This window comes from Tetrao urogallus, assembly GCF_951394365.1.
Source record: "Tetrao urogallus genome assembly, chromosome: 3".
Taxonomy (NCBI): Eukaryota; Metazoa; Chordata; class Aves; order Galliformes; family Phasianidae; genus Tetrao; species Tetrao urogallus.
The window spans coordinates 34,593,092-35,095,053 of record NC_136815.1 but is presented as its reverse complement, the minus strand read 5'-3'; the positions used below and the strand labels follow the sequence as shown (position 1 = coordinate 35,095,053).

Here is a 501,962-nt window from a genome sequence, read left to right as displayed (position 1 = left end):
GCTCGTACAATTGGAGCGATATAATTTTTTAATGTAAACATATTTGGACTTTGGCATGGAACAGGGGTGGATGAGGAAGCCATGAAAGAGTAGGCAAGGAAGGGCAATGAGAGCAGAATTAGGGAATTTTATTTGCTGCAGTTAAGGGGATGAATATGAACCAACTAGTTTAATTTGCTCAAATCCATATCAACTCCAAATATGTTTTGCTAAATGGTTTTAATTGTTTATAGTTACATTTTTATAAAATTTGATATGTGGGTATCACGTGGTAGATACCAGAAGAATACACAGTAGTAAACAGGTCTTAACTCCAATAACTTACTTTGCACAGGAAGGACAGGTAGTAAAAACAAAGAAAAGATGTAAAACACACGTGTACCCAAGGTTAGTGTGATGTCAGCTGAAATGGTGTATCCATTGGCATCTTGTGGTGAGAGTTAGTGGTTGTTTGAAAATGGAAAATATTGGGATATTCAAGGGAGTGTTGGGACCACTGAAAATATTGGTATCCGACATGCTTATGGTCAGTGAAGCTGAGGAGATTGATTAGATTGATGGCCCTGTACTTTATTAATCCAAAACTATTACAATACAGTTAATGTTCTGTTTGACAAGTAGATCCATCAGACTTGTTGATATGGCTGTAGGGTGTTGCTCTGACAAAAAATGACAGGTGTTTTTCTTTCTCTTTCAGAAGTTTTTTTTCATAATTTCATCTCACAAAATAGAGCAGCCTACAGGTGATGGATAGCCTCGCAAACAGCTGAGTTCATGTTTTGAACCCCTATTTATGCAGGTGTTCCACCTGCAGCATCCAAATGTAGACCAGCTGGGGCTTCTTCATAGTAGGCTTCCATTTCCACTTGAATTACCGAGAACAAAAGGATAGACCTTAATGCACTGGCAGAAATGTGCTGAGGGATCACAAGAGGGAAGAAGACCCGTGATCACAACCTCTGTGAAGGCAGATAAGTTTTTGTAATGTTATTTATAAGAGAAGGGAAATTGCTTGCATCCTATCTCCACCTGGAAGATCATTGTCCAGACCCATGGGGAGAAACTGCGCAGTGGCCAAGTGAAACCACAGACTCCTTTGCTTGCCTCAGATGTCTTCTTGCAGACAGATCTGCCCACTTCTAGCTTTGCATCATCTCAGGATCCTGTAGTCAAAGTGGGATCTCTTAAGCCATGGCAAACCTCGAACCCTGCCTTCAGTGATCAGGAACTTATTATGGAAGCAAGTATCTCTCCTGCAACCTCTGTGTTTTCCTTCAGTCCAGCCTACTCCAGACTCCTGCACCAATCTTCCCCTGCCCTCTAGCCTGAGTTTTAACAAGATTTTCTGTTAATACAGAACATGGTTACCTATCTGCTAAATAAGCAGACTAAAGTTGGTTGTTGGGGCTTCAGTGAATCAGCCAACCTCACAGTAAACTTGGCTGGCTGATCCGTATCCAATACAGGTAAATTGTGAAAAAAATCAATCCTGATACACCTAGCAGTATCAGCCACCTTTTATTTTCCTGTTCAGCGAGTGAGAGCTTGCTGTTGCAGAAACATTGTATGGGTACTGGCAAGTAACAGTGAATTTCCAACAACTTCTAGTTGTGGGACAGGAGCAGCAGTGTCTCTGTTGGGAGAACCCAGTGAATGTGCAGTGTTGGTTCTGGCACTCCTTCCTATTTCAGACTGTTGATAAGCTTTTCCTCTTAAATCTTCATAGGTTTTTAAATTAACAGTGAAGTATTTCTTTTGACCTATAGATAAATAAATGTCCCAAGGTTTATCTGAGAATGTTTCCCAAGACTGAAATAAGAAAATAAGGTAGCAAGTGAACTGTTTTCCAAGATCTGTGAACTGTATGAGCAACTTGGCCTGACTGCAAGGCTGGCGTTTCTGCTCACCCCTATGACCATGAGAAATTGGATATTTAGTGGGGTTTGCCAGTGGGAAAATGGAAACTGTGAGGAGTAGGAAAGTATATTTACTTTAAATTCGCACTGAATTGTCTGACTTGGTCTAAGGAAGATTTATTGTTTTGTTTATGTATTGTGGGTGGCTTTTAAGAGTTCACCAGTTCATACAACATTGTAAGGTGGTTTTTAAGTCATGCTATCTAGTAAGTAAAATCCATTTTACTTACCATGCTATCTGGTAAGTAAATTACATAACAAAGAATGCACAGCAAATGATAGTTAAGAAGCTATTTTGTATTTATATACATATATATATCACAAGTTTTATTTATAATGCTAAGTTTATTCACCCAAGTGTAAAGCTATGCATTTTTATTTGTATACTGTGCTCATTTACAGTGTCTGTGGGTGATGAAAATAGAATACGCAATGTACAGAAAATGACCTTGGAATACAGCTGCATATTTAAGTGTGTAATAGGACTGCTTTCTTTCTCAAGCACAGCAGTGAAACTTCTGACAGTGAGATAAGATAATAGGATTTGGTATACCAAACCAGCTCTGTTGTCTACATAATCTAGACGTGCTGATAAACTTCTGCTTAAGAAGAAGCCAAAAGACAAACATCAGAGCGGGTGACACACAGAGGCAGCTGCTAAAGTCTACACGTGGGGAACATTTCTTTCTAATCTTTGTATGTGATCAGGTTATGCCCTGACATGGGACCCTGGAGTGCTCATGTTACCCTCAGCTGGCTCAGCAGTGAGTGCTTTTGAGTTGCCAACTCATCATCCATCTCCTCACAAAACTTTGCAGTCCATGTGTTGCATACTCATGCTGTAGGAAATGCAATCTTGCTATTTTAAATTAAATCCCTCTGTGTTAGATTGAGTTGTTTTAGTTTGAAAGGTGAATCATTACTTCTAATTCCACAAAACAGAAGCTTGATTTCATTAGGAACTTCTTCATTTTCTGGAAGTGTAGCTTTATTTTTTTCTCCAACTAGAGAATTCTAACCTTAATTATTCTGTACTGATGGAAAAACTTGGTATTACACTGGCTTTATTTTTGGCCTTTTCCCCTTCTGAACGTTTACTCACTTTAAGCTGAAAGAGGAGTCTGAATGCCTTCAAGAAGCTTGTAATATTGATAGAGAAACATCACAGTAGGGAGAGACGATTAGATGTTCAAAACCAAAGACAAACTTCCTCCTGTATCTAATATAATTTGCATACATTATTCTGTTACTTATTTTTAGTTCCACACAATACTATTTTTTTCTGGTTTAGATGTGCTGTTAGGTTACTATTTTATACTAATGAGAGACAAATAATAACAATGTTTTGCTTTGTTTTGGGATTAGAGAATGAGCAGGCTGGGAATTCTGAATTAAGAATTGTATTGCAGATTGACAGGATGACTTCTGAAGGACCCAGCTCAAATTTTTCTATTTGAGAAGACAAACAAGATCAAACCAGTGGCAGCAGCCTTGGAGGACAAAGAAGATGAACAGTAGTTGCCCAGTGCTAATACCAAGCTGATTTGCTGGAAGGGTAATTCTAAGTGTAGCTCTTTTACCCAGGGAGGCAATACCTGCACGCTGCACGGCAGGCAGCAGTGGCCGTTCATGTCTCAGATACTGCTTTTGTAGAGCAGAACTGTGTGCTACACATGCAGACGGACTGAAAGATGTGAAAAAGGGCCCACTTCAACAACTTCGTGGACACATGGACACAATTTTTTGTGTGACTAAAAGGTAGCCCAGGAAAATACAGATGTTGTTACATCCATACTTCTGTTAAACAATTTATTTTGCTCCTTTTATTAAGTATATGGCTTATCAATGTGTACATTTAATAGAAAGATGGTTTTGCACCTTTTTTCCTCACTTATCACTTCTTTCCATACTTTCAGCTCTCACTTTCCCAAAGGCTGGCTAAGACAGAAACATGGTAAATGTAAATAATAAACATGCTAACCTAGCAAACTAATGCAAGATGTTAATGGGCAGAGGAGGAAACTTCATTGACCATGGAGTACAGAGATCCTCCAGCTGACCCAAACTGGTATGTTTTAAAGGTGTGGGAGAGTGAATTGTGATCATTCTGCTTTTAGCCCAGAGCCTGGCCTACTCAAGGCACTTCAGATGACTGTGTCCAGCAGGGTGGCTGACCACAACCTAAATCAGGTGACCAGAGGCATTATTAACATTGGGCTGCTAAGCAAATGTGTTGATCTGTGTTCCCACAGATTCTTAGCTTTTGCAGCTAAGCAGGAACAGGCAGGTGGTTTAGTTTCTCAGTTCAGAAGCACAATTCTTGGTGAGGATTTCAGCAGGTTTTCTTTTAGGAGAGAGAACCCGTAGCAGACTGCACCTCATCTTTATCATCCCAACACTTACATGAGCTATGTTTATATGCTGCACCTTTTATTTGCCTACTATCTTGTTTGCATTTTTAATTGCCGTTGTGCTACTGGGTTAGAAGAAGGAATTTCTGGGATAAGTTGTACAATCAGTCTTGCACAGAGGTTGCAGTAATGTGATCACTGATGCAATCATTTGGGCACGGATCTTTTCTGAGCTTCTTGAGTTTTTTTTCCTATTGAAGGTACTGAACAGATTGCTGTGTATGTTGTGACACACTGGTGTTTAGGAGAATGTACAGTCCCCATAGTATTGGATTAGGATAGACTTTCTGAAGTGTTGTGTGGTTGCAACACCCATGCAAAGGAGTAGCATTAGGAAGAGTATTATTGCAGCAAGAGGGTGATTTGGGGCTGCTCAGACCTGTAACAGCAGTCTGTAGGCAGTGCTCAGAGGGCTGCTATAAATCCTAATGGTTCCTAGCTGCCTGCCAGTGTAACCAGGCACCAGAGAGTGAACTGCAAAAATAAAGCAGATACACAAGGGAATGTGGGAAATCTATAGAAGATGCTTGTCATAGAAAATCAGTGCCTAGATACCTACAGTATCTCTGCACACTCAGCTACTGAATTTAAAACATTTTGGGTTTTTTTTGTGAAACTATGCCAATGATGGGCAGTATCGTAGTTTAACGTTTTGAATGAATAGAAAGGTTTTAATCAGATCTGTTGCTTGCATGGGAATAAACGCTTAAGTTCTTTTGAGGTGATGCTTAGCTTTGGGAGTCTTTTTGACCAGAAGGTCTGGGGGGTCTGGCACATGAAGAAATGGCATAAAGATGCAGCCACAAGTAGAGTTCAGCATTTCTCAGGCTTAGCAACTCAGCATTGACGACTGTGTGTGTATAAATGAGCTTAGCACAGTTCCCGAGGTAATGAGCTCTGACTTGCTGCCACACAGTACCAAGGGTGCAGAGCAGCACTAATGCAGTTTTGCTGTTCTGTGCCTGGGAACTGGCTCATCGATCTCAGGTTCCTATGCAGCAGTTTCTCTCCATGTCATGTTTAGCACAGTCAGAGCCAGTTTAGGTCTGTCTCATCCATCAGCACAGCATGGTCAAAGAGCTTGTCTTCAGTATACTTTGAGTGAGCCCAGATGAGCTGTGCTTGTTCTGTTCTTTTGAGCTCCTTTAGTAGCCTTTGGACAATAAGTGGAGTGTTCTTCAGGCTTGTGATTTACTAGTGTGCAACGAAGAATAAAATTGCTTTGTTCTTTATAAAGTTGAAGAGACCTTACTGGATTCTGAAAATGTGACAAAAGCTGGTTTGAACCAGTTGAGTCTCTCTGTTGCTTTTCTTTTTCTTTTGTTTTTGTCTTTCAACTCTATTATCAGAAGTGCAAATGTGCTGTTTTGGCAAGGTATCATTTTCCAGTTCATTGCTTTGGAATGCTGTGTGAGAAATGTGCATTCACACTACAAGCGCTTTAATGGGTAATTAGATAAGTGCAATTTAATGTGAGAAATGAAATTTTTAAAATCAATGTTTATGTAATTTATCTGTCAAGAAATAACCTTTATGCTATAATATCACTTTGAGGGATGCAAAATAAAATAATTGGATGAATAAATTAACATGAACTGAACTTTTGTTTTAGATGTGCTTTCTTCTTTCCAGTAGTGGCTGTCAGTACCGCCTTTTTAAGGGAGGGAACTTGTGATGGGGACAAAGTGTGTTTTAGTAGAGGTAGTTCCAGAAATAAAATTAATGTTTTATCAGGCCAGATTATTGGCTGCTTTGGCAGGAGAGGCCAAGCCATCACCACGCTGTGATTCAAAACTTCAAATGCCCATTTCCTGTTGTGCAAAACTTGACCCACAGCAGACAGTCCTGAGGACTTTCTGGGGCTGCTAAAGATGTTATACTGCCTAATTCCAATTTCTGCTTAAGAATGATTTCCATAGTTCTCTTAAGAAACATGGGAAGTGCTCTTTGGACTTCCTGGAGGTTACAAAAACATTTGGCTTGCAGTCTTGGACTTATTTTCCCATATGGTGGTCATCTGGGCTGCTTGCTTTCAAAGATCAGAAGCAGACACTTGTGAGAAAGTAGAGAGTTTTCTCTGAGATGAGGTTAAGAAGGTGGAGCTGCTTGCCTCCAGAGGCTATCAATGGGAAGGCTTCAATCTTAATGATTAATTTTAATCATATCCAAAGATACGGATATCCAAAGAGTTTTCTTGCACTAATGTTAACTAAAGATCAACTGAAATCCTTTTCTAAAGCAGTGTTTCCAGAACTATTTTGCCTAACGGCTGTCCTTTTGGCCAATGTTTTGGGACTACCAAATGGAAGAATGCGAACCAAACAGACTTTACACTTGAGAAATGGAAACAGACTATTGCAGGCTGAACGTGGACGGTTTCACTGCTGCCTCTCTTAGGTCTGAAATGATACCTCACTGTAAAACTGTCGGTAGGTAGTCTGATTGTTGAGTCATCTGCCCTCAGCATTTCACTGAGAGCTGATTCACTGCCTGGGGAATTAGTTCATCTTTTGATTCTATGGCAACAAATAAGTCTTTTTTTTTATTTTATTTTTTTTTTTCACACTTCTTTCTGAGTATGTGTTTACATCTAAGGACACCTACATAACACTACTTACTTTTTAACAAGAGAAAACTCCAAATGTTATTTATCTTGCAAAAGGAAAAGTATTTTACTGAAGAATATTAATCAAGAGGGTTTTTTTTTTCAATAAAGGCCATTAGGACTAGTTAACATAAATACTCGTTTTTCCTGCTGACAAAATGTGGAGCTTTGGAGAAAGACGTAAAGCCATTATATTGCTATTGAACAGTCTCTAAAAACAAAAGGGGAATTAATAGTTTTGTTTTTCATGTTCTATTTAGAAAAATGTCAAAGCACCTTAGTGGGAGTTGCATCTTTCTCTATACAGAGGTGTTTGTAGTAAAGGCAGAACTGTGCTGTTATTTTCAAACATACAGTAGAACTTATTTTCCCATTTGCATCTTTATTATTAGATATGTTGCAATTATTAAACATTTGCGTTATGTTAGTTTTCCAGACCTGAGATGAAATTGTTTGAAAGTAATTGCAATGATGCTAGCTTTCTGCAACGAATGTATTTTTGCCTCTAAGGTAGAGGCAAAAATCATTTTTTAAAGTTACACATTTACAACTGCAATTTCTATAAATATAATTTCTATAACTATAAAACAAATCTCTGTTGTTTTCTACCCAAACCACTCCAAAGTAGGTGTTGGAAAGCTTCCTGAAGTTCTTCCAAAGAGATTGTTGCCTCACATAATATTATTCAGTTTGAGGAGAAGGGAGTCGTGAGCCTTTTTTTTGCCAGTTTCAACTCCCGTTGAGCACAGGCAGCTCACAGATTTGGTGACTCGCAAAGGTGACTTCAGGGGCACATCCATGACTGTTCCTGCCCAGGTTCAGTGGCTGAGTCAGATGTGTGAGGCTTTGGTGATGCAGTAAGTGTGACGTAACACTGCAGCTTTCATTGGAAAGCAGTGATTTCAGCGATGGATTGAACAAAAATCTCTAAGTCTCCCTGTCTCTTCCCAGCAGCAGCAGCAAGGCAAGTGAGTGCTCCATGTGGCTGAAATGTTTGCAGTGTCTGTCCTCAGAGCTGTGCTGGGCAGAGCTTTTTGTCATGGTGTTCGTCCTTGTCCCAGTGCTGTGAGTTACAGACTGCTTCTCCCATGACCTTTACCCATCCTCAGTCTATGCATAAGTTTAAAACCACCTAAAGAAGACTCCATGCGAACACTTCAGGTTAAATACACATTCTCCGCTCGGTGCTCCGATTCTTCAGGAAAGGGTGCCCAGAGTTGCTCTGCACTAGTTGTGAAATGGCTTTCAGCACAGCATCTGGATTTGGCCAGGCCCTGTGTGCTGCTCACCCACAGAGCCTCTGGCTGTGTTCCTCTAGAAGGGTGCAGCTCCACCCTCATTTCATAATGCTTCCTTTGGAAGCTCATAGCACTCCGTTCTTTGGGAGATGTTAAGTCCTCCGTTGAATTTTTGATAGAAGTTGAAATGGTTAAGACTATCTCTATGCTTTCTTTTTTTTCTTTTTTTTCTTCTTTTTTTTTGTCCTAAGAATGTCATTATTGTCAGAGATGAAGTCAGCAATTTAGGAAGTAGCCTGTGGTAAGTCTCAGCTATGCCATAGTTTTCCTGGGAATTGAATTGCTCGGTTGTGAAAAACAGACATTTTCTGTCAGACTGATTCTACAAGGTCTGGTGAAATTCTCCCAGCTCCTGGCACCTTGGTTAAGAGGATGTGGGAGCCCTGGGAAGATGCTCACAATGGAATAAGATTGTTGGTTGCCAAGTGTTGTTTGAAGGTGGAAACATTTCTGCTTTATTCTTAGACTTATTTATCAATACTGTGAAATATTTGCATATTTAAAAACAGGGTACCCTTGACAGACTGCTTGAAGATGGAAGGGCTGCAATTATTAGAGCTGTTTACCTAAACACTGCTACAAGAATGCTAAATTACACAATAATAACTGTTATGAACAAGGGTAAGGGATAAACAGCTAAGAAATTAATACACATATTTAAAATAATTGAATATTAAAGCATGCATTAATCTTCTGAAATCTACTTAAAAAGTAATACTTTGAAAATGGAATATATTTTAATGTCATGTGCTTGACACAGTATGCAATATTTCAGGAGCAAAATTCCTGACCAGTCAAGCACATAGCAAGTGCTGTATGTCTGAGACTATTTCAATAGTGAGCTATTTTTGTATTGTACTACAAAGCTGCTTCTCCCAGACACCCATGTTCCACTGTACTCATATGAAGTTCACACTCCCATCTTTGAGTGCCGTGTCCTACGTCTGCAAGTTTAACTTTAATCTGCTGGTACTGACATCAGTTCATGGTGATTAAAATATACCAGCTCCCAGCTGTATTCTATGTTCCTTTCAAAAATAGTTTCTTAGGAAAAATGACCTAGGAATCCAGCACAGTGGCTCTTGCAAGCATTCCTGCTTGCTCTGAAATGATATTCCCACATGAGGAAGAAGATTTCTCTATTAATGTTATTCTATCAAGGGGTAAGGAATTCAGGCAATATGCTTACTGCTCATTAGAGGTCAGTAGCGGAGCATGACATGAAGGCAGAGCTGAGCATTCATTTAAGGAACACAGTTCATTTCTGTTCAGAAGATTCCATTGTATTTGAGACCAAAAAGAAAAATCTAGTTTCTAGAAGTGGAACCTCTTAAAAGAAGTTGTAGTTTCTGAACATTGGTTTCAAAATTAAAGTCATTAATTCCTTGGTTATGTTTATTTTATATTGTAATATAATTGTTACAGTATAGTTACTACATTACTACATTGTAATATAGTGTTTTTCATTTGAATGCAAACTAGATGATTTTGCAGGCAATGTAAAACAAAACCAACAGGTTTAAATTAAAAATTAAACTGTAATATACCTACAAACAGATATACTGCATGTCAGGAAGTCGTTTTACTGCCTTAATGACAAGGGGCTTGACTGTCATCTTCAGTAATGACAAACCAGTGCTGCAGAGATATGGTGAATAAAAGACTCTCTTAAAGTTCTAGATTTCATGAACCCTGTTGAATTCTAATGTGGATGCCAACTACTCTCAGTGTAATGCTCGCTTGGTCATCAGTCTCAAACCACACATCTAATCTTTCAATTTCAACGTGCATCACTAAGAGATGTCTCCTTTAAGGCGTGTTATGGCTTCGGTCCAAACCTTGTCGTCACTGAGTCTCCACTGACTCCTACTGGCTTCTTGTCAGGACCCTAAAATTATAGTCTGCAAGGGACAAACAGTTCATACCAGTGGAAATGCCGAAGCAGTTTACCAGTTTAAAAATAGCGCTTTTTAACATTTGTGAATAATTTACATAATCTGAATAAATGAATTCTTCCCTGGACATCCAATTCCAGAATGAAGAATCACCGTGGCTTTCATTTCCCATCTCAGTGCACTAAATCAAATAAATTAGATATCATGCAAAGCTGGCTTATTTTTCAGGATTTAATTATACAAAATCAATAGAAGCATATACAGTATTCAACATGTTGCTCTCTGAATCTGATCTGAGGTGGTTTTGCAAAAACAATCATTCAGCACATGGCCACTGTGACCTGCTGCCAGAGAGCTCTGTGGTCAGGTATCCTCCATTCACCCTCTTTGGGTGCTGCCCAAGTCTTTAACTGAAGATTTCTGCTTTTACACGTGAGAATAAAAGTCATCGTCAGTTAGCATAAACCTGTGCCTCTCTCTGATGAAAGGTCAGGATCTGATCTTATTTATGGAAAGTTTTGATTAGCTTTGAAGTGAAGATTAAAAGGGTCTCTTGAGAATCCAGAACTCCAGTTATCGCCATCCCTGCCAGTCAGTTTGGCCTGGTTGAGATCAAACAAATCCTCTTGATGGCTTTTTCTGTATGTCAGAATAATAATATCTGAAAAAGGGAATATCCTTTAAATCAGAATCAAGGACTAACACTCATGTCTACTGTCCCTTCCAAACTGCCTGACTGCTATTGCATTAGTCTCAAGTGTAAAATTAGTACTATCCCATTGTCTTGTTTTGTTTTGTTTCAAGTAAAGTGTGGCTTCTGTTAAATGTGGTACAAAAAGTACCTAAAGAAGACAGGCACTTGGAACTGAATCTTGTTCAGAAAGACAGATTCTTCATCCTGCAGTATGAGGCATGCTGTTAATATATTGTTTGCTATTCTGAAAGGAAACCGTTTTGTTCACCAGTCCCTGGAATATCAGCATTTTCAAAGTGAGGTGGTAAATATATATGAGGTGAGTCCTTTTTTTTGTGAAGGAATCTTGGAGAGTATCAGGGTGTGTTTTAGGTCCTGGAGGCGGTTCTGTTCAGCAGAAGGCAGTTCAAAATGAAGGTTTGATGGTGGGAGCATCCTCACAATGTTTTGGGCTTGATGCAAAAGATAGGTCAAGAATTAAATAGAATTAGAATTAATTAATAAAATTAAATTCTTTTTTTTTTTTTTTTTTTGAGAAAATATGGAGTAACTCTCTAGAGTTTTCTGCTTACTAGATATGACACTGAGTGGAAATTCAGAACAGTGAAATGCAGTAGATAGTTGTGGTTCAAAATCCTGTAATAGAAGATAATCAGGAGCATAGTAGAAATAAAATATAACTGTGTTGTCATATAATAGCTTTTCAGGTTATATTTTGTAATGTTTACATTGTTAGTAATTGCAAAGGTGTTTTGGGAATAGTTCTTTGTAAGATGACGTGTTCATGACACAACTTTTATGTTATGGCCTTTGTCTGAACGAGGTTTGATGTATCAGGCCTTTTTGCAAATGTTAAGTGTAAATTTTTAGAAGTTTGAGAGTGATTACTTGATTTCTAAATAGACAAGGTGATTGTAATTGTACTTTAATACCGTAGTAATGGCCTCTGCCAGTAGATTCAGAACTTTCATAATTTTCCTTTGTTATTTAATCCAACATAAGTTAATTCTAGGAAAGATATGCTCAGCCGCCTGACTGGTTTCTGCATAGCTAAAGCAGCTGGAGAAGTGTTTCCACCTAATTCATCAAAAGGACTCATTGCCATTAGTCACACTAATGTCCAATCGCACCATTAGCTTAAGCGAATTTTCAATCAACATCCATTTAATTTTGCTTTCATGAGCGATTATTTCTGTAAAGGACAGGTCACTGGCTCCAGCTTTGACACAAGCTTGTGGAGGATTCTCCTTTCCCATCCTGATATAATACTAGGAGATATTATATGTATTCTAATCTGTGATAGATGAAAGTGGGGCAGAAGTAGTGTGTTCAATCAGAGGTTGAAAGTCCCAAGTGACCATCAGTGGGCTAAACTGTAAGCAGTCCTTTCACAAACCCATGAGGTGTGGGGACAATCTCTCTCCCACTATGGCTGTTACATGACCTTCTCTGAAAGCCTCAAGTGACTTGTTCTTCCTTCCTGCAAAGTAAGAAGCTGTAGAAATGGTGGAAGGGAAAATGTGCCGAGGAGCATTCATTGACAAACCACTCAGCAAAGGCTGGAAGATGTTTTGGTGAGCAGAGCAAACACAACTGCCTATAGAGTATTGCAGGAGCACAAGACATGTTGTCTTGGAATTTTTACTGGAGCAGGGCAGTGCTGGACCCAGGCTGAGGGGGAGTTCGGTAGTTTCATAGTTCCAGTAATGCTAATAAAACCAGCATTTGGCTTGTCAAGCATGCATAGACTACAGTGATGTTACTGCCTAACAACAACTGGGTGTCAACCCAGATGTACTGTAATATCCAACAAGGGACCCCTTTATGAAATATGACATCTGGAAGCCCTTTAAGGTTTGTCTCTTGACCTCAATTACATGTGGACAATGGGAAGGCAGTAAACTTCCGTGTGTCTGAGAAAGCAATAAATTAAAGAATGCCCATTTCTACTTTGACTGATCCTTCAAATCTTAGGGCTTTACAAAGTTTCTATGTAGGTCACTCTGAAAGTAAGGCCTCCCTACAACAGGTACAAAGAGCACAATAACACCATCTGATGGAGCAAATTCTCAGCTACAGAACACTATTTTTCAACACCATCACTGCCATTAGCTATGCTTTTTTTGCCAATGGTAGACAAGAGCCTGCATGGTGCACTCATAATAATCTGCACCAGCGGAGGTGACCTGCTGTTGCCACTGCTGAAACACACAACCCACTGCCTCACATCTACTGCATTCAGCCAGTGTTGATGAATGTCAGTGGATGCCATTTTTTCCAAATGGTGGAGTTCGGTGACACACCTTTGCTTCATACACACTTTTATGTCAGATGCCATTTTGTCAGACTGCCCCTTTTCTGCCATCTGTCACACAGCAACAAAATGTAATGGGATACTGTTGAGAAGGTTCCACTTCTAATGCCATACAACCAGTATCCACCTCTGATGTTGTGGGCTTATATAATAAAAAAGGAGGCATTACAGTTGCATTACAGAGCAGCCTTTTGTAGGAAAAGGATTTTTCTGGTGCTGAGAAAGAAATAAGTTGTAGTAGCAGAGAAACATTTCACAAATGGAATTTCACCAGGGTAGTGGGTAGGATCATGCACTGTCCTAGTATCACAAGGAGGAAGTATGAGTGTATCGTAACTATGCTAATATAGTACAATAGTTTCAGATTAACAGTAAGTTTTTATTAAGAAACATACACCAGAGTTTATGTTATTCAGTCTCCCTTACAGCATGTTTTCTGTAATGAATGTGGACAAAGTTTTTGTTCTCAGCTCTATCTTATAAATTTCTGCTCCTGACAGTTATATTTTAAACTTTTTGGAAAACAACCATGACGTTTTGAAACTGATACCAGTTTATAACACAGAACTGAGTAAGTGTTCTTATTTAAAGTAAACTTAATTAACTGAGAAAAATGCAGTTTGGGAAGGGCCGAAACCATTGATGATGAGTGCCAGGTTTGGGGAAGCAAAATTATGAAATGTTAGAAAAAGTTGAAAAGTTCAGAAGTGTTTTTGCAGAAACACTTCATTAAAATTTCCATTTGAAAAAGTCAAATATATATTCCATTCTTCCTGACATAAATAAATATTGTCAGGAATATTCCATTATGTTTATCAATAAAAATTCCTCTACCCACACTTCCCCAAATGACACTTAAGCAACAAGATGCAAATATGCTCTTAAAGCTCAGCATTTGATTTAGGGACCTGATAGGGCATCTTTACACAGTTAGAGCAGTGACATTGATTTTAATGAGCAAGACTGAAAAATTAAGAAACGGTATCAACTTGTGTTAGATTGAGTTCATGAATAAAGGTTATAATGTGTATCACTGGATATACTTGGCAGTATACATAGTTCCTCATTACCAGTGAATGTATAGTTACTAAATAAGTTCTTCCTTCGCATCCCTGACACTCAATATTTCCCTCCTGGTCCCTTCTTTTGAGAGTCTCCTTATTTTCCTCAAGAAATATTTCCCCAAGTTCTCTTAAAATAAATTTTCTGTGTTAAAATCTGATCTATTGTGAAGTGGTCTTTGAAGAAAAAATTGAGCTTGTTTTGTTTGGGGGCTTTAGGTTTGTATCCAAGCACTCCAGAACTTCATCTGCTGTACTTTTTGTTTGAAAGACATCTATTGAAATAAAGAAAATCTTTGAGTCAGAATTAATTTAGCTTTCATAATGTTCATAACAAATGTATAGAGAAAAAATCAAACTCTTTTGCAATTCTTTTTTTCCCCTTCCTCTGTGATTTTATTATTGGCAATAGGAATTTTTCAGATTCATAGAGGTAACAGATGAACGCTTACTCACTGATGCAGCAGAATAAATCTGTCATAACCACAATTAAAGAGTAATGTGTTCCATACTGCCCACGTGGTGGGCATTAAATATCTTGCAAATAGGAAGCAGACACCTTATTGATACCCAGAAGTTCTCTAATAAATTGATGTAATTAATTTCTGCTGAGCATCTCACTTACAAACGTATGTTTAGACCTGGCAAAAATATTTTCAGATCTAAGCACAAATTGCTAATTTATGTTGTTAACATTCACAAACTACTTTTTGGATATTAACTTGTTTTGCCTTTTTTAAAATCGCAGCCATCCAAAATAGCTTTGAAAAGTTCTATTTCCTCATCTGAATATATGTGGTTTTTTTATGGCTACATAAAACTTTTTGGTTAGAATCATTTCCTTCTGAAGTAGTTCCTGTTGGTAGAGAGTAAGGAAGAAATTTCTTCACGCTTCTGCTTTTCAGGCTTCCTGACCTGCTTAATATTGAAGTAATGAGGAATCTCTGAAGGAGATGGAAGTTCATACCCACACCTTGATATAGCATTGGAATGCTAATTCAATACTGGGAGATCAGCATTATTTGTGAAGCTACACAACATGCTCCCAGAACCTGTGTTCTCTTCAGCCCTTGGAAATAATACTCCTGGGAGGTGCTGCCTTCACAACTTAGACTCCAAGAGTTGTGGAGTCGTTTAGATTGGAAAAGACCCATAAGACCATCAAATCCAATCATTGTGTCATTGACCACTGCTGAGTCAAACTTACTGAAAAGTGATAGATTCCTTGGTTGTCGTATCATTTTGGTGAACTCCCCAGAGGCTGGTAGCAGTCAATGTTGTGGACAATTTGGTCTTAATTTTTTTTTTCTTTCTTTTTAGTTATGGGAAGCTACACCCATGGAGGAAGATCTTTGTGTTGAGATATGTCTAGCTCAGTGCAAGGGAGATTAACTTCAAGCACTTCCATGGCAAAATATTTTCTTTTCCTCTTATCATTTTTAATATCATCACTATCAAATACTGGGCAGATAGATTTTATGTCCTTTGCACTTGGATGTTTTAATAATGGTTTTGACTTCTTTGTCTAGAATGGTTTCCTTGAATATATTTCTCCTTCCTTAAATAGTGATCCCTACAGGAAATTAGCCTGTTGATCGGGAAATAATGACTGGACAACAAGCCAGCTAAAAAAAAACAAACACAGAAATATATATATATATAAATATAGGTAGCTTACAAATTCGACAGTATCTTTTGCTTCTTTCTGTTGTATGATGTTTGTAGCAGTGTTATACAAGGTTGCTGTTTTTGTTAAGCTATTCCTTCATAAGTGAAATGTTCATATCGATAAAATCACAGTAGTGAGACTGTATGAAGCTACCTTTGTCAATAAGGATTTTATTAATGGAAGAAGTTCACTGCCTTACGAGCTTTCTATGCAGTTGTTTGAGCTGATGTGTATAGGTAGGCAGGGACTTGCCTTGTCTTTTGCGGGAAACTTTATTCTATACAAATTAAAATTTTATTTGGGAAAGTTTTGAAAGACTGTTTTGGTTCTGTAAGAGAGCTGACATCAGACAGTGCTCTTCAGGTCTCCAGAATGAATAGCTCGGAGGCATTTCCAGGAGGTGGCAGTGGATGTCACTGTGCTTATTCGGAATAAGTTTGCAGAAAAGTTGTCATGCACTTTGTACTTCTCATTGCATTTGGCTTGCACTTACGGAAATTTGGTCATTGCTGGTCATAAAACATGAGTAGTGATGAAGTTCACTTTCGTATGGTGCTGTTCTCTGAGTTTGAACATAAGTAAAGCAGAGGAACTTGAAGATCAAGCAGAGAAGGGAAAGTAAAACTGCAGCCTGTCAGCATAATTATGGAAACAAATCATATTTATAGTATATGGAGAGCTAGAAGTGCCAGACCTTGATTAATAATCAATTGTAATTACTATTTAGAATTAATTACATTCCTGAATTGCTGACTTGAAAAATGATTTGGAAACGTTTTCCCACTCCTTCCTTGAGGTGCTCCTAACCTGATGTTGAAGAGAATTTAATAACTTGAATGTCATATCACTGTCCTTGTATTATCATTACATCCCTTTTGAATGTCTTTCACGGGGGATTAAAAATCTGCAAACACAACAGCCGTAATTCTTGTTAGTTGAGCTCGCATTGTGGTTGACATTGCTGTGTCCTTGCTGTGCTGCCTTCAATAGATCTGTATGTAACATATTTGGTGCCAACACTAGGTGTCACACTAAGAATGTTCCTGCGTCTGGCATGGAACAAAACCCTTTGCCAGTAAATGAGACTGTAAAGCTTTTCCCAGAACATCCTCCCAGTCGGGACTCGAAGTCAGCAGGAGTTTTCCCCTTGATTTATGTGCAGTTGGGTTTGTGCCCTTGATGCTTTCCTTGTTTCACTCTCCATAGAATTGCAGAAATGGACACAAATTGCCAGTTGCCCTGTGGATTTGGTAGCCCCATCAGTATAGAGTGAACTAACTAAGGGAAATATAATTTGCTACCAAATGTTGCCCAAATTTTTCCAAGATTTGGTTTCAGAATTGATTAGGTTTCAAAATTCTAGCTATATGCATAAGAACAAAAATGAGGAGTTCTCAAAGCAGTATATTCAACAGAATGGATTCTGTCCAGATTTGCGTGCTCCAAAAACCGAAGTCAATGAATGGGTTCCTGAGGTTTGGCTGGAAAATATTTGCTAACTGATTCTTCCTGCAGAGCCCACAAAACCCTCTGCAAACCTCTTTCCTTGGCAGTGGGTTTCCTGCATATGAGTCTCTGGAGGTAATCCCCTATCTGTAGTTGCCTTATAAGAGGGGTGGAAGAAGTAGCCTGGCAATAGCAGAAAGGATTATTGTACAATATAGCACAGCTCAAAGTTCAGAGTAACACAGTTCAAAGCTTCCAAATGCTTTGCCTGAATCTTCTTTGTATCTAACTATTTATTTAAGGCCTAATCCAAAGATAGCTGAAGTTAAGATGGCAGTGGACTTTGGATCAGGCACTTAGTGCAGACATTAAAAGAGATAGGTTTGTGACTCTGGTGTTTGTAATTATGGAAGAGGAAATAGATCTAAAGATGGATGCAGCAGAGAACTTTTAAAACTTATCAGTTTTCATTTGAGCTTTTCTTATTTGAGCAAGCAATTTGTTCACAACATACTCATGCTAATAAATGTTCGAGCTTTGTTTTGCGAGTTATGAGAGCTGTTAGAGGTAAAGCCTTTATTTTTCTTTCAGCCTGATACTCTGAGAAAAGGGTTTAAATCCTAAATGCTTGCAATTCTGCAGCAGTACACAATAGATTTAAGTTGAAAGTGCTATAAAACTTGTTTACAAGGACTCAGAGAGCAAAAAATTGTTTTATTTTAAATGCTGGAGAGGAAGTAGGATCTGACAACTGTAGAGCCTGAATTTTTCTTGCCTTCAGCAGGGATGGTGACCAGCATGGAACTTTCAGTCTCTTCAGAAAGCCCCAATAATAGCTGTGCACATGTGGAATAGATAGCATGAGAGGGATACAAGGCCATGAGTGGTACTGTTTCCATGCCACTGACCTGCTTCTTTCTGACTTTTGTGATTTTAAGCATGATAAAAATGTCATTTACAATTTGTTCTCCCACCATGATCTGTCTGGACAGTGAGAAGAACTGTATAGGGCACATTCTGTGTTCCTCCTCCTTGTTAAGACAGGCAGCAGGAGGAAGGAGGAGCTCATAGATCTATACTGATATTCACTATCTATGTGTACTGTGGGGCCCTGATACCCGTTTGCTTTGTTTTGCACCACTCTGATACATGAAAACAGTGATGGAGCTTTTGATTGTGAAAAATGTTCGATGTCAGGTTGAAGAGATCTGAAATTCTTTATGCTTGTCTAGCTCTAATGTCAGCTGACACAAATTTGGCATACGAATTGCATTTATCCTAGCACAGGCAAGATAAACAGACCAATTATATGCACAAAGCCTTCACAGTAGCAGGTAGGAGGGGGTTGCAGTTCTGTGTTCTGAGATCCAGGCTCACCATTATGCCCATTATGTCCAACTTTGATTGTATATTTTATAACAATTAAGATAACTGTGTAGTTATCTTATCGTGGTCCATGTTGGTGTTCTGGAGATTGGCTCTGTCCATGTGTGTAAGTAGCCTGATTTACACAGATCCAGACCCAGACAGAACATTGGTTTGCATTGCTTTGCATATCAGACAATGAAGGATAATGCTTAAAAATGAGAATCAGCATCTGAACAATTTAAAAAATAAACAAATTTCATTGTCTAGTTTTGTTCTTCTCTATGCATGAAATAAAATGGATGTATATAACAAGGTTATTTTCATGCTTGCTGGTAATACAGATATCAAAAACTGTAGCATGGGCACTATATTCTACATCAAATAATATGGAAAGCTGCATAACATTTAACTGTATCCTGAAGTGAGAAATGATAAAAAGGATAAAAATGATAAAAGGAGAGCCTGAGTGTAGTTTTCATACTCATCTTGTTGCTTTGGCTGGTGTCACCACATAGGCTTCTCAGTGTTTTTTTTGGGTGGGGATGGAAGTTGGTTTGGTTTGTTTTTTGTTTTTTTCCCCAGTGCAGCTGCATCAGTAGTGAGATAGATGGGAAACAAAAAATGTGGTTTTTTTTCTCCTTAGTAGATTACATAACCCATGGTAGGTGAGGACAGCAATTCCTGAAGGCCACCTGGATGCTTGAGACCATAGTTCAGATGGAGGAAACTGTGAGTGTTGCCAGTGCAGAATATATGAGTTGGGATTTCTGGTTCCTGGTATCCTCATGCCTTACACTATTTCCTGATTTGAATGAAGAATAGAAAATAAATACACACGATAGTACTATACATCTAAGGCTGCTCTAGTTTAAGTTCTGCAAACTTTAGTGTATGTTAGATGTGTTCCCAGCTTCATCACTCTTTTCATGCCCTACTATGACATTGCTGACTCTCACAATTAATTTCACCATTCACCAGTGATCCTTCCCATCTCACTTTTCTAATCCTTTAAACCCACTGAAGTCCTACTGTGACTATATGCAATATCTCTACTGTCTGATTGTGTGCCATTGGAAAAAGAAGGAACCTCATTAAAGGAAACAATGTTTTGTGTATGTCCAAGATCTTGCTTTCCTTTTCAGTTTGTTTCTTGCACATGTGTGAGCACTGGGTACCTCCTGGGCAGCAGCTGTACAAAATCTATCAGAGACCAGTTTCTTCTTGATGACTTGTTTTCTGCCTAGTAGCCACCTCAGGGCAAATGCTTCTTGAACCACTGAGTCTGAACAAAAACCATGGAGCATTTGGAGTAATTTGAATTCAAAATGTTTGGCTTGGATCCATTTCTGTATTTCTCTCTAGAGCCTTTCTTCTTTATTACTAGTGCATTAGCTGTAACATTGTCCTTGTGCTTTTTATGCACTCTCGCCTATATGGAAGCTCTAAGAAATCACATGATACTCTGAGCATCATTACTGCAAGCAGCTCAGAATGGAAAGCCCAAGCCTCTTCTACCTTCTCTTAGACTGACTGCTTTTCGACATGTTTACATCATGCTTATTTCAGAAAAAAAGGCAGCGAAACTGAATGTTGTCCAAGGAGAAGAGCCTGAAAGCAGCTCTGAGTTCAGTAAACAGTATTTGCTACTTGTTTAAATCAGCAGTGCAGCAGGTAATGGAAACTAAACATGGTATAGACTGATGTGGCTCTCAGCAGAGCTGGCTCTGAGCTTAGTGTCTGTGTGAGTTTCTGGAGCCACCAGGTAGATCCAGTGTCAGTTATAGGAGGGGAGCTGATGCTGCAGGTCCCCGTTGCTTGCTTCATTCTAAATGCTGGAACTCGGCGTTAACATAGCAAGACTGTCATAACTCATAGCTTCAAGCATCCCCAGAGAATTCTTGGGAGCAATGCAGAAGATGGCTGCTGTGCAGCACATCTGCCTGCTACCACACTTCCAGTCTATTTTCATAATGTGAAGAAAACAGAGTAACAAACACAATTCTATCATGTCTGTTTCCTTGGGTCTCTACACAAGTCGGACATACAGATATTGTCTCACAGAGAACAGTTTGGGTTGGAAGGGACTTCTAAAGATCATCCAGTCCAACCCCCTGTAATACATAATTCTTGTTTCACTGTGGACTGATTTGCACTGCCAAGAGCAGGACTGTTTGGCAAAGTCAGCACATCAGCATTGTTCCACATTTCCTGTTCTCTAACGTGTCTGTGAAGTCCTGACGGGTGTGTGATGCCTCTGCTTGGTCACACTCACATGTCAGGAAGGTTAGGACTCCAAAAGGGCATGTGAATATACAGAACATTAGATACTGCACTGGGACCATAACTTACAGCTTTGGGTTGGAAATGAAAAACAGAAAAGGGAAGAGCAGAAGAACATTCTCAGAATGTATTAAATTTCAGTTCACTACTTACTATGAAACCAAGACTATTGTCTTCCTAAGGCAACATTTGGGTGACATTTAACTCAGAAGCAGTATGTAACGTGTAGATCGGGCACGGTATTCTAAATACAGTAAAATTTCACAGTTAGCAAGTTTCCAACCCTGGATCAAATTTAACATTCAAATTAATTTGAGGGTCACTTTTCTGATTAGAAGGCAAGGGCAAAAAGCAGAGCAAATTACCATTGCATCAACATTTTTAGCCACAGATCACTTAATTCCATGGGCAGGTACTTTGCAACGCTTTGAGTTTGAAACAACAAATTCTCTTTCAAATAGCTATTTAGTATTCCCTCTTTCTTCTTCTTCTTTTCCTTTTCTCTTCTCTTCTTTTTTTTTTCCTCTTATTTTCTCTTATTTCCTTTTCCTTTTCCTTTCCTTTTCCTTTTCTTTTTCTCTTTGCTGCATTGCTGTTTCTTACTCTGACTCTTAGAAGAATTAAGTTTCTGCTGTTTATAGTCCCATTAATTTCCCCATCTAATTTTCCTTTTGCTCTATACCCAAAGAACCCCTTTTGCTTTTGATTTAGCTCTGAAGTCAGGCACCATTTTCATTTGATCAGCCAGTTTTGTGGTCTGTAACCTGCTGCCTGTTCTATTGTAAGCAGCCTCTTAGAGATGCATTTCTGCTTTGTTCACCTGAGAAATGCTCAGAACTACGTATGCTCAGTCTTTAGAAACACTTTGATGTGTGGGTACATGAATATTTTCCTTCTGGCTTGAAATGGTTCCAGTCTGCCAATTTTCAAAGTATTCCACGAACCATTTGGAAGAAACAGATGATCTCTTTTGCCATTAACTTTCTTCTGTGATTTGGCGGAAAAGAAAATGTAGAAACAAAAGGACAGATTGCATCCATTTCAGACTCTCAGGATTGTGGCCTAGGAAGACGTCAACAGCAATCTCCTTTTCTTTTTTTTCATTAGTTCTCCTCCTCTACTTAAGCCTGCCTAGAAGAGTGTTCCCATCTTGGTATCTTTTGTAATCTTCTTTAATTGGGCACATAAGAGCCCCTAAAGACTCAGTAGAAAGCCCAAGGCACAGAGCAACACTTCTCTGTAACCCTGCTGCTGGATGGCAAGCTGCTTCTGCCTGCCCCCACGTCAGCACTGCTTCACTTTGACACAAGACTTATTTACTGAAAGGACAGTATTTTGCTTTTTGGAGTTATGTTCTTTCTGATTATAAGTTTTCCAAAGATGCCTCTGTTGACTTTGCTCAGGATGCTTAGGGTGTATGCTTACCATCTTCCTACCTGTTACATTTTGGCTGGTGTAACACTGCCTCTTTGTGGGCACAGTGAGTTACGTGTAGTGGCTGTGTTGCTTTGACCTTGAAGCCTGGCATTTTGGAGGCTTGCAGATGCCATCTCCCCACATATTAAATATAAATCTGTGGATGTCTTGCAACATTTTTATGTCTTGTTCTGCTCTGGCAAGGCTTCTGTGAACCAATCAGATTGCATAGGTAACAGGAACGTGTGCATTTCAAAGACAGGCACAACTTTGTATTAGTGTTGTTGTAATCTTATATTAATGATGTGTCTGAAAGAAAAAGGAAGATGGGTTTTGAAGGTGACATCACTCTGAAATATTTCTTTTGAACACAAGATCATGTGCACCTGCATGGCTCTGTCAGTACGCCTGCTTGGCTGTGTTGAGGCCTCCTTGTGATCATCTATACTGATAGATCTGGAATGCCAGGAGTAACACCAGGGGACAACTCTGCCCTGACACCATGCCATGCCCCTCCTTTGGGAGCACCCAGAACCTCCCTGGGAGGAAGCACAGCACAGCCAGCAACAATGCACCGCTCCTTCCATCATACAACTAATGGACACCAAGCCTATGCCTCTTTGGCTTGCCTCCTTGCTCTACCTGTTCACGTCTACATCTTTTTTTCATCATTTTTTTCATCATTTTATCATTTACAGCTTAACAGTCATTCAGAGATACTCTGCCTCTGAGCTGGAGTGTATGAGCTCAGTTTCTGGCAGAAACAAAGACAGAAATTCTGTGTTTGTATGGGTAATTGGTGCAACATAAACATGTAAACCTAATAGTGGCAAAAATGTTGTACAGCTGGAATGACCATCTCCAGACATGGCAGTTTATTCACAGCATCTTTGCTATTGCCTGTTAAGGAACTGGCACTACACAGGTTTATTTTTTCAGCTACTTAGTTAAGTTTAGTTCTGTGTCTTGTAAAGCATCAGGGGTGTTGTCATGGGTGAAGCAAAACTGAATGCACTTCCTGCTTTTAGGCAGTGATCCAAGTACATATGTTTACATTCAATGGACAAATGTCAGCCTAATTTGTGTTTACTTTCAATAATACTGAATGCTTAAGTTTTCAGTGAAAGCAGTTCTTCTCATGTACATTGTGGACCTGTTTTTTCTAATGCAATTAGAGAATGACTGTAACTCTAATTCCAGCTTTCAGATTGTTAAATAACTGTCTATTCTCCAGTGGCTTTAGCTTCAATTAGTTGTATTGATTCAAGCTTATAATTTTGCCCTAACACAGAGCTCTGTTAGAACCAACTTCAAAACTAGGATTAGCTCACAGAAATGATGTTAGTTACTGGGGATGTCAACAAGTAGACTCCTATACTATCGGTTTATGAGCATGCATAGTTGAATATAGTAAATTTCTATATGGATTGAGCTGAATATTATGTCTGATAAATCCCCTATGAAGACAGGCTGAGAGAGCTGAGCTTGTTCTGCCTGAAGAAGAGAAGGCTGTGAGGAGACCTGACAGTGGCCTGATAGTATCTAAAGGGGAGCTATAAGAAGGAAGGGGACAGACTCTTTAGCAGGGTCTGCTGTGATAGAACAAGGGGAAATGGTCTCAGACTAAAAGGGAGATTTAGATTGGATATAAAGAAGAATTTTTCTTATCACACGATAAGAGTGATGAGGCATACAGGTTATCCAGAGAGGCGGTGGATGCCCATCCTTGGAGACACTCAAGGTTAGGCTGGACGGGGCTCTGAACAACCTGGTGTAGCTGTAGATATTTGTGTTTATGCAGGGGGGTTGGACTAGATGGCCTTAAAGAGATCCTTCCAACTCAAACGATTCTGTGATTCTGTGAGCATTCATTACTTTGGCATTAATAATTGGTTCTGAATTCTTAAATTTAATTAGTAATCAGTAATTTACTCCCAGCCTCCAGTATGGATCATGGGGATTTTCTAATGCAAAGATCTATCTTTGTGTTTCATGCGTCTTTCACATGTTTGTCTTCTACAAACCAATCTAATCTTTCTGAGACCTTTCTGGAAACTCTCAGAATCCATAATGTCCTGTAACAGGAATTTCAGCAATACTTAATGTCCAAAAGAACTTGTGGTAAGGGGCTTTCACCTTTTCTTTATAACTTATCATTTTGTAGATCTCTTTCAAATGCTCCTCAGTTTTGTTCTATTTCCACTTCGAGGAATTCAGGTTGATTGTTCCGTACATGATAGCCATTGTCTATTTTTCATCATTGCTGTTCCGAATGATGTCCTTTTCCAAGTCTGTTTTGCTATCCTTTGGACTGGGATTACCACCTACCATATTAATGTTTTAATACATCTTTTTGTCTTTTTCCTACTTCTTTCCGAACAGCTGGTCAATTTTGCTTGTTTTTCTTTTACCACTGTGAGGCACTGAACTGACATTTTTATAGAACTATTTATTTTAACTCTGAAGTTCCATTCCTGAAAGGTGATAGCTATCTGAGAGCTTCTCCTTTGCTTTACATAGTTAGAATTGTTCCTCTTTTTTTCTTTTTTTTCTTTTTTTTCTTTTTTTTTTTCCCCCCTTTGGCATTACTTCTCATTTGCCTTTATTGAATTTCCTTTGGCAATGTATTGTGCATTATTTTGAAGGTCTTCTGCAACTCCTCTTGGTCAGCCTTCATTTTTACTTCTGTGAATGTCTTAAAATTTTGTTCATTGGATTTCGGAATTATTTATGAATGTAGCAAATGACATAAGCTTGAGCATTAGTCCCTTATGGGGACTCCAGTGGGGACTCCTCTCTTTTGAGACTGTTAACCGTTTGCTGTTTCTTTCAGTAATCCAGTTAGTTTTATGAAGACCTTTCCTCATATCCCAAAGGCAGTTTAGTTTTCGAGGAGGTCTTTAAGGGAATTTTTATAAACATCTTCTGGAGATCTGAGAAATTCACACACCTCCCCTTTATTCCTTTACAGAACTGGAAGAGGTTTTTGAACCATTCCTTCCCTTTTCACATCAGTTGCTCCTGAGTATGTCTCAGTGTTGACTCCTCACTATATGCAGCGAACCAGATCCTAAGTACCACAGCAATCCCCCCAAAATGTCCTGAAAATAACGTTATGGCAGTATCACTATGCTACATAAATAATGTAATGTTTTTCATCTTAACGGGACACAAGGAATCTTAATTTTTAACAAGTTTTTAAATATTAAGAAACCCTAAAGTGGTGAATGCCAAATCCTACCAAAGAATCAAAGGTAAGTTGCAATGAAGTGGGGCTCTCACATCTACAGATTGGAATCTCAGTGTGAATGTAAGTTCAGAACCAGAGGAATGGTGCCTGGGATGTCCAATCACCAGTGTAAGAATACTTTATTAAAAATAAGGCAAGCAGATTTATTGAGCTTTCCACTTTGTGCCTGTTCCCTTTCCACTGTTCTTAGTCTCCTTTTTGCACTTCATACTTACCTGAACCACCCTGGCCATGCCCTGTAGTTAGTTCATTTTCCTGAAGCTGAATGATCCTTTTGCCAGTGTCTCTTCTTCCCTGAGCATTTCTGGTTTGACCTGCATATGTTAAACACTTAACTTGTAAGCCTCAGTGTAAGCATTCAGAAACCTAACTGCTGAAGTCTATTTGTGTTACTCTGTCTCCTCTGGCACTCTGTGTGTAATTTTCCTGCTTGTTGTTTGGGCTGGAAGCAATCTGTTTGCTCTGTGCTTTTACACTACGTGGCATAATGGGGTCTTGGTCTTTGAGCAGAGTTCCTGGGTATTATAGGAAGTTTCTCTGTGTTTATCTGGATGCCCATTTATCCTGTGAAGGGCTACAGCATTTTGCACAGTACAGTATTATTCCCCAATTTTTCCCCAGATACCTCCAGGAAGTGCATCACATTTGCTGACACTGAGGCAATTTTGAGTGAGAGGTTACACCCTGCAATGCTTATTTCAGCTGTTTCATAATTGAGTTCCACTAACACCAGTCTTAGAGATTTGTTGCTATTCATTATGTCACTCTGACCAAAACTTTTTCTACTGACACTTCAATTTGAGACAATGCTGTGATGCTGTTACTACCATGCTCGACTGCAGGCCTGAGCTCCTGCATATTGCCGAGTCCCACATGCCAACGATGGATGCAAAATCATTTTTTTTCTGCCTTCTCCTTCTCTTTCTGTACTCCATTGGTGTGCCTTCAGCACCTCTCAGCCATGCAGACTATCTTGTCAGCTTCCTCTTCCCTGTGTATTTGGACAAGATTTAGTATTAAAGTTTCTGGAGAGTTTTTCTCAGACTTATATTGTCCTGCCTTGCAGGGTTTTTTAACCTTTAATCTGTCAGAGTTTGTTATTTTCTATTTTTCTTGTTTGGGAGTGATGTTAACTCAACACCATCTTACTCTTTGTGGTCTCTTTTACCTAAACTCTAACCCTACTCATCATTTTGGGCCCCTGGGGGGCTCAGGAGAAGAGGAAGGAAGGGAGGGAGGAAGGGAGGGAGGAAGGGAGAAAGGGAGGGAGGAAGGGAAAAAGGGAGGAAGGGAGGAAGGGAGGAAGGGAGGAAGGGAGGAAGGGAGGGAGGAGGGGAAGGAGGGAGGGAGGTTGGTTTTAGCAGATGCTGAATAGGATTTATGACATCTCTGTCAAATGGTGCTGGGACAGTGTGCTATGCTGTGTCAGATACCCAAGCTTCTTTCTCAGTTTCCCAGTTATGACAAAACCTGTGATGCACATGTGCTGTTATTTAGGTGTGCACTTCACACCTCAATGATGCCACACAAATGACGTGAAAGCAGATTCCTATTCCTGGACTGCTCAGAATTTGTACTTGGTTTGCAACCCAGCAACAAGCGTTTGGTATTTTACCTCAAGTGCAAACACTGGGAGAGGGATTTACTTTTATTGTGTGTCTGTACAGCTAGCACAGTAGGGTCCTGATTTATGGCTGATACTGTTAGCTACTGTTGTAGGCTAAATAATGACATAAATAATTTATCATAGCAGGGACTATGGCAGGGGGCATTTGCAACTTCTGGTATCATTTCCTTCACTTGTAACGAAGAAATAACTACAAAGAACAAGCAAGGAGAGTAGGAATGAAGGCCTGCTTATGAGGTAGGACGGTAAGTTAGAGCAACACATACATACTCTTCTATCACAGTAGCTTCGCCACTGGCCGTAACATTTCTCCTCGCTTCTTTTCCCATTTCTCTTCACTCTCATTTTTCAATTCACCTTGAAATGTACAAAGAATTATGTATTGCACATTCTACCAGCTCTCTAAATTGGCAATGGTGAAACCAATAAACTAACATTTTTATGACTCAGTGCTGCTACCAGCAACAAGAAAACCTGTTCTGTCTATTGAATTCTTCTACTTTCCCACTACAGCGCTATGCCCAAAAGTACAGACTGATTTGGTTTCTCTTTTTTGCACTCTTTTCTCTTTTTTTTTTTTATTTTTCTATTTTCTTTTTTTTTAGTCTTTTTATTTCTGTGAAGTAGCAGTGCATCAAAATATGAAATGATTCTCCTTGCTGTTTGAGATCAGATCCCATCAGATTTTTTTTGCTAGTTAAATACTCATATATATACCTAAAAGGGAAGAATCTTCCAGTTAGCTCCAGTTTCTGAGCCAGGATGTGATGAAATTCTACCATCAAACACAGGACAATAACTATCACATGGTTACTGCAGCTCGTCAGGATTTTCATTGCTCTCATAATCTATGGAAGGACTTTGTTACCTGCCCACAAGGAAACGATGAGCCGTTACTCAAGATCCTGGACGTGCAAAGGGGAAAGGGAATGGAATCAGTAAATAACTAGTTTTTAAGGAAGCTGTTGAAAACAGATGAAAAAAAATATAGAATGAGAATAAAAAATAGAGAACACTAGATTAAAACACGTTTTCCCGCTACTGAAACCACTTTGCAATGGAGAGGAGATAAGAACCTAATTAAGCAAAGATTAAAAATGTTAGTCTGTTAAAGATCTATATAAACACAATTTTTCAGGGATCGTGCAAAAGTGTTTTGAATGATTAAATTCATGGATCTTGGATCACTGTGTCAAATTAATGAATACAGACATTTTCCCTACTTCGTGTTGGTATGCTTTATTAGAGAAAGCACTTATTTTTATCGGGAAGTATTGTTTGGTTCTCAGTTACTCCCTTGTGTTAACCCAGTTTCTGTCTGAAAGTGGCTTGGCAAATTTAAGAGCTGTAAGTGAAAGAATTCCCCCTTCTTTGCCCACACATTTGCTGACAACTTTTAATTAAACGTGTTTGTGTATCACCCACTGTGGTCACTGGGGACCTCCAATATGTGACTGGGGCCTCTTGGTACTACTGTAATAAACTAAGGGTTTTGTGATTTCAGGAGATAGGATACAACGACTGCTAATGCCCACCATGGCATGGCTGCTGCCATACCCAGCATTTCTGGGCAAGTCCAGGACATTTGTGTGATATTTCACTCACTCCCAGTGAAACGGGTTAGGATGTTGTAACAGGGAAACACAGAACTGTTTGAGTCGAAAGGCACCCTTAAAGGCCATCTAGTCCAACACACATGCAATGAACAGATACACCTACAGCTACATCATATTGCTCAGAGCCCAGTCCAGCCTGACCTTAAACGTCTCCAGAGATGGGGTATTCACCCCCTTTCAGGCAACCTGTGTGAGTGCCTCATCGCCCTTGTTATAAAAAACTTCTTCTTTTCATATCCAATCTAAATCTCCCTTTTAGTTTGAAACCATTTCCCTTTGTTCTATTACAACAGACTCTGCAAAAGAATCTGTCCCCTTCTTTCTTATAGCCCCCTTTAGATACTGAAAGGCTGCTATCATCTCTACCCAACTCTCTCAGTGCTGTCCTAGTAGGAGAAATGTTCCACCCCTTGGATCGCAGAGCAGTTAAGAGAAGCCTTTAGGAAGCAACGTGCCCGTTGAGTCAGAAGCTGTGCCATCAGTTTGGGGTGCTCCAAAGGTGCTTAGAGAATAGAATAGGACTCAGTGTGGTTATGCTCCTGTTACAAATTCAAAATGGCCATTTTATGGTATTTTGCTGATGAGGCAGCTGAGTACTGATGGCAGACATTGCAGCGAAGATAAAGCTATGTTTTCTAAATTAAAAATGTAAATCCAGGCATAGATTGCTGGTGGAGGTTCAAGTTTGGCAGCAGAGAAACTGTCTGATTCCTTCAACAGGAAAATAACAATTTAATACAACTTTTACACTCATAATTTAATCATGTACAATTTACATGGGAGGCAATGTAAAGCGTAAATTGTAAAGCAGTGCAGTCAACCATCAACATCCTCAGTGCTATGGCCCTGTGGCTCTGGGCTGCTGTGTTTCCAGGTGCAGTGGCCAGAGGCAAACCATTCTGAGCAGCGATACCCCTCGTGACTGTGCCAGAGGGAAGCACTGTAAAAAACAGCAACTGTAGAAGTAAGCGTGTTTATTTTTATTTAAGAGGAGGCAGTGGGATCAAGTTCATTGAAATATATTGAGTGGAGAGAAAACTTGCAGTTATATAGAAAGCTATATGTGATATTAAAAAAAAAAAAAAAAAAAAAAAAAAGCCTTTCTACTATGAATGCTCCATTTCCGTTCCATCATTATTCAACACTCTAAAACAGGACAAGAATCACTCTGAGCTTAAAAGGACCAAAAGTGATGGCTTGGCAGTACATATGCTGGGGGTAAAGATGGAGGTGTGTGAAACAGATAACATGAATTCATTTAATCATTAAGAATGGAAACATGCAGTACAATCTAGGTGCAATTTACAGCCTTTCCTTTCTGCTGCTTGTACATTTTGTGTTACCCTTCACTATACATTATTATGCTACTGCATGGTCTTTCTGCTTATGACTTTTTGTCATAAGAAGGGAATACCTACAGAGCTTATTCTTTTTTCCCTTTGAGATCAGACTGCATGTGCAGGGTTCTCTGGAATATCCCCCATTCTACAGAATATTAAGTAGTATTTTTAAGAGACAAAACATCTATTAGTTTTTTGGTTGTTTTTGTTTCAAAATGCACTCCCAGGCCATGTCCCTACCTGCATCACAGCTGCAATGTAGTAGTTGTCCATTTCTATCTAGGAAACATCCAAGTCTAAAGCCGGCTGTAATTTATCATCCTTGCAGGGCAACAAATTAATAACGCAGTTGAGTCAGTATAACCCCCTCTCCAGACCCTTTGCTTTTTCTCTGTGAGCTTCTTGTTGTATATCTCCTTGTTTTGAAGCCGCTCTTCTATTTCTTGTCGCAGCATTATCCTGTTCCTCTTTCACATATATTTCTTCCTTCTGTCAAACCCACTTCTTCCATGAATTATTCCTGCCTTGCTCTCCTCAGCTGTCAAATCCCTTCATCCATCTGCTCCAGACCCTGTCTGTGCCATGCACAGGGACTTCTACATCTCAGACTGTGCCATTTAGGGATAGAAAGATCTCACTAAGTTTAGAGTTAGTTAGTGTCCCTCAGCTGTGGTCTCTCTCACACAAGCAGGTCTGCATAAATGGATAATACATCATCATTAAGCATATAGTAGACCTGCAAACACAGTGAAGAAGGAAATATGATGACCAATAGATCTTTTTCTATCTGTAACCTTTATTAATGAGACCTAAAAATGCACTGCTCATTAAATCTTATTTCTTAATCATGCTAGGCCGCTAAATAAAAATGTATATGCTCCATCTGGATTATTACAGAATGCAAGAGAAAGGCTGAGCAAATTCTACATTTAATTCACTCTTTTCTTTAACACAATAAAGTAAATTAAAATCAATGATTGATTGTCTTTGGGAACATTGTCATCAGGGCTGAATACATAAACAATGCACCAAATGAAAAGCTATTTAATCTCATTCTTTACTGTGTGTATCTCAGCCAGTGTATTATAGGCCAATAAATTCTGTTTATTTAATTCAAAGAAGAAAAGAAATGTTTATCCAGTTTGACCATTTATCCCACATCAGAAATGCTTTTCTTCATATTCATTTAAGAAAATGTGTGACATGTTAACAAATATTTTAAAATATCTGTCAGTGTGCACAGCTTTCAGCAGTATCTTCACAAGGGTTAGTGCAGTGCAGAGCATCAGTCATCATGCAGTAAGACATACGGAGTTCTGAGGAGTTGGAAATGCTCTTTCTCAGTGCACAGGAGTGTACAGTCCATTAGTTCTTCCACAAGGTGCTTGGGACTGTACGGTGCTGTGCTTTCTTGGAGTAGAAATTTCTTATTTTCAGGTGGCTGGAGCTACATTATTTTTTGATGCTGTGTGTTAGTGTCTTTCCAATAGCTATGTCAAGATCCTCTTGCCAAGTCTTACATTATTCTTCAATTAACTGTCCTCCCCTTGCACAGTTCGACATGCCTGTATGTGACTGCAGGTCGTGCCAAACTGAGATGTGGGGGGAATTATATGAAGTTCTATAGCACTTGTGCATTTTTAGTAAGCTTTATACATTGATTTTTACATGTGCATTTTGAACTGTAGTTCAAGGAAAAATAATATCTATATCACAAAAGTACATAGAAAAGACATTGTGTATTGTCTTGAAACAAACTGATTTGGCAATGGAAAAATAAATTCAATGGGGATAAACTTATTCACATGGATTTTAATTTGTTGATTAAAGAAAAGCTCTTTTAATCAAGCAGGCGTTTATCGGTGTGAAGGCCTGAGGTTTGAGCTTTTCTCCTTAGCCAACTTGTACTGATTCCATTACCAAAAAAAAAAAAAGAAAAAGATAATCAGATGCATTAATTAAGATCTGATTTATTTCTTTTCGCATTTAGAAGTAAAGAGGCAAATCGTACATCAACTCTGGAGAGTATAGGAAAGAAACTCCTGAAGCCTAGAGGATACTGTTTCCTCACTTATCTTCACTGTCCCTCCAAACACAGAAAAGTAGGATTTAGAATCTCTTAAATATGTTCTTTGGCCATTCAAGGACATTTGTACACTTGCATTTTGATGGTTACTAACTGACAAAATACCTTTTTTTTTTCCTTTAATCACTGTTGTTTTGTCTGTGTGAAGAAGAGGCGGGAACCCTCTCTGGCTAATACCTATGAGGTTACTTTGTTATTCTAAGTTACAGCCACCCTAAGAGTTATTTCTTTTACGGAGCCTCCAGAAAACTGCCATCCCTTAACAGGTCAACTTGCTAAGCGATAGATACTTGTGAGACAGCAAAAAAATTGAGGTTAGAAGTGGTTTTGGACATATGTGTGGTCAATACCGAGCACACTGGGTCTTGAAACTGCCCGGGAGTTTTGTAATACACAACTGAAGTGCAAACAAAAAATAACTTTCTTTCCCTGCCATCTCTTAAATGGCACAGAGGCTGTACAGCTGGGCAAGGCTGCATACCCAGCTAAGGGCTTGGTGTACTGTGGCTGCCACTACAGGAAGTCTGATTTGCAGAATGTACCACCTCCATTTTTTTCCTTTGTAAAATGTTACTCTTAACCACTTTGTGCAGTATCCAATCCATTTCCTGTGGATCTTTTCTCCCTGTGCTTCTAAGCTGACTAAATCTCCTATGGAGACAACAAATTCAGCGTACTGCTGCCAGGGAGATCTCGAGGAGTTCATAATTAGTTTGAGCAGCTGTCCCTTGTGCTCTCAGGTCAGCCAGGTGAGAAGTTCTGAGATGAATGGTAGGGAGACTGGGAGCTAGAAGTGGTAATGGCTGGGAGCTACAAGTCTTTTAGTATACAGTAATACTTGAAAAAAAAAAAAAGTACAAAGATTATGAGCAAGTGGGAATGAAAAAATTATGAAATCAGCAGCAGAGTTTACATCAGATGAAATGTTTGGGTCTGTATGCAGGGTTTGTACTTTTTTTAATTTTTATTTTATTTTATATTTTTAGTTGCTAGATAGTGTTTTGTCAGTCAGTCTAAGGGACATATACACACTGATGTTATTCCTCTGGTCTGGGCCTGCAGCCTGTAGTGAAGCTGCAGGGTCTGGTTCTTTTCAATTAGGATGCATTGTGATGAGTGAATATATCATGATATCGTAGAAGAAGTCGTGTAAAAAAAAAGGAGCAGTAAAGAGGATGGAGTCAGCCATTTGGACTGAGATTAACCAACAGCCAATGTTTTAGCGAGGAGCTGACTATCATATCTTTAAGCTGTAGTTTTGTAAAAATTCAACTTCTGTTTCAGAATCTCAAACCACCTTCCACTGGGAAGTTACGTGCAGCAAATAGTTACGCTTAGCAGTCCTACCAGACGGTGTGCTTTGCTTCCTTGCACTTCCTGGAAATGACCACGAAGTTGATTTTTCATCCTCATAGAGGAATTGCACTCGACGAAGGACAAAGACTTGAGAAGCTACCGCCGCTGGGGCCCCCTCATCCCACTGCAATTACCAAAATTTGACACAAATAACAGCAATCTGAAGTGTTCTCATTTGCTCTGCAGGCGAACCTGATGTTAGCTTTCTCAGGCCGCTGGAGGGAAGGCAGCAGAGAAGTGGTTGGGAATTGTTCTTCCTTCTCTCTTCGCTGTTTGTCACACAGCTGACAATACATTTCTGAGCGTGCTGCCTCCTGGTCCTGTGCATATAAAGTTGGGTTCCTGGGATTTCAAACATCCATAATTATGCACTTAAAATGTATTGTTTCCAGATGGTAATGCAACCAGTTATTTCAAACAATGAAAAATCCAGTGATTTAATTGTTTCTGACAGATGAGTAGGAAAGCTGAATGAATAGAAATGTGTAAAAAGAATAGTAGACAAGGACATTGGTAAATCTTAACTACAAAGAATTTCTGGAGAAAGGGGGGTCTGTAGCCTTAAAAATTTATTTCCCGCAAATAGACTTGAGGAAATCCAAAGTTAAAAGTTTGGAATATTTTCAAAGTCTTCTCATGTGCACAGATATGATTAAAAGTTGTATCAGCAAAGGAAACTGCACATATTTCTTCCCGAATGCATAATTTGATTCTGTGGCTGTGAGAGGGGACATGCAAAGGTTTTTCACTTTCACTGTTCCCTCCAGCATGGAAATTACATCAAGAGCACCTCGAGCTTTCTGTGTATTTCATGAACCCAGAATCACCATCAGTATGAGCAAAAATATATGACATGTCTCTTCTGTAAATTTATTTTTTTTTTTTTTTACAGAATGTGAGTTCAGTAACAAATTTTCAAGTGTAAAGACTGCTGCTCAGCTCTGTGGTCAGGGACACACTGTGTCTTTGTGGTTTGCAGGTCAGAGTATTTAGGTGCTTCCAGTTCCAAGAAATATCCTTCTCTTAACATTGGAGACCTAAATGAATGCAAGGGTAATTAAAATATTCAGGTCGTCCTGTGTTATAAATTCTCACTGTTCCCTGGTGCTGCAGAAGGAGATGGAATAGCTCACCAGTCTCATGTCTCCTCCTTTTCCTGAAAACCCACTGGTGTGAGCAGGCTGCACTCAGGACAGCATCTGGGGAGTTTGGTGGTGAATCCCAGAGCTCACACCTCTCACAGCCCCATGACTCTTCTCTCAGGTCACCACAGTGGCGTTGCTCTCATCCACGCACTGGACTTTCTACCAGGCCACTGCCTTGTGTGAACGCAGATCTCATCCCATGAGTGGCCATGCAAGAAATGTCAGTTGTGCAGTTCTCATCTTCTCGGCTGAAAAAGCATGTAAAAAAGTCACACAATGGTGACTTTTGGATCATGTGATTGGTATTATACGTTCATGGAAAAAGACAGCATTATTGTGTTCTTGTTCTTACAGTTCCTCTACGTCAAGGTATGTGTCCTGTCCTACCAAGAGAGCCCTAGGACCTGGGTGTTCTGCACACTGTAACATTATCCATGTAGCTATCAAGCACTTGGCATATTCCAAATCACACACCATTTTTCATTTCCATCAAATATGCATTTTAAAGTATCACTGAGCAAGCACTACAGTATGCACAAACAAAAGGAATTTTTTTTTTTTACTGGAAAGTATTTATTTTTCTTACTTCCCTTTGTTAGGGGACATATTGGAAACAGAAAAAAATCGCGCAGCAAACAGTGCACAGCTTGAGCAGAGAGCCAGAGCAGCCTGGAGGTGCAAGCGCTCACACGCACTCCATACTTATGGCAATTTTAAATGAGATATACCGAGCTGCGGTTGTACCAACAAATAAGAGCCCCTAGGACAGTTGAGACAGTCACAGATCAGGCATGAGCTGACTGTGGGAGACAAATACCAGCTGCCAGGAGAGCAGTGGCATAAGACATGCTGTGCCGATTCTCTGCATTAATTGGCTACCCCGGCTTTAGAGCTGCTTTGTGTCGCAGTGCCGTGCTAGCCAGCTGCAGCACAAATCTGGGTTTGGTCTCCACAGCCCTTCACAAAAGCTGTGCTACTGATTGCACCACCATTGGCTTTTAAATTCTCTATTTACTACTCAAGACCTCACTACTAATGAACACTCCAGCCCCTGGAACTGTGCGGTTTTTGATTGCCTTGTCTCAGCCTTCCACTCAGTGCAGCTTGATCTACTTTGGTTGTGTTAGCATAAGCAGAAATAACCCAACACAGTTGGGATGGGATGTTTTAACACTGCAATTCTGTAAGCAGTTCAGTGCTGCTGCCAGAAAGAACAGCCCTGCCCTCTCCCTGTTCCCAAATGTTTGCTCTTGTCCCTCTGTTGCTCCCTGGCTGCTGCCAGCATCGCCAAGCAATGAACTAAATGGGAGAACAAGTCCACTTTGAAGTTAACTTGAGAGAAAAAAACAGTAATGATTAGTTTTAATTTAGATTAATTCAAAATAGTTTGCTGTTCAGCTATGAAAATGCTTTTGTCAGCCAGAGGAAGAAAACAGTTCTGGAAGAGCAATGGTTTGTGTTTAGAGACAGACAAAGAGCAAGGCTGCTATTCTTGGCTTACACTTCATAAAGATGGGGTATAAATGTGATTGTGTTCTCAAATCTCCTTAAAATGGCACTATTATTCTCTTCTTAGTGCTCCTTATCTCTCAAACTTCTCACTTGAGGTCTTTTTAAAAAGCATTCATTTAAAAGTGTTTTTATCAGCCCTTTGCATGTAAAATTTAAGCCGGAGTACGAAGATCATATCAGCGCTCAACAACTGAAACAGGTTTATTGATAATACCTAACACAAAATACACTTTTCATGGGACTGTCTTTCAAGTGAATAAACATAATGTGAGCCTCTTTATACATTTGGAGAACGTTTTTTTGCATATACAGTGATGCTGATTTCTTGGAAAGTGCATACTCACAAAATGCAAGCATCACTCCTTTGTTTTGGCTCCCAGAGATGGTAAAAAGCATATGGTTTTACTGGAGTGAGGAAGAAGGTGGATGTGCAGACAAGATAAAAAGCTGCACAGTTCTACCAACCAGAACTTCAGGCACTTTGCTTCAAAATCCCACCCAGTCCGAAAAGGCTAACGAGCACAGTCCTTCACCCGGAGGAGCAGAAGTTGTTGAATGAAAAGATGCCATTTTTAACACAGCTGCTTCTCTCATACCTTCCTAACAATTCTTCTTCATCTGCTAGAAAATATCTGATCAAACTAACACCACGTTTACAGAACAGCAATCATTTCATCTCAAATTGTACTTTTTTTTTTCCAGATTTTACTATTTGCTATGCCACTGGGACCACAGTGGTTCATTCCCTCAACCAAAGAGCAGTGGCGCTGCCTGCGATGAGTCACTCTGCATCCCAGGCTGGCTCAAATAACCTTTCTGTTCCTTAAGGCTAAAGAATTCCTTCGGAGGAATGAAGAATGAACCACAGGTAGGTCAAATTCACAGCCAGAAGTTCACTGCAGTTTCATTATGATATTGTTAAGTTCCATGTTCCTGCTGAAAAGATGACATTTTCTATTGAATAGTGACATTTGAAAATATAAGCCAAACATATTACCTTTCCTCTGAAATATTTGATTCGGCAAACAAGTGACAGACACAGATATTTCTGATTCTGCAGGCTATGGCAGAAGCATTATACAAATTGTTATTTGTTGCAGAGATTTAACCCATTTTTTCCCCTTCTGCAGGCAAATGGATAAAAACATAGAATCAAGAGCTAAGACAGAGGTACAAGCCTTATCTTAGAGAAGAAAAGGCTCTGGGGAGAACTCATTGTGGCCTTCCAGTACTTGAAGGGAGTGTATAAACAGGAAGGGGAGCGACTGTTTACAAGGGTGGATAGCGATAGGACAAGGGGGAATGGTTTTAAACTGAGACAGGGGAGGTTTAGGTTAGATATTAGGAGGAAGTTCTTCACACAGAGGGTGGTGATGCACTGGAACAGGTTGCCCAAGGGGGTTATGGATGCCCCATCCCTGGAGGCATTCAAGGCCAGGCTGGATGTGGCTCTGGGCAGCCTGGTCTGGTGGTTGGTGACCCTGCACATAGAGGGGATTGAAACTAGATGATCATTGTGGTCCTTTTCTACCCAGGCCAAATTCTAGGATTCCATGATTTTTTATGAAAGTAAGTTTTTATGTTTACCATGGGAGAACTGAGACGTTAACTGAGAGCCAGAAGGATTAGTTAGAAAATCACAGTCTCTGCCTTGAAGTTTTATATATCAGGACATATCAGAAAACTCTCTTAAAGAAAAACAGTGGAATCTGACACAACAAATGCAAACATGCCCTCAATTGCAAACACCACCCTCATTTCAAATTACCAATTTCAAAACATTATGTGAAAATCCACTGCAAGCAGTGACCTCAAACAAAATTTAACATCTATAGCAACCTGTGTCTGTATACAGCTTTGTTAAACACGACATAAAAAATGAACTGGGATTCTGGTTAACAGTCACAACACTGTAAATTGGTGTGGTACATTAGAGAATCTGGCCCAGTGTGTGTCACAGCTGTTTAATTCATCTAAGGTTGGCAGGGATTCTTTTTTACTTAAATGTATTCACACCCATGCAAGCTGTCAAATTGGAATTACACTTAAGAGCTGAGGCAGAGCTGCAGCTGCAGCAGTGATGGGAGCAGGGGGGCTCACCGTGTCCCTCCCATGCTGCCCAGAACTCAACAGGAGACCCCTCAGCTGATGGCTTGGTCCCGTCCTCTTTGCATGACCTAGCTTTTATTTGGGTTTTACATTCCATGTAATCTAAAATGACTTTAAGATAGCATTTTCATTTTAGTGGTGGGTAAAAATCAGCTATTGAGGAGAATGACCTCACAGCCATAAATGAAGATGAAGACATTATCTATCATCACAGCCCTTATTCTGTCTGCTGCTAGAGCAAACTCTCTTCATTAGAGGTGGGAAGGTTATTTGCAATAAAGTATTTACTCTTTTCTCTGGGAACTTAGCCTTTTCCCTATTTGTTTTGCTTCTTTTTATTATTGAAATTTATCTGTGAACGTTCTGATTTTTATGTGTTGGCCTATTATTCAGTGTTATTCAGTGAGTTCTTTAGGCAACGATATTGGAGTTTATGCACTGCTCCTGAACTGCTCACTCTGGCCATTTTTCTCAAGCGTGAGCTATCCACATTTTGTTATTTGTTCACGGTGACACTCAAATAAATTTCCAGAAGTTGCTTTCATTTCCTTGTGAGCATCTCCCATTCTGAGACATCTAACTTAGAACAGTATACCTACAGGCTTCCATGCTGTCCAGACATTTTATAAAATCACTCCTGGTGACATAATGGATTTCTGTCTGATACCTCTCCTTCCATTCACTCATAATGCTGTCTTAATGTTAGAATTCCTGACAGCTTTCCATAATTCAAGGGATTACCTGGTGTTCTGTTGAGTTCTGGTACTGCAAATGTCTATGCATCATCCAGTTCCTTTCATTAATTTATCAATGTCATTTCAAAACTAATTGACTTGAATTTCTTTTCCTGATAGCTCTTGCGGAAAAGTGCTCTAGAATCTTATTCCTTTGCTGGCTGGAGTCCTTCTAATTCCCAGCATAGAGTCATCATCAATGTACTATCTGATATATTCATCTTTGAATGATGGGACTGAGGTTGGTTTTTTTTTTCTTTAAGAGCCTCCAAGTAAAGAGCTCAACGCGATAATAGAAATTTGAACAACATATTTAAGCATAGCTCTGTAATTTTCAGGAACATCAAACAAATGCAAAAATATATGACTGTTATTAGTATTAAAATAATTAGCTGTTACTCAGCTTCTCAGACAGTATTGGTCATCCAAGTAGAAAATTCATCAGTACAGCCTTCTTGGTCAGTATATAATATGGCTGATTATGTTTAACAGTCAGAATGCGTGCTATCAGCTTCTGGAATGGATTCAGCCTCCTGATCTATGATGCTTATCCTTACACATTTAACAGCTCTACATTCTTGTGGAAAGGATCCTATTTCTTTTTCTTCATGCAAAGATTTCTGTGCAGTCACTAGACTCCCTGAGTTGGACATATACAACAATTATCAGCAAACACAATAAAATCATCATACATGATAATATATGTTGCTAGTAATATAGGTACAGAACAGTGTGTATACCGACTGGCAATTCCAAGACTATGAAAGCATTATTACCTACAACATGCAGGAATTTAATAGAGAAAGCAAAGGAGTGTATTTACCTCATTATATGTGCAATATTTTATCATGTAAATTCATAAATTCTGAACTGTGAAGGATTATTAAAATCTCTACGAATAATGTCATAAGCTAGTCTCAAGTCCAAGAAAGAAGTTCACTTTGGAGATTAGGGGGATATCTGCATTGTAGACTTCATATGACTACAAGCATAACATTTAGTTCAAATTTAAAGAACTTAGGAGCCTACATTCTCTACCCTGGAAGTTGTAGAAATCTTTATGCCCCCTCCCCGGAGGTGTTCAAGGCCAGGTTGGATGGGGCTTTGGCAGCCTGGTCAGGTATTAAATGTGAAGGTTGGTGGCCCTGCATGTGGCAGGGGGGTTAGAGATTCATGATCCTTGAGGTCCCTTCCAACATGGGCCATTCTGTGATTCTGTGATTGACAGGAACATCTTATAGGTTAATTGTTTAGGAGGCTAAAATGGAGAGTTCTTCTCACCTTCCTCCTTTCCCACAGCTCCTACACAAAGATCATTTCAATGTTATCAAGGTTTGCTCTTCCCCACAGGTAATCCAGTAAGTGTAACAAAGCAGATCTTGTCTGTAAACTCCATGTAAGCACATACAGAACTGTAGATTACTGTCATTTTGTTATTTATTCAGATATTCAGAGTCTAAATTGTGTTCCAGTGAAGTCAGTTATGGAAATTGAAAATTGAAAATGTATTTATTTCAGAGCGACACATAATTATATACTTCTAGTTTGCCTGACTATTTTAAATTACTTTATGCAAATCTCATTTTCAGGGATTATGTATAGAGTACAATTAGATGAGCTCTTAAATAGCTAATATAATATAATTGTGGAATTATTGTGTGTGTGTATAGCGTGCACATAAGATCCAGATGTTAATTAGTAAATCAGGTTGACTTAGCAAACAGAAATTTGCTCAGTTTGAAGAGAAATTGAAAGACGAGACAATTGCTTCCTGGAAGTTACTGTTTATACTATGAGCTCACTAAAAGGAAAAAATTAACATAGAAAAAATACTTTTGTAAAAAAAAAAAGAGAACACCAATTAAGTTATATAAGTAGGAATTCACTGCTCTCAGAATCTAGTCTGATTGCTTTGGAGCAAAATACATGAGATGTGAGGCTAGTATTGCATTGCAACTGGCTGCCCAGAGAGGTGGTGGAGTCACCATCCCTGGAGCAATGTGTAGACGTGGCACTGAGGGACATGGTTAATGAGCATGGTGGGGATGAGCTGATGGTTGGATTAGATGACCTTAGCGGTTTTTTCCTACCTTAATTTATGTAATTCTATCTTTACCATCCAAATGGTTTGTGCAGGGGTAAAGCAGCTTTAGGTAGTCACTTGTGTATATCGCTGCATTTCACTAGAAAGTGATGGAGTTAGTTTGCAACAGATGCAGATGGAATTCTGTAAGCCTTCTTCTGAAGGATACAATTGAGTCCAGAGACAAAAAATCAGGGAGTTTACAGTTTGCCAAACCAAAATTCATCCCTTGGATGGATGCTATTAACAGGTTTTATCCAGAAGGTAACCTTTCACATTGTGCGAAAAGAAAACTTGAGTTAAAATATTTCAGCTTTGTAGACATAACAAAAGAATGTGTTTTAAACTACAAATATAATAACTGTAATTTAGGTCAATTTTGTTATTTGGCATCAAGCGGACAAGTCAGTTTTGCCTTTTCTATGAAAAGCTGACATTTAAAGTCTGAAAATAGCCAGAAAATGGGCGTGAATTACTCAGAGAAAAATACTGCCTCTACTGAAGCTTAGAGCAGAAACTTTAAGAACAGGCAGGTGGAACAACCTGTCATCTCAGCCCACAAGTCCTCTTCAGGCCTCAGTCACGTGCTCACTGCTTGCCCTAGTTCCCACTGATTTCAGTAGGAGTTGAGAGCAAATCCAGAACAGGAGATACTGCCCGTATTTTCCACTGTGGCAAAACCTGTGCTGTGACCTGGGAGGGCTTATCACTGATGGCCAGATCCAAAATCTTATTCAACAAGTCACAAAAGCCGAGCAGAGCATGAGAGCAGCAAGCATCACAAGAATATTTCAGACAGCCTTTGGTTGTGAATAACACAGCTGGTATCAGTGCCATCTTTAAAAAACCCATTGCGAGAGCCTCAGTAAGTGATGGAAAGCTACCCATTCTGTACTCCATTTCAGATAATATAAAATCAGCTTAGTCTTTTGAAGGAAAATCCTCTGTACTTTCCCACATAAATAACTACACAGTGAGACAGCTGAAATATTTTTAAACAACGATGTTTTAAAAAAATGATTTTTAAACAACACATCACTGAAAGTGTTTGTTGTCACATATTGGCAGTTGGATACCTGATAAGCTGTCCATGATTTCAGAGGGGAAAAATACTCCCCAGGGCTGTAGGAGTTTCTGTTTATTCTAGTTGTGGAAATATCAGTAGAAACATTCTAAGTGTCTGTACCCCTCTAAGGAAATGCTTCACCAAAACTTATCTTTTACAAAACAAGAAAACACTCTGAGGGTAGAAAAGGCTTCATTTATTGTGTAAATATCCCTTATCCTTTGAGTAAATAATAGTCTTTCAATGGCTGTTTACAGAATGCTTGGTACTGTACCTTCACTCAAGCTTTTCCCTGTTAAAACTGAGGATTGTAGCAATGTTTATTTACACTCCATCAGTCAAACTGAATCACCTAATGACCTGCAAATAGCAATAAAGAAGCCTTATTGCTTGTCAGCTGTTTGTCTCTGTATTTAATAGCAGAGACAGTTGCAAAGATCTTAACCTTTATTCTGGTCCTGAGTCCCTGCTTCCCCTCACTTCCCCCCAGTCATTTAAAACATTATCGTTAACATAAAACAACCCAACATCATTCACAATGAACATACATTTCCATTCCACGAAGTACTTGTGTTTTAACACAAGAAAAATACGGTTTCCCAGCAGCAGGTGCTAACATCAAAATGAAAAATTAAATCATTACATTGTATATCTGTCTTCAGGAGGATAAATTGAAAACAGGTTTTACGAAAAACTCCGATATTATCTTGAAACACTCATTTGTTTTTAAAGGTATATTAAATTTCATGGGGTTTCTAGTTTGCTTGAGCTATTTCAGAACTGGTTGGGGAATATGCAGGGCAATGTTATTCTAAGCAATTACAACATTCTCCTGCCAAAAGTGTGACCTGTTGATAGCTATAAGGAGGTGTAGTTTGATCCCTCTATCCTCTGTCATTCTGGAAAAGCTCAGACAGTAATTAGAAAGCTTCTAATTTCCTGTCTTTTATCATTACATATAAAAATTAAAGGCAAAATCTGAAGCCAAGGGAATCTATTCTTAAGCTCTGATTCTGCAGACCCTGACTGTACTTACCTAACCTTGCTATGTAGGGCAATGCTCAGTGTCTGAAATCAAGTAAATACACAAATCTAAATTTAAGGGAGAAACTGAAACTCTAGTTTATTCTTATCAGTAGTTGCCTTTGAGTAATAGTCATGATCAACGATGGCAAAGTCAGTCTATGAGGAAAGCGTTTTTTCTGTGATGGTTATTGTCATCAAATTGACATAGTTAACAAAGTGCATCTTCTGAAGTGTAGGCCAACGATCACAGCAATGTGATACAGGTTGAGGAAAGCTCCAACACAGGGATGTGATTGAATTGTTTTTTAGATGAGAGGTATACACAGTTACAGAGCTACAAGGGCAGTCAAATGCTATGAATTTTATTTTGTTCTCTTGATGCAAGATCTTTTACTGATGGTTTTACTTCTTGAAAACTTCTGTATGTTTTATTCTGAAGAATATAACCCATCAAATTAGGAGTAGGAATAAACCTATGGGTGATAAAGTCTTTACTACACAGTTGTATCACCTCTTGTAGATGTGTGAGAGGATATTCTATAAAAATGAACAACTTTGGTTTTCTGCTTTGAATGCAGTGAGATTAAAAGCACCAGATCTGCAGGCCTACGGTTACAGCTTTAGAATAAGGAATCACACAATTATATCAGGGTATGGCTGTGCCTACATAAACGTATCATAAACGTTTTGAGTACAAGCTTTCTTTTCAAGCACGCTAAATTTGCATCACACAGTGCATCTTGTTAGGCATTAAGCTACTCCACAAGGCTTTTTAGTGCTTACGCCATTTTTTACCTAGTTGGCATGCACAGTGCTATATTAGGGTTGTCTTCATTATGAAATGAGCTAGAAATGAGTTTCTACGGTTTGATTCTCGCCTTCTCTACCCAATTCATGGATAGACAATTCTATTAAATATGGTCCTTCCTCTTTGCTTCATATGTTACACTACTTTTACATTGCACTCTCTGATATATTCTAAGAATCCTGTATCTTCTAGTTACCATGCTTCAACTTTAAGCTCCCTTTGACCCACCCTATCCTGTCAATGCTGAATTTAATTTCAGGAATTGTGAAGATGGGTCAGTTAAACTGGCTATACAAAAATACTCCTTATTCTCTCTCTCTCTTTTTTTTTATTAAAAAAAAATTCTGCCTTTCATATTCTTGAAGACAGTTTGAATGCTTATTGTTTCTTAAAGTTTGGCAGACCACTAAACCGAGAGCGTGGACAGGTCGAGAATGGCTTGTGCATCCTATCCTGGCCTTCAGACAGCTCTTCCTTAACAAAAGCATGGTTTTCCATTCAGACACTACACTAGTGCCGGAAGGTATCTGCTTTCTTGAAAGAAAGAAAGATAAAGGCTTACCTGCTTCCCAGAAGTGTACTACACACGGAGATAGAGAGGGAAAAGAGTTATGGGCCTCATTCCACTGACGTACTAGAAGTATCTGACTGTGGTCGGTACAAGTAAAACCCTTTGTTGTTTCCTTTCCTTTACCTGGTTCCTCACCCACCTCAAAATTCTTGTTATTTATTTATTTCTTTTAACTAAAAACATCTGCTAGCACATTACCTATTCCAGCAGAGACCAGAGAGATGACACGTATTCTAACCCTTCTGTATAGAAAGCCAGTTATCCACAACTGCTTCCAGCTCAGGTTAGCACAGTGTATTCTTGGCAACTATCACCTTATCAATTTACTCCTTTTCATCCTTCACAAGAGACATTCCTGGATCATGTAACTTTACTAAGTTTAGCCTTGTAAAGAATTTTATCTCAGAAACCACACAGAGAAATACAGAACTCAAGTTATTCAGCTGTCGTGTATCACACAGCGCAGGGTATATTTGCACTCCCCACACAGACAATCAGTCAGATACAAATCCTGGGTGAGCAGAACCTGGTTCTTATTTGTCTGTTTCTCTTTTGTTCCTTTGGTGTGGCATACAGAACCGTAACAATGCTTTCTGACTTAAAGCCCATAAAAAGCAGCTTTCCAAATGTAGCATGACACAGTAGAACTTTGGGGTAATTTTGTAATTATTGGACTGCCACTACCATTTAATGCATAAATTAAAGGTTTTACTTCTTTCAGGGATACAATACTGCGTATTTCACGGAGGCATTAGACACCTCGCTAAAACGCCTCACAAAAGATTCTCTTTTCCTTTGGGCAAGCTTTGCGTTGCTTGGCAGAGGCTGGTGTCTCAGAGCAGCAGCTAGCACCAGACTGCGGGAAAGCACTTTCTCTAAGTGCCTGAATGCCTGTGAGAAGTCATCTGATTTACCCGTACTTTGTCGGAAAGGAAAAAAAAAAAAAAAAAAAAAGAGGTTCTGACACTTTATCCATCTGTAAAAAAAGAACATCTTTAAAGGAGAACGCGCGTATTTTTACCTATTTTCCTTTAGCCAAAATGTCTCAGCGATTGGGACACGGTCTTCCCTACGTCTCCCTCAGCGCCTTCTGAAGGCGGGTAGCTGCCGAACTGACGCGGCCCAGGAAGGGTTCCGAGCAGAGCCCGCTGCCTTTCCCGCCCCGTTCACACACGCGCCTCAGGAAGCAGCACCGCGCCCCCAGCAGCCCCGAGCCTCTCTCCACAGCGCGGTTCTGCGCCTCAGCACCTGCACCGGGACGAGGAACCGGTCAGAGTGCCTCCCCCGCCTCGAGCTCCCTCCCTCAATAGCCCTGAGCTCCCTCGGCTGCCACACGGGCGGGTGGCTGTAGGACAGGCTCCACCCCGCCCGCTTCAGCCGCCCAAGTCCCGTGAACTTTCCCCGCGCGCCCGCAAGAAGCCGCCCCTCGCGGGCTCCGTTCCCGCTCGGAGCCGCGTGTCCGCGGGACGCCCGGAGGGGAGCAGCCCAGTCTCTTCGTAGCCCACTCCCCTCGTATCCCTCTCCCGCCCTCCGCCGCTCCCCGTCCCCGCAGCACGCCCCGCCCGGCCCGCCCCGCTCCGCACACGCCCACCCCCGGCCCCTGCCCCTTCCCCAGAGCCGGGCTGGGTCCCCGCCGCCGGCTGCGCTCCGCGGGGCCGCTGCCCCTCCGACAAAGGAGGTGGAGAAGCAGAGGCGGGAGGACGGCGAGGAGGAGGAGGGGAGGGGGACGCGGCCGCTCCGTCCGGATGCGGTGAGCCCCCGCTTCGCCCGGCAGCGCGGAGGGAAGCCGAGGAGCAGCCGCGGCGCTCCGCCACCATGGGCTGCTGCACGGGGCGCTGCACGCTCATCTTCCTCTGCTCGCTGCAGCTGGTGAGTGCGGGCACGGCTTGGGGGGGGACCAAGTTCTGCGGTGCGGGGCCGGAGTGGCTGCGGTACGGGCAGAGGGCGCGGGGCGGGGGGAACACCGTGGCCATCCTCTCCTGTTCTCTTTTTTTCACCTTCCTGAGAGCCCCCGGCACGACCTCTCCTGCACTTTGCCGGGGTTCCTTTCCTGAGCGGGTGATTGAGATGAGGAGGATGCGTCTCCCTTTGTTTACTGAAGTTGGCGTATTTGTTTCTGAGAACAGAGTTGTTACAGGAGCGAAGCGGCCCCGATTAGCGATAACCCTTCCCCCGGCTCGTTAGCCGGGCGATAACATAATGCTCTGCCTTCGGCGGTTCGTCCTTAGTCCCGAGAGGATTTAAAGACATTTTTCTTGTGACTCGGAGTCATCATTTTACCACATGATCCCTCCTAAGAGGAGCGCTGTGCCGCGAGTGTGGCTGCGAGGAGAGCGGTGGGGCGCGTTGGCCGCTTTCCTCCCCTCTAAATCGTTTGTGGATTTCCCCGGCCATCTCTGGCAGCACTTTGCGGTGCCCTGTGCTTAAATCTAGCACAGACGAGTATTTTGCCTGACCACCCTTCTTCGTGTCAGAGCTTTGTGCCTGTGCCGGCTGCTGTACCTCCATTGTGCTCAGTGCGAGGGACGGGATGGAGCTGAGCGGTGTAGGCACTTGGGTGGTACCCAGAGGCAGGGCAGGCGTGCCATTGTGCTTGTGCTGTGAGGAGAGCTGTGCTTCTACCATTCGGTCTTTGTTTTTTCTTGTTCTGCATCAGTTTTACAGATGCTCCTATTGACTGCAGGAGAATCACTCCTGATTTACTTCAACGCGTGTGGGAGGGGAGAGAAACCCTTTTTCTTCAGATATATCCCTCTACCGGTTATGAAGGTTATAATAACTGTATTTACTATTCTGGAGAATTACTTGGAGGCTATAAAAATTGAAGTAAAGTGTGAATAGCCACCATAATCTGCAGAGAAATGCATATAAAATCTTTCAGGAAAGGATTTGTGTTTTATAAGACACCTATCAGATCATGTAACAACTTCCAAAAATGACTTTAATGTGCAGATTTTTCTACTGTACTTATCTGCTTTATAACGTTCTGCTGTCATATCTGTATCTTTCAGGCACTGATAAATGTCTGTGTGGCAAAATGCTTTCACTTTATTTCATTTTCATTTAAGGATAAGAGCTGTGCTTCAAATGCAAGGTGTAATCTGGTAGATGTGAACTTAGGGCTCAGGTGCTTCCTGTGCTCTCAGTGGTGGCAGTGTTCAATGGATGCTTGTCGAAGTTGTCACCACGGGTGGTTTTAGAGCTTTTCTAACATCTCAGAGATCACTAGTATAAAGTCTGCAAGCACAACCACATCCCCAGACATTGCTGTCATTAAGTGACACCTGTGTTACCTTGCATCCAGTTATGGGAAGGGGAAAGGCATGATGCTGGCTGTGGGCAGCAATGTTACAAAAGCTAAAGCACTTTTACTGCTCATTCCTAAGGTTTTGGGAGTACAGGTGACCTACACAACTTGAGGAAAAACTTTAGAATCATGGAACTATAGGACACCAACAGATCAGGCTGCCCAGAGCCACAGCCAGCCTGCCATTGAATGCCTCCAGGGATGGGGCATCCACAACCTCCTTGGGCAACCTGTTCCAGTGCATCACCACCTTCTGAGTGAAAAACTTCCTCCTAATATTTAACCTAAACCTCCCCTGTCTCAGTTTAAACCCATTCCCCCTTGTCCTATCGTTATCCACCCTTCAGGAAGAGAGATGGGCATGTGTATGTTAAAATTGTTTACCTTAGTCATATTTTTCTAATGTCAGATAAGGGTCTGTGAGCAGTTCTGCCCAAACCTTAGGATTAATCTTCAGATATCATCTGAGAAAGATGGACCTTACAAAATATGGCTGGCAACACCTTCTATAGCGTATGGACAGTCAGCCATATCATGTAGGCATACTGTAGCACACTGTGTAGGTTCTTTTTGATATAAAATGGCATGAAGTAAAAAGCTGAATTCCTGGAAATACATACATACTCAAGGTTTAGTTCTTGTTTGAAAGCAATATGCAGTGTGTTGTGGTCTTTGTAGCTTCTTCATTCATTGAAACTAGCTTCTGCTCTGACTTCTGTCTGGTGTGTATGTTTGTGTGCTGCTGGGATGAGGAATTACAACAGTTACTGTGTGACACTCTAAGATACTGAGACCCTTAACAGTTACATATATAAACTTCAAGAAGATTTTGCTTGTACTTTTCAAGGCCGTTTGTCTGCCAGTGATTTTGACATCAAGTGAAAATAGTTTTCAATTGCTTTTTGGTTCATGAAAACGTGTATTGCTGATTGACAGCTTTTCCATTTCATAATACATACATCTCAATATTGAACCCAGTAATCCCACGATCATTCTGCATGTAGTCTCATACCATTTGACAGTATTCTCATTCTTCACACCCATCTGTGTGCATCCCCATCACTGTGTGTGACGTGGGATTTTGGAGATAATCACAGAGGAGGTTGGCTGGATGGCACCAGTGCTGTCACCATGCTGTCCTGAGCAGTCTCTGTACACCTCTGCAGGTTTATTCTGCTTCTGGAAGCTGGGGGAATTTTGCCTAAGAACAGTGTTGTGCCCCCTGCTTTTAAACCCTGTGATCTCTGTCAGTGTTTAAAGTGAAGCATTGTGATATGCCATTTCCAAAGTTGTCAGGCTAATAACTCAGGAGTGTGTGCGTATCTTAATGACAGATTTATGCATAAAAAGATGATTAGGAGTATGCATACGTCTGGAAAATATATCATGTGGATATATGAGTCCTTTGGATTGCAGCCATAATTCTCACTAGTGCCATCAGAAGTCACAGACGTTGGCCTCCTCTGTAGTAGAAAAATCAAAGCAGCTGCCAGGGTCGGTGTCTGTGCTTGAGTAGCCGCTATGCTGGAGAAAACTGCAGTATGAAAATGCTTAAAAAATAAAGCAAATAATAAAAAAAATTAAATTCTGGAAGGGGTAAATTGGCAAAGAATTGCAGAGACATTTAGCTGTGTGAATCCAATTGATGTTAATATGTGTCACAAAGTGGAAGCCTTCATGCTGCTTTGAAAATGTGTTTCTGAGTAACTACTATTGCAGGATAATTTTGTTTTAACATTTACAGTAAGTGGAAGTTTTTTTGCTACCTAGAAGCATAATGATAAGCATACACAAAGAACTATAAGTAACAGAGATCGTGAATGAGATTTTCAGAATAGTGAATGGGAGACAAACAGAAGGTGCTCCGTCCCCTTTACTGCTTTGCAAATCTCATTTCATGCCTTTTTCTTTGCTGCACTGAGTTCATTGTATAGATGCTGATTTAGCAGTCTATGTTCTGCCTAGCTGTTGGCACAGAGCAGTCTATCCCCTATTTAACCTGTTACTTTCCGAATAGTTTGTGTCAACAGACCCCATGGGGAAATGATTCTCATGGAAACACAGCTTCTCTATGGCAGTGTTTTGACCAAGTCACTGTGGACTGCAGTTGGTTGTTTTAACAAACTGATTCTTTTCTGAATATTCATGATGGTGATTGCAATTAACATTAATTATAGCAATGCAGGCAAATCCTTACTCTTGGAGCTGAGACTGTAAATTACTCTAAATTAGGCTAAATGTAACATTTCACTATTTTTTTACTATAAATAGTGGAATTTTATTTATGTGAGGAAGTGCACAGATTTTAATCTCATTTGAAAATGATTTATAAAGCTACAAACTAACTTCTATTAATATGCCTCTTCACTATCTTACAGTTAGGCTGTCTGTGCTTGTATATTAGAGCCGACAGCAGTTAGTTAACAGCTCCCAGATTCAAGAGATTTGATAAATTGAGAAGGTAAAATCTCTGAACCGATAAATTGTAGCATCTTTTTATGTTGGTAAAAGAATCACTGGCCCATTGATCTGGAGATGAAGCATCTGTCCACTGGTAAAGAGGCAATGTGAGGGAGCAAGCACTGCACAAACAGGGATGAGGGAAATTGGGATTTTAGCCTTGAACAGTATGCTGTTTGTGGGATGGTTTCCTGCTGAGAAAACTGATGAGGGGAATGGTGTTTTGCTCAAATAACTCAAACAACATTTCCAAATCATGTAACAGTTGCTGGTGGCTGTGCCTAAGAGCCTGATACGCTTGTTTTGCAGGTGTGTGAATGCCCTTAATGTTAACATTAGAAGTAATAGGCTGTGTCCAGGCTACTGCTTGAGTTACATCTTAGTAAGCTGAAATCCAATGTATTAGGTTGTATCTTTTTTTCAAGATCTCCATCAACAGGAATAGAAGAGTAACAACTAGCAGTAAATGTTTTTCACTTTGTTTTCTGGTTTTATACAATTGTTGGAAGATGCTTATTATTACGCATTTTTAGTGCATCAGCATTGCATGTTTAACTGCTCCACTCACCAGCAATTCAACCTCAGCAGTGAAATTCCCTTCTTGTAAAGCTGTGTGCCATACTTCTTTCAGTTCAGTCATCCAAAAGTTGGGAATTCAGGACTTCAGGAACTCTGGTCTTGCAGAGCTGCCTGAAAGTTGTGAACTGGTGAGTCTGCTACAGAAGCCATGCCACCGTTTCTTTGGTTTTGGCTTTATTCACCACAGCAGGCTACTTTCCTGCAGTTACTTGCTGCTCCGTGATTGACAGTCTACTGTCATATAGAAATATAGAGGATATCTTCCACAGTGTTGAAGTGAAAGATTTAAGGTTTTATTGATAATAATGGAAGTTAGTCCAGTGAAAGTTGTTCATTACATTAGATCTTCTTGTCTATAAGATCAGTAGGTTTTGGAAATATTTATTTTATGAATATTGGAAGATGGAGTTCATCTGCTACATTCTGCCGCTACAAGATTTTTAAGACTGATTGTGTTTTTGAAAATCATTGAAATTCAGAAGAGTATCACAGTTGGATTCAAACAGGGTTTGAGTAGTTCTTGCAGAACTTCAATGCAGAATAGTTTTATGCTTATAGATCAAATGAGATGGACTGCAACAAAATTGGTTGGGTGGTGTTAAAATCTTGCTGTGTTTGTTGAGAAACAAAATAGAAACTTGTATGACTAGATAATTTTAAGTCATGTTTTTCAGAATGTATGTTCTTTACATGCATCTTGGACATAGAAAGTAAATCCTTTCAGTCTGGGGACCAATCTGTTAAGTTGGTAGTAAGTAATCAAACCACAATTCTTTTATTTTTCAGGAAAAGCTTTTGTATTTTAGTTTCTCTGTGATATCCAATTTATTCTCGCATACAGATAAAAGAATTTAATTGATTAGGTGAGCAAAGAATTCAACCAGTCACACAGGTGGCTGGCCCTGGTATTGCACAAGAAAAGTGAGTGGAGGTTCTATACTTCACTTGAGTAGGACCAGTATCCGTTCATACATTCAGTACAGATACTGGTAAGATAGTCTCTTATTAGATTTGAGCAGTGGAAGGAGAGATATCACATCCAGGAGGAAATTCTGATCAAATATAAGGGGAAAAGAAGTCACAGTGAGAACAGTCACTGGAGCACGTTTTTAAGGAATGCTGATGATTCTCCACCATTGACTAGTTTTGAATATAGCTCTGAAAAAATTGTTCTAACTTTGAAGTGTATCTGATGTGTTGGGCCCTGCCATAAGTAAGGCTTTTATCATGTAACTTTAGATTATCTCATGACTATAAAGTTTTGCCAAAGCATAACAAATAGAGGCATTCAAGCCTCTACTAGGAGGATATTTAAAATACACAGTAATACAGGCTGTTTTGAGATAATTGGCTTCTTCTTAATTCGTCGTGGGCATAATACTGTGGAAATAGGCTTGAAAAGGCAATAGCCATTCTAGTATTCAGTTGAATCTCTGAATACCCCAATTCAGTGTTAAATTAAATGACAAGTACCTATGATAACCTTGTTATTTATAATTTCAGAAAGAATATTTCTGTGGTACAATATAGTATGTCAGATCTTTTGAGCGTAGAAGCAAAATATATTTTATCCATTCAGTCCTGTAATTAATCACTAAGCAAGACTGTTGACATTTTGGGGCAGAGAGCCTGCTATTTTCATCTGTAAGGGGAAATGAACTACATATTTTTGGTTATAGATGAGTAATACAAAGAAGCAGTAATGACTGACTGTGTGGTTCAAGAGACTGATAATATGATACAGAGTTTTTCACCTCTAGGTCATGTTTTGAAATTCTCTGTAAGTCAAATAAGGGCAAAAGTCATTATGGCTTATATGAGATGTTGGCAGTCTTGATATTGTGTCAATATAGAAATATCATTCTCATATGAGTCCTAATTTTCACTTATTGAGGATTTATTAGGAGGATCAAGGAGGTGGCCATGGATTTTGAAGGCCAAAGTGATTTTTTTTTTTTTTTTTTTTTTTTTTTTTTTTTTTTTTTTGCCTGTATTTTCTTCAGGTCATAATTTGAGTGGTGCAAGCAAGACAGAGTAATGAAGTTTGCAGTGCCTTTGCTAGTACTGGAAGTGGTATCCTAGTTTGGGATGCAAGCACAGGGAGGCATTTATAAACTTGGTGTCACACTAAATCAAAATGAAAAATAATGTTTAAAAAAATTGCATTGATTTTTATGTGAATTTCATCTGTTTCATGGATCAGGAAGAGAATATTTCTTTTTATTTAGTATGTTTTGCCTTAAAAATAAAATTCAGCAATAGCAAGTGGAATATTTCTCACTTTGACACTTGAAGGCACTTGTATTAATCTAAAATGAAACAGTTTTCTCCTCATCTATCATATAATGATAGAGTGGCTTGGGTTGGAAGGGACCTTGAGGATCATCAAGTTCCAACTACTCTGCCACATGCAGGGTTGCCAACCTCCAGATCTGGTACTAGACCAGACTGCTCAGGGCCCCATCCAACTTGGCCTTGAATGCCTCCAGGGACATCCACAACCTCTCTGGGCAATCTGTGCCAGCACCTTACCACCCTCTCAGTGAAAAACTTCTCACTGACATCCAATCTAAACCTTCCCTCCTTTAGTTTAAAACCATTTTCCCTTATCACTATCTACCCATGTAAAAAGTTTATTTCCCTCCTGTTTGTAATCTCCATTTAAATATTGGAAGGCCACAGTGAGATCTCACTGCAGTCTTCTCCAGAATGAACAAGCCCAGCTCCTTCAGCCTGTCTTCACAGGAGAGGTGGGCCAACCATCTGATCATCTTCATGGCCTTCCTTTGGGCCCTCTCTTAAAGCTCTCCATCTTTCTATGTTGGGGGCCCAGGCCTGGATGCAGTACTCCAGACTGGGCTTGACAAGGGCAGAATAGAGAGGGACAATCCTTTCCCTTTCTCTGCTGGTAACCCCTCTTCTGATGCAGCCCACGATACTGTTGGCCTTCTGGGGTGTAAGTGTGTACTGCTGACTCATGTTTTTTTCATCAACAAGAGCCTTTACGTCCTTTTCAGCAGTGCTGCTCTCAAGGAGTTCTTCTCCCAGTCTGTATAGATATATCTGACCCAAGTGCAGAACTTTGCACTGCTTTGTTGAGCCTCATCAGGTTCACATGGGCCCACCTTTCAAGTTTATCAAGGTCCCATTGTATGGCATCCCTTCCTTCTGCTGTGTCAACTGCACCACTTAGTTTGGTGTCGTTAGCAAACTTGCTGAGGATGCACTCAATCCCATCATCTATGTCACTGATAAAGATGTTATAGCTTACCTGTCCCAAGACAGACACCACTCCTCACCAGCCTCCACCTGGACAAAGAACCATTGACCACAGCTCTCTGGCTGTGACCTTCCAACCAATTCCTTATCCACTGAATACTCCACCCTTCAATTTAGAGATGAGTGTGATGGGGGACCACGTCAGAGACCTTGCAGAAGTTTGGGTAGATTACATCAGTTTGTTTTCCCTTTGTCCACTGATGCTGTCACTCCTTCACAGAAGGCCACCAGATTGATCAAGCATGACATTCTCTTGGTGAAGCCATGCTGACTGTCTCATCACCTGCTCATCCCTCGTGTGCCCTAAAGTGTCTTCTAGGAGGATCTGCTCCATGATCTTCCCAAGAGCAGAGGTGAGGCTCGCTGGCCTGAAGTTCCCTGGATCTTCCTTCCTGCGTTTCCTGTTAATGGGAATGATGTTTCCCCTTTTCCAGTCAGCAGGGACTTCACTTACAGCCAGGACTTCTCAAATATGATGTTGAGTGGCCCAACAGCCACATCAGCCAGCCTCCTTAGAACCCTGAGATGCATGCTTTCCGGTTTCATAGACCTATATGGATCCGGTCTCATGAGGAAAGATCTTGGACTTGCTCTCACCTTCCAGTGGGGGGAGTTTGCTCCCCTAGTTCACTGAGATGTGAGAATTCTGGCTGACAGTGAAGGCTGAGGCAAAGAACTCAGTGAGTACCTCAGCCTTCTCTGTATTTGTTGTAGTCAGTTCTAAGTAAGAACAGTTAACGTGAATCTTCCTAAAGGGTGTGCCAGTAGGTTTTTGATGGTACGCTGTTATACTCAGCGAGACTTGCCGTTCCCTGACAGAGCAGTGCCAACAGATTTATTTTATTATCATTATTTTTCTAAATGTGTGACCAGTGAAACCTCGGTGATCTCACCAAGGGTCTGTGCCTTTAGCAGGTTTGTAAGCTGGATTTAATCACTGTCCTCTAATCTTAGGAACATACAGAATGCTTAAGATCCTGGTAATAAAAATGTAGTAAAAGGTTTTAGTCTTTTTATTTTTTACTGTGCTTCCTTACCATCTTGTATTTCTTCAAATACTGTCATAACTTGCATGTAATCCCAGCTCAGATGGATTTTTTTAATGCTGTGGTGATCTGGGACTTGTTCTTACAAGTTGCTGAATGCCCTCCAGCTCTCATTAAAATCTCTGAAAGTCATTCTTGTACACATTGGCTCTTCATAATGATAAGTTCAAGCAAAAGCAGCAGCAAACCCCTTCCAACTATCAAGTGCCAGCAATGCAGTAAAATGAGAGTAAAAAGAAAAGTTTTCTGCTTAATAAAATAAATGGTCTCATCCAGAAAATTATCCCTTCTTGAAGTTAACACCAAGAATAGTAAAATGGAAAATTTTGATGAGAAAGTGAAAACGACTATTTGTGTTGAGTGTGACTCTTTTTGAGCACCTGCAGGATTTTTTATTTTATTAGTACCAAATTTTTAGCTGAGAGTGAGTATAAACATATATAAAGAACATACGTTTGAGAATGAGCCAAATAAAACTTCCCTAAGAAGAGTTCTGACACACACCGAAGAAGCTACAGATAAAGGAAAGGAGGAAGAATTACTGGGAGATGAACCAGGAACAGAAAGATCCTAATATGATTTTATGGTGAGGGACATGGTGGTTACAGGGTAAGAATTGTAGGAAAGTTCATCATAAAGAAGGTGAGATGTTAGAGCACTCATCTGTGCACAGATTAAAGTTAACTGTGCGTGTGGGAGGAATTCTTTTCCATGGTTTCACCAAAAACAAGATCTTAAGAAAATAACTTTTATCTAACATGCATCGAGGTGGTTGTGTTTAGATTCTAACTGGAACAGAAACCTTGCTGCTCCTACAGATTGTCTGAATAATTTACATCATAAAAACCTCAAAAGCCTCTCTGTCCTCTAATGCAGATAAAGAGATTCTGCTCAGAGAACTGAAGGACGGTCTACTCACGATCCCTACAGGTGCTGAAGATGATTTAATCAGTCTATAATCAGTCAGCCGTACATTTTTTAAAGTACCTGTTTCAGTGTATCCATTAATGTGCATGTTCAGAATGCACTTAAATATCTCCATGTTTGGAAGCAATTCTTTGTGTTTTTAGTTGATTCTTACGTTGGTGAAAGTTGCTGATTTGTGCTCATCTTTCTTCTGATAAACTTTCTGTTCTCATCAACATAAAATGTTCCAGTGCTCAGCTGTAAAATGATAATACTATTTCCATTCTGCTTCAGAGCCTGCTCTTCCTTTTTATCGAGCAAGACGACTGGTTCTTAGCTCTCCTCCCAGCAACTTCAGAGCAAGTTCCAAGCTTTAATTTTTGCCAGCTTTATTAAAGTAGAATTCAGATGCTGTTCATCTCAGCCTCAGACCAATGGGTTACATTGATCCAGTAAAGATTTGGATTGAGGTTCTCCTCATCTTGAAAATATCCTTCGCTACTGTACTTATGTCCCATAACCGTACCCTTAGCTAAAAATATGGAGTCATTCTAGAGAATTGGAAGCATCTAAGGTGTTAGCAGTTGTAAACAACAGGTGGAATTGCTCACTTAAAAAAAAAAAAAAAATTAATAATGTTGAGTAACATACTGTCGTAGACAAGAATAAATCTCCTGTTCAGAGGATCCAAACGTGTATTTCTCTAACTTCTCTTCCATCACTAGAAAAAGTAAATATGTGCAGAAATGATCTGGTACTGTGATCCATTCCTTCTGACTTGTAGAAAAAACAAGCACGAGGTTGTTATCTGAGTGAATCACATCCATACAACATGAAGAGGATTTCGTTTAATCTAAACCACTGGTAGTTGTGTGATCGACACAAGGTGAAGAACCACAGCATTAGAAAAAGGGGTGGTTAGTTTAGAGAAGGTGGCAGTGTGAACAATGGATCAAGGAGTGTTATGTAGTAACTGAGCTAGCAGTGTAATTTACTGCAATGTTGAATGCAGAGAATTTGCGACAGGAGCACTGGAATGCAAGAAGTCCTTCCCAGTCCCTATTTATGATAGCAGATTAGACATATGATTCGCTATAGCCAAAATCCAAACTTCATTCAAATATCACAAAAGAGTTAAAATGTACTGAGGTATTATAGATGCCTTGAATGGCTTTTGGTGGTATTTCTAATGTATGATATAACCATAGTGGTTTGATGAAAGACAAAGCTGACGAAAAGTAATGACAATGCCACAGTTGATTTAAATTGGATTAATGTGATAATGTCCTTCATTTCTCTAAATGCTGCTTTTTTTTTTTTTTTTTTTTTTTCTTTTTTTGCTATTAGTTAAATAGATGTAGTCAAGACTGTGGAATCATAGAATGGCGTGGGTTGGAAGGGTTACTAAGTTCCAATCACTCTGCCACAGGCAGGATTGCCAACTGCTAGATCAAGTACTAGATCAGATTGCCCAGGGCCCCATCCAATCTGGCCTTAAAGATAAGTGTGTTCAGCTTTTAATTATTGCCTGTTAGGCTGTACACCTGTAATCAGCTGACTGTGTACCAACCTACTTATCATAGCTACGTGCACCTTGTTGGTTGTTTGTTCTGTTGTGGGACAAGGATGGGGCAGGCACAAAAACCTGTGCATACCCTCATCTGCTGAATTTTCTTATATGCCCTGGCTTCTTCTTTTTTTTTTTTTTTTTTTTTTTTTTTTTTTTTTTTTTTTTTAAAGTTAATTGGATGATGGATAGAGAACAATGCTACCTGTAGCCTCTTTTAGTCATATTTAACAAGCTTGTATTACTTAGAAAGAGTGTGGGAAAGAGTGATATGAAATAGTTTCATTGTTTCTTTGTATCTGCAAAAAGTTCCAGCTTTCAGAGGTCAGCCAATATGAGATATTTATTTGCATTGAAAGGTGATGAACAGTTTGGCCAAAAGACTGTTCAGATTAATCCAAGGTCTCACTGAGTAACAGAGATTCTGTTCCATGTGAATCTCAGTTTTCTGTGAGATTTGGGTTTCTAAGCCAACATGCAGTTTGTGCACATGCCAGATGTGCCGCAGTGCTCTGGTTCTGGTAAGGTTTCACCCTGATCATCCATCTGTTGAGAAGTGGAAGTATAATGTTCCAAGTCCAGTAATGGGTTAGCACCTTTAAAAATCATGAGAAGCACAACGAAGCTGAGGTTGCCTCAAGATTAGGATGTGTGTCTATTGCCTCTGGATTAGGATATGTGTCTAAGATACACTTTGCCTAAAATACACACAAACCAAAATAGGTAGTGAGCTAGAGATGGAAACAGGCAAATGTCAAATAATTTGCTTTAGTCCTTACAGAAAGTCTCTCATGTCCTAGTTCCTACTGTTTTTCTACTTGGTGTTTGCTCATATTTCTGCATACAGTTGCTTTCTGTATTGGCCACAAGTGGCTATAAATGTATTAACATTTTAATAGGAAAATTTGGTATATTTTGGCGGGCACATACTTTGGAGAATGCATTTCTTTTTAATCACATGCAGTTTGCAAAGTAGTTTAGAACTGCTAAAATTCACTACAAGGGCAAAAACATCTACAGATTCTCTTTTGGAAAGATTATTTCTAAGAGTTGACAGATTTGAGTCCTTGAATTTGCTCTTGAAGGATGAGACATGCAGATACCTACACCTGTACCAACTGCACGTTTAGCTGGAGAGTCTGCTTGATGGTCTCACTCCTGGACTTGGGCTGTTAAGAAAGTCAAGAGTAAGGATCTTAAAGTATTCTGGAGATCAAGGAAATAAGCAGATCTCCCCAAAATTCTGTAACTGACACCTGCATATGGAGAAAGGGCAATTGTGAGGAAGGGAAAAGTTTTATTTTATTTTTTGCTGCTAGATTTGAGCACTGTTTAGTTTGCACAAGAACTAGGAATTCACAGTTTTCTCAGTCTATTACCTTTGTCAACTAATCTGCTTAATTGAATTTTTGTAACTGGAATTGGCTAAGATATTATAGCACATTAATTGCAAGGGGAAGAAGAAATGTTAATCACCTGTGTGGTAAACCTTGACTTTTGCACATACTGTTTTCTCTGAATGATAAAAGCACGTCTGATGATGGATCACAACTCTGCAGGCAGAAGGGTGATTTTCAAAGCAGCCCATTCAAGATCAATTCCCTTCCTCTAAAAACAAAGCAATATATAACGTTGGTGTTTAAGGGATAATTACTTTGTCTTTGAAGAACATAAACTATCAGGCACCTCCCAGACTGATTGTGCCAAGTAAGGAGCACCTCCTTCATTAGAGTGAGCAACATTATCTCCTGCTGAGAGTAGCAACAACTATGGATGCTGACTGCTTTTCACTCCAGCATTGCTAATGTGGGGGACCCCAGTTGTAACCGAGGCAGCTGTGCCATTGGCTGGGCTCTACGACTACAGGCACTATTAGAGAGTGCCATTAGATGAAGTCATTGAGCCATTAGGAAGCCTGCAAAAATTAGTAGTCTCTTGTAATCTAAACAGCATTGTGGTTAAGTATATGCCCACTGGACATCCTCAAGGGAAGATTTCTTTCACACATACTGACTCTGTCAGTGTTACCAGCCAGCATTTCACTAGCATGAGATTTAAGCTTTGTAACATTTCATGGATCCCTACATCATGCTGAGCTGTGCTGGTCATCTATTATTAACATGATGGCATTTTTTGCTAGACTAGAAGTATCTTCTTATCCACTTTCTTATAACATCTTCCATTACTTTAAAATGCTTTCAAGGTCTCTTTTACTCGCATTTTATTAGTCAGGAACAAAGGCTTTTCAGATTTCAGAAGCTAATATATGCTGATATCTGTATAAGCAAGCAAATACCTCAGATTTTGAGGTCATTGTATTATTTAATGATGTCTTCAAGTCTCATGCACAGTCTTTATAAAATACCTTTCTGTGTCCTGTGTATCTCTCTGTGTACCTATCTGAATGCTTATTAACATGCAGTTATAATTTTGCATTAGAAATTCTGGCTCTGTGTGGCAAAATGAGACCTTCTTTGGTTACCATCACTAATTATTCTTTTGCACATACACAGAATTTAAAGAACTTAGAAGAAGTTGGAGGCAACATTGTGCTTGCTTACACAAATTGATGAAGACAGTTGCATGTTCATTCTGCTTTAAAATGGCCAGAGGCAAGGCAGTTTGCATCTGGGAACCATGGAGTTAGCTTGGTGTGGTGTCATGGTCAATAACCCTGCAGAGAGTAACATAGCTCAGGCACAGGGCTGTGCTAATGCATCCACAGAGCTTCTGTGTGAAGCTGGACTGTGCCTGGACTGATTGGATTACAATCAGAGCAATCAGAACTGCTGTGGTAGAGAGATGCATCTCAGTAAAATTAATGCCGTTAAATATGTGTTCTCTCTCTTATCTAAACAGTTGTTATTACACGAGTTTTTAGCTATTAACATTGAAATGTTTTATGTTAATTCTGACTTAAAAATTGCTATCAGCGAATGAGATGTGCTAGGATGTTCTTGTCAGTTAACAACCTTAAGCAAAGGTTGGAATCCAGTGACTTCAGTCTGCCAGATCTTGAATCAGGCTGAGTAAACCATCCAAATCAGAGAGCAGAAAGTTACTGATTAGCATACAGAAAAGAAAAAAACAATAAAAGAAACTTGAAGTATATTGAAAGTGAATGGCTATACCAAATGTATTTATTTAAATCTATTGTATAGTTCCTGCAAGCAAAGAAACTAGATTTAGTCCTTAAAGACTTGGTTGAAACAAAGGGGCAGGTTCTGTAGTAATGTCTGACTTGTTGCCTTACTGCCATAGCAGTGAGTAGAAGACCTGCTGGAGGCCATAGGGAAGCTGAGTGAAAGCCAGGAAAAAAAACCACATGGCTCCCAGGCTCACAGCTGAAACACAAGATCACCATTTGTCTAAGTTTTTCTTCTCTGGTACTTTCAAACTCTCAGAAAAATTGGACTTGAGGTCAAAGTGTTCGTACTTTTTTGTAGAACAAAGACAGATATTTGCTTTGGGAAACTTCGGTTGTCTCACGCTTATCTGTTTTTAAGCAGCAAGATAAATGGTGATAATACATCTGAACTCATCACCTGCTTTTTCTATTATTAAATTCTTCAAAACTTGTTTACTCTGGCTCTCTACCTTTTATAAGCCCATTAGTGTCAATGGAACAATGGTCATACTTGCTGAACATCAATTTCAAGAGATGACAGCTGAGTGCTTGATGGTAAGTGTCCTTCCTAATTTTATGCTTTCACAGAATTACAGAACTGCAAGGGTTTTGGAAGGGACCTCCAGAAATCATTGAGACCAATCCCCCTGCCAAAGCAGGTTCCCTACAGCAGGTCGCACAGGTAGGCATCCAGGCAAGACTTGAACATCTCCAGAGAAGGAGACTCCACCACCTCCCTGGGCAGCCTGTTCCAGTGCTCCGTCACCTCACTGTAAAGAAGTTCTTGCGCACATTTGTGTGGAACTTCCTATGCTGCAGCTTATGTCCGTTTCCCCTTGTCCTGTCTCCATTCACCACTGAAAAGAGACTGGCCTCACTACTATGACCTCCACACTTCAGATATTTATGAACCTGGATCAGGTCCCCTCTCAGTCGTCTTTTCTCAAGGCTAAATAGATCCAGTTCACTCGGCCTTTCTTCATAGGGGAGATGCTCCAGGCCCTTCACCATCTTTGTGGCCCTCTGCTGCACTCTTTCCAAGAGATCCCTGTCTTTCAAATATTTTCCCTAGATTTTAGTAAAATGCTCAATAGAGTCTGACATGATAATGGTTTCCCTTGTTTAAAATATATATGTTTTAGTAGTTGCTTTATGCCACTTATCTTCATTAGAGGGTTTGTCTCTAACTACTCTGCCTCCTCCATCCTTGTCTCATTTTGGAAAGTGTGAAGATCCTAAATGCAGCAGGACCCTCAGTTGCTAGCAGAAAGTAGTTGTTACGGAGAAGACAGACTAATCCTGTAACTTTTGGCCTTTCCAGAATACATTTTTATGTCTATTTTAAAGGAATATGGAGTGATGATAGTACATTGAAGGCATGGCCAGAGATATTTTCACCATTATTTTCCTTTGTGTGTGAATATGAGAAGTAGCTATTGTTAATGATTCTACTTACAGAGAAGTGAATCTGTTGTTCAGATGAGCATTGTATGCAAGACCCATCTCAGGTGCCTGGTGTTTACACACATGAAGAGGCCTTGGGTAGACAAGAGTTACAAGAGTAACTGTTATCCAGCATTTTTCAACAGATTAGTATTTATACACGATTAAAGATTTGTATGTCATGAGATTGAGGTATGGCTGAGTACAACTGATCAACATTAAGGACAGTCTGCAACTCCGATTTTGTCAAGCGTACATGTCTAATTATGGATGCCCACAGTTTGTTGCTTCTCTCAGAGTTTGTAATAGGCCCCCTAGATTTGTTTCTAGACTACCACATTTACACTCAGGAAGTCAAGATTCTGTTGTTTAAAAAAAAAAAAAAGCTCATCATAGGAAACTAGAGGGGGTGGATGGAGGAAATTGACATTTCTTTATATCTTTGTATTTCAAAGTTTCTCTTTGATTTTTTTCTATTAAGCAAAAGCACAGAATGCAAAAGGTATGAACCAAAACCTCTTGAGAGTCAGTCAAACGGATCTCATTTAGGTTTTTGATTCAGCCTCAAATGCCTTTTTCAGCAATTTTTTTTTTTCTTTTTTTTTTTTTTCTTTTCCCAGACACTTAAATATTTTGCATTTATCTCTCTTACTCTGCTGGGTAGAAACTCCCTTCTATCTGGAATTGTTGTCTCTAGACCTGTACAGAGGTGCTGGAAGGGACACGTTATAGATGCCTTTTAGCAGAGGGAAAGAGCTGTGAGCCGAATCTGCCTTTCAGGGCTGGAACCGAGGCATCCCACAGCAACCATAATAAGTAGGCAATTTTCTAATAACACTTGAAACGTACATAGCTTCAGTTCTTGTCTTAAGGAGTGGTAAGAACTGAGGCAATGGGGCTGGAATGGCAAAACCTGAGCAGTGCTAATGGTGTTTTCAGACACAGGTATACTTTTCCATTTATGTAGATGAATAGACTTTTAGCTTGATTGTCCTCCTTTTGAAAAATAACAGAAACACTTTCACTGAAATTCATGGGAGAAGATTTATTACTCTGGTTTGGACAGTACACGTTTTCATCTGTCCTTTCTCCTTCAGAAATTATTTTTCTTTTCAAATGTGCAGGTTAAAAACTACTCTATTTCTTCATGAAGAAGTAAGGAAATTTTAGGCATTAGTTCATTTACATGGGTGTTTGATCAAGAATGTGTTTGTGCTATTGATTCTGTTTGTAGGCAAGTGGTATTTTGTGGCTGCTCCTGATTTCGGAAATGGCCAAAAGGAATCAGGCTCAAGCTGAGAAAAAAAGTCGTAAGTATGTGCAATATTATGCTGGATGTAAACATACAATAAGGCCTCTGGAATGTACTGATATTGTAGTCACACATGTTCACAGAATCATAGAATCATTAAGGTTGTGAAAGACCTTTAAGATCACCTAGTCCAACTGTCAACTCATCACCTCCATGCCCAGTAAAACATTGCTTAGTCTTAGCACTACTGTTATACCGTTATTACAGGAAACCTCTTCGTACAGATGTGACATATGCCAACAGGATTTTATTTTACGTTTTTTTTTTCTGCAGGATGTTAGGATAAACTAAGACATCTCTTGTCTACTGCTGCAGCTTTGTCCATACCACGGACTTTGCTGTCCGAGAGCAGCTGCCTGGGGTGTTGAAGTTTTCCTGCCCTGAGCTAATAAAAGTACAGAGTAGTTACTGCACAACTGTGTGATGCAAAGTAGATAGTACATGCCTATGAAAAAGTGAGCAACATGATATTCAGCTGCTGTCAGCTCTGGTATATAAATGTGTATGAATGTGAAATCTGTCTGTGCCGATACTATTCCATGCAAATTTATGATGCAGCCCTTTTTCCCTTATAAAATCATGAATTAAAATTATGTTTTGAAGCGTAGGAATCTCATTAATGGCAAGCAGAAAATTGTGTACATCCAAAGGCCTTGTTTATAGATTTGTTATTAATTGTCAAATATGTTTGTTTTATGCATGTATTATGTTATTTTTAAAAAGTAGTTATCAAGGATTTTAATAATAATAGAAGAAAAAAGAACAGCTGAAAGTCTGAGAGACTGATAGGAAAAAGAGAAAATACAGGACATACTTTTGCATGTGATACTCTTTTTCTGTTGCTATATCATTCCAGCCGTTAAAACCTCATCTGACCTCTGACAGTGTGTTGATTGCAGTGGACCTCCTTATAGTTCAGATTCTAAATAAAACAAGTAAGTCTGCCGAGGTCAGGTTCTGTGCTTCTATTTCTTTAGTTTGGAGAGCTCATAGTTCATCACAAATTTGATACAAGGCCCATTTCTCCTTAATGTCTAGCAGTCTTAGAAATCTTCAGTCTTGGATGCCACTGTGGTTTTCCTCCATGTACATATTGTGTTGCTACTTGCTTAATGTACAAGAAGAACCATGCTTTAGAACACACAAAACCATTTACTGAGAGGATATTTTTTTGGTAACAAATCATAAAAAATCGTGCTAGAGGAACAATGAAGTAAGTCATTATTGATGCCACAGGGCAGTGATATGTCTAACCCATTCATAAAAATCATCCAAATATGGAAGTCTTGCTATTCTACTGTCAGTTGTCTTACAACTGGACAGTGTGTCTGAGCACCTTGCCCAGGCACAGATTTACCTGAGAATAATAGGGCATGTATCTCCTTCTCTTGTTAGAGCTATCTGGTCACGCGACGTGGTCATACTGCTATCTCTACCTTCATTCACACTGTAGTTAGATACGACCCTGATCTATGTTAAATTTCTGCAGCAATTCAAGACAGCTGTTTCCATTTATTTTCCCTGCTTACATTCATCTTTCCTCTTTGCAGTAGCTCTATGTTCGCAGTTATCTATGATTATTATCTCTACAGTCCTATCTCTTCCTACAGTTTTCTTCAGACTGTGCTGTTTGAATTTCCCTTTGCAGAAAGGTTATGTTTCCTTGTTTTATGATTGTTCTTGTTGATGTGTGTTCTAATTTTTACCAATTAGCCCAAATTATTGTTGGGATGTGGTTCCCTAACTGAAGTCAGGCCTCCAGATAAGACCTTTCCAGTGAGTGTAGATAGATTTTCTTTCTATTCCTTTTTTTTTTTTTTTTTGGTAGAGTGACACTGATGGTAGAGTTTATCTACTGTAAACCACAGTGCACTATGCACAGCTTCTTCAGAGCTGTAATTTGTCCTACTATTTTCAATGTGGTGTTTCTGTTTCTTACTGATCTACGCTGTATTCATACCTACTTAACATACTGAATTGCATTTTTCCTCTTAGACTATTTCCCCATTTCATCAAAATCATTTTGAATATTCTCTTGTGTTCTAACATGATTAAGCTTGTTTCTGCCTTCATATTGTCTATAAACCTAGTAAGTATGTGTTTTATTATACCAGCTAAGTAATTTATCAATCTGTAAGATAATTTTCCCTATGGACAAGGACAAACCTTCCAGCAAAACCCAGTTAATCTACCTGTCAGTGAAGCATTAGTCAAAATTCTTATAATGCAGTTATTTAGCCAGTTACTTCTCATGACATTACAGTTAGACAGTATTTTTATAGATTACTTTAAGGTAATAAAATGGGAAACACTGGACTCATTACTCTCATAAAACTCATTATTCTGTAATTTAGTCTTTTTTTTTTTCTTTTTTTTCCCCTGTTTAAGTATAGGGATTACCTTTTTCCTTTTTCCCATCTTCTAGTTACTCGTTAATTATCCCTGTGTCATCTTCAAGAAAGCTGAAATATATTCAGCATGTTCTTTATAAATTTTTGAGTGCATTTCATATAGTTCAGATGATTTGAAACCATCTAATCTATTCTTTTTTATTCTACTATCAGCTGAGATTAGCTTTTAAATGAAGACTTAAGCAAAGCACAAATTCAGCCATTAAACCATCTTTTCATTATTCACCAACAGGCTTCATTTTATAGTGGATAATGGACCTTATGGACCTTCTTTTTCCTTAGTGGGAAAAAGTACTCTCAGCTTCAGTTGCACCACTGGTACTCTGATATCCCATGTAATCAATACATTTGTTACATAGTTAATCATTTTATACTTCTGCTTTTCTGATTTTTTGTTGACTTTTTTACTTTCTAGAATAATTCAGTAATAACTTTTTTTCTTTTTTAAATGGAGAAGATATTTGGAGGGATTAGTTAGATGAGCAAGTAGTCTTGCAATACCATACATTATTCTCTATTTACTATTTCTATATTTATATATTTACTATTTCTATACATAATTCTCTATTATTCTCAAATTATTCTTTTTTTCTGCTCAGCCTTTCCCTCCTGTAAGAGCACCATTAGGTCAACCATGGCATTTCAGCAATTCAGTTAAGCATGATAAAGCTTAATGTCACCTCATCATCTGGACTTCCAAGTCCACTGAATCTTAGATGCGTTGAGTGCTATGGCTGATGCAGAGGTTTCTAATTTGTCACAGCAGCACTGGAACTGCCATCAACCAAAAATACACACCAAGACTGCAGTACACTGTCCCATCCTTGCAGATACTTGGAAATGAACGTGACTGAACACCTCAGTTGGGCTCCGAAGTTGGAGCAACTTCACAGATGATCCAGATGTGTGTGTGGTGCAGAGGATGGAGGGGAGGGGAGAAGAGGAACAACCTCCACTATTAGCCTGTCATTTAATGCCCTAGTGCAAATGTTAATTAAAGTTTAAGATTTTAGAAACCAATATTTTTTGTAATCTATGCATGTATGGAAAAAATAGTAGTTTGCACAGTAAAAGCAAAATGTTCTAGTCTTAGCAAGTTTAACATATGTGAATAATATAAGGTGACAAATATCACATAAACTGTACAAGTTTGTTGTTTTTTTTTTAAAGTATCCTTTTGACTAAAGCTATGTGCTTCTTTAAATATTTCTGCCTGATTTTCATAAAGGGAAAACTTGTTTCTTTTTCCATTTTATTCTCTTTTCTTTTTAAGGCTGGTGAAGGAAGGTTTATGCTTACAAATAGGATTTATAGTAAAGATGTTATTTAACAGCTCTCCCTTAGTAGCTCACCAGTAATTTGATATATAAGGCACCTGGAAGAGGTTTTAGAAGAACAATGAAGTGGTTAATGAGGAAACTGATAGTGGAAAAGCCCACTTACTTGGGAAAAAAAGAAAAAGACTGGAGTGGCAATTTAGACTTAAATAATGTTCAGTGTAATGCATTTTTTTTTCTTTGTCCTCATTTCAGTCTTCTAAATACATATTTTGAAAACTTCACAAGTCTTGGTGGCTTTATGAAAGTCTGTGAAGTAAATCCTCAGGGAAGTATATTCTAAAGTAATTTTCAGGAGAGATAGAATTTATCCAGGAACATTACTGTTAAGATGCCATTATAATATGGGTAGGGGGGACAAGATGGATCTGCAGTAGTTCCTAGCAGAAAATCTTGGTACTACCAGACTTAACATTTTCATAGGTGTTTTTTTTTTTCCCTAACTTTCCATCGTACTTGCTGAGAATTTGACTCCCATGGATATCCAGTTTGAAAACCATGGTGTATAGAACCATTGTGATTTTCAGGTGACTCTAGGATTATTTTTTTTCTGCATCTCGAGCTCAGCCTCTCAATATTGCTTCCTGCTATTTGTAGTTCTTTGAAGGCTTAAAGCTTGCTTGAGTTTTCAAGTAATGGCTTATTTTTAATTATCAACATTGCTTCATTTTCAGGTTGTGCTTGGTTCTTTACAGACAAATAATAATAATAAAAAAAAAGATGGGTATCTTGTTAATGACTCTAGGGTCAGCATGTCACCTAGCATCCACTCCCTGTGAACCTGACAAAACAAACAGTGATGCTGTTTCAAGGAATGCTACAAACACCAGGTCAAATACACTTAAAGCTTTAGTTTCTTGAGCATCAGAGGTTCTCAGGGGATCCTGTTGCTTTCCTGGCTGCTGGAAAAACATTCACAAAGACAAACAATCAAAGGACTAAATGAATGCATTTTATTAGTAGTAGTATTATTATCCCGGTGATTTAGATCATTCTGTTCAATCAGTGGACTTCAAAGACCCTGGTTTCAGATCACTGAAAATTTACTACTTGTATACAAGAAGAACCTCTTAGTTTGTACAGTATCTGGCCCCATGAAGCTGGAACACCAAGACATACCCATAATCAAATTCATATTTTAAACCTTCTGTAGATTGCATCCCATGAAATACATAAACACATAAGGTACAGCCTATGAAATATAAAAACATATAAAATACATGGTTTAATAGTATGTTCTGTATGAGTGAAGTGAAGTGTAAGGATCAAATTTTATAGAAATTTCCATTAATGCACTTCTTTAAGAAAAAGGCACCTACATCCAACAGGCAATACAACACGCTCCCTTCTGTCAAGTCTGTCAATATTTTTCTTTTTCATTTTCTTTTTAATGCAAACTATAAAACTCTCAATATCTTTGTCATTCAGGAAATTTTACATATTCTTCTGCTGTATATGATGGTATTATTTTTCTGAAAGAAAAAAAGTGTTTGTTTTTTTTTTTTTTAACATAGGCAAAAATGCCTTCAGTAAGGAAACTGTGGCAGAAAACATTATCTTTACACTTAGAAATTCTGTCATGATGACTTGCTAGAAGTTGATAGGTCTCGAAGTACCTCCAGTCTCCTCTGAGGATGCCTAGCTGACTTCTGCTTTGAGTAAAGTGACACTTTTCCCTCTGTTGTATGATTTGAATCTGTTGCCTTAATGTGTCATGACAGGTACAGTATAGGTGAGGAGCATGTAGAAGAGAGAAGGCGAAGCTATACAAAAATTGCCAAGACGCATTAAAAAGAACTGTGAGGTTCAAAGTTTGGATTTTACACAGCATGTTTCTAACTGAAAACAAAACTTCTCTTCTGGTATGAAAATTGCAATTTATGCAAAATTGTGTCTATGTTTGTCATTACAAAAAAAATTGCAGCCATTGCTGTTTAAAAATAAATAAATAAATAAATCAACACGAACATTGTGGACCAGGAAAACAGAAGTATTTTAGGTGGATGTCTCAAAAGTGAGCAAGTTTCAGCGTGAGAAGTGGGCGTTGTAGGTAAACACAAACGTTTTTCCCTTTGCTTTCTTGTGCTTACCTCACCGTGCTGCTGGCCCGTGTTTCTGAAGGAACTGGTCCTGGAGGAATGACTTATTTAATTCAGAAAACCAACAGAGCTAAGAAATAGCAGGTCTGGGCCTTGTTTTGTTTCTGACAGGACTTGAACAGTTAATGGGTTTTTACAGAATAGTTTTATTTTACAGTTGAATCCATATTTTTGAATAAAACATCTTTCATTGTAAATTTTCCATCAGTTAATTAATGTACAGCATTCAGACGGCACTACTAGTGCTCCCTCCAACAATTCTCTAACAGTCAGTGCACAATTCAGCATGAGCCTCTGAACGATGGCTTTATTATTATGGCAGGGAAGTTTAAAGATAAACTTTAGCTGTCACTGGATAGGCTTCTATTAGTTCTGGTAGGTTCAGTATTTGGCATAAACATATAGAGAAAAGATTAGAAAACAAACTCATATTTATTATTTCATGTAGACCAATGAACAAAATTCAATAGATACATGCAGCTGAAATTAAATGGATGCAGTATAGCTAAGACCAAGCTTTAAGCTATGAATTATTAAGTTTTGCCAATTTTGTTAGGCTTTTTTTTAAGTATAGAACTGCTCTTTTTCTTAAAAAAAAATTGTTAAGCAAATTGTGGACACAACATAAAGCATAAATAGTGAAACCACTTCATACTGAATGTATCAATCTTATCATAAATTGTGTGGAGACTATTGTCTGGAGGACAATTACAGTAGACACCAGAAAAGCTGGTAAGTGCATTTTCAAATTTATAGATGGAAATAAAAAGTAAGTAATTGTTGGAATTCTGTGTTGTGTGATATATTCTTGCATAGTCTTCTTTTCTGTATGTGCAAAGGGATTAATTTATAAGTATATGTAAAAAGACAATTTTTGTGTGTTTGAGCTCATAAACAATTTTTTATATACCTCTTATTTCATAATATTTTCTTTAAGACTTCCAAATATTTATTTTTAAGAGATTTCATAGATTATTCTCTACTATATGTGGCTCTTATTCTTTCTGTCTCTTAGTAAATATAACGTGGAAGGTCAGATTCTTCAGTTAGAGAACTAGCAGTGGGGTGTATTTCAGTCAGGATGGGATATAGTTTCTTTGATTGGAATGTGATTTACAAGGTTATGTATATCTTGTAAAATAACTCATGACAGCTAAAAGATGTATTTTCTTCCTTCTATAAGCCTTTGACGTGGATGTTTTGTCTACTGCCTTTCCCTAAATAGAAAATTTATGCCGACTTTTCCCAAATAGATGTTCAGATAGTATGTTTTTAATGTGGCAGAAACTTGTGAAAATATTTTCAGGCATCAGTTGCTTCCACGAGATGTTCGTGCTGACAGACATGCAAATGATTTGAGGTTTTGTAGTCTCTGAGGGCAGGATCAATTTTTTTTTCCTGAACAGGTGAAATCATAGAATCCTTAGAGTTGGAAGGGCCTTTAAAGGTCTTCGAGTCTTATTCCCTTGCAGCATACATGGACATTCTAGATCAAGTTGCCCAGGGTGCAATTCAATCTCTAAGGATGGGAGTAAATACCAGTATTTATTAGTGTTTGGTATAAGGTGTTTGAGATATGTGATGGCAATGGCTTCTACCTTCTAAACTTAAAATCCACACCAAGAAAACCTCTAGCATTTTTCCCCATCACCTTGATAGGTAGATCAGTGTTTCCCCACTTTTTTGTTGTTTTTTTGTTTTAATCAAAGGATTGTGTGTCCTTTTTGAAGAACCTGGAAAGGAGTGGAGTGCATTTATGAGGCTGAAACTATTCAGAAAATCCCAAATGAATTGGGTTCCTCTTACTATGGTGTGATGGTATCTTTGCCTATATTTTCATTTGTGGAATCTATGGGAGCCCGGGGAGTAGAAGTGCACGATGTACTATTTCTGGTGAGAGAAAATTTGTATGAACTATGGCTTGGTGGCTTGGTCAAACGTGAAGATAAAATGGAGATCAAAGCTCTAGTTTTGTCTTACTGACCTGGCTTTTTTGTAAATCGTTTGGTCTCAGGCATTCTCAAAAACCCATTAGCTTATACTTTTTTTTCTGATTTACTTAGGGACATGCAAACTATTTTTTTCGGAATAGTTCTCAGGGACTGTACTTAAGGGAACATTTATGATAGATGCAAAGCTACAGATCATTCCAGATTTTTTTTTTTTTTTTGGTCAGAGAGCAGGTTTATCCATGACTACACAATTTGAATATTTCTTGTGCCTTCTTGAACATGAAGAAGCAAGTTAGTCCTGAAGTAGAATGGGAGAAGCAAATCTTAGGCATTGACCTTGGATAATCGTGTTCATGGTAGTGAAACCAGAGGGAATCAGAAATAGGAATAGATTCAGTGTAGTTGGTAGAACTGGAAAATATGAAAGCTGAATTAAGCTCTTGTAATGTTTTCCAGTGTGTGAAGTAGGTCTTCACAAGTCTTAATCTGATCGGCAGCTGTGTCATAGGGCCAGTACTGCACGTGTGTTTGTGAAGATCCAACTGTGTAATGTAAATTCTCATCACAGGCAAAAGAATGTGAATGAGTGGTCCTTGTGGTGATGAGTGTTATCTTCTCTTACCATTCTCATTAAAATGGATCTGATGTTTTTCGTATTCATATTACATTTCTATTTCAATATTACAATCAAGTAGTTTAAGGCTTTTTCTTGGTAATTTATAGTTATGAGCACAGTTAAGCTAGCTCTCAGAAGGATTAGGCATTTTTTTTCCACACAAAAGTATTTGATTCTCCTGTAGCTTTCCTTTAAGTATATTTTAAGAATTGAAAATCAAAGGCTGACTTTCCATTTTCTTTTTTTCTTTTTTCCTGTTTCTAATTGTTTGAACCAGAAATGTAAAAAAGTTGGCAACTGGCTATCCTTTTAATACCATACAGGAGTTCTCTTCAAACAGAAGTACTACAAATTTCTTATGATATAATATGAATTATATTTTTTTAAAGCAAGTGGTTTTTTTTGTTTGTTTTAACTTGCATGATAAAAGCCACATTCCATTGCTTTCTGTCCTCAGACATACTCACATTTTTTCATGAAAATGGTGATGGACCTGCAAGATTAAAAATAATTGGAAAGACAATTATTCTGAAATAATAATAATAATTAAAGTCAAATATTTTCTTGTGTGACATGTTTTTCTGACTCAGTATTTTTCAGTGCTCAATGTTGGTGGGATATGCTTTTTTAAAGGGGCTGAATTTTAACCTTACTACGAGTGATGACTAAAGATTCAACTGTGCTGGATACTGGTACTCATATAACCACCATGAAAAAAACTCCCTGTTATGCTGCACAGATTCCTGCATGGAAGTATCTCTTCACCTTTCGTCTCATTCTGTTTGTTCTGCTGCGGGCTGTCCACTTCTTCTGAGCTAATTTCTCCCCTAAAACCTACTAGGATGGATAGTTTTGACTGTATGGATGGAGGTTCACTATAGGGCATATACATCCTTCGCATCAGTAAACAGGAAAACTTTTTGAGAATTCAGTACATGAATAGATGGTAAGTGTACTAGGCCAGATGGGCTCAGGAACAGGTGTTAATATTGCTGAGCTCTCAGACTGCTGAAATTAGAGATGTTCTGGAGTGAACACTCAGTCATTGACTAAAGCAACGGAAGTATGTGTTCTCAGTCAAGAAGACGTCAAAAATATGGAGAAGAAGGTGAGTAAGGGGAATATCTGTCAGGATGAGGACTCATTTTTTAGGCTAGTGTATGTTTGCATATTCCCTGTCTTCTGCGGTTCTCCAGTTGTAGTTTTTTATTGCTTCTTACCAGCTATGACTTAGGCAGAAAATAGTCGATGATGCATTAGAGAGAGTGGTATCTGCTAGTTCTGCTAGTGCTTTAAAGCACTGCGTATGGATATCATCAGTATCCTATTTTATGCATTTTTACTATCAGTTCAGAGAAGTGGAACAGATGTGAGCAAGAATGGATTTCATTTGCTATTCTACTACAATTATCCTGTTAGTACTTTATTATTTACTCAAAACTATCTTGAAGTAACAGTATGGTTCTGCTTAAGAGCAAAGATCTGATTAATGGCAAGGTTTTGATCTTTTTTCTATCGTAATGGGGGAACGCTAACTTCAAACATAAGTTATGCCATTTACCTTACTCACTGGGAGTTAAACATAAGGAGCATGGAAGATGCCTGCTGTTTGCAGGAGAGCTTGTAACATTACTCATTAGACGTACTTTCTTCCAGTGGCTGGAGGCAAATTTTGCACACAGAGATCTCGATTTTTACATAACTATGCATTATTCAGGATTCCTATTTATGTTGATGTGTTTCAGGCACTTGACTATTTGGAAGCTAGTCATAATTATTTTTATAGGTATCAGAGCTATGTGATTCTTTGCCTAAGTCACAGGGAATTATCTCTATTTTCTTATTCTCGGTTATTTTACTGATCATATAGCAGTGCCAAAGCAGTGTGATGGAGAGTATGTTGTCCTTTCCTTTTGCTGTCAAACACTGTCTGACCTTACAAGTTCGCTGAGGCAGCAGATGGCCACAGGCAGCATCTACAGGCTCTTTGGGGAGGTTCTCTTTACACCTGCTCCAGTGGTCATTTTCTACTGTGGCATTCACTGTGATGAACAGATACCAAGAACTGCATGGAAGTACTTTTATCCTTCTCCTTCTGAATGAGGCTGTTAACACTTAGAAGCATTTCTAGAGATGTTTCAGTGCAGCTTATGCATTTCAGCAACTGTTCAGTCAGTGCTTGAACCACAGGTGGTCTGATATGCTCTGAAATACAGACTTGTGTTCTTTCATCTCTGTCTTCAGCAAACTGTGAATGAAACAGATATTCTCACTTTGCTATTCTCTTCTCCATTCATACAAACACATTCAGAGATAGAGTAGATCACAACTTAGTGCTTAGAATCATGGGTTTGAAGCTTCTTATGCTGAAGAAGAAATTAAGCTTGTCTCCCATAACCTGGACAAGTGTGCTATTTTGGAGAGGAAGCAGTAAACACCCCCACATGTCTTTACCAGCCCAGGATTTATGTTACTCTGAAAGACTGACTAAAAGTGTGAAAGCCCCTCTGTGAAAATCCAACTCTGAAGTTCCTGATTAGGATGTTCAGATCCCCTTCAAAGTTTCTGGATTCTAATTTTTTTTTTGCATGTATTTAGATGTAAGCACTTCTTCCCTCTTTAAGCAAATCTGGCCTAACACAGGAAGTTACATTTCAAAGCATTGATGGAGTGGCTTTGGCTGACACTGGGGTTAGGAGTAATTAATGACTATAGAGAGCTGGTCAGGTTCAGAGCTAGGCATCAAAATCCCTGCAACATATTTAGACTGTAATCTTAGAGTTGCTGATCTAGCTGGTTTTGGTTTTTTTTTTAAGACATTTTTCTTTAAAGGCAGTGGATCTTTAGAGGAACATAGGATCACAAGTTCTATATGAAGCTTAATGCTCAGCTCATGGAATCAAGTGAAATCATTAAATAAGTTATGGCTTGAAGTACTTCCACTAGATTCATAGGAAAAATTGCAAAAGCAATGAGTAGGCAGCATCTTTCTGAAAGGAAATGTAGTTCAGAATCTGAGAGAACTGTGGGTTTTTGCTTCTCTGTGTATCCAGACTTAGCTTGTTACACTCTCTAGTACTTTTCACTTCTGCTCTCTGTTATCTCTGTGCTTTCCCCATGATTCCCCTACCCTGGAGTGCTTTTTCATTACACCCAAAATCTTTACAACATCCCATTCAAATCCTACCTTGGCTTAAGAAAATCAAATATAAGCTGCAACTTACCTTCTACCCACTGGAAAATATATATGCCTAGTGTCAGTAGATGACAAATTGTATCCTTCCACATAGCGGCACCTTCCATACAACCATGCTCATACAACACATCCACTTTTGATCCTTGAAGTACCATATAAGCTGTTTCAATGAAGTCAGTGCTATAGTCATCTGTGCAATTATTCATATACTTCATATACATAAGCAAATCCCATGTCAAGTAAATTGCATACCAAAGTGATTTCTGAGAGCAGTGCCAGTGATTCTTTGCTCATATCCAGCTGTGTTTCATGTTATATGCTTGCAACAGTTATGGGCTGGATATAGGAAGTCATAAAAATCAAAGCAGGTTTACACGAAAGCAGGATTAAATAGCTTGGATTTGTACTGTAGCTCTTGAACTATCTGCTTTGTCATTCTTGGCACCTTTGTTGTCCATACTTGCCACCTGCTAAGAATGTACATCTGGTTTAGGAGCAAGTAATTTTCTTCCTTGCTACATGATTTAACATGTTTACATGTGGATATCCATATATTTTAGATAATTGAAGAAAAAAAGAAATTAAGAAGTAATGTTTTGTGCTTTTTAAGTAACTAGTGCATGAACTTGCAGTATTGCAGTGCGTATGGTTGTCTGGCTTAATTCCTCTGGTTTATCTGAAATACACTATTGGTGTTTTTCAAAACAAGAGTTATTGATTGTTACTGTTCTGTTGGGGAATCACTGTCATCTTTCTAGCACAGATGCCTTTAACCTTTTGAGAACTGACATCTATTTAGATGAATTGTCATCTGTTTGATCTGTGAAGAGCCTTGAGAAGTTTAGAGGTGGCGTGGATATCATGCTTTTTATATGCAGCTTGTTACTGAACTGAAGTGTGTACTGCTGTGCTTTTAATTATTCAGGATACACTTAAAAAAAACACAAAAGTGGAGAAGAAAATCTGAAGAAGCTATTAAATGGCTCCAAAGCAAAAACCAAAAACAAAATTGGAGCATATAAAGAAGGAACAAAATCTCCTTCAGTAGTTGTTCAAAGTTCAGTAGTAGTAACAAAGATGGAATAGTTGAGCAAGCCATTATTTTTTCATGGGAAAATATAGGATGTCACCAAGACAGGGATCCAGAAATTGATAGTGCCTGATAAAATCTACCATTACAGCATGTCCAAACAATTTAGAAGACTATTTTTTTTACCCAATGATTTGGATTACAAAAGGGATGCAGCTCAGAGAATTTAGGGTGCATTTTAAATCTTTACAGTAGCTTATAAACATTAATGAATTAATTCTTACAATCTGAGTTGGGTGTAAGTACATGCACACAAGTTCCTTCATGGAATTTATAGTAAAGAGCCATTTATTGAAATTACCTTGAAAACATTTAAGAATATAAACACATCTTCAACTTTGGGGTGCAAAGATTTTTCTTCCCATCACTTTGTCTTTTGATTACAGGATTTGAAATGCATACAGAGTAAATTTAAGTAGCATGGTAAGAACAAGTCCTGCCAAAAATGCAGGTATGTAATATATATAGCTTCCCTTGGGAGACAGCAGTTAGACTAGAGAAAGTCTAGTTGATTTTCATAGTTTGCTAAAAGTTGACTTCTTCATGTTACAAGCAAGAACTGATTATTTGGAACATGTAAGAAAAAAGTCCTACTTTTCCCACTTTTCTTGCAACTATCAAAAAAAGCTTTTTGTGGGTTCCCCCCCCCCCCAAGCTTTTTAGAAAGCTAACAGGCAATCAGGGTTATTAAATTTTATCTCAAGAATGTTTATAGCAAAGGTACACGAGCAGGCGAGAACTGATTTATAAAGCTGAACAAACTTTTTCAGGATATTTTTTCTTCTTATTACTTCTCTTGCTTTGAATTTTCTTCAGTTTAAAGATAGTCTCCTTTAATTTGAAACCAGATTAAGCATAGAACTTGTTAATATTTCAAAATATATTCTAGAATTTCAGCGGGCAATAAATAATCCATCATTTACTTAGAAAAGCATCTCAAAGAATATTATGTACCTCGTATGTTATGCAATACCATTGTAAATGAATTTTAACACATATTTATTTTTTTATAGTATACAAGAAAAAGCAGTCAGTGTCCAATCATAATTAAATACAACTTGTTCAGATTTTGAAGATGAGAGGTCTGATTCCTAAATGATCTAGAAGGATAATTATTTTTTATTGTTGGCAATTGCTGTGGTAAGTTGCTGAAGGGGGAACCTGTGAATGTATAATCACTTTCTCTAGAACATTTAAAAGTATTTTATTTATATCCAGTGGAGAATGGTTAGAAGAAAAAAGTCATTTCCATTGTTAATAGGCCATCTCCCTCAATTGACTCTATTTCTATCAAGTAGATGTTTTTAGTGCAATGGGGTGATGAGGCTGAGAAGCTGTCAAGCAACTTGTTTTACAGTAAATGGGTTCCTGATGGATTAGCTGAGCATCTTGTAATGGAGTGGGACAGGCCCAGATGAAGTCACCTGTCACAGTTCAACCCATTTGGTGTCCTAGGCAGACTGGTTCTGATTTCACTGACATGTAGTACTCTCCAAGGCATAAGTTCAGATCTGAATACACTACGAGGGTGGATAGTGATAGAACAAGGGGGAATGGTTTTAAACTAAGACAGGAGAGATTTATGTTAGATATTAGGAGGAAGTTTTTCACTCAGAGTAGTGACACAATGGAACAGGTTGCCCAAAGAGGTTGTGGATGCCCCATCCCTGGAGGTATTCAGAGCCAGGCTGGATGTGGCTCTGGGCAGCCTGGTCTGCTGGTTGGCAACCCTGCACATAGCAGGGGGGTTGAAACTCGATGATCTTTGTGGTCCTTTTCAGCCCAGGCCATTCTATGATTCTATGATGCTGCATAATTGTCCTTTTCAGTATACCTCAACAGAAATGAACTTTACCTTATAGTCCTTAAAAATAAGGTTGCCTTGGCCTCAATACTTTGTTTCCCCTCTAGACAGATAACAGTATTTCTCTGAACTTGCTTATTACTGGCATATTTTGATATCCCGGTCAGACTGCTATCTGTGTTCTGGTATGTCTGCATCTTTTATTCAGTAGAGCTGTTTGATACTGCTAATCTGTGGTACATTAACTGTGGACTCTTTTATTGTAATGATACTCAGAAGAACAATAACCTCTCAGCTTTTTACAGGAACCCACTATCATGTGCTGAATTGATTTAATTGCAAAGCTCGTGATCACTTTTTTTTTTTTTTTAAGCAGCTTTGTCTTTGTATTTAAATATGTATAAATGATTCAATAGTTAATAGGTGATATATATTACAAACCAACTACAAAACCACATTATCTCATGTATGGGATAGTAAAGTTTAATGCATTTTAACTGGTCTGTGCTTGACATTAGCGTGTGGTGCATATAGAAATTTTCTGTTTCCTGTTCAGTTTTGTTTTCTATGTGGCATCCTCAGTAAAAAAATCTCATAATGAAGTCTTTCAGTCTCTTAACACTGCCTTTTAGGCTTCATTGTTTCCTATCACTTCTTTCCTTAATTTTTTTCCGCTTGGAGGGAAAGCAGCTTTGGTTTATAAACAGAGCTTTTATCAACCTTTTAACTCCTATTAAAAAGTGTTGGTATTGCTATGCTTTTTAGACACAACTCTCTGTAAGTCTCCAATGGTGAAGTAGAGCTGGGGCTCTCTTCAGGGCAGCAGTTACTTTACTCTTTGTGGCTCCCCTAGCACTTGTATGCTAAAGCTAACTGCTCTGTGAGGAGATTTGGGTGGACTGGCAGGAAGAAGTTGCTTGGAAAGAGCAACTTGCATCAACTGTGTGAAGTCCTGCATTGAAGGTCATTGGAAAGAAAAGCCTTCCAGTAGCATTTATAAGATCTTGTCTTCTACTGTACAAAGTACTGAGTTAGATTTCCATCATTGTCCAGATTTTTGTCCCTCAGAGAAATCACGCCTTTTCGGGATGCCAAAAGATTCTGACTGCATCTGTGTCATGGACACTACGTACAGACACGTTAAAAATGACTTATTGTTTTTCTTTTGCCACTTGTTATATTTTTCTATTTTTTTACAGTATATTTAAATTTCTTCTTTTTCTTTTTTTTTTCTTCTTTTTTTTGCCTTCATATTTGGGATTATTGAAACATGTTATGTTTTAGGCATCCTGGCTATTGAGCAGTAGTATTAAAATAGTTCGGGGGGAAATAGTTACTATTAATACTGTCTAATTTATAATATTTAGACTGCAAAGAATTGCGTTTAATACAGACAGATGGTAGCAGTGGGTTCTTTCTTTGGATGAGGTGCTCCCAAAAATTTGCCAGTAAGATGATAGAATGGAGACTTGCAGTCATGAGAACATTTACAGATAGCAAATCACTTAAGCTTATTAATTTGGGCTTAGGGAAGAATAAATGGAACTCTGTGTCATGGAAACCTAAGAGATTCATTATAAATACATGCAAAGTAAGGCAGGCTGGAAGGAGTAATTTGAGATGCCTAGGATCCAAATTCTTTGTGTCCATAAAATTAGACTGAACAAGTTGGATTTTTAGAACTTTTTTTTTATCTCAAGGATGCTCTGTGTCACTTTGCTTTGCTTTGAAGAACTAGCACTCTTATGGTACTATATTAAGAGTTCTAGTACCCTTCTGGTTTCTCACTAATGAGATAGTTTCTCCAATGCCAGATCCTCTCAAAGGAAAGGCTTCGTTGGCAGGATTAGCTGGGAAATCAAATGCAAATGCAGCTGAGCTCCCTACCAGAAGCTTAGGAACTGTCACAAACAGTGCTCACTATCTGAACATCAGTTCCTCAGTTAGACAGCTGAGCTACTGTTTTACTGAAGTGGGCAGGACAGCAGCAATTCAGCTGAATTAGTGGGAGAAATTTAATAGTGAGCTGCCCCACAAAAAAAGAGAGGGTCACATGGAAAAAAAGCATTGGTGGACAAAGGCTGGAAGCAATCTTTACTAGAGGAGATCTAATCAGTACTCAGGTGGCCTGGACCAGGGATGGCCATTTTTAATTAGTCCTCTGAGACATGAGAAACATGTGGCAAGCTACTTATTGTTCATTTTGGATAAACAGACAATTCCAAATGCCCAGCAGTACACTTGAGGCTGTAATTAAGGGCTACCATTTTTCATGCTGCTGTTTGCTTAGTTGCTAATTAGCCCAGCCATGTGTTTTGATCGAAGCGAGGTTTGTTGATCTAGCTGTTACTACAGTCTTCAGTTTACACAGCAATAAATCAAAACTACAGAAAAATAAGTCACTTCACCTTCATCAGTCAGTTTTGTACTACTACAAAGCAGTTTGTGACCAATGACCTGAAGTATTCCCTTAAGATCACTTAAAATGCTTCATGCAAACTAGAATTTAGCAGCTCCACATTAAATTGCTTCGTTCTTAGTCCCCTCTTATCACAGGTATCCCAGGAATTGTTTACAAAATATTAGCTAAGACTGTGATGCCTTTCTTTTACATGCCATCCAGACCAAACAAAATTCCAACTTCATAACCAGCTCCTATCCAAAACAACTTTTTGCTATATACAGATTTTATTTGTAAATACCCAGAGGCAATGTACTCAAAACTGAAATCTCATCCAATATCTGACACAGTAGGTTTTAGTAGTGCCAGGGGGAGGTCAGGTTGGATCTCAGGAAAATTGCAGGTTCGGTCCTATTGCTCAGCAACAGCCTAAACATCAGTGGAAACCAGGAGGGGTATGTGCAGTCATGCTGGATAACTTTTGGGCTAAGGCTCCAAATTAAGATTTTTTTTTTAATGGCTCAGTTTGTGCTAAGCAGATCAGCCAAGATAACGGACATATTTCCTGGTAGAAACTTTGTCTGCTTCTGAAGGTGAGGAAAAAGTCTGTGGAGTACCTGGAACAGTATTTTATTGTATCTTTTTGATCATTTCTATTGTGTTGTTGTTTTGTTTGTTTGTTTGTTTGTTTGTTTTTGCATTAATTGAGCTTTTCATGCATACATGGACAAGGTCACATCTTATGGCAGTATTTGTGGACTCGGTTCAGAAGAGGTGTCTATCACAAAATCTTTCTTGTTTGGAGTCTTGAGAGCCAGTTTGTGGTTACTCAATGTCTCCTACACAGCATGCTTCCCTTTCTAGCCCAGCACAGCTTCTGGTTTTAATTAGTCTCATATCCTCTTTTCATGTAACAGTCTGATGCTTTTTTTCTTCAGTTTATCTGTCTTCCACTTTGTGGTGAGAAGTCATTGGAAAAGCAATAGTCTTGGTCTGGTAATCTTATCTGTGCTCCTAGGACAAAGTTTCCATCTATTGATGGTTCTGTGAATGAAAGAAGAGGTGAAAGACTAAGCCAGAATTTAAGAGAAACTGTTCCAGCGAGGTCACAAGCAGGAAACTGTGATTTTTCTAGTGCACGGATTTCTACACAGTCATAGTTTTGATGTGCTTTAATATTGCCATAGGCCAAAGTTTTATAATAAAAGTGAATGAGCATTTGCTGGAAAAATGTATTCAAATATATTTTCTCCAGTTGTTGATTTAACATTCCCTTTGAAAGCTGCTGTAGGCTTTGGTGACTAATTCTGTGACAATTAAAATGATATGTGTAAAAGTGCTGATTTGTCTCTGTATCAGCACAATAAAATTGGACATACTTGCTAGCATGAGTTGATCTTATCCCTTCTAATTTGCTAAGGTTATCACAAGGGTCTTGAAATATAGCCTATTTGTGCAGATCTAATTTCCAGCCTACTCCACCTCTACTTCATGTTTCTTTAATGTTCTGCACAAAAAATAGATTAGGAAGGAACTCACTGTATTTCAAAATACTTACACAAGCCTTTTGTGCAGGGATCTCGCTATTAATTTCAGGTAATATTGCACCAAAACTGTGGCCATAACTTAATAAAACAGAATGGATGGCTGCAGATAATTAACCTTTCAGTCTCATGTGTTACTAATTCTCTGCAGTTCAGATGGGAATTGAACAAATGCAATGATGTTTTGCTGTTCCTTATGTTCTGTAAACGTGATAGGGAAGACGGGTGATTTAAATCTGTAGTGGTGGCACTGCCTTGTGGCTGTGCTGAATGCCTCATCGTTTCTTTTGAAATCTTCCCTTTCCCACCTGTTACTTCTTTAAATGTGTTGTATTAGCAAACTTGATGGAACAAGAGCTGTGTTGCTGCTAATTGCTTCAATAAGCTTTCAATGAGTCAGCCCCTGTTTTTTTTTTTTTTAGGTTCTTCTTTGATAAAATAAATGCTTTATAACATGACACTTGAGAAAGACTGCTGATACATTGGCTACATTAATTGGCTTCTGGTTTGGATATTTGTTTACTTGAACCTGTGCATCTTTATATGAACTGTGCATTCAGTAGGAGCTAAGGGAGGAAGGGATGACAGCTTTACCTGAGTATGAAAATGCTGACCCAGAGCAAGAATGCTGGCTTTAGATGGTGCTTTAGAGATGGGTTTTGGAATCAGTCTGAGCTTCTGCAAGGATAAGGTTGTGAAAATAGCAGTACTGTGAAGTTTGTTGATAAATGAAGCCAGGAGGTGCTGTCAAAATGAGGGCAATGTGACTGAATGAAGAGAAATCGGTAAAAATTGAACAATACAAAATGCAAGACTTTGCATTTAGGAACTGATATTGGGATTTATTGCTCTTAGTATAGAGCTACTGAGTTGCAAATAGCTGAGGAAGACATTATCGTATAATTTGCTAAAAATGTCTGTAAACAGTTAAGAAAAAGTGCATTAGCAACAGGCTGGATATGGAGAACCATAAAGTCTCTTCCAATGTTCCTGTACCAACTGCTGATTTAGCAAGTGCACAGATGGTTTGAAAACAAAAGTGAATACAGAAACATTTATTGAATACCTGATTTCTTCAATACCAAATGTACACTTTTGCAAGCAGTATTTTGAATAAATTGTCATGTCATGCATAATGGAATATTGGCCCCTTATAATTAATTGCGTATTGCTTCTAATTTAATTTGGTGTTCCTAAATGAAGAATTAACAGGTGATAATAATCAAATGATTATTATTTTTTTTCCCTCTGTACATATTTGCATGCTAAAGAATGCAAATACAACTTTACAGCCACTTTTGTGAAGACTGCAGCTTGTAATTGAGAAACATCAACCTTCAGGGAAAGTAACATTAAAAAAAGAAAAATAGCAAATAACTTTAGAACAGTAGATGAGATGTGATAGGCTATTCTGTTGCCTGGAGGTTATTGTCTGCGTTTCTGTATTGACTGAAGTGACTTTAATTGACTTTAATTTTGCATTCTGTCACTGTTGTGCATTCAGTACTGCTGTTCTGAGGAAGAGAATATTCTAATCAAATGTGTTGGTTTTTTTTTTTGTTGGTTTTTTTTTTCTTTAAATGAAGTGTTTAATATACGTGTTTATATGATTACCAGAAATCTAACTTTTTTTTTTATCTTCAGCAAATCAAACACTAGATAATTTATAACATGTAGTGGCTTTTATACAGATTATCACAATTGATTCAGCAGGCAATGAATTTTAAGCAACGAATAAAATATAAGCTTTTAAGGTGTGATTTAAGCAGAGAAATTGACTTTGTGGCTGAGAAGGGAGGAGAGAATTGAATTACCAACAAATGAGGCAAAGAAAGCAAAAGCATGACCTTCCTAATTGGAGAGAGATGTGACAACTCAAAGTGGGATGAGAGGTATGCAAATTGCAACAAAGTGAGGGGGTGAGTACCAGATCAGAGAGCTAAGACAAGAAAGTCACTATGAGGCTTACAGAAATATGTTCTTGAAAACAACAAACTTTTAGATTCATCTCTGGGTGGACAGGCTAAATATGGAATATACATCTTTGTGCCTCAAAGAATAAGACATATGTTTGGCTAAAGCATTTTTGGTAATTTTAAATCTGAGAATGAAAAGATGGGAAGAATAAGAGAACAGAATGTTTTTAAGCTGAGATGTATTGCACCAGGCAGTACTATAAGCCACTACTTCCAGCCATATTTAGTCCCTAAAGAAAAATGTATCTTGTCTTTGGCTATTGTATGAAGTTATTCAAATTTCAGAGAGCTGAAAACTGAGGAGACTGCAATTTCAGCTGAGGAGAGAGTCTGAAGCTTTCTTGTCTCTAGCAAACAGGAAGATTGAATGAACACCCTCTTATACTTCCCCAGTTCCTGGAGCATTCCAGCTCAAGATTGCGATTATGCTTTATTAGGAAAACAGTATCTTTTTGAATTCTGTGTATCTGGGAACTCTCATATATATGTAGATATCAATGCATTTGCATTTTCAGTGCCAAATGGGAGATTCTTAAATGAACATGATGGCTGGTATAATTTTGTCTTTAACATATACTATGTAGTTTTTTCTTGACCAGCTATAAAACACAATTTCTCAGTGCAGTATAAAGAAAACTGTAGTATTTCTTAAGAATCTACCATCCAGTGTATTATAATATGCTTTGGAAATTAGATATTTTTATTAAAATTGAAGAATTATTTTGGAATGGTGTATTTTGATGGATACAGTTGTACGTCTGTTGACTTAGAATAGTGAACAGCAATCTGTACTATCTGACATTTTCCATGTGATAGTTACATTTGGATTGTCATCCGTATTGAATTTGCAGCTCTCTTGAAACTGTTCATATTTATGAAAGGAGGACCCTGTGCTTCTGTCTTACTTTGTAAAATAGGTTTTCTTCACACATTCTTGTAATGAAAAATCTGACACAAAGACATATGCTTTCATTGTGTAATGGAACTCACAAGTTGCATAGGAAATGTATGTTGTTTTGGTTTAAATAGCAGTCAAGCATATGTAGAAGACAAACTGTGCGTCAAGAAATTTTATTCTTTGATCCAACCCATGAGTGGCAATTCACATTCTCTTTCACTACCCAGTGAAACTTATTCAAATTTTACTGTTTTTAGAAGATCCTTGAATTAGATTGCATGTGTTCTGAGTGCATGCGTTCTTCATCAAAACCTTCAAATTGTCTTTGCATGACCAAATGCTACAAGTAATGGTATAGTATCTACTGAATGGATTCATTTTGAAATCTTGGGTGCTAAAACCCATGAGTAAGAACAGCACCCTAAGGTCTACCAATGTCAATGGGGTGTTGATGAGAAATTTTCTTTGTGACTTGTCCTTAGCTAATTTTTGTCTGAATAGAAAGTTTAACTTTCTATAATGCCACATCTGGAAAGTTCAGAAAAAATATTGAGCTATATCATTGCAGAAAAACAAACGACCTACAATAGTATGTTTCAGTTGGTTTATTCATGATTGTGTAGTAAGAATTTCTTTCTGCTTAGAAATGTAACTGCCCAAGGGTTTATGTCAGCAGTTTCATAAGAATCCTTATTAACAGCTCAAGGGTGAAAAATTAGATCTCATCAGTGAAAATCAGAGATTGGAAATGCTGTATTCAAAAAACGAGATGTCTTCTACCTATGGTACGTGCAATTAAAAAACAACAGCAAACAGATTTGCTACAGGGACATGTGAAATAGTATTTTTGTCTTCTTTGTAAAAAGCTTTGGTCACTGTGAATGTGTTTGACAATGTTATGAGAATATACAAAACCATTTGGTAGCTTTATGTTGATTAAAACATAAGTTTTTATTCTAATGTTCTCGTAGCCCTTTGTATGGGAACTACTGAATCATGGCCTGAACCTCTTATTGATCACCTGAGGCAAACAATGAGTCAGCTGTGGGAGCACAGGTGAAGGCAGTTCAGCTGTGTGACTGGAAGGGGTGGAGCCTGGCTGCACCTCTCCTGGACCCCATTTAAGGGCTGACTGCCATTGAGGACGGGTTTCTCTCTGGGGACTGCTTCCTATGGAGTCTTTTTCTGTGAGTCCAGGGCACAGGTATGCCACAGGTATGCTTTTCTATTCATTTCTGATTATTCCTCTCCAATGTGATAATCTTTCCAGATATACACTGTCTAAAGACTAGCCTAACTTCTATGTATACTCGTTGATTATACATCTGTATATTTGTTGATTATATGTCCTTCAGAATAGCGTAAAGCTGGCATAGAGTTATGTCATGGTGGAATCAGGATTTTGTATAGAGTATGCCAGAATGGAACTGGAATTTTGTATATTGTCTCTGAATGAAAAATGAAGGCAAGTCTGTTTGCTTCATGTAATTTTATTTTAAAAAGCAAACAAACCTGATAAGTTGTTGGTTCACTGTAATGCAAAAGTGTACATACTCTAAAGTAAATAAAAATGTGTGGCAGAACTTCAAAAAGAAAAAGATAAACTTTAGGCATTTGCTGTCCTCTGTGAAGCAGATGTTAGGCTATGAAGCTTTACAATCTTTTTCTTAATGCTGAATTCGGCTCACTCTTACACAGCTCCATCTTATTTTATTGTTATCCACTGTTGTCTTGTAACTCATGCTCCCAGTTACATTTCTGGTCTGACTTCTTGTGAGAGCTCAGTACCATTCTGTGCTGTAGCTGATATTTACAACCGGGAGACTTGCTTTATTGGTTGTTGATTGATTTTTCAGTAGCTCATTTTCATTTCCTTGTTAGAAGAATGGAAAGGTGGAGCAACAAGTTAAAGTACAGGCATGATGCTTAACCAGAGGTCTAGTGGATCACTAAATGAATGGTGTATTCTAGTCAGATAGAAAAAGCTGAGAAGATAGCAGTCACATTATTGAATTAATTTACATGAGTACAGGTAGCTATCACTTTCTGTAAAGTTTCAGAAGGCAGAAGACCATCTGTTTTCTGAAACGTTTGCTGAAGATTTGGGCTAGGATCAGAGTTCAAAGTTGGTGCCCCCAGTTTAAGGAAGAAATGGGGAACGACTGTGGTTCTAGAACTAGGCCACTCGGTGAACCTGATTATGTTTTCAAAAGAATTAGTTATATCTGTACCGAAGGTTATATAGGGCCATAACTTTTATGAAAGGGGCTACAAAGGCAGTATATCTGCCTGCTAGGAGAAGTGAGAAGTTGTAGTTGCTTACTTTCTTATACTGGAGAAGAGGAATTAAGCCATTGATCCGTGTTTGCCATTTCCGTGTACATTCACATTCAACTTTCTTCTCCCACGTTGAAAAATATAATAAGAAATAGTCACAAAGCCTCCTACTGCAGATCGTGATTGTGTGGATATCAAAGTGTGGGCAGTTCTTTTCTCTCTGCTTCAGGGAAAGAAAATAATAGTTATGTCATTCCTTTCTTTTATGCACAAATTTGTGCATAGCCCACTTCTGTTTAAAAAGCTGTGGATGGTAGACTATATTGCTCTATTTTGGTACCCTTGAATGGTTAACTCTGGTCACAAATCCTCAAAGCAGTGAATAAGATCACTGCAACAGACCTCCCACTGAATCCTGCTGGGGCTCCTGAGAAAAATAATTAGTCTCAAGCTTGCTTATTTCAACACTGTTCACTGACTGAACAAATGGGTGGAAAAAGATCTTCCTGAAATAATTACCTAGTTCACAGATTATGCTTCTGGCTGAAAAAAGTGCTTAGCCTTAAAGGAAGCTCAAGGCCACTTTTCTTATTTTGCTAGGTTCATCGTAACATAGAACAAATTTTATGTTGGTGTCACTGAAAATACATTTTATTATTTATATATATATAATGTTTGTAGTGATATTTGTATGCTCTTGTAAATCAGGTTCCCACTTTCCTAAGCATTATGAGTGCATATAGTGCACAGATTGGCTTTTCCTTTACAGGTTTTATATCATAAGTAGTGAGATGAGGAGGCTAGCAAATTAATAAGCAGCGGATTTCTCTTTAAGAAGAAGATAAAATTTGCTGTGGTATTTTTGGCTATATTGCTTTTCCTCATTTTTCAAATCTGATTTTTTTTTTTTCCAGTTATATTTCCAAATGTTTGGAGAACAAAGTTCAGTTCTCTTATCTAAATTCACAGTAGAATATAAAAGTTCCAGCTTGTGAGTGGCTGAAATTATATGGAAAGGATCCTTTGTGGCCCTCGTCATTCCTTCACTTACGATAAAGCCAGCATGGTCAGGAACACAAGCACAGTCCTGCTGCTGGGCAAGCTGTGGACTAGATTGCAGCCAACCCCTTCACTTCTGAGGAGGGAGGAGAGCAGCCTCTGCAGAGCAGTTCCAGTGTGAAAATGTGGGTGACAGGCAAAGCCTTGTCCTTGTCACTGCAGAACATAAAGCCCTTGTGCAGTAGCTGTCAGGGTTCATATCACTTCCCATTGTGAATGATGTAACCTGGTCTTGTATCAGCCATAGAGCACTAAAAGAGGACGCTGCTCCTCTGATGTGTTCGTGTCAAATAAAAGACCAAAGACTTGGTACTTGGGTACTGTTCTTTATTTCTAGCTTCTTGCTATTCCAGCCGCATCACTTGCTGTTCTCAGCATGTCCATATGCCCACTTGATACCCACCTTTACTGGAGTTTGGGCTTTGCTTTTTGACGAAGAACAGTTCGTCAGCCTCTGTAGCAAATGCCCTGATCCAATGGAGCCAGCTGGGTGGTTCATTTGACTTTGGATAAATTCTCTAGGATTTGATTTTGCCTGGGAAGCAAGAAAGGAGATTTGAAACCCAGGGTGGAATGCAGTGCAGTAGAGCGGGTTTAAAACCATTGTTAGGCAGCTGCTCAACCAGCTTTGGCAGCTTTGAGGCTGTCAAAGCTGTGTGATGGGTATCAGTGACTGAGTGACTGCTGCCATATGCTGTGCCACCAGCTCTGCTGGGCCATAAAGGAGCTCTAGTGGATGTGGCTTTGGGCACATACGGCAGTGTTTGAGTGCTGTGTTTGGCTGCAGGCATTGACACTGAAGGGGATTCTTTTAGCAGCCTTAGCTATTCTGAAAGAAATCAGACTACACGATGAAAAGCATTTTGTTTGGAAATATTTATTTGAAGGCAAGAGAGCAGTAAAAATATAAATCTCTTGACAAACTCTCCCTATTGTATCATCACTCCTGATACATCACAATTTCTTGCTGAGTTTTGAACTAGAAAATCCTAAGAAATGCTCAGTTTGTCTCTAAAGTGCAGCACTATAATGCTCTTGTTACAGGTTTACATCTGACACAGGAGCAGCTTCATTTGTGTTTGCAGATATTTTCTTCCTTCTGCTAAGTAAATCCTAGCAGCAACTCATTTGCAATGAAAAAGAAGACTTGTAGCAGCATACAATAAGTCAGCTAATTTGAGGAAGCATTTTTTGAGTGTTAAAATTTCAAAACAATTAGCTTAATACTGACTTTTCATATTGCTTCCATTCTCAAAACATTAAGTGCTTGTTATATCTATCTTCTGTCTGTTGGTCCATCTATTACACAGTCTGTTCTTTTCTTATACTTACCAATTGCACCCATGGGTCTGAATTTATTGGAACAGTTAAATGACATTTAATGCACTGTGGCTGGGAAACAGAACCAGTAGGCAAACCTATTATTATACTAATGGAGTTTTTTAAAATGACATCTTCAGTAAGCTCCGCATTATGTTCTGTAGTGTTCTCAAGCTCCATGACAGGCAATATCTTCTTCTGAGTTGTGTACAGTTATGGCTTATTTGCTTATGAACCCATAATTTCAGATATTATTTTCCTTTATTTCTAAATATGTGTAAGTGTATGAAAATCATTAAAAATAAACAAGCTGAAAAGTTATTCTGAAATTTAGAGGCAATTAACCTTCCAGAAACCTGAGAGTGTAACAGTGCATGGTTCCTATTAGGAATTAGGATAAAATTACTTGAAAAAGACATGGAAACCAAAACCAATACTGGTATGAGATTGACTCACCTAATTTTTATGGAATTATGATATTAAAAATTCCTAAGTAATTTCCCAGACTGAAATACAGTCTGTGAGTCCAAGTTTTTTTTTTTTTTTTCCAAAGCTCAATATCTCAAGATCTCAGTTATTTCTGTGATAGCTCTGAGACCTAATGATTGCTCTAATACTGCCCTTCAGCCTCTCTTGTAGCTCTTGTGGATATAAGCAAGGCAAGGACTGTGAGAAGAGCTTTGCTGTTGCAGCAGTTGATGTATTTTCAAATAATGAAGAGATTTCAGATAACATACATCCTTCTTTGAAAATATTAAAGAAATTCATAGGATCTACATCACTGACAAACAAGAATAGTTGCTTTTAGGGAATTGCACAGTAAATAGAAATATCTGATCTCAGATCTGATTGAATTAAAATTGCTGACAATTTCCTTCTTTGAAGATTTCTTGTAAGTTGGAAGGTTAAACCTCAGTCCCTAATTTTTTTTTTTTTCAATTCGAATCATTCCTTTTTTTTCTTCCAACTAAGTTGAAATGGCATCCAAGAACTCTCTGCTGTGTTGCCTCCCAAGGGGTTCAAGGCAACATTCCTGCATTTGATTCTCCTGTAGATAGACAAGTACAGCGTAATCAACATCTTATTGTTCAATGAACAAACAAGAAAAAACTGCCCATAAGCAGGGGGTGAGGAGAGCATTGTTCCTCTGCAGTTTCACTACTCTTTCCATGTTTGCTGGGCAGGTGACTGATGTGACAGTTATGTGTGGTTCTAAGCTATAGGAATACATAATGGATTTGTTTTCACGCCCACCTTATTCTTGGTACACAGCTCTTCTTTCATTGATAAGCTGATTACCACAACAGCCTCAGTCTATGTAGCATTGCCTGCCTACATCTTTTGACACAAAACTTGGAAATAATATTTAACGGAAGCAACAGTTGTTGCAGGCTGCCAGTTGTCCAACAGTGGCCTGTTTAGACAGCCCTTTCCTTCTGCCCCAACCCCATCTGCTTGGAGCTTTCTGTTGAGGTGCTGGAGAAGCCACAAGCAGCATTGGGAAAACAGGCAAAAGATCTCAGTTTAGTTTCGGCAATGAGTTGATTGAGACTATAGAGCTCGATTGGTGCCTTTCTGAAAGTCAGAGAAATGATTATATGTCATTATGAAAGAGAATATACCTGTCCAAGGCAAGAGTATTTTTCTTTTTTTTTTTTTTAAAAAAAAAAAGACAAACACATCAGATTTAATTCTGCAATTGTTTTCTTTCCTGTGACTTACTTTTTACTGAGGTAGAAAGTCTGCCTTCCCAGTAATAATTCCCATGATGACACTCAATAAACTCTTGATAATTAAGTTTAGCATCAAATATCCTGGATGTCAGAGGTGTGTACACCCACGGCGGTTAGAAATAACCAAAGAATTGTTTATAATCATTCTTTACAAACACAGGGAAAGCTGTTCTATGAGAAATCTGTTTCAAGTTAGAATTATTAACCAGTGTTAATAATGTATTATTTGTCCCATAATTACCTGTGCTACTTGAATATATACGCCTATTTTTTTTTCCTCATGGGGAAGTAAATATAGTCTGTGTGGATCGTTTTGGATCTGAACATCAAATTAATTTACTGTCACTTACTTTAAATATCAACAAACAAGGGTATAAGAGCATATGTTATTTGTGGTCTGTTAAGAGCAGCATCGCTTAGCAGTGGAGGTATTCAGATATGATTCTCTCTAAGTCTTTTCTTATTTGGTAAGCTAGAAAATCCCACTGGAATTTCTGTAGAATTTCATTTTACTTTGGATGGGCATAAGAAAAATATATAAATAGTGAAAACATCAAATAGCTATCTCAAAATAGAAAAATGACAGAATATTAAAAAAAGAGAATCCCTTTTATGGTGTCTTGTTTCCCATTCTGAATTGTTGCAACTCTTGATCTCTGTTATTTTTTTTCTAGCTTTAATTTCTGTAAAGTTGATGCCACCGAGAACTATTGGTGAGTCAAGAAAGTCAGAATGGCTTCAAGTGACAACTTCAAAACAAACAAAAAATATAAAAGTGACAAACTGTCAGTAATCACTAAATTTACATCAGCTCGATTAGAGAATAGTTTTCATTACCAAGAACTTGGCAGGAGTTTGACCCCAAGTATTTCAGTGCAACTGAATATTCAGGAGTTATTCCAGGATAAGGCTTTATATTTGTTATGGATAATTTTATGTAGAGTATTTTTCTTTTTAATGCACAGTTTACAGTTCAATAGCAGCTTATCTATTGTATTCACTCTTTAGACATATTTATGTATACTTTCTTTCTTTTCCCATGCATGGACTTCTGCCTTTGACAGTATATTTCTTCGCACAGCATCTGATGTGATTTCTCTTACCTGCTCAGATGACTTCTGATTTATTAAAAAAAAAAAAAAAAAAAAAAAAAAAATTCCACAGGGAAATGGGGAAGCAACTGAAGAACAGACCTGGAGTGTTGATGTTTTCAACAGGCAGCAGGTCTGATTCTGTACGTTGTCATTATCATCAAAGCTGTTCTGAGGAGACTGTTTTTCTGACATTATCCCATTTATCACTCTTACTGACTCGAATCAGTTAATGTTTAAGATCTTCAGCTTGAGGGGGCAGGTGCTTGATACCTTTAGGACTGAGCTGTACAGGTAAGCCCAGGCTTACAATACCTGTTTCACTGTGAGAGAGAGTGAGCTATAACATCTATTGGTTGCTCAGCAGATGCCCCAGTTAGCATTCTTTTCTCACGTTAGCACAAGTTATTTGGGTTTGTATTTGTATATGTAGTGCCATTTAGGAATAGTAAGTATGGTCATTTCTCTTTGTCTCTATTGTTTGATTAATTGCCTGAGCACAGGGCTTTTTCCAGGACTTTTCAGGTTCACTCTTGTGTATTCCCTGATTGGCATATCTGATAGATTTTTATAATCGAGCTGTATGGTGCTGTCTTGTGTGACAACTTATTTTTATCTGTGCTTATCCCTCAAAGCTCTGAGTCTGGACAAAACTGAATGTTCAGTAAGGTAATAGTTATGTACCTACCTGTGAAGCTTACCAATTTCCAGCCTTCCCCTCTCACCCTTACTCCAATCACAAGGAGGTACACAACATTGTAGAAGCAGAAAATGTAGTTCACATTTCTAAATGAGTATTTTTGCTATAAATGTCTCCCTTTCATTGGTTTGTGACTTTCATTTCTGCCTTCATATTGTAGTGTTTTTTAGATTTGTTAGATTTATTTAGATTTATTTCAGAAAGCTAGTGACTTTTAAATCTTTCTATCTTTTTATCATTTTTCTTCCAAACACAAATGGATCAGTCTGTTTAGGTAGTCATAGATTACTTCAATTATAAATATAAAAAACATCAGATGACCAATTTTTCATCTTCAATTCTCCAGTGCTACCCTCACAAAGCCAAAGTAGAGGATATCCTAGAATTGTAGGTGATGTTGTAGTGTATGCTTCATTAGTTGAGTAGTTGATATTCTCGTCCAGCCCTATGACCAGTAAAAAGTTCACTTACTTGTTTAAAAAAAAAAAAAAAAAAAAAAAAAACCACCAACAAAGTTTTCATTATTTGTCTCTTCCATATCTGAATGTGGAGTATTTTTATAGGGACTTGTCTGAGGAACAACTACTTAAAAGTATGGCAGGTAGAGTTGCCAAGTATCTTCGTAGGGGGGGAAAAAAAAAGTTCTGCACAGCTGAATGTTATTCCTTCATTTACATTTTCTTTTTTAGTTACACTTTTATTCTCCATTTTTGGAAACAAATATACAGATTTGGAAGAAATTGTCCTGTGAGGTAGAAGTAGGTACATCCCTGTTTCAAAACTGCTGTGTTCCTTTTCGTAATATCCTCATTTCTTTTATTAACTGCTATTCTTCAGATCTGAGATTGCTCATCTTCTTCCACATCTGTGTATGATTCAGCTTGTGCTGAATCCATATACATGTCATCAAGCATCAGTTGAAAAATAGCTATAGTTCTTTCTGTCTAATGTTGAGGTCTAGGACCTGCTGTCTTTCTTTCTGCTTGTAGAAAGACAACGGGGTGCTTAAATGCATAAACAACTACGAAATAAGGTTACTTTTTTTCATACTTCTGGCATGGTCCCATGCAAACCCAGCAAAGCTACTGTTGCTTTTTAAGCATATGCTAAACCACAGGGCTATCTCACTGCTCAGTTCTGTTGTTTGCATTGAAGTCCATCAGGAATGTGCTGTTTAGTAGATGGTGACTCTCACTTCTAAAGTAAAGGCATAACAGAAGAGTGGTGATGTGAATCTGATCAAAATTCCAAATGCCAAGGCAAGATACACTAAAAACTATCCAAATGATAATAGAACCCTGTGATTTGCAGTTGTGCTGAGCTTTGCTATCAGTGGTTCTGCTGAAACAGATATTTATTTTGGTAATTAATTCTGTGGAAGTACATGAAGCTTATATAACAAAACTGTGTGAATACACAGTTTGTAGAATAGCCATCCCCAATCAATCTAAATGGTGGATTGTAGTGCAAAATAAATTTCAATCTTAGATGAACCATAACGTATACCCTAGTGTTAATATCATTCTGAACTTTCTAAAGTTCATAGAGAGTATTTTGGAACTAATTAACAGGATGTTTTTTTTTTAATACTCCAAAGACCTGAAGTTAGTACTTTGATAATTAGACTGTTTCATATTTAGACAAAAATTGGTGATTATTACAAATGCCAAGGCACCATGTGGGTCAACTGTGCATCATTATTTGAGCTACTTAATGAGTTTTAATAGTGTCTGATAAGGAGCCAAGTGCTTTGTAAGCCAAAAGTGGAGATTTTTTTTTTTTCCATTATACAGTATATCTATGGGTATAAATAGGCTCACATTTTCCTACTTGATTAACAGAAACCGAAATCATTCATACAATGCTAAAATATGTAAGCACATGAGATGTGACTACTGCTGGTAGTGGCATCTCCTTACATCTGTGTACATTAGGAATTTTGAGAGTCAGTTGTCTTTTTCTACTTTGTGGTAGGATGAAAAAGAGAGGTGATTTTTAACAACACTTTCTTGTGAAATATATGCCTGAGAGTCATGTTCCATGGACTGGCACGTGGCAGTGCGTGTCATGTCCACTTGAACTGTCTGAAAAAATAGAATAGGGAGTTTTTGCCACTGACAAAAGCTATGGTTACAAATCTTGGAGTATTAAATTAAAGTCTTTTAGTGGTGCTGCTATGTTAGTGCTGTCAAATAGCTCAGCTGAAACTTCTTCCTTGGTTTTCATAGCATTTAGTTGAACTGCCCTTATCATTTGCTACTTACTTTCTATTCCATCTTCATCTGCTACCAAAAGACACCTCTGCCTCTGGTAGGCGTCAGGAAATTTGACACAGTCTTCTGTCAGATGTAAGCTACAGGATGGATGTGCTGTACAGCGAAAGTTACAGAAATTTCAAAACTTGCAACAAAAAATGTCAGAAACATTTTTGAGCTGTCTGTACCAAACTTCTGAAGTTTCTGAAGCTTTGTTCACTCATCTTCCACAAATGAAACCTTGCCAATATCTCAAGTAAGGAAAATCCTAGAAATGGAAGCTCTTAAGAATAACCTGGCATTTAGAGTTTTTCTATGAACCACTCTAACAAATCCATTTGCCATCTCTTTTTTTAGAAGATTTTCCTTACTATAAGCACACTTCCACCAATGTTTAAAATTTACACAGTATTTTACAAGGCTGTTCTGTGAGTCATTATGAGAAGGGGAATGGCAGATTTTCTTCTGTTGTGGTGCTTATTTTGCTATTTTTGAGGAGGAATGGAAACTGATGCTTGACCTATTGTGAGAAAAGCAGCTTACTGGCAAGAGAGGGTTTTCCAGCCCTAGGGATATTGTGATGCAGAGGAGAAGAATTACTTCCAGTGTCAAAGTGTTCAGTCTTAAGAAGCAGAGGCCCTCTGGGTGGTTTTTTTTAATTTAAATTAAAACCTCTGTACACTAGGGAAATAGGCCACATGTAGACTGTCTTCGTGCAGAATATAGTCTTCCATGAGCCTCTGGTGCATGCAGCAAGAAGCTCTTGCAGACTAGAGACAAGCTTTGAGCAACTTGGTCCAGTGGGAGGTCCCTGCCTGTAGCAGGGGGGTTGGAACTAGGTGATCTTAAAGGGGCCTTTCAACCCAAACCATTCTGTGATTCTATGAAGTGTGAGATGAAAGAATTCTGATTCCTATTTAAGTATCTCTTACACTTCTAAAGAGTACTTAACAGAAAAGTTAAGAGTTATTTGGGCCTATGGGATAAGAGTTTGTATGTTCACGGTCAAGTTTCTATGCTGTGCTGGTGATCTTTTAACCTCCTACAGGTGTGCTTTAGTTAACATCATACTTCAAGGATTCTGAGAAGATTTGCTGTTGTTTTCCTCAGTAAGGTTTATCTAACTGTACCACTGAGAGTTTCACACACAAAAAAATAGTTGTTTCCCTCTTTCTCTGCAAATTAGAACATCAGTACCAGAATGACCATGAAAATAGAAACAAGGAGTCGAAATACTGTGTTTTGTGCTCCTCTGCATGGTGGAAAACATTATTTGCAGTAGTAGTTAGGGCTGCGTGTACATTGTGGTTGAATAAAAGGATTTGTAGTAAAGAAGAAATAGATACATCTTGGGGGGGACATCAGTGAAATGGAGCTTCTCTCACCAACTCTGACCAATTCTTGTTGTGTGAATGCTAACTTGAGACCAGCGTGTCAATGGAAATGGAGAGATAAGTAACTGTTGGGGTAGTGATGAGAACTGACTGGAAAGGTCCAGAAATGCTGATGATGCAATAGAATGAGGGATACATGTGACTATCCACAACTAGGGGGAAGAGGAAAATGACCTTCAGGAAAAAAGAGAACAGAAAAATCTCATCTTCAGGAGCTGAAAGGTGGTCTGGTTTGACAGGTTGGTGTTTTATGTAAAACCAACATGATGTATGTGTCAATATGAAACAAACTTCAGATTTCAGTTCTGCTGTTTTATACCTTTCACGACGACAACTGCTGAAGAAAATAAAAATGTTGATGTTTTTTTTTTTTTCTATTTTCTGGAAATGGAAGACTTCTGTTCTTGTTGTTGTTTTCCCTGTGGGGGGTTGTTGTTTTTTTTCAAATGAAAACATACTTAAAAGGTTTCCCCTTGATCTCCCTGTTTGTATCTGTGGTAAAGGAGATGACCCTGGAGCTGTTCTGGATATTTTAACTTCTGTCTTTCTCTGCCTCTCCCTTTACATTTTTCTTAGCCTTCTTAAGTTTTATTCAGGTATTTTTATCGAAGCAGTATTTTTATTTGACTTCCCTATTAGCTTAACTATGATACTTAGGTTTTTGTTGAGTAATTTACAGCTCACAGGAGAAAATATCCTTATCTGTTATTTAAAAAAAATGTATTTTTGTTGAGACATTTGTTGTTAAAATTATTTGCAAACAACTTTTAGGAGCAGCTGAAGGTTGCTAGCTAGTGTGAAAACAGCTCATGTAGACATTGCAGAAATCTGGCAGTGCTTATGGATTTAATTCTGTCCATATTCACATAGCTGTGTTTGTGTCTGTCAATAAGTATTTCCATTTTGACTATGAAATTTTAAATCAAAAGCACAGATGAATAAGGAACGATAAAGTATTTGACACTGCTATTTATGTTGATAATAATTCTCTTGCACAGAGAGCCCAACACTTGACATACCCAGTTTAAGATAACTGTGGGAACTTTGTGTTTGGTTTAAAGGGTTTAAGATCACAGTAATGGAATGACTTTTGCATAAAGAATGCCAGGAAAGTCTCCATACATCTGTGTCTTCAAATTGTAGTCCTAATGTTGAATTAATTTTCACATCTAACAAAGAATAGAAATCTTCTAAATTTAGCCCTATTATTTGCAAAGTTTAATTATTGTACTTATGAATGTTTAAATCTGCGCATTTAAAAATGTCTTTTTTTTTTTTCCTATCTTATCTCCATCTCCATCCACCAATAGTATTTTTGTCCTCGCTGCTCTACACAATTCTCTCAATCTTGTATCGCGAAGTTCATAACTGCTTTGAGCAATAAAAGTCTGATCAGATCATGAAAAGATATTAGCTCTTCCTTCTAAGTCAAAGACAAAGTTCATCTGTGTACTTGATTAGACCTTCAGAAGGAGAGTAAGAAGTGACAGAAAAGTAATAGTTTCCAAATGGTTGCTCTGGGAATATTGAGAGCCACCAAGAATGCAAACAGCTGTGAGTTCAATTTATGCTGCTCAATTTCCAGTCATCAATATGCTTCAGAGTGCAAGAGCAGGACATATAAGGACAAATATTCTTGTTATCACGTTGTTTATAGGGGAATATTATGCATAAAAGTCTGAGTTGATGGGTGTGGGTTTTTTTGAAAATACATTTAAAAAAAATTCCAAGTCTGAGATTTCACTGGTAACCTTGAATATTTGTGATGTGTCTGCTTTACTGCTATTCTTTTTTAACTTATGGCTTAATGGATACAAGAATGGGGTGAAATCCCTAGAAACAGAGAAAGTGAGGGAGAGAATACCCTCTGCTTCTGTGCCACATGGATTTTGCAGATATGTTAGTTCCATGTAAAGAGTTATCATACAGCACAGGAAAGCAGCTATGATTCTTAATCTTTACCATTCCCAGTTAGATAGAAAGAAACACATTCATTCAACCTGTCATCCTCGATACAATCAGTGATGTGTTTAATCAGGTTCTAACTTCTATCTTGCTTTTCTTCAGCCTGACTGAAGCACAAAAAAAATTCAGTGATGTACATAACAGAGAATTGATGCCTGCTAGATTGTGTCTTGCTTTCATTCTTCTCAGTTTGACAGTTTACTGCTTTCCTTGTTCGTTCTTATGCATATGTTCTTCCTATCTTTCTATTGTGTACACACATCCTTCTGATCTAAAATCATAAAGCAAGCATATATACTGAATATGTAACTGAGTTAACCATTTCTATATATGTTGCATTTTATTGCAATTAATTGAGGGCATTAAAACCAATTAGAACACTACTTAATGTGTTGTAAAATGATTACTATATGAGCAGCCAACTAACAAGATTAAATTTGCGAGAATGCCTTAAAGGTGACATGTGAAAGCTTTTAATAAAAAAGAAAAGAAAATCCTTTTTGGACCTCAAATCATTATCAGAGTTTATGAACAAAGATCCTTATTACTGTTTTGTCGAGGCTGAATTGTGTGCTCAACCTCAGCAAAGATGATAAAGCTTATGTGGGATAGACAGCACTGGGAGGGCAGGCTCAGAGTGTGCTCTCAGTATGGGCACTGTGCAAAGCCCAACTCTAAACTCACCTTGTGTATTTGGGCACTGGAAATGACCTCCTCAACTTACATCTTGTACTAAGAAGAAAGATGTTTTTGACTCCAGAATGAGACTGAGGGCTCAAAATGCAAATACGCAGAAAGCACAGGTTGTAAGAGGCCCCATTCTTTTAGGAGCAGTGACAGCCTGATGCTTTCAGTGTCTGTGTGGCAATTGAAATACAGGTACTTGCCATCACTGATTGCTGAACATCTGTAAAGTGCTGAATGCCTGGTAATCCACCTAGTGAGCCTGAAGTCATGCCACCGGCGGTGCTTTCTTCATTTATGTGTTTGGTTTTATTTTAAATACAGCTCATATCATCATTCTAGGGGTGGTTTTCCCAGTCTAGTCTGCTGATAAATGCTGCTTAGAAGCTTGAATTTTATCTAATCTGAACAATCTGGCAGTTTATATCTAAACAACATGTACAACACACCAAATGTTCACACGTGATTTCACTGATACGATTTTAACTTATCTTTTAGATGAGTATGAAGCTTGTTTTCTGAAGTAACAAGGAGGCTTAATTCCTCATCAAGTGTGATCTTAAGGTTTATCCTGTATTTGGGTGCTGTTACCTTTTAGAGAGAGAGACGAGAGAGATGAAGCACTGCTTGGGTGCATTTACAGAGGTGGTCGGGGTGATGCAGGCTCAAGCCCCGAGGGCAGTGTATGGTCTTCCTTTACCAAGGTTGAAGCTGTGACTTATCTGATTTACAACAGTAATTAGCATGAATACACTTAGGAAAAAGCGTAGGTAGAGAATTCGTTATTTTCATTTCATTTTGATCCCTGCGGTATTTAATATGATCTCAATAGAAACTGTTTTTGAATCATTTGGTAGCGTTTTGTTTTTTTCCAGTAAATGTAAATATTAGTTTTCCCTGTTTTTAACGCTGCTGTGATATTCTATCCACAACACGTCTTCCACACTGAAGCCACAGGGTTTCCATGTGGGAATGCTGTGTTAAGTCCAGTGGGTGTGACTAAATAACAATATGTTGCTTGAAGTGCATTTCAGTCTGTAAAGATAAGAACTTTGTTCTGTGGTACCCTTATCTGCGTATTTAAGTCCCTTATTTCTCTATATGTTCTTTATACCAATGTGTATGGAGGTTTTTGTTCAAACTGGAGCTTCAAATGCAAACTTCTGTTCAGTGAGGCGTTTCTTATTTTGCAAACAAATTCAAGTCATAAGAACAATGTCTGATTAAGAGTGAACGTAAAAACAAACTTATTTCCCTGGTACAGAATAAGTTTACCAATTAGTTGTGTAATTGATGCATTTCCCAATATGTACGTTGAACATTACTGTGTATTACAAACACAATTCAAAGTATGCTGTAAGTTGTATGGTGTGATAAAGAACCAGTCTCTGCTTGGAGAAACTTAAAACCAGAATAGATAATGTACAAATGATCAGGCATATACCAACAGATTGAAAGTAAATCAGCAGTAAAGTTTAGCTTGTGCTTCATTAAACTCAACAACAAGAGGCACCTTCTGAAACTGTTCTGCCAAAGTTTCATTGAAGGCGTGGAGCCAAGGCATAGAGGGAGCAGATGTGTGGCTGTGTGTAGAGAAATAACTGTGCAAAGAGTCTACTACAAAATGAATAGATTTCTTTTGATACTGATAATAATTTTCTTAGTGTCTGGCATGTTGCCTTTCCTTTGCGAAGGAGGTTGAAGATTAAAAATGTATTGCCTACATCAACAAGCAAAGTGCTTCCTGATTGCAAGACATGTAGCCAATGATGTATGACTGCTGTACCTCTTTGACCTGTACAGGAAACCAGCAGAATCTGCCTGGCTAGGAAGGGGGTTTGGCTGCAAGACTCTAGCTATGCATACTTATTTAATCTGATTTTTTTTCTTCTTTTTTTACTGTCTTTCCCACTGTGGCAGCATCAGGCTGTAAAGGTGTGTGCTCGTAAACCTATTTGCACATTATTGTATGTGTTATGTGTAATGTGCTATTTGATGTAGTATGCTTCTCTTCAGAAATTTTTGAAGGATTTGATTGAGTGAGATGTCATATCATCAGGAAGCTCAGCAAGTCAATTTGTTTTACTGATATTCCTGTAAAATACATGAGGCCTCAGCCAAGGGCTGCTCTGTTCCAAGAGCTGTTTCAACAGTCCTGTTTGATAAATCAGATTGAATTGCAGTCAGTAAGTGCTGTAGCTTGAATTTCCTTCCACCTTGACTTTAGCTCAATTACGAAGACAGAAGTATACAAAATCCGATTGCAAACAGCATGGTTCAGAGGAAGAGGCAGTATGAAAAAGTGAAAAGGAAACATACAAAGGAAGAGGAGGATTTGTTTGATAGTTATCAGCTAGCCACTCTTGGTCCTATATATCAGAAGAAAACTGTTTTAGGAGCAGTAGGAGCGATTAAAATATCACCTGTATGAAATAATGAATGGAAACATCAATATTTATTGAAAAATGCTTAATTATTGCTACACAACTGGCAGCTTTATTTCTTTCCATTGTAAAAATAGAAAAAGTAGAAAAAGCAGGTAGCTCTACTGCGCTTGTTTATAAGAGAGAGATCAATCGATCAATCTGTGTTTCATAAGGATGCACCCAAATGGTCTTTATACATTGTGTTATTAGCCTGTACTGTAAGGGATTGGATGCTGAATGCTGTGTAGATGCTTTATTCTGTCTCCAACTCTGTTGATCAGAGTCTAATGGATAAAGCAGGTCCATTTGCAGAGTCCTGTGTAGTGGGCCATTTTAAAGTTTGCTGACCCAAGAGGAAGCCCCTGGCCTCAAAATAGGTAGAGAAGCAATTTGCAAACCATCTGAGAAGCCTGAAACTGCCCTCTGTATCTGCAGCTGACCCTCCTTGGTCTTTCCTTGCTCTTTGATATTGTCATCTGAAACACAGCTTTTGTAAATTGTTTCAAGTCCTGGGTAACCTTGAAGTAACTTTTTGCTTTCAACTGTGCATAGACTTGCTTTAAAATTAAAGTACAGAATCTGCAATACGGAAGTGCTTTCAGCTTGTTAAATTTCACGATAATTTTGCATCTGCATGTGTATATAATATATATAGACATACATAGGTAATGGTGTGGTTTGAGATCAGCAAGTGCTTTAATTGAAAAACATTTCTTTTTTCTGCTATGAATCACTTTATGGCTTTAGATCTAAAATAATTTTCTATGAGTTGGAAGAATTCTACTCAAGATGCATAAAACCTTTGCCCTCATAGGTCTTGTGTAGGCCAGAGTCACTTTGCTTGGAAGAATCCATAATGACTTGGTCCTCATCCAAGGGGGGAAATAAAGGTTTTCCCAAAATGGCATCTTATAGAGTGAGAAGGATAGTATGTAGCTGAAACTGTGGTTTTGCAGCACAAAGCTGCTGTATTTTCTTGTACAAATTTGACCATCCATTTGAAAACTAATTGGGTGACATGCTCAATTGTGATCTGCTCAAGGCCTGACTAGAACTGCTACTTTTGTCGTCTTTGCCTACGTAACTACTTTCTATTCTTTTGAAGGGAAGAAAAAGGGATAAGTGAAATGATTTCTTCCTTTTTCTTATTTTATGGAAACTTTTGGAAAGTCTTTTTTGTTCTCCCTTAAATGTTCAGAAATTAATGGAGTATAACTTTGTATTTAACTTCATCTTTTCACCAGTGTTCAATGTGGATATTACCAGATGTTATTGCTCTCCAGAACTATTCTTTATGTTCTTCCAGTCTCCTTCCATTGCTTCCTTAATGGTGTTTATAACCACTGCCCATACAATTGGTAGTAATGATGCGGGCAGACTGTAGCCCATCCAACACACCTTCCTTTTTTATTTCTGAATTGCTTTAAGTTAAACACTGTTTTCTTAAGTAGGAAAGAAAAAGTTGAATGTATCTTAAATGGATTGAGGGGAAAAATAAATGTTCTTAGAAGGTGTTGATAAGAGATGGACAGCCAGCTAATGTAAGCTGGCAAAAGCCTTTTCCGTTAAATGTAGCTAAGTCAGGCAGTTGAACGAACAATGTAAACTTTTGTTTGCTATTTGTACAGTTCTCTTAATTGCAAAAGGAATTAGAGTAATCGATTTGTTTTTTTTTTTTGTTTTTTTTTTTTTGAGGCTACACATAAGTATTGTACCTGCAGAGGTTTTCTCAGTGCATATACTTTTGCCCTGCATTCCTTAGCTCCCAGAAAGATCATCTTTACAAGGGAAAATGTAGCTTTGACCTTCGGCATCCCTATCCAATGGGATTTCAAACAGGGCTTTCAAGTGCAGGTTACATTTTCTTTCATTATCCAGAATAAAGCAAACATCGTTACATCAGTATCAGATCATCAAACAGCTACCAGGTGGAAGTTGTGCTGGGCTTTTACAGCCTCCTGTGTTGTAATCTAGTGACCCAAAGCATAATGGTTTGTGTTCTATAGCCACTCAGCTTCTGTTTGCTTTTCAGTTCTGCTGAATGAAATAATGGGCAGCATTTAGAGCTTATCTCTATTAACCAGCTCATTGTCTCCAGGCAGCCAGTATTTGTAAAACTGTAGTGCAGCAGTGCAGCAAACTGTACCTTTTCTTTAAAGCTGCAGCCTGGGGATGCTATGTTAGAGGGACTTCTGCTCGTTGCATGTAGCCTCTGCTGTGACCCCATTTGGGAGGCTGCTGGGAGTTGCTCTGCTCCTTGCCTTGTTGTCCAGGCACCTCGACAGGAGACAAACAGCTGTTTAAGGCTTCTCCCCCCAAAAGGGAAAGGCTTTAAAACATACTTGCTCTACAGAAGAGTTATTGAGGAGTTTGGAATGTAGCAAGGAGCAGGAGGGTCTCAGGATGGGAAAGTCACAGATCTCATCAGGGCAACCCTTAGATCATTCCTATTTCATAGGAGCAGGAAGGTTTTTATGAAGCCTTCCCTGTGGAATTGCTTTTGAGTGACGTTCAAGGCAGGTATCTGAATCCAGCTAATACCTCATTTTCGATTTCTTCTACTGGAGCATCTGTAGGAGATCAGAGACAGGCGTAGCTTCCTACCCCATCAATTTTCATTGGCACCTCTCACCTACAGAGGCACAACATATTGCAGTTCTCCAGCCTCTGACCCTGGTGCAAGCTTTTAATGTTTCTCTTTTCTGCTGTGTATTTCTGATTTCAGCTGAGAGAAATACACAGTATTTCTAAGGACTATCAGATAACCATGGAAATACAGCAAAAGGAAATGTGTTATTGGTGCTTATTCCATTGCTTCCAGTGAGTGTTAGCAAGATATGTGCTGTTTCACTCTAATTTGTTCGTTCTTCACTGTTCGAGCTGAGCCCTATGACTCATTCATCTTTTCTCTACTTTTACTGATTTCTTTATTACTTTATAGAAAATGCTCTTTCTCCCCCTTCACTACCTCCTCTAATGCATAACGGTCTTATGACCAAGAAAAAAAAATCACAAGGAATAAAAGGGGTTATTTGCCCTCTTAACAATTAGTTGTTTTCTTTTCAATTTTTTTTTAATGATTTGGAGGATGAGAATGACTTCTCACTATTACTTTCTTTTTTTTTTCTTTCCTTTTTTTTTTTTTTTTTTCTCCCCACATTAGAGTATTTAATAACAGAATTCAGAAAAAGAAGATATTGGTTATTGGTGATTGCTGGAAGAGTCAAATAACTGCTTGTGTCTTACTCTGCCTCATTATAGATTTGGGCTGGGAAATCCTGAGCTGGAGCAGGAGATGACCTTTCATCAAGAACAGATGATAGCAGGACTGGATGCTTTTGTTGTCCTTGCATCCCCTCCAGTAACTGTTTGCAATGCTACAGAAATAAGAGAAAGTGAAAACTTTGCAACAGAGACCTTTGTTTACTTCTTTTAGGGTTTAGAAAACTGTTACAATCTTGTTTATGTAGGCTTTGTGGTCTGAAGCATTCTCTCTCATCCTTGTTCTGCCTTGCCAGCTTGACCTATTCCAGAAAGCCTTTCTATTATCTACATAGAGAAAATTGTTTCCCTTGCTCTTGCCATTGCCTGTGAAAATTTGTTTCTTTTATAAATGGACTCTTATTTTCTCTCCCTTTAATCTTTTTTTCTGAAATGCTAGGAGGGTCTTGCGTTTGTCCTCTTTGCTCCTAAAAGTTGAGAGGAGACTTTTTTCCTTACTGATCTTCTAAGTAACACTTTTCCTTCAGACCATGCAGTTTAGCTGGTCAATGATGTGGCGCAACAGCTATAATGTGTGTTTGCAAGGAAACCACACACTAGAAATGGTTTGTCTAGCCTATTCACCAGACTGTTATGTAAAACCTCATCTCAGATTATTCACAAAGCACCAGTCTATAGTTTTCATGGGAGAAAATCTAATTGACGCTTTCTTCTGCATCATTAACAGACTAAGCACGCAGAGATATTTGTTTAGATCACGCATCGTATTTTGTAACAAAGCTAAATAGTGATATCCTCTAAATACCAGTGATAACAGTGCTGCAGAATATATAGATTCTTCTGTCATATGCAGGTGAATTCTAATTTGTACTAAAGTCAGGGAGAGCTCAGTCCTCATGCTCAGCATCGTGGAGAGTTTGATTACAGACTATTTTGTCAGTGCAGTGCTAGGGCATGCTTTGATGATACAGCTCTGAAGGCTGAATCCCTTTAAATTTTGAAACTACAGCCTTCATTTAACAGTGTATCAACTTCTGAAGAAGTCATGCCATAGGATAAAGAACCCTTCTTAGGCAAGTATAATTTCTGTAAATCATCCCTAATACACTTTTAAATACAAAGTGAGAGCCTTCCAAAAGACTGAAGCAAATTAATTAGCTCTAGCTATGTCGTTCTGCTTCCATTTCACTAAACTGACAACTGAAGTGAAAGACACGCTCATATTCCACATCGCTCCTGCAATTTTATGTACCTCTGGAGGAGACTCAGGGGTCAAAACCAAAGAATGTCTTTGCTGTCAAAGGAAATTCTAAAATTATTTTGCCCTTTGACCCATGAAGTGAGGGTTATTGGCAAATTGTGAAGGATGTAGGCTTAGATATACTCTGCTGCGGATTTAACATTATTGCTGCCCTGATGCAGCAAACAAGTAAAGCCATGGGAAATAGAACATTGTTTCAGCTATAATCTTGATAAGTGGCTGCTGAAAGATGCCTCTCAGCTTAAGTGTGAATAGCTCCTTCCTACCCACTTGCAATTTAATGGGTACATACAGTATTAGGACAGCCCTAAAGACAGTATGGGAGTAAATTTAACCTACAAGTACCAAATATACAGTTGGTGCACCTGCTAATACCAAGTTGTAAGCTAGCATGCTTTCTCTGCCAGGGCTCTGAATATGGGTTGGAACAGGCAAGAAATGATGGAGGGCCTGGAAAAATGAGGTGACAGGACAGTCTGTCTAATGTGTAGCTGTGATCTTTATTTAAACTTAGGACAGGATGATGTCACTAGAACGGCAGGAAACTCCTTAGACTTCTTAAAATACATACAAAGGAAAATTCCCTTATTGAAGAGAAACATTTCAAGGGTGAAAAGATTCAGAATCTCAGCAGTTGCTGTTTGGTACCGTCAGGGCATGGATTTGAATGAAGTAGATTGTTCTCACACTCTAAATAAATATGTTTAGGCGTAGAGAATTTTTAGAGCTGTATATCTATGTATATAGATAGAGGTTGTTATAGGAGTTATAATTTCAAAATTGTTTCATTTCTGGCATCCTGTAAAATTTTCTTTTTTTCTTTTATATTTTTGTTTTAAGAAAACAACTTCCCAAACCCAACCTGTGTGAGAAAATCCTTTTCAGGACCTTGCATTGTTTTCTTCTTCATATTGGCAGCATCATTGCTAACTCCCAGGAATATCCGAAAAGCACTCCACAATATTCACTGTTTTTGGTTGTTATAGACCATGTAATGGAATTAGGTCTTTCTCAAAGGCTCTTGATTCTTAGCTCGGAAATTAGTGACTTCTGAAAACTATTGTGAAAATACCTCTAGAATACCTATAGTGAACATCTGCAGATGCACACACATTCCATGCTGTGCCGTACCTGTGTATAAGTATGCACAGTTGTATTCCAATACATTCAGAGCTCATAGGATGAGATTAATCGCAGCTGTCACGCAAGTCCTAAGAACAAATAAAGTTTTTCCTTGACAGTCAATTCTGTACTGAAATTTGCATAGAATTCATTTTAAAGGCCTTTTCTGCACTTCTTAAACAGTTACGAACTAGAACACAAAGGCATCAGAAAAGATGAACTAGAAAGTGTCTGGAATCATGTCTCATTCAGGAGGATGCTGTGTGCTTCTGAGGTACCCTATTTCAGGTGTGGTTATGTCGTTGAAGGTTTTTTAGTGATGGAAAATAACCTGAGATTTTCATCACTTCTTTTTTTTTTTTTTTTTTTTTTAAGAGGAATAGTTCTAGATGAATCTAATACCTTAACTATTAAAAATTCCATCATAAAGCAGAGAAGCCAAACAGTAAACAAGGCTACATTGTAAAATGCATTGTGACAGAGATGATGCAGGGCCGTTTCCCTTAGCCTTTAGAACAACTTTGTAGGGCAGAATACTAGACCTTGATTTACTTGAAGGCACTAAAGGAGGAGAGCAGAGAGGCCTACAGAAAAGAACAAGGGCTTAGGGCAGTATATTGATAAACTCGATGTTGATGAATAGTATTGAGCAAAATACTAGACTATGAATCAGAGCCATACGCCAGAAGCTCTTAAAAGGATTTTCTTTGCTCTTACCTGAATAGAATTGTGAAATTATTGCACCATTTAGATAAGAACTGAATACTTAATTATTTCAAGTCAACAGGATGCAAGAATTAATGGAAGACTGAAGTTGATAGCACTTCTCATAGTTTAGAAGGACTTATTTTCAAATAGAACCTAATACGCAATTACAATTTCATTCCCCTTAAGCATCTTGTTGTGACAAAGGCCATGCTAAAAACCTGGTAGGAATGGTGCCCTGTTCACACTGACAGTGCCCTAACAGGATGTTCTGGAGTTCTTCAGCTCAGTGTAGACTGATAACAGCTACACAGCTTTTGAAGTCTGTTAACAAACAGTACATAGACTGACACCTGAAGCCCCATTTGTCAGGAAAACAGCAAAATGACAGCAAAAGAGAAGCCTAAAATTGATGCATGTGGCAGAGACAGTGGTTTTGGAACATACAGGCTTCTCTCTGCCCCTGTGAGTTTCTTTTGGCAGAAGTATTGCTGTGCTCTGCAGCCAGTAATTTGCCTCTCTTTCTCCCTGCTCCCCAGGGCAAACAAGCTTTTCATCTGTCTCCTGCTAGATGTGCTCTGTTCCATAGATGCCAGCCATACTCTTCTCATGATCAGTTATCTAAACAATTAGCATAATTAAGTTAAATTCACTGTAATTGTTCCCAAATTGTGTTTAGCTTGAGGGTTATTTTGACTTGGAAGCAGAACTTTTTCATTTTTTTAATTATTCTTGACTATTTTAAGTTTTTATATATCTGTTCATTTCATATATTTTTTTTCTCTATTGATGAGAACTCTGCACCATAGTAACTCACTTTGTTGACTAAGACCTGTAAAAACTGAAGATAAGAGGGAATGACTTTCCTTAAAAGCCAAAAGTCCTTTTCCTCTGAGCACTGCATGAAGTTATTGATGATTTTGTTAAGAACTTACAGTAACTGATCGGCAGTATAGTGATTCAGAGACAGAAAAGAGTCACTGCTGTGGTCTTCAGGGCTCACAGATTTATTCTGTAAGTGAGGTTTTGTATTTCTTCATAGATAGGACAAAGAACAGTTTCTTAGATGTCTGTAGTTGAATAAAGTTACAGCTTCTCTTGCTGAACTGGCTGGGTTAGAGTAAGAAGAACAAACAACATGAGTTTTAGAAGTTCCATCTGTAATTAACCTTCCTTTCCACCTCTCCTATTGACACAGATTATTAACAGCTTACTTGGTCTTATTTTTTCATAAATATTTGTCTTTCAATTTTGCTTCTGTTCCAGTAGTATTACAGTGCTTCACCAAGTCGTATTCCTGTAGTATTAAAAGATAAACAAGACCATACTGAGATGGCTTCTGACTTGAAGTTCTGATAATTTAAATGGAAACTCAAACCATGGTAATTGTACTGGCACAATGTAAGCTGATACATAAGCAATTTGTGCAAAAGCCTATATAAAAACATTATTTTTTTTAATGTATCCATTTCCATTAGAGACAGATGAAGTGAACTGAAATAGCTTCATTTATGCGTACAGTTATATGACCCTTTGCACTGACAGAACAGTATATCTTAAATTGCAAAATTAATTAGAAGAACAAAGTGCTGGATTTAATCACAACCTGTGATGTTTGTGTAATGTGATGTTGGTGAGAATGAGCAGTCATAAGGGAGGGGGAATATGGAAAAGAGAAAAAGGAGGAACGGGAACAAAGACATAGTGGCTACTTGAACTTCCTTTCTAGCACTTAGTCTTCCAAATCTGTTGTGTTTTTGTTTTTTTCACTTGGGAATGATGCTGCTCACTGTGCTGGCAGCCTAATCAGCTAGACTGGGCATATCTTCCCAAGTATGTCTTTTTGGTGCTACTTGCTTTCCATTATTTGCAGTAATTTGGGGCACAACTCATCTTCTGTGTTATTCTTCGTGCTACAGGGGTTGAAGAGGTTCCTTTTGTTTAGCAAAACAAAACTGGATTGTAATGAGAAAGTTAATGTATTGGAAAATGACTCCAAATGGAATAAAATTGCATTTTACTAATTAAATTTATTTTTCATCCTTTAACTTAAGAAAGCATAAACGTTTTCAGACCCTTGTATTTATTTGCTTTTAAGGCCTTTGGGGGAAGAACTGGCACTCTCTCTTTTTCTTTCTGTATTCAAAGCATTATTTCAAGTACAAACCAATTTTCTATGTCTCAAAGATTCTTATACTTCTCTTTATATTGCTTAGTTTCTTTGTATTAAGAACTCACTGTCCTTTGTGATCTTCAATGCTTGTATGTGTTTCCCTTCATTATGCCATTAGGGGATGTAATCTAGGTTAATTCAGTCAACTGTTAAATACTTTGAGATTTCTCCAATTTTGAGTAGCTGTGGGAATCTCAAAGACTTGAACTTTTTGAAGTGTGTTATATCTTGTTATTATTTTTTTTTTTTTTTCCCCATCTATTTATTTTCAGAAAAAATAACATTACCTTGGTGGTTAGCTTCTTCAATTACAATTGCTTTTAAAGTCTGAGTGGTTTTGTGTCACTTTCTGGTGTACAGGTGAGTGACTTTTGGCACTGCTCTCATAGTGTACCAGAGAGGCAGCCAGAAGAACTCAGAAATGAAGGCTGCTCTGAAAATAATGCCTCCTATTTTATTTTATGGAAAAAAAAAATGCATAGCTGGTGATGGTGACTATGTTGAAAAATAGAGCATATTCTCAGACACAAAGCAGTAACAAGTGTTTTGGTGCTCTTTGTTTCTATTGTAGTTTACATGGAAATAGGTATCATTACTTTTGGAGCAACCCATGTTCCTAATTTTTCATTTCTACATTGTAGAGTAGTTGCAAAAAAATGTCTAAAGTTTTAGCGTTCTAAATCATCTTAGCATGTTGAATTATGAGTATTTGCTAAATTATTGACCTGTAAATTTATATAGGTGTCCTGTAGCCGTAGGCTTTCTGTAAAATGTCCCTTGTTCCAGGAACAGCCAGCATGGCTATAAGTGTCATGATCAATCTTTCCATTACAGTTCATTAGATGATGGTCTTCAAATTTATTCAGAAATTGGAAGATCAGAGATGGATGTTTTCTTTCATACTGAATATATTTAAAAACAAAGAGATATTCCAGTGGTGTTTGGAACACAGTCTACTGATTGAGTACAAAGCATACTGTGTTGTGGAGTGCTCATGTTTTGTCTTGAAGGGATGTCCAAATTGGAGAGATTTGAACTGTGCATTCAGTTTCCCAGTCTTTTCTTGCCTTATGCTCAGGCATTATGAAGCTGGGAATGCAAACTATTGCAAATTGATGAGGTGGTAGATTTGGGCCTCCCACCTGCTCCTACTGGTTTTATGGGTTTCCTGCTCCATAAGAGGAGATGGGATCCTAAGATCTATGATAGAATGCGGCTGAAGTTAGTCAGTTCAGTCATGAACATCATGGAAGGATTTCCGTCCCAGCTGCAATTCTGAAACCTCAGCACTGCACAAACTTCTTGTAGGCATCTTTCAGGAAAAAAAAAAAAAAAAAAATTGGTAAATCACAGATGGTGCCATTCAGCTCTAGAAGTGGAACCTCTCAGCTCTGTGGGGAGCAGTATAGAAGTTGTGAGAACTTCCAGTAACTCCAGGCTGGAGTTACCAGTGAGAGCTTATTCATAACATAACTCCGTGAAACACTTTGAATTCGGGTAAGAAGTCATTCTTAATGAAACACAGTTTTATAGTCTGTGTTATGTTTTCAGTTTACTAAACAATGAACAACTCAAAGTCTTTAATGTACCTTTCAGTGTAAATGGTATACTGTGGAAGGTTGAAATGAAAATGCCAATAGATTTCAGATGTACATCAAGACCCTGGCATTTTCCCTCTTTTTTTGTTTGTGTACACTGACATTTAAAGATTGCTGTTCCATGAGGATGTAGTTTTAATCTGAGCTCTATTCAGGAGTAATTTAGATTTCTCCAAAATTTAGATTTCTCTAGAAGGAGAACAAAGGAATACTTAGTTATAAAGGAGATATAATATCTTTAGCTTTATTCATTTCGAAATGTTTTTAAGAAAAGACGAATGATGTAAAGGAAAGCACCATGTATGTATTCAGACAGAATTCACCATGTAAAGCAGATCTATTTTATGTTGAAAAAAAGCCCACAGCATCTGTACTGAACACTGATTTTTGTATTAAGTTATTCCAGCCAACTGAAGTTTCATAACTGACTTTGTAAAAAAAAAAAATGAATGTGGTCTTTCTTTGGCTCTGGATTTGAGTAGGACAAATCCATGAATATTTCTTGAAAATTGAGCTTTTTTGAGTTGTTATTAAAATTATTGCCACCATTGCTGTTCCCAATAGCATTATCAAAACGTCTAATACTTCATCTTCATCAATGACCTTGATGAGGGGATAATGGCCACCCTCAGCAAGTTTGCTGATGATACGAAGTTGGGAGGATTGGCTGACACGCCTGAAGGCTGTGTTGCCATTCAGCGAGACCTGGATAGGCTGGAGAGCTGGGCAGAAAAAAACCGGATGAGGTTTAACAAAGGCAAGTGTAGAGTCTTGCATCTGGGGAAGAATAATTGCATGCACCAGTACAGGTTGGGGGATGACCTGCTGGAGGGGAGCTCTGCAGAGAGGGACCTGGGTGTCCTGGTGGATGACAGGTTGGCCATGAGCCAGCAGTGTGCCCTTGTAGCCAAAAAGGCCAATGGCTTACTGGGGTGCATTAAAAAGAGCGTGGCCAGCAGGTCGAGGGAGGTGATCCTCCCCCTCTACTCTGCCCTGGTAAGGCCTCATCTGGAGTACTGCGTCCAGTTCTGGGCTCCCCAGTACAAAAAAGACAAGGATCTCTTGGAAAGAGTCCAGCGGAGGGCCACAAAGATGGTGAAGGGCCTGGAGCATCTCTCCTATGAGGAAAGGCTGAGTGAACTGGGTCTGTTCAGCCTTGGGAAGAGAAGACTGAGAGGGGACCTGATCCAGGTCTATAAATATCTCAGGTGTGGGGGGCAGAATGGCAAGGCCAGACTGTTTTCAGCAGTGTGTGGAGACAGGACAAGGGGAAACGGCTGGAAACTGCAGCATAGGAAGTTCCGCACAAACATGCGCAAGAACTTCTTTACAGTGAGGTGACGGAGCACTGGAACAGGCTGCCCAGGGAGGTGGTGGAGTCTCCTTCTCTGGAGATGTTCAAGACCTGCCTGGATGCCTACCTGTGCGACCTGCTGTAGGGAACCTGCTTTGGCAGGGGGTTGGACTCGATGATCTCTGGAGGTCCCTTCCAACCCCTACAATTCTGTGATTCTGTGATTCTGTAATACTTATCTTTGTGCCATTCAATTCTTGGGATATTCAAATTTCAGGAGCCTGGAATGAGGAAAAGAAAAGGCTATGTAGATATTTCACCTCCAAGTCATGAAGACGTCAGTTTAATTAAAATGGAAAGCAATGTATGGCTATATATATTAGAGGTCTGTTATGGTATATATAATGAACCCATTTAAAAAGAGCTCTCATGTACTTGTTACCACATAGATTAGGCTGACTGAAACCAGCTTGAAAGCTGAACTTTATTAATTTCTGAAAAATTACACAGGAGTGCAGTAGTGCTGTTGTTAGTTGATGAACTCTTGTTTTTGTAATGTTCTACTGTCACGTGTTTTGGTTACATTCCTCGATTTTAGTTTTCTACAATAGCTGTGGATTTTATTATATGCAGTTCTCTACATGAAGAAAATCAGGAGAAGAAAGATATTAACAAAGACAAATTGCCTCTGTTCCTTTCCATAGCTGTGTGTGTACCACAGACATCTGTCTGTAACTTCAAGGGAACTCTTTTATCAGGATGAAATACCATCTTTATTGCTGTTTAGAACTTTTTCTAACACCAGTGGGGATTCATTAAAGAGCACAATCTGCACAGTACTGTATCAGAGATGAGTGCCAAGTTATTAACACCAGTCTGACCACATCTTCATTGCTAGCATGTCTGAGTAGCAATTTGTGTTCAGAAAGTAAAAACAGGGAATGTGTCATCAAATAGCAGCATTTAGTTTTGCTCAGTAGAGTTGGATTGTTTCCCTGATGTCTAATAGACAGTACTGCTTCTGAGAATAGGTGACCATTTTAAAACTGAGTTCAACTGTGCTGCCTACTTCCTTACAATGAGTCCCAGTAAAATTTTGGACTGTGTTTTTTAAGTACCCAGATTGTGCTGGGCCTCTGGGTAAGAAATCCCAGCGGGCTTTAAATCCCGGTCACTGATTTGTCATGAAAGTTGCAAATTTTTACATTGGAATTCATTTCTACTTGTGTAATTTGAACAGAATTAAGGGATAAACTTTTCAAAAAAACTTCCTTAACTCCAGTTGAAACCAATTGGGTGATATGTAAGTAAAAAAATCAGTGGGCAAGCTACAGATAGAATTGTTGCCTCTGTTTCCTGTTCAGTCCATAGTTTTCAGATAATTTAAAATAGCCATCAAAGAAAAGTTGAGCAATTGATCAATGCTGTCAGTGATAGTAAAATTCTGTAGAGGCAGAAGAGAGAGAACCATGCCTTGCTCAATATCCAGGGCTGATAATGAGGAATAATATTTATAAGTTCAAAACTATATGTTGTTGTAGTGCCATAAGACAGATACCATTTAGACAACATTTCCATAACTTAAGATTGGACACTATTTTGTTCTCATTTTTTTTCTCTTTAAAATTCTCCATTGATTTAATTAAGCGTGACTTGGACTCATGACCATAATCAATGGGATTTTTCTTTCCCATTTAACAGTTAGCTTTGCTCATCAAGGAACTTTTCCCAGGTGTAACGTGCTCTAGTTATGAAGTTTCTGTGCTATTCAGCTGCTGTTTCTTAGACTGGCTTAAAAATGCTTCAGAATGTAAAGATGGACCATGAATAGGTATTTTTCCAAATTAGTAAGTGCATTTTAACTTAAATGACATATTCTCAGTTTAACAGTGAAGATTTTATCTTTCCACAAAAAGCAAATGCTTTAAAAACTAGGTGCTCTTTGGAAAACATGTAAAAATGCCTTTTTTTTTTTTTTTTTTTTTTTTTTTTTTTTCTTCCTCCTCAGCCATCTAAGAGAAAGGAAAAAAGGGGGCACTTGCTGAACTCTTAATTTGGAATAATCTTTGCAATGTTTGACATAGCAATTTAGCAGCATAAGTAGTTTTAATCTGTCATAGTGCATACAATAGTACTGTCAAGGGAACTGTAAAATATAGTTAGTTAAACCAAACTACATATGCATGGGTACTGAGAAAAAGTGTTGTATTTGTAACGGACTTTTGAGTTCTTTTTTTGTGAAGACAACCTGATACGTATTTCCAATAGTTTTCCTCACCTACTGGCTTGGGGAATTTCAAGCAGTGACCCATAGTATGGGCTTGTGCCCTTTGTGTCTGATTAAATTTAGCTATGAGACAAAGAATATGCTATATGTGTAACAAGTCAATAACGCTGTAATGGAGAGCAGCCTGCTAATAAAGCCTTTACGCAAGTAGTCTGTTCTTTTGAAATACTTGAGCACTTATCTACATCATCGGTGCCTCATAAGTGTTAACCATATTCTTTTTCAAAGACTTAAATTATTTTTCAAGTAACTCATTTTTTTTTCTTTTTTCTTTATTTTTATTTTCAGTAGAAACTTTCTTCTACTATAAATATCTTGTTTCTTAGAGGTACTTCAGGTACTCACCTGAATGCTGTGTGCAGCATAAGAATAAATGAATATTTGAGAGTTAGCTACAGCAAAATCCTTTACTTTGCGTACTTTTAAACTTGTGATATTTGCTCATAATATGAGGGGTGGTCTGGAAGTAATGCCTTCTATTTTATTATGTTGACCCACAGTGTCAGAGGCAGATGTTGGTGTTATGGCAGGAGAGGCTGAATCTTCCCACCAATATGCTGTTACATTTGTTGCTGCGCAACATATGGCAGCAGAGGGGCAGTCTGACAAAATGACATCTGACATGGAAGTGTGTATGAAACAAAAGTGTCATTGAATTCCTCCATGCAGAAAAAAATGGCACCCATTGACATTCATTGACACTTGGTGAACATTTATGAAAACCAGACAGCATATGAAAGCACACTGAGGTTGGTGGGTGGAGCATTTCAGCAGCAGTAACAATGAGTGTCACCTTCACTGGTACAGATTTTTATTAGTGCAAATGCAGGCTCTTGTTCATTGCTAGCAAAAATGCATAGCTAATGGTTGTAACTGTTGAAAAATAGTGCCTTTTAGCTGAGAACTTGCTTAATCCGTGTTACTATGCTGTGTCTGTTGTAGTTTCAGTGGAAATAAATAGGAGGCATTACTTCCAGAGAAACACACATATTTAGTGATTTTAAGTTATGTTTGTGGACTATTTTAATTTTTTTTATTTTTTTTTTAATAGGAGCTCTAATAGCTCTGTAAAATAAGGAAGTACAGTTGCTCCCATTTTAGACTGTGAAGGGTCAGACCCTCAGCTAATGGATTTATATTGCACTGGGACTCGAGTTCCCAGCTCTGCTGGGTACTCCACTGAGCCGTATCTTTCATTCAGTCTAACTTAAGCACCTAGCTGAAGTGCTGCAATGAGAAAAGCCTATTCTTACCTTTCAGTCAATGGGTAATTGGAGACCTCTATATGGTACAATTTAGTACTTTCAAGATGTGAGGAGCCTAAATGTGAATTAAATGTAAATGCATATACTTATTGCCATTGATTGCAGGATACTATGGTCTTCCCTTAGGTTTATTACCTGAAATAAATAAATAAATAAATATAATATATTATATAAATATATATAATATATAATACTACATATAAATATAATATATAAGTATATATTAATTTATATGTATTAATATATATAATATAATATTAATATATATAAATATATTAATATATAAAATATAAAAATAGTTTATATTATATAAAAATATATAATACTATATATATATAAAATAATGCAAAACCTGTAAGGAAACTTGTGAGTAGTGAAAGCCAGTCACTACTGTGGGACCTTTGCCCTTCTTGTCCATACAGTGTACAGTGTATTTGTATAGTGTAAATATAGGCAGTCTCTAAACCAGCACAGGAAAAAAGATCTGTCTGAAAAAATCCTGATCTAGGAAAAAATTAATCCCTGTGACCCTGACGTACTTCGACAGGCTCAAGAGGCTCTTTGATTAAGTAAAACTGTCACCTATCAGTGATACCTCTTTCACTTTCATTTTAGTCATTAATCTTTGGTACTGCTAACAATAAGACATATTTAATGGGTACATTAAGTAACTTGTAGCCCTTTATCAGTAGATTCCTGGCTTCTCTCCAGCTGCTGTAAAAGTGATTAAGGCATGTTACCATCTTAGAGCTGCTCAGCAGCTGAAGCAAAGTCCACTGCTAGTGTATTAGTGTCCACATCAACTAGGCTCAAGTTGTCCAGTTTCTTCTGAATTCAGTCTGACTCTGATGCATAATGAAATAAATCAGTGATGCTGCATGCATCAGTTCTTGCTGCAATTTCTGTCCTGTGTCCACCTTGTTGCTAAGAGTTGCTTGCTCTTCAAAGCTACTAGTCCAGGGATTTCTGTGAACTAAATGATACCTGACAATAACTTTGTCAAATCAGGTGAAAGTTGACTTTTGTCTTCTAACAATTTAAGATGATATCTTAGAAGGTTAAATTTCACTTTGAAGGTTTTGTTTGCTATGTAGTATCTTTAAGGGCTGTGAAATTGGATGCGAAGACATTGTATGGATCTTGGCTCTTACATTCTAGGAAAAATCAAGTTGAATCGAAGTTTCTCAACTAGATGAGCTGAGTCATGAAGAATCACAATCATATAATGATTTGAGTTGGGAAGGACCTTAAAGATCCAACTCCCTTGCTGTAGAAAGGGATACCTTCCAATAAATCAAGTGCCTCTACGTCTCATTTCAGATATGTTGTTCTCTCTGTTCTTGAACTGTCCTTTCTCCTGCAGCCATCTGCTATGTACTTAGCTCTTTTTTTTTTTTTTTTTCCCCGAAGGAGCTAGATTCAGAATCTTCCAACATTAAGTGCGTGACAAATGTCTGGTAATATAGAATGTAAATTCAGTTGTAGAAAAACAAATATCCCATTCCTAGTGGCATTTAAATTACTGTTGCTTCCTGACCACTCCCAGGAAAAGCCATTCTGTAGCAGCAATATAAAGTTTCATGCTAGCACTCTGAGTTCCTGAAGTTAGAGCATCACATACACAGGTTTAACAATGCTAGCTAAAAGCACTGTTACACTGCTTGGAAGTTGTAGGCTTTGTTGTGCCTGCTTCCAAAATTCTGCTGGTTTTAAGTGTGTGAGCCACAGAAAGCTGATTCTTTTGCTAGAAAGCTGTTAAAACATAGCTGAGCAGATCTGAGCTAGAAATACAGGCTAGGAAGTGCAGGAGAAAACATAGGAGTGCATGCTTTAGTGATGCAGTGAAGCACATGAGCCCCAGCAGGTGCAGAAGCATCTTTACTCTAATTGATGGTTTATGCATTTCCAGATTGCCTCTGGTTGATTCAAGTGCATGGAGTCTTCAGAGCCTTGGCTCCCTTAACGAAAAGGAAAAACCTGATCTTACAGACTTGACTTGAAATTCCCCAATCTGTAGTTTTCCTGGTGTGAACCTGAAAACCTGTGAATCTGAAAATCCTTATTCTGGTTAAGGAAGTGCTGAAGGTTTCCCTTTGAGCTTAACAAGAATGAAACATTCTTTGAAATGTCAGAATTTCTTGTAAGGGAATTCTAAATTTGCGCAGATCTACTGTCATTGCCTATTCATCTCTTTTGAACTTGTTATAAAATGGCCAGGGAATGGCCTTTATTATCATTCTGTTGATGTGAAAGTTCAGTTCACTTCTTTTTACTCTATGTAAGTACAGTAATAGTTCAGCTTCTGATTTAAGTTTTTGAACTTCTCACTTCCAGAGAAGTGAGAATGTGCAGAGGAATCAGTAGTTCAGGTAGGAAAAAAAGTATATAAACTGTCTGAACAGAAGAAGGATTAGGATTAATCAGGAATTGCATTATCAATACTCTTTATTCTAGAAGGCCACAAGATTTTTTTTGGATTATTTTCTTTCTTTTTTTTTTTTTTCTTTTCTTTTGGGAGGGAGTTATAAAGCAATGTAAAGTTTAGTGCTGTAGCATTAATTATAGTTCTAAAACCAGCAGACGTACAGGAAACAAAGAACCTGATCCCTGAGGAGAATAAATGGCTCCTGACAAGAGAGAGCACAAGTTGAGTAAGCTGGTAAGAGGTTCAGCATCTCCTAAAACACTCAGCATCTCACAGGGTTAGGATTGTTATTTTTTTATTAAGAATGTGCATCTTGGAGAGTGAATGTGAATTCAGATATGGCAAGGTTGGGAGCAGGTGAAATATCCATAGATCTGTTGAAAGGCATATGTCTTAGATTAAAAATAATTTAGAGAGGGTGTTATTAATGAAAAATTGAAATGTTTAGAACAATTGTAACAGAAATCTTGTGCTGTATGAAGTTAAAAAAGTTAATTTGCTTACTGAAGTTTTTGATTATGCAAAGAAAAACAGCACCTTATTGTATTAATGGAACCATTAAATGGGAGTCCAGCAAGCAATTGAAATTAATAGGTCAGCATGAAACCTGGGTGGATACAGAGGAGAAAGACCAGGGTGATTAGCTGTAAAAATGTTGCATCTGTTAGTCATAGTGAATGGTGTAGCTGAAATGCTTTATCTCTTATTTGGATTCATTGGATGCGTATATATTTGTGATCTTATTAGATTAGAATTAAATAGAAATTGTGTAATCATCCTTTGTAACAAGGTATATTCCATGGTATCTTGCTATTCCAAAATGTTTTTAAAAAAAAAAAAAAAAAAAAAGATCCTATTCACTGGTATCGGTTCTTTTGAACTAACAGGCATAGGATAATGGGTAAGGTACATTTGCATCACAGACCTACACAGATGTTGTAGTTTTGCTAGGCTGAAAGCTATGCACAAGGTTGTAGAGCCAAACATGCAAAAAAAGAAAAAGAACTATCTGAAAAGCGTGTGCTGTGTTTGGTAGAAATGAGCAAAACAAAATAATGAGATTGCAGTTCTTAGTGCTGTTTGAATAAACCGATGCTTTGGTAAATGAGAAAATTCATCAGGCAGGAAGATGTGTTGCTCCTTCATTTTTATTCTTCTCTGAGAACAATGGCGGAGCTCCTGGATATGAAGAGTTTTTAACCCTTCAGCTGCCGAATAAAGGACAAATATGCCTATTAGATGGCTCCACGCTGTGATGCTGAATCGTAATGGCTACAGTTTGTGTTAAGATGCTGATGGAACATCTGCAGCACAGCAGGGAGCATGCTGGACCCGCAGAGCAAAGATTATACTTTGCTGCAGGCCCTAATCCCTATTAATAAGTATTTTGGAGTCTTTGCTCATTTACCTTCCTTGTATATGACAGTACAGTTTTCCTTTCTATTATACATTGTAGTGACTAAGCTTTACATATTGATGTCAGTAAGTAACTATCTCTCTTCTGCATTCCACTGGCTTCAATTAAACTTTTGCTTTGAATAATACATATATTTTGAACTAAAATGGAAGAAAACTGGATAGAGACTGAGTATTTTTATACCATGTTCTGTCAACAGTCTGAAACAGAAACTTAACTGTAGAAAGTCTGCCGTAATTTAATTCTCTAGCAATGAAAAACCGCACACAGCTCCGTGTCTGATTCTTGACTGAATTCAAACTACGAGACTGGATTCTCATCACTGTTAAGCAAGTATGAATCTGAAATAACTTGGCTGATGGTGCAATTGTGAATTTACACTAGCGTTGTGGAGAATTGAATAAGGATTTTAAAATTAAATCCTTCTCACGTGCCACTTAAATTAAAAAGCAGTTTACCCCAATTTTTTCAGATATGCTAGACCAGTTCTTAAGTATTAACAGCTCAGTTAAGTGTGTGATCCTTTTTATGGACAGCAGTAATATAATACCACCTGGAAACTAGGAAGTAGTACCAAGAAACTTAACAGGTGTGGTTAATACCAGCTTAACTTTCATTTAAGCATACCATGAACGTACACCTTGACTCTGCAATATTTTTCCTATGTGCAGTGAAATGCTTTCATTTTAAATTATATATATTGTCTTCCACAACAAACCACAGACTGTTGGTGTTAATGGGATAGATGGGGTGCATTGATTATTGGTTTGACCTAATTAATTCCATGATGTTAAACAGCAGTCAGTGGTAGAAATAGCTCACAGGTCTGTCTTTGTTAATGAATGTCATTGGATTCAGATCCTGTAAAATGGTATGAGGGATGCTCTGAAAGAAATGCCTCCCATATTGTTATGTTGGCCCATGATATCAGAGATTGCCATTGATTGTATGGCAGTAGAGTTTGAACCTTCCCGCCAATATTCTCTATGTGGAAAAAATGGCATTCACTGACATTAATCAATGACTGCTGAACATTTATGGAGATAGACAGTGCTTGTAAGCATAGTGATGCACTGAGTGGTGTATTTCAGCAGTAAGTATGGATCACTTTTACTGGTGCAGATTTTCATGACATGCAGGCTCTTGTTCATCAGTGGCAAAAAAGCATAGTCGTAGTGACTTCACTGAAAAATAGAGCAAATTCTCAGCTACAAAACACTATCAAATAATGTTGTTACGCTCTCTGTATCTGCAGTAGCCTTCAAGGAAATAAAAAGGAGGCATTACTTTTAGAGCAACCTATGTATTTTATTTTTTTATTTTCCACAATAATTCTATGGGAATTAAATTTTTAAGTGGAAAATTGCATCACTGGAAATGACACTGGTGCTTTACCTACAATTATCTGTTACACTGAGAAGCAAACAGGCAGGCTTAAGCATGGGAATGAAAATAAAATGGAGCAGTTGCTTTCTTTTAAATTTCCTTATACATATTGAAACTTGTGTGTGTAAATACTGTGTGAAGTATGGCTGAAGCATTCATATGAATTGCTTGATCCAGAACTCAAGGAAGAAAGATTTGAGTCTTTTTCCATCTTTATAAACGAGAAATCAATGAAGTCCATAGAAATAAATCTCTGTTCTTGACGCTATTTTGTTGTAAGACATTACTTGTTTCAGGATGTTTCATGTTTGTCAGGAATAAGATAAATTTCTATTTCACTTGGTCTTTTCAATTGAAAAATGTTAATATTGGTGGCCACAAAATACACAGCTGCCACAGAAAGGGAATCAATATTTCAGTGGACTCCATAGCAAATAAAGAAACTGTGTATTAAATATTAGTTACTTTGAAAAGCAAATAATATTTCAAGGGAAGTAATGGAATTTGAAGGTTCCATCACCACTGCTATGCAACTCTCTGTCACTTATGAAATCATAAAGCTGTCAAACTGACATAACACTCATGATCTTACTCCCTCATCTTTCTCTGTTCCTTAGTCAAGGTTCCTTGAATTTAGCAAGTCAGAACTCAGTCATCTAAGTCACCATTTTCATTTTTCTCAGACTGCCTTCACTGTCTGAGAAAACAAGAAATTTCATTGATGCAACAGTTTCTTTGATGAATTTCATTGATGCTACACTTTCATAACATTGAATATGATCTCTTGAATATTACAGCTTTTCACGTAAATTCAGCTCTTAACCTAAGATGCCACATTGCACTACTGGTAGGAGGTAAATGGAAGTGTCTTGAGCCCGAAGCCTTAATATCTTCCCCTTACCTATATGGATTTTGTAACTGCAGGAAGAGTGTTCTGGCATACAAGAGGATGGTCTGCATGAGGATTTGAGGTGTACAGTTAGACCCGCTCTTAGCTTTTGCATGCCGTTGAGTGGCACCTTCATGCAGACCATTGGAGAACCTTGCAGCCATGCAGGAAAAAGACAGATCTTTCTTCTTTATGAAATTCTCCTCTTCTATTGATCAGGTTATTTCACTTTTTAAGATTTCAGTGCAACATTGGAACACAAAAGAGTTCTTAGCTCAGAATTCTTGATGGCATGATTCTGTAGGCACAGCAAAGTACTGTTGTTAAAACACATGGCAAAGGACATTGATAATGAAGAATGTGGCTCTTGGTCAATATTTAATCTTCACATAATATTATCCAGGTACTTTATCCATGTGAGTGCAAATATATATTTATATTTATCCATGCATACATGCAAATTAAGGAGCTTGTAAAAGATCAGCTTATTCACAACACTTCTGAATATGAGCAGCAGAATAATTCAAATGTTTTTGCTTGTCTACAACCTCTGCTTTCTTTTCCACTTCTATAAGTTCACAGAATCACAGAATTTGTGCCTTTATAAATCATCTGGGAAGTTACAGTGCTACTGCTTTATCTTAGTTCTATTTAGTTATTTTGTCTCTCACTATTTAGGGAAACAGATGTCTGTCAGAGCTGGGACTTTCAGATATGCATTAGCCCCAAAGTAGACTTAGTGAAGTGACAATTCAATAGGAATAGGTAAAAAGAATTATCTGTAACTTCCAAAGGAATTTTCCTAATTTTATCTTCTTAAAGATTCAGAATTCATGTAGAAAATGCGGTCTCTAAAGTAAAATAATTTTCTGACTGTGAACATTATGTTTCTCTGAAAAATAATAAAAGTTAATTATATTGCTGTACAGTCTGTGCTTTAGTAAGGCTAAAAGAAATGCTGCATAATTGTATAGTGTGATTTTAGCAGACAGCAAGTGATCATTTATGTTTTGCAAAATGGAAAATTAGGGAAAAGAAGTTAAAGACCTCACTTCTAGAAGTGTAGAGCATTTAGAATTCCACCTGAAGTCACCATGCACTCAGCAACTCTGGAAGTCAAATTTGTGCGGTCACTGAAACTTAAGCATCAGCTCCCTTTACTCTCTTATCTCACTTAATATGTTGGACTGTGTGTAAGTTCCAGCATATATTAATAAAATAACAAATCCACATGATAATGTGTTTTAGGATTTACAAAGGAAAGGCAAAAAGAGGACTCTTAAGAAGTATGAAGGCTGTCAGTATCTGTTCAAACACAACGAATACAAACAATGCTTTTTAATGAAGTTAAAATTCCTGTATTGTCTCTGTGTAATTACGATGGACTAAAGCCTACTGGTTAGCAACTGAAAACCAGAAATAAAGTAATAGCAGTGGGTATATTGTTCTGCTATATCCTAATTTTCTTCATGTTTGCTTCTGTCCATTCAGTGACTGCTGTAGGGGGGCTGTGCATCTAGAAAGAAACATAATATTAGAAAATCATTTTTTTGTGTGTGTATCATTTGTGTTTTGATTACTGAGTAAGTGGCCAAGTTCTCAAGTGGACATCTGTGTGTGCTTAGAAGGCTCAGAAGGTTAGTATATTCAGAGATGAGCAGGAACTTCTAGACAAAGTATTAATCTTCAAAGACACCAATTTATTGAAACCCAAGCTTCTATAAACTTTTAGCGAAACATAAACATGAGAAGCGTTTGGGTTTTCCCATTTTCAGAATGCTGTGCTATACACGTTGTCTCAGAGTCAGTGATTTCAAGACTTCTAGCTTGCTTCACACGGGCAGGGAGGTCGAGGCCTGAGAAGCTTCAGAAGGAGCTCCTGTAGACTCATCTCTGGCTTTGGGGCAGGAAGCTCTGAAGTCCCTTTCTTCCTGATGTGATCTCAGGAGTCCCAGGTTATTGAGTATGCAGCTCTGTGTTGAGGAGCCTTTGTAATCTAGCCTGAAGTCATAGTTCCCAGTCACCGATCCAACGTGCTACAAAATCTAGCAATCTTCCCTATTATTTAAATGTTTAATTACAATAAATGGTGCTTTTAGCTAGGGAATTTGAAAAAATCTGGCTTCCATTTTGTGTCAAAGTTGATTGTCAGATTTCTGCATGCAAGCCTCTTATTGTCCTCTAAGTGAGGTTTCTTCTTCCTTCCTATTATCTGTTCGGTTGGAAAGAGAACAGAAAAAATGAGATAGGGAGCTCCCAAATCACAGTGAAATGCACCTCTGAGAGGAAATAATAAAATAAGGAAGTAGGTTAGAAAGTTAGCACTTCCACTGTTTGCTATCTTTGAATTTGGAGATTCCCCATGCTGGAGAAGTACAAGCCCTAGCTATACATTACGGGGAAAAACTGTCGTGCAGAACAGCTGCTGGGCTTTCTGGTTTTTTTTTTTAATTTATTCAATTCTGTGCTAGTTGGTCCACAATGCTTAATTTTTATTCTTCTTAATCTAAAAACTAGGCATAATTATTTTAGTTTTGCTTCTTCTGGTTTAGCTTCTACGTTTTTATTGTGAGCTCTATATTTCTACTAGCCAAGAATTAATTGAGATGCCTTATTATGACATGTAATTTTAAAGTGTGTTATATTTAGAGATATTTGGACCAATGATTATCTGCACATTACTCATAAAAGAAGAAAATTGAGAGAAAAACTGCAGGAGGCATATAAATGGATACTTAAAGGCTTAACAGGGGCCCTTTTTTCTTTCATATTCATGTTTTTTAGCAATGTGTAACTTGCAGCTGGCAAAATCATTGTCAGTGAATGGTTCGCCAATATTTAAATCCATCTAACCTTTTGACCAAGTCTCCAAAGCTGATAAGTGTTAGGTCCTTAGAAAGCAAATTTGAAAAAGCAAAGACTTTCTGTCTTTCGGGTTCATCAAGCATGACACTGCTAGCTGGTTGAAGGAAGGGATTATCCCGCACTGGTGTGGCCTCGCCTTGAGTAAGGTGTGCCATTTTGGATGCCACAGTAGAAAAAGGGCACAAAAACTTTTAGAGGGCATCCAAAGGAGATTTATGAAGATCTAGATGGGAAGGCACATGAGGAATGACAGCAGCGCTGAGCTCTGCCCTCTGTGACAGCAGCTGGGCCTGAGGGAAAAGGCATGGAGCTGTGTCAGGGGAGGGGCAGGTGGGGGTTAGGGACAAGGTCTGCACCAGAGGGCGGTTGGACCCTGGAACAGATTCCACAGGGCAGAGGTCACAACATCAAGCTCTCAGATTTCAAGGCGAGTTTGGGCAATGCTCTTAGTCATATATCTGTGTTTTGGGTGATCCTGTGTGGAACCAGGAGTTGGACTCGCTGATCCTTATGGGTCCTTTCCAACATGGGATATTCTATGATTTTATGATTCTGCTTCTGCACACCAATCTGTTACTTTTTTTTTTCTTTTTTTTTTTTTTTCTTTTTTGGCCGTGTTCCCAAAGTTGAACTGATACATCAACTGATCCTGTTAATGGTACAGAATTTCTCTCAGTAAAACATCAGAATACCTCATACAATTGAATGGTTTAATCCTGGATGTACTGTGTCCTCCTGTGAACCAGCGAGTGTGTTGGTTAGAGAGGTTGCTAATGTTGGTCTCTTATACTTTGTAGAAAAGCTGTTTTGTTGGTCTTAAAAATAGCTGCTGTAGATACTTGGCTTTTCAAAAGAAAACCAGATGAGTTTGCGAAATTATAAAAAGTAGGACAGGAGGAAATTGAGAGGTTTCATCCACTTGGTCTTTTAGGCATGAGGCAAGACCAAACAGATTTACTTTATTCTTGATAGATATTTGCTTAGAGTGTTCAGAAAACATTCAAGGGTGGTAATTCTACAATATTTTCATGCAATCTGCCTCATTAACTGTCCTTGCCATTAGAAAGTTGTATTTTCCTCTCAATTCTTATCTGCCTATCCTAGGTGCTTTTTAATGCCTCTAAACTTATCTTTCCATTTTCAGAGTTGTTATGGAGATTAAAACATTGCTTATGTTTTTATCATTGCCTTTTATATATTTGAAGACTTGCTTTGCCTCCCTTCAGTCTTCTCTGAGCTAAACAGAGATTTTTTTCTCAATCTTCTGGTCAGGTTGTTTTGACCTGATTATTCTTTCTGTTTACTTCTAAAACCGCTCTGTCCACATCTTTCTTGAAGTACAATACCCAAACTGTCCAACACTGCAGGGTAGTTTCTACTCATGCACAGGTGGACAGGAAATTGATTGACTTGATGTATCTCACAGATGCTATTCCGCTTTTATACATCCAGGTAGTATGAAATTTTTAACAGCAGGAGGGAAAAGAAAGAGAAGTTTATAAAGGCCATGTCTTTCACATTTCTTAAAATGAATGGTCCCTCAGACAGCTTTGGACTAATTACATGAGGAGAACACGGAGGATTCTAACTTCAATAAATGCTATCATTTTTTGTCATCTCAACATTTTAAAGTACATTGAGGGAGATTTAATGCATTTTTCTATCTGATTAGTTTCACATCTGTTGAAGTAGAGATAAGAACACAAGTTATTTCGAAGTTTACAGAGTTGCTAGGTCAGTATTTTGCAACCAAGGTTTCATAATAGTCATCATTACACTAGAACTCTTAACAAAGTGGAATATGCCACTGTAATCCATGGAGAATCATATTAGCATTTCTGCATTGCTAATTCTGACAATGGTAACATACTTCAATTTGATAAGAAATTCATTAATGCAGCACAGGCCTGTGTCCTAGTTTCACACTGCTTTAATATTAAAGACAATGTGCCTAAGACTGGATCACGTTTAAATGTCAGTAGAATTGGTGGGTGGACCAAGATGAGAATAAATTATTCACATACAAACAAGTGCATTAATGATTTTCTGTAGGTCTTCTAACTTTTGGGAAAGGCACATGTATACCTGACAAGAAGCACTAAGTATGTTTGGCAGGAGAAAACTGCAATATGGCTGATTTTTTGCCAGTCTACGGGAGTAATGGATGTCTGGTTAGCTTTCTTATGGAAAGAAATAATTTAAATCTAACCTCAGACAGTAAATATCAAAGATATTTTAAACAAAACAGGCTTTTTAAAATCAATTCAGGGAAAGGTCACCTATAAATATTTCATTAGCCAAATTCATTAATTTCAATTGCGCATAGATTGAATCTAATCCAATCCAATTTTAATCTCAATTACAATTAAAATATAATATGGGACGAATCCACTCTGGAATATTCAGAGCCGACAATTAAGTAAAATTTCAAATGAATTTTACTGTGCAGTGTTGCTGTTTATATACATTGAAATTAATAAGGATGAGTCAACTTTATTCCTATTCGACCTTGCTAGTCTTGAAAAATAAAGACTTATTTGGCCTGAATACAAAATTTAGCCAGTTTTTTTCACTAGTTTCTTTGATCTAATAATACACAGTATGCAAAAAAGAAAAGGGTGATACAAAGATTTTCTGCACTAGAGAACATAGCACAGAAGATGAAATGTTGAAGACCTGTGAATGAAGGACATGACAAGCTTTTTCCTCGTACATCTCCCAGCCCCATCTTCCTGTTATTTTTTGTCTGAATGAGTTATTAAGCTGCTCCCTGAATTGTCTTCATGTAAGTGACATACTGCATATAAAATATCAGGAACCTGAAACAAAATGTAGAGTGAGCTGCTTGAAATTATTTATCTGTGTTCATTTTTTTTTTCTAGTTTCATGTTTAGATTTTCCCCTCCTGATTATCACATGTAAGTGTCACTGAGCTGTCACTTATCATTGTCTGGATAAATGTTTTAATTAACTCTCTGTGCCAAAGAAAGTGGAAATTTCAAATATTGGAGTTGTGGGAGAGCCAGCTCTGGAATGTAAATGCTTCCCCAACATGCTTAGCTGAAAGCTGAAGTGAGAAGGTGCTAGACAGCATGGAACTACTTTAAAAGGGAAAGAGATCATTCATTTTTATTAAATGATATTAAATGTAATACATATTTTCTCCATATATTGTTCAAAATTGTATTGCACAGTCAGTAGGATCATGAAAAGCATGATAGAAAATGCATTGAACTCGATGGGAGTCTCTCTGTGGGTTTCAGACCTTTAATAAGGATGCTCTGTTCTGTCAGGGAGGAAATCTCAGCCCCGCACTGAACCACCAGCAACTGTGGGACTGTCACACTCGCGTGAGCAGAGCTGATGCACTGCTGTATCATAAAGCCAGTCTTCATAAAATCTCCTTGCTCTGGCACTGATTTCTGATGGAATAATACCTGTTTTACCATTTAGGTACTCTGTGCATGTAGTATCTGTCTTCCATTGACAAGATGGCATTAGCACTGAATTTCACACAACCTACATTGTTTACACTGGAGGGACAGCCCTTTTCTGTGCTTACATTGCAATGGCTGAAGTACAAAAAGCTACTGTGTAAAGCTGCTGGTCTTTCTGGGACCAGTTGGACACTCCAGACTGTGCTAAGGGCTGACTGGAACTGGGGTGGATGACAGTCAAGGTTTGCTGTGCACTCAGTCATTTGGATTTGCCTGTTTCAGAGTGGAACCAGCTGAAGTTCGTACTTATACAACTTTTACAGAGGTCCCCTATAACTTTGATTTCCACCTTTACTCTGACCTTCTTGTTTGTTTGTTTGTTTGTTTCTTTTCTTTCTTTCTTCCTTTCCCTTTCCCTTTCCCTTTCCCTTTCCGTTTCCCTTCTTTAATGAAGATTTTATTTGTAGCTCAGATGCTTCTTGTCAGTAGAAGCAGGTTAAGTTTGACAGCTAAGTGGTCTGCAAAGGCTTCTTGGGTAGCACTTTTATTTTTGAGCTCTGAAACGTGTTCCTGTACTCAAGAGATTAGTTATTATGCATAAAAATAGCAAGATGCTCATTAAATGTGTGTTGATCGTGACAATAGTTTGTCTTTGGAATGTTGATTTTTTTTTTTTTTCATTCTTTCTGACTAATAACAAGGAGAAAAAAATCGTGGCTTTCTGCTCAGATGTGTCAATAGCTCAACACTGTACTAATCTTGGTTTATCTAGCTAAGTGTAAAAAGTAAACATGTAGTATGCTATGAGAAGTAATTACATAAACAAAATCAGTTGTAGTATTACAAACTGAGATTTGTGAAAGGAGGAAGACAAATATGATTGTAATCTATCTGCTCTGGCTTATTCACTTGATTGAAGCGTTGAGGAGAATGTGATAATCTTCGTTATAATTTGAATGTTGTGTAGAGTGTTCAAATAGTTATGGCACTATTGATTATTCTGAAGCGTGTAGAGGAAAAAGCCTTTATCCAGTATGTAAGTCTAGAATCACGTTTGGCATAGGTTCCAACCTACATTTCTATTTTTGACATATTTGCATAAAAGCAGACAGTTGAAAGATTCTCAGTCACTAGTTTAATGTGCATTGGGTGATTTCCTCATAAGTTATTTTATCATATTGAAAGATTGCAATGTGTTTTCTCATTGGTTTATAACATCTGTTTTTATTTAGATGTGTACTGATGCAGTAAATAGTATGATATGATCTTACACACCTTAGATCTAGGAGACTGCTATCAATACAATGTCTTTGTCTACTAACACCACCTGACATAATGTTTATTCTTAGTCTAGAAAAATCAACTTTTGAAATAATTGTAATTGTCAACTGCTTCAGTTAGAAGCATATAGTTAATTAGGCTAACGTAGGCTAATTACTCGTGGCTCAAATATTACTTCACTGATAACCATAGCAAAAAATTCATATTTCCTTCATTCTGTTGATGACTTTGTTATTTGGAGGAAAAGGAAAGGGAAGATCTTGTCTATATCATATAGTGAAAAATAGGAAAATATTTGCTAATAACCTCACTATGATTCAGAGACCTTATAAATTTCAAGTGCCAGAAATTATGATCAGGCCCAGGCTGATCTGTCTCCAGTTACAAAACAGATACAGTTATACAGTATACAGTTCATCTGCAGTCACACACGCAGATTTTCTTCTCTACTGAACACAACTTTATCTGCATAGTTTATTTATGTACAATGATAATTAATTTTTTGAAATCACTTACAGATTAAAAGAAAAAATACAGTCAAAATGACAGAAATATATTTTGAGATGAGTTCTTTATTATCTGGGAGGCCACATCCAGCTCAGTAGATTTTAGAATCTTAGTCATTATGAAAATCTAACAGCTTTTAATCTAGGAGACACCTTTGATTGACCATGGAAAACTCTGAGAACTTTACTAATGCTTTGCAGAAATATTGACATATTAGATATGCCTTCTTTCCCATCCTTTCAGAACTCAGTCATATTTTAATTATCTGAAATATTTCAGTGAAGTGGCCCAATGAGAAGCATCAAGGGGAGAGTTTTGAACCCAGTAGTAAATACTGATTCTGCCAAGTTGCTGACAATAACCATCTGAGAGAGCCATACATTTTTAAGATGCTTCTTAGTTTCAGAGGAGTTAATCTTACATGTTGGAAGCAAGGAGCAGAATCATTCAGTGATTTTGAAACTGCAGTTTAAATACAGTTGCCAAATTAGTGAGTAAGAAACAGTATCTAGGGTAAAATCAACAATTTTATCTATTCAGGGATGCTCATTTAATTAGGTATTGATTGTTCAGCTCTCAGTAATGAACATCATTTTTACATATAAGGGGCTGTTACTGTTTCACTGTGGCACAGTTTCTAGCCTGCTGATCACAGTACTCTTGGGAAAGGATCTTTCTGAAGTCCTGTAGGCAGAAGGGAAAGTTGACTGTGCTTATTGTAAACTGGATAACTTTCCCTGTTCTAGGTGCTGTTTTGAATCAAATCATGGTAGCTAGTGTCTGAAAGTGGGACCCAATGAAGAGTGTAGAAAGAATGGTAAAGCAGTATCTTTAAAAAACAAAACAAACAAAAAAATGATACACAGTATTTTGAGCAGGACTGTGGTGAGAATATATGTAAGGAAAAAGACTTGTGTACAGCTGTGCCAAGCTGTACAGTGCTGACAGAAAATTTGGTCACATTTGTGTCAAGACAGAGCTTTTGCCTTCCAAGGAGTATTACCAGCAAAAATGTAGATAAGAAGCAGGAGTTTGGGGTATCTCATGCCTGAATTTTAACATCAAACTTTTGTAAAAGTTCAAAAAAGTTCTGTTTATATTATTTATCAGATTTTGGTTCCTGGTTTTGATCAAGCTGTGCTGAGTGAAGTGTCCAAGGCCAAAATAAATGTGAGACCTGGATCCTAGCAGTGTAGGAGTGTCAATTACATTTCAGGTTAGTGACTAAATACAGGTTCTGTAGTGTTGTTTAGGCAGATGGTAGCCCTTCTGGTAATAGTCTTTTGAAGAGAGATGGGAGAAAGACATTCTTCAGTCTTCATCTTATTTAAGCTGCATAACTGCATCAAGTTAGACCAAGAGCTGCATCCTGCACTTTGACCACAACAACCCCAGGCAATGCTATAGGCTTGGGGCCAGCCTCTTCTTCCACAGAACTATTGATAGGACTAAAGGGAACAACTTCAAGTTGCATCAGGGGAACTTCAGATTGGAAATTAGAAAAAAATTATTCTCAGAAGGAGTGGTTAGGCTCTGGAACAGCTTCCCAGGGAGGTGGTGGAGTCACCATCCCTGGAGGTGTTAAGGAAATGTTCAGATGTTGTACTGAGGAACATGGCTTCCTCATGGTGATGAGTGGATGGTTGGACTAGGTGATCTTTGCTGTTTTTTCTAATCTTGATGGTTCTATGATTCTCTACTTGCTTGAGAGGAGGGAGACTTAGAATTTTATGTGTGCATTACATCTGAAAGCTGAAATAGTCTACACAGAGGGATGTTTTCACAGCTTTGATTGATACAATTTCTTTTGGTCTGCACCACAAAATTTTGCTGGCCTAAGAATCTACAGGGTTAAATCATTATTTGCAGCTTCTTTTGGCTGCTGCTGCTTTTTTGAAAAGTTTTTTGTATTCTAGTGATAGTAAAAGGCAGTTCATTATTCAAAGTCCTGGTTCAGCAAGAATGTATTTCATTACCATTGTTCAGAATACAGTTAAAATGTTTTGCTCTGTGTTTTCTCAATGGGAAGACTAGACGTTTTTATCATCTGGGTGATCAGCATTCTGTAAAAGTTCTTGGTTGTTGGTGACATCCAAGATCTCTTCAGAAATCCAGTACTCAATGTCTGTCACCTATTTCTTCATCTGTTTATCAATATTAACCCAATCAAACAAGGGGTTAGTAGTACCTTTCAGTCATTTTACTGTTTCTGGTAACTGAATCTTGCTGAAATTTTTATTTTTAATTATGTTCTTCAAAAGCTACGTGCTGTGTTTTTGCCAGAGAAAGTGATATCAAAGTAGTATCGTTTCTTTTAGGATCAGAAAGCAATGAGTCTTGTGGCTTCCTTAATATTCAGAAAGTTCATACTAAAACCTGGAAAATCTTTCTTGCCACATATTTGCCACCATAGGGGAGGTTAGTTTCAGGCTAGAAACAGAGAATGAATAAATGAAGAGTCAGGATATCTTAATTCGAAAGAGATTATTATGTTTTGTCTTCCCTGTGATTGTAACAGCGTTTTTTAGTGAAGCCAAGCAAGAAAATTTTAGAACTTCGCTTTTTCTATCTAAAGTACTCCACTGAATTTGAATGAAGCCACTCTTGTCTTTCACTGTTGAGAGTGCAATAAGAGCAAAGCAGAAACTCATGGTACTTGTATTGGATGCATTCTTGTTAAATTATCTTTACGTAGGTAATTTCAGAAGTAATTCCACCTATTTATTTACATGGAAACTACAACAGGAACAAAGAGCCCAAAAACATTATTTGATAGAGAACATTCTCAGCTACAAAACATTATTTTTCAACAGTCACCACATTAGCTAGACATTTTTACCACCAATGAACAACAGCCTACATGCCATGCCATACATGTAAAAAAAAAAGTCTGTATGACTCTCTGGAACATGGTTTGTCTTTCACTTTACTTCAAAGCTTCAAAGTAGCCCTCATATATATGAATGATTACTTGAACACATAGATATTGTTATTTTTTAGGTACATCTGTAAATACAGGTGTGATGGAGAACCTCATAAATTTTATTAAGTATATTTTTCCACTTTTATCAGGAAAAAACTGAGTGCATTTTGAGATTTGGTGTTTGGTCAGAGTTTCTCTGGGGAAGGGATTCAGCTGTGTTCTCAGTTGACTGAACTAACCCACTTTTTATATCTTATTCAGTAAGTGGAAGATAGGAATAAAAGTAGGTGGGACCATCTGCAGCGAGAGCACTTGTATCAGCCCAGGAGATTGCTCTGGAATGAAAATAAGGAAAATGAATTCACAGGCATTTATATATTATTCAAAATAAACAGCAACACAAACATCAGGAAAACAAAAAACCAAATGCATTTCTTTTACCTAGGCTGATATTCATTCAGAATAAATGTAGACTCCTCTGCTGTTGTCTGGGGTTGAAACTAGGTGATGTTACAAACATGTGCTGACCAGTTAGAGAAAATCATTGTCATCATCAGCAACAATGATAGTCTCCATGGTGACAGAAGAACAAATGACAGATCAGCTCACCAAAAGAGAATAATCCTTTTTGTTGCTTTTGAAAGGAAGGAATGTGTCTGACTGTATAAACAGTTTTGAATCTCTGCTTACACACATTTGGATAAAGGCAGTGATACACTTAGTCATTTACTTATTTTCTTTCCTACGTCCCCTCCTCCTCCACAGTTTTTCTTGAGACACTGTCTCAAATTCTGCTTGATGCTCTGGCAGACGACAGTTGCCTGTTAGCTTTCAGATTGTCAATTACAAAAATTGAAATGGTTTCTAATTTGGGAAGGAAGTTCTCTAATCCCTTCCACCTCCCCCACAAACAACCCCTCCCAAATATATGTATGTATTATATATATATATATTTAGGCTGAGATCATAGGTATGAGAAAAAAGTGAGAGACCTTTGAAAGTGCTGTGAGATCTGGGAATCTAAAAATAACTATTTGAAGCATTTTAAATATTTTGAGGTGTATGTTTTATAATCAGGCGTACCTTTTGCTGATCCAATGATGTTTTGCTAGAATAAGAGAAATTAAAAACCTGTTTATGATGACTATTGTAGTTTCACGTGCTGCTGTTCTTGCTTTTTCTTCTCACTCCAGTTCTTACAAGAAGAGGGCAGTTTTTAGTGGGTATTTCCTGTCCTGACCTAGAGAACCTACTGGAAACCATTTCCAAAAATCTGAAGGACAAAAAAGGGTGGCTAAAAGTAGTCAGTGTTGATTTACAAAGAGGAAATCATGCTTAACCAACTTGACAAATTTCTGCAATGAGATGACTGGCTTAGTGAACGAGAAGAGCAGCTAATGCTGCTTGTCTAGACTGTAGCCTACCTTGACTTCAGCAAGACTTAACACTGTCTCCCATAACAACCTCATAGATAAGATTGTAAGTGTGGGATAGATGAGTGAACACTGAGGTGGACTGAGAACTAGCTGAGTGTGGAGCTTAGAGGACTGTGATCAGTGGTACAGTCTAGTTGATGAACTATCACTAATGGTGTTCCCCAGGGGTAGGAACTTAGTCTGATCTTGATAAACATCTTCAGTGACCTGGATGAGGGGATAGGGTGTCTTATGTCTTAGATGTCTTAGATCTTATGTTTATAAATGTCTGAAGAGTGGGTGTCTAGCAGATGGGGGTAGGCTTTCCACTGGTGCCCAGCAACAGGACAGGAGTGACAGACACAAACTGGAGCACAGGATGTTAATGTTAGAAAAAACTTCTTTACTGTGAGGGTGACAGAGAACTGAAGCAGGCTGCTCAGAGAGGCTGTGTAGTTTTCTTTTCTGGAGGTTTTCAAAATCCGCCTGAACGCTTTCCTATGCAACCTGTTCTAGGGAACATGTTTTGAGAGAGCGATTGGACTTGATCTCCATAGATCCCTTCCAACCTCTATGATTCTGTGACTTTAGCAAAGCTTTTGACACTGTCTTCTATAACAATACTGCTGACAAAGTATAGGTTGGATAAGTGAATAGTGAGGTGAATTGAAAACTGGGACAGTGGCCAGACCTGGAATGTTGTGATCATAGTCCAATCGGAGGCATGTCACTTGTCCAGGAATCAGTACTGGAGCCAGTACTGATGAATATCTTCATTAAGGACCTGTAAGCTGGGACATAGTATACCCTCAGCAGGTTCACAGACAAAACTGGGAGGAATGATTGATTCCAGAGGATCCTGCCCCATTCAGGGGGACCTGGAGGGGCTGAAGAAGGGGACTGACAGGAATCTCATGGAGCTGAGCAAGAGCAAATGCCAAGTCTTGTGTATGTGAAAGAATAATTCTAGGCACTAGTATATGCTGGCCACTGATAGCCTGGAAAGCAACTCTGCAAGGAAGGATCTTTGGGTTCTAAAAATAAAAATTTAAAAAAAAATAAAAAATCCAAAGTGTTCTGATCTCCATTAGGAATGTCACTGTCAGGAGGTTGAGGGAGGTGATCCTTCCCCTCTACACAGAACTGATGAGTGCTGAGTCCAGTTCTGAGCTCCCTAATGCAAGAGATATGGACTTCTTGGAGCAAGTCCTTATGACTTTTAAGATGATGAAGAGACTGGATTGATTGGATCATCTGCTGTATGAGGAGAGGCTGAGAGATCTGGGCCTGTTCAGCCTGGAGAAGAGGAGGCTGAGAGTGGATCCAGACTTTTCTCTGTGGAGTCCATTGGCAATATGTAATGGGAAAAAAAATGGAATTCCATACGAACTCAAGAAAATACTTGTTTACTGAGTGAGTGGTGAAACACTGGAAAAGGTTCTTGAGAGAAGTTGTGAAGTCTCCATCTGTGGAAATATAAACTTGACAGGCACCTGGGCAATCTTCTGTATGTGATCCTACATGAGTGCAGTGCTAAACTAAATGATCTCGAGAAGTCTCTTCTAATCTCAACCATTCTATGATTCTATGAAAATTTTCTAACCTTCTCTTAGCGGGCATACAAGCAGTGTTTGCCAGCATTCCCTTGGTGACAGGGATGAACGCTGAGATGACCAGGAAAAGCCATCTTATAAATGCATGGCTGAGAGGCTGGTGCAAGCGTAAAAATTTTGGATTCTTTGATCATGGGGTGGTCTACTCGGCATCTGGCCTGAGGTCTACTGATGGGAATTGCTTGTCTCCAAAAGGGAGATGGATACTTGCCCAGGAGCTGGCGGGACTTGTAGAGAGGGCTTTAAACTAGATAGGAAGGGGGAGGGGGATAAAGCCAGGCCTGCTAGAGAGCAGCCTGGGGAAGTGGTAGTGGGATTAGGTGAGAGGCGAGGGGCTCAGCTGAGGTGCGTCTACACTAATGCACGCAGCATGGGCAACAAACAAGAAGAGTTGGAAGCCATTGTGCAGCAGGCAAACTATGACCTAGTAGCCATAACGGAAACGTGGTGGGATTGCTCCCACGATTGGAGTGCTGCAATGGATGGCTATAAACTCTTCAGGAAAGATAGGCAAGGAAGGCGGGGTGGAGGTGTAGCTCTCTATGTTAGGGAATGCTTTTACGCTACTGAGATTATGACTGGGGACGATAACGTTGAATCCCTATGGGTAAAGATCAGAGGAAGGGCTGACAAGACAGGCACCCTGGTGGGCGTCTGTTATAGACCCCCAAATCAAGATGAAGAAACAGACGAGGTATTCTATAAGCAGCTGGCACAAGCTGCACAGTCGCCTGCCCTTGTCCTCATGGGGGACTTTAACTTCCCTGACGTATGCTGGGAGTACAGCACAGCACAGAGGAAGCAGTCTAGGAGGTTTCTGGAATGCGTAGAGGACAACTTCCTGATACAGCTGGTCGGAGAGCCCACGAGAGGAACTGCCCCACTAGACCTGCTGTTCACAAACAGGGAAGGTTTGGTGGGAGATGTGGAGGTTGGAGGCTGTCTTGGACAGAGTGATCATGAAATGATAGACTTCGTGATTCACGGTGGAGCCTGGAGGGGGAATAGTAATACTGCTACCTTGGACTTCAGGAGGGCGGACTTTGAATTGTTCAGGGGACTAATAGGGGGAGTCCCCTGGCATTCAGTCCTAGCAAGCAAAGGGGTCCAAGAGAGCTGGTTGCTCTTCAAAAAGGAAGTCTTAAGGGCACAGGAGCAGGCAGTCCCCCTGAGCTGCAAAATGAGCCGGCGGGGAAGAAGACCGGCGTGGATGAATAGGGAGCTATTCCTGAGGCTCCGGGAGAAAAAGAGAATCTACCGCCTGTGGAAAGAGGGACAGGCCACTCAAAATGAATACAGGGAAGTTGTTAGGATGTGTAGAGGTGAAATCAGAAAGGCAAAAGCCCAGCTTGAATTTAACCTAGCTGCTGGTGTGAAAAGGAATAAGAAACTCTTTTATAAATACATTAACAGTAAGAGGAGGACAAAGGAGAATATCCACTCTTTGCTGGATGAGGCTGGGAATGTGACCACTGAGGATAAGGAAAAGGCGGAGGTTCTGAATGCCTTCTTTACGTCTGTCTTTAAAAGTCAGACCAGTTATCCTCAGGATACCCCTCTCTCTGACCTGGTAATCTCGGCCGGGGAGCACACTAACCCCCCTGCGATTCTGAAAGAAACAGTCAGAGACCTACTGCTCCAGCTGGACTGTCACAAGTCGATGGGGCCAGATGAGATCCACCCGAGAGTGCTGAGGGAACTGGCGGAGGTGATAGCCGAGCCGCTTTCCATCATCTGTCAGCGCTCCTTGTTGACTGGTGAGGTCCCAGATGACTGGAGGCTTGCCAATGTGACTCCCATTTATAAGAAAGGTCGTAAGGAGGATCCGGGGAACTACAGGCCTGTCAGCCTGACCTCGGTGCCAGGGAAGGTTATGGAGCAGATCGTCTTGAGGGAGATCATGCGGCATGTGCAGGGTGACCGGGGGATCAGGCCTAGCCAGCATGGGTTCATGAAGGGCAGGTCCTGTTTGACCAACCTGATCTCCTTCTATGATCTAGTGACCCATCTGGTGGATGAAGGAAAGGCTGTTGATGTGGTCTACCTAGACTTCAGCAAAGCCTTTGACACTGTCTCCCACAGCATTCTCCTGCAGAAGCTGGCAGTCAGAGGCTTGGATGGGTACACTCTTGGCTGGGTAAGGAGCTGGCTGGAGGGCCGGGCGCAGAGAGTGGTGGTGAATGGAGTCAAATCCAGCTGGCGACCGGTCGTGAGTGGTGTTCCGCAGGGGTCGGTGCTGGGGCCTGTCCTCTTCAATATCTTTATAGATGACCTCGATGAGGGCATCGAGTGCACCCTCAGTAAATTCGCAGATGACACCAAATTGGCTGGAAGCGTGGATCTGCCTGGGGGTAGCGACGCCCTACAGAGGGATCTGGACAGGCTGGAGAGCTGGGCTGGAGCCAATGGGATGAGTTTCAACAAGGCCAAATGCCGGGTCCTGCACTTCGGCCACAACAACCCCAGGCGACGCTACAGGCTTGGGGCGGTGTGGCTGGAGGACTGCGTAGAGGAAATGGACCTGGGGGTATTGATTGATGCTCGGCTGAACATGAGCCGACAGTGTGCCCAGGTGGCCAAGAAGGCCAATGGCATCCTGGCTTGCATCAGAAACAGTGTTGCAAGCAGGAGCAGAGAGGTGATTGTTCCCCTATATTCAGCACTCGTCAGGCCGCACCTCGAGTACTGTGTCCAGTTTTGGGCCCCTCACTGCAAGAAAGATATTGAGGCCCTGGAACGTGTTCAAAGAAGGGCAACGAAGCTGGTGAGGGGTCTGGAGCACAGGCCATATGAGGAGAGGCTGAAGGAGCTGGGAATGTTCAGCCTGGAGAAGAGGAGGCTCAGGGGAGACCTTATTGCTCTCTATAACTTCCTGAAGGGAGGTTGTAGTGAGCTGGGGGTCGGCCTCTTCTCTCGTGTCATTAGTGATAGGACCAGGGGGAATGGTTTCAAGCTACGCCAGGGGAAATTCAGGCTGGACATGAGGAAGTATTACTTTTCAGAAAGGGTTGTCAGGCACTGGAATGGACTGCCCAGGGAGGTGGTGGAATCACCGACCCTGGGGGTGTTCAAGGAAAGACTGGATGTTGCGTTGAGGGACATGGTTTAGTAGGAGCTATTGGGAATAGGTGAACGGTTGGACTGGGTGATCTTTTAGGTCTTTTCCAACCTTAGTGATTCTATGATTCTATGATTCTTTTTAGAGGTCACTCTGCTATAAATAAATAAAATAATGATAGAAATTTCCTATTACTTTTCTTTTAATTTTTCTCTTGATATTACCTTGCTTTACCCAACCATGATGGATAAAATGTGTTTTGATGGAGCAGTTAAATCCGTATCAAGTACTTTGAACTCTTGTCAGTAGTGAGTTGCTACTGAGGTAGTATTCAGGTTATTATTTCATTGCAAAGTGTGTGACTGAAAGGAGCTGTTTGGTGCTGGTAGGACTGCTTAGTGACATGGATTCATTCTTTTCCCACATTTATTCACAAATGACATTTGATTAGAGCTTTATTTCTGACTGGTGGTTTCATATTGTCTGCCATGTGACAGCAGTGCAGTTCTGGAAACCAGATGATAAAGGACAGGCCTGGCTCTAAATAGAGGCACAATGATTATAGTGGAAAAAACTTTATTTTTTATCTTTTATCTTTTATTTTTTATATTTTATCTAATCTGGATCCCTGGAAAGTCATATTGTCAGCTACTGCTACCATTACTTTCAAATAATAGATGAGTGAGGATGAGCTTCTGCTGATGTAGTGAGAGAGGTCCTCACAGAGGGCACTTCAGTTAACCTGTATGCTCTTGTAACTGCTTGCTGCTTCTCTCTCTTCTTTCTCTACAACCATTTGCCTAAAAAGAATGACCCAGTCCTTGCTTAGTCCATGACACCTCTTTTCTTTTTGTGGCAAAATTCATGTTATCTGTCTGAAAATCCTTGAACAGGCTCCACATAAAAGGGAATTATCATTCTTTTGTATTTCAGTCTTACTATCTGTGACTGGGTCACTATTTGCCATATTAATAGCAAAGACAAATCAAACCAACTTCAACATCATGAAGAAAGAAGCCTTTTATCAGCACATAATTTATCTTAGGATCATTATTACTCCACACTACAGTTTATTTATGCAGTCTGAACACTGTTGTGCCAATCAGTCAGATAAAGGCTTTGTTTATTAGTTGAGTTAAGCATTGGGAAAGTCATTAGTGTGTTCTGTTTATCATCTGGCCAGGAGATGGCTCTGCCTAACCATGCCCAAGGGATATTTCTATTTCAAGAGTGAGGTATGGGTCAGCTAGTAGTCTTTTGGGAAACGAGTAAGAAAACTTGACATTGTAATTAATTATCACATTTGTGAATCATAGGTAGCCTTCAGGAAAGCATGAATAAGAGAAGAAATCCCTGGGGGAAGGTGAGCATATGCTTATGGAGATGGTCCTCAGTCAGTGGAAGTGATTCATAGCAAAAAGATAATGGCTGAGAACTGTATCAAGCTACTCAAGCATCCCAACTGCTTTTTTAACTACTTAAAAGAGAAAAGAAGATTTTGAGAGATGAACTGAAAAAATAGATGGCTTTAAAAAGAACTTTCTTACATTTGTAATTGGCATCTGATTCTACTAAACTGTTAATGAGTTGTCTGTAAGATCAATTTACTCTTTGTTTTTCATCTGTCTAGTACTTACAAGATTGAGGTGGTGGGTTATGCAGTAGGACTGGAGCAAGAAGGTTAGGTTAGACGTTCTGGGGAAATTTTTCACAGAGAGGGTAGTGATACAGTGGAACAGGCTGCCCAGAGAAGCTGTGGATGTCCCATACCAAGGTGCAAAGGCCAGGTTGGATGGGGCCCTGGGTAGCTGAGCTGGTGGATGGCATCCATACCTGTGGCATGGGGTTAGAACTGGATGATCTCTTCCACCCCAAGCCCTTCTGTGACTGTGTGATCTCAGCATTGCAGGCAGGCTGTAATAACCTGTAGTAGCTTCCTGCAATAACCAGGAGTCTGTTACAATACTGTCCTGTATGACAAGCTCAGAAATACTGTGAACTGGTGATGCTCTTTTTGGAGGTGTGTGGGCTGTTTCAGCATCTGGTAAAACAGATTTCTTTTTTTGGGGAGACAGCAGGTCAAGCATTAGGCAGAGGAGGGCTGTGAAGAACATGAGAAAATGCCTGAATCCTCAGCATCTTATTTTATATCAGTTTAGGTGAGTTACTGATATGCTGTGGATGTCCTGCAATTTATCATCCACCAAATTCAAGAATCCTATCTAGGTGAGTGCTAGATTGTCCTATCTACTTAGCTGCAAAGGTGTCAACTATGGGAATATTGAAATGAGTAGAACAAAAACACAGCAAGTGTCTGTAGCTTAATTATAAAAGTAATTAATATTTGTTAAAGGACAAACAAGAACTTTGTGAAGTACTTAGTAGGAGAGCTTACATAAAATGAAGCGTATGTGCAAATATTCATGGCATCAAGATTCTTAGGAATTAAGCTATCAAAGAGCAGCAGCAGAAGAATGCCAATGTGTCTTTTGCCACATATATCTGAGTTTGAAGGTGCTGGCAACACAGCTTAGACCAACTTGATGCATTTCTGCAGAACAACTACATCTTTAAAATACAGTGTCAACCTTTCTTTCAGAGAACAGGTAATGAAGACAATTTGATTTTCTTATTCTGAGTTTGCAGTTCTAACTTCTGACATGCATATTTCTTTTTCATGAATACCCAAATTTAAACTTCTGTGAGTGCAGCTATAGGTAATAAATGGTCAGTTTTCTCTTCTAAGAACACTTTGTCATACAAGGAACAGGAAAAGAACGTAGATAAATAAAACAGAATGGCAAAACTCACAGTGGCATTGCTATAAACTGGCTCACATTCTCAAAATAGCATCATAGTTAAATACAGATTTTAATAACATGATTTTTTTTCTTGTCAACACTTCATTCTTTTTGATGTGTCAGGCACATTTAGAGCAAATTTCTGTGTAAACTCTGGTTAACTCAAGTTCTTATATGTGACACATACCCATACTGGAGACAGTGATCTTTCTCTTGCTACCATATAAGAGTCAAGAGTTCAACAGCTGCATTCACAGGTACAATTCTCCTTAGTCTTTTATTTGCTAGTGTTGTATTGATCAGTTTTTCTTGACCTTTTATCAGCCATAATATTGTATGTATCCAGGTAAACTGACACTAGAATCTCATTAATCCTGCTAACTCTTGGTGACTATGTGAAAAGTGATATTAGCAGTAGCTTAGAGTTGTAATGTTATTGTTTGTAGAGATTCAAAAAATATCTGAAACAACTTCTCACAGAAGAGTGAACTAACTTTTCTGCAAAATCTAGCCTTTCCAGTTAAGGTGCAGTTAACATGCAGTTTGCTTAGATAGTACATAAAACTCTTAATATCTTAATGTAGCTACCGTAAGAAAGAGGAGCAGATTAATTCAATACTTAAAAAAGCAGATGACAAAAGCCATATGATGATATATTTCAGTTACTTGATTGTGTCTCGACTTGACAGGCTGTTCCTCAAAACTGATAGTTGGAATAGAGCACCGTTGGAAGGGAGAATGTTATCACTCTTGAAAGACAGCGGATATTATTCTCATGATAAATCAGAGGTACAGTGGGTTCAGAAACTCACAGAAAAATAAGCATTTGTTGTCGGTACGTGATATGACAGGAACTTATGCATTCACAAAGGGTGTTATTGAGAACAAAGTCCAGCTGAGAACTTTCATCTAATTTAATTTTCAAGTTTGACTGTCCTTCCCAGACGAGCTTGTCTCTCTATAAGTCTGTATTCAAGCCAGAAGGACTTGAAGAAGAATTTTCAAAGCGTATGTCTGTCCAAGATTACTTCTCTATATCTTTACAAATAATTTTAATGATCTGCTTCTGTGTCAAATGAAAATGATGCTAGGCCTTTTAATTCGATGACCCAGAAAACTCTGTGATGTTGATGTGACCCAAGGGCTTGTGCATTAAAATTAATCTGTGACAGACACTGCATATTAACATGATATTTAATGCTTTGTCATGCTAGTTTTCCACTCTACCTTTTTTTTTTTCTTTTTTTCTTTTTTTCTTTTTTTCTTTTTTTCTTTTTTTCTTTTTTTCTTTTTTTTTTTTTTTCTTTTTTTCTGTCTCTGATCTTTTCTAAAGGGCAGTTTGTGGCCTGTAGCACCCTTACAGGAAATGCAAGTAGACTGCTTGCATGTTGCAAACCTTGACAAAATTGCTTTTATTTCTGTAAAAGTGCATGCTTGCTGTTGCTGTAATTATAGAATGGCTAATTCTAAATATGGATGAGTGTCTGCTTCAGATGATTGATCTGTTTCCAAAGCTGGAAGTGTTTAATGAGACGCATGTAAGCAGAATGCTGGTTGCTTGCAAATTTTCCTCCTCTGAGCAATCTCAAGTGAGATTTGAGATTAAGTATCAATCACTGAGAATGACCATGTGCTCAATTTGCATTGGTGTCCTAAGTTTCTTACCTGTGACTACCTCAACGTTTGCACTTTGGAATTAGGTGTCCTTCTGTGCCCTTAGGTGGTCTAGATCTACAAGATGGTTGAGAAAAAGGTGAACAAAGTCTACTTATTTCTGTTAGGAACAACACAGAATTTTACAATGTAGCAGGCTGTGTTAACTTAATATGCATCATCCATGCTCTTCCTTTCTTGCCTTAAGCTGGTAATTCTGTAGTTCAGCAATAAAGTAGTTCAACTCATTGCTACAATGCAAAACGAACTCCACAGACAAGGAAAGTTCAAGTTTGATACCAGCTCACTGGACTGAATGGGCTCACAATATCAATAGGTTAGCATCATTCAGCATACAAAAAAAGGATGGGATGTGGCTTAGATACCTGAGCACTTAAAGCCCGAAACAAGACTGGCGTGGTAACCCCATATTTGTAGTCAACATGATTATAGAAGTAGTTCTCAGCAGTTGTTTAATTGTTGGCTTGCTATTTCATGTGGAAGGAAGTTACATCATGCTACCTTTACATGAAGAAGGTTAAAGTGGTGGTGCAAAACATCTTTGTAAAAAGATAGTTTGAGAGCATACACTTATCATGCTATTATATAGTGAGCTATTCCCTATGAAATTAGAGTTTAGCCACTGTACATAATAGCATTGTGAAAATAAATCCCAACACTGCTTTGTATTTTGTAAAAAAAAATAGAACTGTTTGAGTTGGAAGGCACCTTTAAAAGTCACCTCGTCCAATTCCCCTGCAATAAACAGGGACACCTACATCTGCATCAGTCTGGGCTCAGAGCCCCATCAAGCCTGACTCTGAGTGTCCCCAGGGATGGGCATCTACCACCTCCCTGGACAACCTGTGCCAGTGCCTCACCACTATTACTGTAGAAAACATCTTCCTTATGTTTAATCTAAATCTCTCCTCTTTTTGTTTGAAACAATTTTCCCTTGTCCTATTGCAACAGACCCTATTAGAGAGTCTGTCCTTTTCCTTCTTACAACTCCTTTTTAGATATTGAAGGGCCATTCTCAGATCTTCCTGGAGACGTCTCCAATCTGAACATCCTCAGTTCTCTCCAGCTGTCCTCTTAGGGAAGGTGTTTCATCCCTTGGATCATTTTTTTGGCCTTCCTCAGGAAATGCTCAAACAGATCCATGTCTCTCTTGTACTGAGGACTCCACATCTGGACAGAAGTCTCACAAGAACAGAGTAGAGGGTCAGGATCTCCTCCCCTTGACTTGCTGGCTACAATTCTTTGGATGCAGCCCAGGACACAATTGCCTTTCTGGGTTGCGAGGGCACATTGCTGGCTCATGTTCAGCTTCCCATCCACCAGTACTTCCAAGTACTCTTTGGCATGGCTGTGCTCTATCCTTTTGATTCCCCAGCTTGTATTAATAAAAGGGGTTGCCACAACCCAGGTGCAAATGCTTGCACTTGGATTTATTGAACCTTCCAGTGCATTAGACAATTTTCTCCACTGTGTGTCCTGGATAAAGACAGAGGATAAAGGTCTGGAACAAAGTGCTTGTCCGAAGAAAAGAGCTAGGGATACTTCCCTCCATGTCAGACTATTGTGCTAAAAGAATATAAGACATTTATGTGGACTATAGCTATTGTTTGGCACTTGCCTGTGGTATTAGCTGTACATAAGGAGAGTACCAGCTTAGGTACCGGATTGGAGGACTAGGGAGTGGTTCCAGCTCCTATTCTGTCCATAGTACAGGATGTTGCTCCCCAGGGAAGTGGTTGAGTCACCATCCTTGGATATGTTTAAAAATTGTTTGGATGTGGTGCTCAGGGACATGATTTAGTGGAGGGTTGTTAGGGTAGTATGGTTAGGTAGTGATTGAACTCGATGATCTTTAAGGTCTTTTCCAACTTGAGTGATTCTATGATTCTATGTATCAGCCCAGTGGGAGAGCCGTAATCTTTCACACTCACATCTTGGAGGAAAATTCAGTGTGCAACTGGAAGGAAGTATACTGGGAGAGTAGTGTGTGGCCAGCATATTCTGTCTCATAAACCATCATTCCTGATTTTGTATTTTAGGATTCTATGACCTTGGTGGTGATTCATGTGCCATATAGAAGCCTTTTGATTATTGTCTTTCTGCAGTAACCATATTTTCATACAGGGTGATATCATTTTATTCATTTTTGTGCAAGTGAAATATATTTTCATAGTTTAACATTTCATGTCATTGTTTCCCTGATCCATTAACATTGTGAACTGTAAATCCACAGTACATAAAGATGACATTGTTTTTTAAATGAGAAAAGCAGCTTACTTGTAGAATAATAATAACTTAGAGAATTAAGCGAACAAATCAGGCTCTGGACACTAGGAACCTAGCATGGCAACATGAAACAATATAATGAACAAAGCAACCATTCCTGGAACAACAGAATAGATAAAAATGAACTTTATTTTTTCCCGTAGGGAAACACTGTGGAACAATATAGAGGATTGCTTGTTTTCATAAATGAATTAAAAACAAACAAAAAACAACAACAAAACATCTTATTAGTTATAAAACAGGAAATTTATTTTGCTTCTTAGATTAAATTTCCCCAGGCCAGAAAAATATATAATACATATAAAATCAGTAGGTTTTCTTTTATGCATAGTCTTTATTTACTATTGTTAAAATTGAGTTTGTGATACTGAACTTCAGTCTGTAGGTTGTCTTTTTGCCATATCACTGGACTGGTATGTCAGAAAAAACCTTGGAGAGGAAAGGTCTAGCACTTGATGATTGTCAGATGGATTTGGATTACATCCAAATGATGGAGAATTTGCGCAATCACATAGCGTCATATTTTTGGTGCAGTAAATAGATGAAGATGTTTTTTTCCAAATTTCCATAGAATCTCAGACAAAAATTTTTGAATGTTCCTGGATCCAAACCTCTACAAAATAAGCCATAGCCATTCACATGTTGGTGCATTCCACTTTTGTTCTTCTGACTGTAAACACAAGCTCAGCTACATAGTGTGGGTAGCAAGCTACATCAGGTATCTCAGTAGTAGGCCATGTCTAATCATAGAATCATAGAATCATAGAATCACCAAGGTTGGAAAAGACCTAAAAGATCATCCAGTCCAACCGCTCACCTCTTACCAACAGCTCCCACTAAACCATGTCCCTCAACACAACATCCAGCCTTTCCTTGAACACCCCCAGGCTCGGTGACTCCACCACCTCCCTGGGCAGTCCATTCCAGTGCCTGACCACCCTTTCTGAAAAGTAATACTTCCTCATGTCCAGCCTGAATCTCCCCTGCCGTAGCTTGAAGCCATTCCCTCTGGTCCTATCACTAATGACACGAGAGAAGAGGCCGACCCCCAGCTCACTACAGCCTCCCTTCAGGAAGTTATAGAGAGCAATGAGGTCTCCCCTGAGCCTCCTCTTCTCCAGGCTGAACATTCCCAGCTCCTTCAGCCTCTCCTCATATGGCCTGTGTTCCAGACCCCTCACCAGCTTTGTCGCCCTTCTTTGAACCCGCTCCAGGCCCTCAGTGTCTTTTTTGCAGTGAGGGGCCCAAAACTGGACACAGTACTCGAGGTGCGGCCTGACGAGTGCTGAACATAGGGGAAAACATCATAATTAAATCAGTATTAAACAGCAGACCCTGAAAGTGCTCCTCTGACTATGTTTCAACAATCGTAATTCAGTGGAGTGGTTTTCTGTAAGTTATATTTGATCTGGTTTGCTTTTATTAATTATTATACAATTGGTACATGAAGAAATGTTAAGTTCTTCCCTCAAGCATTTTCCAGACAAAAATCTGATTAGTTCCTACTCAAAGGAAAGGCTATCGCCAGTTTTGATTAAATTAATTTTGAACCTTTAAGACAATATTTTTGAGATTATTGGAACAATGAGAAGATAAAATGGAGAGTTAAAAAAAAAAAAAAAAAAAAAAAAAAAGATGGCTTTTTATGCTCCTTAAGAGGTAAGAGAATGGGAGTGCTAAGACTGGGTGCCACGAGTGGGTGAAGCTCTTCAGTGCCAAGTTCAGTAATGCCTGTCATTTTTATCAGTACAGTTCTTGACACTGATAGTATTGTTAACTTTGTTTTGTTCCTTGAGTTTTAAAACAGGCTCAGAGAAATATTAGATAAATTCATTTTCAATCTTAGCCTTCTGCCTTTGTACTAGATAACAACAATTTTCATTATATGCCTGCACATAATTAGTTACCAGAAAAGCGTATCTGACTCATTAGAATCTTCCTCATGATTCTCTGCCTTTATGGTTTCCCTTCCTTTTGTCAGTTTTTATTATCTAGGGCTGTAAACTCTTTGGTGCCTGAGATCCTCTCTTGTTTTATACCTGTTAGTGCTACCATTCTAGTAGAATAAATTGGAGATTATCTTTCATCTGTGCTTGCAAATACTGCAATAAGAGTGTGCTTTTTAAAATTCTACATTTATTTAGTGAGAGCTAAAGATGGTAAGCATATCCAGGACATATTTATTTTTATAAATGGAAACAGCACAATCCATTCAATGAGTTTCCAAATTCCATACTTAGTCCATGTTCATTAATTTTTGAATGGATGAATAGTCATTTGAATTTATTAAAATATTAATGAACATTGGCTAAGTTAACATGAAAGTATGGGAACCTTTCATAAATGAAGAGGCATTCATTTATATATGAACACTAATTTGTCTGCCCAGTAATGTGTCCCTGCTGGAACATGTAAGAAGTACAATTAGTCATCTTGTCAAGAAACACAATACTATTACTTTTATGAATAATACAAAAGCACAGATAGTGAATATAAAGAGGAAGAACATTGTCAGAAATAAGATGTGAAGGTACTAATAATACAGAAACACTGTAATATTTTCACATAGTAGACTAAAGTGTTTTATTTCAGATATACCCAACTGGTTTTATGCACACAAAGGAGTACAGAATCACAGAATCACCATGGTTGGAAAAGACCTACAAGATCACCCAGTCCAACCATCCACCTATCACCAATATTTCTCACTAACCCATGTCCGTCAACACAGTGTCCAAATGCTCCTTGAACACCTTGAGGGTTGGTGACTCCACCACCTCCCTGGGCAGCCCATTCGAGTGCCTGACCACTCTTTCAGAGTGCTATTTCCTAATGCCCAGCATAGATCTCCCCTGGTGCAGCTTGAAGTCATTCCCTCTAGTTCTATCACCCATTACACAAGAGAAAAGGCCGACCCCCAGCTCACTACATCCTCCCTTCAGGTAGTTATAGGGAGCAATGAGGTCTCCCCTGAGCCTCCTCTTCTCCAGGCTGAACATTCCCAGCTCCTTCAGCCGCTCCTCATAAGCCCTGTGCTCCAGACCCCTCACCAGCTTTGTCGCCCTTCTTTGAACCCGCTCCAGGCCCTCAGTGTCTTTTTTGCAGTGAGGGGCCCAAAACTGGACACAGTACTGAGGTGTGGCCTCACTAGAGCTGAGTACAGGAGGACAATTACTTACCTGTTCTTGCTGGCAGCACTGTTTCTAATGAAAGCCAGGATGCCATTGGCCTTCTTGGCCACCCAGGCACACTGCTGGCTCATGTTCAGCCGAGCATCAATCAATACCTCGAGGTCCAATTCCTCCGCACAGTCTTCCAACCAATCTGCCCCAAGCCTGTAGCACTGCTTGGGGTTGTTGTGGCCAAAGTGCAGGACCTGGCATTTGGTCTTGTTGAAAATCATCCCATTGGCTTCAGCCCAGTTATCCAACCTGTCCAGATCCCTCTGTAGGGTCTCACTACCCCCAGGCAGATTGACACTTCCAGCTGACTTGGTGTTGCCTGCAAACTTACTGAGGGTGCACTCAATGCCCTCATCGAGGTCATCAATAAAGATATTGAAGAGGAAAGGCCCCAGCACCGACCCCTAGAGAACACCACTTGTAACCGGTCGCCAGCTGGATTTAGCTGCATTCACCACCACTCCCTGGGCCCAGCCCTCCAGCCAGTTCCTTAGTCAGCCAAGAATGTACCTGTCCAAGCCATGGGCAGTCAGCTTCTGGAGAATGCTGTGGGCTTTGCTGAAGTCTAGGTAGACTACATGAAGAGCCTTTCCCTCATCCACTAGACAGGTCACTAGATCATAGAAGGAGATCAGGTTGGAACATGCAAAATTATATATAACCTTTAGAAACAAAAAAAGTAGATGAATTTAGTGATAAAACTGTAATTTTTTCATAATCGTTTTAACTCTCCACGAATTTGAAACAGTTTTATTTATTTATTTATTTGTTTATTTATATATTTATTTTAATGAAATATTTAAATCTAAGCTTTAATTAACTGTTTTCGTACCTAAAAATTAGTCTAATGACACACTGCCATGGAGGGAAAGTATTGTTCGATACATTTGACACATTTCTGGTAGTCCCGATTCTCCATTTTGTTTTTCTGTTACAGTGAAATATTCAAACTATCATTCTTCCTGATTTTATTATTACTTACAAATTCTGTAGACAAAAGTTTTCATTTTCCTTGAGCTTTATATTCTTCTATTCATATGAAATCAAAGATTTTTTATTTGTTTTGTATGTTCATTAGTGGAATGATTTTTTTTCTGTGTCTATTGTATTCTTCTAACTGAATGTTGAGTTCGATCTCTACTGAATAAGAAGCAGGATGGGAAACTGTCCACTTCTATGTAGTATGTAAGATCTTAAGTGTTTCCAACACTGAATTTGCCTTAGGTGGGTAAGAACATTGTTATTCTTTTATAGATTAATTGGAACATTTTTATGTACTTCCTGTACTAGTAAGGAACAGGGCTCAGAAGATTAAATTAATCACTTAAAATTTTTCATTTCTCTGATTTATTTTAGCTGAATAAAATATTTAATATTTTCCAGGTCATTACTTGGGAAAAGAATGAAAAAATAGCAACAACAACAACAAAAGCAGAAACTAAAAGTCAGGCAAAACAAATCTGCGTTTTATACTTTCCAGCATTTGGAATAAAACCTAACGTCTGATGCCCTCATCTTCAAGTTCACTTCTTAGTAGTAAGAGTGGAAGATGACACTGCTAAGTACTTTATAAAATTGGGCCACATACTAGTACCTAAATTAAAGTCGGCTAAAAAGATGCTTTTGACGTGTTCTCTATTCTTGCCCTGATTGCTTTTTCTACCTTGCCTATATCATCACAGTTTTTTAGGGAAAGGAATATGACCTTCTCCCTTTCAACTTCCAGTGTAGATGAGAAGTTACGTAGTGGAAATATGGGACTCAAATAACATCTACTTATGAACTATGAACAAGCTTGAAGCATTTTTTCCAGTTTCTAGCACACCAAGGTCTCCATGTTCTGTATCAGTAATTAAAGACTGAATAGATCAAGATCTCTAACATCATATAAACTGTAGGACCTCACTTTCTCACAGCTTTTATCTGAAATATTTTTGTTTTACTCCTAGGCAATGTGAAATTGGCAGCATGGGCCTGAAAGTATCACATTTAATAGGCTTGTGAGATCATTAGGATCAATTTCTACACTAGTCAAAGGGGTAGTTAATTAGTTACACAAAGTGAAGCAAACTTTTTGATAAACACATGCCTTTGGCCTTGAAAACTGGTTAAAAAATTGATCAAAAAGTTTGTCTATGGAAATTTTCAGGAAAAGTAATTTTAATATTAATTATAAATGATGAATGGAGTCTCTAACCCAAACTACTGCTGTGGACAAGACTGGAAAAGTCACTGAGTTAACGTGTTTGCAGATAGTATAATTTTCATCAGGTTGGCTTCTTCCTGGAAAAATAGTTTCTTTCAGAAAGCGAACAGTGGCTAGCTATTGACACAAATCCTGCAACAATCAAAATAGACCTGTAAAATGGACTGGAATTTATATCAGTCTTCCTGGGCAGTAGAGAGAGAATCCTCTTTTTTTCTTTGTTTGTAGTTGACTTGCTGATAACAGGTGCGTTTTTGTCTGGAAAGCACTCTGCAAAGATGTAGCAGGTGGTGATGTGTGGCACTTACTGCAATGGCTTCAGGTTCATCTTGCGGCCCCCATAGACTTTTCTATGTCTCAGTGTTACCCTCCATAATATATACAGATGTCAACTCCTTGGGGCAAAGATTACCTTTTCACTGTATGCAGTGTTTTATACCGAAGGGCTTTAGCCCTTGATAGTGGCTTTCATTCACACCTGTAATTTAGTCCTAACAGTGAAAAAGTAGAAAATATTTTCTGTCAGGGGACTATTTGCTCATGATAGGAGAAAGCTTATTACAGAAATGTCGTTTTGCCTCTGTCCACACATCTTTCCTTTCCCTGTCCGTTAGGAGCAAGAGTATCATCTCAAATGTGCAGAGCCACTCACTGATTTGCTAATAGTTGCACGATGGTCTAGGGAGAAAATACAGGAAATGAAAAGCAGGTTTCTCTGTTCCCAAGGCAATACACAATACATGTCTCCCCTCATCGCTTCTCTCCTTTTTCCCCTGTTAGGTACTCTCTCCCTCTTGCAGCTTAGCTCATCTGACCTTTTCTCTCTGCTATTTCAAGGGGATATGGCATCTATTAAAAATGAAAAGGAGGTTCAGAAATACCTGAACTTCTGTTTCAACATCATGTATTTTTCTGGTCATGGGATTTTCAGAAGTGACTAGACTGTTCTTGTTCCATATAAAAGGTATTATAATTTCATACTTTCAAGTATGACTCACATTGTGCAGTCAGGATGGCTTAGTATTTAGACTTATTTACAATTTCATTATTTCTTTGCTTCTTCCTTCATATTTTGTTTTAGATTTTTTTTCAAGCCCTAACTTTATTTTGTCAGTTCTCTGGGTTCCAGTGAAATATGAAAATAATTAAAATATTCATCTGTCTGTACCTTATTTGCTGTGGGGGGTTCCAGGTTTTGATGAAAAAATCAGAATCTGTAGTTGTTTAATATATCTGTAACTGAACAAAATGATCATAAAATATAAGTCTACTTTTAACAGATGTCAACTTCAGCAGACATGCTTTGTTAAAAAACAGCTCTACTCTAAAATGTCGTTAATCAGGGCAGAAACCAATTTATTTTCTGATTTGTTACAGTGTCCTCCCTAAACCTTCATCTCAAAGCAGTAAAATGATTTCACACTGCTCCCATGCTAAGAGAGAGAGCTTGTAAAACTGGATGCAACATTGTCATATGGGAAATTTTACCTCAATTTTAACTCCAGAGTTGTAATTAAAAACACTTTTAACTTCTCTTTTAACTTCTCTTATTTGTTCCTTCTTTTCCAATCTAGCAAAACATGATGATGCTGTCTTGCTAACTGTTGGCTTCATGATAGATGATGATTTTGTTCAGACCATGATTAGGAAAAGTCAAATACATTATTGAATATTTGACCTGAAATGTTTTATGTTGTCAGTCTTTGCCATGCATTACTTGTGATGGTTGTGTCATAGGAGATTTTCTTTTAAAAATGAAATATTAACATTGGCTTGAAAAGTAAGCTTGGCATTCCTCTGTGAATACAGAACAGGCATGGCCCAGTGCTCAGTCGGGATGATAGCTAAAGGATAAAAAGTGTTCTGCAAGAGTTTGGTGGCTTATTTTACTAACCCTTTGCAAAATCAGATACTGTGGGACAGTATAGTCAAAATGTACTTTTCTTCTTGGCAACGTTGCCTTGTACCGCTTCCATTACAATGGCAGGAATTTTCAACTAATGGCAAGCAGTGTTAGTGAAGTGTTTAGAGAAAGAAAAGCAAACAATTTTGAGTTTATTATGCAAGAGATGATACTGTGTTTATAATCAAAACTGTGTGGCAATGCTCATTTATAATGTGAGACAGGTTTATTTTTGTTTTATCACTAAGAATGATAGATGTAAATTGGATGCAATCTGATGTCTTGAAAAATTCTTTTTACATGAGTGGAAAAATTAAATTTTTAATATAATTTGCACAATGAGTAATAAAGTGACATGAGAAGCACAGATCCAAAGAGCTGTCATATGAAAGAAAATTATATTTAGCAAGTTATGACCTAATTTTGCATCTAATCAATGCAAAATCTTTGAAATAGGAAAAACCTGGTGTAAAGAAGAAATTTCTTATACAAAAAAACTCTTTTAGCCAGGAGATAGGATAATGTCCAGTCATGTGTTGTATGAAAAAAAAAAAAATAAAATCAATTGTGCATTTGTAAAAGGAGCAATATATGTATTCAAAATCAAAACAGATTTAACATTGTAGAGAAGATATTTGGGCATGAGTAAATAAAACCATTGCTGCTAGAAACTGCATCATGCAAGGAGTGGCTGGCAGTGTCTGGGCAAGTTCTGCCTGCAGATGATGTGAAGCAGGAAGGGTATCCATAGGAGCAATAAACATGCCCAAAGTGAGTGTTAACTCAAGTCTCAGAAAATATTCTTTCTGGCTTCACGATCCATTCAGTATGTCAGGCAGGTGGGGAAGGTGGAAGGCAAAAAGATGAATTTGATGTTTCTATTCCTTTGGACATCCAAGCAAGATCTTGTAGGAAGATTCGCTTCCTCCTTTGGTCCCCAAAGCTTACAGAAAAATACCTAAGAGAGTCAGGATTATTGCAGGAGTTTGACGAAAAGCACAGAAGATGAGGTTTGCCACATCTGAGTGGGTGGGATGAGAAGAATCCCATAGCCTTCTGAGTGCCCTGTGCTAGAGGTGTTCTCCAGATGCTCTGCCACAGTGGAGAGTGATTTCACAGCTGAGAGGCTGACATTACTTTTTTGGTTTTTACTGTACAGACTCTTGGAAACTAGCCTTGTCTTCTTCCAATGAGTTTCTATATAAATTCTCTATAGAAGCTTATGTGATATTATGCAATATACAGTGACCTCAGCACTGGCCTCTGGATGTACCTGAAGGAGCTAATTATCACAGTAATTGACTCTTTCTTAAATGTCATTATATGTATTTGCTCTGCACAAGGTGACAAATTAAAATCTTTAACCTAAGCTATTTAAAATTTGTAAAAAGACGCAGAGGCAAGTTGCAGTGAGAAGACTGAGGAAGGATTTGTCTTGGAATTTAATATGCATCACCTTTTCTTTTTCAAGGCATCATGGGAAAGTGTCTCTCTACAGGAGAGACTTGATGTATGAAGAGGCCTGTAAATCAGAATAGGAAAAACATTTGGCATGTAAAGTAGAATGAAAAAGTGGAAGTGATAAGGAGAGGAAAAACTTGGTGAGGTTTATTTTATTTGCAGAGTTTATTGCTGATTGGGAGGTAGAGGATGAAGGATGATAGGCTGACTTTTTTTGTGTAATTTAGTGTATGTATATGCACTACTGTGTTTTCTTCTTTCCTGCTTAACACATAATTCATACATTCCATTACATGCTAATATGGATTCAGAATTATAAGATCTATATTCTGTGCCCGTTTATTATGCTTACTATGAAAAATCCATTCTCACCAAGCCTGAGTATACACTGCTCACAGCTTTTATGCAGAACATCTACTGATTAAGTTTCCAAGTCTTCACTGAAAACATTCCTGGAACATTCCTATGCAATGCATGAGGGTCCAGCTCTTAGACTGACTGCAGGATACAAACCTGAAAGCTGTAAGCTGCTAAGTATGCACCACAACACCAAGTAGTGGGTGGGAAATTGGGTGAATGATCTGTTTCACCATCTTCTAGAATACCCAGCTCTTTTTATTATTGGGGGAAAAAAAATTAAAACTATATTCTACAATTGGTGTTAATGTTGATATTCATTAATATTCATTGAATCCTCTGTCCTCAGTACTATTTTTTGAAGCTACAGGGTCCCATTTTTCTTATTTTTTTGGGCAGTATTGAGTTTCTACTCTGAATCATAGAATTGTGGAATCACCAGTGTTGGAAACGACTTCCAAGATCATCCATTCCAACATTCTACTTACCACCAATATTTCTCCACTAAACCATGTCCCTCAGTACAACATCTGAACGTTCCTTGAACACCTCCAGGGACACTGACTCCAGTACCTCCCTGGGCAGCCCATTCCAGCACCTGACCACTCTTTCAGAGAAGAAATTTTTCCTAATATCCAACCTAAACCTCCACTGGTGCAACTTAACACCATTCCCTTTAGTTCTGTCGCTACGTATGCAAGAGAAGAGGCTGATCCCCGCCTCACCACAACTTCCCTTCTGGTCCCCCTTGAGGCCTAAGGCCTCTCTTCTCTACACCAAGTAATCCCAGTTCCCTCAGTCACTCCTCATAAGTCTTGTGCTCCAGACCCCTCACCAGCTTTGTTGCCCTTCTTCTGACGCACCTGAGTGCCTTGATATCTATCTTATAGTAAGAGGCCCAAAACACTGAAGAACGTGGGCATCAATCCTGCTACCACTCGCATGCTAAGTGAGTACTTTGCTATTTGAGCTAATTCCCCTTGGTTAATTCCCCTGTTACTTCAGGGGGCCATCTGAATGGCATCTTCATCCATACAAGTAAGAGGGAAACCTGGATGTTTAATGGGAACTAGCATGGTTATTGAAAGACATTTGGATGGATGTGCCTTTTTTAACTACAAGTTATAGCCTCTCTGAAGGACTAGACTCAAATATTGATAGAAAAATAATCATTTTTCATGATCCTATGAAATAATGATTAGAATTTTTTGTGTATCCATTAAAAGGGAGAAGAAAATAGGCTTCTTAACATAAAGGTTGTAAATTAAAAGAAGTATGTGTACAGTTTGAAAACTGAAATAGATCATTACTCTGACAGACTTGAGACTCCTAATGGAATTCAACACAACTATGTGAAATTTAAGGTATTTAAAATATTGAATGTAAAACTACAAAGACATAAAGGAATAATAAAGGAATAATTTGTATAAGCTGTCAGTCAGAATAGAAATACGTGTTTCACAGATTTTTCCAGTTGTCATAAAGGAAGAAGAAAAGAGATGCTAAAGCATTCTTTTAGAAATGTAGTTTATTTTAGGGGCATGATAGATGAATTGTGGTTCACAAAATTGGTAATAAAAAGAGATTTTTCCAACTCAAAGATCTCTATTTAAATCCTGGTCCAGGTTACTGTGCACCCTATTATCTTAAGACCTCTGGAAATCTTTGTGAATTGTCATATGCATACTGGTACATAATGATGAGATGTCCTGGTGATAAAAGCCAGCATGATGTACTTGAAATACTAAGAAAAGCAAGTCAATAGATGTAGAGACTTTCTTGCTTTCTTATGTCCTGCCGTGAACTAAAATTCTTTAGATATCGCACTGCTAGTTCTCTGATACATGCTCTGTTTGTCCAGTCTTTCTTCTACATCATAATTCTTGTCACAGTCATTGTGAAACCAGAGGTTATCCATAAATGTGAACATTTAAAACTAAGAGAGCTTAAATATCCATACTCACTGCAGATCATCTAGAGCCAGCCATGTTGTTATATAGACTAATGTCTTTTCCTTTCCCACGCATGTACTTTCACTCTGAAAGTAATGCATCCTATTTATTTTCATGGAAACTACAAAAAATACAAAGAGCACAACAACGCTATCTGATCGAGCAAATTCTTAGCTACAGAATACTATTTTTCATCATGGTCACCACCATTAGCTGTGCTTCTTCACCAGAAATGAACCTACATGCCATGCTTGCTCAAATTTGCATGGCAATCTGGAAGGCGGCTTGTGTTTCAGGTTGCTGCTACCACTACTGAAACATAATAATCACCACCTCACTGCGCCTACATCCACTGTTTGGTCTCCATAAACACTCAGGAAGCATTGATGAATGTCAGTGGGTGCCATTTTTTCCACACGGAAGAATTCAGTGTCACCACATTGCTTCCTATGCCGTTGTATCAGACTGCCCCTCCACTGCCATATGTCACATGGCAACAATGTATAACAGAATTTTGGTGGGAAGTTTCAGCTTCTGTTGCCATAGTACCAAACATCTGCCTCGGATACCATGGGTCGACATCATAAAATAGGAGACGTTACTTTCAGAGCAGCCCAGCATTACTTTTAGAGCAGCCCTTGTATGATGAGTATTTTCATGAGCAAACACTGTCTTTTTTTTTTTTCCTGCCACCTTAGGTTTGAATTCATGAGATTTAAGCTTCCCAATAGTCCAACTAGATGAAGGCATGCCAAAACTCTGTTCATTTAACTCACAGCTAAAACTTGCACTTTCCTAAGGATGTTTCTCCTCATGAACTACTGTTTTAGTCAACTTGCTGTATTCTTATTTCTGTGTTAGACTGGAAACATTAACAAATGGTGAAGGTATTAAATATTTAAAGCCTATAAGGCACTGCAAACATCAAAATGATGTATTCCACTTGTGGCATTACACTGACTCTTTTAGGACATCATTTGCAGTTTGTTGACTATAGCCAGAACTGCTGTTTTTCTGTATTTCATAGAAGTCGATCACTGAAGTAAAGATAAATTTTGGAATATAATTGGAATATAAATCTCAGACTTCCTTTCTCACTTGTTTTTGGGTATCACATGGATACTGTATTTAAGAAGAGAGAATAAGAGATTTACTTTTTTGCCTTATTAGTGACTGAAAATGGCTGAACTGGAAGTAAACCTCGGAAAAGCTTTAAATCCCTCCACTCCTTTGGATCTTGCTGAGCTGCTTGCATGAGTTGAAATATTTTTACTTAACGTAAGAAGAGAGTAAGTTAACCTAAGGTTTTAAAACTTCTGTTTGGGCCTGAAGGAAACTGATTAATGGCCACAGCATGTGGTCCTCTCATGCTAAGACTGCCACCTGTTACCAGCTTAGCCTGAAAGGTTTGAATAAAAGAAAAATGTGGGAGGGTACATACATGAATTACAGAATAAAAGAGTATCACTATCTCTAGGGAAGAAGTGAAGAATACTGGAACTAAAATGGCTTTTAAGCTTCCCTGTCCAATGTCCAGTTAAAACATATTAAGCATTTCGAGGCTTTGTATTTTCCTTATCTGAATTCTCCTTCTGTGTTGTATCGCTGGGGCTAAGTTACTGGATTTCAGAGAGCAGAAAGAAAGTAGTGGCTTAAATATAACAACTCAATAATGAAAAATGAATTCAACAAGATTGTAATAAACCTCACTAACCTAGGAAGTCCCATTTTAATAAATCAGAAGAACAAGGGATTTAATAAATGAATCAAAATATGTCCTGAGTCATCACTAATAACACTTTTCTTGAAGGAAGGCTTTTTGTAATAGGAACTATTATTAATAAAAAAGCTCTTTGTGGCCATTGGGTGTTTTTTTGTTACTGGCAGTATTGCCAGTTGGCAACAGATTTCCTAGATAATTTGCTACATTTCTAATGAAGTAATATACAGAAACTATTGCAGGGATTTGCACACTCAGGTTTTTTGTTTGTTTTGTTGTTGTTTTTCAATTACCCTCTTCAGTGTGAAAGGTCAGAAGATAAATATTTGACTTGACAGAATCTCCTGTGGGTCTGCAGTGGAAGCTCTTTCTTGTTAGCAAAAATTGGGCAAGATCTCAGCTGCCAGATTTCACACAGGGGAGTGCAAATACACAAACTGTGCTGGGTTTCTGCATTCATGGGGTCTGCATTTGTGAGGTTTCTTCTACCCATTTCATGGAGGGTTCTTCAGCTGCTAGATCATGCTCCCTGCTTGTGTAAATCAGGATTGTTCTGGGAATATTGTGGAAGTAGAATCATGAATGACAAGTGAGATTCTTGCATCCTTACCATGCATACTTTTGTAAGCAGGAATGGGGAAGTGCAGGCCTGATAGACCTACAGGCTCCTGCTGACATTTCTGTTATCGCTGAGAGCTTTATTGTACTACAGCTGTTCGTAGAAAAGTCTTATATCTTCAGCTTTAACATTTCTTCTCTGTACTGCAAAGTGTTTTTCCTCCTTTTAGTTCCACAAGGGCTCTGTCTTTGTTCCAGGTCTAAGATGGTGTGTCCTCAATTTACTTTCACATGGGTCATCAGGAGGTGTTGGAAACTTCCTCTGAAGCTCTGTCATAATGGTTGTATCCTGACCTTAAACCGCAAAGTTGGGCTGTATGTTTTTTCTTCACTGAGTTACACAACTAATTAGAAGACTTTTCCAACAAGAGTAGTAGATTATGATGTGAAATCCAACAGAGATTGATTTTTTTAAAATTAATATTTATATCTGAGAGTAGGTGGACAAGGATAGCAATTCTTGGGAACTCAACCGTTTTTACTGTTAAAGAGCAAAACGCCTTCTAATTTTCTCATGACCTGAGGAGATGTGGACTGATCAGACATACAAATTGTAAGGAACAGTGAAAAAGTTGGTCCTTTTGTTCCTTGAAAAGCCTATTCTTAGAATTTCTAGTTCACTGAATATCCTTTTTGGGGAAAAATAGATAAATAAATAAATAAATTTGGATTGAAATCAAATTCTGAACATAAATATTTTCTGAAAAGGAAGTGTGCATTTTAGCTTTCTTTATTCTCAGCAGATACCATCTTCCATGATATAATCACTGGAATCTTATACTTTTTTATACATTGCAGGTAAAATGTAAAACCTCAACTGAGTTAATTGACTTCAGTGATGTTGCAAAAGGTATAAATCAAAGCATATTATGTCTATTTGAGAACTGTTTAAATCATTCATTCACTCAGCTCATAGTGTAATTCAAGCAGAAAAACAAGAGAATGCTTCTGTTTTTGTCTGCTTTTTTTTTTTTCTTTTTTTTTCTTTTTTTTTTTTCTGTTCTATTTAATTGCATTTCTTGCAAGGTAATTTTCCTTTGAGCTTCTTTCATATAGTGTAGGAGAATGAGCGTGACAGTTTATTAACTTTACAACATTTCTTGGCTTGATTTTCAAATGTGAAGACGGAAAATTTTTGACTGTGTAATGTAACTGTGATTATCTTTAGACTTATCTACGAAGTGAAATATGCCTACTTATATGCCATCATATTTCAATGTGATATTAATCAGTGGTGCCCCTATATGCTAATTATTTAGGGACAGATTCTTCAATGTTAGTCAAATTGAATTGTGTGCTACAGAAAAGAATAAGATATTTAGTATGAAAAAACAAACTTAACTTGACTCAAAATAATTGTGGAGTGAGTCTTATTTTGCTTTTTAAGTAGAAATATTTGCTAGTAGCTCTTGATTTATAGTTATTCATCCTGAAAAATAAATACAGAAAAATTACTACTCGTAAAAGCAATTTGGGAGAATCCAGTTGATATAACTAAACTAAATATTTATTGAAAAGCTTTAATATTCATATTTTATAGACCAATTTTTGGTTACAGATGAAACCTATGTGTAGTATATTCAACTTGGAAATCCAAAGGCGGAGTGCAAGATTTCTTTAATTAGACTGAACACTTAAAATAGGCGCACTCATTTTCAAAACTGCATTATCTTTCTTACTAACAAGTCATTGCTTCTCATTCTAAGTGTAATAAATATAACAATAGCAGGAAGAATGAATGACTGATCTTGATTTTCACCAAGAAGCTGAAGTGTATTTACTTAAGGCAAGGAAGTAATTAAAATGCAGTAGAATACCTTGTGTTTTGAATTGCTTTGTCTCAGTATTGACATAAAAATTTGCCCATTGCTAGCCAGTTTAGCATTTGCAAGGGTCTTGTTAATTCTATAAGTAATTGCAGCATTTTCACTATTGATCATATAGTGACTTTGTCCTATCTGAGTTATAAATCTACAAGAGCTCTGGAAATAAGCAACGTATATTTATATTCATTTATGGATGTAAGAAACACAAATACTGGTAGTGCAGTTACATAATTTTGTCTGTGTACTGGAATTTTTCTTCTGTTAAATTAATTTTTACTTTTCTGCTCAATACATTTTACATGTAGAAATTCATACTTTCATCTTTTCTTTTCACTAGTGAAGACAGGAATGACACTTTCTTTCTTCCAATCCTCAAGAACTGATCAGCATGACCTTTCAAAGATTACTGAGAGTGGTTACCTGCCACAGTGCTCATGAATACTTCCTGTTTCGTCTCATGAAATTGTGTACATTCACTTTGTTTAAATATTCCCTAGCTTAATCCTTTTCCACCTAGACTAAGCCTTCCTTACTGTAAAGTTTCCCAGTGGCCTCAGATGCCTGGAATTCCCGATGGCTAGTCTTAGCAGTAAAGGCTGAAGTGAAGAATGTATTGAATAACTCGATCTTTTCTTGTCTTCTGTCACCTATAGTTTCCCTAGGCTTCCTTTTTTTGCTTAACAACCTATAAAAGCACTTTTTGTTACTTTTTACTGATGTTGGCAGACTCAATTGCAGGTGGACTTTTGCTTTCCTAGATAGGTAGCTGCACATTCAGTGTCTCTGTATTTTTTCTTGGGTCACTTGAATGCTCTTCTACTTCTTGTATACTTCCTTTTTATGTTTTGAGTTTAGTCTGCAGCTCTTTGACCATCTCTGCTGACCTTCTACTGCCTTTGCTTGATTTCCTTCCCATAGGGATGGACCAACCTTTGTCTTGGAAGAAGTAATCCTTGAGAATCAACAAACTGCCTTAGGCCTCTCTCTTGGATCATTTTTCATGGAATTCTTTCAGACTCACTCTGATCAGTCCACAGTCTGAAGCTGACCGTTTTGATCATAGTATTTACCTTGGTATTACCCTTCACTGTTCTGAACTTCACCATTCTATGGTCACAGCAGCAAAGCCTGTCCCCAGCCTTCAGATATCTGGCATGTTTTTTCTTGTGTGCAAGATCTAGCAGAGTATCTCCCTTCTTTTGCTTCCCCATCACCTGTGTGAGGAAGTTGTCACCAGTGCAGGTAAAAACTCTCCTAAATTGGTTGTGCTCTGGTGTGTTGTCTCACCAACAGATATAGAAAAAGTTAGAGTCATTATTTTTCTCTCTTAAATATGGTTACAGCTCAACAGATGTGACTTCTTTGGATACAGGATAAGCACTAGAGCATAGAGGTGATCTGTGTCTAAATGGATATAGATTTGGAGAGAGAATGCAGGATAGCTTTTGAGTTGAATACTTGTTGAAATAATGCTGAAGCTATCAGCAAAGCATTTCTCAGTGTTGAATTCTTAGAAACAGGTATTCATACAGTCTTTGTAGGTAAGCAGGATCACATTAAAAAACTAGATTCCCCATTAAGACAGCCTCAAAATGTAAACATTTTACCTAGCTCTGGAATTTGGCTAACATCCAAAGGTGAAAAGAATATTTGCCACCTTCTTTGTTTCTTTTCTTCAGGAAATTTAATTGATATTTTTATTTTATTAAAAAATATACTGGATAAATAACACATGGGACCAAATTAATCTCTGATGTAATTCCATTAGAATGGCTTGGCAATAGCGAAGTAATATAACGGGTGCATTTGGCTGATAAAATTTACATACTGACTTGATTTTTTTCAAACTGTAATTGGGAACTAGACAATTACTACAGTAGGTTAACAACTGTCTATTCCGTGGAGTGCACATCTGATTGTTAAAAAAATTATCGGTGGTTTTCCATGTGACTGCATCGTGCTTTATTAGATTAAGCAAGGTGACAGAATATGAAAAGCTGGAAAAGCTTGTAAAGCCTTCTTTATCTCTGCAAATACATTTTTGTCATGAATTTTTGAACTGTAATTTTCAGTGTAATGTTTTTCATCCTAGTTCTGTTTTCCAGCTGTTTTAGAGAATCTGCTCTTGCAGTGTTGTATGCCACTGAAGCAAAATATGTGAATCTCCTAGTGAAAGAAGAATTTAACAAGATAATGCTTTTCAATCTCCTAACTGTACATTTTCAGTCCCTCATATATTATCCTACTACATATTGTATGAAAAGACCAAGTAGGAGAAGAGACTTATCCTGGGCCTAGAAAAATTCTCTTTCTTCAAACTATTGACTCAGAAATTGAGTTCAATCACAAGAAAATTCAGTACATATTGGTAGATTTCATCCGGGGTTTAATATATATATATATTCATTCTGAAGGAGTTTCCTCAAGATAAGCAATTATCTTACACTTTTATATGCATGCTATTGAATAGTCAAGAAAGAGGAATGACAGACTGAAATATATAAAAATAAAAAAAAATGGTAAGGGAAAAAGATGATACATTAGAGTGGCTCATAATGTTGATCATATTTCCACAGAAAAATAAACAGGCATCTAACAAACAAAAGGATAGAGAATGCTCTAATGAAGTTGTGGGCCATTATTCAGTTTTCATTACATGCTTCTTCTTCCTGGAGAATGCAAAGCAGAAAATTGAGTTCAAGGTTTGAAAAATCTGTCTGAGTTGCAGTCTGGATTGTGAGAACAGCAGCTGTCTGGGGAAAAAAAACTAAAAAATCAGCTCTTGCCTTAAAAAAAAAAAAAAAAAAAAAATATTTCTTTTTGCTATCTTGACTTCCTACTCTGAAGTCTGAAATTTGTTCTGAAGAACCATAGTATGAGTTTTGATGAACAGGTAGAAGGATAAGCTTTCCATGTGAAGGTCTTAAGTTGAATTGGGGTAGTTATGATGTCTAAAGACTTCAAGTTGTGTACTTTAGTCAAGCAGGATATAAACAGCATTTCTTCTATTTGTAAGGTTATATTTATAACATTAGAAGCTATAGTCTAGAGATCAAATTGTGGCTAAATAAACAGGAAAAAAAAAAGGAACATAATATCAGTGTTAAGTTGGTATCACACATTAAAAAAAAAGAACAAATTTGGATGTTGATCACATTGTAAGGAGTTCTGGTAGATGACAGTCAAGCTAAAATTAATCTGGCTAATAATTTATATGGATTTTATTTCACAATAGAAGTAACAGGTTTTTGGTTTAGCACTGCTGTAAAATGCCATGTTTTAACATCCAAGATAGAACTTAAATAATGTTTAATACATTTCTTAAGAACTTGCGTACAACATATTTACCCCAATAGAGTGTACTATCAGCAAGCCCATTTGTTTTTGGCATGACCTAGTACATAAGAATCCTTCTCATCATTCTGAAACTCTCAGTCCTAGATAATTGCAGTCCTTTTGATCTTCTGGGCCTCTATGCATGTGCCATACATACAAAAGTACAAGAAGAACATCAGGGAGTTGCAGGTTGACATTTTTAGAACCTTATACCAATACGATGTCAGTATTCGCTATAAGGCTTAATCATGATGGAGTCAACTTGTTGTCTTTGGATTTCTGTGATCCCAGCGGAGACTGGAAGCCATCTAGGTGCAAATCTGGAGTGCATTTTCCAGTTGATTTCATTCTACAAGGATCCGGTTCACACACACCCTTCCAAGAGCTGGATGAATAGATGGTAGTGATTAAGGGTTTCACTTAAGTTCACCAATGCTCTGAAGAACTAGTGGTGAACTGCCTTGGAACAATATGACTCCAAAAGTTGTGAGTGATTGCTGAGGGAGAACATTAAGCAAAATCTATTTCACGTAGGACCAGTATTTCTATGAAATGTGGTTTTTGTCTCTCACTGCATTCTCCTTCACAAACTTCCTGGAAAATGTATTCGTTCTTATAGTTGATATTGTTATTAGAAAAGAAATGAACAATATTTTTCCAATATCAGATCTCTTTTATATATATATATTTTAAAGGACATAGTGACAGTTTACTTAAACTAAACAAAAAAGAAATTGTTCATATAAGAAGGATAACACTGATAGTTACCAATTAAAAGTCTACACCACTTACTTCTATCAACTTCTAACAGCAAGAGCAGAAATGATTTAAAAGCTGTGCCAGTACTTGCTCAAATTCTGCTAATTTCATTGTCATCCATGCTGTCTTAAAAACAAGCAGCCACAATATTGAAAAAGGTCATTTACCAGTATTCCACTGTGGAAGACAAATCTTCCATTAAGCGTTCAACACTTTGCATATGAAGACTCTTATGTTTTACTTAATCAGGGAATCGATTCAAAACTTGTTCTTTACACATGGCTGATTGCCTCAATAGATTGTAAGGTATTAAATGTGTGAAATAGTCTATAAAACAGCTTCAGACAATTAATCCTAATTTCACAACTCCAAAGTGGGGTTTTGAAAGTACCTGCAAATACTTCGGTAGCAACCTTTCTGATATATGTACCCTTTCTGTCAATACCATATATCACTACTGCTATTTAATTCCTCTTTTATTCAAATTAAATACCTTCCAGTCATTCAAAAACTGAATTATGTTGCTGCTTCTTGCAATTGTCACACTAGTTAATTAGCTCTTGGCATGCCTGAGTGTCTGAAGAAATTGGGAAAATGATTTGTAATTGTTCACTGAAGTACAAAAAGGCACTTAAAATAAATAAAGCCACATAAATGCAGAAGAATAAATGTGTATTTCAACCTAATTTAGGTGAAAGTTTTTATTTTATCAGCAAAAATTAGAAAGGCTCATTTATTTTATATACAAGCTAGGCATTTACTACCTCCACCTTTACCTGAGCTTAGCAAGGTTATAAAAATATGCTGAAAATGGTGAGAAGAAAGAAAGAGGATTTTATAGAAACAAAATGCTAAATAAATTTTTAAATAGTCACTCCCATCCAACTTCTGGCATTAAATTGATTCGCATTACTAGTTTACATCGTAAGTGTATTCATCTGGAGGTATTTGAATATTATAGCAGCTTATATATCAAGATCTGCAAAACTCTCGACTTCTTGCTCTGGGATATAGAACCTCTTACGGTAACTTTATGAGTCTTCATTAACACAAAACAGCATTAAAGCTAACCCAAGTAACAAGAAGAGAATTTCCTCAAGCATAATGTGTATGCAGAGAGAGAAATGGATTTTAGTAGGTAAGAACTTCAGAAGTTCTTACAGAACCTGCTGTTATCAGGTGTCTTGTTGTTTAGCAAACGTTCTGTCTCCCAGTGATGCACATATCTGCAAATAAGGATGCCGAGTTCCTTGTTAATGCAGAATTTAATATACTGCAACGGTGGTGTCAGTTAATTAGTTTGACAGAGCAGTAGATTTTCCAATAACATTAGTAGTACAAACCATTCTATTTTAACTGTTTAGATCAGTTGTATTATTTTGAAAATATAACAATCAAAAATTCAAGAGTCTGTAGACATGCTTGTAAGTTTGGTCACCTTGCCTAAGAATTCTCTCTGGCCTGCTTCCCTTCAGAGCTTTCCTGCTCACTGTAATTCAGCTTCCTTTGAGAAAAAGTAAGCTATAAGGGGTGCATTAATGCTTGTAATTTGATCAACAACAGTAATGCAGTATGGCAAATGAATTTTCACAAAGAGTAGCCATTTCAAGGAGTCCACACTCAGCAAGTTTGCTGATGATACAAATGTAGTAGGAGTGGTTGACACACTGGAAGGCTTTGCTGTCATTCAGCAAGCCGTGGATAGACTTGAAAGTAGGGCGGCCACTCAGATTTGGGCCATCTCCTGGAGTGCGTTAAAAAGAGCATGGTCAGCAGGTTGAGGGAGGTGGTCCTTCCCCTCTACTCTGCCCTGATGAGGCCACATTTATAATACTGTGCCCAAGGAATTCAACAGTGGGCTAAAAATACAATAAAGTTCCTGGAGAATCTCCCATATGAGGAAAGGCTGAGTATCCTGGGTCTCTTCAGCGTGGGGAAAAGAAGACTGTGAGGGGATCTGATAAATGTTTGTAAACATCTTAAGGGAAGTGGGAGGCAAATGGATGAAGCCAGTTTCTTCTCATTGGTGTATAGCGATAGGACAAGGACAAGGCCTAAAACTTGGGGTAATGGCCTAAAACTTGAACATTGGAAGTTCTGTACTAACATGCAGAATAACGTCTTCACAGTAAGAGTGATGGAGTACTGGAATAGACTGTCCAGAGAGCTTGTGGAGTCTCTTTCTAAGGAGATATTCAAGACCTGTCTGGGCACCTACGTGTGTGACCCATTGTAGGGTACCTGCTTTAGCAAGGGGGTTGGACTTGATGATCTCTTGAGGTCCCTCCCAACTCCTGCAATTCTGTGATTCTATGATCAGGCTCTGCCCCTGCTCCATGTGGGTCCCTCCCATAGGATGTCATCCTTCCCCGGTGATTCTAATTGGGATTCCCACAGGCTGCAAGCACTGCTCTAATGTGTGCCCATATCACAGGGCCCACCCTTCAGGAGTTCACTACTCCAGAATAGGTCCCCATGTGTGGCAGTTCCCTCAGCCCTCCTGTCCCACCATGGGCTCCTCTCTATGAGCTGCAGCTCCAGCCTACGGTCTGCTCCATACCCGGAATACCTTCTGCTCTCTGCACTGACCTTGGTGGTTGCAAAGCTGCTCTGTCCCATTTCTCACTCCTCTCTCCCATCTGCTGTTGCCCAGCAATATTTCCTTTCCTTAAATCTGCTCTCCCAGAGCATGTCCGGTGTTGCTCAAGGCTCAGATTTGGCATTAGCACTTTCCTTTTGGAACAGCTGGATCTGGCTCTGATCTGATAAGGGCTGTGCTTGACTCTGTTCACAGAAGCTGTACTGGCTACCTAAACCTTACCATGTAAACCCAATACAGAACAGTGAGCTGCTTTTCTAGAGACATGTTTGTACTGCATGTGCAGAAGCACTGTTGCTCACCTGTTGGTATAGTGCCTCAAAAAGCAGCTGTATGGCAGTGAGGAAATGAGTGCAGATGAGTTTAGGTTGTTACTTTTGAATTAAATAATTGTGAATTATGTCGAATTTTAATTGGGTATTTGAATCACCATAATATATTCTGTGGAATTTTTCAGCCAAGGAAGTTCAAAATACAAATGCATTGTGACAAGGAATGTAAGAAATGTGGTCAAACAGCCATGTGGCCAGAGAAATGAGAAATGTCTTTGTCACTTTGAAGCTGCTGGGAGAAGCAGAAGGAACGTGATAAACAGTTTCCGTAGTCGATCATGCTTAAAGAAAACCAACGTACAGGAAAGCTTCACCTCTGTTTTTCTTTACAGTATTATTTATGAGTTAAGCAGGTTTTGCAAGCATGTCTGTACCTTGACAGTGATGTGCAGAATGGCGCAGGAGGATGGATGATTTGGGAGTGAGTGCTAGATTCCTTTCATGGTCAGACTTTCTGTGCAGGTAGAAGGGAACTTTGCCTAACTACGAAAAGGAGAAAATCTACAGGATTTCTTTTCTTAAACTTATTTGTCTCCTTGCTTTGTCACCACGTCGTTCTTTTTCCTATCTATGTCTTTCTCCAAGATTGCACATTATGTTTTTTTTTCTCCAGTTGCATTCTGGTGGGGTCGCAGACACTTTAAAATGGATTACCACACCAATATAGAGGAATATGAGAGACAAGGGAGTACATTTTGACTGAAGGATGAAATGACATGTAGCTTGGCTACCAGTGCAGAGACAGCTTTGATTGAAGTGAAATACAGGAAAGGCATAAGAGCAATCATGGGAAACTGTTATAGATCTCCAAGGGCAGAATGAAAAGGCAAGCTTGGCAGTGCTTGTGCAGATTGAAGAAACAGCTTTGTGGTAAGGCTAGGACACTGATCGTGGGGATACACCCAGTTCACCTCTGAATCTAAGTTGTGGTGTTCCCTTGTGATGTAAGTGGGAACAATTCCAGAAAGGGCTTTCATGGACTTCACAAAAGCTTAAGATGCTATCGATACAAATAAATTATTTGATGCATTTTTGTTCTACTAATAGACAAATAAGTTAGTTAGTAAGGGTGACAAGCAAGGTAACAAACAATGCAAATAAGTTTTCTCTTGGATACCGATGGACAAGCATCAGAGTATAACCATGTTAACTGCATTTCCTATATGCAACCACTTAATAAGCCTGCCCCTTATGCAAATCCTTATGTATTCCTAGCACTCACTGCATGCTGGAGAAATCCAGAACTGCCTCCTTCAGATGAGGGAGCTGAACCCCAGCCTACAACTTTCCACTAGCTATATGTTCATGTAGCTCCCACTGTACATTTCACCTCTGAGGACTGTCTGCTCCATTTACTGCAGCATGTTCAGTGAGAAATTTCTGAAGCCATTAATATTGCAAGGGACAGTATTTAGTACGGAAAGGGAAGAAGAGAAATGGTAAAATGTCTGAGGCACCATTGTGTTCAGAAAGAACATTTGTGAAAGAAATAGGATGTCAGGCTTGCTGGAGCTTTTGCATATGTTTTCAATAACCCAGAATGAACTGTTATACTTGGTAAAGTGCCATGGAAATCAGAGGGTATAATCTTATAACTAGAAAATTAGGACCTATAAGATGCTTTAAGTACACAAGAGAGAATAAACATATGTAATATATTACAGTTCAAACGAAGAAAATTAGCAAGACAGCTTCTAGGCAAAGGGTCAGAACTGGCAGGAAGACGGAAACTGACTGAATCTTTGTATTTCCCACTGGATTTTCTGAACTTGGTTATAAAGAAAACTTTGAAAACTTTAGACAGCAGTTGTTTGTTTGTTTGTTTGTTTGTTTGTTTGTTTAGTCAATGGCTTGGAAAGCTTTAAAAAGGGAGAAAAATCTAATTTCTCATTTATTTGCATGATCTCTTCCACCACAATCCCTATTGAACCAATTTAGACAAATAATTTTGTCAGTTTACAGAGACCTATAGAAAGAATGCATAATTTTTATCACACTAATAACTGAAGTGAGATGGAGATGGCAGGTTTATATGGCTATCTTTTATAACAGGGAATGCCATGACCAAAAATCTTTTTATATGCTGTAGAAGATTGAATAGTAAATAAACACTTCTATGAAATGATTTTGAAATGAAAGCTTTAGTCTGATGGATATTAGAAGTTGAAGGAATTTCGAGTGATGCCGGTACTTTTTGGTATCAGATTTCAGGTACTTTTCTTATCAACTGCTTTTTTAAAGGCTTATGGCAGAATGGAAAAGTGAAGTTGAGTTCTGGCAAATCAAACTCAAGTGTGTCATGGGATTAATTCCACTGAAGTTTTTGCTTATTTGCAGAGGAAAAGATAAAAGTAATGTGTAAAAAGGAAAGCTTAAATGTTTTGAGGAAATCTATTAATCCATTCCTTGGATGAAGTAGGCTGGAGTACAGTCTTTATGTCCATGTTCAATCTTTCATCCTGACTGTTCAGTTTACTTTCTATATGTGAGACAGAGGTGAAATACGTCAAAATCTGTCATTTTTTAGGAAGAACTCAGAATAATAGTATTGACCACAGTTTGACTAAGACATTATGAAATTCTCAAAATAGAGAAGCTTTATCATTATTTTAAAATGAAAATTGGCAGAATTACTTAAAACAATTACAATATCATGATTTACTCTATCTTTTTCTGTGGAAGAGATTCACAAATTGTATTAGCTTTTCTATCAAGCCTCAACATAGATTTGAAATGAAATGGTAAAGATATAGGATGCAAATTCCAAGTGCTATTTTCATCTCGATAATTATAGTAAGGAAAAGAATTCTCATTGCTTGAGAGAGAGATTTCTCTCTTTTCATCTATTTCATTTTGTGATTTCTTGCCCAGTGGCCTCTCTCAGTACCCTGGCTCAAGAAATGCTTTGCCTTTCTGTGTTGCTTGCGAGAGTTGAGGCAGTGTTTTAAAATAAAAATTCTTTTAAGTCCTTTGCACTGATTCCAGTGTGTATCTTGGTGAGCAGTATTGCCTAAGAAATACTGCCTGTTTGAACACATATCTAAATAAAAGCAAAGAAGAAGAACACTTGGGTCCATTTAAAATCTTGATATGCTTTCTGTTACACATCTTGTGAAATGCTTGAATAAATCAATGCTAGAGCACCCAAGTGTATTGAACATTCTCTATCTAATATATGTTCTTAGCTTAGATACGATTACTAGACACAATTCCTTTTTTAAGGAAAGAACAAGTTCTGTAAGATCATATGATAACCATCATCACAAATATAAATTCCCATTTCAGTAGTAAAGATGCTCTATTTAAAGACTTTCCTATTCCCAAAGCTTTATAATTATGAAGTTAATTATGCTGTTGTTAAGCCATCTTAATGCTGCATCTTGTGAATCTGTCGTCTGGTTTTGAAGCCAGTCACCGTTCTGCCCAGAATCTTCATCTAAGCAAGTACCTATTAGAAATTATATATGGAGCGGGAGGGGAGGTAATAAATTAGTCAGTTTATTTGTATCCTGCAGAAGAGAACTTAACTGTGAAGGCTCTAACAGGACACATAAAAAGAATAGCTTACTGTGTGGAAAAGCAAAATATTTTTTTTCCCCTCATGAATGGCATATGGTCTGCCTTCCTAACTTCTCACCAGTCTGGTCACAGTTAAGTGACACTGAGAAGTTTGTAAATGGTGATTGTTAACCCAGGCTGCAAACCCACAAACTGCTGCTTATTATGTTGTCATGAGCTAAGACCACAGCGTATCTTTTATACGTTATGTTAGTAATTCAGGCTACAAGCTCAAGAAGTGACTTTATTTAAATTGAACATGAAATTGAAAATTCACTAAATATATTAATTTGGAGCAGAAGATGATTGTAGAACTTTTCTGAGATATTATAATTTAGAAATTTTAAAATGATGATTTTTTTTCTTCTTAAACTGTTTTAGCATGGAATTCTCTCATTGCATTTATCTAGCTGTCTGCATTATTAGAGTTTCAAAAACTGTCTACACACAAGTTGTCCATATTATTTTAACAATATAACCTGCTTTTTAAGCTAGGAAAATATACTTCAACAAAATTTATCCCAATGCCTTATGTTTTTCTGCATTATTTTTATACTGTTGACAGATAAGCAAAATACGAAGAATTACTCAGCTCAGCAGAACAACATATTTTGCATTTGTACACTTGGGGTTATTTTTGCTTTACAAGTTCTATGTCGCTCCTGTCCAAGCTTCAAAATGTGTGCCCTGTGGCCTCTCTGGTCAATTATATCAAAATTCGATCAGTGAATGATAACTAGGAAATGTTACTACACACCTGTTACAATCAATTTGCACATTAAAAACTTTATGCATGCACACGGAATACTATTCACAGTGAAAACATTGGAAATCTTGTGGCATATGGTTGTAGACAAAACACAGGTTAAGCTTCTCTAAAAATGTAATCAGTATGAATTATTTGTTCCATCCTGCTCCTTGTACAGTATTTCTGATGGAATTTTCTGTTGCATAAAACATGCTCCCTCTTTCTTTCTATATTGTGGCAGTTAGCTTAGATCTCTTGGGAGAAATAAAAATTGGTGTTTATTTATATTCCAACTTCTAAAACACGCAGAAAGAAGCTGCCTTAACCAGATATGCTCTCCTTGATGAATTGAAATGTAAGTAGAATTACAGAAAATGCTGGTTTAGCTTAATTCAATTCAGTGACTCACGCTGTTGTACTCCAGTATCAACCTCGGGGGAATGGGTTGTGAGAATCCTGTTTGAAAGGTTTATGTATCAAAAATGATGACTGAAAAAACTTCAGACCTCCCAAAAATGGTAGAGAATGTTCTGCAGACACAACGAAGTGAGATGAGACAGTAACTTGATTAAAAGCTGCAGAAAATGAAGGGTGAAGTAGTGAACTCCAGCTGTAAAAGTGGGGAGGAAAAACATGCATGCTGCGTTATAGTATACTAGAAGAAGATTAGACGTCCCCATATGGTTAGAAATATGGTTGCTACCATATGTCAGAAGAGCATCAGCAGAACATAGTCGAAGAAGTGAGAAAGCATAGTAGAGGTATCACATAACACTAAGAGAGGAAGTGAAAATAGATATTCATAGTCCTGAGGCATGATTGTTGTCTTGAAACTTTTGATCAATCACACTCTGTGTTGTTCATCACAGCTTGGCTTCAGAAGCAGCCAGATAAACATGTCTATTCTGAGTAAATTCATGAATTACATTTGAGTAGAAAAAGAAAGAGCAAAATCAGATTTTATAGGATATTTGGCAGAATAAAGTCTAATATCCTTCATTACAGTTTTAAATCAGTGTAAAGTCCAAGAAATAATTCATAGCTACTGTATGGTGATAAAATTATGCAGTAGTTGAAGCAGAAAATACCAACTTGTCTTGATTGCAGGTGGTAGTCACAGAGGGATGTATTGACCTAATCAGCAAATATAGCCCCTGAAAGCTCTTCTTCTTTTTCTTTTTTTTTTTTTTTTTTTTTTTTTTTTTTTCCCCTGGACATTTATGCAACTTCTTACTTCCAGATAGAAAAAGCTGAGAGATCAGTGTGTTGCAGCAATGGAACTTGATCAGCATCTGTAGAAAGCTAGCACTTTCTCTTCTACTTTTCCACACCACCCTCTCTTCAGCTCCCCTCTTTATTCCCTCGTCCCTGGCAGCCAGCAGAGCTCACTCCTGCTGTGCACATCTGGCAGGATGCAGCAGCCCCTCCCCACCCAGGCTGGCACAGCTGCTGCTCCTAAATGTGAGCTGTCCAGGCAACTGCTACTAATGATTCCCCTGACAGCTCTTTTCCGCTTAATGCTCCAGCTCTCCTATTCACCACCTGCTTGATTTCCCTTCCCCAAACACCCAGGCTTCTCAAAACCACACTCTGCATCCTCTGCTCCTAGTAGCATACAAGCTCAAGCAGTGCTAATGCTATTCTCCACAAGCCACTTCCCTACACTTCCAGCTCAACAGCTACTGCTGTTATCATCCTTAGATTTAAAATAGCAAACCGATGAATGGAAGATTAGTTTTGTTATCTCTGTTTTGCTGTGTTCTAATTTGGATCGTATGCCGTATTGTAATGCTAGGAGTAAGCCAAAACAATGCTGAAGTTCTAAGTTACAAAACAAAACTAGGGCACTGGGATCTTGAGCTGATTATTGACTCATCGTTATTTCAGATCCTGTGGCAAAGGTAATTGCAGTAGTTGCATCTTTGTGTTGTGACAGGCGCTTTCCCATAGGTAGAGTCAGTCCTGTTACAGTTCATTTGTGTAGCAAAACTGTGAAACACTGAATCAATTACATTACCATTTTCTGAGACTGATGCTGACTTTGCTCTGGAAATTTATTTCCATTTACAGTCTTATTGCAGAGCGTGGCTAGTCAGAAATTCTGTAATGCTCCATTTCCATTTTGGTAGGAGCTTCTTGCCCTCCTTTTTTTCCATCTTGAGTGGAAGTATTTTGTATTCAAATATTAGCTTTTTCTCAAAGCCAGAGAAACCCAAGAGTGTAGAAATACCTTGAACCTGGAAAATTCAGCCAGGGTATGGGAACTTCCATGCTGAATGCCAAGTTTGAGTCACATTTGGGAAGTGAGCATCATTAGCTTATGTTATCTGTGAAGTCCTTTATTCCATACTAATAAAGCAACTACCATGTGTATCTCATTGTGTATCTAAGAGATACACATACCATGTGTATCTCTTAGAAGAAAAGTATTTTTTAAAAAATAATAGGCCAAGAATGTCCCTTTTAGGGCAATTCCTTTTAATGCAGGAGAGTAAGGTCTAATGCTTGAGTCTGATCCAGGTCAAATCCAAGTATGTCTTCAGCTTGTCTTTTCTGAACCCCAAGCAAATTCTTTAGTTGTTACATGATGACCACCAGACCACTAGCATGGTATTTGCCTTCCCTGATTTTTTCTTTTGTTTGTTTGTTTGTTTTCAGAATGCGGAGCACAGTAGAAATGAGGAACATTCTTAAAATCTCAAAAAAATATATCAATTTTGGAAAAGTATTTCTTTCCTAATAGTACTGCCTATGTTCTTTCTGCCTGTGCTTTTTGTGGATACATTCAAAGCCTGGAATGTTCAATAGTGTTTCATATGCAGGAGTTGATTGAAATAATTGCAAAGCATTTATATATCCAAAATATATCAACATTTAAATATATAGTCTTTTAAAGATACTTGAAACAGTGAAGCAGGAACTCCAACACTGTTCAAAGTGTCAGTTACTAGTTCAGAACTCACTACAAAGGATAGAATGGAGGTATGGACATTCTGGCAAAAGAACATTTGGTTCTTTTCTGAGTACTTAGGAAATAAATTAATTTCCCACAATACAGTACTTTGAGCTTTCTTTGACCAAGTTGAATTTCACAGAAGATTACAGAGTATAAGACCTGGAGTGGAGATATGTACTACTTTTCTGCTGCTTGCTGTCTGTACTGTGTTCTGTAGAATATAATTCTTTATACATACAGTAGCATTTCATTGTAAATGGAACTAGAAAGAGAGATGTATGTAGAAGTGAGGAGATACATATTTCACTTCCTTAGTGGGACCTTGAAATTGCTTTAGCCAATAATATTAGACCAAGTGCAACAAACAAACAAACAAACAAACTTTGGACAGCTATCAGGTAATAAAAGAACAGGTAGAGTGCTATAATTCCCTCTTCTTCTGAAAGCTGATTTTGAGCGTATTCGTGTTATTGGACAAATTCTTTGAAAGGACCTTGGATCTGGTTCTAGGGGGTGGAGAAGTTTTGAAGAGCAGCCCTTCTGAATGTTGCATTAATATCCCAGCTCCCAAAGCAGTTAGCTTCAGAAAAATGTAACTGAACTAGGAAAGTGTGTTGTGCAAGACTACTTTAGGCAATGACAATGATGGGGAACCTTCTGAGGGCAGAAAACAGCAGAAAGAATAGGAAGTACTCTGTGAAAAAACAGCTACAGACGGCAAGGAGGACCAAGATGATTTTTTTCACAGCAGCTTTTATTGATGCCATTAAATGTGACTCAAATGAGTAGACCTAATTCTAACATTTCTGGCTTTTCAGTTACATTGCCTTCCCGTCATTTTTGTGAAATTAGTTTCTTAGCAGGGAATGTTTCAATTTTCCTTCCTTCATTCCCACTAGTCTAATGATTCTTTGCCGTCTTAATAAGTACAATTAATGTGCTCCATTAATGGACAGGAGCATTAGAGAATAATGTCATATCTGAAAACTTCATACTTTTCACAATTAAGAAGGCGTCGATTCAAGTTCTTTTTCAAATAGGAAAAACCCAAACCGTTCCCCTAGTGACAGTTACTGCCCTATGAGAAGTGGATATTCTAGTAAGGAAGTTTCTTTGATTTTTTAGACGTTGGTTCATTTGCATGAATTGGTTTTGCCTGATCTCAGAATTTACCTAAAACCCTTCTTTACAAATAACAAAGCGCTATTTGTATCAGGTTTTCATTATAAATTGTGAATTCTAACCCAAGAAAAGTGAACAAAAATGTAAATTCAAGTTACTGCAATTTTACTTATGTGATATTTAAATCTATTACTATAGAATATTTGTAGCAATGATTATTCTGTTAGAAATCTGTAGTATACTTATACTCTTTGTTCCATAGTTCCTATTCCACTTTTTCTAATAGATGCTTTGCTTGCAGCTCTGCTCAAGATATGAATCTAATGACTTCTACTCAGCCAAGTACTGTCCCTGTGACAGAGAAAGGCATGTTTTTGTAGTAAAGTGCAGATATTGATGACATAGTGAATGGATGAAATACCAAATACGTGCGGTGTTAAATTTGTGTAGGTATGTCAGCATATTATTTTACATTGTCTCAGAAGTCTTACCAAGACTTTCAGGACTTTCTGCATGGATAACTGGTCGAAGTGTGAGTGAAAGTATCCACATGTGATGGGGTAGACATTTAAAATGCTTTGCTGAAATTACAAGTATTAGTCCCACTGAAACCAATCTGTGTTTGCTTGCGTTCATGGAAATAAGGATCATATTTGCCACATTGGATCCTTAAAGTTTCAGGTTCCTTTTTTAGGATCTAATTCATTCTTCCTGGAACAAAGACCTTCTGTATAAGTATGTATTATGTTTCTTTACTTTCTCCTCTAAAGCAAACTTTGTGGATATGTCTACGTTAGCATTAGCATAAATTTGGTGCAGGAGTGTGCTTTTGAAGGGAATACCCTGACTATGCCTCTTGAATGCACTTTACTTTTTGTCAGGGAGCACTCTTAGAGTGTATGGATTAGGTTTCTTTCAAATGGAAATAAACAGGGAACACTCATTCAAAAAGACCAGACTAGCTGAAAGTCAGCTGCTCCATATGCTACATAATGGATGTTTTGTCCCAAAGATCTGCTTTTCTGACACAACATTATTTATGGTCTTTCTTTTATTGAGCACACAAACCGATGTGTGCTAGTAATGAGTTTAAGTAGATTAGATAATAAGCAATATTTTTAACTCTTTCTCATTCATTACCCACCTTAGCCCATGTTGCATGTGATTTTTAGACCGTTAGATATTAGCAAGTAGCTTTACTTTGTTGTTTTATTTGTGTCCATTACCAGCTGTAGCTGGTGTTGTTTCTAGAAAAATATGGCATGAGCTGGAAACTTACTATATGCCTATAAGGCTGATATAAGTTAATCACAGTTGTCATTATTTGTTCCCCATGGTGGTTCCTTTTATGCATGAGTATAATCATAGCAAGCTACACAATCTTTTATAAAATTATAAAAAATATAATTCCTGCAAATTCTGTATGTTCTATAGTGTGATGAGACTTGGCGTGTTTTCCAAGCTGTGGCATACTGATAGGATTCTCCAAGTGTTATCTTTCCCTCACTCATACTGTGGCTAATCCTACAGAATAGGTGAACTGCTTAGTTAATACTTCATTATTCCTTGTCACGGTTGATGCATCTTCAGAAGACTGATAGATCAGGAAGATAGATAACTGTTGATTTACGTGATGAGAAAGACCAACTTTTATAATGTGGAACATTGCTCACAGCAACAGACCGTTTCAGTCTGTGAACAGTTAAGATAAAAACCAATTACCTGCAATACTTGTGGCCAATTTCCTTTAATTCCATTAGCAAGACAAGAGTTGTGATGGTGGTTCTTCCCACTCTCTCACTCACTGTCCCTATATTTTAAGCTGGTGGTATGCCATGATTTAGAATATACTGTATAGATCTGCCCTTGATTTGGTTATTAGTGATTAAATTTGTTCTTTACTAAGACTTCTATAGAGTTGAATTTATGCCTCCTTACACATTAAAGACTGGAGCTGTCTTGCCAAAAGCTAACAAGAATAACTGCTCCATGTAGGTATGGATGACTCTGAAGATTTTTAGGTTTTTAAGTATGGTCTTGTGAATGAAAAAAATATATATTATCTAAAATACATTGGTTTTACATGGCAAATTAATATAGTAAAAGGAAAGGAGATGGGGAAGGGGAAAGGGAAGGGGAAGGGGAAGGGGTAGGGGACGGGGAAGGGGAGAGGAGAGGAGAGGGGAGGGGAGGGGAGGGGAGGGGAGGGGAGGGGAGGGGAGGGGAGGGGAGGGGAGGGGAGGGGAGGGGAGGGGAAGAGAGGAGGGGAGGGGAAGAGAGGAGGGGAGGGGAGGAGAGGAGGGGAGGGGAGGAGAGGAGGGGAGGGGAGGGGGAGGGGAGGGGAGGGGAGGAGAGGAGAGGAGAGGAGAGGAGAGGAGAGGAGAGGAGAGGAGAGGAGAGGAGAGGAGAGGAGAGGAGAGGAGAGGAGAGGAGAGGAGAGGAGAGGAGAGGAGAGGAGAGGAGAGGAGAGGAGAGGAGAGGAGAGGAGAGGAGAGGAGAGGAGAGGAGAGGAGAGGAGAGGAGGATATTTCTCCATGGGATATATTTGAAAATAATTAAATAGACTTATTAAATAAGTTATTTTTGCATATCAGAATGTATTTTGAAATCCTGGATTCTTCTCAGATCTGTAGTACTTTTCTGTTAGTATCTGATCTCAGCTTGTATTCTGCCTATGGCCGTTTCTTTGGGAGCAGGGTCCTTCTGAGTGTCTAAAAATTTCTGAGCCATATCTAGACCTTAGTGACATTATTCTGACGCATAACGGTTGGGTATTATGGAAAGTTGTGTAAGTACACAATAGTAGAGCTCAGAAAAAAAACAGACTTTTTTGAACTGAAACCTTTCATGTCATCAGTATGACTGATTTTTTTTTCCCTCTTGGACTATATATATACTCTGTTTTCTGGATTCCCTCTTTATCTCCCTTTGTATCATTTCTGGTCTATAATGTCCTTCTTTTATACCCTGATTATTGCCTTTTTCACTGACACTACTTTGTCCTACTGATTTCAGCTGCTGAGAGAAAGAAACAAGTTTCTTGATACTTTCAGCTTGCTATATTCTATCTTAGCCTTCTTTCTTCCTCAAGTTTTGGATCTTTCTGCATAGGTAAATTTTCAGGAAAAAAAAAAAAAAAAGACATATTAAATCCGAGATAATATGAACCTGTGCAACAGATGAGAAAACCACTTCCACCTAAACAGTTTATTCTGCAGTACACCATGTGGCACTGCATACTGTTAAAACAGATGTGCCATCAAAATAGTTTAGTGCTCCAGTGATTTATAATCTGCACCTCTCCTCCTAGGAGGTCTCTTTCTATTACAATGTTATGTAACAGAAGTGTTCAAAATTTCTGATCTAAAAAGCCTGTTATGCTTGATGAGAAAACTATCCAGAGAAGGAGGCAGATACCTTGTCAAGACAACATTGGTCAGTTTAACTGTTACAGATTGTAAGAATGTAAATGAATGGGACATCCCAAGAAGTGCTCCATCACCATTAGAGAATGGTCAGAATAAAGTCCTTTTATGTTTTGATCTCCTGTCATATAGTAGTGATATCTTTCTTATCCCACTGAAATGTGAGTTGAATGAATTTGCATCCTCAGTTATTGAAGAGTCCTGCAAAACATTTCAGACCTTCTAACTAAGGGGTTTTTATCCACTTTATGTCTCATATTCAAACCTCCATCTGCCTATAACTGCATTGTTTGAAAATAAGTTTATTCTCTGGGTGCTGTAAATAAATGTTCTATTCCATAAACTTTGACATTTAATGTATTCTCCTTTCTTTACCTACCTAGACTTTTGCTCTTAGAGCACAGTATGCTAGTACTTTCATTATCTGGTTACCTGCTGATGATATAGAAGAAAAACATTTTGAATTCTTTGACTTTGTCTTTCCAGTCCGCTTCTGTAAAATAGCAGATTCTGTAGCGATATTCCTGGATACACTCTTTTCTGCCAATCACTTTTTCAAAGGTTAATGCATCAAATCCTGTTGTGCATTTGTTGGACTGTAAAAAGGTAAGTAAGCTTCCTGCATCCAGGATCACAGAACTGTTGAGGTTGGAAGGGATCTCTGGAGAACATCTAGCCCAGCCTTCCTGCTCAAACAGGTTCCCCTAGACCGATATATTACACAGAACTGTGTTCAGACAGCTTTTGAGTATCTCTCTGGAAGGAAGCTCCACTGCCTCTCAGATCAATCTGTGCCAGGGCTCAGTCACCCACGCAATACAGAAATCATTGTTCTGTGATGCATTTCTAAGCACCTCTTGCAAGAGATAGACCTTTGATTTGACTGTCCTGGTGCTTATAATAAACATTACTGTCAGAGATGTGATAAATATGCTTAATTTGTCTGCCTTCCAAAGATGATTTATAGTGTAAATATGATTTTATTTGCTGCTGATGTGTGTGGGAATCTGTTTTATACTGTTTGTTTTTTTTTGTGTGTGTGCTTGTTATTAATGAAGTTCATCTTGTTCTCTAATGTACTGAAGATCACTGGAATCACTGGAATCTACATCTAACTCTACCTTCATGATCAACCTTCGTTGATCATAAGGAATATGTTGAGAAATCCAGTAATTCATTCCTCCTTTACTACTTATTGTCCCATTGAATTAGTGTGAGGACAGTTTACCTCTCATTGCATGATTCTGATGGGCAATAAGAAATGTGACTGCCTTTCCAAGGTTTTGTTCTTCTGTTCACTCCTTTCTCAGGTTCATCTAGGCTTTTCTGTGAGAGTCACGTGTAGACCACTATCTTGATCAGTGCTTTTCTCTTTTTCTCTCTTTCTGTATTCACTAAACTGGACCAAAACAAAAACAACAACAACAACAACAAAAGGAGGCAAAAAGATGCGTGCAGTAGTTTTCCCTAACTGACTTATATTTCCATTGAACTATTTATTTATTTTGCTATTTTGCCTATTTTTTCTGAACTCTTGGACAGCTCCAAATGTGTGGAAAAATATATTCAGTATCTTTGTTTTAGTATACCTACTTTACCTGCACAGTAAATATTGTAGGCTGGGTGCATATAAGTGAATTTGGACATACCAACGAATGCTCAGTGCCATAATATCTTGTGAACTATCCTAGTGTTTGATTTTACTTTTTGCAGAAAGTGTAGCATACACAGAGGACACCTTCATCTCCACTTTACTCCAGAAAATTGAGGTGGACTTCCTATGTTGATCAAAGAAAATGAACAAAAGAAACACATTACATTTTATTGCCTTCCCTGAAATCTCCATGATGTTCCAGGGGTAAAGGAGCCAGGTGGTGGGAGATCTCTGGCTAATGCATATCTCCAATTTGGAGAACTACGCATAGGATCTTAAATCTCAAATTAATCTCAAATGTTTGATATAGGTTTCACCAAGGATATATCACATGGTGATACATCACACTGCTATCCCAACAATTAAATCCTGGACCAAATAGAGTCAGTAGGAACTTCCTGGTTGCCAAGATTTCTGCTCATGTTGTATACTTACAACATAAGAAAATCAACATGTGGCCGAGGACATAGGATTTGGCTGTGCTGATAAATATTTATTTGATGTCACCAGCCCTAATTTGTTCCCGGTAGAGTTACTCAAATGTTTTGCCTTCTACTAGCTATGTAACAGTCCACTTCCTTTTCCACTTTTCACATGCTGATGAAAGCTTATGGAGTAGGGTTGTATGGGATTTGGCATTCAATAATGTGCAACTTTGTATGCATAGTAATATATTCATCTTCAACTGAGTTTTCTGTAGAAAGCTTTCTATGCTTTCTTGTTCCATGAAGTTAGATGAAATCTATGACAGCATGAAGTCACCAGTTCCAATGAAGTTACACTATTTCTCCCTCAATGCCTCAATGGTTAATGGCAAAGTCGAAATTGGTTTGGTTTTTTTGACTCTTTTTTTTTTTTTTACTTTTTTATGAGTGAGGACTTGTGGAAACATCAAGGGGACAAGATAGTGATTTCTTTGTCCTTCCTGGTGCTCAAGTGCTGCTGCTTTTCACGCAGATGGTCCAAATGTGTCAGCAGATAGAAAGCCTTTTTTAGGTGAGATCCGTAAGACAGCAGATAACTGAGTTGAAAAAGTGTATTGTAAATGACAGCAAGGGAGCAACAAGCCTGCAGGAAAGAGACACACATAAAGACAGAGACGGGAGGGTGAAAGAGAGCATTAAGTGACATTTGGAGAGATGATAGTGGCTGCTGCTGCTGGTTTTTTTTGTTTGCTTGTTTGCTTGTTTTGTTAAATGATGTAAACATTGCAAGAAAGATTTTTAATATTGAAAACAATTTTTCCTAGATCTAATGTCCAATGGTCAAGATTTTTGAAGACTGATCTCATTAAGAATAAGAGTATGAATTGGCACTACAGAGAAGTAGCTGCTTGTTCCTGTTCTATGGATGATTTTTTAAAGATGGAGATTATGAACTAAGTTGGGCATCGTTGAACTGCTTGTATTAAAACATAAGACAATTCACAGCAGGATCAGAGATACTGTGACCTATAATCTCTCTATAAAGCTATATAGCACTTTTACTTTCTTAAAAGCCTTCTCAAATCTCACCTTTCTGCCCTTGCCATCATTAAGAATGAAGAAAATTCAAAAGAACAAAATTTTCCTTTCTCCAAGTGGAACTGCTATTTCTGATAACAAACTGTGTCTACAGTCTTCCTTTGGTCTTGAAATAAAGACCTGTCCTCTTTTAAAGCTGCCCTTATACTTCTCCATTCTCATCAGTGAGAAAGATTTTGCACTTTTGCTGGATTCATGGAGAATCTATGCATTACCGACTTCCACACAGAGTTTTAACCCAACAGCTATGAATCTCTTGGGCAGGACTCAGCCATCTGTTGCCAAACATTTTCTGGCACTAATTGTCTCAAGAGTAGAGAAGGTGTGGAGGAAAACCTGTTTTTTTTTTTCTCTGCTAACTTTATCTGCACTAATAGGACTGATCCCTTATCATTTGTCTTTAAAATCAGGCTCAATGGGATGTGAGAAAGATAGGATGTTATAAGGCTATTCCTTTATTTGATTAGTATGAACACCCTAAAATGTTGATTACATTACTGATTAGAAGGTGAATGTTCTTAACAAGGTCATATTTTCCTCTTTCATTTCATTTGGAATGATAGAGCCTGAAGAAGATGAATTGCTACATGCATTCCAGAGTAGACTGTTCAACCAGCAGCACATTCTTGAGCTGCTTTACTTGGTATTTGTATTTCAGCAACTGCAGAGCCCCCACAGGGGCTACCTGTGCTGGGTGCTGTCTGGATGTCATTTACTATTCCTAATGGATAGACCAAGATGCAAATGAAAAGAAATAGTACTCCATGTATTTTACATATAGGGGACTGAATGACAGTAATTACTGGACAGTCTAGCAGTAATTGGGACACCTAATAAATGGAATTTAAGGGATTGCCTCAAGGCACATAGGAAGTCTGTGACAAAGTTATGAATAAGTCATAGTTTAATGTAAGTTTTGTAATAGAGTTTTATCCTAGTTTAGGTTACTAAAATGCACACCAAATCCCTTGTTTATTCATTTTCATAGAATCATCAAATTCATAGAGTTGGAAGGGACCTCTGAAGGCCATCTGGTCCAAATCCCCTGCAATGAACAGGGCCATCCACAGCTAGATCAGGTTGCTCAGGGCCTTATCCGTGCCTCACCTTGAAAATTTCCAGAGACAGGGCATCAACCAATCTCTGGGCAACCTGTGTCAGTGCTTCACCACCCTCACTGTAAAAGACTTTCCCATATCTAACCTAAATCTACCTTCTTTAAGCTTGAAATCATTTCCCCCTTTTCTATCACCACAGACCTTGCTACAGTGTCTGTGTCCTGTTGTCACTCCTTTTGATGTCTCATGGATCTGTAGAGTTTAAGAAGGGAAAGGAGAGAATGACTCAGCCAAGGCTGTGGGGAGTGGTCTTTCTGTCAAACCTAACAAATTTCTAGGCATTTGCAGAGACCAGACACAAGCTATGCTTGTATTACCCTCATTCCTTTACTCAGAAAAGTGCTATCTATAGCATTTGGCTTTGACTTCGTAGTTACTCCAGTCATTAATAGCCTTCATGCTACACTGCTTATATACATTATCACAATTTACTGGGGGTGTTCTTAACCTACTTTATGTAGGTTGACTGGGTTAACAGGCTACCACATTTAGTTCCAATCCATGTATATGTGACAGCTGTTTTTCTGGTCTCCCAGACCACTGTTTGTCCTACTGAGGTTTTTGGTAGTACTGTGCTCTGTCAGTCACTTGGTGCCAGGAGGAGGCAAGGAGTGAGAAAGGGAGAAGATGAGTGTGCAACTGAGTGTCAGTCCAGCATGGAGTCAGGTGGTATGTTTCAGCAGTGGTGACAGTGAGTCACCTCCACTGGTGCAGGTTTTTATGAGTGTGGCATGCAGGCTCTTGTTCATTGCTGGCAAAAATACAGAGCTAATGGTTGTTACTACACTGAAAAACAATGTCTTGTAGCTGAGAGTTTGCTCTACCAAACAGTGTTGTACTTTTCGTATTGGCTGTGATTTCCATGGAAATACGTAGGAGGCATTACTTTCAGAGCAACCTGTGTAGCATATTATGATGATTTACATAGAATTGCATAGATTTACATAGAATACACTGTTTTCCTATGCTTTTGCTTGACACTTCATGGAACAACCATATGATGGAATTTAGTCTTTTAGGGATTTTATGGAAAACATCAAATGGAATGAACATTAATATTGAGGTAAAGTCCTGAATGTGGCTTTTAATAACAATCCTCTATCATGTGTAAATAGTGCATCTTCCATTTCCTAATATGCATTTTTTTGCATTATATAAGCAGGAAAGAACAGATACACACACGCAAAGAAAAAAAAATCCTCACAGTATTCAGTATTTAGGATATGCTAAAGTAACTTTAGAAGAAAATCATCAGCGAGTGAGTGAGTGAGTGAGTGAGGGGGTGAGTGAGCCTTTTATTCCTATATGCTACTATTGCAACATTTTGTTCCATTTTATTACATGTATTTCAGAATGCTGGTATTTACACAGCACTTTATCACCTAATCACCTTTCAAAGATTATTATTCAGCACCTACGGTTTGATCATAGCTCACATAGGACATCACTGTTTCAGAGCTGAAAATAATGTGGGCATTTCAGGCTCTTTTCAGATTCCTAGCTTTTCAGTAAAACTTTAAGTACTCTGAAAGTGGATTTTTAGCTCATTCATCCATATACTCTCTGTGCTTTGCTCATGGTAAGAACTACTTTTCGCTGTTACAAATGTCAAATATGGATCTTAAAGAATTTTCATCAGTTCACCATGTTGAACTTTCCCCTTATCATACCTAATCGTTGCTTAATTAATACTAACTAAAAGCTTAATATTTATTTAAATAATCTTTTCGAGACACCTACAGGACATAAGGAGGTTCCACTTCTGGTATTTCTGCCATAGACGTACCATAGTATAGTCTATATGTTTCATCATCTGAGATATTCCCCATTATGTAAAACCTGAAAGAAAAGCTATCTCAGTTCAAAGTGATCAAGAAAGTCCATCTCTCGAAGGGCCTCAGCCTAGTGATGCTTAGCTCACCCAATAGTCTTTAATCCTTGTTGTTCTAATCCTTCTCTCTGCACCTACATTCTGTCCTGCTTGTCTTAACTTCAGAGGCAACAGCATTTTGTTCAAGAAATGAGTTCAACTTAGTAAGCACAACCTCCTACTGAGCTCTGCTTTGCCTTTCTCTGCACAACTGCTGAGACACAAGTCTCTTTCTTCAGACTTTACAAGGACTTTCATAGGCTCTGTACAGGCAACCTGGTTTTCTGCGGGTTTCTCTTTTGATTGATTGACTTCAGTGCAGGCTTTGATGCAGTGTCTGCCTGCTCTTATACCAAACGTAGCTGCTTCTTGTGCCTTTCTTTTTTTTCCTACTAAGAAGTCTCCTTTATGTTATTTTCCTGAAACTGTTTTTCTTATCCTTCAGACTTTGCTCCTGTTTTGTGTTCCAAAGTTGAAATAGGCCAAGTTAAGAAAGGGGGATACAGGGTGAGGAGATACCTGTGCGTGAGCATGTTTCTGTGATTATGCAATCTTCATTTCCATTGTAAACAATGTTAAAAAAGGGTTTTTGAAGGATGAAGGATTTATTTATGCAAGGTGTTACAGGCGTCCTTTTCTTATAAGGTTGTCTGGTTATGCTATCTTCTAGGTGCTTAGATTTTTAAGATTTCGAAGTAATTTCTATTTTCTTTAGAACAACTTCTACTGATGGGAAATCACATACTGTCTGACCATTGTGTATACGTATCTGAAGCTGCTCTGAAAGTAATGCTTCCTATTTTATGATATTGGCCCACGATGTCAGAGATGGATGTTGTTGTATGGCAGTAGAATTTGACTTTCCCAAAAAATATTCCATTAAATTTCTTTGCTGTACATGAGAATTTTCTCTATCAAATAGAGTTCTTGTGCTCTCTTTGTATCTGTTGAAGTTTCCATGCAAATAAATAGGAGGCATTACTTCCAGAGCAACATACATGCATTGTTTATATCCATGTCTTGGAAGTAGATTTGCACATAGCTTAAAGCTTTATTTGTGAGAGAGACGTCAGCAAAACAAAGCAGGTTTTGTGCATAGCAATGGCTTCTGGACTGATTCATCAGATTTTTTTTTAATCTTTTTCTCCATGTGCATGTACATTGGAGGTTTATGCCACTAGAATAGTAATAGCAATTTTTAACTCACAGTACCTTACTCAAGTGTTAAAACTGGTTTCAGAAATATACTTCTTGTCAGACTCATCACTGTAAACCTCCTTATATGTCTGTACTACCAAATATTGATTTATATAAAGTATGTCCTATTCACTGTAAAAATTACCCAAATTGGGAGGCCTTAGCAATAAGCCTCACTTAAGATCCTAAAGCAGAACACAAGTTGCATGTACTCCCACAAATTGTATAGAAATGCATTTAAGCCACAGCTGAGATACAAGGATTTCTGATGTAGAATCTTAGGTGAGGAGGGGGATATATCCCTACTTTGTATCTGGTCCCATCTGATTATACCGACATCTTGACATTTGTCAGCATGCATCTTTGAAAAGCATTATCTTTTTTAAGACTGTGTTATCATGGCTATGAAAAATGCTTGTTTCACAGGACATATACAATATACAATCATGACTCTTTCATCAGGTTATCATTTCTTTTTAATCAAGCCATAAAGGAACTTGTGTCAATGCCAGAAAAAAATGAAAGAAGCAGCAGAAGAAAAGGCATGTGCACTTTTATAGTCAGCTAGAATTATTGATTTTACAATGTTCTTTGATATTTATTCTTGTGGTATTAATGATTCATTCTGTATTTTTCAGTTGTTATTAAAAAGGTGAATAGAAATAAAAATTGAGCCAGATAGAGAATCTTTCTTCTTCAGACTCAAAAAAAGCGGGTCTTTTATTTTGTATTTTGAATAGAAACATTTAATACATGTTTTTTTGTAGTTTGCAAGTAGAATTAGTCAAATTGCAGCGCTGCAACCATACTTTTTTGCACATATAGGATGATGTATTTTGTATAAACTGAAAGTTCATTACAGTTGTAAGAATCTCTCTTTCCTTCTCTTTCCTTCTTTCTTTCTACAACTGAAATGAAATGACCTCTTGCATCAAATTATTATTTAAAAAGACAAAAAAAGTTTAACAGCACTGTCTAGAAACCTGTGCTAAGAATGATGTTTCCGTTCATCAATGAGTTTTACACAGATATGTAGTAAAAGGTAATCATAGTGGAATGAAACTCATTCCTCTGAAGAAGGTTAACACAAAGCTTATGTGCCTCTTTAGTACTTACTCAAGCCTCATTTTGAAGGGTTAAATGGGAAATTAATGATGCAGAAACTGCTTCCTCTGGCTCTTTGCAAAGGAATGGATTTCAACTCCCTCAAGAATATCTCAGAACCACTACAGATGATTATTTCATGTACGGAAGAGGCACAGACCACAAATGAAGCATGATCAAATAGTCCATAAATATGATCTGTAAGTGATATATTGAATGTGACTCCAACAAGTGAATGCACATAAACTGTACAATTTGAAGTTAGCTGAAACTGAACATTATGTTTTAGTTAAGTACAGTTCAGAACACAGAACTTCTGACTTTTTTTTCCAAAATCTAATTCAAGGCAGAATAAAAAATTTAACATGCCAAATACAGGATGAGTTCCTTGATTTTGCTCACTGACATCACTGAACCTTCACAGAGCCATTAGTTAGAGAAACAGCCTCGGGTCTTATCTTACTTTTATAAAAGGGAAATGTGATCTAAACCAAGGAATTCTCTTCACTTTCTGTCTGTATCATATTGTCTAGTGAGCAAGAAATCAAGTTTCAGAGTTGCCCACAGAAATGTATGTTTTTTGTACTGTGACAGTTCAGACCTTTGAAGGTGTGTAAATTCCTGAATATGAAGACAGATATCTGTGGAAAACATGAGATGCTTGAATGTATACCCAGGCATTAAATAATCATGGTCGACATCTGAAAGACCAGCCATGGATTTTTACAGCATGACTTGTTTTGGAAGGGACCTTTAAGACTGTCTAATTCCATCCCTACTTCTGATGGGTTGTATGATCATTTTTGGGCTCTTCTACTGTCTAGCTATAGCAAGCAGGGCCATAGCAAATGTGCTGAATTATATCCGGTGCTTTAATGCAAGTGTATACATGCTTATATCCAACTTCTGCTCCAGAATATGAAAAACAGAGTTTATTATTCTTTTTAACTTTGTTAACTAGCCAAGTTTCAAGATCTAGCATGCAGCAAATATAAAATGGTTTAAGATCATGGAGTAGTGCTGTCCTTTAGGTTCCTTCATGAATACTTACTGCCCAGTGCCTTTGCTGGGAGAGAACTCATCCAGAGTGTACTTGCATACTAGGTGATGCTATAATGAATAATGTAGTTTGCTGAGATTTTGTTAGGTCCTCAAACATTTTGAGGAAACAGACATTTTGAACATCCCCTTGGCTTGAAACAGTTATTCAGTACATACAGTGTAGATGAATTAATCAGATAGAATTTCTTTGACTGGAGGAACAAAACATTCAATACAGCCTACACAGTAGTCACCCTGAGAAATTTAAATGAGATTGACTTTGGTTTGAATCCTAATTAGCTGCAGTGACCTGTCTCTCAGCACAGCCTGTGCTGAGGATCTGCACTATCAAAACAAATTCCACGTAATGCCGTGGAACTTATATCAAAACAGACATGGTAATAAAGAAAACAGTGAGTGAACAAAAATATGTGGCTTTAACTCAGACATGATTCATGCAAAACTTATTGTGAACCTCAGAAGAGGGAAAAGGTGATTTTCTGACAGACTAGAAACCTGTGTAGGCAATCTAATTTCACTTGATAGGTTTAACTTTATGAAACAGCCTTAGTAATGAAGTTTTATGTTTCAAAGAACGAGGCAATTAGGTCTTTTCTCAGATTGTCTCCTGACAGGAAGAAATAATTACAAAAATAGACTAGATCTGTGAACAGATGAGGAATATACTTTGAGCTATGAGGAACAAGAGAAAGAACACTGTAAAGATTTCTTCCCCTTCACATACTTTTCTTTAGAGCTTCTGATTTCTGAAAGCAAATGTAACAAAAAGAGCAGCCTAGCTTAGAAATTTTCGTAATGGTGATTACTTTCAAAAATGAAATATGTGACATAGAAATTATTTATATTTGAGGGAAAAATAAATACAGAGATCCGAACCCTCATTCATAATGTATTATCATAACAGAATTGACTTACAAGAGCTGTGATATTTGTGTCAGGCAAGGATCTGTCTCCTGGGATTTAATTCTTCTCTCATTTACATTGTTTTAAGCATGCTCTACTACTTAGCATTTCAAGGAGTTCTTACTGATTTGCCGCAGTGTTAGACTAAAATCAGAGTGACCTTTTCATTGCTACACTAGAAAGACATTTGTTTCCCAACACCGCTGCTGAATATCCATTGAACATGGAAGACTTACTCCTAAACTTCCCCAAGGTTAGAAATAAAGGCTCTCTGTAAAACAGGGCATGAGGAATATGTGACGTTTTCATGAGAGACAAATGAGCCCAGTACCTCTGGACCCCAGAAGAGAGTTCATTTTGAATGCCTTGTACAGCTTGCCCTGCATGGATCCCAGGCCACCTGTTCTCATTTCTTTTAGCTTGTTTCCAAGATTTCATTTTACTTACAAGCCTTTCTTTCTAGAGTTATGCAGTTTACTGAATTGTTCACTTATCTCACAGTTTGAGATCTTCAATAATTTATAGGAAATGCATTTTTTTCTGTTTTAGATCTAAGTTAATTTGTATGTCCTTGTGTTTATGGAAAATATGGACAATTAATATTTCATGTCATGGGGCTATAGAAACAGGCCTGCTTTTTAGACAGAGGAAATAGTCCAGCTATAGCTATATTTTTGCTGCTCTTTTTTGAAAACTTGAAAATACAAAAGTGAGACGTTAAAGGAAAACATCTGTGGATAGATAAAGGAAATGCTACAGTCTAAATGAGCTCCAAAACAAAATATCCATTAGGTATATAAAACTTGTCTCATTACTTCCTTATGTCACCTTTCCTACAATTTCAACTATTCATCTATTTATATAGAGACAGATATTTTTATTTATACAAACCATTCTATTCTCAACTTTTTACATATCACCTGCATTTCAAAGAGCCATACTAACACATTAGCTTCATTATCTTAGCATTATATTAGCACATAATCAACTACAGATTTTGGATTAGTCACCTATTATTATCCTGATGTCATTAGAATTTGGATTTTTCTTGGAAAATTTCTGATGCTGGTTAAAGAAAAATGAAGAAAATGTTGGAATGTGTCTGTTTGTCTGTTTGGAGAGATTCCCACAGAGCCTCTGAATGTTTCCATTAGAAACATGATATAACTTCTTGCTTATATCTGTACCTGCCTGCTTACCCAGGCCTTTTTCTATCTTTTCCATATGTTAGCAGCTGAGGAATTTGGGACCCTGAACAGCTTCCATTATGGATAGAAAAGGGGAATACTATGGTGTTTCAAGATGAGAACAATATTAGAAATTTTTCTTCGGCAGTTCTGTTTTGCTCTACTTCTATCCTCACATATGAAAAACAGAAGCTGGTTCCATTCCTTCCCTTTACAGTCTCGCATGGATATCTCCTTTTACCTCCCACTGATGATCCAAAAATACCACTCATCTTTCAGCTAAAATTGTAGTTTGAAGGACCATCCATTTCCTCTTTCAAAGGAGCACAATGTCTCTGAAAGGAGCTTATGGGAGAGCTGGGAAAGCTTGTTCATTTTCAGATCTGACCACTCATGCATATCAGTGTTACCTAGGACAAACAATGCTTTTTAAGCATTTACAATGGTATGTAATTGTGTCAACCTACGAATAGCTCTGGGAGGCATTGTGCCTCCTACCACAGTTCAGAATAATTACTTACCAGCTTCCTCTTCTCTTAGGGGATAATACTCAGCTGCTTATGTCTGTCTGTAGTAAATTTCTAAACATCAGCACAGAAACCCTAACATTAATGTGCACTTACTCACCTGCTTTGTTTAGCTGTTAAAGTTTTCATATCATTCACCCCTTATTTGATGCATGACATGCAAGTCCTTACTTGTTTTCTGTGTATTTTGACTCTTTTATCTCGATAACTATGTAAAAAATTATTATCTTCTTGCAAGCATATGAAGTAAAAATTTATCACATAATTGTTTTCTATTTTTCAAAAGAAGTGCAAAACTTATTTGCATTTCTAAAACACTTAAGCATTGATTCTAAAGCATATGTAGTGTGAAAATGGATTTATGCTATGTTTATGTTATAATGCTATAATAGTGTAGAAGATCCTTACGTAATGTTCAGTGATTTTTCCATGTGAAATGGTTAAGACTCCATAGTGGGCTGTGGGAAGATAAGGCACTAAGAACTCAGTGTATTTAATAGTTTGTGTCACGTCATGCCATAAAATTGTATATATTATCCTGTAATCACTACAGACAGAGCTAAAACCTAGTATAATTTCACTTGGAAATAAACTTTACTGGGTTATTAACTTGTTTTGAAAGTTCCAATGTCTCTTAGTTGTCATTTCTTTGTTAGCCTTTTATATCTTGATTTGACTTGATTTTTATTTAATCGATTGACTGAAAGAGTAGTTCAATTTCAACATTGGAAAAATAGAAATTACTAGTTCCTTATAGTGCAGGTTCCAATAGGAGTAATTTAAGAACTAGTTTGAAAGAGAAAACACAATAAGCCATCAACTTGAGTGGTTCTTTTGGTTTTACTCCCAGAGATTCTGATTAGCACCTGCAGCTGCAGGTAATTGCACCAGTGTTAAAAATCCCTGTAGCATATGGCATTTCTGTGACTTGTCAAAAAAGGCCTTTAGCACTTTCCAGTTGCTTTCCTTTTAGAGGCTTTCAGCATAACAACTGTGGTATTTATACCTTCTATTCAAAAGAGCATTTTTTTCCCCATTCAGTAGGAAGTTCATACTGATCCCTGCTTGCTCCCAGGCACATCTTGACATTATGAAAACAAACACAGGTCCTTACAGGACACAAAGTGTACTCACATTAAACATCTGTCCAGGTTAGTAATGTATACAGTCAAATTAAAACCTATTAATTGCACATCGGGATTAACATAGACTTTAAGTTCTCTGAAATCACAGCCCATGCAATATCAGTCCTTTACCCTGTCACTGCCACTTTCAGTGCTGCCATTGCATGAAACAGATCACAAAATCACAGAATCAGATGAAAAGCCTTTATTAATTTCTTCAACCAGCACAAGCTTTGTAGTTCTGGCTGCAAGCTAGAAAAAGAGTTAGCTGTAATGCAGAGGGCTATACTAGCACTATGCAGCCAATCTTTAATATATTAAAGTTGCTGGTAAAATGTTCTTATGCTCTTATGTGTGAATAATTGGCATGCCAAAGTAAGCATGAGCAAATATGGAGGGACAAGAATTTTCAACTACCCACAACACTTACGTAGTGACAACTGCTATAAAAGAGTGTCCTTCTGTCTCCAAAGACATCCTGGGCAATGATGATAAACTGTCTTTCCTTCATTATTGCTCCATAAACCTATTTCTCCACATGAAAAAATACTGCCAAGAGTAGTTTTGGTTTCCTCTTGCTGGATAATGAATTGACTTTGCTCATTTGCTTTATATTGTCATCTCTGAGTGTCAGTCTTTCAGTCTGAGGTCTTATCATGTCTTGGCAATTATTCCAAGCTGAGAAAACCTTATTTGCATCACAGGAAATTATGAAAAAGAAGTTTCATGTGTTTCATTGCAGAATTTCCAGTCTGAAATCTAATGGCTTCAGATCTGAATTTAGTAGGTCTATATTGCTTAACCCTGCTGGAATGTAATTCCTTGTTGCTAATGGAGTTTATATTTTTTAACAAAAGCAAGTATTCCACTAAATAAGCACCCTGTATCTTGACCTCTGAATAATTGGGGTTTTGATTGCTTGATAGAAAATGAGCCGGGTCTGGTTGCAGTTACTTCACTAGGCTTGGTCTCTAGATGAGATGTTTTACCATTATTTCATCACTAGTTTTGATTTACCTTATACCTTAGCGACAGGACCGCCTTAATTGCATATGGTGTTTTTACAGTGACTAGACCAAATGCATAATTCCATAACTTTCTCATTATTCATTTTGGGTGAAAAATAATACCTCTGTAATGCAGTTCTGTGACTGTAATCACGAATCACTCAGGTTGGAAAAGACCTTAAAGATCACTGAGCACAACCACAACCTAACTGTACTACCCTAATGTTTCCTTCAACTAATTTGTTGTACTCTGAACTGTGGAAGTCTGGATTCAGATACTTGCTTAGTAAATACTTTCTGGCATTTTACTGCATTTCCTTGAAAACTGCTGCAAAAAATGGAAAGCCATAAAATTAAAAAATATGGCTCTGAAACTTATAGTTGTGGGCTCCATTTCATAGAGTTAAATATGACTTTTTAACAGCAGCTGTTTATTATTCAGTCTGCCCTTTTCTGCACATACATACTCATACTCAGCAGAGATTTTGTAGTAGTTGTAGTTCCCCTAGGGCTATGTCATGAGAACCATAATAAAATACAGAATCAGAATTATTGCTAGCAAAAAGCACTTTTATCAACCAAAAGCCACACTGACTATTGATTATTGGTTGGTGTACTGATGTGGTAGCTCTATTAATAGAGAAACAAAGGAAAATGCCTGAAAAAGGAGGAATAGCTGTATAGAAGGGCAGTTTTTTCTCTTCTACATATTTTCCTTAATTTACTTAGCTCAAGAGATCCAGCAGGAAGATAATGAGAAAAGATCAAAGCATAGCAGCTTTGCAGTGTTCTGTTAGATTGTTTTTGGAAATATTTGGTAAAATTGCAAAGCAGAATAGTTTTTAAGAATTCTGCAAGTATTTTGCTATAAAAAAAGGTCTAGAAAACTGAACTTATGATATAGTGTGATGAACAGGAACTTATACTTACAAATTACTGAATATTTTCAATTTCCATTTTTTTTTCCATTTTCAATGTCCATTTTTATATTAGTGTACAACAAAGAATATAGCTATGTAGTGGCCACAGTACACAACTTACTGGGCTTTTGGCTGAGCTACAGAATTTACATGTTGGACCTTGGGAAAGAATTTCTATTCCCTTTATTTTCCCAGAAAAGAAGAGAAATGAAGACATTTGACTTTAGAGTAACACAGAAAATATTAAATGCAATTTAACTATCTTAGCTTTTGAATGTATGTACTAGAAATGAGGTGAAAAGCCATTAAGAAAAGCTCAATAAATATTCCAGTATGAAACAATATATATTGAAACTAAAGCTTCAGATGTAGAATTTCAGATAAATGTCAAAAATGGCCAAAATTATTAAAAGAACACAAGAAAACTATGGCAGTGGAAGCAAGAGTACAGAAATAAGCATTAATACTAAGGAGTAAAATAAAGGTTAACACCGATGTGAATCTCTCAGGAAGTGATAGAATAGTATTGATGGTAGTGATAGAATAGATTGCTTAAAAATATGGAAATGACAGAAGTGATCCATCAGTATTTTCTTCTTCATTTTCAGGAAAAAAAAATCCAAAGAAATAAATGATATAGGTGTTTGTACTTACAAAGGTGATAAAACATTTTTTGATCCTGCAATAATTTGATAGAATGTCTAATGTTAAAAACTAAAGAGAGAGACATTATCAAATGAGTCTATGTACGTTGTATTCAGAAATTTTAAAAGACTTAGACAAAGCATTATTTGGTTATGTTATGAAATTTCAATTGTCATGAAAATAATATGACAAATACTTGAAAAATGGAATAACTCTAGTTGTCAAAATGTGACCATTTTCTCAGGGATTTCTTCAATAACATGTTTCAATGCTATATCTTAGTTTTTTATGTAGGTGCTTTAGGTTTCATTCTGCTAGACGTGTTCTTTCTCCAAAAAGAACCCAAAATAATTTGGAACTTCAGCAGCATTATTTCAGGATTGTTCTGTTATATTACGCAGTCTTCATATATACGTATACATATACATATACATATACATATACATATACATATACATAAACAGCTTGAGTCTGAGCTGATACTTTTTCACGTCTACAAAGAAAGAAAAATCTTTATTACAGTAGATTTTGAAAAGGTATTCGATATCTCAGGAAAACTCTTACCTTCTTATGTCTGTGGTGTGCATTTGGCTGAGATGAAATTTATTTTGTAACATCAGCTTAATTTCAATGCTTTGGTCATTCAAAGAAAACTCAGAATTTTATTTGGTGTAAAAGTTCAGTCTTTAAAATGGTCATATCATAGAGGGACAAATATAACCAGCAGGGAATTGTTCAGTGTTGCAAGTACCTGTGGCCAGAATGGGCTTCCTGAAGAGTTAATCTCCATCTCACTCCTACACCTGTTCTTGTCCTGGTTCTGTGCCCACTGTCTAGGATTTAGATTATATGAGACACTTGCTGCCACAGATTAATTTGTCCTACTGCTTGCTGGAGGTGAGAAGCCATGAGTCAGTTCTCCTCCTGGAGTAAGAACTTCACAGTTCAGTTCAGTGCAGGTTTGGGGACAATGTAGATTAGGTAAATGATAAAGATCTGAAAGTATTCCCTGTACACGCATAGAGACACATATAGAGTGGACATTTTGGGATATATCGTAAGGGAAGACTTAGAAATAGAAATCAAGAAAATGTATTCTGTTTCTGGCTCTTCCAAAGACCTTTCCAGTGAATGACTTAATTGATAATTTATTCCTATTTCATTGGCTTCTATTCTCTGTAAGACTTCCTGCTATCTTTGCATGAATAAATAAAAAATAATTTATAGTAACATGGAAAAATGGAAGCGAATTCTGAATGTGGTTAAAAACATAATTCAGCAAGATATTCTAGTTGTATATGCCCTGCAAACAATGAAAATAACTCTCCCAATTTAGTATTCCCAGTAGACAGACTCAGCATTTTTCATTGTATTTTGACTGAAATATTGGCTTTGTGGTATAGTTCTGTGTTTGCATAATGTTCTCACCAAAAACAAAACAGACAATCTTTACTCTTCCTTGAGAAGTGCTTAGGAAAAGGGAGAAACATGAGTTGTGAAGAGAAAATGAAGATAGAAAGATGATGGTTCGATGTGCATTCCTGAAGGCATGTAGCATCTCCAGGCTTCCAGGACAGTGACTGCTTTAATTTACATTTCAACTTGGACGAACCTTTATAGTTCTGAATTTAATTCTTTTATGTAGATAATACAAAGAGCTTATCAGAACAAGCACATTTTTTAATCCACAAGTCACTTTAGGGTAAATACTATAAATTCAGAAGTAGGAATTTGAATTTACAGTTGGTGAAAATACAATATAAGTTGGATCATTAGAGAGCCAGAATAGAGATAAGATAAAAGATACACCTGAGGATATGCCTTGTACATTATTCCTGCCTCAGATTCCTGTCCATTCTTCACTTTGAGAAATGAATTTGCATTACCTGTGGAGAAAAATAGAAGAAAGAATGTGAGTATCTTACCTGGTTAAACAGGTGTTCGTTGCTTGATAAACAGGCAATATACAAACTAGTTTTCTTAATCTACATCTGTATTATGCTAGAAAAAGAATTTAAAAATAGCAAGTGTAAGAAAATGCCCTGCAAGTGCCAAATGAACTATAACAGAGTACTTTTGCACTACAGAGTAGAGAAGGGAAAGAAGCACAGCATGCTCCTCTGGGCTTTCTGCAGTGCAGTGTGGCACTGAGGCAAAACCACTTTTGTTGTGTGTGCCTTTCTTCTCTTGTTACAGTCTGAGATGAGCTTGAAACAAAAAGTAAAAGGCATGTTGCAGCCCATCAGAGTTGTTTTTTACAATGTGAAACAACAACTTTATACCTGTTGGTGGGGAAAGATGGAGATGGAAAATACAGGGTGTGAGAGTGAGTAGAATTTCTAGAAAATGGAGTGACGGGGCCACTCTTATGAATGCTATTTTCAAAAGTAGGTCTGGAAGTCAGGTACTTGCGGATTTTGCCAGGTGCAGGATGAAGGTGCCAAAAGCAGAGCTGCACAATATGGACAGTCAGGGAACCACTGCTTATTCTTGTTTAACAGTTCAGATATAGAGTGCATTTATATCTGAACACAGGGTATTTCAGTTGAAGCAGAAGTTCCTGACTCTTAGAGAAAAATACATAATAACAAAGGAAATGTGAAGAGTTTGCAGTGGAGAATGAAGGTAGCGATGACTCAGTGTAGTACTTTTCAATGTGTTTTGTTAGTACTTACAACGCAGATAAAGGTTGATATTTTATTCATTTCATTGAGTTGTATAGCCTTAGAAGTGATAAATTGCAATAAGTCACTCTCAGGAAGTCAAGAACATTTAAGAATACAAAAATGACAATACTGTATCAGAATAAATACTTCAGTAATCTACTTTCCTATCAAAGACAGTGGTCTAGTTTTTAGGGAGAGAATGTGAGAAACAAACAGGCACTTCTTACAGATTCTGAGAGCCAAAAGATTTTACAAAAAGCTAATGGATTAAGCATATTGCCCGTGTGCAATCAAAAAGCATTATTTTTTAGCTAATTTTAGCATAGAATTACAGTAAGAAAAAATGTATCCCTTTGAAGCACACTAGGCAGACTGCTTTGAGCATGAAGCTGCTTCTTGTTTCTTGATTCTCTCCTGAAAGGAGTAAGGAATGGAGAGGCAGCAGTGTGGAGCTGGCACAGAAATATTAACTGGGTCTATTCTATGTCCTATGATTTGCTTTGCTTCTTCACTGAAAGTACAGGCAAGTCACTAAAACTCATCATTGCTTTTTATCTCCCCCGCAGCCATACAACAGCCCTTAATTGAGACCAAGAATAAAAAGGGTTTGTAAGGTATAAATATAATGACAAAGAGATTCATGTTGTGGCATATTTCCAAATTAAACCTAAAAAAGTGACAGATTATTTTACAGTAAAACATATTTCATATGGTGCATTTGCTGCATATTTTTTTTTTAATCCAAAATTATTGACAGACAAAAAATGTCCAGCAGTTGAAGGAATACATGGTTTACCTCACACTCCAGAAGTCCGTTATAAAACCTAGTACACCAGATGATGGGACATAACCAAGGTGACATAAAAATGCAACAATCATTGTCATTAGAAATTTAGAGAGGGAGACATGCAGTTGATCCTGATACAGATTCAGTGAGTAGCATGTCCCAAAAGAGAAGTGTGAGCATGCAGAGAAGGCATTTTGACAAACCAAGATAAGGCACGTAATAACTCAGGAGGAATAAACACGTCTGCTACCCTTCCAGCCCTAAGGGCTTTGAGACTACACAGATATGGAACCATTCCTCATATGGAGAAATATGGCAGTTCTTCATTGTATCAGCTTTCTCCATATTACTCCTATCTGCTGAATCACTGGATTAAAGAGGCTTCTCCCCTTACAGTGGGTTTTCAGGAGCTTCTGCAAGATAATGAATGTTTATCATTTCTTTCCATGGCATCAGATAAGACAGGCTTGATGACTGTGCCTTGTCTTTATGCCTATTCCAGCAATGATAAAAACAGAGACCACAGCTTGCCTTCCTTGGCATCTGAAAACTCTGTCGCTAACAGATTGTTTAGCCCTGCTGAAAACAGATGTCTCCCACCAGGGAGATTAAGCTGGAATAAGTATTCTTACAGCGACCGAAACCCACTGGATATATGAACATGTGACCAGTTAATGTGGCTGCTGGTATTCATTGATACCAGCACTGGTATTATGGTATATGGCATATACTGGTTTATGGCACTGGTATATAATACTGGTATTATGGTTTCCCTCTGATGTCTTCCCTTTCTGAACTTGCAAAGTGAAATTAAATGAGGCAGAAGATCCACAGTGTGATTCTTTTTCTGGGATGAAAGGCTTCCCTTTATATTTTGTAGTTTTCTAGCTATTTTGGTAGATAAAATGTGAGTAGGAAAGGAAGACAAACAACATACTTACCAACTTGGTCTTCTTAAACAGTTTTTTCACTAATATTTATGAATGTCTTTCACAGCAGTAAGATCTTTAAACAAATATTACACTAAAGATGAAATTTATCTATTTGGTAGAGGTAATTTTGCTTACCAAGTTTTCTCACTGTTGATATTTTACTGGTGCTCAAATAAATGTTTGGAATCTTCTTTTTCTTTCTTTAGTGAATCATGAAATCAAGTCACTGATGTTCAAGTCACAAAACTGAAGTTTTGTACCACAGTGACCCAAATCTGCTATCATATAAATAGTAAAACTTGAAAGTCTCAAAGTACATAGTATTTAGTAAGGTCTGGTTTTGTCTCTCCAGCCTTCTATTTGTTGCTTGCTTGGAATATTTCTAGCACTGCAGATTATATTCAGATGAGCTTTTTCTTTTGCAGGATACTGGGAGAGGTTGATGTTCTAAGACATATTTTATTACCTTTTCATAGAAGACATAAGGCAGCATTTCATTTGTATGTTCTGTCATTAATATGAACAGTTGCGTAATAAATGTTACTAAATGATACCATCCAAAAGCCACACTGTGGCCTATAGTCCCAATAGTAATCTTCCAGTGTAAGCAATGTTGGAGATCTCATTTAGCAGCTGCTGTTCTGAGGCTTAAATTTTTTGTATGTGGAGCCAGAAATACTATTTTCCTCTCCAGATGCTTGCAGCTGATTTTTTTTTTCTTAATCCTTATCTTATGTTTAATTCACTAATCAATTGATTGGTTGGTCTCACACTTTTCTTCACCACAAGTATCTCTAATCAGATTCTGATTCGTCTGATACTCAGTTGATTTAACATCGTGATTTTATAGAGGAAATTTCACAAAGCTGTAATGGTCTAGTTGCATTATAAAGATCTCCTTTTATCTCATGGAGCTGAAGGTGAATTTTGGCAGATCTACCCTTTGGCACATTTAGTATTCATTTATATGATCCTGTAGTTCATACATTCCTGAACAACCCCATAACTCCACTGGAATTGCTGCAGAGAATTAGGTTTTTCAGGGTTTTTGCTCTGAAATTCTCCTAGCTTCATGTTATTGTCTCCCTTCGTGCCCCTTGTAAAATACCAACTTGCTCAAGTTTATGAATTTGATCCTAATTTAGTCCTATAAGAATCTTCTGATGAGAGAAACATGCTTCAGAGCTTCTTGTGTTTCTACAATGTTATCCCTTCTCCATGGATGCTGTCATAGCATACCTACTGAATTCATTAAAAATTATATACTGTGAGGCACTGGAAAAGTAAATGGTTTTTACTGTGTGGGTGACAGAGCATTGGCACACATTGCCCAGAGGCTGTGCAATCTCCTCCTTGGAGACCTTCATTGTTGCTTGGACGCGGCGCTAGGCACCCTGATCTGAGTGTCCCTGCTTCAGCAGGGATTGGCCTAGGTGATCTCCAGAGAACTCTTCCAACCTCCAATCATTCTGTGAAGCATTTTTGCCCTGCTAGCATTCAGGTAGAATCTATGCATTAGCTTGAACATCAATCTTATGTAAAACCATCTGATCTCTTTGTGTTTCCTGTGGGGCCCTTTGTATAATTACAGAATATTTCCAAGAGAGATCTACAGAGCAGCTGTTACAGTAAGAATCACGTCTGAAGCTGTTTGGCAGGTCTCTCTTACGTAGCACGGTAACTGGTATTTCTGTTATCTCTAGATAGCCTGTGAATGTGAATGACCTGCCCAATATGTTATTGTATTCCAGCTCAGAAAAGAGCTGCACAAAGTGTGGAATTTTACAACTAATTAAGGCTGCTGCTTTTTTATGTCAATTGTATATGGATGTAACATATATAGGGTTTACAGAAATACCCATCCTGTTGATGGAGTGACATATAATTGAGGGTTTATGAAAATGTCTGAGATCAGGGATTAGGATGCTGAAATCCAAAGTGGAAACCTTGGACTATGCAGATATGTTATATTACATTGCATGATTTGAGTTGCACTTCCCATTTATCTGTGTATTCTTGATGAGCATCTCTAGGCAATTAGGGATAATTCTTTCTAGCCTTTGAGCAGTGGTGGTGTATTTTATGACGTTATGGTAGTCAGACTGTTTCCCTTACCTTGTTTGTTATCAGTCACCAGTTAGTATCTTTGCAAAGAGTCCTGCACTTAGCAGAAGATACCATCCTCATAGTCGGACACTTTCATATTTAGACCCTATATCTGTATAGTATATAGTGTACCCTGCCTTGTTGACAGATTTCAAGTAAAAAATATATGTATTTATGAACAACATATACACACATTTGTAGGAAACATTATATGGAGTTCAGTAGGCATGATATCAAGTCACAGGAGTCACTGGAAATTTGGGATATTATTTCTACAAAAGAACGAACAGATTCATGTAAAATATGTGTAAAAAAGCAGAACTTAAAACTGGATATTGCTGTGTTGTTTCCCACCTCTAACTCTAGTTACGTTCTTCCACGTTTGAGAATAACCTCAAACCTCCCCTTATGTTTAATGGAAACATTCCTGCATTTATGGCCTATATAGATATGTCTTTCAGTAAACTTATTCGCACAGTATATACAAACCACCCCCCACAGAGGAGAATCGGCGGCTGTTCATACATGATTAAGCTTACTTCCCAGCCCCGTGAATATGCTGAAATAGCACACTGAGCATCACCTGTATGAACAGATTTCATTGAAATCTGCCCTTTACATACAATTTAAGTGCTCTTCACCATTCTTATTTCAAACAGTATTTCTAGTAGTAGAAAAGTGATGGGGTTAACGCGTCACATTGATGCTATTCTGGGCATTAAGACAGAACCTTTCTCTTCCCAGATTTCCAATGAAGCTAAATTCATATTTCCACGAATTTAGTACTCGCTCTCATCTTTCTCATTCTTTTCCTCACAGAAGAATCTGAAGAAAGCGTTGTAAAATATAGCACCCTCATACGATAAACTTTGTTAATAAATTACTTCAGATAACACAAGGTCAAAATAATTTGTCATGCTGCTGTTCACTCCTATCTTTGTCTTTCCATTAGTGGGAGAGATTAGAAAAAGAAAACAGTTGCCCTGATTTTTGTTGGTAGCAGCTGGCAAGAGGATGCTCATGGGATGTTGCATATGTGTTCAGGCTGCAGGATCAGATATTTGATATTACAATACTTGAAAGGAAAAAATGGATTCAGTGCAAAGGACATGCTAAACAGAATCACTGGTGGCTCACTTCCAGCCAGTTGCTTGAGTTCATTGAAATTAGGACATGAAAGCTGCTGCATGCCCCAGCAGATCCTGCTTTATGTTTTGAGTTTGCAAGATTTCAGCAGACAGCAGGGATAACTGCTGGAAGCAGTAGATATTCATGATTACACAGAATTTTGAACAAAGAACAGTTTTGTATGTATTTTAAACAACGCCCTGGACATCTGCTCTAAATGCTGCTGCCTTAGGTTCATTTACTTCAGTTTACTTTCCTAACAGCAGTGTAAATTGACTTGCTCATTTATGGTGTCATGAACAATCTCATTTGATTGCCCTCATGAAGGTGAGCTAGGCTGCCTGTGGGGAATTACAAAGAGCTCTTAAGAGAGAAGAAAAAGACAGCAGTAAAGGCTACTGAAGAGGATCAGGTGAATGTCATACTCCCTAAATGTATTTTCCTCTCATTAAACAAAAACAACAACAAAATAAAATAAATGCAGCAGCTGTTTCAGCATGTGGAAACAGTGGGTACATTCTGTCTGTATCACAATCCTTCTTGGCCAAATGAGGTTGAGGGTATTGTTGCTATGCTGTGGGCAGGAAGATCCTCTATTTTCCTGGCAGTGAGGAACAGTCAAGTATCAGATGATTTTTTTATCAATTTCACAGGCAGTGAAGAAATCAAAGGATCCATAATCCTTTCCTAGTGTGCTGGAGTCTGGCATTTGGTATCAAATGAATGAACTGCAATGTAGAAACCATTTGGATGGTTTTGGACACATCCTTTGAATCCCCGTTATAAAATTCCTAATTTTTCCCATGTGTATCTGAGGATTGCCAGCAGCTTATTTGTTTCTTCTATTTTTGTATAGCTGAGAGTCAAGAGAGGCACTAGAGAGAAAATTTATGGAGAAAGAAAGGAAAAATTTTGGGGGGGCAGGTACATGAACTTCTCCTGACTGTCGGGATATGTTCTACTCAAGTTAGGAGTAATAGACAGCACGTGGCTTTTACTACTTTTCTGCCTGGTTTGATTCATGCTTATCTGCAGAGAGTTGGTGTTTTAGGATATCCCTTATCTTTAGAACCGCAAATCTGAAGCCTAACGGAAAATCCAGCATCCTGTGGGAAACCATGTTTCACAAAACTTGCCAAAAATGCAAAGTAACAATAAATATATTTTATTGTTTTTTTTTTTTTTTTTTTTTTATGAGTAACTATTATAATTAGCAATTTCATAAGCAGCAAGTGAAAAAGCCTGCAAATATACAGATTTATTGGACAGGTTTGAATGTGCAATTAAATGAACAAACAAACAAAACTTCAAACCACTACAATTATGGTAAGTTAGGTTTTAAGGATTTGAAATGATAAATAAATGCATTATTTTGGATTAAAGTTTTTGCTTATGTAGCCTGACATAATTAAAAAGAAAGCATTTTAATTTGGTTTACTCCTTTTTCTGGTATCTTTTGATTTAAGCTTCATCGTTCACAAGATGGTAGAAATCTGAGAGGATCTTTAACCTGTAACTATCTCTTATACTGTCTTTTGCTATATATGTGCTGGAATTTAAATGAAACAACCGAGGCAGTCTTAAATGCCATCATAAGCACATTCATTCCAGCTTTTAGTAAGACTGCATAGGTCATTCAGCCAAGGAGCTTGACTTTGGTGTTTCGGGATCAGTTATGGCTTCATTGGAGGGTTGAAATTCAATCTTAGATCACTGTTCTGTAACAAGCTAGCACTACAGGGTTTTACAACAATAGTTGGCTTTTTCCCTATCTCGACTACTAATTGACTGTAACTGCATTTTTTAAATGTCTGTTTGGTTTAAATGGAGCTGTAAGCCTCAAGTATATCATACTGGCACCCATTGTGCTCTGAGAAGTGGGACTACTTGATAGTAGCTTTTCTATCACTTCAGTCAGGTTACTCTGCAGAAAACATAATGGCAGACTATTTTTTCTTATTTTGGTGAGGCTCTTCAATGATTTATCGTTGTCTTTCTGAGCCAGGTCCTGCTGAGGTATTTTTCTGAGCCAAAAATAGAAGCTTGACTGGAATTTGGCAGTTTTTTTCCTTTAGGAAATACCTTCGGTTATATGCCTGATTGATAATGTTAAGCTGTTATTAAAAACTAATAACATTTGTTAAGATGTGGCAAAAATGAGATAAGGAAAAAAACCCTTTCAGTTAATCATCTTAAATATACTGGTACAGACTTCTAAGACATGCCATTTACTTACTCCTTTTTATGCCACAGACTGAATTCTCAGAGGAGATTAATAGTTTGCTAGTCATTTTGCAGTGGCTGGTTCTGAGACAGTACAGTATGTTGGCTTTCAAAAATAAGTTAACTTATCCTGCTCACCACTTACCTGTCTTTTTCCTTAGGCAGTTTTGAAAGAATCACCAGTGGAGTGCTGATGACTGGCACTCCTTTTTTTCTGCAGAAATATTTTGAATTATTTTACCCGAATATGATTTTTCTGTTTCTTTTTTTTTCTATTATACTATGTGCTATCACTGTCATCCTCCTCTTCACTAAAACACTGACAAGAATGGTGGAAAGACCATTACCTAGTTCTGAAAATTTTCTGTATGAGTATCTGTAAGAGTAGAACAAGTGATGAATAATTTTCACTCTTGAAAGGCAATACAGAATCTCTTCAAAATGAGGACTTACCTCATACTTGCCGTTTGTGTGGTTTTTTTTTTTTCATTGTTTCTTTGCTTTGGCCTTCACTAACCTTAACTACTTCTCTTTTACTAAGCTCCTTCAGCAACAATGCCATATATGTCTTTTGCATTATATTTTATCTACTCTTACAGCTACCCAAGTGACAGCCAATTACCTATCTGACCAACACTGCAAAGCTATTTTTGATATTAGATCATCAGACTTGTTTTTCCTTTGACTACTTGTCAGAAGGCTGGCAGTTTCTCTTTTGCTTCATGAAAATCAACTTACTATAAGCATCAGTGATTTGCTCAGAACCTTCCTTGAAATCCAATAAACTTCATGACATATAATCTTATATATGCATTTACTGAGGGATTACCACCTTAAAATTGCCTCTAAGCTAGAATTTTACCTAGACAAGTGAACTGAAATAATTAAAAATCTAATGGGAAACTCCTCTATGGTCAGATAGTTGCTTTAACTTGTTACTAAAAATATAAAGAAGTGATTTAAGAAAAATTTTAACTTTTCATTGCAACACAGGCTATACTCATCTTTGGTAATGAAGCCTCTGTTCAAAGGTGTTAAGGAGGCCATAACCTTTAGCTGAAGGACAGTAACTTCCTAAATAGTGTACTTCAGACACTACCCTCTACTTCAAATTTAAACCTCCTGCCCTCTGTTACAAACCTGACATTTCTCTCATGTTAAATCTTAAGTTCCTTCTTACTGAAGTCAAGCAAGTCAGTAAAATTCTAAGCAAGAATATAAGGTCTTTATGAAAGCATTTTATGCTTTACCTTCAGTCTTTGACACAATTTTTACTTTTTTACCCTACTTCTTGCATCACCTGTTAGTTCTCTGTTAGAAATTCTGCATTTTATTAGCTGGTAATTCAGTATTCTACTCTCCTGCACTGGGGTTTTATCCAGGCTAGCTTGGTAGCATCTTCCTGGATTTATTCCCCTTAAATTAGGAAGTGTTTATTATCCAGATAATTATAGAAGTACATTGTGGACATTATGTGTTTGCCCCAAGGTTTTACAAAAATGTTTTCCTGGTGGAACATCTTTGAAGAAAAAAAAGAAAAAAAAAAGACTCTCAAGAATGCTTGGTTTGGGACAAATCTAACTGGCGCCAAAAATGGTCTTTGGTATTCCAGATGAGTATCCAGTCTTCAAGGTCTTGTAAGCAGCTGCCAGTGGAGCTTCTCTCCACTCCTGCTTCAACATCGTCCTCTTTGTTGTGCTCATGCTGCAGGTAGAGCTTACTGGAGGAGGTCTGGGAATCAGTTCAGTTTTAACAGTTAATGTCCCTAACTGAACTGCCATACAGGAATGTCCCTCTGAACACCAGGCAGCACTTCTGTGCTGTGCAGGAGAGGGAGCAGTGGCACGGGCTGCCTGGAGGCCTTCAAAAATTGCCTGGACATGGGCTGGGTACCCTGCCCTGGTGCCCCTGTGGGGGTTGAGCCAGATGGACCCAGAGGGCCTTTCCAAATTCAGTCATTCTGTATCTGTTATTCAGTACGCTGCCTTGGCTGTGGAAAATAGTGGTAATTGTTAAAGGAGCAACAGTCCTCAGAGATCACTCAGGGCCTGGAAAGTCTTTCTTTCTAAAGCCACAGATTAAATTTATAGTGATAAGATGAAGCAAAGAGTTTTGGAAAAAAACATCTTTATCCTTAAAACCAGTAGTTAGTATGTATGACAAGCTGTACCCTGGCACTTCTCTTGTGATAATTATTAGCAGCATCAGCCAGCACTGAGTTTTACTTGCATAATTCAAATGTCTTAGATAATTCCAGACTTGAACTTAGAATACAAATGATCTGGACTATATTTTTTGGATTTACCACTTTGTACGCTGTTGATTTTTGAAAAGTGGAAGTCATATGAATCTATGTGGGCATTTGTTCTAATTCTTAGAACTGTTTGTGTTTGTTTTTTTTTTAATTATTTTGGAAAAGTTTTTGAAAACACAGTTATGTCTCTGTAATTTATTTTATGATTACTGTTACATCTCTTGAATACAAGCTTTTTGGCCATGGAATTGATAATTTTCTGATTAGTATTTCTAGCGATTGTTTTACATGACATACTGAAGCAGATTTTTAACTTCAAATGCAGAGTTTATTAAGCTTTCTCAATTTTGTAAACTCAGCAATTTATATGGTATCAGGTTTGCAGATATTTCTTTATATCATTAATCCTTTACTTTTATATGAAGCCATTTGATATTTCTGCATTTATATTAAACCATTTTTAAGACTTTTCTTGTCTAAAATTATCTGTTACATATTGAACATGTTTTTCTCAATCCATTTACTCTTTCCATTAAGTATTTGTATGGATGTATCTCTTTATTCATCTCAAACTAATGTGTCTTGTATACAAAAGCTTTTCTGTTAAAATATAAAACAATGTTATCTATGAGCTTTCTGACAGAAGAGAAAATTGAGCTTTTACACTCATTTTGAAAAGTTGACTTTGTAACTCGTCATTCAGACAGCTGCTGATATACACTTTGAGGTATAATAGGACCTGAAGGACCTGAGGTATAATAGGACCTTAGAAGAGGGTTTTACTCCATAGGTGGCATTTGTTGGAGCGTGATCTCAAAAATTTGAACATGAATACCTTGGTGATTCCTTTCTGTAGATGCTATGCAGTATTGCTGATTGCTGTCTCACGTTTGTTTCTATTTCACCGGAGGAGCACTGAGGCTACAGCTGTCGTATTTTGTCTGTTGAAGGTGTCCTAAATGTGTTTCCCAGGCAGAGAAGTTCTAAAAGATTAGCTCACTTGACCTTTCCCTGGTCTTAACACTAAAGGTCTTGGACATGGCCAGAAAAAGCTCAGCCTAGAAGTCTTTAATGCAGCCCAATCTTGTAGTTTATTACATTCTCCTTTTATTAAAGAAAGAGGGAATGTTTAATAGACATAGCAAAAGAAAGAGGTAAAAGAACAGGAAACATGCATCACATCTTCATTAAGTGATCTGGCAGAGCATTTTACTGCTAGTGCTGGTCTCCTGAGTTGTGCACTTCACATCACAAGATTGTCAGTGCTTATGTTGGCTAAATAACAAAGCACTCCCCTGGCATCAGTAGTATGAAATACTACATTTGCTTTTCCTGTTGTTACGATAAGAAGATGTTATTTCCTATCAACTTTGGATTTTTAAAAGTTCTCATGAACATATTTTTATACAAAAGAACATGTTTCATTTAAAACAGTTTTTAATTTACTAAAAATGATACCCTCTTTTGTTTGTGGGAAAGGTCTGGAGTTTCTTTCCACTTTTATTGTTAATTGTTACAGTTTCTAATGGAAACTCCTGAACTTTGTTGTCTTAGATGTCACTGGTGCCAGTTGAAACAAGTACCTGTTTTAAAAGTGATATGATCTCTTTATCACTTTCTGGTAACCAGAAAACCCCCACATTGAGCGTAGCCATTTTGTCAACCTTCAGCTCCTCTGCCCTGCTAAGTTTTTAGCTATGTTCCATGAGAGAAGTTGAGCCAAATTATTATGGAAACCTCTGTCTTGCCTTCAAGGTTTATCTGTTTCTTTTCTCTTTCAGAAAAACCTGAAAATGGTAATGAAAACAGAATTTCTGTCGAGAAGGTTTCTCTTTCAGAAACAGAGCTCCTTTGTTAGCAGAATGTTTTTGGTAAAACATTTCAAATCTATCACATTGCCCAAAGCAATCACATGCCCAAAGCTCCAACATCTTTGTCACAGTGTCAGCTCCTTTCTGACTGTCACAAGGTTGAGGTTGGTCTGGCAGTCACTTGTTGCTACTGAGATTCTGGACCCATGTGGAGTACTGACTTCTCCTATCTGTGCAAAAATAGTTTGAAATTGTGCACCTGTTCCCCACCTCCTATACTGTTAATTTTTGTGTAGTAAATTACCTAAATCGTAGACCAGGATAAGATCTGCTTTTTGTAATTTTCACAGATCTAAAAAGTCTGTGCTCTTCAACTCTGCTTGGGAATTGTTTTGGGTGAAATAGTACTAATAAAAACAGCAGCACATATAGTATACCTCTATTTTAGTAGTATAAAGAAACCAGAACAAAATGTATTTCCTCTGCCATAATCCTGAATTATTAGTATTATTTTTTTAACTTCTTTCCATACTGAATCTAAGATTTTTGTAACTTAGAATAGAGTGGTAATTTGAGCAGGATGTACATACCTCTATCTCTATCTTTTCTTTACATTTTTTTCCCTGCTAATATATTCTGTGGGTTGTCAGTATGAGAAAAATTACCCCATGTTGACAACAAGAAGGAAGTAATTGTGACCTAGCTGCACAGGCAAGACTTACTGCACAGCCCAATGGCAAAAGCACTTATTAGTGGGGAAGGACTGTTCCTGTATACTTGGCATTCTGCTCCCAGGACTCCTGTTTTACCTGCTGTCATTGTATATAAAAAATAAAGAGCCCTGCAGGCAAGAAATACAAGCAACTCTCCCAATTCCAGATAAGTACTCTAAGTAGTTGGCTGTATTTCTGCTTCTGCTCTCTTTTGGACTTAGAAAATGCTATTTTTTTTTTTTTTTTTTCTTTTTTTGGTGGTAACATAGCTTCAGAAAGAAGCTCTCCCGTTTGGTATCCTAGATGGTAGGAGGGGAGGAATGGATGAATACCTTGGTAGATGTCAGAAAAGTAAACTGAAACTTATTTCTCTGTTTGTGGTGAATGCCTTTATCACAATAGTCAACAAAAAGGCTAATTGTATTTTTTGTATGCGTGTGTATACCTGTGATGCATACACGCATTTGTACATCTCCATTTGGGAGATGCTTCTGGCCACTACCCTGTTTTGAGGGAGCCCAGTTCTGCCAGGTGTAGCTCAGAGCTTGCTTGGCAGATACTGTGGAGGTACACCTGTAGGCAAACTATGTTTCTGATCCAGTTTAGGCATAAGCTGAGTAGCAAGCCTGTTAACACGGGTCTGTTGGCAAAACATGGTGGCTGTGTTTGTTGCCATTGCAGTACTATGTCTTTCAGGCATTTAAGGCACTGATCAATTGTCCTGCCAAGGACTGCATTAAGGGACGCATACTAAATAACTTTATTTCTATCTGTGCTGCAGGCTTTTGGCTTTCACACTGTTTCAGCACCACATAAAATGTCTAAGAGAGCACAGCATCCATCTCTTGCAGTGTGCCATCTGTGGGTAATGACTTTTCTCAGTCCCTATTCTGGCTGAGCCATATGCTCACTCTACCAGCAATTTCACCTGTACCTAAGGAAGAAGCCAGACAGTGGCATGCCATTGTGGATGCTAGCAAACTGAGTTCTCTTTCATGTTTACTAAGCTCATCTTGTCCAGCAGTCTCACCAAACAGTGCACCCATGGCCAACAAACTCTTTTGGGTAGGCAGATATGTATATAGTTTGCACACAGCTGCCCTGTTTCAAAGACAAGGTCTCTGGAGGCAAGGGGACAATCATAAGCTACCTGCTTTCTATCTTGGGAGCATTACAGGGCACGCTCCATTTATTAGTCTGGGTGAAAACGTAGACTTTGCTACATGGCAGTTTCAATCAATATCAAGGTTGGTTGATGAGCAGGTTTGAGTCTGATCTGGCATCCCCAACCACGTGCCAAAGAGGCAGAGTTTTTGAAATACTCTATAATAATGTCACATGAGATTTAAAGCACCCTTCTACTGTATCTTGTGATGTGTCCCGTGGTTTAAAAAGCTACTGACAAAGGTATTGTCAAAATGAGGACATCTGAATTGTGTTAGAAAGAGCAAGTGATTCTGAGGTTTCAGTAGTGAAGTCCCAAACAGGACCTTATTGTGATGCCCCTGAAACTACTACAAGGGGAAGACATGGTGAGAGTAATATCACGGTTACTGTTGTGTTCTGGTTAGGAAGCCCACATACTTCCATGTAAGTGAAAAATGCACCATTAGGATTTTATACACTGAAATTCCATTTGAGAGGTCCATGCAAATATGTCATTTTCTGGATTCATCCATTAACTTCTGGAAAATTTTTCCATGCCTAAGGGATAAAAAAAAATTTTTGTTTGATATGGTACAGGTCAATGAGTTAACAGAAGAGAGGGCAGAGTGGTAGCAAGGTAGATAGCTCATGCCACATGAGCCAACAGCTTCCTCCCATGTAGAAGTGTTCCTTCTGTTCTTCTCTCCTACCTGCAGCACAAGAAAGATGAGTATCACACTCATTCAGGAGGATAACATTTAAATATTGCGTGCTGCATGATAATTTTTCATGTATCTGTATACTGTGCCAGATGGTTAGCTGATAAAAGTCAGAATAAATTCACTGATTGATAAACACCAGGTTTGTGGTTCAACCTTTGTTTGTTTTAATTGTTAACATTTATCATATTTATTAACCTCAGCATACTGACCTTTTTCATGGCTTACACATGGGATGATTTTTGTACTGTGAGGACCAATTCTGCTCTCAAGTACACATAGGCCCATCTCGTAAGTGAGGACTGAATATGGCTATTATGTGAAAATTGTGATGTTTTATGTCAGATGCCCACATATGATAATACTTTGATTGGTATTCTTAGGGCCATGCTTACTCCTTCTGTTTCAGTTATAAATATTACAAGTGGATATTTCAGTAAAATTTTGGGTTTGTAACAATGTAGTAAAATCAGTAAAATCAAATAGATGCGTAATAAATTCTGGCAAGCACAGCAAGTCAGTTGCTGCTCAGTAGAGTTCTGTTTTGCTGCTCAGAAAAAGTATCACTATGATTGGAAAAATATTGAACCAAGTTTAAACTTCAATAATTGTGCTGCCAGGAAAGCAGATTTTTGTATCTTTAGTGCAATAGGCTGGATTGTCAAGAATGAGTAGAGAATGGATTTGCAGAGGAATCATAAAGCTGACATTGCTAGAGAGATGTTCATGAATTGTTGCAGGAGCTGAGCAAGAAGAGAATTCTGTTTTGTTGCTTTTATTTATTATTTTTTACTAGTGCAGAAATACCTGAAAACCATATACTGATGTAGGAGTGAAGGTTGATGCTTCTCCGCTTCCTTCACTTTTATGCCCCTAAAAGTCCTTCCCAAAATACAATAAGAGAGCTGATGGGCTGCCACTGCATCTTTTTGAATTGCAGTTGCCCAAAATGGCTTAGCAGCATTTGGAAGCATTCAGGTAGATCATCTGGCTCCAGAGCTGCTTATTCCAAGGTTTTCTATACCCTTTTTTTCTCAAACTTACATCCTGGTCCTTTTTGGCCCAAATCTCTCTCCTTTAAGAAAGAGACTGAGGAATTTACAGTAAAGTCTAGCTGGGACTAAGTAGAAGAAAGCAAGGGCGTAGAAAGGAGAGAGCATGATGTCAATTCAGGAACAACAGTAAGGTTCACGTAACTTTGCCCAATCTTCGTGAGCCTCTATGTAAAACAAGTTTTGTATTTAAATGAATATTGTTAAGCCTTGTATTTTCCAGCATATGAGGAGAAAATAAAACTTCTCTGTGATTGGTTTGTAAAGCTAGTTTTATATGGAAGTTTTATAACTAGTTTCTTAAAGTTTGATATGTTTATTTTTCTCAAGAGTTTTGTGTTAGGAGATCTGTACGATGACTAGTAGCTATCTTCAGACAGATAGCAGCATATTGACAACACTTGACATGGGCTGCATCCTGGAAATACAGATTCCAGAATTTTGCTATACTTTAGTTTGATTAAGCCTGTACAAATAACAAATGAAAACTGAAAAATATTCTCTCTCACACATAATTAAAAAGCAGATGTTCTCTTTATGTGTTTTTTTTACAGCTGGCAGCATTAGAGAGACAGATCTTCGACTTCCTTGGTTTCCAATGGGCTCCTATCCTTGGCAATTTCTTACAAATAATAGTAGTCATTTTGGGTTTATTTGGAACCATCCAGTTTAGGCCTCGATATATAGTTGTGGTAAGTCTCATTTATTCTCTCTTATTTTTTGCAATTGGTTTTAAATCTTGTCCCATTACAAAACATAATTTTCTTGACATGAAAACACCAAATGTTGTTTCTGTAGAAACTTTCAATGTCTCAATGTTTTTTTGAAAATTGAGGACTAGTGGCATTTCTGAAATTTTGGAAGCTCTAAGAATAACCTAGAGAAAGCACTGCAGACGTATGACAGTGATACAAGCTCTTAGTAAGTCTTTACACAAGTAGATGCCTGGCTAAGTATGGGAACATCTACAATTTAGTTCTAGATAACTTAAATAAAGACAGGAAATAAAAATTGTTTTCAACTTTACAATCAGAATCAACAGCCATTGGAAAAAAATAGGTTATATTTAGATGCATCTTCCTTTTAATAGGCAGAAGCAAATATTAAAGAAATTTCTTTGGTCCTGTGACCCATGGGTTACAAAGAAATCTTCTCTTACTTGCATACAACTTCACGAAGCCCTGTATTTACCACTTTCACCCCAAATAGCTGTGAATTTTCTCTGATGCTTGTAACTTGAAGCCTTATAGTTATCTTCCTGTGTTCACAACATAACCAGGAATAAAAATACTTTTCAAAGCTTTGAAGGAAACAGCCGTCAGAAGTATCCCTCTCACTTCCCTATAAGTTTCTCCTGAATGGATAATTATTACATCTCTGGCTGATGACGTCTGTATCTGGAATATTTCAGTTGTGTTTCCAGTAATGAATTTTAAGAGGCTCAAGTTGTTTGTTTTTGTTTCCTCATAAAAGGGAGAAATAAATGTCTGCTAAAGAAGGCTCATTAAACTAATACTTAAAAAGCTTCATCTCTTCTAGTCAAGCCTGAAATCCTGTAATTCTTGTCATGTCATTTCTTAAAAGACAAAGTGAACGAAAAGTACACCCATGATATGCTGAAGTTTTTTACATTCCCTAAGCTTCATGAGCAAAGTATAAAAAGATGAAAATAGATTGATGCATTTAATAGCACTGTTATCTAATACCTGCCATTGGAGCAGCAGTGTATGTACATACAAGTACTGGTGGCCTTTCTGCTTCACACTCTCCAATTTTGTATGTAAGGCAAAGAAAACAAGTGAGGGTAAGCATCTGTAAAATTACCTAAGAAATTGGTTTGTAAAGTGCAACAACACACATCTCTTGCCCTTCAGGTTCAGCTCTGCTTTTCAGACATGGAAGTTCTGCTTTTGCTGTCAGAATGAAGCACAACAGATGCTCACTGCTTCTCGGTCTTTTCCAATGTAAATGAACGTTTTAGGCTATATAATAATAGACATAATATATATTATATGTTATATACTATAATTATAATATCTATCTATTATATATATAATATATTAACACAATAATATATAGAGATACAATGATCATATATCATTTATTAATATGATATATGATACATAATACATAATATAATTTATATTAATATATATAATATTATATATAGTATAATACAATATATAATATATCATAATAATACATAATCCTATTTTTGCTCAGTTCTACTTTCAGTCCCTGTACTGATCTATACTTTGCACCAGTGCAAGTGTTCAGATACTTGATAAACTATCAAACCAGCACAGATCCGGCTGAAAACCAGTGATCTGTTAATTTAAGCACAGGTCAGCTCTTTGCCTTATTTCACAATAAGGCTAGCTCCAGAAGAAGGGAGGAGATGGAGGCGAGAAAATGGGAGCAGGTAGCCAGTGGCAGAGGACAAGAGCACTGATTTCTTTTGCAACAACGTAGTCTAAGCCAGCTTAAATTGCTCATTGAGCGATAGCCTAAGGATCTTCCAATAACAGATTCTCCAGAAGCTGTGCTTTCTAGGGCTTAGTCAACTACATCAGGTCTTTGCCAGCAGCAACAGCACAATAGAGATCCACAGTATGGACAGCAGAAAGCCCTACAAGTGCCAGCTCAAAAGCAAAAAGAATCTGAAGGCGTCTTTCCCATGGAAGGACTCAATACTGCCTCCCTCCTGTTTTGTGAGTTTTGGGAAAAGAAAAATATTGAAAGTAATATGTTGTGTTGGTTTTTTTTTTAATGTACTCTGCTATTAATGTTTCTGGTTTAGATTAAGCTAAGTCCACTTTAACTGGAAGAATAACCAAATACTTAAGGAAAAGCATTTTTGATATCCGTTGTCTTTTCCTTAAGACTTCCCTGAAAATCGGCTTTGCTAGTGCATATGATGCCAGCAGAACACCAAACACTGAAGTCATGAAAGAATCATGTCAGATACAACAGTTTACTTCTGTAAACTGGCTACGGAAAATTGATTGGATGCATGTGTGGGTAAACTGTCCCTATGATATTCTGTCACACTCTGGTAGAAACCTTGAATTAAGCTGAGGAGCTCTGGGGACAGACTACAGCTCTGCAGTCACAACTGAGCAGGCAATTGTTGGTGCAGGCATTCAGAGCCATTGCTGTCCATGAGGACTGCACTAAACGCTGAATAAACACAGAAGCAGCTGAATGCTTCTAACTCTCCCACTCTCATTAAAGCCAAGCTAGCTAGTTTAACACTGGCATTTAATGACTACATAAGCTGGAGAAATGTATTTTACATCAGTGTAAGTATTTTGAAGTAAAAGTCTGAGTAAAGAAATTGCTTTTGTTTCTTAGCTTGAATGATAAAAAATTTGGGCAGAACTGCAACATAATGGCTGACTCTTGAAGCATTGCTGACAAATGCTGTTGTAATTCCAAGTAGAAAAAGTAGTGTTTGACTTATTCTACAGAACTTCACATTCAGGACAATACGGATGGTGATTCTGAAATAAATATGGAATTTCACTTGGCTGTGTATAAAATTCTGAGTTCTCAGAGAAGCTTGGCAAACACAAAGAGAGGGAAAAAATAGCACTAACCCCAAATGTCCTAATTAGTTTACATATAATTATTACTACTAGGGTTTTTTATTATTATTTTCTAATTTAGATGAATTGTTGTGAACCATTTGTCCTGTCATTAAGCAGATGTGTTATTTTCAATATTTGGATATTTTGTAGCTAAGTTACGTCAGTGAAAAGTTCCCAGGAGATAAAATAGTGCTGAGCTGATTCTTAATATTCCCATATTAGCTCATTCTGAACATACAAAACATTTGCAAAGAAGGAAAAACATCTAAATCAGAGTTCTAACTGCAGTGTAATACACCAGTCACTCAGCTCCAGCGTTTTGCTGTGATCCTTTTCCCTATGAATACTTTTCCTTTCTTGACAGAACTTGCTATCACCAGCAAGATTTTCAGGCTGTTAAAATTGATTAAAAATGATAACAGGATACTTGTTAAAGTTATTTTTCCCCCTGTTTTTACTTCTAATATGGAACTTCAAAAGCCTTCCGAACAATGAGTCATTTAGCTAAAATTGCACATACCTGCCCCAAAGATTAATATATTAATGAACAGTGAGAGATGACAATAATACACTCAAATAGGGGAAATATGAAGTGGAAATCTCTGCTTTATTCACCTTGATTTATTCCACTAAATGATATGATATATAGGCAGTGTGTACACCCAAAAAGCCAGAATGTGTTTTCTTCAAATGAGAAGAATGGCTGAACTATGTACGGGACTTTTTTACCTGCTTCACACGTTATTCAATTATATACTGTGTGGTATCACAATATGTGTGAAATATTTAAGCATCCAAAATTGCTCCTTGAATACCATTCCCGTAAGTCCTGAGTTATTACTTCTCCACCCTGTTGATTTGTGCCCCTTTCCTTGTCGCCTTCCCCGAATATGACTTAGTAGGGCTTTATGAGTTCTGGTGCATCTGAGGCACAGACAGCTATTACAGGAAAAAGATCTGTGACTGAGTAGTTGCTGCCTTTCCTTTTGCACATCCATGGGCCACCAAACATTTCTCCTAGTGAACTATGTCAGAGGAGGTGCTGCGTTTTAGATTAAATGCATACTTGAGATACTTTGTACACCCGAACTAAAATTACCCCAGAACGCTTGCAATTTTCAGACTTAAAAATTTCCCCTTTCTCTTTTTTCAATTTAACAAGCTATCCTTCATATATTTCCCTTTTTCTCAGTGACATTTGTGTCCATCCAACACCAAATGTTTAACTCTCAAAGCAGTTATGTTTCACTGGTGGATGAAAGGAATCTCTGCAACACTGTCAGTATGAAATCATAGAATCACCAAGTTTGGTAAAGACCTACAAGATCATTCAGTCTAACTGTCCACCTATCACCAATAGTTCTCACTAAATGACTAAATGACTTGCAGAGCTAAAAGAGGTATAAAAGTACCACTGTTACAGAGTCTGACATTATGAGAGGGGGATTTGAAAGGAACTTCCTGGAACGGACAGAAATATAACCTTTAATGTTTAGGGAATATTCTCTCCTCGTAACTTATAGGCCCCCAAATGCTTCCTCATCCCATGCAGTATCTAATCTGGAGTGCAAAAGGACAAAAACAAGAAAGCATACATTGTGTCCGAAGAATAAACCAACAGAAATTATCACCAACGTTCTGGGACCTTGTCAGCAGAAAGCATCTGTTAGGCAATAGTATCCAGATGATTTTTAGGTATGCATGATGTGGGCTATAAATAAAAATAAAATAAACACACACACAAAAACAACAACACAGCTCTCCCCATTTCTTCATCCTGTGTGGAAAATTCTTTCTTCATGCCAGATATGAAGAGGGTTTTGAAGCTGAGAAGATCAGATGAGCCAGCGATGAACTGAGTGGGACTAACTAAAGAGTGGAGCAAGAATGCCTGGATGTGAGTGGGATAAGTGTGTGCAGACACAGCAGGACCATCCAGGTAGTGTTCAGAACATGGGGTGGGAGAGGTTGAATGGCAGCTCAGATTATGAAACAGAATAAGGGAGGTGCCTTGGAAGGGAAATGAGTCCAGTGGACCATCGCAGACCTGATGTTTCAGGTCCTTCACCGCTCCTCCACTGACAGCAGCTGTCTAACCACCTCCATGGAACTCCCTGGGCTGTCGGCCCTTCCCACAGAGGATGACAAACCATCACTGCCACCAGTTTCTCTGCTGGCGCAAAGCAGAATCCTTCGTAACAGATCTAGAAGTTTTGAACTGCATTGAATGTGTATAAAGATATCAGTTTCAGCAGAAAGGACAGACACCTTGGTTTTCTGGTGATAGCAGCTATAGAATACAAACTTGATTTGCATACAGAAGACGTGGGAAGAATTTAGCATGTGGCTGGAGAAATAAAAGGACTGTTTTTTGCTGTGCAGGCTGCTCTGGCTATTTGAATTGTATCTCTACTCTCAACCAGCAAAACCTTTTTTTACACAAAGCAAGTCTCTTAAACTTCTCTCATGCTTTGTTTTCCCCTTGCATTCTGGGTTCTTGATTGGAGATCTCATGGTCTGATTTACACAAATGCTGAGTACTAGGCCACTGGCTGCTGAACACTGAGCTTACAAAGTGCTGTATAAACCCTAGTGTTCTGAAAATAAACAGATCTCAAAACATCTTACACTGGATGCCTTTAATGTATGAACACTTGAGTGTAATCTCCCCATGTATCAGAACATCACTGGCATTCTGAGAGCTGTATCATTCTCTCATAACATAAAATAAATTTGTTAACGCTTGTACAGTTCTCACATTACAGTGAAGAGTATCTCAGAAAACCTCATGAGGATATTAATATTCTGTCTTCAGAGCAGGGTCTGAGTGACAAAGAGAGATGGAGTACTGAGTTAGTTGTTCAGTGATTGAGTAAGGTAGGATCCTTTAAAATAAAAATATATTCCTACTAACTAATGTTTGCATTTTATTGCACAGCCACAAAGAAAAACTAAAGTGGCATGTATAACCAGAACTGTGACAGTTCCTAATTTTGTTTTCCCGCTTTTGTTTCTTAAAACTTTTCTGTTAGTACAGTCTCACTTAAGGACCTATGACGCTATATAAGGAAAAATTATGCTACTTGCACAATCAAAAAGCTGTTTTCAAATATGAAGAACAACTTTCTTAACTTTAGAAATGATGCAGAACTAGTTATTGAATATGTAATTATTATGTTCTTAAGCAAAACAGAGCCTACATTTATAATTCCTGCCATTCAGAGTGTGTTGGAGGAGCCTCTCCTTTGCACAATGTCTGTGTTTTGATGTGCACATCTGGTTTGTACTTCTCTTTCACTAACTGCTGCATAACTAGATCAGAGTAGTAAAACAGAATAGCTTATCCTCGGAAAGCACATTCAGGTAGGTTTTATCTGCGTGGTTCAGAGACCCTAAACAGATTTGTCTTAACCTGGCAGATCGAGTGTGTTTCCCATTGTTAATGTGATGATAAATTTCATTCATGTACGAAAAAAAAATATTTCTTAAAAAGATGGAATTCTCCTGAATGCTGAGAAATCTCCTTTTTATGAACAGTTGTGCTTGAAATAAAACTGAAATCCCAACAGCTGGGTTTGTGTTAAGCATTCATTAATTTTGAGCGTTCTGCACCTGATGTTCTTAGGACACCAAATCCAGAGCTTATGATAAATTTCTATAAAGACAGCAAATGGGATAAAATGGAATATCCTCTTCTCAGTGGATCTCATGAACAGTACAGATCTTATACTGCTCACAGCTCATAGAAGATCTGTCTGTTTTATAATAGCCCAACCCTTAGTTGCCACCCTGCCTGTTCCTTTGAGCTAGAGAATAGTGATACCTTTATTTTGTTAATGATCTCCTTCTCATGCCACAGAGATCTCCAAACATCCTAAATGCCTCACAAAAATTGAATTACACAGCTATCCTGCTTCGTGTTCAGAAACCATCGTACCCATGTAAGGATAATCAAGGTGTGGAAAACTTCAGCCCTTTTCAATTGAACTTTTCAGTGTACACCATAAAGAGAAGCACATAATTGACACTTGCCTAACAAAGCCAAGTTGACAGCACCTATAGAATGGAAATAGAATCTGGCACAGTGCACATTAGGGTGTTAAATATTTCTGAATACATTGGAGGAAAACAGTAGTAAATTAGCCTCACCTGGTTACAGCTAATTAGACTTGCAAAGCCACTTAGCAGCAGTTCTCAATTACGAAGGTTATAAGCACATAAATTTTAAGTGACTGTGCCACTGCTCATTATGATTTTATGTGACGGTAGCCCCAGTGTGATTGAGTATGCACTTAGCTAGTCAGATGTGAATGCTTCTGAGCTGCGCTGTTTGGATTGTTAATTGTGCACAGTTTTACTGTCATATATAGGTAAACAGCTTATCCATAAGGAAACAGAGACAGTCAATTATGCTGACAATTCACACGTGAAAGATGATTTAAAGCAGACAAATAAATTTCCCATTTATGCTGTGGGTGGAGTATGTTATTCCTGTACCATGGTAAAAAGCTGGAGAACCTAGAAGAGATTTGGGTATATCCAGGTGGTAACGGTATATTGTAGGATCATGTTCATAGCCATAAGGGCTGGAAAACGAATGGATCAGGCACAGTCAGCTGAAATAATAATCTAATTAAATTATCTTCTACTTAAAGACCATTAAAAAGGCAGACTAATCTTTAACATTTTCATTTTCCATCAGGATCCAAATGTCAGATCAACAGATCTTCTTTTTGGTGTTTTCTTTTTTTCTTATGTATTTCTTCATGATAGTTTGTAGAATTTGGTCCACTGAAATTATTATACTATTCTGAAATATCTGTTAAACTAAAACATGAGTTACTCACCGTCGTTTTGAAAGTCAGCATTTTTTATTTAATTGATACCAGTAGGATAGTGTAAAACCACAAAGAATAAATCTGTTTTATTAGTATGCATTTAGAGCAACAAAGGCTATCTGATTTGTAATTTCCTGTGATTCTTATGAGACTTATGTGGGGAAAACTCCTTTTCAGAACTTCTGCACTTGACTGCTCCCAGAAGAACAATGCTTACTGATATCAGGTTTTTTTAAAAAAAATTATTGATCTGCTCAGTATGAAGTCCTTTCATCTTCATATTTTATTTTTTCTGTCTTTTTGCTTTCTTCCGGCTTTGTATTTAGTACACGGTGTGGACTGCCCTGTGGGTCACCTGGAATGTGTTCATTATCTGCTTCTATTTGGAAGTAGGCGGACTCTCTAAGGTAGGTCACTTACCGTTTTTAGGTTTACGGGAGGGTGTGTTAACAACAGAACTCTTAGATTTTAGAAGGTTGGAACCACAGAGGAAAAATGTTGCTGTTTGAAATACAATCAGATATTTAAAGCTGGACTCCAATAAGAACTGCAGTGTTTTTGTGAATTTGTCTATGATAGTAAACAGCCATGGTTTTGAAGTACATAGTGCAAAGTATTGGAATTACAGCTGCCTTCTGAAGTAACATCTGAAAAAAATACATTGTTCCATAGAAAATTTCAGCTTCTTTTTGATCCTTGGAAGACAGACAATTCTATTTTGGGTGAATTATTAACTGTATATAAAAAAAAATCAGAATTTCTGAAGCTGCTTTGAAAGCCACTGAAGAAAATTACTAAGAAAGTTAATGTAATAACTTGTTGAGGAAATTGCTCTCACAAATGACAAAGAATGACTTTTTTCACATTTGAATAAAACTTTCCTTTACATGGAACATAATGCTCTAGTTCATTGAGTTCTTATTCAAACTTCTGATTAAAGCAGAAGTATTTGCTGGAATTATCAAGATATGTGTTGCACTCATAAAATGTAGCGCTTATGTTAGCATGGGTTATATTTAGCATTGTATCTACAGCAAGTTCCATATAATATTTGTAGATTATTATCAAATTTTTATGCATACATTATATTAATCTTTGTTTACTACTTCCATATTTAAATGGTTTGGGGTACGATATGCCCCAAGCACAAGTAGATACTGGGATTATTAGTAGAATAAATGTCTGTGCTACTAATCATAGGTATAACAGTATTGATTATACTACTGTTGATGAATACAATGATTTTAGAAAATTCTGAACTCTACTCATTTCAGGTGGCAGTATTTGTGAGCTATGATATTTTTTGCATTCATCAATAAAACTCATAGATTTTATCTGACAACAAACAAAAAAAACTGGGGAAACCAGTTACTAAGAAATAAAATGTTATCTGATTGGTAAAAATTCCATTACAATTAAAGGGTTACATGATCGCTTCCTTTGGTGATGAAATTTCATAATGAAAATCTAAAATAGCTTATTTATTTTCTGAATATGATCTACTTCACTAGAAGTTGTATGCTACATAAGAAAGTGAGTACCCTTCATAGATCAAAATAAATAATTGTATTCACATGTTTTTACTTAAAAATCTATTAGAAGTGTAACAGAGAAGTGATGAATGTCTAAAGTAATTGTGCTTTCATTCTGGTTTATAAATAGTTTGCATTTTTTCAGTTAGTTTGGTGATGTCTGTTATCATAATGACTACTGTATTTTTTAAAGATAACTAGCATGTTTAAGTAATTAGGAAGTAAATTGAAACTTGTAATGTGACCCTGAGTTTTTGAAAATCAAAGTTAACTTTCCACTGCAAAGGATTTTTATTGTGTCCTCACTGATAAGAGCATTATAAAACAACAGGTATGAATTGAAAACCTGTATCTTTCAGTTTCACTACCCTGCATTACTTGTGGATCTTTTTACTTAATATTTATGACAATTCATAATGCAGAGACATGGTAGTACAAATACCACTTAAGCAGCAAAGAAAAATGCCCTTTATTATTATTTAAGTTGATTGAGCTCAGAATTTTGGTGGAATTTTTATCATGCAGTTTGTAATTATAATGTTTGAAAAGTAGTTTCTCAACAAGATGATACACGTGACATTATCCTCATGGAAGTTAAGTGCTTCTGTACAAATTGCATCGAAGGCACTGCTATGAGAGCCAAGATAATAATAATAGAATCAAGAAGTTTGTTAAGTAAATTGTGAAATTTTGAGTCCTCTCAGCACTGTTTCAGAAAATTAGACGATGTGGTTATCAGCACATAGAGGTAAAATCCTAGCTATTCACAGATTGATTGATATTTGACACTAACTTAATGGGGGCCATATTTTACTTAACATGCTAGCTTAACATTCATCATTATTCTTCATGAACACTTTCTGGTGTTGTAAGGAATGGTAAAAATGCTATTAGAGAGGTGAGTTAGTACCACCATCAGAGGCTTTTCAGAGGAGGCTATTTCCTTAGTGTTGACATCTCAGCTGGGAGTATTCAACTCTTTCCATGCTGTTGTTCTTTTTTCTTTTTTCTTTTTTCTTTTTTCTCTTTTTTCTTTCTTCTTTTTTTCTTTTTTTTCTTTTTTCTTTTTTCTTTTTCTCTTTTCTTCTTTCAATTTTTTCTTTCATTTCAAAAGGTTTTATTTCTAAAATTAATGCAAATTGTTTGTAATTTCTTGTAACCTTTGTTAATTTGCTATCAGGGAAAATTAAAATGCTATCTAGCAGATGACTGATTATTATTTTTATTTTATTCTTGTCTTTTTAAGAAGTACCATGTCTATTTATTCTTACAAGAATAGTTGTTCATTGGAGTTATGTGAAAGTATTAGATCTTCAATAATGAATGCTGTTATAAAATATTACCTGGTGTAATAATAGATAATAATAGATAATAATGATAGTTGAATGTTCTGTGGAGTATGCATGTGGTAAGCAAGGTAGACTTTCTGAATGTCGTAATAGAAACCCCACCATAGCTGAAGTTTAGCTCAGATCTTATTCTTGCTGCTGAAAGGAAGATCTCTTTTGAATATGTTTTTTGAATTCGATCAAAAAAATCCTCTAAAGATAATAGAAGGCTTGATTGAGAAAGACTTATGTAATTTAGACAACTTGTTTTGCTGTGAGGGTCTGAAGGTAAATTTTTTCTTTCAATTTTAATGCACAACATTCAGATTTTCTAAGTAAACTGATTTTTTGTTTGTGCGGTTGTATGTGTGTGTGTGTGTGTGTGTGTGTGTGTATTTTTCTTGTTTTTCAGTCTTTTGGAGTTTTTTTTTTTTTTTTTTCTTTTTTTGTTTCTTTTGTTTAGTTTTCCTGAGGAACAGCTTGATTTCAGTTTAATTTTTATGAATCTAGTACATTAAGATCTTTAATCTGTTCTTGAGAAGGAATGATGAAAACTTCTGTCACCTACCATCCCAGTGTCAAACACCATATATGTAACTTGGTCGTCTTTTTTTCAAGGATGATGTTTTAGAAAAGGCATCACGGAAGTTCTGTATATATATTTCTTAAAAACTGTTTTTAAATTCTAAAATCCTTTGTCAAAAATGAAATTTCACATATACCCAAATATTATGGCCCAAATCCCCACCAGTGTTTCTGGTTCTAAGAGTCTGGTAAATCATATGGGAGGAAGCTGGTGGGGATGGATAAGCTGAGAACAGGGAGTCTATATCTACTAGAAACATATATGGTCTAGGTCAATAAGCTTATGGTCAAGGAATTCACTTATGTCTTGGTTCTTGCTCCAAATAATATGTTACTTTATATAAAGAGGAACATTTGCATAGAAACGACTGAAAGGAGCCTGCCCCACAGTAACTACAGTACAGTAATTAGAGCAATGTCCTAGGAAATAAATGAAATGGATTCAAGTCTTCTCAGGTTTGAAAAGGAAATAAGCCTGGCTGTCCTCCAGGTGGGCTATTTTAAACACAAGACTAATTAATAAAGGCCTCATTTTTAAGTACCGCGTAGACAGCTTAAGATCAAGCTCCTTTTTCACTTCTGTTACAGAGCTGCAAATGGAATGTCAATTTTTTTTCAAAGGCAAAAGAAATAGTATTTGATGAGAAATAAAATATGTTTATAACTAATTTTTTGTTTGTTACTTTAGGTTTTTAATTGTGTTTTTAATTTCAGCTGTGCAATCCCACCAACACTGCAGCAATTAAAAAATGCCCACATGAAAAATGAAAATTGCCTATATTTTCCATGTACCACTTTCATGAAATCGAAAGCATAATTTTTGGTTTTAACTGCTCTGTGTGAAAGAAACAAATCTGCTGTTGTAACATGACCTTTTAAACTTCCACTGCAGGATGACAGATTTGTACATCCGCACACCTTTTAGCCATTGAGCTCATTAGTTCTGTGGATATTATTCTACATCTCAAAATGAAAATCTTTTAATTATCACATTCAAGAGTGATTAGACATATAAACATCAGCAAAATTCTCAAGGATTAAGAAGCAAAAAAAACATTCCCTACAGTATATCTGAAAATGAGCTTTAATTGAGTCTTACCTGATACAATGCTTAAAGCTGTCATTTTGAAGTTTTATATATTCTTCTTAAATAAGGGCAAGAACTTCTAACATGTACACACCAGCTTTCCATCACTAGCAATACATTCTTTAATGTACTTTTTACTTTACAAAGAAGACTTCATTTGTTTAGTGTGCACAGTAGATATTTCTGTCATTTATCTCCCTCCACTATTTCAGATCAAGTATGAAAACCGTTGTGTTTCTTTGTATTTATCATTCACTTTGCCAACTAATACTTTTTTTGAGGGATCAGTTTTTCACTTCTTGTTTTATCGCCTATTACCATGAAGTTTTCTTGCCCATATTATTGCCTTTTATCCAAATAAATGTATGGCAGCACTCCAGATGTTTCTACAACATTCTTTTCCTGTTGTTTTCTATATGTTACCTAAGCAGCTGGGAAATGTGCAGCATTATTCTGTGATGTTTCTGTCTGTATTTCCATGGTATGCTCCTTGAGCATAAACTTTGTCTCTTTCTAGATAATTTTATGTTCAGATTTCAAGGTTGAACTGTCTGTCAGCTATGTCTGTTGCTGCTTTTGATCAAGGATTTGCATGACACAGACATATATTCAGTAGGAAACTGCTTCTAAAACAGCTTTCATTTATTATCTGTTCCTTCATTTCTGATGTTGAGTTTAGGCGAATGTGACTTCTAATGTCTGTGGCACTAACCTCATTATACTTTCCACTGTATTCAAAGGAAATTTTGCATCTCTTAAATAGTAAAAAGTTCTTCTTCATATATATTTTCTAGTAAAATTTACTTTTATCAATGCGTCTTTATTAAACTAAAGACAGAAGTATCGCCTAATTTTTGTATAGCTCTTCAGTTATTGGATAAAATTGTAACTGTTAAAATTAATTATTTATTCCATCTGAAGGAAAAAATGGACTAATAAATTACTTGCTACAGATGCTGTGGGAATAAAATCTTAGTACTCTTTTCTAAACAAAATATTATGCAACAGAATGAGGGCTATCCATGTGGACTTTATTCTGTGTTCTTCTGGAATCCACTTGACCTCCTTTGGTGCATGTCAGTCAGTCATTAACTATTGTACAATTATATCTAATATCTCAAATTGAGCATGTTAAGCACAAAACTAATGACATTTTACAAATAATAGAGATCCAAAGGTATACTTGGGGCTTGTAGTTGTCTTTTTTTAAGAGCTTTTTCACTTTTTTTTTTTTGTTGTTACTGTGGTTAACTGTGGAATGAAAACAAGCACTGCTTGAATTTAGGCTAACAGTATAAAACATAGTACACTAATATATACTAATGTGTGCAAAGTGAGAAAATTAAAGCAATTATTTTGGCTTAATTAGCATCATAATTAGCTCTACGGTATAGCCTGTTACAAGAAGTGTATGAACAAAGTTGGCAGCATCTATAGATCAGCAAAAGTAAGTTCTAAAATTAAGAAAAAATAAATGAAAGTAAACTCTGTATGGAAAATTAGTGGGGAGGGTGGAAAGTAGAGTAGAATTCCTTAGTCTAAGAAAAGACTGAATGTAAAGCCTGAAAAATCTACTCAACTGTTAACAATTCTTATGTGGAAGATCAGCTGTTTTCATATCTGATGGGAAGAGAGTCAAGAAATAATTTGCTGAACATGTAGAAGACTTGCTTGAAATTTTAAGGGAAGACTTCTGGTAATAAATAAACTGAGTAGGATCTAGTGCTGCTACAAAGCTCCATCACTGGATGTGAAGTAAAGGAATATTGATACAGGATGATCTAGAGCACTCTTCTGCCCAGCTATTTTTAATCTTTAGAAATTAGCCTCTGTTAAGCTAAAATTCCAAGTTAATGTCCATGGTAATTTTTTGAGTGGGAGTGCTAATTTGAAAAAATGAGTGGAAGTTGAAAGTGTAATTCCTCATCTTTAATCAGCTGATTAGACTGTCATTGTAACTGTGGCTGGAATGACATTCCAATTGAGGAACTTGAGGTGGCTCTGGCTTTTCCCTTCAGAGCATGTGTGTGTGGACACAGAAGATGAGGAAGCTCAATGGAGGCTGCAAGGTGGCTGATAGCAGTTCTTGAGCATGTACGATGGGATTTTAGTTTTCAGCTATGTGACACTAAGTGGGAAGCAGAGCTGTTATTGCACTTCAGTCCTGGCAGAGACTAGGCATATGAAACACAGAAGACTCGCTTTCTTTGTGTTCTGTTGATGGATTATTAATTGAACACAAATCACTGCCATTCACAGTAAAATATTCTTCAGTAAAGAAAATGTGATAGTGGTAATAGTACATTTCCTCCTTGTTGGATGTGGTGCCATACTGTCGTGCACAACTCAGCTGAAAATTTCTTCCCACACACCTTTGACTTATATTAACTGCTCTTGATCAGTATCTCTCTTAGGCCTTGAGAGAGACTACATATCCAGTATTCTTATTATTCTCTTAGCCTACATGTTTCTATCTATGTCCATTTTTTCTATATGTTCTGTATGTTACAGGTGATATCATTACTTGCTACTAGCTGTAATATGCACAGTAATGGAATACACTAAAACAGGGGAAGAATGTAGCTGTAGGCAATCTCCAATTTCTAGACATTACACATGACTAGTTTAATGACAGTAGTTAATTATAATCTTTTCTTAGTTCCAATAAAATTCATTTTGCAGAAATTAAACCTGATGAAAGGAAAGTTTTCATTTCCTTAAAATTTGCTCCTTCTTGCTTCTTCCTCATTTCCTCTTAAATCCTCTAGGGTTTGTAGAATTATTGTTTTTAAAATTATGTTCCAGAATCTTCTCAGATATGGGGAAATTAGAAATGCTAATTGAGCACCATTTAAGTCAATAGATGAAAACTAATATAAAGGAAAAGAAAACCAGGCCCAATAAAAGTTACAATGCTTGACTCATGCAATCCACTTGAATTCAGTCTTCACTCTTTCTTTGAACTAGCTCTCAAAAGTAACAGCAAATAAGCATTCTGTAGAAACAGTTGGCTTTTTCCTTTAAATTACTATTATTATTTTGCCCTTTCTTACAATAAAGTTTCCACTAAAATGTGTTTGCTAAAATGTAAAGTTTAATATGACTTCTTTTATGCAAGTTGCTCCTCCCATCCTGCCGCTTTCTCACAATTAAGAGAAATAACATCCAGGTTCAGTTGTATTTAATATTTTTCTGTAATCTGTTTTAACAGCAAACTTTGGAATTTTTAATTACTTTGGCAGTAAACCTGGAATCCAATTTACTGCAATTTTATGCAGTGTAATGTTGAACAGAAACAGCATTTCAGAGCTTCAAAATAATAGCTTTAGTCTTGGCTGATATTAGGTACTGTTAATCATAAATTCAATATGTTGGTGGTGTGCCTTTCAAAAATATTTATAAACAGTATTTTCTGGTGTTCTGTTAGACTGACCTCAGTACCACATGCAATTTCTGCTGGTGCATATGGTTCAGAAGACAGTGAGAGTTTTTATTAAGAGTAGGAATACTGTCAGTCATGAACTGTGAATTCATAATAGCGACACTATGTAAAAGTGCATTACTTTCTATTAACACTGGAAACCCCCAACCAAAAAAGAGTATCTGCACATCTAAGCTGTTAATTTTAATATAAAACTAAAGGAATTGTAAACTGCTTCAGGTAACTTAATGTGTACTTAAAAAAAAAAAAAAAAAAGCCAGATTAACTGAAACATTTTGGTCTGTTGGTATTCTAGTATTGAAAGAAGTACACATTGTTCCAATTCAAAATTTTGAGCAATCAGCTGGCCTCAAAGACTTGTATTTTAGTTGAAGAGACTTTGTAGATGATTTTTCATGTTCCAAATTTCACATACCCTAAGCCTTTTTTTTTTCATTTCTTTTTTTCAGTCTGTTTCAGTTTACTGTGTTAAGTTTTAACGAAATACATGCTCATTCTTAAAGGACAATTATCACACATCTAGCTTGATAGCATTACTGAAGCATAAGGTCAATCTGCAAAAATATATGTGGAGCAAATGGGACACAGATAAATGCCACAGAAACTGCAAAATGTGTCATTCTGATGTTAATTAGTTTGTTTAGGTGATACAATCACATCGCAGAAAAACTTAATCAGGAGTATGTTCCAGATGGTGCAGAAATTGAATTTCATATCCTTTCAAGTGACATTTACAGTGATTCATTAAAATATGTTTTTTAAATGAAATTAATGTTATTTTTTAACATCTTGAAGCTAAACTCTAAGGCTGATATTTGGAAGAGGCCACCATTCTTCATTGATTTAACTGAGGTGGTATCGGTGGTGTTGTTTTGGGTTTTGTTTTTTTTGTGAACAATAAGCCATTTAAATCCATAGTTGATTGGCTTTTGGAATGATAAATGTGATATACATTGCTAGATAACTGCTACAAAAATAAACTTATTAATATAAACATTGCATTCACATTTGTTTCAGTTCACTAGCTTAGACTTTCAGATACTTCTAGGATTTTGAAGTTAAAAAGTTTTCTGATTGTATACAAATGGTTAGGTCATAGCCTGAACCAGTAATTGAGCACCTGGTGAAGGGGTACGGGAGCCTTGGGAGCACAGGTGTAAGCAATTCTACTGCATGACCAGAAGGAGTGGCCCCAGGATCCGCCCCTTTCTAACGTCATTTAAGGGCTGGCAGCCAGAGGGAAAATATTCCTACTGGAGTTTGCCTCCTTTTGGGAGTTTCTTGCGATAACTGATCCATGGGAAGGGGGTAAGCTGTTCCTTTATTATTACTGAATTGAGGCTACTACATTTCTTCTGAAAACTGGTCAGTAGCATTTATAAGAAGTGCTAAAATGTGTGTTATTTCAGAGAGAGAAGGCAACTAGCTTGCGAAAGCACATGTGGATATGACAAAGAAATAAAGATGTTGTCATAGCCTGAAATGGGTCCTTTGGTGCAGAAAGACATGTTGTGATGTCTATTAATGCCAGGAGATTAAATAACTGAATACCTATACTGTAACTGTGCTTTAACAAAATCTGAAAAGGAGTTGAGTATGTAGAACAAGAAGATAAGAATGAGGAGTCAGAATGTATGAGGGCAGGAGGGATCATCTAGTAAGTTCAGTCAAGTATTTAGTCTTATTCTTATCAGGATAATGAAGTATATATGTATGTTTTTTCCTGCTCTTCAGTGCTTATTTGTGAATTTTCTGTGGTGTTGAAATCTTTTCATATTTCACGACTTTGTTTTTTGGTATCCTGTATCTTCAGCAAATGCTGTGACTTTTCTGTTGTCTGTCTACCAATTCATTTTTCACTGTCCCTGTTCTAGTTAACCTAGAAGATGCTAGTGTTGCTGAGTATTTGCCACAGGGGATAGTCAATTCAAATTCTCCATCCTATTGCATTGATTCTCTTCTTTGTGGAAAGAAGAGAACCTTATCTGAGTCATGGCTTGCTTGTGAGGCAGTGTGGTAATTCTGTCTGTGTGTAAGAGTAAACCTAGGTTTGATTGCTCTAGATATTATTTTATGTAATTATTGAGAATATTCTGTGTTAATTATTATGCTCTTAATGTATGGAAAGGCAAAATTTTGGAAACTCATTTAAATCTTTATTTTTCAGATGTGATGCTATTCTAACAAAATCTGTATGAAATATTTTCATTATTTCATTAATCTAATCTTGTATTAGGCATTAGAATGACCATTGTCTGTCCAGCAACTTCTAATGGCTGACGTGACTAACTGATGTGTATAGATTTTGATGATTCTGTATGGCAGTGTGCTTTATTAGTGGTAGCACTGGCTCTATTTATTACCAGCTGAGGTTAAATTTATTTTTTTACTGATATTTTCTATAAGTTATTTTCCATTTGTAAATTAATTTTTAAAGTATTATTTCTTATGTTGGTCAAGTAAGGAGTTCTTTGTAAGGAAGCCTGTCATTATAACCTGTCATCTAGTAAACACTTGCATTCAGATGATAGTTTTAAGATCTCTTTTTTTGTAGGGAATTTTGCACTATTCATAAAGGTCTTTTTCCATTTGAAGACAATACTTGCTAGGAACAGACTGTAATTTTGTTTTCCTTAATTTATGCAGAAGGCAGTCTAAGACCTTGATGGAAGTACAGAGGACAGCAAATCTAAAAATGTTCTTCCTATGCTTAATTGGATTTACCATGCTTAAAACTTTCATGCATCTTACGAAAACTCGTAACTGTGAAAATTCAGGGTATTGGTTAGATACACATGTTAACATGGACCTACGTTTGACCAGGAGGAGAAATGCAAGAAACAGTCAATCTTTCATCAACACCAGATGTTATCTAGAGGACTATATTTGTAGAATTTGTGAACCCTGCTTAACTTAGGAGAAGGCAAGGGGGTAGTTCAAGACTTAACTTTGTGTAGGTATACAATTAACAACAATATGAAGTTGATATTATTGATTACTCTGAATCTGTATATCAGGTCAGAGATTTCGTGGTTCTTTAGGATTTTCTAGGTTCTCAACACTAGATGTGGATATTCTTGAACTTTTTGAATTAACAGCTGCCTAAAATGGCTTTACTCTAGGGGTCAGGTATAGGCATTTTTCCTTTGGGCTTTTTGAATGGAAGGTTAATCCTGATGGGCCCACCAGGACCTGGCTTTCACAAGATTTTTTCAAAAAGTGCAAGAAAGTGTTTTTTCCTTAGCTCCCATTGAGTGGTTCTTAGTAGGGTCCTTATCCCAATATTAATTTCTGTTGAAGGCTTCAGCAATCAGAGAAAACTGGTTAGCTCAAAATTATACCTTGAGTAAGCCTCAAATGTATTTCATAGAAGTCTGTAGCAGTCCTTTCTGTTGTGGATTGCTTGGCATTTATATTGAGTTAACTTGTTAATTAGGTGGTGGCTTTTGATCAGGTAAATCACCAGAAGTAGTCTCTTAATCTATGTGGTTCAATACTTGGTTTATCTCTTACATTTGATATCTGTGTAATAATGCATTTAGCTTCCATAAGAAGTTTCTTGTCTAGATTACGCTCCCTTTCTGTTGTAGAATCACCTTTCTGGCTTTTCTCTTCCTTTTCCAGCTGTCCGTCAGGGAAGTTCTTGAGGCATGTTGATGATGTGACTGAGGTTTATTATTAATGAGTGTGAGCATTCCTTTGAGTTCTTCAGCTTGGATTAATGAGGAAAGAGTGCAATAATCCCAGCATGGATTTGTCGGACCTCCTGCCCTTTGCTTTGCTATGAGATTTATTGTCAGTGGCTTTCTTACACTAGGAATAATGCTGAGTCTGTTTTGACATATTCAATCAAATGGGGAGAGAGGCTTTGAAAAAGTCACAGTGCTGGAAATGGTGATTGCCTGAGGCTTCCTTTCAAGGCCAACCACTACTTATCAATATGATCGTCTTTGTTATAGTAGCATTGTGTATTTGATTCTCTCTGTGTGTTTCTTAAGAGAGCATGTAGAAGACCTTTTCAGAAGTGTTTCACATCTTTTAGAAGAACTCTTGCTTTGCAGGTGGAGAATATAATATGTCTGTCAGGCTTTTGTTCCATGACTTTTCTCTGCATGCTTGGAAACAGCATTTTTTTTTTTTTTTTTAATCTGTATTTCCCCCACACTTTGGAGATCCTGATATTCAGGTTTGATTTGCAAGGTTTTGCTGAAGAGTTTCCTTGTTTCTGTTTTGTTTGAAGGTTTGGTCATCTTTTGTACTGGGACTGAACTTTCTAGGCTGGCTGCTGAACCCCCTCTGTTTATTGCTATGCTGTGAGGAGCATAGGTGTTATTTCTAAGACCCAGATTATTTCTTGCTGCAGATATAATACAATTGATTCATTTTTACCTTTATTTTCTGGGAATTATGGATGATATTTTCACTTCTCATCTATGTTTTTGCTCCATTCAATAATTTTCCTTAGTTTGATCAAAGTGATGAACTGCTGACCAAATTTCTCATGGCCTATATTGGCAGGGCAGATGGCTTTCCTTCTGAGACATCTCATCCTGACTAAATTAATGCTGCTTTTTTACCTCTTCCTGAGGCATTCATAAGCGTATCTTTTTCCACTTGAGAGATGGGCTGTTGAATAAAAGACTGCATTCAGTGGGGAAAAAACAATGCATGTCCAGCTATAGAGAAACTGATTTTCATTAGATTTTTGTCTCAAATATACTTGTACATTGTTTAACTTCAGAGTTACTCATGCTGTTTTGGGACTATTTTCATATACTCCATGCCTACTTTGAATTGCAGCGATATTTTGCTTCAAGGCATCTTGTGTCCTTTTGTCTATTTTTTTTCCCCCATGGAATACTGTTTTTTGTATTGTTATATGCTGTACAGTTGTAGACATGGTGCATTCCCCCGCACATTAGCACAGTCAAAGAAAATTACTTTGTGAAAGCTAGTGATAAGTCTTAGTAATTATTCTTCGCATATTGATATTTTTAGCTATGTTAGGCTTAGTTTGTATATACTTATTTGCTCTTATGAATCAGCTTATTATCTGATGATACTTAGAAAATATCTTCAATTCTGATTTTTAAACAGTGATTTCCTATAAAAAAAAATAAATCATGTACTATCATGTTCTTTGGGAACTTCTTGCATCACTCTGCAATACACTAATATTTGTAAAAATGACTGCACCTTAAAATATGCTTGGGATGCTGATTTACCTAGTTTTAATATATAAAATAACTAAATAGTTTTAAAGTATTCCTTAGGACTCAAGGGAACAGTATGGAGCTGTGTCAGTGATGGCTCAACTTGGGTATTACGAAAGATTCTTCACCAGAGTGTAGTCAGGCAAGTGGAACAGGTTCTCAGTGTCACAGCACTGAGCATTCTGGAAGTGAAGAAATGCTCTTGGGCACAGGATTTGAATGTTGGATGGTGCTGTGTGGAGCTAGGAGTTGGACTTGATGGTCTTTGTAGGCACCTTCAACTTGGGGTGTTCTATGATTCTAGGGAGCTTTGAGAGATTTTTAGCTTTGGCAGCAGTATCTTTCTCTCTTATGAACTGAGAAATCCTGAGGTCATGTTTCACAACTGTAATTAGGCACCTTGCTTAAGCAGTTCAGGATCATATTAACTTCATCCAAATGGTTTATTCTCCAGGATTCAGTTTTCAAGTCTGTTGCACAACTAGCATTCCCTGCTTTCTAGCTATAACACTTTGCTTTTGCCTGTAATTTAACAGATTTTTTTGTTGATCCCAGTTTACCAGGTAGTCCAGATGGCCCAGTACAGCTGCCTGTCTCTTCCCTATCTACTCTCCTTCCTCTATTTGTGTCATCTGCAAGTATATCCACTCCAAGCAGTGATTTTTATATTTACTTCTAGATCACTAATGAAAATATTGAATAAAATCAGACTTCAGTGCCAGGAGAGTCCTGCTAGAAAGACTCTTCAACTGTGATTTTTTTTTTTCTCCATTGACAGCTATGTTAATTAGCCAGACCTCAATCTATTTAATTTTCAATCCATTAAAAATGTGCTTGCTTGTTTTTTTTTTTTTTTTCAGTGAGATTGTTTTTGAGTGCCTTTTAGAGGTCTGAGAAAATAATTTTCTTGCACCTGCTTATATCAACTCAAATTTTAAATTTTTGAGGCAGTGAAACCAAGTTCATTTAACAAGTTCTAGTATCTTCTGAAATCTGGGTGACTGATATTTAGCAGTTTTCAAACACTTGATTTTTGGCATTCTTTACTCAATTTATTTGAGACTGCTAGGTTATCTTTGAACTGTTGCATGTATATATATTTGGAACCTTACAGAAGTCTTGCAGTGTTCTCATGCTTTTCTAAAAATTCTCTACATTCATTTATTTTGACAACCAATTTATGTCTGCAAATCCAGAGATGAGGACATAATGATTTATAAATTTATACAACCAATCTAAACCACTTAATTTAGGAATTACTTTTCTTCTTTCTGTTCTTTATTAAAGTTCATACACAGTTAAAGATGTCTGCCTTTTCTGTCTCTCGAAAAGAAAGATTGTAGTTTTTCTGTAGGGTATATATCATATATATCACCTTTATAATTCTTATATCTTCTGTTTCAAATTAATCTTAATTAGCTGCTTCTGATAGTCTTTAACCGTATCATCGTAGATTTTACCTGATGTATCTTTCTTCCCCATTAAATTTTCTCCATTATATGTCCTCTAATTTATATCAACTTAAATCTTTATTTTTACTCTGGCTGTTGCTGAGGATCAGACTGATACAGTGAGAGAGTTTGTGTTGCTGAAAACTCTTGTATCCATTAATTGAACAAACTTCCACAAAGAACAAATCCTTTGTGGTTAAATTCTTGTGTATTTGGCCCATTGCAGAGGAAATAATAGCTGAAAGATGGAACAGTAGAAAAAAAAAAAAAAAACTGCCTCCATAGAAGGAAAAGTTGCTGCAACTTATTTCTTGCTTGATTTTTCTGTTATCCAGCTACAAAATAGGCAGCTCAATTTCATAAACAGCACTTGCTTAGCTCTCTCTCTGAGAGAATTGCTGTTACAGGTGCTATATAATGTTTTACTGGTAAATACTGTCTTTAGTTTACACTAAACTGGAAGAAAAACCACAGTTCCTTTGTTATTTCTTCTCAGCTTCTCTTCTTCACCCAAGCCACCCAGCTCTGAACCAGGATACCCATAGACTTATCAGTGCCTGAAACTCCAGGCAGTAGTCACCTAGGGCCTCTTCAGCCCTTCTCCCATACTGTTCTGTGCTTTGGACATCCTTTGATTCTCACAGAATAGTGTAACAAAATACTTTTTCCCTTGCTGAGAAGTCTTCCCTGTGTTGTTAATATGCACACCCTCTCTATCTGCTTCATATAGGCAATTAGGTTAGCATACCCAAAAGGTTGTTAAAACCTAAAGCACTTTAGCAGTGGGGAAAAAATTAGTAATTATTGTCCTATAACATGGTGTGGTCCAATTATTTATATGCTTTCTTTTACAGATTCAGTTTAGCAGAACACAACTATCTTTTTAAATGCATGACTAATCTCATTAAACTCAATAAAATTACTTAAATGCTTACAAATGCTTACTATGCATTTAAGTAGTTTGCTAAGTCAGCGTTAAAATAAGAAGCAATCCATAGACTTTTCCATTTGTCATGTAAAGTTTAGGAAAGGGAGAAGGCTTTAATATAACATCTGGAAAAAAACACTGAATATTCCTTAGGTAAGAGGTTCTTTATTCATGCAGTAAAGTTGAAATGCAATGATGCAATATAATATGTAGTGACATACTAGGTAAATGTTGATATGTGGATCTGAATTATTCTATGTTGTAATGTTCATAACATAACAATATCCTTGTGGTAGTATCAGTTAACAGCATTTTCAAGTAATCTAGGTTGCATTTACTTGTATTGATCTTGTATATATTACTGTGGCACCTCTTCTGTTGTGCTTGTGCTTTATTTATTCTTCCAGTATTTATTAGTGAACTGAAAGGAGGGGTGGGGAGAGAACTGGAGTCAGGAAAGGTCAGGGAAGCATGAGTATTAGTACAAAATTTGTGTTAACGGTTTTATCTTTTTATCTCTGTTTTATCTGCCTATTTCTGAAATACTCATTTTTTTTTTAGAAAACAATGTAACTTTATAAAATAAAAGGAAATTTAAGCCATTCTTAAGACCCTAGAAGGACTCAAAGACAGAAAGCATTAGATTTCTTGTAAAAGGCTGCATTATCTATTTTTATGCTCTGCAGTTTGCACTGTAAAGGGTCATACATTACAATTTGTTAAGTCATAACCCTGGAACAGGCTGTCTATACAGGTTGTGGAGTCTTTTTCTGGAGGCATTCAGGACCTCTCTGGACACCTTCCTGTGTGTCTTGCTGTAGGGAACTTGACTTTGTAGGGGATTGGATTTGATCTCTTGAAGTCCCTTCCAACCCCTACAATTTCCAGTATTTAAAAAGAGATGATAAAAAGGAGGGGAATCAACTTTTTTACTCGGGTAGATAGTGATAGGACAAGGGGGAGTAGTTTTAAGCTCAAGGAGGAAAGATTTAGAAAGATGTTGGGGGAAGCTCTTCACAGAGAGAGGTGCTGGAACAGAGCACCTGCAGTCTCTCTGGGCAGCTTGTTCCTGGAGGTGTTCAAGACCAGGTTGGATGGGACCCTGGGCAGCCTGGTCTTGTACCAGAAGTGGAGATTGGTGCCCCTGTCATTGGAGGGCAGTTGGAACTTGATGATCCTTGGGGTCTCTTCCAACACTAGCCATTCCATGGTTCTGTGATAGCTTCAAGACTGTGAATGTTGTAATAAATGATGTTTCTCACGTGGCTTATCATTTAATTTAGTATCTGTATTTTGAGTCTCATGTTCCTTTATTTAGTGTTTTGCCAAATGTAAAATAAATTTGTGCATGAAATAAGTGATATTAAATATCTTGCAAGATCGTGTTCTGCCTTTCTAACAAACTTATCACTCCCTTTTGCTTGTAAATCCACTTGCATTAATAGATTATTTTGTCAGTCCTTGAGTTAGTATTAAAGTTCTTCTGTGGAGGAAAAGAAACACAGAAGTTTGAGTTGTGTTCTGATAAAGAGAAGTTATTTAACTACAAATAGTACTGAAAACAAAAACAGCATACTTTCCTGCTCCTTATGTATAGACTCAAGGTAAATGCTGTTTTTAGGAGGAAGAAAACAATCTTGTTTTGTGAATATTTCATTTCTGAGAAATTCTGTTAAATAGACCATACTTCTTACCCTTGTGAATGGGATGGTGTAGCCCAACCATATCCAACTACCAGGGTAAAATTTTGTTTACCATGAAGCACTGTCCACTAACCCAGCTGTTCACCGTGAGCTATTTAGCTGTCCTCTACATATCTTTCATCTCTTGGTTTCTGAACAGCCATTGCTTGGATATTTGACTCATGAAAGAGAACCATAACATGTATTGTTTATTTGTTCCTCCCTGGGTTTCTCTGCCTCTTCTAAAAAGGAATATGGATGCTGTGGTGTTCTGAATTACCACAATGAAATGCTACTACTCAGAGGTAATTGAAAACACCCAAAAACATTGTTTATAGTTATTTGGTGTCTGAAAAAATTGGTCACTTAGGCTTGATGTATGGGACCCAAAGTGTGTTATGGATCTCTGGTACCTGGGTAGACTTTGTCTTACATTTGAGAAGCAGAAGTCAAGTGTAAGATTTATATTTATCCAGCAAAGAGGCGTACTACAAGTTGCTAAAATCAATGACTCTCGAAATTGCCCTACCATTGAATGATGTGTGAATAATTTAAGACTGTTTTGTTAAATGTGCAGAAGTCAAGTTACCCTTGCAGTGATACTCATGGTAGATCGCCAACGATTTAATGTGTTTCTGAAAACCACAGGCAGCAATTTACGGAAAAGATTAGACCTGTTACTGTACACATGTGACACTTTCTTGATTTAAACTGTCATTCTGAGAAGCTGTTAACTGGCGGACAGAGTTTAGGATGAGGTTATAAAGTTTAGTGGGAGACTCTTAGCAGCTAAGGTTGAGCTCTGTTTCTGCTTGGTAATGTAGACCTTCTACCACAACTGAAATACGCATGCAAGCAAATTAAGGGTTTTCAGGGGAAGTTATACGTGATCTTTTTAGACATTTGTGTACTGCAGTACTGTATAGTTTTGTGTTTATGAGATGTAAAACATCAGCACAGTAATGTATTTCCAAAATACCTTCTTATTTTGAGGTATGTCAGAAATCCTGTTTTTAAGTGCTACAGATGGCAGACAATACAGCAGTTTGCATCTGCTTCATCACTTTGTCTGATCTCTTTAACTGATGTTTATCGGAGTTGTTTATGAAGGTGATCTGTTCATGTTAGGGTATCACACTGAGCTGAAAGGAGGATATCCACTGTTAGTCTAATTACCCACCAAAACTCAAGTCCTCAAAGAGGAATTTCATTTAGTGCTGTTTACCTGGAAAGTAATTTGAACAGTAAGAGTCAAAGACAGGAAACCAATAAAATAAAAAATGATCTTAAACACTGGAGGACATATTAAAAGACCACTGTGAAAAGGTGCACTGTAACTTAGGTGTTTAAGACTTTGGAAAATAGTGAGATATTGTCATATATAAAAAGAAATGGAGCAGAAGACTGGGATCTGAACTATGTGTATGAGGGCATTGGAAGAGAAGCACTAGAGTAAGTTCTATTGAGCTGTGCAAGCCAGGAGTTCCCAAGGGCAGATGAGCACTTGTACGGGCATGTAACAAGCAACAATGGAAAATGCCCTGCAACCTTTGTTGTAAAACTGCCAATGTGTAGTTTAGTTGTTGGTAATCTAGGTGATGCCTGAGAGGTTACTACTCCTATTTCCAGCCAAAGTGGTAAAAAGTTTCAGCTAGTCATCACCTCAGAGAACGTCTTAGTTTCTGGCAAGGGATTGAAGTTTGTTTCTATACAATGAATGGATATTGCTACTATATTATAACAGTGAATTGAATGTTTAGTATACATATTAATGTTAGTACCTATAGGTTAGATATCAGCCTGACGTTCCTGTATCACCTTCAGTCATGCCGGGTATTGTTGCCTATGGAAAAACTTATTTAACCAAATTCTTCATGAAAATAAATAAAATAGAAGAGGCAGGTAAATACAGCAAAGGACAAGGATGAAATCAATACCTTTCCCCTTACACTTGAACAGCTTTTCAGGAAGGCAAATCTAATTCTATAAGATTGTAATGAAATATCCCAGTATCTGCTATTCTGTGCATTACAAGTACATTCGAAGGAATATCCAGCAGAAAATGAGGGGAGAAAATGAGCTGAATTATCCTTCGGTAAACAAAAGTATAGTTTCAGAGGGGACCTGGTTTATTCTTTGTGCTGGACTACGTAGGGTGTTGAAAAATGGCAGTTAGCATCTGGGGACATAATTACTCAGCCAATATTGTGGTCAGTGTTCTCTTAGAAATCTAGGAGGAAATCTCAGAATTATTTACAAGACAAAACTTTGTAGCAAAAATGTCTTACTGGGACATGTTTTTTATTTATAATTCAGTTCCTATGCCTGGAATATTGGAGATACAGTAAAAAATGTTTCAAATACATAAATATATATACATGCATATGAACAGAGACACATTTATCAACTTGCTTTAATAAAACTTGTCTTTTGAGTTTCTGTAAGGTGGGCTCATGGCCTGTGTAGTTCTTTCCTGTGATGGTATGTTGGTTGGTCTTCCCACACAGGATCCTGTCAGTGAGAAGTGGTAGAGAATGCGTAGTGCTGCTGCTGTGAAATCTCCTGCCTCAAACTTAAGTACATGAATTTACCTCACTGAGGGAAGGCTAATATGAGATACACAAGGAGTTCAGCAGAGCTGCATTGTGGATAAGCCCTAAAATAAGCAAGGAAAAAGTAAACTGCCGTCTTAAAATCACTGATTTCCTTGTTTCAAATAGCATGCTCTGAATTAGTATCTGCTTTCATTTTTGATGTTGTTTTTTAATGCTAGCTCACTCATCCTCTCCAAGTGAAGCTTTGACAGTTCTTTGAAAAATGACTAGTTTTCTTTTCAACTTCCACAGACAAAACTAGAAAATGTTAAATGTTCATCACAGAAGTTAACAGTGAAGTGATTAGTGAATACAGATGGACGTTGGCCCATTAGCCTGGTATTACATGAGTTATTTCAAAAGTAAGATCAATATTTCACGAGTAAATTCCAAGTGAACTGTGAAATCTTTCCTCACCTTTAGATTTTTCCAGTGTGAAGAGCAGCTTTAAATTGGGTCAGTAGTAGTAATTATTGCATCAGCCAGACATGATGCATGGAAGAAATGGACTGTGTGTTATAGATGAGGTTCTATGATCTGTCCTGGTTACAGATTAAACATGTAGAAGAAACTTTGAGATGTGTCAAAGAAACGTAGCTCTTTCTCACATTTCTTTTTAGAGAAGAGAATATGAGAAATAGCAAGTGCAGATTTCTATCTCTTCTGAAATTCTGCAAATTGGTTTTATTTCTAACATCGTGTCTAAAGAAGGTAGACTACCAAATTCATTTTTGTAAATACATTTGGAATTTGTATTAAATACTTTGCTCTCATTTGTGAGCTCATTTACTTTGTTTCTCTCTGATACTGCACAAATGCACACCCTCCAAATAAATGTCTGTGGATTGTTTCCTGTTAGTCTCCATCTGATCATATGCTGTGCCTTATCTTTTGCTTGGCTACCTGATGTCTAACAAGTAAGAGTACCAGTTAATGCTTCCAAAGAGCAAGAAGCAATCTAAAATTGCAGTAACTCATATTTCCACGTCTCAAATGTAAGTCTTTAATCGGCTGTTTCAAAATCAAATACTTTCTTTAAAGACTTAATGTAAAAAAACAAAAAAAAAAAAAAAAAAAAACAACAAAAAAAAAACAACAGTGATGTATTGATTATTACACTGATTATTTCAGTGTAACTAAGCATATATTTATGCAGTTGTAGATTCTTTTGTATTGTTTATGCATTCACTGTATCTGGTTTTGATCTGAGGATGTTGCTATCTACTGTTAGTGTATGTGTAATATGCTTTTAAAAAAAAATTGGAACTCCCAACTCCAAACTGTTCTGTATGTAAAAGTAATCCTACAATTAACCTTAGATTTGTTAGTTCCATTATTATTTTAAATGAAAAGTTACAAAAATATCAAAGCGATAATCTTGACGGATGAAGTTTAATGGTGACTTGTTAGAAGATTCTTGGATTACTGCATGTAATTAAGAAACTAATTAATATCTCATACTTTCTACCAACAGTATATCTAAGTCACATTTTTAAAATGTTCTGGAATATGTAATTTGTAATTTATTGTTGTCTGTTTCTGGCTCTGGAATTGTTTTATCTTCATGGGTTTTTGTGAACGGAGATCTTATCTGCTTTCACAAAAAGAACGGTAATGAAACAAGTGACTTCATAGTAAACTTCAGCATTGTAAAAACTACTTTCTGCTATCTGGATTACTATTTGAGTTTTTCAGGCAACATCTTTCCTTAAAATCTGTGTGTGCTCTTAGTGCCATCTTTTTATCATAAATTTTTATATTGGAAAATGTAAGCTGCTTTGACATCTACTTATCAAAATTTTCTGAGTGGCATGAGTCATCTTGGGTTAATTCACTAGGGGAAAATGCTTTGTGATGAACAATGAAGATAAAGATAAAAATTCAGAAAACCATAAAAGCACTTTCTTCATTTCACTTGTTTGGGATTGTAGGAAGATCTACAGGAAAGTAACCAAGGTAGCTTGCAATGGATTTGACATATGTTTCAATGTTAGGTATATTGTGTGAACTCGGGTTCAGCTGTGAAAGTACAGATAAAAGTGGATAGAACTTTTTTTTTTGCAAGTGAAAGACAGGATGTGGTGATTGTGTGTACTCCATGTGAGGGTTGATAAAGGACTCTGCAGTTTGTATTTAGTGTAGTATTGAATTGATCAAAAGTTTCATTGCTGATTCTATCCCATCAATGGTCTTTATATACAATACACTTCAGATTGATATATATACACACACACACACACAGAGGGACAATGCTATAAATTCACTGGACAAATGATTATTTATTGCATTTGTCATATAGTTGTTTTATCTGAACCTAATTAGTAGCAAATCTAGGTAAATAATATTAGCATTTGCTATGTAAATGTCAAGCCTCATTTTACCTAGTGGAGAGGAGAGAAAGCTCAAGAAAAGGCAAGAGATGAATAAGCAGAATTCCTGACTGAAGTTACTGGTCTTTAGAGACTGTCCTAACTTCTAATGCAATTTATGACCATTTGCTATCACAAATCAGATCTTCATATGTTTTCCTTTTATTGTTGTCATTGGGGGTGTTTGGGGAGTGGGAAGAAGGGAAGGTTGTGTTTTATTTTTTGTTTTGTTTTTTTCCCCAGAGCCAGCATTTTTGAGTAATTCACTAATTATGGATTTTACAGTAACGATAAAACAGTTTTGGAAAGGTTAGCACCTATTTTTTGTATGCAGACTTTTAATGTTTACTCTTAATAAAAATAAGAAACAGAAAAGGAAACTTGATAGTTTGTTTCACAGATGTTACTTACTAATAGGAAGCACAGAGGGGAAGTTTACTTGAAATGTGAACTTTATTACATTAATAGTGTATAAATAAGCCTTTGAGGATATGTTTATTTTTGAGTAAACTAACAGCTTCTTACTCTTACTGTTCATTCAGAAAAGTTTATTGGCTCTAGAAATTTTATTGCAAATCTCAAGTAGGGTGTTTATTTTGCTGATATAGAAACTTTCATTCCTGTTTCTGGTAATTAAAAGTTGAAGAAAGTTTAATTCTAGAATTGTTTTGCTCATCCACTGTGCCTTTTGGCTTGACATTATTCAAAGGATCTGTGTATGATTTTCTTGTTTCAGACTGCCCTTATTTTAGTTGTGTTTTTGTTTGTTTTTTTTTTTTTCAATAAACTGTTTTGTGGTAGATCTACATCTCCATAGGAAACTGCTTATGCAGGCAGGCCCAATAGAGATGTCTAATTTAGAGAACAGCTCCTTTTCTGGCACTGGAGAGAGATAAAGGAAATGGCTGTTTGTTGTTCTTACATATTCAGTTGTCTGAATGTATATAGATGCCTTTATCATAATGAAGAGATTCACAGAATTATAGGGAGGGCTAAAAGAGACCTCTAGAAATGAATCCAACCCCCTTATCAAAATAGGTTCCCTGCAGCAGGTTGCACAGGTAAGTGTCCAGATGGATCTTGAACATTTCATTAGACAGAGACTCCCCAACCTCTCTGGGCAGCCTATTCCAGTGCTCCATCACCCTTACCATGAAGAAATTCTGGTATCTGTTATCTCTAACAAAACCTGTAAGAACTCTTACTTTCCTGATTCACAGATCTCATTTTGAATTGTTATTTGAGCTTGCTAGTGGTACATCAGGAAGTGGTATACATGAAATATAAGGGCTTTCCGAGGATAAAACTGAGCAGCATCCCTACTAATGGTACAGCTGGAATATTGTGAAAAATAACTGTAATTTTCTGTATTTGTATCTGAGAACTTATAAAGTTAGTCCACATTTTTTTTTTTTCAACCTTAAAGAATCTTAGGCTGACACTTCCATACTTTTCTGGGGGTCAGTAATTAAAATAAGAGAAGGTGCCAGCTTAGAATGGCGTCAGCCTTTTGAAACTGCAAGATATATCAACAACTTGAAAGGTCGAGTAAATTAAGGGGAAAATGTGGAGCTAGCTCTTAACATTGTGAGGCTGGGCATTAATTCCAGCTACTTTCCCAGTATTGATTACACAGATTGTGAGTGCTCATTTGTAGGCCAGAAGGCAGATAGGTCTCTTTGCAAGCCATTTGTCTCCTTTAGTTTCTTAATTAATATTACAGGTTTGAAAATTTGTGGTAGTGAAATTGGCCTGTTAATTAGAGTAGTCTTTAGCTATAAGGTTTTGATATCTTTTTTCTTTCCCAATGAAGTATCAGCAGTCTCCTTAAAATTACGCTTGTTCTACTTTTTTGCAAGATTGTCTATATTTGAAATATTAGCACAGAAGTGTGGAATAAACACATTTTCACTTTGACATTTTAGCATTAGATTTCAGAGGGGGAAAAAAAAATCCTGGTATTAAAATCTTGATTTCTCTTTGGATGTCTTCAATGTACTGTTTTTTTGCAGTTATGTTAAAATATCTTATATCAGGGCAGAGGGTTTTCTTTATGTAGAACATCTTTTAATATCTGGAAATTTTCTTTGGCTTGGTCAGTCTTCTATGTTGATTGTGCCAACCACTTGCTAACACTCTAGCCCATGGAAATGAAGAGAGAGCCAAAAATCATAGTGTAAAAGCTCATTGGTTGAGACAGTAATAGTTTAATACAAATTAAAATAAGTGGTGCACAGTGCAATTGCTCACCACCTGCCCAGTTAGAACCCAAGTAGCAGCTGCCCATCTTCCCTCAGTTTTATTGTTCAGTGTGACATGACAACATCGGGTATCTCTCTTGCCAATTTGAATAAACTGTCCTGTCTGTATTCCCTCTTAACTCCTTGTGCACTCCCAGGCTCTTCATTAGCAGGGAAGCACAAGAAGCTGAGAAAGTCCTCAACTCAGTGCAAGTGTAGCTTTGCGATAGCTGAAATGTGGATGTGTTATCAGTGTGTTTTAAATCCAAAACACAGTGGCAGTGGGGGAAGAAAAAATCCCCATCAAAGTAAAAATAAAATTAAATAATTAAAACAGCCATAAAATAAGATGGACAGTGATGTGAGTGTTAAATAGACATCTTGATGAGATGCTTTATGATGGAAATTTTTTTGTGTGTGTAAATTAACTTTCTATTCTGAGTTGTGCCTTCAATGGTTTTCTTAAATTTAAAGTAGGTTGCAACCTCATGACTAAAGGTAAATGTTCTATTGCCTAGTGATTTTCCTGGCCAAATAAAATTCTGTATCAAAAAATGGCCTGGATTGATAAAGATCTCAAAGAACATCCAGTTTCAACCCCCCTGCCATGGGCTACCACTAGAACAGGCTGCCCAGAGTGATATCTAGCCTGGCCTTGAATACATCCTGGGACTGGGCATCCACAAGGGCACTCCTTGGGCACCCTGTTCCAGTGAATGTTGCATATGTTGGATGTCTCATTCTGTGTCCTGTACTAAGCACGTGCAGTTTACAGATTGAGTCACATAACTTCTCGTTGTCTCAATATTGACATAATTTAGGTCACTAAAAAGAGTATTGCTGTATTTCAGCACATCTTTGTTGATATGAAGTATATCAAGTAGGTTGCAAAAAAGAGTGGATTTATTAGAGTAAGTGATTTGTCTGTGGAGTTGAGATCAGAAAATGTATTTTTACAGCATGAAATATTATGTTTTGATATGTTTTGGACCTCCCCTAGGAGATTGATGTAGGATGGTGCAGGAGGTGTAATTCTTCATGTACATGCAGAGAACTGCCTCTTCAAAACAAGCACTGGCATTACTCCAGTTTCTCCTTAGTGAGCTGCTGTGATCTTCTGTTAGGGTATGTCCAAGGTGCTATGTTTTTTGTTTTTTAATCCAAGGAACTGCACCATTAACTCTTTAGCTGCCAGTGCACTGCATGATGATATGATGTGGAATAGTCAAGAAAAACCACAACAACAGTCACTGCCATTGTACTAAATACAGCAGCACTGTGTTAAATGGCTCTGTGAAGTGGGTTAAGAGGTTAGATGCGGAAAGATGTGGTAAAGATTTTTAGAAGCAGTCTTTGCTATAGAGTGACATGTTACAGAAACAAAAGGCAGCCCATATGCAGTGGACCCATCACATGAGGACCGAAGTGATTAAAGTGTGTTTTGTACATACTGTTGCACCAGCCAGATACACTTGGTGTAGCACTAAGAGAGTATTTTGCATGCTAGGCGGGTGAACAGATATTGTATTTATTTCCAAACAAACTTTCTCTACAGAAAAGCACAGAAATGACCCAAATTCCCCTCAAAATACCATCTTCGTTTCTCTTCTCTGAATGTGTTCCAGCAGCTCAATGTCTTGTAAACAAAATTGCCCCCTAAGCCCTAGGGAACTCCAGTTGTGGCTGGCTGCAGACTGGGTTTAACTCAATGCACAATGACCTTTTGGGCCTAGCTAGCTAGCCAATTCTTACTCAGCAAACAGTACATTTGTCCAAGTTGATGTACTGTACACATATCTGTTCAATATGACTAGATGTCATCTGTATCTTTATAATGACAACAGTCTTTCATATTTTGTCAGCTTCTGTGTAAAGTATCTTTACTTTCCACTTAATAAATTGTAATAAATATTCACATCATCCTGTCATTTTCATTTTAAAAGAAGATGAACAATGCCAAAACTCAGTGCTATGTGTTTTATTTGTATTGAACAGCTAGGAGTCAAAAGCTATACCTTCCTTAGGTTCTGGGTGTGACGAGCAGGAATGCCTGTATGAGATAAGTCTGTATGAAACCCAGTGCAGGAGTTCCCTGTCCCAGATTTCTCATGTTCTGTGGTCAGGCTTGATGTGTTGGATAAGGCTGGTATATAATTTATACTGATAAAGTGAATGTATAAGCCAAACTCTTTCTGATGTGTGAGGGTGGCTCATGCAGCAGTTTCAAGTGCTGCAGACAGGCACACTGTATGCTCTCCATCCTCAGTGTTCTGAGGCCCTCTGTCTGAGTGCTGACCATTCACACTTGGTGAGGGCCTGTCCTCTTTCCTCAAGGCAGGTGCATCATATCACACAAGACAGAAGAATGTGTTCCAGCAAAAGAAGCCTTTATTTCTGAGTGATTATTTGAGGTTTTTTCAGCATGAAGAATGACATTAGGAAGTCGCATCATTAATTGTTATTATGTTAGATTTTAAATCTCAACTTGTGTTAAGAGCGTACCTGTCCTGGAAAGTCTGCAGAAGACATCAGGATCTTAGCTTATACTAGTGAGTATCTTTTTACCCACTGTAGAAATCCTGGTCACATAAAACCTGTGAATTTCTTCAGTTCACTTAAAACATGCTGATACCCACAGGAAGTGGTTAAACAGAAGTAGACTGTGTGCTACATTCTACATTTATTTAGAGCAACTTCCCAGAAAAGGCTTCCAAGAAGTCCTTCAGCTTCTGCTAAATCGGTTCATTAGCTGTCCAGAAATGTTTGTGTTTAATAACTTTGTCTCGTCACCAAATTATTAAATCTCAAGAAGACTCTGCTTGCCTCTGCTTGCTTTTCTTGAATGTGAGCTTTCCACTGAACCACTTACTGTGAACAACGCAGAAGTAAATGTGTTATTAGGCATTAGTGGATTACTGACAAATTTTTGTTATTGTGATTAGGCATTTTCTACTTAATCTGGGAGCTGCAAAGATGTATTTATGATGATGAATGCAGTCGGTACTCTGTAATACTGAGCTTACCAAGCAGCTCTTGTTATAGACTTCCTGGGGATGGAGCTTAACATTGTGATATGACTTGTAGAAAAATATAAGCATTAAAAATTTCTTTCGTAAAGAAAGATTTATATGAATGTCGTCTTGGTTTTCTGAAGCTTTTCTACTGAAAACCACCAAATCGAATACTGTAGCTGCCTAAATCTTTGTAAAAACACTTTGCCTTTTCCTCTGGAGAAATTGTTTTTCCTATTCTACCTCCCATTACCCATCTCTTTTAGATCTTTTGCTGTCATGGAAGGCAGCTGTCAAACAGAATATTCACTTCTGTGTTGGAGTTTAAGATTTCCTCTCAGATGTTCTCTATTAAGTCTCATAGACTGTTTGAGCTCACAGGCATAGAAGGCTATTAGAATGTTTTAAAGTTCTTCAGATTCTTTCAGGACCCAATAGTATAAAGCCCTGTGCAATTGGGTCTGGTCTTACAGTTGACCTTTCCAGGAGCAAGAGGTTGAATTAGAGATCCTTTAAAGTTCCTTCCAACATGAAGTATCCTTTGATCCTATAGTTAATCAGATAGTATAGTTTGGCTTTCTTGCAATCTAATTAATAAACTCTGTAAGTTGTACCTGTGGGACTTTTGTTGCCTCTTGAGGAGTCTGGAGTAAGGGAACAGTACTAATTGCCAAGTTTATGAGGATGTCTTCTGTAGATGCGTTTTGCAACATCTAAACTTTCAGCAGACTCTACTATGTGAATTCTTCTGTATAGTGGAGAAATGTGTCCATCTGTGATTTTAAGCTTTTCTTTCCTAGGCTTGAAGTGCTCTCAGGAGAAAAAAAGAAACGAAACTATCTGAGGCCTGAAAGACTTCTCTTATAGCAATCTGAAATTATAGGATTGTCTTCTCCCAGTGGTATCGATACATCTATATGAAGCCTTTTCTCATTTCTTTTGATTAAAGCTTAAGATCAATTTCTTGGTTTGCGTGCCGGTTTGTCCCACGGCAGTTGTGTGATGTAAGTTCTTCAGTCTCTCCTCAGGCCAGTTCTCACAAAATTATAAGAGCCTAGTTGCTACAATTTCAACTGTTAATTAGCAGGGAGAAACGATACAGGATACTGTGCAATATGGTCTACTGCCTGAAGCCACCAGCTATTATGTAAATGTTCTTTTTAGCCCAAGTACTTAAGTGTTTCTGTTCAAAAGAGATCAGTATGAATGTGGCATCACACCTTGCTTTTGCAAACAGACAGGACTTAGTAAGGTGACAACTGAATGCCAAGAGCCACTTGTGAGTTAGACTATGACAGATTGCTTGCATCTTTGCCTTAAAATAGCATGAAGCAAATGATCATAACCTTTGACCCTAGCAACTACAATTTGTCAAAAACAAAATGAAACAACAGCAACAAAAAAGCCTCCACCTAAGCAAAGGCATTTCCCAGCACCACTTTTTACTACTAATTTTGGCTACCAAGTGTCCCAGCACCACCCAGCTCCTCTCAGCTGCTGCTTTGCACCTCCTTTACCATTGACCAGTTCTGCAGCTCACATACCTGAGATTGTGTTGTCAGACAGATAATTACCTGTCTTTACAGGTAAATTTTACTGTCTTAAAATTTTACTGTGGCTTCCTGGTGCCTCAGTAAGCTTTGTGGTGGCTCGCCACAGGGCTATGTATATGGTCTAGGTGGTTTGGGGGGATTGTGATGCCACACCTACCCTTCATCTTACTGCTCTTTAACATCTCTGCCTGTCCATAACTGACAGGCTCCTGCCAGATGATGACTGTCTCTTCAGCAACTGTATCTTTCCACCTCACCTGCAGCCCCTTTTGTGTCACTGGGTAACTCCATTAGCTCTATCCACATAGATGAAGTGTCTCTTAACCCTTTAGCTGACACAACAGCATGAGATATTTCCCAATATGAACATCATAATAACCATTAGTTGCACATTCCTTGTATTCAGATTTGCTGTTTAGAAACAGAGTAGAAGAAATGCTGAACACTACAGAGGAGGTTAATTCAAGACTTCTCCTGTACAGATGAAATGTTTATTTCTGCTGATATTTTAAAATGTAGGAAATGTCAGATACCACAAAGAGTGTTGCTCTTAATCATTCAGAGCTGCCTTTGCTCCTTTACAAAGTAAAACCTCTTCTCTTCCATAGAAGTTTTCCATTGCCCAAGGAGGGTGTTGATTCCAAAGCAATATCCAGTACAAGCAAGCAGATTGCAACTAAGATTTAGGATTGTGCACTAAATAACAGATATAAAAAGCAAGTCAGTAGTTAAGGAAATACATATCTGTAAGTACCATAAATTCCCAGGGGAAGTAAAACCACATGTCTGGGGCCTAAAGGTTTTATCAAACTGCATGTGCCCAAAGGGACTGCGTAAGCAATTGTGGCTTTTTGCCCTTAAAACTCATGAGTGCTTGACTTCACCAAAATTCACATGCTTTCTTTGGGCTTCCATGAAGTAGTTTGATGAAATGACTGATAGTGTAAATTTAAAAACAGTTTAAAAAAAAAAAAAAAAGTAAAAATCAGAACTAATGTCTTTAAAAACAGCACCAGCAAATAATAAAACAGATAACTTTCATATTTTGGGGGTTTATGAGTCATTAATGAGATTTGTAGGAGTGATTGTTATTTTAAAAATCACAGCAATTTATTATTGCTAATTACTCTCTTGGCACTGTGTGTATTTAAGATTAATTGGAATGCCTGTACTCAGTAATGAGATCCTATGTAGTTTACATTGACTGACAGCATCTTCTTTTATCTAGAAAATTACTGCACTAGAACAGGGCAGTAAACAGGGCAGTAGCTCTTGGCAATCAAACTTTGAAAGTTGTACTTAACACAGTAACTACCGAGTTACAATGAGAAGATCAGAAGTTCCAGTGCAGTTAATAATAACGATAAAGCTATCCACTGGAACTCTGTCATGTAGGTATAATCTACATGCACAGGAATGGATGCTTGACTCCTGAGTAGACTTAGCATTCAGAGAGAGACCTGATTTCTCAGGATGATACAACACCATGAATTAAAAGCTGCAGCAATTCTTGAAGATTTATTTTTATCACTGTTTTGCTACCTTAAATTTAATCATCTAGGTATAATGTCATAAGAACAATCCTTTCATCTCTGTCACCAATATCTGTGAATAAATAATAGTAGGTGTTGATGATAGAGAAGATTGTCACGGTGTGCTGTAAGAATTTTTTGGAACTGCTTTGTTTGTGTATGCATGTATTTGCATGTTTAGTGATTTAAAGATTTCTTTGGCGGTTGTTCTATTTCTGTAGTTCACTTAAAAATGGGAACTTTGTGTCATTCTTTCTTATGTGCATTTTGTCTGATGGGGCTGGTAAAGAATCTCATTTAGCAGACTTCTTGGTCAAAGAATGGGAAATGACTGCTGGCAATAGAATTCATTATCAAGGGAACCAGAAGTCTGTTTTCTGAGCCACAGACAAAGAAATAAAATAATAAAAAAAACATAACAATCTTTACTCTTGCATCACAGAATTGAAGCCACACTGAATAACTGTCATAAAAATAAGTTTCTGTCTGATGCTGAGCTCCTTACAGAATTCCTCAACTAGATGAGAGGTTTTTTTTTTCAGAAGTTATTGGAGTACAGACTTTCAGATATGATTTGGAAAATTCAAATGACAACTCCTTTTGAGCATTCCCATGTCCGTTTATGCAGTTTGTAAAATTTCAATTGGTATTGTCTGATTGTTCAGAATTGTCTTGAGCATTTCTTAAATGAGCTCTTGAATAAAAATAGCAAAGTTGTAACATTAATGACCATCAGATAAAGTGGTTTGTTTTCTGCATCCCTTTAGTTTGTCAATGTTTAATTTTATAATAGGCTCACCTCTGCTCAGCCAATGATTTGATGAATTATTATTGTGGAAGTTGTATCAAAATTAGCAGATACACTATGAGATGCATCTGCTTCGAGCACTGTGTGTGTGGGTAATATTGTTGATGCTAGAATTGATTTGGAATTGCTTTTGAAATGGGAAAAGCATGGATATTTACACTGGCATTTAATGAGACAATTAGTCTCAGAGCACAATTCTATTCTATTGATTTTTTTTTTTAACAGAATGAGGAAGAAATGAGATCCTGACTGTTCTGATGATTAGTTACACATCTTCAAAGCATTTCATAACTAAACCATGCATAAGGAAATGCGTGTTTGTAGGCATTAATTCTCAGATTCTGCCCATAAGAGATAAGGATGTGCCTGCTCCTTTCAGCTGGCCAACACTCCAGCATGAGTCTGGGCTGAGGATGAAATTGTGGTTTTCATTTCCAGGATGCCCCTGGGGAAATTTTCACTTCAGGGGTTGATAGAAGAAGCAGTTGTATTCCCCAAATCCTGTCTTTGCCCAGAGGGTGCATAATAAAGCAAAACCCTTCATAAGCTTTTTATAGCCCTGTGCATCTGGGCTAGAACCAGGGAAAGTCTGTCTCTTGATTAACAGTGCTGTTTATTATACACCAAATGTTTCTTCCCTCCTCAGTAGCACCGCTCTGACCTTGTTAAATGACTCAGGGTGAAACCTCAGGCACTTTGTGCACAGTGACTTAACATGGCCCCGTGCTTCTCCTTGCTGACAGCCCCCATTGCAGGCAGCCAGAGGATCCAGTGAAAGGGATGGCACCAACCTGGTTGGTTGGTCTCATTGCCATGGTGTAATTTCAAAGGCTGGGAAACTGTTCTCAGGAGTAAGGATGCAGAGCAGAACTAGCAGATCTTTAAGGAAGCGTTCTTTAGTGCACAAGAGCTCTCTATGCCTAAATGTAGCAAGTCAAGAAAGGGAGGCAAGACATGGGCATGGCTGAACTGGGACCTACTGGTCAAACTGGAGAGCAAGAAAAAAATGCACAGGAATTGGAAACAGGGACAGGTATCGTGGGAAGAATATAAGGAAGCTGCTAGGCTGTGTAGAGATAGAGTCAGGAAAGGCAAGACCCAGCTTGAACTAAACTTGGCAAGGAGTACCAAAAAGAACAAGAAAGCCTTCTACAGGTACCTCAATCAGCAAAATCAGGAGAGCATACCCCCCCCCCCTGTGACTGATACAGACAAGCTGGTAACAATTGACAAGGAGAAGGCTAAGGTACTTAACAATTTTTTGCCTTGGTCTTCTCTGATAACTGCTTGCCACACAGCCCTCAAATGTTTAGTTTGGTAGGAGGGAACTGGGGAAGCAATTTCTCTCCTATTACAAGCAAAGATCACGTTTGTGACCACCATTGGAACCTGAACATCCACAAGTCTGTGGGTCCCGATGAGGTGCATCCTAGCCTCCTGAGAGAATTGGCTGATGTAGTCACTAAGCTACCCTCTGTGATATTTGAAAAATCTTGGTAATCAGTGAAGTCCAAGGTGACTGGAAAAAAGGCAACATCACACCCATTTTTAAGAAAGGTAAAAAAGATGACCCTGGGAACTACTGAGCGGTCAGTCTCACCTCTGCACTGGGAAAGATCATGGAGCAGATCCTCCTGGCAGCTGTGCTAAGGCACATGGAAGACGGGGTGATAAGGGAGAACCAGCATGACTTGACCAACCTAGTGGCCTTTTATGATGATGTCACTGCATCAGTAGAGAAGGGAAGAGCCAGTGATGTCATCATTCAGTAAACCAAATGAGGTTTAGCAAAAGCAAGTGTGAAGTCTTGCACCTGGGAAGGAATAACCACAAGCGTCAGTACAGGCTGGGACATGATCTGCTGGAGAAGAGATCTGTGGAGAAGGACGTAGGGATCTTGGTGGATTACAGGTTGGCCATGAGTCAGCAGTGTGCCCCAGTGGCCAAAATGGCCAACTGGATCCTGGGGTGCATTAAAGGGAGTGGGACCAGCAGGCCAGGGGAAGTGACTACTTGTGCAGCCTGCTGTAGGGGGACCACTTTGCAGGGGACTGGACTTGATGATCTCTAGAGGTCCCTTTCAACCCATACAATTCTGTGATTTTGTGATTATGTGATTTGGAATTCAGTAAGGCCTTTGACACAGTACCCCACAACATTCTTCTCTCCAAATCGGAAAGATATGGATTTGATGGATGGACTGTTCAGCAGACAAAGGACTGGCTGCAGGATCAAGTCCAGAGAGAGGTGGTTAATGGCTCAATGTATGGATGGAGATCAGTGATGAGTGGTGTTCCTCAAGTGTCAGTGCTAGGACTGATACTCTTTAACATCTTGATCAATTATGTTGATGGTGGGGTCAAGTGCACTTTCAGCAAGTTTGCAGATAGGATGCAGTCGACCAGAGGGATGCTATCCAGAGGGACCTAGAGAGGCTTGAGCAGTAGACCCAGGTGAACCCCATGAAGTTCAACAAATCCAAGTGCAAGATTTTGCACCTGGGTCAGGGCAACATCCACTGCTAGTACAAGCTGGGGGATGAAAGGATTAAGTACAGCCCTGCCAAAAAAGAGCTGGGGGTACTAGTAGATGGCAAGCTGGACATGAGCCAGCCATGTGTCCTCACAGCCCGGAAAACCAACTGTACCCTGGGCTGCATCAAATGAAGGGCAGCCAGCAGGTCGAATGAAGTGATCCTTCCCCTCTGCTCTTTGTTGGTGAGGCCTTACCTGGAGTACTGCATCCAGATTTGGAGTCCTCAGTCCAGGAGAGACATAGACCTGTTGGAGCTCATCCAGAGGAAGGCCACATAAATGATTCAAGGGATGGAATACCTGTCCTATGAGGACAGGCTGAATGAGCAGAGGCTGTTCAGCCTGCAGAAGAGCTCTAAGGTGACCTCATTGCAGCTGTTCAGTATCTGCAGGGGAGCTATGGGAAAGAAGGGGACAGACTCTTTAGCAGGCTCTGTAATAGAACAAGGGGAAGTGGCTTCAATCTCAAGAGGGTAGATTTAGGTTAGATATAAGGAAAAAGTCTTCTGCAGTGAAGGTGAGGCACTGGCACAGGTTGTCCAGGGATGTGGTTGATGCCCTGTCTGGGGAAATTTTCACGGCAAGGCTAGATCAGGCCCTGGGCAACCTGATCTGGCCATAGATGTCTCTGTTTATTGCAGGGGGGTTGCACTAGATGACTTTAAAAGGTCCCTTCCAACTATAAGAATTCTCTGATTCCAATGAAGAAAGTCAAAATTGATACGGCATCTCATGCTGAGTATATGAAAGTATTGCCTATTTCTGCAGTGGCTCTCGAGTGGAAAGGTGCAGAAGCTGAGAAGTGCTATTGAAAATGAACTATTGGAATTGGAGTTCTCACACAAGAGGAAATGGGGGTATTTTGCTTTTGTTTCAGAACAGAAATGAGAACACAGCAAAAAAATATTCTGAAAATAAAGCATATTTGAAAGGAGTTACCAGGTTTATGTTTTCTATATTTTTTCCAAAAGTACTGTAACCCAGAACTGAGTACATGCATACTGCATATTGCCCGGTAGTCCTGGTTCAAGGAGATGCAATCCCGGGAAGGTAGGCACTTTCTGGGAAACATGAAGAAGTCATAGCAATCTGCTGATAACAGACAACACAAATGTCATGATATTCCTGGCTCCTCACGGGATACCCAGAACCATTCCGGGCTTCTGTGAGTTTCAAAGGCCTGGTTTATCTCACTCTAAAGCTTTTTAAAATTGCTCTAAAATTTGAAATAATTGGGTTCCTTTGTCTAGGGATCATTCCACATTGTGTAGAGGTGCTGCCCAGGAGGCAGAAAGTGTAGTGATTATGATGCAAAAGGTCAGAAAACAGTAACAGTTCTTTATAGAAAACTGTGTCACCCAAACAGGTACATTTCCAGAAGTAATAGCTTTTATCTGAATCATTTTGTCAGATAATTCCTGAGTAGTTCCACCCTGTGGTTGTGCAGTGTGAAATCACTGTAAATATATCCATCCTTGAAGTGGAGTCTGGCAGTTCTGTTGTTATTTCGCACTGTGAAGGGCTCAGGTATTTTTAAAGACCAGTAACTTATTTGGAATATTTTTTGCAAATCTTTCAAAATAATTGAGTTCAGTGCTGTCTCAGTATTATTTTTAAGATCAAATAATATTAATCCAGATGATCAAAAATAATGAATCAGGGTCAGAAATATAATGAGATTTCAAAATAAAAAGTGATTTTTTTTTTTTTTTTTGCCTCTGTATATGCTTTAGATCTCTAGTGTATTTTCAAAACGTCCTCCACGGTAAGAAAGACTAAACTTTTGAGCAAAGCACTGTACTTAAGTAATTGTTATTTTGCTTCAATGATAGCTTAGCATATTATCGAGATCAATGTTACAACAGCTGAGAAAAGCATGAAAAGTGGTTATAGGGGAGTTCATTTTTAACAGATTTCTGAAAAAAAAAATAGGGAAGAGATTCTAGTTGTCTGGAAGTTATGTTATGAGTGCTTGATTCCAAGGCTTCTCGGAGGCGATGGGTGATGTTTGATTTTTGCCTTGGCAGCAGAGGTCTGTCAACGTGAAACAGTGACAGAAAATGATATCAGGGAAAGGACCAGTCATTGTTTACCCTACAGATAGCTCAAAGCTCCAATGATCTGTAACTCTGCACTAAATTTAAAGGTATACAAACATTCCTGTCATCCCTGAAGTCCTTATGAAGCCACCCAGGTACAGATGCCTTTGCTGCAAGTCTATTACTTGAGCTGCTGGCCAAGCTGATCCCAGTACAGGTGTTTCAGATGAACAGATGAGCCATGCCAATGAGTCTATTGAAGCTGCAATAGAGGAAATTTCTGGTTGGTGGTAATGGAATAATAGGGTCATTAACTTAGGTGTGCATGCTTCTAGGGAGAGACATTAGGAGACCACTGGCAAGCTGTGCTGTTTTGTTTAATCCTTGAATTGTAGAATTGTTTGAGTTGCCTTCATTTGAGTATTAACTCATAAAAACAGCCTTTCTTCTTTTTTTTTTTTTTTTTTACGATCAGACAGAAATCAAGGTAAAAGTAGCGAAATCTCTATGTGTAGTTAATAATGCAGCACAGCTTTTGCCCCTCATCTTCTGAATTGTATAAAGATTAACTCATAATATTCTTTTTGGTAATAGAATTTGAGTAGTGTTCATATTTTTTAACATTAGAAGTGCCTGATTTTCAGATCCAAACCTATGTCAATGATACGTGATTTGTTAAATCTTAATTTTTATTGCTTCTTTACCAGTCTCCAATCTCTTGATTAGAATTTTGATTGCTTCTGTATTTGCAGATGGATTGGGATATTGTGGTCTGGTGCATTCAAAATTATCAAAGCTAAAGAACTGAGTTTTGCAAAAAAGTGGAAGTTTTGCAAAGAAGTTTTAATTTTGCAAAGAAATGAAAACTGACAACTTTAAGCTTATGAATGAACTTGATCTCTCCTACCAGCTTCTTTCAGAGTTTTCATCTAAAAATTTTGCCTCTGTAGTTTGACAGCTTTATTAGTAGCCATCACCCCAAAAAAACCAAGCTGAGAAGCTGAGCCACGTCACTCTAGTATAATTGTCTTTTTATTTTTCTGAAGTATTTCTCTTTCCATGTTATTTCATCTTTCCATTAATTAGCACCTCTTTTATTCATTATGATTTTGGAATGTAAACAGGAATGTTGTTTAAAGGAGATGCAGATTTGGAATCTTATGTAAAATGATAATACTTTGCCTCTTGCTGGTTCCTTAGTGTTCTCAGAGTATGGACAATGAGTTGAACCATGCGGGTGGAACTCAATAGCTGAAGGCATGAGAAAATAAAGGAATGTTACCCTTTCAGGCGTTTCTTTTGACAGCTCCTTAAAACTGAAAAAATGAGTGAAAGATGTTTTTTACCAGTATAATCTTAAAGAAAAACAATTACTGTTTTATGGAGCATGAGGTTAGATAAAGCAATGCTTGTATGATATGCAGTAGTTTGTAGCAATACATAGTTCTTCAGATGCTTGCGTTCTTTATGATACTTTACATCTCTTTAGCCTTGCAGGAATATTAAGAGGTAAATTCAAATAGAAATGAGAATAACTCAGTGTTTTCTGTAAATTGGCTTTTCTTACATCTGTATCTCTTTTTGGTCAACACAGAACAGAAGATCCCATAGCAGTTCAGTACAAAGCTACAGTTATGAGAAACAGTGTATGCCTTAATAATGTGAGGCACTTTTCAGTCCAATAAATTGATGTTTTATTTCTGTTCCATGAGCATCTTGTTGAAATCAAGAGGAGTCTTCACACTATGTTTTGATTTAAACCAAGAAAAGAAACAAAACAAACAGTCCCAAGTGCTTATTTGCTTAAAGAAATCTCCCCATAAAAGACTCGTGTCTGCTTTGTTACTTCCAATTTTTTAAATAGGTAGCCTGGCAACAATTCTGTCTTTCCTTATGCTTCTAAAACAAGTTTCACACCATTAACAGATTTCAAATTTACATTAATAACACCTTATTCCTTACAAATTGTCAAACTAGTTTGTTTTTTACTCGGATTAGTATCTGTAAAATGCATCAATTCATCTTATGTAGTTGGATGCTCTCTTGATTAGGCAGACAGTTGCATAATGGAAACTGCAGTTTCCACATATGTCCATGGCTGTGTTCAATCACCCCCTCCTCATAATTCACTTTGAGATGTGGATTCCTCTGACATGCTTTTCTTTTCTCAGTTTGTTGTGGTATTTGCACCTATATTCTCAGGAAGCAAATGTGGTGCCTGTGACATGGGAACTCTCTACTGCTATGGAATTCTCTTGTTTCAGGAAACATTTATCTTTTACCTTTTGTTGTTTTTTTAATATAAGTTGCAAATCAAGGTGGAAAGACATCCTTAGATGTCTTTCTTAAGATCACATATTGTCTTTATAAACTGAAGTAGCCATCCATGTGTGATCACCTATTCATATGTAGTCCCAGGAATTTCAAGCATGTGCTCTGTCAAGCAACGAGGCAGGTGTGTTTGTATATCTTTAATTTTCTAAAATATCAAATGCAGTCCGTTTTGGTACTGCAACTGGCCAGTAAGTAACCAGATCTTGCGAATTTGATGTTTGCTACCTCACAATACTGAAGGTGGCAGTCTCTCAGAGAAGTGATCCATCTGCCAGGATTTAATAATCTGTACATAATAATGCACATCCTCTAAGCTGCAGAAATGTAGTACATAGCTTTTCTTATCTTATCTTACAAATAAGGTCAATTGTGTCAGTTAAAATTATCTTCATTTCTAGTTCCAGTGAAAAATGAAAAAGGAGAAGCAGCTGGGCTACTTATAATAGACAACTCAAATTCTTGAAATAAAGTTGCCAAGATTGTAGCCTTTTTTTTTTTTCCCCTTTAAATTGGTGAATGATGCCAAGATACTAAAGAGTATACCACAAACGTTCAGCAGATACTCCCAGTTGGATTACGACTGTACCCTGATTTATTATTTTTACCTGAAATAAAGTATCAACATTTGCATTACAACATTCTATTTTTGTACATTAAGATGAATTTCTTCAAGAAAATCAGTTCTGCTGTTTCTTTAGTTCAACTGCTGAAGCACTTATTCAGTGAACATTAAATTACTCATTTAAAGAAACAAGAAAAAAAGATTGAATGCAAAACCTAAATTCCTATGCTGTTTTCATCCTCCTTAAGCAGGTTTTATAGTGAGTTTTATGTGAATCAGTAGCATCTGTCTGTGTAAGTTTTTACTGTACACATTCATTTTGAGACTCTGATGAGAAATTAGGAAGAAATCCAAATAGATTTTTTTTTTCTGCACCTTTAGTGCTATCATCTACCTTATGAATTGTTTGTGAATGGAGGACAGAATTTGGGAATGTATATGTAAACGGTTATTTTGTGAACTCTTGTATGGCAAATATTGAGTCTACAGCTGGCACTCGTGTGTCTCTGCAGTGGAACAAATCCAAACGTTTAATGTCTTGGGTCATTTCAATTGCAAACTGGGATGAATCTGACAGCCACATAAAAGGCAATATAAATATTGTTTGATATGCTGTAAATATAAACTAGAAAATATATATAAGGGAAGATACTGTTTCTCACTTTATAGGCCATCTTTCATACAAACACGTTTAGGCAGGCGTCAGTTTTGAGTTAGCCTTGTTAAATCCAGCATATTCTTAATGAATAAAATGATGACATCTGCAGGAAGATGTGCTGAAAATGTGGAAAGTAAGAAAGATGACAAGTATTTTGCCTGAGGAGTATATATACTAAAATAGTGGTCGCTACATTATGCTGGCCAATAACCAGTAAGACCATTAATGTACTGCAGCAAGCATTGTATGTTGCTCTCCCTCTGAGACTTGGTTTCCCTGTTTTAAACTCTTTGCTCTTGAGGTACACCAGAAGGTTTCCAAGGCAACATGCTTGTGCAGTCCTTAGCCTGAGGACCACCACCAGAAGTCATTTGAGGATTGTCCTTACTGCTGATGCAGTGAGTGAATATTTCCACTCTAGACTGAGGCAAACAGTGTACACTTAGAATCATTTGTATGATGGTGCAAACTGCTGCTCTTCCCTGTCTACTTTTGCAAGCACAGTCTGAACTTTGCCAGTTCAGCTGTACCTGTTACTGAGATACGCTGTTGGCAGCAATCATTTTCTTTTTCAAGAAGAGCACTTATTCCTCTTGGCATTTATAGTTTTATATATGACAGTACAAACAGTGTAACCTCAAGGTCATTGAATTGTATCTAGTATATTGCTGTACTCCTCCAGCTCTGGCAGAAGTAGTAATTATCGCACACGGTTGTTCCACCATAGTAAGAGGCTTTAGAGTCATGAAGCATGGCTGAGCACAGTCAGTTTACATTAAAACTAGGTCTGAACAATTAAGAATTACCCAATCATTCCTCCCTACTTGAACACGCGCTGTAAAAGTGCTGCTGGAGTGTACTAAACCAATGTATTAAAGTAAGCCTGACTGTCTTCCCTCTAGAATATCTTTAGTGTTCCCAGACACCAAGTAATTTTAATGTAAACTACCTATTAAAACACAAGCTATTCATCAGCATAGAGATGAGTGCACTATGTACATGCTATTTCTTTTTTTAATTTTAATGCCCAAAAGCGAGATATGAAACCCATGATTTTTGTCTCTTGTTAATGATGTTTTCTAAGAAGCACCTAGGATTCTAAGAATTGTGTATTATCTGTAATAGGTAATTATAACCTTTTAATGTAATGGTCAAAATACAAGTAATGTTAAATGGAAGGGATTCAGGTGCAGATTAGAGTATGCTACAGCACTTCTTGAAGGCCATAAGTAATGTAATAAACAAGATAACAGTAGTAACTGATAAACCCTGAAAAGAAAGAAAGGAGGCAGTGAGTTTAATTCTGTGTTCGCATTCTCAGTCCTACCTTTATCTTTCAGATATACATCATAGGCCTCTGTGCATGTAACAGCCACTGAAGTACTTGCTTTTCAACAAATACTGTTATCTTCAATGCCCCTGCACTTTTCTTAAATCTTCACCGCAGTATTTGAGTTATATGCCTAATAGTGCTGTATTCTGTCTTCTGCAAGCAAACGTGTACGTACTTGTTTGGTTAATTATGTGCTTATATCTATATATAAAAAGTTACGTGTACAATCAGGTATAGAAGTGTAGAAGAATACTCCATAAACTCTATGTAAAGAATGATAACAACAAAGAAGAAAATACTCACTTAAATTCACATACCTCAGCTATTTTGCAAAGCTCTGATGACAGAAGCTGTATGGAAGCTGCAGTGATGACTGCTTTGTAAAAAAGATTTGGCAGGAATGGCCACGCAAGATGGGCACTCAAAAATCAGCATTTGAGACGTGGCACTCATATTTGTGTTCATATTTTTCTAGATCTCATATAGTATGTCTTAACTGATACAATCTCTATGAACTATAGTTTTTGCTATGCTTAGAAGAGGTAAACAGTGGATGTTGTGGAAGAAAGAATAGCAATTTTGCAAGTGCTAATGGCATTGTATGGAAAAATGTTAATTTGTATATGCAAGTAGTGCATGGGGTTTTTTTGGTTTTTTTTTTTTGTTTTTTTTTTTTTTTTCCCTAGGGTTCTATAGTTAATTTTTCTTAAAATCTACTTCAGAACTGAAGATCAGAGAGTCTAAATTGGTAGGAAAATATCACAGTTACTGCTCAGTAGGAAAAAACACTGCATAGTAACAACTTTGCCTGACTGGAGAACAAAGACATTTCTCCTCCATTAACCTACTCTAGTGCCCAAGCAAACAGCACATTAAGCAAATCTCATAACTGCATAAACAGACAAGGACACTAATAGAAAAACAACTTGCTGCAGGAATAAACATCATGAAAACAAATGTTTTAAGAACATTAATATACAGAGCATGTCAGACTAATAAAGGTTGATGAAAACAGAAGTTATAAATATCGCTTTCATAATTCCATTCTTGGAGTAAATCAGTTTAAGCATCTTCTCATATAAAAGCTAATAATATAAATATAATTAAAAGAAATAAATTCAGTCTATTTAGTACGGGAAATAAAGTGTACAGTTTCAGAAGACATGACTTTTGATTACACCAGCCAGACTTATGTTTTTTGGCAGTAATGGAGATATTTGGGAACTGAATGGATATCTTAATGCAGTCTGTTACTTGAGTGAAAATAATGGAAGGGTGATGAGGGCTGCATCTCCTCCAGCACCAAGCAGGACATCAGTGGTGGCTGGCAGAGCATGAAGCTAGCATTTTCTCTGCTGCAGATCATCATGCCATAGGGAATTATCTAATGAAACGAGCATTGAATATGTGCCAGTAGTGTGCTCGGGTGGCTAAGAACACCAAAGTATCCTGGCTGGAATCAGAAATAGTGCGAGTAGGACCAGGTGATTGTCTCTCTGTACTTGGCACTGGTGAGGCCACACCTCAATTACTGTGTTCAGGTTTGGGCCCCTCACTACAGGAAAAAAATTGCAGCCCTGGAGCATGTCTAAAGAAGGGGAACAAAGCTAACGAGGGATCTGCAACACAAGTCTTATGAGAAGCAGCTGAGGGTCTTCTTGTTTGGATGGATAGAAAAACTGTTTCTCAGATAGAGATGGTTGTTGGAATACATAGGAGAAAGGACGGATAGTTGCTGTTGAGCAAGCAGTTGCTCTCATTCTTTACTTTAATAGAGAATCTTGGGGACTTTTGCATTGGAAATGATGTCAATGTGTTGAATGTCACTCTGCCACCATCTATTGTATATTGAGTATGGTAATATTTTGAATAAGCCCTCTGCCTTGTTAATGCATTAACCCAAGCTCTGACAGGATGCCGAGGGTACCAGCCTAAGTGTTGTGCTTGATCACTCACCAGAACAGGTGCTAAAAGACTTTAGATGCTTTGAGAGAAAAGAACCTCAGGTGTGGTCACCACACAGCCCAGGTACACCCAGTTTATGAGAACTGGTCTCACAGGTAAGAATTTGGCAGTGCTCCAGCAAACTCCTGCTGCATCCAGATGCTGTGGAAGAAACTAAAGTACTTGCACACACCTGCCAGTCACAGACTAGGTTCCTGCAAGACAGGAGAGATACAAGCTGTGATCGCAACTAAAGTGTTTGAAAGAGAAAAATGTGCTTTCTCTGAATTGTTTCATGTGCTCTTACTTCCTTCAGGATGATTTAAATTTGAATTGTTGATAGCCTGCATCCCTGTCTCTTACACTGTTTGAGTAGTAGATATTCTTAATGGATAAAGCAAGTAATCTTTTTGTATAGTCACCAGTGCTTGTAATAACTTGGTGCCAGAATTATTGAGTGGCAAGTTTTCAGAATATATAGATTCAAATATTGGACGCTCAGTGTGTGTCCACAGCATGTTGGCAATTATTTGTGTGCGCGTGTGTTTGTTTATTCATCACTTACGAGAAGTTCTTGAAAACAAAGATTTATCTTAGCTCAGTTACTAGGCGGAATTGGCTGTATGAGGCCTTTATCCTAAATTAATAATCTTGGCTCTCTATGGAAAGAAAAGGCTTCTGTCAGAAGAGTTTATTCGTCAGCTCATTGTCTTTATTGAGCCTTTGTATTATAGTCAGCAGAAGCTCATAATAAATATGGTATCCAATCAGACGTATATTTTTAAATTAACCTACATTTGAATACCTTCCCTGATTTCCCACCAGCACCTGGAAAAGAAAAAAAAAAAAAAAAAAAAAAAAAAAAAAAAAAAAAAAGAAAAGAAAAAAAGAAAGGGAATACATTTGCAAGGTTAATTTCCCAGTGGAGAAGCAGGCTTTTCAGAGCAACTTTGATATGTTTCTTTCTTCTTTGTGTAACCTGTAGTTTAATTTTTTCTTCACACTTGCATCCGCATTTGCATGATAAAAGAGACGGCGTGATAAAAGAAGACAGTTGCAAAAAGTAAAAATTACTCATAGGAGTAAAATTATTAAAATGAAATTTTAAAGATCGTCTCCCTTTTTCATTAAATTGTCTATATAATCCACTATGATTTTCATTGCTTTTACTGATGTGAGCAGAATGCTTCTTTTTCAGAAGGTTTTATGAAATATTGTCTTACTATTTTCATGGTGACCCTGTATTTTGAGTCTGTATCTTAACTGAATGAATCATCACAAACGTGGAATTTTCAGTCTTCAATGTTACAGATATTTTCAATAAATGCTATCCAACCCAAGCAGATGTTTAAGCTCTTCTAAATTCTTTTTTTGTGGTATCCATCCCACAGCTGAGGTGATCGTGAAGCTGGGAGTGCAAAGTTTTGAAAGGGTACAGAATATCTGGAGCAGAGTAGGAAATGTCTCCTGCCTGTCTTTGTTAGAGCTGAAGGCTTACGGCAATCTCACAGATCTTTTTCTCAAGGTGCATATTTCAGGACATTACATAATTAACTTCAAAGCATAGCTGCATATTTCAGGTACACAGGTATTCACATACATGTTTTCTGCCTGAATATTTCCTGTGTCTCTTTGCTGTGTTTGAAGTAGCTCTACCTCACAGTGACCTTTTGGAGTGGATAGCATATATGCGACTGTTTGCAAGCCTGGCTTGGTCTGAGCTTCAGATCCTTTGTGTCCTCTGCTTGCCAGAATTAAGTGTCATTCAGCTTTATTCAGCATTACTCAGCCTCATACTGGGCCCTAGCTGTCAGCTTCCATCCCAATTACCAGATTAAATGGTATAATTTTCTAAACCTATATCATGTTATGATTAGCATCCTCATCTACAGTAGTATGAATTTTATACAACACAGTTCTTGTTACTCATCAGGAGAGTGATTCAAACAGTTTGAATCTATTTAGATTCTAACATGGTATAGAAACAAGTAGCATCTAAGCAGCTCATGGTATTACTTGAGTAATGAACAAAAAGACCTTTTTCCTTTTCTGCATCTGGATGGAAGAGAAATAACTTGGATAATAAAGTTATTTTGCTTCCTTATAGTTTTTAGAGATGGATGAACAAGAAAGAGAATATATTTAGGGAAAATTGTCAAAATTAAAGCTTTTCAGTATGCTCTTTTTTTTTTGCTGGTGGAGCTGTCAGCTTTCCTAAATGATCCAACTCCTATTGAAGTTTTGGTATTTTACTTTAGAGAGAGTTGGGGTTTTTTTGTTTTGTTTTGTTTTCTTTTTTCTTTCTTTTTTTTCTGAGCGTAAAGCTTTTAAGCTTATCCTCGGTTTAACATTTTGAAGTGTGCATCACATCTAACTCTGGAGGACTTCAAATGATATCACAGAGGTCACGGTCAAAGAAGTAAAGTGAGGGAGGTTCAAAGTAACCTGAGATATCCAGAAAAAGAACTAATGTATTTGCTGTCTGATAGTACTTCTGTCATTCATGTTATTTTTTGCTCGTACCAATCAAGTATGACAAGACTGATGCATGCCAGATTTTTTTTCTGCTCTCCATCTAATTATGTGTGACATCTTCTTCCCAGGTTGTATTTAGCCATTTGAGAACATTGTCTGCTTGAGATTCAAAGGCAGCTTGCAAGGATCTTGGTGTTTCAAATGAGTAAATGGGGACTGAATGCCTGGTGGGGGTTGCTGTAAAGAAATCACGTTCTTTGAAGAACATATTTTTTTCAGGATACCTGAAAAGGACTGGATTATCACGTCAGGACCTTTATTTGATCATTAGGAAAACTTAGAGATGGATGGACTGTTTTTGTATGGACCGTTTTTGTATGGAAGATCCTTTAAAATGTTTTTAATTTTAGAAATCAACCTATGTTGTCTGTTAGTACATAGATCAATAAATACAAATAGCAGAGGGAGAAGATGAACGTTTTGGCTCTTGGTAAAAAAAAAAAAAGATTCAGTCAAAATATTGTTTATGGAGTTTCAGTTTAAGTCAGATGATAGAATAGTTTGGGTTGGGAGGGTCCTTTAAGATCATCTAGTTCCATGCCCCTGATATAGGCAGGGACACCTCCCACTAGACCAGGCTGCTCAAAGGCCTGGCCTTGAATACCAATTTCATTCAGATGGGAGAGGCTCACGTATCTCACTGGTCCATAACTCTTATCTTGAGGATAAAAGAGATAATTTATACTGTATGAGAGTTATGGCATTGCTTGAAACACAAGGTTTTCACAGCCCAATAATGCAGTCCCTGTGCATTCTTTCTCTGCAGAAAGGTCAGGGTCAGGCCTATGGGTGATGGCCACAGTTGTATCATATGCTTCTATTGTGCTACTTTCAAAGCAGATGCTATATTATTTTTTTTTCTGAGTTTTTGTTTTTAGGTTTTTGGGTTTTTCTTTTGTAGGGTTTTGTTGTTGGTTTTTTTTTTTGTTTGTTTGTTTGTTTTTTCAGGGAGTAATAGTATTTTGTTGGGTTTCTTTCTTCCTGATGACTGTCAGTCAATTAAGGATAATGATTCTGGGTTGTTCTTGTCCCCCTTTTTGTGCTACTGAACAGCAGTTCACCTTGGGACGAGAGCCTTGCTTGTTTGTCAGTAGATCTTGTACTTTCTCAGCACTGATCATAAAATCCTTTTCCCCTGTAAATTTCATGCACATTCTTAACACCGCACTGTGAATCCTTAAAGGGCAATCTGTTGTATTACCTACAAGAGTAATAGAAGTCAGAAATATGTAGGATTTTTAGTACTCTGGTGTTTCCTTGAAAGAAGCAGACTCTTGCATTAATTATTTCTTACATTTAAATTCCTTTTTCTACTTTATTATATCAATGGTTTTATACTCTCTAACAGTCAGACAGAAGGCTTCTTGTATGTCAGGAAGCTGAGCAATAAAATGTTTATTGTTCACAGATTTCTTCTTTTTCTGTTAGCCTTGCTAATTATAGTTTTTTTCCCTTATGTCCTCAGTAGCTATAGACTACAGAGTATCAGGATTTTCTGTGTGCTTCTGTTGATCCACATCTTAAATTCAAAATTTTCTGTATGAGTAACAGTTAGAAAATGCTGACCAAGATGAGGGAAATAATGTGAAATATTAACCTTAGTACATAGTTTATATTACTGTTTTTCTCATTGTATTTTACTAATACTGTTATTGATATGTGTACATGTGCTTGCAGAACCAAAACCAAGGCTTAGTAATAGGATCATAGAATCATAGAACCACCAAGGTTGGAAAATACCTAAAAGTTCATCCAGTCCAACCATTCACCTATTACCAATAGCTCCCACTAAACCATGTCTCTCAACACAACATCCAGAGATTACAAGAAACAGTCATGTAAGAAATGATTTGATATTCTGCTATGATCCTCTATGTTTCTACATTTTTGTTCATCCTAAAGACTTCACCTTATTCTTTATTGTAATAAGCAGGATAAAAACATTTCTTCCACTGCTTTTCCAATTTTCTATGTACAGTTTTCACCTGCCAGATGCAATGGAAGTCAGATCCACTGCACTCATTGCCAATTTCCTTTTACTTTTCCAATTTGTATTTTAAAAAGATTGTCCACTTTGTGGTTGTGAACAAGAAGCCTCACTTATTTATGTAAATCCTCACAGCATTTAATTTAGTTTGGTGATTTAATTTAGTGTAAGTAGTAATAGGAGAACAGGTTATAACTTTTTCTGCATCAGTCAATATGTCATGACTTCTCCCACTTCCTCAGCTCTTAAATGAGACATTGCTTTAAATGTATGTATATATACACTTCTCCATCAAATGAGAAAACTGCATTTTATTGATACAATAAATTACTAAAACAAGAAAGTTAGCAAGCTTATATGAATAATAACACATATTAACAATAAATAAAACAGATAAGCAAAAATGCAGAACTTGTAAGTGGGATGCTTCAAGCAGCACTATGCTTCTACTTTCATATGGGGTAGTTTATTTTTTAGTAATGGTCATGATGCAAGTTCACATACTTTCCTTTGAATTTCAGTTGCTACCCAGTGTCACAAGAAAAAGAATGTCATGTTAGTTCTTTTGTGTTCACGAGGCTGTTTTGTAAAGAATTTGAGCATTAGTCTTCAGTCTATGTTGATGTAAGTTCCAGGTGAATACTGTCACTGGTTGTGAAAAGGAGGTTAAAAAATGTATTAAATAGTAGTTTCAGGTGAAAGCTCAAGCAGGTTGGAGTCCTAACACAAGCACACTAAAAGCAACAAGTATCTCTTCCTCCGTTTTTTTTTTTTTTTTTTTTTTTTTTAGTAAAGAAACACGTCCCACTTCCCATGAAAACAGACACAAACATTCAAAGGAAGTATAATTTTTCCTGTTACAATTAATTTTGACAATAAATTAGCGTTTGACCGTAATGAATCTGCTGAAACATTAGAAACAAAGTACATTACTGGCTGTAAAAGAAATGAGAGTTAACTAATGAGATTAAGGAAGTGTTGATATGATGTAGCCATTCCCTGCTGATTCTATGCGAAGGAACTTGCTGAGAATGAGGTTTTTCTTCGTTCTGTTCACTTAACAGGTGGATGATTGGGTTAATTTGACTTAATGATGCATTGCAGTGCAGATTTATTTCCTTGCAGTCATGAACAGTTTCACCACATGAAAGGGATATTGTGGTATGGTCTGCTGGACAAAATGAGGAGTAGTGCCCTCCCAGAGCCATCACACTCAATTTACTCAATGCTTAGTACTTTCTGATCAAGATTTAACAGTACGTTTGATCTCATAGAAGTAGAATCTTTCTGTTTGAATAAATGAAAAATTTTATGCTTAGATGCACCCAAGCAGAAGTCTGTGTGCTTTTACGGAGTGATTATAATGTGTGAAAAACCTCCTTGTCTCTCCATGAGGTCTGAGTGGGAAATATCCATTCAAGGCAGCAAGAGCTTGATGTGTAAGTTAACATTTGGCTAAGGCTTTTTAAATGACTGAAAATATCAGTTATGTGACAGCATGGAAATCTGTTAATGATAATTGGTTCCGAGATGTTGATCATTCTTGTCCAGCCTGGGAAAGCAACTGATTAGTCCCATTAAAACTGAATTTATTACATTTGAGCCTTTTGTCTGATGTTCATAGACATTGTAAATATAAGTGATAATTTTCTTACACTATCTTACACTGAATGTTCACTGGAACTTTTCAGGTTTCAAAGAGACAGTTCAGACACAAATACTGATTCAAAAAATAAATTGTTTAAACATAGTTTTGAAAACCTTTCTATTTCTTAAATTCCTTGGGGGACAAAAAAATAAATGAATGACAGGGGCTTGTGAAAAATATCAAGAAAATGGCCACCTCTGTGTTAGGCATATTTCTTTCACTATTCTGATGCGTGTTTTTTCCTTCAGAAAGAAGGTAACAGAGAAGAAAGATGTCCCCCCCAAAAAGCTAATCCTTCATTTAGTAGAAGTTTGTGTGAATGAGATAGTTGCTTGTGTGAAAGATTCTGCTGTAGTAGCTGTTCTTACTTCAGAGCTTTTGTAGCTGGCCCTGTCCTTCACTGCTGTATACAAGGACTGAGCTCAAAGAGTTACTATCTTTCCTTCCTTCGTGCACTTGGGCAATGTAAGAGAAGACAAGGGCATTTAGGGACAAAATATTATAATGGGATACAGAGTCTATTCCATGATGATTTAGGTGCTGAAGGATACTAAAAAAAAATTGTCATGGGAAATAGTGAAGTATGCAGTAGAGATTGGATGGAAAGCTTGGGAAATGAAAGCAGAGGGATGGCTGGTGTGTGGAAGAGAGTGGGAATCAAAGAGACATGGCCAACCTCTTCTCAGTGGTCTGTGGGGACAGAAAAGGGGGAAACAGCCATAAACTGGAGCATAGGAAGTTCCGCACCAGCATGCAAAGGAACTTCTTCACAGTAAGGGTGACGGAGCACTGGAACAGGCTGCCCAGGGAGGCTGTGGATTCTCCTTCTCTGGAGATATTCAAGACCCACCTGGACAACTACCTGTGCACCCTGCTATAGGGAGCCTGCTTTGCAGGGGGGTTGGACTTTAGAGGTCCCCTCCAACTCCTACAATTCTGTAATTCTATGGTTCTGTGATCCAGACTATGAGCAAGAGAATGCAAATACTGTTCCAGGATTTAAATCCAAAATTTAAGGCTGGAGAGAATTTACTAATTATATTATAATTAGTATTTTTATATTATTATTATTATTATGATTTTAGATTTATTATTATGATTTTAGATTATTATGATAGATTTATTATTATTATTATTATTAAATTATATTATATTATTTACTAATAACTGAGCCTAGGGATCTAATCTACCTCATGTCCATTGGGTGAGTTGAGCTTCCAATCTCAAACAATATAGTAAGGCTAAGCTGTCTACCTGCACTGCTATTTTTAACCTTACCTTAGTTTTAGTTGCACAGAGTGTTTGCTTTATATATGTCTGGGCAGGAAAGGTAAAGAAAGGGGAGGCAGCTAATTCTTAGCTCATCTTTTAGCCTCCAAAGAACAGCTATTAAGCTCTTGTATTCAGTAATGATGAAACTCAAGTGCCAGTGTGTAAGCAGATTTTTCTGCACCAATGTAATGATTGGATATCTCAGTACCTTTCTAGGCCAACAGTCTTGACAACGTCTGCTTGGTTGATAGTTCCATCCATGTTTCACTGCTATTTGACAGCTACTCATCAGGATCCCACAGCTCCTGTCACTGTTAGAAGTAATTGCCTCTATGACCCTTTTTAGGATACTCCTTCAAGTAATTTATGATTGTCATGGTTTTATGATTTTTGGTTATGGGTATTCCGCATCAGAATATCATGTAGTGCACTGAGAGTTAAAGAGCTCTAGGTCTGGGTACCTGTCCCAGAAGAGAAGAACTACAGATTGCATCTCCCAGAGGGCTGTTCACTGTTCTCTTACCATTTCTGCTCAGAGGGAAAGATAAAAATCATTTGTAGATCACGAAACCCCCGTTTTCCTTTTCGACACTCTGGCTCATCTCTGTTGCAGGTGCCGTATCACTCCGCCTTACTTAGAGTAAGACCTTCAGTTTTTGGACGCTCTCTCTCATTTTATTTAATTTATTAGCCTCAATTGTAATTCTATTGTACTATATTGTATTATAGTGTGTTATCTTCCATTCTAGTATCTTCTTCAGTAAATTAGCTTGTTTCTCCTCAGATCTCCCTCAGATCAAGCAGATTTGTCGCTGTTTTGTTTCTAGGCCCATCTCCCTACCCTTTCCCCTTTTCCCTTTTTTCCCTATCCTGGGTCATGGATCCATGGGTCCCCCTGCCCCGCTAGTCATGGAACCGGGCTGAACCAGCCTGCAAACCACTGACAATAATAAATAAGCATTCCAAGCAAACTGAAATCAATATAAACAAATGATACAAAGGAAACATCAGTAGTGCAGGAAAGCATATTTGTTTGAGCTATTTATATCTCAGGTATGGCCTGAGAGTTGTCCTTCTTGTCATCAGTGGGATTCTGCAGGGCTCCATTTTAAGGCCATTTCTCTTTATTGTTTTCATTGTCAATTCCAATAAAGATCTGGATGTTATATTAAGTAAACTGAAGACCAAGGTCTGGCTGCTGTATTCATTTGCTTTGCTCTCAGTCCTGCCTAACTCTGTTTTCTTTATTGTAATGCTCAGGTGTTAAAGTTTTAGTATGCACTGCAATGCAATATTCAATCTAATGTGTCTACTGTCGAAATAAAAATTGCAAGAATAGAAAAAAGATTATCTGGGAGCGGAGTGAGAAAGTTTTCCAGGAAATGTTGGTGTCCAGAGACTGTGTTATGCTCTTTTTTCTTTTGACTGCTTAGAGCAACCATTGTTTTGTGTCCTTTTGGTTGGTATATCTGTATGGATGTAGCTGTACTGTGATGAATAAATCTCTTTCAAATCCTGATATGTTGGATATTTAACTGTTGGGCCAGTGCATTGCACTTGCTAATAGCTGTACTGTGGGAAGTGATAGCTGCCTTCCCCTCTCTTCTCAAGCTAATAAAGCAGAATATAGGGGGAAACCTTTATAGATTTGACAGTAATTTAGGAGGTACTTTTCACTCCAGGCTAAACATGTCAGATGGATGATTTCACACAAATTCTGCCCTCAGAGATTTTCACTCAAATTGAATGGTGCCCTTCTAACCTAAGCACAGATCTAAGATGAATCCATGGCAGCATCACGTATTTATTGGATGGAACTTAGAGTCCAAGTCTAAAGATTCTGAGTACTTTAATGGAAGGACAAAAGTAGTGTCATGAAAGAACCAAAGAATAATACTTTCTATTTTATGGATTCACTTCTAGTTCCTTCTAAATCATATCATGTGACATTTCAAATTATAATACTAGGTGCTTTATGTTTATACAAGTTGTCTCAGTTTTTCCTTGTTTATGTATTCAGGAGAAGCTGCAATTGCACATTCCATAACTCTTCCAAATGAAATATTTTAACTGTGTTTGGAATGTCGCAAATCTTCTCTAATGAGGAACTTAGATATCTCTGTATATTTCCTTTTGGAGCCCATTGCTTCCAGTAGATTTGTATTGTCCATCTGCCTATATCCAGAATTACAATTTTTTGTTTAGGAAAAAAAAAAAAAAGCATTTGAAATGATTGTTTTAAGTGTAAAATTAAATGGAAATAGGAGTTAATAATCAGCTTCTTTTCACTAATTGATAATCTTTGCAACCTGAGATATGTATTATTCACAAAAATTCAAAGCTGTGTTACATAATAGTAATAGCCTAATTTTATTGATGGTAAAAGATAAGGTTAATTTCTAATAGATGGGCTGTTCAAGGAAGACACCATGGCAATGACATGATTTTCAGAGGCACTGAGCACCCATAGCTTGAACCTATTCCAGGGAACTTCCAGCTCATCTATACTAGATCCTATATTTGGGCTAATCCTAATTACAGTTTTAACTAATATTAATAAAAGGGTAATTCCAAAAGGTGATGTGCTAGCACATCCATTTCAGCTTAATGTCATCAGTTTCCAAATGGTCACTTTATAGCATAAGTATTTTTTCATTACTGAAGTGAAAGACCACTGGGCTATTGAAATTCATTTGTTTCTAAAAATTAATTTGATTCACAAAATTTATTACTGTGATTATTTTTTTTGCTGAGGATACCTTCTACTTTTGATGTGTTCCAGAAAGTACATTTTACCAGGCAGGAGCTTCTTTTTGTGCCAGAATCTACATAAACATAAATTAATACTGTGACCGTAGTTTTTATAAATCTTTGTTGTCCTGCTAATTTTCTATGTAATGGTATTTTATAGCAATAGAGTAGTAGAAAGAATTCCTTCTTACTTCATGAGAAATGGAACAGAAATTAATGTTTGCAACCTCCTGACCCATACTGGGTGAGGTGGAAGATGATGTAATTTCTTGGCATCTATTTTTAATGTGTTCCATAGGACTTCTCGTTCCAGCACTACCATTCACCTTTTCTGATTGTACCCATGAAATGTGTCTTCAGCCATTCAGAGCAATGCACTGATGCCAAGACATTATTTGACCATAATCCCTACACACTAGTAGTGTAACAAATACTGAGTTATTCTCTCCTCACCTTTATTCTTTTGTTTCTATTATGACTTAATCATCAGTGTATAAGTAAATATACTGCTGCCTTGTTCTTAATCAATAGCAATTTTATGCACAACTGATTTTTTTTTTTTTTTTAATGCCCTGTGGTAAAGATGTTTTTTATGAAGTTATTCTTCCCTCTGAAAACAGGCAGTGGAGGCAGGTTTGCTATCTGAAATTTCAAATTTATATGGATATAAGCAATAACAACAACAAAAAGATCTGTTTTCCTTGGATTGCCTGTATGTGATGAACCATTTGCTGAGTTATCCATATGATCATAGACATGTGTTCTGTATTGTAAAATTGTCTAGAAAAGAATGCATGTTCATTTGTAGTTAATGACAGTGTACAAGATGAGCTTGAAACCACCTCTACATTAAACAGTGTGCAGCAAACACAAAGTCTGGAAGAAGCAATATAAGTACTAGTCTTCCAAATATACAATAAAGACATTATTTTGTCTGAAATTGTAGTTTATTACTTTTGAAACTCCTAGTTTAAGAGAGAATCTTATTTCCCTTGGATCCAATTCATCTCTGTTCCCTGAATAAGAAGCAAGAGTTGGGTTTCTGGAACCTACTGAAATCACTGTTGTAGCAGTCACAAATTACTCTATGGTGCTGCTAACTCCTTGTGGAACACAATGCATTTGCAGCCTCTTTTTTTTTAATGACTATTTCTGTTAGCCTGCAGTGAACCCAACAGCATAGCTACAAAATTTTCAATAGGATTTCTAAAAGAATGATGTTATTGTTGTTATTGCTGTTGTTATTATTATTATTACTTCTACTAATATAATTTTAATGGATTTTCTCCCATGACCTCTGAAGGTTCAATATTGCCGAAGAAAATGAAATAAATTTCATTTTTCATCTATTGGTAATGATCTCTTTTATTAATTTATTTATTTTGTGGCATTTAAGCTGCAGCCTTGCCAAGGAATTCCTAGTATTCTCTCTGCCTTTATTCTTAAGTGCCTTGCCTTAAATAAGTGTTTTTCATGTGTCCTTCTATTATCTTTGATTCTCTGGAAGTGATGTGGTTCTTGACCATAAAGTTACAAAAGAAAAATCTGAAATTTCAAGTTTATAGTGAAGAACTCCAAGACATTTAATTTGTAAATGATCGTCTACTTGGCTGCCACAATCAAGACGTCCAGTCTTGATGAACCAGAATTTACAGCATAAAATCACGATCTGCATGTAGATAAGTGCATGCAGATGGAGTAGTTTCCTTCAGTAGCCAATTTCAACATGCAAGTGATATTTCTATGTGAAAATGTTTTCCCACATAGACAGCATAGATAGTGTACCCAAAATTGCAGGATAGGTCATGAAAATTACGCAGGGAGTGAAAAAAATTGTTACCAAAAGCTAGTTAAGTCATTTTAACGTTTAATAAGGAATTGTCTACAGAGCACTTTTTTTTTTTTTTAATAAGCACCAGAAGTTTTCCATCTGTTTTAAGAATGTGAATGGCATTCTACAAGAAACACTTTACTCCTCTTTCTTGCTCAATTAGGGTGTAAACCTTTTCAAAATCTGTAGGTGACTATCATCTCCCTGCCTGCTTGAGCTAGCTAAGCACACAGAGAAGCATTCATACTTTTTGTAGGACTGAGATTTAACACTGAATTTGCACCAAATAATTAACTTTATTGTGTATACATAGTCCTAGCTTTTCACTCTTTGTATCACCTCCTCACTTTCTAGGTTATTTAACACACTCCCTTTAAATAATTATTTTCCACCATTTTCTATCTAGCATGTCTGTTACTCCATGTAACATGCACACATGCTCTGTGACAGTATTTTTAGGTGTTTGTGTTCCTACTACAAGCCAGAGGTTTGGCAATAGCAATTTCTTCTGCTTTTCCTCATTGTGCATAAACACTATATCGTGCTAGCAGTAGCACTGTGGGAGTGCACTCACTCTTTGTAGGAGATGAAATGATTCCTCTTTGGCCTTACATCTAACATCACGACTGAGATGGTGTCCTAATTACGCAACCTCACTACCTGTCAGATTGCATTTTTCTATATAATAATGTAACATCTTCTTAATTAGACTGTAAAAACAGATGACACAGTACCCTAACTAGTACATAATTATCTCTTTCTTTTTTTCTTTTTTTTCCCCCCGTATTCTAAAAGTCACTATTTTCACAAGATCTAAAAACTGCAGGTTGGATGATAATTAGTCACTAAACAACTGGATTACTTCGAAAGTGGCTGACAAATGTTCTGTAGAAACAGTTAATTGCTCAGGATATATAAAGTATCTCCCATGGAATTAATAATGATTTTGTTTCATGTTTATATACTCCTTGAAAAATAGAACAAGTAAGGAAAATGCCTCCAAGCATTTTATATTGAAAACATAATCTCTCTGAAACTTAGTTGTTTAGCTACTGACTTCAATGGCCGTGTAGAAAGTTAAATTATATAAATGTCATCACACCAATGTTGATTATATAAAGATGCTTCTGGTAATTGGTTAGTATACTTGCTTGCTTGAAGATGGTACTCTCCATAATTTTATGTGTACAGATCTAAGATTATAAATCTGTTTGCAATCCTTCACAGGTAGTATGTGCTTGCTGTCCTTTGTCACCTGGAAGGGGGAAGAAATACAGTTACTTACATGGAGATGAAAGACGTCATCTGGGGGTTTGATTCAAAATTGCTTTTCCCTTACTTGAAAATTTCTGTTGACACAGCAAAAGTTGTATGAAGTCATTCATTAAAAGAAGTACTTATTTTATTTTCCAGTTAGTCAACAATTGTCCTTCTGTTTACGTACATACAACCAGAAAGTGTTATTTATGGATTTTGTACAGAGTTAAATGTGATGTCAGGAGACAGAGGGCAAGTTTTCCTGGGTGTAGTGCTGTTTGTTTTTTTAGATATGGCTAGTTGATTAATTTCAGATATATATAACAATGGTATAATAATTACATACATACAAGCAATGCTGATGATAATATTTTTTTGTAATAGTATAATAATTATAAGCCCCAGTCTATCTTTGTCAGGGAAGATTTGCTTCCCCTAGAATCAGTCAAGAAAAATGTACTATGTAAGAGCGTAACATATTATTTTTCTATTTTCTCCATGAACTTGTTGGATTTTCATAGGGATGCTGAGTTGATTAGTGCCTCTTTATCAAGCAAAACATGAAGTGAACACACAGTGCTGACAGGAAAAGACAGCAGATCAGAGAATGCAGTACACATCAGAGCAGAGTGCATGATATGCCTACTATTATGAAAAGCAAATACTGTGTTTATTTATTTTGAATAATTATTTTAGAAACATTGTTAGGATTTTGATCCTTTAAAATAAACTCTAGGAGGGAGCCATCACATTTTATTCTGCATTTTCAGCTCCAATCTGGTAGAGAAATCAAGTACACTACTACTCTGTCCATATGTCATTTAATCTCAGCAGTTTCATAGTTCCTGCATTTCAATTTCATACCCATGAGCTGGATTCAATAGAGTAAACATAACCCTACATCATATCTTTCCCTTCAGATATGCATGAAAACTTTTTTTTTTAATCTGTTCTTGAAACTTGTATCTTTGAAAAAATAATTCAGTTACCTGAACATAATTAATTTCTTTTAACATCTGTCAGAGTGCTGGAGTACCTCTCCTATGAAGACAAGCTGAAGGAGCTGGGCTTGTTTAGTCTGGAGAAGAGAAGGCTGCAAGGGGACCTCATTAAGGCCATCCAGTATTCAAAGAGAGTGTATAAACAGGAGTGAACTCTACATTTTACCTGGGTAGATAGTGATAAGGAAAAGGGAAAGGATTTTAAACTAAAGGAGAGGATTAGATATCTGGGTAAGATTTTCCACTGTAGAGCGGTGAGGTGCTGGAACAGGCTGCCCAGACAGGTTATGGATGTCCTGTTACTGGAGGTGTTCAAGGCCAGGTTGGCTGGGGCCCTGGGCAACCTTATTTAGTACCTGAACTAGTGGTTGGCTACTCTGTGACACAGTGGCCTCTGACAGAGGGGTTGAAACTTGCACTTTGCTTTATTGAAACTCATTAGGTTGAGTCCCACCTTTTGAGTTTTCCAAGGTTTGTCTGGATAGCATCCCTTCCTTCTGCTGTATCAAGAGCACCACTCAGCTCAGTGTCATCAGCAAACTTGCTGGAGGAGCACTCAATCCCATCATCTATGTTATTGATAAAGAAGTCTCATGACAGATCCTGGCAGGACACCATTCATCATTGGCCTCTACCTGGACATAGAGCCATTGGTCACAACCCTCTGGCTGTGACATTCCAACCAATTCCTTATTCAATGAATAGTCCACCCCTCAAATCAGTATCTCTCCAATTTAGAGTTAAGGTGAGGGACATGTCAAAGGCCTTGCAGAAGTCCAGGTAGATGACATCAGTTGCCTTTTCTTTGTCCACCAGTGCCATCATTCCATCATGGAATACTTAGAAATCAGAGTTCTCTTTGAACATGAAGTGTATTGTCATTAGTATTCCTTAGCATTATCCAGTGCACTCTGTTCCCTAAAATAATTGTTGAGTATTATCTGAGCTTGGACTTTCATATTTAACACTATTTTATTACTGGCATTATAAGTGCAGAATTTAGCCAGTGTGCTTGCAAGAGTAACTGTAACTGTAGCTTTTGAAATATACTCACTCACAAATATTGTCTGGTGGAGACATTTTTTCACTCTTAAGGAGATAAATGGAATGATTTCCGTGCCTGCAAGGAGGAAAAAAAAAAAAGAAAGAAAAGAAAGGAAGAAGAAGGAAGTGACTTTCTTAAAGCAGTGGATTTTTTTGGAGAAAATTGTAATACAGTCTTTGCAGGTTTGTTTTAAAACCTGTGTGTATTATAGGTGTGTAAAGGTGTTTCACAGAAGAAAAGTTTATGGCTAAATCAAGTTCATTGCAATGTAAGGAGCAGAAAGGATTATGCACCCTGATCCTTTCAGTTTGATATATGCAGTATTAAGTTACTTGCTACAAAATACCAAGTCATTCTGATATTACACTGATTATTCTTCTTTTTACCTTAGAAGTGCAAACTACTTTTAAGATACCAGTTTTTTTAATTGGAGAGGGAGGAAATAATTATAAAATAGATATTTTGTAGGTACTGATGTATTTTAAATGCACAAAAATAGGTTGCTTTTTTTTTTTTTTTTTCTAAGTGTGCAAATATAAATCTATTCAAGTTTCTATGATTCTATTGGGAGCTATTGGGAATAGGTGAATGGTTGGACTGGATGATCTTTTAGGTCTTTTCCAACCTTGGTGATTCTATGATTGTAAGTAATGAGGGAAGTATTCAGCCCTTCTCAGAAATTCTTTCTGTGGGTATTAGAGATTGTGAGATAAAAAATGTCTGCTGCAATACGAGAAGTAAAGTATATAGGCAAGGTAACAGAGATCAAGTTAGACAAAATAGGAATGGAAGTCTGATGGAGCAGCCAGTGTCAGGAATTTTAGTGTTGGATCAGCTCTAAACTGCAAAATGGATATTTTTTTTTACAGTCCACACAAAAGGAGTCATATAGGTTGTTGGTTTTTTTTTTTTTTTTTTTTGGTTTTTTTTCTTAATAGGTTTAAGACCTTTTTTATATAAGTTTAAGACCTATAAACCTTATTTACCCTTTCATGTGAAGGTGGATTATAAAGCTTCTTTAGAAAAGAGGCTTGAAAAACATGGCATTTCCATGTTTATTTTGTTGTTTGACTTTCCTGGAAACAAACTAACCCAATCTTCAGTTGTTATTGTTTAGAGCAGTGGGGTTGGGTTATCCCAAACATCCATAGGCTTTCTTCTGATTATTCCACTACATTCTTGTAAGTTTTTCAAATCTATTTGATGAACTTGAGCATATTGTCCTGGTTTGGATACTTGGTACCCAAAACTCTGAACTATTCAGACAGACTTTAGGATGGTTCCTGCTTTTCTACTGGACTGCCTACAGTGGCCTTGCCCAAGTAGAGTGCAGTCAGCTCCTTAGAAAGCCCTATTCTTGTGAGCATTTTCTTGCTCCTCTGGAAGGGACCAGTCAGGAGCAGCACTTCAATCACTGAAGTTCAGGTGGATGCTGTTTTACACATTTCAGTATACTTGCAGATGGGTGTGATATCTTCCCTGTATTTAATGTCTACCAAAGTGGAAGACAGTTCATCCTGTTAAATTTTCCACATATCTCAGCCTTTTCTGTTCCTTTGTCATTTTATTTTTCTTCTACTTTATCACATATTTGTCAACATATTTTAAAAAATGAAGGGCTCAGAACAATGTTATTTGTAGCTGGAAATTGCATTAGGTTTCCAACACTGAAATAAAAGGATAGATATGTCAGTCTGGAATTGAGTATTTTATCAAAGGGAAATTCTATAACTAATAATTGTTAATATTAATCTGATCACTGCATGTAAAGAAAACCAATCTGTTTTATGCCTTTAAAATGTCTAATTTAATTTTTCACTTCAGAAATATGAAGTAGTCACTTGAGTATACACTGTCTTCCAGTATTTCAAAGCAACTTCTACATATAAACGAATTATGTTCATCAGTAGCTGTAAATGATGAAAAAAATAAGCATTTATTCAATAGATGACTCTAGCACAGATCTTGTCTGCTAGATTTAAAGTCTTGATTTACATTTCAAAGTGTTTTGGGGGATTAATCATATTCAACTAGTCTAGGTTGATTATGGGGTCTCATTCCATCTTCAGCAGAAGACATCCTCCAGAGGCATCTTACATCTTTTAAATACCTATTGTAGGAACAACTGCCCTTTAGAGCTACATCTCTCTTTGCAAGAGGGATAGAAAACTGAGTAAAATTAGGTACTTGATTTTTAGACTTTTTTTAGACCTACTGAAGATAAGTGAGATTGATCTGTTCTCCTGAGAGTCTAATCCTTGGTTTGCTTTTGATACTCTGAAAAGTGTTCTTAATGTGTGCCATTGAAATGCTTCAGATTAATGCTTAAATGGACTGCACGTCTCTGTAAATTAGATTCATGTAATGAGTAGTAATAATTGGTAAAATTAAACATAAGCTTTAACTAATTAACTGATAAAGAGAGATAAAGCTTTCTTTCTGTCTCTTATCTCTATGATGCCTAAGATTCTTTCACTGCCACTCTCCTCAGTGAGAGTTTCTGACTCAGAAACCGTTACCATCCGTGAAAATCTCCCTCTATTTTCTTTATTTAAAGAAAAAGATGATTATCAAGGGACAATACTGTAAAACTGTATCAGCTTGTCCTTCTATCTAAATATTAATTAGGATCCTTAAAAATGTCTTTTTGATATATAGTAATTGGAGAGTCAAAGTTACAGTCAGAGTGGGACTGTTAAAGAGTAATGCTAGATATCACTTGTCACTTTTTTGGTACTCTGGGGAGACCTTCTAATGGGAGAAGGCTTAGTTATTACACCAGATGACTGTTTTTGTGACAACTCATGGTAAGAACGGTGTACACCTTATTCTCAGGTCACTGACTCGAGAAGCACTTTCTGTTCTATTAAGTTTCATTATCTTTAAAGCCCTCTGAACTATGTGAAACTTTACTACGTGAAACTTTCATAACCAGAAGCTCTTTTCTTATGGACACTATCATAATCTAATCTTCAGTGGTTAAAAAATAACAATCTTTTAGTCCCAGTCTGTATCATCAGCAGTTAGTTTTCCATCAAATAATTGTGTTAAATATGTCTTCTTTTTTTTTTTCCCTTTCTTGGCTTTTGGATTAGTGGTGTCTTTTCTCGTCTTTGGTTTTAAATGTTTTTGCTTTTTTTCTGTTATTTATCAAGAATGGTTTTTATTTTTATTTATGGAGTAAGCTTGGTCAAAAGTTTTCTGTAAGGCTTTAATGAAATTATAGTCAAACCTAAGAAAAATATCATGTAATCATTAAATTATGGGGGCCACAGAACAAGCAAAGCCCTCACTTATAAGATATTAAGTCATGGATATTTTCCAAGTACAAAAGATACATGAATGAAAAGACTGTGATTGTACTTTGGTTCTTTTGAATAACCTTAGCACACCTGAGCTTATGATTGTCCTGAGGTGTACTCTGCTCCCTGGGGAACATACATGGAGGTGCCTTTATGGGACTGCAGAACAAATGAAATTGCATCAAAGATGTATAACTTATTTTCTCCATAATATTAATAGACATGAAATGAAAATGGGTCCTCACAGTTTCATTTTTAGTATTTGTAACATTTTGAATAGGAGTGTCTGAAACCTCCATACAAAGGGTTTTTCGGAGAAAGGGCCAGGGAGCAGAAAGGGCTGGAAGGGCTGTCCCATGGAGACAGTGCCATAGAGAGTGTTCTTAATTAGACTGTAAAAACAGATGATACAGTATGCTAACTAGTACATAATTATCTCTTTCTTTTTTCTTCTAATTTTGTAAATGGTCCTCTACATTACACAAAAATTCCTTGTGAAATAATCATGCTTTTTGTTTCTTAAATTCATTCCAAGTCATAAAAACAAACATAAGTTCCTTACGCAGTTCTGTCATTTGTTTTCATTTATAATAAGGATTTTCTTTCTGTTATTCTCCTCAGAAGGTAAAGACAGAGGATGATTTTGGAGGAAAGAGCGGACTGCAAGTGTGGCTGTATTGCACTATTTTCAAATGTATGCAGTTTAACATAGGAATACAACAGAAATAGAATCATAGAGTGGCCTGGTTGAAAAGGATCACAATGATTATCTAGTTTCAACCCCCTTGCTATGTGCAGGGTCGCCAACTACAAGACCAGGCTGCCCAGAGCCACATCCAGACTAGCCTTGAATGCCTTCAGGGATGGGGCATCCACAACCTCCTTGGGCAACCTGTTCCACTGTGTTCCCACTGTCGGAGTGAAAAACTTCCTCCCCTGTTCCTCCCCTAAACCTTCCCTGTCTCAGTTTAAAACCATTCCCCCTTGTCCTGTCACTATCCACCCTCGTAAACAGCCATAAAATAATTGCTATTCAGTCTGTGTAGTATGTATCATTTTATTATTGGGCATCTTGGAGAAAAACACCAGGTTGCCATCTTCAAGCGTGTGATCATTTGTTCAGAATTTTTTTTTAATTTTATGTGTCCATAAACCCTGTATGAAATTGTCAGTGTTTAACCTGGCAAAAAGCTCAGCAGCACACAGCTGTTCACTCATTCTTCATCCTCCTAATAGGAAAGAAAAAAAAAAAAAGGTAGAAAGTGTAGGTTGAGATAAAAACTTTTTACTAATGCAGAAGAGAAAGAGAGAATGGTAATTATATATATATATATACACATCTATTTACAAAACAAGCAATGCACATAAAATTGCTCACCACCTGCTGATCGATGCCCAGTCAGTCCTTGAGCAGCAGCTCCTCCCCTGGCCAATTCCCTCAGTTTTATAGTTTTTCACATGGTATCATGTGGTATGGAATATTACTTTGGCCAGTTTAGGTCAGCTGTCCTGGTTCTGTCCCCTCCCAGCTTCTTGTGCCTCCCAAACCACTTATGGGCAGAAAAGCTGGAAAAACTGGAATGGCCTTGGCAACATCAGTGTAGTGTCAATATTGTTTTTTTTCTTTAGCCAAAACATAGCATCATACTAGACTTGTGAAACAGTCACCTCTGTACCAGCTGAAACCAAGAAAAATATGAATGGATATATTCTAAAAATTAAATTATATAACTGATAAAATATTACATATGGAAAATTGATTCTGATATTTGTACTACATTAAAAAATAATTAAAAGTATTAGTTAGAAGTATTAATTCCTGGAACTGTAACAGTGGTGTCATGACCTTCAATGGCACTTCCGTATTATAATTGAGGACAGAAACATAGGAAGTAATTAAAAATATCACAATGAGATTAAAAAAAAAAAAACAAAAAAACATCTTCACTGCACTGAAGATCTGTCTGTCACACAATACTTTTTCTCAACCTTTCCTGTTTGTGGTGATGCAACTGAATATTGGGAATTAGAAGGTGATCAACCTGAGGCTTTAGTAACTGGTTGAATTCTGTGAAAGCTGAAGTAACAAACACGAGTATGTCAGAAGAAGGGAGAGAAAGCAGCCTGCCCACTGTGAATAAATGTAGCTGTTCTCAGTGCATCTCCAGTGAGACTTGTTTTGTGATGTACAGGCTATTATGTCAGGGCAGATAAGTAATCTGGGAAATCTTCCAGAGAAATCATTACAAAATAAAGTTCTCAAGATTAGCTGTGCTGTTTAACTATTTTCCTTTCTCAGAGTGTCACTGCTAGTAGCACTGAAGATTGCACTGGATGATGGACTGAGAGCATAAAGTGCTTGCAGAGCAGCACTGACGCAACCATTGTTTTCTAGTACGCTAAAATTATTCCTTAACAATCTGTAGCCATTTTCTGAGAATTAAGAGCTCTGTCATTGCTATTGCACCATGTGACTATGAGCAAACAAGTCATGTTTTGGAACAGAAAAAAAAGTTTCTCCTCTGACATCTGAGAAATGATGCAGCGGGAGTAATACACCTGATTGCTACTTGTACTGATGGTATCTCCTTGCCTGTCTGGTTCTGCTGATCTTTTCTACGTTATCTTGTGCTTCAGGAAAAAAATCATGCCTAAACTGAAGAGGAGGGTATTAATGATGACACTGCTTCCAGCATTTTGTCTGTGACAACATCATACTGATTATCATGTTGTTATAGGTGGTGTCTTTCTGGTCCCGCTTTCAGAGATATCTGGAGAACTGGAGGGCAAACAGCACAAGATGGGCACCACTCTTTGTTGGGAAGATATATTAAAGACAATGCAATAATCTTGTTTTAAAAAAGTTTTTGAGGATTTCCTTCAAAGTTAGAGTCTGTTTTGTCATAAACCTTTATTACCTGTTTGCATCACTAAGCGCATACAAAACAATCCTTGACTAGTGCATTACCGTATGGGAATGGCAAGGTCATGACCTGAAGTAATGGTTGAGCACCAGGTGAGAAGGTGTGGCTAACCCAGGAAGCTTAGGTGCTTTGCTTGCACCTGAGCAACCTAAAGGGCTGGACCCTGGGTCCACCCCTCCTTACCCTCATTTAAGAGTTACCAGCCAAGGGAGCAGTATCTCTCTCTCTTCAAAGACTGCTCTCTTTTTAAGGCATTGCCTGCCTTTAGAAAGGATGAGCTATTTTCTTCTATTTTGCTTTCTAAACTAAATCTTAATAGGCAATCTTAATAGCATGTTTCTGTTTTAGTAGAAGGTATTGTTATTGCCTTCTATTACTCCAGTTACATACAGTGGAGTCCAGTGTGAGGGGCTGATTTTACTGGTGGAATAGGGGACAACAGAAGTCCTGCTTCTGGATTCGGCTGCTGTAAGGTTTTGTGGAAGTAGAGATGGTCTGGAGCTACTTTTTCCCTCTTTGGAGGCTGCTAGCCTGCAGGTAAAACCTGAACCTTAGCAATTCATAATGAGCAGATCTGCAATGACCTTAAACTAACTAATCAACAATCTCAATGGAGAATTAGTGTAGCTTTAATACTTTATGCACTTCACAAAATCAAGAATTGAAATAGGTGAAATATTTGGAACAGAAAAATAAGTTTCTCCTCTGACATCTGAAACATTTTACATTATCTGAAACATTTTAAATTTTGTAATGGCAACTAATCTTTATGTGTAAACATCAGCGAAAATACTTCTCTAAAACCATCCTTGCAAGTAATGTATACATATATAGGAGAATAGACCTTTCTGGATACGGTGGCAATTAAATACTAACAAGTTAATATTAGTATCAGTCTGTGATTTTCCTATCAGACCCCTGGAATTAGTCACAGTAATAGACATGAATAAAATATGATGACATAAGTTATTTGATTGTAAGTTAACAGTAAACCTCAGTCACAGGAGACTTTTAAACTTCTAATAATTACTCTCTTGTTATAAACGCCAGTGGCATTAATACCTAGAATGTTGCTGTTCCAGAAATTCTAATTACCCAAGGGGTGCTGTCATTATTCAGAAGAGTTGATGTTTCTTATTCTATTACTGGCTTTTCAAAGCTAGAATCCAATGCTTAATTTCTCTTCTCCCTCAATGACAGTATCTCCAAAGCCGAATTCTTTAGCAATCTAAATGTTTGTATCTGTGCTGGCTTTAATGAAGGTACACCAATGCATTTCATTGCCCATTTTATCTGGAAGTCAGAGCTTTGGTGGTAAAGAATGAAAATCTCCTAGTGAATATATAGAGTAGAATAGAGCACAACATTATAGTACATATATATAGTATATAATATACTATATATATATACTATATATAGTATATATATATAGTATATACTATATATAGTATATATATATAGTATATACTATATATAGTATATAATATACAATATTATATCTATATATATAGAATAGAGCACAACATTAGTTTTGAATTACGTTTGTCCAGAATTCTAATAATACCTTGTTGTTTATATAATATATAAGGGTTTGTAACTATTCCTAGCTTTAAAAAAGGAGTGTAACAGATGAGCACACACACTGTATATGAGAATGTACAGTTTCATAGTGCCACAGTCTTGTGCTACCTTCTGAAGGAGCAATTCCTGTGACTGTATTTTTTTTCCATATATTTTACAGTAGTGGAAAAGAAATTGATTTATTTATTTTTTTTTTTTCAGAAAAAAGTATTTTTAAATACTGTGAATTGCAGTAGATTATTGTTGTTTTCATTTATTCTTGATCATTTCTTCTTGTATTCAGAAAACCATCTGATCCTTCACAAATTTTGAAGGATTAGAGATAACTGTGATAGTAGTAGCAATTCGGTGTATTGCCTGAGTTGTGTTTGAGCAGGGTCTAGAAGACAAGTTTCCACATAGAATGTGGAACTGGAAACAGAGAGGGAATCAAAAGTAATGCAGATGGAGTGGAACTTTAACTCTGGTGGAATGAATACGGAAACATATGTTGGTTTCAGTAGACGAATGCATCTCCAGATGATATTCACATAACTTTTGCATCTGTTTTCTGTACAGATCAAAGTGAACAAAATGGGCTAGAAAACAAACATAGAGCAGTAATGAATAAGTGCTTGATATCTGCAATCCTGTGTCAGAGTTCTGGTTATTTGTTCAGGATTTCGAGAAATTTGGTTGGTCTCTCTCAGAATTCAGTATATTTACATTCGAGGTGATACTTTGTCCACATGTATCAACGAACTTATTAGGTGTAAGTCAAGCAGGCTTTCTTGTTTTCTTGGAAGAACTTGTAAAAACCACACACAAAACAAATTCCTGGACTTTGAGTTGTACCTGCAGTGAACAATCAAATGTAATTTCCTTAGTGCCCCCTTTCTATGACTTTTGCAGGATAATTTATTCCCTTGACCATTTTACAATTTAAAAGAAGTAAGAGCTTGGGCTGAACAATACTGCTGCAGGAATTAGGGATGAAAACTTAGTTTTAATTAAATTATTGAAATGAAATAGTTACCACCATGGTCATTACTGTGTTGTATTCAATTAAACTTCTTATAACATTTCAGTTTATTTTGCATCCTGTGGCACAATTAAAAAAAAAAAAAAAAAATCTGTTGAAATACCTCTAAAACATTATAATTATTTATATTGTAGTAGAAATCCAGCTAATTTGATTATACCAATGTAGTTGAAATAGTGCCACTCTAGGACTAGTGTTGGGTTGTGGTAATCTGTGATTTATTCCTGTGTGATTTACTCACGCTGTATTAATAGAGATTTTTCTCTGAGTTTTTGCCTGGTTTTATTTCTTGCTTCCCTTTTGTAAGAAAGCACAATCTACATAAATACAACTCTTAAAAAAAATTTAACTTGCCCCAAAAAATCAACAGGAACAGATTTCCTTTGCTTGGGGTTTTCTTTCTTTAGTAAGGGAATTCCAAAGAAGTCATACTGGAGATGTGATCCATGTATGCTGTTCATCAAAGTTTTACGAGTTTTCTTTCAGAGAAAAAGAATCATCAGCTTCCATAGGAAGTGTTTCATAGGAGGCTGTTTGGTTGGGTTTTTTTGTTCCACTTCCTTTGTGATCTTTCTAAGATACATATCTTGGAATTCAAGAAGTTGTGGATGGCATTGTACTTGAATTAAGTTTAAATCATACAGTGAGATACTGTTCACCACTTTTTCCTTTATTTTAACATAAGGATATTGTAATTTTGCTGTTCAGATCTTAAGTCTTTACTATTCAATATTTGTACTTCTTTATAGCAAAAGACAAATTCAGAAATAACTTCAATTTCTTAAAGGATTGTCAAATGCAGATGTTTACCTTGTTTTCTATCTTGCAAACTAAGTATACCCTCTACACAGTGATCTGCATGCTGTGCAAAAATTTACTTTATTATGGCATGTGAATAGCTGAATGCCCCCGTTGTATTTGCATGAATAGTTGTGGTGGTTTGTTTTCTTCTTAATATCAAGTAGGTGAAATCTGTTTTGGTCCTAAACAGGGCAGCAGAATTCAGTCATGGATAGTGAAGGCATTTCTGTTACCCAGATGTGCAAGTCAGTGAACTTCTATAGTTTCCCATCTGTAGCCATGCCATCAACTCGGATCCTTTTATGTCAGATCAGTGTGGGCTTCCCTGTCCTAAAGTTAGGCTGAGAGTGACCAAATTCAAAGCTGTCTGAAGTTCCTGCATGTCTCTGCACTGCCAGTTGCCTGTAGCAATGCTGTGCAGCTATATATCTCTAGAAAGGGACTGCAAACCAAATCCATGTGTAGGTGTTAGCTCATGCAGTGTTATACGTGAGAAGGCATAAGTTATCTAGAAGTATCAAAGCAGCATTTGGTGATGTTTTTCACATTGTATTTCCTGATCTACAGTCCTGCTAAGTAACTTCCAAATGTGCTATACTGAGATTCATTTCCTGGGCAGGGGTACTTTCTGGACAACCTCTCTATAGCTGGTGTCACCTGAGCTTATAGACATTAGAGCATATAGATGTTAGCTGGCTGCAAGTGAGGCCTATGTTAAATGGAAACAGCATAACCCTCTTGGTTTCTCTTCCTCCAGCAGAGGGTGAAAGGGAAATTAATTTACCTTTTAAAGCAATATTCTTGAAACAGCACCAGTTGTATCTGGAAGTAACATTAACATCCACTGCTATTATCTGTGGACTGTTTTCACATTCCTAACTAGAGTTTTAAAGCAAAACATGCTAAAGCATTCCTGTCTAAGGATAACTGAGTTGCAAAAATATGTATAGCAGGTACTATTGCCAAGACATACAATTAGACTAATAGGAATGTAATCATTTCTTCTTCTTTTTTTTTTTTCTTTTTTTTCTTTTTTTCTCCCCCTCCTCCTCTTTCTGAATATTTGATTCGTTCTCCCCTTCCTGGCAGTAATCTAGCAAATATATGTAGATCTTTAGGGTCAATGGGATGCTTGTTAAAATTAAGTAATTTGCATGCATGCTTTTTGAATCAGCTCTGTGACTTTGTAGGCTGCTCAGACTTTCAGCTGCTACTGGAGTCACGTTGACATCTTCATATTAATGGTTTTTAAGTGGCTTTAAAAACAAAACACAAATATACTACTTATTGCAATAATTATTGTTTATTGTGAAGATTAATGATCTCTGAAGTGTATTAGAACTTGTAGATACTCAGCACCTTGCAGATAAAGGCTTCATTGTTAAGACAGTTTTTAGAAAAACTGAAAAATATTTATATTGGGCAGCCCTTTATGTAGTCGTCTTGATTTAGTTATTTCAGTAAATATATAAAGGGGTGTTAATATTAATTTTTTTATTTATTTATTTTAAAGCTATGTCTTGCTGTCATTTACAATGATTTCAGTCTGTCTGGGAGTAGCTTATTGTTCTTCAAATTCAAAATTGGCAGTGAAATGTAACTACCATTTCAAACATTGATATGCTCTTACATCTTTGCACTAGTCTCATTTTGCTTTTATTTATTGGAGCAGGCTACATTAAAAATTGAATGATAGGTTGCAGACAAATCAGTGATGTTAAAGAGTAAATGGGTCACTAGGCTTCTGTTTTCATTCATTCCTTAAAGTGACCTGATTATATATCTGTTTACTGAACCATTAAGTGATTTGCTTAGACTTGAAGTTCATAACAGAGCATTGTATCTTTCTCTCTTGGATTAAAAATACATTTGGGGGCATCATATTAAACCCAATTGATTAGAAGAAATTTTGTGACAAACTTCTTCCCTATGAAAAAATGAGTAGGAGCGGCACTTCCCTGATTTCCTTTGGCATGACACACATGAGATTATCCTGAAGTTACTGCATATCCTTAAATTTTGGTAATTAATCTCATGGAAAAAAAACTTGGAAGATTGATAATGAGTGTAAGCTGGCTACAGAGAAAATACGTTAGAGAAAAAGGGATCCTTGTTCCTGAGATAATATTCAGAAAAAAACTGAAGAGGACAAATGAGAATTCTGTTTCATGCGAATGTTTGAGGGTTACTGAGATTTGGAGGTGGGTTATGTAGCAGATTCGTTTGATTAGGGCTAGAGTACGATGCATTGCTGAAAGAGATTGTTAATGCTGCCTGCTTTGACCACAGCTGACAGGTGTTCTCACTGCTGAGTCATTAATTTGTGCAGGTAATAATAAATATATGTATACTTATTTTATCTGTTTATGTAAATGCACACTTAGTGTGTATATATATATAAAATAGAGAGTATACATATATTTGTATACATAAAAGGGTTATGTATTAAAAAAAAGGTCTTAAGGGACCTAGTATATGGATCAATTCTTACAGGCAATTTGAAGTTCAATATATCATATCACAGAATCACAGAATTGTAGGGGTTGGAAGGGACCTCCAGAGATCATCGAGTCCAACCCCCCTGCCAAAGCAGGTTCCCTACAGCAGGTCGCACAGGTAGGCATCCAGGCAGGTCTTGAACATCTCCAGAGAAGGAGACTCCACCACCTCCCTGGGCAGCCTGTTCCAGTGCTCCGTCACCCTCACTGTAAAGAAGTTCCTGCGCACATTTGTGCAGAACTTCCTATGCTGCAGCTTATGTCCGTTTCCCCTTGTCCTGTCTCCATTCACCACTGAAAACAGTCTGGCCTCGCCATTCTGCCCCCTACACCTTAGATATTTATAGACCTGGATCAGGTCCCCTCTCAGTCTTCTTTTCTCAAGGCTGAACAGACCCAGTTCACTCAGCCTTTTCTCATAGGAGAGATGCTCCAGGCCCTTCACCATCTTTGTGGCCCTCCGCTGGACTCTTTCCAAGAGATCCCTGTCTTTTTTGTACTGGGGAGCCCAGAACTGGACGCAGTACTCCAGATGAGGCCTTACCAAGGCAGAGTAGAGGGGGAGGATCACCTCCCTCGACCTGCTGGCATATTAACTGAGCTCCCCTAGAATAGTATCTTTTTCTACAGTCACTGCTTCACTTCCTCTTCTGAGAAAGGGAGGATTTTAAATTTCGTCATTTAAATTTAAGTTTTCTAAAGGGACCCTTTGATATATTTATTTTTTTAATATGAGTGATACACTCACATAAGAGACATTCATTGATCTGGTACAATATAAGCAAGGCCTGTGGTTAAAGCATTGCTCTTGCTAAAGCCAAGATCATTAGGAAACTGCATCACAAAAAAATAGAAGACTTAAATATGGTGACCTAATATCACAGGCATGAAAAATATATGTATCTTTTTTTTAAAAATGTCATCAGGATGTGTACTTTCAAGAGCAGAAAAAAAAGTGTTACATGTTATGCTTGACTAAAATAAAAATAAGACAAAAGCAGTCCCCTGGTAGTTCAATACACTTCTGCTGCTCACTGCTTCTTCTCTCATTTTGTGTTCTGAACCCTCAGGAGGGCTTCAGCAGCACAGATACTTGCTTCTTGGCAATCTGTTAGTGGCAGACAGTTCTGTTCAGTAAGCTGTATAGGAGCACATTCAAAAGATGAAATGAATCAGTAGGTCCTTCTCTTCTGCATGCACTGAAAAATAACAACTAGGTTTCTCTAAAGTAGAAGCCAGTCCTGTACAGATGGTAGCAATGTTTTCAGCTGCTCAGAATTGTAAGAATAACTAAAGATTTAAAAATTTTATTTTTTATAAATCATAGAATCATAAATGGTCCGAATTGGAAAGGACCAGAATGATCATCTATTTTCAACCCCTCTGCTATGTGCAGGGTCGCCAACCACTAGATCAGGCTGCTTGGAGCCACATCCAGCCTGGCTTTGAATGCCTCCAGGGATGGGGCATCCACAACCCATGTCCTATCTCTTCTTAATATTCAAGATTTAGTAATGTATTCAAATTTCCTAACATAAGTACCAATAAGCCATGTGGTGTGTTGATCAATAAAATTAGAAATCCTAAGAAGTACCCAACTTGGTTTCTGGGGTGCATGTGAATTTTGAACTCTTTAATTGGGCAGTTAAAAAACAGTTGATCCTCTTCTGTGCCCTGGAGGATCCATGAGCATCCAAGATCTCTATGGGGCTATCTTGCACAGTTGGTGACATAGTGCCCTAAATAGTCATGTTCTGAACTGGTGTTCTAGATGCTTCGCAGACAGATTCCAGAAGCTAAGCTTTAAGAAAAGCATCAAATAATACCACTTATACCACTTAGAGCACAGACTGGAAGTGCCTAGCAGTAGGGTTTGTGATTTTTTTTTTTATTTTTTTTTTTTTTTGTGATTTCTATTCTTCAGCTCACTCTCTTATAACAAACCGAAGTCCTTATTGTAATCTCATGTCTCTGAGAATGGAGGCTTTAACAAAAACACTAAATGTAACCAGACTTGCCATAAAACAACAGGAGCTGGCAGTATAATGAGCAATTGCATTGCTTCAAGCAAGCAAAGCAGAGAACAGAACAGCAGTTACCTAAACTGGCCTATTAATCTTTAAAAGCGTTCCTGAATGCAGGTAGGAACATTCTCGTTAGTCTCAAAAAAGGGAGTCGTTTTTCTTGTTGGAAATCTTAACATTCAAGAGAGCTTTCAGAAGTCTTTTTATGGTGCATTTTAATGTCTTTGGACTCTCATACACACCCTTGAATTTAGGACTTGCTATCTCATATGCTTATTTCCTGCAAAGAATTCACCTTGTCTTCTAGCAGGGAAGTTGTATTCCTCAGCTCAGGCTGGAGAGGGAGAATGCAGAGCCAGCCAAAGATAAAGGGACTTATTAAAATTAACGGTACTGCTATTGCAACATTTCATTCTAAATCATGCCTTTATCCCCATGCTTTCTCTTTTTTTCACAACCACTGTGTGCAAAATAAAATTATTTGGATAATAACGAAAATGAATCCTGTTTTGGTTTGAGGCTAGATTCAATATGTGGAACAGAAGCAATTATATGGGATTTTGGCACTAATTGTGCCTGCTATTTGCGTGTATTTCCTAGGAACATTAGAAGTACCACCTCATGCAAGGATTGGTTTTGCACAGTTTCTCACATCAGGACATCCACAGTGTGAATGATGGAGAACTATGTAAAACCAAGCAGTTTTAGCACAGAGAAAGCCAAGCCAGACATTTCTATTTTAAGAGTAGAAATCCAGTCTCCGTTAACATTTCAAGAGTATTCTCAATAGATATGTACTTTCTTGTTGGAGCAGTGCGTTTGTAGAATGCTTAGAGACTGGAATGGTGTTCAGGCTGAATCCTTCTGCTTTAAGTATAAAAAATAATATATTGTAAAATAGCGTGGAAAGAGTTTTCTATAGCAGTTTGTCTTTGAGGGAAGGTATGTTAATGACAAATTTTAATTTCCTTTTATTTAAAACCATGCAGAATTCCCTAGGGATCTGAGCACTTCTGTTTGAAAACAACAGCAAAGATAAAAATAGGTTAAAATGGTGTTCCTGAGACGGAAGATTTATATTATAAACTGCTTTTTTCAAATGTACATAGCTTTATGAATCTTCTAGACAGAAAATTTTTATGATTTTTAATTGGATCCTGTTTATATGTTTTGTGTATGAAGACTTTTTTAAGTCTTCTTTCACATGTTCTTGGTATTGCCCTGAAATGTTTTCCCACGGTATATGTGCTGATGAATATACGTGTCACACCAATGCTGCTTTTGATTCTACACTATTAGAGTTGCATTCCAGTCTCCTCTTGATTCTTTGCTTCAGTCAGAAGTACGTTTGGCTTGACAGAAGAACACAGCAATCTGCTTTGAATTTACAGAAACCCTTATCTTAGTCTCAGTCTTCAAATATGAAAGCAGTGCTCATAGTTTGCCATCACTCCAAACCTTGTTTGTCTCTTACCTATGTCGGGATCATCAGAGGGAACAGGTGAGAGTAATTTTCAGACTAAGAACTTGGCTTAATCAGATCTCATGGACCCCATGGGAGAAAAACAGTCATCCATGGCTTCTTCATGCTGATACTGAACTGCTTATGACGAGTGATGAGTAAGGTGCATATGGATCCAATGATCTTGTCTCATGCTTTTTATTCATTGATCTTAGAGTGTATTTCAGTGATACTGTATTACCTCTCTGGGTTGTTTCTCAAACACAGGGACTGCCATGAAAGTGAGGCAGATCTAGGAAAAGAGATGAGCCATAAAACCAGGACTTTAACATGACTCTGAATATTGCCAGAATATCTGTAGAGGCGGACAAGTTGGAGAAAACAATCCCTTGAAGGGTTCTAATGGCCAAATCTAATGTTGCATAAAGAAGGCAGCAGTTTGTTTTTTGCTGTTGTCTTACCTTAGATTTTTTTAAAAGATACTCTTCTTTGAAAGTAAGTTTTGCAAATCTGATTTTAATATTGTTGGAAGGGAGAAAAAAACTTTCCGAATGTGTGATAAATTGTGTAATACAGAGCAATCATTTTTATTTTTTATCATTTGAGAAGATCACTAAAATAAAATCTGACTAAGCTCAAAGAATAAAGGATAGTAATGACAGTACTGCCTAACTTGAACACTTTTTTTTTTTTTTTTTTTTTTTTGAGGGGGGACCTCTAATCTCAGTTAGAGGAATGATTGGAACTTAATAATGATGACCTACTCTCCACAAAGAGTGACCGTACTTCTTAATGTCTCTTATCCATTCTTTGCCCATGATGCTGGGATTTCCTCATCTGTTTTATCTGAAGATCTTGACACTGGAAACTTTTAAGGGTAATGGGTTTATGTGCATCACACCATACCTCTAATTTGAAGTGTATTGGGTGATATGCACACTTGGTCCAGGATATCAGTTCATTTAGAGAGCTGAGTAATCCCAGTAGGGTCTATGCACTTGAATTGAAGGATATTCTTCTTGTGTCTTTTCACTTCATGATGAGGGTGATATACTGACTGTGTTATGCTTTCACTAGTAACAAACTAGAGAGACTGCCCTGAAGCAGCATGGTTCATCACTCTACCACATCATCAGTGTCAAGATTACTGAGTGGAGCTACCTCTTACCACTAGTTCATTGAGCAAGTAAAAGAACATCTGTGTAACACTGAAGCAAGAGTTTAAATTGAAAACAATTTTTTTGAGTCAATATTGAAAATCCCAAACAAGAAAATGTGAGAGCTAGTAATAGAAATCTTCCTATTTATCAAGGGACTTCTTCAGGGTTATCTGTCCAGATCTTCAAAACCAATCCATTCAGCACAGCAAGGGAAGATGGAGCATAACTGATCATCATAGAGCAAGCCATGACCAGAAACAGTGGTTTCAGGGGAAAAAAAAAAAAAGTAGTTAGAAAATTAATGTTATGTTGCTAGTGGGGCATCTTTAGAGAATAAGCATCAGCTATTAGCCAGAGATCTTCTACAATTTCAGCAGGTCTTGCGAACACTGGAAGGCATCACTTGCATCTCATGGAGATTAATGTCTCCTTGAAATGAATTACTATGGAACGTGTGTGTCCATTGTCCGTGCCAACATCATTGCATCTTAACTACAAACTTAACAGGGAGCAGCGATTTACAAGAAAATGTACTGGTTTTCTCCTTTTCTCCATTGCCTTTTATTAGCTATCGATCAGGTTTTGATGTAAATCTTTTCTCCATGTTCATAAAAGCAGGAACAGAGTCGCAAGTCAGCATTACTTTTTTGTCTTAGAAAATGGAATGGAGTTTTAGTGTATTTTCTTACTTTGGTGACTTTTATTAAATAATCTTAAATTCTCATTTTTAGTTTCTTGTAAGCACTGTACATAAAGTAAACACAAAATAAATATCCCTCTTATTACTTTTAATAATAAACAGCTTAAACTTCAGCAAGTGATGTTATATAAGCATGTTATAAGTGTTTGTTTCATGATGTTGGAAATATCCAAATAATTTTTGTCAGGATGGTATCTCTGATAAAAAGCAGATTTTATTTGCGATTGCAATGGCGGGAGTCCTGCCATCAGCAGGTTTACATTTGTTATTTACTTGTTAATTTATTTGTTATCTGGTGTCAGTCTTGTTGTCCTGTTGTTTCCAAGATGTCTCAGTGCTCTTCTTGTCATATTGATATGGTGATTTTCTCCAAAGTCTTTGTTAAACAAGAGCACCAGGAGGGAGGGGGGAGGCCTTCTGATGTCTCTTCAGGCGCTTCCTCAGGTATGCCATGACTTGTTCTCTGGTTCGATCTCGTGCAGGATATTCTTGCAATGACAAAATATATACACCTATATACAGAGTGTGCATTCCTGGGAAGGTTCATCTAGAGGATATGTAAACTGTCAGAGATCTTCCCCAAGTTAAATAGAAGGTCTATGACAGTGGAGATCGTGAAATAAAAAAATATTATCCAATTCTAACGCAGAAACAACATTTGATTCCTACAGCGATTGCCTCTGACATTGGAAAGCAGCACATTATCCACTGAAAAAAATTCAAGAACTTGCTTGTACTTTCTTAAGAATTCTTAACTTTTATTGAACATATGATTGAGAATAATCCACTTGAGCAGCAGCTCTTCCACCATCCAGAGCTTCCAAATACTGAATTCACAGATACTAAAAGACTCTTAGAAATATGCTGGTATTTAAAACCTTTACAATCAAGTGTTGAGTCTTTCAAATTTATATGCTTCTGTGGAGGAGAATAAAGACATAAGCTACATTTTCAAAGTCTGGCACACTCAACTCACTTTACAGATTAAATATCTCCAAAAAATGAGTTAGGAGAGTGATTTTTATTTTCCTTTTTTAGGCTTTCATTTATTGATTGGCAGGTTAGCATTTATCATCTCAAAAAGCTTACGGCTGCCATTTTGTGAAGTGATTTGTTAGAGGTCAAACTCATGCACTGAATGGTTTTGTTTGCATTTCTGGAACTGGTCTTTGCTGGACCTTCATTATCCTTTCACTTGTTTTGGAAACTTGGGTCATAATGCACAGAGTGAAAACTAATTATGAAATGCTCTTCTTATGGCTTTTTTCCATAATTTCTGAATAGTGATAATAACAGCAGCTGCAAGTGCTGTGATGACATCTCTTTTTAATCACATAAAATAACTTTTGTTTTAGTAGTGCTGTTTCCTTCCCTCACTGAAGCACCAGCAGCTTTGAAATATAAAAGAGTCTGCAGATGTGCCTCATGTTCACTGTTTTCTTAGTAAATGAGCTCATACAATGGTCAGCAAATTCAGGGAGATATTTCTAAATATGATCATAAATTTAAGCAATTAAAAAAAAAAATTCTCAGGAACCAAACATAGCAGCATTTCAGAAGCAAAAGATTTTACTTAAAATTGCCAAAGACAACTGTATGCCAAAGTACTTTTAAAGGTGTTGGCAAGGGGGCAGAGCTGTTTCCCTTTTTAAGTCTGCTGTTTTTCTTCTCCATTGACTGTGAACTAAGCACAAGGCCATAGCTAATAAAGCGTAAAGACCAAAACAAAACACAAAGAAATAATGGAAGGAAACAACAACAACAACAAAAAAAATACAAAACAAACACCAGACACACAGACTTCACAATTTATTCTCAGTTACCATAAAGAAATGTTGACTTGCAGCATTTGATACAGGCTAACCCACACTGACAGTCCACTTCTACACTCAACAAAGAGTTACCAAAATAGATGAGTACGTGCATGCTGCTTGATAAATGGTATTTTCTACACTTGACAATTGCTAAAAGCGCTTGTTAATACTGTGCAATCTCTGGCATTGTTGTACAGAGAAAGCCTCTGCTATTTTCTATGACTGTATTTGTAATTACATTTTCATTACACTGAATTATCTGTCAACTTCAGATTTTGTAAATCATTTTCGTAGTGCAGCTGAAAATGTTCTAAACTGGTATCAAGGAGCAGCACGCAATGTCAAAAGACAAATGCTTCATCAGCTGTCAATGGTTGATCCTACAAATCTTTATTTTAAGGGTAAAGAAGTTGTGGAGAGTGAAAACATCTGCTGACTTGTTACTGCTAACTATCAGCTACAGAGATTGGCAAGATGTAATTCACTGGTTACTTTTCAAATGTGGCCAGAATAAAGTTAGTTAACAGAGGTAGAACTAAGAATTTATACCAAATATACATTTTGTCAATGTGAAACTGTCACAGATAAACTTACAGGACAGATTTTCAGAGTGAGGTACAAGTGAATCGGCATTGGTGCACATGCTGTGTTGACAAATTGGCACATATGAGAATAAGGAGATCTGTGGGCCTATAGCAAACAATGTTGTACGCATTATTACAGCTACCTCAAAATTGAGTGATATGGGGAAATGGGGAAAACCTAAATCTGAATTATCTAAAGTAGTAGTATGACTTATTTCACGTTAATTGCAAATATGAAAGTTGGTTTTGGTATTAAAATGGGTTCCAGTTAACTTCAAGCAGGGACCTGCCATCCTCTATCTTGCCTTCACAGGATACAATGGTATCATCTCCTAATATCCTGTATTGAGATGGTTTCATTTGCTCCCAGGCCAAGTCTTCAGCCAATAAGCACTCCTGAGCCCTCTCTTTTGAAGGCAAACTCCAAAGAGGTGCTTTCAAATGTAAAATTGTCCACAAAGCACTGTTGATTACCTCATGTTGATTTGAGATGCTCCTTGCCAGTCTCAGACACCTTGACTGTGGAAGAGCTTATTATTTGAATCTTTGGTAGCTGGAACAATCTCCTTTGCCCAATTTAAGATAATACCTGATTTTTCTGTAGTTATTAATTTAAGTAAATGTGTGGGAAGTTTATTTTAGATCACTTCTAGAACCATGGAGTAGGACTTCCTCTGCTTCCTGTTCAAAGAATTAATTCTTGATACACGTTTTAATTAAATGGCAATAAAATTGCTTTTTTAGCAGTGAAGTCTATGGAGACATAGAATATGCACTGCATTTTGTACTTGGTATGATGGTTCTTCTACTGGACAGGAGCTCCAATGCACAGTTACCAAATAAATGATAAACATTTGCAATTTCCTTTCTCCCTCCTAATGATCTACTTTCATGTTAAAATTATGTAGGTGAAGGGGAAGTAAGTTACGTTGTTTTCCTTTTAATAATTGAAACCATTTTTTTATTTCAATTTCTTCATCTTAAATAATAGTGAATTAGAGGATTTCATGCTTTTTCCCTCTCTGTCTCCTAGGAAACTGATCTCATGACCTTTAATATCTCAATGCACCGTTCTTGGTGGCGAGAGCACGGGCCTGGCTGCATACGAAGAGTGGTGCGTCCTTCTTCTCCTGGCATCCTAGATGATTACTCCTATGTCTCTGTGACAGGCTGCATAATCGATTTCCAGTACCTAGAGGTCATTCACAGCGCTATCCAAATACTCCTCTCTGTAAGTCCCTATTTCCTTTTGTACTCAGATTCCAGCGAGATCTTTTTGCATTCAGAGTTCAGTTCTCGAGTGCTTCTTTCTTGATAGGGTAATGTAGCAGTTGATGAATAGCAGCACAGATTTGGAACTGTGTTATATTTTGAATTACAGAATGATAGTCACATTATTAAACCACTATTCTTTTTGCTTTTATCTTCCAAGGCTCTGTATAGGTGACAAATTGGGATAGTTCCTTTTTTGATCTTCGCTGGGAGAGGTGAAAACTGTCTGAAGTTCTCAGCTCTCATTCATTCAGGCGTGCAGAAAAGGAGAGCAGACTTGTCCAAAATTAGTTTGCCTAAACCTTTCCGAAGTTCACAATTGCTGATATTATTTATTCTGTCCTGAATGTAAATATATTTTACTTGATAACAGCTTAGCTTCTCCCAAAGTGAGATATAAATGTGACACTTGAAAAAGGCCAGAGAAATGTTAGGAATGAGAGTACTCATATTTAGCCATGTTACCTGTTCTTTCCTGAGTCTCTGGGTTATCACAGTACTCTGCTTTTGTGATCCACTTCTTGTAGTGGCAATGCCAGTCAAATTGCAAGTAATAGAAGTCATTAGAGAAGGTCTGCTGTCTGTCACACAGCTGTTGAGCTCTGCCACAAATTGCTAGGTATCTGAGGACTGTGGGCAATGCCGAGAAGTAATGGGTCTGGATGAGTTACTTTGAGAGCAGAAGACCAGTCTTAGCCACAGCCTTTCCTCAAATTCCTGGTTTTGCTTAAGCTCAAAAGCTTGGCTGGCACAAACTTTGTGTGAACTCCTGGAAGTGGTATCTGTTTCATCCTCTACGTAGTTAGAAGTGGTACAAAGGAAATGGTCCATCAGAAGTGACTGCATGTAGGTCTGATACACCTCAGATATCTGTACCTATTCTGAGAAACAAATGCTTGTGGTTTGTGCTCCTAACCATGACCACCAGTTCTTGCTGAATAGCATGGAAAAGGTTATGGTTTCCCGTCCAGGCCTGCTGGTGAGACATGCTCCATTAAATGATCAGCAAGAAAGGTCAGATATTCCTAGTATTCCTAGTCTATTCAGTACTTCAAGCTGTTGTGCTAGCTGACTGCAAATACTGCCACTAGCAAAGTAAGAGAGATTGGCAGATTTCATTTATTAGTTTGAAATTTGGTTTGAAATTAGTTTGAATTTTTTTTCTCAGCAAGTTTGCTGACGACACCAAGCTGTTGATACGGTAGAAGAAAGGAATGCCATTCAGAGGGACCTCGAGAGACTAGAAAGGTGGGCCTGGGTGAACCTGATGAGGTTCAACACAGCAAAGTACAGAGTTTTGCACTTGGGCCGGAGAAATCCCAGGCATCCATAGACTGGAAGGAGCGGCCCTTGAGAGCAGCCCTGTGGAGAAGGACCTGGGGGTCTTGATAGATGAAAAACTTATCATGAGCCAGCAGTGTGCCCTTGCGGCTCGGAAGGCAAATGGTATCCTGGGCTACATCAGTAGAGGGGTGGCCAGCAGGGACAGGGAGGTGATTGTCCCCCCTACTCTGCTCTTGTGAGGCCACATCTGGAGTACTGTGTCCAGGTCTGGAGCCCCCAGTACAAAAAAGACAGGGAGCTGTTGGAGAGGGTCCAGAGGAGAGGCACAAAGATGATCAGGGGACTGGAGCACCTCCCCTACAAAGACAGGCTGAAGGAATGGGGCTTCTTCAGCCTGGAGAAAAGGCTGCTGCAGGGTGACCTCATTGCAGCCTTTCAATACCTAAAGGGAACCTACAAACAGGAGGGGAGTCAACTCTTTGAAAGGGTTGATAACTGCAGGATAAGGGGAAATGGTTTTAAGTTGAGGGAGGGGAGATTTAGGTTGGATGTCAGGGGGAAATTCTTTACAGAGAGAGTGGTGAGGTGCTGGAACAGGCTGCCCAGAGAGGTTGTGGATGCCCTGTCCCTGGAGGTGTTCAAGGCCAGGTTGGATGGGGCCCTGGGCAGCCTGGTCTAGTATTAAATGGGGAGGTTGTTGGCCCTGCATGTGGCAGGAGGGTTGGAGATTCGTGATCCTTGGGGTCCCTCCCAACCCTGGCCATTCTGTGATTCTGTGATTTTTCTCAGATTTTATTTTTCAATGTAATGACATATTTTGAATGGAATGAATCATTCATTCATTTAAATGAAGTGATGGGACAACTCACATGTCTGAGTGCTGTCATAGATGGTTACAGGTTCTTCAGTAGAGAGAGACAGAGAAGTAGAGGTGTTGAGCTAGCCCTGTCTGGTAAGGGATGCTTTGGCTGCACGGATCTGGGTAATAGTGATAAAAGCTTTGAGTCAGGGGAAAAGCAAGCAGGTGGATATTATTATGGGATTCTGCTGTTGTTCATCCTAATCAGGGTGAACCAGCAAATGAAACGTTCTAAGCAACCAGAAGTCTTATGGTCACTAGCCATTGTCTCATTGGCACCTTCAGCTTTCCTGAAGTCTGCTGGAAATACATTACGGCAAAGAGTAAACTGTGTTGGAGATTCCTGTGGTGTGTGGAAGATAGCTTCCTCAGACAGATGGTGAGACAACCCACTAGGGAAGATGCCCCACTTGTCCTATTTTCTGCAAACAGAGAAGCTCTTATGGGTGATGTGATAGCTGGAGGCTGTCTTGGCAGAGCAATCATTAAATGATAGGTTGTTTTTGTTTTGTTTTGTTTTAATGTTAACTGAAGAAAGGATGGCAGTTAGCAGAACTGCTACCTTGGATTTCCAGGGGGCAGGCTTCAGCCTATTTAGAGAGCAGGATCATAGAATCCTTTGAGAGGTGATTCTGAAAGGCAACAGAGTCCAGGCAGGCTGGACATTCAAGATTGAAATCTTATGGGCACCATGCTCAAAAAATTGAGCCATCATGAAATGCTAATGCAGAAAAATACAAAAAAAGATGTAATAATTTCTGCAGCATTACACAAAGCATAAGATGTCAATTTCTTGTGTGGTGAATTATTGCCTGGAACAATCATAAACAAATTCTGTACATAATACATAGCAATTTCAAAATGAGACAGGGACTTGTAAGACTTGACTGGGAATTAAAGTTGCCAGGTTCAGATATTGCTTTTGACTGATATACGCAATGTTAAAATATGCAAAGTAGGGTTTTCCTCCAGTCTTATTATCTTGCTTATCCCATCTGCGAGACACTGTGATTAGCATAGGAGTCTGTACTTCAATTTCCATTCTGAGTTGTAATTTAGCCTTATTTAATTTATTGTCACACAGGACAGAAGTCACCACCTAGATTATCAGGCTTACTTCATTTTCCTCTCATTTTCTGTGACCCAAGAAGGTTCCCATTCATTTCAGATGCATAACTGTTTTCTAATTAGGATAATAATTTCAGTTGTTAGTTAAAATGTCCTTTTACAGTATTGAAGAGTTGCTAGAAGGCTGCTATGTAGCCCTTCTTATTTTTCTTCTCATTGTGTCTAGTCCCAAAAGTAGAACATTCCTTTTTGAACCTTACAGCCCACTTAATTTTCATAACATTTTTATTTTGCAGAAGTAGCGGAACAAACCATTTTATAATGTAACAAAAAATTTATTGGCATAACAAATCATTTTATCATGCTAACCCCTGTCCAAATGACTGGAAAGGTATGCAATTCCATTTGATAGGGAGTCAGAGCCTCAGTAACAAGAAATCCCTCTAGGAGCAAATATTGGATACCTGTCCAGGTATTTAATTCACTGCAGTTCTCCATTTCTGAAGAGTGACTTTGTATTGAAATCTTTCTTTTCTTTTTAAACTGGTATAAAACATTTTTATATGCACAGAGTTCTCCAGCTGTAACTACATTAGACCCTCCTTTGAAGAATATATTACATAATCATTCATTTAATTCTAACACTCTAAGGCTCCTTCTGTATTTGCTCTATAGTTGTTTCCAAAGAAAATATATTTTACCAGTGAAACAGTAGTTTTGTATCTCATTCTTTATTGTACATGACTATTGAAATGAATTGAGTATTGAAGGTTTAAGTACTTCTTTAGATTGGGGAAAAATCAAGGGAAATATGGGAGAGTGAGATGCAATTAAAAATAAATATATTTAAATTGTGTGTTTAAAATTTACATTTATTTTATGCGTAGTATATCGCTTTGTTATTAATATCTGTGCAGTAGCTTTAAATTTAAAATACAAGTTTCTTTACTGAAACCTGAAGTTTTTGAGAATAAATGTATATTCCAGTCAAAATCAAGGCATTTTAGTGGTTTTGAGAAGGGTCTTTACAGGGAGTTTTGTAGTAGATGCTGAAGCTTATATCACAGTAAGTTTGTTCACAGCTGCACTGCACCAAGCCAAGGTTCATGGGCGTAGTTCTGGAATTAGCAGCAGTATAATTTCATCAGTTCTGAGAATGCAAAACGAATTAATGTTAGCAGAGTGAAAAGCTAACACTAGAGTGCTTCAAGGGACACAAGTTGTAACCTTCTCATGTCACTGCACTGCACAAGGTGAGCCTAACTTTCCACTGAGGTCTAATGACAGTACTCTTCGCTGTGTGGTAGAGCTATACCTAAAATCTAGAACATTGAAGGGAAAAAAAGATATAAGAGGAAAAAAAAGAAAAAAAAAAAAAGGAAAAAAAAACAACACCAAAACACTAAAAACTCAAAGCATTCAATATGTTCGGTATGTTACTGATGACCAAAACCAGGACATTTTGAAGAAAAGCACTGCTTTACTTAGCAGAGGTACATCTGGTGATCTTAGAATCATAGAATCATAGAATCACTAAGGTTGGAAAAGACCTAAAAGATCACCCAGTCCAACCGTTCACCTATTCCCAATAGCTCCTACTAAACCATCTCCCTCAACGCAACATCCAGTCTTTCCTTGAACACCCCCAGGGTCGGTGATTCCACCACCTCCCTGGGCAGTCCATTCCAGTGCCTGACCACCCTTTCTGAAAAGTAATACTTCCTCATGTCCAGCCTGAATTTCCCCTGGCGTAGCTTGAAACCATTCCCCCTGGTCCTATCACTAATGACACGAGAGAAGAGGCCGACCCCCAGCTCACTACAACCTCCCTTCAGGAAGTTATAGAGAGCAATAAGGTCTCCCCTGAGCCTCCTCTTCTCCAGGCTGAACATTCCCAGCTCCTTCAGCCTCTCCTCATATGGCCTGTGCTCCAGACCCCTCACCAGCTTCGTTGCCCTTCTTTGAACACGCTCCAGGGCCTCAATATCTTTCTTGCAGTGAGGGGCCCAAAACTGGACACAGTACTCGAGGTGCGGCCTCACCAGTGCTGAATATAGGGGAACAATCACCTCTCTGCTCCTGCTTGCAACACTGTTTCTGATGCAAGCCAGGATGCCATTGGCCTTCTTGGCCACCTGGGCACACTGTCGGCTCATGTTCAGCCGAGCATCAATCAATACCCCCAGGTCCATTTCCTCTACGCAGTCCTCCAGCCACACCGCCCCAAGCCTGTAGCGTCGCCTGGGGTTGTTGTGGCCGAAGTGCAGGACCCGGCATTTGGCCTTGTTGAAACTCATCCCATTGGCTCCAGCCCAGCTCTCCAGCCTGTCCAGATCCCTCTGTAGGGCGTCGCTACCCCCAGGCAGATCCACGCTTCCAGCCAATTTGGTGTCATCTGCGAATTTACTGAGGGTGCACTCGATGCCCTCATCGAGGTCATCTATAAAGATATTGAAGAGGACAGGCCCCAGCACCGACCCCTGCGGAACACCACTCACGACCGGTCGCCAGCTGGATTTGACTCCATTCACCACCACTCTCTGCGCCCGGCCCTCCAGCCAGCTCCTTACCCAGCCAAGAGTGTACCCATCCAAGCCTCTGACTGCCAGCTTCTGCAGGAGAATGCTGTGGGAGACAGTGTCAAAGGCTTTGCTGAAGTCTAGGTAGACCACATCAACAGCCTTTCCTTCATCCACCAGATGGGTCACTAGATCATAGAAGGAGATCAGGTTGGTCAAACAGGACCTGCCCTTCATGAACCCATGCTGGCTAGGCCTGATCCCCCGGTCACCCTGCACATGCCGCATGATCTCCCTCAAGACGATCTGCTCCATAACCTTCCCTGGCACCGAGGTCAGGCTGACAGGCCTGTAGTTCCCCGGATCCTCCTTAGGACCTTTCTTATAAATGGGAGTCACATTGGCAAGCCTCCAGTCATCTGGGACCTCACCAGTCAACAAGGAGCGCTGACAGATGATGGAAAGCGGCTCGGCTATCACCTCCGCCAGTTCCCTCAGCACTCTCGGGTGGATCTCATCTGGCCCCATCGACTTGTGACAGTCCAGCTGGAGCAGTAGGTCTCTGACTGTTTCTTTCAGAATCGCAGGGGGGTTAGTGTGCTCCCCGGCCGAGATTACCAGGTCAGAGAGAGGGGTATCCTGAGGATAACTGGTCTGACTTTTAAAGACAGACGTAAAGAAGGCATTCAGAACCTCCGCCTTTTCCTTATCCTCAGTGGTCACATTCCCAGCCTCATCCAGCAAAGAGTGGATATTCTCCTTTGTCCTCCTCTTACTGTTAATGTATTTATAAAAGAGTTTCTTATTCCTTTTCACACCAGCAGCTAGGTTAAATTCAAGCTGGGCTTTTGCCTTTCTGATTTCACCTCTACACATCCTAACAACTTCCCTGTATTCATTTTGAGTGGCCTGTCCCTCTTTCCACAGGCGGTAGATTCTCTTTTTCTCCCGGAGCCTCAGGAATAGCTCCCTATTCATCCACGCCGGTCTTCTTCCCCGCCGGCTCATTTTGCAGCTCAGGGGGACTGCCTGCTCCTGCGCCCTTAAGACTTCCTTTTTGAAGAGCAACCAGCTCTCTTGGACCCCTTTGCTTGCTAGGACTGAATGCCAGGGGACTCCCCCTATTAGTCCCCTGAACAATTCAAAGTCCGCCCTCCTGAAGTCCAAGGTAGCAGTATTACTATTCCCCCTCCAGGCTCCACCGTGAATCACGAAGTCTATCATTTCATGATCACTCTGTCCAAGACAGCCTCCAACCTCCACATCTCCCACCAAACCTTCCCTGTTTGTGAACAGCAGGTCTAGTGGGGCAGTTCCTCTCGTGGGCTCTCCGACCAGCTGTATCAGGAAGTTGTCCTCTACGCATTCCAGAAACCTCCTAGACTGCTTCCTTTGTGCTGTGCTGTACTCCCAGCATACGTCAGGGAAGTTAAAGTCCCCCATGAGGACTTTATCAAGTCAACCAGTCAAATATGTGATTTAGTGAGATAAAGATAAATGAAACTTATCCATAGTGGTGCTGAAAGCAGCAAGTATACTGGCCTAAGTTAAAGTCAAGCAGTAATCAACAGGGGATAACTTAATTGCTAGAAGTACAACCACCATACAACCAGAAAAATTACTTCCTTTCTGCAGAATTACTGTATGTAATGAAGTTATAATATCACAACTATTAGAACAGTCAAACCTACTCAAAAGTAGTAAAATTGGGATTTGCATTCTGTGACCACTGGATAAGTGAGCAGTCTGTCCATCTTACCTACACACATCACTGAAGCATGCCTAGGAAAATGGGTGTTGAGGCCAACTGTCTCAGGGCAACTCATGTCTACGCTGTTGGTCTCAGTCTCCAAAATACACTAGTACCTTCAAGCCACTCAGCAGGAATAATACTGGGATTGTTTTTCCAACCAAAACTGTGCTGGGAACAGTTTGGGAGAATACTGTCTGCTGTCTGGAACATGCTGAACTCAAGCCATGTGGCAGCATGGGTGACTGCATGCCAGTGCCAGGAACACTCTCAGGCGTACAGGAATTTCCTTCTATTGATGCAGTCGTGGTGGGCAAATCTCCAGCTGCAATTCATTCCTCAGGGCGGACCTAGGAAGGATCTGGCAAGTAGTTAAAAGGCTCTGTTTAGTTAAAGGAGTATATAAATCTTTGGTTAGCACCAATATTTTACTTTTTTTAATCTCAGGCACAGAAGCTAGTGATCAACCTTTTTGACATGATTGAGTAGGATGACATGACATCCAGCAATTACAGAGATGTTTTATGACAACACACAGTGTCAGACAGTCAATACTGGGCTGATCTCATTAATTGAAATCCTTACTAATATCCGTATTGGTGAATAGCTAAAACCAGTGGTTTTCAATTCAGAAGCATTGTATTCTGTTAAGTGCTTCCACCAGCCTCATATGGCACTGTGTGAGAGACACCTCCAGCCCTGTGTTAAGCTATATGTGTCTGTCTTGTGTCAGTAGTTCTGCTGGCCTCTCTCCAAATGGAGAATTGAGCATGGAGCTGGGGCTTTGTGTGGATAAGGATTGCATTTCTGTGCTGTTTATGGATGTTTTGCCTCTTAGCATGTTTCATCTGATGTATACTTTTTCAGCTAGAAAAAAAAGCTGAAAATACTTTGAGCTTTGGGTGTGAAGTGAAAGATTGAGAGAGATGTTTAATTTATTCTAGGAATTGATTTCATTTATACTTGGCCTCATTATGGCCCCCAAGAAAGGTCTGGTTTTTGCATAAATAGTGGATTGAAGATGGTATCAAAAGCAGTTGTTTTAGTCTAAAATCTTTACTGTAGAGCTCATTGGGGCTAAAACTATTAAAGAGCCTGAAGTAGGTGTTTACTTGGGTTGATGCATACAATCAGTCTGGTACAGGAACACATCTAGTGTGTGTACAGCAATGTGGCAGTGTGGAGGCAGCTTGCACTCCTCTACAGTAGTTGGAGGTGGAGGACTTCATGTCTGGATATACCTAATGGTTATTTTGCTTGCAAGAGATAATAAAACCACATTTAACTGGACACTGTCTCCCAGGATTTAGATTAGGCAATAAGACTATGTCCTGAAAATAGCTCTCCCCAGTGCACTTTTCAATTCTTGAACTTACCCATATTGTGCTTTCTCTAGGCAATGGACTCGTAAAGCAGCTTTCAATACAGTGTCTGAATGTTTGGTAACGTGTTCAGTGCTGGTAGAATTGCAACCTCTGTGTGTTACATCATAACATACACTCTGTATGTTAATGAGATTTATGTACTTGCTATCGTTAAAAATAGTATGAAACATTCATACTTACTGATGAAATTTGATGCCTCGCACTTCTAAAAATCTAATCTTTCTTAGATTTGTCATCCTTACATTTTCAGATTATCTTGTTTTAATTAACCAGATAGGGTCATTTGAAATATACTGAATTTTTATTATTATTATGATTGTTCTTAATAATGCTGTCATCCCTGCCATAAAATCAGTTTGTTCTTCTTATTTTTTGAGGGATTAATTTCTCTTATTTTTGTCATAATTATGTTGTCCTAAATGTATATGACCAGAACATGCAATGTCACTTCTGCAGAGAAATGAAAAGCAATTGTCACCAGCCATTGTTTCATAGCTTCCCCATGGGATTGCCTTGCTTTGGGAATTATTTATACCCTCCCACCTCCAAAGAATCTGCCAAATGCTGATTTTGTAATACTGCTATGAATTATGACATTTGTTAAATTTAAATGCTTTTTTCATCAGAGAAAAATGCAATTTAATTAACAACCTTATTTAGCACAGTAGACATTAAAATGGAGTTTATGATTCTTGTGTAAATAATTAATCAAGTGAAACATTGTGAGTATTGAACTATAGAGAGGGTAAGTGTAGAAGCATTGCCAGAGTTACTTAATGATGTTCAGATCATTGACCAAGCTTTTACTACTGAGCCATGAGTCTCAATCCTTTTTAGATTAATTTGGATGGCTCTTCCTGTATCTCCCGTGTTAAGAACTGCCTTCTCCATGCTGCTGTAAAAGCTCCAGGAGTTGCTCTGAAAGAGGTTGTAAAGGAGTTTTTGCTCCTCCTTTCTGGCAGTCAGAGCTACAGCTTGCTTCTTATTCATTTAGATATAACAAAAGGGCTAATTATATCGATATGTGATGGGGTGCCTCCAAGGTACTGCAGCAGTCTGCTTTTGCCCATTAGTTATGGCCGTGTTATTTTTATAATTGGACAGAAAAGGATGCTAGGGAGCACATCGTGTACGCTGTTCTCCAAAGAAAAGCCCTGGAGGGGCTGAGACCAGTGCTCAGCCAGGTTCCTTACTCTCTTTCCATTTCCCCGAGTGACGTGTGATTGATTAAGAAAGCCAGTCAACATCAGCATGTGATAGAAAAACATGAGGCAATTTACTGTTAAGGGCTACAGGAACAGTGCATGAGTAAAATATAGTAGTCCTAAAGGTATTACATCTCTCCTTGAATGTTTGCTTGTAACTTTCAAATTGCAAATAGTTTGCAAACAAAGAATTGTGCAAGTGGCATAGAAAATTAACTTTGCTCTGTCTGCAGAGCTCAACTTCAATGTTTTTCCAAAAGGGGTGTCATGGTTTCATGGTTTTTCATCACTATTCCAGGGGTGACAGGAGGTATGAAAGAAATGCCTAATAATAATAGCCAGGAAGATCTGTCTTCTCCAAGATTCATTTGTAATTTAGAGTGATAACCGGATTATTAAAAGTCAGAAGAACTTACTCAGCCTGGGCAGTTTTACAGGAGCTTTACAGGAGCTTACAGGAGCTCCTTTGTACAGGAGGAACAGACTGCAGAGAAGATAGCTTATACCAACCTGTGGCTTTGTAGTAGCTGTCTCATACATTTATTGCAATCTCTGCCTTGTGCAAATTCTCCAGTGTTTGTAGGATTAGATCAGGGCTGCATAGAGCCCACTTGTCCTTTGCCAATATCAATCCATCAGTGTTGAAAGATATACCTTCAAGAGAAATGAAGTTAGTGAGTGACTGTATCTGCACCAGTGTTCTAAAAATTACTTGTCCTTTACTGTTAGTTTTAGTTAGACCCATTGTGCTTCGCAGTGAATAGGTTGGAAAATACGCAAGTATGTGTGCCTAATTACCAGTCTGAATAAATAAAGTAACTGCCTGAGACAAAAGCAAGAAAAGTATATGGCTTTTTGCCATCTGAGCTTTCCTTCCATGGGAAAGGAAAGCTCGTTTAAAAGGAACTGGAATCACTGATAATATACCTATTTACATGTCCACTTATTCATTAACTGTTATGATGCAGGTTTGCGAAAGGATTAGACAACACTCGAAGTGCAGCTTGTTAAAGGTGAGGGGATAGCGGGCAGCAGTTTAAGCCCTGGCAATATGGCAATGTCTTCGCCTTGTCAGCTAATCAATATGAGAACTAAATTGTTCTAGACATATTGCAGGACTTGATATAGATCTGTTTTCTGTTGACATGAAAATTACTAGGGCATTTTTCCAGCATCCTATATGAAAAAATCAATGAAATTGTGAAAATATTATGAAATGTTTTCATTTACAAGAAAAAATATTTTAAGTAAAAATGAAAGCCCACTTAATTTTAAGTTTTAGAATTTCATGAATGTTTCTATGTAAGTAGCACAGAAACATGAGAGGTAAATAGAAGATTTGGAAAATAATTTACCTTCAACTTTTGCTTGAAATTACCTTTCTATGATACAAGCACTATAATAAACGATACGTCTGCATCTTAGTCATGATAATTCTGTCAGATATTTTCATTCAGATCTATCTCCAGGGTTTTTCAAGTTAACCTGAACTGACACTGAACTGGGAGTTGCAGTGGCCCTGCACACAGTAAGCCCAGTGGCTGCTGGTTCCAATACAACACGTTATCCCAGCAGACAGACAGAGGTAGCGGAAGTGGTAAAGACATCAATCAGAATACTGAAACCATGGTATTCTGGGGAGGTGAAAATTATAAGAGAAAGAACTGTCTGTGCTGGAAAAAAGATTAGCAATTTTGTTATTTTTTAGGGAATGAGGAAATTCAACATTCCTCAGGTAAAAATCAAGCAATATTTTCTTTGGACTTTAGGAACACTCCATTGACCATATGCTCTGTTAGCTGTTTGGTGTGCTACTGAGATACCAAAGATCCTGGAAATTCCTGCTTAAGCAATAGCACAGCACTCCAAAGATGTTCCCCTTCATGCCTCTCCAGATACCGCCAAACTTTCAGGAACCTCTGTGGCAACCAGTAGATGGTGGCTTCTTTGGAAGATGCAATTATATTAGCACCTTTCTGTTGAGCTTAAATACAAACAGCCCTGCTGTGTCCCCAGCTGCATGCTGTTATCACATCCACTCCATTTGCAAAGCTGATACGCCACTCAAGGAAATGAGCTCCTTTTCTAGGTGAAGTGCTCATGTGGCTGAATAGGTTTTGCTTTTTCTAATTGATTTTTAGATGCAAACACATTTTTAAATAATGAGAAGGTATTTTGCCAAGATGGGCTGATTTCTTAGCCTGAGTGTGCATGTCTACTGTAAAGAAGGCAGGCATACCAGCAGCAAGCCTCACACTGCAGTCTTGCTGATCCTAACAACAATAGATTTGTGCTTGCTAGTAGTCATCAGAATATTTCCTTCTGCTTACAACGTTGCTAACCATGTGAGTGGTCTTTCTTATATTGGGGAAAATATTCACTGATTAAAAATCATATCTGTGTGAGCTGTTCACCGATGGGACATTTTTCTTTTAATCATGTACTGAATTTGCAGCCTAGCTCTGACATTAAAATTTACCACCTGAACGTGACCTGACTATTTCTATTTCTCCCTCTTGACTACAATCCCAGATGATTTGTAACACCCTCTAACTGCTGCAGTAACACTGTCCTAAGGAAATGTGGAAACACAGAGCTAGAATTTCACTAAACAAGCAGTGGAACAACTGAGATTCCTTGAGATTTGAGGGCATGATTTGTCTTTCACTGAGGAAAAAGGTCAATATGCATATGTGCTCCTCTCAGAACTACTCACAGAAAGACAAGGTATTCTTGAAAAATGTCTTTTGATTTAGGAAGATTACATAAAATATCTGTTTGTCTATTCTTTGTTCATACTCTAGTATTGCAGAAAGTGTTGTAAAACAGTCGTGCTGCCAGACTTGTTCTTTTGCTCCATCAGTGCCTTAGTGCCTTTCAGAGAAGATGGTGCTGCAACACTGTGATTCACAAAAGGAAGGAAGTGAAGGAAGGAGGGGTTACAACCCACAAGACTCATTCACATTGATTGCAGATTGTAGTATCTTGATAACAACGGCAATGCAACATGAATACAGTTAAGGCACAGGTTTGTGAGTGCCTAAGAAGTGGTGCCTTCCTATATCACAGTAGTAGTGAAGGTAGAGATGCATGATGAATTTTTCTTTTTTTAACTTCTATTTGTTTTTTCAGTGGTTGTCAGGCTTGCCTAAGAGAAAAGGCAATTTTATTGCGCTTTTATAAAGCAAAAGAAATGAGTTTCAGGTCGTGGAATGAAAATGGACAAACAGAAGTGAGAAGGATGGAATTTTAGGTTATGGCTAGGAATACATTTGTGTAAGGATTGTTGTGTTCTTGAAGGTACATAATAGATAGAGACAGAGTAAAACTGATGCTTGAATAATTTCTTTGCAGTGGTTTGATTATGATTTGAACAGGTAAGATTGCTAGTGGTCTTGAAAGGGAGACTGATATGAATTACTTTCAGCTTGTAAGTTTTCTTCGCATGTCAGTAACAATTCTGAGAGAACAAAATCACCTTAAGGTAGAAGCCTGAAAAGTAAATTCATTTCTTCTTGCCCTTGGAGAATAGGCAGAAAGCTTCAACTGAAACAATTGCCCACATGGAAAAAACAGAAATTATGAATAATGGTGTTTCTCCACAATTCTCATGTTAGTCTGAATCAAAATGATAATTTAATGAATGTGTTGTGAAAGACCATCTTAGTTTCAGCTGGGATGGAATTCTTTTCTTCAGAGAGTCTGGTACGATGTTATGTTTTGGTTCTAGGAGAAAAACAATACTGGTACCACACTGATGTTTATAGTTGCTGGTTTTGTATAGAGCCAAGGCCTTTCACAGCAAATGGCTCAAGGAGGGCCCAGGGAACAGAGTTAGGACAGCTTAGACTGGCCAAGGGATATTCCATATCATATGCCATCAAGCGGAAGGAGTTTTGAAGGGGTTGGGAGTTCATCGCACTCTAAAATACAACGACCAATATAGAAAATTAAAACTACGTTGTGAACACTTATATCAGGGTAGCTGAAGTGTTTTTTCAAGGAAAGAGAACACTGATTTCTAGAGTGAATTTTCAAGAGTGAAGTCACACATCATGGGTATTTGAAATACCCTCTCCATCACCTGTAGGCTTTCTTACAAATTTGATTCCACTACCTTGATACTGATTTTATTTTTACTCAGGCAAACAAGAATGAGCCAGTAATTTCACCATTTCTTCATGGTGAAATACCATGACATACCAAACATATTGCATGAAAATGCCTTCCCTAAACAAGCTCGTAGAGGAGCAATAATTTTGAGTCTAGAACACCACTGGACAAAGCCTCAAGTTTATTTTTCTTTTCAGCATTACTTTTTTATTTTCTTTACCTGGGAGATCTGGATGAACTATGTACAGGAGCATCTGTTACCTCACTGCCAATGTCACTGAAGCTAAATCAATTTTCTCTGTATTTTGTTATGGTGCATATAATTGGGAGTAAGTGATGGGTAGCCATGCTGGGGTTTTCTCAGAAGCAGCCTCACAAGAAATCATTCCTGCTAGAAAAAGAAACTATTTTTATGGTCTTTTGTCTGAAAGGACTCTGACTTAGGCTGCTGCCTGGCAGTGGGTGCTGGAGGGTGCTTTCCTAGCCGTTCCAAGCTTTTCAGGTTTGAATCGGTCCCAAGAACTCTCTCTCTCTTACTAAAATCTGTCACGGAGTTGACCAGATCAATCTATGTCCGTGACAGGGGCGACAGGCCTCTGCCCTCCCCCCCCACCCCAGTCCCACAAAAATGGGAAGGAAGGAAGGGAGGAAAAAAGCAGCGGCAACAATCTATGGAGGAAAACTTATTTTACTATAATATCGGAATACAAAATAACACAGTGTATACAATTTAATTGAAATTGAGATTAATAAATCAGACAAGATGAGAGAGAGAGTTCTCGGGACCGATTCAAACCTGAAAAGCTTGGAACGGCTAGGAAAGCACCCTCCAGCACCCACTGCCAGGCAGCAAGAGAGCGCCCCCCCCCCCCCCCCACCCGGAAGGGTCAGATCCCGTGACTTCTGTACTGTACAGGGATAGGTACCTGGGATTGGGGCAGTGAGACTTTAATGCCCCGTACACTACATGATGTTTTGATGTGGAATACTGAAACCATAAAAACATAGAACCATGACATAGGCTTTGCTAGTAATATCAGCTAGCCCAGACTATTTCATCTAGCTTATTTTAGAAAGAAACACTAAAAGTTTTGAATATGGAAGATTAGTTCATTGAAAATAATTATATATAAAATAAAAAAACCAACAAACTGAAGTAATTTACTTCAACACCTTTGTCCTCTGAAAATCCCTTTCCCATGCAAAATGAAAAACAACATCTAAGACTACGGATGCATCCCCAGATTTGCTGTATAGGTTCTTGAGCATGAACAGAGATTAGTTCAAAGAGAAGGGCCTGAGCTGTTAGATGAAGAGGTACCAAACCTGTTCTGCTCACTGTCTGCTGTCACTTGGGTCCTCATCACAAATAAGTGAAAGAATTTTGCAATTGCACTTGTTCCTCTCATTTGAGCAAGCCACTGCCGGCCCATGCCCATGCAGCTGGACAACAAGGAAACTGGGGACAGGATGCCTGCACTCAAGCCTGTTTTTCAGGCTCAGGGGCCAGAAAAGGCAAGAATGTTCTTTGGTTTGGAATCTGACCTTGCTTTTATTGACATCTGCATTCCAGACTCAGTGACTATGACTGTCATATGTCTCAGAAACAGTTTAATTCATCTTGCTTCTCCTGTTTCATCACCAACACGTGCTCAACAAATTAGGGGCTCCATGATGTACAGAAGAATTTTTGAGCATGGTAGAGACTGATGACTTCCATCCAGAGAGAAATTGAAGCACTCTATCCCATAAAATAAGTAAAACATGAAGTAAAGAAAAATATCCTCAAATGAGTTAAGAACTTTGTAACTTACCCTGCTGCAGACAAACTGGACTTCTGAGGGAGATTGTACAGAAATTTTTCAGAGAATAAATGTCTTTGATTCTGCTTTTACTTGAGGAAAATTAAAAATGCAAACAAAGCAAGAGGGATGTGGGATTATCTATGCAGCTTTGAAGTGGCAGTTGGAGTGAATCCATTCTTACGATCCAACATATTCAAAACAATAAAGATAAAAGTGATGCATTACATGGAACATCATCTGTGCCTATAGCATATGTAAAGACTTTGCCTTGAATATGTTTTGCATATTTCCATGGTGAATTAAAACCTTTTTTGAGACAGAATTCCTTTCATTTGAGGAAACAGAGGCTCTTGAGAATGAAAGTACATCTGCACAGTATAGACAGAAATTCCTACCAGGATCAAAAATATAGGATGAGGCATATAATATGTTCATTTGTTCTTACAAGATATGTCTTTATGAATATATACTACATTAGTATATAATTTTGTTGTTGTGGTGTTTTTTTTTTTAAGAATGTGTGCACTTCTAATCTGTAAGATGCCAGGTCCCTGAACAATTGCAGTTCCGTATTGCCAAGATCAAAGTCTAGGTGCTTCAAGGGGCTGGAGAAGAAATTAAAAAAAAAAAAAAAAAAAAAAAAAAAGAGTTTTCTAATTACACTCTCTCAGATACACTATTTAAACAGAGAAGCTGAGCTGGTTTATATCAGAATTCATTTGGTTATTCACTACACAATGGATTTAAAAATCCCATAAATATTTATGAGTAAACTGCAGAAGGCTTACTCTTTCTTCCCACATGTGGGGATTTTAAAATGGGAACCATGTTAGTTCAAAGTAAAACTTTATGTTTTGGTTGCTACTTAACGCATTTGACCTTACAGCTCTACATCACATACTCATACTCTCTAGTCTGTTACTTACAGACAATATTTTGGGATATAATTCAAGAGGAATTTGCATATAACTACCTAACTCCCAAAGCCACTGCAGGCAGCATACATTGGAGTTGGAGAGGATATAAGGTAGGAGCTGCTTTGCACTTTGGCCTGAGGCAGCATCAGCTGGGCAGTGTGAATTAGTAATATGTAAATGCGTAGTTCAGACTAAGCAATAAACCCAATAGAAAGAAATGGAAACAAAAAGGAAGAAACAGGTTAGACTTTATTGACTGGGTTTTTGCAGATACAGTGTCATTAAGAATGCTACTGCCACCTCAGTGAATCCTACAGTCTGCAAAGCTACCCTTTTCCTAAGGCGAATATCTAATTTGATTTCTGATAGCATCACATGAACAAGTCAAATTTAATATTCATATTCGTTCCAGCTGAATTTATTATTAATATCTTTCAGCTGAGAGTAATTTCTATACTTTCCTCCTCTATATCTTCCATCATTCACCTTTAGTCATAGAATAAACTGCAATTGACTCTCTTTGTAGAGCAAGAGCTTTGCTCAGTTCCCACTTTTCTCTTACTTACTCACTGTAGGACTTTTTTTTTTTCATTTATCAGTTGTTCTAAAATGAGAATTTAATCCTGGGTGTTCTTGTTTTGACATTTCTCTGTTAGTGAGCAGTCATGCTCACATGTATATTCCACACTGAGCAGTGAGCATAGGCAAGCATCATTAACTCATGGCTCTGCTGAACCCTGAATTGAATTCTGTTGAAAGCAGAAACTCTGTTTCTGAGCTTCACAGATGTGAATGAAGCCCTTGTGCAAGCAAATATGAGATTAAGGTGTACAGAGCCCACGGGAGGCAGGCTAACTTTTGTTGATACCCTTGCTATAGTTCTTGCAATGTTATCCTTAGTACAGCTCACATGCATCTATATTTGTGTTACGTTTCTGATGAAAGCCGGATAAAATTTCCAGTGTTGTGGTTCACATCAAGCAAAGATCTCCTTCTGCATGAAACATAACTGGAAGCTGCTGTAGGACGCCTCAGGCATGAGAGCCCTAAACAGGCATTCATTTGATGGGACCAGACCAGGACTAGCTCAAAAGTTCAAACCAAAACAGAAAAATCTGGTATATGCGTAATGTGTTATAAGATTCTCAGGTCCAGCTGTTTTGCTGTTCAGTACCTGGTGGTCTGAAGTGCTTGCTGATGTAGTTACAATCCTTATGGTTGCCTAGCTTGATAAAACACTTCCACTAGTGGATAATTCTGCCACATATAAAACATTCTGCCTAAAATTTTCCGTAGTACGAGAATGACTGAAACTAATTTAGTTCTATTATCCAACCTTTTCTGAGAAAGAGACCAAGAGGAAAAGCTCCACCCTACTAATTTAAAAAGAGAAACCTTATATTGTTACATCCCTGTTGTGAAATGGGGGTTTGAAGTCTGCAGGGAGAAAGAGATAAAGAGGAATGTTCTCATGTTAAATAATTTTGTTCTCTGGCTGCACAGATATTTGGTAGAGCTCTGTTTCAGTAGTGTCTTTTAAATGTGTCAGATCTGTTCTCTGACAATTCTGTGAATGCAGAGCAGTCTCCAGCCTCAGTGCTGTTTTGCACTGTTCCCATAGGTGAGCTGTAAAGGCCAGCAGATATTTCACTTAAAGCACCTCCTCCAGGAGTGGCCAAAATCACAGAATCACAGAATCACAGAATTGTAGGGGTTGGAAGGGACCTCCAGAGATCATCGAGTCCAACCCCCCTGCCAAAGCAGGTTCCCGGCATTCAGATGCATCATCTTTAATCTCATGCTCTTGCTGATGACATGTGAAGAGGCAAGGTAAGCAAGAACCCACAGAGAAGAGTTAAAAATGTATGAAGAAGACAAGTGGCAAAAAAAAAGGAGAAATCCTCCCCTTCTAACGTTAGGCATGCTCTTCAGAGCTAATTCTGAGTAACACATGCACATCCTGTATGAAAGCACAGATGCTCTATTTCTTGTGTACTCTCTGCTCCATCCCTCACTATTACTGTTAAACATCTTTCTATATCAGTACCAATACTATCATTCATGCATAATCTCGCTTGACATTTCTGGGTTATCTACAACCAGTGTGTCTGAATATAAGTGAAAGAACATTACTAATTAAGCACCAATTTTGAAATACCCCAATTCTTTTAACTTTGTTGTTCTATTCATTTATGTAGTCAGTAATTGACACTGAACTACTACATACCTGCACATATTAGGACTAATTGCTATTTACTATTTTTTTGAGAAAAATACGGGATGTAAAGATGCAAAAGAACTGCTAGCTGCTACTCAGTTGATGTGTACTGTAAAATCTAGGGCAAATTATGAAGTCTTCACAATTACTTCTTTTTCCTTTATAGTGCCTTTGGTAACTTCTGTCTCTCTGATCCTGAAAAAAATGCTGAACGTCTTCAAAGGGTGCTGAGCACTTCCTAGATCAAACTCTTTGATATAAATGTGTTGGCTGAGTGATTCTGTTTGTACTTGTCCCTCTAGCATAATGCTGATGCTTTGCAAATGGAAACAGTATCATTTGAAGATGTGTTAAAAAAGGCCGTCCAGGAAAAAGGGTACTCTGTACAGCAAAGGTTAGACTCCTTGTATGCACCACACTACACAATACCATGAAATTGTTATTCCCACTGTTTCCTCTGTTCTTTTATTTGTAAAACAATTGCTTGAAAGTTGTGCTTAGATTTTATCCAGTGATATGTCTGAAAATGTATTCTGTTTAACAGATATAACCAATTTCTTTAACTGACATTAGGCTACTGTCACACAAACACAAGACGTTTTGTCTCAGAGGCATTCAGAAACTTCCCAGAATTTATTCAGGATAATTTAGTGGCCAAAATAAAAAGCTATCATCAATACTAAGAAACAAATTCATTTTAGAAGTAACAATCCTGAACAAGCAGGAACACATTGCATCTGACTATCATTTAGTAATTAGCATTTTGTGTTTCTTAGAACATCCATTCATTCGGGCTTTAGCATCGTGTCTGTGAATTATGATTTAGAACAAGCCAAAGCGAGGCACATGAGACCAAGCAGACTGAACAGCGATGCCTGTCACATGGGCAAGTGCTGCTGCTTTTTAAGTACCAGACAAAGATTTAAATGAGCAGGGAGCCTTCAAAGAAAGCATCAATCTAAGGAAGCAGTAAAAAAATACCCTTCTGTCATTGGTATGATTTCAGCTGAGCAGAGATAGTCAACACAATGCCAAAGATTTTGAGACCAGACAAGTACAAGATATCAAAGGAATGCAGACATGGTAAAAATCCCTCATCGTATTTCGTTAAGAAGCACATCACAAAGAGAGAGGACAGCTGGATAATAAAACTGTGTTTCTTTCTCCTCATTAATATATGTGATTGTGTGATTAGCTTGGTTAAGTCTCATAAAATTGAGAGTATATTAACAGAGACAGATAAATACAAATAACTATTTCCAGAATAAGCATCCCCATAAGATTCATGAATCTTATGGGAATAGACTATGATTTTTGAGACTTTGTTATGGAAGAATATTCTATGTAAGTAAATTTTAGGCAATTAGATGCCTGCACAATTTCTTGATAGTATAAAATAAATAATTATCAGCTGGCAGTGGGTCATTCAGCCGTGTTTTACATCCGGTTCTGTAGTTGTACTAACATGATTGTAACAGAAAAGAGGACTGTTAAAATGAAGTGCTGGAAGCCTTAACTGTCTCAAGGAATAAATAGCCATTCTTGTGAGATGAAGAAAAAAAAAAAACAACACTGCTCTTAGTTTATCCATTTTCTAGCTTTATTAATATGGTTCAGTCTTAATTTGCATACTAAAAAATTAGATTAATGTATGCATTATTTGTATACTAAGACATAAAAGAGCACCCTAAGAGTTCCAAGGTATCTTAAGAAGACAGAAGATATCACTTTATGCACTGAGGGATGATCAAATGATCTTTATCATCTTTTACAGATCTTTGCAGAATCTATTCTGTAATGTTTGACCATGGAAGCAATTTTACTTTTATAGTTAACATTACTCATAACTCGAAAGTTTTCCAACCAAAATTTTCTTTGCTATAAACTAGCATTAGGTTTCACATCTTTCAGGCTGAAAACACAGTAAAGTTGATTATGTTTATCTTCAGATCTTTTTCACATATTCAAAAATTGTTGTAACACATTCTCCTGTTTATTTTAGACTTCCTTAGACTGTATAAATTCTTCCAGTTGTGATGTTAGACCACTTTCCCCAAGTTCACAATCGCTGTCATTGTTCTCTGGGTTCTCTCCAATGTTACCTTAAATACAAAGCCCAGAAGAAAACATGGTGGGCAATATTGGTAGTAGGTGAACAGTTGGACCAGATGATCTTAGAGATCTTTTCCAACTGTAATGATTCTATGATTCTGTAGTGCCTAATATACTTTATCTGCTGATGTCGTCATACCTCATACTTGGACTAAATTCCCAAATATACCATTTTAAAATTTCAGTCACAATATTTTAATAAATTATTAAGCATTGAGCCTCATTTATCAGCGGTTACTTCTGTTCTCAAGGTGTGACCACAGAGCCTTCCTATGTCTGTCTCTCATCTGTCTTACTAGCCTAAATTTTGATCATGTCTCTCTGCCAGCATTGGTGAGGCACCTACAAAGATTGTACAAAACATACAAAACAGAATTCAGACCAACTGATGTAGCTGTTAAGAATAAACAAAGTTACAGGTACATGATTTCTCATTCACATCTGAACCTTGATCTGATAGCAGACATTTTCTTGCCTTGCATATGTTATTTTGCTTCTGAGGGAATTCCTAAAAGTCACATTCTGCATTTAGAGACTTTTTAGTATGAAGAGAGGACTTTTAGTACGAAGGACTAGTATTAGAGCCCTTTTTAGTATGGAGAGTCAGAAAAAAATGGCATTTTCTTATATTCAGCATAGCAGCCAGAGGCAAGATGGTTTTTCAGTTACTTTCTCTGTAAACAAAATATGCAGACAGTATAGATTCTCTCTTAAGAAAATCATGGTGGGAGAAGAAGCAATCACAAACCAGAACAGATATATCAGTACTACGGGGTTAGTCAATCCTTAGTAAATATTTGTGCAAAATGTATTATGTGGCAGCCTAATGTAGCCTGAAATTACACTGAGGGTGAGAAGCAGGAATATTCTTATTGAACAAGTCCTGAACGTGACTGCTCTGTTAAAAGGCCATATTTTGCCACCTGCACAGCTTCAGAGGAGAGCTCATCAAACTCACACGAAAAACTGTGCAACAGGAACATTACCAAATGCAAGGAAAGGTGATTCAGTCTAACAGTGGGTGTTCTCCTGGGGGACTTTGCTCTTCCACAAGACTGCGTTGTCACAGATCCTCAGTGCTGGGCTGTGCAGCCATTCCTTTGTTATTAACTGTTTTGGCCCGATGACCTCTTTCTGCTCAGTGCTGCCACACTCTTGTCACCTTGTATGTCATAGCACTCACCCTGTCAATCATGGATCACTCTTCTCTGGGTCAGGTAGGATGTGAGTTAGAGGCAGTGGGCTCCAGTTATATTTCATACAAGCTATCAGTCTCTGCTTTGGAGTAATTGATGTCCCTTTGAGCACAAGTGCTTGAGGGAAAGATTCAGTGATATAAAAAGCTGAGAGCCCTTTTCAGACTCCCTGGAAGCTTGCAGCTTACTGCAGCCTCATAAAGCAACAGCAAATAGAGTGGTGGGCAAGATAAAGGAGTCAAGATGCCCATTTCTGAGATCAAAACGTGTTGTCAGGGATGGAGCACCATAAAGCAACCAAGGGTGATAACTTTGTGCTAATTTCATTGCCTGCTTTCTCTACTGGGGCTCTTCAAGCCAACAAGTCTTCATCTTCTGTCAGTTAACTGCAGTCCTAAGTAATAGAATCAAAAAATCACAGAATCAAAAAGCCATGGAATCACAGAACAGCTCTCTGTCCTTCTTCTGTTAGGGTCCCCAGAAATGGACTCAGTACTCCAAGTGGGATCTTACAAGAGCAGAATAGGAGGACAGAATCACCTCCTACAACCTGCTGGTCACACTATTGCAACTCAGCATTTGGTTGGCTTTTTGAGCTACAAGCACACATTGCCAACTCATGTTGAGTCTTTCATTGACCGACACTTCCAAATTCTTCTCCTCTGGGCTGCTCTCAAGCCAATTCTCTGCCCAACCTGTATCTGTGCTTGGGATTGCCCCAACTCAGGTGTAGGACCTTGCACTTGGCCTTCATGAGGTTGGCATGGGCCCACCTCTCAAGCCTGTTCCAGTCCCTCTTGTTAGCATCTCTTCCCTCTAGCGTGTCAACTGCACAATTCAACTTGGTGTCATCTGCAAACTTACTGAGGATGCAACTCGATCCCACTGTCCATGTCGCCTACAAAGATGTTAAATAAAACCAGTCCCAGCACCAATTCCTGAGGAATGCCTCTCTTCACTGCTCTCCACTTGGACACTGAGCATTGACTGCAACTCTCTGAGTGTGACCATCCAGCCAGTTCCTCATCCAGCAGGTGTTCCATCCATCAAATCCATTTTTCTCCAATTTGGTGACCGGGACATCATGCAGGATACTGTCAAACACTTTACACAAGTCCAGGTATATGACATCAGTTGCTCTTCCTTGATCCTCTGAGGCTGTAACTTTATCATAAAAGACCACCACATTTGTCAGGCATGACTTATCCTCAGTGGAGCCATGCTGGTTACCCCCAATCACATCATCTTTATTCTCCTTGTGCCTTAGTAGGGCCTTCAGCAGTATCTTCTCCATGATTTTGCCAGGCACAGAGATGAGACTGATTGGCCTGTAATTCCCTAGTTGTTGTTTTTCCTTGCTTGAAAATGGGGGTTATGTTTCCCCTCTAATGTGTCTATTACTGAAAGAAAGACAAAATAGTGGGCACAGATGTCAGAGCCTCTGATGATGTTTGTCAAAACAAGGCACTGTAACAGCACTGGGTGTAAGGTGTCAGGTATTTAAAACCAGTTTCATTCAGAAGACACTGAAGAACTTCTTCGCCTCTGCTTTTTGCAATCAAACTAACTCACCACTTCAGCACCATGCTGATGAATGGCATTGCAGGTTTCAGTAGAGACTGCCTTCTGTGTTTTAATAGGCAACATGAAAAAGTCTCAGTGAGCATCCACATGTTTCAAATGGACCTGTGGGACTAGCATCTGAGGGAGACCTTCAGGTTGAACGGAGACTGGAAAATGATCCCAATTTGAACTAATCTCATTATATTGGAGTTACCTTCAGTGATAACTCCATGATGTGATTCACATGCATGCAGACACTTTTCTTACATTTCTGCCTTTTCTGCCTTATTATGTCAATGTAAAATGGTTTTACAAGCAGAAAAAAAATATAGGAGTTATAATGCACCTTGCAGACCTTTGTCTTAGCTGTGTTGAGTTCAGAATCCCCATAGGACTGTAAAACCTGTGTGATATATACCTTGCAAATTGACATATATATTCAGGTATAAAGAAGCTATCTAAACAAATGAATATTTTACTAGGAAGCTAATTTCAGTGGAACCATGCATTCATAAGCATTGTCCTTAGAAAAGCAAATATTTACAGGCATTATCAACTACCAACATTTCTCAATCTCTCTTTCACCATTTAATGCATTTAGCTCCACAGGCCAACTGATGTAGGCTCACAAAGCATTTTAAAAAAACCTTTACATTAATCCAAGTGATTAACATGAATCCTTGCAGTCATTCTGCTATTCCCTTTTGCCTGTGCTTTATTTTTTTGAGTGGAAATATACAGATGACAGCCTTTTGAAGGACAATATATATGTATCAAAAGTTGTCATTATAAAATACATCCAGAATATATAGATATGTATATTGAAAATACATGTATTTGTAAATACATGTATACATGTATACTTAGGAATTCTATGATAGTGATAAGGTGAGATCATCAGTTTTCTAAAATAATTTCAAGCTGCTTTGCTACAACAATAAGTAATCACACTTCGATTACTTCTTTTGATTGAAGGCATAATCTGGCATTGTTGGCAGATTCTTGCTCTGTTTTTTTGGCTGAACTAAGTTTTAAACTGATTATGACCTTTAATTTGCAAGTCAATTTGGTTATAGAATGGGGAAAAGTCTTTAATGGTATAAATGTTTGTAGAATTTTATTTTCAAATTTTTCTTTTTAAGTGATGAATATCTGTTATTTAGATGAGGAATAGCTTAAAGGTTATTGGAGCTTTTTTATGTTAATTTTAGTGACTTCTTTTTCAAATGCCAATTTGGATAATTGCCCTATATAAAAAATACGTATATACTGAAAAAGCATTAAACTATTTAAAATCAGCAGAAAATTAAAGGAAGGGGACATATAGTGCATTAATCTGTCATGTTTAAATCTGCACTAAAAAGTTTGTTTTTCATAATTAAGTAACTTCAAAGCCACTTCAAAGTAAAGCAGAAATTCTTGTCATAAAAAAAAAGAAGTACAGTGTAAGTAAGTCATACGTGAAGGTGTGAACTGTAAATTCAGGAGTCTATTGTTAGATTTCCTTTTGTAGAGTGTTGAACTGGCTTGTGGTTTTGTTGCTTTTTTTTTTTTTTTAAATTATTTTCATCTTTCCATGCATGAAAATTCTATTTCTTGTGTGCATATATATTTAATTATTTTTCTCAAAAATTCTTATAGTGAGATGGAAACCTCTACAGAATTGGCCTTATAAGTGCTGTGTAGAAGAGGGGTTTGGATATTCTGGCACACACTTTTTCTACATATCCAGCTTAAAATCATACTGACTTCCTTCGTTTCCTGGTAGAGACTCATATCCAGTTTGCTACGCTGTATCTCCCTTTGGTGTGCTCCAGCATTATTGCTTTCATTAGAAAGGTTATATTTTAGGTTATTATTTTCTGAATATGCTGATCTGCTTTATTCACCACTTGAATCTCAAGACTTCTATACCTGAGCATATTGTTACCTTACTCCCTGTTACCCTGTTTTCTCTGTTCCTGACTTTTCTTATTTAACATAATGTGCTTATTTGGGAAATTACATAGTAGTTTTTCTACATCAGCAGTAAAGCTGTGTAGATTATCTGATGGGATAACGTGTGAATCATTTCACCAAATGGACTTGGTGGTTGCTGCTCTGGGGAATTCTCTGCAGGTTGCCCATGTTTGGATCAGCAGAATAAATGTAAAATTATGACCTCAGTGTAGGGCTTGGGGCTTGAATAATTGAACTTCTGAACATGCAAAAATACTCTTTTTTTCTTCTTTTTGTTTTTTTCCCCTACTTAAGTCTACATAGAAGGGTGAAGCAAGGTCAATTTACTTACTATGGTCTTACTAATTTATGGAATTACATCACGCCATATGGATTCATTCTTCTGCTAGTTGGGAAACATAGGTAAAATAATTAGCTAATGCACATATAAATCTATTTTAATAATTAATGTGTTTGTTGCATGCTTCCACCCTGTAGTGTGTATTTTAATTCACAACATCAAGTGTACTTTAAATAGAAGTTTTTCACTTAGGCAATAAGCATTTATGATGTTGTGATGTACAAACAACTATAAATAATCTTCCAGACAGTTTGTAACATACTGTTCAAATATTAATGAAACTATATTAATTTAATTCATAACTCTGCTCAATTAATCTTAAATGGTTTAATGCTAACAGTCTTACAAGGATGAAGTTTGCACGGATACTGCCAGCAGCATAATAAAGAGAAGGGGAGCACATCCCATTTGTTTAACTACATACCTGAGAGCTCCCTCTGAACAGGAGAGAATGAAGGTTTAATTTTCTACCTGTAAAAAACATATTCTTTTCCCAGAGAGATGAAGGACCTACTAGACTCTATTCATCATAAGATGACTGCAAGATTTCATTAATATCTATTTTCTTAAGAAGTCCTAGCTAACAATAACAGGTTTAGCCTGTGTTAGACTGCTGTAGGAAACAGTCCTTAAAGAATTAACATGCATTTTTAATGAGCATAGTCTTGTTTCGTTCTAATGCAAGTCCTGTATTAGGTTGCTCATTTCAGTTTGATCTGAGCATGCTTTGCCCTTCCAGATACTGGTATTCAGCTCTGTTGTTATAAATAGCTGCAAGTTCAGCTTTGAAAGCAAAGAAGTTCAGGAAGCCTAAAAGAGAGGATGATTTGTTGATCAGATAAAACAGAAAGAAAAAAGAGAAGTAGAGCCTTATCGTGGATTTAGATGACAGTAGAGAACAGAGGAATTTAGAACAGTTATAAAAGGAGGAGTAAGAAGATTAGTTTGTGTGCTAGACTACTGATACAAACATAAAAGGAAGGAAAGAGAAACTAATCAAAATCAACTTTAATATTTTATATCAAAGCAACTGAGATAATATAGGAAGAGAAAAGAAAAAAGAAGAAAGGAAAGAGGAAAGAGGAAAAGAACGAGGAAAGGAAAGAGGAAAGGGGAAGGGGAGGGGGAAGGGGAAGGCAACTAAGGCAACTGATTAATATCCCGTGAAATGCTTTGTATCAGCACTTGGCTCTGAAAAATGCCGTCTTCTTGTTAGCAATACACCCCTATGGCAACTGCATTTTGGACATTTAGACAGGAAATGTATCCCAGAACTCCTGTAGGAGTAAAGTAATGCATGAGTGCAGAAATAAAATAAAGAATACAATTTTGGGCATCACTTGGGATATGTGTTAGGCATGAACAAGCTCAGGCTATATTGACATATATGAAAAAAAATTGGAAATATGAGATGACGTTGACAGGCTGAAGAATCCCAGAATTTTGCTCATGCAAATAATCCTTAAAAATGCTCAGAGACCTATCAACATAAATTATCAGGAAAAACAAAAAACAAAATGAACAACAACAAAAGCCACACAAAATGAGGGTTAGAAACACAAAGCATAAATTGTATCTGGGTAAATTTACCAATATGTAAAGAAGGTTTAGACAGTCCTGAAATAGATACATGATGAGTTCTTTTATTTTTTATTTATTTTTATTTTTTACCTTTTTTCTTACATGCTTTTGTTTTTCTGGTACATTTTCAAATGGAAAATCCACAGTGAATGAGTTCATTAGGATTCTCAAAAGGCGTACTGAATGTAGAACTGCTGAATACAGAGTTCTAATACTCTCGTTAGAAATGGCCATTTAGAGTTCAGGTTATTTCGTTTAGCCAGTCTGAAAGATAATGCCAATCCATATTCAATGATGTAAATTACTAACACCTTCTAAAAGCCCTTGATAAAAATTGACAGTCGAGACTCTTGCTAAAACCATGAGTTATGGATTCCAGAGCTATCCATATGACAGCTGCAAAATGAGCTAAAACATCAGAAATGGAGAATGGGGATGCAGAAAGAATGGAAATCATCTTGTCTTTTTCAGTAGGTACTTTTGAATCCCTTTTCTTTCCTTCATTATTGACATAATAGCTGTAAAAAAAAAAAAAAAAAAAAAAAAAAAAAAAACCTGGCTAATTTTTTAATATATATATTCAAATGACTTGATTTTGAAAAATCAGTCTGTATTTCTGTGTTGCTTTGTGTTCCTGTTTAATTTGAGATAATTTTTTTCCCTACATACAAGACAACACATTGAAAATTAAACACATAATTGATTTTCTTTTCAAGTCAGGGTTTGCATATTTAACTCAAATGTGGTCAATCAATATAAATGTATTTTAGCACAACAAAAGCGAAATCCAGAGGCAGGGAGAACTACATGCATTAAGTGTATACATTAAGAGGGCTAGGAGCTGACAGAAAAATCCTGTAAACTTAATTTTGTATGAATCATATCTTTAGCCCTCTCTAGTTAAAATATTTTGTTCATGCTAGGTAGTAACACCAGAAGAAATGTGTTCATAAAGGAAACTTGAAGAAAAATAAATATGAAACAGATGCCAGAAGATCTCAAAATCATTATCATATTGTGGGCTGTGACTATGAGAAATGGCCTGGCAATCACAGAGGAAGAAATAAAGATAGGAGCTGTATGACACTGTGAGGGAGTGAAGGATGATGAAGCCCACTGTTAGCAGATGAAAAAAAGAGTTGCAAGCATTAATTGTATCTGTTCAGCCTTCCTCCCTATATATCTCAAGGTAATTACACTCTAAAGTTGTCTGATTGGAAGAAAAAGAAAAGAAAAAAAGAAACACAAGAAGTAGAAGAGGGTGGATAAAGTTCAGTTTTTGAATAAATACTTGAATCTATTAAATGGCTGCCTAGTAGCTCCTCCCTTCTGCTTACCACTATAGTAACTGTAACATGCTATGCCTCTCACTGACATCAGGAACTTTGTATCAGCTTTCCATTGTATGAGGGTACTCCATTCTCATCCTTAGACAACTGCAAAGTAATTGCAGGAAAGTACAGTGTAAGGTGATGATGCCACTTTGATAGCTCACATAGGAAACTGTGAAAATACAGTTCTTTCAGCTCTCCCATATGCTCAGTCTAAACATGGGTACGTGGAGGCCACAGGGAGGGCAAGCACTGAATCGCAGTGTGTTCCTGCTTGCAGTGTTTGTGGTTTCACTTCAAAGTGAGATACAATTTAACTAAGATTTAAAAATTAGGAGTGCTAAGCTTGTGTGACGTAGTTCACTGGTGGAAACCGAGTGCACGTTGCCAGCACAGGGCAGCAAACATGCTTGAGTTTAAGCAGCAAGATTTAAAAAACTCCTAGACAAATGTTTTCCTTGTTAATCATTGACTGAAAATACTGGGCTGGATTTATCAAAAGAATGAGTATTCTACAAGGCTTTCATTTTTTGAAATAGTGTGGAAGAAAACAGTCATTTTATGGTATTCAGACAGAATGGCTAATGGTCACATTTTGATGTTTCTGGAAATCAGTTACATACAATGTTAGGGAACAGTAGGAATCACTACGCATGTATCAAAACATTTAAAATGGCATTCTTGCAGCAAAAGCTTAATAAGTTCTATTTTTCTTTATATTTCTATTTTTCTCATACATCACCCTCGCTATAGAATATGATCTTCTTGATATAAAATGTCCACCTTCCATTAAATTCTTGTGTCTATCTTCTCTCTCATGGAAAATACGTTGTTTATGCACTCATTTATTTATGTTGTAGGGAACCTCATACTCCCAAGGCCATGACAACACACTTTGACCCTCCAGTGGGCATATTTCTGGAGCACCATATTCAGGTTTTGCTTATGTTGGTTTGTTTTTTAAATAAATTAACCTCAAGGAGCAAGGTTAAAGGGAAGCAAATAGACAATCTGCTTGCCTTTCTGCTTGCCTTTTCTTTTATTTCCACTTCCCATTTTTCTTTGGAAAGCTTTCATTGCTAAATGTCTATCCAGTGACTGCTTCCCTTTTCTTCAAGAACAATGGATACTCCAAAATGCAGTACACTCTACTCTTACCTCTTGCTCTGTCTTTAATTGCAGTCTTTTTAACTGTTAGTTGTAACTGGTCTGCATTTCTTGTAAACCTAACTGATCATGGAAAATTAAACTGAACGAAAACTCAGTGGAACATAAAATATAGTGGTATCTTCGAGTTTAGTTTTTGTTGGTGCTGTTGTTGATTTTGTTTGTTTGTTTTCTTTTTTAAAGAAGGAATTGGAAGTGAGAAGTTAGTTTACTGTGACAGTTTCACAGCTGCAAATATCTTGTCCCACTGACTGCAGTGGAGTATTTCAGTCTAAAAACATCCTCCTGGCTAGTTTTCATTTCTGTTCTATATACTTCAAAGATTTTTGCTTGGTTGTATAAAGAAGTGCTAGCATTCAATTAAAAGATACTGAATGTCTATCAGAAGTGACTGAATATTCCTTCTGGCTATGAGAGTATCAAAGAGACAGCTGTCTGTATTTCTTCAGAATTGGTCCAAACTACTGGCTTTCTAATACATGGCAAGTAACTGTAAGTGAGATAGTTAATGAAAATAGCAATTGTCCTTCACTGTGTCTTTCAGGACAACATAGAAAATCAGTCCCTACTCTAAAGTACCATTCTGCATTGAGTTCTTTTATTGTATGCCAGGTAATATGTTTCATACCTTGGCAAAGATGCTGTCTGCAGTGCTGAGAGAACAGCATGTAAGACTACATCTTGAAAGAAAAAATGTTATGCCAAAAGGAGATCCAAGGCTTATTTCTCATTTCACACTAATTTTATATTGCCATGTTTCCACTACTGTTAGCTGAGCAAACTTTGATTTACACTAGTTCAAGACAGATTAAAAAACCAAGCCCTGTATATCAAATGTTGGCTCTATATGTCCTCTTATTACTTGCACAGAAATGAAAACCCATATAGCTGAATTGCTTAGATAAGAAGTTCATTGTTTTTGCCCTGTTAAGGGTCTATATGTGATTTTAAGGATCTCAATGTAATTTTTCTTTGTAGCCAGATATTAATTTTCTTTCTTAAAACTCTTTGCATTATTTTGAAATATATATTTACTGAAATAAATATTTATGAAAGCATGTATATTTTATTATGTATACAATACACTGATTTTATGTCAGTTGAACAATGAGAGATGCAAATGTCTTATTCCATACTCTAGCTGATTAATATAATCATCTGTTATATGCCAGGGAAATCTGATTTTATAGATAATTCTTATCTCCATCTATAGAGTGTATTTTATTATATTTCTCTTGGGCAAAAGTGCAGTAGATTAGCTTTCTAACTTTAAGGCTGTTCATACAGTTGCAACCCTGTGAAAAATAAATCTGATTTCTCATGGAACTTAGGGATTTTTCAGCTTTTTTACACTTGCTATTAACAGCAGAAAAATATGTAAATGAATGAAGGAATAAAGAAGGGTCGATTTGCAAAAATGAGATATAAAGAAGCACATATGAAAGGTCTTTTATCTAGTGTAATGCAGCGCTTGTGAAACAAATTGAGCCTTTTAGTCACCATATGGCACTTTTAAAGCTCTATTATTGTTCTTATAGCCTAGACCTCTGCACTAACCAACCAGATTTCACCTCGCATCCTGCCTTATTTACTTCGTTATGTGCCATTCACATTTCCATTTGACCACTGATTCTGACTGGAAAGAAGAAAATGATCCATTTCATAAGAACAAATGAGGATATTAGTGGAAACAAGTGCAGTAAAACTGAGCAGCTGTCTTCTGCTTCTTCATTGACAAAAAAAAAATCCAAACCACTTGTATATTTTTACATCTTATACATAAAACTAGAGGCAAAGACAGCTACTTGCAGAGATGTATAATGTTGGTCCTAAGCATATACAATCTGAGTTAGTAAAGCTTAAGTATAAACATAAACCTACTGTATTAAAGCTGGTCATACTAAGTAGCATGACTGAAGTGCATTCTAAAGCATGCAATTAGAGAACTGTAGTGATGGAGGACAAATAATGCTTGATTCGTGGAACTTTGAAGTAAATGTGGCTGTTTCCTTCTACTTGCAAATAGACTGTAAATCAAATCTATAAAGATAAGACTTACGAAAGCATTTTCATTATTGGTATATGTTTTGGAAAAGGAACACAATCATTTATTTCAAGGGAAAATTTCACACACATTCAGAATCATGATGAGAGAACCTTGGAAGTAAATGCAATTCTGATCCGTACTTTAGTAAATAAAGAGAGAGAAAGGGAGAAAAAAATCTCTAGGCTGAAGAGAATTTGAGATATTAGGTAATTTATTTGTAAGGAAAGTGCAGATAAGTTAAAGAGTGTTAAAGGTAATATACTGTTCGCAAAGAAACTTCAGAACTTCTGTGTTCTCTCTTCAAGGTAAAGGTTTCTTAATCCTGTAGGTTAACTTGTCGACACAGTAATAATGAATATGAAAAGAAATTGGAGAGAAAATAGGTCTATATTTTCAATAAACATATTATGGATTTGATGGGAGCATTACTGGTGGGATAGAAAATAATTTTATAAGGTTGCCCAGGGAGATGGTGGAAGCCAGTTGGAAGCCCTGTTCCTGGAGACATCCAAGGACAGGCTGGACCAGGCATGAGCAACACTATCTTGCTCTAGGTGTCCCTGTTTGTTGCAAGACAGTGGGGCTAGATGACCTTTAAGGGGCTCTTCTGACTCAAACAATTCTATGATTTTATGACTCCGTGAAGTTACAACTGTGGATGCAATCCCAGTCCTGTTGTGTTAAATTAAAGAACTCCCACTGATTTAAATAAGAATGTCTTTCTTCCTTTGCATACAGATTTTACCACATACACAAAATATACCCCTAGTATCATTTAAAATGAAAAATGCTGAGTAATAACTGAAGATTAGATTAACTAAGAACAGCAGCTAATGAAAAGAAAATAACACATCAACGAGTCCCTTTTAATTTTCAGATACCATTTTCTTCCATCGTAGGTAATAATGGAAGGGAGAGGAGATCTTTGCTCAGTATGTCTTTCTGCTGTTGGGAGCATGGCAGTCACTAGTAGATTTATATTAGCATTCCCACTAATTCTTCTGTCTCACAGACTTTCCTGGATTAATCCCATACCCAAAAGTCCTTTCTTTCCCTTTTGTACATGCTTCTTGGCTGTCAGTTCTGCTATCATGGCCCTTTTCACTGAGGCCACACAAACTTTGAAAACAAGATTTGGCACCACATCACCCTCAGAAATTTTTCAGCAGAGCAGGCAATGTTTATTACATGGATTTTAGACTCTATAAAATACACATAAATCCTCTTAAATATATAAGTAAATTGCTCAGCCTACCTTCCATTTCTAAGTATGTCAAATTGTCTGCCAAAAGCTCTGGACAAAGATAAATTCCCCATCTAAATCAATTTTGAAATACAGCAATACAAAATAATTTGGAAAAGTGCACAGAGACCTCCTCAAACTGTTTGGTTGCTGTATCCCTATACATGGGTCTGGAACACTTTGTACTGGATTTCCATGGCTATGTTTGTGGAATGTCATAGTGTTTAGTTCTGTTGCTGTGGAACTCTGAGGACTGTAATTGTGAAAAAAAAGGCTTTATTATGGGAAACTAGCTCCAGTCTTCAAAGACAGAAAGTAATACCTCCACACAAACGCATTATTTAGTGGTATTCTGAAAAGCTAATCACTAATTCAGTAAACACTGTAAAAGATAATCCTTAGGAAAACATTCTGAACAGGAAGAGGAGTGCTTAAAATCACAGTGACTAAGCTGAAAAGGGTCATAGGAAGCCTGGGAATTTCCAAGGAGATTTCCGATTTCCTAGATTTTCCTTGTATTGAGTTCTGAAGATTCAGCAATATTCAACCACTTGCGAGTGCTGTGTAAAAACAGTTATTTTTGCATTCTTCTCCATTCTGTTGTGAATCCCTCTCAGATCATTTTCTGTTGAGTAAGGAAGGCAGAAACCAGGGAAATAAGAGAAGGAAATGGGGCTGAAGAGGAAGGAGAGTTCCTGCTGCGTGGCTGGGCAATTACTGGAGAAACATCTCAAGGAGGCTTTTTCATTTACCCTGAACTATAATTTAGGGTTTCTAAATGCAGAGGCAGTAAACAGCGCATTCGTGCAGCAATTTGATCTACAAGTGCAATATTGATTTCTTAGAAGAACATACCATACCCCTTCAGAAATTGTCACCATGTGAAGAGTTCTTCGGCTTTTTGCTTTTCTATTCCCCTTCAAAGGGTTCCATAACTTGAAATGGCCTCCCTGGCTACAGAATTTATTACAATATAGTTCTGTTTTATAATTTTCTGTTCTATAAAGTTAATTAAGAATTGATCATTTTCACCTGTTAATGCAGTAGTGTGGTTGTTCTTTTGCTAGAGCACATTAATAACGTTACTAATTGAGATAATAATTGTCATAACATGGGATCCCTCATTTTGCTCAGAATGAGCTTTACCTATGGGAAAAATAGGCAATGACCTGACCTGGAAGATATAATCTCTAGTAATGAGAGAGCCTGTTATTAATCACCCTGTAAGGCTGGGGAGACCTACAGCAGAGGCAATTAGCTGTGGGCAGAGAGGTTCTGTCAGGCTGTAGCACCCATCTACAGAGTATTATAACCTCTAATTAGGTTATTAGAGACTTCGATACATTCATCCAGTTAATCAGGCCAGTATTACCTGTGTGGCACATCCTTATTCCCTCACCTTTCCTATGGAGAAGTACAGTGTCTCAGCAGCTCAAACCACCACACCCTATAGATTTTCCTCAGTGAAGCCAGTGTTTTTGAAGGAGCCTCAGAGGGGTCTCCAGAAATCCAAAAAAATGCTGTTAAGATGCTCTGGGTATAATTAGTTTTCAGACCAGCTCTTCTGGACAGCATAATATGGGAGCCAGCTTCAGTCATACTGGCTTCTTACTTGCTGTATCTTGATGCCTCAGAAACACCACTTGAAGTGCACTTATTGGATGAGATCTGATTGTTTTCTGCCTTGCTCTGGAAAAAATTCTTTATGAAGCATTATAAGCAGTGTTCTGTAGACAGGAAACAGAGATAAAGATGGGTAAGAAACCCAATTTATGTCTGGGATTTTGCCTGTCTGTTAGCAAGGGATTTTAGGTACCAGCTGCGTGTGACACGGGGTAAGCATTTTGGTTTCTCTTCTTAATTTTGTGCTTATTGTTGTCTCTTTGGGCCTTAATTGCACAAGATCTAAAAAATTTCCATGAATTCTCACTATTTGGCTTGATACATTTTAACACATTGTACTTCTTTACAAAAATGAGACCATGTCTGAGTTGTTTGCTGATGCAAATCTGTATGATAGGCTTTGGTCATTATTGTTCTGTGTGACAGTGGGAGGGGTGGTAGAGTGGGCAGTGGAGGTGAACATAAATTGATCTGTAAATATAAAATGAAAACATCAGTGTTATATGATGGTTGATTAGCAACATTGCATACTTGCTAATCATAGAATCATAAAATGGTTTGGGCAGGGTTGCCACTCACTACATCAGTTTTTGCAATACAGAGTCCAATCTGGTCTTGAATGCTTCCGGGGATGGGGCATCTACAGTCTCTGGGCAACCTGTTCCAGTGCTTCACCATTCCTGTCATGAAGAATTTCTTCGTGTCTAATCTACATCTACCCTCTTTTAGGTTAAAACCATTACCCCTTGTCCTATCACTACATGTCTTTAAAAATCTCTCTCTCTACCTTTCTTTTAAGACCCTTTTGGTATTGAAAGCCTTCAATAAGATTTCCCCAGAGATCTAACCTCATATCTCTCAGCCTGTCTTCATAGGAGAGGTTCTCCAACCCCCTTATCATCTTCATGGTCTCCTCAGGACCCACTCCAACATGTCCTTGTCCTTCCTATGTTGGAGGCCTCAGAGCTGAACACAGCAGTCTAGATGGTACCTCATTAGGGCAGAGCAGAGGGGGAGAATCACCTCCCTGACCTGCTGGTCATGTTTTTGGCCTGCAAGTCTGCACTGATGTGTCATGTCTGATTTTTCGTCCACTAACATCACTAAGTCTTCCTGCACAGAACCTCCAGTTTGTACTGATGTTTGAGATTGCCTCAACGCAGGTGCAATAGCTTGCACTTGGCCTTGCTGAACTTCATTAGGTCCGTGTGGGCCCTCTGGACGGCATCCCATCCTTCTATTTGATCAACTGCACCACTCGGATTGGTATTATTCATAAACATAATGAGGGTTCACTCATCCCTGAGGTATTTGAGGGGCTTTGTATCAATATACATTAGAGATAATGATCAGTGCAGTCTCTGTCTACAGACAAAGCTTTTAGGTAAATTTTTAGTAATAAAATAAGTTTGATTATCCCAGCAAGATTTTAAGTCTCAGCTAAGTTTCTTAAAAAAGTAGGGAAAATCAAAAGCACAGCTTCCTCTGTTGAAAGTACATTATTCTTGGCTGCAGTTACTTTATCTTAACATGCTGTTACCTTCTGCTTGAATTCAGTGCATTCAAGCATTCTTTTGATGTTCATAACTGCTGCTGCCTACTATTCAGATATCTTCATCAATCTCTTCATGATTGTTCCCAAGGATTTTTTTTCAATTTTATTTTATTATTTTTTTTTCATCGAAACTGTTCAAAGCCCTTCAGTGTATTAAAAGTCTGATTAAACCTTCAGTATATCTGACAGGACTAGCTGTGGGGATTTCAGGTTAACCATCTGGAATCATTTGATCTTAAACTGCATTGAAATAATGTTTCAATAAACTCGTGTTTGAATGCTACCATATTTGTAATCCAGTAAATGCTATCTCAGTATCAACTTTTATTCACTGGAGAAATTAATTCTCTCTCAACTGCCTCAACCACAGTACCTAGTCAGGGTTTTTTTAAAGTTTTGCAAATTTACCTTAGCAGGATTGAATATTTACTCTGTAGAACAGTGTGCCATATTTTTACTGAGTGCAGGCTTAAAATATGCTAAAAGAATGACAGTTCAAAGAGGTTATTTTAGGTCCTTGTAAATCCTCTACACACTGCTTTAGGAATAGAAAATTTTCTATTGTACAACACTGAAACAGTTTCTACAACCATATATTCTTCAGTTAATGACTCAATTACTAGGACAATCTGAATGGATTTGGATGAAATTGAGTTGTTCTCCTTTAAACAGCCAAGCAGTCTCAGCAGTGTTTCTCCTAAGGTCTGCCAACATGATCTGCTGGAAGTGCTGGATCGTCTACAGAAATTACTTTCCATAAGTGTTTTTCTTTGAACTTAGCTGAGCTTTGACTGCAGGAAGAGTATAAACATATAAATCCTAAAAGCTGAGTTCTTTCTTTTCTTGATCTTGACTTGCTGCTCTGACATCTTCCATGAAAACCACCATGACAGAACTCTGCAACTGGATGCTCAATATGGTATCCAAAGCATGTAGTCTTTATGCAATAGAAATAAATAACTTTACAGTAGATCCTCCTTTGAAGGGGAAAATAAGCAAAGCAATAATATTAGAAAAAGCAGTCAGTTTGAAATCCTCACTATGCTGCAGATTATATGCAGCTATTTCAATAGCCTTTGTGGAGTCAGCTGCCCTACTGCAAACAAGGAATGAAGAAATACATTCACAAGAAAGGACGTTGTCCTGGTTCATCCAGACCTCTTCAACACAACTTCTAGTCCACCTTTAATCTCTCTTCTCCTTTCCATTTACCTTTCTTTCTGTGAATGCTTTTCGTGCACATAACAAAAACATTAGGAAGCAAGATAAGACATGCTCTTTATCAATGTCTATTGCATTTTATTCATCAGTCACACTAGCTAAACTGAGCAGAAGACAAAACTCCAGTCATTTACCTACAAGATTAAATACTCTTACACATTACAGCAACTGGAATCTTCATTCCTGCTATCCCATTACTTTAAAAAGGTAGGTATTATGAATATGTGAAACTGAATATGTAAAGCACTTTATCTAGACAAAGAATACATTATACTAATAGGATATATAAAATACAGAAATGCATGTAAGAAGAGTTTTTACACCTATATATTGATAGCATTTTTCTTTTTCTGACTTTAAATCAGTACTAAAATGGCATTTCATGCACACTAAGACTTTCTTCATATTATCTTCTTCAATTAGGAATTCTTCTATATTAGAGAGTAATTTTATGTACCTTTGCTTAATATTCATTTTCTTTTGAAAAACTCATCTTAGTAAATTTCAAATGAATTAATACTTTTAGAAAATAATTGAGGTATACATTATGCTGCAACTAACAGTGAAATAAATATACCATTTGCCTGTTTACTGTTGTCTGTTGTACAGACAACTAAACAGAGAAAACTCCTGCAGCCAGGTTATTCACTTTCTGTAGTGCAGATAAAAAATAATATAGGTAGAAACCAGATAGGATAAGCTGAACTGAAGAGAGAAAATAGGAAAATGAAGAAATTGTAGTGAAAACAAAAGTGTTTATTCCTATTTACTTCATAATTACAGGTTCTGGTACATTTTGTCAATATAACCTCTTGATCTATCTTAGAAATCTGAGATAGATACACATTCCAGGAATTTGTGTTGAAGTTTGCAGCTACAAAATATTTTCATTAGGTACACAAATGTATAATAATTAATCATGCATATTCCATGATTTTTGGTCAATTAAATCTTAATAAAGCTGTACAAATCTCACTAATTAATGTTTTCACAGTCTCCGCTACTCCATAGTATTTGGCAGAACTCTGCAGCTGAAAAAGAGATGCTCTAGGAAGAAACTGGCCAGACTACATTCTATTACTTCCCAGCTTACTGTAGATCTCATTGCTATTATTCAGCATCTTTCTCTGTTCCCTAAAAGGCATTTACACTATATATCAGTATATGCTAAGGTAATATTTTACCATTGGAGTTATCCAATTTAGAGAGAAAAGTATGATTGCCTAAGCATTATTTTTTTTTGCAGCATTGAGGCTATACTCTTCAACCAAGACTGGAAAGCTCAGAATTTTAATCATGCTTACAAAAGAGCAACCAGGCACGCATTGATGAAAGTATACAAATCCTGATCATTAACTGGTCCACTGTTGTATAGTTCCTCCTCTCCAGTTCCATAGCCAGTATACACTGAGAATCACTATGCTACTGAAAATTATCAGCTGCACAGGAACTGCTAGGTGGTTCTGCTTTCCTTGCAGTTTCTTTCACCTCCTTCTTTGGAAATGACAGCCCTCTCCCTGCTGTCTTGCTATTTTTTCCAAAAGATATTGAGAAAGATGATAAAAGAAAGGTTGTAAAATTAGTTTTATGTAATGCCTTTGAGGGTCCAGACCAAAGAGAAAAACACTGCTTGAGCTCTGTTTTTCAAAACTTAAGGAAGAAAAAAAAAAAAAAAACCACCAAGTGTCCTATTCCTTATCAATACCTTCTTGTAATCTTAACATGGATTGAGGTTGTCCACCTTCTTAACTAGTTAAACATCTCTGTAGATCCAAGCAGGAGAGGGGAAATTTCCATTTCAGTCTCTGGCTAAAGATGTAATTTTAAGAATTCACAGAGTGATTGACATAGATTGCAGAATGTTTTTAGTACCACTCATATCTTCCATCCATTCTACTTAGTTTCAATCTGAAACTTGTGGGCTTTGGTGTCTTTTTAACAAAATCACAGAATCACATCTTTTGGAAAAAAGATCTTGTTCCCCAGTGGACCAATTCAATTTTGCTGGGCTCCTCTAGTATATCTGGGAAGAAATTGACCCCAATCAGTGTCTCAGTCAACTGTTCTTGATTGATTGTCAGACTCAACTATGTACAAGGGCTACTCTGGTAGCAGTGCCTCCTATTTTGCTACGCTGGCCCATGATATCAGAGGCAGTAGAGGTTGAACTTTGCTATGTGACAGATGGCAGCACTGAGTTACTCCATGAAAAAAAAAAAAAAAAAAAAAAAAAAATGGCACCCACTGACGTTCATCAACACTTGCTGAACATTTAAGGAGACCGAACAGTGGATGTGAGCACAGTTAGGTGGTGGGTATTGCATTTCAGTAGTGGGGATGGTCATCTTTGCTAGCGTAAGCTTTTATGAGCACAGCATGCAGGCTTTTATTCATCATTGGTGAAAATGCATAACTGATGATGGTGACTTTGTTGAAAAATAGAGCTTTGCAGCTGAGAATTTGCTCTATGAAACAGTGTTATTTTGCTCTTCGTATCTGTTGTAGTTTCCATGGAAATAAATAGGAAGCAATACTTTTGAAGTGACCTATATAAACAGGAAGGACATCAAGCAAGTATTTTTTACAGTATACCTGAACAAAACCTAATCATATTTGTGTTGAATATAGTTCAAACAGTGAAGAAAGATATTTTAGAATACCATATTTTATGCTCCACAGTTTCAGAGATACTTTGTGTCTTCTGAATGAAAGTACTTGATATCGCTTTAGGAGCCTTACACTCTCACAGCAAATTTCCAGTTGGCCATTTTAAATTTTCCAGAACAAGTGCATACAGTAAGTAAGCATCAAATGAAATCTATGAATTATCGTTACCTGGAGTGGTACTTGAAAACTGGGTACAGTATGATTTCGAAAATGATATTAGATGCCCATGTTCAGACAAGTCCACATTCTCGATAGGTGTGAACATCTGGACACTTGGTTAGTGATGTCTCAAAGGAGTTTCCTAGAAGTAATTGCGGAGTTACTCTGATGAGCAGCCCAGGGTTCAGCAGTAATTTATTTGTTATTTAACATTGACTAATATTTGTGGTGATGATTCTGTCAGGAAGATACCTGGTCTTTAGTAGTCTCTCTTCAATATCAGTGGATACTCCTTCTGACTTGTTACGGTGTTCAGCTTTTAGTAGATTTCCCATGTGGCACATTTTTTTAATAACAATTGAATCTTGCCAACATGTAGCCAGCACATAACCTCAAGGGATCAGATTCTGCTTTGCATATCAGCTCTTGTTATAGAGTATATTATAACAGTATATTTGTCTGTCAGACAAAGTTATGTCTTGTCTAGCTTCATAACAACTTTAATGATGTTTTTCATTTATTGGTTTGAAAAAATACAGTCTGACTCTTAAGTTCTTCCCCTTAGAATGGAGATTCAATAAGAAATATGAATCATTACTGACACATTCAAAATAATCTGTCATACTGCCTTAAAATACTGATGAGAAAATCCTTGAGTGCTCTGATATTAGTAGTTGTTCCATGCTGTAATTGAATTTGAAAAGCTGTGTTAAGATTTTTATCCTCTGACAGTAAATTATTACTTCTAGAATAAAACAGTTTGATAAGCACTGCTGATTCATTTTGAAATTCAGTTTTGCATCCCATCATGTCATCTGGTGTAGTATTAGATATGGAGGTTGGTGGCCCTGCATGTGGCAGGGGGATTGGAGCTTGATGGTCCTTGAAGTTCCTTCCAACCCAAACCATTCTATGATTCTGTGTTTCTGTGATCTGATTATTTTCACAACAATATGAAATTATCAAGCTATATTTGGATCTGTGATCTGTTATTGTGTAGAACTGCTATGTAGCCTGTTCTGTTTTTGAACACTTCTTTTTAAATACAGTAATTTTCACCTGGCCTCATTGAATTACATCATACTTTTTTCCAGACCTTCGTCATTCTGCCAAGATTATTTTAATACTAATCTTATTTTAATACTAATCATGTCCTGCATGGTTCTTGCAGTCCCTACTACCTGTATCTTCCAAGCCCTACTGTCTTGCTTCTAGCTAGAAGCAAAAAAGTCATAATTTCTATTCAGATAACAAACTGACTATGAAAGTACTGGATAGTACTGGATATATATAAAGTTCTTCAGAGCCCCATTGGTTACCAACTCACTCTTAATTTGATAGAGAACAATAGGTAGATATTTATAAGTGCAATTTTCAACGTATTTCTTCTGCCTCTATAGCAATATTTACATTATTTCCTTGTAAGAATGTCAAGCACTTTCAAAATGCTTTCTAAAATCAAGATATATCTCACCTGTTGTTTCTTCACAAACTAGAAAGCCCTCTTCACTTCTAAAAAAGAACAGACTTGATTTAACATGATTCAGTTCCTGAGAAATCCATGTTTAGTACTTGTCGCCTTCTTAGTAGAATGTTTATTTCTCCATTACTAATTTGATTTCTCATTTCAATAATTTTATGGCAAATGAAGTTAGGAACATAATTTTCAGTCATCCTTCCCTTCTTTTTTCTTGCCTTTGTCTGAAAATAAGTAGGGGCAACCTTTGACTTTCTGATCTTCTTCAGCCTCTCCTGTTTTAATCAAATTCTTACAAGTTGTGTAGTAAAATCTTTGAGATTGCTTTACCCAGACCCTTACATGTTTTCAGGAGAATTCACTAAGGCTATTATGTATGCATTTCTTCAGATTTCTCAGTTATGTAAATAATCTGTAGATTTCTTTCATTACTCTTAGCTGAGTCACTGAGCGTCAGTGGCATTGTTTTGCTGACTGCATGTAATCTTTCTTCTGAAGATGGTAACGAAAGCACATTGGGTTTTCCAGACATCCTTAGTGACCATAGTTATGTATTAATTATTTGATAGCAGCACCATTTAACACAGCCAGACCTTATTCACACCTGCCCAAGTTCATGCTTCTGGTCAGCTGGAAGAGCTGTTTGTGTAGCTGAAATGGGCTGGAGAGCTATCTGATGAGTGAGCTGCCCATGCTAGAAACAATGGCCTCGTGGTCACATCAGAGTTGCAATAGCTCAGTGCTTGAGTTTACCCTTTGTTAGTAATATGCCACTGCATAGCTTTTATTATGCTTTACTTTCTTCTTATTTGTTTCTTGTGTCTTGACCTTTCTGTGTTTATTACTATACATTTATTTTTATTTTATATTTGTCTCTGCTAATCTGTGTGCAGGTCATCCAAGAGATCATTACCAAGCCAACACTTCTTGTGTTTCTGCTGCAAAAACTTTATTTTCGGTGTTTCTTCTTCCAGTCAGTCTGACTGCTTTCCTGAGCAATTTTTTTTCAGAAAGACCTGTTTGTTCCTAACTTGTTTGCCATCTTGGGTAACTGAAATCTGATTCCCAGACATTTACTGACTTTGTTTCACTGTTCTCTTCCTAGAATCATCATCTCTAATACTTTACAGTTTCTCTAATGCAAGTTTTCTTTCTGTTCAATGCTATTTATTATAAATGTTACCAACTTTACTTAACTTCATTCATTATAATGTCAACAGGAAATTCAATCGCTTTCACAGGACTTCCTGCATGACAGTGAGCAAGATCACTGATATTTTAAAGTTTTCTTATTATGAATATTTTTGAATTTGTTAAAACAGTTAGCAAACAAATAAAAATGTAAGCAAGCAAATTATAATTTACTTCCATTCAGCTAATGGAAAGGATGGGATATATGATCAAATCAAGGCAACGATTAAGACCAAGCCGATGAACCTTTGAGTCCAGTTTCTCACATCATCCAGCTAATATACTAACAGATAATCAGACAGAGTTATAGTACTGCCACTGAAAGCAATGCCTTCTATATTATAATGTTGGCCTACTACATCAGAGGCAGGTATTGTGGTATGGCAGTGGACCCTGAACCTTCTTGCCAATATTCCATTTTGTTGCCATGTGACAGATAGCAGTAGAGGGGCAGTCTGACAAATTGGAGTCTGACATGGAAGAGTGTATGAAGCAAAGGTCTGTCACTGAATTCCTACACACAGAAAAAATTTCACCCTCTGACATTCATCAGTGCTTGCTGAATGTTTGTAGAGACCAAACAGTGGATACGAGCACATTGAGGTGGTGTGTGGTACGTTTCAGCAAGTTGGCAAATGATGGTGACTAGGTTGCAAAACAGTGTTTTGTAACTGAGAATTTGTTCTATCAAAATATGTCATTGTGTTACTTGTAACTGTTGCAGTTACCAGAAATAAATAGGTAGCGTTACTTTCAGAGCAATCAGAAGTACTTCTTAAAGAACATACTTTGATTCATCTTTAAGACCATGGCAATGATAAGTAAATTTCAGCATTAAGCTTACAAAAGATGTAGGGAGCCTCAGGTTATAGTATAGGTGAAACTTGTCACTTTGACTATTGCTCTGTAGTTATTGGTTATTTCCCAATACAGAGATTTCCCTTGGTTCTGTCTTAGTGATTCTGTTTTACTGTTTCTCTCTCAAACCTCATGGTTACCTAATATTATTGATTTATTATTCTGTTTCTCTCCTCGTGAAAAGAATAGAATCTTTCCCCTTGAATAAATAACAGTCAAATTCTGCAAAATAGCATATTTTAGTTAATAATTATTTTAACTCTAAATTTAGTAATGTATTTGGATTTGTATTACAATAATTAGGAGATCAGAAGACTTTGGTATTTAATGCTGGGGGACTTTTGGAAGTGTCTTTCCCGAAACGCATATAAAGTAAGAATCAAATACATAAGAAAGTGAAAAACTAAGAAAGATTGAGTTCTGCTGAAGCTTGAATCACACAGTTGCAAATCTCACTGAAGAGAAAAAAGAAGATTACCTTACTGAAACCTTTCTAGTTTTAAGAGACTTACCAAGCTTCTTTATCTAAATTCTCAAGTCACTTTTTTTTCAGGATAGCCTATATGGAGAAAGAGGGACATTGAATTTTGTGTGCTAGTCTATATGAACATAAGATATATATCAGAAGGATGACTTTCTTCTAAGTATTCTTCATTTTGGGGTGTTATTTGGTTTTGGTTTTTTTCAGGATGATTTTCAGGACCAATAAGTAAATATTCTGGATTATGAATGCAGGTCAGTCCTCTCACAGACCAGTTGGGCTTTGGTGACAGGGGAAAGCTGCTTCTGTGTACAGCTTTTAATTTCAGCACATCTGCTAAGTTGACCCTGGGTAGCTTGATGGATTAATTTTCAAAAAAACTGGCAAATATAAGGAGGTCATAGATGTGGTAGTACTTGGAAGATGGATGTTTTAGGGGTAAGCTGAATGGTATAATAGAAATGTGAAGATTAATATGCACGTCCTTTCTTTGATTTAAGAAGTTTGTTGTTTTTTTTTTTCCAGGTAGTTGTTTCAGTTCATAATTATTAATGTTTTTCTACCAACAAAGATTGCCAGGCTTTTGTGTCTTTGTGACATTTTAAAGGATTTAGAACCAAATCCATACAATATTTTGGTATTTTGTTATATGCAATTTATTCAAACAGCAAAAATTTCTTTTGCCTCACTCAAATCATAATCCAGATTCCATTTATTGTAAAAGTCACAGAGAAAGCCTGTAACCCTTGGAATCTAACACAAGAGTTCGACATTATATCTATTCTCATTGATTTATATATTAAAATCTAGGGCTTTTCCTCTAATCTGTAATGAGTAACATACCTAACTGGATCATTTTGTCTGAATTTAAAACCTGAAAGCAACCAAACCTCATTTAATACATTTCCATTCAGCAAATAGTGGGTTGAAGTTACAATACATCAAGCCTAGAGCTAACATTTCAATGTTTTTCCCTTTGTGTAAGTTAGACTTCAATACTTCTTTTCCAGCTTTTCACTGATTAATTTAGCAAGTGTAAGTAATAAGAAATTGACGAGTTTAATGCAGCAAACACAAGTGCGTAAAAACTCCCAGCAATACTGCCTGAGACTTAATGGAATAAGTGTGTTGTATCTGCAATCATGTTTTTCACAACCTTTGATGAATACTTTTTTTTTCTGTAAGTGCCTAATCAGCTTTTAAACAGTGTACACATCTCATCTCTACTATTCTCTGGACTTACTATTTACAGTTCAATTATGGTTTGTGTGGAAAATATCCTTTCTTAGGTTTGCGATGAAAAGCATCCCTCTTTATCTGTGATCTGATAATTTGTTTTCATTTTCCATTTTTCTTATGTAATGACAAGTGAGATTAATTATTTTGTATTCAGCTTTTCCAAGATAATCGTATCTGTTTGTTTGTTTTTAATTCTTTCGTCAGTTGTCTCCATTTCAAGGGGAATTTTGTTTAATCCCTCCTTATTCTAAAGACATATGCATCTTTGATGATCTCGCACACTATTCTGTGTTCTTTTTCTGGTTCAATTACTTCCTTTTTGAGATGAGGAGAAAAAAGAGCTATGTGTAGCATTGAAGGTGTGGGACACAAGGGATTTACACAGTGGTGCAGTAATATATTCTGCTTTTTTTTTTTACTATTGCTGTCCTACAATTTAATTCTCTCTTCTGATTGCCACAGAACACTGATCTGATGTTTGCAATGAACTATCTGCAAGTTTTCTATGAAGTAATAAAAAAATTTAGAGCCTTCATATGTTTATTTATTTATTTATTTTCACTGTGTGTTTACTGATATTGAATCATAGAATCATAAAATGGTTTAGGTTGGAAGGGACCTTTAACTTGTTCCAACCCCCTGCTATAGGTAGGGACACCTCCCTCTGTACCAGGTTCCATCCAGCCTGCCCTTGAATGCTTCTGGGGAGGGGGCATTCACAACCTTACTGGGCAACCTGTTCCAGTGGCTCACCACCCTCACAGTAAAGAATTTCTTCCTAATGGCTAGTTTAAATCTACTCCCTTCCAGTCTGAAGCCATCACCTCTCATCTTGTTGCTACATGCCTTCATAAGAAGTCCCTCCCTAGCTGTCGTGTAGGCCTCTTCAGGTACTGGAAGGCAGCTATGAGGTCTCCTTGGAGCCTTCTCTTCTCTAGGCTGAAGAGCCCCAACTTCTCAGCCTGTTCCCCTAGGAGAGGTCCTCAAGCCTCCAACTGAGGTGTTATTAAATTTTAATTCTAATTTTATCACTCAGTTTCTCAATACCGTAAGATCCATCTCCAACATTTTGCAGTCAACTCAGCTGAGTTTTTTATCCTGTTATTCATGTTATCCAATTATTCACGTATACTTTAAATGCATAGGGCTGAGATAGGGTCCCTTCAGGCTCCCCCTTTTAAGTTAAGGTTTCCTCCAGGGTTGAGGGCATTCTGTTAAAATCCTGGTGTCTCTTATAGAGGGAGAGTTCATAGGAAAAGGTCTTTCCAAGTTCTGAATGGAGGGAGAAGTGGGCTTAGATTTCTCTGCTTGATTTCTTCAGGCTGTAATTCAGCTTTAGTCTAGATGTTTTTGATGGTTTTGTGCGCAGATAAAGACCTTCCTAGAATGTGCCCATTTTTTCTTTTATCTTTGCAAACTGCCTGAATACAAGCTGATCTTGCTCCCTGGAAAACAAATGCTGATTTGGGGTGCATCCTGGGCTTTGAGATCCACAACCAGACCCAGATAAAAGTAAAGAGAGTAGTGGGATACAGTGAGAGCTGGTAAGAGCCACAACTCCCATACAGGGGCCATATACTGCAAACAACTAAATTGCCAGAAGGAGATGGTAAAAGTGATCACACCAGGTCAGGGGAAACTGAGACACCACTTCTGAAATTCATTAGGTACTGATAGAAAGAAAAGCTTCATTGCAATTCTTGATTGCTTTTCTCCCTAGTGGGAATCCAGCACAAAAACATTTTAATACACAGTTTATTGGGAATACCTGAGCAAAATGATAACATTGCTGCTTTTATGGTAGTCTTGTTTCTCACAGATCATAGCAGGTCATTTCGCAAAGCATTGAAGGGGTGTGTTTGTGTACCTCCATCCGTGCATTCTGATAGCACCTTGAGGGAATTAAACAATATCATCAATAGTAAGAATACAGTGGGAAAGGTAGACACAAAAACTACCATAAAAGGGTTTTTCAGAAGAACTCTTATTGCAATTATTGCACAATTTTAGGTGTTACAGCTGAATGAAGATGCTGCTGTTAACTGCCAAACACATAAATCCAGACATGTTTCTGATGATAGTGGTGTTTCTTCCAAAGAGCAGAAACAGGTCAAATTGTGTCTCAAAATAGAGCAATTTATTCTTTGGTTTGAATATAGAAGATTGAAGTACAAGTGAAAGTATACATGTGGTAAATCATTTGCTAAATATGATAGCAGATGGAAACTGGCTAGGAAGAAGAGAATGATGATCGGAATTCCTCAGCTTCACCAGTTTTGTTAAACTACTGTCCATCACTAGCATTTCAGTGAACACACATACAATAAAAAAAGGCTAAACAATATCAAAGTCTCTGGTGGACATAAAAGTGATTCTTTCCATTTTTCATTTTCAAGAATCAACATTAATTATATACTTGTCTGTTTTATCTTTCCTTTTTTTCTTAACAGTGTAGGTGAATTTCCATGCAAAAACATACAAACAAAAAACCCAGCAAACTGACTTATCATCTGTAATCTTCTAAGGAAGATAGGATTTCTAGATTTTCAAGCATATATTTACAGTCTAAAGAAAATAATATCAAAACCAGTAATTGTTTGTGATTTTCCTTGCCTATATTAAACAAAATCTTAACGGAAAAAGAAAATTCAGCTATGTAATAAATTTTAAAAAATAGAATAAAATCAGAATTGAGATCCACAGAGAGAAATAGTATATGTTGCTTCGTTGGCCCCCTCTGCAAACTAGATTATAAGAAAAGTTTTCAGACATCTGTATTCATCCATGATGCCATATATGAATTTCTGCACTGAGAATTTTAACGAGCTCTTCATTAAAGAAATTCAAGCCTATTTTTTTTTCTGTGATTCAATTGGTTTTGGGTCTAAGCAGATGCATGTTTTTCAGGTTCTGGAGATTGCTTCTGAGGTATATTTCTTTGTCTACTACTTCTGAATATTTCCACTGAGTGTTCAGCAGGGGGCTAATGTGGGCAGTCTAGTATGGCTAGAAATTAAATCTTACTTTACAGTTCTTTAGATCATAGAGCATGTCCTAAAATGAGTTAATGTGATGACTTAGGTTTTATCTGTGGGTTGCTTTTATTGTTTTGTTTTTCCTGAAGCATGCCCTGGCAATTGTTAGTGAAAGCCTTAATTTTTTTCTTAGAATTTTTGAGCTATGTTTACAGATTAACATGAGCTAAAATAATATGTTCAACTACTAATATGTTCTACTTCTACCTAGACACTTAAGATGTATCTATAAAGAAGTTAGAGATCTTTGAGGATCAGGCTGCAATAATTCTATTCTTGCACTCATTGTCACTTCACTGAAATCCTGAACTTCTCATTTTTATTTCCATGCCACAGCTTGTTTGTCTTTAAGTGATGAAGTCCATCATAGTGACGAAATAGTTTCATCCATGTGTTGCTGACATGGTGCATGAAGGGAGAGAAATAATTCAGTAGAAAATAAATAATTCTTGCAGATAACAATGCATTAGGATTAAAATGTATTCTTTGTGCCTGTTGCCACAAACTAGTAGAAATAATACTCCCCTTATGTGCCTTTTGATTAACAAAAAAGCAAAGCAAAACACATTTTTTTTAATTTTATCGGCAAAGTATATCTTTGTTAATTTCTGCAGTGTAAGCAGGAGAAGAATTTTTGAAAGAGTATTAACATAAAAGATGGACCACATTTCAATAGTTTACTCTTCTCAAAGCAGTTTACTTTGGTACCTCCTACATGCATAATTTCATTACCAGCTTCCAAAGCTCAGGGGAGATGAAACCTTATGGATACCTCGAAGAATCACTTTGGGTTACACCATCAAACATGAATTAAAGTGTGCCTTGTTGAAAGATATGAAATGCTGTGCATCTGCAAGTAGCTCTGAAATTATTTTTAACACTGGCAAGCAAAAAAAATGTATTTATAAAAATATACAAATACACAAAACCAGGTTTACAGAAGTAAAGAAAAGCCAGCTTTCTGTCTCCTTTTTGTAAAATCATATGTGTTTTCTCGCATCCTGTTATTCAGCTGAAGAGCTGATTAAATATTAACCTAAGTGTCACTGAAATCCAGGAATGAAACTTGCCAACCGAAATGACAGATTAAAAACCCAGCCTTGTTTTATTGCAGTTCTGGGTGCATGGAGGATTTCTTTTATGTGAAAACGTGAATATTCACATAATTTCTGTGAAGTGAACGCCTATTCCAAGAATTACTATACATACTAAAATCTAGTGTTACACGTGCGCTGTGTTAATATGGGATTCTTGCAAAGGGTCTTTGGTGGTCATGGGGTTTCACTAGGAATCGCTATCTGGCCAGAAGGTTACATTGAGTAGGTTTGGTAATTTCTTTGATCAAGAAATTATTTACAGAAATCAGCTGCTGACTAAGTTTATAATTATCAAATCAACCTTTTTTATGATTCGCTACATTATTAACCCTACTGGAGTATAGTGTACCTCCTTGCAGCTTGTGGAATATTGAGGCTCGTTGCGCTGCTTATCTAGGAAAGACAACCTTCCCTAGACAGAAAGTCAGTTAGCTGAAGACTGAATTAATTGCCAGGTATCTTAAGAGCTTTGATTCCATTCTGAGCAGAACATTTATTTCCCTTAAGATCTAGAGGAAAGGTCTTGCTTGTTTATCCAACTCCTTTCTGGTAGTTTTCTAAGAGTCTGTTCAGATGTAGATCTCTGTTCTATCCTTCTTTCTTTCATCCTTCATCTCCTTTCCTTTCTATTATCTTGTTCAAGTTGCCTCTGTTTTAAACTGTTGACCTCCAATTTATTTAGTCAAATCATTAACAAGTGATTAATATCTTGCAAGACAAAATAGTGAGTTTTATCCAGTCATAATTGGGGGTTGGAGATTCATGTTCCTTGAGATCCCTTCCAACTCTGGCCATTCTGTGATTCTGTGATAATTCTTTTTAACTACTGTGTTTAAATGTTGTGTTTATTATTTTTACATTCTGAAACTTTCATTTTCAAAATCTTAATCTTACCTATCAAATAACGTATAACCAGATCAACAGGATTAATGCTAGAGTCTTGTTTCTTTCTTGTGTGAGTCAGGAATAAAGGTTTCCAGATTCCTCTCTGGGTATAAGTCATCTTGTGCAGCTGTTCCCTAGCCTCATCTGCAGTCTGATCCAAATCCTTCAGCTTTCTCTTGTAAGAACACAATACCTTTTTTCTAAAGAAAGGAGGGAGAATAAACTCTAAGTAAACTAAACATTTGAGGGAGAGAGAAGAAAAACTAATGTTCTTACTTGTTTTTCTTAACCCTAGCCAAGCTGAGACCTTGGCAACAGAACTCTACGCCCTCTTAACTATGAATGATGTCTTTTCAGCATCTGAGCAATAAGGGTAGTTTTATGTTGATGGAGAAATAGCAGGTAATAATGCTTCTGATTTTGACTTGGGAGGATAGATTGTCAAATAGAATTTTTAACTTAAAAATGAGGTGACAATGTTGTTAACATGTTTTGAGAACAGCAAATAGTATGCAAGACTTCAGAAAGCACATTAGCTAACATCTTTTCCAGAGTGCTGCTGCTATCTAAGCAGCTCTGCTAGGTAGATAGCGTTTGAGGGGAGTTACTTCCTGTAGTATTAGCCAACAGCAAATTTTACATACATTTTAAGAAGATAGATTTATTTTAGCAAATTTATTCACTTGTTTCTCCCCTATCAATATAAAGCAAAAGAATCATAGAATCATAGAACGTCCTGGGTTGAAAAGGACCACAATGATCATCGAGTTTCAATCCCTGCTATGTGCAGGGTCACCAACCACCAAACCAGGCTGCCCAGAGCCACATCCAGCCTGGCCTTGAATGCCTCCAGGGATGGGGCATCCACAGCCTCCTTGAGCAACCTGTTCCAGTGTGTCACCACCCTCTGAGTGAAGAACTTCCTCCTAATATCTAACCTAAACCTCCCCTGTCTCAGTTTAAAACCATTCTCCCTTGTCCTATCACTATCCACCCTCGTAAACAGCCATTCCCCCTCCTGTTTATACACTCCCTTCAAGTACTGGAAGGCCACAGTGAGGTCTCCTGGGAGTCTTCTCCAAGCTAAACAAGCCCTGTTCCGTCAACCTTTCTTCATAGGAGAGGTGCTCCAGCCCTGTGATCATCTTAGTGGCCTCCAAGAGCTCCACGTCCTTCCTCTACTGGGGGCCCCAAGTCTGAACACAGTACTCCAGATGGGGCCTCACAAGATCTGAGTAGAGGGGGACAATCACCTCTGTCTCCCTGCTGGCCACCCCTTTTCTAATGCAGCCCAGAAAATAATTGGCCTTCTGAGCTGCATCACACACTGCTGGCTCATGCCCTGCTTTTCATCTACCAGGACCCCCACGTCCTTCTCTGCACGGCTGCTGTCCAGGAGATCTTCCTCCAGTTTGTATAAATACCTGGGATTGCCCCTACCCAAGTGCAGCACCCTGCACTTGGCCTTACTGAACCTCATTAGGTTTCCATGGGCCCACTTCTCCAGCCTGTCCATGTCCCTCTGGATGGCTTTCCTTCTTTCCAATGTATTGACTGCACTGCTTAGCTTGGTGTCATCCACAAATTTGCTGAGAGTTCCCTCGATGCCATTGTCTCTGTCATTGATAAAGATGTTGGAGTCACCAGTCCCAAGATCGACCCCTGAGGGACACTGCTTGTGACCGGCCTCCACCTTGATACAGAACCATTGATCAGAACCCCTTGGCTGCATCCAGCCATCCAATTCCTAATCCACTGAACAGTCCCTCCTTCAAATCCACACCTCTCCAGTTTAGAGAGAAAAGTAGAGAAAAATTTACTTTAATTTGGAGAGAAAAGTACCCATCAGCTCATCACCAATTTTTAGAGTCTTTAATTCATTTTAAGGCCTATCTTATATGTAGCCTCTGGGAAAACTCTTACTAGTACTATAAATGGAACAGCTGGACCAGACTGGCTGCAATTGAAATTGATAGATAATCTTCCTAATACCTGAATTTTATTCAAGTCAAATCCAATAGATTTTAAGTTGGAAGGAAAAAACATACTTAGCATAATGTACTTCACAAGGTGGAGCTACCATATACTGCAGTGTATTCTGAACATAAAACTTGAAGTGGAGTTGTCACATCTTTTTGACTGGAAGAATCTTACAAATCTAGCTTACCTGTGTTACACACATTTTCCAACAATCAGGACTACAGAATACTGTCTTAGTTTATTTGGCTGATCCTATGTTATTGTAATGAGAACTCTATGAAACATTGTGTAGTAGCTTAGTAGTGATAAGTGTCCTGTTGTACACCTGATTTTGAAGAACAACCTGATAGCCTAGGGAAATACTTCATGTAATCTTAAATCCCCAGTATACAGTTTTGGTCTAGGTGATCTGCAATAAGTGCAGGAGATAGGAAAGTAATTACATTATGTGAAAGTGGATTTTAAGGCCACAGCTGATGACAACAAAGCCAAGTAGAATGATTTAAATAAAAATTACTTAAATAATCAATTTTAGTCAAAAATATTTCACTCTGAAAACAATAACCTTGATTTAAATAAACACTTTTAATTTTGCATTTGTCCTTGTTTTCCTAAAGAGAAGTTAATCCACATTAACTAGAAACTATTAAAATACATTAATTTGCAAGTAAATACACATTTTACACAATTTGTTTTTTTTCTTTAATAGGATATGTTATAGTAATATTCATTTATAAAGCAATTGTAGCACAGCATGTATTTGCTCAAATGATTAGTTTTTTTAAATGTCTTGCATGTTTTCATAGTTTCTTACAGCTTAATGATGGACAATTATATAATCTAATTTCACTTCTATTAATTTAGGCTTTTGTATTTCATGCAGATGTCCATATCATGAGCTTAGAGATTTTAGTTAGACTGAAATATTTATGTCCTCTAGAGGGAAAAAAATGACAGAGACTAGTATTTCATTTTTATCTGAGGTTCTTAGGAGAATATATATCATATATTAAAAATCCTGATAATAACATTATATAAATGTACCTATGTCCCATCGTGTACAACAAATCAGTCCTTGTCCCTTAAACAAGGTGACAATTGTTTCCCACACCCTGAGTTTGCTCATTCATCATTAAGATTTGGGGAATGTGAATGAAGTTTACCAGCTAGTCATCAAAGAAATATGAGGTTTTGTACCAAAACTTTACATGAGCTAATAATGTACACTTGCACCCCGGAAGGCCAACCGTATCCTGAGCTGCATGAAAAGAGGAGTGGCCAGCAGGGTGAGGGAGGTGACTGTCTCTCTCTACTCTGCCATTGTGAAGAAGACCCCCCTGGATTACTGCATCCAGGCCTGGAGCCCCCCCAACACCAGAAAGATGTAGAGCTGTTGGAGTAAATCCAGAGAAGGGCCACAGAGATGATCAGAGGGCTGGAGCACCTCTCCTTTGAAGAAAGGCTGAGGGATCTTGGCTTGTTCAGACTGGAGAAGAGAAGGCCACTTCAGTGTGGCCTTCTTGTACCTAAAGGGAGCTTATAAACAAGGAGACTGACTTTTTACATGGTCTAATAATGATTGGACAAACGGGAGTGGTTTTTAACTAAAAGAAGAGAGTTAAAGGTAGATATTTAGAAGACATTTTTCTCTCAAAGGGTGCTGAGGCACTGGCACAGGCTGCCTAAAGCAGTTATCGATGCCCATCCCTGGAGGTATTCCTGGACAGCCCTGGGCAGCCTGATGCAGTGGGTGGCAGCCTAGCCCAAAGTAGAGGGGTTGGAACTAGATGATGTATAAATTCCCTTCCAACTCAAGCCATTCTGTGATTTCAACCATGGCCAGTGTCTGACTTCTGAGAGTTATTTGATTTTTCTGAAAGATGGATTAGATGCTGTTGGGGGTCTCAGTATCTGCTGTGATAAATATCTGAGTATTTTATGTATTATTTATTCTCACCAGAGCAGGATTTTTGCTCTAAGAACCATGCAGATGAGTGAAAGCAGAGGATAATAGCCTCTTCCACTTCATTTTCTGCCGAGTGACACGGACTAATGACTTCTGAAACAGTTCAGTAGATCAGGCTCTGCGAGCAAAACAGTCAGTGCAAGGATCCCAAAACATCTTTAAAAAACATTGTCAAGACCACTTGGCATCTAAATTGCTCTCTGTGTCAAGCTCTAGGTTCCCATTTATACCTCTAATTACTAACAACATTTGATATCTTGGACATCCTGCTCTAACTACTTCATCATCCCCTTTGAAAGATGACTGAAATCCAAAATGAGCAAATTAAATATCTTCCAGGTCATTGCATCACGGCTTCTCTAGTTATCAGGGGACACACATTTATGCCTATCACTTGGTGCCAGGCCAATAGCCTTCATTTCCAATACCAACAAACCAGGCAATACGCATCAGTCAGCTCACTGCAAATTGGCAATTAACATGATGGCGGGATGGGTTCACATGAGCATAACATTATTAATTAAACAGCAGCTGGGTTAATCAAGATAGTAAAACTAATTTGTTGGAATAAATATTTTATTCATGTGTCCATCAATAAAGCGCAATTGGAGATTTTAATTAATATACTTATAAAAATATTCCACTGTAGTAACCGTAGCTCTGTTTAAGTATCTCAGTACAGGTCTAATTTGTTCCCACTTCATCACTTCTTGTTAATCATAGTGTAGATATCAGTTACCAATTATAATTACAAGTCTATTGCTTACAAGCCAAGTATTGCTGTCCGCCACAGAGCACATATACTGGACAACTGTTGTCAAAGGGCTATTTTTCCTCTTTGTTGCCATGTTCTTTCAGAAATGAGTGCGTTCTCCTATTTAATTACGGAAAGCTCTTGATATATGGTGGGTTGCAGTATGATATTACAATGATAGTACAGTGTGATTAAAGACCTGATTTTTCGTTTTCTCCAAAATTAACTTAGGGGGTAAATACATTTTTTACTTTTATGTTTTAAACAAGTATGCAGTAGCTTTGATTTCTGTCTAATTAAGGAAAATTTATCTAATAATTAAAAGAAATACAAAGAAACACAGATAAGCAGTGAAAGGCTGCTGATTTTATAGCAGATATGGCAAAGACATTACAACAGTGTTCCAAGCAATAACATCAGTGGGAAAATGTTTACATTAAGGAGAAGATGTAATGAAAGAGGAAGATGTAAGCTGTTATAGCTGTTAAGACAATCAGGTTTACCAAGCCCCACAATTTTTGGAGAGCAGACCTCTTAGAGTATTTTTCCCTCCTTTTGCTTGCTTGCTTTTTGCTTTCCTCTTTTGATGATTTAGTGAGTTAGGGTAGTATGGTGAGGTTGTGGTTGGACTCCATGATCTTTAAGGTCTTTTCCAACCTCAGCAATTCTATGATTCTATGATTCTATGATTTTGGTCAAGTGGATTATTGTATATGAGAATAGAAAGAGATGATGCCAGGAGATGAGAGGTAGGGCTGGCATTATCCCTGACTTTGAGTAGGAAAAAAAATCATGAAGTACAGCAATGGCAAATGTTAAGGAAGTAGTTGAGCTGCCTTCAAAAATATTTAACCTACAGACTGTGGGCTGAACTGTCATGCCTGCTTCCGAACTTCAGTCCCATACTTAGGGAGAAGAAACAAACCCAAGTGACTCACATGGTCAAATCACACACTGTCAGTGATGAATGGAAGTAGTGCAAATAAATGGATGATATTCCCTAATGAAAGGCCACCTATTTTCTTGTATTTGTATTGTACTTAATGCAATAGCAGTTTAATTACGTGCAGTGTTCAGTTAGCATAAGCAATATACCTCAAGTATGATTGTTTTTTCAATCCCTTGGAATCCTTTATGTAACGTTGCTTCAGTTTGCATATATTAAAGACTCATCCACCCAGTGTCCACCTGATAAAGGTGGTAGCTTTTCCCTAGTAAAATTGACCTTGCCCCCCTTCAAAAATCCAAGGATGCTGGAGCCTGCTCAAAACCAGAAGAAAGCTGGATTAAACTCACTAGTTCCTTTCCCAAAACCCCAGCGAGGTGAATGGCCAAGTCAGGAGGTTCTGGCAGGACTAGGCCACAGCACTGTGGCAGCTTTCATTCGCAGGGAACTTAGCCTGGGTGCACTGCAGCTTAATTCTCCACGGGGAGGATCAATCCCTTGGAGGAGGATTAAGCTGCAGTGAGCTGAGGCCACTTCATTTCTGAATGGGGAAGGCCACACGGGGATTTAATGTACTTTATCTTCTGTGCATTGATTTCACAGCTTTAGTTAATTCATCTTAACTTCCCTGAATTCCCTTGTGTGGACAAGCTTTTTGTCTGCAGACACTCTTGGAGCTGCTTGTAAAGCTCTTGGTGTAGCCCAGTGAGAAAGCAGGTTGGAGTGATTTTTGTGCCTGTGAAGGAGCTTATACCTGTCTGGATACCATTAAATTACCTCTTTCTCAAGCGCTTGATCCATGACAACCTTAAAAGAACTTTTTTAATTAGGTTTTTTTTTTGTATTGAACAAATGAAAAAAGGGTTTTTTGAAAACTAATCTCTGGGTTATTTTAGAAATCTCTCATGAACAGCCTCTTTGAGGCTTTCAGATAGCACAAATTGTGTACAGCTGCACAAACAGTATTTTCTCAAGCATGGGCATGTCTGGGCAGTGCAGTTTAATAGGTTTCCTTTCCCAGTGGAATTATCTTCTTTTTGGTGATGGTCATAAGAGGAGATTTTGTACATATGAAAAGCAAACAAGCACAGTTTCTATTCTCTGGTCCCAAAAATTTTAATCCCTTCCTCTGAGTGACACAAGTGACACAGACCTGGGCTAAGGAGAATGTTCTTCTAGAAGCTGCTGTTAAAACAATGGCATGATTTGGCTGTGTTGTCCTTTGGGAAAACCTGCTCTTTTCTTGTCTAGTGAATGTGATGTAAAGACAGGCCCTTCTGATAAAGTGTTTCCTAATGCTGATGAATGATATCCCAATTTTAATGTTTAACAAAATCCGGACATTTCACATATCAAATTAAAGTATTGCCAAGCAGTTCACTGGGTCACTTTCTGCAAAACAAAGTGACATCTCTCATGGATTCTGTAATAACTTTACTATAACTTAATTCCACAGCAGTCAGTAAATATTTTTTTTCTTTTTTATATGTAAATTAGGTAAATTTGTAAACAAATATGTAAAATAGAGGACCATCTACATACAAATGTATTTATCAAATGTATGAATAACAGAATTAAGAATCACAGAGGTTGGAAGACTCTGGAGATCATTGAGTCCAATCCCCCTGCCAAAGCAGACTCCCTGCAGATGGTTGCACAGGTAGGCATCCAGACTGGTCTTGAATATAGCCAGAGAAAAAAACAGTAACACTTAAAATCAAAATCTAAGGGCTTTGTTTTCTAATACAATGTTCAGACCTAGTGTTTTGGAGTAGCATTCATCAGTGCTGACCTCAGTGAGGCAGGAAAACAAGAAATTATTTTAAAATATAACGTATCATGAGGAAAGAGAGGAAGTATCTTTAATTTAGCTGTGTGTGACCATTTGCACTGAGATTTACATATTAATTCAGGAAATAGGAGGAATTTTTTTCTAAATATAGCTGTGATAGATGTACTTACATGGTATTGTAATAAAAAGCTTATTAAGTGTTCAATGTATTCTTATGATTACTTTTCCTCTTCTTTCATGCAGCTGATTGGATTTGTGTATGCCTGTTACGTGATCAGTATTTTCATGGAGGAAGAGGACAGCTGTAAGTACTGATACTCACCTATTCATCTCTGGAGTACTGTGGCTCCAGAGATGTCTTGCATTAACTACCAAGAGGAGCAAAGCTTGAGAAGTGGCAGTCTGACATTCATGTACACAACTAATATTACTCAAACACATATTGACTTAGGTTCTACAAGTGTATGGACTGTACTTTCTGAACTTGTTTGTAGGGATCTGTGAACCCTACATGATATACCCTTTACATGAGCCAGGTATAGTGCTGAAAAGCTTGTCATTCATGTTGCACATACACTTTGGTTTTTTATACATACATTTAAACTTGAATCAAAGCTCATGAGGACATTTAGTCTGTTTTTCCTAAGAACAGTTTTATTGGCAGTAAAGTTAATGCAGAAGACATATCAAGTCATTTATAATGTACTGTATCACTCTCATGAACAATTAGATGAACATATTCAACACTTTTCATGCATCTGAAATGCTGACCTCATGTTCTTAACCTACTTCTATAAAGAAAACACTGATATACATACCCATTTTGTTCAGAAAGTTTAAAAATCATTTGAACATCACTCAAAAAGAATTTATGTAAAGTCATTGAATGGTCATTGGAAAAATATTAATATGTTGAATGCTGTGGTAGTAAGCTATGAGAAAATAGATGGTGAGAACTGCCTCACACTGTTACCCACATGACTATCATAGGCGTTGTTAAAAGCAGTAGTGAGACTGGAATTATATTGGATGAGCAAAAAGAAGCAAACTGAAGAACAAGTTGTTTAAAATAGGGAAGTTGTGTCCATGTCAGACACTTCTCACATATAAGGAGTTAAGCAGTATATCTGTCTCTAGCAAAATATTGAACAATACCAAGAAAAGCATCAAATTATGGCTGTAGAATAAATAATGGACAAGCAAATATTTATTCATACAATTTTATTCATAAATAAATTCATTAAAAAATCTTACCATAGTTTGTTTCTGCACAGAATGGCACCTGCGAGTGATATAAATATAGTAGAAAAAAAAAAAAAAACCTCAGATATCAAGACAGTATTTGCTAATATCTTCAAAGTCTTATTGAAATATAATTTGAGTAATTCATAACTATGATGCAAAGACAGGCTTTTTGATTGAAAACAGTGTGAAGAAACAAGTGTTTTTTCATCATTAAAACAGTACTCTGTTCAGTTCTCCATTGTAATGCAACCAATATTAGTGTCAAGTCTACTAATGCTTCCATTTAGGTTTTTAATGGGAAGAAAATACATCAAGGAAATTCTCAGATAATACTGAGTGGGAAGAACACTTTCATAGTATACATAGTACACTATGAAAAAGGCTAAAGTAAAGACTGGTACAGTAAATGAGAAACAGTAAATGAGAAACTTGGAGAGCTAACATAAAATGTAAACTTAAGGAGGAGGAAGAGCCTAGACAAGTTCCCTTTGAAAGACAGAAATTGCTTATTAGTTGGGAACTGGTAGTTCAGGATAAATATGAAGGATAGTGTGGCAGCAAGTCATATATATAACTTGAGATGTGGATCAAAGACTATAAAGAAATCAAGAGATAATTGTCCTTATCATACAGCTGTGATGAGTCACGTCATTATGCAGGACTTCGTATTGATGTCTGGAGACTTTCTTTGTGAGACAATTGCTAACAAAATTCCTGAAAGTGTGAGATTTCATTAAATGATCGGGAAGGCTGGCAGATTGATAAGCAAGAGAAACTACAGTAACTCTAAAAAATAACTCTGTGTGTACAGTCACACACACATAAAAACAAAGATATATCTGTACCTGAGAAGACAGACTCTTTACATTTTTCATAAGTATTTTAAATTGTTTTGTTTTGCTTTTTTTGCCTGGTCCTTCATCCTGTGCTTCACACATCAGTGTTTTAGGCATGAATTGAAGTAATACAAAACTCACATCAAAGAATATAGCGTACTGTTGGAAAACATAGTCACTTGCTAAAGAGTATAAGCAGTTTACATTCAGGGCCTTGCAAGAGGGTTGTTGTCAAGTTAATGGCCTTATTTTCTTGAAAATATGCTAGAAGTGTCAGGACGTCTGTCTGTCTTTGACATCCATGACCCAGTCCACTCTGACAGCCAGACATTGTCTTTTGAGAGTTTCATGCTATTTGTTACCAAGAGAAATTTAAATCACTGAGAGTAACAGTTGACATCATTAATTAAAAAATAAAACACATCAAGTGCCACGATGATCCAGAACTTAAAATCTACACAGTGCCCATTTGCCCATTCTCCATAAAGAAACCAGGTATCTGCATTTAATTTCTGCTTGTATTCCAGAACTACCAATTGCAACTTGGTGTTTTGTTAGGTACAACTAAAAATCATCCTACTAATCTTGGAACATGTGGTATAATTTTAGCTCTACATCCTTCATTAGCATTGTGCCAATTTACTGTTTTCACTTATACCTTTATAATCTTCCAGATTCTTGTGCAAATACATTTGTTTTATGTGGTGGAGGATAAGAGCAGTGTGTTGGAAGTGGAGCAGAGAAACAGAACTGGTACATCTTGGAGGTTTTACAAGTGGAGTAAAATAATTTTTTTGTTGGTGGTGATGGTGTTTTTTTTTAATTTTTTCTGAGATGCTGAATCCAATCAAAAGCAGCTAAATAGCCTTTTAGTGTCTCAGCTGGGGCTAATTTGTTTCTTAATGCCCATTTGTGTTCTAGAGTCCTCCATTTTTATAGATAAATATATTAAAGACAAATGTTAACTCATTTGTATCAATTCCACAGATATGTTTTAAATGGAGAAACATCTATGTAAGCCACAGTGGGAAAATGATTTGGTTTGGTAATTAGCTGAGAATAGCAGGACTTATTTGGGAAACTTGCAGCATGATGAAGAAAAAAATTATGTAAAAGAGAAGTGCAGTGGTGCCTGAAAATAGTCAAGTTAAAAGTATAAAGCGATTACATTGGGATAACAGTCCAAGAAGCTGCAACGAAAGAGCAATTTTATTAATTTTAATATGATGCAGCAGGTTCTTTTCTTAGGTAAATGCAGTCATTCTTTCATATTTTTGCAGTAATCTACACGGAATAAATCCCCAGCCTCTGAGAGTCAAAGCTTTCCTAATTACATTCTGCAATACTCAGTGCATCAAGTTAACCCCAGTTCTTGATCTGAAACCTGTCAGGCAGACTTAAAAATTAATAATAGCTGCCTGTTTAGCCTCTGTGCAGTCCTTAAATAGATTTTGAGGCTGACATTTTGGCTGATGGACACTTTCAGAACAGTAATAATGCTTGAGGAAACATTTATTTCCAGCTATTGCTCACCTTACCTACATTTCAGACTGTGGTTAACTTTTACTTAGAAGGAAGATGATAGCAGGTCAAAAGGATTGAAAAAAAGACATGTAAAAGTCACACTGCTGTAGTGGAGTTAATACCTTCCATCATTCATCGTAATGAAAAAGTCTATTTATATCTCTTCCTTTCATTTTTTCATTTCTATCTTTGTAGGTCTATCAATCTATATAAGCCTCTTTGAAGGAACAGAATAAGTGAAATCCGTAATCATAAAAGCCTGTCACTATCCTGTTTGTGAATCATTTTCTACTAAAAATGAACTCAGAAGCTTGTTACTGTCCTGTCAGAGTTACAGAATTGGTTTAACAAAGTGAAGTTTGGAGACTCAGCAAAAAACATTGTTAAAAATTATTAAATTTGTAAATATTTTCTGGACTTCATTTGAGAAATAATAGCACTGTTTCATAAACATGCCATCATCACCTCTCTAAAGGAATGGTTCTATACTGTGTTACTTTGTGAAGTGGAAACTGAGTTGTGCATAAAATGCGTAAGAAAAAGATGTGAAAGCAGAGGGGAAGATTTATCAAAAACCTACAACTGTCATTTCAGCATTTATTACAAAATAAGACTGAAACATCAAAAGGTCAGTCCAAGGAAGCTCAATCTTCTGTTATAAGTGAGTGAAAATTTTTAAAAAAAGTGTGGGGGGGGGGGGCTTCCATTTATCATATTGGAAAGTAGTTTTATCCAACAAATGAAATCACAAGAACAAAATTAAATAAACAGTGTTTTGTCTCTCCCCTACACTGGCTGAATTCAGAGTTCAGCTGTATTTTCAGAACATGAAGATGAATCTGGTTTTAAAAAGGAATTTTATTCATACTGTGGTATCTGTAGGAACCTCCATATGGTGTCATTATATAAATATTAAGTAAACCAAAATATATTATTACCAACATTGAAAAACTACTATGCTGCCTTATCTGACATATGGCATTGTATTTATACATACCATTGAGCATCTGTTGTCAGTAATCTAATGAGAGAGAAAATTTTTTTCTTCACATTTAATTTTTGTAGCTACACAGTATGCCCAGCAGTGATGCCTTTCTTATAAATACATTATGTTTTGCAAAATGAATGAAGAATTGTCACAACTATTAGTAGCAACAAGCTCATACATGTCTATATTATTGCCTTTATATATAAGTCCACATTTCACAACTAGCTAGTATTTGGGAACACATGACTAATATCTTTACATCAGTTGCAGTTTCCCACATACTTGGGTCTGTTTACCTCACAGAATAGATTATTTCTATAATAAAACATGTAATATGAAAGACAACCAGGATAGAGGATACTTCTCCAAACTGAAGGGCTTTATTAGAATCAAACACACCCAGATGACGACTGTCCTAAATTTTCTTACTGAAAACAAGGACTTATGAAACTTTCCAAACAGTAGCCAAAAGCAAAGATCATCCCTGAGCTTTAGCACTAACTGCGCTCAGCTTTAGCTCATAGTGATTTCAGATATCAAAACAAAACTTACTGTTATCAGCCAGCAAATGAATACGCTTGATGTAGATTTTTTCAAATGATCATAAGTTTTACTGCCCAGCACTCAAAAAACAGTTTAGCTACTAGACCTGGCTTTGATATTTCTGCAAAATAATAGTGACCATCAGTATTTTTGCAAGGCTTGAAAATAAATTTGCATCTTTCTCTTCATCTGGAAGAGCAACCCAAATCCCCACAATTCTGAGATATCTGTGTTGGTGAAACAGCTGCAGTCATTGCGTTGCAGATGTCCACTGTGAAGCAAAAACAGAGGTTGAAGTACAATTGGAAATAGCACCAGGAGTATCCAGGAGGCTCCCTCAGTCCAACCCAGGCCAATCCCATCAAACATCTAGTGGAGTTAAATGTCAGCTTCCACAGAGTTTGCTGACTAGATGCAAACTCATCTATTTGCTCTTCTACTTACATCAGGCTCGGCTTTCTTCCTTTCTTCTACTGTAAATATAAGGGATAAACATATTATTCTAACAACTCTGCATGATGTTATAGTCCTCCAACCTATCATTACCCTTAATGTGTGAATTAAGTGAAAATGCATTCTCACTCCTACGCTACACTGACAGAATGAATTCTGATGTATATAATGAAGAAACAAATACATATGGGACATTATACTATTTAAATTAACACTACATTTCACATTTACATATTGCATTTTTCATTTTTTAAAAATAATATTTTATTACACAATTGCCTGAACAAGAATTTGTTCTTGTTCCTATGGAAACAGTTGCATATATATACCTCAAGAAAACAAAGGTAGTGTAAAATAAAGCTGTAAAATAATATAAACACTATTCATTATATATACTATTGTATACATATATACTACTGTATAATATTAATAACATTTTATTAATAGAATGCAGAAGACATCTTGATCCTAGATAAGTCAGTCATAAAAAATGCAGCTGAAGAATGATTCCCTCTTCTTTATTCTGCTCAAATCATAGATGAATAATCCATTTCAGAAAGAAAAAAAAAAAAAAGAAAAAAGAAAAAAAGAACAGAATGCACATTCCATTTTCATTCTCCTAGCAAAGTGTACAAAACAGTCTTTGTCTCCACTTGTAATCTCCATGGTCTGTTACAGAGCACCTCATTCTAGCTGAGTGATTGTCTTTAAATAATAGATAATGCACAATATATAAAAGGGAAAGTCTTGATCCTGGAATATTTCTAACAGCAACAGAAGCTATCTACCTGAAAGTGTTGTAAATTTAATGAGGAATGCAACATGTAAGATTATCCAAGTATGGTGTAGATGAAGCATGAGAGAGTAACATCATTGAGAAGACACATAAACTAGCTCAGTTTTTCATTGATAGAACTTATTTTACTATAAGGTGTGATGGAAAGAACCTGAAAAAATTTTCCTTGAGTTTCCATACAACTTGGGCAAAATATCTTCAGTAAAGAATTCATTTTTTTACCGCCTCTAATTTTATCTATCTATGCCATGTTTAATTATGTATTAAATCCAAGCTATTCTTCCTGGCACATGTATGATAGTCAGGATGCTATTTTTATGTTAGCCAACTACTTATTTATTTTTCATTAAAGGAAAAGGGTAAATCATGCATTCTTAGAGTCCTCCATTGCCTTTCCATAGTTCCTCCTATAAGTACAAGATGAAGTTTTTTCCTGAAATTTAGTAAAAAAAGTATTACGTCACACATTTTACCACAATTCATTTTAATTGGATATTCCCTGGAATATCAGTAGATGAGAACAATAGCATGTATATAATGGCTTAAATGGAACTTCATTCAAAACATTTAGAAATGCCTGCATAGAAAGCAAAATATTTTTATTTAGCATTTTTAGAAAGAGATAATATATTTGTCTGAACAGAGAAATATATCAGAACAGTATTATAGCATATATTGACCTATTGTGACCTTTGTAGAAAAATACATGCATATACAAATGTATACATACATACATGGATGTGATATATGCATATATATCTTCATCATATTTGAAAAGTCATGGCTGTCAGGTGAGGTCCCAGATGACTGGAAGGAAGGGTCACGTCACTCCCATTTACAAGAAAGGGAGCAAGGAGGACCCAGGGAGCTACAGGCTGGTGAGTCTCACCTCTGTGCCTGGGAAGATCATGGAACAGATCCTCCTGGATGACATGCTTGATCACATGAGGAATGAGTGTGTGATCCAAGACAGCCAGCATGGCTTCACCAGGGGAAGGGCACGCTTGACCAATCTGGTGGCCTTCTATGATGGAGTGACAGCATTGGTGGACAAGGGGAAGGCGACCGATGTCATTTACCTGGACTTGAGCAAGGCCTTTGACATGGTCCCCCACCACATCCTTATCTCCAAATTGGAGGGATGTGGATTTGATGGGTGGGCCACTCGATGGATAAGAAACTGGTTGAAAAGCCACAGACAGAGGGTGGTCATCAATGGCTCTGTGTCCAGGTAGAGGCCAGTAACGAGCGGCGTCCTGCAGGGGTCTGTGTTGGGACTGGTGCTCTTTAACATCTTTATCAATGACATCAGTGACGGATTCGAGTGCACCCTCAGCAAGTTTGCTGTCGACACCAAGCTGAGTGGTGCGGTTGACATGGTAGAAGGAAGGGAGGCCATTCAGAGGAACCTCAACTTGAACGGTGGGCCCAGGTGAACCTACAGATGTTCAGCACAGCCAAGTGCAAGGTTTTGCACTTGGGCCAGAGGAATCCCAGTCATCTATATAGACTGGAAGGAGCAGTCCTTGAGAGCAGCCCTGCAGAGAAGGACCTGGTGGTCCTGATGAATGAAAAACTTAACATGAGCCAGCAGTGTGCTCTTGCAGCTTGGAAGGCAAATGGTATCCTAGGGTCCATCAAAAGAGGGATGGCCAGCAGGGACAGAGAGGTGATTGTCCCCCTCTACTCTGCTCTTGTGAGGCCACATCTGGAGTACTGTGTCCAGGTCTGGAGCCCCCAGTACGAGAAAGACAGGGAGCTGTTGTAGAAAGTTCAGAGCAGAGCCACAAAGATGATCAGGGGACTGGAGCACCTCCCCTACAAAGACAGGCTGAGGGAGCTGGGCTTGTTCAGCCTGCAGAAAAGAAGGCTGCGGGGTGACCTTATTGCAGCCTTTCAGTACCTGAAGGGAGACTACAAACAGGAGGGGAATCAACTCTTTGAAAGGGTTGATAACTGCAGGACAAGGGGAAATGGTTTTAAGTTGAGGGAGGGGAGATTTAGGTTGGATGTCAGGGGGAAATTCTTTACAGAGAAAGTGGTGAGGTGCTGGAACAGGCTGCACAGAGAGGTTGTGGATGCCCCGTTCGTGGAGGTGTTCAAGGCCAGGTTGGATGGAGCCCTGGGCAGCCTGGTCTAGTATTAAATGGGGAGGTTGTTGGCCTTGCATGTGGCAGGGGGGTTGGAGATTCATGATCCTTGGGGTCCCTTTCAATCCAAAAAAGGAAATTAAGAAATTACATATAGACATACATATTGTGTGTCAAACACAGATGTATATATATATATACTCCCCTTTGCCTTAAGTTGGTTTCCAAACTGATAACTGGAAAGGAGGATTTTTAAAGACTAGTTCATTACTACCTCATAAATTCCAGTTTAGCAGTTCTAATTCTTATCAATCATTTCTGCTATTGATTCTGAGTAGATATGGAAAGGTGATGGAACAGCTTGTGCTGGATGCCATCTCCAGACGACTGGAAGAGAAGGAGGTTATCAGGAGTAGTCAGCATGGGTTCACCAAGGGGAGGTCGTGCTCGACCAACCTGGTGGCCTTCTATGATGTTGTCCCATTCTGGGTGGATGGGGGAAGAGCGGTAGATGTAGTCTACTTTGATTTTAGAAAGGCATTTGATACTGTCTCCCACGAGATCCTTATAACAAAGCTGAGGAAGTGTGGGATAGATGACTGGACAGTGAGGTGGGTTGAGAACTGGCTGACTGGCAGAGCACAGAGGGTCGTCGTTGGTGGTGCAGAGTCTGGCTGGAGACTTGTAACCAGCGGTGTTCCTCAGGGGTCTGTGCTGGGTCCGATCTTGTTCAACATCTTCATCAATGACCTTGATGAGGGGATGGTGGCCACCCTCCACAAGTTTGCTGATGATACGAAGCTGGGAGGATTGGCTGACACGCCTGAAGGCTGTCTGCCATTCAGCGAGACCTGGACAGGCTGGAGAGCTGGGCAGTAAGAAACCGGATGAGGTTCAACAAAAGCAAGTGTAGAGTCTTGCATATAGGGAGGAATAGTTGCATGCACTAATACAGGCTGGGGTATGAGCTGCTGGAGAGGAGCTCTGCAGAGAGGGACCTGGGTGTCCTGGTGGATGACAGGTTGGCCAGCAGTGTGCCCTCGTGGCCAAAAAGGCCAATGGCATTCTGGGGTGCATTAAAAAGAGCGTGGCCAGCAGGTCGAGGGAGGTGATCCTCCCCATCTACTCTGCCCTGGTAAGGCCTCATCTGGAGTACTGCGTCCAGTTCTGGGCTCCCCAGTACAAAAAAGACAGGGACCTCTTGGAAAGAGTCCAGCGGAGGGCCACAAAGATGGTGAAGGGCCTGGAGCATCTCCCCTATGAAGAAAGGCTGAGTGAACTGGGTCTGTTCAGCCTTGAGAAAAGACGACTGAGAGGGGATCTAATCCAGGTTTACAAATATCTGAGGTGTAGGGGCCACAATGGAGAGGCCAGCCTCTTTTCAGTGGTACGTGGAAACAGGACAAGGGGAAATGGACATAAGCTGCAGCATAGGAAGTTCTGCACAAATGTGAGCAAGAACTTCTTTACAGTGAGGGTGACGGAGCACTGGAACAGGCTGCCCAGGGGGGTTGTAGAGTCTCCTTCTCTGGAGATGTTCAAGTCTCACTTGGATGCCTACCTGTGAGACCTGGTGTAGGGAACCTGCTTTGGCAGAGGGGTTGGTCTCGATGATCTCTAGAGGTCCCTTCCAACCCCTACAATTCCATGATTCCATGATTCTGTGATATACCATACCCCATTTATACATATTAATATATACATAAAAGACTATTCACTTAAAATAGAGATATAATTATAATTTTGCAATTTTCCTTAAACTGGAGATCACACCTTTCTTTAAGATTGCTTAGTTATTACTGTAATAAATATTCTTACTAAAATGGAAACATGATTCTAATTTAGTGGGAGTGTATTTCCCATTGGCAGCTCCTTGACATCTCTTAGGTCCATGCATTGCTCATCTGCTCCCAAATACTCACTTCTTGCCCTTCTACTAAACTAGCAGATTTAATTCAAGCTTCTACTTAGCTAATTTAATATTGATTTTGTTTTAGTCTCCGCCTTCCACCTCCTTGGCCTTTCTGTTTAAATTAAATCTGCTTTTAAATTGATGCCATCTCAGTCCCCTGTTGCCAACACCTTAGCCTTTTCACTTAAATTGCATCTGTTGTTAGATCAATCTTACTCCAGCATCCAGTGTCCACCTTCTAAGCTTTCCGCTTGACATCACAAACAGGTCTAAGTGCTGTCTGTTTCTGTCCCTAGCTTTCACCCAGCTTCTCCATTAAAATTAAATATCTTTTCGAATTTATTTTCCACTGCTATTTCCAACCTCCTTACTTTTTCATTTCTAAATGGTAACAGTTTTGTGTCTGCTTTAATTTGTGGAGCTTGAAAGGAAACTTTTCAAACTCCCACTCTTTTGTATAAATACCGTCTCTCCCAAGTCTTGTTAAATGTAACTGGGTTCTTCCAATTTCCAGCCTTAGCTTACATAAGATGTCAGTGTTTTTGTTGTTTGAGTGATAATTTCCCTTAGCCCAGTTAGCACTACACCACTAAGAGCTCTTTATTGAGACAACATTTCAGTGCTGCTTTTGATGTGAGACACGTAAGTCTGGACCAAGGTTGGTTCATGTTGTGGAGAGGGTTTACCAAGCCAAAGTGGGTACAAATTTAACAAGGATCCACACCAGCAGTGAAATGGACAGAAATTATCTGCATAAATGATCATAAATTATCTTGATAATATCACAACTCAATAAAGTACATTGAATCAAGCCATGAATTTCCTGTCATAGGTAATTTTGGAAGATAATTTTATTTGGTAATATAATATTCCAAAGTATGATAAAATCAAATACATAAGAATTAACCATCAATTTTAGCCATTTTGTAAAAATCTCAGTTCTGAATATCATAAACTAAAGGAGACCAACATATATAACAAAACAAAATTTTCAATATCCTGTTTGGAAATGGAAGGGTTGACAATGTTGTTTATTTATAAAATCAAAGCTAAGGAAAAAAAAAACCAAACTATCACAAGGATTTTTTAGAAGAACAATCAAGGAAAAAGAAAGAAGATAATAAAATACTTTAAATGTTTGTTGGGTTTTTTTTGTTTGTTTTTGGTTTTTTTTGCTAATCACTTTCATTTATCCTGTTGATTTTTACTGTAATTTATTCTCTAGTTCTCCATACTGTATATCTAATGTCATCACACTTTCAACCCTTCATAAAATTATCTTTCTAAATTCCTCCTATCTGTAAAACTGAATTTGCTGTCTATATTGTGTACTTCTTAGATCTTGTTGTAGCATTTTATAGCCCAAATGATTTGAAGATATAAGAGAAGCAAGATTTATAGCAAAAGGTGTTGTCTCACTAAATCAGTTGATATAGCCAGTAGAGTTTTCCTGCTCGGCCAGTCGATCAAATTAAATATATCACCTCTTGCTATAAAACTTATTTTCAAAGAATAGAATAGAACAGAACAGTTGGAAAGAACATACAAATGCCGTGGGGTCCAACTACCTGATCCCTTCAGGGCTAACCAAAATTAAAGTAGATTATTGACAGAATTATCCAAATGCTTCTTCAGCGCTGACAGGTGTGGGGCATTGGTCACCTCTCCAGAAAGGTTGTTCTGGTGTTTAACCACTCTTATGGTAAGTAATTTTTTTTCTAATGCCTACTCTGAAGCTCCCCTGGCACAGCTCTTTGCCATTCCTGTCACTGGATCTCAGGGAGAAGAGTTGTGCACCTCCCCCTGCACTCCACTTCCTTCTTAAGGAAGTCGTAGAGAGCACCGAGGCCACCCTTAGCCTTCTCCAGACTGGACAACCCAGTTGTTCTCAGCCTCTCCTCACAGGACATGTCTTCAGTCCTGTTACCAGCTTTGTTGCCTTCTTCTAGATGTATTCAAGTACCTTAATGTCCTTTTTGTATTGTGGAGCCCAGAACTGCACACACTGTTCAAGGTGAAGCTGAACCAACCCTAAGTACAGTGAGAGAATCACCTCTTTTGACCAGCTGGCTATGCTGTGTTTAATGCACCCCAGAAAGCATTTTGCTTTTTTGGCTGCTAGGGCCCCCTGCTGTCTCATTTTGAGCCTTCTGTCAACTGTAATACATTTAGTGTGTATTACATTTAGTTTCTTGTGTGCCTTATTAGCTCTTTCTCACGACTTTCTCAAGACTTTGTCTTGTCATCTGTAATCTAGGACATAGCCAGAATCACTTCAATTTTCATTTTACATAATTTTGTCCTGAAACAGTCAATATTGACTCTTTCAATGCAGTTGGTTTTGTTAGCTGAAATTTCATCTCAATGCATCTGTGTTTTTCTCAGTATTACAATTTAGGTGCAGCAAAGCCAAATAATGCTGTGTTCCTTCCATCATTTATATGATGATACTTATTCCTTGGCATTGATTTCTCTACATTTTCTTTTCCTTCTTAATCTTCACAGTTAATCAGGACAATGTGCTATTTTTATAGGACCATATTTCAAGACTCACAAAGTTTTCATAAAAATGTATTTTTTAATTCATCTTTCTTCAGTGAAAGATTTTTTTTTATTTATGAAGTCAATATAGCATTGTCTTTCTTAATCCTTAACAGATTAATACACCAGTGGCTTCAAAATGAGTGCTAATCCTGTTACATACTTTGTTCCCTTTTGCACATTCATTTTTCTCCTAATGTGAAATAACACCAACTTTCTAACCATGAGAAAACCATTTTCCTAGCTAAATGTTTCCTGACACAGAAAATATTCATTTCTTTCTTCTTCATCATACATAAGACCACTGGCCAGTGTAAGCTCCAGTTTTTTAATGCTCTAAACTCTTTGTTCTTTTTTCATGGCTGAGAACGCAGTCATATGGTGTTTGAGATTTTTTAAGACCTAATTTGAGTATGAAGAGCTTAATTAGTCAGAGCATTGGTTATGATAAAATAAATATTAAGAGATCAGCAAGACAATTTGAAGAGCTGGACGAATGCGTTAGCATGAGGTGCAGAGTTTCCCATTTGCAGAGAAGCACTTACAAACTAGGCGTCATTGCTACACTTGCGTGCAATTAAGTAGCAGTCTTAGCAGGTGCATTTACAACAGCTCTGAGACAGATAAATCTCACATTCTAGGGGAAACAGAGCATCATAAAAGGACTCAGTAACGTGTTCAGAGGGATTGGAGAATGCTGGTTTGACACAAATCAACAGAAGGGTTATTTTGCCAGCTTCTTCGTCTGAAAAAAATAAGGGCAAGAACAAAGAAAGTTCAGAGCTCGCTGGTTTGTGCTCATACTGGGAGATAAAAGATTGAAAAGAGAGATTTGATAATCTGGAGATCACAGAAGGGGTTTATCCAGTTCTATTTCTGATCTGTAAACTTGAATTGAAAGAAGGCACAGTAGGGCCACAAGCTTATATGCTGACTGGTCAAAGGGAGTTTGTGCTGGGTATCATGGTTGAGAAGAGAAAGGTTCCAGCAAGTGCTGGAGGCAGTGCTGTCTGCTTAGAAGAGGGAAAGAAAAATGTAGTTTGAAGTTTACAGATGCTGAAACTGGAAAGTGTGTGGTAGAAAGCATTGGGATCTATCTTCTGAAGGACTGAGGCAGACCATCACTAAGCATCATGTAGCCGTGAGCAGGATTTTCAAAGGAGGCAATGCATACAGTGCTCCTCAGCAACAGGCAAATGTCATGTGGTGAAGCAGGATTTCTATGCAGAGCCTCAGAGAGATGGTCAGTAGAGGCAAAGGAAATGGAAATTGCCTCATTTGAAGTGGAAACTTATGTTACACAGCATCAGTGTGCTTGATACTACAGAGCGTAAGATATCACTGGATCAGTATTCTTCTGCAAAAGCTCATACTTGAACTCTTAGGCTACCAGTAGTAAATGTTTTATCGTGTTTGTCAAGTTAGAAATGTCATGTCTGTCAAGTTAAAGATGATAGTCTATACTTGGACCAAAGTCAGGTTGTAAAGGGAAAGGGTCAGGGAAGGAGACTTTCCTGAGTGATTACAAAAGATCTTAACAGGAATAAATATTAAGCAGATTTTAAAAACTTGAAAATAAGGCAATAAAAATAAAAAAAGACAAGAGAAACTGCAACTTGAGTGAAATGTGACTGAGCTGTAGTCACCCAGAGCTTTAGTTTTGTGGAGACTCATTTATCAAGAACTCCCAAGGAAAACTGTAACACTAAACCTTAGAAAGGCAGAATGTGTTAAATTATAAGCTAACACACTTCTTAAATAGCAAACTCAAAAGTTTGCTCGCAGTAGAAATGAGGGGCTTATAACATTTTCTCTCTTGTTGTCTGTGTCCATATGGTTGGAGGACCATAATTCCCTCCTGAGTCCCAGGACTGAGGATTTAAGAATCCAGATTCTGGATTCTCAAATTGCAGGAAATTCAGCTCCACCCCCCCCCCCACCTACCACCAATATTTTCCCACTAAAGCAAGTCTCTTCGTACAACATCTAAACAATTCATGAACACTTCCACATATGGTGACACCACCGCCATACTGGGCAGCCCATTCCAGCAGCTGACAACTCTTTTGGAGAGTTCTTAATATCCAGCTTGAACCTCCTCTGGTGCAACTTGAGGCCATTCCCTCTAGTCCTGTTGCTATTTATGTGGGAGAAAAAAGCAACATTAAATGCTTATCTAAAAAGTTTATATAAAACTACAAGTGCAAATACTAGAAAGTCCAAAGTTTAAACTTCATGCATCTAAGCCTGACAGTTCCCCATTTTTGCTTCCTCTTTCTTGTTGAATTTGGCTCCTTGTCTTACTATCTATCACATACTTTAACTAACTGATTACTTCTGTTCATTTCCTTAATGACCGTGGTTACATTACTATATATGTTATTCAAAAAGTCTTAGCACAATGGGAAAAATGCAGTGCAAAAGAGTATTTGGAGACCCATTAATTAAGATAATCTTCTGTACATAAAAAGATCCATGCAAGCAGCTTCTAGCCTTCCCCTGTCCTGGACAGGGGATAGCTGGAGGTGCCATCAGTTCTAGCCATCATTTTGAAGGCTTACCCTCATTTATAAAAAGGAGAGGCAAAAATCAAGAGGACCTAAGCTATTCTGGGACAAGAGACTGCAGGATTTGTTAGGCATTATACTGTTTCACTGCACTACTCATACTCTGCACTTCCCCCCAGACACACTTAGAATGTAACAGCTTTGAAAGGAGCCATCAGTAATATACCAATGGGTTTACAAGCTCTGGCAGCTGTTTGCACAGGGTCTGCAAGAAGGTCAGAGGAATATTGCCAGAGAAGCTGAATTCCAGATGAGAGGTTAGGATGGGAGGAAGGAATTTTTCAGATCTTTGATTCATCTCCGTTACCTTCAAAAAGAAAGGAAATTTCAACTGGCATATGGGTGAATGCACAGTAAGGCATTCCTAAATGTCATCTGTCTACAAAAGAATAGCCCTCAAAGTTATTGATGACCGTGGATACACCTTCTTCAGCTAGCAGCGTGTTGCACTTTTCTCACTCAGGGAGATTATGACAACTGCTCTTCTGATATGGCCCACGAGTGAATGAACACCATTTTAATGGACTACCCGCAGTGGACAACCAGCACAGATTTGCACTTCCAAGCCCAGCAGGTAGTGAACTCTAAAAAAACATTTCATACTGGCCATGAAGCATCCAGCACAGCTGCAAAGTTGAGGTGACGCAAGGAGAGAAAAATTCTCTGTGAATACAGATCATGTTATGCAGCCAGCTGCTGATAAAATAACGGGTTTCTGCTGTAGTCTGCTATTATCTGTGGGGTGCTAAAAAATCCTCCCCTCAGGATTTTAAGTTTCTCTCTGCATGACTGTAGTTAATGACTGGACTCTATGGGTGTTCCATGCTTAGTGATTGAATATCCCTGCTGATAACATGTTGGTCTTCTAATAAATAAATAAATAAATAAATAAATAAATAAATAAATAAATAAAGGCATAGAATTGTAGAACTCTATGGGGAAAAAAAAAAAGGAAAAAAAAAAAAGATGTTTTTTCATTGAACTTACTTCCAGGCAGTTTCTGAAGTTAATTGTTGTAATCCTAGGACTATACAGCAGGTATTATCCATGATCCAGTAGTGAGAAAAGAACAAAATCAATTATTCAATATCATCCTCAAATCAATGTTTTGCCCTTGGTAAACATATGCAAACATTGCTGCTAACTTTTGTCCTATTAAACAGGAAGATGTGCACATCCTAAAAATTCAGTCAACATGAAGTTTTATTTAATGTTCTTTTGTGGCTTTAGTTCTAGGAGTCTGTTAGACATAAATGCTGAAAATATCTAGTAAAATCTGTCTGAATCCTTAAAATGAAAAGTATCATACAATTCTAATAACTGTGATGAATCTTCATATTAAAGAGCTATCAGCCATAGAATAGAGTGCATAATGGAAAACGTCACATTCCGTTCCCGTGTGTGATAGAGCAGCTCTTGCCTTGAGAATTATCTTCACATGAATTTCAAGTCAAACTTCAGCTCTTGGATTCCAAAAGAGAAAGTCTCAACTAAGCAGATTTGAACATCTTATCTCCAAACTTTTTTGATGATGCTATAAAGTGTTTCCTTTGTCAAAAACACATCTAAGTTTCCAATCATAAATACATTTTGACTTCATTTCTTTCTCCAGAAGATCTGTTGGTAGAAGAACCGGTTGCTTTAAATTCTCTCCACACTTACAGTTGTGGATTATTCTGGTGATTGCTGAGAGGAGTGATGTGTGATTCTGAAGTACTGAATTATTTCAAAAACATACTTGCCAACTCCTTTTATCACTTTCTTAGAAAAAAAAAAAAATAATCCTCAGTAGAAAGCTGGGAAAACTAAAGAATATTAAAAAAAAAAAAAAATGCACACACACACACACACAAAACCAACCCCCCCCCCCCCCCCCCCCCCCCAAAAAAAAAAAACAAAAACAAAAAACCAGCAGATTCTGTTACTCTGGAGGCGTGGTTTTTTTTTTCCAAAAAAAATGAAGAATTAGCTGTGGTTTGTGTTATACACATAGATATTTTATAAATCAGCTTTTACAAGAATATATCTGCAAACATAGCTCTTGGTCCCATTAGTGCTTAAGTCTTTTTTGATGTTTGGTGTTTTGTTTTGTTATGTCATTCTGAAAGAGGGTTGCAACAAGTAAGAAATGTGGTTGAAGGGGTTGATGCAGAGAGGCTAGGGCTGCCACTCACCTAGGCTGACCCTGACCTGGGCTGACACCTAACTGGGCTGGCTGCTCAGCATTGTATCCCACTCAGGCAGCTTTAAGAAAATAGTCTTGCAGCCCAGTTCATGCTTCAAGATGCACTGAAGTGCATCAAGTTAAGTTTTCAGCTAAGCTTTCCCTACCCTAGTCTCAAGAGGAGAGGAGATTAAAATCAACAGGAGCATTTTTGCAAATTTTAGAGGGTATTCCATCAGTCCTTCTGTCTCCAAGCCTCATTTCTCTGTCCCCTCTGGATGAGTTTTCTTTTTCTGTTTATCTTATACATATAATTCTCGGGAAGAGGCTATTCATTAGATGCTCATACAGTGATTAGCACAAGGAGTTACATAGGACTTTTATATATGTGGCTGTATATAAATAAGTAAAAGCAGTTGCCTTCCATGTGAGCAAAGAATCTTCATGTGCTGTGAATTTGCCAGGTCTACATTGTTTCTGTAAGAAGCCATTCTAAATCAATAAAAATAATCTTCTCCCTGAACTTGATTTTAGATTTCTGGGGTAGCTTGAAAGTGTAGCTTCTGGAAGCTGTCGGAAATCTAAACAAAAATAGCAAGATACAAGACTTAGACTAAAATGTCATTATTTTAAAATCATTATGATCATAAAAGGAACTAAGAACATCTGAAGAGCAGACATCTTCACATTATTTCTAACAGAAATCTTGAGATAAATTGAGAGGATTCCAAAAACAATCCCTGCCCCCAGACGTTCGTCCAGAGAAGATTCTGTTGCTTTTCCACATCCAGCTGCCACCTGCTTATTCTCAACTGGTTTTTATTGTTGCCTTACATTCCTGCTAGTCCTTTGGTTTGTAAAAGTTGAGAAGAAATTAAACGCTTCAAAGGAAGTAGAATCTGAATTATGAAATATGTGCTGAGATTTCCCTAAAACCAAGAAGCTACATTACTCCACAGCAGAGCTATGAATTAGCATGCATGCTGACGGGAGCAAGCATGTCTGGTCGTTTCTTTGTCTGGTCAGGCACTGTGCTATGTGGATCTCAATGACAACAGAGCACAGAGCCTTCTGGAAGCCACAGTGTTTTTTGCCTACTTCTTATATTGCAAACCTGTGCATGTGCTTACTTTTATTTTATTTTTTTTTAATAATTTTTCCATACCTATTTTTCAGTTGACGTATTTTCATTTCCATTTGTTCATTTCTGGCACTATTGTGTTTTCAGTTGATTTTATAGGCGGACTTGACACATACTCCTACCGACAGCCCCCCCAGGAACATGTTGAGTTAAAGCCTGTAAAGCCTGTAGGTAAGGTTCTGGTCCCGTGGACCACATTAATCCTTCTAACTGGACTGAAAGCTAACCTTCTCCTGACGTAATTTTGGCATGAGGTTACTAATAATTTAATTATACTTCAATTAGAACTTAATCAAAAATTAATCCACATAAAACATGCTAGTAAGGTCACTATGTCATTGATGACATGTTTGCTAAGGCGAGGATTAAGAGATAGCACCGTGTCTGCCATGTTGTGTCTTGGCTTAACACAAGGAAAGGCTCACAGTGAAGGATGGCAATGCTTCCCTGCTGACTTTTTAGCAAGAAGAGAGCTGATTTATGGCTGATGCTTCATAAATCTTAATGAGATTAACCCACTTATGGAAAAACAGAAGCTTTTTACATTTGGCTTGAGACTGAGAGAAAAATGTTTGCAGAAAAACTGTGTCAGCTTAAAATCTGTAGTTTCACAGCGACTTCATTATCTCTTTGTTGTCAGTTATTTGCTCCCACCATGGCAATCACAGTTTTCATAGGCATGTCCTACAAAATGTTCTTTGTTATCTGATGATAATTTTGGATACACTTATTTGCATTTTAGTTGGAGTAAATTAAAGGACAGGGACGTACTATCAGTATTTGAAAGAAGATCTGATTGCCTCAAGTAGATGATATTTCATTACATTATTGTTAAAATAGAAGATACTCATTTGGAAATTCTTTGATGTATTTAAGTAGTTACATTGAAGCCTTCTATCTTTCCATTTACCTTTGGTCCTTTCAAGCTTCTTAAACGTAATACCAAATGATTGCAGATAAATGACTGAACTTGATTTAACAACTTTATTGGCATTTTATTTACCAATCAAGATAATTAGAGACTGAAGGTTTTTCCTCCTGTATGCATATGTGCATGTACTGGGAGTCAATCTAAAGAGGCCAATTGCTAACAAAGTGTTTTGAGTGTCCACTTGAACTTTGCTTGAGACTTCACTAATATTTGCATGCTTTTAAAATACATTTTACTCGTGCTGTAGCTTTCAGTTTATAGGAATAAACATGGACAAAATTTCATAAAATCGAGTGGATGAATATTGTAGGATTATGAATGCCCCAAAATGAGAAAAGCCTTATCTCAATGTGACAGTGCATGTTACAACAGTAAGAAATATCACATTAAGACATTAAGACAAAATAAAATAACAAGCTGTTTGAGGTGGCATTAAGTATATCACTATGGTGGAATCTGCATTTACATAATATTTCATTTGATGCTGATTTTAATGCATTTTCTTCGGGAAAAGTGACAGCAGAAGGAAGTTTTGACCATTCTTAAGAAGATGTTTGAGACTGAAAAGAGTAATTGTTATCTATGAAGAAGAAAGCCACAGATACAGTATTTACTCCTCTCCATCAAAAATGTTAGTCTCTTCAATTTTAAAGCTGGTGTGAGGTTAGATATAAAACAGTATGTGAGCAAAATTACTGTAATTAATGGAGATAAAAAACATTTTGAGGAAAGATTTATGTATACATTCCTTCAAAAGCCGTTAGTTTTTGTACAAAAGTCACAGACTATGAGAATTTATTATTTGATAGCAGATTTAGGTTAAATAGCTCAAAGGATCTGGGGGATGCTGGTGAGCCTGCAATACTGGAAAATAAATAGCATCTTCCCATTTCCCACACATGGGACAAACAGAAGCGGAATCTTTTCCCTGAACCATGCAGTTTTCAATTAAAATATGTGGAAGGCAGAAGGGACAAAGGGAGTGGGAAAAATTGTTGTGTCCTTTTTGAGACACATGACACATAGGCTGTAAAGAAGACTGTTGTGCATTCAGTTTTGTTTGCTTCAAACACAATATCAACAACCAGGTAACTTGATACTAATTAAAGTTTTTTCTACGTACTGCTAAATGGAAAATAGAGAAGCATGTGAACAAGAAAAAAAAAAAACACACAGAAAGTTGCATTTTAATTTTGCTTGAGTTTCTTCATTATTACCACAATGTTTTGAAGAAGTTAAAAGTGTTGCATTTTGGCTTTCACTTTTTTTTTCTTCTTTTTTTTAATCTTTATTAATGAGTTTCACTTTACATTAGATTCACTTTACATTACAGTGAGTTACACTTTGCATTAGCATCATTTTTGCTAGGGTGAGTAGGTCTGATCCAGTGCTATTCTAGTTGTAGGCAACCCTGTCTGGACACACACTGAGTTCCCTAATTCCAAAGGAGAAATTGCATTACTAGAACTGTTACTAGCTTGTGAGATTCACAAAGTGTCTGAGAAACTGTCAATTGAGGGGTTACCACTCTGGTAGTTCTGTGTCCTGCCCAAATCACATCCTCTCTTGAGAGTCAGTCCACCAAGGCCATCACAGAATTTCCAAGCTTGCACAAGTGAACATGGCTTACAGGCAGATGTGAGAATACATAGATTCAGCAGGCACATGAATGTGTGAGTCCAGCTCAAAAGTATGTTTGTCATCAGATAAAAATCTATAACCCTAATGAGCACATATCTTACACTGCTAAAATATATTATACTGAAAAGAGTCTATTATTATGTGCACTTCCAGCATTTTTCATCAGCAGCAATATTGTTCCCCGCATTTTTTGCTTTTCGGGTATGCGTAATGCAAAGCTACCACTTTGTATCCAGCTACTCATTCGTGACCTTATATATGAGTCTTACAGCTGAGGCAGCTAGTGATTGGACTTCTTGTTTCATTAGTTATTAACCTGTCAGCTGTTGTGAATGTACATCTAAAAAATTAGAAGAGGCATAGAACAGGTTTTCCTTTGTAAATAATTCATATGTTCTATTTTTTTAGGTCGAACTAAGTAATGAACGTTCACTCAAGACTTCTGCTGTCGTAGCTGAAGAAACAGATGTCAGAAGAAAAGACCAACCTTGTGACTCATCGTTCTGGAAGAAACGCATTGTCCGTTTCTCACGGCGCGTGGATTGTTCTTCCCAAAGGCTCAGTGTCATTATCAGCGTTGTTATTTGGTAGATCCTTGTAGATGACTTGAATTTTTGAATGATTTACTTATATGGACACTTGTAAATTGTAAATTTTTTCTTTTTTAATTTTAATATTTTTACAACATTTAATGTTAAGGCATGAAAACGAAACCTGTGAAAACTATGAGAAGGCTGCATCTTCCTCAAGGAAGTCGGTATTTTTAACTGATAGAATCATACTGTGCCTGGTAAAAATCATGTCAGTGATTTGGATTCCAAAAAATACAGCAGGAGTTAAATCCTAATGGTGCAAAGGAGCTCATTTCAGTGCTGTATTTTGAAATTCACAGTGTTCATTGCTTGTGTTTTTTTTTTTTGAACTGCGGTATGCAGTAGGCGTAGGTCTATGACTCTACTTGACCAGATGTTCCAGTACAAACGTACTCATCTAATTATTGCAATTCATATATGGCTCCTTCTCCTTCTCTTATCTCTTAGTCTGAGCCCATCAACAGTAGCTGTCTCTGATTCAAAGAGAAATAGAATGACCATACAATCTGTGGTGTCAGTCACTAGAAACCCTTAATTCCAGGGTTCTTTAGGTGTCTGTGATTTGCACACTTTTAAACTCTTTTCCTCCCTTCTCCCAGGAAGAAGCCAAGCATGAATGTACAGTATAAGGCACCACCTTCAGCCTTAGAAGCCTCTGGGAAATAATTTTGTTCCTTATTTAGAAGTAAACAAGCAAATCTGAATATGTGTACAAAAATTTGTAAAGTTATTTGTAAATACTTCTAGACAAAGAACATGTATGTAACTGTCGTATTTTGTTTTCTATTCTGTCACCACTAGCATAAAGTGATACACAAAAGCTACTTTCTTTGGGGAACTGGCAATCTTTTTACCAGAACTCTGTGTTTCTTTCTTCTTGATTACTGTTTAAAATACTGTGCACAGTTTTATACACCAGAGTTACATCTCTTCACATAATGTGCCTCAGCATCAGTATAAACTTCATCAGGACTTGGGGGCCATTTCCCTTTTTGTGGTTTCTCATTTTGTGTTTTCTTTGATGGGATTGTCATGAAAAGCATTCTTTCTGATATGCGTGTCTCTGTCTCTCCACTGGAAGCTGAACTAAGGTCCACTAAGTTCTTTCATAAATTTCCTGAATAGTCTTCAGCTAGTAAATTGCATTCTAACAGCTTTCAGATTCTCAGTTTGCAGTCTTTTCTTGAAGCGTGTCTATCCTATCTTTTCCAGTCTGAGCAGATGTGAAATAGATGAAGACTTGCTTTGATTCTTTCCCTTAGATTGTCTATTTGAGTTAATTAGTGATATGAACCTAATGAGACTGTTAATACAATCTATCGTTTTTAGGTAGAAAGGCTTCTGTGGTTCATCCACCTGTTTTCCAGTTAGTTGAACCAAAGGCCTCACCATCTTTGGAGAAAACATCAACTGAATGTGGATTAACCTTCCCTTCCAGTATGAAGTGTTAAGACAAAATCAACAGAAACAACTGAATAGGACTCTTTCTTAGTATTCTTAGGGCTCAATATACCTCAAACAGTAAGTGTTTTTGTGTAAGGTCAGACTGTGCCAACACCAGGAATGCTGTACATGAAAATAATGCCATCTGTGATCATGTATTTGAATGTTTCTCATATGCTATTTTCTCATATTTTCTAGACTATTGCAAATTACCAGGTTTGTCCTATCTTGAAGACTTTATCTATGTGAAAAAAATAAATATTTGTCACAAAGCTAATATAAATGCTAACAATTTAGAGGCTTCATAAAGAAGATTCAATGTGAATTTCTTTGTAGTTGCCATATTCTAATAAGGCAAAAAACATTTTTATCTACTTGTGTAAAGTTTTACTTTCACTTAGAATGTGTCATTTATTTGTATTATATCTTGAACAACGACAATGTCTATTCAGCCAGTGCCTACAGCCTTCTGAGTTTGAGATGGCTCCAGAATTTTGGAGACTGGCAAATCTGAGCGCTGTTCAGAGCCAAATGGCTTTCAGGAGCTGCCTTGTTTCACCTTTCTCCATTTCAGAGAGTTCACAGTGTGGGCATCTAGTACTGATTCCAATGATCAATGCAGTTCGCATGTGGGCTTTGCATTTCAGCATTAACTTAATGGCATTAATTGTTGTGGGTTGGTAGATAAGAGGCTTTCGACTGAATCCAGTTCTACCATGAGGACCAGAGAGGAGAAAAGGGAAGGAGTACTACATCCTCATCATTTGCACACATTCTCCTTCAGAGCAGAATGCGCCCTATTCTGGCAGAGCTTTGGAAGCATCTATTTAATTTTCTACCAAGACAGACATATCTGCTGGATCATGTTTTACAAATTTGTCTGGATATACCTCTTTCTTGCCTTTCTGTTGAACTTCAGATTTTCAGCTTATTAATGAGGAACCATGGGCACACCACAAAAATTCTGCAAAGACAGAACCTGACTGCTTTTCTATCTATCTGATATACTGATCACTTTTTAGCTGGAGAACACTAACTAGCATATTACAAGTAAGCTTAAAATCTTGGAACCCTTACCAGTACAGCAAGTTTCCCATCTGTCTCATTTAGTGAACAGAACAACCCTAATTGAGTGGAATTTGTCTTCATTAGAACAAGTGAAAATGGACACTGCAATGCCAAGGAAAACTGTCTTTCTTTTCTAAATTGAGACACACAAAAAATAGTACCTAGAAATCTGTAAGTGCTGGGAAAAAAAAGATCTTGAGAATAATAAATGGATTTGAGTGTTAATTTCTGTGTCATCCAATGAAGTATACATACTGGCTAATGTTTTGGAAGTCTTGAGAAATAATGCTTTTCTAATACATATGCTTTCAGTAAGGTGATAGGTTACTCCCAGATCAACCAGCAACATAAGAAATAAGTGCTGACTTTCTAAATAAGCTTGGATAGTTTTCTTAAATTTAACTGCAATTTGCAATTCAGAAAATGGCTGCATTTTTACTGCAAAAAAGAGTTTGCTCATAAAATTTCAGAGCAGATCATCAGTTGGTATAAGCTGTCCCTTGGTGGAATTTGTGTACCATACTATAGCAATTTATAACAGCTCTAAGATTTGCCCTTCAGACTTTTAGATCTTTTTCCCTCCTGGAAGTCTCTGGCTAATTCAAGTTTACAGATAATTAGATTTGCAGTGGTACTTTTTCTGATAACAAAACTGGACACATGACTGCAAAAAGATGGTGCTACATGATCAGTAAAGATTGAGCCAGGTACCAACAGACTTTTAAAAAGCAGCTGATGTTTTTAGCACCTGAGAACGGGAAATGTATGAAGAAATGTTTGTGAACAGATTTTATCGTGACTGATAAGCCAAGAAGAAGCAGCCAACTATATGCTAGACTGCATCAAAAGAGGGATGGCCAGAAAGGTGAGGTATGTGATTGATCCCCTCTACTCTGCCCTTGTGATGCCCCATCTAGAGTACTGTGTCTAGGCCTGGGATTGCTGCAACACCATAAAGATAAAGAGCTGTTGGAGTGGGTGTAGAGGACAGCCATAAAGATTATCAGAGGGCTGGAGCACTTCTCCTTTGAAGAAAGGCAGAGGGATCTGGGCTTGTTCAACTTGGAGAAGACTGCAGGGAGACCTCATTGTGGCCTTCCATTATGTGAAAAGAGCTTATAAACAGGAGGGAGACTGAATTTTTACATGATGTGATAGTGACAGGACAAGGGGGAATGGCTTTAATCTAGAAGAGGGGAAATTTAATGTAGAAGTAAGGCTGAAATTCTTTATTCAGAGGAAGGTAAAGTTCTGGAAGAGGTTGCCCATAGTGATTGTGGATGCCCCATCCCCTAAGGTGCTCAAGGCCAGGTTGGATGGACCCTGGGCAGTCTTACCCAGTGTCTGTCAACCTTGACCACTGCAGGGAGATGGAACTGGTTGATTTTTTATACCCCTTCCAATACAAGCCATTCTGTGATAATATGATAGAGCGATGATATATTAAAATTGCTGGTGTTGCAGGAGACAACATGGTTGGGCTGTTGTCCACAGCTTTTTCTATCCGTAGAGATTTTTGACTCAAAAAAACCTGGACTTATTACATCTTTTGAAGATCAATTGTGATCTTAAGTTGCTCTCTAAAATACAATAGTTTATTGCCTGTATTTGATAAAGGGTCCTTATAGTGATAGAATATGATGCTAACTACTCTAGATGATTTCCAGTAGAGCTGTATCAGTTAAAATCACAGGAATTTTACCTGGTTTTATGTAACATCTGCTTTCTTTCAGTAGTGCAGCAAATTTCATTAAGAAGATGGTATTCATTATATATTGTTAAAATATTAGAGTTTGAACCTAGAGGTATGGGACTTTGTTAGCATGTCACAAAAATAACTTTTCATTATTAAAACCCTGGGGCAATGCATTTGGGCCACACAAAAGGATTTAGTCCTTCCCCAAGAGTGTCAGCTTTTCCCAAAACTAATAGGGGCATCTTTTAGACAGCTTTTAGTGCAAGCTTTCGTTGTTCCTTGCAGCTTCTCAGTTATGAGTCTTCGGTTTCCTCTCTCCATCCAGTTGTCAACTCGAGCATAGCAAAACTTCCATCACCTACATGCCCCACATGGCTGGTGTGGCCTTTTTCATACTGGCAACTGCTCTGTGCACCCAGCTGTCTGCCTGCCTTTTGTGTGGGGATTATCTGATTTTAAAAAAGCCAGCCCAGCAATCTATCAAGTTCCTTTAACAGCCTTTGACAGCAGCAAACAAAAATTGACATCCCAAACTAATTGGCCTGCCTCCTTGTAGAATCAGTCTCATCTAGTTTAATTATAACAAATTACAACTTAGGAGCTCTTTTGTACACTGAAGAGGTTTCTTTTCAAATTGGTAAAATGTTCCTTCCATGCAGAACTTCCACATCTGCAAGCTGTTTTTTTGTTTTGTTTTGTTTTTCTGAAATAAATTCAGCTCCTACCCACTGTGCTAAATGTCTTGTTAGAATCTGGTTCTTTAGTGCCCTAAATGGTGATGATACCATGTCATTTCTGGCCAGAACTGTGGTTTTTACATCAGAGTGGCAGCACTGTCTCCTTAGGTACCATTTGAGGAATAGTGAGGTACAGCTACATTGGATGGAGGATGCCCTCATCCATACAGCTGTGAAGAAGTGCTCTTTGTCCTCTCTATTCAGGAAGCCAACTATCTCTAAAGCATAACTGGGGAAAAGCCTGAAAGATTAGTTAATTTACACCAAAAGAAGATCACAAATTTTGTGTATAATCAAGAAATTCAGATCTTTACTATTTCCTATCAAGTTCACTGCTGCAGGATTTGCCCCTTAGAATTGTGCTTGTATTATATTCTGGTGATCTGCTTGCAGTATGCCAGAACATCCCTGATCACCTTTGTGTACCAATAGCCTTCTGCTTCACTGTAATGGGTCACAAGGCTTTCCAGGTCTCTAAATACTTGCTTAGCAGCTGAGGACAGAAATCTAGCTTGTCCTGCTTGTTTTCAGCATCTATGTGTAAGATGTACTTTTTTTCCCCCAGTTTGATAGGTAATAGCAGATAAATGATGGTTTCTTGCCATAATTTCAATTTCTTTTATACAAATCATAATTCAAATGTTTTTCTTTGATTTTAAACAAATTAAGCATCTGGATTTATTCCTGTCTCTCCATAAGAGTCTGCTCGTCAGCCATGCTACACAGCCTCATACGTGATAATATTGTGGCATAGCTGCTATGGCGCGGTCTATTGCCTTTCAAAACCAGCAGCAGACTCTGGTGATAGTCTCCCTAAATGTCATCCATGCATAAACAACACTGGGAAAGCAAAAATCATTCTCCTTGTTCAGCTTATTCCCTTGGAATCTAATATCACAGCTTTAAACTTACTTTTTTTTTTTTTTTTTTCCTATTTATTTCACACGAGCCTTATTGCAAATGTTATCAAAATACTCAGGTGAGTCCATGCCAAGCAGACTCACTGAGGTTGAATTATAAGTTGACTGAACGTGACTCCAAGAATAATCTAAACTCTTTTTTTTCCACAGTATTGTGTATCTGCCCAATTAGTAGAGCATCATATTCAAGGAGGGATTACAGCATTTCCCAACACATCACATAATTGGAATGAGAACAGTACTACATGTGAGCAAACAAATCTGCTACCTGCATTGTCCCATATTGTTCAATAACAGGTCACTAGACTGTATTTGTCCCTCTTTATCTGTGTAGCCATAAACAGAACAACAAGCAGGTGTAAAGACCCAAGTGCTGGGGCAGATGAAAGCCAACAACATTGTTTAAATAACCTTGGTCTGATATTCATAAGCCACACACCAATATGTTGTATCTTCTTTGCAAGTAAAGCTGTCTGGCTTAAAGTTTGCAGAGAGATTCTCAGGTGTGTGACAACCAATCCTTCTATGCCACTCTTATACATACATATTCACACTTGTGTTTTGGTTTATGAAGGCTGTACAATTAAAATAAGTCTGTTTGATCTGAAGCTTTCATGAGCAGTTGTATCTACACTGCTGTAGGGAGTATTCCTCTGGGAGACCAAAATTTCTCCTACAGAAACTGTCGCTTGCCCACACCTATGACTCATCCTGGCTGGCAGCTCTGGAGGGAGCCCACAGGAATCCAAAGCGTAGGGAGGAGAAATCGGTCCTGGCAGCCACAGCCAGATCCCAGCCCAGCAGGCTATATGGCCTGCACCAGCCTACTGAGAAACAGCCCTGGGAACTCCACCAAATTCCTCCCTGTCTTTTCTGGGAGCTACATTTAACTGCATATAAACCCAGGCCTTGAGCTCTGCTGTGCTTTTCCCTGGCCAGGGACCTGGCTGACCCTGACTGCTTCCTGGAGTGCTGAGTCCAGCCCTGGGCTCCCCAGTATGAGAGACCTAGAGCTATTGGAGAGAGTCCAGTGAAGATGATGAAGGAACAGGAACATCTTTCCTGTGAGAAAAGTCTGAGAGAACTGGAACTGCTTAGCCTGTATTAGAGGGGTGTGAAGGGGATTTCATCAATGCCTGTAAGTACCCAAGGGGATGGTGCAAAGAGGACAGAGCCAGTCTTTGATCAATGGTGTCCAGTGCCAGGAGAAGAGGCAATGGGCACAAATTGCAACACAGGAGGTGTTTTCCGAACACCAGGCAGCACTTCTGTGCTGTGCAGTTGATGGAGCACAGGCTGCCCAGAGGCTGTGTAGTTTCCTTCTTTGAGATCTTCAAAAGCTTCCTGTATGTGGGACTGGGCACCCTGTTCTGCTGTCCCTGTTTGGGCAAGGGTTGTGCCAGTCCTCTTCCACCACCAGCCATTCTATGATTCTGTGATCTGAATCACTATCTCCTAGCTCTGCCTCAGACCTGCCTCATCGTAATCATCTTTTCTGTTTCTCTCTGAATGGTACCACTGTTTTCATTGGGCATTAGGGGTCAGGGCCCACCAACTGGTTTTCCTCCCCTCACTAATCATACTTGTCCTACTTCCCCTGACAGAGAATTATGTTACACCTTTGTTCTGACCCCAACTCTTCCACACTTCTCCTCCTCACTCTCTAGGTTGGGAAGGGGACTCTTGTTATTTGACTATGTAAGGTATCCTCCTCTGACACGACAAGATGCACCAGAGAGAGATAGACTGTGTTAGCTGAGGACGAAGGATCTTGGCATGTAGTCCATTTGTTGATTTATGATATGCCAGGATTTTCCCAAATTTGCCAAAAGCCTTTGCATGCTCTCTTTTCACTGGTGACAGGTGACAGGACAAGGGGAAATGGCCTTGAGTTGCACCAGGCTAAGTTTAGGTTGGATATCAGGAAAAATGTATTTACAGAAAGGGTTGTTAAGCACTGGAATAGGCTCCTCAGTTGAGTCACCATCCCTGGATGTGTTTAAAAACCATTTGGATGTGGTGCTCAGGGACATGATTTAGCGGAGGGTTGTTAGTTAGAGTAGTATGGTTAAGTTGTGTTGGATTTGATCTTGAAAATCTTTTCCAACTTGAGCAATTCTATGATTTATGATTCTATGGATTTTATTTAGGATTAGAAAATATTTGGCCTTCTCAGGCAAGCAAATATGTAAAGCTGTGTTCAAGAGATGAGTTTATGTTGCACGTTTGATGACAAACACTGAACCCATGTGCAAGAGCACATAAAGATATTATCTTTATGACAGATAAATATATGTATGTGCTCTTATAAAGATGTTACCATCCTAATTTAGATTTCATCTTGTTAAATATTTGATTCAGATGCATGATTAACAGTTGTGTGAAAAGTATCTGATTTAAAAGACATTCCCATGACTCTGTCCAGTCAGTAAGAAATTAAACCTCTGACTATTTTAACTTACCACATCTATTTCTTATTCCAAGAATCTGAAAAGAAAATCAAAAATAGAGAAGGGAGATCTGAGAAAAGAAATAAATCAGTCTCACAAAAGGGAACTTGATAAAAGCAAACTAGGTAGTTGAAGTAGGAAAAAAAAGAGGAAAATAATTGTTTGTTTGTTTGTTTTTTTAACATCACCAGGACTGTTTGCTAGAATGAAAATCCCCACAGCACATATGCACACAAACAGGTACCTTTACCATTGCTTTTATCATACTACAGGGTTTCAAAAACTCTGACTGGTTTTACAGTCTTTCATCATTAAAATTTAATATGCCAAGGACTATGGATTCAAAGGAATATTAAAAGTTATGATTTAACTGTTGTTCTGCTGTGCACATCATGCCACCTCATGGCTAGTGGTAGAAATACCGTGCTCAAGATTGGTATTTCAAAAATAAGCAGTAGAGAAAAAATACTAGCACATCTACATTATTAGTGAATTACCACAAGCCCCATTGGGACCAATCAATACAAAGTGCTAATATGCAATTGTAGAATTATATATTATATGTAAGGAAAAAACACCATAAAACACGCCTTCTTTTAAGAGTTGAATATGCTGTTTTATTGCAAACATATTGCTAACATAACATTTAGCCCAGATCTGACTTAGTGCCCCAAAGAACTTGTCCTTTCAGACATTCCCCTGTCTGCCTGTTTTTGGTAGGTTAGCTGGAAACACATGGTTATCATCTCCAAAAAGTATCATTTCTTTGTTTCTGTCACTACAGTAATGGGCAATATTATTCATTTACAGTTGGATAACTAACACAAAATTCCAGTCCTGGTTGTGGGCAATATACACTTAAATGTCAGGCATGGATTTCAGAGTGACCTAAAAGCCTTACCTCTAAAAAAGCCGAAAAGATGATTTACAATTTGTTCAGAAATTCATAATATACCAGTAACAACTGGATTATATTTTTTTATTGGAATGAATTACACATTGAAACAGCACTTAAAGCCAGGAGAATCGATGGGGCTGCAGCATACAATCCGTTAGATTGTGCCCAGCCTGTCAGCTACACTGAAATCATTTGTTTGTTAAAAGCCATCGGTTGGACTCAGGAATGTGTAGAAGTAGATTCATTTCACTTAGGTTTATGGATTTTTTTTTGAGGAACTTAGAAATTTGGAAGCCCAGTCACCTGACAGGTAATCAACTTCTATATTTGGGTATTCCAATCCCATCCAGGAACAAGCCTGAGAAACATGAAACAAATGTACTTCTAAATCTTTCCTTTCTTCTTTTGTGATCTTCCAATTCAGCTTCAGGCTGTTCAGAGAATGGTCAACTCCTGAATACCTGAGGAAATCGAAATAGACCAAAAACATATTTAAATGAAAACATTTATTAGTCAGGCACGCATGTTCCTCCCTGATAACTGGAAATGAGGTGTCAAAAATGTAAATCTCTTTTCTATGACCTAGTTAAGTAAAAACCAGACACCCAGTCCAAGACACTTGAGAAATGACTATGCATAGCTGAAAATAATTCTTCCTTTTTCCTTCATGACAAAGGAGAGAGAAACCTTACTTGGTTTTCTCTCTTTTTTTTATAAAGGGACTAGTAGGTTAACATTGCAAAAGTGAATGTCGACGTGAGGAACCTTTTGCACTTTGAAATCCAGCTTTTGTTCTTAGCTGTTAGAAAAAGGGTGTGTGCCTTGCTTTTGATGCAATTTGATCCAGATATTTTCATTCTATCGGTTTTCTTATATCTAGAAAGCCTGCAGATGGGTTCTTTCTCCTTTTTGCTGTGAATGCACTTGGAGCAGTGATCAGCTGTACAAAATTATTGATGCATTTATAGATTGTCTTCATTTTTTTAGCTTGCCAAATTTTATATTCCCAAAAGATTACTTACTGTTCAAATACATTAAAATGTTACTGTCATCAGAAAAAAAAAGAAAAAAGAAAAAAAAAAAAAAAGCTGTTTATAGTTATTGGTAAACAAAATGCAGAAAGGCCAGTTTTTATCTTTGCAATGCAAAAACATCTGATCACCCTTAAAGCTCTTTCTGGGGATTATTTAAACAAAGAGAAAATGTGATGTTGGAGTCACAATTTGGGAGGGAAATGGAAGAGTACACATCTTATAGCTTTTCTTCTGCTTCAAATTTCTGGGATAAATTTATCCATCTACGGGTAACATTGCAGTAATTGCTCCCTACCTTTGAGATGCTTTCTTTCCATCCAGTAGAACTATTACAACTCTGTTCTGTATGATGGATAATTATGCATACAATTACTCAGAATGTTGAATATGAGGGATCCTTAACAAACAGAGTTTCTGCTTCCAAAATTGCATATAGATGACTTCATGGCACTGGCTGAAATATCCACCCAAAAGCTGTCTTCTGTTAGCACTCACCTCTTCCATAATGGTCTTCAGAATGACTGATGAAAACTTGCCTGGAGCAACACGTTAGTAAATAAATAGTGTGTAGATGCGTGTTTGTCCTCTTGCAGAAGAATGAAGACCAAGCTTCCTCAGTGGATGTGGCTACTTACTGTAATTTAATGCAGATGTTAATTCAGGTCCAAGCTTTACCAGAAATGAAGTAGAAAATGCAGCCCTTCTCTCTTTACGCTAGGAAATTGCACAGTAAGGGTGCTGTGTTTGCAACAGAAACTTCAAGAAAACAGAATGCTCTGGGTTTTTCTGTAGAGCGCTGCTTGCTAGTGAGACCTCAGCCTAATGGCTCAATCTGCACTTGTGGCTGTGACATGGAGTCCTACTCTGAGACCTGGACTGTCGTGTTTAAACTCCTGTTACAACATTCCTCTGTTAAATGAGAATGGCAATAGTTATGTAGCACTCATCCACAGAAACAGTATTTTATTCATATTTGACTTATTTTAATGTAGTGGAGCCACTGAGTACAAAATATGATACATGTTAAACAGCTATACCACTAGCTTCCAGGTCACCTTCTGAGATTCAATTTCCATTGACTCCAGGTGGGAATTGCTATATAATTGCAATGAGAAACTTGTCAGCAGAGACCCAAGCCTGAGCCTTGTTTACAAAGCAAACCTGTGCAGGCATCTGTCTCCTCCCTTTGCTTCCAATTCTCTGAAGCCAATCTGATAAGGAAACGACTGAGGTCTACCCAGTGTTAGGTTTACGTATAAAGACACAGCAGCTGCCTTAACCTTGTTACCTCATGTAGGATAAACTTAGGTAGAATTTTGGGCCCCAAGCACCAGTATTGGTCAAACCAACACTATTGTGTAACTGACACTGACCCCTTTGCATGGTTGCGAGCCAGCCACCTGATACTCCAGCCAGCTGGCCTGGTCTGGGAGAAAGCACAGGCCAGAGTTTATTCCCAGTAATCAGTATGGATGGATACACCCAAGTTTTAGGAGCCTGTGGATTAGCTGTGCTGGAACATTCAAACAAAAAAATTAGAGCATTTTATTTTCTGCATGGTGTGACCACAGTGGCAGCTATCCAGAACTCGCTGGATAGGTGGTATGTCAACTAAGTTCTCATAGGGGCAGGCATGGTTGTGGTGTCACCACTATGTTGCAAAGCTTCTGTGCTTGGAGCATGCAAAAGTCTCACCACCAGATCCCATGGCAGGAGCAGAAGGCTCGCAATATCCCCAAGTCTCATATCCCTTCATATCCCTTCAGAATGGACATAACTCAGGGAGAGTCTTCGTATGTGAATACAGGTGTTGAATTTTGGCTACAATTGAGCTCAGTGTGGGTTGAAGGCTCACAGGCCATAAGGTCTCCCTTGCCTTTTCTTGAACACTTTTTCTTCTCTTTACATACATGAATTTTGAAGAGTACATCAGAGAAGAATACGTAAGAATTCTTCCCTCCATATTCGGTGGGTGGAAGCAATTTAGAATAAAGACATCAGTCATCAAAATAATAACTTCAAGGGCTGTGCAAGGAGCAAAAACCAACAGAAGTACTAGCGGGAAACTAACGGAGAGAGAGGGATTTTTAACTTATATTTAGGTTTTGGATGCCTATGTTTCAAGATATGTTATGATGGTCTGCAGTCTGATAGTGATGTTGACCACCTTTATATAAAAGGAGAAGGTATTCATCCTTTATTAAATATGAAGATTATATATAAAAGATTGTGCCACTTTCTTCAAACACAACTTTAATGACTGTTCTTTATAGACAGATTGAAGGACTTCAGTTATGAAGAGCTACACATGAAAGCATATTACTGCGGGGCGTGGGGTTATCTTTTTCATTTTCTTATGGATAAATTAGTCAAGCATACCTAAATTCAGGAACTAAGAATAACGTTGTCATTTACAATACTGGGCTTTATCTTATGTCTCCTTTTCCCACAAGGGAAAAGAGAGAAATGAAAAACAACAGTAATGAAGCCACTTCTGAGGAATGCATTAAGAGACACAAAGAGAAATGTGATATTCTTTGTAAGTGCTACTGAACACTGAAAAAAATGCATAAAAACTTAACTAGGAAATCTGAAAGTCTTCCCACCTTGCCTCCACTTTGGTATTCATTTAAAAAGTAAGTGAGCCACAATAACCCATGTTGCTGTTGACACACCTTGAGGTCCTACTGCTCTCGCCAAAAACTTTTTGTTGCGTTAGTCTCTTGTTTTTGCTGGGGACCCTTTGTGTAGGGTTGCAGCCACTACTCTTGGATGTGGCCTTCCTCCCCATTCAGAAATTACACTTGTTGGGCACAATTTTGATCATCATCTGAGGACTCAGGATCCATATTTCTAACAATCTCGTAATCTTTTGGGGAATATGAGCTATCACTTGTGGTGAGTGATAGCTTTGGTCAGGCTATCAGGTTAAGGCTATTTGGTGTGAATAAACAGGCTGTTAATACAGTAAATCTTAAATCCAGTGTCACTAGGCACATACACCTCAGACTCGGCCTGTTTTATGCTGAGTAGCATGCACTTATTTCAACAACCCTGCAGACAGCTCTTGGTCTTTGTAACTGGCCCCACTGACAGTAATAAAGATGATTACCAGTGATCACAGCCATAGAAATAGCTGAGTTAGTGCTTGCTGAAGTGACAGTAGCCTGTTCCTTCAGTACACTCAGTGCTCTGCATCACAGCCCTCTTCGTTTAGTGTCTGCATTCTGTATATTAAATGATAAGGTGTGACTTCCATTATTTAACATTCTACCTTCTTCTCATTCTGTGCTGCATAGGAAACTAAAGGATCATTAGGAGAGAAGAGACAGAAAATAAAGTGAAATGCATTGAACTTACATTTTCTTGTTGACTCGTCCTCATTGGCAGTGGGCTGTGGTGCTATGTCCATGCAAATACTGGGACCCAAACAGTGAGGCTGCTGTGTGACCAATAACACAGCAATGTTAACATCACTGTGCTCCTCTGCTGTGTCACTGTGAGGAGCAAGGAGGAGGGAAAGGTGTACAAGGCTCATTGATCAAAAGGAAAAAATACAGGGAAATTATGAGTGCATGAAATACACTTGTACCCAGTGAGACACTTGGACAGTTTCCACAGATGTTCTTTTCCATCCAGCAGCTTCTATAGCTGCCCATCTACTCTTTCACCTCTTAAGATGCATCTAGCTCAGTCTACCTCACATCAGCTTTTGGCCATTCCTACAGTGTGGATGGGAAATGCTGGTGAAGGTAAAAAGCAGCCCAAGTCATACCTGGATTGAGCTGAAAATTGACTGCATGCTTCACAGCTGAGAAGCTGCACATTTCAATCTCCTGTTTGGCAGCAGGGCTGTCCCTCCAGTGCAACTGAGAGTGCTGACTGAGGAAGGGCCCCATTGGGTCATACTTGCAGGCCCTGTGCAGAGGGTTGGCTGCCACCTTCCTTCTGATGGAGTTCTGATTTCCACTGTGTGATGAAGCCTGGCACAGTGAAATACTTCCTTGCCTGCCAGAGTGGTACTTCCTTCCTATTCTTTTTTTCTTGCAGGGAGCTTGGGGAGGCCATGGAATTGGCTCCATTCAATTGGTAGTGTAGGGGCTATTCCATTTGGGTTTGGCTTTCTTACAGTGTTTTTCTGGTAGAATTATCAGCACTGATGGTCAAATGGTAGCTACCTACAGAATATAGGGGTTTCATCCTGTCTTAATTTGTCAGGCTGAGAAGAAAGCATCAGCAAATATCTATAACCTTTAGATTTTGCAGTCCAGTGACTGAAGTCTGCAGGTATTGGTTTGAATTAACAATAAAAGTCAACTGGTAAGTCAAATTTCTGAAGTAACTCATAATGTTAACTGACTGCAACTGCCATGTCTTGCTTCTGCTAGCATCCAGGACCTAAGGGCTAGTTTCTCTGATGGCACTGATGTATTCCTTCTCATTTGCATATGTTTGCTGTATTACAGCAGTTGCCTTAGCAAATCCCAGCATACTTGTTACTGCGCAATGACTTCCAGCTGGCGGAAGGCATAGCAGGAAAAAGAAAATGCCATCAGGGGAGAGAGGCAGCTCAGCACCAGCTGAGCAGCTCAGCCATGTGGTAGGTCTGGCCAAAGCCAGCCCAGGCTGGTCATACTCTCATATCTCCTTACCACTATAATTGTGCCTGGGAAGAGGTTTTTGGCTCTGCTCATCATTACAGGAGGGAAATGGGCTGGGACCTGGTACTGGGGAGTGTGATGGCAAGAATAGAGGATGCAGTCAAAGTGTGCAGCCTGGATGCTTGCTGAAGTGAAGCCTTCCCTGAGCTGCCTAGGTTGCAAGTCAGCAGACAGGGTTGTATCTTTCTTCTCAAACTCTCCATATGCCTTCACACTCTTGCACTTACTCTGGCAATGCTGGACAGTGACATTCAGCATCCAGAACTTTGGCTCTGAAGTCCATTGGCTGAGCAAGGGCCCCATCTCCAGGTGGAAATGTCTGCAGTGCACTGAGAAAATAACATCATTGAGAAGGACCCATCCTGGTCGCAGAGCCTCAGTCAGGGTTATTTAGTACCAAAGCAGCCTGCAGCATAACTGTGATGATCAAAATAGACCTGCTGCAGACAAAAGAGAAAAGAAGATTGGGCCATAATCAGAAGTGTCTAGAAAGCATGAGGTTTTTCTACTGGAAAATTTCATGAGCAAATTTCCATAGTTAATGGCATCAAATGAGAATGCTTTGCAGATGCATATTATAGCAAGGTTCAATAAATGTGAGAACAGCAGATGGCTTATATACATCTGAGGAGTTTTTTAATATTTAACAAATAAATGAAGATTGGAGAGGAGTGTCAGTCACACATCTTGTTGCATGTTTAATCAGGCAGCTGAGATGTCCCAAATTTTAATTGTCTCAATTTTTTAGTACTCCGAACTAATTTCAGATTGCATAAATGAAACTCTTTAATTTTTCTTGACTGGTTTGAAGTATTGGTATCTGTATTATAATTTATCGGTAAGTTCTACAGGACACAGAGAACAAGACAACTACCAAAAATCCTGATACTTATTAAAGCATGAGATCGTGTTTCTTTTTAATTACTTCTCATGTAATTAATCATCCATCTGTTTGGATTATATTCTTCAGTACTACAGTCATGAGTTTGAAAACATGCAATGAATTCACAGCAAGCTCATCAGGAAGCTGTGTTAGAAGAATAAAAATTATGTTTGGTGCTGATTTAAAGGCTGCAGCACAGTCCATAAGAAAAACGACCATTTATCCCTTCATTTACCATGTGGGGTCATCCATCTTTTAACTAAGCGCTTATATAACCATATAACCATAAAGTTTTATTCTTTTTTTTTTTTTCTTTTCTTTTTTTTTTCTCATGGTAATGGCACTGTATAAAAACACTCTTCCTCTTCGACCTGCGGGCAACTGGTGCCAGAAGAGTTCTACTTTGTGACATCCATAGCAGAAAGTAGGTTCATTAGGAACACAAAATTTCTGCAAGCTTTGTTAGCAAAGTTACTGCAGGGATGAGTACTCTGGAAAACTGCCCGAGAGGTTTATTGTGACCGCCACCATCATTCTTTAGCCAAACAGCCATAAGGCAGCAGTAGGGAAGCTTGGCTTCTCCTAGGAGGGAAATCCACGCAGAGGAGGATGGGGAAGTTGCCACTGCAAACCTGACTGTTCACCTCTTCATAGATCATGGAAAAGACACAAATTGAAATAGAAAGCAGTAAGGTGCTAAAAGCCTCAGACGAATCACTATTAAGCACTGCTACACTGTGAAAGTCCAAGCAGCAGCAGAGGAAAAAAAATCCCATCCATTTGGACAACAAAATAATATTTCTGAATATAAATCTCTTCATTGTGCTGTATAGGTATTAAATTTCTCTCCCATGGAAAACTAAGGAAGACAGAATGTTATCTGAAAGTTCATGACCTTTCTGAATATCACATTAAACCCCTTACATTGTTCATAATGAATGACATAAATATATGGCATGTTTGCGCATCCATCTGCACTCACTGTCATGGCGCTGTTGAAAATGAGACTGTTGGGCTTCCTCTGCATTTTGGAAGGTGAAACTCTGCTAGGTTGTTTGACTGAGTTGTAACAGATCAGGTGTGGTCTGTGAGATTTGTCAAACTCAATCTGCCACATGACTAGTCATTTGTATTTTTCACCTACATAATCCTGTGGTCAAACTGACAGGGGCAAACAAATGGCAGAATAAAACATTGCTGGATTTGATAATGATTCAGTCCAGATTTTGACTGTACAGCTGAGGTGCACTGAACACCTGACAAGGCAAGGCCCCCTCATGTAACCAACGCCATCTGCACTGAGCCTTTGCAGGGGCAGTTTCTAAAAGGCAAGTTTATGAACCAGCCTGGGCTGCCTTCAGTGAGACATTTTGGGACTCCCAGTAAGCCCCGCTGTTCAAACACGTGTCATTAGGAAAATCAGTGTATATATATTTTCATTTGCACCCTAATTATTCCCCACTTGCTGCCCTAAGGTGTGGCTAAGAGCCACGGTACAACCACAGTGCGAGTTTCACCTCTTTCTCAGCTAGAACAGTTGGAAATCAGTCTAGATTCATTAATTTCACTTGCCTCCCTGGATGTGGAAAATGAAGAAGAAACTGCTGATTCTGAGTGGGTTTCTTAGGGAAGTCTTGCAAACACAACGAAAAGAGGGGAAAAGAAGACTGAAAATGCGTGAGTATGAATGAGTACAAATTCCTTATTTTAAAACAAAGCAGACAATGAGGTTCTTCAGATTACCCTTTTGTAGTTAGATTTGTTTGGAAGGCTGTACGTTGTTCTAAATAAAGGTCTGAATGCAATGAGGCCTCTAAGTATTGAAAGGACTAATTTCATCCAAGGCCAAAATGTGTCTGGCCAAACAAAAAACAAAACAAACAAAAGTTTGGAGTACTTTCTCCACTGTGAAAAGAAAGACCTCTGTATCCTTATGGTCAACAGGTTGGCCATGAGCCAGCAGTGTGTCCTTGTGTCCAAGAAATCAGTGATATCCTGGGGTGTATTAAAAAGTGCACGGCCAGCAGGTAGAGAGAGATAATCTTCCCCCTTTACTCTGCCCCAGTGAGGCCACACGGAGTACCATGTCCAGTTCTGGTCTCTCCAGTTCAAGAAAGACAAGGGAGATTCTAGAGAGAGTCAGAGAGTGCCATAAAGATGATCATAGAATCATGGAATCTCTCAAGTTGGAAAAGATCTCAAAGATCATCGAGTCCAACCTAACCATACTACCCTAACTCTAACAACCTTCCACTAAATCATGTCCCTTAGCACCACATCCAAATGGTTTTTAAACACATTCAGGGATGGTGACTCCATCCCTGGAAGCCTCTATTGTTCTTGGGAGGTACATATTCATATGTTAATAGTACTCTGTCCAATTACTTTGATGATCTAAAGCTACAATTTCTAGAATTTACTCATTTCAGTCTTTTGTTTTGTTAACTTTTCTCATTTACAGAAAGCTCACTTGCAAGGGATGTTAGTTTCACTGTTTTCTGAGCATTACAAAGAAGGGATGTGAGTTCTTAGCTTAAAATTGGAACTAATGCCTTGTTCAAGAGCTCTTTGAAGTAGTGATATTTTTTTCATACGGTTTGGACTTCTTGGGTGAAAGGTTCTTTGAAATTCTTGGTTATATAAGAACTTAAGGGGAAAGCTGGCTCTTAAAACATACTGTCTCCATTATGAAACTGTTGTAAACATTATGAGGAAGTGATGAAACCTAGAATAGTATCCTGATCAACTGATGGCCCTGGGTAGGATATTCTTCACTATTTGTCCTACAAATAAGCACTGTTGTGTGAAAAAGACCTGCCCTGGGGAAAGACATAAGGCTAACAAGGGAAGGTAATCAATCACTACACAGTATCTGTCAATCTGTCTTCATGTAAGCACTCAAACCAAAATAATCTGAACAGACATTTAGAAACCTTAATGGGATTTGAAAGCTAGCCAAGTCACATTGCTTCTCTGATAGCACCACCATTAAATACGTGCAAGTATAATTCACAGAAGGAAAAAAAAAAACACAGATAAATTTAAACAAATTAACTGCCATGATGAAAGCAACTGTGAGAACTTTTTGTGTATATCCTCCCACCTCAAACACAAACATTCTCAAGTATGCAATTGTATGTCATTTCAGCTGTGTGATTACACATTGTTTCTCTTTCCCCAGGACTCACTACATAAAATGGTAATGTTGGAATAACAAACAACTATGAACCCATTCATGTCCATTTTACTTGCTTTTTCAAAATGTCCCCATACTTTTATCACTGTTCAAAGAAAAAAAACATCTCTAGTATGCTATTAATTTTTTTTAATGAAAGACTGCAGAGAAACACGGTACAATCTACCCTTCCATATCTTTGCTGAGTGGTGTCTGTGGCAATGAATAAGGCTACACTAAGGATGCACTGTCCCCATCTCCTTGGCTTTACTCCTCCTCTACTTGGCTCTTGTGAGGCTCCATCTGCAGTGCTGTGTCCAGGCCTGGGGCCCACAGTACAGGAAGGACGTGGAGCTCTTGGAGTGGATCCAGAGGAGGGCCACTAAGATGATCACAGGGCTGGAGCACCTCTCTGTGAGGAAAGGTTGAGGGAACTGGGTTTGTTTAGCTTGGAAAAGAGAAGGCCACACAGAGACCTCATTGTGGCCTTCCAGTACTTGAAGGGATCACATGAACAGGAGGGGGAATGGCTGTTTACGAGAGGGAATGGTTTCAAACTGAGACAGGGGAGGTTTAGGATAGATATTAGGAGGAAGTTTTTCACTCAGAGGGTGGTGATGCACTGGAACAGGTTGCCCAAGGAGGTTGTGGATGCCCCATCCCTGGAGGCATTCAAGGCCAGGCTGGATGTGGCTCTGGGCAGCCTGGGCTGGTGGTTGGCAATCCTGCACATAGCAGGGGGTTTGAAACTCGATGATCATTGTGGTCCTTTTCAACTCAGGCCATTCTATGATTCTATGAATTGAAAAGTTAAAAATTAGCCCCAGAAACAAGCTAGTTAGCACTAAAATGGGAATAGTCACAGACAGTTCCTCTCAGCTTTCAATTCATGGTCTTGCTGGAGAATTTCGCACAGACAGCTAGCTCAGAAATGGTGTTTTGTGGATTTTGTTTATTTTGGTTGCATTTTTATTTGATGTATTTCTTCTCCTAGAAAGCAACTTGTGGGTTAGGATCTTACTCTTTTAAACTGTATTTAGATCATCTATTCTGGATGCTTCTTCCCCATAATATCTTCCTTGCCTAAAGGAATCCATACTGGTCTTTCCTACCTCCAAGGCAAATGTTTTCTGAGTTCAGGTTTTCAGAGATTTCTGTTTAAACTCTTACGGTTTGTAAGAGTTCATTTCTTATTCATAGAAAAGAAAAAACCAAGACAGATTTGGGAGCTACAGTGGAGGAAATATCACCTGAAAATAGGAACCTCATTCCAGTCATCTCCATGTAATGCTCAAAATTTTCAATATTCACTGGAATTACGATTTAATCTCAGCTCAGTTAATACTCTGCTCTTGTACCCTCTTTTCTTCTCCTGCTCTGCCAATCAGTCGTGCCTGTCTTATTCTGTCTACTCCAGTCTTCCCCCATGTGCTCAATATACTGGTGCATATGTAGACACCCCAATAAGTATCCTATTTAATATAACACGACTTTCAATACACCATTATGCCTGATTAAGAAATGGCAAATGAACTACCGGTTGACGTGGGCCATCTCGTGGTAGAAGTGGAATACTACAAAGGAAACCATTTCAAACTTTTCCTCCTGAAAGACACTTCAATATGATTTGCAAAACACACAGAGTTACTTTGCTGATCAATAATTTTCCCCTACATTGCAGTAAGATGATTAGGCTCACAAGCCATTCTCTGAATAAGCTGAGAATTTGGCCACAGATTCTTTTTCTTCTCTCAAGCATTAATCTTGAAAACTACCAGTTAGAGTTTCTGAAAAATGAAAAACCATGTTGTAAATCAGTGAGAGCAGAAAAAAAGGTCTTCTGAAAGGTCTTACGAACAATTTTAAGCCTTCCGTTGGGTGGGCAGCAGAAAATTCTGTGTCCCAACACTTCTATTTTTGACTGGAAAAGGTATTTTAAGGAACGGACAGAAACTCTCACTGAATTCCACAAACAGCAGCTGCTTTATTTATATCAATGGAGTTTCAGGGCTGTGAGCGCACCCTCCAGCTCTGTAACCTGCTCTCACTTTCACAATGGTTGGGCTGTCCATGCAAGGCCAGCTTTGACACTGTGTTTCTGGGATGAACTTGCTGCAGAAGTCTGTGCAAGAAAGATCATTAGCAACCTTGTGGAAAGTTTCTGTGCCTTGGCTCAGCAGCTGCATTTAAGTGTCTCTAAGCTCAGACCTTGGTCCCTGTGTTAGAGCTATGCTGTAGGTATGCCTGTGCTTTGCCATAGAACTCATCTTGACGCTGATTGGTGATGTGTCTTGCTGGCTTGAATTTGAACATGACCAGTCACTCCAGACCTGTCTAGCAGCCTCCAGACTGAGGCTGACCCTGACTGTTGTCACTAAGCTTGTTTCACTTTCCTTATTCATTTTCCTCTAAAGTAAGTCACCATCCTGCCAGCTTTTCTGTCAGCTTCCCTGGTGGGGCAGCCCTTTTCCTTTCCTTATTAAATTAAATTAAACTAAACTAAATTAAATTAAACTATATTAAAGGCAATGATCCACAACAGAAACACTCAGTTTGGATCATATGAATAACTGTCTTATCTGCTTCCAATGAAAACTAACCTTCAACATAATTCCATCATTTGCATTTTCATCTCAAAAACCACAGCTCACCCAACTGTTTCAGCATCCCCTCATTTGCCTCCAGTCTGATTATCATCCAGTCACCAGTAAGCAAAAGAGTAAATTTCTGGACTGAAAGTTAGCCATCACACTTAGCAGCTCTGTAAGTGTATATACAGCATATAAGCAGCAGTTTTGCAGAAATGAAGTGACTTCAGAAATTCAGAATATATGAAGGTAAACATTCTCATTCTGTGTACTCCACTTACTTTTCCAAGAAGGAAACAGAGATTAATGACTGCATACTTTCTAGGACTAACTTACCATAGACAACTTCCTCACATTCAACATTACAACAGAGAAACGGTTCCCAAAACTATGCCAAATGGACACAGGCTAGAGCAGCCTCCTGATTTGTGACTATCACAGTACGTCCAGAAATGGAGAATCATAAAAATTCATTGCTTTGATAATAAACATGGATGGAGGGAAAAAAGTGAATTAACATTAATGCCTTATCCTCAGTATATAACAGAGAACACAAATGCACATCTACTTGAATTAACTTTATTTAGACTATCATAGAAAAAAGAATCACTGATAGCACCAAAAAAGACTTCAATAGATAAAGGATGTAAAGGAAAGCCACATACAAGTTCATCATAAATACACTGCTCTCTTACCATATTACACACAATATTCCTTGAAGTTGCATTCTTAAGAACTAATTACTCCTAAAGCAGTTAGCAGACATTTCACTTGCCAAGTTGGTCCCTGTTTTTAAAGCTAAATCCTGCCCTTCTTACTCAGGCAAATCCTTAGAGTTATTCTAAAGAACTCAGTCTGAATAAGAAACAGACAGCTAGACTCTTTTTGTAAATATCTCATCTCAGTTGCTACATCTATATGCAACTGTAGAGCAAGATTGTCTTTTGCACTGGATCTACCTGGGAACCAATAAATATAGTTAACAGAGTTATTCACATGAAAAAAAGTTCAATTGACTGAATTTGGCAAATGTAGAAATAATCTGCACTATAACAAATCTAAGCTTGTGATTACAAAGCAGTGTTCATATAGTAGTCGCAGTTAATGTTTGTTTATATTATTTTAATTAATGCATTTCACATTCTCTATCTTACACAGCTGTTTCATCAAAAAGCTAGAGAATCCTTTAATTAAAAACCCTGAGAAACGTGGCAGCTGTATTCAGATATGGTTCAAAGCAGATATGCTTTGAACGTAATGTCTCCTATTTTATTACGTGGCCCCACATCAGAGGCAGATGGTGGTGGTGTGGTAGTAGAGGTTAAGCCTTCCCACCAATATTCCCAAATATTTTGCTGCTGTGGGACACATGGCAACAGAGAAGCAGTCTGACTGCTGGCATCTGACATGCAAGTATGAAGCAAAGGATTGGAATTAAATCCCTGAAAAATTGCACCCATAGACATTTATCGATTCTTGCCAAATGTTTATGGAGCCCAGTGATTGCATAGTGAGGCAGCGGGTGCATTTCAGCAGTGGTGACAGCAACATGAAAGAACATGTTCCAGACAGCCATGCACAGCTGTCATATCACAAAGGGAAGAGCATCTCAATTAGCTCATCTGTGTAAATCAAGCACACGACTATGACTGTGTTGAAAAATAGTATTTCATAGTGTTGTTCTGCTGTTTGTATCAATCTATTGTTATTTCCATGTAAATAAATAGGAGGCATTACTTCTGGATTGATGTACTGGAAAGTTTAAGGTATTATAAAACAGAGCTGAGGTATGAATCTATTTTTTTCCATAAACTCCAAGTCCCCACTGATGTTAACATGGAAACTGTGCAAGAAAGTAGAATTACAGTTGATTGTCTGTTGATGTTTCTGAACACAATATAAAATTTTCACTAATAGAACCAAATGCAACATTATGCCAACATCAAGTTTTCTAATTGGCCTTTTTTTTATTTATTCCAGCTATTATTAACTATCCAACAAAACACAAGCAGACTACTGTCTTCACTTAATTAATGGAAAACTACCTTTAACTACAATGAGAATTCTATTCAGCAACTACAGAAAAACTTAAGAGTGTGTATAAAGCAAAAGTTAGGTTTACATTCTTCTACAGACCTCTGTTTCTCTGTGTGTATCTCCCGTCTGCTGATTGCAGTTACTCTCAAACAGGCTCTTTGAATACATATAAAATGGAATTTGAAAAGAGCAGAAAGTGGAAACAGAACGTGACTATGCTCTTCACACTTACTTATTTTACCTGATATTTGCAACACCTAATTCAAAATGCATCTTCACATTTATGTAGAACTCACAAGGTATAAGCTCTCTGAACAACACTGAATGTACAACACAAAGTTTCAGAAATCAGGTGAAACACATCCTTTCCATGTCTCTTTGCTACCACGGTTACTTATGATTTTGAACAATTTTTCAAATAACAAAATAATCCTTCTCAAGAACTTGGTTACACAGACAAACTTACAAGCCCAAGATCCAAGGTCTCATTTGTTAAATCATTTGAAAAGGATAGGATTTTACTATACAATATACCTAAAGATCTAGTGCTATTACAGTACACAACATTTTACAGAGACAATCTCCATATTTTGAAATAAGAATGCAAAACTTTTCCTTGTACTAAACCGGAAAATGTTCAAATTCATATGTAAAATCAAAAAAACTTTTCCCAGAAGAAAAATGTATTTTTCAGTAGCAATGAAGTATAACCCAAGACTATTATGATTTAGAATGTAAAATTTTAGATTAGTGGTCCAGTAGTACAGAAGAAACACAGGATAAGTTATTGTAAAATAAGATAATTTTTCTGTCTTCCTGTCACATACATTGCATTATATCAGCTTAATTATGCAATGCAGGCAAATAATTCTATTTACCAATAGCAATGCCACACCTCTGACAAGATACTCAATCAAAAAAATAGACTTGCTGGAATGAAGAAAACGTTCCTGTATAAATCGGAGTATAATTATAAATCAATTCTTTTGTTTCTTCACCTTCACTGGGGAAACGGTGCAGGTTCTTCCGGGCTGTAAAACATTTCAGAAGTACAGATCACTTTACAGCTATCAGCCTCGACAGTATCTTTGTTAGCGAATTATTCTGTGTTCATAACAGCAAACAAAATTACAGCAATTAATATTAGAAGAATCATCAAGATACAGGTTCAGAAAGTTGTTTACAGCAGTATTTTATTAGTGAGGAGGGACAAATTCAACTGTTAATTTAAAATTCAGGCTATAGAAGAAGGTATATTCATGAGCTATTGGCAGTATCTATCAGAGACAGCAATACTGATAACACTGGAAGAAATGCATCAGAGCATCAGCCTACTGAAAGATGCAGTGCAAATATGGTCTTTGTTGCTAAGGACAATAAAAACTAAATCCTGCTCTAGTTCGTCATGTTGGCAACTCTACACAAGTTAAAATTAGTTACAGATGGATATGAAAGTGATATTAAAAGAGTGGCTTAATTATACACATATCTATGTTCTCTTAATTTTTGTCAGTTGAAAAGAGTTTACATTTTTCACTGTATGTGCATATATGTACACAAATTCATATGCACTGTATCTCAACAGGAAGAAGTTAACAGAAGAGCTTCCAGATTTGCTTGGATAATAGCCATAGTAGCTTTACTTCTGCTTACAAAATATATGGTGTTCTACTACTGCACTACAAAAACAATTAAATGGACGTATTTTATACCTTTTCTTTTTTATCCCATAAGAATCTTATTAAAACCGATAAAATACAGGAAGCTTATGGACACTGTCAAGGGATTTCATGTTATTTTTCTACGTTTATGGAAAGCAGCGTAAGACTACAGTATGCAAGGAAATAGCCTTAAAACTTGTAAGTATAAACATGACTTTTATTTCTACAGACTCATTGACTATGTCAGCACACATTTTGCCTATTTTAAATCACTGTCCCTTTCTCCAATTTGGTTGCTCTTTTCATAAGACTCATAGAATGCTTTGAGTTGGAAGAGACCTTTAAGATCATCTAGTTCCAACCCCTTGCTATAGGCAGGGACACCTCTCTCAAGACCAGGTTGCTCAAAGCCCATTCAGCCTGGCCTTGAATGCTTCCAGGGAGGGGGCATCCACAACCTCACTGGGAAACCTGTTCCATAAATCAAGAAGTCAAACCTAGAGTCCAAACACAGTTTGGTTATTGATTATGTTTTTTTATATTCCCGGTCAAACTATTGAGACATCTTCATGAACAGCCAGAAATCAGTATTTCAGCAGAATGGTGTAGGAAGCATTGATAAGTGTATAATCAAGTTTGATCACTTCAATACTCCTGTATTTGTAGAGTATGTAATGATAGCAAACAGATTACAATGGTAACTTGGTTTAGAACTGAGGACGTGTCTAGAATTATGAATGGATCATTTTTTTTTTTCATGTTAAAGTCTTTGTGCAAGGGAAGATATGACATTACAAGATCATTATGACATCATGAGATCATTCAAAACAGAAGAAAATCACTGCACAGGCAAGACTTTTGGCCCAGACTACTGAAAAGGTTTGGTCTACTTCTGCTACAGCAGTCGGCCTTTTAATGCCACTTTCACAAAGCCATTCTATTTCCCTTACTTTTTATAAGCCTAAATAAAGGTTGCAGAGTAAACTTTTCAGGAAGCAGTAAGAGGTACTTGACTTATATTTACAAACAATACACTTACCTTCATTAACAAAGAAGTCAGCTATGTAATATGCAGCTCTTACAGCTGATGAGGAATGTGGAATGCCTGATGAGTTCTTCCATTCAAAAGGATTTTTTTCTGGATGCCACTGGACACCATAAATTGGGTATTTGTATGCTGCAACAAACACATTTTCCATCAAAGCATAAAAGCGAGATCTACACCTTAAGAGTGATGTGTTTAGTCTTACTGAAAAACAAAGTCAAAGGACAAGCTACAAAAAACCCACACTTATCAACAGCTTAATAAAAGCTTAAAGAGCAAGCTGAAACAGGTCCAAGTATCAGGATCTTCTTGAAGGCCCAGTCAAACCAGAGGAAGCTCCCATTTGGTCCATACCAGGAAGAAGCCAGTCCTTATGTCTTGCATAAAAAACAAAGCCACAGCAGGTGATGACTGCTCTGTGATAAAAACTGCTTGCAGGCACAAGATGTGTTATCATTAGCCTGATTACATCTTCTGATCAAACTGCTATTCTCCTCTTCTTCTAGAGGACTGACAGCATGCCATACAGAAGAATCCCATAGGCTGACAGCTGGGCCTTATTGTAGAGGTGCTAGTCATGCACTAATCAAAACAAACCCCTCTCTAATGAGCTAATATGTTTTCTTTGAGATGAGCAAACCTGGTGGAAAACATATGTAACATGCGGTAGGGAAAGCAAAAGGATTTTGGAGAAGAACAATTACCTGTATTGGTGTCAAAGCAATGAGAGAAATTGCTGTTATTTCAATATCATGAATTGTCCTCCCTCTACTCAAATGGGCAATAAAGCATCATGAGGAGGCATGCATAAGCAGACAGACAACAAGGAAGATGCAACAGAGGTACACTGTTAGGGGTTAGGCTATTACAAGATATACAAGATATACAGTTCGTACCACAGTATTGGTATATTGCAGTGTTGAAGTGTCATAGCACTTCTGGAAGGGGAATAGTGAGTGAAAGAAGTAGTTAAGCTCAAAAATATGTACTCAAAAGAAAAACTTTCTCTGCAAACACTACATCCATCACAGGCAGAGCACAGACAGAGCCAGCACTCACCCTGTCATTCTAACAGTAAGCTTGCACTACAAAACAGCATAAATGCCACCACACCTCCAAAACTGCTGAATAAATACTTTGTTTCAGTCATATTTTAGAAAGGAAATTCATTTTCCTACCTTCCATGGTAGATATAAATTCCACTTCATCATCAGTGTTAGTGGTCAGAATATTATAGAAACTATAAAGCTTTTCATTCTTTGTGAAATTCTGCAGTAAGAAGGAAAGAAAATAAACATGTGTTATCTGTTTCTTTATTTCTAGTTTAGACAGAGAGAATGCATTTGTGTTTGTGAGGTAAAACAATCAAATACCTCCATGGAAATGCTCCATACGTGAAAGTTTGATGTTAACGGCTCAGTAGCAAAGGCATGTAGCAAATCACTGGGAAGATTCTTGAATAATCTACTTTGTTTTGCAGCTGTCACAAAGAAAAAACAGATACTGTCCATTATCCAAGCTGCTAACAGGCTGTCTATTACTGAATAGGAAACACATTTAATAAAACACTACTTTGAAACAAACTGTCAGGTTTCTGTGGTAAAACTTCACAATTTAAGAATGTACTGCAAAGAAATTAAAAAAAAAAAAAAAAAATAGTGAGATAAATCCAGAGTTGTATAGACTTTATAAAAGTTTGGTCAAATTAATAAGAAAGTATTAATCATCAAACATTCAGCCTTGTGTATTTTTCACAAACAAAACCACAATACCTCTCAGCAAAACTCAGACATGAGATGTAGTGGGATTTCTCACCTGATGTAAAGTTCAAAGGGAGTGAAAAACCATTTGTTTTGGTATTAACAAGTAAAATTTCACCACTTGTGAGGTACGTCAGCAACTCGTGTCCAAGACATGTTCCCCATACTGGGAAATAATCTCCTTTATCATTAGCCTTCAAAATAAACAACAACAAAATAAAGTACTGAAGATTTACAGAAAGAAAAACGAGCAGAACTTCCTATTCTTTTCACTTTCACCTCTGTAGATGAGAAATAAAACTACCACAGCAGTACAAACAACTAAACAGTTGTAACAGTTCAGCAATTGAAATAACCACATCAAATGCCTTAGTTCTTCTTTAAAAACTTAAAATAAAAAAAATAAAATAAAAAAGAAGCAAACATCAGTGTGGATGATACGGGTGTATTAAAAACCCCATAACAATACCACAGCCTATTACATACCTGCTGGTGGATTGTTGATTATGGTAGCTCACCTTACATTTGTAAAACTGCTAATGTTTTATAGTGCTAATCAAGTCTGAAAAGATGAAAATTAAAATACACAATCACCAGTACTAGCACAGGAAAAAAAAAAAAAAGAGATGAGTAAGCATTATACATGAAGAAGTGAAAATTATTTTCTGTCTTTTAGTCACCTTCAGGGCACGTACCAACCAGTAAGCCTGACTCTTTGGTCATAAATTTATGACATACACAATTTGTTGTGAAATGTCAATAGAATTTCGTAATAGTCCTGCAAACACTAACAGGAAACCACAAGAAACCACCGCCCCAAGCTGCACTTTACACCATGAGCAGTTTTGTAGAGACAAATGAGATCACTAGTTTTATAAAATTCAGATTGAAGGTGACAGATGAGTAATCACTATGAAAAAAGACAAGAGACAGATGATAGAAGAGCAACATTGATATCATAGGGACTGAGCAGTAGGAAACTGGTGCACTGAGCTGCAGCTGACTAGTTTTAAGGATGCCTGTGCTTTCCTGGTTTGATCTCCATTCCTTTCAACAATACGCTCTTAGAAGACAGAAAAGTTTTACTTCAAAATATGTTTATTACCTAGAAAAAAAAAAAAAAGAATCTCTTATGCTCAGAGAGAATTAAATTTTCCATAAGGATTCAGAGCCTTCATGATGTTCATTGAAAGAAATAGCTTTCCCACAAATTCAATCTTTTCCTAAAAAAAGCTAATGATTAGCAATAAAAAGTACTTCATACCACCTTTCACATGCTTTTTGTCATGTTGTAAGTTAAATTAATGTTAACTTCAGAAAATCTGTTCTATTTACAGCTACCAAGACACTGGTAATTAGTACAATGAGATAACATGCCAAAGTAGACATTTTACATGCATCTTCAAAGATGTATTTAAATCTACTTACATATAAGAATATAGGTGCTTCACTAACTGTAGAATATATGTTAGGAGAAGCTTTAACGTTACACGATTGCAGACTGGATTGTTAGAGAGCCTCTCTGGAATTCCTTCGGAGTCTAAGTCTTATTTATGAGAGGTTTACTAGTAATTACATTTAGGTGGATCTTTGTTCTGTATTTCATGTCCCTGGATACTTTGTGCTTTTGCAAAGCTTTATTGTTACTTTATTGCAGGTTCAGAACAGCAATGAAGCCCCTAGTTACAGTGAATAAACAATAACTGGAATTTAAGAAGACGACACCACATAAAACATGAGAGGGTGTCAGACGTCCAAATCTTAAGCTTTGAAATGATTTTTTAAGTAGAAGCTAGCAATGAGATACTTATTATCAGGCTTATGGTTAACACACTGGATGCCAGTGGGAAACTAGAATATGAGCCTCCTTGTCGTTTTGATTTTTGAACAGTGACAAGAACAGAATGTTCCTTAGTAATTACCTCTAATGCCTTGCGGTAAAATATCTTAGCAACCCTGGAATATTCTGAAGTCCTAAGATTCACACCACCTCCTGGAAAAAGTACCCTGAAAGGCAACATCCAAGAATATGATTAGCAACAGTGAATAACAGCGATTAAATTAAGAACTGGACAGTGAAAAGAGAGAAAAGTCTGACAGTGGCTTTAAGGTTCTGGATTAGGACATCTAGGTTTCTGAAATCTATAAATGGGTATCCAAGGTTCCACCACGAACAGGAGGGATCTAGTCAGAAAAGTCAATGGCAATTCAAATACATTTTCAAGAGAAGACACTCAACTGGCTGGGAGGCTGAATAGCCCAGTAGGCTTATTGTACTGATGTGCTCTCTATTAATTACGTGAGTTTAGACAGCTATCACATATATAGTTACATTAGTCTTTTTCATTTGCATTATCCTTGTCTTTTACTGAATCACATTCTAAAATTTTGTATTCTTATACTAATAAATAATTATTAGCAAAAAGACATGACCAAAAATAGCATAGAGAAAGAGAGAGGTGAAAAAAACAGAGAATACATGAAACAGAGAAGTAAAAGAGTTACTACCATATAAAAGAGTTGTCCGCAATGACTCCATCAAACCCTACCCTCGCTCCAAGCTGCCTTTTCCTAAACTTTAAAATCCTAGCCCTATTCTCAATTCATCCTGTTTCATTTAAGTAGAGACAAATTTATGAACAAAGGTTGAGAAAACTGAGCTTATTTAGCTTGAAGAGAAGGCCCCAACGAGACCTCATTGTGGCCTTTCAGTACTTGAAGGGAGCATATAAACAGGAGGGGGAATGGCTGTTTAAGAGGGTGGATAGTGATAGGACAAGGAGGAATAGCTTTAAACTGAGACAAGGATGGATTAGGATAGATATTAGGAAGAAGTTCTTCACTCAGAGGGTGGTGACGCACTGGAACAGGTTGCCCAAGGAGGTTGTGGATGCCCCATCCCTGGAGACATTCAAGGCCAGGCTGGATGTGGCTCTGGGCAGCCTGGGCTGGTGGTTGGTGACCCTGCACATAGCAGGGGTTGAAACTCGATGATCATTGTGGTCCTTTTCAACCCAGGCCATTCTATGATTCTATGAAATTCTACCCCTTCTTATGGAAGATCAAAAAGTTCCCACTAAAAAGTGAAAAAGTATGCTTGGCTGTAACCTTTGGTCACAGGGGATCTAATTTAGCTAAATAAGACAGAGTAATCTCAGAGACTATTTCAAAAACAAATAGCATGCAATCTTTTTCCTTCATAAAAATAAATTAAAAAAAACAACAAAAAACAAAAAAACAAAAAAACAACTGTAGCTAATCTTTGTGTGGCTTCCCAACTACAAAAACCACAAAAGCCTAAGACTTCATATAGTCTAACAGGTTTCATACATGCAAATGATGACATGCACAATCAAGTACTTCTATCAGTAGGTAAATGAAGTCTCTTCCAGATAAAACTGGAAATAATCAAGTGATCTCTTTAATCCACTGTAGTGGGAACTCAACTGGATTTACTAGTGCTACCCCCATCAGCCACTGAGTTTTCACAAAAACAGCTGAAGGATTCCTCAGCATTTCTGAGCTCTGGAAACAGTAACTGGTAACTTGTTCTAGCTACTTGTTAGTATTTCAGTGATACATTTCATACCATCCTAAGCATCTACAAAGTGAGTGAATATGCACTTCAACTCCTGGGACTGGGTTTACTTCAAGGCAAGCAATTCACAGGATCCTGCAAAAGCCATCAAATACTTTCTAGAAAAGTAAAGGTGTATTCACAAAAGCATAAATTATTCTCTAGCTTGAATTTAGCTAATAGAGTATAGCTAAACAGGACAAATTATAGACTTCCACAGAGATTTGTTTAGACAAATATGATGATCCTCATATGGAAGAGGTGGGAAATTCATTTCACCTGTTCCTTCTGTTCATCATAAACTCGCCAACATTAATTTAAAAACAAAAACAAAAACAAAACAAAACAAGTGACATTTCTGCTAGTACAAGATGGACGATGGAAGTAACTCATTAAGCAACAATGATAATGGCTTGTTATTGTGATAGCCAGGTCAAAATGCAGCTGCCTGCATTCTACAATCTCTCACTGATTAGAGGTGATGATGTTCACCATGGATTTCAAAGGCTGTCTCAGAAAGACAAAGCTACACTCATAAAATTCTACCTCTGCTATAGTAACTTCCATGGTCTTAAGATGACGGCATTTAATCATAAAGAATTTCCAACTGCAAAGAACCTCAAGCTAAGGTCTCACAACATGAAAGATCAATCTACTTCTTTCTTATACTAAGTTCCCACAGTACAGAGTCCTTCCCCACACAGATCCTACTTGTTACTTATGCACGACTGTATTACGGAAGCCATGAGCTGACAGTGGAATGTAATGAGAGGAAATATAGATCATTCTTACCCACCTACATAGCACAGACCCAACTGTCAACCTCAGCAAAGACAGAAGGATAAAAGAACAAGATCTATTTGCCTAATACTCCACTAAGCACTGACAAAGACTGGGGGGTAGAAAGGAGATTCCACTGCTTACAGTTCCTCTAATATGAAAAGATCACTCATGAAAAAGTGATGAAATTACTCATTTTGTCTCCGGTACAAGAAGACACAGGGAAGAAAGCACAATTGCCTTACTCTTCCTTTTTTTAGAACACTCTGAAGATCCACATCTTAATGTGTATGGAATGCTGTGGGGCATAAGATGACACAGCTCTCCCCTGATAGCCACTGCTCTAAACATGCAAGTTTTAGTCATGGTGATTAATACTGTGATGTGCATAAGATCTATGAAAATATTAATGGTCTAAGATGTTCATCTCATGACTACAAGTAGACCAAGCATGCTCTATGGGATCACACACAAAACTACTGAAGTGTAGCACGATTTTCCTTAGATCACAATTAAAAGTGTGTTAAACTAGATCACATGCAGAAAACATGGAAAAGAGACACACGGGACAGTTACCAAAGGTCAGCTGACAACTTGGAATACGTCTGTCTAACAAGAGACTTAAGAGACTTAAGCCTCAGAAACAGGGCAGGCAAGATGGACCATTAAAGGCAGAAAGAGCCCAAAGAGAAAAGTGTAGAAGAGAATGGAAATCAGAAGCCTTGATGCTGGAGGAACTTGGAGAGTACTGAAAGAGAATGGAAGAAGAGAGAAGATAGGGTTGGAGCAGAGAAGACTGAGTGATGACACACACAGCACAACGTATTACATTTCAAAATCAAGGTGATCGCTTAAAGGAGAATGAGAGAAAAAAGGAAATGACCTACTTCACTTGTAAAGAATAAACCAATGGTTAACCTCTGTCACTCCACTTCCGACTATCTGCATTGGGGAATGCTAATATGAGTCCTGACAGTGTTACAGATAATCTGACATGCTCCAAACAGAAGAAGATGGAGCAGATCTACAGGGGATGAAACAGTGCTCTGTCTTAGAACAGATTTATATGTCAGCACAAGCTTGCAAGAGAGCAAAAAGACAACATCCTTGAGAAAAAAGCAGATTGAAAAAAAAAAAAAAAAAAAAAAGAATTACCAGTATTTCAACAGAAAAACAATGCTCAAAACTTACCCATTAATAGAGTGGAATATTTTATCATATTCTTCATCTGAAAGATTTAATCTGAAATACGAGGAAAATAATTACAAAACACATAGTATATATATAAATATATACGTATAAAACCATTAAAATATCATATTATATACTATATATATTACTGAACTGAAAGAAGAAGTATAGATAATATACAAAAAGTATGGTTTAAACATTCAAAATAAAATAGTTCAAGCGCAAATGAAACAGGAACCTGTCAGGTATGGTTCAGGATTAGATACTGAGACCCCTTTGCAACTGATCATTAAATTTAACATTTACATAAATGGTATGGCTATTATTTCCTGCAAACTGGCCACTCCGGTTTCTGATTGATCCCAAGATGTGCAGAACTGCAAACAGTTGGTCACACCCATTCTTCAGAAAAGACTGGCAGGTGGAAAGATCAGTAAGCATCAGGAAAACAGTACGATGGCTCTACACTCACGCAAAATGTGTACACTGCGTATATTCAGTGTCCAGCTTTGCAGTATCTAACTAAGCTTAAAAAATTGGAAGCATCCATTCAGTGTGTGATCAGCAAAACTTCTGGTCAGCAACCATTCTGAAAGCTCCACTAGCTACATGAGGAACACCAGCGTAAAATTCAGGCACTTCACCATTGTCCTTACTGGTCTGTGTGGGTACATCCCATTACGATTTTTTTGATGCTCCGTTAGTGTCATTTGTATGATTCTCACTTTAACATCTGACAACAATGCATTTACTACTCTAGAGCCAACTGCTGGCTATGAAGCACATCAGTTCTTCTACTTACTCTATTAGTTTTTACTCAGGAACCAAACTATTACACAGTAGGATGTCAATGACCCACACTTTGAGCAAAACTGGACTTGGATTTCTTCAAGGACAGTCTTTCTACATTACTTCAATTCTCGGACGACAGGATGACAGAATGTGACAAAAGATAGAATTTCTCCAGATGCGTGTGTTTGTTTGACAATACACATTAGACTGAACATAACAACTTCAAAAAACCACCAAGGTGAACTAGGGAGGGGTAATTATACAAATTGAAAAAAAAAGAGAGAGAAATTGGGAGGAAAAAAAAAAAAAGACTTTTGTAAAAAGAAATATTAACAATTACACATTCCAGCCTACTGCTATCCTGATTTTTAAAACAGCTCACAAATTGTGGCTTTGAATAATAGTCGATGAGCTGTAAACACTCAGAAAATCAGCACGATGCTGCCTGGGCGTCCAATAGCCTTACGTTAACTGTTACCCACTTCAGGAGATACAAAAACCCACCTTATTGGCACGATGCGGGCACCAGCAGACTCCAAGAACTTCACATACGAAGCCGCAATATACGAACTTCCGAATTTGTGGAACTCATCGAAGTGACATTCCTGCGACAGTATCCCTGAGAGGTCCAAGAGAGAAATCAGCACGTCAAGAAATGTTTCATGCAACTGTTGGGCACAGAAAGAAAAATTAAGACTCCAATTTCTCACTCCCCCCCCCCCCCCCCCCCTCCACCTCCCATTACAGCATTACCTGCACTGTCCAATGACAAATGGTGGGACAGCGGGCATCAGTCACACTGCCTGGTCACAAGGCACCTGGCAAATATGTTTCACCTAACTCCCCTCTTTTAACTAAGTAGTAACAACTTCTCTTAAATAAATCCCATTTTGAGACTCTGCTGAAGTATGTACAGCACCGCGGGTCTCAGCAACAAAGAGTTCAGCAGTGAGAGCTCGCGCAGTCTAACCACCATTTCGCGACACCACGGAAGCCCGCAGGCTTTCGGTTTTAGTAGCTACGTGCAGAGAATCAACGCGCAGATGTCACACGGCCGCCCCTTACCGACGATGGGCCTCTCGTTTGGCTCCGGCTCGCGGCCGCGCGGGGCGAGCGAGGCGGCGGTGGCACAGCGGAGCAGGAGCAGGAGGACGGCGGCGGCCGGGAGCGGAGCGAACCCCGCTACGTGCCCCATCGCCACTCGACCGCTGCCGCTCCGAACAGACAGTTCCGCGACCGGCCGCGGGGCACGCTGGGAAATGGAGTCCCGCCGGCCCCGCCGCCGGGCACCGGGCGAAGCGGGGGCTTTTGTCGCCCTTCTCCTCACGCTGAGCGAGAGGAGGCGGCCGTGCGCCCGCGGAGGCCGGGTGAGCAGCATTCTCTAGCCGCCCTCCGGCTTCCCAGCGGCCTAGGCGCTGAGGGCTGAGCTGTCAACCGCTTCTCGCGGCCGCCGTAGCTTAACAAGAGCAAGCAGCGCGCTTGCAGCCCGGAAGGCCAACGCTACCCGTGGCTGCATCGCTAGAGGGGTGACCAGCAGGGAGAGGGAAGGGATTGTCCCTTCTGTTCTGCGCACGTGAAGTTTTGTGTCCAGACCTGGGGCCCCCAGACACAGGAAAAGTGTGGAAATGTTGAAGTGGGCCCGGAGGAGGGCCACAAAGGTGATCCTCTGATCTGTGCCCCTCTCCTACAACGACTGGCTGAGGGAGCTGGGCTTGTTCAGCCTAGAGGAGAGAAGGCTGCGAGAAAGACACCGTTGCAGGCTTCCAGTACTTAAAAGGGAGTGTATGAACAGAAGGGAGACTGACTTTTTACATGATTTGATAGTAATAGGGTGGGGGGAAACAGGACAAGAGGGAATAGGCAGCTTGAGCTGGTGGTGGCAACCCTACCATCCATGATGGGATGTCAGAACCACGTGGTCTGAGATCCCTTCCAACTCAAGTCTTCCTATAATACTGTGGTTTCACCAGCAGGAGTCAAAAACCGGTAACGCTTAATGAAAGTAATTCCTGGGTCACTGAAAAGTAACTAAAGCTCTTCAAAACAGGAGACTGGTTGAACTAGAAAGGTTTATTAATATAATTATGTTAACATGTAAAAAAAATTTTTTTAATGTGCATTAAATCATGCTTATAGGCAGTAGCAGCATTTAACAGCAAGTTTATTTTTTAAAGGCACTCCTGGTCTTGTTAGAGAAGAATAAGGCATGTGCAAATTTTTGTTTATTTACTTTGCAGCTGACCTACCTCCAAACATCACACTTTCCCTTTTATTATGCAAATGTCCTGATTATTTTATGTCATTAGCAGTAGCGACAGTTGTTCCTTGTCCAGAATTTCTAAGTTCTACTTTACATGTAAACATTACAAATAATTAACAGTTCATGAAGAAACAACTGTACTCAGTACTCTATTGCATTACATGCTCATGTTACCATTTAATAATAGGTTCGGGATATTTTTGAACATATTCAGGACTTCATTGATATACTATAGTTCAAATAAAGATAAAAGCCACATTTTTTCTCTACATACACAATCAAATGAACTAAATTTCTTTCTGTTAAAATAAAATAGCAACAGTAGGAGATTGGTTTCACAGGAACCTGATCACAGGAGCATGGTTCATTCCTTTACATGGTATACATTCAAGGATTAAAACAGAGAGCATAACGTTAGTGCAATAGCTTCAGTTCTCTGACTCATAAATGACTTGGAACTTGAGTTATACACCTGAAGAACTGCCAAATGACTACTTATTTTCTTATAAAAATAATCACTTCAACTATTTAAAGAGCTTTTTCATATCACAAAATAGTTCAATCAGATAAAAATAAGGATGTGAAATACATGAATATATGAAAAATATTTATCTGAATTTAGGCTCTGCATCAAAGATATCCTGAAAGAAAAGAATGAGAATGCACTTGAGGAAATAAGATAACTGAAAAAGGAAAATCCTTGTCAGTTTCAAAGGAATTTTCTATCTGACATTGACCTTAGGTAGCATAGGAAACTATGACCAACACATACTGTGCAGGCCTTTCACAGATGCTGTACATGCTAATAAAAAATAGCTTCTGCTGGCTTTTTCAATAATGAAGTATCAGTGATAGAGATGCTTCTGATTTCACACAATATTCTCTTTTCTCTCTCCTAAATATATATTAATACAACATCCCAGCATCCTACAGATTTTAAAATAACACAAGTTAGCATTTCTAGCTACCTGAGAAGTATGTCGTTACGGTGAATGTTTATACGGAATGCTAAATATTTAACACTTATGTGAACACTCTCTGGCTTGTTATAAAACTGATACAAACTGAGTATACAAACTCCAGCAGTTGGTCTATTAACAGAAATTTTAACAACAACAACAAAAAAAAAAAAGCATACAAAAAAAACAAAACCAGTGAAAAATAAATTATCATTTGAGATTATTGAATCTTGGGGAATGTAGGATGATACAGCTTTGTAATACAAGCAGCAGTTAAACATGAATCATGTCCCTTTAAAAATCTATTTTCCATAAGTACAGACTTTTTTCATTATAAATACAGAAGAGGACTCAGCAGAAATTAATAACAAATTTTTCCAGTGTCCAACACTATATAGGCAAGTTGTCAATCACTTTTCTGACAATAAGAATCTCCTAGGCATCTCCTAGGTTAAGGTCCAAAGCATCCTTAAACCACACAGCAGTTATTTCTAAGTTTCTGATCTACGAAGAATCTAGATCTTGCAGGGTGAAGATCTGCTTCACCTTGCAAGACAGATATTGCAGCCAGCGAAGAGCAGTTGACCTCCGTAGCAATCTACAACAGGAATTAAGTGTTCACATTACTTAGTTGCTTATAGCTTATCCACAGACATTATCTCTTTGAAGAAAGAAAATCAAAATTCAATTTTATTATTACTTTTTTTTTAACTCTCTGACCAGTTCCTCCTGACTCACACTCTCCTTTGAAGGATATGTGTATGGCATTTTCCTCATCTTCCCCACGAATCCTCACGATTACTGTGTCAATTAGTGCAAAAAGGGAGGCTGCATAAGCAGCACAAAGATAACAAATGTTTCAGTATTGATGACTAATTCATAATTTGACTGTGTAATCTTAGCAGCACAAACTAACAAAACAGCCATTTCCCTGAGAACTGATTTGAAAAGCAGGCCCCCACTTGTAAATTAGGCCTGTATTCATACTTCTGCATCTAGTCTACCCCATCTATATTCTGTTCTACTTTAATTACTTGGCTTTGTATCTTATCATCTTGACAAGCCAAGATAGAAGAACTAAGCATAAGGTTCTGGACTGCATTAATATAGATGAGTTGTCTTCCAAGACTTAACAGGAGCAGTATCAATATCTGATATACAATGTACAATGTACTGGTGAAGCTGGCATGCAACTTCACCAGTTACAAACATGTAGAAATCATTAGTCTACTCAGACATACATATTGATATACTCCAGTTAGTATGGAGTGCAGTCATTGTAATTCTGCTCTGAAAAGACATTCTGCTTTCGTTTACTATGATTTCAAGTTTACAAGAAAGATTTTATATCGAATTTATTTCCACTTCCAGTCTTCAGGAATTGATAGAATACTCTCAGAAGTTTATTCATGGGCAACCAGAGAAATGCTCTGGAGATACTCTGCAGATGCCATTATGAAGTCGGTCCATTCCTTGGCCAGCTCTTCAAAGGGGACTCCTTCCCCCCCATATTCCTGCGGGAGAATGCTGACTGGAAAGTGTTCAGTCAGACTCTGCATGTAGTTACTTCCATGCATATATACCTAAAACAAAATATGAAAAAGCATTTACTTCAGTATGAATTCTAGACTCACGAGTAAAAACAGACAGCAAATAAATGCAATACAAGCACTTAAGATTGGTTCCACTAAACAAGTGTTCACAATGAGCTCCTTCAGTGAGGAAGTACAGTTTAAGTCCAAAACTCACTACACCCATATAGCTAAAATCTGTACCAGGGGGGACTGGGGTTTGGTCTAGTCCTGAGGTGTGTCCTGTACTTGCTTATCAGTCATTCCAGGGGAAAAAAAGTGCACAGCACCTGGCCATTACTATCTGGTCCTGCTACACACATTAGAAGACAACATTATGTACAAGGTATGTAGGTTCAAACAAGCGACAAGGATATTCAGAAGAAACTATCCTCTGACTTATATTACAGTCCATGTAATTCAGTTCTAATTAAATCAGATCGGACTGCTCTTCTCCAGTTTAACCTCTGAATGGTGTAGTTTTGGTTGCTAATTTCCTGCTTTATTAGAGCTAACTTGAAGCGCTCTTCATTACTTTTGGTCAAAAAAACACCTTTTATAGGTTTCTTATTAACAGTTGACAAGAATGTTCTGATTATTAACACCATTCGTTGACAATTTCTCACTGCCATCCGTAGACAGAGAATCTAGAGATCTGGGACCTATTTCTTGCTAATTCTGCAGAAGATATGCTGAGTGATCTTAAGCAAGTTATTTAAACCCCCTGTTACTGTATTTTTTAGTCGTTAGAGTAGTGACAGAATCACAGAATGGCCAGGGTTGGAAGGGACCCCAAGGATCATGAATCTCCAATCCCCCTGCCACATGCAGGGCCACCAACCTCTCCATTTAATACCAGACCAGGCTGCCCAGGGCCCTATCCAATCTGGCCTTGAACACCTCCAGGGACGGGGCATCCACAACCTCTCTGGGCAGCCTGTTCCAGCACCTCACCACTCGCACAGTAAAGAACTTCCCCCTGACTTCCAACCTAAATCTTCCCTCTCTCAACTTAAAATCATTTCCCCTTGTCCTGCTGTTATCTACCCTTTCAAAGAGTTGATTCCCCTCCTGTCTGTAGGCTCCCTTTAAGTACTGAAATGCTGTAATGAGGTCACCCTGCAGCCTTCTTTTCTCCAGGCTGAACAAGCCCAGCTCTCTCAGCCTGTCTTTGTAGGGGAGGTGCTCCAGTCCCCTGATCATCTTCGTGGCTCTGCTCTGAACTTTCTACAACAGATCCCTGTCTTTCTCGTACTGGGGGCTCCAGACCTGGACACAGTACTCCAGATGTGGCCTCACAAGAGCAGAGTAGAGGGGGACAATCACCTCCCTGTCCCTGCTGGCCACCCCTCTTCTGATGGAGCCCAGGATACCATTTGCTTTCTGAGCTGCAAGAGCAGACTACTGGCTCACGTTAAGCTTTTCATCCATCAGGCCCCCCAGGTCTTTCTCTGCAGGGCTGAGTGACAACAGCAACTGTTACATTATTGATAACTGCAGATGTTTTACAGATAGATTACAGGGGCCACTATAGTACTAAAGCGATTTACTAAAATGATTTTTCCTCTTCAAAGTTCAGATCTTAAGGGAAGTGTCGTAGATTGTTGCATAGGGGTTTTGTGGTAGAAATAAATGTTTGTGTGCACTCACCCGTTGCTTTATTTTTTCAGTGAGAAAAGGCTTAATTAGAGCGAAGACTGGATGGAACAATAAAGGCTCATTAATCAAGTGGATACCTCGAACTTTTAGTGGAAAGGAATCCTGTCAAGAACACATGAAAAAAAGCATGAGAAAAAGAAATTATTTAAAAGATTCTATCGTGAAAGACAAGTCTGAAACTATCTAGTCTTCCTCCAAGTATTCCTCCTAGCCTTGCTAATTCTTGCACTGTGGAGTACTCTTAGTTTACACTGATTAAGAAATTACATTTTGTTCTTCTCACTAGGAGAGAAGAAAAATTAACAAGGAAAGGCAAACTATAAAAGCAACAACAAATTCCACGTAAGTACTGTATACAAAGCTTTGTCTCAGTTTTTCTTCTGAGGTACAGTAGCAAAGATCCTGCTGCTACTTTACCAAAAAGCTATCTAGCCATGTGTTTTCACTGGCAACTCTGGGGAGTTCCCACACCCCAGAGAAGAATATATAGATATAAAAACAGCAAAATCAGTGGTTATAAGTTAAATATAGAGAGGAGTCTCGAAATTAGTGAATTTACCCAAGCCTGAAATTCAACGTTACAGCAAGATTACTGTGATAATCATAGAATGGTTTGGGTTGGAAGGGATCTTTAATATCATCTAGTTCCAATCCGCCAGCTATAGGCAGGGACAAACCCTATAATAAAAGTTGAATCTCCCATACGCCCTCATAATTTGAATACTACTAGTTGGGTTCAAATTTCATATAGAAGTCCCACAACTTCTCGACCTGAAAGGAAATAACAACAATGTACAAGGACAGTATTATGCAACGGGGGAAGAATAACTCCTGTAAAATCCCACATGATACTACTATGCTGCAACTGGTGCTTATAAAAATGGCTATATCATACACTCTTCTATGGATAAGAAAAAAACCCATGCACATTTCTTCAATGCAAATCCTATTAAACTTTAATGTATTATAAAGACCTTAAATCTGTCAGATTTTAGGCTTACTGCACGTTATTATCATTTGTTTACAGCCTACTGTTTTCTTCTTCACAAAAGAATTTGGTTTGGCCTCAAGGTAACTGATATTCATCAAGATGATGTCACCTACTGATGTTGCTATAGTTTCTACTCTGTATTATATTTATTTCCTTTCTATTAACGTGTTTCTCCACACAATACAGCAATTTGCAAGAAAGACACATTTCACAAGAAAAACTTAGGGTAAAAGCCAAGGTTCCTAAATTTTTACTTATAAGCATATTGATCACTAAAAACAACCTTTAGATGAAACATACAAACCCACCTAGAATGATGAAGAGGATCCAAAAAAGAAAGAAAAAAAAAAGAAGAAAAATCAGTTGAGCTTACTCCTGTTCTAAGAAAACAACACTGGAAATGCAATCCTTTTTCTGTCTTTTTTTTTTTGTCAATTGCTATAAGAAACACTTAGAAACTTGAAAAACATACAACAAACAAACCTGTAGTAAGATAGAACCATTCTATTCAAAGAATATTCTCATTTAAGGTAATGGATTGAAACCTTCAGGTTTAATTGCAAATCCTATTCTATTTCCTTTCTGCTCTCAATTTCAAAGTTATAAAATTACTAACAACTTGTTTACTACCTCAGAAATCAGCAGAAACACTCTCTCAACTGTTGTTCTCATGGAATTGGCCCAGGATCATATAAACATCAATATCTTTCTTACTTTAGATGAAAAAAAAAAAATTGTAATACTTGCTGGTTTCCTTCTACAGCAGAGATCAAGAAGGAAGAGCTGATGAAATTCTGATGCTATTAGCTCGCTGACTAAGCTCTGAATTACCCTCAGATACAAACCTTGCCAAACCAAAGCAAGGTTTGATTACTGAGAGATTATCTCCCTAGCCCGTTTCTACATCATAGGTTAACAGTTTTATCATTACTGATTTTCAGCTTAACTTCTGAAGGAAAGTAGGATTACATGACAACAGTGTAGCTTGCCTGCCAATTCTCTGTCTCTTTCCTCTCTTTTTGTTCAAATCCATTGTCAAAATTCAACTGAATTTGACAGAAAGGAAAAAGTCTTAGAGACAGTAAGGTTCCTACAAGTTTTGTGAAAATGAGGTGAGGTAACAATGAGTTGCACAAAATAACTCATCGGGAAACAAAAGCAAAACAAATGCCACATGCTGTTGGGAACAGATGGATGTCTTCTAGTATCATCCATACTTGCCAACAAGTACTACTCACTTGGTCTGAACTGCACTTAAAGCATCCTATTTTTCATCTTCTCTAAGTCTCAAGGAAAAAAAAAAAAAAACTTTGAACAGATCCTTGCAAAAGTAGGCTTTATCTGCTCAAGAAATTCTTGTATTGTAACAGGTCAGTGGAATTTTAATAATATATCAGAGGTTAAAGGGCATTTGCTGCCATACAAGAGCATACTTAAGTCAAAATAAGCAAAGCATATGCCTGAGTTATCTGACTTTTCGCAGATATAAAATTTTGTTCTTTCAAACTGCATGACCTCTAAGAAGGTCTACAGAAGGAAAAACTTCAGATGGAAGAAAAATAGGGAGTTATAGCAGTGAAGCAGCATAAAGCAGTATGCTGTACTTACTGTGAGCACAGCAGCAATTTTCTTGGCCACTGCTGGACTGATCTGAAATGCATGAGCAAATCTCCACCCTTGAAGATCAAAGATAGTCTTGACTCCATTCCTCTGAGTCTCAATCTCCTTTACAATGAGTTCAGATGTGATCAGACTGACACGAAACACATCGTATGCCGTAAATAATGTGGGATCCCATTGTCCTGAGGAATTAGTACATTGCACTGCATAACCACAAGCATACAGCATACACCTGTACTTTCTCTTCCTACTGCTTCTCATATACTTCTCAGGGAAAAGTAAACATTCAGTATCAAAAATTCTGAAATAAACAGATTTGCCAGTGCAGAAATTCTCTTCTATGCTTGCTCTCTCACTCATCTTTCACACTAATTTTATAAATGACACAAGAGTGGAGTATGTTGCTACAATTGTAGCCTCCAGTACAAGGCTTTGCCACAAACAGCTTAAGACAATAACAGTCCCATTAGCAGAAACCAAAGAGAAGCATGGCATAGCTCAAAGGGGCTAATCACTGGTTATGGGCTTCAGGAACTCTAAAAGAAAAACACAGATCATCAATCCACATAATTTTACTTCAATACAGTAATACCACCAATTCACCTCAGTGAATTCCATTTGCTTTTTTGAGACCTGAGCAAAGAATTGCACAGGATAAGCCTTCACACTGGGCTCAATATTTGGAGAGCACAGCTTTGCAAAGAAAAACATTTCATTCTACTAGACCAGACAATATTAAAACAATTATTTGAAAGCTGGTAACAATCATTTCTCTGTCCAACATGTGGCAATATGTGATTTATTGTTATTGTTATTATTATTATTATTAAGACTTTAGGGAAAGCATCAAAGCAAACTGAAGATCTTCAGGGCATAATTTATACAGGGTTCTCCAGCTGTATCTAAATGGTGAAGACTCGGCAAACTCATCTGCATCTAAGCTAAATGTTGGTACGTTAGGCGTACGCCTTTTTTCCATTCTTTCTTTCCCCTCTGTACTGCATCTCCACCACTCAGAACACAGATTTTAGAATTCCCATGGAAAGAAAATTACTGTTTGGAAACTTGAGACCAAATAATTACATCTTCTTGTAAGTTTTAGGCTTTTAACCTTAGTAGTTTTTTGATGCAAACAAGAATTCTACTTAACTGAAAAGCTTCAGAAAAGAATGTATAACTTTAGCCATGCTAGAATCAAATGATATAATTATTACTGCTCAATAAACACATCTTTATGTTAACCTAAAAGTATTTCTAACAAGGGAGAATAATTACTACCTTTCTAGTTAAGAGATTCTCATGTTACCTTCCATTTTATCAACACCTGATGTTACACCCATTACATATTTCTATTTTACTGCTGAAATTGTGATAATTTACAAACAAACAAAAAACAAACACAAAAGAATTAGTACAAGAGCCAGGTATGAAATGGGTCCAAGAAATATTGTCACTCACCAATTCTGTATATTAGAACTTTGCTTCCAGATGGGTCTCTTGATCTCAAAACTCCATGATAGCCAGCATGCAATAGACCAAGGACAGAAGATGGCTGCAAATCTGCACTTATTTCTGGGCATTCAATTCTCCACTTCTGGTAATTCTTCAGTAACTAGAAAAAAATCAACGTGTAAGATATCCATCAGGTACTACATAAAAAAGCACAGATAAAAACCATATTTTCAATATGTGGTCACAGCCAGAGGTTTAATTCATTAAATTAGCTGTCATTTCATTGTGTATTCAAAGCAAATTGCTCAGAGAAGCAGAAGGCTGTTATACTTGAACAAATTAGTGAGTTGTTATGTATTTAGAATTGTCAACTCATTAATGGAATACAGTTATTACTTTGTGTTAGAAAAGAAAATCAGGCTATGTAGAAATCACCAGTAGTTTCAACTTTAAAAGCATTAAAAAACTAACAGTAATAGAAAAGAGTTCTCAGGTTACATTTAGGATTATTCAGTTTGATAATTCATCTGAATCATACAAGTTTTGTTGACCTTGCAAAAGACGTGCTTACTTCATACATACATTTATTAATAATTTCATTTTACCATTTGACATACACATGGTCATCAGCATATATGAAGTACATTTTCAAAATCCTCCTACTCCTTAGATAAGGCAAAATACAAGTGTAGTGGAGCCTTCACTCCCTTTATCTATCAGACAATTTTCCTCCCTCAGAATGGAAATAATGTATACCTGTTTTACTACAATAGAGATCCTGTCCATTGTGAGGAGCACAGCTGCTCTTGTTTCTAGGGCTGGAAGGAGGCAACATACGCTAGCGCTAGTGAAGGACGGGGAGGGCTATATGTTGAAATGGAATGGTCTAACTTTTAAGGAACAGTCAGTTAAAGGAGTTTCTTTCTGAGGAAACATCTAGCTAGCAGAATTATTGTGAGAAGTGATTGTAGGTAGAGATGGATAGTTAAAAATTAAATTGGTGATGTGGTAGTTCCAAAGTCTTATTACAGTTTTCCTTTTAAAATAAAGAAGTTAAGTGGTGGTGAAGAAAAGGAGCAGCAATTGTCTGCAACTGAAGTTATTTATGACATTCTGAATAGGTAGGTAGGAAGCTTTGCAAGATTGTCTTCTGTTCATCAGCGATGATCTGCCTCTGCTCTATCACTGCGCTAAGTTGTCCAGCGCTGAGTTTGAAGAACAGAGCGATAACTCTGGCTATCTAAATGCAAAATTTTGTATTAAAATGTCCCAGACAACTACAGCTTGAACTCCTATCATTTTCAAAGGAGCTAAATGAATCAGAATTTTTCAGTATCTTGTATCACAAGAAAAGAAAATCAAAGTTTAAAATCTTAAAGGTAGAATAGACAGGCTACTCTTTCAAATTGTTACATTCAACAGCAAAAGTAATCTGATCCTCAGTATAGTTTCACAAATCAAATATGCTCACAGAAATGAAAACATCAACCAACTCTCCTTTAATTCTGTTAATTCATATTTACTTATTTCTAAATTATACCATATTCCATAACAGAAGCTAGAACTAGAATTAAAAGAACTGTCAGCTCCTATTAATAAAACATAACCTTTAATAAAACCCCAAACTTCTTATATCTATGCAAGGATCATTTTCTTCATTGTCTTCATAGAAAGAATGGCAGGAAGGAACCTCAATGGATACTGAATTCATTCCTTGGAATATCACAGTATCAGCTAGGTTGGTAATGCAAAACCTGTGAATCACCATTGCGTACCTCATAGCTTGTTTATGTTACACAGTTAACATTAGTAATTTCTAACCCTCTCCTTTGTTTTCAAGTTTCTTATATTGTTTCATACAAACAAGTTTTCCTCAGCTTAAGCCTATTCCTAGACAAAACTGTTTGTTAAAATAATTTACGTACAAATAGATGATGCGCTGATCCGCAATTAACTGTATCATTTCTGGAAATATTGCCTGTAAGTATGTACTTGTAGGTACAAAACTGGGACAGTCCATCTGCCACACCAGAATCCCATCTGACTTGGAAACAAGCCAACTGATAAAAGCCTTACTCTAGACCATACACTGTAAACAGAAACACTTAACTGCTAACATATTGTACTAAAAGTCTTTTGACCTCATATAATTGGGCTAATGTAAACAAACAGGGCAGGAAGTGAAGGAAACCAAGTTAATTTGTGGAAAAGAAATTCACTGATTGCAAAGATAGGCCAGAAGAGGTACTACAATTATTTCACTCTGCTGGAATTTGACTCCTTACAAAGGGCACTGTGGAACAATCCCAAGCAGTGTGCCAACCAGACAGCACTGTTTACATACTGTGTTATTTTCCTTCATCTTTCCAACACAGACACTTAAACAGCAGCAAAAAACACACAAACAACCACAGAAGGACGATCCAAACATCTTCTGCTTCATAGTCTGTCCCTTCTAACATCAGGTGCACCCCATCATAATGAACCTACTTAACAATCACATATTTTAAGCAGTTCTTTGAAGAGCTGCCTGCCAAAAAATCAAGATGAGAATAAATATAGGTTCATCCAATACCCTGAATAATCCCAGCTTTCAGTTAGTTTCTTCTTTTCATGAACATTAACACTTTCCTAGACAGAAACATCAAACCCTCAAATTCTGGACTGAGAAGAAAAGGAATACTGTTCACAAACTGCAACGCGCTAAGGATACTTACAAAAACATAATTTATCTACTGATTGTTCATGACTGAATAAACACAGAGTTAGAACACTTATGACTTCCTCTATGGCATGATACTTTTTACACAGACATAGCTAAGTTCCAAACATTCTTCCCTTTTCCAGAAAGCCACAAAGTGCTCAAATGAATAGTTCTGATCTTAAAAACTATCCTATCTAATTACCTGAAATGATGACTTAGTTCTGAACTAAAGATCAGCATTAGATAACTTTCCATAGCATTCACAACTAATTTGCAGCTATTTTCTGTGAACAACCACTTTCTCAGCTACTGGACATTCGCAAGTCACACAGAGCCACTTACATGACTAATTATTAAACATAATTGAATACAAAAATTAGCAGTGGATTTTACAGTTTTACTTGATTTTGAAAATTCCTAAATTAACACTGCTTAAAGACAGAAATCAATATAGAATATTTAAAAGATAGGAAAATGTTTTTTGCTTTTTTTGGTGTTTTTTTTGTTTTGTTTTGTTTTTTGTAAAGATAGCAAAGAAAAGTGTAAGTTTTATTCATAATAATCAGCCTGAATGCAGAAGATAAATCAACCTAACATAATCAGGAGAAACAAAAGCATTCATTACAATCAATATCACTCATGCATTCACAAGAAAAAACATCTGTATATAATTATTTGTATATATAAACTGAATAACTTACTTAAAAATCTGTCGAGCATCTGAAAACAGATGCAAGATAATTTGATAATGAGCAAAGCTGGATGAAAAACTCCATTGTCTGGAGTTAAGCATCGAGAGATTTTTCCCGAGGTCTTTTGGGGATAGTTCCAGATTTCTTAACATCAGAGATAGCAATGTTACTGATTAATTCACATTTCAGATGACGTAAAACAAAGGAAAGAGAACTTAGTACTTGTAATTAAAAGAACTAGAAAATAATTTATCTTACAAAAATTAATGTATGTAACCAATTATTTTTCCTGATTGATAACTATCCATATTAACAAAGGTGCAAGATTAAGTTTCAACTGTGCCAGTAGCTGTATCAGCACACGCTATGTTCAGGGAAAAACATTTTTTAATTACAATCTTCGATGGAGTAACCAACAGTTTAAACTTAAGGATAGAAACATATAAATGCATATACACACACACACACACACTTTGATGCTGGTGTTTCACTGTTGCACTTTTACTGAATTTAAAAACACTCATTCTTCTCCCTGTAGTATAATTCATGTCAAGTACAAGACAGTATCCCAAGCTCACTGAGAATCAGCTTCATCCCAGAGTTTCAGGATGTAACACAAGGCAATAATAAAATGCACTAAGCAAAAATATGTATGGAGGAAAGAGGCTGCTCGTTCTCCAGATTTCACATATCACTACTGAACCCAAGTGTCAGCGCTTTTGATCACAGAAAGAAAGTCAAACATACTCACGTAGCTGGCACATTAAAAAGGACTAAAATCATTGCTTTATTTCAATTAATGGTGACCCACGGCCCTGCGTTGCAGTTTAATTCTTTTGCAGCATTAAAATCTGATTCCTGCTTTTATCTCTCACAGGGATTACAAAGGCAAAAGTAAAAGAAGCTAAAACAATACAACACCACTCCTCCTCAGTGTTAGTTTTGGGGGGATGTAAGTCCTGCCCACAAGTTTCACTGGACGGGAAAACATCTTACTGGCATATTCAAGGCTTCACGTGTTATGTCACAGTTGTTGTTAGCCCTTGTCAAAGGACCTTCTTCACACTCCTGGAGACAAATCTGTCAGAATTTTATGAAGGATTTAAGGATTACAGGCATTCTCACTGGTAACATTCACGCATTTTAAATCTTATAGCAGAAAATATTTGCTTAATTTCACCTCTTCTTCTGGGAGTATGTACTTAAGTAATTAGGGATCATGCATTCCTCTCCAGCCACTTTCAAAGGTAAGGAATGTAGCCAAATCTTTCCTCTGATTCAAAAATGCAGGAAAATAATTTTCTTCTATTTCAAGAACAGTCTGCTGCTGAGCTTACTTAGATATATAATTGACTTCAAAACATGCACACTTCCAGTTGTTTGAGTTCTTCAGCTCCAACTAGCTATTTCAGCAGTGGATTTTTTTCTAGGATGACATATAGAAATAGTTTAGTACTTTAAAGCAAGTCTAGAACTGCTAGAAGAAAAATGTAAAAGATTTCTGTTCCAGTAAATGATTCTGAAATGGAATCACCCCCTAACTGATTATTTTCTGGAAGATTTCCAAATGTTGATAAACCAACTCCTGAGAGGCCAATAATCAGATATATGAGTTACATATTAACCTGGCATGCATCACAAAACAGTTCAGTAACCGAACTCATAATTCATATTTAAAGCTAAGTATAAGCCCATAGTAAGAAGAATGGTGGAGAAAAGCTTCCATTCTTTTGGTCACAGACACTGGTGAGCCACAGACTCTGATCATGCCTACAAGTCTACAAGTACCATGCAGTAGTGCCATTTTCCTGGTGGGGAAAATTATGTTGTACCAGACTGAACTCAAAGCTGAGAGGGAATATCTCTCTGGGCAGGAGGGGTCACCCACCATCTAGACAGATGACGGGAGGACACTGTCTAGGATGAAGCAAAAACGTAACCTCATCGCATGAGGTCTCATTTGGGTTTGATGAATCTTTTTCTTACAATCACCACTGACTTTTGCATAATAATCCTCTTGGGCTTTTCTAGAATATACCGATTGCAGACAAACACATTTATTTATTTATCTATTTATTTATTTCTGTTTTCTTCCCGTGCTGCTTCCGAAGAGCTAGACATCAATGTCAGCTGGCATGCGGAATACTGAATACACATGGAAAAAGAAATCTGTGGAAAGATTCAACATGTGATTTTCTTAAATGCTGAAAACTCTTAGAACACATATGTATTCAAACAAGAATTTGAGAGCTAGGAATCAAAAGAGACCCAGAGATTCCAAAGAGATTATAAAATGCCTTGACAGTAGGGCCCCAGTCCTAGCGAGCTGATTCTCACAAAGAGTATAAAAAAGAAAAATAAAAACCTACTACTCTGGAGACTCCGTCTCTAAACCTGGCTTAGATACCACACTCTTGAAGACTAGTCATAAAAATCACAGGAGGGACCCACAAAGATCACTGAGTCCAATTCCTTGATCCACAGTGGACCACACAAAATCAAACCCTATGTATGAGACTTTTGTCCAAACGCTCCTTGAACTCCATCAGTTTGGTGCAAATACCACTGTCCTGAGGATACTGCTCCAGGGCCTGACCACACACTGATGAAGAATCTTTTCCTGACATCCAACTTGCCCTTCCTCTCACTCCATGTAGTCCTATCTACAGCACATCTAACAACAACTCCCTCAGAAGAGGGGTGGCCAGCAGGGACAGGGAGGTGATTGTCCCCCTCTACTCTGCTCTTGTGAGGCCACATCTGGAGTACTGTGTCCAGGTCTGGAGCCCCCAGTACAAGAAAGACAGGGATCTGTTGTAGAAAGTTCAGAGCAGAGCCACAAAGATGATCAGGGGACTGGAGCACCTCCCCTACAAAGACAGGCTGAGAGAGCTGGGCTTTTCTCAGCCTGGAGAAAAGGCTGCTGCAGGGTGACCTCATTGCAGCCTTTCAATATCTAAAGGGAACCTACAAGCAGGAGGGGAATCAACTCTTTGAAAGGGTAGATAACAGCAGGACAAGGGGAAATTATTTTAAGTTGAGAGAGGGAAGATTTAGGTTGGATGTCGGGGAAATTCTTTACAGAGTGGTGAGGTGATGGGACAGGCTGCCCAGAGAGGTTGTGGATGCCCCGTCCCTAGAGGTGTTCAAGGCCAGGTTGGATGGGGCCCTGGGCAGCTTGTTCTAGTATTAATGGGGAGATTGGTGTCCCTGCATGTTGCAGGGGGATTGGAGATTCACGATCATTGAGGTCCCTTCCAACCCTGGCCATTCTGTGATTCTGTAACTACACTCAAGAAAGTGCAGAAAACTATGGGCCAAACTCTTGAGTGCCACTGCCATGTCTACTTCCAGCACTTCCAATTTCCAGTACTACAACACAAGCTGGAGAATGTATCACTGTCATGAAACTCTACTTTTTGGAATCCAGCAATACAGGAGGGGAAAAAAAAAAAAAAAAAAAAAAAGAGGGCAGGGCTTTGCTGGGAAAAAAAAGAAAAGAAAGGTAGAGCCCTACAATTTTTTCTAGACATTTGATATAAGCCATGTTATGAACTTAGAGCAACAATAAGATGCATGAACAGCCAAAGGAATCTGTCTTGACTTGCTCATTCTTCTGCTGAGATTTAAAGCTGTCACACAAACCTCATGAAAAGAACATACAATATAATTAAAGCTAATTACTGTTAAGAGCATCATTCAATTTCTAGTGTTCTTTTTTACCACCTTGATCATGCACTATATTTACGTGCAAACAGTCTTCAGTTACACTGACACACAATGCTGAACTTGGAAGGTCGACAGCATACAGAAGCAGAAAATAAAAGGTAAGCTGTGTTGGGCAACATTATGTCAACAGCATCAAGTTCCATTAAAACACAGCTTACAGTTGGCACAAGCTTTTGCCCTGGAAAGATTTGGAAATACTTTCTGTTGAGATGAATTAGTGGTTATCGATCTTTCTGTAAAAAAGAAATGATAACACTCTGTACTTTTGACTGCTGAAAACAGGCATGCAACGTCTTTATGGCAACAAGCCATACAACAGATAGGAATGGAACAAAACTCGCCAAGGCCTGCTAAATTACCAAACTCTAAGAGAAAGAGAAATTTCACAGACAGAAACCTGTAGCAAAACTAGGAGACATACGAGTTACTAATAGCCCGAGCAGGAAAAGCAAGGTAACGATGCTCTTGGAAGGATGCTGTTAGCTGAGCTGTGACCTTACTGCAGGTACCAGAACCTTTGCCAGTGGGATCGCACCAAGCTACCGGCCGCGCTGCACGTCTTCCCGTCTTTGCTCTGTAGGTGTGCAGATGAGCAATGCGCTACAACCCAAATGCCCTGCTTGACCCACCTGGCAGTACGCTTCACCCACTCAAATGCCTGCTGCGGGCTCCCAACACCCTCAGGAGCATCACTGCCCACCCGAGCACACCCAGGGGCTAGGCAGCTGAAACAAGCACCCCGGTGTCCCGAGGGCTCCCGCTTCCCCTTACCCTCCAGGCCAGATCCAGGTTGAAGTCTCGGGCTCGCAGGAACCTCACTAGAAAGGCGTCGCTGAGCGGCTGCGGCCAGCGCTGCCCGGGCTCTGCCTCCGCCCGCTGTCGCAGCTCGGCCACAGCCTCGCGCACCCGCGCCGAGTGGTCGGGAAGCTCGTCCAGCCGCTGCGCCATGCCTGTCCCCGGCCCCATCAGGAGGCACCAAGCAAAAACCCGGCCCAGCCCGGCTGCCTCCGCCCCCGGCCGGGCTTAACCCCTCCGCACCCTCCTGGGCGGGGGCGGGAGGAAAACGGGCGGTCCTGCCTGGTCCGGTTGGCCTCGTCACCAACCAGGTTATTTATTTATTTATTAACTTTTATGAACTTCACCAGCGTTTAGATGTTTAGGCTTTAACTCATCTCATACACTGTTCTGTATTTCTTTTATTTTATTGCTTATAGTCCCATAAGAGGATCTCTGCCCATTCCTGTCCCCTAGGGGTATAGGGGTGACATGTGATAGCACCTTCTGGGGGTGTCTCTGGGCGCTGAGTGCCTGCACCACCCGCCTGATGCTGCTTCTGGGGGAAAAATAAAATCTTGGAGCACCCAATCATAGAATCATCAAGGTTGGAAAAGACCACCAAGATCATCTAGTCAACCTTTGATCCATCACCACCATCTCCACTAACCATGTCCCTCAGTGCCACATTTACACATTTCTTGAGCACCTCTCGGGATGGTGATTCCACCGCCTCTTTGGCACTCTGTTCCAATATTTCACCACTCATTCTGAGAAGAAATTTTTTCCTAATGTCCAACCTGAACATCCTCTGGTACAATCTGAGGTCATTCCCCTCTAATTTTACCTGGGAGACTGACATCTACCTCATCACAACCTCCTTTCAGGCAGTTGTAGAGAGTGATAAGGTCTCCCCTGGTCCTCCTCAAGGCTAACTGCCCCAGCTCCCTCAGCTGCTCCCCATAAGACTTGTGCTCCAGAACCTTCAGAGATTTGTTGCCCTTCTCTATACATGCTCCAGAGCCTCAATGTCTTCCTGTAACGAGGGGCCCAAAACTGAATGCAGTGCTCGAGGTGCAGCCCAGTGATGAAAATATATATTCAGTCTGCATGAGGAAGCTAATTCAACTTTGCTGGCCAGCAGCAAGCTCCAGTTAACGAAGGCAAAGAGTTCACTGCTCCCAATGGTATTTTTATTGTAGCCATTTCCTTTGATTAAGCTTCCTTTGAGATCTCTTGCCCTGCTTAGGTTAAAAGCCTCATCACTTAACATACCATTCATGAGGACTATTAAGAAGCTTACAAAACTTTGTTCTGTATTATCTTCCTCTTCTCTGTGCAGATACACTTCATATTTGATTACTTTTTGATCATACCTGTTTGGACTGTTCCATACTGCTGAAATGTCTGCAGGCATCCCCCTCAGTTTTCTGAATGCATCCAAAGCTACCTAACAAAATTCAGGTGGATAAAAAGGACCATGAATAGTCTTTCCAAAAAGAGGGTACAGCAAGAACTCACAAGGGGACTGAACAGGAAATGAGCTTCAAGGGAACTGAACAGGGAAAAAGTGTTGCAGCAAATGGTACAAGCTCAGAAACGGAACTGAAGGCTGAGTGGAGGTGAGCAGGAGAATGGCAGGCAGGAGAAAGTCTCCAGGAAGTATGGAGCCACCCAAGATCAAGAGGGAAAAGCAAGCTGGGAATATAAGAAGAAACAAAGAATCAGAAGAGGTCATACATTGCTTTTAAGTGTCTTTTCCTAATTTTGAAGTGCTTATTTTTCTTGTCAGTGTTCAGATGTGGCACTGAGGGATGTGTTTTAGTAGGTTTGGTGATGATGGGTTGGCAGTTGGACCAGATGATCTCAGTGGTCTTTTCCTACCTTGATGATTCTTTGATTCTTACAACTTAGAGTTTGGCCCATAAAACATGAAAGGTGAGAAAATAGAGACACCTCTTACTACATCTGTCAGCTGAGCAACTCATAACTTTTACCTAGCTTTTTTACGAAGTTCAGATTGCAGTGTTGGGTCTGTGTTTGACCAATGTTTGTTTTATCACCTGTTTCAGTGATTTCCAGTAAGACTGAATTGCAAAAATATCTGCACATTTAATGTTTCTATTAAATCCCATGAGTGAATGTGAGTCTGTAGCACTAGTTACAGCTCCTGCTTCTGACAGAGATGTATCATCACATGTTGAATACCCGACCTTTCACCTGAGTAATTAAGACCTGTTGCAAGAGGAGGTTTGTAGGTTGTTTTTGTTTTGTTTAATTACATCTGAAAAAGAGCTCAAAGGCTTGAAAGCTCTTAGTAAATTAAATGTACCTGTTTGTAAACATTACCTTGTTTGTGTCCTTGGACTCTGACGATTACAAAGACTTGAAACTGTCAGTATCTCTTGGAGGCTGGAATTTGGTATATCCCAGCAACAAGCAGGCTTTCCAAAGATATCTGGAATTTGTACTCCTTCTGAAGAAAACTCAAATTTGTGTAAAGCCTGAATTCTAACTTTAACGGGTCTTCTGTGGCAAATGCTCAAGCGTTGTGTAGCCAGCTATCTTAGTAAAACACACAGAAATGTATATAAAATATATAAAATATAGATATTTTACATATCTATATAGAAGATGTCAGAAATACCATCTTTCTGGAGCTGAAAGAATTCACCTCTATCTGCTTAAGCTGATTTTTCTTTAGCTGTCCTCCCATGCGAAGACTTGCAGCACATCCCACAATTTCCCATCCAGTTGTACCAAAGATCTCACAAGCTTACTTGGAAAATGGGCAGTGCAGCTTTGGGTCTGCTGCCACCATGAGCACAAGAAATGAAGGCTTGGGGCATACTGTAGTGCTGCAAGCAGACTTTAAGTTGTTCCAGAGATTTTATAGATATGATCTATGACTCAAAAATTGCTTTCCTTGTCTTTACGATGTCTTTTAGAAATCTATTTTTCATTTTATTGTTTTAAGTGGGACAAGCTTCCAATGACATCCACTGTCAGATCAGTGGGACCACCAGTTTGTCATGAGTCTATTCACTGAGAATACTTTGGAATATTACTTTTTCACTAAGGATAGAAGAAAGAAATCTTTCGAGCTAAGCAAAACAGAATTGATGAATCATTACTTTATCTGAAGGCTGACAGTTTTGCACAGATTAAAAACCAAAAAACAAGTAGAATAGCTGTCATCCTTTTCTGAATTGATGCAATAGGAATGCTGCAGCAAGGGGCAATACTGCAGAGGGTGTTAGCCTCTCAGTGCAACTTAAATCCAAGGTTTATCAGCTCTGGGTGCTGCAGTAATTCATCTCTGATTTTTGCCTGAATTTCTCCACCATTCATCTTTGTTGTTGTTTTCATACTCACTGTCAGCATTGCTCAAAACTTTGGCAAAATTCTTCCTATTGTCATAGGCCTTAAATCTGTAATATACTCTATATAGCAGGCTTGATAGGGGTCAGAAGAAAAAAAAGAGGGAAAAATGTATATTATAAGCACAACCCAACCAAGTTTTACAATTCTGTTCTGTAAGACACTGTAATCCTTGGTGTGTGTAAGAGATGATGAAAAACATCGACAGTGAGGAACTGGAAAAGTAACTCAAGGGATGAGCATTGATGGGGTGAGATTTTGATCCTGCTGCCTTGCTCTAGCAAGAGTATGAATCACCTGCACTGAACCAAGGTGCAGAAGTGATGGTTTATATACTGCCAGATCTATTGGAATCCCCTCAGAGTCTACATGTGTTGAGCAAGCAAGAAGGGCTACAGCTTGCTGTGCCACATGGTTGGGAGACCGTGTATCACATTATGTGTACTTAAAGAAATGGAAGAAAAGCTATGTATGTTCCCCTCACTCTGCTGTCTCTTCCCTTCTTCCACATAAATCTGTGCCTGTAATTGTTGGAAAAGATTTGCCCATCAGCTGCATATTCAATTAAAGAATTCAGGCTTTAATTTCATTTTTCACCATTTTCTACCTATCCTTTATTTTTGTTTGAAGTTTGCCTAACTAATTTCAGTGCATTTTCACCACAGAACTTCTGTAAACTGTGGGTGAATAAGTAAAAAAAAAAAAAAAAAAGACAAACTGGTAAACAGCAGCTCTTCAGCAAATTTTTCATTATTCCCTGGTCTGTACATTTCACAACCTCTGTCTGTGTCTGTGTGTTTAGTCTGGCTGGCTGCAGTGTCCCTGCCTGGGACCTATGCTCATGATTTTATGATTTTTTTGCTGCTTTTGCAGCTTGTCAGTATTTCTATTGTATAAACATAGAAGTGATAAAGTTGCAAACTGAGATTTCTGGAACTGACAATCATTGAAAAGCTGAGAGCAAAATCAGCAAGCAGAATCAATACAGTAAGTATATGTGTTTCTATATGCCTCGAAATTCTCCCCGCATCCATTATGGGCATATAGTTATTGCCTTCAGCAGCCCTTTACGGGTTATGATTTGCTGTAGCAAGTTCTAATTTCTTTTGCCTTTACTGGCAAATACTCACTAAAAGCATGTTGTTTCAAGGTGTGGTTCTCTGCTTCCTTGCAACTCTTGCAACTCCTTAGTTCTGTTGACTTTTTGATCCTATTTGTGGTATGCGGCAGTATACACAAGGTAATAAATACAAGTCTTGGCACAGAAGCAGCATCTGCTGCTCTGACAGCAGATTTTTGCCTGAGAAGAGCTGGGTTCTTGAAAAAGGAGGTTTTTAGCAGGGAGTAGGGCTCCTGACACCAAGCTCTGTAGGAATGCCCGTCTCAGACTCTGCTCTAATTTCTGTCATTAAAACATAGTTTCTGGAGGAGGAGGGAATAAGTTGTTTCATATTAAATGCCCACTTGATGGTTAGAACATCGGCCAAGACTATAAAAACTCCAGGATAGATGCCCTAAATCCACTTCCAAACACTTGTGTCCAAAAAAAGTGTCTTAAATGCTGTAAAACAATACTGTGAGAACACACTGTCCCTTAGCTCTAGTACATGTCTTTCATTAAGATTATTTGTGTCTCAGTGTGTAGTAAGATGAACCTGACTGGGTAACAGAGCAACCAGAGGAACTCTGCTCGGAGTTCTAAGAACTGTATACATACAGAAATATTCAGAAGGAGGGACTGCAGAGCAGTTTTCTCATCAGTGAATAAATTTGGCTGTTGCAGTGTAAGCTGCTAGAGTAGATGAGGAAGCTTGGAGGCAGTATGAAAATTTCAAAGGAACAGAAAAATGTTACTTTTGTCATTCAGAAAGGGGACATCTTGGGAAAAAATAAAACATTTTCAGCAATTGCTGACAAAATGGTACTTTCGAAAAAGGAAAATTTTAAAATATAATTTAACACACTGAAAATACTGTAATGTATATAGTAATTGTTTGCATTTGAATTAAAACTCTAAATTCTACATAGAGAGAAAAGTATATCTCTCACAAAGATTTTCATCTCTGAAATAGAAAGAAAGCACAGATAGTAATTTAACACTGGAGAAAATGGCAGATGTGTTGAGGATACAGATTAAACATTTTTCTAGGTTATTATAGGAAAACACTGAGATATGCATTAAGCTACAGTCTGCTACTGATGGCGTTGTTGAAATCTTATAACAAGAATATTCTTGTACAGATTAATTCTTACAATCAACATGTCATTTACAATGCAGAAAATGCAGTACTGCAATTTCTGTCTTTTTTTTTTCCTTTTTGAAGAAAAAATATGTTTTAAGAGTTTTCTCTCATGAAAACTGGATATTTTAAATTATTTTTTAATTGTGGTGTTAATCAGTTCCATTAACAGACATTTTTGGAACAGGCTGCCCAGGGAATCAGTGCAGTTACCATCCCTGGAGGTGATAAAAAAACATGTAGATATGGCACTGAGGGATGTGGTTAGTGGGCATGGTGGGGATTGGCTGGCAGTTGGCTAGATGATCTTACAGGTCTTTTCCTGTAAGATCCCATTAAATCCTTAATGATTTAATGACTCTCTTCTAACAAGCAGTTCTAGGGTACAGCAGGCCAAACAGAAGTTACTAAACCACCATCCTATTTGAAACAATGGGCATCTTCTCTCCTAGACAAGCTCTGTGCTGCCAAAATGTATGTGCTATGACCAGAATCAGGCTACTTTAACAAACTACTGTGTGGAACCTGTGCCTCATTTATGTTACGCCTCAACTAACCCAGTAGCCAATGCCATCACATCTCCTTACAAGCTAAATACTAATGCAACAAGTAGGCTTCACTCCTACTCCTAACAAGGTTTGTGAAGTGAGATGGGTTGCTGCCTCACTAAATGAATAAAAATAATTTTCTTCACATAGAATTTACCTTATCACAACGTGGATACTTTGGTAAGAATCAGCCATCAATAAAAGCTGTGACTTTTCTGGAAAATGGTTGATTCTAGATAGGTAAAACACTGTTTAAAACTCTCTATAAACACACGTCATAACTAAACTTTTGAGTCAGTAAGATATATAGCTACTCCTTGGCCCTATTTTTTCCTCCTAACACTGGATTAACAACTGGTCTATGCTGCCTCCAATTGGTTTTGATTCAACTGTTTAAGGTGAGCAGTTGACAACCTAATTTCGTTTTAACGTCAGCTTCTCAGTTTACAGATGGAGGTCAGTCATTTCTACTGGGTTTCACAGTGTACTTTTGTTGAACATACCCACTGCCCTGTTGTCATAAAGCTTAATGGGTCCAGGCATTAATAATTTATTTTCAAGAGAGCTTGAGAAGTTGTTAGATCTGGGACCTGTCGGTTGGAGTTCACTGCTTCCTCTTGGCACAGTAATGGTCCTGCAGGCTGGGTGTGTGGGATTGAGATCAAGTAAACTTGGAGGATAAGAAATGTTACTCGTGTGAACTAAGACAAGACTACTTTCCATCCCCTGCTTGTGGCGAGTCTCCAGTCTGGATTGGAGAGCCTTGTACAGAGTAGTCACCAAGGTCAACTGGGCAAATTTTCAGTACAGGGGCCACGTCTTTTATTTGTTGACCAATTTATTTGTCTTTGCAGGATAGCAAAATTGTGGAGGAATGATATTTCAAAATTTCTGTTGATGTTATTTTCAGAGGAAATGCATGTTTTCCAAGAGTGTTTTTTCAGAAGATGTATTGAGAACCTACTGTTCAGTAAACGACTCATTTTAGACAGGTGAAAGTTACAAAGCTAAGTTTCCCTGTATCTGTGATTCAAGTTTGAGCCATCCAGAACAATGCAGAACTTCACAGGTTTTGAACTGCATGGAGATGACTGGTCCACCTAAGCAGACAAGAGAGGATGGAGGAGAGCTGAGCTCATGCTTCTCTTCAGGAGAGAGAATGGAATTTATTACTTTCGTAGTTCTTATGATTTGTAAGAGCTTAATATCTTTGGGACTTCTTGTTGAATGTAGTCATTGTTAGCTGTCAGATTCTGATCAGAAGAGATAGATCAGAGACTGACAGACAGGTAGGCAACATGGTCGCATAAAGCGCATTTATTTATATGCAAAACTGTGAATTGTGTGCTGGTGAGTGGGATTTTCAAAAGTTCTTGGGGCCCAGAGTGGAAAATTCATTTGTGTACGTCATCTTAACCAGGATAAAATGACAATTAGATACCTAAGTCACTTTAAAGTCCTATCATAAATGACAAGAATAGGATTTGCTATATCATTGGAGTAGTCTTAATCTCACTTGTTGTATTTAAAGTGGTAGACAATGGGAGTTTTAGAACTGTTTTAGGAATCTATCATTCTATAAAGCTTACATAAAACCAAGAATAGCACCTGAAAACCTTGAAAAAGTGAAGTTAAAATATCAGATGTCTTCATTCATATTCAGTGTTAAAATAATGTCCAGAAAACAAGGCTTCAGATTAGAGCAAAATATTTAACATTGAGGCAAAATTCCTAGAAGTTCTTACTCTGATACAATCAAATAAAAATACATGCTTGGTAAGGGATGTCCCACTTTCTATGACGGGTTATGGCCATGGGGGCTGGTCCAAAAGTAATGTCTCCTATTTTATTATTTTGGCCCACAGCATCAGTGGTAGTTGTTGGTAGTATGGCAGTAGAGGTTGAGCTTTCCCACCAATATTCCATTACATTTTGCTGTCAGGTGACAGATGGCAGCAGAGGGGCAGTCTGTTAAAATGGCATCTGACACGGAAATGCATAAGTAAAGGCATATCATTGAATTCTTTCATGCAGAAAAAATGGGGCCCACTGACATTCATCAACAGTTGGTGAATATCTATGGAGACTAAAAAGTAGATGTGAGCACAGGGAGGAGGTAGATGGTGCATTTCAGCAGTGGCAACAGCAATGTGAAAGACACACCATGTTCCAGACAGCCATGAACAGCTGTCACGCTATGAAATGAAGAGCATCTTGATAAGCTCATCTGCATGAACAAGGCTAGAGAAGAAGACAACGTTTCTCTTTCAACACAACAACAAGCCCAATAGCAGTTTGAAGACCATGGAGCACACTGGCAGTCTTGACTGGACTGCCTTACCATGCCCATTGAACAGTCTGGATTTCATACCTCCTGACTTCTGTCTTTCCAGGCCAATGAAAGATGGACTGTATGGGCAACATTTTCCCAACATTAATGCCATTATAGCAGCTGTGAAATAGTGGATCACCTCCATTGGTGCAGATTTTTATGAGAGTGGCATGCAAGCTTTTGTTCATCATTCGCAAAATATGCACAGCTAACGGTGGTTACTAAGTTAAAAAATGATGTTTTGTAGCTGAGAATTTGCTCTATCAAATAGCGCTAGTGTACTTTTTCTATCTGTTGTAGTTTCCTTGGAAATAAATGGGAGGCATTACTTTCACTGTGACATTAGAGAAGATGACCAGTGAAATGCTGCAAACACAGTAAAGACAAAATTTCATTTACTTCTACACATGAGGTCAGCAGCAAGGAGTCATATGTCTTGTTAGGTAAGCTGTACTGACACTGCCAAGACCTGTGAGCAAACTCTGACTGATAACTGTGTTGCAAAAAGGATTGCAGAGGAAAGTGGGTAGAGTGACTATGACTGTAGATCTGATACCAGATACACAAGACTGATATGCACCACTACACAAATTAATTTCCTGTATTCAAATGGAAAGCAGATATGATCAGTGAGTCCAGAATCTCACCCTCAGTACTTTTTTTCCACTTAAATTGCTTTTTAAAATGAATACTAATTAGCTTTAAATTGTTATTTTTTTAAACTGAGAACAAACGGTTCTTATATGTTTTTTAATTAACTAAATTAGACTGTAGATATAAATAAATCCCTCCAAAAGACAACCATCCAGTTACTCCATTACAAGATTACAAATTTGCTTTAATGTTATGCTGGAAAAAAATGAAGGCAAAATCTATGAGAGCATACTGTGTCAAAATATTTGTGTTTGAATTTAAAATGTCAGATTTATATTTAGATATCACACTTGCAGTGACTAGACAGTCAACATCGTACATTTCAGGAACAAACTAAGTCCAAATTGGTATATCTCTGTGAAAGTAGATTGGCATGTCTCTGAAAACTTTGAGTTCAAATAGGAAGAAATTCTGCAAAAAAAGAAAAAATGTTCTGAACAGTTTTACTGTAAAATGTAAATGAATATTCAAAGTGCTTAAACTGGCACAAAGTACAGAAAGAGAATAAAACACTTCTGAAGCTATTAAGCTTATCATGAAGCCTATTTCTGGGAACTCACAAAGAAGCTGAACAGAGACTAAGCAGTACAGTTTAACGCATTTAATTTCTAAGCATTAGGGCATTATTTACCCATCTTCCAGACAGTAAAACCAAAGCTAATAAATAACCACATTGCATAATCTTTCCTTGCTACCTTCAGGAAAGTCCTGTTTACACAAACTCTTGCCTGACAAGTAAAAAAATATTTGAGTTCTTGAATGACATATAAACTTTAATCCAGGTTGGCATTCACTAGACAGTCACTGACTCGACAAATTTAATAAATAAATTACATATTTTTATTCTTGATATTCTTTACATATTTCTTCAGTCTTAATCATATTCAAAGTCTTTATAGTAGTGCCATTACAGAAACATAATAGACCCACTTCTATCTACTGTCAATATTTTCCATTTGGGCATGAATTAGTGAGAGGATGGAACTATCCCTAGGCACTGAAGCAGCCTTCCCCCGCAAATTCCTTGCTGCTGTCCAGGCAGGGGAACTTGCTGTGATGTCAGTGAAATTAAATGAAAGGCATAAGCACAGAAGAAGAGGAGGTATTTTCATAGGATTGTAGAATAACAGAATCATAGACTGTCTTAAGTTGGAAGGGACTTGAAAGATCAACAAGCTCTGACTCGCCTGGGCAGGACTGTAACCCACCAGCTCAGGTTGCCCAGGACTTCATCCAACCTGGCCTTGAATATCTTCAGAGATAGGATATCCACAGCTTCTCTGGACATCCACAATTTCTTTTTGGCTTAAGCATTTCATGAAGTGGTTAAGCCAAAAAGGAGCTTGTGACTCCTGAAAAACACTGAAGATGAATAACATTAAGCATGCAACGATGCTGATATTACTATTGTTGACGTTCCTGCATTACATTATCTCCTTAGCTTTTGTGTAGACATGGAACATAAAGATGTCCCTGGTCTCTGACAGCCTGCATCTACATATAAAAATGATGTAAAAAGACAGAGTTGGACAGAGGATAAGAAAAAAGGAAGACCATATGAACAAAACACAAGCCTAAATTATTGCATGTCTGCAACCTAGTTCTTGAGAAGCCTGGAAGTGTCCAAGAAAACAACTTCAAGGAGGAAATGGAAGGAGAAAAAGGAGGATATTTTTCGAAATATTGTAGGCAAAAGGAGGCTAGCACTTAGTTTTAGCTCACTGGTATACAGTAAAACTTGTTGCCATAAGTTAGATGATAACAGTGAAAAAAGCTTTGATTCGATGAAAAGTAGCATAGTTTTGATGTGAGAGAGAAATGGGATTATAGGAACACACAGAAAGATGAACAGGAAGCAATCTTTAGAGCATCCTTGTGGAATAGCTGTGATTAGAACAAGACTGCACTTCACAAGACCAATAAGGTGTCTCAGTAAATGAGACAAGCATACTACGAATGAGAACACCAGCTTTGTGAACAGACAAAAAGTTCTATCCTAGACATAGTATGCAGAGAGACATAGTGAAAAAGAGGCATGAACTAGGGATGAAAACAGAGAGAGGAGCCTGACAGATGTTCAGGTATAGCCACAGTGATAAGCAGGGAAGTGATATTGTCACTTAAGAGGAGCCAGAGAAAGACTGGGCAGGAGAGGGAGATTGCTGGCTAGTCATCCACAAGACAAGCCAGGAATTGTATTTCTGTTTTGGTTGCCAGTGAGAAATGTTTTGGAAGGGAGAAGTGGCAATCCTAAAAGAGTGTGAGCAATTGCATGGAAATAAATGGCATTTGATATATATATGAGTAGTCAATACAACCACAAAACAGGCACATACTGTACTCTATCTCAGAATAGTTATTAGTCAGCTCTATCTTGTTGCAAAGGGGTATCTCATCCTTGAATTCTAACAGAGTTATTTCCATCTCATATTAGCCTATTTTTAGAACAAGTGGGTAAAAGGATTTGCTTCCTAAGAAAAATAATATGGTCTTAGTGCAGATCCCTGGGATGGCCTGACATTAACCCCCTGCTGTTTTGAGAAACAGCCATTCATTTCAGCATTTTGCTTTGTTGGCTTTTTTTCCCTCACATACTAATGTTTAATTCATAGCAAAACCCATGATCATTTACCATCTTCAATCATCTTTATTATGTCAGAGAGCCTGTGCAAAATCTTCTCTGCTCTAAGAACATCTTGGCATGCTGTCTCACTAGCCTGAGCAGTTCTCTTCCCCTTCACAAAGTCTGTGTTGCTCTGGCTTTTAATCAAGTTATGCATCCATGGTTCTGTCCTCAGCCTGACTTCTCTGTGAGTTTTCCAATATCTGTCTTACAGATTGCCCCAGAAAATGCTTCGGAAACTGTAACGTTATTCAGTTGTGTGAAGCCACACCGAGAATGGGTTTGGCTATAAATTAATAGCAATTCTGGAACATGGCAGGGAAAATAATCCTTATTTAACCTAACATTCTTCCAGTTAGTGTGTACTAGAAAATTTACAAACTAACTGAAGAAAGCATTATTTTTCTACCTTAACATTAAATAATAACAAAGTTACATTTTCTCTTTTTAATCTTGAAAGACATATGGCTCCTATTTTTTTTTCTTTTTTTTTTTTTTACAAGCAGTCCTGACAAGCTAACTAAGCCACTCGTTTAAACACATGAAAAATTACATAACCCTATGTCAGTGAAATAGAAACTAACCTCTTTCCTGTGTCTTCACTGATGTCCTACCACAGCAAACAAGACCAATTCAGTAGTTCCTCAGTTCTTGAATTTGTATTCTCTCTTCAAATTATATTACATCTGATAACAGTGTGTGCAATGTTAAAGCACAGAGGTCAGAGACCTTTCCTTCTGAGTGTGGATTTCAGGATGCTCTCTGCTAAGCCTGCCACAGACAGCAGTTCCCTCCTTCCCTCCTATTCTCCCTCCTCCTTCTCTCTCTTTTAGGACACACAGGACTGAGGGCTCCTCTTCTGGCTGCCTGCTGAAAGAATCATGCAGTTCTGGCCCTGCCTGTGAGGCACACTCATATCTTCTAGTGGTGATTCTGGTGATTCTGCCACTGATACAACCTGAACATATATTTTCAACCTTTTCTTTAGCCATGACAATGAATCAGAATATGAAGAGAAGAATTAAGCCATTAAAAATTAATTGAGTAAATACATAAACAATAAAATCACACACAATACGAACAATAATAATGACACTTAAGCAGTAAAATCACTTAACTCAATCAATCCAAATGTCACTTCTGGCTTAAAGAAAGATTTTGGCAATATGCATATTGAAAAAGGAAGATACTCAGATATAAAACTAAAAGTGATACTTAGCAGCAACAACAGACTGAAGAAAAAATGTAGTATATATACAAAATTTGTCTCCTTCTCAGAACTACAATAAAAAGAAAAACAAAAGGAAGAAGACTACAAACTATTAACTTCATATTAATTGAGGATTGCACTAACATCTTCTAATCTGTGCATTTCATATTACTGAAATCAACATTATTCAAAATGCATTCCAGACAATAATGAAGCCTCTTTCAGGCTCTATTCTTCAATTTTTGCAAAAAATGCCATCTGAATTTCTTATTAATTTCTTTTCTGTCTTTTCAATGACTCGAATCTTTTCTTTTTTCTTCTGTGAGATCAATATTGTTAGGCTGATTCTTCACAGACTATATTTCAAGCATGAATATATCCAACTTGATGTAGGCATTCTGCAAGTGAAAGATTAGCTTCTCGTGTATTTCTCCCTCATTTGCATATCTCACTATGCTTCCAAACCTGGAGAAAAGAACCTTTGTGCTTTGGCCATGAGCAAACCAGACTTTCCATTATATCTAAATGTCACATTGCATTTGACTGCAGTGAATTATCAATAGTAATGTCTGAGTTCTCTGGATTTGTATGAGCACCCTTTAGGGCATTTTATTATGATTATCTAGAGGCTATTCTGTTGTCAATTCTTATATATTTTTCCTTCATATTCTGTCTCAATGTTAACATTGAACATTTTCATCCTATGCCTCTCAGATTGTTCCACTGTGGTGAACCCCAACTTCCTTCATGCTAATTTTCCACAACTGCTCACGCAACACCTCTGATCCCTCCTTCAATTTTCCCTGGATTTCCCCACTTCAGCTCCCCCATCCCAAACATGCCCTTTGAGAGGCACTTCCCTCAAAATCACATGCAGGGTGAAAACTTGAAGTGCCAGCATCTCACCTCCAGTTTCTTTTGGGCAGAGAGAGAGGAAACTGCAGTGGCCTAAGGGCTGAAGGTGTTGACAGCTTCTCCTGGCAGGAGCTCTGGAGCTCCTGAGGGCTGCTGGGCAGATGTTCGACACAGCTAAAACCCTCTGATAGGTTCTCTGATAGAAAAGCAACATCAGGAACAAATAATTATGCCAGAAGCTTTTACAGACAGATTGAGTGGTAGAGGAATTATTGGACAACTGAACAGTACATATAAGCATATAGAGACCTCTGCAGTGAAGTGAATTTTTTGAGAGCTGTGAAGAAGTTGGCTTGCATTAGGAAGAGCAATTGTGCAGCAAATGGCTAAATAATTATCTGAGAGAAAACAAGATTTGGTCTTCACAAGGAACTTGGCATAGAGTCTTCATATCTGCATAAACCACCATTAAGTGCCCTCCTGCTCCTTCCCCTGGCCATGCACAATAGCACTGCAGGAGCCTTCCTGCATCTCTTATTGGAAGTTAAACTTCTTTCAGGATGGATGAAGCAGTCTGGTAATACCAGCCTCCATTTTTATTTAACGAACAACTTATCCAAACCATTTTGAATGAAACAAACTTACTTAAAAGCCAAAAATATGAATGCAAAATCATTTACAAAAATAGTAATGAATTATAATTCCATGAGTACTGGAGGAGGAAAAACACTGAGTTTATAATTGAGAGCATTACATCTCCACAGTGGTGAAAATCTAGTACTACGTGTGATATAGAAAACTTGGATTTGGAAAAGGAGGAACCCAGGCACTAAGAGAGAAGCACTAATCCTGTTGCCAGTAAAATTCCTGTTAGAGCTTAGACTAATGAATTGAAATTTAATATTTCACAGCCACACTAATTCCCTCTTGCCCCTGAATTTCTGAGATAAACTTTGGCAAGGCTGAATGAGTCGTACTGGGGTAGCTTATTTCAAGCACCACCTAGTGGATCTATTAAAAAAAAAAAAGTAACTCTTAGAAAATTATTTATTTTTTATATGTAGGAATGACAGATCTCAGTTTCCCCTTTAAATGTTGCTGTCTGATGGCTATTGCTGAAAGCAAGTCACAACAACTCTGAAAAAGCAAGTGAGAGAGAATGATTGAGAGGTCATAATTTTAATAATGAAGAATAACTAACAAAGAATGGAAGCACTCCTTATGTTTTTTTACCGATCAGAAAAACGTGGCTAGAACTGAGGGCAGAAACCAAGGTGAGACAAAAAATAATCCTGAGTTTTCCCCCTGGAGACAATTTTGAGTGGACTTGAACTAGTGACATTGATCCAGCAATTGATCAGTTGTGATTATGCAGGTTAATGAAAAGCCTCAGAAATCTGGACAGCTTTTTGTCTAGAGTGTAATACAAGGATGCAGGAAAGATTTTGTGACTCTCTCTGACGAGCCTATTAAAATAAAATGGATTGCACTACAGCCAATGGATTTAGTCAGATTTATTTCATATTCATTTATGCTATTAGTCTAAATTAAAAACAAAAAGTTCTTTTCTTTAGTTTCTGTGTTGTACATTTACTTACTGAATACATTCATACTGGGGATGCTGTGCAGCTATGCTGACAAGTTAGGTGTAATGCTTACTTTTTTAGAAGAAAGTAAAACTTTCCCCTTCTCCTGATTCACTTCGAATGTTTTAAAGCCACACAACTACAAAATATGAAATGTTATGATTCATACGTCTGCTTCTCCCACATATTTTGGTCAGTGAAATAAACAAACAGAGAAATTAACCAAGTTCTATTAGCCCTTGGTGATTCATTCTTTTTATCATCACCCTGATTAAAGGGTGGGTGGCTATATTTTTTTCCCTGCAACAATAAATTGTAGTGACTGTTTAGCAATGCAGAACTAATACAAAATATGAATCACAAAACTGTCTCTACATATATAATATACTCTACATAACTTTGCATAAATTGATTATATACAGTGATACAAATAAAATTAGGATATAACCTTAGCAGAGAACATGATACAGATGCAAATATATACACATACATTATTACAGATACGTTTAATGTAAACATCTTTCAGGAATACAATTCTTCACCTATTGCACTACTGAACCCTTACTTGGTGGGTTTTGTTGAATTTATAGGGGAAAAAAAGTACAGAAATGATATATAAATATACATTTTGGCCTGACAAATGGTGGCTGTGATAGAAAGCATATCATACTGCTTTTAAATTTCAGTATATTTTATTCAACTCAACAGACAGTTCTGAAGACGTACATATGAAGCAATTAATTTTAACAACATGCTTCTATATAAGTGGCTTAAAAGTATTAACAGAAGACTCATCTTGTATAGACATAATTGTATAGATAGCAAGGTCTAGTCATCAGTACTGGGTTTGGTGAAAGGAATTACTCTAAGGATCTGTCAGAGCAAGCTAACTCGGAGCTAGCATTGGAGAAATCCTTCCAGTTCCTTTTGATCTGGTTAGCAGCTAACATCTCATGCAACATCATACTACTTATCTGTCTAACCACTGACAAATCACGTAGCAAAAAATATCTAGGTGTTGTGATTTAATCCATCAGACAGCCAAACACTGCACAGCCACTCACTCACTTCCCTACCTCCAGTGGGATGGGAGAGGGAACTGGAAAAATGGTAAAATTTGTGGGATGATACAAGGACATTTCAATAGAACAAAGAAGGATGATTAATAATAATAACAAATTAGAATAAGAATAGAATATACACAACAACTGATGGACAATGCAATTGCTCACTACCTATGAGCAATTACCTATGAGTTAACCGATGCTGAGCCAGTCTCTGAGCAACACCTACTCCATCAGCCAAGTCCCTCTGTTTAATTGTTCCACAGGACACCAGATGGTATGAGACTTCCCTTTGGCCACTTTGGGTCAGCTGTCCTGGCTGCACCCCTTCCCAGCTCCTTGTGTACTCCCAGCTTCTTGCTGGCAGGGCAGCATGAGATGCAGAAGAATGTTTGACTCAGTGCAAGCACTGCTCAGCAGCAACTAAAATATTGCTGTTATCAAAATTACCCTCATCCTAACTTCAAAACACAGTACCATACCATCTTCTAGGATGAAAATTAACTCTATCTCAGACCAAATCAGGACACAAGGAAAAGGTGGAAGCATCTCTGACAGTGGCGTTTTAGAAAGTACTGTAAGGTTATAAAACTGATAATTTTCCAAGCTTAGCAATCAGCTTAATGGAACTGGATGTGGAATGAAAGCAAGGAATATAGCCAAAACCATCATCATGCCAGACAGCAAACTTGGAGTTCTGGGAAAAGAATGGAAAACATAGAAACTTGTGGGGGGAAAAAAAAAGTCACGGACTTCCCAGACTTCTGCAAATAATTAATAAATTTTCCAAGGAAAACAAAACAAAAAAAAACGGATACATTTGATAGGAAAAGAGGCAGGCAGTAAGAATATTTCATTTATCTAATGACAGAGTGAAAGTGCAGGAGTCAAAATGCTTTTTCAGAGCAGGCTTCAGAATATGTATGTATTATATGTATTTTCCAACACGCTGAACAGAAAAAAACATTAATAAGGTATTAGAATCGTCTGTCCTTTCCATAATGTTTAATCATTTTTTTGAAAGTTAAGTGCCAAAGTAAATTTACAGAACAGGTTTCAGCAAATACCCATCATGTCTCTTTGATACAGTAAACTTTGATTTAACTATAAAAATAGTCTTCAATATAATGTAAGAAGAGTGAATCATAGTTTTTCTTTGAAATAATTACGGAATCTAGTTCATTAGAATTTTTCTTAAACAACTGAGAAATGATAAAGAATAGCATTTTGGTGTATTTCTCAGGCAAGCAGGTTTCCATTTAAAGCTTAGTACCTAAAACGCTATGTTTACCGCCAGCTCCTTATAGGCAAATCTTGAGACAGGAATGAAAATGTAAGCAGTTGCCCTTGAGTACAAATGCCACAAGTTAAAGGGAACTAGAGAAGCTTTTTTTTAACTGCAGATCACCTAAAAATATTGTGAAACAGTAAGATATCTGAGCTCTATTCAGTAGTTGCATGCTTTTACTCAGCCAGCATATAAAATAACTTGGTGGGAATGGAATAAGGGCATACAGTGCATTCTGAGAGGGTTGCTGCATGAATTTCTGGTTTTGTTTGCCAGTTTGTCCTAAATGAGACAGTTGTGGGTTTTCTTAGATATTACATAGTTTGCCGATGAAGTGGTAGAGGAATGATCTTCAGAACAAAATGATGTGGGCCATGAGAACCCTAAGAACTGCTGCTATATACACTGTGGCTATTGGTTGTCTTTTCTTACCCCAGTATTTGGTTGTTACTCTTCCCTTTCAAGTACAGTCATGCTGGTGGCATAGCCAAATTTCAAACATGCAGTTATGATGAGCAACATTATGCACCAAAAGAATGATTGCTCTGCGTGACTAAGGAGAAAAGAGCAGAAGACATTCATTTCAGATCAAATGCAAGCAGATTTAGATTTAAAACTAATGGACAGAGAGGATCTCAGGGAATTTAACAAACAAAGGTGGTTTGTATATATTTTTAAATAATTAAAAAAGAAGACTGAGTTTCTTAAAAACTAACAAGAGAAGATCTGTCAGCAATTAGTTATTGTCATTGACCCAGCCTACTATGATATGGAATTTACACAATCACTTAAGCCAAACAGCTAGCACACATTGCTATAAATATATCAGTGTTTTACATTATTATATACCTGGAAAAAAGGTTGTCAGTGTGGAAAGCTCCTGTCTTACCTCGTGCTTTAAGTTAATGGAGCTTATCAAGACTGATGCGCTGGATAACAAAAAGAATAAAATTAAATCTAGGAGGTAAAATTCTTGTTCCAACACTGGAATAAAAATCTGCATTGGAATTTAAAACTGCGTACACAAATTGAGCTGCGTAACTGCCATAATGTTATCTATTAGCTACTATAATCTATTTCATTTTCTATCAATTACGGCTTGTAATTGATTTGTAAAGTACGGGTAAGTACTATGAGTATTTGCAGTCCTTTCATACAGTTTTTTCCTCTGAACTCTTTCATAAGAACAAGCCAATATTTCCTCATTCCCAAGAAAAGGAAATGCACTGACAACAGTAACATATTGTACAACATTATTACACTTTAATGGTGAGAGTATTTTCCAGAATGCCTGCTCCATATGTTGAAATTCACCATCCCATAGATGATAACATAGCACCCAAGCTATTCAAACCCTGTAAAAGAATGCTTGCTGGAATCTGGAACCTGCCCTGGCCTTCAGTACAGGATTGTATTTCACACAGGATGCAGAGTATGTAGTTGTTTAATTACCACTGCCTAAATGATACACAATAAATATACTCCTATTTTTAATAGCTCGGAACTATCAAATCTCACACACGCAGAGGAATTGTTTAGTTATTTGCAGTTGAGCATTGCTTTCCATTCACTTGTAGCAATGCTATGGGCTTTCACAGTGTGATGATCCTCCATGACAGCTGAACAGCCCAGCCTCTGGACCAGAGAGCAGGAAGCAGAGGTGCAACACCAAGGCACACCTGGAGGCCTGCTGATAACTGAGACCCTCCGAAGGCATGTTCCTCAGCAGTGACCCACCAGATCTTTGATGTTGTTTCATGAACCACCCACAGACCCTCTCAATCAAACTGAATTACAGTAACTGTTGGTGGGAATAGCTGGAGTTCACCTATTTCAACTTATTCCTTAGTTAGTGTTTCACCAATACTAGATTATAATTCACAGATTATTTTTTAAAACAATTTTAGGCAGGAGAAACAGAAAATTGTTGGTAGCATATATTTTCTACTTCTGTAACAAACAGTTTTGTGATCTGTTTGAGCTATCTGACTACCGAAAAACACGGGCATCATGTTATTTACAGTTTGTTTGTTAGCTATTATTAGTTTGTAAGACTCTCAGGGTCACTTTCTACCTGTAGCCAAGACTTTATACTGCACCTGTTTTACAGTCCAGTGAGAGTCTCTGAGATGTTTGAGGAAATAATGGTTATTTGGACTTGGTCTTCACGTGCTAAGAAAAGAATCCTTAGAACATTTTCTAAGAACTTAAGAACTTGCGTCTTAACCATTTTCGAAGGAGGTGTTGCCATAAGGCTTTTCCTAACATTTAAAACACGCATGTTCTTTTTCTGTTCTTGTCCAGTAAAACTGAAGAGAAAAATATTTCTCAAAAGGGTAAACTCAGTCATCCTTTTACCCTTTAAGTTTGCTATTGAATTGGCACAATCACTACTTTGAAAGCAGAATGGAAAAATCCAAAAAGTTTTGTTGAATGTAACAGGGAAGACATTTATAATAACATAGTAATTCCACACTCAAATAAAGGGCACTGTCCTTTTCCTGAGCTCCATGGCAGTCTACAAAGGTCATAAGACCTTTTCACAGCCATAAGAACACATCTATTCACTACGTGCCTCAAATAACCATGAGGAATTAGAGTCCTGTCCTGAAATGAATGCTGATGTTGGTTGGCAGTCCCCATCAGATCAAGTCCAGCGAGGCAATTGTCATACAATGGCTTAGACGTAGCTCCATCTGCCACAACTCTGCAAATCATTACCCGTGCAAATCTCCTATATAGTAATCTGACGGCAAAGGGTTGTGGAATCAAACTATTACTGTTCAGATCACAAGCAATTTTCCCACAGATAATTATTAGAAAATGGAGAATTAGAGATTGGAAAAAAAAAAAAAAAAAAAAGAAAAAAAGAAAAAAAGAAAAAAAAAAGGCCTAAAAGCATTTTGAAAAATGAACCATATATACCTCCAAAGTCTCTAGAGGCACATAATGCAGGAACTTAAACTATAGTATTACAGAACTAATTGCCACAGAACATTCCAGCAAGTCCTCAGAGTGGTGCATAATTCCCCATCAAAAAGATTCGTTTGAGCCTGAGACTCTGCAAAGCTTGCAATGCAGACTGGAATCCTGCTGAACTTGTACTCTCTTTAAGGACAATTTTCACTCCACCACATTCCTAACAGTACAGAGACGGAGGAACAAAGCAGAATCACTTCCCAGTACAGATATTAATATCCTATTAAAAATGAAAATGTTTGCAGCATGTTGGATTTTTGTCACACAAATCGTAGCAACCATCGCAAATTGAATTCTAAATTACTGCTGGTTTTATTTATTCCATGATTACATTGCAAATTGAGCTGAATAGATGGTATTGAGTCACAAGGGGCCAGTACTTTCTCAAAGGCAACACATTAGTTGTCTGAGGGGAACAATATTTAAAATTCTGAATATTCAACGTCTGTCAGCTTCAAAAAATTAATGACACAAGGCCAAAAACAATGAGATGTTTAACGATAATAAATCTGAGTTCTCCTTTCCCTGATACCTGTTTCCAAATTCTTGGCTATTTACTTGCAAAACTTTGTCAATTGGGAGGGCTAAAATCATTTTTTAAATGGGCATTTTAATGTCATCTTATGATTCCAAAGACGGAAGGTTAAAAGAATACACATGCTAATCATTAGAATAAAATTCTGAGAACTGTTATAATTTCCACCTAAGTGCCCATGCTCTATGCTTACTTCTACTTCTCCTGCATTGAATCTTTATTTTCTGTGTGTAAACCATTCATGCCACAGCAACCAATGGAGCAGGAAAACAAGGGATGAAGATGATCTTAAAGACTGAGTGCAAGAGTCCCACCTGCTTACTAACTGTAGTGCTACAGAGGCAGCAGCACAGTCCTATTTGCTTTGCAGTGTTTTAAGGTGTCATAAGAGAAGATCAACCTCAAAACTGCAGTTTAAATGCATTATATTTTGTGATATTTCAAAAAATGAAAATGATTTTTTTTTTCATACATAAAGATACTCAATCTTTGCATCAACCCTCATTCTTCTCTTTTATAGTCCAGCTGTTTCTTGCTACGTTTTATTTCAGTATCTATTACCCGGATCTTTCATCATCCTTGTTTCCCTCTGGACTCCAGTGGAAAAAAAAAAAAAGCAGGGTAGGAAAAGGGACTCGACACAGAAAATGTCTTCAATGATGCAACCCTCTCTTTGCCCAGACCATATCTGCTTACACCACACAGTACAGCATACGAGGCATTCTCTCTTCAGAAGCACAGGTGCTTCCAGGTAGCGGTGGTGCAGCCCAAGCCCCTTTGGCGGCCGACGACCCGCCCACTAGAAGCACCGCTTGCACTGACGGTCTGCCCAACACCACGTGGAACAAGCACCGCAGGGGCACAACCGCTCAGCCACCACGGCACAAGCAGCCAAACCCACAACTGCCCCACGCTCATACGCGCTGTCCAGCCGGCTCCCCACTTCAGCGCACCGCAGGTGCTTAGCGGAGCGCGGGAGGCTGACATTCATCGTCTCCCTACCCCCCCAGCGTTCCTCAGCTGTCCTTGCGGAGCATGCGCACTACGAGACCGACGGAGCGCAGCGGGAGCGGCGCCGGGCCCTTCCGCCTGAGCCGCGTGGTGCGCATGCGCGCTCCCACCCCGCGCGGCACTTGCCCCGCCCCCCGCGCCATTTGAGTCGCTGGCAGCGGGCGCGCGCGGGCCCATTTTCACCCCCACGTGACATGGAGGCGGGGACGGGAAGGGAAAGGTCAGCGGCGTCGCTGGCGGAGGGGGAGCGGAAGGTCAGGGTGCCGCGGAGCGGAAGTGGGAGCCGGAGCCCGTCCGCCATTGTGGGGAAGCGGAGCCCGGAGCAGGGGGGGGGAAGCGGCGCTGCGTGCGGCTGGCCGGCTCCTTCCAGCGGCAGCCCGATCGGCGGCGGCGGCGAACCCAGGCGGCGGCGACAATCAGGCGGCGGCGGGGAGGAGGAGGCGGAGACGAGCGGCGCGGCGGGCGGGCGGGCGAGCGGCCCCGGCGTGCGGAATCACTCGAGGCCCAGGCGGAGCGAGGGGATCGCGGCTCCCCGTGAAGAATGTCAGCCACCAGCGTCGATCAGGTACCAGCTGCCCGCACACCGCTATCTCTTCTCCTCGCGTCCGGCGCTTGGAGGGCGGCGGCCCGGCGGCCTCCCACTCCGTCCCTCCTCGCCGCCATGGGGAGCGGCGGGCGATCGGCGCCCGCTATGGCGGCCCCTGCCCGGCCCCGGCAGCCCCTATTTATAACCGCCGGGCCGCGCCAGCTCCGCTCCGCCTCCCCGCTGCGGGGCCCAGCCCGGCCTGGCGGCTCTGCGTCTGCCCGCGCCACGAGCGAGCCCTCGGCAGGCCCCGTGGGCGCCCGTTTCCTCTCGCCGTTCCTGGAGCGCTTCTCTCGGCTCTCCCTGTTTTTTTTCCGACTTCTGGTTATCGCTTTCTCTTTTCTTGTCTTTCTCTCTTCGCTCGCGTTTTCTTCTTTCGGGCCTCCTTCTCTGCGACCTCCGCTTCTTCCAGCTGTTCTCCGATTCCTCGCAGGGCTTCGAGGTTTTCTCAGCCTTTGCCCGGCCTTGCTGCTCTTCCTCTCTTGGCGGGCGCTTTTCTGCCTTGATCCTCGCTTCCTCCTTGGGCCTCTGCCTCTTCTCCAAAGTTTACTCCTCGCAGCCTCCTTCCCCCCTTTTATTTTCTCTGTGCCTTCAGTGTTTTGTGCCTTTTGTCTCCGTGTATGCTATCCGGTTTCCTTTTGTGCACTTATTTCTAGCTCAGTGATCTCTTAGCTTTCCTTGCTGACTAGCCTTCCATGGGGGCTGCTGCTTCTCAACTTTTTTTTAGTTTTGTGGCTCTTGTTGCTCTCTGTGTGACTGGATGAGTTGTATCCCAGACGATGAGATGTTGGTGTTTCTTAAGGAGGTTTTCCTTTGCTTTTGGGAGGGGGAGGTGACTAACCAGCACAGCTTTAGGTGGAAATGGGTTAAACAGAGACCTAACTGAGACAGCTTATATGCAAGCAAGATGGTGGTTTTCTCTAACCTAGCCTAAACTTTCAAACCAGTACTGAATCTTTCAGGAGTAAAAATTGCTGGAGAGTAGCGGAGCCAGGGAATCTGCTCATGATTAGTTGTACATGTGCAAGGAGATGAATTAGATTCTAATGGGTTACAAGTTGCTTATTTCTTTTTAAGCTTGTTTTATTTTGTTATAGAGGAATTAAGGTTACCGTAACTCATTCTTTTATAGTGGTTCTTAGTGGCAGATTAACAGTGTTTTGTAATGACTAATCCTAAAAAAAAAAAAATAATTCTCCTTAAGGTATTATTTTCTTGTGTGAAAGTGTAAACATGGTACCATTTTCTCTATGTAACTGACTGAACAAGGAATGTACAGCTTGTAGTTCAGCTTGCAATATTACTGTATATTCTTTTGTACATTTAAAAGGCATGGCATTATAGGTTTTTCCCTGATAAGTACCCATCAGTCAGTTTAAACGATGACGTATGATAATGAAGCTCTAGCACTGGCAGTAATCTTAAGCTAACTTTCTTTGTTCTTTTAGGCTATGCTGTGTTTATTGCTTATGGCTCTCAAGGAAGGGCAATCAAAATTCATTTGTTCAGATTTCTGCTGCCAGTTAAGCTTTGCCTGTTTTAAAAGACTGTAGGATATTTTAATGATTTTCAGTGAAATTCTTTCAATTTTGAAACTCTTCAGTTGGGTTTGTACATCAGAATTTTTTATAATAGCTTGAATTGATATTTAAATTGAAAAGAACTGGTAAACTTGAATTAGCTTGACAAAAACATCAGAAGATTCTAACTGAAATTTTCTGTTTTGCTTTTTTCCCCACTTTCCTATGTACAGAGACCTAAAGGACAGGGAAATAAAGGTAAGTCGATTCACTGTAATTTTGTGTAAATGTCTGATCTTGTTTGTGGAGCTTAATGTTTTCTGAGACAGTTATGGGAAGGGAATGCAGCTATAGGATGTCTTATTTCAGATGAAGACAACAGGAAATTGCATACAAAATATTACTTCCCAGCATTTTTTACAATGGTACAATAGTATGTCAATTTAAATTTTTATTTTTCAAATAGATTATTGGAGTAATAAAATAACAGCTGATTTTTTTTAGCTGATGTTGTTTGATATGTTTGCACAATCTCTTTAACAGTATACCTTGGATCTTTCTGTACAGTGAGTGGAATCAGTATACTAGCATCGTCAGGAGGAGTCTTGAGCAGCTTCCTTAGCTTGAGGAACACAAGCCATGTGACTACTTAGTTAGTCATATCTATGAACAGAACACATCACCCTCCTTATTTTCAGAAAATATCTTGGCGCTGTCTGTAGAGAATATTTTTGTAGTCTCCTAAGCCTTTTGTTTGTTTGTTTTTACTTTTTTCATTTTTTTTTAAACATCTTTGTATTTAAAATAGGGTTTATTCCCTCCCATGGAAACGATCAACTACTTCACTCTAAAATGCTTGGCCAGTCTATCTGTGTGACGTATCAGATTATGTCCTGCAGTTATTTCTGGTCTAGAGTTTATCTTTGGTATTAAAAAAACAAACAAACAAAACAAAAGGAACCCAACCCAATAATTTATTTGAGTTTTTTATTTGTGTAGTCAGCACATTTGTGCCAATGAATTTCTTATCTGCTCAGTAAGCTGAGCAGTAGGTTAGTATGCAAACAGCTACCTGTGTGATGCGTTCAGTGTGGTTATTTCTGCATGCAGATTAAAAATGTTTTTGTGGACCTTATGTATTTTTTGACCCTGCTATTTATTATCTGAACTAATCTAATTGTTCTCTATGAAGTGTCATTTAATGTTATCCACACTTATTCTCTTGTTCTGCCTGTGTGCAGATTACTTACTTCTGTATATACCACTCATGTTGGCATGTGCTTCCTGAATCTTGTTGAATCTAGCCTGTTTCCTTCTAATTTCAACATGCATTCAGTGAAAAATAAATCTGTCTGCCTCCTTAGACCCATTCAGTTTAGTCATATTTTTCCTGAGTACTTGTTCTCTCATATTGTAGTACTTGTAGAACTTTTTATGATTTTTCTTTGAAGCGGTTATATTTCTGCCCTTTGTATTTCTCTTAAGTGAGAGGACAATTTCATTTTAGCAAGTAGTTTGTGGCTTTCTGTTCTTCAGATTATGACGTCTATGTTTCCAGAGTAGTTAGAGCTATTAGAGAATCATAGAAGTACTTTTTGAACTATTTTTACAATATATGAATTGGGTGTAAAGTATTGAGCATCTCATTTGAGATACTGTTCTGCAGTTTGTTTAATAATGAAAGTGCACAAGTCAGCGTATTTTCTGTGCTGTAACCTGTAAATGCTTCAAAATGTGTAAATTAATACACAGTTTCAACTTGTCAAAATAAGGAGGCTTTTGCATTTCTGAACTTGGATTTTAGTGGATTGCATCCTGTTAAATAGCGTACAAGTCTCCTGGTGAGAATATGATATCAATGAAAACTGGAGTGAAACAAACCAATAATCAGCTCAATTCTACTGAAATATAAAGTATGGCAAATAATTTACAAAACTGATTTAATTTGGTATTAAATTAAAGGGCTTGGAGATAGAAGATGGTAGCTCAAGTAGCTGTTGTTAGATCAGAGGTTTGTTCAAGAGGATATATTAAGTCAGTGTCAGCAATCCTTTCTGTCCAAATGTTAGCACAGTAATCTTTTTGAGATGTCATGATATGGTCACAGCTTAAAGGGACCTTGAGGGAGTATGAGTTACTGAGTCAGCACATTAATCTGAAGCTCTGTGCATATGCATAGGAATGGTGATGTTGGGAAGGATTGGGTATGTAAATAAAGTGTTTCTCATGTTGAAATAGGAATACTAAGCCTTCAAATGATATTGAGAATTTGCTCGTATTGTCTAGGAAAATTCTCTTGATGCTTTGTTCTAGTTAGTTAAAAGTAGGTGCCATGTGCTTTCTCTTTTGACTGGAATGCATGGGATTATACATCTGGGTTATAGAACAGTCTATCAGTCTGTTGGACATTAACTCCAGTATTTCAGAGACTTGGACCAGTAAATGATTTTATCTTGAAAGTTTTCTTATTGTATTTGTCAAATACTGTACTGTTGACATAAGAAATCAAAACTGATATCATCCAAATGATGTCTTGCAGTGGGGATAAGGAGGACCTGGCATTCCCCAAACTCCCTTTTTCCCTTGCTTTAGTTTTTGCCAACATATTGCACCTATGAAAGGAAGTCCTGATTTGTGCTTACCTGTGTATGTATTTTTGGTTTTGTAGGAGGTTTAAATATAAGGTGAGGTTTAAAACAAGAATAGAACACTACAGGTTACGTTTAGTACTTACTACGTACCACATTAATCTGGATGTAGCAACAGCTTCTAGGGAGAAATTTATTCTTAATACCTTTGGTCATCATTTGTGCAATTTGCTAGTGGTTATTCAAAGGATAGCAGTTGAAGGAACATAAGCTTTAAATTCCTTTATTTGATGAGCTGTTTCTTCCTGGTATCTAATTACACTGTGTTTTTACAAGAATTATGCAGTATTTTCAGGGTTGGACTGATACAGATGCTTTTACTAACTGTAGGTTAGTTTGTGGTAGTATACTTCATCACTGCCCTGTTCAGTTAGATTACTTAATATGAGATTTTGGGTATGAGGCATGCATCTTAATCTGTTTTCTCTTGTTAAATACATGTGTGGGCTGCATTCTTCATTTTAAACACCTTATGTGAAGTTAGAGTGAAAAGCTAAAGGAACAGTTGTAATGATGCTGTCTCACTGAAAAGTGTATACGTTTAGTAGTAGAGATGGCAGCACAGAACTATTTTGTGTTGCTGACTTAAGATCTCAATATAGAATAAACAAGAAAGAAAATACATTTATAAGAATACTGTTAGTTATGGCTGACCAAAATAATTATTGTGAGAGACCTTTAGATGCCTCTGAAACAATAAACATGGCTCGTTTAATGAAGATCAGCTGTCAGTGTGAAAAGATTAATTTTGATAGGATTCTAATCTTGGCCTGTAGTTTGTATATTGCTTTATGTGTGGCTGTATGCTTTGAAGAAAGTCGTGTTCCTCCTTTTTATTTTTTTGTTATAACAAAATTGTATTTGGGAGTGTTGCTGTTTATAGTCTTTGGTTAAGACTAAGCAATGGATATGGCATGGTGTGGAGAAGAGACCTTGAGGACTTGTGACTGGGCCAAATGTAAAATGGAATATAGAGTTCCACTCTATGTTTCCACTGTATTTAAGTTCAGGATGATTTGTGACCGCAGCTGAAACTCCTTATTTATGGAAAAACAAACAAAAACTATTATCTTAAATTGTTATTTAATTTAGAAATATTTTTATATCATGTTTTAATACACACTGTGTTCACCTTTGTTAGTCATAATTGTCTGCAGCTTGTTTACAAACGCTGTCAGTGTATACTGATGGTCAAGTGACCTTCTGAAACCCCAGAATGATAAGTGAAAGTTGCTTCCCTCCTTCTCAGGTAGTTGCTTTGGAACAAATCTTCTGTTATTCTTTATTACATTGATTTTTCCATCTCTTGTTACTGCTGTCTGAAGTTAATATATTTTTCCATTTTTTTTCCATATGTTTATATGTATTCCTTTGTTATTTTTCCAGTTAGTTTAATTCCCTGAAGACAGCTTGTTACTGAAATCAAATGTGGAAGAAATTGTGAAGTGTCTGGTTTGCAGTGTTAACTTTAGTGGGGGGAAGAACACAACCAACCAAAAAAAAAATATCTTCAAGTATTTTCTATGTTAAAAAAAAAAAAAAAAACCCTGGAAGATTTAGTTACATAGCTGTATATACTTTTCAGAAGCTTTTGCTAAAAAGAGAAAAACAGGTGTCAACTTGTATCTGAGTTTTCCCAACTGTCAGAAGATCTACTGCTTTGCTGTAACTTCTGGTGTCATCGATTCTTGGAGCACTTTATCAATTACTCTAAAGCTTGGTTTCGCCAAACATACTGATAGGTAACAGCAGCAAAAAATGCATTCTGAAAAGCAGTCAATTGTTTTTGAGATTTCTTTGTCTTTCAGTTCTATAATTTCAGTCACTGTTCTGCTTTGCGCTCTGGAAACAGTGGAGTTTAGTTGAGAGTTCTGCAATTTGACTTTGAACAATAGGGGAGGGGGGGAATTGAGAGATACTTCAAGTAATTTGAGCAACTGGAAAATGCCAAGTAGGTATTAATGCCTTAAATGAAACTAAAAGTAATAAATAGAAAGCTAAGAAGAGCAGATAGGAAGAGATTCCAGTGTCTAATGGCATGTGTGCAGGGAAAGGATAGTAAACTTGTTCCTGGGGACTTGAACTTCTGCTTCTGTCTTTCACTGGCCCCTCTAAACTCGAGATACGTTGCTAATTCAGTGCAGTCTAATAGTTGTGTAGGAATTAGAAAATTAAACAGCTGAAATAGCCCTTCCCTGTTGTATTGGTGGGTTGCTGACTTTAATCTTTTCAGGAGAAAGCTATATATTACAGATTTCACTGAACCGATTGAATTTGTGTGATCTCACTGGTCTGCACATTTGCACTTAATCTGGTACTTCTGGAAACACTGGATTTACTGCCCATGCAAATAAGGTGACTGAAGCTTTTCTGTCTGTGTAGTTCAGAAAATTCCTCCTCCAGGAAAGGAACTCCACCATCAGGAATAGTCTGCTTTGGTTGCAGTCTTTCCAGACCTCTTCTGAGATCTGACTGGGGAGCTTAATGGTCTATTTTCTTTGAACAGAGTAAAGCTTAACAGTAATGTATTCTGTCTCAATGAAGCATCAGTAGAAGTATTTCATTGAACAGTTGATTAAGTGTTACCTATTTTGAAAGTGCATCGTTAGTCTTCCAGAAAGTATATCTAATACAAATATACTTTTAGTTTCAGTACAGAACGGTTCGATTCATCAAAAGGATGCAGTAAATGATGATGATTTTGAGCCATATCTAAGTAGTCAGACAAATCAGGTAAGTGAACATTGCTTACTGTCTCGAAGTTAACTTTGGAGTTTGATGGAATTCCAGACAGTTCATTTTTTGAATGATGCTTCTTAACATTACTTGGCTGAATAGCTGTTGAAATACAGTTTTGTGTCGTATTTTATTTGTATATACAAAACATGAAATAGTTAAAGTTGTCTTAAATTCTGGATAAGAGTCTGTTAATAAGCATCGTCTGATGTCTCTTGCTCTTGTGTTCCAACTTCAAACCAGTTACAAGAATCTTCAAAAAATGAAAGAAAAACCCAAACATCAAAATTAAATCAAAACACCTTAAATTTGCAGTGAATTATATTTTGGATGAAGTTCAAAACAACAGTTTCATTGGCTCTGAGAAAGTATTAAGTGTGGACATAATTCCCTTTGGTGTTAGTAGGAATATCTCACAGTTGGTTGCATAATAGGTTGAAGCTTAATATAACTGGAGTGTGGTATAATGCTTCTGCTGGAATGTTAATGGCTTATTTTCAGAGCTGTGAATTGTCTCTGTAATCAGAAGTTAACATACGTTAAGTCTGTAAGTTGTAGTGGTGTTGAGAGGGAAAGAAAAGACAAATTATTAAAAGACTTTTGAGAACTCTTCCTACTTTCCTGTTTCCTCAAATAACACAATATTAAGGAGGCATTATCTGAGGGATGATAATGTGCTGTGTTTTTTTCCAAAACAATGTCAGAAGTTTGTGGTGGGTAGTCCTTCAACTTCAACTTCATCATCTAAAGACATAACTGTTGTGATTTCTTAGGAGTCTTGGGATTGGAGTTTGGATTTAGTGAGCAAGCTTTGTTCTGCTAGACCACAGATTGTTCTTAATGGGAATGTTAGTTTGAGTGCTGTTCCTCACGAAACAAAGATGTTCTTGCATTCTTCTTGCTATTATGTTCTGGTAGTTGTCTGCTATTAGACAAATCTTGACAAAAAAGCAACAAGAGTGCAGAAAAATTAAGTCTTAATTGCAGTTTGTTTCTCTGTTAATGAAACTACAGTTGTTATGACTTGATTTTTTTTTTTTTAAAATGGTTTCTGAAAACATGGATACTTCCAACAGGTATTTTTACTCATCTTTGTTACCCTCAAGGAAATGGGGAAAGTTGCAAATTCTTTCATATGATCGTTAACAGTGTTTTGGATGGTATTAGAAATAACTTTGTCCTGAGCACATAGCCTGTATTGCTGATTTTTGTCTTATTCTCTTGCAGAGTAACAGCTATCCACCAATGTCAGACCCATATATGCCTAGTTATTATGCTCCATCCATTGGATTTCCGTACTCTTTAGGCGAAGCAGCATGGTCAACTGCAGGTGACCCTCCAATGCCATACTTGACAACTTATGGACAGATGAGTAATGGTGAACATCATTACATACCTGATGGTGTATTTAGTCAACCTGGGGCATTAGGAAACACCCCTCCATTTCTTGGGCAGCATGGATTTAATTTTTTTCCTGGGAATGCAGACTTCTCTACATGGGGGACGAGTGGATCTCAGGGACAATCAACGCAAAGCTCTGCTTACAGCAGCAGCTATGGCTATCCACCTAGTTCTCTTGGGAGAGCCATAGCAGATGGACAGGCTGGATTTGGCAGTGATACTCTGAGCAAGGTGCCTGGGATTAGCAGCATTGAGCAAGGCATGACTGGACTGAAAATTGGTGGAGATATGACAGCTGCTGTAACAAAAACTGTAGGTTCAGCTCTGAGCAGTACTGGTATGACAAGTATTGCAGCCAACAGCGTGCCCCCAGTTAGCAGTTCAGCACCTAAACCAACCTCGTGGGCTGCCATTGCAAGGAAGCCTGCTAAACCTCAGCCGAAACTCAAGCCTAAAGGTAATGTGGGTATTGGGGGCCCTGCTGTACCACCACCACCTATAAAACACAACATGAATATTGGAACTTGGGATGACAAGGGGTCAGTGGTAAAAGCTCCCCCAGCCCAACCAGTACTGCCTCCTCAGACCATAATCCAGCAGCCTCAGCCATTAATCCAACCACCAACACTGGTGCAAAGCCAACTGCCTCAACAGCAGCCTCAGCCACAGCAACCACAACAGCAACAAGGACCTCAGCAGCAGGCCCAGCCTCACCAGTTGCAGCAGCAGCAGTTGCAAAACCGCTGGGTAGCGCCTCGTAATAGGGGTGTGGGCTTCAGCCAGAACAACGGAGCTGGCAGTGAAAACTTTGGTTTAGGTGTTGTATCCGTCAGCTCCTCACCTTCTGGTGTGGAAGTGCACCCAGTGCTGGAGAAACTAAAGGCCATAAACAACTACAATCCCAAAGACTTCGATTGGAACCTGAAGAATGGACGTGTGTTTATAATCAAAAGTTATTCAGAGGACGATATTCATCGCTCCATTAAGTACTCTATCTGGTGTAGTACTGAACATGGTAATAAGCGCTTGGATGCTGCTTACCGTTCCTTGAATGGAAAAGGCCCACTCTATTTACTCTTCAGTGTGAATGGCAGTGGACACTTTTGTGGAGTGGCTGAGATGAAGTCTGTTGTGGACTACAATGCATATGCTGGCGTCTGGTCTCAGGATAAGTGGAAGGGCAAGTTTGATGTCAAATGGATCTTTGTCAAAGACGTTCCCAATAACCAACTGCGGCATATTCGCTTGGAAAACAATGACAACAAACCAGTTACCAATTCGAGGGACACTCAAGAAGTACCCCTAGAAAAAGCCAAGCAAGTGCTTAAAATAATTGCTACTTTCAAGCATACCACCTCAATCTTTGATGACTTTGCACATTATGAAAAGCGTCAAGAAGAGGAGGAAGCCATGCGTAGGGTAAGAAAACCAGTATTATAGTAGCTTTCCTGTATTTTCGGTTCTTGGTGGCCTTGTTATTTCATACAGCTGAAATTTCTTGGTGTGAGTGTCGAGTCAGAACATGGTGCTTTTTCACCGAGGTGTATATACCTGATATAATTAGTTCTTAATGAAAAGAATAACTTTCTTGAACCTGTGTTAATAAAACAAGTTACGTGTTGAACTGCAGTGCTAACATTGGCATGCGTAAGATGACTTCTGAGTGTTTCACAAAATGAACAAAAATGGAATTGAGTGCGTTATCCCGAACTGTAGTATCCAAGTTTAGACAACTTCTAGTTTCTGTATCATTGAAGAAACATGAAATTACAGATTAAGTTAACATTATTTACCAAATAAATTAAAATTCTGCTTTAATAAACTTTTAACAAGCTTATTGTGAAGAGTAGATTTGCTCCTTGATTCAATTTGTCTTTTGTAGGTTTCTGAAATATGTGAGTGATATAATGATGACTTATGCAGTGTCAGAATTATATTTTGGGCAATTCTGATAGTGCAATTAAAAATATACGTAGCTTGTTTCTGTGATTAAAAGTGTACCTGTGATAAATCTGTAGAGAAAACTGTAATTTTGGAGGTTCAGCATTTCAGAAAATCAGAAAAGGCAAAAAAACTTGCACTTTAAACTGTTTTACAGTACTTGCTTGTCAGATTAACTCTCCCACCACTAAAAACTGTTCCATTCACCATTAGTCTCAATATTTACTTTTGCTATATTTTTTTTCCAGACTTGCTACTGTAACAGTAAATACATGATTTATCACGTGTTTAGAACTACTTCAGGGATCTGGAATTACTTTACCTAGTTAGTTAATACTCAGAAGTGTGAATTTGCATCAGTGGGCTTTTGCTCTCGGTTCATCCATCACACCACTTCCTGAGTAAAAATACCCTTAAGTCTATGGTTTATGCAAATTAGGAGACTTGTGGGATATGAAGTCCTGAATTTGTTCTTGTTTGAAGCTGCCATCGTTTTGACTGCATAAGAATTTCACCTGCTGCACTATCTCCTTATCTCTGTTAGGTGAGGTCCAACCTCTTCTGCCATACTGCCAGCATCCACCTCACCGTGGATGCCAGCATTCACCTCACCGTGGATGCCAGCATTCACCATGGGCCAACATAATAAAGTAGGAGGCATTCATTTCAGAGCATTCCTTTTTTTAAAATAATTTTTAAGAGCACTGGTGTTCTAAATTAGTACTGCTACTTCTGTGCCATCTTGATGATGGGAGATTGGATCACGATCTTATCTAATATTCTAAGGGAAAAATTCTGATTTTTGCAAGTTTTAGTACAACTTTATGGTTTTAGTAATGTTTCAGAAAGGCAAGACTAAGTGTTTCTCTGTAGCATTCATGTGTCAGAAGTGCCTTAATTTCTGATGTTTTAAGACAGTTTATGAACACCTTGCTGACTTCAAAAGTAGAGCAGATACTTTTGTGAAAGAACTTGTCAGAAGAGTCATAATTCAGAGGTGTCCTAGCAGCTGTTTTATTTGTGGTTTGTATCCCTCTACAGTAGGTAAAATCCATGATGTGTACTGGGGGGGAGGGACTGTGCATGGATTTAGTAATGTTTCTGTGTATTTTAAATATCAGTGTACTAAACTCAGCATTTACTAGGTCTCTATCTACATGACTGCGATTGTGCATTTTATGTAATAAAGGAATATTGCTCTTCAATATTTTCAGTGATGCATACAGTATCTGTATGACTCAAGTACTGAACTTTACATTTCTCTATTAATACAGCTGCTTTTTCCAGTTCTAGTGAAAGTAAACATACTTGTCACAGTACTTTCACAATGGATGTTGATTTTTCTACAACAGTGAACAACTTCTTTTTCTGGTAAATTACAAAAAATGAGTTTAGAACTGCATATCTTGGATGTCAGGGGGAAGTTCTTCACAGAGAGAGTGGTGAGGTGCTGGAACAGGCTGCACAGAGAGGTTGTGGATGCTCTGTTCCTGGAGGTGGTCAAGGCCAGGTTGGATGGGGCCCTGGGCAGCCTGGTCTAGTACCAGATCTGGAAGATGGTGACCTTGCTTGTGGCAGGGTGGTTGGAACTTGATGTTCCTTGGGGTCCCTTCCAAATCAAACCATTCTATGATTCTGTGTCTACAAGTGAGATTTCCTTTTTGAAGATGTACTTCAGACATGCCTGAAGCAAATTTATACAATTTGTAGCATTACTTGGGTTGCAAGTTAGGATTTTCAACTCCCTGTATTGGGCAGGGTTGTTCCTCACCAGATCAGACTGCCCAGGGCCCTAACTTAGAATATAGGAAGTCCAAATTAAACTAATTCCCTTAAAAACTAGTGTTGGTTTAAAACCTCTGGGTTTCTTTTTGTTCTGTTACGGTACAGTATAGAAACTACTTATCCTGAAGCTGTAAACATTCACTTGTTAACTCCTTCATGGTTCAAGCGTGGTTTAGAAATGCAGTAATTACTATTGTAAGCTCTATTTTATGGTTAGTTGAGTAATCCTTTATTACCTAGGGTCATCTAAGTTTGTGGAGCTGTATATAAATTAGTATGCTTCTTTCTGCCAGTAGAGTTGCAAAGTCCATGCACGTTGAATTAATGCCTTTTTTCTGTGGCAGCTGTTGTTGTTTCTGTCATAAGTTTTCTTTTTGCAGTTGATAAAAAAGTTAATGCATCAGATGGTAGTAGTCACTTGCATTTTCTTTCAAGACTGGTCACTCATTCATTTTTGCAAAGATGGTAGCAAAATTTCCTACAGTCAGCGATCTAAATAAAGCAGCAGCACCTGATTTATAGATGTTATTTTACTTTATAACTGTTCATCCCAGCTAACTTATTTGAAAGTAATTGGTCATAAAAAATTAATCTGAACAACTCAGGGAATCAATAATTAATTTTTAATATGACTTGTCATTGTTTTGTTCAAGTTATGGCAGCATACTTGCAAAAGTGCAATGAATGAGACTTCCTTAACTTTGCATTTGATACAGGTTGCTTCAAAGTGTAATTATTAGAACTGCTGTATCAGTCACTGCTTGATGTGACCCTGCTGTCATCCAGATATGTAAAAGTAGGATTGGAAACAAACTTGTGCTGCACTCACATTTTTCTTATTGCTGAGGTTCTAGTATCCTATTTTAAATGTATTGGGTGCTAAGTTCTTTACCGAGAGAGTGGTGAGGTGCTGGGACAGGCTGCCCAGAGAGGTTGTGGATGCCCCATCCCTGGAGGTGTTCAAAGCCAGGTTGGGTGGGGCCCTGAGTATCCTGGTGTAGTATTAAGTGTGGAGGTTGGTGGGTCCTGCCTGTGGCTGGGGTTGGAGCTTTGATGATCCTTGAGGTCCCTTCCAACCCAATCCATTCTACAATTCTGTATCTTTTCATCTAAGGAACTAACAGGCTCCTTTTTCACGAGTTTTGTCAATGGTAGGTTGAAATCTGAAATCTGCTTTAGTCGCATTAGTCCTTAGTTTGAATTACTGCTTGGTGGTTGTGGTGTAAGTGTGCGTGATTGAAGACTGTCCAAAAACACATTGGATTGTCTTTCAACAGAAAGCAGTAGAAATATGATGCATTAAAAAAAAAAGTTGAGCTTAAAAGCTTAAAATATGCTGTTTAAGAGTATGTAATTACAGTAGGAAAATAAGTTGCAAAAAATCTGTTGTATTTATACACCTGACCATCAGTAAATACGTAGGTCAAAATGAAGCCTGGCTTTGATTAAAAAATAACAACAAAAGCAAAACAAACAACCAAGCACACAGAGCCCCACCAGCCAAGTAAACAAATAACCTACCCCCAAACTAACAGTTGTTGAAATATTCCAAGGTTTTCACTCACCCGCACGGGGTGACTTCTGAAAAGTGTAGTTTTCTGTTGTTTGAGGACCTCTTTTGGTGCAGCTTAGTATTGAATTCTACTTCTTGTAGCATATGGTGGACAGAAGGTCATGATTCCTCATAATTGTAGAATGCTGACTTAGTAACAGAGCATGAAATTGTTTTATTGTAACAGTCCTGACAAATAATTATTATCTGTAGGAGAAGATGAAATCAGTATAATCTCAGCTGCTTATCTAATTTGCATTTGGAGTTTTTTTTCTTTACAGGAAACTTTTAAATGGCAGGTGAATATTTGCCATGTTAGTTTTCTGTTGCACTACACACCTTGTTATGGGAGTGCTCATATAGCCAGAACTTTTTGACTCAGAGTAATTTCATATTTTTTCCTTCATTGTGATAGCAGTGTGGCTGCTGTTTCTCTGATAAGCTGTGTTATCAGATGATAGTGTTGAACAACATGTTAAACAATATATCTTTCTACTCTAGGACATTGCTATCTTTATGCTTGATTAGATATTTCTAAAAAATATATAGTATGGGAACGAGGAAAGTGAGGAAACAAGTGTGAGCTGTTATCACTTTCCTCCTGCTCCAGCCCATTCGGCTGTGTCAAGCTCTGATATAAACACATAATCCTTGCACAAGTGAAAGAAAACAGTTAGACTAACATTTTAAATGTAGGTAATTGGTAGTAGTACTGTCATCTTGTACTGCTTTTTTTTTTGTGTGCTAAAGATTCAGAACAATAAGTGAGATTTTCTGATATCTTGTGAGAAATGCATTTGCTTTATACTTCTCAGATTTTGAGGGTTATTTCAGAATTTTCTTGAACTTGCTGCATATCTACAATTTTTTTTCTTTATAAATAAGAGTGGTATTGAAGGTGTAATGTCTATTGCAAGAAAAAAAATAACAGGCTGGGAAGTTTTACTGTTAATGTGCATAAGATGAAGGGTGTCCCTGGTCCTGGGAGAAGAGAATTATTTGGGACAAGAGGAATTTATACACTGATGTGGAATTTTTTCATCCTTTGGTGATGCGTAGCTCCTATGCCTTAATATGCTTGAGCATTGTGAGTCATTTAGGAGCAGCTGAAAATGATCTGCAAGTTTTCTTACAGGCATATGAATTTCAGTGCCTGTGTTTTCTGCGCATTTGGCTGAGACAGTTGTTCATGTTCAGAGTTGATGTGTAAAGTTTATTACAGGATAAAGATGATGTGGAGAGATTTGGATATTAAAAGGTGGTACCACTGATATATGTTGACTGTGTAAGGATTTAAGTAGTGATATAGCCTGCCTTTCTGTTGTAAGGAAAAAGGTGTTGCGGCAGGGGAAGTCCAGTATTGAAGTGTTGAATGAAAGAGCTGGAATGCAATTAAGCTCGCAGGTAGTCTTAGTTTCAAAAGAGACTTAAATGGATTTTTTTCCCTTGTCTTTTTGATTTGAAATTCCTGTCTGTGGGATGAGGACTTCAGAGACTTTTCTACTGAGCAGAATGACCAAATTTCTTTTGTAATATACAGACCCCTATCGGAAAAGCTAGGAACATCAACTAAGTGGTTTGCTTGGATGCTATGAGGCAAATCATTTTTGGATCATTTTTGGTTTAATATTCATAAATATGAAGGTAGCTCCTTAAAACAAAACTCTGAACTTGAATTGAGTGTGGTCTGTGATAACTGCAGTGTTTCTGAATGTTCTGATGAAGTTCTTGGTTGTTTTTTGTTGTTCATTTGAGCAATTCTAAGCTTCTTCCAGAGCAAAAGCAGATCCGTGATTGTTCAGGAGTAGCCTTTCACATCCTGCTCAGATGAATCTGTTGAGAACGAATTGACTGGAACACTATGCTTTTCCTGCAGCTTGCAGGAAGCATGACAAAATGTGTCTGCATAGGAGAGTCCACAACCTCCATGACTTCACTCTGCTTCAGCGTTGTATCATTAATTCATGTCAGATGTGGACTAGTTAGGAGAAAGTCAAGCATAGTTTGTTAGTGGTGCTTTAATGCGAAAACCAACAAACCAACAGTCAAAAACGATATGAAGCTTAAATAACTAGAAATACTGTTTCTACAGATTGAATTGAACTTAATTGTTGAGGTTTAGTATGAAAGTTGATTGGTTTTAATCTTCAGAATCATCTGAAATCATGGATTACATTGTTGGTTTTTTTTTTTTTTTTTAAATCAGATGAACTGTTTGAGCCAGGTTCCATGTAAGTGCCTGGTAGTGTTCTTAACAGGAGAGGTAATTATGATTACTGTTGTGCTTCTCTACCTAGGGTCATATTCAGCTGTGAGAATGTAAGCAATCTTGTATGTTAATTCCATTTTCATATGGAATATAATGAAAAAGTGAGATAAACTATGTTCGTGATTCTTCATGACAGATTTTAAATTGAAATAGTAATTTGAGTTGCAGATTGTGATTTCTGTTATATGTACACAAAGAGTTAGTGGTGAGGCTTAAAGTCTGAGAAGTTCTTCCCCAGAGTATTGACTCTGCAGTGGAAACTGCAGTGGATGTCATTTCTCTTCTAAGGCTATTCTAGATTCTTTAGCATAGTTGTTAAATAAGGTCTTGTTTTTGTTGCCCATGGGTTTCTGAGTAGAAGTAACAAAGATGTCAGTCATCTAATTGCTTTCTGCAGTTCTTTCTTACATCAGATACCTGTTCCAAGGCCTGGAAAGTCAGTATTACACAGTTTCTTTTTTTTACTTTTTAATGAGCTTCCTCCAATGTCTATGTTGTAGCTAATTAAAATCTGATATTTCAACATGTATTGCACTGTAGGGAAGCACTTGCTATGTCTAGTTAGAATTGGCCAATCCATCACTGACAATATCCATCTGGGAAAACAAGACTGGAAGAGCTTTTCTGGCTCATGGAGTTTGTTTGGTTTTTGCAGAATGTTTCTTTGTGGTTTGTTGTTACATAGTGTCTTTAAATCAGTTTTTTTCTCCACCTCTGCCTTATGAATGTTCATACCTTGTTACTTAGTGTGCTGTGAAAGTTCAGATGTAAATTCATAGTTTTCTTAAGCATAACAAAGTATAGAATGTTAGATATAGAATGTCTGTTCCACTAAGAATGCTCTGCTCAAATATAATTTACCATGATGATTGTAATATTTACAGTTTTGCTGTTGCTGAATCTTTCTGAGGTTAAAATAAGTAAAATGCCATCAAAATTAATATGGAAAATAAGAATTCTGGATTTTGCAGCTTTTCAGACTTTCCCAGCATTCATACGCTTATTTGCTGTCTGGAACTCAAATGATCTACAACAGCAGGGTCTTGGATGAGTATTAATTCATATGGCTTACCGGAAAAGTTGGAGCTCTGGAGTTGTAAAATTTCATTTGACGTCCTTGATTTTTAATTTGTTTTACTTTTCATGTTGAAATAAGAAATAGAAGAAACTAAATGTTTGGGAGGAGGTGGTACCTGAGCGCTTAATTTCTGGGTTCATGTAAGGCTTCTAGAGGTCCTTCCCAAGTGATCTTTCCTTCACAGATTCCCAGAATCACTAGAAGTGCTACTTAGATATGCTTAAGTAATTTTTATCTGGTTGTAAGATAATCTATCTTCAGATTTACCCTCTCTCTGGAATTTGAGATGTTGATATTTCATACAGCTTTAGAAGTTTCATTAACAGATGGCTGATGAGATCCTTGCTATAAATGGGCTAAACTATTTCTAATATTTTTTGCTTTTCTCAGAAATCTGTTCTTGGTTGTAGTCTCGAGCACTAAGGTCAGACCTGGGTTTCTGCTGTCCCATTGTAATGATACACTGGGGTGCAGTGAATGGCAGATTATGGCTGAAGCCATCAATAAATGAGATTTCATGAGCTTTGTGGCTTTTTCTCACCATCTTTACAGCTGTCTGTTCCACCTCTGCCAGGTGTTCCAGCCTACACAGTAGGGTTGGCAGACGTGTGTGTCTGCACTTCCCTTCACAGAATGCAGTCTGACATGTTTGCTTACATTGCAGATGAACATGAAGATTAAATCGAAGTCTGCACTGAAGCAACTAAAATATGCTGCATGTTCCCTTTTGAAACTGCTGTAAGAATGCTGTCTCTTGATGGGGGCAAAGCAGAGAGCTTCAAGCATGAACATTTTAAAGATTGCAGCATGATACACAAGTTCTGCAGAGGTTTTTTTTGCAAGTATAGCTGATCATGCTGGAGTTGAACATGTGGGGATACTGCCTGAAATTTGCGCAAGTTTGCAACCCCAAATAGCTTTAAAAATGGATACCTTGAAATGTTCACACCTCCATCTGTCATAAAATAAGCAAAAGTCCTTCTTTCACCCTGAACTTCAGTTTGTAGGACCTTAGGGGGGGGAAGTGCATCTTAGGGCTGAAGCAGTTCTTTTTGTTAGGTTTCCACTTCAATTTTGCTACTAAAAATTAGCATTTTTCATTTCACCTGTTTTGGGCAAGAAATTCCAGAAAGTAGTGTTATACATCTCAGCAATTTCTTTCAGATCAGAGCATATTTTTGTTGCTTTGAAGGTTGAAATTTTGTTGGCATAGAGGTTTTTTTTAAATCTGAGGGTAAATTGCATTGTGATTACTTTTCAGCACAAGATCTTCCAATTTGTGCACTGAACTCAAAATTGAACACACATTGCTGTGCTGCTCATTACGTATCTTTCTTTACTCTAAATTGAGGCATGTTTCTTATGCCTAAACCTTTCTAGGTTCACCTTGATTTAGTTTTGTCAGTTTGTGTAGAAAGTTGTTTGCATGCATGAAGCTTGCTTACCACATGGCCTTTTGCTAGCAGTTACTGCTAACCAGCTGTTCCATTCCCACATAGTTCTAAATCAAATGCTTGATTGCTTTCCATTTCTGCTCATAAACTCCACCCAAAGCTGGGTAACCTCACTGTGGCAGATTGGGAAGTAAAGCAGGCTGTGCTGGCCTTTGGCAGGGAATGTGAATTGACCTGAGAAGCTTTTTACTCTAGGATGCTGAGTTTTGGAAAAGATCTTACTCATCTGGATATAAGAAGAGAGAGAGCAGTTTGGAGTGCAGAGAGACACTGTGTAGTCAGCTTGACTAAATGGTTACCTGGGAATGAAGGAAAACTGATGATGCTACTTTTGTGTAGATAGTATTTTAAATTGAAAAAATATTGATACATCGTTATTTAACACTGCAGTTTTGTAGGCTGCTGTAATACAGCATAGTGGCTTTCAGCACTTGGCGGTTAAGTCTGCTCATAGTACAGCAATAATCTAAGATGTACATAAGCAGGCTCTTTTTGCATGCTTTATGTACATAGGCATGAGGCCCAGTGATCATGTGTTTTTAGCCTAGAGATACTCTTAACATACCAACATGTATTAATTTAATGACTGATAGCATCAATCTCATTTTAAAATCACTGTGCAAATATTGGCCATGCATCTCTGAACTAGGAAAAAGGATATTGTGGAATAATGCTAGTTTTGCTCCTTAAATATATTAAATTCTGTCCTAGAGTTTGGAACAAGCAAGTTGCATAGCTGCTGAGATAGTGAGATTACTGTCTCAGTGACCAAGTGCTCTGCAAACCTTGCATTTTTGGTATTCATTTTGAAGCAGCCTTGAAGCAGAAGTCTGTCTTGAGGAAGACTAGATAATCGACTGTTCTCTAGGAACTATTTCAATGTTTTGTATACTCTCATTATAATGTCTTTTTGTGAGAATTTATTTGGGATTATGTGTGAATTTTCACTTTCCCTAAGTAGTTTCTAGCATAATAAAGTTTCAGCATGGTATCAGATAGTGGTTTTGAATCGTTCAAATGCCTCCTGGTTTATTTTGGTTTTCCTTGCTATGTATGTGTTCCAATTATAACATCCTGTGTAATGCAATAATAAAAACACTGGAAATGAGCTCTGTTTTCTTTTAAATGAGGCAGGGAGGTATCTCTTCCAGAAAGTATTATCAAACATTTACATAACTTGCTCAGCGATACATTTTTAAAAAAAAAATTCTAATGGAAGAAAATTTCTAAGTTTCCTAGAGTCAAACTGTAGTGTCTTTCTGCAGTCTAATTAGCAAGATACATAATGAAGGCAAGGAAGAATAATCGCTGTTTGTTCTTTTCCTGGAGATCATAATACTTAATTGTATATTTATCTTAAAGAAAATGATGAATCATTGAAAACGTTACTCCTCTGTTAGTCTTGTAATACAGTGGAAGATTCTATTAGTCTCTGGTAGAGATACAGTGAAATTAATAGTGTTTACATTGTTTATCTTTTTTTTCACATGTGACATATTGCATTATACTAAATGTAACATCTTACACTTCTGTGGTGGCTTTGAGGTGAATGTCAGCCTGATTTGCAAGTGAGGCTTGCATTTGAGTGGTTTCTGTCATTGTTTATTGTTATCTTGTTTTTGTTTGTCTTTACCCAGCCGTTCCTACCTCACTCTTTTTGTAAGTAACTTCTAGAGAAAAAATATTGTATGGTTGGCCTTTTTCATTTTATCTTGTCATCACAGCACCGTGTTTGCATGGAGGAAGAACTACTGGTGCAACTTGTTCCTTTACCTTTTTGATCTTAAGTGCATCAAAACGTTTATCATAGTAGTCTTTGATTAAGGTATCTGGGAGCGTGATCTTTGTGTTTTCATTTATTTAGTATCTACTGTAGAGAGAAAATGTACATAGAGATGGTTGTAAAGCTATGAAGTTAGAAGTCCTTGAAAGCTAGTTGCTTGATTTTAGAGAATTCACAATGCTACTGCTTTAATGAGAGGAAAGCAAGTAATGTTTAACTTTGTGTATTAACACGATTTCCCTCTTTGTTTTTGTTTTCTTTCAGGAGAGGAATAGAAACAAACAATAACTGTATGGAGATATCCTGCTAGAATTACAACACTAATGATGTAGACTCTGGAAATGCCTAATATGTCTAAGAAGACGTTATTAAAGCTTTTTTCTGCTTAAGGTGACATCTTTGAACACTTTAACACGAAATTGACTCTTCTTGTAATGGTTCTCATCAGTGCATCTGCCCTTATACTCTCTCACCAAACACACTTGAGAACTGTACCTTCGTCAAGCACTTTCTGTCCTGAAGCTTTTACCAGTATCTGCTGTCTTTTGTATTTATGCATCCTAGCTAAGGCACAGGAGACTGAACGAATGCAAGGATTCATTAACTCTTTGAATTTGTTAAATACTAACATTTAACCATTAGAAGTGGTTCAATGATGTGAGATTCACATTGCTTCAACTTAATTTTTTTTCTTTGTAGTTTTTTTAATTGTCAGATTTTAGCTATTCAACAGATTAAAAGCAAATCATGCCATATTTAGTCCTGGAGTAAAACTCAAGTCTAAATGTTCATGTGAAAATTATTGTAGTAATCTTTTAAAATGGCAAAGCAACTTTAAGCTGCAGTTTAGCCAAATGAAACGTAACATAAAATTATATTAGAATGACATTTCCCTTGTTTCAAACTGTTTGGTGTAAGAGAATATTAATATGCAGCTTGGTGGACACCACCAGTTAATGCACATTTCTTTATTTTTTTTCTGTAACATGTATACTGAAAAAAGTGCATTTGTCTGAGGAACTGTTTGTTTGCTACCACTCAATGAATCTCAGTTTTGAGTAAATGTACCTCAGTCTAAATCAGACTTTTTATGACCTTTATAACTACATTTAAAATCTTTAATTCCTATTTCTGGGTGTTTGCAAGCCTGACAGATTGCTATCATGAAAGTGAAAATTTACTCCTCTAGGTGATTCACTAGCTAAATAAACATAATTCTTGTTTAGCAAGCATATACTGTTCTCAAAGTTTTTTGTTTCACTTACCCAACATTGAGGTTTTTTCCCCTGTCTACTGTTAAAAATATTGGAGAAAAAAAAAAAAAAAAAAAGAAACAACCCTTGATCCATGGAGAAGACATAGCCATTTTATCACGATTTTTGTTAGAAAACAAGGAATTTTAGAATTCTTATTAAACTGGTTACTGCTCTACTAGCTTTTAACTCCTCAAATTGTATCCTTTGTTTCAGTTCATGTAGCCACATGCATTCTATCTTCTGGAAGAGAATATTAGAAAAATGTTAAGCAGGTGTATTGACTGTATGAAATACTGAGCAGCCTGTACCAAACTCCATGGATAGCTTTCTCTTTTTAGAAAGACAGTGTAGAAGTCAGATATGTTATAGCTTAAAATAGCAATATGGCGTATTATTTGAACGTTTCATGTCTTAATGTCCAGCACAGATGTTTATATTGTTTTGAGCCCTTCACTTACAGATTCTGGCAATCAAAGTTCTGAAGCTTAAGTGGTATAACTTTGTTTTGAATACAGACTATTTTGCTGGATTTTAGTTTTTCTCAGGCCCCAGCTCTCTTCTGACTTTGCATATATAAAACAGTCAATAGATGCTATTTCTTACTCATTATTGTAAATATTTGAGAATGAGGAGTAGCAGATATGAATCTTAATTTTTACTGCTTGTTTTCTGCAAACTCAGAGGGAAGCAGCTTTCATATTTTGGAAAGAAGCAGCAATCTCACTTAAGTGCAGATTAGGTGAGGAAGGGAAAGGCTAAGCTCTTATTATGTGAGGAGACCAGAAGAGAGTTTTCAAGCCCCAAACCTTATGAAATTGGCTTCAGCCCCAAAATCCCTGCTTCCCTGTTTTTGTTTCTTGCTAACAAATTTTGTAGGTATTTGTTTCCCTCTGTTGGCTGACCTATGGATTACTGCCTGTTGTTCCAACTGTGACTGATCATTTGAAGTGGCAAAGATCAATATTCAAAGAATGTAGTCCTTCTGATAATCCTTCAAGGGAGCAGCATGCTTCTACTTCTTTGTTGCAAAAATATCAGGAAAATGCACAGATGTTTCCAGTAAAAGAAAGCTACTGTTAGTCAGGTATTCAGGATTTGATTGCATGTGCAACCTTACTTTGCTTCTGCTGCAGTATTCATATTTTTGCAGACTTAAAGTATTTCCTGCTTTAGCCCTCGCCTCTTTTATTCTATAGCATGAGCATTGCTCTGGGATTGAATCAGACTTAGAATAAAATGAGTTTGTTACTTTGCAGACTTTGAAAGCTTGGCAAATGAGAAGGGATTGTAACAGAAGGAGGTGATCACATTTAGAGAGCTGTGACAGTTCTTATGCTGTTCCAGGATTGTTAGTTGATCTACGAATAGAAGAGTTTAATTGCTGATGGTATTAGTCATGTTGTGACCGATTTGCAGACTGCTGAGAGTTTAGTATGTGCAGCTGAAATTAAAAGGAGTTTTATGTGCATATAAAGTGCTGTAAAAATAGTATATACTGTTGTAATATACAGCTGTGGAGTGCTGTACTGGTTAATGGACACATGACACTGCTAGCCTTCAGCTTCCTTATGCACGAGCCATTTTCCTCCAGAAAGAAAAGGAATGGTGCTTAATATCTCAAATAAATGTAGAAATACTTTTTTTTGGTCTTTTTTTTTTTTTTTTTTTTTTTTCCCCCCCGATACAGTGAAGCTGTGTTAATGGCTGCTTGCTCACAGTGAAGTTGGTAGAACCCCACTTCTGTTCCTGATTCTGCCTCCTCTGTGTCAGCATTTGTTTTCCTGTGGTCCATACTGAACCAGTTAAATCAGCAGAAAATTTCTTAACTGTCTGAACAGTGAGGTTAAACATTTATGAGGGAGATGTTGGGAGGGAAAGGAAGAAGGCTTTTCCTTTCAGGAGCAATGCTGAACAGGCACTGCTGCATTGTAACTGCATGCTCACCAGTAGACAAACCACATACAGTAGTATTGTGAAAACTGAAGATGACTGCTCTCCCCCCCCCCCCCCCCCCCACCCCCCCAAAAAAAAAAACCAAAAAACCCTAAAAGCTGTTTATAGTATAAGATTAAGTTAGCATACAGTGGAATAAAATGTTATTGCACCTCTAGTGCAGGAGGAGTGTAAAAATGCTGAATATTTTCCATTTTGAGTACTTTTCCCACTTTAAACACATCTGACAAGTCATAGAGAAAGGATTGCTGAAAGACTTGCCTGCCTTATTGTACAAATTGAGACAAATCAACGTTGTGTGAGCTTTGCTAATCTTTGAGTATGTCTTGTCTTTGTAATATCAGCATCTTTAACGTAGGGGGTTTTTTGGTGTTAGACAAGAAATAAACCCTGTCAATTGAATGCTCAGGTTGCTGACTTAAGCAAAACATGGGTGCTACTTTATTATTAAAAGATTTAGATTGGGAAAGCCTCAATATTCACAGCTAGACAAAATTCACTGCTTCGTGTCTTCTGGTTTTCTAGGCTAAATTTTATCAAGTACCATTTTTGCTGTACATCCTCTTGCTTTTTTCTCCTTGGATACTCTGACAGTTTCAAAGCACTGTCTGCAAAGTTTAGATGCAAAAACCCCTTGCCAAAATCATTTTCATCCCAGACAAATCCACCAAACATGGTGAGCTTTTAAGTCAAGTGCAAAAAAACTTGGTGTATCGAAGAAAGTATATTAGTTATTTTTCATTACTTAGTCAAAATTCTGCTTTGAAGTTACTTTCTATGCAGCACAAGTGTTTCCACACCTGAAACATGTTCTCTTAAACAAATTCTTTTGATTTCAGTGCATCTTCCTATTTGAAACTGCCGATTTCACTGAAAATGTTGAAGCAACAGTGTTTAGAATTCCGTAAATAGCGTTATTTTTGTTTTGGCCCTTTTGCAGCTAAGTTTCTGAAATTATTGTTCTTTCACAAGAAGATATTTAAGTATTTGAGATTATTCTAGTAGAGTGTGAAAATCCAGTGTGGAGCGTCTTCTAATTTTCTGCTGCACTCATTTTTAAGTAAATAATCCCAGGCATTCAAATATAAGTAACTCTTTATGAAGAAAAGACTTTCATGTGGTTTTCAAGGCCATTAGAACTAATTTTTGCTGCCATTTTATATTATGGAACTGCACTCCTACTTTCTATGTCTTTATTCTTTTGACAGGTGGAGGTCAATATAGTTTAATGATAAATTGAGAGAGTAAGAGGAGTTCTGTTAAGTTGCAAAAGAAGCTGGTTTACATTTTTGTTTTTATATGAATTAGCATACAGTAACTTAAATGAAAACCTTGCATGACAATTGACAATTTGATCTGAATTTTTTTTTTTTTTTTTTTTTTTTTTTTAAACTTTCAGTGAAAGTAACCTCTTCATGTTCTCATTTAATCTATTTTCAGCCTGGCATGTAAGCTGTAGTTTGTGGGAGAGGAATGAATTATTCCATGAGTTATAGGAAACTTAAGTTTGGCTTCATTTAAAACTATGATACTAGTGTACAGCTGACATGTTTTCATTAAAGCATCTGTTCTATATTGTCTATTCTACTTTATATACTTGAATAAAGTGCATTTGAATATGGTGAATATTGGCCTTTCAGTTCATGAAGTTAAATTTCTAACTATTCCTGGCTTTTGACAGTATCTAACTTCCCATAAAAATCCTGAAATGTTAATTACATACTCATTGTTCAGGGATCTCTAAGCTAAATGCTACTAATAACACATGTAACATTTGTTTATTAATGTTCCGTTATATGCATAATGTTTGTTACCACTTATCTGACCTAGTCCTTCCCCAGATGTAGAAGTGTGACAATAGAAGTCAGGCACAAGTCGGATGTCTCTTTCACTTTCCCTCTGCATTGCAGGAGGAATATCTGCCATAATGCAAGCAGAGAGCATAAATGGGTTGGTCTTCAGATATCTTCCTGCAGAATTTCACTCTTACTTACACCTTCAGGAAGCAATGAATTCCTTTCTTCCATTAAAGTAAGCGTTCCTTTCCATTTCCCCATTCCTTTTGGGATGACTCCAGTGTCTGCTGCTATCTTGGGAAGCGTGGCCATGGATGCATTTTCTGAAATCCGCAAAAATGTTCCCGACTCATTGATTTCCCTTTCTGAACAAAAGAAATCTGCTAGCAGAGTTTTAATTTGTTGTGGTTTGTTTCAGTCTGTTTCCCATAGGAATTGCTAAATTTGGTTTCCCACATGGTGAAGGCCAATCTTTGTTATCTAACTCTACAGTATGTTCTTTTGAAAGGTGGAGAGAGGCATTGTTTCATTCAAATTTTGAAGAGCATATGGTTATTTCCATGTAAGGATCTGCCCTGGTTGTTTCTTTGAATTTTAGGGGTGGTGATAGCTGATGTGTTAACAGTGGGCGTTGATGAACTGTTTGCGTATCCTCTGTGCATCTACACTTGTCATCTTAACACTGAATTCACTTCCTTTGCCTATAGGATTAGTTTGTAAAACTTGAGAAACTTTTCTTTTTTGTTTTTAATTTCATCCACTCGGGCTGTAACATTTCATCTGCCTGCACGAGTTGATGTGCATCTTGAGAGTGAAGTGGATGTTCATGTAATATGAAACAAAATACTTTACATTGATGATTGTATTTTAAGTTGAGCTTGTGGGCTTTCAAATAAACAAGCTGTCTGTGTCCTCGTACATGAAACGTTATACTTCAACCTTGAACTCTGAATTGATGCATCTTTTCTTTCTTTTTCTGCGAACATCTCAAAGAACCTCAGATGTTTAAAACTAGAAATCCTTGTTTTATGCTTGGTGCAGGAATAAAAATATGTAGGCTAAGCAAGATAAGGGAGCTTTAGCTTTAGTTTGGGCTAAACTCATATATTTCAACAACATGGTAAGATAAAAGGTTGTGGGTCTTTCATCATTTACTGTAATTGTATATCTACTGTAAAAAAACAAAACAACAACAACCCAAAATGTTATTTTGCTGACATTAATGTATGCAGCTGCTGTTTAATAATAGCCAAAAATCTTCAGTATTTACACCAGTTCAGTGTAGCAGCTATGTAAATGATGGAAGGACTGAGATCTTTTTGTAAGTATACAGAATTTTTAAATTGGTTAAAACTGAGATGTTTGTTTCGTGTGACTGGGATATATTGGATGTGAAATCTACCCCTCTTCAGCTAGTCCTCTAGAAAATATTACTACTAAATTCTTTATTTTTTAAACATAAAAGGCTGCCAACTTATTTTACAACTGCTTAACTGGTTTGCAGCTTAGTTCTCATGAGATGCTTCACTGGGTCTTGTGAGTGTGGTGCTTCATCAGAAAATGTGTAAAATTGTATTGAAATTCTTCAAGTTAATGTGAATTAATTGCTATTAACTTGAGCTGTATACCACTTAACTTCATATTTTAATATTATGCTTGGTCTTTCTGTTGTATTGAACATCCTTTTTGATTTCAACAATACCGTATGCAGAGCAATTTGGAGAAGTTTTTAGTTCCTGAAATTTATGCTTATTTTAAATGTTAATAAATAACTATCTACGTGCCCTTTGGGTTTCCAGTGAGTATTGATGATTTCTTGGCAAATTAAAAGGTCAAAGATATGAGACAGGAGCACTTGTCCTGGGAAGTGGATAAAATGCTGGAGTACCACAGTGAACTGCTCTTCAAGATGAAGAATGTTAGACACGTGAAATAGTGCTGTGGAGTTCGTTATTCACTCATGCTTCAGTCTTCTCACATGCTGGAAAAACTTCTTGAGCAAAGAATTAAAATATAGTAAGTACACATAGAATACCTTACACCAGTTGAACTCCTAATTTAGTCTGGTTGTCTCCTTCGTTTATCTCGTAAAGCACTTCCACTTTTCTTTCGATGTGGTGATTTTGGTCTTGAATTCAGTACTGGAGTTGGAACTCCAGTACAAGGTTCCCTACTTCACATTTTCTTTAAATAAATTGTATTTTTACTGAGGCTTTGAAGGTTAGTGGTGTTCTGCATAGGTCATGTCCTGTCCCCGTTCTATCTTTCTGCAAAAAGCTGCCATTGGTGTTTTTTAGACTTCCTCCTGATTTCAAGGTTGGTGATGTTTCTATTTTTGCTTATGTTGAGTTGCTCATCTATTCAAGTATTATTGCTTTTCAAGTACTAGTGTATTTCTATAAATAAATATTAGTCTTTGGAGCAGGTTATATTCATAAGTTGCATCATTTTTTAGCCTCACACTAATTAAATTTGAAAACAGTAATATATGATTAAGCAATTTCTGAGGTAGTTATATTAAATAAAAACCAAAGATTTCCCAAACAAACCTGTATTTTGAACACATTCGTCACTGGTCTCTCTTCCAAGTTCTAGCTGGCTTTCTGTCTGTATGGCACTGAGTACTTTCCAGGCAGCCTGAAAAAAAACTTTTTCTGCTTTATTAAACTGTGATAGACTTTGTCACTTAGTATCTTTCAATCTAAGAATGAGATTGCAACATAAATCACATTGAGCCAGCCTTGCCCGCTTTGCAACAGAAAATTCACTTGATACCCCAACATTCTACCTTTTCATGTTTTCCTCCCTTCCTCGCAGTTGCACTAATCATACCTGTGGCACGTAGAATAATGAGTTGTTGGTTTATTCATTTGCAGCAAGTGGGAGAGATAATGGGCAATCTTTCAAGCAAATTAGAAACAGATGGAATTGTGTGATACTTCCACCCGCAAGCTGCAAACACACCAAAAAAGTCTGAGGTAAAAGGAAGTTGAGGAAAAACTCTCCAGATGTATTCTGATGTACAATTCTAGTGATTGCAAAGAATAAAACACTTGCTCAGTTGGGAGAAGTTCAGAATGTTTCATTCTTTATTCGTCCACAAAGCTGGAAGGTATTTCTGAGCCCTTTTCTTCTTCTATGTCCTCAAGTCCTTCTGAAAAAACAAGCAAACAAACCTACAAGCATTGAAGGAAAAAGTTTCCATAATACAGAAATTGGAATGACTTAGTTTGGAAGTTTGAGAGACATAAAACAACGTACAAAGAAAAGCATCAGTCTGAGGTGCTGCTGTGTGAGTGACTGGAAAATAATGCTGCTGTCTTGTCAAGATGGGTGTGGGTAAAGAGGCTTTAAAGGCAGCTTCTGGCTGTATAAGCTCTCAGACTGAATGAATTGCTGTGTGTTAGATTTGTGCTTCTCAGAAGGTAAGGCAGATCTGAAATGAGACCTTCCCTGCTGCAGGGTATTTGTCTTTCAAATGATGCATAAAATAAATGATTCATGCAGGGGAGAACAAAAACTTATCTGTAGCAGATTAGGAATTAGTGAACCTCTTCTAATCTTAATGAAATACTTTGAATCTGTGTTACAGGCAAAGCCAAACTTGTCTTTAGAGTTTTGCCTTGCCTGTTGTGCTGTTCCTGGCATGCAGATCAGTGCTGACTGCAACATGTATTCCCTTTGCAATTCTCTTATTTTTGCATTAGGAAACGTGGTCTGCTAATGGCTTTTGTGGAGCAGAAGTGGGAGACTTTCAGTAAGAGAGCTTTGTTTGTTGCTCAGCTCAGCTGCTCGGGAATATTCTGCACGTCTAAGGCAGTGAGCTACAGAAAATTCTGTATTTATTCAATTTTAGTCCAAATTTGATTTGACAGTGCTGTGGGACAGCTCTGGGATAATTGTGTGTTGAGGTGAGAAGAACAGAATAGCAGCTTACTGTGCTGTACTTCTAAGTCAATCAGTGTGGTAAGACCTATTTAAATAAACCAGCAAATTTATTTTTTCCTTAATCCTGGTATCAAACAATTTGAATACTGCTGGAGAAAATGTGTTACTCTCTTGGCACTCAAGTCAGTCCTGAACATAATGTTTAAAGCATTTATTTCCACAAACATTGGTGTGCAATATCTTGTGTATTTTAAGAGGAAGAATCTTCAGCTAAAATGCACAAATGTAATGCAGTAATTTTCACATTTATACTGTCAACCACTAGCAGGCATCAATTCACCTACATTTAACTGGTAATATGATAATCTTATTACAGCAAATCACATTTTCTGCTGTACGGTTGAAGGTTATGCAAAGATGAGGCACTTGCACCAGGCATTTCACAAGTGGATGTCCCTGGGCTTGAAAGCTTGTAATTAAGACAGAGTAAGGAAGTGAAGATGGTTGAAGAATGTATTACTATTTTTGTTGTGGCACTAGACAAGGTTAAATAGGAATTATAGTGGCATGATGCATGGACACTTGGGGGAAGGACAGCAAAAGAGCAGTTAGGGACTGAGAAGGGTACAGTAAAAGGCACTGGGTGACCCGTGGATATGTGGGTGTGGAAGCAGGTCCAAAGGAATTTGAAATGAACTTGTTAAGTGGGGATTTTTCAGTATTAAGATTTATTAAACTGGAGGAGGGAAGCTGTGGTGTGATGAGTATTGATTGCATCATGCAGGTAGGAGGAAGGAGGTGCAAGCATGGGTCTCAGCTCGAGGGATGCAACTCTGCACAAAGATAAGAGCTTAACATTCAACCTCTTCTGCCTGAGGAGGGAAGGCAGAAGGGAGATAGCCAGTCTGGTAAGTAATTTACCCACTAATCTGCTAGCAAAATGAAAAGAAGAATAAGCTTTGTGCAGCTTTTCAAATGCAAGAGTACTGACTCAAGGGAGATTGCACCTCTAAGTATGAAATTCTGCAGGAGAGGTTAACATAGCTTCAGCCTTTCCCTGTCAACTACCTCATGCCACTAACACAAAACTCACTGGCTGATTTGGACCCAATTTTAAAATTCTTCTAATGCCTATTGGAAGCTCCAACATAGCAGAAAGTTCTGTGACAATGTTCTTTTTAAGTAAAATATCTTCATGGACTTAAGTCTAGCCCCAGGTCAGTGGTATTACCAATGTTAACACCCAATACAATTCATATAAAATCTTACTGGAGCTTATCCTAAACAATCATGTTAGAGTCTTTACTCCATTAACTAACAAATTAATCAAAACATAGCACATGAGAAATGCTGATTAAATTTCACTGGGATCATTTTTCTTTTTTTTTTTTAATCAAAGTTGTGTAAACACTTGTCTTAGTGTTCATAACTGTGCTCAAAAATGATCTTGTAAGTAAATGCATGCAGTATGTAAATAGAACTGACTCATTCTACTGCCTGAGCTGATATCCAGAAAGTAGGAAAAGATACTTTTGCCCTACATTTGAATAAGGTTTAGAAGTTTGATGCACAAATAGGCAGATTTTTTTTGCAGATATTTTACAATGAAAAGCTTTCCACTCATATAAGAATGAATACATGAGTTAGACCACAAGTCTAACTAGTTTGATGTCCCTGACCACAAGCTATTCTGAATGCCTGCAAAACATCTTAAGAGTAAAGACAGCTTAAGCTGTGCCTCTTGTATGCTCTCCTGGCCTCCAAATGGCGGGGAATTTCTAAATCAGGACCTCTTCTGCATTTTGTCGCAGTGACTTCAGTGACTTTATGATTTGCAAGTTACATAACTTGTTCAGTGCAACTTCAATAGACTCAGAAAATCAACAAAAGGAGGAAAATTCTATCTAGTTCACTTTTTAGTATTAATATATGTGAAATAGAACCATGACTCATTTGACAGATAAGAACAAAAGAGTCCATTGAGAACTTTCTCTAAGCACTGAGCTAAGCATGGATTTTCTCCCTTAAACAGAATATTAGCCAAATAGGAAAAATATCAATATGATAAACTAAATGTTATTTTATAGGAAAAATGGCATTTGCTTTTCAGAATTAAGTCTATACTATACATGACAGAAGTTTGCTTTGAAAGTTTCAATTAATAGATGTCTAAAAGAACAGTCCACAGATTTTCGATGTTGTCTTTCCCTGGACAAATCCATCGTGACTCCAGCAATTAGTTACCTTTGGAGAGAACTTGGTTGACGTTTCCAGCTCTAAATGCATTTGGTGTTCCAGAGGATACACATGCACCAGCAACCTCCAGTAGAACTAAATTTAGCAGTTAGATGGAGGCTGCACTCCCACTGAATTAAGTGCTCCTGTCCCCGAGCAGAGACAAGATGTGCTTGATGCTGGGTTAGTTACTGGTTTGAGTTCATTCCTATTCATTTCTTCCCTTGTGCTCATGTCAGTGCATGTGGAAATTAACATAGGAGAACCTGCTCCACTGTGAAAGTCAGGTTCTTTGCTGTTAGTTGAACTTCAGCTGTTGGAGGAGATACTTTCTGTAATAAGGAAATGGTGCTTAGAAGTCCTGGCTTTCCTTCCAGAAACTTCTGTTCTGAGAAAAGGGCTGAGATGCTCTTGGGTGTTACCTCTTCTGAGCTGCAGATTTTAACCTGGGCGTTCAGCCTTCTTTTTTGTAGGAGATTGAATTGCAAGTGACAGCTGTACCAGAATTTATGCAGAGCTCAGATTATTCTAATGCTAATATAAAGACCAAGTTAACTACTTGTGAAAGAGTGAGGCATAATGTGGGGAAAAAAAACCAACAAATCTGAGATCATGGTCATAGGATATTGCAAGCAATCATTTGGTCAAACTTCATCCTGCGCCTCAGTTGCACAGAAACCTGCTGCTCCTAGCTATGACTCCGTGTGTGTTGCCCACTGCTACAGCAGGATCAGGGCATTCTAAGCCTTGGTTATGTGCCAGTAATGAGGAGACTTATTGACCTGACACGGGTTAGGAAATAAACTGATCAAGCATGCAAATATTCCAAAGATAAATTTCACAAACATCTACTGTTTCACTCTTTCTGACACTCACTTGATCCCAAGTCAGGATAATTCTGACAGCTCTTTAGGCAGAGTTTGGAGTATATACAAGAGCTTGAAGGTAGAGGCTCCTTCCTAAAACACCACAGAGGATAGACTTGTCATCTGTTTGCATCTACTAACTGTACTCCTACTACTCCCTTGCTTTGGCCCATCCAGTGTGTTGCAAGAGCGGGTACAAGTGTGCCTGCTCTTTATGGGGGCGACTTTGTGATATCACCAGTTCTTTCATGAAAATTGAAAATCGAATTCCATTCAACCCTACCAGCTAGGAAGGCCTGCTGGTAAACCAGAAGGCATGCAACTGGAACACTGAGCTGGAGGAAATAGAGATTCAACTTCTTGCAAACATGTCTGAAGATACAATCTGAACGATATGTAGACAGCAAACATGGACTGTTCTGTTGTATTTATGTATTCAGTAGCACTATGGAGCGCATATTAGGAATCTTAATTTAACTTTCTTTTATGCTCTAAGCTAGATTTTTCTGCTGGTGCCTCTATAAAGTCTACCTCTGTAAATAGCAAATGACTTCATCGGCTTATTACAATTCAAGCAAGTAAAACCAAACTTCATTTTTCTTGATGTAGGCTTTGACTGCAATGAACCATGATTGTAAATGAACTGAAGGCATTTTTGTGATCATAGGAATGCATTTTTTGTTTTAAATATGAAGCAAATATATTAATATTTATTTGGGCATCCTTCACTTGAAATATTTCAAAAGCTCATTCAGCTATTTCTTGGCAGATTAGGATGCTCCACCTCCAAGCTATATCTGGGACGTTAGAAATATTATCTAAATTTGAATGGTAGAATTTAGTGCATGAATTTAGCATAGTAAAACTAGAGGGCACAGCCATTTCCTGATAAGAAGTAGCTGGTAATAAATAGGTGTGCTTGAATAGATTTACTTAAAAACATAAACTAGACTTGCTTCCTGTTAGTGAACTAATCTGCTATGATAAGAACATACGGGGAAAAAGTAAAACAAAACAAGAGTTGGAATCTATAGAGAAATGCCAAGGATGTGGGAAGAATAGAAACACAATGATTTTTGTTATGTTTCCTGGAAAGGCTGATGGAAAGATGAGTCTAGGTATAATTTTAAGGCAAAATGTAACGATGTATCACTCTTTGTAGAGACAGAGAAAGGGCTACCTTCCACAAGTTTAAATGCGTATCGAATAAAAAGGAGAGTAAGTGCAACATCCAGCGATCTCAGTTTCACCATTGGATGAGTGAGATGCCTGTCGGCTATTTAAGTGCATGGGTCTAAGTACGATTTAGGCAAATGCACCAAGAATGCAGATGCTGAGAGTGTATGGAGAAGAGCTATTGCTGTTCTTGGCCATGACAGAAGCTGCTTAATTTAGAACCATGAGACCATCAAATGCTGCAGAGTATGAGGGGTAAATATAGCTCTCAGACTTGGAGGTATCGGGTTCTGTGTGGTAGAGAGACAGAAGCAATTGGGGCAAATTGTAGAATGGAAATGCTTGCTGCATCCATTCCACCAACCTCATGCACCAAATATGCTTTGGGGAAGCATTAACAGGATGGGTCCCTAAGCTGTACTTTTTCCAGCAGGGCTGTCAAGGTCAGGGGTGCTCTCCTTGTGGATGAAGAGAATGAGTCCCTCCTTAGCGGCGATGTGCCTGGGATGGTTTTCATAAATAGTCAAAAAGGAAAATATTCAAGTATTTTCGACTTACACTTCTAGATTTGGTCTGAGCGTTGCAAAAAGTGGGCAGATGTTTGGAACTGAAACTGATTCTTTTGAGGGACTTATAGCTTGGAGATTACCACTCAGCATCAGTGCAGGGCTAGCTGACATGTCACCCTGAGCAGCTTGGCATGGCTGTGGGCTGCTCTCAGTTCTGCCTCTAGGACTGTTCTCATACAGCTCTGAAATATTTCTGTTACTCTCTGGTACAGCTAAATCATGCAAAGAGGTCTGGCTTCACCAGAAACAAAATCCATCTCTGTTGGCAGTTAAATACAGCTCAACTCCCAAGCTGATGGCGAGGACGATAAACTATTCATAAACATTGTTCCCTGATTCTGGTATGCAGGCTTGAAGGGATGCTGCTGTTCCATTCTTGGGGAGCAGGTGTTTAGTTTTAATTTGGGGAAGTTGCTTTCAAATAAAGATCTCTTTGTCTCTCTAGAGCTGGTGTGCAAAATGTTGTGTGAACATGCCAGAAACTCACTGACTGAAGAACTTGAAACTTCTGAGATATGACAGCAGAGGGAGCCATTGAGATTTGTTTTGCTTGCTTCTCTTACAAAGGAAAGAAGAAAAAAAAAGAGAGAGATTTTAAGTTGATTTCCCTCCAACACAGGAATCTAGGAAAAAAATTCCATGATATTTCAGTACATTTTATACTAGTGTTACTGTCAGTATTGAGATGCTTCAGAGATCTGAGCTTCAGAGCAGCTTTTTAAATAAATTCAGAGAACATTAACTTTGTGGAGCAATCAATATTATAAATTCATCATGTGCATGCACTCTCTGCTAGAACGTACAGTTTATTGTACAGTTACAGATTGTTTATTAAAGTCTGCACCATAAACCTGAGTTATCTTTAGCCAGTTTTATCTTTATATCTATCAATATTTCTTTCTTCTGTTCTGTATTTTCTTCAGTCTATCTATCCCAAATGTTTGCACGACACCTGGTGCTGTGTGGGGTCTACAGAAATATTTCCAAAAGCAAGATAGATATGTGCAAAATGTGGCAAGATAGGTATGTGCAAAATGTGTTCCTGCCTTTTTAAGGCTGTATTAACATAGAGACATTTTGACTCTTGGCAAAACAGTAAGAAGAGAAAGGTGTTTGATTTATTTATTTATTTATTTATTCTGAATTCTTCTAGTTACCTGATGGAAAGAGCAGCAAAAACTGCTGGTCCATGAAATCCACAATCCACAACGTTGGAGGCATGCGCACCCTGAATCAAACAGTGTGGCACATGCAGTGTGTGGGAGAGAGAGAGAGAGAGCAGGGCAGGGAGGTGTGCATGGAGCTGACCCATGCCAGAATCCAGGCATTTCTGCTCCTGTAGACTAGAACTAGATTACGATGTCTGTTTCAGAGTGTTTTCCATGCTTCTTGCCTTTTATTTGCAGCGGGAACCTGTGATCACGGAATGCCTGTTCTCTAGCTTTGAGTAGTAGTAGGGAGAAAGCATTTCTTCATGATGACTCCTGTTTAGTTATCAGCTGAATGCATATCAATTTCAGAATGCAGGTATTTCATTTGGAGTCACTCAAAGAAGATTATTCATACTCATTTTCCTGGTGCACAGAAATCTATATAGTTCTGCCAGGTCTTTGAAATCAGTCTACAGTTCAGTCCAAATTGTTAAATATTTTTTTGCTGTACATTTTTATGGTAATTTTGTTATGCACTATCTAATTCTTGCACTGATATTATTGATGCTTTACTTATGCTAAATTCAGGCATTATACATTTATTTTTTAGGAAATGCATATATTCAGAAGGCAGGGCCTTTTGCAGGAGAAGTTAAAGATATTTGTAATCTTCTTGATTCCTCTATTTATTCCTTTATTTATTGTACTTATTTCCCCTTGTGACAGCAGGGTTTGAACTTGATAATCCTTGAGGCCTCTTCCAACCAAACCCATTCTATGAATCTATGATTTATTTGTAAGTAGTTATAATACAGTGAGATTTTCAGCAAGTGAGTTTTTTTCTTGAAACTTCTTATCCTTATGTAGATTTACATTATGAGAGTGCTCTTAAGTAAAACAACTTTCATAAATTCTTTATGATTTGTTTTAATTCTTGCTTGCACTCTTTTTCAATCAAATTCTACATTTAGGTGGTTGAGTATATTATCATTTTTGTCTTAGAATTACAGCAATCATTTGTCTATAGGTTCTTATCACTAACTTAGCTGAAAATGAAAAAAAAAAATAATCAAACAATCTGAATTTGTATATTTACAAATAATTTAAGCCCACTACGTTGAAGAATGAAAAAAACCAGAACCACTAGATAATCATAAACGATGAGAAAAGAGCCATGAGGAATTCTGGAGACTATTCCAAAGATTTGGATTTATACACAGATTTCCAGTGTGTAACAGGAGAAGTAACCTTTCCTTTGACTTTAGTAGTTTGTTGATACAGTCTATTTTTTTTTTCTTGCAAACTAATCATGCCATTCTTAATTCCTAGACCGAGCATCAAAAGAAAGCTTGGTTGCTCTGGCATGTCTGTCCATTGTAATTACTTTCTTAAATATTTTTTCGTGACAGGTTGACCTTGTTAAGTTCCAACTGTTGTATAGTAATATAGACTACAGCATAGTACTATGCACTGCAATAACCTTGCTCTTTCTGTGTTTAATTGTCCTTCCTTATTGCCTTTCAGACGTCTGGATAGCTTTCAGTTATGGCTTCTAAAATTACGGGGTTGATGCTGGAACTCTGTCACTTCTTGCAAATGTGATATCTGACCTTCGTGGCTATACTCTGCCACTGGAGCCCAGAGATAAGCAACTTGTCATTTTCATTCCAGTGGGTAGATGTACACTCACAAGATAGTCAGGCTGAAAGTTTGTAGAACTTTAACAATTGCTGTTTGTAAGCAAAAAACTAAGAATCAATCAACCCAATTTACTTTTTTGTTTGAACTAATATTGACTGGTTTTGAGCACTGAAGGTATTAGTCTTTTGTGGTGTCTGGTCTTCCATGGAAATAGTCTGTGGATCAGAAACAGTGCTTCCCTACTGTAGATATTGAGCTGTTGTTTGCTGTTTATTTCAGACACAAAGATAAGTCTCAGAGTTCAGCTCTGGTGCCTGGAGACTTGCGTTGCCCCTCAGACTGAGGTCTTACCTGGGCAACTGGCATCAAAGGTTGCTGTTGACTAGATTTACTAGATTACTAGATTTCTCAGAGGTTCCCACTTCGGCCATATGATCTTTCGTGTCCTTCAACTTAAATTATTATTAACAAAAACTGAGAACTACTTCAATTCCAGATGCAGTTTCATGAAGGTTGGTCATGTTTTCAACTCCCAGGAGCTGTTAAAAACTTCAATGATACTAAAATAGTTGGGTTTAGTCAGGTTTGTTTTCATGTGATTAATTCTGTCTTCATAGAATTCCAAGGGCTTTTTTGAAACTCATTAATTGTACGATCATTTGTAGATGTAGAAGTAAAGAGTAGAAGTTCTCACTGTAGTTATACAAACAGTGAGTTGGAGTAAGGTTCTCATTTTAGCTAGAGGAATTTATTATGTCACACATTGTATGAGAATTTTTGCCTTCAGAATTTAGTTTTCTTTCTCAGAGTAGCTACAAATAAAAGGTATAAATCAGTTTATTTTTAAAAGATGTTATGCATCTGATGTTATTCATAGTTATCATACTTACTATTGCTGTCAAACATTACCAGTTATTTTATGCCACTTCGTTGCAAAAGAATTCTCATGGTATGTGGTCAGGACAGCTGCTTCCTAAATTCTTGATCTAGGGGCCTTTTACAAGAATGGTAAAGCACTACTCTTTGAAAAGTGGGATGAAAAAGATGCAGTTAGTTGTGTTATATTGGATATCATAGAATTGCTCAGGTTGGAAAAGACCTTAAGCATCATTGAGTCCAACTATAACCTAAACCATATCACCATAACTCTAACAACCCTCCATTAAATCATGTCATTGAGCACCACATCCAAATGGGTTTTAAACACATCCAGGGATGGTGACTCAGCCACCTCCCCGGGGAGCCTATTGCAGTGCTTAACAACCCTTTCTGTAAATACGTTTTTCCTGATATCCAACCTAAACTTACCCTGGTGCAACTCGATGTAATTTCCCCTCGTCACGTCATCAGTGAGAAGAGATCAACCCCACTCTCTCTGTAAGCACCTTTCAGAGATTGGAAGAGAGCGATAAGATCTCCGTCCAGATTCCTTTTCCCTGGACTAAATAGTCCCAGTTTCTTCAGTCTTTCCTCGTAGAGCACATTCTCCAAGCCCTTCTTTGGACATGCTCCAGCACCTCAATGTCCTTTCTGTACTGATTATATAGTTCAATGGACAGCATAATAACAAGTATCTTATCACCCAATTGTTTTAGGCTTTAGATTAACCACTTTCTGAATGGGAATAGCATTGCATCATGATTTGAAGAGTGAGCCTAATTCCCCTAAATGAACAGTGTTAGAAATAATCAATTAAAAATCCATACTTACTCTGACACTAATAAAGGAGTAAGGGGAAAAAATATGCTTAATCAAAATAAGCAATTGTGTAGCATTTGTTACATTTTCAAAATGCAGACTGTAATTTTGTCCTTGTTTTGCTATTGGGCTTAGGGGCTAGTGAACAGTGAAGGGACAAGTGAAACAAAATTTTCTCCACTGCATCAAAAACTGCCCCTCAAGTTTGAAAGAACACATAGGAGAAAAAATATTAAAACCTTTTCAAGTTCATAACATTCAGAACATGGAAAATTATTTCTGAGTTCCAAAGCATGTTATTTAGCACTCTCAAATTGGAGCTCATGGGAACTTCAGAAGATGCAGTGCTTAAAATATTATTCAAAAGAAACTGTAATAAAAAAAAAAAAAAAAGATTAAAAGTTAGTCACAAATTATCAAAAAACAAGGCTTTCCCCCAAAGCATCATATGTTTAAATAATTAACCACATTCATGTTTGATCTTGACACTTCATTCAAATGCAGGACCCAAACTGAAAGGAAATGCTGGTATTTTTCCTCCCTCATTTGCAAGATCTCAGCTCAATGCCATTTTGCTTGTTTATTTCTCTATGATGCTCCGCTTATCTAGTTATGTTTAATAACACACGTGCTTTGATTTTTGATCGTGGGAAGCCAGACTCCTGGGCAAAGAGAAGGTTTGATCTTTTGAGACTGTCTAGATCACAGGCCAAAAATCTAAGCCATGGATATGCTTTCTATTGACTTAAATGGGAATTAAGACTTCAGATTTAACTTCAGTATCAACTACCTGCTCTACATTAGCTACATGATTCCTTTCTCCTAGGTTTTAGTTTTATCTACAATCCTGTTTCAAATTTTCCTCAAAAGGCCATTTACTTTTTGTATTCTTTAGCAGACTCTCCCTTGTCTCCTCTACCTCCCTGCTTCGTTTTTCTTTCCAACCATCCCAGCATCTTTTTAGCACTGCTCAAGGTATATCTTCTAGCTTGCTCTCTGATAATCAATTTGTTGATGTTGATTTTTTTTTTTACCTGCTACAAATTCTTTCTTTCCTCAATCCTCACTTTGTCTTCTCCAAGATCATTATCACTTCTGCTTTTCTTATCCAATTCCAGCTATGTGATGACCCTTCATGAATGTTGAACCATTAACTGATGTTCCCCAAACAGACTATATTTATACACTTTATATAGAGATATATGTTCAATTTCATACATATTGATATGAAAAGCATACACATACAAAAAGACAGTCCTTCATTTCTGTTACATATTCACACATTCATATTTCATTTTTGTCTCTCAAGGCAACCTTGCTTTCTTATTTCATTCAGAGCTATAAATGTGTATTTTTGAACATCATCTTTTGTTCTCTTGCTCACTAGAACCAATGGTTAAAGACTTTTTTGTGTTATTATCAAAAGAAATGATCTGTTTAATCAATTTGCATAGGTAACATTTCTTAATTTTCTGTGTCAGTTATTATAATATCTATCTGTCCGTGAGAATTACAATCCTACACCATTCAAATGTGCAGGACACAACTGAAGGGATTTTTTTTCTGGCCATTTTTTAGACTATCACTTCTTTAGCACATCACATATAAGCCCCATTTCACACACTCTCTCCAGCCTACCCACCTTCCTTCTTTCACTGTGACTATGCCAACTTCTTCTGAAGTATCCTAAGATGCTAATTTATCTCTTTTATTTTTTTCAGTTTGAACAGGATTAATCATGCTGCCAATTCATCTTCACGCTCATTCAAAAACTTCATTTTCTCTGTGCATTTATAAAGGGTTATCAGGGACTGTGACCAGTAAGGCTGATGCTGACCAGTAGCATTGTTTCCCTCTACTTTGCCATGAGCTGAGATTCATCTGGCTTATACAGCTGCCTAGTTTAAGGTTGTTGTCACAAGTAGTGATTGTTGTTCATGGCAAGGCATCATAGAATGACCGAGGTTAGAAGAGACCTATAGGTCCATCTGGTCTAACCCCTGCTCAAGCAGGGACACCAGAGCCTAGGCCCACATTCTGGCAGCCTTTGAAGATCTCCAGTGCAGATATTCCACAGCTGCTGGGCAACCTGTGCCAGTGCTCCATCATTTCCACAGCACAGAAGTGCTCCTGATGTTCATAGAGTACCTCCTGCGTTCCAGTTCCTTTTGCCTCTTGTCTAGGCACTAGGCACAGCTGAACAATCCTCTTTGCCCATCTCTTCAGATATTTACAGACATTGATTAGATAGAGACAGAACAGTCCCTACCTCTCAGTTTCTCCTCATAGGAGAGGTGCTCCAGTCTTTCAGTCATCCTGTTGGTCCTCTACTGGACTCCCTCCAGTATGTCTACTAACTCTGCCCCACTAATGGATGAATTCTATTATTTATGACTTTATTGCATTATTTCTGTTTCCTTAGAAATTCTCATGGTGAGGCAAGGATATTCTTTCTCCCTTCCTTCTCTCCATGTGTTTATACAGTGCCATAAAGGAGTCCTGATCCACAAACAGGTCTTGTGGATAATGTCATAATATAGTAATCCATTTATGGGTTAATATTTTGGAGTCATTGTTTATTTCTCAAGGAATAATCTCATTCTTTTGAAAATCCTGGAAACTCATTCCATCACAAAATCTACATTATTTCCTTCAAAGGCCTTGGAATTGATCTTAAAATTTTGCTTATATATATATATAAATCCTGCCCAAAAGCTTTTTTTTTTTTTCTTTTTCTTTTATTGAAAAACTTTTACTTGTTCTACAGCTGTGATAGATGGTGGTTGTTAGGGGACAGGGGAATGATTGCTGATAGGTGGGTTCCTGTAAGCAAATATTTATCTCTTTTCTCAGTTAATCCTAATTAAATTCTCTGAAAAGCTCACTGCTCATGTTCTAATTTGTACCGATCAGCTGACCCATGCTTTTGCCAGGGCAAATCATAAGGCATTTACACTGTAAATATCTGGTGTAAATTTTTTAGCACTTTGGCAGTATTTAAGCTACCAGGAAAGCTTACGGAGGTCGCTGTATTGCCTTTCCTGTCACAGGGCACTCCCTTACGTTTTGTGGAAAATTCAAACTGAACTAGAAAGAGGAAGAAAATGTAGGGGTCTATTGACTTTGCATTGCACTTTGTCTTTCTTTTTGTTCCTTCTTTTGATCATACAACTTCACCATTAAAAAAATAAATGAAAAAATAAAAGTTATAAAGGTTAAAAATAAAAATAATAAAAAGTTAAATAAAAAAAGTTACCAAAGAGCTTAATGCTTTTTGAATGTCACCTGTATCACACAAAAATGCTCATCTGGGAATTTATCATTTCATTTCATGAAAGAACATCAAAGACTTGATTTTCTTGTGAGAAGAATACTTTTAAAGAGGGAGCAATAATGTTTGTCAATGCCAGTGATGCTAGTGGCAGAAGTTGATGTGCTTTCAAGTTTTGTGTATCTTAAGTGGTGCAGTGAAGGTAGGTGCCTTGCTCCAGACCTGGACCTTGCAAACTCCCTACTTTCAGCCATGCTTCCTTTTCTAACCGTGTAACATTATGGCTAAACACCGCATTTTATTATTTTTTAATTTTTACTTTTTTAAAGCCAAATTTGTATTTCCTGCTAGCCAGCAGATGGCAGTGGTGTAGGAGTTTTTGAACCCAACGGTTCAAAAAAGGGGAATTTGCCACAGCTGTTCTCAGGCTGCTGGGCAGTCTGTCTCTTTAAAAATGCAAGGGGATTATGAGCATGTTTCTGTTTGGTCTGCATTAGTTGACTCATCTCATTAGGACTTTCTGATCATTTGATACATTCTTGAAAGCATGTTTTTTATCAGTTACTTTTTCTAGTGTGTGAAATAATACCATCTTCGGTATTAATGAAAGTAGATAACACAATAAAAGAAGTACATTCTACACAGCTTTTCCTGATTGACAAAGGAGTATCGAGAATCTTCAAGCATTTTCACTTTTGTTAGTGGCCATGTGACAACTTTCTGGGTTGTAAGCTAATCTTTACAAAAAAATGCAGGATTTGAAATTGAGTTTCTTTCTACAAATTTTCATTTCTAGTGATGTATTTTTTCATTTTTCATGAATGACTATTGGAGAAGGATACAATGAGCTCTTAACCTCTTGTCTGCACAAGCTACACAAGTCTCACTTCCACGTCCTGCGATGTGATCCTGACTCTTTGCATTGGAATCAGGTACTGGGGTTACCTGTTTACATAATGCATTCTGCTGGTGAGTCATTCTTGTCAAAATATATATACCAAAAAGTATTTCAACCCCACACTCAATCCCTGTACTCAACTATTCTCCAAACTTGAAGATAGCTGCATACTAAAATTTCATGGATTTTTGGATATTAGTTAAAAATGATAAAATCGCATTCAATGAAAGTCCAGAATTGTCTTAGTTTTGGAAATTCTGAGCATCACAGTACCTTACTTACACTTAAGCCTTTTCAGTGAAAATGTGAGATTGAATAACATACATTGACAGAAAATGGTGTCTCATAAGTTCAGTTGTTGCTTTTGTCTTTCCTCATGATTCAGCTTAAAGTTTTATGTCATGATGAGTCTCTTTATTTAATACTTAATTATTGTATTATTGTACCTAGGCTTTCAGGGTAGGCATTTGGCTAACAGATTACATCAATCTGTATCATAGCTAGGAAAGAAGAAAAGCAGCTTGTGCTGTTGAGTAGGTATTCCTTAGTGTCCTGGAGGTAATTTGGAAAAAGCTCATTTGGGAAGTAATTTGAAAGATTGGCAGTAGTGAAAGTAATTGCCTCAAGTGGAAGGTCTTGAATTGTTGGTATGGGTTAGAACTTGAAAGCAGTAGAACTCAGAAAACATTTAGCTGAGTAATAGCTAAATGTAAATCAACTTTAGAATTTATCGTCAATAATACAGGAGGAATACAAGGAAAGAAAACAATAAATCAACAGGTGAGAGAAAGTAGGGAAGACATTTAAATGAGGACATCAGAAGTTTGGCAGAGGGTTGATGAGACAAAGACTGAATCATGCCAACATATTTGTAAGAAGAATGTTTTTAGGTACTGCAGAAATATTTGTTTGTAGGAGAGAGAAGCAGTAAGCTATGTCATCAAGGAAGTCAAGCAGGAGGTGACTGTGATAACAGATATTCTATTTTTTCCTTCTGTAGAAGATGACATAGGTGATATATCCTTCCTTCACCTGCAAATGAAGAAAAAAATACTTTGCCTACAAAGAAAACATGCTTGAAAATTTCACGCCACACATTATGCATTAACATTAATCTGTAATAAATCCTACACTACCTCCATTTTCAGACTGACATGCTGTAAGTACATAAATATGATGTGCTTCTAAATGTA

The 501,962-nt window shown here is 37.8% G+C and overlaps 4 protein-coding genes across 4 annotated transcripts; 2 read left to right on the top strand and 2 right to left on the bottom strand.

The window, feature by feature from the left end:
* Nucleotides 1-46,517: 46,517 nt before the first annotated feature.
* Nucleotides 46,518-360,858, top strand: NKAIN3 (sodium/potassium transporting ATPase interacting 3; the record flags this gene model as incomplete). The annotated part of the gene is made up of 5 exons (XM_079533027.1): nucleotides 46,518-46,571; nucleotides 214,853-214,990; nucleotides 223,053-223,133; nucleotides 301,717-301,914; nucleotides 360,787-360,858. The coding sequence occupies 5 exons, from the start codon at nucleotides 46,518-46,520 to the stop codon at nucleotides 360,856-360,858; spliced, it is 543 nt and encodes a 180-aa protein (XP_079389153.1).
* A 46,149-nt stretch (nucleotides 360,859-407,007) lies between these two features.
* On the bottom strand, nucleotides 407,008-418,099 carry GGH (gamma-glutamyl hydrolase; the record flags this gene model as incomplete). The annotated part of the gene is made up of 9 exons (XM_079533430.1): nucleotides 407,008-407,129; nucleotides 408,799-408,936; nucleotides 409,983-410,073; nucleotides 410,178-410,284; nucleotides 410,620-410,758; nucleotides 412,487-412,571; nucleotides 416,113-416,163; nucleotides 417,409-417,523; nucleotides 417,970-418,099. 9 exons carry the CDS (start codon nucleotides 418,097-418,099, stop codon nucleotides 407,008-407,010), a joined length of 978 nt encoding a protein of 325 aa, XP_079389556.1.
* Nucleotides 418,100-421,526: 3,427 nt separating this feature from the next.
* Nucleotides 421,527-435,489, bottom strand: TTPA (alpha tocopherol transfer protein; the record flags this gene model as incomplete). The annotated part of the gene is made up of 5 exons (XM_079533033.1): nucleotides 421,527-421,706; nucleotides 423,345-423,455; nucleotides 425,953-426,146; nucleotides 427,423-427,576; nucleotides 435,313-435,489. The coding sequence occupies 5 exons, from the start codon at nucleotides 435,487-435,489 to the stop codon at nucleotides 421,527-421,529; spliced, it is 816 nt and encodes a 271-aa protein (XP_079389159.1).
* Nucleotides 435,490-458,162: 22,673 nt separating this feature from the next.
* On the top strand, nucleotides 458,163-467,949 carry YTHDF3 (YTH N6-methyladenosine RNA binding protein F3; the record flags this gene model as incomplete). The annotated part of the gene is made up of 4 exons (XM_079533863.1): nucleotides 458,163-458,186; nucleotides 459,958-459,982; nucleotides 465,020-465,105; nucleotides 466,336-467,949. The coding sequence occupies 4 exons, from the start codon at nucleotides 458,163-458,165 to the stop codon at nucleotides 467,947-467,949; spliced, it is 1,749 nt and encodes a 582-aa protein (XP_079389989.1).
* Nucleotides 467,950-501,962: the final 34,013 nt, after the last annotated feature.